This window comes from Camelus ferus, chromosome 1 (genome assembly GCF_009834535.1).
Source record: "Camelus ferus isolate YT-003-E chromosome 1, BCGSAC_Cfer_1.0, whole genome shotgun sequence".
Classification (NCBI taxonomy): domain Eukaryota; kingdom Metazoa; phylum Chordata; class Mammalia; order Artiodactyla; family Camelidae; genus Camelus; species Camelus ferus.
Genome location: NC_045696.1, coordinates 6,647,623 through 7,154,144, shown reverse-complemented (window position 1 = coordinate 7,154,144; position 506,522 = coordinate 6,647,623). Strand labels below are relative to the sequence as shown.

General features: G+C 44.8%; 1 protein-coding gene and 3 long non-coding RNA genes across 9 annotated transcripts; 2 read left to right on the top strand and 2 right to left on the bottom strand.

Annotated features, from left to right (window-relative positions):
• Positions 1 to 21,891: 21,891 nt before the first annotated feature.
• LOC116659382 lies at positions 21,892 to 29,870 on the bottom strand. The gene is made up of 3 exons (XR_004314758.1): positions 26,906 to 29,870; positions 24,937 to 25,059; positions 21,892 to 23,947 (listed from the first exon to the last, which is right to left on the bottom strand). It is a non-coding gene; the product is annotated as an uncharacterized LOC116659382 (long non-coding RNA).
• A 39,060-nt stretch (positions 29,871 to 68,930) lies between these two features.
• LOC116659357 lies at positions 68,931 to 81,574 on the top strand. Its single transcript, XR_004314726.1, has 3 exons — positions 68,931 to 68,941; positions 70,416 to 70,419; positions 81,496 to 81,574. It is a non-coding gene; the product is annotated as an uncharacterized LOC116659357 (long non-coding RNA).
• KCNJ6 (potassium inwardly rectifying channel subfamily J member 6) lies at positions 70,836 to 327,146 on the bottom strand. Of its 2 annotated transcripts, none has more exons than XM_032466615.1 (4): positions 326,399 to 327,146; positions 260,794 to 260,845; positions 149,177 to 150,097; positions 70,836 to 72,658 (listed from the first exon to the last, which is right to left on the bottom strand). In XM_032466615.1, the coding sequence occupies exons 2-4, from the start codon at positions 260,825 to 260,827 to the stop codon at positions 72,333 to 72,335; spliced, it is 1,281 nt and encodes a 426-aa protein (XP_032322506.1). In that variant the 5' UTR covers positions 260,828 to 260,845; positions 326,399 to 327,146; the 3' UTR covers positions 70,836 to 72,332. The 2 variants fall into 2 exon arrangements, with proteins under 2 accessions (XP_032322506.1, XP_032322550.1); XM_032466659.1 differs by lacking the exon at positions 326,399 to 327,146 and adding an exon at positions 324,025 to 325,253.
• Positions 117,389 to 123,972, top strand: LOC116659287. Of its 5 annotated transcripts, XR_004314699.1 has the most exons (5): positions 117,389 to 117,610; positions 119,006 to 119,143; positions 120,091 to 120,219; positions 120,587 to 120,702; positions 121,321 to 123,972. It is a non-coding gene; the product is annotated as an uncharacterized LOC116659287 (long non-coding RNA). The 5 variants fall into 5 exon arrangements; XR_004314685.1 differs by having other exon boundaries at positions 117,391 to 117,610; positions 120,091 to 120,702; XR_004314639.1 differs by having other exon boundaries at positions 119,006 to 120,702.
• Positions 327,147 to 506,522: the final 179,376 nt, after the last annotated feature.

Sequence of the window (506,522 nt, the reverse complement as noted above, 5' to 3'; positions counted from 1 at the left end):
AGTATATATTAAGGTGGCTTTCAGAAGGCAAAAAACTTATACCTTAAAAATAAAAGTTAAATGTGATTCTGTTAAGTTCAAGTTGGCTATGTAAAGTTACACTTCCCGCACATATGAAAGGAAAACTTCCTTTAGATTTTTCTTAGGGCCATGAGCATTTTAATTACTTAGATTAAGTGGCACATTTTGTATGATATTGGACTCCAAGAAAACCTAGGCGTATTTTTCTTTAATGAACGTTAGAATTACACGTGAAAAATCATTACGGGTGCAGATAATTACAAGGCCCGCAGGACAACTGTTGTGTTTGCCATTGTTCCCTCTTCCATCCAGGTCCTGTGTTGTTAAAACTTATTGTTAGAATAAGTCCTGTAATCAGGAAACACATACAGTGATGAGGCAGCAAAAGCTGAATTTCTTCTAGGCCAGTTTCCCAGTTTCTCCTTTGGCCTTGGTTTTGTTAGCTCTCAGAATACAAATTCAGTACTCGTTTTTATATCCATTTTTGTAGTGGTGACCAAAGTTAGTAGATCAGACGGTTCATTCCAGATACAGAACTTAGTCTTAGTGCCATGTTTAAAAAAGATTTGAAATTTTAAGATTAAGGTTGGGGGAAGAACCAACTCTGGTATGCTGAGACTGCGTTCCGGTTCCCTGGTATCCTTGGGGTGGCTGAGGACACGACGCTGGGAGGCACTTGGTGTTGGGAAGAGCAGCGTGGAGGCCCTCATTTTCTTAACCACAGATCTCCTTCCCTAGACTTGTTTCCTGGGTTGAAAACTTGCATCATGTAATTTTTAGTACAAAGAACAAGAGAAGAAATCCTGCGAAGTGAGCTTATTTTATTCTCTGTCGTCCCTCATAATACACAGAAGTACCGCGTCCGCGCGTCCATTGGGTCGTCCCGGGGATGGCGCCCGGGCTTCCCCTCCACTAGGCCTTTCTGCGTATCCCTGTGTTTAAAGGATTCGTTACCTTTTGTGGAAGACGGACTCGGTACGGTAAGTGGTCCAGCGGTTTGTGTGTGTGTCTTTCTCTTTGGCATTACATACAGCCAAGGTCCCCGATTTCGGCTGTTCGCAGCAGACCATGGTGGGAGAGCCAGGGTATTCTTGCATCGTAACTTTCTGGGATAGCATTCGCCTTAACAAGGAGAGCCCAAGGTGTTTGTCATCAATTTTTTCCAATTTCTTACCTTAAATTTTCAAAGACCTCCTCCCCCCAAATATTTCTCTAGCTGGAACACTGATTTAAACACATAACAAGTAGCTAGGTAGAGGCCCACAGGTTTTAGCGCCAACTTACTTACCTGAAGACACAGGGACTTTTTTGTTTCTTTTCTGTAACTTCACACCTTGAAAATACGACCTTTAATGAGAAAGTTGGAGGTTGGGAAAGACTAAGTTTCCGTTGGGACACACCGTGAGTTCCCCGCCACCCACAGCCGGCCTGGCCTGGGGATGTTGCCCCGGAGCAGTGAGGAGGGAAAGACAAGGCTTCAACTTGCTTCCTTTTTGCTCTAACCGTTTATCGCTGTCCATTCTCAACTGGGTTCTGAAGGAGCAGAGTACTGGAGCAGGAATCTTGTTTAGTAAAGTGCATTTTGAATGTGGTCTAGGGAAAATGGTGGCAAAGCTCCTAGTGAAAGATGGAGGAAATGGGGCCACCAGTGGGTGCACCCTCGTTCACGGTGGCAGGTGGCAGCCTTGAGTGATGCTGGTGTGGGCGTGTTCAGCTGCGTGTTCTCAGATCCAGAAAGATACTCAAGAATTTTTCAGGTTGCGACGTGTAGAAAGGCCATGTAGAAATTACATTTTGTCTCTTTTGAGGACCATAGTTTGATTATCTCTACAACTAAATATTTTAAATTGCTACTTTTGGGATTTTTTTTGGCTTTTATTTTATTTTTGTAAATATTACTCTTCATATTTACTCATTAATCACTGTAATTGCCTGAGTTCTTTAGCTGAAGCTGCAGTAAAAGGGGAAGATTCAGACCCAAAGGGAAAAAAGCCAGGCAGGGGCAGGCCCTGGGGGTGCAGTGAAGCCAGCCTAACAGCTGGGAAGGGGCTGGGGCCTTACTGCCTCGGCAGGAGGTGAGAGGGCTGAGCCCTACCCCCAGGGGGGAGGGTAGTGGTCTGCCAAAAAGGAACAGCTTTCACCAGTGGAAAGTGTTGAATTGGTTTTTTAGAGCCCAGCGTGCTGAATTGGTGAGTGACTGAAGTGACTCACATAGAAATGAGTAGTGGACTGGGTGGGGATGGGGCTTGTCGGCTCCCTTGAAACTAAGGTGACTTCTGCTGGTGTCAGAGGGTTGTTTATATTTTTAAAGACCTGAAGCATAATCAGTGACATAGTGACCCTAAGGAGGACGTCTGTCTGCGCATGCCCGGCCGGTCCAGTCTGCTGGGGAGGTGACCAGGCAGAAGCACCCGAGGCGGGGAAGCGGTTGTCTGCAGGCTCCTCTCCACTTTGTTGCCCAGCAAATCAGTAAGCAGGATCTAGGGAAAAAACAGTGATCTGGGTGAACTCCAGGTTAGCTTACCAAACCGCTAGGCCAGTGCTCGTGAACTTAAAGCAGCAGTTCCAACCTTGCTGCACGTCAGACTTGCTTGTAGAACTTCATAAAGCACAGCTGTGCTGACCCCTGTCCCAGAACCTGTGATGCAGAGACCTGCAAGCGGGGCCTGGACATCCGTTTGTAAGCAGCTACGCAGGTGATCGTGCGCCCGCAGCCAGCAGTGACTCAGCACGGAGGTGTGCGTGGCTAATCCGACAAGCCTGAATTGAACGTTTTAAAATGTAGTTTCATTATAGAAGTTTATTTAATTAAATATATCAATGAGTAATTAAAATTCACAACTTAGCCTGCATTATAAAATATGATCAACAAGCCTCCAAGAAAGGCAGAAGTTAGCAGATATGTATAAAACTTCCACAGTTTGTTTCTTGTCACCTTCCCTTTTGGAAGTGGCTTGATGTGACATCCTATCCTGTCAGTGGCTCTCAGGTGTCCCATGAGACTGGCCCTTGTTAAGTTTACCCCGGTGGTGGGGCTGGGCCACGCTGCTTCCCGTCTCAGCCTCGCGTGGTCTCGTAGGACCAGCGGAGGGTGGCCCCGCGTATCAGCCACCCACTCTGGGCTGATGTTCGGGAAGCCCCGGGGTGCAGCCGCCGCCGTGTTCAGCTCTACGGTCCGTTCAAATCCTTGCACTTACCCTGGGCAAATGGCTTACTTCTCTAAACCTCCCTGTCCTTTTTTTTTTTTTTTTTTTTTTTTTTGGTAAAATGGGAATAACTGTCAGATCCACTGTGGGGCTGTGTGCAGGCTTCCCTGAGATAATGTACATGCGACCCTTGGCGCAATATAAGAAACGTTCAATAACCAGAGAGCTGGAGTCCACAGCATGCTTGAGCCTGCCTTTTCTATATGAATGTAGCAAACGCCCTGTGGGAAACTAGGTGAGTACTGTTCTCCATGAACGATTGAATGGGATTATTTTCCAGTTTACTTTCTTTTCTGGAGTCTTAGCTGGATCATGCTCCTTGACTGCTTGATTTTGCTCCTGCACGGCACCTACCTACCTACATCTGTTTTAGAATTTTGAGGTTGTGTGTTTTGTAGTTTGCGTCAATGTAATGTTTGTTACTTAAATGTTTTATAAAGGATTTTCCTCTCTAACTTCAAGGAGGCTGTTTGGAGGCGTAACTAGGGAAAGGACCCATTTTTTAACAAGCACTGTCATCCGACCTGGTCATCATGTTTCCAGTGGCCTCCCTCCTAGTCCCTTTTCCCACTTGAAGGCGTAGCTTACATTTTTAGCCTTCAGAGATTTGACTTAGATCAGGCAGAAAACAAGATAAGTAAAAAACCAGTTCCCAAGTTCATAAACAGTGATAGAACACGGGGAGCTTTCAGAACCTAATTGGTTATAACCTACATTTCAAAAGCATTAAGGGGCCAGCTGCGGCTGTTCTTATTTTTATTTAATTTCCTTTGTTCATATGTTAGGAGACTCAGTACCTCCACCAGCTGGGGGCCCCTCAATGTGACCCCTTCTCTTTATTCCTAAAATATCCTCCCTTCCTTAGAGCAAGCATGGGGACAGATGTCTCAGGGCAGGAAGTCTGTTCATGTGCATGAATGTAAGTCCTGGGCTGGAGCTGCGTGGAGCTCCTAAGGGACCTCACCTGCTCCCCTGACGGAGCTCAAGGTGTCTGGGGAGACAGAGTGCCTGTGATCCTCAAATTCAAATACAGCAGTACAGCCTTCTAGCTGCAAACCAAACTGGGCTGCATTTGTGCCTCTTAACATCTCCTCGTGTTTTCCCTGACCTGCTGGCACAGCTCTGGGCACGAAGGCCTGCCCTGCCCACCTCGGTGCACAGTAGAATGCGGGTGAACGTCCCGTGGTCGGGGGTCAAGACAAACACTGCCATGAGCCCGAGAGCTGAGGGCTCACACAGCATTCTCACCACCTCTCTGACTCGGGACGACTTTACCCAGGTCCTCCCTGCGCAGGGATGCGGCGCTGGTGAGACCTGGACGCCCTTTTGAAGGCCCCTCCTGCCCATGTGTGATGGCGATGACTTCACATCTGCAGTGGCCCAGGAGGAGTCAAGTTGGGAACCTGTCCCGGGAGGCCTCCCACATAGGTGGTCACCGTGGTCCGTCCCCCCCTGCTCAGTTTGCTCTGCGAGGAGTGCTCTGCCCTGGCAGTGATCAGAGAAAAGGAGCGAAGGAGAGACGCCCCCTCACCGTCCGGATTTAAACAGTGAACTTGACATACCTCCCCTGCTTCCTGCAGAAGACACTCCAAATCAAAGTAGGCAATTGGGACACTAAGCCCAGGAACAGTTTATAGATGGCAAGTCCTACTCCGAAGAAAAACAATGTCTTATTAGCTGGGGTGGCGAGGGGGCAGTTGACATCAGGACTGCATGAGAGAAGTTGTGACCACCTGTCCTGTGCAAGGCACCTGGCTGTGCCCTGGGGGTGACAGCAGCAAGGATAGTCACTGTTTGTCCACAGGGGTGGCACAGCCAGCCAACAACTCCAGCTGGACCAAGTGTATAAGAATCGGGGCGTGAACAGGGACCTACTCTGGTCCAGGAGCTGGAGGGTGTGTCCCTGAGGAATCGGGGTTTAGGCTGATTTCTGCTGGGTGAATGGGAGTTACCAGGTGGTGGTGGGAATGTTCTAGAATCTCAGAGAAGGAAGGAGGATGTTCAAAGCCCGATGTGATGAGGATGTGAGAGGCCTTGCAAGTAGCTGTCTCTAAGTGGGTAGAGTCCAGAGCTGCGCAGGAAGGAGAGCCATGGTCCTTGGGGGTGGAGGGGAGGGGTGGGTGCTGAGAGGGAGATGTGTGGAGGGAGGCAGTTGGAGTGGCTCGGCGGAGGTAGTGCTGGTACCCGGAGGGGCAGTGTCTAAGGTCCAGCAGTCATGCCATGTAGTCGGTGTGCAGTTTAGGACTGAGCACTAGGGGTTTACGGACAGGACATTAACGTGGAGATGTCAAGGAGGTGCTTTAATGTAAAAGAATGGATTGAAGGGGGAAAGTCAGGCCTGGGATGGGAGACGTCGGTTCTTCTCCTGCGAGCAGGTGATGGTGACTGAGACAATGTTAAAGGGAGATGGGAGGAGAGCCTGGGCACTTTGATAAGAGAACAGCCCCATGCCTGCCTTGACCCTTCAGATGATTTAGGCCCACCAGAGGGACAGAGAGCACCTGGTGCCTGGCCACTCGGCGAAGTCCGGGGACGGCAGCATCGGCATCACCGCCCGTTAGAAACGCAGACTCTCAGGCCGGGCCCAGACCTCCTCCGAGCCTGCGGCTTAACCAGGCCTTCAGGTAATTCACATGCACGTTCAAGTTTGAGAATCACTGGCCAGCGCCTCACTTTACATTTGAGAAGAGCTGTGAGTTTAAGCAGCTTGTTCAAGATGACCCAGCTGCCCAGGGACAGCCTCAGGCTTCTAGTCCAGGCTCTTGCCAGTTCTCCGAGCCAAGCTCGACCCTGGAGGCCGAGTCACCGGGGAGACTAATTTAATATGTGGACTCTTGGCTTCTGGGCCGTCAGTGTATTTGTTCTGGAACGACCGTATTGTTCTAATGAACCACACTGGACGTGGCTTTCATAAATTTGGAAATGTGGGCCAGGTTTGTCTCTGATTTTCTTTTCATTTAAGGATGCAACTAAAACAGTGTCCAGGAGGTGCTGGAGGAGAGGAGAGATTCTGCTGCCTCCCCTTCCTCCTTCCCTGAACCCCAGTTCCTCACCCTGCTCCTTTCTCCCAAAGTCATTTTTGTCCCTTCTGGTTTCCAGGGTCCGTAATTCCCACCCGGGTTCAGCCCCTCCCCTGCGGGGTGTCAGGCTGGTGTCTCCAGCAGCGTCTCTGGGGGGTTGTGTCACAAAGTTGGGCGACCCGTCCCAGGGACTGCTTCTCCCATGTGGCAGCCACTAGCCTCTCTTGCCTCTCCCATCTGTGCCCCATGTCTAGGCAAATTGTGCAAATCCAGATGAGTTGTACCCTAGGCCCTTTTATGTGAGAGAGGTCCTGGGCCATGCCTCTGGATGAAGAAAGAGGGAGACCCTTGAGGTTTCCCTGAGCAAAGGTAAAAATAAGAGATGCAAGTGGAGGAAAAAACAAAGAGAGTCATTACGTTTTAGTGATGATCAGAAAACCCTCCTTTTTTCCTTCTCTCTGAAGCCTTCCTGTTGCTGCTGTCCCTCCATTTCCCCCCAGGGGGCCAGCAGCGAGCCCCTGGCACCTGCTTCCAGGGCAGCGTACCCTTCAGGAACAGGAGAGCTCTGGAGAAGCAGGGATGACCTGGGTATCTGCTTGCTGTCTGTCCCCAAAGAATTACAGCCCCACTCCAGTTTTTGTATGGCCCGCCCAGCTAAGAATGGTTTTTACATATTCAGTGGTTGAAAAAAAATCAGACGAATAACATTTCATGATGTGAAAAGTATGTGAAATGTAAATTTCGGTAGCCACAAAGGAAGTTTGCGTAAATGCAGTTGGAACACCACCGCATTTTAAAGCCTGCAAATGGCCTGTGCTCGCTTTTTGCTACACTGGCGGAGTTGCGTGGTCCCCGCACAGAGCATGCATGGCACAGAGGTTTTGCCCGGCTGGCTGGTGCACTACGTGCGGCAGTGACGGTTACAAATCCACAGCATTCTGAGTGCCGCGTGTTCCACCCTGCCACACGTTTATTTTTTATTACCACTGTGGCCATCGTGTCAAAACAAGAGAAGAGGAAAGTGGATTTCGAAGATTACTGTGCTACTGTGACATGGTGGAGGATGGGTTATTTTGTTACTGAATTAGGCGGCAAAGTGCAATGATATGGTAGCTGGCACATTATACAGAAAACGATATGTGTTGGCATTACCAGTCTAAACATCCGTCAAAGAACTTCTAACTCATGAGGATGCAATGGTCAGAAACATTAGGAGATTTAAAATTGAATATTTCAGCACAATTTCTTCACAGAAACAAAAAATGATAATGAGGCTGCAACCAAAGTAAGTTTCTGATTGGCTCATTTGTTAGCCACGCAAGGAAAGCCACTTACCTGAGGTGGGTTAACTGAATCATGTTTGATGCAGCAGCTGGGGAAACATGAGAAGGGAGCATCTTTAGGGCTGTCAGTTGCTCAGTGTTGAGGCCATCATCAGGATCAGTGTCGACAATTAGAAGACAAAGCAAATGACTTTGAGCGTTTTTCCCTGACTCTTCTTACAAGACTTGACATATGTTAGTTTATCTGAGGAGCCCATGCCAAAGGGGAAATAACTGAAGAATTAGCCTTTGTCAGTGGCCTGTGTGTAACACCTACAGGCAAAAATACTTTCAAAGTTGAGAAAACCAATTCAGTGCAACCTGAAGTAGAATCTGCTAAGATGTGTAAAAAATATGTGTGGAGTAGAAAAGGCTTAAAAGGATGAACTTAAAAAGCTTGTGATAATACAAGGTGTGAAAGTCTGGGGGTAGTTACTGTATTCTTAAATTAACAGGTATTTTTGGAAAATATTTGAAACGTGTAATTGAGCCAATATTGCCAACAGTGAACTTCAGTTGCTCTTGTGGACTTAACTGTCAACAATTCCATGAATTTTTGTCAGAAATCATATCTGAAACTTCTGAAATGGCCTATGATGCCGCAGCTCAGTGGTTTAGTAGTGAAGTTTTATTTCAATTTCTGAGCTCAAGACCATGACTGAAATTTTTCTGGATTAAAAAAACTGCTACTGTTATCAAACACTGAACAGCTTTGGAAATAAGCTTTTGCAGCAGATTTGATAATGTGTCTTAATGAATTCTCTTTAAAATCACAAGGCAAAACAATGTTTATGTGTGGAATTCACACTATGGTGAAGTCATCTCAGTAAGAACTAACGTTGTTGGAATTACAACTAATGTTAGCATGTTGTTGAAAGCTGAAACACGAAGCAAGACTTCCATTCCCACACACATTTGCAGCAGGTATATTATCTGAGCTCAAACTACGGTTCCAGCAGCAGTTTTTAGAACTTAATGCAAACCCCAAAGAAATTTCCACACTGCAAAATCCATTTAACTGCAACTCAGGAGCTTCCACAGAAGCTTCTATTGAAGTGATTAATCTGCTAAAAGGCAAACATCAATAGAAAAATCTCATAGAATTCTATAAATGCCTTTGAAGCAATAAATATGCTCAGTTAAAAATCCTATGCTTATTGACTGATTATCAGTACTGGGAAATACCTATCCACGGGAAGACATTTTCAAGGATGAAATATGTAAAATCTCATAAGAAATCAGCATTAACAGATACACATGTGCAATTAGTCTTGATGATAGGCAACACTGGCTTTGAACTTCAGTTAAGTGAAATGTTATCCCCCCCCAAATTCAATTATTCACATTACTAGACCTATATTACAAAAAAAATTATGCTCAATTATTATTATAGTTTACGTTCACCAATTAAATATTTTTCTTTGATTATATAAATCCCTATACAGTATTTTTGCTTCTTGGACTAGAAAGCCTAAGGCATTTAATATCCGGCTTCTTAAAAAGTCTGCCTGCCCCTACAGTAGGTGGGGCAACGAAGGAGTAAGTGGGTGGCTTCAGTTTCCCAGATCAATACCGCAAGAGGCAAATCTGAGGCAGGAGTCCAGGACCCTCTGGCCCCACTCCCAGAGATGATCTCTGCCCCCCAAAGAGTCTCTGGGCCGTGATCTGTTGGTACAGGAGCAGCCATGATGCAGTGAGCCACCAACGGGACAGCTGTGTGTCCAGCAGCAAGGAGCGATAGACTGGTTTGCAGGTCAAAGCTTGTCTGTGATGATGTTTTCCCTCAGATGCCTGACCTCCACTCCTCATTTTGCCTATGCGTTGAGAGGTTTATTTTTAACTCCTGATGCCAGCCAATTCTCTGGTGCCCTGCAGACATCAACCGGGTGTCCAACAATTCAATTAAATTCTGACACTGTCTACCTGGAGTTAGCTATCAGACCCTATAGGTTAAAGGTCTCAGTCCCACAAGACTCCCTCACTTCAGATGCCACCCACAAGTCCTGAGCCTTTTGAACTTCTGATCGACCAGGGTACTCAGCCTCCTCTCTGGGTCTCTGTTTGCTCATCTGTGAAATGGGGATGAGACTGTTAACCCACCCTGTGGGGTATTGTGGGATTAATGAGTTAATACACCTGAAGCTGTTGGAACAGGGCCTCGCACACAGCAAAGCTTAAGAACTGTCACTTCTTATTAAGTTCTTCTAGCTGCCTGGAAGGTAAGAACTGTTACCTGCAGCTCAGCCCAAGGCCACAGAGATGTTAATTTTGGAGTCAGTTTTGAAGCCTAGGTTTGCAGACTGAGTTTTACTCACCGTTACCTCAAACTGCCTCCCAGCCAAGCCTCCACCCCCACCCCAGCTCTGTCTCCCATCTCCTATGCCCCTCGTCCATCTTTTACCTGATAGCATTCTCACACCCAAACATTACCCTCTTCTATTTAAAACCTTACCCCTGTCATTGCCAGGGTATAATTTAAGGTTCTGGAAAATTCATTCAAGACCTGACACTCACCCGCCCCTGCCTACTTGCAGCCTCCTGTGTTCCAGCTTCACCAGCCCCTCAAATGTGCCTGCATCAGCCTTTGCTTCCAGCCTGAACTTCTGGGATGCTCTCCTTGTCCTCGCCAGCACCCACTCCCTCCATGACCGATGGTCCTGTCTGTTCCACAGCACCTGTTTGCGCCCCTGGTCATCAACCTGGTACCCGTGTCTGTCTGTCCCTCCTCCTGGAGGGCAGTAGCTGTTTCTCCTTCCTCTTCTCTCCCATCCTTAATGTAAAGTTGGTACAGGATGCGGGATGCATGTGGAATAAAAGAATGAATGGGTGGGGAGGGTATAGCTCAGTGGTAGAATACAGTGCTTAGCATGCATGAGATTCTGGGTTCAATCCCCAGTACCTCCATTAAAAAATAATAAATGAATAAATAAACCTAATTACCTCTCCCCCCAAAAAATTTAAAAAAAAAAAAAAGAATGAATGAGAGAATTTGCTCTCTGGAAAGGAAGAGGATATGGCCAGACCAGTTAAGTCTCCTTCCCAAAGCTTTTTGAAGTTTTTTTGTTTGTTTGCTAGTTGAGCTGGAAGTGACTCCCGTGAGCAGGCAATTGCTCACAGAATCATGTCGAAGAGACATCATGTCTCAGTCTTGCCCTTGATGTTCTCGGGCTGGAGAGAGGAGCCAGCCACTGCCACCCCTCTGGTTTTTGGGAAACACAAGGGTGCAGCTCCTCCATTCATGATGGCAACTGAAAGAAAAATATACGATGTAAAAGTTATGAGTTCAGTTTTATTGGGGGAACTTACTGAGGACTATAGCCCGGGAAACAGCCTCTCAGGAGCTGAGGGAGTGGGGAGAACCAAGAATATGTGATTTTTGGCTGGGGAATATGTGCAGTCAAGCACACATCTCAATGAAAGACTAGTGCTGGTCATAAAAATTAGATATCTCAGTGAATGATTTTAATGTTTTCTATGTATGGGAAGATGCAAGGATCTGAGTTCATTAAAATTCCCCCTGACATGTACATCCAGCTATTTAAGGGGTGTGTTTTTCCAAAGCACAGAGTGCTGCTTCCTGTTTTTTGTGCTGAGGTCCTTTCAGAGTGCACAGCAGGTCGGGGATTGCAGTGGCTCATGACTTAATCCTTGTAGAACTGGAGGGTGGACAGCATTCTTTGTTTTACAGTGGACACCACCCTGGGGAATATTCTTTTTGTTTTGTTTGCACAGATAGGAAGCTTGGGGCTGGGGGCCATGGAATGCAGTCCTGTGTGCAACTCCAGCATCCGGGTTGGGCAGGGCTGGGGCGAGGGGTGCAGGGCTGGAATGAGGGTGAAGTGCCAACTATCAGCGGGCAGGGGTGAGGGTGCAGGCGGCTTGAAGGGGGCTGGAACAGGCATTTGACCACAACTGAAGACCAGAAAACGAGGGAAGGAAAACTGAAAAATAGTAAGAATTGCACCAAGAGAATTTTGATTTTTGAACCTGAAGATAGTTTTTTTTTAAAAGACCAGGTTTCTTTGGGTCTCTGAGTATTTAATGAATGCTTATATGTTTTATAAGCCTAAATTGCAAACAATCTTTGGTGAACAAGATTTAGGGCTTGAGAAGTGTGCCTATCTGGGTCCCATGTGATGCTCTGCCACTGAGCAGACATGGAGCTGAGGCCTGATGTCACCACATAGGCCAGTGTCACAAGGGTAGCTTCAGAGTTTTATAAGATGAAAATAAAACCTATTCAAGATTAAATATATGAGGGGGAGGGAATAGCTCAAGTGCTAGAGCACATGCTTAGCATGCACAAGGTCCTGGGTTCAGTCCCCAGTACTTCTTCTAAAAATAAATGCATAAATCGAAAAAAAAGGTTAAATATGTAAACCTTGAGTTGGGAGGTGACAAGTGTAAAGATATTGTCAAAGGAAATTTCTTGGAGCCTAAAACTACCTCTCGGACATCGACGGCTCCGTCTTTCTAGAACAGTCCAAGGCTGCAGGCGACCAGCTGGCTGACCATCTGTGATGCTTCAATCAAGCTGAGTGGTGACCTTTGCCCTGGAAAAGGTGAGTCTGCATCGTCTCTCCTCTCTCAGACTAGCTTTCAACCCTGTTCTTGTGCGACCGAGTTCTCCCATGCCGTAGCATCCTTGGAATAAAAGAGGGCTGGGGTGACAAGACAGAGTCTCCCTGGTTCCACCCCCTCCCTTCCTCTCATCCACGCCAGCAGCCAGCTGTCCCCAGGATGTGTGGGGAAGTGACGGGCACAGCCCTTCCTGCTGCTGGAACGGCTCCGTCTCCAGGCATCCTGGGCTGCTCTCCAGCAGGACCCGAAAGCGCTCCCTCCTTATCGCTTACCTGGAGGCCACGCCTGCAGAGCTGAGGAGGTGCAGCTGCCCCTGGGCCCCAGAATTCATTTTCCCCGGGCTGCCCGGATCCCCAGGGCAGGGGGCTGGGAGTGCTCCGGGCACACCCCACTCCAGGAATCCTTCTGGGCAATTCCACTGGTTTGCCGTCCTCAGATCTGACTTGGGGGCCTCGCCATCTTTGGGAGGAATTATTTTCTCTTTCCCTTTTGCAAAAACCCCTGGCAGCTGCCTTGGCTGGCCTTCAGGACGGCGACAGTCCTAGGGAACTGGGCCAGCTTCACTGGGGTATTAAGTCATTTGATCTGGGTACCATTTGGAGCATTCTCTAGAATGTTTTTTATGACAGAATTCAAACTATAGTTTCTAACTGTGATAAGGACAAAAAGGCAATGAGCTTCCAAAACTGGAAATATTCAGACTTTTTGAGTTCCTACACTACTACATCAAAATCGCTTCAACTTAACACTTTTTTGCTGAAAATATGACATTTCACCCCAGATTATTCAGTAATTTGCATCTGTAAAAAAAATGACAATTTTCTGCTTAACCATAATATAATCATCACACCAAACAAAATGAACAATAATTTCTTACTGTCATTAAATACCAGGTCCATAGTCAAGTTTCCCCTCTGCCCCCCCCAAATATATTTCACTGCTGGTTTGTTCAAACTAGGACTCAGTCAATATCCAGATGTGTTTAGTTGTTCAGTTTCTTAAGTCTCCTTAGAACTAGAACAATTTGCTCTCTATATTTTGGACAATAGTAAAGTTTTCCCCGCGCTAACATTTTTAATGGTTTCATTTTTCACATTTAAATCTTTGATCCATATGGAATTTATTCTATTGTATGTTGGGCAACGATTCGATTTTGTGTTTCCCCTAATGGTTACCTGGACTTTCCAACACCTTTTATTAAAAAGACCATGTTTTCCCTGTTAGTTAAAGATTTCATATATATCATTTTGTTGTATGGTGACTGTCATATTACCTGGGTCTTTTGTACCTTCTGATGTGTGGCATTAGTTTGTAAGCCCAGCCATATGCCACAGGCACACTGTTTCCATTATAGAGCTTCTGTGGTAGGTTTCAGTATCTGGCAGGCGAGTGCCCCCAGTTTATCACTCTTCTCACAGTTTTCCTGATGATTCTTGCTGGTTTGTTTGTTTGTTTATTTTTAAATTTTTATTTATTTATTTGTGGAAGCCACATTTCATTTGAAGATTGACCCATTTTTGCTAATACACATTTTAATATTGTAAACAAAAACAGAATCTGCAGAGACAATGCCATATTTTCTTCATATGAATGTCAGAGCAAATATATCTAATTTCAGAAGAAAATTCTGTAAATTATGCATTGACTTGGGGAGAATTGCTTTCCTTGGCTGTTGAGTTACCTTATCCAAGAACATGGTATGTCTTTCCATTTATTAAATCCGCTTTCGTGTCTGTTAAGGGTGTTTTAAAGTTTTTTCTTATGAAAGTTTTGCCCAATTTTTAAAAATTTTACTCTGAGATATTTTCCCTTTTTTCTTTGTCCTGTAAGTGGGATTTTCTCTTCTATTATATCTTCTAATCGGTTATTGTATGAATTGATGAAAGCTATTTATTTTATGGTATTTTAATGTTAATTTTATATCCTTACTAAATTCTCTCATTTTTTTTAGCAGTTTGTCCATGGAATCTCTTGTATTTTTCTAGTTTGCAATGAAATCATCTGCAAATAGAGATGTTTTATATTTTCTGTCCAGTGTTTATCTTTTTGTTGTTCTCTCATCTAATGATGTTGGCTAATGATTCCAGTGTGGGTATCGGAGTGGTGGAAACACGTGGATCTCCGCATCTGACTCCTGACTTCGGGGAGACTGCCTCCAGGGTTACCTCACTGAGTAAAGGGGCTTTCTTTTGTTTGTTGCAGACAGGGAGCGGCGTGAGAGTTTGCTGTTCGGTGACAGATGGAGCTTGAGTCAAAGCCCTGTCACTTCAGGGAGCTGCTGTTTTGGACGGCCGTCTTTCTCCCGGTGGTGCCGGGCCTCGGACGGGGCACGTGCTTGTTAAAAGGCCGCTGTTTCCGAGCCACGCCGAATTCCCTCCACGCTGCGCTGTGTGTTGAGAGGTCTGAGTCCACTGGGCAAGCGGCAGCACCCCCCTCCCCCGCCCCTCTGACGGCCTCCGGGCAGCCTCGGCGACAGCTGTGCGCTGAGCCGGGCAGCGCTGCCCTGGTGGGTCCTGAAGCTGCTGGCGGGGAAACTGAGCCAGCGCTGCCCAGGCCTTCAGAGTCTTTCGTGAGAAGAGAAGGGAAAAGCATCTATACGATAGTAAATCAGGGTTTCTGTGACGCCACCTGTGACCTGTTAAATGGGCAAGGATGTACATTTCCCTCCCTCCCAACGCATTTCTGGGTGTCTTTGGAGAAAATACAAGAATGGAGGATTTTTGTGTCAACCTCTGTGGCCTAAGAATCATTCCTGTCAAGAATAGTTAGAACTAGGGGGTCGAGGTGGAAAACGGGGAGAAGCTGAAGCAGAGGAGGGGCCGTGGGAGGGGACAGTCTGCTCACACGTAGGGTCTAGGGGTCTGTGTGTGGGGCAGGATGTTGTCACAGGCAGCCCGAGGTTCTGTCCTGTCATCCCGAGGACCTGGGAGGGGAGCTGAGAAACAAACAGTTAACAAGGTTGCCAAAGCTCCTCCACGTCAGGGGACAAGGCAGTGGGACCGTCCTTATAAGTGTGTCTGTCATCTGCGTTGCCCCGGGAGGGCTGTAAATGCAGAGGTGCTTGTAAAGGTCTTTCCCTCCGGCTCTGACCCAGCTCCCCTGTCAACCCTGTAGCCCATCACCTGTGCTCAGGGTGTTGGGGGGACCAGAATCCTTCCCGAGGACTCATTGACTCGTTGCTGTTGGTTCAACACAGACTTGCAGCCAGTTCGCCTTCGAAGGGAAGCTTAAGCCACAGCTTCAGGGTTTTGGTGACCAGTGACAAGGCTGTTAGAAAGCTATGGAAAAGAGCAAACTCCTGCGACATGAAACCGTATGCGTCTTAAAAGCATTATGTTGAGTGAAACAAGCCAGACACAAAAGCATGCACACTCTTTGGTTCTACACAGGATGTTCTAGAACATAGCAGACTACTCTATGCTGATAGAAACCACAACAGTGTTTTCTCTGCGGTGGAAAGATTCATTAGGAAGGACGTGAGTAAGCTTTCCGTGATGATGGAGATGTTCTGTATGATTACAGGGGCTACAGTCAGACCGGCTTATCCACTTGTCAGAGTCATCAAATGGTCTACTTAAGATCTGTTCATTCCACTTTATGTGAATTTTGCCTTAACAAAATAAAAGGAAAAAGAATAAAAGGTAAAGGAACAGACCTAACACTTTTTTTTTTTTTTTTAAATGAGAGGTTAAATCCTTGATGCACAGTCCTTGGCAACGCTGCCTTTGAGATGCAATAGGCACCAGAAATGTTTACAAAAGGCGATACCACTGAATTATATGGTGACTCTGGGAGGAAGCAGGAGTTAGTTAGAGAAAAGACACAGGGCTGTGAGTAGTTTCTGAGAAAGATTCCCGGAGGTCAAAGGCCTGCAGCCAACCACATTCCATTCATAGCATTGACTTCAGACCCCGATAAGTTAAGGAGCCTTCACATTACTTATATTTACTGTAGAATGATCTAACACAGCGAATGTAAAACAAATCTGTGTAAACTAACTTTTTTTTTTTTTTTTTTTTTTTTTTGCTACACACACTGAAGTTTCTTTGAGGCAAGTTTAGGAATCCTAAGTACCTTAACCTTCAGGTGAGGGTTAAGGATTCTCTTTCCAGGATGGCTTTGCATCCACTTGGGGGCTGGGGGTCAGATCCCGTCTAAGAACCCTCCTGAGATTCAGAGCTTCCGGCTGCAAACCAGCCCCACAAGTGTCCAGAGAGCGCAGGGACGGCAGCGTCCCTGCGTGGGAGCCAGTGGTGGGGCCTCTGAACGCCCGCGGATTTCACGCTCGGTCAGCCCTGATCTGTCATAGACGTGACCCGTGCCGATTCTGGCCCTGCTTTGCCCAGCCATCTAGCTGCAGTTGAAGTACACTGCCAGTTACGCATCCTGGTGGGTGTGACTGCCGTCCCCGGAAGCAGGCAGCTCTTGTAGTTGGTACCCATGAGGGGCTATGGCTGGAAATGAGATTTTGGGTCTCTGTTCAAACACACTCTGCACCTGGAGTGATAACCTGGTATGATGATTTCACAATCAAACTGAGCAAATACACTGCGGCCACAGGAGACACCCTGAGAAGTGCCCCTGAAGGAGAAACCCCGGGCTGTTGCCAAAGACAAGGGAGGAGAAGTGTACAGAAGGCAAAACAGTGCCCTCTGGCTGTGAGGACGGCCTGGGAAGCCAGGCCGCGGCCTCTCGTGCGGGGTCTGCCGTTTTCACGGCCCTCTGCGTGGTGTGTGTCTTGACTGTTCTGTGTTTCAGAGAGAAAAGATGAGATGAAGGAGGCTTGGTCCACGGGTAATTCCAGGCCGGTTTCTTCAGCCAGGTCAGGGCAAGGGCTCCTGGTCCAGAAGCACTTTGATTTCCAAAGATGGGAGGTTGTGGGGGTGGACAAGAAAGGAGGGGCTCCTCCAGGGCAGCTGGAGCCAAGAGTAAGGAGGCTTTGTGGGGAGGCTGTGCTGTGCTCCAGGAGATACTACTGTTCTCACCTAACATTTTAATATCATAGCCTCTGGTTCACACATTTTATCTCATCAACCGTCAGAGCAATCCCGGGAGATAAACAGGCTGATCCCTGCTTTACAGCCGAGACGCCCAGAGGGGTGAAGTGGCTGGTCTGAGATCACACAGCCACAGGCGGGGGACTGAGGCTCAACCAGGTGTGGGGGGCTCTGGGTGTGCGCCCTGGGGCTGCCCCGTGTTTTCCTAGAGCGCGGGGAGGGGGACCCTGGCTTGACAAGGCCATCAGTCTTGCGGGAGCTTCCCAAACTACTCCGGCGTGAAAACCTTCCAGAAGGATTCTCCACAGGGCAATGTGGCAAGAAATTGATGGCTTGGCCTGATTAATGGGCCAGGCAGTTAGGAGGTCTTTGCCGGGCTATGAGCATAATTTAAAGGAACCAAGGCGGGAAGAAAGGCCCCCTAACTCACATCTTTAAGGGCTCCAAGAACAAGAGACATGTTAGATCACTGAAAACCTCTCTGCTCCTCAGGCCAAAAAAGACCTGCGTGTTTCTGGCTATTTCGATCAAAGAACAGGGAGTATAGATGAATACACGTGGCAGAAAAAGCAAGGAAAATACTTGCAGGTCGTAAATTTCCAGCTGATGGTTCCTTTGTTATTTTCTGACCGGCTTGGTATTTATTTAACCACGTTCTCCGTGTTCATGCCTCTCCCCACACCTTGTAAATGCCACCCTCCTAGTCGAGTAATTTTTCATTGAATAGAATTGAAACATTGCCAGGAAAGTGGCCTTTGGGATGGCAGGAACGGAGCTGCAGCAGACGGAGTGGGAGAGCCCAGCATGGGAGGAGAAGGTGGCGTTGGAGTCCTGGCCACTTTGCTGTGTGATTTTAGAGATGTCACTTCATCTCTCTGGGCCTCAGTTTCCTTTTCTGTAAAATAAAGAGCTTGGACTGATTGTCCTCTCTGGTTTCAAAGTCCTGTGAATTTCCTGCAATCGTGGTGACTCACAGTATCATCATTATTCAGACGCTGGAAGTAAGACTTGCCCTCTGCTAACGCCCAGAGTGTTTTATCCATGTGTGAAAAGGTGACATTCATACTTTTCATCTCAAGTTTATTTATATGAGCATTTCTTTCTTTTTCTCCCCCTCCCTACCTGGATTCTGTATGATTTAGTTGGGCTGTCTTTTTCCTCCTTGTCCCCCTCCCCAACCACGCATGGCGCCCGGGGCACGCCTGTCCCCCAGGAACCCTCTGGTGTGAATGAAACATGAGGGAAGACAGCCTCCACTCCTATTTGTCCTGAGGTTGGGTGACTTGATTTAAAGTTTTTCTTACAAAAAGTACATTCTTTCTATTTGATAAAATTGAATATATGTTTCAAGATGCAGAGTTAGAAATAAATTTTATTTTCATAAGGATCTTATTTAAACGCATCTTTTCTAAACCAGACTTTGAATCAAAGCGCCAGGGTTTTCAAGTTTTCTGGAAGATGCTACTCCCCAGATTTCATCATGGCTGCTCTCTTCTCTCTGCCCCAAATTGCTCATGTGGGTCATTGTTGAGCAGTAATTCCCCCATCACCGTTGATACTGGCCCTGACCAGGGTGGCTGGCTTTGCCAGTGGAATGTTAGCCAGTGTGAAACAAGCCAAGGTCTTGAATGTGTGCTTCTCCTGGCCACTTGTGCCCCTGCTGTTTATCATGAGAAGAACATGGGGAAGAGACCAGAAGCCACACCGCAGCCTGGACCAACCAAAGCACGATCAAGCTGCTATACCATCTGAAAGTCAGCGAGATACTGAGTGTTGGGGTTGTATGTTGTGCGACCTTATTGCAGCAGTAGGTGACCACAATGACAGATTGAGATCATACTGGAGTAATCATGGTCCAGGCGTACAAAAAGGAGTCAGGTGGCCGTGAGGATCTGATCTCAGACATGTCCCTGCACCCCTGAGGACTTGAATTCCCTGTGAACTGTGCCAAACTCAGGGGCACCATCAGCCATTGTTAAAATGGCACCTGCCGGCTGCGACCTTGTGGTCTCAAGGTTGCTCCTCCTTGTAACCATTCCTTCTTGCCAGCTCCCATGACAGTTCTTGCTAAACAACTCATGTAACTAACCATGGCCTTGCAGTTTTTGCCTTTATAAACTTGCTCCAATTTGAAGTCAGGTGCAACACAATTCGGGTGCCTTCTTGAATCTGTGTCTCCTGGGCTGCGGTCCTAACAGACCCCAAATAAATACCTCTTAATTTCAATCAGGTCCCCATTTTGGAAATTCTGGCTGACAACCAATACTTCTTCTCGTTTCCAGTTTCATCCTTGTGTTGGTTACTTTCCCCTAGGTTCTTCATCATGGATGTCCTTGTGCCCGTGGGGCTCCAGCAAGCAGGTGACTTCTGGAGACACGAGCCTGCATTTTGAGAACTGAGTTGAGTATCCCTGCTTCTCTACCGCTGTGTCGGTATTTAATTTGTTATTCTTTATGTCTGGAGTACAACCCCTGGAAACTTCACGTGGTTCACTAACTGTCCTTTAAAAATTAACACATATATCATGTATCACATTTTACAGAACCAGAAGTTCCTGATTGCTCTTCCTCATTAAATCCAGGGCTGAAATAAATTTTAAATAGGATTTAAAAAGTTAAAAGATTGCACATGACTTAAAATAAGGGTATTATTATTATTTAAATAAAGCAAAATTCACATTACATAGAATCAACCATTTTAAAGAAGGGCATTACTCTTTTTTTTTTTTTAAAGCCCCCTCCTTTCATGAACATGAATTAGTTTCATGAATTAGTCTTTCTTTTTTATAAGCCACTTTGTTTCCCTCCGCATTCTTAGCCTCATGATTTGATGAGACTGAAACCCAGCCTCAGCTCCCGGGGAGGCTCCCTACGTCAGTCAGGGAACCCACGTCTCTGGCCACCAATAACCGGTCAAGGAAGGACACGTAAACGAGTCAGAACCCAGGAGAGGCAGAGAGACCTTCCTGGGCTTGTGGACTGGGAGGCAGTCTCTCCTTGTTCTGCCTAGAGAGGGATAAATTGGGAGTTCGAGATTTGCAGATAGCTAATATACATATAAAACAGATAAACAACAAGCTTATACTGTATAGCACAGGGAACTATATTCAATATCTTGTAGTAACTTAGGGTGAAAAGAACATGAAAACGAGTATATGTGTGTTCATGCATTATGCTGTACACCAGAAATTGACACAACATTGTACACTGTACTTCAATAAAAATACACACACACACACACACACACACACAAATAAGAAGGACCCTCTCTCTTCCATTGGATGATACAATATGAAGTAGGGATTAGAATTCCAGCAATTGTGTGTTTTTTAAAGTTTTAATTAAAAATTTTTTGTTTTCTTTTTACCTTTTGATCTTTGGTCTTTCTTTTCTACCTTTTTCACTATTAGTCTTAATTTACTCTAGTAAGTGGCCAGCCAGCTACTTCTTCCATCTTAAATGTTATGTAAACTGTACTTCAGGCTTCGCCTGCGTCACAGGGGGAAGGAGGAGGGAGAAGCAGCCCAGAGTGGTTAGACACAAAGAGGAGCGGGAGGAACTGAGAGAGGAGAGGACTGGAGAGGCAAGAAGCTCCCACGCCATCACTCCGTGGCTGCCCTCTGCTCCCCGCCTGGGCTCCCCTGGCTGGGGTGGGTCTAATGAGGACTCTGTTCTGGGGAGACGCTAATGCTCCCCAGCATCTACCAGTTCAATCAGTTTCTAATGGCATGTATGGTCAGCCCTCCGCATCTGAGGGTTCTGCACCCATGGATTCACCAACCTCGGATAGAAAATATTTGGAAAATAAGAGTTCCAGAAAGTTCCAAAAAGCAAAACTTGAATTTGCCACATACCAACAACTATTTACATAGCATTTACACTGTATTTACAACTATTAACACAGCATTTACGTTGTATTCAGTATTATAAGTAATCCAGAGATGATTTAAAGTATGTGGGAGGATATGTGCTGGTTATATGCAAATACCATGCCATTTTGCATGAAACTTTTTGAGCATCTTGGGATTCTGGTGTCCTGGGATGGGGAGGTGGGTCCTGGAACCAATACCCCTCGGGCACTAAGGAACAATTGTTAACCTTGGAACTAGTGGAGGAAAGACGGAACAAGCAATAAGGATTTTTTGCCCCCCATTTCTACTTTTTTTGCCTTTGCCTCTTCAGGTGGGAGGTGAAGATACTGAAAGCACTTGACTTTGACCCCAGTCTTAAATTTCTTATCTTTTCACTCAGGCTTGGGGCCTTTTCTAACTTGTGAGATGCTTCTGTTTGACCAGGGTGGTCACTAATCCCCTCCCTCCCACATCCCGGCAAGCCCCAGACTCGCTGCGGGTCCGCAAGCCTCGGTCCACAAGCAAGAGTCTCTGGCGGTGGTCTGGGGATGCCCGGGGGTCCCTGAGATACTGCAGAAGGTCTGCAAGGTCAAAACTATTTTCCCCAGTAATTCTACCATGCTTTTAGCTTCTGTTCACTCTCGTGAGTGTGGTGTGGGTTTTCCAGAGGCTACATGATGTGTGCGACCCCAACAGACTGAATGCAGAAGCACGAGATGCCAGCTGGCTTCTATTCAGCTAGACATTCAGGAGATCTGCAAAAATTTAAAATAATGCCACACTTGCAATTTTTTCTTCTGGAAAGTATAGTTATTTTTCATAAAATTATGTTATTTACATGAACATGTAATGGATTAGATATTTTAAAAATCACTTTGTTCTAATGTGGTAAATATTGATAGCTTTTCTCCCCAGCAAAAGCTCTCTGGGGCCCTTCAAGGGGAGCTAGACCAAAAAGCCAGAGGACGGCGGCTCTAGAGTCAAAGCACCCACACTTTCCCACTGCGCGTCTGTGCTCAGCCTGGTGGGCGTCAACAGAGGCGGTTGCAGAAGGGGACCCACGGGTCTGTGTGGATCTGCCCTGTGAGGTTGCCCGTCCTGGGCCTCCTCTTGGAGGCACTGAGTCCTTCCAGGGCTGGGTCTTCTGGACCACCTGCCCCCAATTCCAGCCCCAGAAGCACCCTGAGAACATCAGGAGGTGTCATTTGCACTGAGAGATTGAACATACAATGGAGAGACCATACATACATAAAAACAGAGCCGCTGCAGCAACCGGCCCATAACAGCCAGGACTCAGTCAGCGACGGCCAACTTCCCTAACGTCTGCCCGACTTCCAGCTCAGGACCAACCAGAGAAAGGCGTATGTGCTCTCATAACTAACCACACAGGATGCCCGCTTCTAGTTTGCTGCTTCCTGCCTCCCTGTGCACAAGCCCGGAGCAGGCCCACCTGAAGCCCCTCTTGTTCACCAAAAGGCTTTCCCACTTCCTGCTTCGCTTGCTTTTGAGTCTCGGCCAGAGGCCAGCCTTATGCGTTGAGTTGTGTCCTCCAGGAATTCCTGTGTTGAAGTCCTGATCCTCGGGACCTCAGAATGTGCCCTTCTTTGGAAATAGAATCACTGTGGATGTAATTAGCTAAGACGTAGTAGCTAGTAGGGTGGGCCCCTCATCCAATATGACTGGTGTCCATATAAAACGGAGAAATTTGGACACAGATCTGCACAGAGACCCAGGGATGCATTTACAAGTCAAGGAACACCAAAGGTCACCGATAAGCCACTGGAAGCTAGGAGGGAGGCCTGGGACAGATTCTCCCCAGCACCTTCCAGGGGGAGCATGGCTCTTCTGATTCCCCGATCTCAGACTCCAGCCTCCAAAGCTGTGAGAGAATTCCTCTCTGCTGTCTGAGGCCCGCAGCGCGTGGTGCCTTGTTACGACAGCCAGAGCAAACCAAGGCAGCCGGGGATGGTGCAGATGCCCCTCTTGCTGCAGCAAGTTCTGACAAATGATAGCCCTTGCCTGCTGTCACTGGGTGGTCTTCATCTGTTTCCACAGGCACCCACAGCCCTGCTGTGGGAAGTCAGGCCTGCAGATGGAGTTAACACGCCCCCAGGCAGCCAGGCTTCCGGAGGGCGGATGGCTGCTGGCAGCCTTTTCCCAGGCTTTGAGCACTGGGCCTTGACACGGCCCCGGGGATGACCTGAGATGGTCCCATAGGAGCTGGACTGACCGTGGGGTTGGCCCCAGCGCTGCTCTGCCATCACCTCTCTGGCTGGTGACCAAAGAGCTTCCCAGGAGGCAGTGTGGGGCCCAGGCCTGGCTCCGGGCGGTGGTATCCTGACCCCGCAGCCGGCCTCACCCAGACTCCCAGGCTGCGGGTGCTTGCAACGCAGTGGTAACCCTGGAAGTCTGTGCTGCTGTTTTCTTCCCATTTTGTTAAGTGTTTGGGGTTCTTTCAGAGGTGTCCGTTTGGCCTTCCAGGTGGTTGGGGAACACGGCCTCTTGCCTCCCACAGCAGGCGGAGGCTGACTGGAAACAAGTTATTTTGAGATGGGCACGGGCTGTACAGATAACAGTATTTTACTGCCGGAGTCGTGTGAGCAATGTTGGGGTTGGGGGAGAAGAATGTAGATGAGTTTAAAAATAGAAGGCTGTAATTAGCCAAGCACAGATTTGTTCTAGAAGGCATCGATTACTACAGCAACCACACACCCCAGATTCTCCAGGACAGTCTTCATTCTGTGAAATTTGATTCTTTTCAATAAAGGTGATCTGTTAAAAGTCTGCATGTTACTTAATGCTATGGAATTGTATGACGTCACACACAAATTAACTCACAAATCCAAACAGCACCTTGTCCTGTCATCACTCATTTTCTTCTTTTTTTCTTTTTTCTGTTTTGAAGATACGGGCATTGCGGCTGTGGTCCTTCCCATGGGTTAAGGACTAGCTATGAAGATAAGAATTCAGGAGGGTGTGTGAGACGTGGGGCCGCGGAGAGGGTGTGAAGCGGGGAGTTTGGCTTAAACTTCTTGGCTGGAGAGCTGGACATTTTTTATTGGATGTAAATTCAAAGGGCTCATTTTCAAGTGTTCTGTATGCTGCGTCTCACACAGTTCCAGAGTGGCTGTGCAGGGGACACTTGTGTGAGCCGCTCCGGGCGTGGGTTATTACGGCTTACCCACAAAGTGATGGGTGTGTGATGAATGAGATTTGTACAAATGCATCCCTGCAGAGCCCAGAGCCTGGAGCTTGGGACCAGAGGGACCAGAGTCCCCCGGGTGGCCCCAGAATGGTGCCAGGCAGAGGATAGGAAACCATCGTTTCATTTTCTGCCTCAGTTCTCAGGGGCGGTGATGGTTTTGTTGGCCGGTAGATGAAGGGGGAAGGAGGCCAGCATGAGTCCAGGAAGTGAGGATACTGGGGTTGGAGATGGGAGACACCCACTCAGTGCTGCTGGATGGTCATCTTAGCACCAGAAACCTACATTTTGGAAACTTGAATGCTCATTGCTATTTGTATTTTCAATAAGGATTCCCGTTAGTTTTCTGCAGTCTTAGTTTTATTAATATTCTTTTGCAAATATCAGCTAATTTTGGTTATCCTCAGGGGATAAGAGGAGAGAGACTTTGATCTAGGGCTGGAATTTTGATGGGCATTATGGAAATCGGAGTTAAAAGGAAACCAGTCCTAAGGGAAGATGACTCTCGGAGGAAAGAGCCGGGGAGCCCTGGAGATGAGTTGAAAACGCACCTCTGTCTACCAGCGTCTCCTCTCCACCGCTTCTCTGCTTGAACTTCCCAGGGGTTTGCACTTTGGTTTTAAAAGGAAGCTGTTCTGCGTCCTGACTGTGCGCTGCCCCAGGTGGTGGCATCTCAAAAAAACTTGCCTCCAACACTACCTTTCCTTTGTAAAACAGTTTCTCAGCGTGTGACTTACCACTAGCATCCGAAGCTCCTGGAGGGCTGTGAATCCCAGAATTCCAGCTTCTTCTTCAGACTGAACGTCTGAATCAGAATCTCTGGATCCCTGGGCCGAGGGATCAGCATTTTCAGCACACACCTAATTGATTTTTAAGCACACCAAAGATTAGGAACCACTACTGCAAAATCTCAAAGTGTGCAGCTGAACCCTGAACCCAGTCTTACCTCTGCAGTCTTGGATCATTTCAGGAGAGGATCATTTCAGACCTCCAAGGCCACATGCCCGCATTCCTTCTGCTTGAGTGGCGGAGGCACGTGTCTGTGTTTATAAGGCTAAGGCCCAGCCAAAAGATAACCACAGGGCTCGTGCCCTCAGTGGGACGCAGAGACGTGCACTGTTTCCCAAGACAGTGACACCAAACCCTGCTGATGACTGTGTCTAGATGTGTGCGTGGCTCCACGGCCATGTACAGAACGCGGAGGCCTGGGGAAGGGTCTGAGGGATGACAGCACGTGCAGGGCGCCCCGACTGCCCCCGTGCTGATCTGTAAGGTCACCACATGTCTGCGTCTGTCTTTGGAGGGCGCCCAGCTCAGTGTGGTGAACAGCTGATAAATGCTGGTACCCTGAGCGGTTGAGCCTTAACTTTTGCAACTGGGGGGCAAACATCTGGAATGGTTTCCTGTGGCAATGGGACTGTTGTTAGTCTTACAGATAGAAGCAAAGGATGAACCATGGAAACTCATTAGGTTCTGCTGGAGATTTACCAGTCATGCCCAGACAGGTAAATCAAGGTCAGTCCTGCCCCCACGCCACGCCCTCTTCCCAGATGTCAGCTTCTTAGCCATTTCTTGATTTCTCCATCCGAAGCAGCACACTCTCTCATCCCTCACCCTGATTTACTCTTCCTCAAAGCCCTCCTAAATGCACCTGTTCAGCATCAATCCTCTCACTGGAACCTGCGCCCCCAGGGAAGGCTCTCAGGTGGTCCTGATCATCATAGGATTCTCGGGGCCTGGAGTGGTCCTGGCCTGTGGCAGATGCTGACAGAGTGTTGAATGAATCGATGGAAGACAAGATGCCCAGAGGAAGAGCCATGGGCTCCTTCGCGCCCCTCTAAGTGTTACCTGCTCACTGGGGCAGGAACTCTCCAAGTTCATGCTCCTAATGAATCTGAGCTATGTAAGAGTGCCTGGCAAACCTGGTTGGATACAAGCAGGTGCGTAAATCTGCAGTTGTGGGCTGTATACTCCTGTGCCTCTCATCTTTGGGGTGACTCCCATCCAAATGGAGCCCCCAGGTGGGCTCCACAGTGAACCACACGCAGCTCTCAGCTCCCTTTCAAGGCTCTTGGCCCCTCCTACCTGCCATTCATGAAAAGTCTCTGATTCTTTAAGGCCCGCTTGACCCCGCATGACCCCACAATTCCTTTTGACATCACCAACCCATCCTGACTTTGCTGACTCCGCAGTGCCCACGGCCTTGGGGCCCATGGTACCCGGGGCAGCTCTGCCCAGTTCTGGGTCCGGTAATGCGAGAGGCAAGTGGGACTGATGGACTCCTGGATGCAGGGGCCCAGGCATCTTTTAAAATCCCTCGTATCACCTTGTTTGTGTGGGGCACACAGTAGGTGCACGTGGAACCCCCATTGACTGTTTAATTGTTTGGGCTCCGTCCCTGGATACACTACGGTCAGTTTTCTCACATCTTCCTCACTTTAGGTGACTAGGATGTGAGGGATCCCCTGCTGAATTTAAAACATGTTTATCAAACAGATGCACAGAGTTGAAGAACTATCCAGAACTGAAAGGCACAGGATGGTGAGCACTCTCCCTCCCTCCAGTCCTCTCCTCCCACAGAAGTGCTCCCCAGAAAACCATGTCACCCTTTTAGCCTTTGCTTTTGGGCATTACCTCCTGTGTCCGTTTCCCATGGGTGCTTTAAAAATTACCACAAATTTAGCGGCAACAACACAAATCTGTTACCTTAAGTTCTGGGGATCGGAAATCCGAATGGGTTTCACCGGGCTGACATCTAGGTGTTGGCGGGGCTGTGTTCCTTCTGGAGGGTCCCGGGAGAATCTGTTTTCTTGTCTTTTCCAGCTTCTAGAGCCTGTCTGCAGTTCTTGGGTCGTGGCCCGGTCCTCCACCCTCACAGCCAGCAGTCACTTCACTCTGACCTCTGCCTCCAGGGTCTCACCTCACACTCTGACCCTCTTACCTTCCTCTTGGATCTTTTAAGAATCCTTGTGATTACACTGGGTCCAGGGGGCCATAATTTAGCCCCTAACACTGCGCCTCCGTGTCCTGATCTCTAGAGGTTGTGATGATAACCTTCTAAAAGGCAATTATGGGAAAGAGCTTTGCAGACTGTAGAGTGCTGTGCAAATAGAAAGAGTTGCTGCTTCCTTTGTCCTCATGACCTGTGCCTGGGCCCCTGCTGTGACTGTTTAGCTCTGGCAGAAATACCAGGCAGAGTCAGACCCCTAGAAGGTGGGGAGAACCAACATGGGGCGGTGGGGTTGGGGCCCAGGGATGGCGGCGCACTCTTCCTGCGTCGGGCCTCTCTTCCCTGCTGCCCCTGCTGTGTGTGCTGACGCTTGCTCAGGGGACCTTCAGTGAGCACCTGCTCTGTGCCATGATGCGGGGAGGGGTTGTGGAGGAGGAGGGAAGGGTGGCCCACACCAAGATGTAAAAGGCCCAAGAATTCTGGGTGCCTTTGGCCCTCCAGGTACTTAGAAGTGATGGTGTCTTTACTAGGGGACCAACAAGGTTTCTGGTGACCAGTTTTCCCTTCATTGAATCACATTAGATTCTAACTAATGTTACTGCCCAAGCAAGCATTTGCTGATGGTGGTCGGGGTACCAAAGATGGATTTAGTTCCCTTTGGCCATTTGCTTCATTTTGATGGTATCATTTGTCAAAATTTATAGACATGCTCTTGCTTTCTGAATCTTCCTTTTATTTCTAGAAAAGTGAGGAAGGAAGGAAGGAAGGAAGGTCATATTTTTGTCCTCCGATGATAAACGGTAAATCTCCTCCTCGGTGCCCAACCTCGGCTTTGAAATCAGCAGGAGTCTGAGCAGATGAAGAGACAGGAGTCAAGAGCATGTCCAAACAGAATAACTTTTCCCATTTTAATAATCATGTTTAATGCTTATGTCATCTTGGGGGTTCTTAGTCTCCACTTTTGAGCCAACACTGTCGATTTATCAACTTGTTTTCTTTTTCCTTTGATTTCATAGTTCTTTCTCATTATTTTCTGACTATGGCTTTGCTTTGTTTCCTGGAATGGGAAACAGAAGTGGTTCTGATGAATCCTGGGAAAGGCCAGATCTTACTCTCTGATGACCCGGCTGCTCGGAGGGCAGTTTGGCCCGTAGAGAGCCCTGAGATTCCTGTTCATATCTCTGGAATGTGGTCACATGTGACTGTGAGCAGTCAGTAGGCTCATGTGGTCTCAGAACCCCTCAAAGGGCAGAAAAGCACCCCTTGAAGGCTCGAGGAGTATTAAGTGAGTTAGAGAGACCAGGTCTTAAAATTTCCTGAGTGGTCTGCAAGAAGTGGGAAGACCCCTCTCTCAGACTCTCTCCAGAGTCCCTGGGCATGGGGACGGAGAGGGCTTCCCTCTTCTGTGTCCTCTCTTCCCTCTTCCTAGGAACTCAGCCCTTTAATTTACCCCTTCTCCTACCAGAAAATCAGGGGTTTAAGGAATTTCACATATTAAAGAATCTGAAGAGGATGATTCTTAATCTCAGAGAATTGCTAGCGGTGGAATTTCGGGCATTTCCACAGTGTTTTAAATGGTAGGGGGCTTCTAGCTCCCCTGTAGGTGGCTGAAGTCAACTGGTTTGGCTCTACCAAGGTATCGTGTTGGGCCTGAGACAAATGTTCATTTGACATGAATGAATATAAGTTGGGACAATTTTAATATCCCTTAGGATTTCCCTCAGAGAAGTGTATCTGAGGGAGGCCGTTTTTTCACTCCTGGCCAGCTCTGTGGTCAAGAAGCGGCCCCTCATAGCCAGAGCATTCTCATGACGGCTGGAGCCCACAGTCCGCCTCCTCCTTCCTCCAAGCCCAGTGTGAACAAGGTGCTGGGGCAGGAAGGCTGGGTCCAGGGGCAGCGCCAAGGCCACAGGCATGTAAGGGGCTCTGGTGGGTCCTGCTGACAGGTTGTCTTCTCCTGGGGACCCGAGGTTGGGTTCCACAGCGGGCACACCTGGGACAGGGGATCAAGCACGCAGCCCATTCCCTGACAAGCGCACGGGGGCACTGAGCCAAGCCTTTCCCTTCAGACCTCCGGGCCGAAGTGCGGGCCTGAGGCTGGGTCACTCAGCAGCGGTATTACGATTGGACATCCCACGCAGCTGAGATGTAGAGTCTGGCTTTATGCAACTTTGGGCAAGTTCCTCCTACCCGTCTGGGCCTGTTTTCTCATCTCTAAAGTGGGGAAGGCAAAGCCTGCCCTGCAGGGTCGTTAAAGGATAGGAGAGATGGGGGAGACACTGGCGCCTTTGTGGGATTCGCAGACACGAGCTGCTCTCATTACCACATCTTCTCAGATGAGGTTGACTCCGGATTTACTGCTGGAATGTTCTTCCATGCCTCAAGGGTTTCAGTGGGCGGAGTGCAGAGTGATGACAAAGACGTTTAAACGCAGGAAAACCACAGGAAGCCTCCACTGACGCCGGCTAACCCAGCCACCACTTGAGGCCCTGGCAAGTGCTGGTCAAGGGCCTGGAGGCGACAAGATGACACCAGGGCGGTGTGCAGGCCCGCAGGGCGCGGCTGTCCCGGCGGGGAGCGGGCAAGCCGGCTGCAGGCCCCTCCGGCGCTCTCGTCCTCGCCCCTTGCTCTGGGGAGCCCCCTGCACTCTGTGCGGGAGCCACGGCGAACCGCAGCCTCGGTACTGAGGCGTGACTCCAGCCGGCGCAGGACAGAGGACGAGCTGTCAGACCAGCTCTCGCGATAAGACCCTCGCAGGGGTGGTGCCAGCGGCCGATCGCCACGTTGGGCGGAGCTACGAGGCGGAAGAGACGCCCGGGCTGCCGAACACGTGATCGCGCTCTCGGGGCGCCGATTGGACAGACGCTCCCTGGCCACGCCCTGAGGGCCAGGTCATTCCTCCCGGGAGCCGCGGGAGAAGTGGCGCCCGCGCGCTCACTTGGGTGGGGCAGTTCGGCTGTCCTGCAGACCAAGTCAATTATGGGTCCGTCCTGCTGGGTCTCCGGTGGCGGACACCTCAGCTGTGCTGAGCTTGGCGTCCTGCCGGGCAACTCTCCGGCAGGGCTTTCCAGAGCATGCTCCAGGGCTCCAGGCGTGCGCTAGGAAAGCAAGCCCTCCGCGCGGGGTCACACCCCCGCTGTCGCCTGTGTCGCGGTGCGGGAAGCCGGCTCTCACCGCCCTGAGGGCACCCTCCCAGGAGAATCCTTGCAGAGGTCATCTTCCCCTCCCCGCAGTATCCGAGCCCGGCCCCAACTTGCTTTTCACTCTTGTTCCCCCTGGGGGACGCAGATCGGACCTCGAACGCCCCACTCCTCCCCCGCCTGTCCCGGGTTCCCCAAGTTGGATCGGCAGGGAGGACTCTACAGTGAGACCTCTTCTGTGACTCCTGGGTGCAGGCACTATTTCTCTCTTTCCTGGCAGAAGGTGGCGGGCTGCTGCTGGCCCTCGTTCCTGCTTGCGTCTGGCAAGTCACGGATGTGACTTCTGAGGGAATTTACAGCAGAGCCTGCCCAGGATTCCCAGAAGCTCTGCTTGAATGAACAGCGAGTCCCCCTCCTCCACATCCTCCTCCAGCTCTCTGCAGCTCCACGCGTGGTGTAAACACCGACTCAGGAGACCCTCAGCAAATAAGGAACTCTGGAAGGGGAGAGAGAACAGCCCTTTCACAACTGTAGTGCAATATACCACGGCTTCCACTGCCAAGTGGTCCCCGTTCGGCACTAATTTATCAAATACAATGACCCTACGAGTTAGATGTCACCTTCATTTTACCCAGGAGGACTCTTGAGACTCAAGAGGTAAGGCTTAAAAGGTTGTGTGTGCAATTTCTCGTTCTTCACGGTAGCTGGCACACTGCCCACTGCACAGTAGACTGGTCATTGACAACTGACCACATGAACTGGGCTGTGAGGATCATTCTCCTGGCCAAGCCCACCAGCCACTGGGCTGTGTCCTGACAGGAAAAGTGTTATCGCTCTGCTCCAATTGCACCTACTTGTTAGCAAGGAGTAGCACTGATTAGACCTTGTGAAATCTACTGTTGAGTTTTCTTCCCATTCATCAACTTCTAAGGTATTACCTGTTTTGATTTTAAACAGTTGAAGTCCTTTGTGGTTCCCTCCACTTTCTAATCAATACCATGTTTCCTCAAAATGAATAGGGGTCCTCAACCCCTGTGGGACCCCTGTTTTCACTGGCTTTTTTGGGGAAAACAATATAAACTTAACTTGAGAGCTTCTGGTCTCAATCTAAGGATAACACGCTGGATACTTCATTCCATAGAACTCCAGATCCCCAGTGTGAGAGAAGAGCAACAGGAGACAGGAAACCCGACTGTGTTTCGCAGTGGGCTGTGGGAGGGTCCCTGACCTAGGAGACAGAGTCCAGGTGGCCTTTTTCAGGGGAAGAGGTGAAAAAATTGAGGGCTATATGGCCAGAAGGGAGCGTCATGGAAGAGGAGGAGAGAGAGACAGTTAGTTTAGAGCCTTTGCAATGTAAAGCACTGTGCTGTAGCTTCAGAAATTCCTACCCTTCTGGGGTTGATTTGTTTTATTTATTTTTGCTTCAACCCTCATAGGAAGACTTTAAGGCCCTGCAGTTATATTCTGGCTACCTCAGTTTATCAGAATACAGTTGTTAAAAACCACAGTTAAATAGATCGCAGAACACTGGAGTAGAGTTGAGTTTCTTCCCAAAGTGCAGTTCAGTTGAGTAAGCCCTGGAAGGAAACTGGGCAGCAATTCCGTCCTTCTCTAGATGTGGTCCATACCCCACCTACATCAGAAGGTGAATCCCTGTGTTGAAGTAGGACCTCGTGAATCAGACTCCCTGGGGCAGAGTTTGGGAATCTGCAATTAATTTGTTTCCAGAAGCTGCAGAAGCACCGTAAAATCAGAGAACCATTTCTGTAGGCCTCTGCATTTATTGTTTGGTTTAGGACATGGAAGGTGGAAGGAAGGCAGAGACCATGGTCAAGGTCAGGAGCTTCTGGCTGACTCCACTGCTTCTCAGTCTGCAAGGCCACTCCAGTCTTGCTCAAATGGCCTCACGTTTCCACTGTAGTTTCTTCATAACAAATAGAAAGCAGAGTCATCTCCTGAAAGAAGGGAAAGATGAACTAATGACTGTGTTTCAAAATCTATGTCCAAGTGAAACCTCTAGCTACCGTTTCTGGTGTATTCCTTCATTGATTCATGCTTTCCCTCTTTCTCTTACTTGCCTCTCTCTTCCACACCCTTCTATCATTGCCTTCGCCTTTTTGTCTATTGCCTGGTTGACCAGAACTCTCCCTTTACCTGGGATTTCCTGGCACCTACACACAAGGTTCTGTGAGATGGTTTGCACCTGATTGCGGATAATTGGCTGTATGAGGGGCAGAGTTTGTCCAAGTTTGTCTCTACTTGGGTAGAGAGGTTTTGTTTCTGTGGGTGGAGGGGAGCATGGGAGTAGGATATCCTCAACTATATGTAAATTTTATTGCTGCAAAATCTACCTGAAAGGGTCTAATTAGACATGCATGGCCAATTGGGCATGGGACTGCCTACAACATCCAGCGCTTGGCGTCAGAAGGGTTGATGTGGGCTCTTAGGGAGCTTTCAGCACAGTCACCATTCTGTTGGTGTCTCTTCCAAGGATCTTGCTCTGGAGCCCCTTTGATATACAAGAAAAAGGCTGTGGGATTTGGATGAAGCGCCAGAGAATGGGAAGGATGGCAAAGCTTGTGCTTAGGAGATACTCAGGACTCCCTTGGTTGAGCTGTTAAGACTGACAAATGGAGACCACCCCCAAGTCTACTTGGAATGTTGTAATTTCTGAGTTTGCTGAGAGAAGGCAGAAGGCATTCTTGGACTGTTTTCTTTGTTGAATATAAAACAAAACCCTAGTCTTTAATAATCTTTGATCTCTGTCATGGATCAGTCTGCAGGCAGATTTGGGGTGGAAAGTCCACAAGTCATGTAGATTGGTGCAGATGGTGCAGGCAAGCATGAGGAAGCTCCCTGGGCGGGGGAGGTTCTGCAATATCACTTCCCCTAATCGAGAATTAGACCGTAGATCTTGCTACTCCAAGTCTGCTCCTCAGATAGCGTCACTGGGAGCTTGTTGGAAATGCAGGATCCCAGGCCCTTCCCCAGACCTGCCGGATCAGAGCCTGCCCTGTAACAGGGTCCCAAGGGGTCCACATACACAAAAGGTTGGAGAATTGCTTCTTTTGATAATAGTGTAGGTGTACAAGCTGGACACAGGGGCCAGCGGGAGAAGGACATCAAATTACTTTTGATAACAATATCAAGACAAAGATCAGGAGGAAGAACATCTATTCTGTTCTACTTTGTGGAAGAGTTGCAAAGGGTTTCTTTCCATGAAAAACAAAACCAAACCAAACCTTCCTCGGTCCTCTACATTTCATCCTTAGCCTCCCAAGCCAACCTATGTCTCGTTGCCTTCCAATGTAGACCCTACCTGGTCCCATCTCTCTCCTCTCTTTCCCCGAGCCCACCATGCTCATACTTACCTAGCACCACATTTATGACCCATCTCTCCACAACTTCTTCAGTCTTCTCCGTTGGTACCTTCTGCTTATAATTTTCACATCATTTGAAAAATCCTTTTAATTATTTTTTCTAATTTTCTTGAGAAATAATTGACATACATTCTTTATAATTTTACGGTGTACAGCATAATGGTTTGATTTACATATATTTTGAAATGATAACCACAACAGGTTAACACCGTCATCTCCTATAGATACAATAAAAAGAAAAGAAAAAAATTCCTCTCTGTGATGGGAACACTTAGGATTTGCCCTCTTAACAACTTTCAAATATACCATATATCCGTGTTAACTATAGTCATCACATTGTTCATTACATCCCTAGTATTTATTTATCTTATAACTGGAAATTCGTACCTTTTGTTGACTTGAAAACCAAAAATGCACAAGGTGAGAGCTGTGAGTTTCAGTTTCAGGGGACTTACTGAGGACTATAGCCTGGGAGACATCCTCTCAGATAGCTCAGAGAGGTGGGAGGAGAAGTCAGTTTACGTGTGATTTTGGCAAAGGGGTACATGCAATCAAACATACATGTCAGTAGAAGGTTCCTGCTAGTCATGAGGAACATACCAGTTAATGATTTTAGTGCTTTTCTAAGTATGGGAAGAAGCAAGAAGCTGGGTTCATAAAAAGTTTCATCTGAAATATTTCTAACTAAGGGGCTGCTTTGCCTGTTTTCCCGGAGCACAGGATGCCTCATTCCTGATCTTTGCCCTGAATTCCTTTCAGGGTGTCCTGCATGGCAGTGGCTCATGACTCAGTCCTTGTAGAACTGTACGGTGGGCAACATTCTTTGTTTTCCACTTTTGTCCACCTTCCTCCAGCTCCCCCTCTCCCACCCCCATTTCTCACTCCATTTTAATTTACTTTAGTAGTTCCCCCTTATCTGCAGTTTCGCTTTCTGTGGGTTCAGTTAACCAAGGTCGACTGTGGCTCAAAAATATTAAGTGGAAAATTCCAGAAATAAACAATGCATAGGTTTTAAACTGTGCTCTGTTCTGAGTAGCATGATGAAGCTCGTGCTGCCTTGCTCCATCCCTCCCAGGGTGTGAATCATCATTTTACTGGGCATGTCCCACCTGTTAGTCACTTAGTGGCCCTCTCAGTAAATGGCCCCAGAGCACAGGAGTAGTGGTGACATTATTCTCTTACCGTGCCTAATTTATAAAGGAAACTTTACCATAGGCGTGTATGTTTAGGGAAAAACATAGGTTATATGTAGGCGCTATCCTCGGTTTCAGGCATCCACGGAGGTCTTGGAATGCGTTCCCCAAGCATAACCTGAAGGGCCTACATTGCAGCTTATCAGTATCCTGTTCTGAATTGTTATTTGGTAATTCCACATGTTGTATCTCTCTCCTAAGTGACATTAGGAGCTGCAATGACTGAATACTCATTTTGTCAAAATCTCTGGGAATACAAAAACTTTGCCCATTCTCCTGAAGGTGACTGTTCATTCATTCAGTGGCAGTGATTCCTTATAGCTTGAGTCAGACCTCCTGCTGTAGATCACGCCTTTAGCATTTTAATTAAAATGTTCTTTAGGACTGAGGAGTCTGATCGTTTTCACTGTACAGCGGAGGGGCAGAGTTCAGATCATGTGCGCAAAGCCACCTGGTCACTATGGAACTTAAGGGCACAGGCAAACCACAGTGTTCAATGGTAGTCACTGTGATGACACGAAAGTTAAGTAGGAACACATGTAGTAATGTAAAGAGAATTAGGCTTTGAGTTTAAAAATCCAACGTAGGAGGGAAACCATCAAGCCATTTGCATCATAAAAATGTATTTCACGATAAAAATGGCATTTTATTTTCCTTTTGAGTAAAGCTGATAACCAAATAAAACCAGAGTTCAAAAGTTCCAAACCTTTAACAGCTCTTCTGTGAGAGCTCTCTGGCCAATATTTTCAGCCCTCAGGCTCTCCTTGGTTTAGTGCCAAGGAGCTAGAGATGGTAGCCTGCGTTGGAAGGAATCTATATGGGATCAAACTGATTATTGTTGAGAAGAAAACCCAAGGAAAATTTCATTTACAGTGAGAAACTTTGGCTTTGGCAACACCGTGACCTGGAGGAGTGGCTTCATAGTGGTTCCCACACATTTGGCGTTTGTAGTGATAAAAATCTAAGACTTAATTTGTGGAGAAGTACTAGGCAGAGTTGTGAAAAGCATTTCTAGAGCAAGGACATCGGAACCACAGGGTCCACTAGGCCATGATTGGTGGGGTGACAGTTGGGACAGCATGGAGGTGTCCTGATCCTCTTCCCCAAGGTCAGGGTTTAGATGAATGCAGTAGAGCAGACCTGTACCTGCTGTGAAGGTGGGAGGCCCCCACCATGCTGGTGGGGTGCTGGATTCTGGGTCAGCCCTGAAAGCCCCCCGATCTTCAGACACGGAGGGATGCTCTGCTTTGCTGGGTTACACTGAAGTGATGGGATAGCAGTCGCTCACACGTGTGGGCAGCCAGCACACATGACACCAGCAGTAAGTGCACTGGTGTCTCCCAGATGCCATGCTGGGGAGAGAGTGTTGCAGTCACTTTCCACAGATTAAACATAAGTGAATATTGACTTTGAGGGCCTGGCCAGCACCCTAAAGAAATCCACAGAAGGTCATTCCTTTAATGTCATTATCCAGGGTGCACCCATATGTTTCTCAACATCCAAGAAGCAGACATCTAGAAAGGACTTACAGCTGAGTGTTTTCTCCCCCGTCCTGCCTTCACAGAAAATAATTCTATTCTACGGTTCCTCTCTTCTTAGAGTTTAGTATATTATTAACAACATGGACGCCAGGGTGTAAATCCCAGCACCCACCCTCACCCAAGTCATTAAACCTCTCTATGCCTCAGTTTCCTCATCTGTAAAGTAGAAGTATAATGGTGCCTGCCTAATGAGATTGTCCTGAGGATCAATGAGTTAATCTTTTTTTTAAATTGAAGTGTAATCAGTTTACAATGTTGTGTCAATTTCTGGTGTACAGCACAATGTTTCAGTCATACATATACATACATATATTCGTTTTCATATTCTTTTTCATTATAGGTACAAGATATTGAATATAGTTCCCTGTGCTATACGGAAGAAACGTGTTGTTTATTTTATGTATACCAGTTAATATTTGCAAATCTTGAACTCCCAATTTATCCCTTCCCACCTCCTTTCCAATGAGTTAATCTTTGTAAGGAGCTCAGACTGTGCCAGATACATCAGCTGCTGGTATCAGCGTTACTTAAACCTAGTGGCCTCACTTCCTTCATGTACTTGTCAGTAAACTCGTTCAGACATCCTTATGTTGGAAAACAATACCACAGCTTCCTGTTCCAAAGCATCACTTCAAAGCCTTCCTGCAGGAAGGGTCTCCTGCTGTGGGTGTCCCGCTGAGCTGAAGACTGTGGTAGCTGACCTCGGATGCAGGTGGTGGGCAAGTGTGTCCTGGAGTGCGGGGTGGCTGGATCCCAGGGACAGCTCTGTTCTTGGCTCATGCTCACCTTGAAGCAAGTCTTGTCAGTTCCATGCGTCATGGAGTTAAATCCAGCTCGGCAGTGTGTTGACGAGATGTGGAGTTTGCTGACGGTTTTGTGAGGAGACGAGGAAGCACTGAAATGACAAATCCTAAAGCAAAACAGCACAAAAACTGACTTCCGGGCCCACCCCATTCCTCTGCCGGAGCCGACGCCCCGCTGTTGCTCTCCTGTCTGCCTCTTTCCCGAGCAGATCCTCATCCTCTCGCCAAATCCCATCTCTCCAGCAGCCTCTCCACCCTGTTCCCTCCAGTTTGGGTTCCCGGCAAACCGCAGGTGCTCCCGGTGAGCCTCACTTCTGGAAGACTCGGTGATCACGAGTTACGGAATTGCCTTTCCTTCCGTCGGTCACGCGTGTCGCGAGTGAATGTTGTGTGTGGTCTGGGTGCGGCGTCTGAGCGTTTGAAGTCCTTGAGCCCAGCTCTGTCTGCTGCCTTACGTGCCTTCACTCCTTTTAGCAGTTTCAAGGCTTTCTGGAAAAGGAGCTTGTCTCCACAATCCACCCTCCCTTACCCACAATCCTAGCATCCAGAGGCTCTGAAAACAGAAAGTGTTCTATAGCTTGGTGGCAAACTCATTTGGCAGCAAAACCTGGACCTGAGTTGGCGCTCTGTGTAGTCTTTATTCCACTTGTTGCGAATGTTTTTGTTTTGTACAGAGAGGCCAGCGTGCTTGATCACCGGTACCACGTGATGTCACTGGCACTGCCATGAAGTGTAACTTCTGCATGTCATATTCTCTTTTTGATCCAGAACATTCTGAATCACAAAACATCCCAAGAGTTTCAGATAAGGGACGTGGGACCTGTATACTTTATGTCTCTAGGCAAGCTGAATACGGACACTACACCAGCCTGAGACCAACACTGTGCCTGCTTCCACACGGATGCCCAGATGAATGGGGCTTGTTTGTCGGTAGGACTGCTCAGATGTACGTGGGCCTGAATAATTTTCTCATCAGTTAGGACAGAGCCCCCTGAATGTCCTTGGAGGCCCACGTGCTGAACATTTTGTCTTTCTTACTGTGTTCTTAAATGTTTTTGCCTGAAGAATTTTTCTAAGGACTTTTTTCACCCAGAGGAATGGCTTCTCATTCTTTCTGTTGCAATTACTCTCAAAGCTTCTCTGACAGAGTTGCAAACACGCTGACAACCCCCAAATGGTCTGATACAGATCTTCACCAGGTGTGGAGGTGTTCTCCAGAGGAGGGCCCGCCCTCGCTGATCCGCGCTGGTTCTGGATTAGAAACCCAGGTGGGAGGATGTTTGACAAATCTGCCAGGAACTGCAGAATGACTTTCCTGAGCTGGAAGAGCAATCTCACACACTTCACACATTTGCAGGTATTTTCAAACAGTCTTTGTAAGATGCAAACTTTACATGAATAATATCTTGGTGTTCTCCAGTGTTTATTGAGAGAAGAGCTCAATTATGCTGAATTTTAAGTGTGCTCTATGACTTCCAGGCCCCCTTGCCCACTTCTCTCTGGTCCTCAAACTCCACTCCCCTGGGACCCCTGAATCAATGGCTGACTGTTGACCTTTAGGCTTTATTCTTCAAGATCCATTTCTCCCCCTGGGTCTCCGGCTGGAGTCTTTCTTTGCTAAACCAGGTCTGCTACTTCCTTCAAGATTCTGCTCAAGACCCTCTCTTCTGAGGAACCTTTCCTAAAAACCCAACTCCATATACTGAGTTTTCATCATTAGCCTTCCCCGTGCCCTGGGTAAGATGAAATTCAACAAATGACTCTATGGCAATGGATGTTTGCGTTCACCTAACTTTTCTCTCCTCTTTAATTATCTGCTTAAATTCCCAGGAGTGAGTTTGCTGGATCAAAGCATACAGACATATTTATGGCTGATAGAATTGATTCATTCAAAAACTATTTGTTGAGCATCTGCAGAGTGCCAGAACTGGGCCAGCAGCTGGCAGTGTGACAGGGAATGAAACAGCAAACTCTTAGCCTTCCTGGAACTTACCACCATGGAGGGATAGGTAGACATGTAGACTCTATAGATATTTGAGCAGAGACCTGGAAGAAGAAAGTGAGTGAGCCATGCTGTTAGATAAGGGAAGGACAACTCAGGCGGAGGAGCAGTAGGTGCAAATGTCCTGTGGCAGAAAACACCTTCCTAGGGTGCCCATTATTTGCATGTTGGTACACTTGATGGTGCCCCACAGCTCCCTGAGACCCTGTCCATTTTTTAAAAAATTCTTTTTTTCTTTTCCTGTGGTGGACTGAAATTTTCGTGTCCCCTTCCCCCTCCAAATTCATGTGTTGAAGCCGTAATCCCTAATGTGGTGAAATTTGGAGGTGATTAGGCTTGGATGAGGTCATGGAGGTGGAGCCTTATGATGGGATTGGTACCCTAATAAGGGATGAAGAGACTAGAGCTCTCTCTCTCTCTGCCCTGTGTGGACCAGGAAGAGAGCCCACACCAAGAACTTGACCATTCTGGCACTCTGATCTTAGACTTTCAGCCTCCAGAACTGCTAGAGATGAATGTCTGTTCTTTGAGCCACCCTGTCTTTGGTATATGTTACAGCAGCTTGAGCTAACTAAGACATTTTCTCTTCCTCAGCCTGCATAATCTCAACTGACCTGTCTTCAAATCTACTGGGGAGCCCTGCCCATAAATTTTTCTTTGCAGTTACTGTACTTTGTTTATTTAAAGAAAATAATTCTTATCTCTTTCTTGATATTATCTATTTGGTATGACCTCTTTTTCACGCTTGCCTTTGGTTCTCAGACATGGCTTCCTTTAGTTCTTTGAATCTATTTATAACAGCTGATTTAAGGTCTTTATTTAGTAAGTGCTACATCTGGGCTTCCTCAGGGGCAGTTTCTGACTGCTCTTTTTCATGTGGGCCATATTTCCTGTGTCTTTATGGGTCTAATACCTTTTCTGTTGAAAACCGGACGTATTAAACCATATGCTGTGGAAACTCTTGAAATCACATCTCCCAGGCTCTGTTGGCAACAGCTGCTGTTTGTTTACGAACTTTCCTGAACCAAATTTATCACGTCTGTTTCCTTCGTCATGTGTGGCCACTGGGATTTTGAGGAAACTTGCCAACAGGACAATAATGACCAAGTCTGGGAATGGGGCTTTTTTGGGTGGGAACACGCCCTGACTACTCCAGCTGGAAAGAGGAAGATGGGCCTAGGGCGAGTTAAAATGCTACAAAGCTCACATTTCTTACCAAGAGTCAGTCATTTTTCTTGAATAAATCTCCTCAAATTGTTGCCAGCCTTTGGTTAATTTCCAGAGTACTGAAAAAGTTGCTTTTGACAATTTTCTGTCATTTGTAGCCAGGCCTAACTTCAACATTTGATGGGAACTCACTTTTCTATCACATCCGGGTTTGCAAAGCTCTTTGCACAGCATTCCCTGGATTCCATCTTTAATTCACCTCACCCACATGCTATCTGATGCTCCCCGGTGCTGGCCTCTCTGGGTAACTCTGGCCTTTATTCCAGGCCTTCATCACATCTGGGCATTTTGCTTTCCATTTTCAGCTGAGCCTTGAGGACAGGAAGGGCCTGATTTCCGATGATAGAATCATCATGCTTTCCATGAATAAGTGATTGGAGATTTGACTAAACTTTGGATCTAGACTTCCAGGTCGGTTTTCCTGATACACCTTTTTGAAATTAAAGAACAGATATAATGAGCTAACCCTTTGTTGGGGGTATATGTGTGTGTGTGTGTGAAAATCCCTGAGAAGCCAGAAGGAGGAATAACTGGTTGAGCAGAGAAGGAAGGAGAGCCAACAAGAGGGTGTGTCCTCACCTGTCCCAGCTCCACCAGAAAGGCTGGTGGGTGGGTCCTGTGGACTGCCTCCAGGCAGGCTATGTGGATGTGTGGCTTCTCAGAACCATCCTTCTGGAGGGAGACAGGGAGAACTCATCTACTAGATTCTCCCGGTCTGTCTCACAGTGCCAAATTTCCCTTCACAGAGCATCAGCTTCCCACACTTCTGGGTCTTGCCACCTGCGCAGGAAGCCCCAAGAGTAGGAACCTCTCCTGGGGTGCTATCACCCCATCTCTGGTCAGCCTGCCTTTTTTCTTTTAGGGAGCATGTGATTTTGGTTCTGTCTTTCCACAGAGCCCTTCTGCTTGGTGGTGGAACAACTATTACCTTTTGCTTCTAGGGGGGTGAAATGGTCCCCAGGATGCTTCCCACCCAGGGATGCTGTCACTCTCATTAACATGACTGACAACTCTTCCCTAAGGGGGAAAAGACAAATCATAGAAACAAAACCGTCAAACAAAAATGAGATATTGTTAACTTATTTAAAAAGACCTGAAGGGTATATCCTTGCATCCCCTAACCCCCACTGTCACAGGGAACGTGGCCGATGCCCAGGGAGACTGGCCACTCTGTGCAGGTAGAGCTAGGTTTTCTGAGGCTTGAAGCTTGTATTATTGGGGGAGTCATTTTAATAACAAATAACATTAAATAATGAATATGGAGTTAGATATGACCGTGAATATTTAGGAGAGAAAAATCACCATCAGTTATAAATTTAATAACACCCACATTAAAAAGTCCAGAAAAGTAACATATTATTTTATTAATTAACTGCCAGAACATCCTCTTATCCCCTCTGTATTTTTTTAGCTGCATATTTTTGCTTTCCCCTTCATATGACAACAATTTTTAAATATATTTTAAAAGAGAGAATAGATTGGTAATTCAGTCTTTCCTCTGGCATAAGTGATCAATACTTATTTATTATTGACAGTTCGGCAAAGATTAACTAATCAACTAATTACTCAATTAATTATAACCTAACAACACGTTATTGGTAATGTCATGTAAAGTTTTAGGGTTGTTCTTAAGATTGGGGCCATCTCTGCTGAATTTCTTCCACATATGAGCTTTAAGATCGCAAGGCACTTCAAATTTGCTTGTAATTGACTACTCTTAAACAGTCTGAACTGACACCCCTCTTTAACCTGACGGTTGTCAATGTCCTTGTTGTAGAGGCATGTTAGGAGTTTCACATGATCTTCCTCAGTGTCACATAAGCAAAAAATCGAAATCTTATTTCAGTGTGATCCTGTGATTCACTTCTCATTATTAATTGGTTACCAAATCATTCAAGAAACCATTATTTCTATTAGAAATTTATTTCCTTGGCTTGATGATTTACTGTTGTTAGAATCATCTAAACGTTTTTGTCATTAAAATTCTCTTTTCAATAGTGCATAGATTTCCGTTGTTCATTTCTCATGTTTGTTGCCTTTTAAATATTCTATTAATTTTTCTGTGCATCTTCTCTCAGTGCTTAAACAAATTTTAGTGTCAAAAAAGGCACTTTTTATAAATGTTCATACGAGTCTGTAATTTCTCACTTATTTTATTGAAACATTCCAAAACATGTTTTCAAATTGCAGCTAAACTGGCCTATTCAGGTTTTATCAACTTTTTTGAATAATTTTTTTTTTCATTCCTGTTGTGTTTCGGTTTCTCTCTTGAATCTTCAAAAACATGTATTAGAGTCCTTATAGTATTATTATATGCAAGTTAGAAGGCTTGAATGAATTTATAATAGGTCTCTGTATAATTAGGCTCTTCAAAGAAAAATCCAGTTGATAATATGTGCTTAAAATACTCAATCACTGAACCTGAAAAGAAAACGGATTAACTATTGCAACATATCACAGTAGTTAACAACGTTAGGTCTTATGAAGGCAATTTTTTGTCCTATGAGATTAAAGAAATGAGATTCTCACGGCAAATATATTATGGTATTCATGTTACCACACCAGGTAAATTGAACAGTGGGCAGGAGGAGTATTCCTGGAAATCATTTCTGCACCCAACTAGTTTCTCATTTCATTTCTCTGCTGAAATTCCTTATATTTTCACCAGTTTTGCCCATATTGCACTCTAAAAATGTTAACATATAAAAATACATTTAAAATCTTTATTTGCTCATGGTCAGCTCTGGGTCATCCCTGGGTCTGTTTCTATTAACTACTTTTTCTCCTATTTATGGGTCCTAATTTCTGGCTTATTCACAAGTCTTTTAGTTTAGTTTAGTTTAGTTTTTTTTTGTTTTTTTCCAATTAAATGCTACAGTTTGAATACAACAAAGCAGTGAAAACTGACAGAAGTAATTTTTTCCCAGGAAGTGCTTGCTCTTTGGTGAGTCAGGCATCTTGGACTAGGATCTGGTCTTTCCATTAGTTGAGGTGAATTAGGACTGCGGTTGCCACTCTAGTTAATTTAATTCACCTCTGGTTTTAAAGATCTTGAGTGTGGGGTCGCCGTCCTTCCAGCAGGACTGTGAGATCTGAGCATCATGATCCCACACAATTTCTCTTTGGTTTCCTGTGTCATCCTCCTGGCCGCCATTTGCTCAGTAAATTTCTGTGGGAGAGAGTTGGTAGAAAGTGATGTCTGACTCTGCGTTTGGGACTCCACCAGATTCAAGTCTACACATCAGCTGCTAAATACTCAGTTTCTCCTTGTTCCCCCAGCTTTTCTCTGCCTGTAGCAGACTTGTGTTCCTGCCCATCCAGGCGCCTGTACTTGACAACTTACCCCCCCGTAATGGAAGAGGCCATTGATTTGTGCTCAGTGAAGAAGGGCTCTTCTTTCTCTGGATTTCAGTCTGTTTGGACTTCTTTGAATCTACAGTTCTTCAATGGCTATACAGAAAAATACAATTTTAAGCTTATCCAGTGCTTCCTCACTGCTACGCTGTAGGGGTGGTCTTTTGTGATCTTTTACATCTTATACAGAAATGGAACCTCTTCATTTGGTTTTGATTTTGCACTATGTTGATTTTGTTTATACTTTATTTCTTTTAAGCCATTACTTGTTGTGTTTATTGCCTTTAATGTCTCTTCTAGTTTAGTTTTTCTGATAATTTTTCCTCATACATTGAACCCTGTTCTGTGTTCTGTCACCTGTCCTTTCAAAGCTTATATTTCTGAATGTTTCTGATTTTGATTTAAGTTACACCTTAATACAATCTATCATTTTCTTAATTCCTTTCACCTCATTTCAAATATTATGTTACATTTTCACCTGCACTGTGCAGCTGAGCATTGTTTTGCTCTCATTGTCTGTAAGGATAGTATTATGATCTTTTCCTCTTTCTTCTTGTATTAACTTTATTTTAGAATTGGCCATGATCATTTTCTTTTGCATTTTGGTTTTTGTTTTTAAGTGAAGTGAGTTTTTCTGTATTTGTAGGAGTGAGGGATACACCAAGATAGGTTTTCTAGCTTCCTGGCTGTGGCGCTCCCTCTCCTGCTTCTGCAAAGTGATTAAAAAAAAATCGCATTTTCTGAGCTCTGACATTCTGACCCCTTCCCCTTCTTTTTTTCCTGTACCACCTCTGTTCTCTGCACCATCTCTTCCTGATCACCTCATTGTGAAGTTTGCCTTGACAGGTAGGTTCTGTGTAGTGTTTTTGAGGGCTTCTCGACTGCTCCTTCATGGTCAGAATGGTGTCCCATGGTCCCCTTGTACACCCCTGTGAATTGGATGCTACCATTCTCAAATTGGACCTCTGTGCTTTCAGGGAATACAGGTGAGCAATGCTGTGGTTTTCCTGTTTTCTGCCCTGTTGGAATTCCTCTCTTTCCTCCTGCACGGATCCTCAGCCACACGCGTCTCGTGGCTGTTGGTGATTTACCCCACAAGCTCCTTCTGTGATACCTTGGGATACCTTGTCACTTACTTCGTTGTAGAAGTTCAAGGTCTTTGATTCTGATACACTCTCTGCTTGGTCTGTTTTGATGGGGGAACTTGGGAGAGATTAAAATATGCCTCATAATCTTCCCAGAATCCTCATCATAGTTATTTTCAAATGATCAAAAAAGAAAAAAAAAAAGAATTTGCTGATTATTCACCTCTGATGCCAGTCAGTTGGGCTATTTCTAGAGAGGATGGTTCCATCCCAGTTTGGTGGCTAAACAAGGGTGTGTCACCCCCTGTGACTGTTTGCATAGAATCCCACAAGCCCCCATCTAGTTCCTTCACAGCTTGTATTTTCTCTTTTCTGGGCTGAATAGTGTTCCCCCTAGATTTGTGTATTGACCTCCTGACCCCCAGTACCTCAGGGCACGACTGTATTTGGAGATAGGACCTTTAAAGAGGTCATTAAGTTTAAATGAGATTATATGAACAGGCTGTAATCCAGTAGGACTGGTGTCCTTATCCGAAGAGGAGATTCAGATACAAGAGGTGCAGGGGGAGACCGTGGGAAGTCACAGGGAGAAGACGGCCGTCTGTGAGCCAAGGGAGGGGCCTCAGGATGGAACCAGCCCTGCTGACACCTTGGTCTCAAACTTCTGGCCTCCAGAACTGTGAGAAAGTACGTTTCTCTTTGAAGCCTCCTGGTCTGTGGTACTTTGCTGTGGCGTCCCTGGCGTAATCCACCCCCTACCTCTGCCCGCCTCCCCCAGTACACACACACACACACACACGCACACGTACACCCAACCACCCACCAACACACACACACACACACGTAATCCACCCCCTACCTCCGCACCCCACCCAGTACTCTCTCTCTCTCTCACACACACACACACACACACACACAAATGCACACACTGCTCGTGAGAATCTGTTCCCAGTTCTGGAGTCAAAAGACCATATCAGGGCCCTGTTTTGCCTCTTGACATATAAGAATAGTTCCCTAGACCTTTCACTTCTTTAAAAAACTCATTCTGTGGAGAGAATAAGCGACAATAGTTTTCATTTTACTTTGTGATCTTGGCTCGGGCAGAACCTGGAGGTGACGGACCCTCTGACTGTTGTCTGATCAGGTCTTCCTCTTCTAGCTGCGCCGGCGAGTGTTTACGTTCACTAAATACATTCTCTGCATTCTCTGTCTCTCAGACTTCCACCCCAGAGTCTTTCTGGAGAGGGAGCATGACAGAAAGCGGGCAGGCCTTGTTGGAAGAGAGGGATAGGCTCAAGCCTTTCGGTTGCTCCCCTGTGTGGGCTGCTGGGTGAGGTGCCTGACATCTCTGAGCCTTTGCGTCCTCCTTTGAAACTGAGAAATGATGTTCCTCCTTGAAGGACAGGCATGAGGGTCACACGAGATAAAGCTGTAATTTGCTTCCTGACACATAATGGATATCAGATAACTGCTGTTTCCCATTTTTTCCTTCTTTCTTCTTCCAACCACAGTTAGCTAGAAAAAAACCAATTATGGACCAAAGAAAATTCCAGTTAATTGAGTATATGTTTAAATTTGTGCGAGTTAGCAATGTATTACTCTCCATATTCCAAAATAAATGATATCAGCGGGGGTTGAAAGTGATGATGCTTCCAAACTTGGGAAGCACCCCACTCAGCTGTTCCTCTGACAGCTCGCTGAGCATACCCCTCTCTGCAGCAACACACGCTGCCTCAAGAATTCTCTATGCATGTTTTTATTCAAGTAACTGGCAAGCTGATGTCCCACCTAGTGGTCAGCGGGAGGTAGCCCATTTGGAAAAGAAATGAGAAGACATTGCATATTATCCGCTGCTGGGCAGAAGCCTGGAGAACAATCAGTTCATCTTTTTCTCTTCATTGACAGAGGCCCAGGCGGTGTGCAGCCTGAAGTGTGAGAAGAGGGGCGGGGCGTAGTCCGTGTGCAGGTGCCGTGGCAACGGTGGGGCTAGTGTGGGAGGTTCTGAGAGAGCTTCTGCTTGAGGAAGAGTCACCAAGTTAAGACGCATACTTTTCTGAATTAGCAAGAAATTGACTGTACTGACAGTGTAGGGCATTTCCAGGTTGGAATAACATCTTTACAGCGTTGTGAGTGAATCTAGATCTGTTTTATGCCCATTCTGTTCAACTGAGTAATGTTTAACAACCCCTGTATCCATGGGCTTAGCTGCTGTGGCACTAGAGTGACAGCTAGAAAAAAAAAAAGATTAAAATTAAATCCAATTAAGATTAAAAGATAAAAATTTAAAATTTTAATTCAATTAGAATTTCTTTAAAAATCAAATTAAAAAAGAGGCATATTTTTGAATGGTTTTCTTAAAATATGAAGGGTTTCAAATATACAGAAAACTTCATGGCAAGCAGCACGTTTACCACCCAGCTCTGTTGAGTTTTGTCATATTTGTCATTTTTCCAATATTTTGTCATACTTTCTTCTTATTTCTTTAAGAAGCAAAAAGGACACAAATGGTGGGCCAAGCTCCCAGCATGTCCTCGCATCACCCCTTTCTTTGCCTGGTCTCTCACCCGGGGATAACTGTCATCTCGAATTTGAAAATTCTATTAACAGTCTTAGATGTGAATCCGTATTTTCGCATGTGTTCAGAATGTATTTTATTGATGTCATACTGTAGGTATTTTTTTCTATTGCAAACAAATAATGGAATAAACTCTCTTGTGCCACTTTCCCAATGGAACGTCTGTGGGAGTTTTCTAATATTTTCCTAGAAATGGAACTGATGGATTGAAGAGCAAATATTTTCTTTCCAGATTGTAGCAAATTACCCTTCAAATAGCCACTGCTTGTAAGTGATCTCATCACTTTATGTCTGCATAAATATTTTATGCAGTTTGATGGTTATAAAATAATTCTTCTAAATATTTTCCAAATATTTTCCAGTTTGATGGTTATAAAATATTTCAGTGTTTTAATTTTTATTTCCCTAATTAGTACTTACATTGGGCATCTTTTTATGTTTTTCGGCCTTGCATTTAGCTTTCTTGTGAATGATCTGTTGGTATCTTTTGCCTTTTATTTTCCTATTGGATTTTTTTTCTTACTGATTCTCAAGAGTTCCTCATATATTCCAAATATGAATCTTTTATTTCAATTATGTGTTTGCAAATATCTTCTCCCAGTCTGTGACTTACTGTTTTTTAGTAAAAAATTTTTAATTGAATTGTATAGCACACACACATACAAATGCACAGATCATAAATGTAGATCTCAACAAATTTTTACAAAATAGAAGTACCCATTAATAACCAGTCAGATCAGGAATTAGACTATAACATGCTCCCACTTCAGGACCATTCTAAGATCTGCCACACTTCAGAGGTAAGTACTATGCAGCTTCTGTGTAATTTTGTCTTGTTTTGAACTTTGTACAAATGAAATCTTATGGTATATACTCTTTGTTTTTTTTCACTCAACATTAAATTTATGAGATTCATTTATAGTATTTTGTGCAGCAGTAATTATTTTCCATTGCTATTTAACAGCTCATTGTATGCACGTGCTATATTCAGCAATCCCTCCAACTATTAAAAATATTTGGGTAATTTCCATTTTTGGACCATTATAGTTCCCTGTGCTATACAGAAGGTCCTTGTTGTTTATCTATTTTATATATAGTAGTCATATATGCTAATCCCAAACTCCTAATTTATCCCTCTTTTCCCCTTTGATAACCATAAGCTTGTTTTCCAAGTCTGTGAGTCTGTTTCTGTTTTGTAACAAGTTCATTAGCATCATTGCTTTAGACCCCACATATAAATGATCTCATATGGTATTTGTCTCTGTCTGACTTACTTCACTTAGTATGACATCTCCAGGTCCATCCACGTGGCTGCAAATGGCATTGTTTCATTATTTTTTATGGCTGAGTAGTATTCCATTGTATAAATATGCCACATCTTCTTTATCCAGTCATCTGTTGATGGACACTTAGGTTGCTTCCATGTCTTGGGTATTGTAAATAGTGCTGCTGTGAACATTGGGTGCATGTATCTTTTTGAACAAGCTCACTCATTTATTGTACAAATATTTACTGTGCAATTGTCTCATAACAGACACTGTTCCAAGCACTTTGATGGTGAATCAAGTATAAAAAGTCCCTGCCCACGTAGGGCTTCTTTCCCTCCCACGTCCTGGCAGCGCCATGTCCCGGCAAGTCTACGTCTAGTGTCTGCTGTGTATGTATGTGCTCCTTATCCTCGCCCCACAGTCGTGACCCCACAGGGCTCTTTGTACCCATTATTGGCCTCCCAGACGCCTCTGCATCTAGAGGACTCTTCCCAAAACACAGCATGAGTGTGCCAGCCCTTCTGTAAAGATTGTCAAGGGCCCCAACAGCCCGGCCTCAGAGGGCAAGTGGAGGCTGGAGTCGCATGGCCCTGCATCCTCAGCCTGCCCCATGTTGATCATCTCTTGGCCTCAGTTTCCCTGAGTGTAAATTAGCCGAGTTAACTAAAAGTGTTGCCAAGCTGGGATCCCCCGGCCCAACCCTGTAACATGGGGGAAGGATGCCGGGGGGTCTCAGGCAGCTTTGCTCCCCACCCCCTGCCCCCTGACATCACAGTTAAAAGCTCAGGGGCTAATCTTACTTCTTATGCTTTTAGGTCATTATGTGGGGCACCATTATGCCCTCTCCACGGTGGTATAATGTTGCCAGGATTTGGGGGTGTTGGGCGATCTGGACTGAGCTCAGTGATGGAGTGGTGAGCCCTGGGGTTTCTCAGCTGCCTCCCGTCTCAGGCGCCAGCGCCATCTCGTGCCCCATCCACGTGGAGCTAGAGGGGCCACCTCACTGAGAAGAGAACTCTTCTAGAAAGCAGAAGGTTGCTCCTTATTTTTGTAAGAGTCTCAGTTTTTTTAACCTAATGTGCACAATCTTCTTATTTTAGGTGCTGAATTAGTAACATGAGCTCAACTTTACGGAAGAAATGATAACATTCAAAAATATTTGTCTCGGGTGGTGGTAAGCAGCAGTGGATTGCTAATGAAATAATTAGAAGTGGCTGCTTGAAGTTTCCCCAGTCTTAATAATGTGGATTTTCCTCATTAGTGGTGACAGATTGACAGATGAGGCTGACAGGCATTTTGACAGCCAGACCCACTAGAAACAATTCTTTTACAAATTATTGCCATTCTGGCCTTCAAAGATTCCAGAAATTTCTGTTAGCTGAGGGACCATGGGTGCATGGATATCTTAGCTTCAGATGCTGGAGGGGTCTCGACATACGTGGGAGGACAACCAGGATGCTTTGTGCAGATGCTCCATCAGAAGGTAGATGAGACTCTTGGCTCCCCCTCTTGCCAGCCATGAAACCTAGGGCAGGTTACTGAAACTTTCTGAGCCTCAGTTTTTTCATCTCTAAAATGGGAATAATTAAACCTAGCCCATCAGGTGTTGTGGGGAGTCTCATGTATTAATGTGCGTGAAGCACTTAGCCCAGTACCCAGTATTTGGAGGCCAAGTAGCTGCCATTTTTACTCTATGATCAGGTGCAGAACTTTCTGTGTGACCATGGTCAGGTGGGCAGCCTGCTGTGCTTTGTCCAAATTACTGTCTTTGAAGGATGGATGAGAAAAGGGCTTAAAATTCCAGACTTAAAAGAAGCTGCTTGCTCCAAGCAGGGCCTCCAGGAGACTGGCGATGTTGCAGCCTAGACAGGCCGGAAGGGCAGGATGTGGGCTTGGCTTTCTCCTTTTGTGCGTTCCAGTGGGTGGAGGGGGCCTGTTTAGGCTCTAAGGATGTGTTCCCAAACTTTTCAAGCTCAGGGAAAAAGTGAATTTGTAGTTAAGCGGTCTTCCCTCTCCACGCTGTGCAGGGCAGTAGTTGGCCCCTCATGCTGGTGCAGCACCAGGGAAGACAGTGGGAGATGACACCAAGCATGGCTTGACTTGGTCTCCCCTGGGTGATGAGGGCAGGAGGATGGGTTGTGGACAGCAGGTCCCGGGGTGGGTCACTCTCCTGTCCCTTCTCTGGGGTTCTCTGCTTAGATTCTCTTGGGTGGGAATTCCAGTAGGGAACTGGCATTTTTTCCAGGGCGGTAACTTGAAATGATGATACTTCTTGACTATAATTGTTGAACGCTGGTATGGTCCAGGCACTTAGCAAAACTTTTGCTCACAATGTCTCATCTGTCATGACAATAGCACTCAACATAGGTCCTGCTGAGGGTACTGAGGCTCAGGGAGGTTGAGTGACTTGCCCAGAGATGCACAGAATTTGGCAGATCCACACCTACCTCCTCCCTGAGCCCAGAGCAGGTGCGTGTAACCAGTGTGCGGCTCCGTCCTCCGGGGCTTTCTCCCTCGGTCAGCTCCCCCAGTGGCTTCTGTCAACTCACAGCAGTCACAGAGCTGGGCTTCCTTGCTGGGTCATTAGCCACTTGGACTTGTGTTCAAGGAGCTGGCAGAGTCGACATGAACAGGTCACATAGAACAACGTCATCTCGGATATGAGTGTGAGGTGCACGCAGGCAGAGTTGGTGGACCAATGGCAGGAGGTCAGGGTCCTGCTTCTGACTGTCACTGCTGGAAAGGTGACATGCAGCCACCTGCATCCCCTTCTAGCCTTCAGCTGTGAAATGAAGGATGGGACTGTGTCCTCCTGGTATAAAGCTTACAGTTCTAGGTCTCTGTGTACTATAGGGCTCCAGGGATGAAGGATGCTGCACACGACTAGATGCAGCTAGGGATGCTGTTGCCTGGTTGCCTTGGCAGTGTCTCTCTGCCATGTCGGAGGCTGCATGATGTGCTTTCCAGACTGATCCAGGCTTTGTGATGACCACAGGTGAGCCCTGGTACTTACCTGGGTGAGCTCTGGTCCTGCCCCTTGCACAGCCCCTGGGAAGCGTGTGGAAGCTGGGCACATCTCAGTGCCACCTAAGCCGGGTGGGTTGGTCCAGCAGTCAGCAGAACCTGCCCTGGCTCCAGTGCTCAGGGTCACAAAGTGTGCATGCCGTTGTCTCCCTCTCAGTGGAGCTGCCCCCCTGCCCTCCTGCCTCCTAGGAATGAAGACCTCCAGAGGGACTCCAGACCTGCTTCTCCCTCGTGGGGCCCCGTGATATCTGTGGATGAGAAGGGGGTGATCGCTTCCCACAGAGACCCCTCCTAAGCCTGTGCTCTGGCTTCATGCAGACAGCCTGTAACCCCCAGAGGATGGGTTGTAGCCAGAAGGGAAGGCAAAACAAACCTCAACACTGTGTATTTTTTCTTTTTAAAAATGCTCCAGGAAAGTGTAACTAAACACAGCGACCCACAGGAAGAACAAATGCTGCTCCTTGGGCAGGCTACTCTGTCTCCGTAATGCACTTGACCATTGTGGTCATCTCATGATCTCCCTCAGAAGGATGGCAGCCTGCAACGCTTAGCAGCTTTTATCAGCTGAATGGTAGGGACTGCCAAGTGCTCTGGGAGTGGTTTACGTTTAGACGGTGTTCCAAGTTATGCAAGAAATCCGCTTCAGTGGATGATGCCAGATTCCAGAGTCCCTTGTCCCCTGTCCCTTCTGTCTCTCCTGCTTCCCCCCTCTCTCTTCCCACTTCCCTCTCTGGGATTCACCGAGGAGACTCCATCTGGGATGTCCTTTTCTCCTGGTGGCCGTTGGGAATTCCTATGTGGGTTTCAGCCCCTGCTTTCTTCTCAGCGTCCTCTGCTTGGTGACAGCAGCCTGAACAGTTTGAGAAGAGCCCCCCACCCCAGAGTGCAGCACCTTGGGCTGGACCCTGGCAGAGCCTCTAACGAACCTCTAGTGGTCAGGTCACCTACTCCCTGGGAGCGCCCATCTCCTTGCCATTCAGTGGGGTTCCAGTGGCTCCCACCCATCCGCTTGTTGTGGGACTTAATAGAGACAACGTGTGCTCTGTGGTTCATTCCCTGTGAAACTTGAGGACAGCGCCTGTTGTACAGAAAACCATCAAGGTGAACTGTCATTGTCACAATGTCTTCCAGATGCCATGCAAGGTCTTGTTGATGGGGCCCCAGACTCAGAGCAGATCACTCCTGCTCAGATCGGAGAATCGTGGTGGGTTCTGGACCCGACAGCCTGGCTGCCCTTCCTTGTGTGTGGAGTGGGGAGGAGGATGGTTCCAGCTAACTTGTCTCCCATGGATCTTTGGCCTTGGCGGTCTCCCTTTAGCATTTCCTGGAGTGGACCAGACCCCAGAGACTGTTTGTTTGGATTCCATTTGACGTCAATTACCTCGGTCAAGCTGTGTCCTGGGGCTGTCTGGGCAGCTGTCTGACTGCATTTCTCGTCTTGGGCTTCTCCCGTCTGGGGCTTGTTCAAGCCCATTACCCGGTTGCATCTCACACGAGTGAGGATCTTTTTTCTCGTGATTCAGCTTAATTTATTATTTAAAAATGTTAAAAAATTTAAGTATAGTTGATGTCCAATGTTATATAAGTTACAGGAGTACAATATAGTGATTCACAATTTTTAAGGTTATATTTTATCGTTATTAAAAACGTTGGCTGTATTCCCGTGTTGCACAATACGTCCTTGTAGCTTGCTTTATACGTAATAGTTTGTGCCTCCTCCTCTCCTACCCCTACCTTGCCCCTCCCTCCTCCTCTCTCTCCCCTGGTAACCACTAGTTTGTTCTCTGCATCTGTGAGTCTGCATCCTTTTTTTTTTTTGTTACAAGGATCATTTTCTAAGGCAGTGCTGGGTGCCTTCAGCACAGGGGAAAACTCAGGAATGACATGAATAGAGCTCTTGACGGTTGGGTTGTGGTCAGGGAGCCACTGCAACGCTCTGACTGGAATGTTACTAATATGATGAGGTTCTATTTTTCCTCTTGCTTTTTTTTTCTTTTTTTGTGGGAGAAAGGATGTGTGACTTATTGGGGAGAAAGTTGAGGAGGGTCTCAGTGCCTGTTGTCTGGATAGATGTAGAAAGGGGCGGTGACAGTGTCCAGCCTGGGCTGAAGGGGTTAACCCTTTCACCACGCCCTTGTGGACCTAGCGGTGGTGGATTGGAAGAGGCTGCGGGTGCTGCAGTGTGGGTAGGGCGGGTTTTTCCAATACAAGGGCAATGGAGCAATGAACCTGCCCCTCCCCCGTGGTGGAGTGGAGTCTCTGCCCCCTCGGATCTGGGGTCGGGGTGGGGACTGTGACTACTGGGGCCAAAAGAATGTGGTGACAGGTGGCTCTGTTCCTGGCGCTGCCCTTTGCTGAGCGGTGCAGGCTTCTTGCCTCTTGGAAGCGCTGTCTTGCAAGCAGTGGGACGCCTGGAGATGTCCACGCTGGGCAAAGGCTGAGTCTTGTGGGAGTCCTGGGTCATGAGTGGCCACGTGGAGTTGGAACTGAGCAAGGAAACCTACCACCCAGCTGACGGCTCTCAGATCTGAGACTCGCCATCCTGGCACGCCCTCCTGAACTCCTGGCCCACAAAATTATGATCAAAATACATGGTTGTTTGAAGCCTCTAAGTCTCGGTGACTTTACGTGGAGCAGCATATACCTGGGACATTTCTTCAAGACAAGACTGGTCGGCCAGCTGGGCTGGGGAGGAGGCTATTAAAAAAAGTTGCCCAGTAAACTGGTAGATAAAGATTTTAGCCTCCCTCCCAGGTGAAGATGGAGAAGGGTATCTGTTGGGGACCAGCGAGGATGCACGATCCCTGTGCGGGCCTGGACGAGGCCCCGAGCTCACCACCACTGGGTGGGAGCAGGGCAGCTGGGACAGTGAGCGCACGATCCCTGGCCCAAGGGCTCAGCCCTGGTTCCGCCACTTAGCGGGTGCCTCGTGAGCACACACCTGTGGGGCGCGCAACACAAGAGGAGTCAAACAGACACAACCCTGGTCCTGAGAAATCCCTGCCTGCCCCAGGAGAGGCAGGTCGCTTGGATCGAAGGCACAGCCAGGTGTGGGGGAGCCGTGGAAGGGGAGCGGGCTCGCTGGGGCTTTGGCTGCTCGACTGTGCAGCTGACTAGTGTCCTCAGACCTGTCGGGTCCTGCTCGGCCTGCACCATCTCTGCCCGCTGCCGTGGCACTGCTGGGATGCCCCCCCCCGATGGCCAGCTCTGGGACAGACCCAGCCAGGCCTGGCGTCGGTGGAGAGACCCTGCCGAGGAGGTCAAGGACACCCCATCAGCTAGTTTCCTTTGTCAGCCAGCGTTGAGCCCCTGCCGGCCTTGGCTCCTTGGCTAATGTTCTGTTGCCCCCTCCTGGCTTGAGCCTAATGGCCGCGTAATTGCCTGGGTAATGATGGTTGGTTCTGCTTTGGATTTCTTCCTCTCCACACGAATTTGCTGGATCGCAGAATGTTTAACACGTAATCGGCAGTATAGCCTTCAGTTCAATATTATAATGTAGCTCGCTGTGTAATTTTGGACAAAGTATTATACTTGTTAGCCTCTGTTTTCTCAGCTATGAAATGGGGCTAATGTTCCTGATTTTGCAGGGCTAGAAGGATTACATAAGATAACGTATGTGGAATTCCTCGCACCTACGTGTAAACATGCTCACAGGTTGTGGTTTTGTTGTTCTGGATGTGTAGGGTGCAACCAGAGTCCCAAAAGGGAAGGAATCATCTGGTCACCTTGAGGCTGTGAAAGTGGAAAAACAATTTTCTTTCTTTTTGCGGCTGGCCTGTGGGAAAGAAGCTGGAAGTGAGAGGTAGTATGTGTTGACTGTGGCCTTCAGCAAGGCTGCGCTGTCGCCTGGTTACCCAGCTCCGGTAGGACAAGCTGCGGTTTGAGGGGCTGGCCTTCTCGTTTTCTTGTCTCTGGGATTCCTTGATGCTGGTCTGCTCAGAGCATCTTTTGTGCATGGAATTTGTCTCCCTAGTCTTCTTTCTAGAGATGACGTCAGGATTTTAAGAAAAAGAAACAGGAAGCTGTGATTTAAGAAAATTGTAGCCACAGCAATTGTTGAGAAGACCCCCAAATAATATATTTCCTTATAAGAGAAATATAATCATATTATATGGTCAAAACTTGTAAAAGGGAGTGTGTTGGTGAAAGGAAGCTTAAGATGACATTCAGGAAAGCATTAGCAGTGGGAGATGCTGGCTGTTCCAAGTCCCTTGGGCACCTGCAGGGATGAACGCATCTCCTTGGGTTTCTGCTGGGCATGGTGAGTGCTAAGTGGACCAGATGCACAGGGGCTGGGGGACGCAGATGACAGGCCAGTAACTCCATCAGTAGTAGCAGCCAGGCTGGGTGGGGGGCCCATTAGGAAAAGTGGGATGAAATAGTGGTGGTGTCCTGAGGGTTTTATGTCTGGCAGCCTCTGGGGAAGGATGTAACCTAGGCGGATTTTCACATGACTGCTTTTGTTCATGTGATAGCGTGAGGTGACCAGCATGCCATTGGAAAACTTGGCTGGACTCAGGGGCTTCCTTCATGCCTCCCTAGAGTGGGTGGGCGGCCAAGCCACCGGGTTTCTCCCAGGGTGAGGAGTCAGAGCTGAGTTGCTGGAGTCGGGCAAAGCCAACCCCACACAAAATGGAAAACAGAGGACACGAAAACCTCTCTTAGGATGGTTTCTTTATTTCAACTTTGGACTCTATCATGTGTCGTTAAACTCCTCTAGTTAAGACACTTAGAGTTGTGACAAGCGGATATGAACTGCTGTAGGTCCCTTTCATCTTTGAAAATTCCATGAGGTGCAAACAGCAAACGGGTATCAGACGGGTGCCACCCAGCTGGGCAGGTGTGGGGAGGAGCAGGGCTGACCCACTGCTGGGATCTGGCCACAGGCGGAGCGTGGGGAGAGGTGGGTGGGGGAGGGGAGGGGGGATGTTGGGGGAGAGAGAGAGAGAGAGAGATGGAGAGACAGACAAAGTGGGAGAGAGAGAGGGGAAGATGGTGGGGCGAGGTTCAGGGTGGGGGCAATTATTGAAAACTCATGGTACGGTCCTTGATTTCCATGGGGGTAGATCCGACATCCTGGGTGGTCCTGTGACAGAATACAGCATTTCAGAAATGGTTCAAATTCCCACCTGCAGAAAAGGCGGACTTCTTTGGGGACACACACACCCACACACACAAAGAAGAAACCAAGGCCATATGAAATTTTTTTTATTGTTCCAGTCAAAAAAAAGAGGAACACCTCAATATGTAAACAGTTACCCTAACACAGCTAGTTCTTAAAGATAGATTTTTTTTTTATTCTAAAAAAAATTTGGCATTGTAGTGATTTCTCAACACATAATTTGTGCTTTCGCATTTAGCATGCTTTTGCCTCATGTCCGTGCACAGACGTACTTGGAGCTGAGTTACAAAAGGACTGAAAGATGGATCAGGAGCCAAACCAGTACTTGAGCCCTACCTGGCGTGGTGGGAAGGCTGGCAACACTGTCTCCAGAAGCAAATCTAGTTACTTATCATGAGGAAAAGTCAGAAGCCTTTGTAGGATTTTTTGAAAGATGCACTTTCTTATTTTCTTTCTGTTTGTCTCTAAAGGATCGTTGGTTTTGCTTGAAAAAACTTTATTTTGTGCATTGCATTGGTTCATATCTATAAATCTCTCTTATACTAACCCCTGTTTTATGGTTTTGCTGGACGTGTAGTTTACTACTAAATGCTATTGAAATTTCATCAGTGATTTATTCTGTTTTCCACAGATTCACTGAATCATTTCAAAGGGCTTGAGATTTTTGTCAGGGACGTTTTGCCTTTGTCCAGTGAAAGTTATTCTTTTTTTAAAAATTCAATCCTAAAACCTTAAAAGCCTTTTAAGCGCTACAGTGGGTTTATTAGTCCTTCTGTGGTCTGTGTTCCTTAGCCTGGAATCCCAAGTCTTTTACAATTTAGCACCAGTTTTCAAAGTGCATATTTTATCAAGTCCTACAACAAGCCATCCCATCCCATCCAGGCGGGCCTAGGCACCCTGCACAATCTTGCTTTGTGCGGGTCTGTCTTTGGACCCTGCACAATCTTGCTTTGTGCGGGTCTGTCTTTGGACCCTCTCTCATGCTGGCTCCTGCTCAGACTGAAAGGAAGGCCCTTCCTCCCAGATCTGTATCTTCCAAATCCCATCCAGTCTCAAGGAATGTCAGGACAAATGTCCCTTCCTTCCCGAGGAAGCCGGCCCTGATGGCTCACATGGAAGCTGATATGCTTTCTTGAAATTTCAGAAAGGTTTTTGGACCCTCTCTATTAAGTTGTCTTATTCCTAAAACTAGCACACGTTAATTTCTCTCGTATGCATCAGTATCTTCATTTGTAAAGTGGGAGTCAGTATTTGCTCACAGGGCTTTTGTGTGGCTCGATGCACTCAGCATGTGTTATCACAGGGCAGGAGCTGGTAGCCATAGGTTGTAGACTTGTTGAGGGCAGAAGAAGTCACTATTTCTTGGAGTCTCAGAGGAACTTGCCTGGGCATCAACCACTGAACTACAAGTGTTCATGGGCCAGTACTCAGCCAAGCAAATGTAGACTTGGAACAACAAAATATGGAGCATCAACCAGCTTTCAGACTATTTTGAGTCGAGTTCTGTCTTTGTCTAGTTTTAGTCGGTGGCTTAGATCCCTGAGAATGGAAATACAAGTGCATGCCTGCTCCCAGTATTGGTGAATTTTGTGTGCCTTGAAAATGAAACATTTTATTTCTCTGTAAGAGAAATTTATCAAAAACTCAAGTTCTTAAAAGAATTTCTGGGATTATTGTTGAAGATCAAGTATGTCTGTGCCTTGTCTCTTGTGAGAACACCTGCATTCTCTAGGAATGGTTACTGGACCTGGAACACCAACACGCACCCCACTGACACCCTAGTTGATGACCTGGTCCTGGGAGAGGCTGGGCTTTGTTTTATTTAAATAGTTCCTGATAGTTCTGTGTGATGGTAAGAATGAGAACTTTCAGGTCAATGGAAACATACATGCAGCACTCAAAGCAGACAAAGACTTACCCTCAATTTCATAGATTCAGATTACAAAGACTAGTGAAATTTAGGCCCTGCTGAGAACTTTTGAACTAATGAACTTTCCAGAATAATATTCTTTTCCTATCTTAGGAAATGTCTCACAGAACAACCTTGTATTTTATAGGGCCATAGAAAATGTTCTGGGCCTTAGTATTGTGCTATTTTATTAGGAAAGGCAAATACAGTGAATTATCTTTCATTTAATAGTGGAAGAGAGTGATACAGTTGAAATAAAGCAGTTGAATTAAAATGTTATTATGGTTTGAGCTTCTTGCCTCCTTAATTGTATTCTGCTTGGTTTTATTTATTTATTTATTTATTTATTTATTTATTTATTTATTTATTTATTTATTTATTTGTTTATTTAGCCTAGGGTCCTACATGCATGCTTCAGGGAAGGTAGAGCTGCATTAGGGTTAAAAGCAAGTTGCCAGTAACCTGCTGGAGCTGATTGGGTTGTTCATGCACCGATTTTCTATCAAAGATGCTAACTTACCTTGGGGATTTTTCTACTGTACAGGAGAGTATAGTGCTTATCCAGTAATACCTCATTAGTCTAGAAGGCACCTAACTCACAACTTGTTTATTTGCTGCAGGTTTAGTGATGGTAGAAGAGAGGAGAGGAGGATGTGGTTGGCGAGGGGATGCTGGAGACAAGCATATGGATGGTAGTGAAATTTCACCATGCCAGCAAAAGAATATATGAAACTATTAAGAGCAGCTAAGACTTTAAAGCTAAACCATTTGAGCTATTTAGTGTAAGGGTGGTATAGATCAGATCTAATGGTGGTGTAGATTAAAACTGAGATTAGAATCAGAGAAGCAGAGATTGTAAGATTCAAATCCCTGCTGAAAAAAGATGAAAGTAATAGCAGACAGAGTTTTTCCTCAAGCTTACATAAAATATTCACCAAGATAGACCACATTCTGGGGCATAAAACCACCTTAACAAACTCCAAAGAATAGAACTCATGCAATGTCTGTTTTAGACCACAGTGGAATTTAGCTAGGAATCAATAACAGAAAGATAGATAGAAAAAGGAGATTCAATAATACACATCTCAATAACACATAAGTTAAAGCAGAAATCTTGAGAATTAAAAAAATTTTGAACTAAATGAAAATACAACTTATCAAAATTCATGGGATGCAGTGAAAGCAGTGCTTAGAAGGACTGAGAAGGAAGAAATAAAAATGTCTTTGTTTGAAAATGACATACTTGTCCATGTAGAAAATCTGAAAGAATCAACAAAAAGACTCTTGGAACTAATACTCCATGGTAGCAAGGTTGCAGGATACAGGGTTAATACACAAAAAGTCAATCACTTTCCTATATACCAGCAATGAACAAGTGGAATTTGAAATTAAAAATACACCATCATTTACATTAACATTCCCCCAAGTTAAATACTTAGGTTTAAATCTAATAAAATATATATGAGAAAAACTACAAAACTCTGATGAGTGATATCAAAGATGAACTAAATAAATGGAGAGATATTCCATGTTCATGGATAGAAAGACTCAATGTTGTGAAGATGTCAGTTCTTTCCAGATTGACCAATAGATTCAAAGCAATTTCAGTCAAAATCCCACCAAGTTATTTTATGGATATTGACAGACTGATTCTAAAGTTTACATGGAGAAACAAAAGACCCAAAATAGCCAACTCAATATTGAAGGAGAAGAACAAAGTTGGAGGATTGACACTACCCAACCTCAAGGCTTACTATAAATCTACAGTAATTAACACAGTGTGATACTGGTGAAAGAACAAACAGATGAATAGAACAGAATAGAGAGGCTGGAAATAGACCCACATAAATACAGTTAACTCATCTTTGACAAAAGAACAAAGGCAATACAATGGAGCAAAGATAGTCTTTTCAACAAATGATGCTGGAAAAAAATGTACATTCACATACAGAAAAAAAAATAATCTAGACAAAGACCTTGCACCCTTTCCAAAAATTAACTCAAAATGAATCATGGATTTAGATGTAAAATGCAAAACAATAAACCTCCTCAAAGAGAACTTTTGAGAAAACCCAGATGAGCTTGGGTATGGCAATGACTTTTAAAATGCAGCACCAATGACATGTTTCAAGAAGGAAAGAATTGATAAGCTGGTCTCCATTAAAATTAAAATTTTTCTGCTCTGCAAAAGACACGGTCAACAGAATGAGAAGACAAATCACAGACTGCGAGAAAATATTTGCAAAAGATTCATCTGATAAAGGACTATTGTCCAAAGTATACAAAGAACTCTTAAAACTTAACAGTAAGAAAACAACCTGATTGAAAAATAGGCAAAGACCTGGACAGACACTTCATCAAAGATGAAATACAATGACAAACAAGCAAACATATGAAAAGATGTTCCACATCCTATATCACCAGGGAAATGCAAATGAAAACAATGAGATACCAGTGTACCCCTATTAGAACATTCAAAATCCAAAACGCTGACAACACTAAATGCTGACAAGCATGTGGAGCAACAGGAATTATCATTCATTGTTGATGGGAATGCAAAATGATACAGCCACTTTGGAAGACAGTTTGGCTGTTTCTTACAAAACTAAACATAGTTTTTTCCTGTGATCCAGCAATCATGCTCCTTGGTATTTATTTACCCAAATGAATAAAAACTTTATGCTTACACAAAAAACCTGCACACAAATGTTTACAGCAGCTTTATTCATCATTGTCAAAACCTGGAAGCAACCAAGATGTCCTTCAGTAAGTGAATGGATAAACAAGCTGTGGTACATCCAGACAGAGGAGCATTGCTCAGCACTAAAAAGAAATGAGCTACCAAACCATGAAAAGACATGGAGAACCTTAAATGTGTATTGTATTATTAAATGACAGAAGCTAACCTCTAAAGGTTGTGTACTGCATGATTCCAACTACATGACATTGTGGACAAGACAAAACTATGGAGAAAGTGAAAAGATTAGTGGTTGCCAAGGTTTAGGGGGAGGGAGAGATAAATAGGCAGAGCACAGAGTTTTAGGGCAGTGAAGCTATTCTGTATGATACTGCAGTTGTGCATACATGTCATTATACGTCATGCATTTGTCAAAACTCATAAAATGTACAACACCAAGAGTGAACCTTAATGTGAACTATGGACTTTGGGTGATAATGATAAGTCAACATAGGTTTATCAGTTGTGACAAAGGTACCACTTTGGAGGGGGATGTTGATAATGGGGGAGGTTGTGTCTGTGTGGGGACAGGGGGATGTGGCAACTCTCTATATTTTCCACTCAACTTTGCTGTGGAACTAAAACTGCTTTAAGAAAATAAAGTTTATTAATTTAAAAAAAGATGAGAAATCCATCTCAAAGCAGCTCACTAATTTATCCAAGACCTGATGGCTCATCTGGGGATGGAACCAGGACCAGAATCCTGGCCTCCTCAGACTGAATCCAGGTTTTCTACATACCACTGAAAAGAAAGGTTACTTTATGACCTGTTTCCTGTAGGTTCAGGGAAGCGTATGGTGCATTTTAGAAAGAATCCCACAGTGATGGTGAGGGGGGCAGAGGGGAAGTGACTGTTACTCTTAAGGCTTCAGTTTTCTGGAAATTCATTTATGAGGACCAGCTCATAACTGATTGGGAAGGCTGTGTGTGTGTGTGTGTGTGTGTGTATGTGTGTGTGTGTAAGTTCATGTGTATTTGTGTATATGTATATATATGTGTATGTGGGGAGCAGGGAGAGGGTTGTTGCATTTTTCAGTTAATGTGTTACTTACAAAAGACTGGAAACTACCACTGCATTGTGTAATGTTTAGAGGAGGCTTTTTTCTTTTAGAAAAGGGGGAAAAAACTCATATGAAGATACAAATAGAGAGGAACCACAGGAGAACAGGCCACGTGTTTTGTTGATGCCTGTTGTAATAGAATCAGAAAATAAGATGGAAGTCAAGTCTTCCAGTGCAGGTGCTCAGGCTGCAGAACATTCTCATTTATTCCCTCACACCCCATCCGAGCATGGTCAGCTGACCAGGTGAACTGCAGACTCTGGGATCTGGTCTGGCCCGACTTGCACAGTGCGGGCATGACTCAGAGATCTGCACACTAAGCTCCTCTCACAGGAAGCAGGCCATCTTCTTGAGCACCACCAAGTCCCCCGTTTCCCTGAGGCTGGTGTCCAGTAGGACTGCTGCGGAGTTGTTCCTGGTTAGCAGAGTTTATACTGGCATGATTCCTGGGGCCAGACTGAATTTAAATCTGAAAGCTTCAGTGCTAAATTCCACTTTACTTTCATACTGACGTCGAGGAATCTTTTCTCAGGTTCAAAGTGAGGTGGAAAATGGCAAGTTTGAGGAGAAATGGTATTTGGGGGACTTCGCATCCTGGGGGCAAACGTGAACATCTCTGATATGAAATTAGGTTTTCTAAAAGAATTCGTAAGTAAATTTTAAAAATCGCCATTGTTTGTACGTGGGCTTATTATTGAAACACTATCTAACTCTTTATTTTGTATTAATCTTAATCTTTTAGGCAGAGATTAATAAGATTGCTTTTCTTTGGACATCTGTTACATCAGATGATGTGAATTTAGTTTTGATTTTGGAATCTTTTTTTTTTTTTAAAGGCAAATGTGATTTGGTTGTGGGAATGTGTGTGTATGGGGATGATGGCTTAAAGAGTAGCTTTTTAGGAGCAGTTTGGCCACCTAAGTGCAGGCCATCCTAGGAAGAAGGGGTAGGGATATCTTATACCTGACATGCTGTGTGAGTACCTATTTGCCTGGGCACTGCCTCATGTCTCCTCAGTTTCCCTCAAGGCTATCTACAGCTGGAGCAGTCCTGGGGAGCCTCAGTCCCCTCGGGCCACTGCCAGTTTTCATCAAAGACTACATGGAGTGGTCCATGCTGATAGGCTGATAGGCTGTGGGTTGCTATGTCAGCAGCCATGCGCATCCTGGATAACCACACACCACATAGGCACTAGGTTTTTCCCCGGTGCACAGTCTGTGCAGATGGTGGAATAGGAATGACCACTTTGCACTGACAGATATTTGGGTCATCATTTCAGAGTCCTGCACACATGTGAGGGTTCACTGCTGTCCTTGTGTGACTCTCATTTTAGATGCAGACTCATTGGTCTGAATAAAGATATTTAGGACTATCATTGGCAAACTGGCTAGCCTAATCACATGAACAAGAAGATTTCCCTGGAAATGATCCACCTGTCTCTTCAGCACAAGACTTCATGGATCCTTTATTCAGTTATGGACTGATGTCATAATGCCCAACCATCACTCGTGGGCTCTCAGTGTCTCATGTCTATGGGGCAGGAACCAAATATTCTACTTTTTCATCTCAGGAGGTCAGACTATGAAGAGATTACATGCTCAGTTAAAACTGATGGTGGACAATGAAGTGATAAGAAATAGGACTAGCCCCAGTGATAGGTTCTTGGCTGCTGCTTATGAACGGAATGAATGCTCAGAGGAAGGTACCAGGAAAGATGACTTTGGTGGTTATCCGGGGAGGAAATTCAGAAAGAGTTGCTGGGTAGAACGCTTGGTTGACAACTTGCAGTGATGTGACAGCTGTGTGGGCACCTGGGGATAGCCTAAGTTGTATCTCCAAGTGTTGCCATCCAGAGGTGACACTTGCAAATCAAAAAAAGACCCTTGATGTTGCTGCCTCATTTGGTGGCTCTGTCACAGGAAAGGGACGGGATGTAAGATTTCTTGACTTGGGGCAGCATTTGTTTGGTTGTGGAGTGGATTTGAACAGATCAAGACCTCTTACTTAAAAAGAGGGAACAGGGTCAGCTCATCTAGGGAGATGGCGGAAGTGGCCGATGAGCCAACCAAGTGTGTACTCAGCACTGTGATACCCAAAAGTGAGAATTTCCAGAATTTGAAGAACTAGATATGTAAAGGGAAAAAGAGGCAGTGAGGTCATCACCATGGGAAATGAGAACTTTTTTGGACTTTCTTACACTTACTCTATTTATGTGTTTGTGTTTTTTGATTTTGACTTACATGTGGGAGAAGCGCCCCTGTGCATAGGGGGCTCCAAAGGTCTTACTTCAGGTCTTCTAGGGAGTGTCATCATCCCTCACCCAGATGGGTGCTCTCTGGGGTCCAGAGTGCTGGCCAAGAGAAGCTCAGAAGACACAGGGTTCCCAGCAGACACTTCTGGGGGGTCATTGTGTGGATGGGCAGAAACCAGCTGGAGGGAGAGGCTCACCCAGAGAGGTGGTGGCCACGACCAAGACTTCTGGACTACCCCAGGCTGAGCCAAGAGACGAGGGAGGGTATAGCTTATCCCCAGCCCCACAGACAGCCATGCTGAGGGATGATGCCAGGATGGCATCTGCTATGGGGGGATCTGAGAACAGTGTTCCTTCTCCTTGCCTGAGAATGCTGGCTAAAGACCCAGAGGTTCCAACCATGCGCAGCTGCTGGGAACCCAGCCCTTCGAGCTCCAGCTGACCCAGTTCTGCTAGTTGTGTTTCATGCTGATAGACCCAATACTGATCTATTCCATAAGGCATTCAGCTTGGACTGGGGTTTTAGTCGCCAAAGAGATCTGATCTTAGGCTCCTGGGATCTCATTCCTTTGGATGGTGATTTTATGTCTTCTATTAGAACTTTAGAAATGATGATGAATTACATGTGCATTTAACTAGTGCCTGTTGGTAGCAGACATTTACATTGCCTGAGAAAAGCAGCCCTTCCTATTCTTATAAAGATTGGCTGGTTGATGTCACAGTATTCATGATTCAGTGTTCATACAATGGGTGCGTAGCCTTAATCTTGAAATGGTTAATCACACTTTGTCAGTAGGAACATTTAGTTCTCTGGAACCAAGATCTGTTGCCTGTGTGGTCCCAATGCCCTAGCTGACTATAGAGCACATTAGGATTGATGCCTAGTGGGGTAGTGTCTAAAAATAACTTTATAAATACCACTTCTCACTGGTGATAAGTCTCAATCACTTAGTCCTGTTGACTACTTCAGTGAACTATTCTTTTGAGGGTTATTTTGTCCTCCTTTCCCCATGACTCTCCTATTTGAATTAGGTGGTTGCATGAAGCTTTCTTTCACCAAGGCAATGAGGCCAAGTACAAGTTTGACTCCTTGTAACATTTATTTCAGTTTTATGGTGTTGAACTTCGAGATTTTTTCCCCCTCCCACTTAGTTATTATGCTGTTCCAGGCAGTTGCAGGGTCTCGAGCTTTTTGCGTGATCGCAGATACCATCACCTGCTTAGTTTCAGACACAGGACCAAATCCATCTCACTTTCCATCATTTATCTGTCAGCAATACAACATCACAATGATTTATTACAAAATTTTTTCTTTCCCACCTAATTTCCAAGAAAGCACTCATAAGAGAACCTGATATATTTGGAATAGAACTAAAGAGATTAAAAAAAAAAACCTAGCTTGGCTGACCTATGTCTGGTTTTGGAAATGCTTCCTTAGAATACAAGTGAGTTCAGCTTAGTGATTTAAAGAATGTCATTGATTTATCTCAAAACTCCATTGTCTGGATTCCTTCCATCCAATATTTCTGTAATTACCAGCCTTTATTTTGTGCTTCAGACTCAGAAAGCAGCAAACAACCCAACAACCCTTCACTACGCCTCTGTTTCTCTCTGAACTCTTTTCAAAGAACCTGTTTGTTTTCTAAGAGAAGCATTTCATTTTTACTTGCATGTTAAACTTTTAGCTGAATAGCTACAGGGAGCCAGCTCTAGTACAATTAAACAAGAGTGGTGGTTCGAAGTTCTTCTTACCACGTTGATTAATTGTGGGCTAGAGGAAACTTACGAAGGAAGATGGAGAGACAGCTCAGCAGTCTGGTTAGTTCTGCTCCAGGAGAGCATTAGAGAGAAGGCTTGTAGGGGAGGGGAAGTTGGTTGGATGTGAGGTACCTACTGCAAATCCAGTTCCCCCCACTCAGCAGAGACTCATGGCCCAACTATCTACATATTTAAGTGCCTTTGTGTACTTGGGAAGCAATAGCTCAATCCTGGGACTGAGAATTCCTGTTTCTTTATCGTTCATCTGTGAATAGTTTTACCACATCACTTTCTGAGCTGCCACTGAATCCTGCCTGGCTGTTTACTCTATTTACCATCCTTGGGGGAATGGTTATGAAAAGGAAGGAGTTTTTTTTCTGAGACTCAACACAAAGTCCTGTGAAGCAGCTGTCTCTCTTACCCGCCCCCCTCCCTCCCAAAAGAGTTATTTTTCCTTGAACAAACCTATGAGCAATACTGGAAATAGATTTATACTGGAAAATAGATTTATACTGGAAAAGAACCTCATTACTCTAAGTTGTCCAAGGATCTCTTAACAGTATAGCACAATATGTGAAAGTAATTAGTGGTACTAATAGTATTTAATAGTACAGTACTGGGGTTGGCAAACTTTTCCTGGAAAGGGTCAGAGAGTAATACTTTAGTCATCTGGCTGTGTGGCCTCTGTTTTAATTAACTCACCTCTGCTGTATATTGTGAAAGCAGTCATAAGCAATCCATAAACCAATATCAATAAAACTTTATTTATGAACACTGAAATTTGAATTTTATATAATTTTTGCATGTCACAAAATATTCTTCTCTTAATTTTTTTCTTCCCCCAACCATTTAAAAATGTAAAATCATTCGTAGCTCACAAGGGGTGCAAGAACAGGCAGTGGGCCAGATTCTGTGAGCAGATTTGGTTTTCCGACCCTTTTTATAGTAAAAAGAGCCCATGGTTTAAGCCCCAGTACCTGGATTTGAGACCAGGATCTGTGACTGACTGGCCTTGGAGCCTTGGAGAAATTACTCAGTTTGCCCAAACCCTAGTTTTCCGTCTGTAAAGTGTAAATTATAGTACAAAGCTCTCATGGTGGATTAGAATTAACGAGATAATTTGTGCAAGCGCTCTGGATGCTCCAAAACACCACACGATGTGGGGTGTGATATCGATTTGTTATTATTGTACATACTGTGCTTTGTCCAAATCAAATAGTAGCTTAACAGAATTTTGACTTCTAGATAAGACACTCTGCATCAGATGCTCTTCAAGATGTTAAGGGCAGATATATATTAGGAAGAAGTATGGTTTTACTCAATTTTAAACTGAAGGATAACCTTATCTTAAACACAAGTTGGCCATAAAGTCTAGAAGCAAGATATTATTATTTTACTATATTATACTGCAATATCAATGAATCATCTATTGCATATATGTTGCCTTTATTTTTGACTTTATAGCCATCCTTTGAAAGGAAATCACAAAAGATAATGTTTACCAGCTATGTAGGGCATTTAATTTTCAACTACCTTATGACTCTCTGAATCACACAGAGTATTATCCAAGTCAAGGAAAGAAAGGATCAAAACTAGTCAGACTATTGACAAGCTGTTTTGGAAATGACTATGAATATCTTAATTTTTTAAATCTTGAATCATTTAGCTAATCAAATGATTCCACAGTCTTTTGGTGAGTTCAGGTAGTTTTCTAATGGAATTTTTATAGTCTCTTTCTCTGTCCACCAGCTCCCAACTTTATAAACAGTTTCTGAACACCCCAAAGACCCTGGCTTTAATCTAAATAAAAAAGCAAAGGGGATAAAGTAAGACACCTGAAATGTAAGAAAACATAGGAGGGAAAACATAAGAATATTGCTTAGAGACTTCAAAACTTAGGCTTTTGAAAGAAGTCATGAATAATTTTTTAATTAGAATATCATGAAAAAGAGACATTTCAGAGCCCTAGTTTGGTTAAACTGGCAAGAGAACATTGTGCTTAAGAAATAGATTGACATTTTTAGAGACAGTAGCTCGATTTCTGATAGGGAACATAAAATACTGAACTAAATAAATGGATCCAGAACCGGAGAACCAGGGAAAGAGAAAAAGAGAGAGGGACAGATAGAGGGAGGGAGTGGGGGAAGAGAGATTTCCTTCTTGTGGACATAAAGTGTCTACCTAACTGGACCAGCCAGGCTGGAACGCCATATTTTGAAGGGATGGAAAAGCAATGACCAGACGTTACAGTGATTGCAAGTGTGTTAATCCAAAAGGGTATAGTTTGCTCAGGGGACAGCCCAAAACAAACAACGTCGTTAGTTACATAACGCTGCCTTATAAATGAATAGGTGCTCTTCCAGTTGGAAAGCATGTTGGGGTGGGTGGCAATGAGAATCTGAGGGTCTTAGCAGCCCTTGGGGAGGTCATGTTCCCAGCTGAGTCTGCCCTTTTCTTCAGATTGGGGTCAACTGTGGCAAACTGTAACCCTTTAGTCCCAAGTTCTTATCTGGCTAATGGATACCATGATGCTTTTATGGGAAAGGGACTTAAATACACCAACCAACAGACCAAAATACCAGGTTGAGAGTGGTCCTCATTCATTATGAGTACTGATGCATTAAAATAGGCTTATTTATTTCTATAGCACTTGATTTGCTAGCAAAGTGAGTGGAGATGGAACAGAGACTGGATATGGTGGAGTAGAATGGGCAGAAATTTTAAGGTCATTTTTGCTGGACTGTCTTAATGAAAAACACCATTCAACACTTGCTACTTAGAAAAATTCAGTCTTGATGAGGTTCTTTCAGTTCCAAATTTTAACAGTTGACACAAAATACACTGTTAAACTGTTATCAATAATTGTAGAAAAATAGACATGTTTGATAGGGACATTCTAATAAAAGGTTCTTTTGGAGCATCCTCACTTAAAGGTTCAGAGGCTCCCATTACAAAAATGAGATTTGGTTTCATATTCTTTCTCCAACTACATTGATACCAAAAACAGGGAGAAACAGGGAGAGACCTCATACCCAGGCGCCCTGTCACAGACACAGGACTGACGCGTGTGCGTGACCCGAGGGCTGCCAGGGCTCTTCGTGCGGTCGTGCTGAAGGGCCCCAAGCTGCGCGCCCTTTAAGCCTTAGCAATGGATTCAAAAGGCCCACTGAGTCTTCAAGAGCTAAATTAGCAGACTGTTTGCAGCCCCAGCTGATTTTGCTTTGTGCTACCACGCCTCGCCCTGCAACTCTGGTGATGGTCCAGGGTTAGCGCCCCCAAGGCAAGAGCACCCTTCATAAGGCTACAGTGAGAGGTAAGGCCACAGTACCTCCCCACAGCCTGCAGGAAGTGCATGGGGCGCCCTCCTCCTCCTCCTCAACTACAACCTCCTCTGTAGAGTGAGTGGGATGAATAAATGATTCAACAGATATTCAATGGGAAAATGAAATGTTGGCAAACAGGGAAGAGCTATGGTGAACAGTTTTGCTTTCCATAAGGTCAGTGCCAAGAAGCGGTTGTCTTGATGCAAGGTGTCAGAAGTGGGAGAAGAGAGACCCCCATGTCAGACTGAGGAGCCACTTTCCTTATCTCTGGGACATGTGTTTCAGTAGACAGGGTCCCCGAACTACAGTGAAGGCCTGTGCTATCTGGTCAGGGAAGGCAAGGGCGACAAGGAGGGACAGCTAGTTTGAGACCTTTGACCTGCATGGTGCAGAGCCTCAAACTGAGCACAGCTGTAGGAGCTGAAAATGAACTTGCATCCAGTCAATGAATATTTATGACGGTCAATTGTGTTAGGGAACATACAGTTTATAAATGCAAAATTAATGTGAAAGATCTGTTTCAGTGCAAAATCTCCACCTGCCCTTGAGGTTTTGTCTAAGATTCTCTTCCTTTTTTTATTTTTCCATTTGAACATTTTTTTTTCATTTTGAAAATTAGATTCTCAGAACACAATATGGTTCCTTCCATTCCTCTTTCTCTCCCCTCTCCCTCCCTCCCTCCCTTTTTCTCTTTCTTTCCTTCTTTCCTTCCTTCCTTTTTCTTTCTTCCTTCCTTTTTCTTTCCTTTCTTTCTTTCTTTCTTTTCTTTCTTTCTTTCTTTCTTTCTTTCTTTCTTTCTTTCTTTCTTTCTTTCTTTCTTTCTCTCTCTCTCTCTCTCTTTCTTTCTTTCTTTCTTTCTTTCTTTCTTTCTTTCTTTCTTTCTTTCTTTCTTTCTTTCTTTCTCTTCCTTCCTTCCTTCCTTCCTTTCTTTTCTTTCTTACTTTTTTTCTTTCTCTTTATAGATTACAATGAATTAAGACTAGTTTTTTAAAAATTTTCTTTGATTGGGAGTTACCTTGGATTTGATTTCTAACCTCTGGCATACTCTAGAGAGATTTCTTAGACAGTCGCCAAAATTGTTGATCTAATCTTTGAATGTTGAACTGTGGTAATTTCATTAAAAAAAAGTACCCATGCAAGAAATGCTGATGGGTAAGCCCCCAGCCACAGGAAGAGTGCCAGATGGAGTCAAAGTGTGTGAGATCAGTGATTACAAGATACTTTACCGACTTCTTGCATCATGAATTTCTTGACTTTAGACCCAAACCATCTTCTACTAACTTAATCATGTCTCATTTTTTAATAGTCTGTCGTTTCTTGTGATGGTAGAGTGGAACAGCTGGAGAATCAATGGTTTTACAGAAGAAAAGTTTCTCAAACTGTTGTGCTACAAAGGGTAAGAGCTCACTTGAAAAGCATGAACACATGACTGGTAATGTGCCAGAGCGTGGCCTCCTCCTGGAATTCTCCCCCAGGCTAGTCGGCGAGGTCCTTGATGTCTTAAAAAAGAGACCTCAGTTTTGTAAACATTTCACAGTAAATCAGTATATTGGTGGTGGGTGTTGCCATCTCCTGGACCTCCAAACTTCCCCCAGACCTATGGCTTATTAGATTCAACGAAAGGTTTAGCAAGGGAACAGAGGTACCCAAACGGCTGCCAGTCTGGGACACAGAACAAAGGCCATGCACTAAAGGGCCAGAGGTCAGTGGGACCAAAGAAATCCAGAAAACAGAGACATCGGAACAGAAATGCCTACTGTACTTTGGGAATCTTTTTTTTTGTCTCATTTCTAAAGTTATGTATCTAAACCTACATTAATTATACACCTATGTACATCATTTAGAAGTTGTGTTCTGCAGTACCTTTGTACATGCTGGGTTTTATTACTAACTGCAAAGGAAAATAATTACATAAGGCGTATATATGTACAGGGTTTTGTCTCCGCCTCACCTGGGTCCTGTGACTGCGATGCCCGCATGGGGCAAGCACCTCGCCCCGCAGATGAAACTTATTGAGATGTATAAAACTGAGGGCTGTACCCCGTGTCTCCCTGCATGAGTGAGTAGGCACCAGAGACCCTCCTGATCCTGTCCCAGGTGACATCTTTGCCGCGCTCGCTTGAGTGCTCTGGTTTTGTGCGACACATGCAGGTAAGTACTTAAATCTCCAGGAGTTGGATGTGTCGTATTTAGGGAGAAGACCTGGGCCATAAATGAGGGCGCGTGACAACCTAACCCAATCCGCGTCTGCCTTGTCAACCCGAATAACTGAGAGAGGGCAGGTAGATATTTTACACCTTGAAGATTTGTTTTCTGGTAATGCCAAACTTAAATACAAAGGAAGAACAAAGTAGGAGAGACAGAAAAGAAAGAGAATGAGAGACGAGGGAAGGATGCGGGGGAGAGGAGAGGGGTTGCCCGGCCAGGGGACTAAACTTTGGATTCGTTCTCTAGATTCGCCACATCACCATTCCTTTCCGTCTGCTCCTCGGGGTTCTTTTCTTCCTCCTCTGTCTCCAGTTCTGCGTGTTGGTTGAGTTTGCTGGAGACGGACCAGCTCAGGGGCAGCTCTGCCCTGCTGGCTAACTCGGCCAGCTCTTTGGCGCTGAGGGACGGGGTGCTGGTCTCGTAGGTCTCATGGAAGCTGTTGTAGTCAACTTCGTAGAACCCGTCCTCCAGCGTCAGGACGGGTGTGAACCGGTACCCCCACAGGATCTCACTGGTGATGTAGGAGCTTCGAGCTTGGCACGTCATCCCTGCAGAGAGAGAATGGAGGCTTTAGTGAGTGTGCACGTGGGCTTTGCGTCGCTAAGGGACTTGGTGAGCCAGGCGGGGCTGCTGCATGCAGCTGTTGAGACTGTGACCCGCATAGGGTGCTGTAACTGGGAGGAACAGCTCCTCCTCCATATTGGATCTGTTTCTTCTACTTTAACCTTTGTATTCTGTTGCTTTGGCTTCGAGATAAGAATGTTGCCTATGGTCTGAAATACACAGGATATCCCATTCTCGAGGTTCTGACCTTTAAAAGTATAGCACTTTTCCATTTATATAGAGATTAAAAAGTTGCAGAACAGAGAATAACATTTGTCTTGTTGGAGGTTTACAGGGACGTCATGACCTACCTACATGGACAGCTGCAAGAACAAAGGATTCTGACACTAAGATGTTTGTAACAACCAACCATACCCCCTCCCTTTTTAGCATAGAAGAAGCCTGAATTCTTACTTGGGGAAGATGGTTCTTTGGGACACTAGTCCATCATCTTCTCGATCTGCTGACTTTCTGAATGAAGTCTCTGTTCCTTGCCCCAACAACTCACCTCTTGACTTATGGACCTGTTGTGCAGTGCACAGTACAAGCTTGGACTCGGTAATAGTGCCATAACTAAGGCGGTGCCTTTCTTATTGTAGACACAGGGGGTCATGCCTGTGGTGGATTCCAGGCTTCCCAGCAGAGTCCCAGGGAGCAGCATGAGAGTTTTGGCTCACAGCAGGCAACACTTGCCCTCAGGGTCATGCACACACACACACACACATGCACACCAGTGCACACTCACGTGATTCTGCTTGTCTACTTTTACTCCAGGATCCCTCTGAGGTCATGACTCTGATCTCACACTGCTTTTAAAGGCTGTGCCTGAGTCCTACTGGGACTTGAATGCTCTAGCCAAAGACTTAGAATGAAATTTGGTTTATGAACTACACCTATATGTCTTTAAGCTGAATTAGTGTTAACTCCAACCCCCAATGCCATGACACACAGGGCATGACTGTGGTCCCCAAATGAGGTTGGAAGGGATGCCCACCTGAGTTTGTACTTTCCCCAGGACCAGTGGAGATGGTTGTTCAGACTGAGCAATAATGTAATCCTTTAAATTCACACCATACCCCACCTGCCTGCACTGTGCCCCCGGCTCCCCTCCCCGCCTTCCTGCTTAAAGACAAGAAGCCTTTTTCTAACATGCACAGAAATGCCATATGAGCTACTGGCAGCCCAGGAGTCAGGAGTAGCTTCCTTTTAAACATGAAAAAGGAGAACAAGGGACATTCCACCCATCTCCTTAGCAAAGAAAACCAGGCAGCAGGCTTGGTATAAAATATGGGGAATGTCATTGGTGCGTTTTTTTCTGAGTTGAAGACTTCTCTTGTGAAACTTCTCAGGAAATGGAAACATCCATCCAGCCGTTCCTGCGGGGCTGATTTTTCCATTAGCTCAGTGGACCCAGTGCTGAGTGCCCACAGTGCTTTTAGAGGCCTGTGAAAATTATTATTTTCCTTTAAAATCAGGAGGAAAAAAAAGAACTTTTAGGTAGAAGAAAATACTAGTATATTCATTTTTATATAAAGTATAGTATATGCTTTATACATAGTATATAATTATATAAAAACATAATTAAGTTGTTTAATGGAATAAAGGGTCCACAAAAGTAAAAGTAACTAGAACTCACGATAGCCATACTGCAACCCTGCGTTCATTCATCCAGGAAAAGGCCAGCCAGCCAGTCAGTATATTATCCGTCTGGACAGCCAATAAGATCTACATGCTGAATGCAGGTGGGGTGAGGAGGGGTCTCACACAGAAGGGCTCAGGTCTCCAAAGCGTTCCCACAGCACTGTGCTTGCTCTCGTGGCTAGAACAAGAACCTGGGGTGCCGGGGATGTAGTGACTGACCCAGCTCCAGCTGGTAGAACCTGAGCCAGCACAGCCATCGTCCAGCCCTCTGCACTTCCTCTGAACCCCCAAAGCGGAACGCTACCCTTCTTCAGGATTTCCCTGGCTGACACAATTATTTGATTCTCCCTGCCCCCATACCCCAAAAACAAGTATTGCAGGCCTACTGAGCATTGCGAAGCAAAGAGCAACAGCATATTGCTTTTATTTCTCAAAAAATGTTTCTCTTTTGAGTTACCAACTCTTTACCTATTTGGGAGTGATGGGGGGAGACAGTTGATGGCAGGGATACATGGCCTCAGAATGAGGCACAAGCAGGAAGTCAAAAGGAAACGGTGATAAAATAACTTTATAGCTATGTTTTCCCCAAAAGGAGGTATGTGTTTATTGTAACGTGACTAGAAAACAGGCAATAATAAAATAAAATCCACCTAGATTTTCATTTCTGGCTGTGCAACTAACCAAATGGAGCTAAAAATTAAAAATACAGTTATTGAAATTAAAATCTACATGGAGGTTTAAGATCCAGTTGGAATTGGCCGGAGAGAGAATTAGAAACTTGGGATACAGGTGTGAAGAAACAACACAGGATGCCGCCAAGAGAATGTGACTGGCGGGGATGGAGAAAGGACCTCCAGAAACTGCCTCCTCCGTGAAAGCAATGAGAACACCGGTGGCGATGGACGAAGCAGACTCCTTCAGAGCTCAGTAAATGAACTCTGGGAGTGTCTGCTTAAGACAAATGGCTGAATTTCAGGAAGAACCCTGAGCTTTGTGGAGTTTTAACCTTCCCCCTGCTCAGCTTTATGTTAGCCTTGAAAAGCCACAGCCTGCAGTTGTGGTGCAGAGGAGCAGCCTAGCAACAGCTGGAGGGGCCAGAACAGGACTGGAACTCTCAAAGCCTCCTGCTCAGAATTATCATCATTGAAGTGTCTAGTAGTTCCCTAGAAAACCCGGTTTACAAGGCTTGTCTCTTCACGGAGCTTGCCCAGTGTGAATATCCTGTTCCTTTGGGTCATTTGTCAAAAACAACCAGTGGCTGAATTGTGTGTGCCCCCTCCCCCAAATTCATAGGCTGTTCTAAGCCCCGGTACCTCAGACTGTGACTGCATTTGGAGAGAGGGTCTCTAAAGAGGTAATTAAGTTAAAATGAGGTCTTTAGAGTGGGTCCTAATCCAGTATGACTGGTGCCATTATAAGAAAAGGAGATTAGTTATACAGGTGCACACAGAGGAAAGGCCATGTGAAGACACAGGGAGAAGACGGCCACTTACACACCAAGGGGAGAGCAGCCAACCCTGCCAACACCTTGACCTTGAACTCCAGAATTACGAGACAGTAAATTCCTGTTGTTTAAGCCTGTTGGTACTTTGTTATGGGAGCCTATTGAATTCCATAGGGATAGTGAAATACCTTTTCAGAGTACCATTGTAATAGGATTGATTTATGTAGCCAAAAATGAATAAGAAAGATTTAAACAAATGCTCATGGATGTGCTTCCAATTTCTATTCATCTTTTGGTGTCCTAATTCATTTTAAAAGAGATTAAAAAGATGATTAATGTATTTGTCTATCAGTACAATAGTAAAAAGTACTTCTAGTTTAAGTTGATAATATTCATTTTCTTCAGAAAGATTCCGTCTTACATTTTCACGTTGATTCCAGTCCATTCTTTTAAAAAATGTGATTTTTACTGATGTTGAAAAAGGGACAAAATAAAACCAACTGGGTTAATGTCGTAAGAAAGGTGGGGCTGACAAAATTACATCAGCAGGGGACAGTGGAGCCCCGGTGATTTGTGATGTCACTTTAACTCCGTGAAGTGTGACCGTGACTCTGAGACCAATTTTTCATGGATTGTGTTTCAGGCTTTGCAAGCAGAGGATGCAGAAATTTATTTGCTTCATAAAAAAGATTAAAAATGAAAACTGTAAAAATATTCAACTCTAATAAAGGAAAACAGGAATGACAAATGTATGTTTACCATGCCCGTAAGGTTTAGATATTACCTATCTAGGTGTATATAGAAATATAAGGTAAAAAGGAGATCTTGTCAGAAAGAAGATTCTATCACTGTGTATACAAGTTATGTTTGCTTTTCACATCAGAAAGATCATCACAGGGTATCCTGAGGTAGGTATCTCAGTGAGTAAAGCAACCTCTGGGAAAAAAAGACGCTTCTTTTGTCGAGCAGAATAAAACCTGCAAAGTCCTCCAAGTTCCGATCACATGTTTTCCTCTGGGCGCGCTGGCTGTCCTGCTGTTTGCATTTGTGCTTTTGTGCCTGTATTTGTGGTATTTGCTTCATCTTGTATGCCCTTTCCCCAGTGGGATATTGCTCATCTTTCAAGAGCTAACTAATTTATTATCTCCTTTCTAAAGCGCTCTGTGACCAACCAGTCTCTAGTTGGAACTGTGAATCCAGGGCTACCATGACACTTCAGTTACACCCTATTACTGGCCTTAGCACCGCCTTTGCAGCTAATGGTGTCTGTTTCCCTCGTTGGACTGTGAATGCCTCGAGGTTTGTTTCTCTTGTTTGTCTCCATATTCCTAGCATTTAGCATAGTGCTTCAACATTGGAGTTTCCCCCTAAATACTTGTTTTTAAGTGAAGAGAGAGGACTTAGGGAACTATAGAGAGGCAACTTAATATTATTGATTGGAAATGTCTGAAATGAATTATTGAATTAAAAGATGGCTTGTGAGACACTGGAAAAGAAAGTAGGAGATTTCTGCTTCCAGCGGTATGTCAAACTACCTAGGGAGGACCCTCGGCTAAAATACAAACTAGATACTGGAAAGTTACAAAAGCCCTTATTGTAATCAAAAGTAAGTCCAATATAAAGTAAGGGAAGTCCCATCCCTTACTTTTGCTGGGTAAGATGAAGTAAGTATAGCTTTTCTCTCTCACTGATTGCAACCAGGACTTCTACCGCCTGCAGTCTCTGGACAGTTGTTATTAGCGGGAAGATTGGGGTACCAAAACTTGAAGAATGACTTGTTTGGGGATAAATTTCTTGTTTTTTTTTTCTCCTCTTTTATGCTCTGGCTTAACCTGAGAGTGGTCCCAGGTTAGAACTGGTCAGCAGGTGCTGGCAACAGAACCTCAGAGGGAAAATCTGTCTTTCTGGCAAAGGACCAGGACAGCATGTCTGAGCGGGAGCAGGGGGTGGGGAGGCCCTGTTAAGTTCTGTCCCTCTGCACCCAGCGCTCAGGGCTTCCCTGTCTGGAGCCGGGAGGAAGGCTTTCTGGCCAGAGGACTGGGAACGAGGGACTCTGCGGACCAGAGTTTGTGGCTGTGTTTTCTTCTCTTTTCTCACTCTCCCAGAGTGAACCCGAGGCAGTGAAACTATACAGCAGTATGGGGAGAGATCCTTTTGGAGAGAGATCCGAGCAGAGGGTGTCTAGGTGACCTGGGAGCTGCAAAGGGTGGGGAATCCCAGAAAGCACAGTCCTGGAGAGAAGTCTCCCCTAATTCTGTGTATGAATTGATGCAAGTCCTGAGCTTTGCATGCCCAGGACCAAGAACAAAAAGAAAAGATGAATGGAAAGAAATGACTATGTGTTTCATAACATATAATCACACTTCTAAACAAATTCAATGAAGAAACTATAATGGAAGTTCAATAGTACTTACTGAATCATACTGAAATTTAAAATGTCAATACATGGAAAGTAAGGAAAATGCACAGGTTTCAATGCTTACATTAGAGCAGAAAGTCGGTGCAGAATTAGAAAAAGAAAAACAGGATGAATCCATGGGCAATAGGCAATAAATATCAGTGTATAAATTAATAAATTAGAAAATATGATATTGAGTGAAAAAGCAAGTCATATAGAATATATAAAATATGATACTTTTTTATAAAGCTAAAAGTAAGCATAAATAATATATCATTTAGGGGCACGTAGAGAAATTTTTTTTTTAAGAGATCAAGGGAATGATAAAAGTAAGTAGTTATGTTGGGGTGGGGAAGGGAAGCAGAAGTAGCTGTAACAGTGATGTTCTGGCTTTTAAATTGAACAGTCAAATGAGAAGTGTTTTCTTATGCCTGTAACATATGTGGCAGACATTATTTAGTACTTGCCAAGTACTATAATCAATTAATTATAGGGAGGTATAGCTATACATATAGGTAGGGAGGTAATTAGGTTTTATTTACTTATTTGATTTATTTTTTAATGGAGGTACTGGGGATTGAACCCAGGACCTCATGCATACTACGCACACACTCTACCACTGAGCTATGCCCTCCAACACTGCAAGTACGGTATTTTGAGAGGTCACTAATTCCATTTTTTGTTGGAGTATTAGCCTGCTTATCTTTTGTGCAAAGGCTCTTCTTGTTCTGTGTTAACCATCCATTTACTTGTGTAATATTTATTAAACGGGATCCATGCGTTGGTACGGTGTCCTAGCCTCAGGGAACTTACAGTCCATCTTTTCATTCCTGCAGCAGCTCAGAATCAGGTACTGTGACTGGGACTTTCAGAAGTGAGGACCCTTGCCTGTGTTCCCTAGTAACCAAGGGCTCACGATGAGCAATATCAGACAGGGTGCCTCGGGCCTTCACAATGTATGGTGGGGGGAAGGGGAAGGGAGGGCGGCTTGGTGCATCCGGGGCCTGACCTCCGTCCGTGGTCCCTTGGGATCTGTGCTCTAGCGGATGGAATTAAACAGAAATGCATGATTGTGTCTCCCACGTTTGAACTTGTTTTTCATGCATTTTTATTTCCTTGACAGTGAGTCAGAAATTGAGTCTCTGGGAAGTAGGATACTACCCTACATCGCCTCCTTGACTGCTTTCTGTGCAGATCACCCTGGGAAATTCACAACGGAGAGGCACTGTAGAGGTGGGCAAGGCTAAATCAGGGAGGGGAACGTGGCATCTAAGGCCTGTGCTATGAGTGATGGTCCTCGTTTTGTCCTTATTCTTCATTATCATTGTCATCGTCATCATGTACTATTCCTAAGTAGTTACTTTGAGCTGGGGCTTTCCTGCGCCTTTTACCTTGCTTCCTTTTTTTCTGAGGTACAGTCAGTTACAATGTGTCAATCTCTGGTGTACAGCATAATGTCCCTGTCATGCATATGCACACATATATTCGTTTTCATATTCTTACCTTTTTATTTCATTCAGTCCTTATAATAGCCCCACGCACCCGTGCTATTATTCCCTATTTTACGGATGCGGGAACTGAGGTGTAGAGACCATTCACATCATACCTCTGGGGAATCTGGCCCCACAATCTCAAAAGAAACAGGTAGACGTGGAGTGGAGCAGGTGCCATTGCAAGGCAGCGCTGGGGCAAGTGACTAGAGGAGGAAGGGCTTCCTGGAGTGCTCGCAGGGCCAGGCGCACCTTGGACTTTGTGCTTGAGGAGGCTCCTTAATTTCCGTAGCAGCGTTGCCTGGTTTATTTCCCCAAAGCCCAAAGGGGTATCTGTGTGTGTATCTTTAAAAAATGATTGCCTTTCATAATTTCTCCACTGAGAACACTCTCTGGTTGGAACTCTGGTTAATCTTCCAAGAGTTTAACTTGCATGGGAGTGAACAGAAACAGCCCATCTTTTTGGTGGCTTTCCATTCCTTGAGTCAGACTGTGTTAGAAGTAAGGAGTGGAGAGGGAGGGAGAGTTTGCTGGTGGTGGTGAACTAAAATCCCTGGAAGGCAGGAAACCAAACTGAGGCCCAGCTGAGGGACTCACATGCACTGAGCAAACACAGGTCGGGCCCTGCGAGATGGAGATTTAACAGGCAAAGCCCTATTTTTAGATTCGCAGTGACAAATTATGACGGGAGATGTTTTGTGCTGAATACCAATGTGATGAAAGCCATCCTCAAGAGAGAGCCCCCTGGATAAAGCCAGAAGTATTCACTCAGAGATAAAAAATGCATCAAAATTGACTGGAGAATATAATTCCAATAAAATAAGATGGATAGAAACCACCCTCACCACATTGGAATACTGTAAAATTAATTTATGTTGCCAATATTCAGAAACAATTGACTACAGACGTTTTGCCTTTTTATTTCAAATGCCAGGCTACATGATGTAATGTTTTCCTTTACTCCTTGTTCTCATTCTCAATAAAAACTGCACTGAATTAGCACAGTAATAAAGCATTCTGCACTTACGTTTATAGGTCTTCATGTGGGAGAACAATGTTGGTGATTTATCAAGCCCAGTGTCAGAAAGAAGCAGTATAGAGCAATCTCTTCCATAATGTAATAATGATTTTAATTCAGTAGGCTCGGCCAACTGCTGATCATTTAAATAACAAGCCCTGCCTTGTGCTCAGGTTAAAAACCCCTCCAATAAACAGCATGCTTCTTCTGTTACCGAAATATTGGAGGGCCATTGAGGTTCACCTCTGGCTACACACAAAAATATTGAAATGTGCATTTTTTTAATGTCTAAAAAAAGACCTTCTACATGTGTACCCCTAGTCCTACTCTCACCAGAGTGGCTGATAAATTCGTAAATCAAATATTGAATTAAGTAATAAACATTATTTATTGGGTGTTTATTGTATGTCAGGCACTGAATGCTTTTATATGCATCAACCAACTGACAACATCTTACAACAGCCCTCTTCGCTGGATGATGCTACGATATCTACATTACATATAAGCAAACTAAGGGAAAGAGAGGTTAAGTACCTTTTCTGGGTCACACAGTTTTATGTACTGAATTGTATGCCTCCAAAATTCCAATGTTGAAGTCTAATCCCCTAATGTGACTGGATTTGGAAATAGGAACTATAGGGAGGGACTTAAGGTTAAATGAAGTCACCTAATCTAATAGGGCTGGTGTCCCTGTGGGAGGAAGAAATACCAGGGAGCTTTCACTCTTTCCACGTGTCCATACGTGTTCCATGAGGGCACAGAAGGTAGCCGTCTACAAGCCGAGAAGAGAGACCCCACCAGAAACCCACCCTGATGGCTCCTTGATTTTGGACTTCTATCCTTCAGAACAATGAGAAAATAAATTTCTGTTGGACAAGCCACCCAATCTGTGATATTTTGTTATGGCAGCCCGAGCAGACTAGTAGCAGAGGAGTGGAACCAGGGTGCTAATGTAAGGAGTCAGGCTCCAGAGCCTATGCCCTCAACTGCCACACTATTATTTCCACTTTTGAAAAAGGGGCCATGTGTTGATTGCGATCTTCATAACTCCTATAAATGCCTTATACTTAAATTTACAGAATAACGTGGAGTGTGGATGAAGCATCATGGCCAAAGTGATGCCGCCACTAGGTGATGTAACTTGGCTGCCAACTGGTACCTGCTCACCGTTTGTCTTACCCGTGTTTCCACTCTCTCCTACCTACCATTTTTTCCCAGCAGCTCTCCTAAGCCTGTCCACTCTTACCTTGTCTTCCACACAAATATGCTTGTTCTCCACTAACTCTGGACTACTGGCTACCATCTTCAGAACCTTGCTTGGAGACACTAAGCAACCTTGATGCTTTTTTTTAAAGAAAGCATGAGAGACCCTCAAGTCAGGCCACAACCTGCAGGATGCTTCTATGCTTCTTCAGTCTCTCCCATTCTATATTTGTATCTCTCTTCTCCAATGGTTCCCAGTTCCCAACAAGCTCCATATTTATCTTTGACTCTATCCTACCAACAGTTTTGGCGTTATTACACCAAGAAGTCTGCTGAGGAACTGTTTTTACAAGACTCGGACCTCAAAGCAGAAGACCAGATATTCTTCCAGTTGAAAGAAGAAACCCCAGGTGACTTTCTAAGAAACCCCCAGTATGTACCAGTAGGTAGTGCTAACCAATCACAGACTGCCCAGGGAGCTTGAAAACCCACCAGAAAGCGTCCCTGCTTCCAACAGCTCTATAACAAAACATGCACCAATCACGGACTCATTTTCACTCCTTTTACTCTATAAAATCCGCCCCTTCAAAGTTCTATGAGTTTCTACTGGAAGGAATGAGTTAGTAGCAGATTGTCCCTTATGGTCTGAATAAACCACCTTTTGTTAATAGTACAGGTGGGCTTGGTCCTTTTCACCGTCAACCACAAACCTATAAGGTAAAATTAAAAAGTGCAGTTCTTTTTAATCTTGGGCTATTTCCACTGAGGTAGTACCATCAAAGTAGTGAGTTCAAAAGCTATTGAATTCATTCTTTTTTCTATGTGGCCGTGTTATCTGTTTTATATCTAGTTCGGTTCATTTGTTTCTAATTGTAATTCCTTTCAGGATTTGCTTTTGTCATCTTTTTTTTTCTTAAAAAAAAAAAAAAGACACTGTAAACCGTTTAAATAGTCCAAAAATTAGGCCAGCATAAAAAGATATATTCAGAAACGTCTCATTCCCATCTCTACTCTTTCTATCCCATTTCTGCCCACCTCCTGTATGTGGCCCTTTTCATGAATTTCTGCCTTACTCTTCCTGTGTTTCCTTTTGTAATAATAAGCAAACATAGATATACACACATTCTTTTTTTCCCCCTTGTTTGCATTTTTAAAAATTGAAGTATAGTCGATTTACAATGTTGTGTTAGTTCCTGGTGTACAGCATAGTGATTCAGTTATACATGTGTGTATGCATGTAAATAGATATATAGATTCCTTTTCTTATTCTTTTTCATTATGGGCTGTTGCAAGATATTGAATATAGTTCCCTGTGCTCTACAGTAGAAACCTGTGTTTCTTTATTTTATATTTGGTAGTTAGTATCTTCAAATCCCTAACTCCTAATTTATCCCCCCATCCACTTTTCCCAATGGTAACTATAAGTTTGTTTTCTATGTCTGTGAGTCTGTTTGTTTTGTAAATAAATTCACTTGTGTTATTTAAAAAATTCCGCATGTAAGTGATACCATATAGTATTCTTCTTTCTCTTGCTGGCTTACTTCACTAAGTAGGACAGTCTCCAGTTCCAATCATGTTGCTGCAAATGGCATTATTTGATTCCTTTTTAATGGCTGAGTAGTATTCTATTGTATATATTTGCCACATCTTCTTTATCCAGTCATCTGTCGATGGACATTTAGGTTACTTCCCTGTCCTGGCTATTGTAAGTAGTGCTGCTATGAACACTAAGATGCATGTACACACTTTCTTATTTCTCATTTTGACTCTATGGAGCAAATATATTTTAGGACAAGAAGCTGTATGATGATTTCCTTCTACTAAAGTAATGTGGAATCTCTGGGTGTGCTCATTTCCTTTTATCATAGGATCCCCAATGATATAGTGGCGCTGACCCCTGGGAGCTGGAGGCAGACAGGCCCAGGTTTGAGTCTGGGCTGCCCGGGGTCTCAGTGTGGCCTGGATAGGCTGCTTAATGACCCTTACTCCTCACCTGTCACACTGGGATAATGACCAGAGTAAAGGTATGACAGCATCTACAAGAAAGTTCACCTATGAAAGTGTTAACGTTGGGCTCTGCTTGAGGACATCGCTGGCAATTCTCTTAGTTCCCTTCCTTCCCTTGGTCAAGTATAAAAGCTGACCTTGCTTGTAGAATTAGACGCATTGGTCAATAGCAGTTGTCCCGTACATCAAGTGTTTTGTCACATGTTGATTTTTTTCCAATGGGATAAAACCCTACAGGGAAAGATCTGGAGATGGCATGTTGCATCTTCCAGTTGATGTCAGGGTTTACTTCATGCCTTATTGTGCTGTGAACACTTCAAAATATTCTTTGATGCTTGGTGTTTGAAGTGTCACTCATCTCTTCAATGTCCCCCGTTATTCTGCATTTTTTAGGCAGTGGTTCTTAACTTGTTTTAGTTGAGGACCCTTTTGGGAATCTTGGGAAACTCACTGATCCTCTCGTCTTAAAAATGCGCATACATTCAAAAGTTTGCAAATGGTCGGGTGCTCAGGAACTCACTGAAGCTCGTGGAATCCCAGGTTCAGACAACACGAAGAGAAGCAAAATCAAAAGAATAAAACAATGCTGCTTTTAGGGAAGGTGTGTGCATGCATGTGAGGACAAAGAAGTTTAAGGAAAAACAGAGAATAGGAAGGGAGAGTTTAGCTAAACTGCAGCTGGGTTGTAAGCAGCTCACGTGCTTCCCCAGTGGCCACTGCTCACCCTTCTGGCATCTTCCTCACCGAATTGCAATTGTCCATATTTGTTTATACCTTATCAAGTCTAGGGGCAGGGGTTCCTGTGGGCAGCTCTGTCTTGGCTACCGCTTTATCTCCATCGCCTACTATAGTGTTTGGCAACAGTGGTTGGTAATATGTCCAATAAATATTTGTTAGTGGCTAACAATAAAGGAACCCAGGTGATAGTAATTTGTTTAGTCATTCATCACATATTTATTGAGGGCCTATTATGTGTCTGGCATTCTGGCAGATTCTGAGAGTCAAAAGATGACATGGTCCCTGGGTTCACTGGATTTATAGTCTACTGAAAATGGAATAAACATCTAAATAAAAACAAAATTAAAACTCTAATCAATGCAGTGAAGAAAAGGCAGATTCTTCTATAAAACCATAACGAAGGAACTGCACTTGGTTTGGTGTGGGAATTAGTGAAAGTGTCCCTGAAGGTGTGGCATTTTGGGCTAAGACTTGAAGGACGAGGAAGGGGATGAGTGAGGTGGGGATGAGTGCACTGTAGTCAAGGAAACAGCACTGGCAGAGGAAGGTTCTGTTGTAGGAGGGTGTCTCAGAAGCTGAAAGACTAGTGTGTTTGGGATGTAGGTGAGGGGAGCTTGGTACCAAATGAAAATATTGCTCTAGCTACAGAGGGAAAAATGACTTGGAGGAGGGCAAAGTACATGGTGGGGAGGATATCGAGAAAGCTGCTTCAATGGCACAAAGAAGAAATTATGGTTATCAGAACTAGAGAAGAATCAGTGGAGATGGGGAGGCTGAAATACACTGAAGATAAGTTTAGGAGGCCAAATGGATGGACCTCTGTCGTGAGAGTGAGTTAGAAGGAAAAGCCAAGAATGAAGCCCAGATTTCCAGCTCAGGCAATGAGCTGGATGCTGGTGCCACTGGGAATCTTGAGTACAGGAAAATAGTGTGTTTAGTTTGGAGGAATGTTCATTTTATTGTGACTTTAGGATATGCAAGAATATTGAGGAGGTCATTGGGATAATCAGGTCTCAAATCCAAGGGTTGTGTATATACATCAGGATGTCAGCGACATATGGATGGAATTGAAGCCTGGGGGCAGATGAGATTGTCAAGAGAAGGGTATGCGATGAGAGAAACAGGATGAGAATAAGCCTTGTGAAGACTTAACATTTGATGAATGGCGAAGGATGAGCTCGCCCAGGATGTTGACAGAGAGAGTGGCCAGAGAGATAGGAGGAAAGCCAAAGGGTGGAAGGTTGCAGAAGCCTTGGGAGGGGAATGTTTCAAGAAGGGCAGGTGGTTAACAGTGCCCAAAACTGAGGAGGTAAAACCCAAACTGAAAAGTATACACTGGATTTCAGACATGGTGGTCATTGTCAGCTTAGTAAGAGCTGAAGGGTAAAAGAGCCAGTGAAGGGGTTTGAGAAGTGGGTCTGAGGTGAGGAAATGGGCTGAGTGAATTTAGGAAAGTTTTTCAAAAATCTGATCATGAATATGAGAGAAAGGATACTCAGCAAGGGATATGGGACTGAGTGAGTTTTTAAAGACATGAGACACCTGACCACGTTCAAATACTGTTGGAAAAGGCCCTGGTTGGGTGGGCAGGGCTCGACCTCCAGGTAGGAGAAGAGGTGGTCGGTAGCTAGTGGTTCTGGAGAGATGAGCAAAGCTGGGAAGTCAGGGTGGACGGACCCCTCTGTCCTCACAGCTCATGGATGTTGGTCCAGGTAGATTTGTGATGTGTTGGCAAAGGGTTGAGGGAATTTCTGTCTGGAAGTCCCTGTTTTCTTTGTGAAGGAGGAAGTGGGTGGGGGAAGATCTGAAATTTTCTGTGGAGAGTGGGAGAGTGGGTTGATCAGACAAACAAAGGAGGATTAAGACAGGAAGGTAATCATGAATTTGCAGTGAATATTTGTTGCCTATATCCCCTTCTTACAAGTACTCAGAGTTTTACTAGGTGCACCCCTCCGTGACAGACCGTGAACTTTTGGGTCCCACTGGGCTTAAGCTTATTGACCGTCTCAGTTTTCTTGGCCACAGTCATTGGTTCCAGAAAAAAAATGAGGTTCACTCAATGGTTCATTCAGGATGAATTTAAGACCGTTGCACAGAGTGATGGACAGAAGGGAGCTCTCCCCCATGATTGGGAGCCAGGGCACATACAGCCCTCGTGGCTGCTGGTGGCCGTATTGGGGCTCTGAGAGCAGGGAGACAGGAAAAGGTGACCGGGAGCAGATGCCTTATCTGTCCATGGACTTTGCACTTATGAGAGGCAACAGACCTCATGAGCATTCTAGCTTGGTTGTCTTCAGCATCCTAAAACTGTCTGTCTAACCTTGGCACCAAATTGCCCTGATGTGTTGGTTCCCTTTTCCAGCCAGATTGCTAAGGTTTTCGCTGTGCTCTCTGTTGGTCAAGGACACAACACTTTAGAGCTGATTCCTGCAGTCTGAATTTTCATGGAGGGACACATGATCATGCAGAGGGAAAATCTTTGGGAATGGTCTCAGATGCAGTTTTATTCCTGGTGATCCCAGGCTGTCCCTGGCTGCCCTGTGTCTTCCCACCCACCCAGTAAAAGCTTTTCCTAGCTTCGTGGGCTGGGTGGGGAGAGGCTGGACCCATGCTCTCAGCTTTGACACACTAAATTACACTTTAAGGCCAAAGTTGCAACCGTGGCCTGGAAAGCAGAACTTTCATTAACAGAGAAAAACTTGGTTGGGATAAAATATAAAGGATTTGGGAGTTCCAGAAGCCACGGCTATGAGAATTGAAGCCTTCTTGTACCACTGGGCCATCAGGAACTGTGAAACCAGCTGGGGAGAGGGATGGAGTGGAGGTATTGGTAGGGGTGCTGTGAGTAGGGTTTGCATACTGCCAGGATTTTCAAGAAGCGGCCCAGAATCCCCTGCCCTGGGCCTGACCTAAGTGTGGGAAGAGGGCCGAGATGAAAGGGCCCCAGAGAGTTTGAGGGGGAGCCATCAGCACTTGGGCCCTTTTCCTTGGTGCTGGCAGATCTCAGGCAACGCAGAGCAGCCTGGGGTTGGCTGGGCTCCGGAGCAGCCTGGCGGCGGGGGCTGGACAAGCGCGGAGAGAGGAGTGTCCTGCAGCGGTGTGGGGCGGGCCCCAGAGTGGCTGGGCGTGGGTGTGCACGTGTGCACCGTGTGTACATGCAAGTGCCTGTGTTTGCTGGTGTGCAGGCAGGAGTGTGCGTGGGCAGGAGTTCCCACATCCTGCCAGCGACAGGGTGGAGGTGCTGGTGGGCCCAGTGGGGAGAGGCACACGGGGACCTGGTGCGCACCTGGATCATACACAAAGATGTCATGTGATGCCCCGAGGACCTTGGGGGGAGCAGCAAGGAGACAGGATGTGCTTGGGCCATATCCCCCATCCCTTGTGCCAAAATGATGGATAACTCACCCGAATTCAGATTGCTCCTGGGGTGGCAGAGGGGGAATATCTCAAATGGTAGTTTAGATCTGAATTAACTGCATTTAAAGTTAGAAGTGACTAAGTTACCTTTTCATGGGCAAATTTAAGGCTTCCCCCACCCCTTTTTGTACTAGGGAGCAGAAAGGGAGCTTAAGAGTTAATTTCAGTTGTAGAGAAAGTCAGTTGTGACTCTACTTGTCTGAGTGTTGCTGTCCTAGGGAAGAACAAGTCTGACTCCATATCACACCTGTTCCTTTAGCTCTAACCCTGGGCTCCGTCTCCTGTGCTGAGTCATGCTGGTTCTGTACCTTTTGTAAAAGAATGTCGCCGAAAGCCTGAAATCTACAGGAGAGCCCGTTCTCAAGGCTCTGACATTTAAGGGCAGAACACTTTTCCATTCGTATAGAGATAAAAAGTTGCAGAACAGAGACATTTGTCTTGTTGGAGGTTTACAGGGACTTCGTGACCTGACCCATGTGGACAGCTGCAAGAACCAAGGATTCTGACACCAAGAAGTTTGCAACATCCAACCACAGCCCCTCCTCTTTCTAGTATAAAAGGAGCCTGAATTCTGACTTGGGTAAGATAGTTCTCCAGGATTTTAGTCCGCCATCTTCTTGGTCTGCCAACTTTCTGAAGAAAGTCGTTATTCCTTGCCCCAGCACCTCGTCTCCTGATTTACTGGCCTGTCGTGCGGTGAGCAGAATAACAAGTTTGGATGCAGTAACAGTGTGTTTATAAAATTATTAACTCTCCTTGAACATATTTTTAAAAGTTGGCTTAAAATGCTTAGAATCCCTCCTTCCCAAATAAAGTGAAAAACGACATGTATAACTAAAATGCCTCATCTTGGAGGGAAAAATAAAGTTTGTGATCCTGAGAATGCCCTCCGGTGAGTTTATGAAGTTTAGAAAAGCTTAGGTGATTCTATTAGTCTTGCATAGTTGAACATTAACATCTTATTTCAGTTGACTTTAAGAGTCTAGTGAAAAAAAGACTTCCAAGTTTTGAGTTTGAGAATTAGAACAATGTAGACATATGGGGCTGGGGTGTAGTTTTGGCAAGAGATGTAGGATCTTTTTGATAGGTAAAGGATATCCAGATGGACAATTCCCTGGACCTGTGCACTCTCGTCCCACCACAGTAATTCACTGGAGTTAGAAGCATGTATTGCGGCTTCAAGAAGACTAACATTTACATGCACCACTGACTACATTGCTTTTGTGGCAATCAAGCATTACAAATGCTGAAGTGAACTCTAGCTGGTGATCTCAGCCTACCTGTCCAGCTTTTTATAAAACCCCAAAACTCATGGAAACACAGCTGTGGGCAGGCAACAGATTGGTGATTATGTCCTCTAAAAATCAATTAAGTGACCTTGGAGCTCCTACTATGTGCAAGCTCATTGGGTTGGCTCTGTAGCTGACCCTGCCAACCAGCAACTAGGTCCTCCTGGCCGTCAAGACCCTCTTATGGGGCTCCAGGGTCCTCTGTCTACACCCTCTTCGCATGCTTCTGGCTTTCAGACCTCCAGCCTGACTCTCAAGCCTGATCTCCAGAACCTGACATTCACCTGCCCACTGGGCATCTTCCCTCCGATGGCTCAGTAAATGCCCCTAATGGAGCATGCAACGTGTATGATTTTTCCCTCCAAGCCTGCTCCTCCCCCCAGGCTCCTGATTCCAGGCACCGGTACCACCACCCGGACGGAACCCTCTCCTCCCCACAAAATCAACTCCCTTAACACATCAGGTTGATCCTGCCTCTGAAATATGTCTGGAATCTCCGCTGCTCCCTCCCCTCATTGTCACCACCCTGACCCGTGTCACCCTCATCTCCAGCGGCATCTCCTCATCTCCTGCCTCCAGCCTTTCCTCTCTTTCCTTTTCCTGCCCCTAGAGTGACCTTGGAACAGAGATCTCATTATATCTGCGTCTGGCTTAGAGCTTTTCAGTGACTTCCTATCGCTCCTAGAATAAAAGCCCGAATTCTTACAGTCGTCTCTCTGGGTCTCCGCTCCCTGCACTTGACCTCCATCCTCCTTTCACCTGGCTGGCTTGAGCCCTTCCTCCGGGGCCATATCACCTCCTCCAGGGAGCCCTTCCTGATCCTGGCTCTGAGTTAGGTCTCCCTGTCACTCTGAATCATCACACCCGCCTGTCCCCTGTGAGACCCTCATTGCAGCTCTTCAGAAAATGCCTGCAGCCCCTGATGGAACATAAACAGGGTCTGTTCTGTTTTATTTCTGGAACTGTGCCCAGAGTGGGACATGGTCAGTGCCCAGTAAAGATTTGGGGAACTAAAAAAGTGAGGGGAAATTACAAAGTATAACGTGCATTTCTTTCACTGATAACCCCTATGATGGCACACATCCAGTTGAAGAGAGAACGCCTTCACCTGGGGAAGACAAAACAGGGGATTAGAGGCTGCATGTGATCAAAGCTGAAATGAGATGCCCGGGGAGTTTCCAGGTTTAAAGGCCGAGGGGTTCACTCCGGGTGGGGCCGGCTGGGAGGGCTTCTGAACCAGGATGCCTTCAGCTGGGCCCTGAAGATGGGGCAGGAGGGTGCTTCAGGTTAGCAGAAGCCATAGGTCTGGAAGTCTCCATCTGTCACTTGGCAACAAGCTCTGGACTGAAGTGTGACCACTGAAAACTGGACACTTCAAGAAAGGCTCATTTTGGCATCTTGTGGATACCTTTGGTGTCCCAGTGACCCAGGTCTCTAGACTGCCCCTTGCCATAAGTTTGCACCTGGGCGGTTGTTAAGGGAGCTGACAGTGCAGAGAAGGGTCTCGGTGAAGGCAGCATGGGTTACTCGAGAGAAAGAACATCAACTGATTTGCATTTGATTTGGCCAAGAATCCAAAGCCTCTAACACCTGTCAAAACAGCTTTTAGTTCCCTGAACGGAGATTTGTCTCTGCCTATGAGATGAATGTGTACGACTCTCCACGGTTTTTAGCACGGGGATGATTTAGGTGTGAGAAGGGAACAGAACTTGTGAACTCCTCCTCTTGACTGTCCTTTAAGTCTACGATTCTGTCCCATCTCTCAGGAGTGTACAGAAGCTGGACACCTTAACTGAAAATTAAATATAGCTTAGGCGTGGCCTCGATATACAACCCTTTTATTGCCTTTTCATCGTTTATGTTTGCATTAATTTTATACCCTAGGAACCACATTTGATCAATTTGCAGAGCGATCCAGTTTCCGTGTTCTTGGGGGACCAGTTTGTATGCTGCCTTATTAATAGCTTGTCGAAAGGAGATGCTTTGAGAAAGACAAGTACCGTATGATCTCACTTGTATGTGGAATTGAAAAAGAAAACAACCCAAGCCACCAGACTCACAGAAAAAGAGATCAGATGTCTGGTTATCAGAGGTGGGGGAGGGGGAAGGGGAACTGGAGGAAGATGGTCAATGGAAGTCACTATGCTGTACATTTTAAACTTACGCAGAGCTGTGTGTCAATGATATCTCAACAAAATTGAAGAAAACAAAAAGGAAATGTTTTGAGCATATTTTAAATTCTTCTTAGAGTTAATGGCATTCCTGCAGAACAATGGCCAAACTTCCTGCCCTCCCTCCTCTCCTCAGAACGTTTTCAGCGAGGTTCAGAGGTGCCCTTCCCACGGGGGGGAGGGGGGCTGCCCGGCAAGGGAAGAAGTAACCAGGGTGAGAAACGCTGACTGCAAGAAAACAGGTGCTTTTCTTTTGAAAAAACTGACCCTAAAAAATTTTTTTTAACCAAAAGCAACAGATTTTTAAAAACAAACAAGACCTTTGCAGATTGACTCACAAATCCAGTGACATTCTTGCGATCTGTTGGAATTTCCTTGTTCTTCCACTAACAGTGAACAGTCAGTGAAATTGGGGTGACTTCTATGCACGATTCTGTTAAGGAACCTGCATCCTCTCTTCCAAACTGGATTCTTTCCTGACCTGTTGAAAATGTGGTTTGGTTTTCAGAGCGTGAGGCAAGCCTTCTGAACAAACCCATCCTCGTAAACACGCATCCTACCGTTAAAACCCGCGCCTGCTTTAGTCTGAATCCCATTTTGAAGTATTGATTTAAAGTATATATCACCCCATCTCTGCATTCTTCATTGCACACCATTTGTGGTGAAAAATGCGAAACCAGGTGGGTTTGATGTTTTAAATTTGGATTTTTGATGTTACACAAGAATCAATCATTTCAAGTGGATGGAAACTTCGTGTGGTGAAATAAACCACATTATCATTCATCCTTTGGCTCTGAGTCACCACCAGGTGTCCGCGTTCTAGCCTGACTGGGAGTCGGGCAGTACAGGCCCAACCCATGGGTTTGGATTCACACTTGTAGCTTGTCGTTATCCTGGAGAGATAACTGTGTTCCAGGAGCTTCAGCGTTTACTTGGCTCTGCCTTTTAAGGGAAGGAGGAACCGAATGACACACTGTGTTCCCCCTCGGGCTAATCTCTGCCATCTCATCTCACTGTTCCTCCGGGAGGGAGGCCGGTCCGTTCCAGCCGGCGTGCGGGGCGATGCTGAGCCGCGTTCTCGTTCTCGAGAGACGGGAACAGCAGGTGCCGGGATTCTGGGTCACGGCGGCTCAGCAGTCGGCTCAGACTCGCTGTGACAGCGGTACTTGCACAGCGCGGTGGAGACTGTGTGCATGGGTCAGACTGAAGGGTGAGGCAGGACTCCTCCTCTGCCCGGGTGGGAGGAAGACAAACCGTGTGTCAGCTGGGATGTCACGTGGGTATCCAGCCCAGTGCAGCGTCCTTAACACGTCCCTGATCTAGGACACCGTCCATGAAGCACCGGCTGTTGTGTGATCCTTACTGTATCCTCGATGCGCTGCTTTGATTCTTTTATTTTGGCTCGTTTCCTTGACTCTTGTGAATTTTGGGGTCTTTCTAAGAGTGTCCTATTAAATATGAAGACCTGTCTGAGGGGGTGTGTATGTTGTTAGGGTTGGAATGGGGAGGGACAGCAGTATTCTGTGGATGTTTCATGGCTTGGTCCTTAGCCGTTTTATTAACCATGTCTTTTATTTCCGGAAGTCTGATGCTTTGGCATCTGGGGCTTTGCTGGCCCTGATGGGACCGCCCCTCCCAGGGTTAGCCAATCCCTGTACGTAGATAGTAACCCACTTGCCTGTGAGAGTGATTGTCAAATACAGACCAGAACCCACACCCCCAACCACCGCCTTCCCAGGGCTTCCAGGCTCCCGGGCCACTGTTCACCTGCCCTAGTCCCCCCAGAGACAGGGATCAGACAACCAGGGCAGCTCCCACGCCCAGAGTCCACTGCAGTCACCCAGACGAGCCAGTCCTCATCCTGCCTCCCCTGCCTCACCCCTCCCTTCTCTGGAAACAGATGAAGGAAATCTCATTTTTCTTTTTAGAAACTAGCCTTTTTTTTTTTTTTCCAATTTTCATTCTGAAGTATATTCAGTTTACAATGTTGTGCCAATTTCTGGTGTACAGCATAATGTTTCAGTCATACATATACATACATATATTCCTTTTCATATTCTTTTTCATTATAGGTCACTACAAGATATTGGATATGGTTCCCTGTGCTCTACAGTAGAAACTTTTTGTTTATCTATTTTACATATAGCAGTTAGTGTTTTCAGACTCCCAGTGTATCCCTTCCCATCCCCTTTTCCCTTCTGGTAACCATAAGTTTGTTCTCTATGTCTGTGAATCTGTTTCTGTTTTGTAAATAAATTCATTTGTGTCTTTATGTATTTATTTATTTTTAGTTAAGGAAATCTCATTTAAAAAGGAACAGGAAAGCTCTGAAGTTTACAGACCCAGCAGGAAGAAAGATTTCCTTCTGACCCCACGACACAAGCTGCCCGCCACCTGCAGCCAACAACAGACCCCCACAGTGCTCCCCAGTTTTCCTCTTTCAAGCCCCTCCTCTGTTCTCGGGACTTGCCTGTGGGTCACCATAGTTTGCTTGTCCTGAATTGCAATTCTCTGTTCCTGAATAAACTCATTTTGCTGGCAAAATAAGTAGACTTTTTTTTTTTTTTAAAGGTCAACACTCCCCACGAAAATCACAATAAGAGCTTTTGCTGTAGTTTCCCCCTCCCTCTGTCTCCTAGTCAGTCCGGTGCTTCCCATGTCCCCCCACCCCCATGGCGTGGCGTGTCCCCTCCTCCTGGGATCTGTAACAAATCGTCTTTGCAATGGCAACTGTGTCCTGATCTATTGGCCTCACTGAGCCTCGACTCTTCTATTGACACATTCTATTTAATTTATTTGTTTATCGTTTTTTAAACTGAAGTATAGTTGCGGTACGCTATTACATAAGTTTCAGGTGCACAGTATAGTGATTCACAATGTTTAAAGGTTATACTCCACTTATAATTGTTATAAAACGTCAGCTCTATTCCCTGTGTTGTATAGTCTATCCTTGTAGCTTCTTTTACACCTAACAGTTCGTACCTCTGACTCCCTTACCTGTAGCTTGCCCCTCCCCCTTCCGCCTCCCCACTGGTCACCACTAGTTTGTTCTCTACATCTGCGAGTTGCCTTCTTTTTTTGGATACACTCTATTTTAAAACAGCGCGCATCTGGTGGAACTAGAGGGCGGGTCCGAGGCTTGGTTTACAAAGATGGAGCACGAGGAAGTAACAGCATCGCTAACAGTGATTGTGTTTCCCTGAACCTCCACCTGGGACACGTGGTCTGAGCCAGCGCGGGGTGTCAGGTGTCACGCGTGTTATCTGTGCTGTTCTGAGGCTGCCAGGAGGGAGCTGGGCGGCTGCGGCCACAGAGGCACAGAGGCGTGCAGTTCCCGGGGCGGTGTCAGGAACTTGTGGGGGTGGCAGCTTGGAGCGCCCCCTCTGCCTTTCTCAAATCCTTTCACAAGAATTAAAGTGCTCCTCAAAGCAGCAGGGACTTGGGGCTCAAGGCTGGGAAGGGACTTAGGGGGGAGGAGGCTCTGCCTGCGAGGGTGGAGGCTGGAATGGTGAGGCCAGGCTGCTGTGTCTGTAGAGTTTGGGGCCGTAGTCTTGCAAGTAGTGGGTGTTCGTTGCTCAAGCCTCCGTGAGCTGCCACTTGCTTGCCGAGCACTTACAATGGTCCTCAGGGGAGTAGTGGGGGACACCGCCCAGCCTTTCCTCTGGGGAATGCAAGGGCCCACATCGTGAGCATCAACTTGGAGAACTGGTCCACGGCCTCGGGGAGCGTCATCTGGCTAATATTTAGACTGGGGGATGAAAACCAGAAGAGTTTATTTTCCTTTCTGGATAATCAAACTTCCTTCTCTCAGCGTTTTCTCCTAACCAGCCTGTCCGTGGGCACGTGTTTACAACGGCTGCTCTCAGTGCAGAGGGTCTCCATATTGTGCTGCTTCCCGGAGCACGGATGTGATGGGGCCTTCCCCGGCCCGACAACAGGATGAAAACCATCCTCCTTCCCTGTTTCTCGTTATTTCCCAGAGTCTCATTTCTACAGTCACATCACACTGGATTCATTACTTTGGATTTTTAAAGTTATTATTTTAAAGAACTGGAAATATTAAAATCACTGCATTTCTCCTTTCCCTCCCTTTGACTTCTGTTTCATTTCTGCAACAGAAATGTCCTTGAGCTGTGGGGGAAGAGGCCCGAGAAGTCTGGACCCACGGAATCCTAGTACTTGGATTTCTAAGAGGAAGACGTGATGCCCTTTCTCTTCTGGCAACGCCTCCGATTTCCACTTAGTGTTCAGTGTGGTTCCATAGACTTGGAATTCATTACAAGTGTGTAACTTTTCAATAGAAGTTAGTAAGGAGTATCGAGTGGGAAACTGAAGGAGACGTAGAGAGGAATTCTTTGTAAGTTGCAAAAGCCCTCCACGACAAAACCATGATGATATCAGTTGGAAACTAGGGCCTTCGTGGCGGGAGGCAGTGGGGATGACAGCGGTCCATGGCCAGAGGCTGTCTGTCTGCAGAGATGCAGCCGTGAACTCCTGATCGCCTTCGGTGGGCTGCCGCTTCCTGACATTTCTGAAGGGGCTGTTTCCAAACGAACCAGCCTGGGTTCTGATTTAGCCACATTTACTTCTCATATGTTTATTCCACATCACTGAATAGAAGGTGACTGAATGGCATGAACTTGATTCAGTGAACATCTTCTATGTGCGTTAGGTAGGTGCCCCTCCCAAGGGCTTCATGGGCGGTACAGCCCTGCTTCCCGCGGATGGCCTTGGTGCTTTGTGTCCCTCATAGTCTTTTTGGTGGAGAGGGGCTGGGGGAATGTTTCTCAGTTCATTGGAGGCCCTGTGTTTCACTTGATAACTCACAGCACTTCCAAAGGACTACTTTGCTGTGAAAATACCGATAAGGAGTGTAAACCAATGTGTGTGAAAGTAATAAATTATGACACGATCTGCATTAATCAGAAAATGTATAGTGGCAGGCCAACTTTGAAAAACACTAAAATGCTTGCACAGAAGGGTGTCAGCTGGAAGTGTTAAGCCTGGGAAGGGCGTGGAGACAATGCCAAGAAGAAAAGAACCCTTAGTGACTAGTACCGTTCAAGGCCAAAGCCCAGAGCACGGAGGACTGAGCTGGGGTCCCACACATCCCAGCTCAGTTTCTGTTGATACCTTAGCTATCTGCGTATCTGCCTCACTTTCCCCTTCCCTATTCAACAGTAAGCTTTCTCCCTCACACAGTGTTTACCCAGTGCCTTGCAAATAGCAGGTGCTCAATAAATCAATGGATGGATGGAAAAATGGGAAAGAACAAGATGAGACAGATAATCAAACAATGGGCCTCCAAGGTCTGGAGTGGAGGTGAGTCTGCGCCTGGGTCCATGGGATTCAGGCAGAGAGTGTGGGAGGGGAGTCAATAGGAGATGCAACTGGGGGGGTCCTTCTGCCTGGAAGGTACTCACCCCAAGCCGGGATCCCAACAGCGGTGCACAGAGGGTGGTCCATCCTCTTCAAGCTATGGGGACCCCTCCTGCCCGCAGGGTGCACCACACCCTCCAGCAGCATCTCATTAGGTGCATTTGCTTTTGCAGGGATGTTCCCAACTCTTGGCAGGATGGTTTGAACCTACTGAGAGTCTCCGTAGTTTGACAGCTCTGCCTTTCTGCTCTCACCCTCTCATTTCCAGCTCTGCTTTCTAATGAGGAGCAGAGTAGACTTGTGATTGCGTTACTTTCCACTTGACCATTTTATAGTATCTTTCCTTGGTTACATATTTATAGCAAAGCCTTCAATTTTTTTTTAGTTAAATGTTTAATTGACTCTGAACTGTTCATGCACTATTCCATCGTGGCAGTCCTTCAAATATGATTTTAAGATTTTTATTAACAACCTGACCTGGGAGCTCCCTCTACCTCACTGACTCAGCAATCTGATAAGAAGTCTGTATTTCACAAAGTGACAGTGTCACTCTAATAGGAAGAAATGGAAGAGATGCTTGCTGGGTCAGGGAGAAAACCCAGTAGATTGGTTTCCATCTCTCTCTGTCTAGGTGCCTGGAGACTAGCTCTGTCCTGGACTCTTAGAAGGACTGAATATCCTCAGATGACTAGGTAAAGCACACAGAATATTGCTAAGATTGGTGGCATAGGATGAGAGTCTGTCTATTTATCTCTTTTTGGATTTGACAAAGAAAAGCATGTCCTCAATTGTGGAAATAACCAAGGAACTCTCATTCCAGCTCTTTTTAAAACAATCTGCCCGGCGTGTCTGCATTCTAGAAAAGCAGAGCAGTGAGGCACGGCTTGGACGCTGTCTGACCCCATGCTAGGCCGGCTTGGAATGTCTGGGGCCAGCTCCCTCCTGCCCTCTCTGAGCCATCTGCCCCCACGAGGTGGGTCTGGGCAGGGAGGCGACGGCTGAGAGCCGTTGCTGGGAGTACGCTGCCCTTGTCTGCCTCTCACTTGCTGTGTGACTTGGGGCAAGTCACTTCATCTCTCTGAGCCTCAGTTTCCTTATCTGTACAAGAGGAGTAAGAACACCTCCCAGGTTGCTGTGAGGTGCACCACACAAGTGTGCAGTGAGTTGTGCCTGACCCATCACAGGCTCGCAGTAAAGGGAGGCAGCCTCCTCCCTTCTGGAATATTCTTTCTCCTGCTCTGCCTGTCAGAGTCCAATCTAACGCCACGAGGAGGGCTCTCTGAGCATCCAGGCTAGCGTTAGCCGCAGGAATTCTGAGTCATTTGTTGTCTGTATCACTCACTCGGGTCTTGTCATATTCAGTTGTTTTTCACCTGACTATTTTTTAAGGGTTTTATTTATTACTATTATAAAAAAAAATGAATGTGAGTTTTATTTCCTCAGCTAGGCAGCAAGTCTCTGGAGCTTAGTAAATATCACTCTGTACCCCCACCCTCGCCCCTGAATCAGGTAACCTGAATAGGATTTTGTATCTTTTGCAAATCGTAGGCTCAATAAATATTTGATAATATCTAGACAACATCTCAAAAGTGGGACACTTAATTCTAGTGGCACTGCACAAATCTTTTGTTGTTTGTTTGTTTATTTATTGGGAACTCACTCCCACTGCTGGCCCAGATCAGGTGCTATATATATATATAAAGCATTCAGTAATCCAGCAAGTCTGAGTGCCTATTATGTGAGTCAGGTACTGTGGTAATTATAGGACATACTAATGAATAAAACCAGGCACAATCCTGCCTTCTTGAAACTTGTGGGGCACAAGTTTGGACACAAACATTGATCGGTGTATATAAGTTGTAATGAGTTTTATGCAAGGAAGGTGTAGAAGGATATGGACATATAAAAGGGTGGGGGACTTGGGGTAAGTTGGTAAGCAGAGGAGGCTTTCTTGGTGTTAGAATGATCCTTGTCCAGTGAAGGGAAGTGGGGAGAGAAAGGAGTTGTTGGGCAGGGTGTGCAAAGACCCTGTGGTGGGAGAGTGGTGGGGTGGCTATGGTGGGAGACGAGGCTGCAGAGGGGAGCAGGGCCACACATGTGGGCTTGCGGGTCATGCCCATAAACCAGCATTTCCTCTGAGAGCAATAGGGGTCATTGGGAGAGTTTTAAGGAGGCGCCAGAGAGGACCTGATCTATGCTTTGGAAAGGGCTGCAGTCTGGACAGGGGGCTGGAGGGCACAGGGAGAGCCTTCCAGACGGTCTGGACAAGAGATGGATGGTGGCAGGCCAAGTGGAATGGCCACAGAGAGGGAGAGAGTGGATGGACTCAAGGGATGGGAGTTGACATAGGCCAAACTTGAAGCTGGATTAGAGATGGGGGTGGTACCAGATGTCTCCTAGGTTTCTGGATTGAGCAGCTAGATGGACAGTGGGGTGATGCACTGACATGTGGAATCCCAGGAGAGGCCCGGATTTAGGGAGTGTTTGTGAGTTGAGTTTGGATATGTTGAGTTATGGTGCCTTTGGAGCCCAAGCCCTAAGAAAAGCTTTCACATAGGCTGTTGGATAAAGCATCCTGGAACTCCAAGGATATGTCTGGGTTAGGGGAAACGTAGGAGTCACTGGTGTAGGGTAACTGAAGTTGTGAGTGGGAATGAGAATTGGAGACAGAATAAGATGAGGGAGAAGAGGCTTTGACTGAAACTTGGGGAACTCTGACATTTCACGGATAGTTACAGGATTTTGAGCTTGAACAAGAGCCAAAGAGATGGACAGACGGGAAGAAAACCAGTGAAGGTTAGATGCCATCGGAGCCCAGGAAAGAGAGCAGTTCCAGAAGGAAAGTGTGGGCAACACTGAAAACTGCTGGAAGGACAAATAAAATGAAGACTGGAACTGGCTTTTACTGGATTTAGAGACTAGAGGTCATTGAGGAGATGTGTCCGCCGAGCAGTGGGGTCAGACACGGACGGGAGGTGTGAGTGGCAAAGAGATGAGAGAGGAGGAGAATACAGACCACTCTTAATTTGTGTGTAGCGGGAGCAGAGAAGGTTTTGTTTTGCTCTGTTTGGTTTTAATAAAAGGGACTTGAGCACTATGACACAAAGGCAAAGGATTCACAGGCAAGGGAGAGGCTGAATATTCAGGAAAAAGAGGGTGTTATCAATAGAGTTTTTGGGTGAATGCTGTCTTTGTTCGCCCAGGTCAGAAGGGTATCCTGGAAGCCAGGACTTTCAGTGCAAAACCCAGAGTAGTCTTGGGTGCACTAGGATGGTTGGTCACCCCAAGTTTTAGAGAAGGAGAGAGGGGATGAGATCCAAAGCATAGGAGCAGGAACTGACATCACAGGAGGAGGGGCACCTTCTCTGTTGCAATGAGAAGAAAGGAAAGGATAAACTGAGACAGAGGGAGGTTCATAGGCTTGTTTAGGGGAGACCGAGGAATGCTCATCTGATGTTTTCAATTTCTTTTATGAAGTAAGGGATACGATTATTTGCTGAGGGAATATGAATGGAGCAAGTTTGAAGTGTTCCTCAAGGAGCTTGGGAGAGCAAGTTGACCAGAGAAATGCAGTGGTATTACTGGCTGGTGGTGAAGGGTCTTCTGAGGTTGGGTGCCATGAATTTATAATGATGCCCATTTGCCCACTGTGTGTGGGGGATCATCCAGCAGAGATCAGCTGCTCCAGGGTAGCTCAGGGAAGGTGGATGGTTGGCTTCCTTCAAGGCTGACATTTTTCCAGGTGGTGCAACATTAATTGCAAGAAAACGGAAGAGTGAAAGGGAAAATTTAATGGCTGCCAAGAATTTTGTTGAAATGGTGGGCCATGGAACTTAGGCTGGATAAAGAAAGAAGTGAAGACCTTAGGCTGGAGAAAGGAAGATATGATAAGCGGTTTGGAGTAAAATCAATGGGTTGGTAAGGTTGGAGGTAAGGTTGAGAGGTGACAGGGTGGAGGCTGTGGTTGAGATGGAGCTGTGAACTCGTCACCATCGATGCCAGAGGCCACAGGGTGTGAGGGTGGGAGGGTGTTGGCTGGGCTGCCCCAGCAGGCTGGGGTCTGTAAGCACACATTGTCCCCAGGGGGTGTTACGACAGAGGAAGGGAAGGATGAAAATACTCAAGGGGGCAGTAGGGTGAGTGATTGATAGCGGAGGCAAGCTTCTGCAAAAAAATAAAGCAGATGCATGTAAATGCTTTAGGGAAACTACTGTTATCAACTGGTCTTTAATTCCAGGATGAATGGTATTATGGGTTGATTTGCATCCACTTAAAATTCATACATTGAAGCCCTAACTCCCAGTGTCTTAGCATGTGACCTTGTTTGGGAACAGGGTCACTGCAGATGCAATTAGTCAAGTTGAAATGTGGTCATTGGGTGGCCCTAATCCAACAGGACCGGTGTCCTTAAAATGCGGGAAATTAGGACACACACAGACCATCATGTGAAAAAGAAGACAGCGGTCAGAGTGATACATCTATAAGCCAAGGGATGCCAAAGACAGCCAGAAACCACCGGAAATTAGGAGAAAGGCCAGGAACAGGTCCTTCTTCACAGCCCCTAGATGGAGATGGCTCTGCCAACATCTTGATCTTGGACTTTGGCACCAGAACGGTGAGACCAGCTTTCTGTTGTTTAAGCCGCCCAGTGTGCGAGGCTCTGTAACGGCAGGATATGCATCCACCTGGGACGGTGGGACTTCAGTCAGTATTTGATAGGCTGTCCTCTTTCACAGTTTCTCCCCTAGTCCGCCCCCAGTTCTGGTGTCATTCTAATTTGGTCCTCTGAGCAGAAGTATTCCTTTAACGACCTTGCCCTTCTTACCCTCCTAGGTAATATTTCTCATTTTTAACAGGCTACCTCGGGTAAGAGTATATAACCCGCTTTAGAGACCAAAGTACTTTCCACAGAAAGTTAGGGACGCGTAGCCTCGGTGAGAACAACTCCTGGAGAACGCAGGTAAGATGGCCCCATGCCAGGGAGGACGGTCCTCAAAGTGTGAAGTCGACCCACTCCAGCACAGACCCTACCGCGGTGGCTCTCAGAGCTCACGGGAGCGGCGGGAGAGGGCCTTAGCCCTTCCCCACTGAACCTGAACCTGGGAGGTGTGGGAGCGGCTGGCCCGCGGAGGCAACACCCAGGAAGTGCAGCTGAGAGACGGAGGCAGGCAAGGTCCCCCCACGACATCGTGTGAGCTCTTGGGTCCAACTGTATCTTAGCTTGTCCCGCCTGGGCTTGTGACACTTGTCTTTGTGCTCCAGCTCGTGTGTGTGTGTGTGTGTGTGTATGTGTGTGTGTGAGAGAGAGAGGGATTGAGTGTGTGAGTGTGCATGTGACAATGTGTGTGGGAGACAGTGTGTGCGTGAGTGTGAGGGAAGTATGTCTGAGCGTGGATGAGCGTGTGGTTGTGCGTTACGCGTGTTACTGACAGTGAGGAGGCTAACTGACACCCAGGGCTTGGAGGTGAGCCCCTGAGCTCCCAGACCAACAGCCTCCACAGCGGTAGCCAGGTTACTCTCTGAAGTAGTTCCGCTTTCCAAGATGACACCTCTGAACGTGACGTGCAAATCAAAGCTGCTGTTATTTACAAAGGAGCGGAATGAACTCACTGGATGTTCTTTACAAGAATTTCAACAGACTCTTTATTCCAAGGAAGAATTAATTCTGGATTTCATGTACATCTCTATGCAGGCCGTGCAGTGTAGACGATGAGAGAGGATGGACATGGTGGGGGAGGATGAACAAGAGGAATGACGGGAAAATTCTTTGCAAAGTTAAAACTCTCATTTTATGAAGTGATAGGAAGTGATCTCCCTTTACTGTTCAGTTGATTCTTGGCCTTAATGCAAGGCCTTCCCTTTGTAATAGGGAGGAACAAGCCTGACTCCATATGAGGTCTGTTCCCTTGGCTCCAACCCGGGGCTCGGTCTCCTGTGCTGAGTCCTGCTGGTTCTGCACCTTTTGTGACAGAACGTGGCCTAGAGCCTGAAATCTGCAGGAGAGCCCGTCCTCAAGGCTCTGGCCCTTAAGGGTAGAACACTTTCCCATTAGTGTAGAGATAAGAAGTTGCAGAACAGAGAATAGCATTTGTCTTGTTGGGGGTTTACAGGGACACTGTGACCTGACCTACATGGACAGCTGCAAGAACTAAGGATTCTGACACCAAGAAGTTTGCAACAACCAACCACAGCCCGTCCCCTTTCTAGTATAAAAGGAGCCTGAATTCTGACTTAAGAGAGATGATTCTTCAGGACTTTAGTCTGCCATCCTCTCGGTCTGCTGGCTTGTGGAATAAAGTCGTTATTCCTTGCCCCAACACCTCGTCTCCTGACTTACTGGCCTGTTGTGGGCTGAGCAGGACCAGTTTGGACGCAGTAACACCTTGATTCTTCCTGATGACCAGGGCATTCCTGGTGGCAGTGACTCACATGTGAGGGACAGCATTTCTTCCTCTGAGACCGTGACCTAGAGCCCAGCCTTGAGATGGAAGAGAAAGGAGACAGAGGCGGGTAGGAGGCCAGGCCAACAGGTGCGATGCTGGGGCCAGTTCTGAAGAACATTGTCCCTCCACTGGGGGGAGCTACTGTCCCTGCCATCTCCTCTCCTGTTTCTGGAGTTGGCTGCTGACATGTGCAGCCCAGCCCCAGGGGGAGAGCGGGAATGCATGGACTTGGTATCGCACGACCACCCTTGTCTCTCGATTTCTCTCCGAGTCCCATGACACATGGGACCCTGTGGGCTTAGAGACAGAGCCGGTGGTGCTGGCCATCACCCTGGCCCAGCCGGCGGGGACTGGGCAGGCACAGGGCGTGCACATCACATCAGCCGCGCAGGAGCTCGCATCTGGGTGCAGGGCGATGTGGCTGTGCCCCACAAAAGGCGCACTCCTGCCCTGGAGACTGGCGTCCGCTGCCCACCACCCCCTCCTCCTGGCCCAGTGCTGCAGGCAGGTGTTTACTCCCGGAGGCCAGCGCCTTCATCAGACCGCTCAGGGCTCCTTCTGTGTTGCATCCAGTCTTGAATACCTCCTCCCTGGAAGATGCATGCCAGGTTTGAGCTCGCTGGCTTTAGACCCCTGATGATTGCTCAGGGCCCCGCCTCAATGTCCCCACTGTCTCCCCTCTCTCTGCTGGGTCCTACCGAGGGCGCAGCTGCAGACCCAGGTTGGTTTGTGGTGTGAAAGATACTCGGTGGCCCTCTTTCTGGGCTGACCTCTGGCCCCTGGTGCTTCCACTTCTGAAATGGGCAGTTCAGTGCCACCTCCATCTTCCCGTCCAGGCTGCCCAGAGCTGCAGGGAGGGATCCAGGAGCAGCTCTCGGAAGCTGGGAGCGGGCCTCGGATCCAAGAGCAGTTTTCATCTTTGTCACTCTCCAGCCTGCCTGCCTGGACCTTGCCCTGGAGAGCAGACCCTCGGCCTGGTTTCTGGCTGGGGTGCTATCCTGCTGGGGTGAGGACAGAGGTGCTCCCACACCGCTTGGCCCCCAGGCCCTTCCTGTTGGGGAAGGTGCTGGAAGACCCTGGAAAGAATGAGGGGTGTTCGCTCCTCCTTCAGCCCTGGGGAGTGTCTTGGCGCTCGTGTTCTGGCCCCGGAGAGAAGGTCCAGGGCACGGGGAGGATGGCCCTGCTCTGCTCCACCTGAAGGTCCAGGGGATGGAGAGAGGCTGCTTCTGAGGTTGAGGAAGTGGATGGGGTGCCCCTGTGCTGGTGGCTGTGCTGGCCTTCCTCCCCGAGATGAGGAGTCCTAGGGCTCCACGCACCCCCATCTCCCACCAACCCCCAGGCATCTGGGACTTGGGAATGCCCTCCCCAAATGACCCTGATCTGGCTTCCAAGGCCTGCGCTGGCTAGAGTCGCAGAGTTGACTGTGTGGGGCCCCTGGGCTTGGACACACCTGATGGGTGAACTTGCACGGCCCCTCTGGCTGAGTTGAGAGATGGAGACAGGAGAGAAGAGGCGTGTTTCCTGGGGGCTCCACTTGTGTTCCTGCTCTGGCTCCATAAACTTTAGAGAGGGGCCTGGGATGAGGCCCAGCCACTGGGACCCCAGGGAGGCACTTCTGACACGGGGGTGGGTAGTTCTGAGATGGTTGAAGATCTGCCCCAGCACCCCCAGGAAGAGCCCCAGTTCTCCATCAGCAGCAGGAGAACCTGCCTGAGCTCGATGGGGAACACAGGACTCTCTTCTGTCTTCCTCCTCTTCTCCTTCCTTTCAGGGGACGCTGTTTGCTGGGCAAGGGTCCAGCAGGATGACCATAATGAACCAGAGGGGCTCCCCTAACTTTCTGGACCTGGTGAAAATCAGACTCCTGTAGTTTTGCCGTCTCATTTCTGGTGGAAAGATAGTTAAACGAGGTCATCATGAAAAGACAGTTAAATAGAGTGATGATTTCTCAAAACTGACCCACCTGATTTGAAGGAGTCCCTGCAACGTGAAGTGCCTTTGCTGGGGAAACAGCAAGCTTCAGACCCATGTTTTATGACCACATCTCTCCCAAGATTGCCTTGCAAGCGGGTGAAGTGGTGAGTGGGGATTCGAACTCAGATCTGTTGGCCACCCAAGTTCATCACACCAGGCCGGACTGGACTTGAGCTCTGAGACTCATTTGTCTCTCTCGAGTGTTCTCTCTTAATATTTACGGTAAATATTTCTGTTCTGTAATTATTTACAGATTACTTTATTACACGTGGCACAGAATTGCTCTGAACATGGTGGGGGCAGGGGACGTGGCTGTCTGCAGTAAGGGCCCAATTAACTGATTTCATACCAGCCATGGTGTAACAGGGACGTTCATTTTAGAGATTAAGTGGAAAATAAAGCGAGATCAGAGCATCGCAAGCACATGGCAGGAACACACAGTGAATTAAAGGGAGAGACAGAAGCGTTTGGACCCTGAAGACAAGCATGACATTGTAATTTAGTTTGGATGAGAAAACCGAGATCTCTTGGAAATGCCTTCGCACGTGCACGAGTGTCTCTATCATGTTTCTGCCGCATAAAACTGGTCCTAAAATCCCTGCAGTGCAGAACGTTTGAGAAGAGTTTTTCATTCGCTAGAGTGCTGCCTCAGGCCGGCGGAAGTGATGCTTGTGTGCAACTTTCTGATGGTTTAAGAAGCCCTGCAGAAAGGGCTTGTCTACAGAAGGAGTGGAAAGAGAAGATGTACCCCAATACTGCGCTCATTCCCAGGGGCACCCCAGACAATGCGAACACCAGAAGCAGGACTGGTGGGAGGGGAAGAGAAGCTGAGGCCAAGAGAATTCTCTGCGGCACAGAATCCTGCCTCATCAGGAATGGAAGGCTCAGAGGCCATTCCTGTGCCTCCTGCTACAGGTGGGGAAACAGAGGCAGTGACAGCCTGCCCCGGGCCATCCAGCCAGCTAATGGCAGAGCCTGGGGGCTTGTTCAGACCCTCCAACTCCCAGGCCAATCTCCTCTCCATTCTGCCTCCCCCAAAACATTAAGTATCTGTCTGGAAATGTTGGCTCCCGCACTTCAAAACATAAAACTCCTTGTCCTTGCTCCTCAAGTGAGTAATTTGTTTTCCGTGTTTACATTAGCTGGAGAGACTGAGCTGGGAATACTCTTAACTCTTTTCTCAAACGAGATGCATTTTAATCAAGTTTCCTGGCCTCCAGTGCTTCTCCGCTTTGTAAGGGCTTGTCGGTTAGAACTTAGTTCTCAGAGGCTTTTGGAACTGCGGGTGGAGCTCAGAGGATGAGTTACAGGCAGTCCCTGGGTTTTGTTTTTTTCCAGACACTCCTGGAAGCTGCAGCATGGTTGAATCAGATCACACTGTTCCACAAGAGAAATGTGTTAACTGGGAAGCTGCATTCCTGACCGTGAACTAGACACCAGATGAGTCGTAGAAGTGAACCCAAAAGGTGTGAGTAACCCTCGAGGAGTGAGCCCCAGCTTTCGGGTTGCCCTTACTGGAAGCGAAGCCCTTGTTCTAAGTGGGGGTGGGGGGAAGTGTCCACCCCCTCACATATGGGGCAGATCTTTTGTGACCCCCAATGCCTAGAGATGCTATAAGTACCCAGGTAGGTCTGAGATGTAGCTGAGACGATGAGGATGGAAAAGGGAAGCATGAGAAAGAGAAAGAGGCAGGAACAAAAGAGGGAAAGCGCAGAGGCTGGATGGTAGGAGCAGACCATCCGAGGGCAGGGAACCCTGGGCTAACCACCCCCCAGGACCCCCAGGGTAGGCGCCAGCTCCAGCCTCAGCTTCCGCACTGCCATGGGGCTCAGAGGAGCCAGTGGTCTCCAGCCTCAACTAAGTGCCTGGACCACGATCACCCTCGACCGCCGGGGACTATCAGGGACAGGCTGACTGACACTTGCCCAAGTTTTCGACTTCAGGATTCAATCTTGTACATTTCTGGCTTCTCCCCGCCTTCCCTACAGGTGAGGACTCAAAACCTTTTGTAAAATTACACAAGCATTTTCGTTTCTGATGGTATGGCAGCATAGACAACCAGAAAACTGTTCCCCTCTGAAACACTTAAAACGCCTGGTACCTGATAAAAATGTCAGTGCCAGTACAGGACGAAGCTGGAAGGAAAGGGAAGCCCTGGAGGCAGGAAGAGGAAGCGGGGAGGGAAGTGAGATGGCCGCGGGGACGCTGTGGTGAGGCCGCTCCGCACAGCGTCACCTGCAGAGCCTCGCCGTCCAGGTAGCATTTCCCGGACGCATCTGCCTGACACACACCTGCAGTCTCTTCATTGGTCTCATTGCCCTTGACCGAGAATGGCCACATTTCACCAGCATCAATGCCCCAGAGTGCGAGGATCTCCCGAGGCCCGAGACAAAGGGGCGATAAGAAACCTCAGAACTGTGGACAGCTTGTAATTGGGTGCTGCTCTGGGTCTTCGGCGCACCGCCCTGGTGGGGAGTGCTCGGGGCAGGTGTTCTGGGCCAGGTGGGAGGTTCTGAATCCAGATGTGTTGCAGGGTGGGCTGGCACACGGGTACCAACTTCCCTTTAGCCATCCTGCCCCTTCTACCCCTTACTATGTCCACAGCGTGTACTGTTCCCATGAGGACAAAACATAGACTCTTAGATGGTGGTGCCTCATGTCACCTAAGCAGCAAACACACACGCACAGGACTCCACGTCTCGTCTGCTTCCCTGTGGTAGAAATACCCGGGCTTGGGAGAAGGCCCACGGGGTGGACCCACGGGCCTCTGAGCATCCCCTCTGCGTGTTCACCACCTTCAACACAGACAGATCTCTTTGAGAGAAGGTACCATACATCAGAGGTAACACAGTGTTGTAGAGTTTCTTTGACACCATTCAGACTTATATGGGAACCATTTGCATTAAATATTGCCAAAATTTTAATTACTGAGTATCCTATTCAACTTTTCCTTTGAAAAGATCTATTGAAATGAATATTTTGATTTTTCTAAAATTTTTGGAAAATGGGCTGCAAGAGAGCCCTATCTACAAGGGTAACTGTTATAATTAATTTTGATTACTTTGATTATTAACTTGATACTAGTTAATAGTGTTAGCTACTAATACTGTTGGCAACAGCCTTGATAAAGCCCCCCCACCTTTGTATAATTCTTTGAAACTGAGAATGAGATTGACTAGAATGACTAGTAACGGATCCTTTTGTAAGTAGCTAGTTTCTAAGGAATTGCTTTTGACAAAACTGAAGCAGGGCCTAATTCATGTATCAGCTTGTGGATCATTTAACATAATTTTTGATGATTAATCAATACATGATTTTTAAAACAAATGACTGCAAAGAAGTTCGAAGAACCAAGTGACAAGCTATATTGATGCCCATTCTACCCCTATTTATGTATTTATAGGAATAATGCTTATCAGTACTCGTAGCCAAACTGACACTAAATTGGGATGGAAGTAAAGCCCATCCCTGTCTCAGATTACCAATAAGTAATAGTAATCTACAGCTACACATAAAAATAAAAACCCCACCCGTGTCCTTAGGAGATGTATATTTAAAAAAATTTTGCTTTTGTACTTAATAATTATTCACCCCAAATTAACGTACCTATATTTTGATCATTTGTGTTCTTCTTATGTTGTAATGATATCTGTCTAGAAGAAAACAATTTAATCCTTGAAATCTTATGATGAGAAGAGTTTTTTCAAATTTAAATTTATATACATGTTCTTGTTGTAAAGAAGTCTAATACTGTGATCAAGAGATTTTGAAGCACAAAAAGTGTAATGCACTAGAATGAAATTCTGTAGGGGAGGTGAAATGAAAATATGAGTCCGAGAAAAAAGAAAAAGACACTAAAATTTCAGACGTTTGAAGAAAAGCTTGCTTTTTGTTTTTAAAATGGATGATAGCTATTGAATTGTTATATATTTACATCTCATGAAATATATTTAAGTGAATTATGTAGTCATTATATAATGTCAGTACTTATAATATGCCCCAAATCTTTTGCAATAATTTCAACTTATGATAAATATTTTAGATGTCAAATTAAAACTATGTGAGAGGCTGAATGGTCTGCCCAGATTTTTGAGGAGTATGTGAACAGGAAAGTTGTGTAACCACTGCACCACCAGACCTTTGATCTAGGGCACTCAACTAATTTCCTGGTAAAAAGACAAAGATGATCCTACTGAATTTTTAAAGAATTCAACTGCATCCTGTTTATAAGAGGCATTCCTGGAACAGAAGAACACAGAAAGCTTGAAGGAAAATAATAGAATGGGGTATATCAGGCAAATAGTAACCAAAAGAACACTTCTGTAGCCATATGGGTTTGTGACAAAATGGATTAAGGCAAAAATTACTGCAAGAGATGAAAGGATCACTCCATGATGCTAAGAGTTTCTATTCATGAGAAGATATAAATATGCTAAATTTATGTACATCTAATTATATATTTCAAAATAGAACAAGAAGAAATGGACACGTTCACTATCGTAATGAAGTCTCTATCAGTACTTGATTAAACAGACAAGAAATCAGTGAGAACACATATATCTACACAAAGAACACAATTAACAAGCTTAATACCACAAACACATGTCAAACGCTGCATCCAATGGCTGGGACTGCATTCTTTGAAGCACACCCAGAGTACGTGTTAAATTGACCATGTACAAAGTCAGAAAACAAGACTTGATAAGTTCCAAAGAAGCTATCATTCAGCTCATTCTCCAACCATAATGAAATTGAATTAGAAGTCAATAACCAAGGAAGATGAGTGAGATGCCATGCTTTTGGGAATAGTCACGTCCAAATAATTTGTCAGTGAATGAGCCGAGATCATAGACTTTAGATAACTCTTGGAATTGAACAATAAAGAGAAAACTACATATCAAAACTTGTGGGATGAAACTAGAGAATTAGAAAATTAACCCTAAGTCATATTAGAATAAGAAAAAGAAGGCAGAAAATGAATGAATGAAACATCCATTTTAAAGGGGAAAAGTAGCAGAAGTAATACAAAGAAAAAGAGGTAAAGCGACAACCAAGTGAAGAGCAGAAAGTAATGAAAGAGAAAACAATAATGTAATCGATTTACATTAATAATTAATAATAATGTAATGTAGGTGACTCTTCGGAGGCTAATGAAAGTGACCAACCCCTAATGAGATGAACACAGTTGGAAAGAAAGATAATTTAAATAGACAGTATTAGGAATTTAAAAGTGTACATAACTAAAGATGCATTGAGATATCAAAATGTAACAAGAAATATGAATTTATACCAGTAAACTTGAAAATTTAGATGGAATAGACAAATTTCTAAAAAATACGTAACTTCTCAAAACTGACTTAACTAGAAATAGAAAAACCTGAATAGTCCTATAACTATTAAACTGAATTGGTAGTGGAAAGACTTCATGAAAAGGAAACACCAGGAGGAAAAATCCAAGTGGGTCTACTGTGGGCTCTTTTAAACTTTTAAGGGATAGATAACTCTAATGGTACAGAGACTGGAAAAAGAAGACTCTTTTTAAGGCTTGGTTTGGTCATCTGCTGAATGGGATACAATAATACAAACCTCACGGGGTCCTTGTGAGGATTAGAGGAGTGGTGATTGGAAGTCACTTGGGGGAGTAAGCATTGAATAAATGTAACTACTATTATTGTTACGGATTGCGCAACATAAAACAGTGTTAGTTGGGGAGGTTGTTCCCGAGAGAGCCTCACTGACGAGGCTGTCCATGGTGGGGAAAGTGGAGCATCACGGGTCACTTCTCCAGGGAGGAGGTAATCATGACTCACTCTGGTTTTCCAATAAACCTTTAGCAACTGGCAAGATGCAGACAAAGCTCGTGGGATTCAGAAGTACTTCTGAATTGTAAAGGGAAACCGTGAGACCAGGCGGGAAGGCAATTTTTAATTATTCCACCTAATTTCAAGGTGGGAGTTGCCACTTCGGTGTTAGTAAGAGTCAGAGCTGGGATTCACACAGCTCTGTCTAGGAGGACGAACCCCTCCTGCCTTTCTCAGCGGTTCGAGGCAGAACAGAACTAAAATAGGGTTTTAGGTGGATCCAAGCATCTGCTGGGTGAAATCAGCCACCCATCCAACAAGCATCACGGGCGATTTTCTTCCTCAAAGTCTACTGCCTTTTAGCAATTTAAAGTGTATCTAAGAAACAAAACATCCTGACGGAGTTGGACAGCAGCTGAGAGCGACGTGTGAATTCGTGCTAAAGGTGTGGTGGTTTAGTTATTTGGAGGATGGAAGTGTCAGACGTGGTTTGGGAAGGCTTCCTGGAGGACATATGCGTTGAGTTTAGAGAATAGACGGGAGGCACGTGGAAGGAGGAGACAGAAGCGAGCGCAGTGCTGTGACGCCGGGGCCTCGGCTGGTGGCTTTTCTGTGTGACCTTATTTTACACCCCAAAGGCGCCCTGAGAACCTGAGAGCAAGGTATTACTAATTCTCATTTCGTAGGTGGGAAGACTGAGGCAGGCACTGGTTAAGTGATTTTCTGTAAACCACACAATTAGGAGTAGAGGGATTCCAGCCCGGGTTGGGGCTCAGAGGAGAGGGGAGAAGATGGGGTACAAAGAGTAGATTGGGGAATGGGGGAGGTCAGCCTCTGTGGGTCCAAGAGCCCCTAGTCTTGGTTTCTTTCCTGTTGAGTAGTGCTAAGCCCCACCCTGGATACTTTGACCCTAGGCTGAGCTGGACTCTCATGATCTGGGCGGGATGGCATGACCCGGGGGCTGGTGTGTGATGAGGGATGGAGCTGCTAAGACGGCTGCTGGGACATCCAACTCCCAGGCAGGTCCCTCTACCTGTCTGAGATGCACTTCCCTCATCTGTAAAATGAGAATACAATGCTAGTACCTCTTTCATTTTATTTCCCTTAAAAATCAAATGAGAACAGAGGCAAAGCACCCAGACCAGAGCTGAGTGTGTAACGAGTGCCAGTAAGTGGTAGTTCCTTCTGGGTCACCCCTCGTATCTCTACGTCAGGTTCTGCAGCAGCACACCGAGGGCATTTGGGGCTGGATAATTCTTGGTTGTGGGGGGTGCTTGGCAGATTCTGGGAGTTTCTCAAAAGAACTGGCACCTGGGCTCCACCTTGAGATTCTGATGTCATTGCCTGTGGGCAGTGTTTGCTCAAAGCTCAGCAGATGGTTCTGATGCAGCCATGGCTGAGAACCACTGAGGACAGGCTCCCAGTGGATGGGTGCCCATGCTCTTAGTGGCCTGACCCTGGCTGCAGGAAGGCTGGCAGCTCCGCGCACACTGAAAACATGGTGAGCACCTACTATTGTAAGATGCTCCTGAGGTCAGGAGAAGCTGTTGAGATGGCTGCTTCTTCTTCCTTCTCCAACCCGGCTTCTCTCCAGCTCATCCATCCTCCCTCCTGGAGCTACAGTCTTCCTTTTTCAGGCACAGGATCATCTCCAAGCCTCAGAAATGAGGGCATATCCCAGAACAGTGCTTTTCCTGGTCCAGTGGCCGGGCTCACTTGTTTCTATGATGGATTCAACTCACTCATCACACACCAGTTAAGGACTGGATGCTGTGCTGGGCACCAGGATGCAAGGATGGGTCAGACACAAGGATGCAGACCCTGACATATGTGGTAACCAGATAGATGGGTGCATTCATTTTAGAGGTGTGTTCAGGGCTAGAGGTGGGCAGAGAGAAGGGAGGGGTCTGCTGGGTGAGAGGGTTGCAAGGAAGTCTTCAAAAAAGATGGATTGGGCTTTGAAGGATGAGTAGGAGTTTTCCAGGTGGATCAGTGGAGGCAAGAAGGGGAAGAGCCTCTTGCTGGGACCTATCCCGGCTACACACTGGAGACACTTGGAGGAGCCTTGGAAGAGCAGATGGCTGAAGAGCAGGGTTTACCTGTCCGCTTTCATGGTGAGACTTTTAGCTCTGGGGTTTCTCTTTAGTGATTACAGTGTATTCCACCCACGTGAAGTCTGCCTCCATCCAGGGGCCATGGAGACATGAAAACAGGCTGCTCTGGGGTGTGGGGCAGGGAAGAACCCACTAGCCCCTGCACATGCCCAGGCGCAGACATGGAGCTCACGGGCGGCTCTCCCACCTCCAACCTAAACTGCCCCAACATCGCTTCTTGCCTGAATGGCTGCCGCAGGCCTCTCCCCCTCTGCCTGCCGCTAGCCACGCCCAGGGCGACCAGCTCCTCCAGCCTTGCTGTCACTCTCAGATTTAGCACTGACTGTCCTACCACCTCCTGGGAGACCCCTCCGCCCAGGCAAACCTGGACCTAGGTCATCTCAGCTCACACAGTAGCCACATGACCCTTTAAGAACGCATGTAACATCTCGCCACCCCTTGCTCAACGCCATCCACAGCTCCCCTCTCAGAGCAAAGGCCCGCGGTCCTTTACAGTGGCCCACGACGGCTCCTGGGTCAGGTGCCAGGGGTGTCGCGCTCCCCAGCTCGGCCCACGCCCCTCCTCACCAGCCACACCAGCCTCCTCGCTTTCTCTAAGCTGCCTTTCACCGCGAGGCCTTTGCACTCAGGCTCTCTCTGCCTGGAACACTCTCCCTCTTCGATCTCGTGGCTCCCACTCTCCCTGTCCCGGGAGGTTCTAACATTACCTTCTCAGAGAGACCTTCCCTGGCTCCCCTGCCCAACACCCACCCCCTACTCCAGAGCCCCGTTTCCTTTTCCTTTGTGCACGTCCCTCCTCCCCACCCCCCGACCCGCGTAGTTTCTCACTGAGCTTCTCTCTCCTGCTCACTCGCACACAAACACGTGAAAGCGGGGCCTGGTTCACGCACTGCTGCGTGCCTCCGACCGAGAACACTGCCTAGTATGTGCTCAATTAATGACGAATGAATGGGTGCATACAATCTGGACAACTTGCTCAGTTAAGGGCTAAGGAGAGGCAAGGGCAGCTCTCCCCCAGGCAGCCTCGCGCCGGGCTCCCGGGTGGCCTCAGGCGGCCCTGTCCGGAGCTCCCAGGTGCCTGGGGCTTAACTCAGTGGACACCCTTCACATCGTGTTGTAAGTGCCTGGCTTGGACTGAGCCCAGGAGACCTGAGCAGCTTTGTTCGCTGTCACATTACTGCGCTTGGCTTAGGGTTAGTGCAAACGCCGCAGCTCTTTCCTTCCATCGTCTGCAGTCCCAGGGCTGACGGCTCTGCCTTTGCCTGGGAGATACGAACACGCACAGATTAAACCTGACAAGGGAGGGGGTAGAGTCGAAGGATGTTTTTCAGGGAGGGAATGCACTGGTTTTATTTATTTATCTATTCTTTTAATTCTAACTTATTTTTTAAATTGAAGTATAGTCAGTTTACAACGTTAAGTCAATTTCTGGTGTAAGGCGTAACGTTTCAGTCACATATATACACGCATGCGTATATTCCTTTCCATATTCTTTTTCATTAACGGTTACTACAAGATATTGAATATAGTTCCCTGTGTGATTAAAGTGTGCATAGTTCTTATCTGTGTCTGACAGCAGTGTCTCTCTCTGTGTTTTGCATTAGTTCTTAAAAACTGTCCGCCAGGCACCCGGCGTGCGCGGTCTCCCAGGCCTGCTGTGTGGGCGCTGCAGCACTAGGTGGCGCTCGCGCCTGCATGTCTTTCGTGGACGGTGAGCCCGCCCAGGTTGCTTTCTGGTCACTGCGGAACAGTGAGCACCTGGCTGTCACTGCGAACGCTGGTGGGAAAGATGCTGTCGCCGGGACGGCTCGGGCTGCACCTCGGGTCCTGGAGTCCCCAGCACCTCCGGGAGGAACTGCTCCTGATCTCTCCTTGGACCCGGGATTTGGGAGGGGTGTAATGGGGTGGTGCCTTTAGCCCCGGGATGCCTCAGTCCTTGGCTGCCTCCGCTCTGCCCCACCCTGAGCAGAAGTTTCCAGCCCCGAGAAGAGGGTGCGTGATAAGAGAGGAAGTCTTGTCCCAGCTCTGTCCCGTGACCCCAAGGAGCTCATGGTGGGCAGGTGGGCTCTAAACTCCCCAGGGCAGGCCCTGCCCTCTGGTCACCCTTGTACCCCGCTACCAGCCGACACTGGGCACCTGATACATCATTGTGGAACACTGACAAAACATTATGGAATGAACGCAATGGACACCCTCAGTGTCCTGTGGAAGGACCTCAGAGGGGAGCCCCCACCGAGGGCTGTGGGCATGCCACATGGTCCTGGGCAGCTGGGGTCACGTGAGTGAAGGGGCTGTGCCCAGGGCCGGCCTGTAGGGAGGTGACAAGCGAATGAACAGGACAGTGGGAAAGCAGAGTGGTCGACCTTCCTGCCAGAACAGTGGTGCTCAGTGGGCAACTTTGTCCACCTGGGGACATGGGCCACTTCTGGAGACACTTTTGATCGTTACAGCTAGGGGAGGCGGGTGCACTACTGGCACTTGGAGGGCGGGGGTCAGGGATGCTGCTGCAAGACACCGTACGATGCACAGGATGGCCCCACAGCAAAGAAGCTCCGATATTAGTGGGGCCAAGGTTGAGGAACCACGGGAGAAAGTGGAGGGGCTCTGCCCACATTGTTGGGGTTCTCTGGTCTCACAGTGGCTCTGCATCCCCTTCACGACCTCCACTGTCCCCAGCATGGGGACCTGAGACCTTATCAGGAGTGACTGCAGTCCTGGTCCAAGTTGACTGTAGGGATCCTGGCTCCTGGCCAGGCTGAGGCTATGCAGGGAGCTCTGTCTGTCCAATGGCAGAAATCCATCATTGGTTCCAGTCCCTCCTCCCAGATGCCAGGATGACGCGTGCCCACTGCCCTGCTGGCCTTGGACTATTGCCTCTGACTGCAGGACCAATCCCTCCTGTGGCTTAAGGCAAGCTCCGAACTGCTGCAGCCTGACAGCCCAGGGGCAGGGAGGGGGAGGGCTTCTGAAAACACAGCCTGGGGACCATGGCTTTTCCATGGCAACAGCTCAGTGCTGGGTCTGCTCCTGTGGCACACTGGGCACACGCGGCCTGTGTCCTACCCAGAGAGCAAGTTGGCCCAGACAGTTTATTTTCAATCTGTTGGGGAAAAAACAGTATTACTCAAGGGAGCCAAATCTTTGGGTTTGCAAAATACTGGTGCTTTTGTTTGCCCTTTCATTTCTTCCCCTGTCCCTTCCTTTCTTTCTCCTTCCATTTTGTTGTTGTTTGTATTAAAATTTTATGCTTTGTTTTTCATATGGTTTTATCCTGATTAGGCTATTTTCCATAATGTTTTTCTTTAGTAAATTTCTCCAGATTATATAGTTAATCTTATTTTTATTGGAACGTTGTGAGCTATATAATATCAGAAGCTGTGTGTCTCCATTCATCTATCCACCCACCCACCTACCAACTCAACTGTTCATGAATCCAATCATTTATCCAACCCTCATCCATCCATCCATCCATCCATCCATCCATCCATCCTTCCATCTCCCCACCCAACTACTTATCAACACATTCATCCACTCACCCATCCATCACTTCATCCATCCAACCAGCCAACAACCCATCCATTCATCTGTCCATCCATCTACTCATCACACACATTTGGAGTGCCTGCTGTCTGCCTGGCCCACAGACCTTACTCTCACAGAGATATCCTTCCAGTCGAGGGTGCAAATTCACAAAATGTTAAATGCAATTTGAGTGCTATGTACAAAGTCCTATGGGACCAGAGAGAAGTCGCTGGCTAACTTAGTGGATAGTCAGAACAACCTCATAGTGGCAGGGCTTATCAGGAAAGCAGGACTTAGTAACTCATTTAGAACTACTAATTAAAAGCAGAGGTAATGATGTGTGACTTGAGAGATGAGGTCACTAAAGGCACTGAGGCTTTCCCTTTGTCTTCTTTGGACCGCCTGCTTTGGGGAAAACCATCTGCCACCTTGTGAGGACACTCAGGCAGCGTGTAAGGAGACTCACAAGGGGAGGAACTGAGGCCTCCAGCCAACAGCCATGTGGATGTGGATCCGCCAGCCCCATCAAGCCCTCAGGAGACTGCAGCCCTGGCTGCGTCTGCAAGCCCCTGAGAGATCCTGAGCTAGAACCGCCCAGCAAAGCAGTTCCTGATTCTTAACTTACAGAAACATATTTGCTGTTTTCAGCCACTGGGTTTAGAGGCAGGTTGTTGTGCAGCAACAGAGAACCAGTACAGAAGCTCTGTGCCTTCGGACAAGTTAATTAAATCTCCCTCTGCTTCCTCACCCATGTAATTAGGGTGATAATAATGATGTCTACATTGTAGAGGAGTAAGGATTTTGTGAATTTGTACATACACAGGATTGAGAACAGTGCCTGGCATGCAGTAAGTACTCAGTCAATGCGACTTATTTTTAACTTTATTAGTAGTAATTGCATGAATTTGGGGCAAAGGTGGAAGAGTGGGGAAGAAGGAGAGTTCCTGCTGGGTGAAGGGAAGGTGGACTCAGCCCTCATCTTAACCAGCTGGTGAGATCTGGCAACCCAAACCCAGCACGAGGGTGAGGGTGTCCACTGGCCAGTGAGGGAGTGAAGGAAGGGGAGTGAGGTCACTGTGGGAGGACCGTCTGTGCCCAGAGCTCCGTTGGTCTCAGTGCCTTCTCCTGGCTGCCTTATGCAGTGAGCCAGCATGCCGAACTCACACCCCTCCTAGACTTTGTTGAAAAAACCCTATCTACTGACCGTACAGGGCTTTACCGAACATCCTCATGACTCATTTCTGAAGCAACTGAGAGTTACCTGTGGGCATCGGTGCCCAAGGAAGCCCTGAGTCAGCAGAAGGGCCAGTTAACATTGTGACTCCTTTTATTAAAATTCTTGTTTGACTCTAGCTAGATGTTTGTATATAAATAAATAACCTACAGAGAATCACTTTGTAAAAATTTAAGTCTCAGATACGAAGGCTAGACATGTAGATTCCACTCACTCTTTCTCAAGTGGCTTCTCCACTGGCCAGGAGCACATATAAACAACAGCTCATGTTCTGTTGCTGTTTACTTATTTTTCTCCCTTTTGGGAGAAAAAGCATATGGAGACTCCAACTTGGTGTAGGAATTCCTGGGGAAACAAGTCCTCTCGGGACAGATCAGAGTGAAATATGTAACCAAGAACCATGTGTGTGAGGGTGATGGGACTCTGCTCACCAGAGAGCGGGACCCTGCTCCGATCAGCCGGCGCCCGGCCGAGCCACTGACTAAGGGCACCTGCAGGAAGGCAAGCCAGCGTGCATGGTGACAGCGTCTCTGCTGGCTTCCCAAACGTTTGGCTGCCGTCAAGGGCCTGCCCGTTTCGGTCCTTGTGACGGGGCTGTTTCTCAGACCTGTGCTTCCCAGGACCCTGTAGCATGCCCCCCACCCCCAGCTCAGGTTCTGAGACTGCACCAGTCTCCAAGGACAGTCACTGCCCAAGCCACAGCACGGCTGCTCGGCCGATTCTGCGCCCCACGTGGCTGCCATTGAAACCTTTGGTATCCGTACCATGATGGTTAATTGTACGTGTCAACTTGGTGGGGCCACTGGGTGTGCAGATATTTGGTCAAATGTTACTCTGGGTGTGTCTGTGAGGGTGTCTCTGGAAAAGGTTCATATTTGAATTGGTGGACTGAGTAAAGCAGAAGGCCCTCCCCAACGTGGGTGGAGCTCACCCGACCCGTTAAAGGCCTGAATAGAACAAAAAGGTGGAGAAAGAGAGGTTTTGCTTCCTCTGTTTGGTTGTCTTCCAGCTGGGACGTTGGTCTCCTCCTGCCTCTGCACTTGGACTTGGATTTGGACTTGGACTTGGACTGGACTACACCACTGGCTCTCCCAAGTGTCCAGTTTGGCAACTGCAGATTGCGGGACTTCTCAGCCTCCATAGCTATGTGAGCCAGTTCCTTATAATAAATGTCTTTATCTGTCTTCTATCTATCTATGTCCATTTATTAGCTATTACCTGTCTGTCTGTTTGTCTGTCTGTCTATCTATCTATCATCCACCCATCCCTATCCCACTGGTTCTTTTTCTCCGGAGAGCCCAGACTAACATGCCTACTGCACAGAACAGTGCAGCCACCATCTCCACGACCCTTCCTGGAGCTTTTTCAACCCACACCTCTGAGACCTCAGTGCTCACTGGAGAGTCCATTCTCTCTCTCGAGAGGGGGACCCACTGCTACTGGAAGATTTCTGCAGAGTTTCCCATCAGGGGCACTGGGGTGAGCAACATGTTGGTTGCAGAGGGAGCTGTGACTCCCTAGGGCTGATGGCAAGATTTCTAAGCAATTTCAAGAAATCTCCCTGGTACATATCAAAGAGTAGATTTAGCACGTAGTCCCATGGCCCCCTCAGAAATAAGAATGCCAAGGCCCAGATTGCCTCTCGTCTCTCTAACTCTCCAGGGGTTGAGTGTTCTCGATGCTTGACTTTTCCTGGCATTTCTTCATTGGAGGCAACAACTTGAGACTCTCAAATTAGTGGAGGAATTCCCCAAGGTGTTGGCAGGGGTAATGCAACTGAAGTGAAGGATCATCTAGAAACAGCCAGGTGGTAATTTGATAACTGGCTAAGTTTCTCTGATTGGGCCCTTCTCTCCATCTTCTGTGGATGGTTCTGTATTGGTTTCGGTCTGAGAGGAGAGTGATGGATGCTTATCAGTGAATTTAGTGCAGGATCCTGTGTTGCCCTGAGCCGAATATAAACCTGTAATCTGATCAGGAGCTTCTGACAGAAGCCTGTTGGCTTCACTCTGATCTGTCCCTAGAGGCCCTGCTTCCTTAGGAATGTCTGCACTCAGTCTGATTCTTTATAACCTTTTTTTTTGATTCTAAAAGGAAACACATATAATGTTTTCTCGTCTTGCTGTTCATTAAACTTTCTCTCTGTGAACGTCTACGTGGCTGGTGAATTATGCGAGTGAAGTCAGCTGGCAACAACGAAAAAGCTAAGAAAACGAAGAGAAGGTAAAGGGGGGGGGTGGTGGTTTCTGGAAGGCTGGGGCTCTGGGCAGCCGCCTAGGCCCACTGAGCTCACCCACTACGGAGTCCCATGGCTGTCTGTTGATGGTGACGGCTACCTGCTGCTCTATTTCTTTATTTAGGGGAAAGAGGTCTGGTGTGCCCACATGCTGAGGGACTGCCCTGGGCCTGATGCTTTTCTGTCTTGCTGGTCCCTTTATTCCACAAATACTATTTGTTTAGATGTCCTTTTAGAGACAGCAGAAGGGGAGGGCTACTCGGAGGGATGGTGTGTTAATTTCTTGTGGCTGCCAAATCTTGTGACAAATCGCCACAAACTGCGTGGCTTAGAACAGCATGTTTTCTCTCTTAGATCTGGAGGCCCGAAGTCTGAGATCCAGGTGTCAGCAGGGCCGGGCTCCCTCTGCGGGCTCTAGGGGAGGATCCTTCCTGCCTCTTCCAGCTTCTGGTGTCTCCAGATGTTCCTTGGTTTGTGGCCTCATCACTCCCGTCCCTGCCTCCGTCTTCACATGGCCTTTTCCTCTGTGCCTTCTTCTCTTCTGTCTCCTATAAGGGCACTTGTCACAGGATTTAGGGACCACGTGGGTTATCCAGGATGATCACATCTTGGAATTCTTTGCTTAATTACATCTCCGAGGACCCTCTTTCCAATAAGGCCCTATTCAGAGGGACTGGCGCTTAGGGCATAAACTCATCTTTTAGGGGGTCACCGATTTACCCCCTACAGATGGGCTGGTGCCTGAGCAGTGACCCGAGTGGTCTGCTGAGAACTACAGAAGGGCGCCTGTCTGCCCCTGCAGCCTGCCAGGAAGGTGTTGCAAGCCCAGCAGTTTTCGGGAGCTCTGGAGCGAGTGGGGAGCAGGGGCAGGGATGCTTCATGAAGGAGCAGACCCTCGGGAACGGCACTCTCTGGCCGAGTCAGAGCTCCGCCGCCCAGCCCGCCTTTCCAAGTAGATTCAGCTTGCGCCCACCCACTGCGCTCCATCTCTGGCGTCAAGCGAGGGCAACATTCCTGGAAACATGTGTCCCCTGGATCATATCACCATCCTGATTTACATGATAATTTCTTCTGTTGTGTGTTCCCAGAGGGAGGAAATCAGCCACAGGACATCGCCAAAAATTCACATAGACACCCCAACAAGCCTGAAAGAAAAGTCGTATTTGCGGGAAAAGATGGAGCCAGTGTCGCAGGTGTGGATCCCCCGGGGACAGCCATGGCTTGGACGCCCAGAGACGTGGCAGTCAAGAAAGCCCCATTCCTGGACGGATTTTCAAGGTTCTTGCTTTTTGAAAAACAGTATTTAAAGAGAGCAGCTTTGATTAAATTCTTCCTCAGGGTTCCCAGAAACCATCATCTTTCTCCTCCCACCTCCCCTCCTCTGCGCCCATTGGCTTTGCTGCAGTTCAGTGAATACACTGCAGACCATACTTCTCAGCTGAGGAATCTCGGATGCACTGTCTCTTCAAGGCCTGTTTTCCCAGCTTGGCATGCTTATTTGTTGGCAGAAGAGGGAAGGAAATCTCAAAGCCTGATGGGGGTGGTAGGAGGTCGGAGTCTGAGATCAAGGTGTCTGCAGTTTGGTCTCTTCTGAGGGCAGTGATGGACGGTCTTTTGCAAGACCATCTCCCTTAGCTTCTGCTGGTTTGCTGGCCCTCTCTGGCCTTCCTTGGCTTGGAGATGCACTACATCCCCCCACCCCACCCCGCCCTGATCGCTGCCTTCACCTTAATATGATGCTCTCAGGGAGCACGTGTCTCTGTCCAAATTTCCCCCTTTATAAGGACAGCAGCCATATTGGGTTAGGATGAGGGACCTAATCGTACCCCAGTAAGACCTCATTGTAACTAATTACGTCTGCAGTGACCCTGTTTCCAAATAAGGCCCCATTCTTAGGTGCTGGGAGTTAGGACTTTACCTTCTCAGTTTTGGGGGACACAGTTCAACAATAACAACTGTGAAAGGTCATGTGGGCACAGGCAGCTTAGAGGAGCTCAGACTGATATTTGAAGCAGTCACTAAAACCAAAAGATCAGGAATATTTACTATCGATTTGTGTTTTCTTCTGCTGAGGATGGTCAGGCAAAATCACGAAGTATGAGAATTCAAGTGAGCGGAGAAAAGAATGGACTGTTCAGTGGGCAGTGTTAGGACAACCAGGAAGTCATTCAGAGTGAAATGCAAGCGGGCTCCCAGCTAAGTCCAGCTGGGTCAAAGATCTCAGTCTAAAAGTTAGACTGTTAAAAGGACTATGGGAAAACAAGGCAGTCATTTCATGTTAGTAACATAGGAATAGGGGCAAGACTAACTCTACTCTTGTGTTCCTGAAAAATGAGCTTGCCTATGGCACAAAACTAGGATCTCATAAGGAAAAATATTGGTAAGTTTCACTACATAAAATAAAACCATTATAAAAATATTCAGGCCAAAGGTAAAAGAATAAAAATATCATTAACAAAGAAAGCCATGAGACACAGGACAGACTGTGAAACATGCATCTGCATGGCACGTGATGAAGAAAGGGTGAATTTTCTTTGTATAAAACAGGACTTTCCAAATCAAGAAGAAAAAGCTAAAAATCCATTTGAAAAAAAAAATGGGCAAAGGGCAGAGAAAGCAGCACCAGTAAATATATTAAAAAATGCTCAACTCCACTCTAAGAAATGTAAATGACGCCTCGTTTTCTCTCACGCAACCAGCAAAGATCAGTGAGCTGTTTGCCTCCAGTGAGGGTGAACGTCTGTGCGTGCGGCCCGCGCCCCTCTGGAGGGAGGGCTGTGAATCCACACAACCTCTGGGGGGCAATTCGGCAGCATCTTTAAAAGCAAAATATGCATATCCTCTTTTCGCCCATCAATCTTACTTCTGAGATTCTATTTTAGGGAAATCAAAGAGTTTCCTTGCAGTGTTGTTTGTAATGGAAAAAAATGTAGGAAGCCATCTAAATATTCATCAGCAGAGCACTAGCTATGCAAATGAGCAGACACCCATAAAATGGGATATTACTTTGCAGTTTAAAAAGAATATGTTAATACTTACATACATTATATTTTTAGAAAAGCAGTCAACCATGGGCAAAAACGTATGTTTCCATTTGGGCAACACAATATAAATATGTATTAATGCGTATGGACATATGCTTGAGTAAGTATGGAACGTATCTGGAAGGCATGCCACGGGCTGTGAGCAGATCTCTTCCAGGAGAGGCCCTGGCAAAGAGAGGGTGGGCCGGGGATGTGTTTTTGTTATATATTCTTTTATGCTATTTGAATTTCTTACCACGTGCAACTAGCACTTTTAAAGTAAAAACATCGAGATGAAAATGAAAAAAAAAACGAGGAAGCAGAAATTGATCCTTCCCTGGCAATCAGATGGCTTTGCTCTGGGCAACTCTTAACATGCACAGCTGAGGACAGTGACAGGCAAAATCTAACTGCTTTAGACTGAAGCAAATGAGAGATTCATCACCCAAGTCAAGCTGGCTGTGTGGGTGGAGGACTGCGGTCGGTGCCTCTCGTCTGGGTGGGAAAGAATGATTATGATTTAAAAAACAGGCCTTGACTCACAGACATAGAAAACAAACTTGTGCTGACCAAAGGGGAAAGGGGTGGGGAGGGGCAAATTAGAAGTTTGGGATTAGCAGATACAAACTACTATATACAGCATAGATACACAACAAGGTCTGAAGGCATCGCACAGGGGACTGCATTCAATTTCTTGTAATAACCTACAATGAAAAAGAATATGAAAAAGAATCTATGTGTGTGTGCCTGAACCACTATGCTGTGCACCAGAACTAATGCAACCTTGTAAATCAACTATATTTCAATTAAAAAAAATCTAAAAACAAACAAACAAACAAAACCATGCCTTGAACCTGTTTCTTGCTTTCGATGTCCACAGCCTCCTCTCTTTTGTCACATGATGTTCAGGACACAAGGGTCACAGGCCTCAGACTCCTGCGCGCCCAGGGGCCGGGACACAGACTGGCTGGGGAGGGAGGGGATGAGTGTGGGGTGGGGAGATTTCGAGGAGGGGGCCCTGTGGGGAAACCCAGAGCATACCCTTCCTGAAGGCAGAAGAATTCAAGCTCCTAAGAATACTCAGCCAAATAAAGCTCGTTTCTGAAGAATGTGAGGCCCAGGATGGCCATTTGCTGCCACAGTGGGCTGTTCCTCCCTAACACAGAGGACCTGTGGCCCCCAGAGGGCAGGGTACCTCCTAGGACCCAAGGCGGCCCCTTCGGACGGAGGGTGTCATCTGCTCACACCGCCCTGGCCCTCAGAAGGGCTTCCGGAGCAGGCCTGGGTTAGAGCAGGGTGGCAGGAGCATCCTTGCTTGGGACAGCCTGGGCTGGGAACATGTCTACTGGAAGCCAGGAAGGCTAATGGCTCCTTGGGTCCCAGCCCCTGTATCAGCAATATGGGATTACACACCGCAGGGTGGACATTCCAGTGCCCGAGGTTTTCTCCTTATTGTAAATACATAAAGGCTTCTGAATTGAAGCCAGAAACTCTTCTGCAGTGTGGCAAACACCCCTCTTTCCCTGCAAGCCGACCATGCCGAGTGTAATCTAAATGCATTCTCACATCCCCCAGCCATCTTGCTGAAACCTGAAATCCTGTGCTGCCCTGCGACACAGACCTGCTCTCAGGCGCAGGAACGGTGCCCAACAGCTGCACGTTTGGGCTCTTTTTCTTGGCTGTGTAGCTCTGGGCTTTCCTCTCTCGCTGCCAGACCTCACCTCTCTGCTCTCCACATGCTAGCAGGTGCAAACCCATCTCCGCCTTCATTCACCACTTCTGGGTCTGCTCTGGTCTGGGAATCCAGTCAACCAGGCTTCTTAGGATTCCTTATTAGAAAAAGAAACATCTTTCTTCCGTACAGCAGAAGAAAGTGCCTATTTTTACATCCTGTCTTCTGCCTGTCCTCATGTCTGCCTTAGTTACTGTGCTGAACTGCACGAGGTTTAGCCGGTGGACACTGATGTCTCTTGTGGTTGCATTTCTCTCCTCACTTAGGGTTCTTAGTTGGATTCTGGAATCTAGGTTTATCAAATTGTCAGATAAACAAGTGTCAGGTAATTGCAAAGTCTTTTGGGGGTTTGATTTAGAGCATATTCAATGATTCTGGATGACTTAAATATTTGTTGCTGTTCACTGAGCCCTACCACCCAAGACAGAAGGCGTCCCTCTCGTCCGACCGGTGTTAGGTCTGGAACACCTGAATGGGAAATAGAGACATCTCCAGTCTTTATCTAAGCTGATTTTTTGGTAAGGGCTTAGCAGACAGGTTTGTATTTTTTTTTCCTTTCAAGATTATTTTAGAGCCAAGGTGTTCTCCCGTTATCTGAATTACGTGTGACAGAATTCCCACCTCACCTGTCAAGATTCAACCTACGAAAAAATTGCCATTGAATAAGGAGGATGAGTGCTTTTTCTAACTTGACACTTTTAGAAATTTGAACCATCTGTCATTTTATAGGTGAGTAGAACCTCTGAGCACTAGAGATATAGAATGATTACACGTCAATAAAAATAAGAATTAAAAAGCAACCTTTTTTCCCCTCGATTTTCTACTATATTTCAGATTCTGTGCTAAGCTCTTTTATCTCATTCAGTAATCATCAGAACCAAGCCATGCAGGTTATTACCCCTCCCATCAGATAAAAGAACAGGGGATCCAGGTAAACCAGGTGTCTTAGTCAAGGACAGGGCAAGGTCAAGACGCGAGTGCATGCTCTGATCACAGGTCCACAGCTTTTCGTGGTGAACCTCACCCTCATCCGTCAGCCTAACGGAGCATGTAATGTAACCCATCACTGGTGACAGAGACTCTCCCTGACCCAATCTTAGGCAAACTCCTCTGAGCCCTCTCTTCAATGAGGCCCCTGACCTTTGGACTTTTGTGTTTGTCTCTGCATCACCCAATTTTAGCAAAATTCCTGCTAAGTTTGTTTAGCCAGAACCCCCATCCCCCGCTCGAAATCTGATCGCCCTCAATATCTGATCCGATTCCTCGTCCTCACCGCTCCCTAGATGCTGTCTGATCGCCCTGGCCTGCCTTCAGCAGGAATCCTGGTCGGTGGGTTTGGTCAGAATGGCCCCTTGCCTGGTTGTTAGTGTTTCTCCGCCCACCGATCCCTTCCCCTCAACCGCCTTGGCTGTAAGTCCCTGCTTGTCCCTACTGTATTTGGAACTGAGCCCAGTTCTGTGCTGAGATTTCTCCTGTCCCTGTTGTAATAGTTCCTGATTAAAATCTGCTTTTACTGCTTCAACTGCTCTGGCTTTCCTTTAATACCAGCAAGGCTCGTCCTGGGATATTGAATTCCGATGGCCAAACAAGTGGGGAAGAGGGACACAGGTGTTGGATAAGATACCTGAGATTATGCATGAATGACACCTGGCTATGCTGACACTTGGCTAGAAACCAGACTTGGTTGCTCAGTAAGTATTTGCTCTTAGTCCTACAGTTTTAGAAAAGGTGTCTAATAGAGATAGTGACATAATGGGTGGAAATCTTGGCTAAAATATCAGATTCAAAGACAGCATGCTAGAGGTCAAAGGGGAGTCTTTGTATATATCCTGAACTAATATATCTCAATTGTAGTGAAAATATTATTAAATATATGCATTGTAGGTATACATATTGTGTATATATGTATAATATATAATATTATATATTGCATTATATATGTTATAATGTTATATAAAAATTTATACAAGTTCAAAGACTGTCAACCATAAGACTTTGAATAAAATGTCTGTCTGCCCTGGAGTAACTGTGGGGTAAGTTTGCAACCTCAGCCATGGTCTACAGGGCAGCTACATGCGTTTGCCTTTGTAACAGACATTGGTAGGATATAAGGTCTCTGCTCTGGGAATCTTAGGAAACCTCAAGATTTTTGACTTTGCCAATGGCCTGTGAATATTTTCTGGAATTCTGGGGACCTGGTTACCGAGAATGCATAGATCAGAGTAATGCATTCATGGTGAAGCTTCAAGTTACTTGTCAGTTTCAAGCCAAGCATCCTTAAGCCGCATCTTTGAGGAGGAAGGGTGGAGACAGAGGCTGAGAGTGTAGGTTTACCAGCCCCTTAAGCTGCTGCAGGGGCAGCTGGACAGGTGAGGTAGGGGTGGGCAGTGTCTCAGATCTGACCCTGCATTTCTCACTATTTGCCTTAAATGTGAGTGAAAAGTTGGGCCACCAAGCTGGGGGCTGACTGCTTGCTTTGCTGACCTTCGTGGAGCCTCACAGCTCTTGCTGGAAGCTGGAAGGAGTTCGTGTCCCCTGGGTGGGAGCACCAGCTGAGGCTGACTTCTGAAGAGTTCCTCCCGGATGTCCTGTTCTGCCCCCAGTTCAAGATTTTGCCTCTGGCTGGAATGGCCTCCGGGCAGAGCTTCAGCCCACTGTGCTTGCTCAGTTTTTGGCATGAGTCGAGATCAGGAATGTCGTGGGGTGTAGTGAGACATGGTCGGAGGCCACCTGGCAGGGGCAGGATCTGAATAGTTACCAGCACACCTGTATTTACCTGGAAAGCACAGCCCCGTTAGAACTCCATGGACCCTGAAGGACCCATTAAGTTAAACAGTGGTGCAGATATGAATTTATTCACTCATTCAACGCACTTTGGCTATGATCTATCACTGTGGGTCAAATATGTCTTCTGCGATGTTTTTCTATGTGACTAAAAGAAGACATCTGTACCCTCAGCTGATTGCTTATTACAAGCAATTTTTGACATGGTTAGATTCTAACACACTTTGATAGTTACTTGGGGTTTGTGGCATTGACATTTGATACATGTGGCCACTTCCAGAGATTAAAGAACACTGAGAGGCACCCACGTTCCCATTTAAATTTTGTATTTCAACTTCCTCTCCCTTTGAGAAATAAATGTAGTGTTTTTTTAATTTCCCCTTTCAGAATAATTCCCAAGGAGCTGCATGCGGGGTTCAAACTGTGTTTAAAGCTCGTTGATTTAAAGTAGACAGGAGCAAGCATAACCTCTTCAATCTCAATTCCTGGTTATGAGAATAATGCTGATATCTCTGCCTCCCATTTCAGTAGAAAAACCAGGAAAATGATGGGCATGTGGGGCCAGTCTGCACCACGTTCTCCCAGTTCTGACAGGACTCTGGGGCAAGGCGTCAAGCCTCTTTCTCTCTCTGAAATAGAGTTTAGACCCTGGCTTCGGAAGGAATCAGAAAGCTGAGAGAGCTCTTACAAGTCACCTTCAAAGAGGAAGAGTCCTGACAATCTGACATTCTCGAAGAGACAGCTCTCCCACTGAGAGCCACAATCACCTGGTGACACGTGGAGGAAACATCTATTTAGCCCAAATTTCTAAAGTCACTTCCCTCAAATAAATCGTTATTTAGTTCAAGTTAGAATAAAAGGGCTGGATTAGATATGTTAAGTTTTGCTCTTAATATAGATGCCAAGAAGGGGTAGCTTTTTATACCAGTCTTTATTTGTGTTGTCAGTAACCACAGGAAACTGATTCTGTGAGCGACCCTGTCTCATCCATGACCAGCTACAGGCTGTTTACATTCCATTTTGTTTTCTGGCTTTAATTAAAAGGGTTGCTGGGTAGGGAGAAAGCATTCCCGGGACGCTCTCTAACCAGACAGCAGGAAATTAATCCAATCTGGAAATCGATCAGACCAACTATTTACATGTGATCATTTTTCCTTCTAATACTGATGGTGCCAAGTGCTATGTCGCAGGTGTCTTCTCGTTTCTCGAGGCCAGGGTTGATGTTTTAGACAGCACTCAAGCAACAACTAGTTCAGTGACACCTGAGCAGGGATGTATATACTGTGGTCTCTTGATTAGCATCACAGGTTGGGGGACAGTGTCTCCAATGCCTCTTTCACAAGGAGGGGAGCGTGCCCCAGGAGTGTGACTGAGTTGGAGGATGAAGGAGCTGGTAGGACGGGGTTGTGATGGATGAGTGCTCAAGGATGGAATCCTGGGTGATGGCTTGGAAACGACAGCCCTGGTCCAAATGGCCAAACCCCGGGGCAAGAAGTAGGTGTGGGGGGTGAGGTGGCTGCATGGCTCTGGGGCAGGACAGGAGATGCCAGGGCTGCTGAATGCAAGGGCAGAAGCTGTGTTTGGGTCTTCAGGCCTCTCTGCTGGGCAGGCATGCTGGCCCTGAGAACTGAGCCCCTCAGACTATTGTTGGCAGGAGGGATCGTGGGAGGGTGGGTGACACAGCCTGGCTGATAATTCAAAATGAATCAATAAGCAATTTGGAAAGAAAAACAGGATGCCCCACTGCATGAGCTGAAACAGCGCTCCCAGAGCCACAGATGAATGCTGCTCTGTGCTGTGCTGGCCGCTCGGCCAACAGCACCCTTCCTGCCTGAGGGGCTTGGAAGGGAAGTGCAGAGAAGGTTCCGGAAGCTAGAGGGCAGATGCAACATTCCCAGACTCCAACCTCAGGTAGCCGTGTGCCCTCAGGCTTTTCCTTTCTGCCAAGGGGTGGCCAGAGACCCACGGCTGCCCTGCTGAGTGTTTACACGGGGGGTTCTCGCCAGGACGGGGCAGCATCCTGGCTCAAACCCATGACCTTCCCACCCGATGGCACCTTCAGCGACAATGAGCTCCATAGGGAGAGGAGTGACGGGGTGGCTCCAGGCAGGGGTGATGGGACACTTTAGGGTTTTTCCAGACTGCCTGATTATAGAAGAATGAGCCACATTTTAGTGGATTTTGCTTTTTGTAACTTTAGATAAAGCCCAGTTAGCCAAGTTGCATGCTTGGCGGTGTCTGTGCTCTGGGTGTCAGTGGAGTGAAGGCTGCAGACTCTCAGTGAGGATGCCAACACTGTATCCCTTTATTATTTCTCTGACGTGGTCCATGGGGATGCCAGCGGTGTACACAGTGTTACTGACTCGATTGTGTTCCTGCCTGCCCCCCACCCCAAATACATGTTGAAGCCCCAAGCCCCAGTGTGGCTGTGCTGGGAGGCAGGGCCTGCTGGGAGGAAACCAAGGTTAAATGTGTTCATAAGGATACAGCCTTTATCCCATAGGACTGATGTCTTTTTAAGAAGAGGGAGAGAGTTTCCTCTCTTAGCACAAAGGAGAAAGGCCCCATGAAGACACAAGGAGAAGGCGCCTGCAAATCAGGAAGAGAGCCCTCACCAGAAATCGAACCTGCCACCACCTCCATCTGGGACTTCCAGCCTCCAGCACCGCGGGGAAGTCAGTGCTGTTCAAGCTGCCAAGCCTGCGGTGTGTTTAACGGCAGCTCTGCCCGACTCGTACATAGAGCCTATTAGCAGCAACCCTCATGATGGAGGGAAGAGAGCGTCACCTTGGACGGGGTCCTAAAAAGCACCAGGCATGAGGCATCGTCAAAACGCACACCACACGGCGCGCAGCCCTGCTCCCGGCACCGCACGTACCGTTCTAGGCATTATTGCAACCACGAGGGGGACCTGGCTAGTTACAGAATTACAGCATCTGCCACATAAAAGGAAATCAACTGCTAAGCAAAAGGCCAACTATTCTTAGTGCTGTAACAGGAGGAAACTTCTGAGAGTTTGCAAAACTGTAGCCAGCACCACCTCCTAGGAGACACGAGGTCAATTTCACAGGACCGATGCTGCTCCCTGCAGCTCAGTGACAGCCCTCTGCAGGGGGCTTCTAAACCCAGGCTCGCTCTCTGCTTTTCTGATAGGTGCAAAAGCTGGGTTACAGGCCTGCTGGAAGAAGCTGGGGTCTGCCTGACTGCAGAGCAACTTTCTGACACCTACTGGAGGAGATGAACTGGGGATTTCTCCCTGACAAGTTTCTGGTTTAGTTCAGAAATATACATTTAGCAGGAGTGGAGCTGGGCCAGAAATGAACTTCTCTTTTGTAACTGGAGGAGCCTAATGTGCATATCTGCTCAGCACACCTAGTGCTCAGATACTGACTTCTAAAGACCATTCTCTACTAAAAAGAGTAAAAAAAAAATATTTGGACAAATATATGACTCCATAGGAGGGACTGGAAAATTATAATGGTAGCCTGGAACATCTGTTTGTGCCATAAAGGAAGAAAGAGGACAAAAATGATGGGGGAGTGTTCGAAGGACAAGAAGCCTGTCTGAAGGGGGTCCCATTGGCCAAATCTCAAATAATTGGAGCATCCCAAATAAATAATGGTAGTAGCAGGTTGTTATCCATTGGATAAAATAAGACTCAGTGAGTCCATGCTGATATAAAGAGATAGATATATAAGTAAGGCAAGGAGAAAAGCTCTTCCTTAGAGTTGAAAGTCAACATCTAAACGTAGCAAGGACCATGGAGCTAGAAAACCACCATTTGGTCAGCATCTTAGTGATAGTTGATTCAGGTAAGAATCATTAATGGGCACTAAGATGAAAGTCCAAAGAGGAACAGGATATTTACATGGTCTCCAAGTATCTGTCTACAGGATACTTTGCATAAAGTGAAAAATAATACCTTTACAGTGGAGAAAGATGGTTGGCACCCCGTTAACCAGCGATTGAAGGCAACATCACCCAGGTTGGGATAAACCAATATTGTGTGTCTACTGATAGGATGGGTTGAGAAGAGCACAGCTGTGACCTTGTCAAACTGCAAAACCCAAATCTAATCATGAGGAAGCACCAGAAAAGTCAATATTGAGGGACATTCTACAAAGTAAGTGGCCTATACTCTTCAAAAAGGTCTTACCCTACTCCTGTGCATATGTGAAAACTCTAATCTGAAAAGATACATGCACCCCATGTTTACAGCAGCACTGCTTACAATAGCCAAGACATGGAAACAACGTAAATGTCCACTGACAGATGACTGGATAAAGAAAATGTGACATGTATATGTGTATGTGTGTGTGTCACTACACACACACACACACAATGGAATACCACTCTGCCATTAAAAAGAATGAAATAATGCCATTTGCAGCAACATGGATGGACCTGTCAATTGTTATATTAAGTGAAGTAAGTCAGACAGAGAAAGACAAATATCATGATACCACTTACATGTGGAATCCAAAAAAAGGACACAAATGAACTTATTTACAAAACAGAAACAGACTCACAGACATAGAAAACAAAACTGTGGTTACCAAGGGGAAAAAGAGGGGGGTGGTGGGGGGATAAATTGGGAATTTGAGATTTGCAGATACTAACTACTATATATGAAATAGATAAACAACAAGGTTTTACTGAATAGCACAGGGAACTATATTTAACACCTTTTAATAGCCTGTAGTGAAAAAGAATATGAAAAGGAACACATATGTGTGTGTAACTGAATCACTATGCTGTGCACGAGAAATTAGCACAGCACTGTGAACCCACTATACTTCCAAAAAACTAGTCAATGCGTTGAAAGTTAAACACAGACAGAGGTGCTCCGTTGGTCACAGGAGATTAACAGACGCGGCAACAAAGCATAACCTGGTGTTTTTCTCTGACAATGAGGGAAATTATTTGGAAAACCAGCAAAAATCTGAATCAAGTTTTTGGATAATAGTCTTGTATCAGTATGTTTTCTGATTTTGCTGATCCTGCTGTGGCTGTGGAAGACTGCCTTCACGTTCATGGAGTGTACACTGAAGAGTTTAGGGGTAAAGTGGCATTAAGTCTACAGTTTGCCTTCGAATGGTTTAAAAAAACCCTCAAATGCACGTACATGCTTACACACACCTATCTGTGTTGACACCTGTAGGTAGACCTGGAGAGGATGATGCAGCAAATGTGAAATATGGAGGACTGTTCCTGCTGCCCCTGACTCGTGACCCAGCACGGCTAACAGAATCACTGTGAGAGATCCGAAGTGGGTTAGCGATGCTGAGTGTCTGTAACTGAGCTCATAACCAGCTTTGGTTCCGACACCCATCACACTGTTGACAAAGAACTCCCTGCATGTCTGGGATCCCTAGGGGCAGCTCAGGAGGTCCCCTGATGGGTCCTTGAGCCATCACCAACATGCGCTGTCATCTCCTGTGCCCAGGAGACCAGAGAGAGAAAAGACCAGAAGGGTCAGGTCTCACCACTATGTGGCTTACAGACCACTTGGGAGATGACAGTGACACTTGGTAAAGTAGGGGGCAGTACAGGACCTGATTAGAGGTGAGAACAAGGGGCTGGCTGAATCATGGAGGGCCTCATGGAGGAGGTGGCACTTGCCAGACCTTACACAGAGTGGAGAATCTGGACTGGCGCCTGGGGAAGGAGCCGCAGAAAGCAGTGTGGGAATGCAGGGAACAACGGCGAACTGTGAGCGTACCCAAAACCTTCCGATGTGTGGTTCCCGGTGAAAATCCACCCTGGGGAAAACGATTTTTATCGAGGAAAGTTCCAAGGTGCTACTGCCATTCAAGAGTTTGTTATGATTATTCTGATTCAAGATCCTGTGATTAGATAGAAATATAGTCAAAGCACGAGCGTGGGTCTTCTTGAGAATTTCCTGCCCACCATGTGGGGTTGGGTCAGTGCCTGGACACTTTGAACAATGTGACGTGGAGGCTGTGTTGACAGCAAGTTGTATGATTGGAGGCATTTCTGACGAATATGTTAAGGACACCTTTCTGTGGACTGAGTCCCAGGATGGTCTCAGAGGGCAGGGGTGGGCTGGGTGGATGTGTAATTGATAGCTAATGTTGAGTGCCTTCCTGACGGCTCATCCCTGTGGTTCCACTCAGCCTCCTAAGAAAATGGGGGTGGGGGCCAGGGGGCAGAAGGGAATTTGGACCAAGAAAAGCTCTTTATGGATGGAATGGAATTTAGGCCCCTCCACCTCCAAATGAATTGTCCTGAAGAATAAATGCTGCCGTAAGAGGAGTCATACACCTTTAAGCAGGGGGAGTAATTTTCACCCCAGGAAAAACAGAGCAAGCACAAAAGGGAGCGTCAGTGCCACCCTCCCTGAAACAAAGACACTCACATTCTTTCTTTTTTCCCCTTTAAACGTGGTGTTAATAATAGCACTGTTTACTGACGCATCTCTTCTTTTGAACAGGAGTTCAATTTTAGCTCGCTCGCAAAGGTCAGGAACCCTCTGCTCCCTGTTATCTTCTCACTCTGGGGGAATGCAAATTGAAAAAGCACACGCAAGTGATTTCATCTTGCTGGATTGCAGCTGCTCCCCCTCCTCCCGGGGGCTGCCTGGCTTGCTGCTGTCACGCGGAGCTCGGGCGAGGTGGGGTGCTGGCTGGGAGTACGAGTGACAGCTCCTGTGCCCACTGGCCCACCTCCCCAGTAAAAATGTTCTTTGTCTACCTGATTGCATTTTTGTCTTGTACTATAATTTGGTTTTATGTCCAGTCCCACTGCCTAGAACAGGGGAGCACTAAAAGTAGTTTTGACATTTTTAAATGGTTGGGAAAAGCCCTCAAGGAGAATAATGTCTTATGATGTGAAAATTATGCATCCATAAATAAAATTTTATTGGGGCACAGCCACGCTCGTTGTTAAACTTACTGCCCATGGCGACTTTCAGGCAGCGGAGTTGAGTAGTTATGACAGGGACATCACCAGTCTAAACTATTTACTACCTGGCCCTTTACAGAAAACATTTTGCCAACCTCCTGCTCTCAACTGTGAGTTCCCTATGGGCGGGACTGTGTTTGGCTAACTCTGCACAATGCCAGACACTGGAAGTTTCTGGAAAATCCCTGCCTGCAGAGTGAGTACATCTCAGCCTAAGACACCTTGCCTGTTGAGTTTCTACCTTCAGAAAGCCGTCCTAGGAGGCTTCGGAGGTGGGGTGGTGTGTCCTGATTCGGCATCCACCCGCATCTTTCATTTCTGTAGTGAGTGAGGGTTAGATTGTGAGAGACCCCTATTTATTTATGGATCAGAAGCTTAGGTGAAGGGATCTCCCTTGCCCACCATTTGCTCATCTGAGTGATTTGCTTGGCCCCTTGGCAGAGGGGAGGAGATTCGAGAGCAGAACCAGACAGCATCAGGGGACATCTCCGTGCATAAAATGAGTTGGAATGAAAGGCCTAAGGGCCACTTGCTCTGGGAGTCTGTCTCCTGTCCCCAGCGAGTCTCCAGTGGACTAGACTCGCTTTAAAAAGGGACACAGTCATACATATACTTGTCAGAGTTCCCTGTGTGATTTGAGATCAAATTCTGGGCCAAGTTTGCTTTTCAGATCTCTGCTATAAACGATCTTATTTATATTGGATGGAATTTGTAAGATGCACGGTGAATATTGGATGGAGAAAGGATCTTGTAGAACAAACGGGCTCTTTTAATAAAGCATGTCTTTAATTTTTAAATTAGAGGATAAACAGCCTCATAGGGGAGGCAGGTGTGGCCCTTGGCTCTCAGTAGAGTTGGGGTAACATGGTACCAGATGAAAGGAAATGCTTCAGGGCGCCTGAGACACATTTAGACCTTGCTTTAAAAAAAGCCATTGATGTTATTCATCCCTTTCACTGAGCACCCATGCTGTGTGAGATTGGGCGAATTGTTGGGAATAGAAAAAAAGAAAGGGCATGACCTTTATGTGCAAAAACATAAAGTCTGCTGGGGACACCCAGCCCTGTGATCAGTCACTCAGGATGCAGTAAGACATCGTGGAGATTTGTAGAAATGCAGGGAAGCAGAGCGGGAGGACACCTGAGTTTGCCAAGCAGTCAGAAGGGTTTCCCAGGGGGCAGTGTCTGCAGGGAGGTTTGGTGGGGAGTAGACATTACTGGGAAGGTAAATGGAAGAGAATATTCTAGGTGGACCACGTGTGCAGACCGGAGGCAAAATAACCCATGGTGTATTCGGGAATTCCAGCAGCACATGCATGCAGAGGAGCAAATGACAGGGCTCCTGGGTAAGTGGCATGGCTGTGACATGCAGAAGAGATTGGCCTTTAGCTACTTGGCGGCCACTGGGAGTTTTGAGCGGGGGAAGTGAGGGTATGGGATTTTGTAGATTATAAAGCGTATTTTGATAACTGCAAGGAGGGGAATTGCAGAAGTGAGAATCTACAGTTAGGGAAGTCGAAGCTGGGATAGAAGCAGTGTAATGTCCAGGATTGCGGAAGACGGGCAGGATGGGGGAGGGGAGGAGTTGTGGTGTGAGCAAGTGCAGTGGCCAAGATGCTGGAGAGGAGAGGGCGTTTGGATACTGGACACAGGTACAAGATGATATGGGCAAGCTTAGCAAGGGCCACCACATACAGTTGTGCAGGTTGTACACTGCACAACTCACTACATCTAAGGGGTACAGATACATTTATATATTTGTGACATGAATGACCCAGTAGATGGCAATAGAGTTGAGAAAAGATGGCTTTTCCTCATTTGCACAAAGAAGCCCTATGGGTTAGGCAGTCCTGGGCTTAGGAAAATAGTTGGGAGTGAGAAGGCTGCAGAGTCCAAAGGAGGAGAGAACATAAGATGATAACCAAGTTTCTGACCCAAGCAACCTGGAGACTAGAGGCTCCATTAGTCAAGGGATGGAATGCAGGAGAAGGAGCAGATCTGAGTTTAGGACAAGTTAGACTTAAGGGACCTGAGAGCCACTTAGATGGGAGACATCCAGGACCAGTTAGTTCTCTGGATCTGGAACTCAGGATACAGAGGTGGGGCTGCATTTGTGGGAACCACCTGCACACCTATAGGAGTTGATGCTAAGAGGCAGGGATGGGTGGCTTTGGGAGGATGTGCAGAAGGAGGTGATCAGTCTCCAGGATGGAGCCCAGGGGAGCCACCAAGATCTTCAATGGCAGGTACTGGAAGGGAGCCTTGAAGCGGCCTGAGAAGGGGTGGTTGGAACTGGTTCTTGGAGTGTTTCCCAGATTCAGGTGGGAGAGGCTTCAAGCTGACCAAGGTTAGGTTGATTTTAGTGGGGGAAGGGGGCAGGGGGCAGGGGGCAATTTTAAATGACTCTGGACTTTTTCGGTGTTTAAGGGACCAACCTGGTTTGTGACCATATAGGATATTTCACTCATTCAGTCTTCCATTTATTTATTCTACACCTACATGTTTATCCGGTGCCTACTGTGGTCCAGGAACTGCTCCTGGTCCTGGGGGTAGAGCAGAGAGTAGGACAAGGCCCTGCTCTCAAGGAGTTCACATTCTAATTGCTAACAAACAAGCCCACGGGACAATGTCAGCTGGTGACAAGTTCCATACAGAGTGACAGGTGCACAGGGATGGGAGCTCGTTTCAACTGGGTGGGCAGAGAAGACCTTCTGGTAAGAGCTGAGTGCTCTGAATGGAAAACCCACTTGGCCACATCATGGTGAGTCAGGTGCAAAAGTGGTTGGAAGGGGAAGCAGGCAAGCAGGCTGGAGCCAGGCTAGGAGGGCCTTGTAGGCCGTGCAGGGAACCTGGATTTTCCAAGCGCAGCCAGAATCCATTGGAGGGTTTTCAGAATGGGAATGACTTGCTCTGGTTTACATTTTATTAACATCACTCTGGCTGCTGTGTGCAAAGTGGACTTTTGTACGGTGGTCAGAGTTAAGCAGTGAGATCCAGTTGAACACCATTTCCTCCATGTTATGACAACTCAGTCTAGGGTTGTAACCACAAAGCTGGGCAGATTTGGGAAGCCACATCTATGGGACTTCTAGATGATAAGGGCCAGAGATGAATCAAGGATGCTGCTGCAGTTTCTGGTGCAAGTCAAGGTGTGGCTGATGATGTGTTTATGAACAGGGGGAGGATGGAGAGGGGAGCAGACTCTAGGGGATTCTAGGCACTCTAGTTTCTGCTTTGGTCACATTTGTTGTACAAGCTTGTTAGGCACCTAAATAGAGATGCCAGGTAGGCAGCTGGATCTTTGAGTTCAGAGCTCTGGGGAAAGGTTAGGACCAGAGATAGAAATTTGATGTCAAAAGCAAAAAAGATGGTAATTAAAGCCAGGGGCCTGGCTGAAGTCACTGAGAGGGCTGATGGAGAATAGGACTCTGGATGGAGTGGGCTCTGAGGTTTTGGGAAGAGGAGAAGTAGCTTGAAGATGAGGATGGAAAGGAGCTTTCATTGAAGAAGGAGGGAAAGCAGAAGTCGTGATGAACATCAGGGAAGAAAGGCTAGGGAAGAAGGCAGTGGTCAACAGGGTTGACGTGAAGAGGCCCAGGAAGATAGGAATAGAGGGGTGGCCTTTGGACCTGGCAGGATGGACATTGTTGGTGAGTTTCAGTGTGCTAGCAATGGAAGCTCATTTGGAGCCAGAAGTAAAAAATTGTCGATGGAGATGCAGACAATTCTTTCTAGAAGAAATATGGGAAAGAGAATCAAGAAATGGGATCATACTGGAAAGGGACACGGTACCAGGAGAAGTGTAGTTTTGTTTTTGTTTGTTCTTAAAAATGGTAGATATTAGGAAATGTTTTTATGATGATGGAAATAAACTATTTAGAAAAAACTTGATGATGGGGGAGAGGGTGGTGCAGTATTAACATCTCTAAGCGTGAGGAAGGCATAGAATCCGAGGTTGGTCCTGGATTGAACAGAACCTCACAGTTACAGGAGGGAAGACAGACAGTGGTAGAAGGCCCGGGTGGGGTGGTGGATAGACCCCTGCAGGGATGCCAGCCTTCCAGTCTGATGGCTTCTATTTTCTCAGCGAAGTGTGAAGCCAGGTTGTTATCCAAGTGGGAGTAGTACTGGAGGACTGATGAAAGAGGAGGAAGTGGAAATCGTGATTTTGGTGGATGGGAAAATAAACAGACTAAGCATTTAAATTGAAATGCGTTCTCCTTGGGTCCATCCCAGGATTTTGTTTCATCAGAAGAAGAGACCCTAGGGCGGGACACACGAGAAGCTCTGAAGACAACAGCAGATTTTTGTCTAGCATCTTCTCTGCCTCCTGTCCCCTGGGCTACCGCCTTCCCAGGTTAAAGATGCTCATTGTTCATGAGATGCCCCCTCCCACGTGGGTGAGCATGCATCAGAGTGAACTCAGGGAAAGAAGTGCCACTGTGTCATTTTACCCTTCAACGTGGCAATAGAGGACACCTTGCTTTGCTGCCATGGGAACTCCAAGTGCCCACAGCTCGTCCCTTCAATGTCAGGAATGGACATTTCCAGCGTAGATGAGGCTTTTGCTAAGTCGTCCACCAAGCACAAAGGTGTGACTCTGTGCCAGGTCCTCACAGCAGCAGAGGCTGTGAAGCTCTATTTAGAAACATCCCTGTCCTTCCTTGTTCTTGGCCTGATTTGTTGATGGCCAATAAACCTACCCCCTTACATGTAGTCATGACCTATCTATTGTTGGCTTAATGAACGTGACCTCTTTCTTCTCTTAGGCTTGGGGGTTGACACAGGGTCTGCAGGCTGGGCTGAACATGCTGAGATCCGTCTGGGTGAACACAAAGGGATCATGCTGGAAAGACCCACAGAGGTGTTTAGAAATCTCTTTGCCCCATGTTGGGCCTTGTGGATTCTTACGAGCTTCTGCAAGAATCATAGATGAGTGTTATTTTTGTTCCTCATAGGTTTTACACCTTTTCCAACTTTGTTTGGGGAGACATACAATGTATATATAACCAAGTATCTAAAGCAAATTCTTTATTACTAGTACTTTATTACTACTTTAGATCTTTGAGCTTTATTAAACATACTTAATTTTGGGCCAATGTGAACATTGCACTAGTCCATTTTAGACTCAACCTTCAGTCTTGCCTCCTCAGTGCTCCCTCCTGTGTATTCTTATCTAATATCATTACCCACCAGCCCCTCCTTTATCCATCAGCTTTCACAGATTTCTATTAATATTCACCCTATATGGAAGTGCAAATCAAAACCACAATGTGATATCACACCATAGCTGTCAGAATGGCTATTTTCAAAAAGGCCACAAATTACAAATATTGGCTAGGATGTAGAGAAAAGGGAACCCTTGTACACTGTTGATGGGAGTGTAAATTGGTGCAGCCACTGTGGAAAACAGTGTGGTGGTTTCTCAAAAATCTAAAGATAGAAATACAAAATGACCCAGCAATTCTACTCCTGGGTATATGCCTGAAAAAATATGAAAACACTAATTTGAAAAGATACATGCACCCCAATGTTCACAGCAGCATTATTTACAATTATCAAAATATGGAAGCAACCTAAGTGTCCATCAACCAATGAATGGATAAAGAAGATGTGGTATATACACACAGTGGAATACTATGTGGCCATAAAAAATAATGAAAATTTGCCATTTGCAAGAAAATGGGTGGACTTGGAGGATATTATATTAAATGAAATAAATCAGACAGAGAAAGACAAATACTGTATGATATCACTTACATGTGGAATCTAAAAAATACAACAAACGTAAATAAAACAAAAAAGAAGCAGACACATAGATATAGAGAACAAACGAGTGATTACCAGTGGGGAGAGGGGAGGGGAAATATGAGGGTAGGGGGAATGAAAAGGGTTATTATAGGATAATATGAAGTCATGTGTGTGAAACTTGAAAACTGTAAAGCACTATAGAATTTAAAGAATCACTCATTCCATAACAAATTAATTTAAAAAATACCCTATGTAATTAATAATGCTTGAGAAAATGTAAAAGAAAATGCATATTCTTAGCAAATGTTTAATTAATATCTTCTAAGGATGGCCTCAGAGACTAGAGAAAAATTATCACCATCATCAAACCCAAAAAATGGTCTTGTGGGATGTTGTGCAGTGAAATGGAAACTCCAACAGGGTTTAATTAGGCTGGTCAAAGCCTAAATCTTCTTATTATATTATTCCTGCTTTTGGGCAGGAAGCTCAGAGTCAAAATTAATTCTTCTCTTTCAGTGTTAAATTTTGTTTTTACCTCCCCTAAGGGTTTCCAAGCTGGATGCTTGGTTGCACTTTGGGTTATACTTGGCATAGCACCAGGCTGTTATGGATGCGGTTGGACCAGGGCATCAACTGGTGTGGTTGCCTGATAATGCTGAGTTGGGGGCAGTCTAAGAGTATGAACAAGTAGACGCCCTTTCAAGAGACTGAGTGCCAACGGTTTCGCAAGAGCTGATTGCCCCTACCTGCCTCCTGCGGTTAGGTGAGGTGAGCCTGATTGGGAAGCCAAGATCCGTGATCAAAAGAGAACATATCATTGAGCCATAATTGTCAGCATACTAATAAACTTTAATCAGTAATGACTACTATCACTGTGCTTTTGTATACACTTGTCATTTCCTGGCAAGTCTGGAGCTATTAGCAGTGTACAACAGCCAACGGGTCAAAATATTTGCATGACATTTTGTGTCAGGCAAGATAAGCTTGTTAATACCAGGGTAACAAACAACACAAATTTCAGTGGCTTAACCCAACTTAAGGCTATTTCTCAGTCATGCTACAAGTCCCAAGTGACTCGGCAATGGTCTATTCAAAGCCAGTCAAGGGTCCAGAATAACAGAAACTTCGCTGTGACACATGCTTCCATGAGAACTGTAGACACAGGAAGGGAATTATCATGTGTTAGCTTGTGACGTTTCCTTCAGAGTGATACTCATGACATATGCTTATGCTGGTGGGACAAATGTAAGTCACATGACCTCATTCAACGGAAACAGGGGAATATGAGCCAACATGTATCTAGAAAGATGAACGCTGGACATATCTGGTGAACAACACTAATAACTACTGCACATTTTAAACCCTCACTTGCAAAAATGTTTAACTCATAATGGGTTTTCAAAACCACTTGGGTATCTGTGGTAGATTGTACTATTTTGTTCTGAATTATTTATTCCCAGTCCCTGTGAAAGAATTATATTCCCCTATTCTGTGGACATCAGGCACTGCCATATGACTTGCTATGATTAATAAATGGTGAGCAGAAGTGAGATGTTCTGTCATTTCTCCCTCTTTTTCTCCCTGTCAGGAAAATGGCATGTCTACCCAGGGTCGCTCCTTCAGTCTGCATCCTGGAGACAACAACATGTGAACAGAGCTGCAGCTGACGTGTAATGTATATGAGAAATAAACCTTTGTGTTTTAAGCCCTTGGGGTTGTTTGTTACTGCAGCACGATGGAGCCAAAGCCGACTGCTACAGTATCTTTATCATTCTCAGTAAATAGAAAACAATGGAATTGGCTGTATAGAAATTCACACTCACTGTCCACTTGACTGAAGTATATCTGTACTTTAAAGCAGAAGTATCTATTAAGGACTTATTATGGAAATAAATATTATTCAGTTGAGTTGAGTTAATGGCACAAATATACATTCTCCAAATTGGGGCATCAACTGACACCTTAGAGTTCCTATGAAAAACCTAGCAGGGGAATTGGGACTTAGAAACAGTGCTTTCAAATGCAGACTCTTGATCCTGTCCTCCTTGAGCAGTTGCCTTAGAAGACCTGAGAATAATCTATATTCATGTCCACTTTGGACAGAAATTATAATGATGAAATGTTACTATCTATAGGAATGCAAAGTCTCTTCTGCGTCCAGTGATCCTCATTAATTCAAATCCCATCGATTTTTACTTCATGGGAGATAACTGGGACAGAGGCCAGGCTGGCATTTACTCTCATGTTGTGAGTGTGCATTTCTTGCACTGGCTATCGCAGGTTGCCATTTGCTATTTGACTATACAGAGTGTCTTCAGAGGGGAGTCATTTGTCCTTCTCTGGAGACACCAGCTGCAGGTCCCCAGAAACAATGGAGCCAGCTCCTGGGACAGGCCCTCCCAAATGTCTGGCTTCCCTCCTTACAAAGCTTTGCTCTCTACTGTCTTTCACCTGTGCAGTCTCTTGGCGGGGCGGAAGTGATCTGACCTAAGAGAATCTGTAAAGTTGAAAAGTCACGGATGAGGTGGGTACCATGATTGCTTCTCTTCTAGAGCGGCAACACTGAGGCATTAGAGAGGTTAAGCAAATCCATGAATGTAGCAACTGTGGTTTGAACCCAAGATGGCCTGACACTATAAATGACACAAAGAAGTACAGATAAACTGAGATGTGGCAGAGAGAGGTTTAATTATTAAATTTTTATTTAATTATTAATTATTAAATTTTATTTAATTATTTATTAAATAAATAAATTTTATTTATTAAATAATTATTAAATTTTATTTAATTATTAATTATTACTCTAGCTGTTTAATTATTTAGCAGAGGGGTGTGTGTGTGTGTGTGTGTGTGTGTGTGTGTGTGTGTGTGTGAATAATTTACATGGTTTCCCCCGATGGTCGTCTTCCGGTCATTAGAAATTGTCCAGCAGGACTGCTGCCCTGGCATCATACTGTCAGCCCTCATACTACTGAATGCTCTAGGAAATAATAAAGCTTGATTTATTTAAGGATACACTAATTAGAGGTTTCCTACTATTTGACACTCATCTCTTAATTGGAAAGGTGCAGTTTCTTCCCAACAAGAATATTGACTTTTGAGTCAGACCTAACTTTTAGATGCTAGTCTATTTTTCTCCTTGGTTTTGAATTTTAAATTGTATATATTATGTGACCATCACTGACTTCTATTGAGCAACTATTTCAGTAGCTCCTCATGGCCCATTTGGAGAAGAACAATGGATTTTCTGGTACTGATGTTTTAATAATGAAAATTTTTATAATTATCCAGTGTTTTTGTCTTTTCAACCACGATAATATATGGTGAACTTGATACACTGCCTTCTAAGTTATGAGACCCTAGGTAACTTCTCAATTATGAGAAATTTTTAATAAAGTTATAATGTTTAACAGAGTTATAGTATTCTTTCCTTTAGAGGAGTGGTGAAAAAACTGTAAAATTCTATATGTCCTCTACAGCATCCAACCTCAGATTATTAGGCAGAACACAGTGTCTGCAAACTGTTTAGGATCACGGAAAGTTTACCATATTTAGGGAGAAGCTATTATCAGTTTTTATCCAGCCAATGACACTACTGGGGTATATTATACTGGGGTGGATATTTGGGAGGAAGCCCCAAATAAATCACTGGAAACTAATGCTCAAAGAAGAAAGGTTAGTTGGATTTCTTGATGTTGATAAGCTGTAGATTTCTATCTAGGAAAAATAAAGTCACATCTTTGGATTTTTAAAAAATTGCACCTTATAGAGATTTACCCAGAAATTTTCACCCAAGATCTTAGCATTTCAGATCTTAACAATTAACTCTTTTCCCAGGCTAGGTAGTTGGGGTATAACTCTTAAAAGAAAAATGGTAAATCTGGAGATATTGCCTTGTCAGTGGGGGCATTACCAGTAACTTACCAAAAGGAGAAAATGAGGTTTGAAAAATATAATGGCTATGAAACATCATTAGCAGAAACAGCCTGAAAGTACTGTAATGCTAAACCTCAACCATCTCAGCTGAGAAACGTCACCTTTCCAGACTCTTTGATCTCATGTTCTCCCTTATTATAGTGAAGTGGCATTTTGATTGCAGCAGAGAGAAATGCTGCTTGGAAATCAGATTTGAGAGGACATCATATTTTCCCAGGAGTATTTTTTGTCGATGGTACTTATTTAATTTTGATTTCAGAACTGTTTTGTGGCACATCTCATTTTCAGATATTGTTGCTAAAAACTCATGTGAATGTAATAAAGAATTTTAAAATGAACATAACATCGGAGACCAACAGAGAAACCCTAAAGGAAAAGAACTAATGGTGACAGAAAAGAAAAGAGAGCCTGTCTGCCCATGAAACACTAGCTGCTTTTTGGGGGGTTGTTGCGCTACAGAATCCTCATGAACCAACACATTCATGACACAAAAAGCACTGAACGTGGAGGCTGGACAACAGTTCCGGTTCTTGCTCTGCCAGCAGCTGTTTGACCTTAACCAGGTCCCTAGTCCTGCTGGGTCTCCATTTCCGCAATAAGTAAGAGGAGAGCAAAGACTCTTCAACTCAAAAATCCTATGATCTGTGACGTGATTTATGTGACTAAACTCTCTGCACGTGAATAAAGTTATTCAAGCAACAGAGCTGAGCTTTTCTACGGTGAAGGCTGGTTTGCCTTGGTCTTCTTCCGGTTTGCCCTCACCTGCTTCCGGTGTGCCTTCCCCTGGGTCTGATATACACTCCCCCTTCCTCCTTGGCAACCCATAGATCCTGACTTTTGGACGGTCAGCCCTGTTTCCTCATCTATAAAATGTTATCTAGTATATCTTCATTAAGTTGGCCTCCTCCCACCTTCCACTTCTCCCCGTTTTCCTCATAACATATAAATATTTCAGAGATACTCTTCTTTGAGAAAAACTTGAAAGGAAAAAACCCCACAGAGATGGAAGGGGAACTCCTAGAGAAGGGGCTTAGAAGAGATCCCAGCCAATCACAGTGTGTTAGCCTCTTTTGGATTCAAACAAGCAGATTTGAAAAAAATTAAAAAGACATTTCTGAGACAATTGGAAATTGGAACACTTAGTAGATATTGGATCTTAAGAAATGATCATTAATTATTTTAGCCATTGTAATGGTGTTATAGTTATGTTCTTGAAAGAATCCTTAGTTTTTAGAGGCACACATTGAAATATTTGCAGATAAAATGATCTCACATTGGGGGGCAGTTAGTGAGTGGTGACACAGATGGAGAAAGTTTGGCCATGAATGGACAATTAGAGAAACTGAATGATGGGTACGTGGGAGTTAATTATAAGATTTGGTCCACTTTTGTATAAGTTTTATAGTTTCCATAAGAAAAAATGTAAGAAAAAAAAGCTTAATGGGGATTCATCCTAAGGAGGCATATTTGCTGAGGTGTTGGGAAGGGCTGCTTGTCATAGTTGCATAATGGTTGGGGGTAAATATGGAAGTTCATCAATCAGAAATGCTATAGTGAGGAGCTGGCTGGCAACGGGCCCAGCTCTGTGTAGCTGTCATCTAGCCTCCAGGCCAATTTGCCCTCTATAAATAACAGCCTATATGAATGCTTTACTATTTTAATGCATACTTGCCACAGCTGCTCTGCATGTTTGTTTATGTAGCTGTGAACCCTGCTGTAAACATCACTATCTCAAAATTGCCCATGTGTCAGGAACATAAAGGGCCCCCTTTAAAAATATATTTGTGGGATGAGACACAGCCAGTCCCCAGATGTCTGGGTGGCTGGTGTCAGAATTTTCCAGGGTTTGATTCACTTTCAAAAATAGAATCACATGACTGGAAGGTTCTTGAGAGGTCACACATTCCCTGACTCTGGGCAGGACCAGAGTGAAGCTGTCCATCAAGACAGCTGTCTTTTGTGGGTGTGGGTCTCTCTTTTATGAGGCCAGAGAACCTATGGAGTGAAGGACTGGGACCAGGAGCCTCAGGACATCAAAGGTGGGCAAGACTCACATCTGGCCTTCAAGGAGCTTACATGCATTTTTCTAAAGATGCACCTGACCCTGAGTAACATGGCTAGGCACAGCTGGGGCTGGAATATGATGTGTCGCCCTGCTGGCCAGTGCGGGGCCTGAGAGCCCAGCAGGCTGCAGGACCCGCACGGTCAGCCTGCCGCACGAGATCTCGGGTCTCCAGAAAACATGTCAGAGTCATCGTGTGCTCACGATGTGTGTGTCAGGAAGATGGCATTGCAGGGGTGGCGGTGAGGGGCTCATCCTTGAAAGAGGTCCCCTAATTGAGATCAGTGAGAGTTATTTAAGGTCAACCACGACATTTTTGAAAGAAGTGATGAGTAAAACAAGTCGTTTTGGGTCGGCTTGCTGTTTTCATGGCTTCTGATTTCCCATCTAGCCCTGTGATGAATAATTAGGTCCTGGTAAATTTGCTTTTCTCAGTGTGCATTTGGTCCACATTTATTTTTTTTCCTGTGACTTTAATTCACTGAAGCATTTCCCCCTCCAAGGGTCTGCTTAATTCCTGTAAATCCCAACTATGCTTTTTATTCACAAAGGAAAAATCCTCCCCCTGAAGTTCAAGAGACCAAACGTGCTAGAAAGACTGAACTGTATGAATCCTTTCAGGAAAGTATCAAGACGTGTCCAGCTTCTAGACGAACACAGAACTTTCTAGAGCCCTCCTCTCTCCACTTTGCAGAAAATTATTATTTTAAGAAAGTTAACAGTGGTTGCCTTTTCCCAGGAATAGGGGTGTTTTGATTCTCTTTGCTGGCAAATTCCCAGTTTTCTCTAAGAAAGCAGTAGAAAGGCCACTGAATGCTCAGAGGCAAGTATCACTGTTAATTACCAACAAAATGATGCTCCTCTCATCGGAAAGCCTCACTCATTACAAGCTGTCATCAGAGAGACAGGGTCTCTCCTAGGGAGGATTCCGACTTAGGGACATCGCAAAGAAAATTCGCTGATTTTGGATTTGTCTATTTTTTCAAGACTGGGACAGCTTTGCAGTTTGAAGCTCAGATTAGCACCAGTAACCAGAGGGCACATCTCCAGTGGCTTTTGCTTCTTGTGCTCAGAGATGGGAGATAACAAGGCTTGTCCACTGCCCTCCTTCCTGTCCTATCGGGAGAGTTTGTAGTGAGGAATTGAATAATAAAACCGCGTCACCAGTGGTCAGTTTATGCTGCCAGAGGCTGTACCTCAGTGGCCACCACTAGGGGGATCCAGAGTCCCTGTGCTCAGCCGAGGCGGGAGAAATTTCTGGTCAGTGGGAAAATGACAGAGCTCCCTGTGTGATTCATTTTTTTACCCCCGCTGGGCCTCCTCTCCTCTCCTTCCTCCTCCCACACACTTATCGCATCACAAGTGCACCCCACAGTCAGGTTCAGGGTGCATATAGCTCCGTTCACGTATGCAGCACTATTTTAGAACTTCACAGTAATTATTTTATTTTCCATGTTCTTTTGGTTTTAGGCAAAGGAGCACACTCATATCACTGAGCTCCATGCAAAGCTTTCTACTCACATTTTCATTGTTTGTTGCATTTAAAAAAACTTATTGCAAAGGTTTTTACCACCATGAGAGAAATTTGTTAGGGGTAATGACCTTGCCAGTTGGGTCCAGGGGGGCAGAGACATGGAAACAATGACTTTCCTTTGATGGATGACTGAGATCCAGGTGATGAGTGGATGAAGAACGTGGGGTCCAGCTGGTGGCCGTGCATTTTCAGATTATGTAAACCAACCCTGAGCCTCCAGTTGAAGACCTCAGAGCACAGAAGGCAGGTCATATAACTAAAGAGGATTCTGAGGCCAATATTGGTAACTCAGAAGAACAGTAAAGCAGTGCGTGGACTGGTGTTCTAGCTCATTCTTTCCCTGTGGGGCACTATCGTTAGCTTCAGTCAGAGTTTATGGCTCTATTTTGTGGAAAGTTGCAGATAAATATGGGCAGAACCTGCTTTGCTGTTGGGATGCGTAACACGTGTGAAGTTAAGACATGAGTGAAGATGTCATTAAAAACAGATCATTTCTCTATTTTGGAGAACAGACCATCTTTGTTAAAACACTCCAATGGTTAGCTCTCCATAGCAGAAGCATCGATAGCGTTATGAGAAGGGGATCTCATTTTTTTTCCTTTCTTGCTTGAGTTATATGCTGGGTCTGTGTTATCTTGTCTACTGGGGGTTTAGTGGGTAGATTATGGTAAGACACCACACGCTCACTTGATATAAAAGGAAAACCAATGCTATGGGTTTTTCTTGCAAATAGCTTCCAAAAAAGGGGAGAAATTGCATTTTTATTAAAACAATTTGTCAGGCTTCCTCTGAAAGGCTTAACTTCTTCCCCCTGGCTTGGCAATAAATAACCTCAAGTATTTAAATTAAACAATGTTTTAAAAACTGCCTAAAAAGTGCTTTAGAGACAGGTCAAATTTTAATTTAAGTAAATACTTCAAAATTTAAACTATATTAAGAGGTGTTTTTTTAAAAAAAGTTTATCAATTTATTTTCCAAAGGACTTTGAAAATGGTTAGACTTCTTCTTCTAAATGGTTAGACTTCTTGGTGGATATACTTAAGGCTACAGGACCAGTGGCATCCTAGTTCATGACTAAGGAGGCAGTGTCAGTAGTGAGTGATGTTCAGTTTTCCGTATTTTGTTGTAAACAAGAATGTGAGGTCCAGTTTAAAATAAGCATGGATCCCACAGATAGCCCAGCACGGAACACGCCTTACCTGTAGCTTCCACCATTCCTTCTAGGATGACCACAATTTCCAGTTCCTCTTTGGGCAGCTGGGCTTTGGAGATCTCCCAGAAAGGACTCTGTTGGTTAATTTCATGGCTGATGATGAGTGGTGACACCAGAAACAGACGGTCATCCCCAGTGTAATACCCTACGTTGATATCTGTCTGATTCAAGGGTATGAACTCCCCCTCGGAGGTCTGTTTGGATTTGATCAACTTGGCTCTGATGGAAGCCTCCACGATGTGGGAATTCCTCAGATCCCCAACTCGGAACATCAGGCATAGTTTCCCATCCCGCATGGAGATCACTGCATGGGTGGAAAAAACCAGGGTCTCTGCCCTCTTCTTGGGTTGCGATATTTTTACAAACATGCATCCCACCATGAATGCATTGACAATGGACCCCAACACAGACTGGATTAAGAGGAGAATAATTCCCTCCGGGCACTTGTCCGTGATGACCCGGTAGCCATAGCCGATGGTGGTTTCTGTCTCTATGGAGAATAAAAAAGCAGAGACGAACCCGTTGAGGTTGGTGACGCAGGGAGTCCATGAAGGGTCCTCTATGTGGTCCATATCTCCTCGGATGTACGCAATTAGCCACCAGATCATCCCAAAAAAGAGCCATGTCACCGTGTAAACCATGACGAAAATCAACAGGTTGAACCTCCACTTGAGGTCTACTAAGGTGGTGAAGATGTCGGTCAGGTAGCGGTAGGTCTCCCTCACGTTGCCGTGGTGGACGTTGCACTTCCCATCTTTCCGCACGTACCTCTGGATTTTCCTTTTGGTCCGGTCCCGGCTGATGTGTCTTGGCAGGTCATCCCTGGCCTGCTTAGGCAACTTTGGCTGGTGAATGGTCACAGGGCTCTCAACATCCTGGTCCATGGAGTCGCCCTCCAGGACGTTAGCTGGTGGTTTGGAGAAAAGAAAAGAAAAGCGGAATGAAATGCTGGCTTTTGGGGGATCATGGAATCCCCACTGTGTATGACATGGTAGGAAAACAAATACCATTTGTGTACCTATTAACAGAGTAGATGAAGCTTTTTTTTTTTTTTTTTTTTGCATCACCTGGGCAGGCTGCCTTGGACCTCTGTGCTCTGAGCTCTAGCTTGTGTAAGGACTTCACTGCCCTTCCCACCAGGACAGAGCTTACTGCTGTGAAGCTGTCTCCCTGCCAGCAAGTCCTCAGAACCAGTCCTTACAGCGGGATGTCTCCCTGTTCTATCTGAGATGCTGTGGCATGGGAAAGGCAGCGCACTCTGGATAAAGAAATGTTTAGATTCAGACAGTTTTGGTTCTGCCACTTAGCCATTGTGGGCTCTCGGACAGGCTGCCTGTTATGGACTGAACTGTATCCCCCCAAATCCATATGTTGAAGTCTTAACCCCACTATGTGACATTTTTGGAAATGGAGACTTGAAGGACGAAATTAAGGTGAAGTGAGGTCATAAGGGTGGAGCCTTAATTCAACAGGGCTGGTGTTCTTATAAGAAGAGGAAGGGACAGCAGGGGGTGAGCACGCAGAGGAAAGGCAGGGAGAGAGGTCTTCCAGACCTTCCAGAGGTCACCAGAAACCAGCCCTGCCGGCACCTTGATCTTAAACTTGCAGCCCCCAGAACCGTGAGAAAATAAAGCACTGTTGTTTAAGTCCCCCGGTGTCTGGTATTCTGCTGTGAGTGGAAAATATTGCCTAACACGTCAGTAAACAAAGGGTGTTGCAGCCATCAAGACAGCACGGCCAGACTGTGAGCCCTGAGGGAACTCAGGATGGATAAAGATGCACTGCCCGGCGCGAAGCCCTCGGCCTCTGCAGCCGCCCCCAGTGGTGCTTCCAGAGGGGACTCGGGATGAGAAGGAAGGGGACACTGGCCCTAGACAGCTAAGGTGTATAGCAAAGGAATGATTTCAATGTGCCTGGAGTCTTGCATCTTCCCAGACACATAAAAGGGCTAAATTTCTTAACTTGAGATGTCTGGTTTTCTTTAATTAACAGTAATCTTTTGATGTTCTGACTACCTGGTCTTTGTTGCAAAGAAGCCTATATATTCTAGCTCCTCCCTTACCTCTTCAAGCAGTCCCTCTAGACCTATCTGAGAGGCTGTCTCCTGGGTTTGAAATCTTCAGAAAATCCGCCGAATAAAACACAATTCTCATATTTTAGGGTGTGCATTTTTTTCAGTCGACACTGTTATGGCAGGCTGAGTAGACTAATACACTATATGAATTCATAGATCTTCAGTTTCCACATTTACAAAATGGTAATCATGATAGCCAATTCACAGGGTTTTATAAAGTTAAACAAAACCACACACATGATGTGTACCTGCCTGGAACAGGCATGTAATAAACATTCCTTTGTAATAAATGCTTCCTTCGCTTCTGTCCGTATACTTAGGGGTAAGTATTCTGAGTGAGCTCTTTAAGTTGTCAGTTAAATTTCAGAGTTAAAAAATCATGGTTTTTATTGGTAGGTATGCACGCATTAGACCCTAATGGTTGATTCAATGCCAAGGTTAAAAAAAAGTGTGGGGGAAATGTTCTTTCTCTTTCTATGTGTTTACACATTTGATTTGGTTTCTGCCTCATCATTTAACATTTGCGTTTTTGACTTATGGTTATTTTCTTTCTGATGGCTTTTATGATTAATGCAAAGCATTAAGAAAACTCTCCCAGAATCTGAGTGCAAAGGGACATTTGGAACAGATACTGTTCTGAAACACCTATAAAACACTATATGAAATTCCTCAGTCAATAATTTTGAAGCTTTCTAAAAGTTGTACAGGCAGTTTCTTCCCCCAGGCTTTCATCCTGTGTCCTCGGACTTAGCTGTGCATTTCCCCGCCTTGGTTAAAGGAGAAACAGTCTGTTGAGAAAACATTTACCTGAATAAGAAGACAGCTGGGGACGGGGCTTGAGTGATACCAACTTAATTTATGGATTAACCCTGCTCTTGGTTGGATAGTTTCGTTAATCACCAGTCCCACAGACTTGTTTTTATATTTCAGCACAAAGAAGAGGCAGCATCTGGTCTGAGAGCCTGATGTTTGGTGTGACAGCTTTAACTTTTAGACTACCCTCAGTAGCCCTGAGTGTGTGTGTGTGTGTGTGTGTGTGTGTGTGTTTCTTTCTTTTTTTCTTTTTCTTGGAATAGATACCAGGACAGGAGTCAAAGGAGGCAGCTGAGGTTAGGATAGGATGAGGGGAGTGTGGGGGATCTGGATGGAGGTCATGGGTGATGTTTATGCTCACCGCTAGCACCCCCCTGCAAGATGGGGTGTTTGAACGATTAATGAGCGAGTGGAGAGAGATAAGTGCTCTGGGCAGTCCTGGGAGCCTGCCAGTTCATCCTCCAAAGGTGTTTTTTTCTATTTTCCTAGCTCAGGACTGGGCCACACTTCCCAGCATCCTTTGCATTGAGGGGCAGCCACGAGCCAAGTTCTGGCCCATCTGGAGAGCGTGTGCCCTTCTGAGCTGAGGCCTTCAGTGTTGGATATGCCTCCTCCCATGACTTGCTCCTACTACAGGGGATGATGGAGTCACGAGATGGAGGGGCCTGGGCCCCAAGCTGGTGGCAGAGAGCTGCCATCCAACTAGAAACAAGAAAAAAAAAAATCATGTTTGAGCAGTTATGTATTTTGTGTCTATTATCAAATCGAGCCTTATCTCTCATTTTACGGGGAGTCATACCCACACAGGTGAGCAGACAGAAGCATTCTCAGGGGGCTAGTGTGGGAAAGAGCAAGCAGAAAGGAAGAAAGTAAAGATGGGGTGTTTGGGTTTGGTGTTAAAAAGAAGTAAGGGTCCCAAGATGGAGTCCCTTGTGCTAAGCTCTCTGTTTGCCAACCCAGACTGAGTACTTATTCTAATTACACTTTCAGTCTCTCCCAGGAATGTGACCTTGAACCAGTCAGTCTGGAATTTCCTGGCCACTGGTGAGGTAATCTACCCCAGAGACCCCTGTCTTGCTGATCCAGCCTGAACAGTCCTTTCTTGGCTATGACTTCTGTCCCATCCGCTTTAGGCCTTTAAAATCCTTCCATTTTGTACAGCTCCTCTCCTGTCTGCTTGCTAGATGGGAAGCTGCTTGATTCATGAATCGTTGAATAAAGCCAGTTTGATCTTCAAATGTACTCCCTTGAATTTGGTTTTTTAACAGTGTCTATAATGAACTAGCATGTCGTTAATCAAATGCCTGTGTTTTGTGTTGGGGGAAAAAAAGTCAAGGCATATGCTACTTCAGTGCCTTTTTAAAAAACAAACAGAAATGAAAGCAAACAGAGCCAAATCTCCCTGAGAGTGTGGGGGAGAGTGTGGGGGAGAGTGTGGGGGAAAGGTGGCCTCAGGGGCGCCCCTTCAAGTGGCGCAGTGGGTGCCGGTTTGGCGCAAAGTGGACCTTTCACTCTGTAGCGGCTGGTGGGGAACTGGCACAGAGCTGAGAAACCCCGAATCCATGGAAATGAGAGAGGCCCTGGAGAGCAGGCGGAACTGAGGTAGGAGTTGCAAGGGGCAGGAGAGGCGAAGCCAGCGAGGAGGAGGGTGGCGTGGAGTGGGCGGAAGGGTGGGGGCCCAGCCTCCAGGCCTTGTCCAGAGCGCGCAGGGAGCCCTGGACCAGAGAGGGCCATTCCAGGCCTGAGCTGAGAGCTGCCTCAGCACCCATGGGCACGAAAGCAAAGGCTCGCAGGGAGCTACAGAAGGGGTGTTAATGAGAGCTCTTAACATTTCTTTCTTTCTTGGAATCCCAGGTGTGAATTTGAGGGGGTGATGTGAACTGCATTTGCCAGAGCACTGGAGCTGCTCAGCGGGGCCAGAGGCAGCTGCAGTGGGGAAAGCAGGCGTTCCTCCCCGCGTTCCTGCACGGCCCAGGACGCAAACCCCTTCTCCCCCACCTAGGGCCCCCAGCACCTGTCCAGAGCTCGCCCTGGGCCCCCAGCCATGCGCATGCACTTCGGACTCCAAGTCAGAACCCGCGCCCTGGTCCTTCAGCCTCGTGCACGTGGCTTGACCAGAGATAATGTGGAGGGAATAGCTGCTAACTGTGAAGTGCTGTACAGCATGCAAAAGGACGGGACGAGCGGCACCAGGGAGCTTGATGATTTACTTGACTTGAGTTATTTTCCTGTATTTTGGTTTAGAGTAAATGTGGGTCTGCAGGAAAAATCCAGTCCCTCCACCCCCCGCCTTTTGTTCTTTCTCTCTCTCTCTCTTTCAGGAAGACGATCAACTTACATAAAACTAGCTAAGGTGCAAAATAGCCTGGTGCTGAAACATTCACCTGAAAGAAAGAACGCGTGACTGAGCTACAAGCTGGAAGGACCTGATCCCAGCAGCCCGTAGAATTTCTTGGGCACCGTTCGTGGAGGAAAGGCTGCCGTGGTGACCCAGGCTGGCATGGATGTTCCGCTGATGGGACATTCTACATTTCAGATTATATGCGAATTCTGGGGGTGGGGGAAGAGCATGTCCGGAATTTTTAGTATTTTTGGGGAAAACCCAACAGAAAAACAGGATGGATCTCAAGCTCACGTTCAGAATCAAAAAGTGGAAGGAAACACACAGAAATGTTAATAGGGGTTTCCGGGAGAAGATGGCAGAGTAGAAGGATGCTCGCAGGTCCCCCTCTCCCACAAATACACCAAGACCCACATCTACACCAAGACCCACATCTACAGACCCACTCAGCCAACCAGAGCACCTGCGGAACTCCGACAGAACATCGCCCTCTTCAAAAGATAAAGACGCCAAAAATCTGGTAGGAGAAAAGGAAAAAAGAAAGAACAAAAGGCAAAGCAGCGCGGGACGGGTCCCCGCCGGGAGGGAGAGGCAAAGGAGGACTGGCGCTCGCTCGCTGGGTCTCCCCTCTCCAACTGGGAGGCCAGCGGGACGGAGGGGGATCCCCCGAGGCTCGGATCTGTACAGAGCAGCCCTTGACTAACAGAACTAAGTTAAACGGGCACAGAGCGTCCCCCCGACACCCAGCCTGAGACGCGGGCCGGCAGCCACGGGCAGGGCCAGGCTGCACAAGCGGGCGGAGGATGGAAGTGGCTGCACGGAGGCAGCCCTGGGGGAACGCAAGGGGCTGCGCGCCGTGGCTGTGGGTGCACAAGGCAGAACAACCTGGGCCCTCCATAAAACAGCAAGGTTGATGTGCTCTCGGGGGAAGGGTGCACACCCCCGTCTCTGAAAACCCGCGGAAAGTTTTCGGGGGAAAGAGAGGCAGGGCTCAGGCACAGCCGCCATATCCTCCGCGCTGAGCACCCAGGCGGGGGCGGGGGCGAAACCTGCATCCGCACCGAAGGGCTTAGCAGCCTCAAAGGCCAGACTGAGACTGGCCTGCAGCCCGGGGCAGACAGGATCCTTCCATCCTGGTCCCTCAGAGAACTTGCTCCACAAAGACAAACAAGGAGCTGGGTTTTGGCTCGGAGCAGGGACAGGGCTGTCCCTCGGTCTTCCCCGAGCCCACCTGCAGAGCGCCGACCAGGGCGGAGCGCGCAGCCACACAGAGTGCGGAACTACCGGCGGCGCGCAGGTAGAGGGAGAGCGGCACCCCCCGCCTTTCGGGCAGGAACACAGCCCCTGACCGAGGTGCTGGGAGGGGGCACGACCCGCCCTCCTACCTGGCCAGTCTGCAACATCTGACTGCGGCATCCGGAGGGGCAGCGACCCGCCCGCCCACAGCAGAGGAGAGCTACACCTGACCCAGAGTTAGGAGGAGGCGCGATCTGCTTGCCGACAGGTGCTGGGAGCAGCACAGAAGAGGGCGCCAATGGAGGGCCTCTGAAAAGAGCAAGCTGAGCTTCCAAAACAGGAGGAAGACAGAAAGACTTCACATTAAAAGCACACAGACTCCAGGAGAACACCGACAAACCCCGCAACCCCCCCCCTTTTTTAAATCTGTTTTTATCTATTCATCTCCCCCCCCTTTTTTTGTAAAGGTTTTAAAAGGACGTCTCAACCCGATTAATACTCTGCTTCAACTCACTCTTATATTATTCATTATACACTGTTTTCAAACCCTCTTTCTCCCTTCTTTTAAAATTCTTTCTGTCTCTCTTATTTTTTTTTTTCCTAAGTTCTATTCCTAAATAGGCATCAGATAGATAAAATCCTTAAGGACCAAAATAAACAACTGATACTCCATAAACCACAGTGCCAAAGAGGTATGAGCAAGATGAAGAAGCAGAAAAACCTTTCCCAATTAAAAATACAAGAGAAATCCCCTGAAAGAAAGATCAACGAAATAGACATCGATAGCCTACTAGATCAAGATTTCAAAAAAGGAGTGATCGAATTGCTGAAGGAATTAAAAGAGATAGTGTTTAGAGATATAAAATATGTCAAAAATGAAATTGAAGCTATAAAGAAGAGCCAAGTAGAATGGGTAAACTCATTGACAGAGATGAGGAATGATCTAATAGCTGTGCAAAGCCGACTAGATAATGCAGAGGAACGAATTAGTGATCTAGAAGACAGGGCAATAGAAAGCACCCATTCAGAAGAACTACAAGAGAAGCAAATAAAAAATAATGAAAATAGCATAAGGGGCCTATGGGATAATATAAAGCTGTCCCAATCTTCGCATAATAGGGGTCCCAGAAGGAGAAGAAAGATCAAAGGGGATTGAAAAGGTTTTTGAAGAAATCATGACTGAAAACTTCCCAAACTTAAAGAAGGAATCAGATATCCAAGTACAGGAAGCTCAGAGGGTCCCAAACAGGAAGAACCCAAATAGACCCACACCAAGACATATCATAATCAAGATGGCCAGAGTCAAGGATAAAGAAATGATTCTAAAGGCAGCAAGAGAAAAGCAAAGAGTAAGTTACAAGGGAACCCCCATAAGGCTCTCAGCTGATTTCTCTACACAAACACTACAGGCCAGAAGGGAGTGGCAAGATATATTCAAAGCCCTGAATGAAAAAAAGATGCAGCCTAGGATCCTTTATCCAGCAAGGCTATCCTTGAGGATAGAAGGAGAAATAAAGAGTTTCACAGACAAAAAAAGAAAAAAAAGCTGCAGGAGTTTAGCAACACTAAACCCATGCTAAAAGAAATATTGAAAGGGCTATTCTAAATAGAAAAGCAGCAGGATGCTACAGAAATGAGAAACACACAACTGGAAAGGTGATAACTCATGAATTACAAATAAAGTAAACATGAAATTATAAAAGAAGACATACAAATCACTGAGAGTGGGAGAGGGAGGCAGGGAAATATAGAATATTTTTTTCTTTCTTTTTTAAATTTTTTTAACAGTAGGATGTGTTTGAGATCATGTTACTATCAGTTTAATAAAAACAGTTATAGTAATGGGTTGATAGATTTACAAAAAAGGGTAACCACAAGCCAAAAATTTACAAAGGAGTCACAAAAATTAGATAAAATCCATGATAATACAAAGGAAAATTACCAAACCACAAAAGGAAGAAGAAAGGAACAAAGAGGATATACCAATTCAACTGCAAAGATAAGTTCAAAATGGCAATAAATACACATCTATCATTAATTACTGTAAATGTTAATGGACTAAATGCTCCAGTCAAAAGACACAGAGTGGCAGACTGGATAATAAAGCAAGAACCTTCAATATGCTGCATACAAGAGACCCACTTTAGGGAGAAGGACACATATAGATTGAGAGTGAAAGGATGGAAAAGGATATTCCACGCAAATGGAAAAGCCAAAAAAGCAGGTGTTGCAGTACTGATTTCAGACAAAATAGACTTTAAAACAAAGGCCATAAAGAAAGATAAAGAAGGACATTTTATAATGATTAAAGGAGTGATACAAGATGAGGATATTACACTCGTTAATATATATGCACCCAATATAGGAGCACCTAAGTACATACAAGAATTACTAACAGAGATAAAGGGGGATATTGATGGGAATACAATCATAGTTGGAGATTTTAACACTGCATTAACATCACTAGACAGATCTTCCAGACAGAAAATAAACAAGGCAACAGAGAAATTAAACACTACAATAGAAAAACTAGATTTGGTGGATATTTTCAGAGCATTACACCCCCCAAAAATAGGATATACATTCTTTTCAAGTGCACATGGAACATTTTCCAGGATCGATCATGTACTTGGGCACAAAAGAAACCTCAACAATTTTAAGAAGATAGAAATTATCTCAAGCATCTTTACTGACCACAATGCCATGAAACTGGAAATCAACAACAGAGAAACAAAGGAGAAAAAAAGGAAAGCATGGAGATTAAACAATATGTTATTGAAAAAACAATGGATCAATGAGGAAATCAAAGCTGAAATTAAAAACTACCTTGAGACAAATGATAATGAAAGCACAACCACTCAAAACCTATGGGACACAGCAAAGGCAGTGCTAAGAGGGAAGTTTATAGCGATACAGGCCTTCCTCAAAAAAGAAGAACAATCTCAAATAAACAATTTAACCCACCACCTGAATGAATTAGAAAAAGAAGAACAAAAAGCCCCAAAAAGCAGCAGAAGGAAGGAAATAATAAAGATCAGAGAGGAATTAAATACAATAGAGATTAACAAGACCACAGAAAAAATCAACCAAACCAAAAGCTGGTTTTTTGAAAAAGTAAATAAAATCGACAAACCTCTGCCCAAACTCACAAAGAAGAAAAAAGAGAGAGCACAAATTAGCAAAATAAGAAAGGAAAATGGAGAAATTACAACAAACAAAATAGAAATGCAGAATATCATACGAGAATATTATGAAAAACTATATGGAACCAAACTGGATAACCTAGCGGAGATTGACAAGTTTCTGGAAACATACTGTCCACCAAAACTGAATCAAGAAGAATCTGAACACTTGAACAATCTGATCACTAGAAAGGAAATAGAAATAGTAATTAAAAACCTCCCTACAAATAAAAGTCCAGGACCGGACGGCTTCACCGGGGAATTCTACCAAACATACAAAGAAGAACTCATACCAGTCCTTCTCAAACTCTTCCAGACTATTGAAAAGGAGGGAATACTCCCAAACTCATTCTATGAAGCCACCATCACCCTGATACCAAAACCAGGCAAAGACACTACAAAAAAAGAGAATTATAGGCCAATATCACTGATGAACATAGACGCCAAAATCCTCACCAAAATTTTAGCAAATAGAATCCAACAACACATAAAAAAGATTATACATCATGACCAAGTGGGGTTCATCCCAGGGACACAAGGCTGGTTCAACATACGCAAATCAATCAATGTAATACATCACATCAACAAGAGAAAGGACAAAAACCACATGATCATCTCCATCGATGCAGAAAAAGCATTTGATAAAATTCAACACCCATTTATGATAAAAACTCTCGCCAAAGTGGGTATAGAGGGAACTTATCTCAACATAATAAAAGCTATATATGACAAACCTACAGCCAGCATAGTACTCAACGGTGAAAAACTCAAAAGCTTCCCACTAAAATCTGGGACAAGACAAGGATGCCCACTATCACCACTCCTATTCAACATAGTCCTGGAAGTCCTAGCCACAGCAGTCAGGCAAGAGAAAGAAATAAAAGGGATCCAAATTGGAAAAGAAGAGGTAAAAGTGTCATTATATGCTGATGACATGTTACTATATATAGAAAACCCTAAAAGGTCCACACAAAAGCTACTAGAGCTGATTGAAGAATTCAGCAAGGTAGCAGGTTACAAAATTAACATTCAAAAATCAGTTGCATTTCTTTACACTAACGATAAATCAACAGAAGAAGAAAGTAAAGAAACAATCCCCTTTAAAATAGCACCCAAAGTAATAAAATATCTGGGAATAAATCTAACCAAGGAGGTGAAAGAATTATACACAGAAAACTATAAACCACTGATGAAGGAAATTAAAGAAGACTTTAAAAAATGGAAAGATATTCCATGCTCTTGTATTGGAAGAATCAATATTGTTAAAATGGTCACACTGCCCAAGGCACTCTACAGATTTAATGCAATCCCTATCCAATTACCCAGGACATATTTCACAGAACTAGAAAAAATCATAATAAAATTCATATGGAACCATCAAAGACCTAGAATTGCCAAAGCATTACTGAAGAGAAAGAAAGAGGCTGGAGGAATAACTCTCCCAGACTTCAGACAATACTATAGAGCTACAGTCATCAAGACAGCATGGTATTGGTACCAAAACAGACATATAGACCAATGGAACAGAATAGAGAGCCCAGAAATGAACCCACAAACTTTTGGTCAACTCATCTTTGACAAAGGAGGCAAGAATATACATTGGAATAAAGACAGTCTCTTCAGCAAATGGTGTTGGGAAAACTGGACAGCAGCATGTAAAACAATGAAGCTAGAACACTCCCTTACACCATATACAAAAATCAACTCAAAATGGATTAAAGACTTAAACATAAGACAAGATACAATAAACCTCCTAGAGGAAAACATAGGCAAAACATTATCTGACATACATTTAAAAATTTTTCTCCTAGAAGAAATAAAAGCAAGAATAAACAAATGGAACCTAATGAAACTTACAAGCTCCTGCACAGCAAAGGAAACCAGAAATAAAACAAGAAGAAAACCTACGGAATGGGAGAAAATTTTTGCAAGTGAAACCGACAAAGGCTTGATCTCCAGAATATATAAGCAGCTCATATGACTCAATAAGAAAAAAATAAACAACCCAATCCAAAAATGTGCAGAAGACCTAAACAAGCAATTCTCCAAGGAAGACATACAAATGATCAAAAAGCACATGAAAAAATGCTCAATATCACTAATTATCAGAGAAATGCAAATCAAAACTACAATGAGGTATCACCTCACACCAGTCAGAATGGCCGTCATTCAATAATCCACAAATGACAAATGCTGGAGAGGCTGTGGAGAAAGGGGAACCCTCCTACACTGCTGGTGGGAATGCAGTTTGGTGCAGCCACTGTGGAAAACAGTGTGGAGATTCCTCAAAAGACTAGGAATAGACTTACCATATGACCCAGGAATCCCACTCCTGGGCTTGTATCCAGAAGGAAATCTACTTCAGGATGACACCTGCACCCCAATGTTCATAGCAGCACTATTTACAATAGCCAAAACATGGAAACAGCCTAAATGTCCATCAACAGGTGACTGGATGAAGAAGATTTGGTATATTTATACAATGGAATACTACTCAGCCATAAAAACCGACAACATAATGCCATTTGCAGCAACATGGATGCTCCTGGAGAATGTCATTCTAAGTGAAGTAAGCCAGAAAGAGAAAGAAAAATACCATATGAGATCGCTCATATGTGGAATCTAAAAAACAAAAACAAAAACAAACAAACAAAAACAAAGCGTAAATAAAGGACAGAAATAGACTCACAGACAGAGAATACAGACTTGTGGTTACCAGGGGGTTGGAGGGTGGGAAGGGATAGACTGGAATTTCAAAATTGTAGAATAGACTACACTGTATAGCACAGGGAAATATACACAAAATGTTATGATAACTCACAGAGAAAAAAAATGTGACAATGAGTGTGTATATGTCCATGAATAACTGAAAAATTGTGCTGAACACTGGAATTTGACACAACATTGTAAAATGATTATAAATCAATAAAAAATGTTAAAAAAAATGTTAATAGGAAACTTCTCAGAGGGGGGCTGTGGGCGATTTTAATACTCCTTTTAAACATTCTGATTTCCCCAAATTTTCTAGAATGACTTTATATGACTTCTATCATCAGAAAGGGGAAAAAAGAGATATTTTCAAATAAAACGTTGAGACCCTTCTGGCATGTGACTTATGGAATTTAGCGCCCAGGAGCTAAATAATCGTCAAGGACTTGATCTGAAGGTGTCCCATCCCATATACCTGGCAACGTAGAAACCGAGACAGTTGCTTCACCTGAATCTAAGAAAATCGTTAAGTAAAGCCCATGGGGTGATTTTAGGGGGAAGAGCAATGGGCATACAGAGTGCCTGGGTGTCTAAGACCACTAAAAGGCGTGTGGGTTAGAGGTAAGGGTCTACACGCTTCTTCAGCAAAGAGCCAATAATGAGTATTTCAGACTTTGCAGGCAACATAGGTCTCTGTTGCATACTCTTTTTTTTTTTTTTAACTTTTAACAATGCTTTAAAAATGTAAAATTATTCTTTGGGTCATGGGCAGCCCAGAAGGAGGCTGTAGGCTGGATTTGACTCACTGGGCTATAGTTTGCTGAAGTCCAGGTTAGGAGGATGCTAGTAAGAAGGAGAAATGGTGGGGTGCTGGATTAAGGGAGCAGCCATGAGGGTGAAGGGGTGGCAGTGGACGTGGGGCTGAATAAGGAGTAAAGCTGACATAATTTGGAGATTAGTGGCTGTGGGAAGGAGTGGCCAGGTGAATGGGGGATGGCAGGGTGGTTGAGACCAGGAGGCAGAAGCAGATGTGGTTTGGGTTGTTTCAGTTTAAAGTGTCTGTGGACACCCAGGTGAGCGCTCTCCTGTGGGAAGTCAGGGGCGTGGTGTTGAAACTTATCAGTGACCTGGACTGAGCTCTAGATTTGGAGGTTGTCAGTACAGACGAGTGGAAGTGTCACTATGGGCAGGGATGCAGGCTTCCCCAGGAGACTGTGGAGTGAATAGAAAGACAGGTTCTGGAAACAATTACAATATGAAGTCGGAAGTACAGAACCCAGAGTGGGTGCTGAGGAAAGGATGAAAGATGTGAAAAGAAGGGGGAGGGTCAGGCAGGAAGCCAAGGGGCAGGTGGGACTGGCATCTTGGGGGACAGACAAAGAGGGCATTTGGCACATGCTGTGGGGACAGCTGGCTGTTCACTCGAAAGAAAAATGATGAGTCCCTTCTTTACTCCACAGATCAGAATAAATTCCAAATAGATTAAGGATTTAAATGCAGAAAAAAAAAAAAACTATAGAAGGAGTAGAAGATGTGAGTATTTTTATCATTCTCAGAGTTGAGAAAGCCTTTCTAACCATGATTGGAATCCAGAAACTGTTTTAGAACACTGTTATTTTTGCCAACATAAAAATTATAAATGTCTGTTAAAAAAAAGTAATAAGACAAACCATGAAAAGTATTTGCAACGCATAACATATATGTTCCCAATTTTCAAAAGCAATAAATACCCCCATGGAAAAAAATGATCAAAGAAATGAATAAGGAGTTTATAAGAGAAGAAATACACAGAGCTAAAAAGCATATGGAAGGACTGTTCAACCATGGCAAAGTAAAAGCAGTGCAAAATAACATTGTTTATCCTCTAAAGTTGGTGACATTAAAAATAAATCACAAATACATTATGTGGAGTATACGTCCTGGGAGGGGCAGTGGACTTGTGAACTTGCAGTGTATTACCAGATGTGAGAACTGGCAAAGTCTTTCTGGAGGACAGAGGGACAGGAGGTCTCACAATTTAGAAATGATTAGATGCCTTGTATGAGCAATTCTGGGTTAAGACATTTATCCCAAGAAAATTTTACAAGTGTCCATCTATTGTAGTCCAGGCACATTGCAGCCTCTTTTATAATAACAAAAAATTAGAAACAACTCAAATATCCACAGAGCACTGGTTAAACATACTGTGGCAGATATAATCAACGGAGTACTACACGGTCATTAAAAATGATTTCCCAGTATTTTGCGATTGGATGAACTTCTAGTCGCACTCACTGCTGCCCGGTACTCACATCTCTCTTCCTTGTGCTACTGTTTGCTTCTTATCCAGCACTTTTCACCTTCCAGCATGAAAGAAGTTACTTATTACATTCATTTTTTTGTCTGTTGCCTCATCAGAAATGAAGTTCCCCTAGGGCAGAGATCTATGTGTGTTTTATTGGCTGTTGGATCTCAGGCCCTGGAAAAAGTACCTGGCATGCAGCATGCCCCAGCACCTATTTATTGGATGACAGGGTATGTGTTTATCAACCGGGCAGGTTGTCTATGCCACGGCGTTAAGTGGAAAAGCAGAATAAAGTGTACAGTCTACCCTGCACTCACTGCCTTCTGGCAGTTATATGTGTGTGTAGAAGAATGTCATCCAAAACCTTCATGTAGATCAGCCTCTGAGTTGCAAGTTTGTGGATGTTTTTGCTTTCTTTCATTTTTTTCTATCTAAACTTTCCCTTAATATTTCTATCATCTAAAAATCAGTAGGACACATAAAGCTATTTCTGTTTTAAATAACCAGAACAAATGCGGTGTACAGCTACTGAACCACGCCCACTGGGTTTGGCGACGGATTCACCAGTGCAGTGAGTTGAATGGTGTCCCCACCAAATTCATGTCCACCCGAACCTCAGCATGTGACTTTATTTGAAAGTAGAGACTTGCTGATGTAAGTAAAATATGGATCAAGATGAGATCATACCGGATTAGGGTGCGCCTCAAATCCAATTAGAGCATTCTCCCAAGAGACAGGAAAGGACATACAGAGACGCAGAGAAGGTGCTGTGATGACAGAGGCGGGGATGGGAGTGATGCGGCCACAGGCAAGGAGCAGCTGGGAAGGCTGGAAGGTGACAGCCAAGGCGGGATTCTACCCTAGAGATTTCAGAGCGAGCGCGGCCCTGCTGACACCTTAATTTCAGACTCTGACCTCCAGAACAGTGGAGGACCTTGAGCCGGGGGAATTTTGAGCACATTTACATGCTCAGATGAAGCCAGAGGGGAGAGGTTGACCCTAGAAAGAAGAGGGGAGTGGGGAAGGTGGTGTCTGTGGAATGGAAGTCAATCCAAAGTGCCATCAAGAGCAAAGGTGGAGGGGTGGACATGTACGGAAAAAAGGATGCAGCTTCCCCCTGAGAGGTCGGTGTGATGTGGAGAGGAAGGGAGGTGGGAAGGGAATGTGGGCAGCATCTCTCTTGGGCTTTGTGTCATGGCGGAGCTTCAAAGGGGCTCTGCATAATCACAGGTCAGCCAAAGCCTTCCCCATCCTTACTGGGCAAGAAAAGCACCTGTAATCAGACATTTGCACACTCCTGTTCACAGCAGCAGTATTTACCATAGCCAAAAGGTGGAAGCAGCTGAAGTGTTCATCAACAGATGAATGGATAAGCAGAATGTGGTCTATACATACAATGGAGTAATATTCAGCCTTGAAAAGGAAGGGAATTTGGACACAGGCTACAACATGGATGAATCTAGAGGACATTGTGCTAAGTCAAATAGTCACAAAAGGGCAAATATTGTATGAGTCCACTTATACAAGGTCCCTAGAGGAGTCAGATCCATAGACACAGAAAGTAGAATGGTGGTGACCAGGGGCTGGGGGAGGAGGGGATGGGGAGTGAGAGTTAGAAGGCACAGAGTTTCCATTTGGGAAGATGATGTGTTCTGTGGATGGATGATGGTGATGGTTGCCCAGCAGTACGAATGTCCTTAATGCCACAGAACTGTAGACTATATACAATGGTTGATATGGTAAAATTTATATTGTAGACATTTTACCACAGTAGAAAAGTAAATTGTGTTAGCAAAAAGAAAAGCATATCTATTTTCCAAATGAAAGGAGATGATTACCTTCTAAAATGAATTCTTGTCTTACTTCAGGAAAAGGTTTACAAACAGGGATAATGAATTTCAGGCAGTGGTGCTCCAGACTGAGGACAGGGTGGGGCTTTCCTGCTACACTCATCCCAGAATTGTTCAATTTACGCTCCCATTTACGACTGGTACACGTTTGAGAGCCAACTCAGACCTGTAGTTTCAGGCGGTGCTTGAAGTTCAAAGTCAATAGTTAGCTTTCGGCCCCTTGCCCTGATGCCTGTCTTTCTGAGTAAGTTCTTATCTGAAGATTTTCCCTCCCTGGGGGCTGGTGGTGATGCTTGTCACTGATGCCTGATGTGTCATGGGAAGGTGAGTGGTTTTTATTTGTCCTGACCTTGAGCTGTTGTGACCGTGGGGACTACTATAATCTGAAATCCGGACAGACTGGCAAGTTTGAAATCGCACGTGTGTGTAGCAGTACGGCTCTGTCGTTCCACTGGGACCATATGACAGTGACTAAAAGTCAAAAGTTCCTTTTACAATCTTAGCTGGGGGTGCTCTACAATGTGAACCCATATTTAGAGTGTCTAGTACCTACTGCAAGGTCAGAGGACTAACGTTGGCTGCTCAGTACATGAATATGACTTTGTAAATTGTGGAATTTCAATGCCTAGAGTAGAGTAGGAAAGGACGAAGGAGAATGACATTCAATACCCTGATTTCTCTTCTCATGGGATTTCAAGAAGCAGGACCCTGGATAGTTAGAACCATTATGAACCTCTCAGGATCGCAGCATACAGTTGTGTAGGTTGTGCACTGCACTAGGAGGGAAGCAAGAGGGCTGAGGTCCAGTCTGTGCTTTGCCTGCCTAGCCAGCAGTCCTGGAACTGTAAGCATCATTTATTTCATTCTTCTCCTTTTTATTACACACAAAGAAAGTGAGGCCCAAGGAAGCCAACTGACTTGCCAGGAAGCAGAGCCAGCGTGAGCTCTGAGAACGTGGAATCCAGTGTGAGGTCTCCCACCTCCCCTGTTCTCTGAGGAGGTGGCTGCCTCAGGCTTTTCCCTCCTTCAGAGGCCTTGGACTTGGTGGTTTGCTTCTGGAGTGAGAATCCCCCACTGCTCCCGATGACTCCAGTGTGGGCTTAGCCTCAGCCAGACCTGGGGCATCCCTGCTCGACTGCCCACCAGCCCGGGGACCTCAAGTCATAGGTCATTCATTTGCTAAATGGGGTGAAATTCTCCCCTGCTGGGCTGATGGAAGAATGAAATGATGTAATGCCCACTGGGCAGTGTGGACTGTGACAAGGTGATGGGCTTTGGTGGTGGGCAGACCTGGCTGGAACCTGGCTTTCCCATCTCCCATCTGTGTGCATTTGCTCAGGGCACTTCTGTCTCTGAATGTCAGTTTCCTCAATTATAAAACGAGAATAATAAGACCTCCTTTGTGGGGTTACTGTGGAAAAGAAATAGATCACCTGGTATATAGCATACCTGGAACAAATGGTGGCAATTATGACAGTGTCTGGGTCGAGGAAGGTAACAATTTGTAGCTATAACAGCCACTATTTTTATAAGCTCAACATTGTCCTGGAAACTGTGAGAAATTCGGATGCAATCTGAGACACAGATGGGTAGACCCATCTGGAAGCTAGGAGCCTGCTTGGTGACACAGGATTGCACACTGTCCCTTATCCATGTGCACTTGCCTTCTACATGGTGGATGAGAGACTAAGAACATTCTAGCATGTCAGAGACAGAGGTTGGCAGTGGTCAGACTAATAATTAGCAAAGGCATCTTGAAAAACGTGGGACACGAAAGCCAGCCTTTACTGAATGAACATCTACTATGTGCCAAGTACTGGGCGGGGCACCACAGCCACCAGGAAGTGTGGACCCAAATTACAGGTGAGGCAATAGAGGTCCAGAGGGTTGAGTCCTGTCTGCTGAAGGCACCATGCCGGACACAGAATGGGTGACAAGCACTGTCCAGCTCAGAAGGGGGACAGCCTCTCCAGTCCTTCCTTCTCCCTGTCCATGCACGGTGGTCACCCAACCTGGAGAGCCCACACAACAGATCTGACTTTCCAGCCTTGAGGAGAGATGAGGAGGGGACGGAAGAGGAGAGAGAGTGGTTTCTTAGTTTTCTAAGAGAGCTGAGATCTGAGACAGCCTCTCTCGGATATTAGACTTGTGAGACGCAAATTTTCCAAGGGCTTGGTACGCTCTAGGGGAAGGACAGGGGAAGCTCTTTCAGAGTAACAGGTCCCTCCCTGACTGAAGGGCAGGTTTCCCTGTACATTTTCTGGCGCAAGACTGGGGGTAGGTTTTGCTCAAACCACGCCACCTTGTGGATTTTCCCAGCAGAGGAAGGACCAGTGAATCCAGCCCTCAACGTTAGCCAGAGTTCCAATTTTAGCCAAATGTTTCAGCCCACTTCCCACAAACCTCTTTCTGTTAAGAATTCTTGTGAGTGGAAAATTGAATTTCCTTTCCTCTGCTGCCCTGCTCCTGAGGGCGACAATAATTGGGTTTCAGAAGGAAAAGTGTCTTTGAGCAGTGACCAGGTAATTGATGGTTCAGGATAACTGGTCCCCACAGTTAAACACCTGTTGGGGGGTTCCACCTGCTACCAGCAAAAAAAAAAAAAACCAAAAAACAACAACAACAACAACAAAAAACGGGGCCTGGAGAGCAGGATTCAGGGTATTTTCTTTGCTTTAACAAGGTATGTTTAATTTTTACAAGAAAATGGTAATTTCTCTGTACTGTTTTCTGTATCAACATCACCTTTACTACGCAACCCATAGGCATCAAGTCATTTAACTTTGCACTTCGAGTTTAAATGTTAGCAATTTGAACAGATTAATGCCCACGTCCTCTTTTCCCATGAAGGCTTGCATCCTCCGAATGTATTTCAGTGATTACACTAATTCCTGCATCAATAAAACAGAATGGCTTTTACTGAGATGTGGTTTAAATTCCTGGTGAAACTTGATTGGAATGCAAAAAGCCTACATTTTGCACTTCATTAAATCCACGTTGTTCTGGAGAAACCCGCAGTTGGCATTTCAGAGTCTTTTGAAGAGAAGAGTTCCCTCAGTCATTACTTTAACACCTAGGAGCCGGCATGTCCCTACCCAGGGCTTTGTGGAAGGGAAACGATCTGGATTTGGGGTCTGGAGACTCAAGTCCTCAGATAAACACGTGGTCACTGATCTTGGGCCACTGACCTTCCTCCCCCACGTCTCGAGGTCCTTCCTCCAAGGACTGGTGGTAGACAACTTACCCCACCAGCTTTCATCCTGAAAAATACTTCCCATCCACCATTGTTTTTTAGGATGAAATAAGAAATTTCTTTTAAAAGGCAGCTTGATGTATTTTTGAATGGTCTCTATCCAACGAAGTAAACTGCATCTTATTTTCTCCAGAAAGAAAATCAAATATAATTTTTGCCACAAGTTATCAAAAGCCTTTGGCAAGTTTTCAGTAGATGCGAGAATCACGGCTCACTGTCCACTCACGCATACAGTTCCATTCCATGAGGCTTGTAATCCCCCCCAGGTTTCAAGGAAGAGAATGGCTCCCCACTCCCTCAAATGACAGGTAGGTGTGGTCCTTCTGTCAACCTCCACCGGAACTTCTGGGGCAACCTGGTTTTCTGTGAACATAACCAGACTTCCGGGTTCTCTTCAAGATGGTACTTGACTGATGCAGGCTGCCAGGTGACTGGAGAGGCATCTCATCTCACCGGCTCCATTTTCAGCAGTCTCTTGTGTCTTAAGTGTTTTCCTCATTTGCTGGAGTCACTGTGTGTTGCCCACCCGAGGCTCCGAGCTGCTGGCAAGCAGAATCTGCATCTCTAGGCTGGATGTGTATCTGGTTCTCTATTTGCCAGGTTCCAGGGATATCCTTTTCCTTTCTTAATGATTTCACCGTCTGGGGATACTTTATAAACTGGGTGGGGTGGGTTTCCTCCTATGAGGGCAGAGAGGAGGGGGATGGTTCAAACTGCTCCCACTGGGAGAGCTGGGTGGAGTGGGCTCTGTGATGCACCTGCTTCTGGTCTGAGCCAGAGGGAAGTTGCTGAGGCCTCAAAAGACTCCACAAAAATCAACCGGTCCAAGGATGCTACGGAGGAGGGAGTGAGACGTGAGGAATCTTCAGACCCCCCCTTGACGCCCCCTCCAAGTCCGGGACTCTGTACGTTGGGTTAAGACCACTGTTTTGCTGCTAGAGTGACTTCACGGGGGAAGGAGGGGGACACTTGATCGGAGAGTTTGCCAATTTCTGTGTTGTCAAAACTCCCACCGTGGCTAATTTCAACCTACCAACTGTTGACCAGCTCTCAGAATTCCTAAGTATGTAACAGTTGGCTCTCAGGGGCTGATGAACCTACTTCCGTACTTGACTGGATCAAATCCTACATCTGGAGTTGGAGGGTGAAGGGATCCTGTTTTGAAGGGGAGGGAAAGTGAAGGGATAATAGATTTGGGAAACGTTGCCCACTCTGCCTCCCTCTTGGAGAGTTCTAGAACAAGTTAGCAGGTTAAGGCTTCTGAGACATCCTGTTATGTAGATAAACTAGCACTGCACTTGTATGTAGCTGCTTCCTGTGTTTCCCCCAGAATGCCTCAAGCGCCATGGAGCTCAGACCACGCATACACAGCTAGGTGCCGCAGAACACGGGCTGCAACACGGATTTGCTGGTTCCTGCGGTGAAGGTGGGACCTGGAGGCTGTCGGGGCCGCACTTGGCCTTCTTCACGTTGGCTCAGATCCCGCCCACCGGGCTCTGCTTTTGGCTGACACAGCCTGCACCCTGACTCAGCGCAGTGTTCTCGGGGGCCCGCCCACCCTCGTTCCTCCTCCCTCCTCTCGGCTGGTCTCGATAGAGATGTGACTCAGTCACCAGGCGACGAGCGAAGATGAGAGTGACATATTATCCAAACAGGGGACGGCTCCCTGACACAAATGGGAGGTGAGCCTAGACTGTTGCTAGACTCGGAGGGGAGGGTGGGAGTCGAGATTCTGAAACAGAATCGCTTAACCAGGAAGGGGTGCAGCCCGAGGCTGGGAATCACCCACACTCTCTTGGCGCCGCTTTCCCTGCTTTAACCCAGTCCGTCGTCCCCGGGGGCCTGAAAATGCAACCCGTCCATGTTCCAGCAGGGTGCTGCCCCTCAGGGTGGCAGGAGGCCCCCCAGACCACAGCCCCTAGGGTTTGGGTGCTTCTGTGCATTTATCCCCCTCCAGCCCTTCTCCCCGAAGCTCTGGCCTTGGGCGAATTATGATTTGGCAGCAAAGGGGGCTGGTGCCGGGGCCAGAGTGGTATCCAGACTGGACCCCACCCCAATGGGTCCTCGCCAGAGGCCTAAGAGGGGGCTGTGGGGAGGAAGGGGTGCTTAAAGCCTGAAGTAACTTTAAGTCCTTGAAGTGACTTGTTTGATGGAAACCTACGGCTGGAGGCAGAAGACAAAGGGACGTCTGCCGTGAGAGGCCCGAGGCAGCCTCGCTGGTGGAGGCCGAGGGCGAGGCCCAGTCCCTAGAGCAGCAGCTGCTGTGGCTTCTGGAGCCGGACTGGATTCTTGGGGGCAAACCCGCCATAATCAAATGCCCATCCCTGCAAAATGCTTGCTGTTCCCGCTTCCCCGCTGTGATGTGATCACATCACAATGTCCCAGGGGCCGCTGATGCCCAGGGTCCGAGGGGGAGGCTCTGCGTCCTGGAGCCCATCTGTGGGGTGTGTGAGTTGGGATGCACTTGGGTCCGGACTCCAGAAAGGAAGGAGGATTCTCTCCTCTTGGCTCTCATGGCTTCCCAGGTAGCTTTGGCCGTGGGTGAACTTCACGTAGAATCTAGGGTGAAGTGTGGCCCCAGGGCTCGTCTCAAAGCCGATGAGCTGAGACACGCAGCCCCGGCGTCATATGTGCGGGCTTAGCGCCCTGTCTTTACCACTTTGGTGCCGAGACTCCAGCTGGGCGCCCACCTCTTGCCATGTACTGTGCTAAGCCCTGGGGTTACAAAGATGCATAAAACCTAAATCCCTGCTGGGAAGATGCCACGTTCCTTCGTGGCTGGACAGTGGTCTGAAGTCAGGGCAGAAGTGAAGGGAGAGATTTGTGTGGAATCGGAGAAGGTGTTCTTTGAAAGGTTATGCTGGAATCGGGAGGAGGGTGTCAACTAGGGAATGTGTGGGAACTTGGTGGAGATGGTAGTTGCACAGCTTTGTCAGTGTACTAAATGCTGTCAAAATGTCCTTCAGAATGATTAGTTTTCATGTAATACAAATTTCATCTAAAAAAAAAATGTTTCATTGGATGGTAAAAATCCAGAAGTCATGCCTCCCCATCTGCCCAAGCCTGAGAAGTGCACGGGCAGCTGGGAGGTGGAGCGCGCTGGGACACCTGCCGGCGCCGCTGCCCTCGTGGGGAGCCAGACACAGGCGAGGGCTACCCCCCAGCAGCCTGGTGAGGCTGGCTCCCTGCGTACGGGCCGTTCAGTCCCCAGTGCCAACCACTGCTTCCAAGGCCAGCCTAGAACATCTGGCAAGTCATTACCAACCAGTGGCTGTGATGAATGCCCATGAGCTGCAACGGACGTTAGCATTTCTTGGTCACTGGATGGGAGGTGCCATCTTCAATAATGTTTATATGCAAGTTAGACACTCATTGCCACAACGGGCCATTGCAGTTGCCTGTGTGACACTAAGCTTTTCTTCTGAGAGCCATTTGCCAACAAATCACTTTGGGTGCCCCACGGCTTTCCCTTTGTGACGTTGGACTTTTTCTTTTCCTGCTCGGCACTCTCTTCCTGGTGGGCTTTGATGTCCGGGGGTGCCCGGCCCTTTCCTTAGAAAGCACGGCTTGTTCTTTCCTTGAGGCCACCCCTCTGCCCGCCAGGGCCTGACGCCAAGGAAGGCCTGTTTCATCTCGCCTCTCTGTGGATGTGTCTGCTGAAGGAGAAAGTCTCACTCGGGGTTAGAACGGCCAGAAGTTGGCTGGACTTGGGCCCATCACTGATTCGCTCCGTGAGGCCATTCCCCACTTTAACCTGCAACACTTCGTGGATGTTCATCTGGCATTGGAAACATTGGTGTTTTCCTTCTCTCAGCTCAGACTGTGTAGTTTCTCTTGCAAAATTAAGGGTATTTGCAAAGTGGAGCAGAGGGAAAATCAGGAGGGGGATTTCTCTGCAGTTCTTTGCCTGTTCTATTTGTTTGTTTTGTGATGTCATCTTGCTAAAAGGAAGAAATGGTTTCCCCAAGCAACAGCCTTGCATTTGGGAACACCTTTGGGCAGTTCTGACCGTAGGTGGTCTCAAATAGAGTCTTCGGTCCTGGAAGGGAAAGCGGTCTGGAAAGAAGACAGTGGCTTCCCTCCCCTCCATTCACAGCCTGCTGAGGGTGGGGCTGAGGGGGTTCTGGGGAGAGGGTCGGAGCCCCCGCAGAGGCTCTGTGCCCACGAAGCCACAGCTCTGGGCTCCCTCTGTACAGAAAAGCAGCTCATTGCTGCACGGTGAAGCTGTTTGGCCCTATACAGCTCTGTCTGGGGACTCAAGGCTACTCTGGTCCTGGGTTTTCAAGCCTACATGTGAATGAGCTGGGGCTGAGCTGGAAGACTCTGTGGCTGGGATGCACCTCTCATGGAAGATGCCTTTGGTAGAAAGGGAGAAAGCTCTCACCTTCAGCCAGAGGAGCTTCCTGGGCTCTGCACCTGCTCAGCTCCCGGGGAAGCCGGAGCAGAAGGATGGGTTCAGAACAAGGGCTTTGTGGTTTTCCGATGCTGTGTTTGTTTGACGTTCCCATCATGCTCTTTTTAAACAGTGAGGCTGCGAGCTCCTTTAGTTGTCTGCTCCCACAGACGACTGGTTGGGCCATGGTGACAGGCAGCCCTTAGGGTAACTATGATGCCCATAGATTACAAATGGCTGGGCACTTCCCCACCCCTGTGGTCAGTCGGCGGCAATGCTGTGTGGTTTCATGCTCTTGGGATGTGGTTCCTTCTAAAATTACATTTTCTCCTGCTTCTGTGTGCCTCCTCCGGGACCCATTGGCAGTGCTGTGCGCTCTGCATAGCCTCCCGCTGCATTCTCCTTGCCTTTTGGTTCTTCCACAAAGGTTTATTTGATTTCTTTAAAGTCACTTGATTGAATTCTCAACACAAGTACATACACTGAAGTAATTACATCTGCTCTTTTCTTAAAAGGAAAAATAGAAATCTGTGTTCTCTCGGCTTTGCCTTGCCTGTGGAACTCAACAGTTGCAAATGATGTGTCCTTGAAAAGTCATGTTTTATCTAGTTTTGCAAACTTTTGGCTTATATCATAAATTCAGAGGTGCTGGTGCTTCTAACCATAAATCTCACATTCCTATTTATTTCCTTTTCCCTGAGCCTCAAGGACTATTTTTCAAATAAATGCTCAGGTGGACCAGGAGAGATTTTGTTTGTGTGTTTGTCTCGATGGGCCCTGCGTTGACTTGGTTAATGCTGTTTCTAAGACAGTCAGTGTAACGGCTCAGGTACCGGCTTGCCCTCCTCCCAGCACCAGCCCTCTGTGATAGCTTCCTGATATGCGCAATACAAAGAGGTCCTTCTTAGCCTGCAAGTTCCTCCTGGGATGGGCTGTTGGGCTCATTTAATCTGGGAAAAATGAGTCACTTTTGCTGGAGAGAATCCTGTGATGGTCACCAGAGGAGGGGACAGGAAACCCGCTGGTCTCTTGCGATCTCATGGATCTCCATTAATATGGCGGCCACTTGCCACGTGTCGCTATTGGGCATTTGAATGAGCCTCATCCAAATTGTGATGCTCTGTCAGTGCAAAGTAAAAGGGGGGGTCTTGTTTATTTATTGAGGGGGGGAGGTAATTAGGTACATTTACTTATTTATTTAATAGAGGTACTGGGGATTGAACTCAGGACCTCATGCATGCTAAGCATGCTCTCTACCATTGAGCTATGCCCTCCCCCCCTTAAAGGGGGAATTTTGAAGACATAACTTGAAAAGTCATAATGTAATCATGCAAAACGTCTCATCAATGGCTTTCATATCAATTACATTAGAATATGATATTACTCTGTATGATTATATTGGGTTAAATAAAATATATCACCATGTTAATGTCACCCATTTAGCTTTGCTGTTAAATGTGCTTCCTAGAAGAGGTAAAATAATACAGGTGGCTGGCATTGTATTTCCACTGGGCAGGGCTGTTACAGAGCACCCACTACTCAGCGTGTCAGAAATGGAATTGGCTCCAAGTAGCAGCCAGCTCGCTGGCGCAAGTGAGATAAAACAGGTCTGGATGCCTACGGAAGGAGCGAATGTGAGGCCCAAGATTTGGAAAAAAGATTAATAAGGGTTTGGAATTAAGCACACAGCCGAGAAAAGGTTGAGAGATTGCTGAGCATGCGAACAGTTTTCCATCTTAGTTTGGAAACTGTGGCCATTTAGCCAGTTCATTCGAGCGTGGGCTGGCTTTCTGCGTGCCAACAATAACCTAATTTGCGCCTGGCTGGAGAAAATAGACATTGAGAGCATCTTACGTTGGTGCTCGGCCCCACAAGGGGGGTTGGGGAAGGGGAACAGCTCTTGGAAAAGCAGACACTTGCAAATGGTGGTGAGAGGAAGCATTGTGTCTTTGGGTTTAGGTGAATGCATCTTTTATCTATTTATTTGTAATTTTATGTTCTTTAAAATTTCTTTAGGGATTCAGAAAAAAATAACCATAATTACCAGGCATTGCTTGGCATCCAGTGTTGAAGGAATGAGCCATGGTCCCAGATGCGAAGCAACAGTGACATGGCCTGTGTTGACAATCATGCAGTTTGTCGCCCTGCTCTTTCCCGCCAAGTCAGTTACACCAGGGCAGCTTGTCAAGGAGGCTTGCCGGGACTACGCTGGAAAGCGTGTCAAGAAAGTGCAAACGCTGTGACCTCCTCCCCCAGGAGCCCTTCCCCTAGAGCCCCCAAAGCCCATGGACTTCAAGAGTTGTTTGTGTTTGGCTTGACCCCGTACCTTGGGTTTCGATCTTTGCCTAATTTACTGCTAGACCCAACTGCTGAAAAATATGGCTGAAAAGCTGATGAACATCCTGGTTCTCGCCTCTAGGTCTCTGATTGATTCTCCTTCCCAGTGACTTTCCCTGATCTCTTCTCCTGCTTTCCTACTTCAATGTTTTGGTCCCCAGGGTTTGTCCTCAGCCTGCTTCTCTTCTCACCCCTCACTCTTTCTCAGGGAGAAGTCACCTGTGCTGAAACTCTCCTTACATTTAGATGACTCCCACATCTAACTCTCCAAGTCAGATCTTTCAGTATCTACGCTGCCACCTTGACTTGCTTGCAAGACATCTCCACCTGCATCTCCTGTGGGAACCTCAAAATGAGCACTCAATATGCAGCTTATTATCCCCAGGCTGTCTGGCTAAGTAGTCTCCATGTGTCCCAGCAGAGCTTCCCTTTAAGATTCTCCATACCCCAGGGGAATGACTTCTATGGATGCACCGGTATCTCATGTCTTCTGGCTTCCTGATGGGTTTAGATCGTGGCAGGCACTGACAGGAGGTTGAAGGGCAGGTGGACAATGGAGCATTCCTGTGGGCTCTAGGTTGAATTGAAAGGGATTGAGTTCCGCTTCCTACCACCACAGTCCCATTCAGTGGCTGTCTCGCTCACAGTTCTGTCTGGTTTCCTTCCCTGGCACCTTTGGGCTCAAGGTGGTAATGGCTCCAGCTGTTCCAGGACTTGGTGCCTTTCCTTCCTTGGCTGGTTTCCTCTAGCTTTTCCCACAACTCCATGGAGTCTCACTTCTAACCCTCTACCCCAGTCCACCATCTGTGCTTCTGTGTCCCGTAGACCCTGACACATATGTCTCCCATGTGTTCCTTCCCTTTACATGACCCCGTGGATGGCACCAGCGTCTGTCTGCTCAGAACCCCAGCCTGGAAGCCAGAGGCACCCTTGCCTTGCCTTTCTCTTCTTCACCCCACCCCCAGTAGACACCAGGTCCCACGTCTTCTTCTTAAAAGCTTTTCCAATTGGCCCTTCTTTACTATCCCCATCGTACCAGAACTGTTTGTGTTGCAGAAGTAAATGAAGACCAGTGAAATGAGAAAAGCAGAGATGACTTATTTAGAGTTTGCCATAGCAAGACAGTCTGCCATGTGACTTGCATTTTGGCAGAGACTCAAAGGCAGGCAGAGGATTGGGGAATCTTCAGAGTGGAGAAAAGGGAAGGCTCCAGGTGTGCCCTGATTGGAGGCTGCAGGTTGGGAGAAGCTCTAGGTGGCCAGCTAGCAGTGGGACATCCTACGTGATTGCTCAGGGGGTGCACAGTCAGCTTTCTCTAGTTGGTACCAAGTTGGAAGCAGAGATAAAAACTAGGAAAGCTGCCAATAATTAATCAAATCCTGGCCATTTTAAGCCAATTTTTATGCAAGTCGGTGTTTGTCTTCCCGGATGGTTACTGAAGACCGCAGTGGGGGCTCGCACGCCTCTGACTTGCAGCAGGCTGGCTTCCTGGTTGTTTACTGTGCTTAAGGGGTTGGTCTCCTGGGCAGATGGCTGTGGGGTGTGGGTCAGCATTCTGTTTTTATATGGTCTGGCCACTGCTTGTTTGTATATTCAGTCTCTCAGAGCTCTTGTCAGGTTTTAATAAATAACAACTACAAAACTTTTTTTATGTTCTTGCTTATAAAGATAATATATCCTCATGCAGAAAAATTTTAAGCAACCAAGGAAAGCATAAAGAAGAAAGCAAACCCCTCACACCGTGTCCTGCCACCAGCGGTAAGTAAGCACTGTTCACATTTCAGCGAGCATCTTCCCAGACATCTTTGTGCACCAACACACAGTCACATGCAAGACATCAGCCCACACATGCTTTTTTGTAGCCCACACCTCAGTCTTCATCTGGATTACTGCAGGCATCTCCGTGTCTAGATCATGGCTCCAGTCTTTCCTACCTCCATTTCCTTTTTTACAGAGCTTCCCAATGGGGTCTCTCCAGTTCAGATCCCATCACGTACTGTCCTGCTTTACGTCGCTCAGTGGTCCCACCTATAAAGCCTGAGCTCCTGGGTAGGGGTCCCCACGCCACTGAGGATGTGCCCTTGGCTTTCCCTCTGTCTGAACCTTCCATCCCTTCTCCGGCTGTGAGGATCCCAGGGCTCCGTAAGGCACGGTGCTCTTTTTTCACACGACAATGTCTTTTCACATCCATTGTCTTCCATGCTCCTCTTCACCCCCACAACTTACTTGAGTCCATAGGACTCAGCTCAAACTTCTCCTCCCCAGGGAGCTCCCAAGATTGCTGGATTCCCATCCTCACCACCCTTGCCTGCACAGGACAGCACTCAGCATGTGTGACAGTGCCTGGCTTCCAGGTCACTCTGCCTGGGCAGACCCTGAGCTCTCGAGGGTAAGTGACTATGTCATCACTGTGCCTGTGATGATGCCAGAAACACAGCAGAGGTTCCATAGACACTGCCTGGATGAGTAAGTTGGTGGATGGATGACATTAGATGCATGTGTGTGTGTGTTTTCACACACATATCTGTCGATGAACTGGTCACATGTCAGGTTGACTTCGGGTAAAACAGAAAATGCCAACACCTACCTTCTATGGGGCAGCCACTTAAACCACTAAAAAATATCTATATTGCCTTTCATTGTGGTCAGTGCTATTGCTATGCATGTTGCCTCCATTCTTATTTCTCCTGTCTGTTATCCCACAAAAGATTTTTGTGGGAAGTAAAATGTTACATTCATAAAAGTGCTTTGAACTTTTTGCGGGAAAATTCACTTTTCTGCAGATCAGTAAGGGAGCCACCCTCCCCTGTAAACAGCGGCTAGCATGGAGCCCAGTTTTTCCAGATGAGGGGTGCCTGGGAAGCAATGCAGATGACCTACGATCTGCTGGAAACAGGAAGCATGAGAGGTCCCGCGGGCCTCGGCTGGCCTTTTCTCTCACAAGCTGTGTCCTCTCGGGAAGGGAAAGGGGCAACAAAAGTGGGAGAATCCCTATTATAAGCCTGTCCTAGAAAGCCGTCCTTCACACCCGGTGGTGACTCAAGTCAGAAAAGTAAAGATTAAGTGTTTGCTGAACCAGAGACCAGTGAGTGAAAACTCAAGCATCGTAGGACTGGTAATTTCTCTTTTATGCAGTGTTTTCAGAACAAGGTCTGAGATGTTCAAGCCTAGAGACAAGCTGATTGGGGGTTTGTGTCGTAAAGGATGGTGGCAGAAAGAGGGTGTTAGGGTTTTGCTGAGTTGCAGGCATCACATCCAGGTTTTTTTGAACCTCCTTGGACGACGTGTAGTGGTTAAGACAACGGCCCTGATGATGCTCACATCCCAGTCCCTGGAACCTGTGAATATGTATGTCACCAGGCAAAAGGACACTGAGGCTGAGGATGGAAATAAGGTTGTTAGCCAGCTGGGAGATTATCCTGGGTCCTTAAAAGTGGGAGAGGGAGGACCAGAGAGATGGCAGCATAATTTCAAGGATGGTGGAATGAAACCAAGAGCCAAGGAATGCAGGTGGCCTCTTGAAGCTGGAAGAGGCAAGAAGGGACGAGATCCTCTCCTAGAGCCTCCAAATAGGAGCAGAGCCCTGATGATACCTTGACTTTAGCCCAGTGAGACTCAGGTAAGCCTTGTGACTTCCAGAACTGTAGGATAATACACCTCTGTCATCACTGTAACAGATTTGTGATGCTTTGTTACCGCAGGTACAGGGAACAACTCAGGGCAGCAGATCCTGTGCTAAGTGCTCGGTGTATGATGGTGAGTAAGGACAGAGCCCTGCCCTTGTGGGTTCGCAGCCTTGAAGAAGAGACAGGTGCACACGGCCACTAGGCAGGATGGTAGGTAGTGATGGTATTTGGAGGTGGCTTCTTGGGGAGGTAATTAGCTCATGAGGGTGGAGCCCTTTAATGGAATTAGTGCCTTGTGGTAAGAAACCCCGGAGAGCACTCTCTCTGTCTCTAGCTTAGAGGATACCATAGAGCAAGAAGGAGGCCGTCTGCAAACCCCAAGGAGAGTCCCCACCAGGAACTGAATTCACCAGCACCTTGATCTAGGACTCTCAGGCTCTTCTGTCTGTTGCTGAAGCCTTTCACCCTGGTATCGTGGTGTAGCAGCCTGAGCTGACTAACACACCAGAGTACCGGGGTCCCCACTGCTGGCCTAGTGGCCGTGTGCACCTGTCTCTTATTCAAGGTGCTTTTAGCCTTTTAGAAGATGGACAAGTCAAGGACATGGATTTCCCCCTAGAACCCACAGAACGGATGCAGACCTGCTGAAAACTTGATTTTTCGCCCTGTGGGACCTGTGTCAGACTTCTAGCAGAACTGTCAGGTAATAAATTTGTGTTGTTTGAGCCACCAAGGGTGTGGCAGTTTGTTACAGCAGCATTTGGAAACGAACACAGGGAGACATGGGGTTGCCTAGAGACTAAGCCACGGCACTGAGCCTGCGGGAGGCAGAGAAGGTCTGGGGCTTCACTGGATGTAGCGGAGTGAACGCCACACTCACAAGGTCTCATTCATTCGAATGGATTGTGCAGATGACCGGACGACAGCTCAGACCAGGACTGGGAACCCCTCCACGTGGTCTGTGGACTGTGTAAACTGCCTGAGCTCCCCCCCAGGGAGAGGTGGTTTCCCATAAGAACCGCAGAGGCAGGATGGCCCCCCTCCCTCCCCTGGGCAGCAGCTGCTCAGAACCAGGGAAATCTGGGGTTGTGACGTGTCTTCCACCTGAGGGTTGTGAGTGGATTCATAGCTGTTATGCTAATCGACATTTTTCTACAAGAATATGTTAACTGATGCAGAATTGTACTTGTCAGAGCAAGCTCACAAGGGAGCTAGGTTTTCAGCTGCATTTTGGACAGGATGGGAGTGGTGGGTGGGAAGGTGGGGATCAGGCTTCATGGCTTCAAGGACAGGAGGAGAGAAGCCTTTTCAGAGATGGATGCCAGGGGTCCATCTTGAGAAATCTCAACAGTGTTTCCGGTTTTCTCAGAGCTTGGCTTTATGTTGGAGAGAATATAACAAATGAGTGTCCTGGTAACAGAAAATGGAAGAATTCAGAATCAAGAGAGTTGGGTCTCAGCAGACATGTTCAAAGCTCTAGTCTCTCTCACTGTTAGACACGGCCTTCTGCTTCTCCGACTGTCTGTGAAGTCCTGACACGCTAGGCTGAAGTTCGACAGCTGCTCCAGGAACTTGCAGTTTAATTTATTTTTTGTTCACTTTTCTCAAATTCGTATTTGGCTTTGTGGTACAAAGGACAAACCAGTGGGTCTGAGTGGCCCCCACTGGGCTTTCATTGACCTGAAACCTGGGAGTCCCATGAAGCTACAGCGACAAGGGAAAGGTTCAGGCATAAAACTGTGGAAGAGGCCTGAACACGACAGATGCCGAGGTGACCTTTGCAGGCCATGGATGCTGAACCCTCCGATTATGTATATCTCACACCCCTGCACACCGAGAGACACACTTTCGGATGGGAGTCACTCCTTCTAGAAACACATAGCTTAATTTCTGTATTTCTAGATTTTGCGCTGCAGCACGGGTAGTTGAGGTGGGAGGCAGGAGGTGGGCTGGGTCACAAACAGCAGGTGTGTCAACTAGCTGGTCACAGGGAGAGGTGGGGGCTGGGGCGCAGGCATTGGCATCACTTCAAGGAACCTGGCTTTGTGCCAGGAGCCGCTTTGCTTGGGAAAGAGTTGAGCAGAGAAGGAGTGTGTTGGGTAAGGCTGGGCTCCCTCCAACAGAACGTGCACAAACATCCTCTGCTTGTGGACAGAAAGCGGCACCGTGCTGGGTCCCCGCAGGAGCTGCTTAGTAAACACACATGCGCTTGATTTATCGCTCGGCGGTGTGAGATGAAATTTTTATAGCACGCATGCCTGGAACCTGGCTGCAACTCTCTGTGCTGTGGAGCCAAAGTAGAGATGTCAGGGCTGTCCTGGCCACCTTCCGAGAGGATTTAGACTCCAGTGTAAAGGCGGGCTTCATGTGTCAGCTCAGCGCCCTGCAAGAAACTGGGAAAGTTATGTTTCTGGGTCATGATCCTAAGCAACTTATACTTGATTAGCTGAAGGATGGACTCGAAAAGACGTTGGAGTTTGAAAAATGGTGTTGAACAAGTCCTCTTGCTTGCTGCAAGGACTTAATCTGTTGAGGCAGCTTGGGATGCAGGGCAAACGACTGCCTTTGGAGCCTAAGTGCCAGAGTGCACGATGATGTCAAAGGAAAACAATCCCTCGTGCTGTTGCCGAGGGAGATCCAAACCAGTGGGGGCTGATCAGCAGTAGGGCGTTTCCTTAGGAGAGGTAACGTGTGCATTAAAAAGTCCCAGACCTGAACCTTTATCTGTGGGATAAAACATTTGAATCGCCATATTTGAAAAAAGTGTCCTGTTTTATTGGTAGCAGAACACAGAAGCCTACATTTATGCAACAGTTTTATTAAAAACTACAACGGGGTGAGAACTGGAAGTTGCCTGAAGCCGCGATCTTGCTACACACATGCAGAAGCCCTTGGTACGGGTCTAGGGTTAACAAAATTAATGAAATTAACAACAAAGCCTCAGAGATAAGAGAACCCTGCTTGTGTTGAGGTTTCATGATGTTCTGTTGAAGAAGCCACTAAAGTCGAGGAGAGAACACCTCTGAGGGCAAGGAAGGTCTTTTTGGAGGGAACTGCTTCAGCAAGTCCGAGAAACAGCGGAGAAAGCCGGATGCACAGAGAGAATGTGGTAGCACTGGCCTTCAGTCCCACGAGACTTGGCTAAATGTCCAGCATCCCCTTGGAATTCTTCATACCTAAAATAATTCACGATGCGGCTGTAGTGTGAGTCCTGGGTGCCGGGCACTTTATCAGGAAGATGCGGAGGGTGCCACCTGCTGAACTGCTGAGGAGCTTGGCCTCGCCCCCACCTCTCCCGGTGGTACTGCTGGGCGCAGGGAGAGCGGGAGGAAGTGGGACACTTACTATGCTGGTGACGTGCCTCTTGTCACACCTACACGTTAGAGCCCTCTGGGAGAGAAGTGCAAGGCTGGGCACTCCTGTGTTTGGAGTGAGAAGTGTGAGATCCTTCTCTGCTTAGCAGATCCAGTGGACGGGGGGATTATAAGGTAGGAATCCAGCTGTCCAGGGACACTTCAACTCCCAGAGGCTGGGGTCCCCTTTAAATGTGATGTTTAAGGTGTCACAGAAGGGTCCCGACTACAAGAGATTTAGGTGCTGTTTACTGAGTTTAAAAGTGTGATTGTGGCACCTTTTAAAACACTTTCGACTCCTCACCAGAAGGAAGAATGATGAGGACAAATGATGACCACATTACAAACCAAAGCGCTGTAAGCTCTTTTGCTGTTATGAGGTCTTTAAAGACAGGAACAGTGTGTTTTTTTTTCTAAATTTCTGTACCCTTGGGCCCTAACACAATACTTGATATTGGTCATTCCTCAGTGCATTCTTGGTAAAGGAAGGAAGGAAGGAAGGAAGGAGAAAAAGAAGGAAGACATTTCCATTGTGAGAACAGAAAGCATCAGGTTCAGAAGAGTGTGCTAGCACAGCTGGAGACCGGGTAGCGGTGGAAAGGCAGCTACAACACACAGTAACCCTGTTCCTCGGCACGTTCAATTCAGCCTTCAGCGGCCACTGAAAGCAACGTTGCTGAAAGAAGGGCCCTCCAGGAGCCTCAGGGATCGGCCATTCCCCACGCGGGACGCAGGAAGGCGCTGCACCGCAGGGCAGGCTGCTCTGTGTCCTCAAGAGACCCTGGACATCAGAGCCTGCCTCCTTCACAGGGATTTTTCCAGATAAGATGCCCTAATTCATCCCATGAGGCCTTGCTACTCTGTTGACAGCTGATCGGACCAGAGATAGACACCTGACCAAAAAGGGTGGCTGCTCTAGGCTGACCACCCGCCAGTGGATGACCCGACAGGGAGCTCTGCCCAATAGGAGATGACGGTCCTGGATGGTGGCCAGTCACGCAGTCTTCTCTCCCTGGAAGGCTGACTGTGAGCTGGTGGGGAAGTCCCGGGTGGCCGCAGAAGCTAAGAGGGTCGCAGAGTGAAGGCGACAAGAGGAAGCTCTGCGGGTGGGAGGGCTGGGAGGGGGTGTGAGGGGAGGGGGAGGGGGAGAGCAAGCCCAGGGGCAAGCAGCAGAGCCTCAGTGGAGATGCTGGGTCCCCGCGTGGCAGACATGCTGCTCCTGGGTCACTGGAGCCACCAGAACCCAAAGGCGCGGATAAATCCTGGAAACAAATGAGGCTCCAGTTCCCAGGAAACCTGGCCAGGTGGCGTCTTTAAACAAACCCCGTGACCCCAGGCAGCCTAACAGGTTTCCTCCAGAAGCCGCATTCACCAGTGGGCCGGGAGTCTGCACAATGGGCCAGGTCGGTCTAGAAGGTGCAGAGCTTAACCTGTGATTTTAGGGTTCTGTGTGCTGTGGGGAGCTGGGGACATTCTAGGAAAATGTTTTTGCCTTTGCCTGGGAAGGAATTTAATACTCGAGTTCAGAATGCAAGAAAGAGCCAAAGTGGTACATATTAAACTTCCAAAGTGGAAGCGAAAACAAAGGTTTCCAGGAGTCAGAAGTGGACGAGGGCAGCGTGGGCCGGGGGGCGGGGAGCAGGCAGAGGCAGTCCCCGAGCTGGGCGGAGCGCTGAGTGTGCGTGACGGTGGCAGGGAAGGTTCCGGGCAGACGCACCCGAGTGCGTGGCAGATGCTGCGCCGTGTGCTGCTGGGGCGAGGGGGGTGCCTGCGCCTCTGCAGACCCGTGGGGCTTCCCGGTGCACAAACATGGACGCACGACTCTCTGAACGTCTCAGACAACCAGACTGAACAGTTAGGACCCCAGACGGCATTTCCCAGCCTGGGTGACAGCCGTGATCGCAGATGTTCCTTAGTGCCCGGTAATCAGAACAGTAAGGCCACGTCTGTGTTTTCTTGGGAACCACAGGTTTCTGATGGAAGAGAGGCTACCAAGTGAGAAACTTCACTTCACCTTTGCGTCAACTGCAAAGGGCCGCAGTGTTCTGTTCACACAGCGAGGATGTGTCCCAGTTTCATAAGCAAGGGAGACACAGAGGGCTGTGTCTGGAGAGATGGACAGTGGTCTGCCCTGTAACCGGGGGGGGGAAACAGGAAGTTCTCAGCCAGGCTCCCCTCCTGGTACTAAAAGGGGACTCGAGAGAGGAAGCAGGGGAAGACCTATTGGGACAATGTTGAGGACGAATGCATTTCAGAGGGCCCTCTATTCTACTTTCTCCTATTTCTTGTCATCATTTGAAACATCTGTTACCTGCAGAACAAGGGGATGCTCACTGTGATGTGTTTTATAGGGGAGCCTTTGCCGATAGGAGACTACCCTTGAAAGCATCGCCAGCACCCCCTGGATTGTCATAGCAGGGGTCTGGTCTGAGTCCTCACTCTCCTTGTCCTCTGAGGCATCCGATGCCACTGCCTTCACTCCTGTGCGACGCTCTCGACTTCCTTGGCTAGTTTTATTCCATTGGGAACAGGGCTGGACCCTCGAGCACATACTAGATGACTTCAGAGCATAGAGTGGCTCCCTTGTGGGCTCTGAGATCCAAGGTGGCATGCCTGTCATAAAGGTTTGAAAATGCCTGGGGCCCAGATCATACCTAAGATACTGCAACCAGCAGAGAATTAAACACGGATGTCATCTATAAGCTCACCCTCTGAGTTTGGCTTGTGATACAAACGTTACTGGTGGAAGAGAATCTCTGGGGGAAGAAGGCCCATGCCTGGCAGTTACTAAGGATGTGTTCCTGGTGGTTTTCCTTCCTAAGTACTTCTTCCTCATACAATTAAATAAACAAAGATGTGTCGGGGATTTCTTTCTTTCTTTGAGGGAGGAGGGCAGGGAGGGGGGCCTTCTTTCTTTTCTTCTTCTTTTTCTTTCTTTCTTTCTTTCTTTCTTTCTTTCTTTCTTTCTTTCTTTCTTTCTTTCTTCTTTCTTTCTTTCTTTCTTTCTTTCTTTCTTTCTTTCTTTCTTTCTTCATTTTCTCTCTCTCTCTCTCTCTTTCTGGATAAGGAGTCTTCCCTGCAAGGAGGTCTTCTGGGATCTCAACAAGACAGAACATTCCAACTCTCTAGTGCCACTTGCTTGAGCAAAATGAAACTGCCTTTTTAAGAAACCATGAGAATGCTGAATGAGTAGGAGGCCTTTAATCAGGGATATTCTACCACCCTAGTTTGTGAGCAGAGCACAGAACTTGTCATGATAGCTTGAAGCCTGTGGTTTGGATGGATGTGTCTTTCCAATGCTCTGCCATTTGTAAGCACCCAGAAATGTCACTTTGTTGAATAAATAAATGAAAATGTGAAGTGAAAGAAGAAACACACTGTGTCTTTATCTCCCGTGGTTCTAGCTTATCTGTTTTAAAACTGTGATGTAAGCAGACAGGACCAGGACTTGATGTCATCACACACCTTGGTGTACTCATCTGTACAGTGGGTTGTGTGAGGTGCCATTGCTGCTGCACATGAAAGGGCTGTGCACACCAGGCGTCACAGGACACAGTGTGGGACACCCTGGTGGGATGTGCCTTACCCCTAATTGTGGTACATTTCGGTACATTTCTGGCTTAGATGTTTGCGATGGTGGAGGAGAGGCTTGGATTCCTTCCTTCAGGATTGGGGCTGGTTGATTGCCCTTCCGGGGTTGTCCCTGGGGCTTTAGCCAGTCTCAGTGCTGGAGGCTGCAGGGTTGCCAGCCACAGGACTGGCGCGCATGGGCATGTGTGAGCAGTGGGGCTGTTGGGGTGGAAGCAGTTGAGGTATCTCAGGGCTTCAAATGTTCCTGGGGGACTGATGCTTCTCAGCAAGTAGCCAAGTGACAAACCCAGCCAATTCTAAGGTGTGTTCACCACTGAGACATATAGGCTGCAGGTCTCCCTGAGAGATGAGTCTTAATTCTTCAAAGACCCGAATGTAAATCTAAGGAAAGAAGTTCATAACTGGCTTAGCTGGTTGAATGTCAAGATGAATAGAATTTTTTAATGCCATGGAAGGGACAGAGATTACGATAAAGAAGGAATAGTATCAAAAGGAACTTGGCTGACTTTTACAGTCCCTGGTTCCTTATTTCTGAGAGATCCATGTTCAATAGCATGATGAAAATAAAAAAAAAATACATAAATACACATGCAAAGGCCCTCAAAGAAGGCACGGAAAAGCAGAGCCCCAGGGATAGAAAGCTCTTTTCTGAGAATTTTTTCTTTGTTATCTAAGTCCTGCAAATCTTCAAATGCTACCTACCTGAGAGCTTTTCATCTGTAGTTGAAAGTCTTTTTTTTTTTTTTTTTTTTTTTTTTAAAGCAAACCGGAAGAGAAAGCAGAGAGAGACAAGATTTTCTTGAAAACACACACACTGGCTTTAGAGAGACACTGCGTGCACTTTGCTCCCCAGCTGCCCGTGGTTTAGAAGGTTTAGATGTTCATAACTGTGAGAACTGCAGGGGCCTCTCTATTAGCCTTGGACCAGAAAGGCAGCCCAGCCACCTTGAGTTCCTGGTCATAGCAGGAGAAGCCATGTCAGGGTGAGGTGGGTGCTCCCCAGGGGCCTGACTTCACAGTGACAGGGACAGAGAGGACGTGGCGCAGGCCTGAGAGCTGAGTGGTTCCCTCCAGCCCTTCTCGCACTGCACCTGTCGGCCCTTGGTGGAGCCATCAACTTCTAGGGACTTCTGTGTCAGGTGAACACAGCCTGCAGGAGGCATGGACTGTCTGAAGTCTACTGAGTGGCTCTGAACGGCCACTTGGTAGAGACTGAGAAGGAAAGTAAATAGCCAGTGGAGCTGGTTGCATTGAGGTGCTTTCGAGTGGGAGCTCTTTCGGGTTCCCTGGTTGGATGCATGGCTTCCAGCTCCCTTGTTTGGGAACGGGGCTGGCGGCACAGCTCTGGAGACTGTGAGGATGGAGTGAGATGTGTTTGTCAGGCTCCCAGCTCTCAGCTCAGAGCCTGCTGGCCTCCTTTATGACCTGGGCAGAGCATCATTAAAGGTGAGCAGAAGTAGGCAAACTGACTCGGGGAAATAAACAACGTGACAGATAACCGTTCATTCCATGTCAGAAATGAAAGGCCTGGCTATTGCCTTGTTGTAAACAAGGGAGCATGAGATGATCCCTTGAAAGGACGTGCAGTTCGCAGACCCTGCTCTTGGAGAGTGTGTCCTGGGAGCAGGGCTGCCTTGGGGTCCTGGGAGACGACGGCTGATGCACAAGGCAACAGAGGCTCAGTCTGCGGTGGGGGGCTCCAGTCCTTGCAGCTGCACTGACATCTTTCTTTGTCCTCTGCTAGGGAGGACAGCCTACTGGCACCTGCCACTTCTGCCCTGTTTTGTGGCCATAACTAGTGTAACGCGCCCAAGGGGAATGTCTAGCCCACCCTGAGTGCTCGATTACAGCACGATAATCTCCCTTCTTGTCAAACCAATCACTCCATGTTATAAAAAGAGAAAAATGACCTTGGCTTGTGTGAAGTCTCACATCTGGCAGCTGGCGGGCTTGAGCCCAGGTGGCCTGACCTGACGTCCAATTCTATCGCAAAACGTTTCCCTGGAAGATGACTCCCGCTTAAAACAGCAACAGCAAGGAGGCTTCAGAATCCTGGGGACTGGGATGAGATCAGGCTTTGATCCCGTACCCCTGCAGCTGTTGTGGGAGAAGTACCCATGCGCCAGGTGCTGTAAATACTACCTCCTTCTTCAGTTCTTGAAACAAGAGTGTGCACAGTGGCAGGCAGCTAAACCGACTCTGCCGAGGGGGGTGGAGAGAAGCCCTGATGGGTAGCGCTTGCCGGTTTCTGTGGTGGAAGTGCTCTCGGCACTGCTGACTGCAGGCTTAGCAGCAGCTTCATAGCCAGTTCACGAAACCCCTGAGTATTTACCAGGCAGATCTCATGAGCCAGAGGAACGGCTCAAGCACGTTTGAGGCAAGTAAGGGATTTTACAGATGTAGGAGGTTAAGTGTTAGAGATTTTATAGGTGAGGAAATTGAGGCTTAGAGGTCACCTGGCCTCTAACTGGGGGTTGGCAAGAGCCGAACCCCTGTCTGAGCCTTCTTCTTCACTGCCTCCTGGCCCCGTCTGACCCTCAGCCCAGTGATGGGCTGTCCACGCTCCAGGCTGGGGAGGAGCCTGTCTCTCAGTTCAGCTTCCTGCTGCCTCAGGTCAGGTGGGGCCAGTGGCCTTGGAGAGCTGACTTGTTTCTAGTCACACCCCTCAGCCCGTAGCTCGCCTCCCTTTGCTCCTCTCTGCCGCCTCTAAGCAAGCTTGTTGCTAGCGCCTGTGTCTTGTCCTCAATGCCCTTGACCTCTCCTGGTGCCCTCGCCCTCCTTTCACTTCTCTCTAATGAGCCGCTTTGCGACAAGTGGTGAGATTGCACCAAGCGGCAGGAACTTTGAGAGCCTGGAAATAAAGTCAGAGGGAACAGTGCCCCCAGGAAGTCAGGTGAGATGCTGCCTCTCCATCCGCGTTCCAGCAGCGCTCACCCTTGCTCCCCGGCCCCAGGTCCCCTGGCCTCGGCGATATTCCAGCGCTCCCCAGGGTCCTTCTCTCCGCAGGACCCTTGAGCTCTGTCTACCTGGAGTGCCCGTCCCTCGGCTCTTCCCGTTAAAGACATACCTTGTTTCATTGCACTTCGCAGGTATTGTGTTTTTTTAAAGAATGGGAAGTTTGTGGCAACCCTGCTCTGAGCAAGTCAATCGGCACCACTTTTTTTCCAACAGTAGCTGCTCACTTGGGGCATCTCTGCCACATTTGGTAATTCTTGCAGTATTGCAAACCTTGTCATTAGTCGTATATTTGTTATAATGGTCTGTGATCAGTGGTCTCTATGTCACCATTGCAAAAAGATCATGACTCCTTGAAGGATCAGATGATGGTCAGTATTTTTTTTTTGCAATAAATTATTTTTTAAATTAAGGTCTCTACCTTTTTTTAAAAAAAAGACATAATGATATGGCACATTTAATAGACTACAGCGAAGTGTAAATGTGATTTTTATATGCACTGAGAAACCAAAACATTTGTGTGGCTCACTTTATTGAAATATTTGCTTTACTGCGCTGGTTTGGAACCAAACCCACAGTATCTCCAAGGTGCGCCTGTGTTGGCTGCTTCTTGTCCTTTGAAAATGTTCCCAAATCATCCCGTCCAAGTGATTTGCTTTTCTGGCCTTCTCCTTATAACACTCTATTTCTTTCCTTTCTGGCATTTATGTCGTCATTCTAATTCATTGACAATCCTCGCTTCAAAAGGTGGATCCTAATTCCCCCCCCCCCCTTTTGAATGTGGGCTGGACTTAGTGATGCTCTTCTAATGAACGGAATGTGGCAGAAGAGGTGGCAATAGATCTTCTCATATTGGGTCATAAAAGGACAGCAGTTGCCGGGCTCTCTCTGTCCCAGATTGCTCTCCCTGAGGGGAGCCAGATGCCACGCTGTGAGGGTGCTCATGCAGCCCTGCGGGGACACTCACGTCTGGAGGGACTGGTGCCTCTCACCAACAGCGGCACCAAATTGCCAGGTGTATGCATGAGCCCCTGGGAAGCAGACCCTCCAGCCAGTTGAGCCTTGAGACGACACCAACCCCACCAACACCAGATAGAACCGAAAACAACCCTGAGCTTATCCTGCCCAGCCAAGCCAGCCCCCACATTCCCGGCTCAGAATAAACGCCGGAGATAGTGTTTCCCGCTGTTTCAAGCCACTAGGTTCTGCGGTGTTTGTTATGCACGTGCGTGTGTGATGTGTGTGTGCTCGTGTGCACATTTACACATGCTCACTGCTGAACTTTTCCCCCAGAGTCTGATACAGTTCCCCACAGTGGCCATAAAACAGCCCAGCGGTGTGCTCAGGACACACCCACAGGTTGAACTCTTTCAAGGAGACTCCCCTTTGCTCTAGAAAAGGGTCTGCCCGCAGCTGGGGCAGAGCAGGCACCCAGCTCTATCTTCTAGACCTCACCGTCCATGGCAAGAAGCCCTGCGACCCTCCTCCCCTCTGCATCCCCCCTCACCCAGAGGCCCCACGCAAAGAGCTGAGTATCTGATGGGAGCTTCAGTGAAAGTACAAAGCCCATCCAGTGTGGCTTCCCTGAGTTACTGGGGGTCCTTCTCAGCTTTGTGGTCCTGGCGTTGCTGCACTTAGCATCCCCAAGTGTGTTGCCCACCCAACCCCACCTTTCCAGTGGCTCCCTGCGTGGAGGCAGACACCTGGCCAATGGGCTGCAACTCATCAAAGGAACAGATCATGAAGCTTCCTGCCCAAGTTACTAGAAATTAAAAAATCTAAGGACCAAGCTGGCCACAGAGGCTCCAGTCCTTGGCTGATGGCCGGGCTGGGCCTGAGCCTTGGGGGTGGGGCAGGAAGTAGGCTCCTGCTCTGGGCGCTGCCCCTTGGCTGGGTGCAGAGCGTGCCCCTCGGGTGTGTGCCCTGAATGGGAGGCCACAAGGACCCCAGTGAGATCCACGCTTGTGTGTCAGCCACACCCACAGCTGTATGCACCTGCTGATAAGAGCTGAGAAGGTTTGTCACTAAGATGCGGCGTGGTGCCCCACCACAGCCTTGGGCACCCTTGTGGGAAAGTGTGGAAAGAACCATGCATGCTTGGGTCCTTCGGGGCCCCATCTAGCTGCGTCTTATGGTTGGAGCTGCTCAGCTGTGGTCCTGGTCCCTGCCTGCACTTAAGGATCCTGGGGAGATTCTAAGAAATTCCAGCATCTAAGCCCCACCCCAAAGCAATTAAACTGGTCTCTGGGGCGAGGCCTGGGCAGGACCTGTCTGCAAAACTCCTCAGCTGTTTCTAACGGGCAGCCAGGGGTGAGAACCAGCAGCAGAGAAGAATGATGTTCACAACTCATTTCAGCAGGGGATTCTTTCCTCCACCAGAATCTGCACAGAGGAAGTGAAACGGGCAGATGAGGACAGGGCTGCTCTGAATGACGTGTGCTCCCTGTGGTTCCCTGGGCTTCTGAGAAGTCCCGAGTCATCGAAAACCACTGATGAGTGGCATCCACTGATGGATCAGAATCATGAGAGAGGAATTTTCCAAAGTTCCTGGGAGAACACAAGGCTGGCCATCACCTCACCCCTGGTTGTGTGCCTTTCCCGAGGGTCAGAGCCTGCTACCCCAACCCTGCCTGGCACTGCTACCTGCAGGAGGGGGCTTACGGACCCCTTCTCCTGACCCCCAGGGCTTGAAAGCCAGGGTGGAGGTTCAGGGAGTGATTCGCAAGGAAAACATCCTCTGGGCCTTTCTTATATCCTGCGCTTCTGCTGATCCCAGAGGGGCCGTAGAGCCTATCCCAGCCCCCCTGGCTGCTCTGCGAGGCTCAGGTATGCCAGGTGGGCAGGTGGCTCCATGTGTCACTAAACTCCTTGCCAGGCTCACTCTTGAGACCTCCACCCACTGGCAGGGACTAAGAGGCCCCTACTCCTCCCTCAGTTCATCACACCCTGAACTGGGGTGTGACTTGGGGGGATGGTGGAGCCCAGGGTGTTGGGCATGATCAAAGATGTGAAGTCTGGTCCCCTGCCCCTGTCCTGTGCTGTCCAGCCAGGCTGTCTACACGGGGTCTGCAGGGTGTGTGCGGGATGAACACAATCAGCACCCTCATCATGGAAGTTTCTCAAAAAACTAAAATAGAACTACCATATGACCCAGCAATTTCACTCCTGGGTATTTGTCAGAAAAAACCAAAAACACTAGTTCAAAAAGTTACATGCATCCCAGCATATATATCCCATGCATCTCATAGCAGACCATTTCCAACTGCCAAGACATGGAAGCGATCTAAGCAACCATCAGCAGATGAATAGATAAAGGAGATGCGGTATATGCATACAGTGGAATACTACTCAGTCATAAAAAGAATGAAAATTTGCCATTTGCAACAGCATGGATGGACTTGGATGGTATCATGTTAAGTGAAATAAGTCAGAGAAAGACAAATACTATGTAATATCACTTATATGTGAAATCTAAAAAACACAACAATGTAGTGAATATAACAACAAAAAAGTGTCCTCACCAATGTAAAGAACAGACAAGTAGTTACCAGTGGGCAGAGGGAAGGGGGAGGGGTAATATTGGAGTAGCTATTATGTATAAAATAAGCCATAAGGGTATATTTATAACATAGGGAATATAGCCAATATTTTATAATAACTATAAATGGAGTATAACCTTTAGAAATTCTGAATCACTATATTGTACACCTGTAACTTATATAATGTTGTACATCAACGATAATTCAATAAAAAATGAAGTTGTGTCATAGGTCAAATGCCACCTCTGGAAAAGGACAATCAACTGCTATCTCTTTACGAAGACTATGGTGACTGAAGTTGAGGGTCTGTTGTCACAAGAGATGTCGCAGAAACAAGCACAGAAGCAATTGATGCCAAGGGACTTTCTCCTTGCAAAATAGCAGCTTGAGAAAGCGGGCCCAAATGAACCATTAGCCGAGCATCTGGGAAGCATGACAGGTGACGGGGGATCAGGAGAAGAGGGAGACTTTAGCGTATGATGTTCAGAAGAAAATTCTGATGGAATTTGTTATTTTTCCCTGGGACCTTCCAAAATGAGTTTCCAGGCAGACTGCTGGCTAGCTGTGTCTTCAAGGGTGAGCGTGTGCTTGGTCATCTCGTGATCTTCTAGTGCTCTGAGTGCTTCCATGACATGCCGCCACCCGGGGGGAGAGCTGGGGAGAAGGAAGTCAGGCAAATAAAGGAGAAGCGCTGCTCCGAGGTGCAGGCTGAGAGGCACCACAGGGAGTCACACCCCAGCCGCATCTTCTCACGGGGCAGAGCAGCGTTGTGCTGGAGCTTCCTCTACTGGCTTGTGAGAGCCTTTTGCCAAATTTTAGGTTTATGAGCTAATTGTTCAACATGGCCGTTGTTAAAAATTAAATTATGTAAACTTGCAATTAGATTAATTATATTCAAGACAAAGGTGGTTAATACTCAAAAACTCATCACTTTCTTACTCACTGTACTGTGTCTGTGTTCCTGAGGTTGTTTAGGTCTGTTGTATCCGTGCAGTGGAAATACTCCATAACGGTGTTCATGAAGGCACTTTCATAGCTGAAAGTTGGCCAAGGTGGGAGTATTTATACCATGGAAGTTGTCAAACACAACCATCAAGGCTTGGTTTATTGTTTTGTTGACAATCAAGATCAGTGGTAATGAACCAGGTGCGATTTTATTCCCAGGGGACATTGGGCAATGTCTTGGGACACTTTTGATGGTCACAGATGGGGGTGGTGGTGCTTCTGGTGGGTAGCACCAGGAGTGCTGTTAAACATTTGATATATACGGGACAACCTCTACGACAAAGAACGATCAGATTCTCTAGTCTGAAACATCAGTAGTGAAGTTGAGAAATCCTGCTTTAGATTTAAGAAAGGAATGGGGCATTGTTACTAATGCAGATTAAACTTTAGAATGTCTCATGTCTGTATCTGTTACCTTGTGAATACCACCATAAAACCCCTGAGATATTCTTCTAGTATCTGAAAACTATTATTTGATTCAGTAAAGCAGTTGTTCAAGGCATTGGTGAGTGAGTGAAGTTCTGATATGCATCTTCACCTTCTTTGTTTCACGAAATGAAGGTCTCAACCAACGTTCATGTTGGAATGACACTCATTTGTCAATTGCAACCATAGGTTGGCTAAAGAAACAGGAGTTCAGCAAAGTTCCATAAAAACATTAGGTTATGTGGAATTTACAATAAAAATTACCATGTATATTATTATTTGTAAATTCCGTGCTATCCATCCTTTAGACCAGCACAGTTCATTATGAGCTGGTGTGTGTGTGTGTGTGTGTGTGTGTGTGTACACATTATTTTTCCTGGAGAGTCTGTTGATAAACAATTTACCAGCATACCATTGGTTAGAAGCTGCAAAGTTATCTGATGTTAAATGTAACACTCTCATCCTGTGCCCTAGGCAATGTAGTCATGAATTTTACATCTACAGAAAACACAGTGTAGTTCTGGGCAGCTATCTTCTGGGAGGGGTTAGGATAAAGATGAATACAAATGTGTGATTGTGCTGGACCATGGATGGGGGGTGTAGGGTGCTTCTCCTGCAATGGGATCTGGGCCACTGAAAGCCTGCTTACCACGCCTTAGATACCCACTCCAGGGGCCTGTCTCCAGTGTTCGACATGAGCCCTTTAGGAGACAGTGGGCTGTCACTAGGCTAGAAAGGGATGGGTGCAGGGACAGAAGGCATGGGGGTGGGTAACACAGTGACTGCCTCGGTTTTTGGCAGGATTTTGGTCACGCATTTAATCCATTAGCTCCCATCATAGTCCATTTGGAACAGAAGACAGAGGAAATGCAAACTGGCCCAGTAAACTTTGATGGCAGGAATGGGGTGGGAAGCTGTGGGTCTGAGAAGTCGACATGGGGCAGGGCACCCCCGAGACAGCTTGAGGAAGGTCCCTGGGAAGGGAAGGGGCACACTCTGCCTGTTTTTCAGTTGCACCAAAGTAAAGGAAGGCTGAATCTAGACAAATGGGGCACCACTGATGAGGCCACCATTGATATTCTGAGGGTCTTCCTGGCTCCTGTATGCCACATCTTAGCTCTGGAAACTCTGTGTATGAGATCAGAATCATTCTGAACCTCATATCTGGTAGCTCTAAGAATTGTGGGACACACATCTTTGTCCAGGTGAAAAAGAAGAGACCTGGGGGAATTTGAGTTGCCTTGTCCACATCCCAGAGAAATCCTAGGTGTGTGTCATCATTTGTATTCCCAGGTTGGCTTTCAAATCCATGAATGACAGCACAGGATGGGGCAGAGTGTCAAAAAGAGAGTAGAGCTGTGGTGTGTACGATCTGCAAGGGAACTTGGAACTCTTTAGTTCAAACCCTACCCTTCACAGAGAAGGAGGCAGCTGGAAGAAATGAGCGAATTGTTCTAGGGAAGGGGCTGGGGCTGTCAATCCTGCCCTCCCGCCACCTCCCAGCCAAGATGAGCGGGGTGAGTCGAGGGCAGAAAAGTTAGGAACCCCGATGAAAGAGATGGTGGTCAAAAGCTTTGTTTTTCCTCTCCCACCCAAATCCTGAAGTTGTCTTTTTGAAAAATTCTGAGATGAGGATTTAAAGTTCATTTTCTTTTTTCCCCTAGAAGAGTGGATTGGTTAAACTTCAGCTTAAATTGGTGTTTGTATTTTATGTACCAAAGCTTGGGAAATGATCTGTACTTAGAGGGAGACCCAGAAGTCTGGAAGTCTGGGAAATCAGATGTGAGAACTGAAAACCATTTTAGAAATGTGGGTTTTCATGCAAATTATGATTCCACAGGACTTGGGTAAAATTTTTAAATTAAAATACTGTAGGTGGCTGTGTGTGGATTTTTTATTTTCAAGTGTCTGTATGAGTCATCGTGAGGTGTCTGATTTTTTATTCTCAGCCACTATGTCAGCCTATTTGTCCTTCCTGAGCAGGTTGGTTAGTGGAGTTGATTCTCTGAGGCCGCCACATACAGGTCACTGTGACACAGCGGTCAGGGACATCTTCGTGTGACGTGATGCTCAGGGCCGTCTGCTGTGTGATACGGCGGTCAGGGACACCTGGGACACTCAGGGAACCTTCTGAGGAGCCATGTGCTTTTATTTTGGCTTCTGAACATGCACACTGATAGCAACATCATAGGAAGACATCCCAGCTGGTTTAGGAGTTACTGTGCTTGTATCTCTAAGATTTCTGGCCATCCCTTATTCTTACCAAATGTATCAAACTAAAGGAAAAAGTAAGAAAGAAGAAAAATGGAAAAAATTGAGCAACCGAAATAAAACAGTTGGATCTACAAGCGGAAGGTGGAGCTGGAGCCACACAGCGCACAGAGGCAGGAGCCGTCCCAGTTGTCCCGCTGTCCCGCAGAGGTGGGGACAGCTCTTTATGATGTGCCACAGACCTACGAGTTTGTCGCACTTGATTTATTTAAGGTGCATACACTCTTTGATTTTGGTATTGCCTCCAGCAAGCACAGGAGGCAATAGCGCAGAACGGCCCCAGGGCTTTGAGTGCGCAGTTGGCCTGAAATTCATGCACAGGACTGTGGCAACGTGTTTGGGGGAAGCCCAGCTATTTTCTCAAGGTGGATCCACAGCTCTGGTGGGAGTTTACCTGGATGCAGGTGTAATAGTTACGAGGAAATATCAGCCTTGATGAATCAGCCTGAGGAAGTCTGTCCTAGGAGGTGTTGGTGAATGCTGCATAGATGGTCACTGATTCAGCCTCATTCTGGTTAAAGGCTTTGTTCAGCTCTTCAGCTCTGGGCTCTGGTTTCCTTAACACAATTGATGTAATTACTTCTGTGGGAACTGGGGTCATCAGAGCCTGACAGAGAGCACAACGCTTGGATTGTTCCGAGGTCAGACCAATGCTGACCAGCTCACAGATGGGTGAAGTGGCCTCGCAGGGCAAAGGGTGATGTGAGGTGGTGTGAGGGTTGGGCTGAGGTCAAGCTGATGTCAGTTTGGACAGCCCTGCATGTAAAAGTTCCCTAAGAGCTCATGTGATGTTAAGGATGAAAACTGTATCTCTGCTCCTCCTGAAAATGTAGAGTTTCGGGCAAAATGTGCTAATCTCTGTGCCTGCCTCTGACCATCAGTGCACACCCTCTCAGATACACTTACTTCCTTGTTTTCAGTTTCAGACAGTTGTCGGTTTTCTTAGTTGAGGAAAACTTAAGACCTGATTCGGTCCTGTTCTCAATTTTTTTTTTATAGCAGAACATTTTTATTTTTCAAACACAACCTTACAGAGAAACCCAGTGTTTGTAATCGTATCTCTGTATGAGTGTCTCTGATGCCATGGTGGCTCACCTAGAATCTGACCCCTTACCTCTCCTTTCCTCCTGAGATTTTCCAGAGCTCCAGAGAACAGAATCTGAAAATTGCTGTAAGTTGGGGGATTGACTGGGAAGGAACTGGATCCTGAAAATTGGGATGGGGACATGTGAGCAGATCCTCATGATTCTGCCCAGTCTTCTTTGCCAGTGGAAGCAACCCTTCTGCCCCCTCTGAGGAGGCTCACCCTGCCTCGTCTGAAGAACCTGCAGTGGCCTCCCCTGAGGTAGTGGTCTTGCAAGACACTGTGGATTCTTTTCAAGAATTACCCCGCCATTGATAAAGACCCACTAGGCAGACATTCTGGATTCAATATTTTATCTTGAGGGTTAGAAAGGGCTCTAAAAATGTATTTTGGTTGAAACAGACTCAAAAATGGCCAACACTAGATGAATTTGGAATGTCAGAACTGCCTGAGTGCACTGTGGAGGATGGCAACCAAAGGCTTCGGACAGACTGAAATGTTCAAGACGAACTACCCTCCAAGACCTGACCTGCTCACTCACTCAGGGAGGATTCACCGGACTCATCTTTCACCAGGAGTGTGAGAAATAAATTGGTGTGGGGAACTCCAGGTCCTTGAAGGGCTCTGTGTTCGGTCTTCTCTGTGGGGTAGAAATTGCAGTGGTAACTGCTACCGTTGAACTGAGGTCCCTAAGCACAACGAGGTAATTGGATCCCAGGGTGGCAGGAATCAAGTGCTGGCACTTAATTGCAAAGCACAGGTGGTCATGGTTACTGTAAGGGACAGTGAATTCAAAGTGGTAATCATTACAGCCTGGCTCACAGGGACTGCGGTGTAGCGGGCTGATCATGGTGTCCCTAGACAAGAAGCGGATGAAGAGTCAACTAAATTCTTCCTTGACCTGTATGAGTGGAAGAGCTCTAGGTCTAGTGAACAGAAGTCTAGGCTGACACAGCAAAACAGAGAGTCGTAGCTCCCGAATCATTTCCCAGATCTGGGTCAGTTTGTAGACCCAGAACCTCTGTAGTCAAGGAGGGGTGAGGCCCCCAAGAGGAAGGGTCTCAGCGCACTGTCAAACCTTTACACTATTAACCCTTCTCCCAGGCTTCTCCAGAGGGATCTGCAGCCATTTACTAGGGTCATTATGCACTGGAGAGAGGAAATAATGAGTTATTTTAGAGTTTACTGATATCAGAACTGATACAGATTCTAGGAGATCCAAAACATCACTGTGGTCCACCAGTCAGGGTAGGGGCTTATGGAGTCAGGTGGTCAATGTCAAGTCCATCTCACAGTGGGCTCAGTGGGTCCTGGGACCCACGCTGTGGTTGTTTCCCCAGGTTCTGGAACGCATAATTGGAATAGATAAACCCAGCAACGGGTAGAGTTGCCACACTGGTTTCCTGACCTATGGAGTGAGGGCTTAGGGCAGGAAAGGTCAATCGGTAGCCGCTAGAATTGCTTTTACCTACAAAAGCAGTAAACCAAGTGTAATATTGCATTTCTGGAGGGACTACAGTGATTAGTGCGACCAGTAAGGACTTAAAAGATCCAGTAGTGGTGATTTCCACCACAGCCCCGTTCAACTAGCCTGTTTGTACAGAAGACAGATGTGCCTTGGAGAATGACAGTGGATTATCAGGAGCTCAGTCAGCTGGTGATTCCAATGGCAGCTGCTGTTCCAGATGTGGTTTTGCTGCTTGAGCAAATTAGCATGTCCCCTGGTACCTAATGTGCAGCTACTGATTCGCAAAATGCTTTATTCTCTATACCTGTTAATAAAGATCACCAGAGACAGTTTGCTTTCAGCTTGCGAGACCAGCAGCACACCTTCCCTGCCCCACCTCAGGGGGAGTAGAGCAACTCTGCAGTCTAAAGCCATAGTACTACCTTCGGGGAACTTGGTCACCTCTCCCTCCTGCAGGACACCACTCGGATTCGTTAAACTGATGACATTATACTGATTGGACCTGGTGGGCAAGAAGTAGTAACTACTCTAGGCTTGTTGGTAAGATGTTTGCATGCCAGAGGTTGGGAAATAAATTCCACAAAAAGTTCAGGGCATTTACGCCTTGATGAAGCGTCTAGGGGTCCAGCGGTGCAGGGCATGTCACAGTATCCTTACTAAGGTGAAGGATAAGTTGTTGCAACTGGTCTCTCCTACAACCGAAAGTAAGGCACAGTGTCTCCTGGGCCTGTTTGGATTTTAGAGGCAACGTGTTTCTTGCTTGGGTGTGCTATTCTGGTCCGTTTACTGAGTGACCTGAAAAGCTGCGAGTTTATCGTGGGGCCCAGAACAGGAAGCTCTGCAACAGGTCCAGGCTGCCGTACAAGCTGTTCTGCCACTCGGACCATATTTTCCAGTGTAGCTGGTCATGTTTGAAGTGTCGGTGGCAGATAGAGATGCCGTCTGAAGCTGCTGGCTGGCTTCTACAAGTTGAATCGCAGCGAGGATTCTTACCATTTCATAGCAAAGCCCTGGCATCCTCTGCGGATAACTACTCTCCCATCGAAATAAAATTTTGGCTTACTTCTTAGTGGAGACCAAACACTTAACCATGGGGCCCAAATTACCGTGTGAACTCAGCTGCTCATCATGAATCGGCTTTTGTCTGACCCATGAAGCCATGAAGCTGGGCGCGCCGAGCAGCACTCCATTATCAGCTGGGAGCGAATATACACGAGATGGGTATGAACGAGAGCACTGTAAATGTCAGTCAGTGCGCCTGGTTGTTCATTCTGTCTGGAAGGAGAAATGGCCAGAGGTGGGAGGCTGTACAGATTCCTGGGCTGTGGCCAATAGCGTGGCTGGATAGGCAAGGACTTCGAAGGAACATGACTAGAAAATTGGTGACAAGGAAGCCTGGGAAGAGGTACGTGGATAGAGCTCTCCGAATGGACAAAGGAAGTGAAGATATTTGTGTCCCATGTAAGTGCTCACCAAAGGGTGACGTCAGCAGAGAAAGATTTTAATAATCAAATGGACAGGATGATCTGTTCTGTGGATACCAGTCAGCCTCTTTCAACCCAGTCACCACTGTCATTGCCCAGTGGGCTCATGAACAAAGCGGCCGTGGTGGCAGGGCTGGAGGTTATGCACCAGTCAGAAACTCACAAGGCCAGCTTGTCTGCAGCCCCCGATGAAAGTTCAGTCTATGAGACGCAGGTTAGGTCAGTGCGGATTCCCCAGTATGGCAGCATTCTACGGCTGCTAATCTTATTTGAGTATGGAACACCTTTCCCCTCTCTGGGTACTGCAACACTAGAACTGCAGGAGAGATATTTTAAGAAACACTTAGCCATACGTCTGTGATCCACAGATAAAATTCTGTTGGGAAGAATCTTATATCCTAAGCTTGCCTTTTACTTCATCCACGTCAAATTAGTCTATGACCCTACTTTTAAAGACATTTATGATAAAAACAAAGAGCCAAAAATTAGAGTGCTCCAAAATTATACTTGAAAGAAGAATTTTCATACCCTAATCTCAAAAGGATACCCAGCAGGAGCAGCGTGCCAAGAGAATTTACCATTATTTGCACATGTTATTATGTTGATACCCAATAGTTGAAGCGGAAATCTTCTAGTTTGTACACTTAGGATTCCTTGACAGAAACACACACACACACTCACACACACACGTGTGCACATTCATGTGTGTAGACACACATTTTATGGTAGAAATCCAGCCAACGTACAGGTTACAATAGGTGGAAATTGCTTGGTTCTTTTTTTTTATTCAGGCACTGAATATTTATTTTAGAATCATCAGTCTCTTAAATTCTACTCTGATTTTTTCCACTAGCGAAAAAAAGCAGCTAAAGCAACGCTGCAAAATTAAACATTCTAAATGGGTTTAATTTTAAAAGACTAAATTATAAAGCTCTAGGGACTTGAGTGGAATGTGCCAGTGATTATGCTGCCACCTTGGTATTTTCCAATTTTTATCTGAATAGCATATGTTTCTCTTGCTCCTTGCTATTTCTGGCTGACGATTTGTGGGAGTTTATTTGGTTTTCTCGTCCTTACGTTTTACATCTTTTACATTACATTAAAAAAATTTCATTCCCCAGTAAATTTGATAAAGTACATTGAAAACAGGACAAATATGTAATTTTCCTATTTCAGGGGGATGAGGATACCTGCCGTCGCTCTTTCCCGCTACGCTGTAGATGCTGCAACGCAGCATTAACTCAACAGCCATACTGCGAAATGACTGTGTCATCTCAGGGAAAATGATGAGTTCGTTGGAGAAATCTTTTTCATTCAAATGCAGTAGCAAATTGATAATTAGTGTGAAGCCCTGTTCCTCTGTGCCCAGCTATTGCTCTAACAGGCTATTTAGCCTCTCAAGGGCAGTCTCAGGGGCTTCTGGGCTTCTGTGTCCTTGGGGGTGTGGCTCACAGTGGACTGTATACAGTAGGAGCTAAATAACTGATTGTGGCTGTTGATCCCTGCTGGTTGTTTCTTTCAATTTGTGTTGCCCCAGGGGGTTGCCTTTGAAGGCTGGGCTAGAAAAGTTGAGAGGTGGCAGGTGGGTCAGAGGCTTCAGGGCTCAGTGGACGCTCTCTGGACATTTCTGTAGCATCCTGGGTGCCCCCGGGCCCATGCTGGGCCGTCACTCCACCTTCCTGTCTTCATTTTCAAGGGCAGGAGCCGCCGCCATGTCCTGTTTGTTCTTGATCTCCCCAGGACCAGGACAGCTCCTGGTTAGGAAAATGTGGCTGCTCTTTTCTCCTTCCTGTGAGAAGGGAAGCCCTAAGGCTCTCCTTCAACCTCCTTCACCTCCGGCCTCCCTCCCTCCCCTCCGCAGACCCACAGGAATGTGCGTTCACGTGGAGGTGGGGTCTTTGGAGAGGAGGATGATTTGTCGACTTTTCTTTGTAATTTGGACTTTAACACGTTGCACACCGACTTCATCATCTCTAGTTCTCTCTAGCTGCCCCACGTAGGCACAAAGCAGGCCCCTGCCCAACGCCTACATCAGGGCTGAGAGCACTGGGAATATGGCTCCATCATCATCCCAGGGTTACGGCTGGTCCATCCCTCCCCAGTTCCCCAATCTGCTCTTGGATTTCTGAAGATTCCTTTTGTAGCTCCAGTTTGAAGCATCCCCTCCAGGTATGCCTCCTTTCTCCTTGGCCACAGTGTCTTTATTTCGTACAAGAACTCCCTAATTTTCTTTACGCCCAGCCCTCTCTGGGTCATCCTTGTGTGATGATTTTCCTAAAGTTTTTTTTTTTTAATCTTATTTTTTATTGAAGTGTAGTTGATTGACAATATTAGTTTCAGGTGTACAGCAAAGTGATTCAGTTATGCATATACATTCATATATATATTAATGTTCTTTTCCATTATAGCTTATTACAAGAAATTGAATATAGTTTCCTGTGTTATACAGTAGGTCCTTGTTGTTTATCTGTTTTATATACAGTAATGTGTATCTATTAATCCCAAACTCTTAATTTATACTAAACACCATTTTTTACCACCTTTTCCCCTGCTTATCAAACCAACCTTATCTCTGTGGCAGGACCCTAAAGAGTTGGATTATCCATGTCTTACTGTTTATAGCACAGCAGTTAAGAGCAAGGATTCTGGAGTCAGAAGGCTGGGTTTGATACCCAGGTCTGCCCCTGATTAACTGTGTGGCCTCGGCCATGTTTCTTAATCTCTCAGCCTTGTTATCTGTGAAATGACAATAAAGCATTTACTTTATAGGATTGTTTAAGAAGCTAAATAATTGTTAACAATTGTTTGTGGTGAGAATTTTCGGAGATAATAGCAGCTCACACATACCCAGGGTGACTCTCTTGTTCTCCTAGCAAAGCTCGCTGCTACCTGCCCCTCCTCCACCTCACCTGCTCAGTCCTGCCTCTGCTGTCCTTTCCCAACGCACAGCTGCGCCTTCCCCAAGTCCTTTGGTGACCTCACAATGGTCCAGCTCCTGCATTCAGACCCTTGGGACCTGCGCCTGGTCTGTATCACTCTACCCTTGGATGGTTATATTTGCTTCTTGTATTTTGTCTTCTCATGGTTATTGTCTGTGCCATGCATTCCAGCACTTAGAAGAGAGCTAAGCTCATGTTTTTATTATTTTTTATTAAGAACTAAGTATTACACTTAGTTAATTAAAGGTGAAGAATTGGCATCTTTTAGAAGCTGAATTGCATCTTTAAAGATTAGTATAAAGTGGAGTTAACGGCCACATGTCAGCTGTCACTTCTGGGACCTGCCTATTCGCTTGAAGGAAACGAAGCGTCTGGTGCAGCAGACTTCTCAATCTGCTCTTTTACCAGTGTTCCTGGTATCTGTTGATAGAAAGAGATGCTTCATGGGTGCTCGGAGAGGAATCTTAACCTTTACGGAAGGGAGGCAATGGAACATCACCCTGGACAGTAAGTAGCCTGCAGCCCATTGGACCAGGCGCCCTGGGCGTCCTTGCTCTCTGCTGGTCAGAGACTTAGGAATGACACCTGTCAGAAGAACAGGAAAATGTTCCTAATGTTCTTAACCATGAAGCTTGTAGCAAATGTTTGAAAAGAAGAAGGCAAAACATGACCCAAAGCATTAAGGCCATTTCGCTTTTTCCATCCTAGAAAAAGAACTGTGTTCATCTGTGGCAGGGGTTTTATTTGGACAGAAGCTTCCTAGGGCCTGGGGTACAATTTTGTATGCCCGGGCTTGCCTGAGTGAGAATTCCCAAAGGACGGACCTATTCCACCCAACACGTTGCTGTTTTGTTTTCTTAAGGTCAGCATTTTCATACAGCTGGCTTTTGAGCCGCCTCTGTTTCTAAGTTTCCTGCACTAGCCCTCCAAACATGACTACCTCTTCCTAGAGAATGTGGAAAGAGAACGCATCACACTTCTGGAGGTGTCCCTCTTTCCCTGTTTTGCATTTTTCTAATTTTATAAAACAAGCTTGTATTATTTTTAAGATGAAAAAAAAGTCTATATATACATACAAAGGCAGCAACAGCATTGCTTCCGTTCATCAGTCCTTGCTTTTAAATTAACATTAGAGGATTCTGAGCGTGAGAAACCCCTCGGGCTATCACATGCATCCCAAACTCCTTGGTCAGACTCTTAGGCCCCCAGACTCCGGCCTCTTCTCACATGTTTCTTTTTACACGTCAACACCCATCTTCTGTGTGAATTAAGACAATCTCTCCCATTTCCTACATCCCCACCTCTGCAAGTGAAGGACCCTTTGCTCTGCCCTTGCCTGTCCCTGGTGCCCTTACCTGGACGCACCGGCCTCCCTCCCACCTCTGTGACTCGACCCGCCTTGTCAAAGCTCTTCTGTGATTCACAAGGACTTTCTTGAACCACCTGGATCCATCCAGACACAGCTGCCTTTTCTCTGAATTGTCACTGCCCTTTTATTGTTTGCAACAATAACATACTCCTAGCAATATTCCCTTGCATTTGAATAGCTCTTTGCAGTTTCCAGAGCATCTTCACACCCACTGCTTCATCTTAGGGTTGAAATTAGGGGGAGGAGAGCGAGGTTCTTACTCTCGGGCTCCTGTGAGCAAGTGCTGAGTTGGATCCTGTCTTTGTTTAAAATGTGGATATTCTGTTCACCATGAATTTTTTTGCATTCATTTTAATTTTTAAAGTGTATTGCATTCAAATGGATTTTTCTTTCTTTTTCTGGCTTATTTAATTTAGAATGACAACCTCCAGGTACATCCATGTCACTGCAAATGGCATTATTTTGTTATTTTTTATGGCTGAGTAGTATTCCATTATATAAATATATCACAACTTCTTTATCCAGTCATCTGTTGATGGACATTTAGGTTGTTTCCATGTTTTGGCTATTGTAAATAGTGCTGCTATGAGCATTGAGGTGCATGTATATTTTTGAATTAAGGTTACCTCTGGATATATGCCCAGGAGTGAGATTGCTGGATCATATGGTAAGTAAGTCTATTTTTAGTTTTTTGAGGAATCTCCATAGTGTTTTCCATAAAGGCTGCACCAAACTACATTCCAACCAGCAGCATAGGAGGGTTCCCTTTTCTCCACAACCTCTCCAGCATTTATCATTCATGGACTTTTAAGTGATGGCCATTCTGACTGGTGTGAGGTGATACCTCATTGTAGTTTTGATTTGCATTTCTCTGATAATTAGTGATAGTGAGCATTTTTTCATACGCCTATTGGACCTGGAGATTGTCATTCTAAGTCAAGTAAGCCAGAAAGAGAAAGAAAAATACTATATGATATCACTTATATGTGGAATCTAAAAAAAGAGAAAGACAAACTTATTTGCAAAACAGAAACAGACTCACAGACATAGAAAACAAACTATGGTTACCAAGGGGGGAGGGGTGCGGGAAGGGACAAATTGGGAGTTCAAGATTTGCAGATACTAACTAACAAATACAAAATAGATAAACAACAAGTTCACACTGTATAGGACAGGGAAATATATTCAATATTTTGTAGTAACTTATGGTGAAAAAGAATATGAAAATGAGTATCTGTATGTTCATGTATGACTGAAGCATTGTGCTGTGCATCAGAAATCGACACATTGTAAACTGACTGTCCTTCAATAAATACATATGTAACAAGTGGGATTTGTCTTGATTCCTGAGGTTTTTGGTGCCCTCTTACATTTTGCACCTGAGCTCAGTGCCTCCTCCCCCGCCCCGGTCCTGACCCTACTCCGTTCAGCCCGTTCAGTGAGGCGGGTCACAGGTGCGTCTCACACACACCGAGACTCCCTTCTCCCACTTCATTCCGAGTTTTGTGAGGGCAGCTTTGGGCTGACACTCTTCTAGTCTTCCCATGTCAACATGGGAGGTACCTGCTGATGGGGTTCCTTCAAGGTGCAGCAATGCAATTGGGGCCACGTGGGGACCATAAACTGGCAAAAAGCCCGGGCGTTGCCCTTGACCTGTCCGTGGGTGCGTCTGCCTGCAGCCCCGCTGCCCACACGTCCAGGAAGCGGCCTTTCTCTGCTTCAGAAGTTGGGGCTCACTGGGTAGGAGGGTCACAGAGGCGCCTGGGAGAGACGACTTTGACTGAGAGCAACTCACTCACAGGAGCTGAGGGAGGTCAAAGGTTAGTTGGGTCCTGGAGCTTCTTTTTCAACAGGAAGGGACTCCTTAAAAGTAAGTGAGTATCTCTGTAAAAGACTGTGTGCTGCTGATTCTGGGCCGACTGTAACCTCTGCAGGTTTGCTTGTGTGACTGTGTGGCACTGTGATGACTTTTCTGGAGTCGCAAATGAAATTATAGCTACTTAAAATCTACTCTTGAAAGAGAAATGACAGCGGATACTGCCACTGTATACTTTGAACATGGCTCTGTTGGAGTCAGTGGGATTCAGGTCGGCTCGTGGCTGGATTCTTATCCTACCAGGTGTGGAGGCTTCTTATCATTTCACTGCACAGGTGTGCATGTGTGTGTGTGTGTGTGTGTGTGCATGTGCGTGTGGAGTTAGAGAAAGATGGGGGTCTCTGACTGCCTACTATTCCTCTGCTCTTCTGGGGTCATTCTGCCTCTTTGAGGATTGGAGACAAAGCGTGGATAAGAATGATTTCTTTGAGAGAATAAAATAAAGACTGTGAATATCATCCAGCACTAAAAAGAGATGAGTTATCAAGCCATGAAAAGAGATGGGAGAACCTTAATGCAAATTATTAGGTGAGAGAAGTCAGTCTGCAAGGCTGCATGCTGTGTGTATGATTCCAACTATATGACATTCTAGAAAAAGCAAAACTATGGAGACAGTAAAAAATATCTGATTACCAAGGGCTACTTGGGGAGAGAGGGATGGAGGGTGGGGTCCAGAGGATTTTGGGGGCAGTGAAATTGTTCCGTATGACACTATAATGATGGATACGATCATCAAAACCCAGAGAATGTGCAATAAGAAAGGACCCTGATATAACTGGACTGCAGCTGATAATCATGTATCAATATTGGTCCATCAAGATTGTTACAGTTGTAACAAATGTACCCCATTAATGCAAGACGTTAATAGTTGGGAAACCTTGAGGTAGGGAGAGAGGGGGGTACAAGGAAATTCTCTGTATTTTCTGCTCAATTTTTCCGTAGACTGAAAGTTTAAAGTCCATTAATTAAAAAGAAAGAAAGAGAGAAAGAAAGGAACTTGTTTGTCTCATCTTCCAACAAAGGGCTTTAGCCCTAAACAGCGTGTTAGGGAGGGAAGCCCGGTGGGAATGGGGTGAATCACCGCTCCTTCACGACACAGCGCATGGAGGCTCCCATCAACCGGGCTCAGAACAGCCCACTTCCCTTTTCCAACCCACCACCCGGTCTGCATTTCATCAAATGGGATTTTCAATAACGTGGAGACTTGATGGAAGCTTCTTGACATGGCCAATGTCCCCTGGAGATGTCAAGTTCCATCTCTCCTTTGCTGAGTTTCTGAGCTGCCTCGGTTGTATGACAAATATTTTTGCTCACAAGCACAATCCAAACCTTGGGAGACACTGAGGTGAGAAGGCAGACAGGGAAGTGTTCTCAGAGCCTCGAAGTGTTAGACTGAGAAAGAAGGAAAGTGTTTACGCCCGTGACACAGTAGACTTGAGAGGTCAGTCTCCTCGCTGTAGTCAGAGCCAGGATTTCTTGCTAATGAAATATGTGCCTCATACTTGCAGAGGGGCCCACGTGCGTGGATGAAAGCTATGCTGATGAGAACATGACGACAGTGACAGCCACCAATGTTTCCCACGAGCCCGGTGCCAGTCTAAGTGGTTCATACACATAAACCTATTGAATCATGACATCTGAGGCGAGGTCTGCCAGCACCCCATTCCCCAGATGAGAAAACTGCTGCCAGATTCAGCTGCTTGGATTAGACCGCAGAGTCAGTAGGAAGCAGAACAGCATCCACACCCACTCTCCCAGCTCAGGACCACGGCCTTGCCCCAAACCACGGAGCCACTGATTGACCCCTGCTGACAGGTGACAGCTGTGGGCCCAGCACTGCCCAGCCCACAGGGCCAGAGAGCACACGGGTTCTGCCTGGAAACACCCAAACACATTATATATAAAAGAAACATTCACGCTGTGGGGAACTGAGGAAGGGCCTCCGCAGGTGTCTGGTCCAAATCCCCGGAGCCTGGTGAATAGAGGATCGTGCTTGTTAAAAGGGACTTTGCATTCAATTAAGCTCAGGACATTGAGATGGAGACATTATCTGGGATTAGCCACATGGGCCTAGTGTCATCTTCGCTTTGCAACAGCGAAGCAGGAAGGTCAGCGTCAGAGAGACAGACAGACAGACAGACGGACGGAGAAAGCAGAAGCAGAGGTCAGAACACTGCGAGGCCACAAGCCACAGAATGTGGGCAGCCTCTGGAAGCTGGAAATAGTAAGAAAAAAGGATTTTCCCTGAGAGCTTCCAAGAGGAACCAGTCCTACTGACACCTTGATTTGAGGACTTCTGCCTCCAGAACTGTAAGAGCCTAAATCTGTGTGGTTTTAAGCCACTGACTGAGTGGTAATTTCTTACAGGAGCAACAGGAAACTGATACATGTACATAAAACACGCACACGTAATACACGCACACACATCCTCACAGGCATTTCTGCTGAGCTCGCTGGCTCTGGCTCCCAGTCCTCTCTCCAACCTCTTGAGGTCTGACTCCTCAGGGTGGCTGACCTCCCTTCCTGCCCATGACTCCTCCTTGTGCCCACCTGGGGGCCCTATTGCAAGGACCTGCTGGAAGACTGCTCTGTCCGTGGACCCTCCCACTCACAGTCAGACCCAGCCCTCTGCCTCTGATGCTAGAGGAAGTCTGGGCTTACAACGGCCATGTGTAGCGGCATGAACAGTGCCTCCCAAAGGCATGTCCATCTAGGACCTCAGAATATGACTTAATGGAAATAGAGTCTTTGCAGATTTAATTAAGTATCTTGAGATAAGATCATCCTGGATTTTTTAATTGTCCTTTTGAGGAGAGGAAGGGGCACAGAGACTGAGAGAAGCAGCCATGGGAAGACAGAGGCAGAGAGGGGAGCGACATGGCCACAAACCAAGGAATGCCAGAAGCCACCAGAGACTAGAGGAGGCAAAGCAGGTTCTCCTCTAGGGGCTTTGGAGGCAGTGAGGCCCTGATGACAACTTGATTTTGGATTTCCGGCCTCCAGAACTGGGAGAGGATCAATTTCTGTTGTTTTCAGCCACCAAGTTTGTGCAATTTGTTACTGCCGCCCTGGGAAGCAAACGGCCCCATATTACAGGTATTTGATTTCACAACTGTCCCTCAGGGCAGGTGCCTCATTCTGGTTAGCCTAGGGCCTCCCTTAGCATCCTGACACCCAGTGAGTTTGTGAGCTATTACACTGTGCTGAGTCAGAGTGGACGTCCTGAGGCCGATCTCTGTCACTCATTCTGCTGCTCAGAGGTCCGGTGGCCCGGCCTGCGCTTCTCAGCACAGAGCGTGCGCCTGCCTGGCTCTGGGGAAGTGAGAACTGCTGGCAGAGCTGGGTGTTAAACTTCCCAGCCAGCACCCCAGATCCTCCATCTGCTTGATATGACTTGCCTGTTAGAAATGCTCCCAAGATTCTCAAAAAATGGTCCTTCTAGATGGATTTATTATTTTCCTCCAGAAATTCACATGTATCTTAACTCTTCTAAGCCTCAGTCATCATGGGGACGTGTGATTCTGGCACAGTTTGGGACTATTCTGTGGGTATATCTCCCAAGAACCCCCAGATTCATATCTACCCTTTTGGCAAAACTAAGGTTGTGAAGGGGGCACCTCCTTAGACCACAGAGCCCCAAGGGCAGCAGTTTCCCCTGAGACTGTCACCTGTCTCCCGGAGAGCTGACAGGGCATGGATGGAGGCTGAGAGTCAGCATGGGGACCTGCGGTGAGAATCAGTGGATCTCCATTCTCATGGTTAACATGGTTCTATATGCACCCAAGGGTAAGAAGCATCAGGAGAACTTAGGTTACAAGTAAGTTCTGAGCATTTTAGAAAATGTTCAAAGCACATTTAAAAGGAGATTTCAGACTAGGACTGTTCCTAGGTAAACCGCGTGGCAGCCTCCAAAGACTCACTGTTGCTCTCCCGTGATTCACAGGCATCCATGTCTTAACAGCTGGGAATGCCAGTGCAGGGAAGTTGCATGAGCTCAGCGCACGGGTTTTTCCATCATTGCTACATGTTCTTTACACGTTGTTAACACAGAACAACACGTGCATTAGTTAGCATGTGCTAGTAACAGAGAAAAGCCACCTCTGTCACCTGTTGAGTGCTTACCAGACAGGAGGAGGCAACATGCAGAGTGCTTTACATACTTGGCATAGCTCTGGCTGCTCTAACAAAATGCCGTGGGCTCAGGGCTTAAACAACAGCATTTATTTCTCAGAGTTCTGGAGGCTGGGAGGTCCGAGGTCAAGGTGCCGGCAGACTTGGTTCTTGGTGAGGGCCCTCCTCCTGGCCTGCGGACTACCGCCTTCTCCCTGTGTCCTCACAGGTATCCTTTCCTCTTCCTTTCAGGACACCAGTCCCATCCTGGGGGGCTCCACCCTCACGACTTCGTATGAAACTAATCACCTCCCAGAGGCCCCACCTCCCAGTACTTTCACACTGGGGGTTAAGGACTGCAACAGGTACATTTTGTGGAGACACAAATTTTCAGTCCATATAACATTATTTTTTTAATCTCCAAAACAAATCTTTGGGGAAAGTTTGTTTATTTTACAGGTGAAGAAACTAGGGGTCAGAAACTTAAATTTCCTTGCTGAAGGTCACACCAGAAGTAGAGGGGATGAAAACATGGTGGCCATTGCCCAAGGATCATGAAGTAGTTAGTAAAAATGTGACACCTCTCTGACCCTCCTCCATGGCAGGTGTTGCTAACAAGCACAGTGCTCTTCCCTGATGACCCCTCACGTGTGCCTACAACCGCTGTCAGCCCAGCCCTCCAGGCAATCAGTATTAATCAGCTGGAGTTGGTGATGACATGGGAGATGCAACTCCTTGCCCTCCTGGGGTCATAATGCTTTCCATCTCAGTGTTACGCTTGGCCCATTGCACTTAAACTGGAAGTATTATCTGCCACACGGGGTACGATGTAGGGCCAAGGGTCTTCTTGTTAAAAAATTTTTTTAAAAATTTGTTTTACTGTGGTAAGAACATTTAGCATGAAATCTACCCTCTTAACAAACTGTTGAGTGTATATAACACAGTATTCTTAGTATTAGAATGTGGCCAGCACTTAGATGAGTCAAGTTCTTCCTGTTCCACGTGGGGCATCAGACTCTGGTCACCTTTGTCTACCTCACAGTTCAGCTGAGCAGGAAGCCAACATGTAGGGGTGCAGTCACCCCAACTGTGATGGCTCGAAGGCCACGTGCGGAGCCTGGGTCCACTTCTCCACCCGCATCTCCGCTCGGCTGATGCCTGCTGCCGTTCTAATGTGGGGGGAAAGAGACGGAGCTTTGGAGTGAAGTTAAGTGGAGTTTGGTTCTCAGATCTGCCACGTACTAGCAGTGTGGCCCTGGACATCTTGCCTAATTTCTTTGCATCATGCTCTCTTCATTTTAAAATGAGGCAGTCGTGAGGACTAGACGGGACAATGTGAATAATGTGATCTTGGCAGCCGATAAGCATTCAGTCAATATATGATGGGTAAACATCTTAGCTGTGATTGTCGACAGTTCCTTTCTCTGTGTCTATATTTTATGTCTCTGAGTAGAGCGTAAGATCCTTAAAAAAACAGGGTTCCCCTGAGAGCACCTCACAGAGATTGCTTCGCGCATAGTAGGACCTAACAAATGTGTACCCTAAATCATGGCTGATGGACTATTTTTAAATTCTGGTCTTGGTTGACCTGGATTCTGTTCTCTTTGGTCCTTTACCTTGAATCCAGGCCAGCATCTGAGAATATAGTTTAAAAGGCAACAAATGAACAAGGTGCTGGAGTGTTCTCCCATCATCTGTGTATGAACCTATCTAAAGCTGTCTACAAGCTTGCTTGGTGCCCCCTTGAGTTGATCTGAGCCTGGGAGGAGCGTGGGTGGGGGTGGTTGAAGCACAACGGCTTCCTGATGGGCAGGAAGCTCTGCATCCCTGGACACGGTGGTTCCCGGGAGACCTTTTGGGAGGCAGGCCCGGGGTGTGCTTATCCTGCTTCTGATGGGTGTCTTGTGAAGCATGCTGACTGGTTCCACACTGGGGAACACCGCAGAATGCCAGGACACTTCTTTTGCTCTGAAAGAAAGAGAAGGTCTGACTGCCTTTTCTTTCTGAGTCACACACGTGGAATTTTTATGTTGTGTGTCCAAGAGGATGGGCCCCTGCCTTGGAATCCCCCAATAAATGAACTTATTTCTCTGGGGACCTGCAGTGACTTTTAATGGACACAGCCATGCTGGGAATAAAACAGAAAAGGCGGTGCCTGCCTCCCCCTTGGGAGTCTAATACTGATTAGTTTTGAAAGCAAAATGGAACTGGCTTCCCCCCCAAAAATCAGGGTACAGATTTTAAAGCAAGAAAGAACTGGCAGGAGAACCATGAGGAATATGCATTAAAGTTTGAGCCTAGTCCTGGGAAGGTCAGAAATGTTTTCCTTAAGGCCATGGTTCCATCGCAGTGACTTTAATTAAGAATAATGCGGTTGGGTCATCTCTGCCCTCATCCCGGTGTTATTCCCATCCCAGGTGGAGAGACCTCTTTTTTAAGGTCAGGGACAGAAAGCTAATGTGATTAAAATCTAGCTTTCCCATTTCTCAAGTACCAGTCGTGGGCAGACACGAGAAGATGAGAAGAAAGATCTGTTACTGCTCGAGGCATTCACGCATGCAGTTTTAATACCACTCATGCTGATGGATCACTTAATGAAGCTGCTTGTGGATTCCCAGTTTTCCTCCGGGGTTCTGCATTAATTTTAGACAAACAATATTCATCAAAGTGCTTGTCATTCTTGCTTTGATCAAGAGAGGTGACTATATAAAGATATAACAGAATTTGGGCCCCATTCCAGAAGCTAGTCATAGAACATGGTGCTTCTTTTTATTTTATCTTTTTGATATAGTGTAGAATGTTCACTTTAATTTGATTTGGGAGTGATACTAAGATAACTCGACAAAATACTGATTTAGAACATCCTTCTTACTCTTGCCTCCACACTTATTCCCATGCTTCCTACAATGTGACTGATGTACCGATGATTGATTGTAAAAACGCCTCCTGTATTCATGATCTTTACAATGTGACTTTGCAGCTTTGTCCAATAAGAGATAGAGTCTTCTCCCCAAAACCCCTACCTTGAATCTGGGCTGACTTTGTGATTTATTTTGGCCAACAGAATGTGGCAGAGGTGAAGCTGCCAGTTCGCTTCCTCTCTCAGAAATGAGCCCATGCCAGCCTGCTGGAGGATGAGAGACCACGTGGAGCAGAGACAAACCACTCAGTCTCTGCCAACTTGATAGCTGACCTGGATACATGTGTGACTCCCATCAAGACTGGAGGAGAATCATCTAGAGAAGCCCAACTCAAATTTGCTAAACCACTGAATTACTAACTTTGGGGATGTTTGTTTTGCAGCCAACACTGACTAGTATAATGCCAAAGAGAGGTTCTTCTGCTAATCTATCAAGAACTCCTTAAAGGAAAAATAACCCTCATTGGAGAATCATCATCAAAAAGACTGAAGCTTCTTCTGGAAGCTTTACCATTTCACTCCTCTCAAGAAAATCATGGTAAACAGTTACATCAACTTTGGCATACTGCATACAGAACCAAGTCCAGCCTCTTCCTCCCCAGTCACCTCCCTCTCACTTCCAAGTCTTCCTTGTTGCTGGGGATGACCATGGGAGATAAGTGGAAGTCACCCAAGGAGTTCTTTCCTGAAAAAGGGACATACAGTTTTTGCACTCCTTTCTCCTTCCTGTCAGAATTGCAATGCTTGGATTATGGCATCCACTTTTGCCCCCTATTGTGGACTGAATTGTGTTCCCCAGAATTTATGCTGAAGTTTTAACTGTATTTGACTGTATGTGACTGTATTTGGAAATGAGGCTTTTTAGGAGGTAATTAAAGTTAATGAAGTCATAAGAAGTCTGTTTCTAATCTGATAGGATTTGTGACCTTATAAGAACAGGAAGTGAGAGCTCTCTCTGTCTCTTCTCTCACCCCATCCCCCATAAACACACACCAAAAAAAGACCATGTGAACCCAAAACAAGAAGGTGGCTGTCTGCAAGCTGAGAAGAGAGCCCTTCCCAGAACCCAACCACGCCGGCACCCCGATCTCAGACTTTCAGCCTCTAGAACTATGAGAAAATTAATCTCCATTGTTTAAGCCTTCCAGGCTATGGTATTTTGTTATGGCAGGCTGAGCCTGGGGATGACAAACTTGAGGACGAAAGGTTTACTTGCTAAGTTTGGCAGAGATGAAAGGAAGAGTCTAGGTCTTTGGATGGAAACTTTGGGTGGTGGAATCAGTACCAATCACTCCTACCCCCAAATTCATGTTATGTGACAAAAGCATACTCCTTCCTATGGTTTAGCCCACTGTCCATAAGCTTCTCTGTTATTCACAGCCAAAGGTGTTCCTAAGTGATGCACGTAAATGTAACTTTCCTCTGGCTCAGAACTTTAGTATCTTGGGTCACTTTGGGCACATATCCATTTGCTTGTGGTCCGAGGGTAAGACTAATGGGTCTAAACACTGGTACAGCACTTGTGAACTCCAAGGCCACTGCAAAAATCCAGGTGTGTGAGTGATGGGATGAGGGAAGGGCTGGAGGTCAATACAGGGTGGGGAGGGACCATTCTGAGGTTCTCGAAAGTTTGGGAATGGACTGCAGTCTAGTCTCCAATGTGACCAGTCTAGTCTTTCCATTTCTGATGGCTGTGTTTAAAATCAGTGTCTCTCTTTGTGTTTCTTGGGGCACTGGGTTGGGACTCCTTGAATTGTGATTAGCAGGCATGTCTTCTTCAGCTTTGACTGCATCAGGGAGAAGATATCCATTCCTGAGATGCTCTTATCAAAAGGAGATAAAGAAAAATAGGGAAGCAGCAATGAGGGAGTGCTGCTTGCCTTGCCATTTAATGCCCACAAACCTGAAAAGCAATAACCAGCATTGATTGTTGCCCTCTTTTTGCCAGGCAGCGTCACTGAATATTTTACATGTATTCTCTTAACATGGTTCTCAAAGTAGCCCTGTGCTCCAGGCACAGTTACTATCCCCATTTCATAGATGAACAGCCTGAGGTGTAGAGCCATTAAATGCCTTGCCCAAGGCTTGCAGACCTCAGGCAGCAGAGTCAGGACTGAAACTTTTAGCTGCATTGAACCGTCAGGCTGCATCAGTCTGTGTGATGAAACCAAGCGATTAGAACCAAGGTGGATCTCTGATGACCGTAGGTGACCTGCATGTGACTGAGGGGATTGTGGCTCTAGTCTCTTCAAAATGCAAGAGCAGTAGTTTGCTAGATAACTTCTTCCCTCCCCCCTGACCTTTGTAAGCATTTGGAGAGAACTTTGCAAACAGGGCTGAAACAGTCAAGCTAATCAAATCAAAACCATCCTTCCCCACCACCCTGCCCCAAAGGATCACACTGGTGTTTGCTAATGTGAATCCTTTCTGTTCAAAGTTTAATACCTCATCCAAGGGCTCCACAATTACATTTCCATTACTTCCCACTGTTTCTCACAGTTGGGTTGCAAAAGCCAATTTATGTTGTGATTTCTCCTTTGCTAGCTCTTTACCGTCTATTTTTAAATTTGTCTCACAGTCCAACTGGGGGCCTCCTCACAGTGTTGGCTCCATGGTGCTGTTGGAACACCAGCCCCGAGAGGGACCTTGTCCTCCGGCCACACAGCGTCCTCTGGACCAGCCATGAGGTCGCGGGAAGACTCTGTCCTTGGACATGTCTCCAGCTTTTTCTCACTCCTCTAGGGCAGTTTCTGATTAACCTTACATTAAAAAAAGAAATACACAAAACATTTCCTTGTGTATTCTAAAATGAAGAGAAATGACCGTGTTGCCCGAATGCCTCTGATCTGGGGTTTGAGGACCCAGACCGAAGTGGGCTTATCACATGGCCGACCCCCACGGTAGGCTCTATGGGCTGTAAGCTGGAGGCCAGGTTTGCTAGGGTTCTGGAGCAGGGCTGGGGTGAGGTGGGGACAAACATAGTGCCCTTTAACAAGAAGAAAGAAGAGTTTCAAGAGTACCTTTAGAGATGGGCTGGCAGCCTGGAACAACAGTATTTGTATTGGCATAAATGACCTTAACAAAAGAGAGCCAAGGCGCATGAAAGAAAATATAATTCCAGGATGGTGTGGACCATAGCGGTCTAATATTTGAAGAGGTTTTTCTTGATGGGAGATTTTATTTCCCACCTGCCTTTGTTTTTGTAATTCTCCAAGGTGACAGGCCAGTGAAACAGAACCATCTGCACTTCTTCTCTAATCTGTTGGCAAAGACTGAAGTAATTTTTTAAGCCAGCTTTTAAAATGCCCCTATTTAATCCCACCTTACTTTCTTCATATGAATTAGGTGGGGACTTTTTGTTGATATGAGAGAGATGTGACTTTATCCATCCATGATTGCGCTTGTGATTTGGTCCATTTAGTTGCCAGTGAATACATGGAGGTGTGTGGCCTCCTAGGCTCAGCCAGCAGGTTCATGATAAAATAAGAGAAAGCAAGTGAAGAAATACTTTGGTCCCTGGCCGGGCCATGGATGCTGCTGTGTCAGCTGCCATCCATCTGTCTACTGCCTTGTGACTGATTGTGTCCTTAGACACAGCCCCTGCATCTCCGGCAAACCCTGCCCAACTCGCTGTGCTATCCCAGCTCTGTGGGCTCAGTTCGTACACTGGCTGGGCCACCAGTTGCCCAGATCAATCACCAAGTTGATTATTGTTGGTCTTTGAGCTCAGTCCCCTCTCTGCCTTCACCCTGGTGGCGTACTGTGAAAAGAACCACGATGCCTCTTTTTGCCCATCTCTTTGAAGAGAATGATGTTAAAAATTTGCAAGCAACAAAGCCAGACTTTCTGCAATGTTTTGGGAGGAGCACAGATTCTGGAGTCCTGGAGTGCAGGGAGGGGGAAGGTGAGGGAGGAAGCGGCTAAGGTTGACGGAGCATCTACTCCATGCTAAGGGCTTTATGATGGTTGTCTCATTTAATCCTCACAATAGGTTTAGTTATTACTGAATTTTGCAGATTAGGAACATGCATCCCATGAGGATAGGTTATTTCCCCACCATCACATAAGGACACTGAAGTCCTGTGCCCTTTGCATCTTCTTGACAGTGGGAGTATCTGTCCACTCTAATCAAAAGGCGTTTTCCAGTCAAGGTTTCATGAGACAGTCCACACAGAAGCACATCTGTAAACTCTGGACTGAAGGTCACTGCTACTGCTTCCTACATGGAGATTCTCTTGGGTTCCTGGGGGTTTGGCCACTTCCACAAAGTAGGACGACCAAGGCCCTGTGATGTATGAGGCCTGATCCAAAGCAAGGTCATGAGCCCCTTCTCTGGAGGTGCCGACTGCTGCACAAGGTAAGGCTTCCCACTGGGAACTTTGTTCATTCTTTCAGAGTCACTGAAAGCCTGATTGGGGAAGGTCTGTCAACTCCATGTTTACCCCATTAGAACCTGGAAAAAGTCATCCTTTCTATATATCAGGATGGGATGGCCTAATCCCAAGAAAGTTGGAAGGGACTTAGGGTTAGAAAACCTCCATGGTTTAAGTGTTACTTCTAGAATGTTCCCTATCCATTCTGTTTGAGAGGTTGGTTTCTCTTGTCAAACAGAGCAGGTTATTTCATTCATTCATGAAGAAATAGTGTGCAGGCTGTGAATGGGTGTCAGTGCAGCTGCCTCATGAAGGTGACCACATCTGCCACACCGAGTCACCTCCCTCTCCCCACATCTCCAGCTGTGAGCTGAGACGACACAGGTAGACACCACAGAATCCAAAGCCACCACTTTCTGGGTACATCTGCTCTGAAGCGAAGAGTTTGGTTAAGGAAGCAAGGGCTGCCTCGTCTTGAAGCCTTACTAAGTGCCAGGCTCTCTACTAAACACATGAAGTGCTTCATCGCATTTAGTCCTGGCCGGAACCATGCAAGGGAGATGCTAGTTCCAGGGGAACAGGGCACTCAAGGAGGTTAAGTAGGTTGGCCAAGTGGGAAGTTCAGAAGCTGGGGTTTAGACTCTGGTGAGGACTTAAACACATCACCACACAGCTTAGGCAAGGACGGCTTGGCTAGTGCCTGACTTGTCATTTGATGTGGACTCTGGCTTGAAGTAAATGAACACTACCTTCCCTTATCATAAATGGAAGGTGGGAAATCATACATTTATGAAAGTAAAAGATCCTCTATCCACTAAAATAAAGCCATAGAGTTTAGCACATTGTTTTTCAAACTTTGGGACAATACCTCACAGTAAGAAATATATTTTTTATCATGATTCAGCGGATATACTTAGATATGCATGCACTCGTGAATATGTGTGTGTGTAGACTCAAACCAAAATTTCACAGAATAATTCTTTCTAATCTACCATATACTCTACACTGAAAGATTCTCTATTCTCTTTTTCCCTATTTCAATTTCTTTTTTACAGTGTTGGTTAAATTTATTTTGTTAAATTCGTTTTTTCCCCACAACTGTAGGCTGTGATCCCCAGTCACAGAGACTGGTTAATAGAGGTGACGTCTCTGGAACAGACTGTCTGAGTTGGAAGTTAAGATCTTCTTCTTGGCTGTCTGACTTTGTGTCAATCCCTGAACCCCTCGTGTCTCAGTTTCCTCGTCTATAAAGTGAAAATAGTGAAATAATTCCCACCTCAAAGGGTTGTTTTAGCAGCTAGGTGAAATAATACAGATGAAGTGCTTACACTGAAGGCTGGTGAAAGCAGATGCCTAGTTAATGTTGATTTCCTAATTATTTCAAATGACTTTTCAACAGTATACTTATTTTGTGTCTGTATCTGCTATTTAATAACATTAGAAAAATTAAGGCAGTGGGTATCCATGGGAGGGATGCAAGTCTGTCTATGAGTGGGTTCAATGTCTGGGTAGTGATCATATAAACCCTACTCTTCTAGGGCTTAGAGGCAGGTGTGGCTGATTTGAAGTTGGAAACAGCAAAACTAAAATTCAAACATAACTCTATGTCTTAGGTTAAAGTATGTCCATAATACGGACACAGAATCACAGACAGAAGGTTAAATTATTCTCAGTCTGAACTCTACCTATAGGAGGTGGGGAGACATGTAACATATTTTAGAAAAATTTCCATCCAGATAATAAAATGACACCAAAGTGTTGGCACTATTAAGGGGTGAATTCTGTTATCTGGAAGACTGGTTCACGTGGAGACATTTTCCCCACGACGCCTGTGGGAAGATGAAAGGTCACTTTATGGAAACTTTCCCATTTGTGATTTACAGCTGGTACAGCAGGAGGTGCTGGGGTGAAATTAGGACAGGAAGAGGCTACATTAGCCCTCAGAGCAGGGTTCCATTTCTAAGAAGGACAGTGGAAGTTCCTTGAGTTAGGCCTGTGGGAAGGGGAGATCGCCAGATGGAATTCAATCACAATCTTTTGTAGTTTAAAAAAAGAAAAGAAAGAAAATTAAATAATTATCTCTTGCTGGGTGGGTGTAATTTTATTATGCCTGTTTTATAGATCAGGAAATAGAGCCATAAGGGGTTAAGAGATTTTCCTAGGTGTGAACCCCCTGAGATTTCTTCCTGTTTTAATGCAGTACGATGTAGTCTTATCTTGCTCCTTGCATTTAAGATGTAGAAAAATTATAAGTTCTGTGGAATACTGAGATGAAGGGACAACCTTTTAAAAACAACATGAGAAAGGCTAGGGTCTTCTGTGACAGAATAGAACTCTGATTGGCTATTGTTCATTCTTCGGGGCCACAAAGTGGGGTTTATGTTTGCCTTAACACAAGGTTGCGTCTGGATCTTTCTTCCTGTCTTTTTTATGGATATTGCATGGAAGTGAAAAGGTTCCAAGATGTGTCAGCAAACTGAAGGATTTGCTCTTAGCTGGATCAATGACCCTCCCCTTTCTCTCTCTTAGGAGCTTGGTGTGTTGGAGACTAAGCAAAATTAAAGTGATATTAAGATGGATTAATCCATTAAAATAGATTAAGCCCATGAACCCAAGGAAAGATTGACTTCAGTGTCAAGGCGCAAAGTGGCTGGCTGTTTTGGAAGTCTAAGGTGGCAGGTTCAAGGCCAGTAGCCTGGCGTGAGTGGCCACAGACAGAACCAACCTTCGCTTCATTCAGAAGTATTTGGGTCTAATTCTAGCTTTGTTCTTCCCCACACAAAGTGAAGTACTTGGATGAGATGGTCTCTGAGAGACCTCCTGGTTCTGACACTGAGATTTAAGGTCATTTTCAAAAGAGGACCCTCCCCAACCCCAGTCAGGTCTCATTACCAGACACCGAACCCGTATGTTATTCATCTGCGTGGCTGCAGCTGGCGATAAGGTGTCTTCTCTGGATTCTCTTTTGTGCCTTTTAGGAGCTACAGTGCAGAAGGATTTGGGTGTGAGATGCAAACAGTAAAAAAGTGAGATTGCTTGTGTAGTCGTGACAGTTTGTGAAACCCACCGTTGGATGTAAATGGGCAATAGAATATAAGTTTCAGAATCAACAATTTATGTAGTTGCATTTCCATGACACAGGATTTTACCAATAATAAAAACAAAATGGTGACATTGTTGACTTGCTACCGACAGACATTTCTCTACCTCTTTTTTTTCCCCTTTTGGGTCTACCATCCACAACAGAAATTTCAAGTGCCAGACATCCACTTTTCCAGCCTTACAACTAGGGCTTGGCTATGTTTTCCATTCCTGAGGGAAAGTTGGCAGATGAAGTGGGTGGGGATAAAATGAGAGAGGAGAAGACTCTTCCTGCTCCTTCCTGCTTTTGAATCTGGGTGAGGCAGGATATGATGTGTGGAGCCATGTCAGCCATCTTAGCTCCAAGAGAAGGCCAAGAAAAGCAAAGGGAAATGGACTCATGACAGCCCAGAGTATCTACAGCTGCGGAGCTCTGAACGTCTCGTATGTGTGATTTATCAACGATCCCTGAGTATTCAAGTCACGTTAGTCAGACAATTCCTCAGCTGTAGTTGAGAGCTTCCTAATTGATAACCTATTAAGTTACTGCTCTATACTGGGCACTGTGCTGAGAGTTCCCTCTTACATCGTTCTAATAATACAACAATTCTATAAAGTCTATCTATTTTTAGTACTGATTTAGAGATGAAGAAGCAGAAACCCAGAAACAGAAGTTACTGGTCTTGGAACAGTGGTCAGCAAGTGGTTGTTCCTCTTTTTCCAAACCCTTACCCTGTGCTTCCGTCACAAGTAGGGAAGGCAGACATACACATGGGGTCTGGGGAGACCCAGAAAAGGCTCTGTCTTTGCCTTGAATCTTCCTCCCTGTAGACCCCATGTCTCATGAGTCCTACCGCTGGCATCTCCTTAAGAAGTCTTTTTGGAAATTGTGCACTTGAATGTGGCTAAATCATGGTGCTGTCCCAAGAGAAATTAAACCTACATCCACACAAGAACTCACAGAATGATGTTCATCACAGCATTATTCACAATAGCCAAAAGATGGAAAAGATCCAAATGTCCATCAGCTGACAAATGGATAACTAAAACATGGTCTATCCATACAATGGAGTATAATCCAGTCATAAAAAGAATGAAGAGTTGATACACGCTACAACATGGATGGGCAAACATGCTCTGTGAAAGAAGCCAGTCAAAAAGGAGCACACATTGTATGATTATATTCACATAAAAGTCCAGAACAGGGAAATCTGTTGAGACAGTAAGAAATCTGTCAGTGGTTGCTTAGGGCTGGGGGACACTGGAGATGGGGAGGTGATAGGTAAAGAGTTTGAGATTTCTTTTTGAGTTGATAAAAATCTTCTAAAATTGACATCAGTGATGGTTGCACATATCTGAGAATATACTAAACCCAATGATCTATCCACTTTAAATGAATAAATTGTATGGTATGTGAATTATATCTCAATAAAGCTGTTAAGAAAAAGCATAGCACTTCTTGGAGGGGCAGCACCTTGGCTAGTTATCTGTCATAGGGGGGCTCAGGCTCCAGCAATGGGGTGGGAAGGGGGAGAAGAAGACAAGGGTCAGGGGCAGGAGAAGCCAGAAACAGGGAGGCTGGTGCAACAAAGATTCTCTCCTTGACCAAACTCCACTTGGGGTCCCCTGTGCTCTTTTTCATCTAGGTCTTGACTTTTGTACTTCTGTGTTTATCCCTGCATTATCCAATCTTAGCAAGGATTCTGTTAACTCAGTTTAACCAGAACCAGAAGTGCTCCCGATCCACTGATATCTAATTACCCTCCTTATCTGATCAGGTTCCTCCATGGCCCCCCAGGGGATGTCTGATCATCCCTGTCAGCCTTCAGCAAGAATCCTGTTAGGTCACTTTAGCCAGAACTCCCCCTCACTCCTGATGTTTCCTCTTAGCAATTCCCCATCCTCCTTGGCTGCAATTCCCACTTGCCCACGCTGCACTCGGAGTCGAGCCCAACTTCTCTTTCCCCTGCAAGACCCCACCGCGGTAGCCTCTGTGTATGCCTATGGCGACAGCCCTCCTTGAAGCAAGTCCACCTTACTGTTCTTTAACAAGTGCCATTGGATAATTTTCTCTTTAACAGCAGCAAGGTTTGTGTATTTTCAGGGGAAGGGCTGGGTGGTGGGGGCAGGTGAGGAAAGGTGTTCCAAGGATGACCATTCCTCCTCTTGGTCCCTTGAGAAGGTGAGCCCCCTCCAAGCAGTAATTATGGCCAACAGGCCAGAGCACGCTCTTCTTCTTGGGGTGGAAGAAGTAACAGCTCAGCCAACTGCAGTTTGGATCACAAAACTTTATATATAAAGACATGAAATATTTCCATCTTGTAGAAAAGAACATACACCTAGAAAATATCTACTGAAATATTGGTCCCAAGTTCTCCCCAAATAACTTGCTTATTTCTGGAACTTCTGCTCAATGTCTTACACGAGATGGAGAAGGATTACTGATTACCCATCACTTATATTTCAAAAAATGTGGTTTGGTTTGAGTATTTCCCTCAAAAGTCCTAATTTCAAGGGAGCACTATCACAATAGATTCTTCTCCCTAGCTCTATTTTAAAGTTACCCTTTTATGGTTTTTTTTTCCTTTAAAAATTCCTGTGGAAATGTGGCTTTTGCTAAGAGAGGCACCCAAACCCCTTTAGCTTTTAAATCTTGGACTTATCACCCCTAAGAGGGCACCAAGAGCTGCTGACAAATTTATCCTAGACGTTGTTAAGAAGAGGCTCATTCCTTTGCTATAAGTCTCAGCTAGTCTTAAAATAAATTGGAATTGGAGCATTCTCCAAGAGCAAAAGGAAGATTTGCCCGGAACAAACTGCCCAGCTTTGCTGGAGTAGAGACTTCTTCGTAGGTACCTGGGCAGGGCGTGTGCTGACTGCTGGCCAAGGTACCACTGATCTCACATGGGATGGTGGGTGGGGAGGATGGAGGGTGGGAAGCCCTCATCAGGCTGGGGAAGGGCCACGAGGGAATCCGCTTAAATAAAATGGGGACCAACACTTCAGGCTGAATAGTGGGGGAAAAAAAAAGAAAAGAAAAGTATGGTTGTTGAGACTTGATCTTGAAAACTGAAACAAAAACTCTGTAAATAAGTTTACATTATCTTCCACTGAACATGCTTTTTTAAAAATACCTTCTTTTTCACACTCCTTAGCTTTGTTTTGGGAGGGCAGGGGAGGTAATTAGGTTTATTTATTTATTTATTTATTTATGGAGGTACTGGGGATTGAACCCAAAGCCTCGTGTATGCTGAACACGTGCTCTACCACTGAGCTATATCTCCTCGATTAGAACATGTTTTGGTTATAACTTCAACTATGCACAAATTCTTAGGAAAAAAGCAAGAATTAAGTGTTGATTATTTTTCACTGGCGTGATTTTTCTGGCAACACTGTATGTTAGTGCAATCAGATCACCTTTTATTTTATTTTATTTTATTTTATTTTATTTTATTTTACTTTTAGATGCCTTCATTTTATATAGTGAGAGTATCAGGAAGGTCATAAACAGGGCCAGCACTGCAGAAACATGCAGAAGCTTTGCTTCTCCAAGGGCTCTGGATAACCTCTGATTCTCTCTGAAGGTACCTCCTCTTTGCCATCTTCTCCATCATCACCTCTCTTTGGTTGTCAAGGGCCCATCTCTGCCAAGCTGTCATATATCAATGATTTCCCCTGTGATGGGAGATTTCCAACCCACTTGATCGCCATTGATTGACTTTGTGAAATCCTGCCTCTATTGCAGGATTTCACATTTCCCTCTGTCACCCACTTGTGATGAGTACCAGGCAGCATCCATGATGCAGAGACTCGACGACAAAGGATTTAACGCCTCTATTGGGGGTTGATGAGGGTTGGGGGAGACAGACGTTGGTGATAGCGGGTGGACCAATTATTAAAAGTATCCAGCTCTCTGGGGGATGTTCTTGTTTATGACATCTTCTACTTCCTTACTCAGCCCTCCACTTCTCAGATAACCAGGGTCCCTTCTACACAGTCTGGCTATTTGAACTTAACTCTTTGGCTTCAGTCTCCCAGATATTCTGGATCAAATTACATCCCTATTTTGCTTGAGTCATCTTACAAATAGTCCCAATTTTTTTTCTGGCTTCACTTACTGTCTGTGGTTTGATACCAAGTGAATACTTTTTGAGCATCCACTGTGTACAAAACTTGCAGAGAACAATGAGGATTCTACCAAGGCCCTGCCCTGGACACTGTCTTCTCATATTCAGAGCAGCACTTGGGGAAGCTTGGTTGGCGTGCCTGCATTCTGTGTGCACTTAGCACTTTTCACAGAGCTTTTTTGACTCTTACCCTGTGGTTGTTTCTGTGTGAACCTCCATCGGCCCCACCGCCAAAAGCAGGGGTTCCCGAGGGCAGGGGCTTATCTCTGCCTTGATTCTTTGACGCTTGTATTTCTCTCCACCATAAGTGGAGACATCTGCCTTTCCCCTAACTCAAGGGGGGTGGTTGGGACAAAGAAGATAATGTTCAACAATCATTTTACTTCTAAAAGCCCCTTCACATAAGTTATCTCAAAAGTCTTCCTCCCAGTCAGCTTTTGTGGTCGGTATGAAAGACACTGTCCCCAAAATGTGTTGATGAGACAGTAGCTACAGAAACTATGCTCAGTGTAGCTGTGGTTGGCCCCAAATTATGCAGCCTGTGACCTGTGAGTGGTATAGCTGGAGGTGACAGCAAGCTCTCAGCTCTTCCCACAGACAGAGAGGAGGCTTAGGGCTTTGACATCACTGTGTGTCAGGGCCCATAGCTGCCTCTGGCAGAGGAAACGCCACGGCAGGGATGGAGTGTCTGAGCATCCTTCCAGTGTTTACTCATCAGGTGGATTTTTCCTCAGTCTCCCCCTCCAAAGTGAGAAGCAAATGCTTTCAAAGGGGGAGAGGCTCCCAAATTCCCTGGTGTTCAGGTTGGGGAGTATATGGCAGGCTGATTAACAGACCCCCCCCAAAATGTCCACATCCTAGTCCTCAGAACAAGTGGGTGTCATCTTACAGTGAAAAGGGACTTTGCAGGTGGGATAAAGTTAAGGCTGTTGACATGGGGACATTCTCCTGGATTTACTGGATGGGCCCTAAATGTCATCACAAGGGGAAGGCAGGATGGGCAGAAAAAGTCAAAGGTAATGTGATGACAGAAGCAGAGAGAGAGATCAGAAGATGCTACACTGATGGCTTTGAAGATGAAGTATGGGGCCACGAGCCAAGGACTATGGTGGCTCTAGAAATTAGAAAAGGCAAGAAAATAGATTCTTTCTAAAACCTCCGGAAAGAACTCAGGCAGGCCAACACATTTTAGACTTTTAGCTGCAAGAACTGGAAGGGAATAAATCGATATGAGTTTCCTGTTGCTGGGAGTGGCTTAAGGTGCACAGATTTAGGTATTTTGTAGCCATCTGTCTGGAAAAGAACATTTTAATCAGTTCGAGGCTCATACAAGACCATAGAAAGACCTGCACTGAAGGAAATACACAAGGAGAAGAGAAAGTGTGTCTACAGTGGTTAATGAATCGGTCAACACAGCGGTAATAATTTGCATGTGCAGATTCTAGAATCTTCCATCCAATGACCAGTGGGGTCGTCTGCCTCATGCACTCACTCAGACCCTTGGCTCCTGGCTTCTTTGCCCTGGAGTCACAGCAGGGCTTAAGTCTATCAGCCTTGGTGAGCACTTTGAAAGCCTTTTGAAGGTGGTGAGTTTCAAATAGGTGACTTTCTCAGCTGACTGTTATCATAGCACAGGGAGCCAGTCAAGCTTCAGGCTTTTGACAATTATATCAAAATTTATATTCTTCTCTCCAGGGCCAGTTGGAAGAGCAGGCATGAGGTGGAGAGAAAAAAAAAAATCAACCCACCACCCTGCCAGGGACGTCCTTCCACTCCTATGGCCACAGAACAGCTGAGTAGGCTGTGAAGCTTAATTTCCCATTTTAGTGCTTTCCTTCTGGCGGCAGTTGGTGGCTGAGAATCTATGACCTCAAATCCACACTTCCCATAACACAGCATTTGAGTGATCTCCAAATGTACTTAATAGAACGAGACATCGTTTCACCGTAGAAATAAGTCTGAGGGACGCCAGGACCGGAGTCGCGGCGGAAGATTCATGGGTTGTCGTCAGTCTGCCTGAATCATAATTGCAGCATTTGTCATAATTCCTGCCACTTTAATTGGCTTAAGAGTGTTCTTAGGACAGTGTAAGGCAGTATTTCATCATGGGAATGTACTTTTCGAGATGGTTCTGTAGCCATCACCACTGTGGCTGATAATTACTCCCTCAAACTGGTGGAGAAGCAAACCTCCCCACCCTCTCCATGACAGATAATTGACCAGAAGGCAGAATGACGAGAAAGTGGGATTCTATTTCCAATTAAAATGAACAAATGACACCTACTTTCCACTTGAGGAAATAGCAATGTTCTATCCACTTTGTTTCTCTCATGGCACTTGTGCTGGGCTCACCTTTTGGGCTCCTCTCCATCTGACTCCTGACTTCCCGGTGGCCAGGGGCATGGAGAAAGGGGGTCAGGCCTCAATGAGTGGGGATCCTTTGCACAGAAAACGCCTGCTAATCAGATAATAAGTCTGCTTCTTTCCAAACCTCCCTCTTTGAATTTTTATTTCTGGGTTCAAAATCTGTGTGAACAAAAGTACACCCAATTAAAAAATGGGCAAGGGATTTGAAGAGAGTTCCTCAAAGAAGATTTAAAAATCACTCATAAGTACATGAAAAGATGCTCAACATCATTAGTCACTAAGGAAATGCAAATCAAAACCTCAGTGAGCTACAACTTCACCCCCACCAGGATGCCTATGATCCAAAAGGTGGACAATAACAAGGGTTGGTGAGGACGTGGGGAAATTGGAAACCCATTCATTGCCTGTAGGTTTGTAAAATGGTGCAACAGCTTTGGACGATGTATTGGCACTTCCTCAAAAACTGAAACATAGAGTTACCATAAGACCCAGAAATCCCATTTCTAGGTATATAGTTAAAAGAACTGAAAACATATGCCCACACAAAAATTACCACATGCATATTCCTAGCAGGATATTTATAATAGCCAAAAAAGTGGAAATAACTAAATGTCCATTAATTGATGAATGGATAAATAGAATACAGGATACCCATACAATGGAATATTATACAGCTAGAAAAAGGACATAATATGAATGAACCTTGAAAACATTATGCCAAGTAAAAGAAACTGGATGTGAAAAGCCATATTTAGACAATTCCACTTATATGAAATATCTGTAACAGGAAATCTGTAGAGTTAGGATGTAGGTTAGTGATTGCCAGGGATGGGGGAATCTTGGAAGGACTGCTAACACAGGCAGAGTTTCCTTTTGGGGTGGTGGATGTCCTAGCATGAGGTAGTGGTGATGATTCCACAATTCTGTGAATGTGTTAAAAACTACTACGTTGTATACATTAGAAATGTGAATTGTTTGGTATGAATTTCATTTCAATAAAAAAATTATATGAGAAAAAAATCACCTCTGAAGAGTGATACTGGGATTCCCAAAGTGGTCCTGTTTTTCTGCTTGAATTTTGCAAATTGTTTGAAAATTGTTATTTAGTAAAGTTAATGATGATGGTAAAAGGAAAAATATGCTTTGCCAATCTCAGTTGCCATCTCCATTCTCTGATGGCATTCAGTGCCCCAGAGCACAGGAGCCAAGGGTCTCTCGCCTTTGTGCTCTGAATTTGGTCTGTTTGCTGTCTCTCTCTGTGATGCGAGCTTTCTGAGGGCCCTAGTCACCCTTGTTGTGGGTTAAACTGTGTCCCCTCCAAAGATACATTCAAGTCCTAATACCCACTCTCTGTGATTGTGACCTTATTAGGATATAGGGTCTTTGCAGAAGTAAGAAAGTTAAGACCAGGGGATACTGGGTTAGGATAAGCTCTAGTCCTATGACTGGTGTCCTTGGAAAAGGAAAATTGATAGACACAGGAAGAAGACAATGTGAAGATGCACAGGAGAAGGTCTTGCAATGTGGAGGCAAAGACTGAGATTCTGCAGTTACATGCCAAGCAACGCCAAGGCTGCCAGCAGCCACCAGAAGCTGGAAGAGGTGAGAAGGATTCTCTCCTACAGGTTTCAGAGGGAGCACCTGCCAACACCTTGATTTTGAACTTCTGTCCTTTAGAATTGTGAGAGAGCAAGGTTCTGTTGTTTGAAGCCCTCCCTCCCCCCACCCCAGTTTGTGACGATTGATTATGGTCCCTAGGAAACTAATATGATGTAGGTTGGAGACTGGTCCACAGAGACCCGAGCATGTTTGCCCAGTGAATCAATTTTCTGCTTCCCCATAACCTGTCCTGGCTGAGATGGGAAGAAGCCCCAGCAACTGGCTGGTAAAAAATTGAAATGGTAATCCTTGCCTTTGCAAGTGAGGGGTCCAGAGAGAGCGGAAGTGGTGTAACCCAAGTAGGGAGCAGAGTGGGGGACCTAGAATTCAATTTAGATCTTTCCACTCTTAGTTAACAAAAGAAGATGGAAATGAGAAATGAAACTAATCAAGAGTCTAATATAAGTCAGACGCTGTGAACGTGGCCTGATTTAATTCTCTCCATAGCCCTGTGTGACCAGTGCTCTAGTCCACATTTCTGCAAATTAGGCAGCTGACATGATAAAAGAGATTAGGACACATCCAAGATCACCCAGTAAACGGCAAAGCCAGTGCTCCATCCTGGGTCTGGATGATTTCAAGGTCTTGCTTCCCTCAGTCCTGCTAGGGGCATCTCCTGATTAGACAGTTTTCAAACTTAGGGGGGGCTTTCAAGTTGATTTGGTAAATGATCAGGATATATTTACCTTATAAACTCAAGTTTTGAATGAAAATTTATTACCCCCATTTTCTAGTTATTGACGATAATGGTTCTGATCTAAATTTACAACTATAGAGGGGGAGGATATAGCTCAGGTGGTAGAACACATGACTAGTATGTACAAGGTCCTGGGTTCCATCCCCAGTACCTCCTCTAAAAGAAATAAATAAATAAACTTAATTACCTCCTCCCACAAAAAAATTAAAAAAAAATTAAATTCACAACTATAAAAAACTTTTCTCTAGTCAGTAGGACAAAGAAAACATTTTAATATATGCAATGTATTTTTGCCTTTTTGAGAGTAATAAATTGTAAGATGAATAAGATAACCAATCAAGAAACCATGGAGAGCTAAACCTTAAACTTCACTAGAAGTAGTTTTTGTATTCCATTTTTGCAGGTTAAGTGGCTAACGAACATTTCTGTAAAGGCATGTAAAATATTTGTAGGTCATACTGTTTTAGTATTTTGGGAGTAGTAAACAGAAACAACTTTTAATAGGATATTTAAGACATTTTCTCTCGGCATAATTAGAAAACATTCTGTAACTGTCTAGAATATTTTTCAATTTCTTTCTCCATTTTCTTGGGAAATCTTTATGAGGTTTGACTTACTTTGAAGTCACTAACATATCTGTGCATTTGGGGACAACTTTGAACATCTAATGACCTACACTTAACCCATATATCAGGGGCACTGAGTGTAGTGAAGCTAGTGTTTTATAATCTTTGGGAAAATTACCTTCATTAGAGCCACTGGTGATGTAGTTGGGGATGATTTAGTCCCTTTTCCCATGGCCTTGAGAAAAGTGAACAGAAAACTACAAGCCATAATTAGATTAAACCAATCAAAAGCAATGCAACAGTTGAGCCCTGCAATGAGCTTCTCAAGCCTTCAAGTCACAAATATGTGACCCTGAAGGTCAAGGACTGTGGGAAATTCAATGGCAGTCGTCACGTTTTAGAGTATGCCCATTTTACACAGCATGCTTTTGTTCTGCAGGCCCAGAGCCCCACTGGGAGAACGTGGCGAATGGTGGTGCCTCCTTTCTGGCTGACAAGCAGATGTGGCAGCCCTGGGCCACTGTAGACCCTGCAGGGCCTCAAGATGTCAGACAAGCTGCACATCAAAAACCATACCCGCCTCCACCGCAGCCTGCATCTCCCAGGTAATGGCGAGTCTGGGGACCAACCCAACATTCAGGGTTTGAGTTGGGAGTGAGCGTGTCCTGCTGTGATATGCAGGAAAGCTAGGCTGAGGCCATGTCCTGGGATGCTGTTGGCTATTTATGTCTAATTGGTGACTTTATTTTCTGCAAAAATCTTTCTCTGTAGAATTCAAGGTAGTCACACATCTACAGATTTACTATATGATAATATTATAATTTTTTTTCATTTTTTAAAATTGAAGTATTATTACTTACAATGTATTGATTTCTGGTGTACAACACAATGTCCCAGTCATGCATATACATATATATATATTCATTTTAATATTTTTTAAATTAAAGATTGTTACAAAATATTGAACATAGTTCTCTGTGCTATACAGCAGAAACTTGTTTTATATCTATTTTTACTTATAGTGATTAACATTTGTAAATCTCAAACACCCAAATTTATCCCTTCCCACCCTCTTTCCCTGGTAACCAGAAGATTGTTAACTATGTCTGAAAATCTGTTTCTGTTTTGTAGATGAGTTTATAGTGTCCTTTTTTAATTTTTCTTTTTTAGATTCTACATATGAGTGATATCATATGGTATTCTTCTTTCTCTTTCTGGTTTACTTCACTTAGAATGACAACCTCTAGGTCCATCCATGTTGCTGCAAATGGCATTATTTTATTCTTTTTTATGGCTGAATAGTATTCCATTGTATGTACATACCACTTCTTCTTTATCCATTCTGGCTACACAAAAATTTCTGATGAAATCATACCATGGCTGGTCATGCTAGTATTTCAGGAATCATCCTGGCTAAAATCACTCCCTCAGCCCCACCACCCCTTGGGTCCTGCTGGAGGTTCACAGCCCCGGGTCCTCTCCGAGTTGAGAGTGTTGAGCGGTGTGAGGCATTATTCCATCTCAGAGAGTCTGGTTTGCTTTGAGAAGGAAAAGAAAGGCATCTGTCTAACCTAGCATCAGAGCTGGGGATTTCACCGCAAGGTCATCTTATTGTGCCTAATCCCAACCCTAACCCTAACCCTAACCCTATGTCAGGTGACTTCTCTGAACAGTACTCTGATCCCAGACTTTGGGGATCAGGGATCTGAGTTTCCTGGAACTGCTCTCCTTTAGGGGTCTGGTGAAAGCTTTGAGCCCTTGGCTTTAACCCCCATGATGTAAATGAACTTGAGCAGGCAGAAGGTTCAGGCTGTTTCAAGTGTCGGGCATGGGAGGTAGCAGTGAGACCCCAACAAAAGCAATAGCAGAGACTGGCTGGGGTGGGTGTCTTGGTGAACCTGCTCCCTGCACACCCACCTCCAGCTCCCTGGCTCCAGTGTCCTCACTGGAGGCAGCCCCAGGGGAAGGTGGTGGCTGTGCTGGCCTCTGGAGGGGACAGGCCCAGACAAAGGCCAAGCCCAGAGCAGCACTGGCTCCCCTGCCCTGCACAGCCATACTGGAAGGTCTCCAGGGGGGACCCAAGGCTGGGGGGCCAGCGCCAGCCCTCCTGGAAGACGTTCACGGACCCTTGCTCTGTGCCAGGCACCGTGCTGGGTGCCAGGGGCTCCAAGGACAGGTAAGGTCCTTGTGTTCCAGGAGAGTGGACTTAGATTTGTGATGCTCAGCTCTCAAATCCCTGGCAGGGAGGCGGGGAGAAGTTGCGACCAGGGCCTGAGGGTGCTTCTATACACTAGGTACCACCTGCAGATAAAATAAAGAATTTCCAGTCCGTATCTGTGTGGCTCCTGTTCCATGTGAGTATAGGCTGTTGGGGCAACAAATTACACAGTTAAGGGTGGATGTGATTTAGGTTGGTTTCCGCTTTTTGTCAGAATGTATTTTCTCAGCTCCCCCACTCTCTTGCGGGGTGGTGAACTGTCTGAGGTCACCAAGTCATTCTGACACCGGAAAGGTTCAGAATCAGCCTAGGCCTTGGTGGGCAGGGTCGTGCCGGTTGGCGGAGTGTTACCTCTGTGGCTCTAGCAGGGAAATCTGCCTCTTAACAGGGGAAGGGACACCGAGGGGCTGGCTGTGCTGAGCGTGGATGGTGGGGAGGTGTGGGTGGACTGATCCGCTGCTCTGGTCCCAAGGGAAGCAAGCCCCCCACCTCCCAACCGCAAACCAACCCACACAACAGCGCTGGACCAAGAGATGCCGCTCTGACCCTGGTCACCAGCCACCTGCTTCCTAGCTGCCCCCTTTCTGGTGGTTTCTTTTTCCATCTTGATTGATTGCTCTCAAACCTGAAGGCCTGAGTTCAAATTCCAGCCCTCTCAAATTCTAGCTGTGTAGCTTTAGGCAAGGTGTTTTACCTCTCTGTGCCTCAGTGCCTTCATCTGAATGTCTATTAGCATCAACTTCAATAGAATTGTTAAGATTAAATCCATGAATATGGGAAAGCAAGTAGAATAAAAGCCACTCAATACCTCTTAGCATTACACCAGGACCCCCAGCAGTGGAGGCTGAGCACCTGGGTTTAGAGCCACGGGAACTGGGTTTGAATTCTGACTCTGTTCCTTCCTAGCTGTGTGATCTTGAGCAAGTTTCTTAACCTCTCTGTGCTTTAGTCTCCTCACCCACAGCACGAGGATGATAATTGCATTTGTTCCCGAAGCTGTTGTGATCAACTAATGAGAAAGCAAAGTGCTTGCAGAAGCCCCTGACGTGCACTAAGTGCTATACCAATGCTGCCAGTTTTGCTTTCCAGATAAAGAACAGAGAGGTCAAGTAAAGTCTCTGATGTCACACAGAAGCTACACAGCTAATAATGGTGATGCTGAGACCACGACCAGATCCCCAAACCAAAAGGGGACTTCCCCCCCCCCAACCCCGCTTCTCCAAAGTATTTTCCTTATTGTGAGAGCAAGGAGGAGTTTCTAGCACAGGACTGAAGTTCTGACCAGGCTGTGGGCTGTCCTTTCCAAATGAGCTGACAACAGAACCTCACCCTGGTTCAGAAACCCCCCCTGCTGGTGGTCGCTGTTGTTGCTGGTATATGCTGATGTGCGCAGATGTTACCCTGGGAGGGGATTCCTTGCCTCCCTGGCTCTCTGGGGAAGGTTTTGGCTCCATACCAGGCTGGCCCTTCCTCAGCGCCCTCAGAGGACGTCTTTCCCCTCAGGTACAGCATCAGCCCGTGCCCAGAACGCAGGCGATATGGCTCTCTTTTTTCATTCTCTGCTAAACACATAATCCAAAGGCTACAGATGCTTCAAAAAAGAGGCTTCTCCAAACATTGCCCAATCCTGTCCTTACTCCTCAAACCCCACTAGTCCTTTTCAATTAGCTTATATTTCTTGCCATAGTCAGTTTGTCTAACTGAAAAGTGTGTGTGTGCGTGTGTGTGCGTGTGCGTGCATGTGTGTGTATGTATGATGAGTGTGTGTGTGTCTGTACACACTGAGCACCAGGGCAGTCTCTCCCTTCTGTAGGGAGTACCAGCAACGCTGCAAAACATCTCCATGGAAACCAGCCTCTCAGTCCATCGGGCTTCCGCAGGGCGGATACATTCCTTGCAAAGCAGCCAGGGACTAATGAGGCAACTTAATGGAATATACAACACGCCACTTTAGGATACAGGGCCCCTTCTTTGAGGTTCCTGACAGCCAGTGACATCCAAATGATGGCAGAATCCCATGTTTTTACCCCACAAAAGCTTAACTGTGTGCAAGCTGTGATTGCCATGCAACTTTTGGTGGGTTCACTGTTCCCCATCAGGTCATTAAACGTAGGTCTCTATAGTAACCCACAATCCGGTCAATTTAAAAATGACAGTTTCTCCATCATGATAAGACTCCCCTCCCCCAGCCCAGCTGCCTTTGACGTCTCCTGTCTGGTCCTAATGTATTTTCTCTTGTTCTTTTGTCACACTGATGTTTTTCAATCTGCTGAGAAACAGAGGTGATCGCAAGAGAAATAGTCCTGATTTTTTTTAACCTTTCCCTCACCCTCTTCTACCTTTTCTCCATTAGAGGATGGTTATTAAGGCTCTAAATAATATATACTCAATCTTTTTGCTTTTCTAGGAGGGATCAAAATGGCTGAGAATCCTGCTAGTTTGAGATATAAACTGTTGGATACCACCTTTCAAAAATTGGGTAGGAACTTAAAAAATATTAACAGATGGGAGAAAACATATATTTGATGAGCTGAACAAATTAAGTGTGTAGGTAATTCCCACAAGTATATTGTCTCACCCCTCAATTCATATGAAAGCTCTTTTTGGATCGTTGTAATTGTCTGCATCTTTGGACAGTATTCCAAATTCTTTGGTCTCATCCACACTAGACCAACTAGATACTTGCCTTAGGTGGTTGCTTTTTAATTTTTTGTTTATAATTTCTTCTGTTGTTGTTCTGGATTTTGCTGGCAGCAAATAGTAAAATACTACGAATAACTTTAAATGCGATTGACAGTTTTGCCTAGAAAGCTCTATGGAAAAAAATGTAAGATCCAATGACTTGAGAAGCATATTATGCTAAGTCATCTGATTTTAGAACTGAAATCAGAATGTCATTGCCTCAAAACCAGAGGCTGTTCTTTTGTTTGCTTCTTAGACTTGTTAACTCCCGGCATTTGAAAACCATCATTACTTATTATGAAAGTGATTATGGCAAGAGAATGCAACTGAAGAATGTTTGGAAATCTGGAAGGCAATCTTATATTTAAAAAAAAATGCCTGAAACTATATTCCCTCTCAAATAATGTGCTACTTATAAAATTATGTGGTTATGAGACAGGAGGGAAGGGGGCAGGGCATAGCCATTCAAGGAATGACAGCAATTAACACCAAAATGGTGGAAGATTCAAGCCCAGTGGGCCTTGAGGCTCAAGACGGTGAGAGATTTGACTTCCAGTAGACCCTGAGCTTCATTTTACGTCCATTGTAATATATTAGCATGATAAATAACATGCCCACAGGCACACGACAGCTCCAAGGCTGACTATAAAATGTCAAAGAGTGGGGAATGGCTGACTTCCTGGGAATCCCAGCCCCTTCCCCAGGGTAGTTAGAATGGTGCTCCCACTTAGCATATGAAGCTGCCCAGTCCACAAAAGCTGGTGACACTGCACCTCTCGATCTCTCTTGCTCCCTTGTGCTCAGAGATGATCCGCACTCTGTCTATGGAATCTGTAGCTACTTTTATTTTAACCTGAACACCCAACCCCCACACCTTGTGGCCTTTCTTTCGCCTTCTGAAACAGCCTACACTCTATGCAGCATGTATCTCTCTATAAATAAATCTGCCTTTACTCAACCCTGGCTCACTCTTGAATTCTTTCCTGCACAAAGCCAAGGACCCACACTTGGCAGGGCACATCCCAGGGGCTCCCCAGAGACCTGGGACACGGCCCTCCTCATGCCCCATGCCCGTTTTTCTGGTATCAGTTATGCTTTTTTGTAAATCTGTCAGTTTTCTTAAAACTAGCTTTTTCTTGTATCTTTACACGACTGATTCTGATTTAAGTAAAGTCTCCTAAAAGAATGCAGGTACACCTTCCCAGATTGCCAAAAGTTGGTTCATTTATCTTTTATATTTGGCTGTCGAGAAAGCCAGGGCAGGAAGAAGCCATTAATTAAATTCTAAGTAATTTTCCCACCAGAAAAATCTGGAAAAGAGGATGAGAGGAAAAAAATAAATTTAAAAAACCCACCTATATTTCTAATCTCTTGTAAATAGAAGTAATATTTCTTCTGCTTAAAAAAAGAGCCAAAGATCGCTTTAGGAATAGATCAGAGTTCATAATGATGAATGAAAATAAATTGCATGGTTGGGTTCAGAAGGAGGCTTTTCGGTTTGGTTTCCAAAGTTAAACTGTCAGAATATTACCCATTGAAAGATGTTTTTCATTGTTTGGTGAGGGAGAAATTGAAACTATGAAACGATACATATATATATATATATATATATACATATATATATAAAGAGAAAGAGAGAGGGAGAGAGAGAGAGAGAGACAGAGAGACAGACAGAGAGAGAGAGAGAGAGTGAGGGAGAGAGGGAGTCTGTTTCCACTTTCACTGGGTGAACTGCGGTTCAGTTCTGACACTAACAACCTGGTGTTGGTGTTAGACCCCGCAAGTTAAGGGCTCAGTTCCCCACACTCTGCTCTGACTTCAGACATTAGATACACTTTGGGGGTCCCCAGGCCATCTATATCTCCGAACCTGAGTGTCTGATCACAGTTTTGGCTATAGATTGTGGGGTTCCCACAGCCCCTTCAAGTTCTGTAATTCACTAGAATGACTCACAGAACGCAAAGAAGCACCACACCCACACTTACAGTCTATTACCAAGGACACGCACACGTGAGGTCTGGGAGCGAGGCAGAGCTTCCATGCCCTCTCCCTGTGGAGTCAGGGCACATCAACCTCCCGGGATGTCAAAATGTTCCTCCACTAGGAAGCTCCACTGAGCCTTGTGCCCAAAGCTTTTACTGGGGTTTCATTGCAGAGACATGATTCCTGAAGTCACTGGCCACATGATTCACTGCCAACTCCAGCTCCCTCCCCTGCACTGAGGAATAGTTTGCTCTTGCTGGTGACCAGCCCTCATCCTGATAGACCTAGGACACCTCCTTAGCAGAATAAAGACACTCACCACCCAAGAAACGCCACAGGGTTTGGAAGCTCTGTGCCAGGACTGGGGGACAAGACCACAAATATTGTTTATTACAGCAAAACACATACGGAATCGACAAGACAAGGTCCTCCCATGTCTGCTCTCACTTCCCAGAGTCAGGCGCGTGCTGCTGTGTGGACCTTATTGCCAACTTTGTCACTTTCCCTCTAACGTTGTTGTCAAGTGTCAATCCATTATCTGGTTATTTGTTCTGATTTCTGCTGCAAAAATACATCAAAATACCACGACGCATGAGCTCTGCCCATCTTCCAAGTTGCAGTTTTAATCATTTTCATCCTTTTACACCACCTCTCCCAACTCTGACTTCTATGTAAAAAATTGTTCCCTCAGCATAGAAATCTGGAGGCCCCTCTGCCAAGCTCACTTCTGCCCCCTCCGCTCCCCCTGCCCCACCTTGGGCACAATGAATGAACCAGCAGTGTCACTTCAGGGTCCTCATCAACAAAATGAGACTTTTCTCTTTTGAAAAGAACCATGGTGCTTAGGACCTCCAAGGACATAATATTCTTTGCATTGTGAGGCCTCCAAATTTACGGGAAGGGCTTCAAGCCGTCCAGACTCAAACATGGCTATTCTAATGTAGAAGGTCATAAATGGATAGGGAAAATGGAATTTTCTGGAAGTACGCTTGTCTTATCAAATAGTTCGGCATTGTAAATGCTTCCTGCATGCAGGGATTTATCGGCCCGTGGACCTTTCTGCTTCTTAGCCATCACAGCCACTGTTGCAGAGTTTTGTGAAGATGTGACTGAATGTGTTCTGTGCCCAGCACATCAGGTCATAATATGGGAAGTGTTTATTTGTTTTAAATTGAGGCTGAAGTCCCATAAAGTAAAATTAACGTGGAAGTGGACAATGCAGTGGCATTTCATGCATCCACAATGCTGTGCAAATACCACCTCCATCTAGCTCCAAAACATCTTCATCACCCCAAAAGGCAACCCCGTCCTCCAAGCAGTTACTCCCTTTCAGAGGGTAATCATTTTTCAACAGATTCTCTGTTTTCAGTCATTCACTTAACAAATATGTATGCCTACTGTGTTAGGAATACATGTACTTTTCTTTCCTTATCATTTTCTTATTTTTCCTAAACATATTCTATATGGTTATAGGAAGTTTCTAGTCAACTGGGTCTGGTTAATCAATTGGTAAATTCTACTCCCTTGATAGAGACTTTACAACTTCCATGTTATCCAGCAAAAGGGCAGATACACAGCAAAGCCGTAGGAAATGCTGAATGACAGAGCTTTGCTGAAATCGTATTGGGTTAGAATTATACTGTCAAAGGGTCATTATCATCTAAAAGACTTCTTTAGGGAGTCATGAATAGGAGTGATCAGAGATGTGATTTCACATCCTGTGTCAAGGCAAGGATTCCAACAGAGGAGGAGAAGCAGCTCACAGGGACTCTCACACCTGTTTAGTAAAAAAGCATTTCACTCACAGCGTTTCATTTCATGTGGGACATTATGAACTGAATGGTAACTTGCAGCTCCTATTTCTGGACGAGCCAGTCGCCCAGAAGTTGCCCTTTTAAGAGGTGGTCATGAGAACAATCTGGATGCATGTGGAGAATGGCAAAGCCTTCAATATATAACGTCTGGGAATTGGGGAGGTGCCCTCCAGGCATCCTCTGACAATGAAGAGTGGGTCAGGATTTGGCAGTGAGCCCACTCCTTGTGGGTGTGGAAGGCAGGATGCCTAGGTGCCCAGTTCCGTTCCCCCAACACCCCTCATCAACCAGCGTCCCTGAGCCAGCTCCGGGCTCCTACAACCTGTCTGCTCTCATTTCGGAAAACCCACACAGCTCTGGGCTCCTTGGCCTCTAATTGACATCTGGCTGCTGCTTTTTTGTGGGAGATTATCTGTCTCAAGAATCCCCATAATTGTGTTTTCCTCCTCAGCACTGGGAGGCGATGTTTTGCTGAAAGGATGCTTGATGTGAGAAAATGCCTTTCCTGACTTTGGGTGTTGGGGGCCACGGCTTTGCTGGAGCTGACACACGCAGACCAGTGAGAGGGGATTTCTCAAAGAATTCTAAATCTGCATAACTCATCTCTCTTTTATAAGGATGTAAATCCCGCCACCCATCTTAGGTCCACTGAAGGGCGGCTGCTCCATCTCGGAGCCACAGAGCAAAGCCTTTTCCAGTGAGCATTTAGACTGTCTAATATGACAGCACAAATTCCTGCAGTGGAACGGACATCTAAAGGAGACCCTTATACCAAATAGTGCTGGTAAACCTAGAGGGTCAGTGAGTAACAGGACATTTCAAAATCTCAATTGATAAATCCTATAAATGTCTTACAGGCCAGATCTTTTCTCTTTTTCTTTTAACTGAAGTATAGTTGATGTATAATATTATATAAGTTACAGGTACACAAGATAGTGATTCATAAATTTTCAAGGTTATACTCCATTTATAGTTATTATTGTAAAATATTGGCTATATTCCCCATGCTGTACAATATATCCTGGTAGCTTGTTTTATACCTAACAGATATTTCCTTTTCTTAATCTCACATTTAGCACCTTTATAATCTTTATAATGATACAACTGTCAGACAAATGTAATTCTGGAGAAAACCATTAGTCATGCCGCTAGCATCCATCCTTGTCTTCATTCCTTAGGGCCTCCGTAGCATTACCAGAATCCGGGTGGCTCAAAACAGCAGAAATTTGTTCTCTCACCATCCTGGAGGTGAGAAATCTGAGACTAAGACATCAGCAAGGCCCACTCCCTCTGGAGGCTCTAGGGGAGAATCCTTCTAGCCTCTTCCAGATCCTGGGGGCTGCTAGTGGTACTTGGTTTGTGGCTGCAACCCTCTAGTCTTTAAGGCCAGCATCTTCAGACCTCTCTGTCCTGCCTCACGTTGCCAATCCTGCTGTACATATATGAGTGCATTTAGGGTCCACCTGGATAATGCGGGATAATCTCCCCAAGTCAAGATCCTTACCTCGATTACATTTGCAAAGATCTCTCCCCACTTTAGCTCCATGTGCGGTACCGCTCACAGGCTCCGGGGACTAGGGTGTGCTCTCTTGTGGAGCACACTGCTTTAAACTCTACCAGAGAAGTTAAGCAGATTTCTTTCCTGTAAAGCATCTTCAAGCCTTTCTTACACTAGCAGACACTGGGAATCTCTAGGGGAGGGGGCAAGAACCTCCTAAAACAGTTGAATCACCAACACCCCTCGTCAATTCTGCTTTAAAAAAAAATTCTTCTGAGGATATATGGGACTGAGATCCCTAGGAATATCCTGCATACAGTGTTGGGCTTTAGGATAACTTAAAAACTTCGCATCCAGCATTCAGTGCCTTACTGGCCCCATCCACCATTCCCGAACTTCTCTTACTGTTTCCTAATGAAAATGTCCAGCTTTAGTCAACATGTCCTGATCATTGTTCTCCAAACACACCTGTGCTCTCCTGCCTCCACTGTTTTCTCCTAAGAGAGTGACCACCCTCGCCATCTCCACCCCGAGCCAAGCTCCCCACCGCCCCCTAACTGGCGGCACTGTCGCCCCCATTATCTCCTCGGTAAAACCCTGCCCGTTCTCCACGATTCAGCTTAACTGATGCCTTCCTGCATCCTCCAAGAAGGAGTCTCTCCCTTTTCAAATCTCAGCTTTGGTGTTGAGATAATCTGGGGTCAATAATAATTATACAGAAAAGTGCAAATTGTTACTTTTCTGTTTCACAACCAGCAGATTCAAGGTTACTCCTATAATGACCTTGTGGTCTTGGCAGGATGGAAAGACAGGGAAGTGAATTGCAGCATATTCTTGAGGTTTCTCTAGAAAATGAGTTGTTGTGAGTTGAACTTTATGCCTCAGTTAAAAAAAAAAAAAAAGATGAGGTCTGCAGGTGTACTCCACTCACTCAGAATTTTATCATCTACTTCCTGGCGATAAGAGTTTGCCTGTTGTTCAAAGCTGATTTTAACTTTTTATATCGGCCTTCACCGCCTGATTCTTGTTTTATAACTGACCTCCTCTCCCACACACTGTTAGTACCTGCTGGTAAGTACTTATTGATCATTTGGTTAATTATTTGTGAAGGACTCACCCTTGATTTATTTAAATAATTAGATTTTTAAAGAGAGGATGCAAGGCAAGAATCTTGCATTTCAAGGAACACAACTCTTTTTTTTTTTTTCACAACTCTTGATTTACTCAAAGCATCATTTTTTTCCTTCCTCGATGGTCACGAAGTAACATGTACAAGTCTGGCAGGAGAAAATGGTGAGAAAATCTTTCCCATGGGAGGGTCTTAGACATGCATTTGACATCTTTCCTTTCATTAAAGCCACGGACAGAGACTGTGGATCTTACATGGGAGGAGAAAATTCTGGATTGCAAAAAAAATCCAGACTTGTTTCTTCCTGTCCACTTTTTTATGAGAGCGCTCTTGTTGAGAATGTAAGCTGGAAAAAAGGACCACACAGTCATGGGCCTGCAGGTTAGCGACCCAGCCACTTGGAGGAGGAAATAATTTGGGGATGGGGGTTATTTCGAAGTCAAGACACACTGACCATTGGGTGCTTTTCTTTGATTTAGTTGGACATTTGCTCCCGGGGAGAGTCAGAGCCATAATCTGAATTAAATCCCTACTAAGAAAGCATCCCTGACAACTCAGCAGGGAGTGATGTTTGGTTTGGGTTTGACTTCAGGAAATCAAAGGCCAGGTTTATCTGTCTTAATTCTGTGAAGTGGACTGTGTGAATCGGGGAGCAAACACCGTCAATATCACATCTGTTTCAGGAGAGAGCATGTGATATTGGGAGCAAAGCGTCTGCATACTGAGTTGAAAGGATTACAGTATTTAGTAATGAAACTCGCAAGGAGACTCTTTGGCAAGGAATGAAAGTTCAAAGTTTGTAAGGTGCGGTATTACTTGTCAGAACAAGGTGCGACAAGTAACCAACATGACATATTTAAGTCCCTAAGGTAGCTGAAATCAGTCAAAAGAAGTTTTTGGTACCTAATGCCAACTTACAAAATCAAAGAGCCACACCATAACCCTTGGGTCTTCAAGAATACAGCACAAGGTGACAAAACTCCACAATATGAAATAAACATCTTCGTAAGGGGCTTGAGAATAGTAAGTGAACAGAGGTGTGCGGATAATAAGAAATTGCATTTTTGTTTTTGTTTTTCAGTGCCTGATAGGTGACAACTGCTATGCTGAATGCTTTATATGCATTATATATTAGCTTTCAATATGTGACTACAGGAATATATATGCTTATTAGCTTTCAATCATATCCATTAACTTATGAGTGCATATGCCTATTCAAAAGCAATTATTTATACATGCTTATGTACACAAGTCTACATATTAGCTTGTATGTACACATCCATTAGCTTTATGCACATCATCAAAACACTGCCAGGTGATTGTTATGCTCAGTTGCAGAAACCCAGAGCAGAAGGGTTAAGCAATTTGCAACTGGGCTCACAGCTAGTAGGCAGCTCAGTGGTATTCAGACCCTGGAAAGACCGCGCTGACGCTGACGGATAGCACTCTCTCTGGGAGGAGAACACTCGCCTTGCACGCCAGGCATATTTTGCTAACTGATGTAGAAACCTTTATGAATGCGGTTCTAGGCTACAGAGCGATTCTCTGAGTCAGTATTTAAACACCGAGATGCCCCCCGCCTCCCTTTCTTTTAACGCCTTTGAGTCTGAAATTTAATATATTGTGAGAGATTAAATCAAAGCAGAAAAGCACAAGAGAAATGTAGGCAGCGATGTTTTTACTGCTGAAGGTCCCAGCTCAGCTCTTTCCTCTTATTGAGACTTGGTGAAATCTGGGAAGTGCCTCCCTCCCACCCGATGACATCCACCGTCACTCGATTTGAATCTTCCCCAGCGCCAGAAGCCAGATGCTTCCCCTGCCTGCCTCCCCTCTCCCCCAGACCAATTCAGGGATGCGGTGAGCCCGTGGGCTGTGCCAGCGCACACACCTGTCGGCGGAGGAAAAGTGGGGCGGGGGGTGGGAGGGGCAGCAGCCTGGCACAAGGAAACACGTGGGTGGCAGATTATTGATGAAATATTCCCTTAAGGGACTTGTTCCCTTTCACTGGGGATAACAATGAGGCAAAGAGCGAACTCCTCTACCCAGGTGTTCACATCAGCCCGGGTCTGAGAAATGTCCTGTCCTCAGCTGAGGGCGGGTCCCTTCCCGGCCTGTGTTGTGTGATGGGGAGCCCCAGCCTTTTGAATTCAGTGTTCCCTGCTGCTCCCTCCGGCCATCTGCTCGCAGGCATCTCCGAGCCTTATCTCAGGCTCAGCGAGTCCCAAACACGCATGCGCTCGCTGGCTCTGGCTTGGAGGCTCCCGCTCCCTCGGTTGGCCATCTGTCCTCGGCCCTCCTGCCTTTCTCATGGCCACGCCGCTGGGCAGGGGACCCTTCTCTCTGCAACCCGAGGGCATAGAGGGCAGCCTGAGAACCCAAATTCCAGCCCCCCTAGCCTGCTCCTGGCCTGCTTCACCCGGATGGCCACATCTCCCATTCCCACTCTCTGCCCTGATGAAACCTGTTGTCAGCAGAGCTGCGGAGAAGGGCTTCGGAGGAGGAGTGGGGAGCAGTGGGAGGAGCGAGGGGAAGGATCAAGGGATGGGTGGCAGGTGGTGGGAGGGCGGTGCAGGCTGCCTGAACCAGGCAGCAGCGGTGGGAGGGGGGCGGGGAAGGACAGTGGGACGGGGTTGCAGTGGGTAGGAGGCAGGGAAGGGGAGCGGAGGACGTGTGAGGGAGAGAGTTTAAAAATGTATTTGTTTACTTTTCCTACTTTGGGCTGGAGCAAAGACAAGTGGGGTAGGTGTGGTCCCCATTCCCTATGGGAGCTGGGCCCCAACTGTGGGGCACTCTGCACTTGGGTCCCCAGGGGGAGTCACTGCTCCGCCACAGCCTTGGGGTGTCACCTGCACACCCCCACTGGCTTGGCAAAGAGAGACTGGGGAGCACGGGATATCGCTGGGATGTGTGTGGATTGGGGTGATGGAGATGCAGAGGCAGAGATTTCTGGTTGCTCTTGGCCCCAGTGGACAGTGGTGGCAGCCTGGCTAGGGTGGCTGTCTCCAAGATGCCAAGCTGGGCTGGTGGCATGGTGACTTACGCCTTGAACATCTGCTTTGTGTGTGATGACCGTCTGTAAAAGGAGTGGAAAAGGAGGGAGGACCAAAGTCGCTGTGATCCCAAATGAGAGAGGAAGACACTCCAGTGCAAAGCCCATAGCACTGGTTTCCCCGCTCCCCCCAAGATCTGGGCAGATGGAAACCAGTGAAGATTGTCTAAGCAGATGTGGCTGTCCCAGAGCTGGGCTTTCCACCTTCAACAGTTCAGAAAGGCACAGTGAGCGAGAAGAAGTGTTATTGACAGAGCCAGTGGGCAGGTCCTAAAAACTGCTGTTTTGGAAAGAATGATGCTGCTACCAGCTTCTGGGAGAAAGGCGATCTCTACCTCCTCTCCCCACCCGCCTTCCCCTGTTTCTGCCAGTCCCAAGAGCTGTGGTGTTTCCTACTCTCCTCTTGAGCAGTATCGCACTGGGAAAAGCCCTTTATCTTTCTGAGCATCATTCAATGACATCATCACTAAGATAGAAATACTATTGACTTGGTTGGCCCCAAAGCCAAGTGGCGGAGGAAGATGAATTCACTGGGTGGCCACCAACAGTGGGCGAGTTTGCCATTCCTGCATTAAGCGAGTAGAGGGTGGCAACTGCAGCATGAACTGATGTTGGAGACCAAAGCCATGGGAGGGTTTGCAATTGACTGGAAAATCTCACTATTGCTGCAGAAGAATGAATGATTGGTTCTTCCTGGTTTTCTCTAGAGCGGTGATTCCCAACCTCTCAAGACGGGATATCTTGCCCCTCAGAGCAAATTTAGTGATGTCTGGAGACAGGAGCTGTGACAACCGGAGGCAGGTGCTAATGGCATCCAGTGAGTTGAAGTCAAGGGTGTTGTTAAACATCCTACAATGCGCACAACTTCACAATAAAGACTTATCCAGACCCAAAGGTCAATGGTGCCCAAGGCAAGAGACCCCCCATCTGGAGCTTCCTAGTGCCTGAGAGAAGTTGTTGGTGTCAGAGATGACTTTCTCGCCCACCAAGTCAGGGACATTCATCAAAAGGTGAGGATCAAAGTGATCTCCACGATCTTAAGGGAAGGGAAGTGAATTTGAGAAAACAGATTTTCTCCATTTCCATTTGCACGAAGACCAGTAATAACTTATACAAATGTCAGGCAGCCTGAGCTGAAATTCACTCAGTTTTATGTTTTGAACAGTGCTGTGTGCTCCAGTAAGTCAGACCCTTCCTAGTACGTGCTCGTTCCGGAGATGACGAGGGAGGAAACGGCATTTGTGTTTGGCGCTGGCTGTTAGGGGGTGGGGCCTTGCAGTGAGGCAGCAGACGGAAATCATGGAAGCAAGAAAGTCCCCACCTTGAAGGACTCGGGAAGGAGGAGGAGGGGGGATCAGGCAGGGTGTGAAGCCCATCCCCATGGAGATGGTGGCTCAGGCCATTAAGCTGCACAAGGACCATAGTCCATTTCAGGCCCTCTGACCGCACAGCCAGCATCTCTGATTCCAACTGAACAGGCCCATAATCTTGAGCAGGAAGTGATTACCCTTGAATGTAAAATATATATTCCAGTAAGGAAAAGTACATGCCTCTCAGTGAAAAAGTAACAGCTTTTTAGAGGAGCAGAAGCCGGGAAGAGGCTGCTGGCTCTCTTCTGCTTTGGATCAAAGGTTTTTTCCTAATGGTGGGACTAAGAGGGTATATGGTGTGGGGACCCAGCATACAATACAATCTTCTGCATACATCTGTGTCCTGCTACCCTATCCCCCAAGCTGGCCCCCCTTGGCATCTACTTGTGTGCCTCCCTCCCCTTGTCCTGCAGGAAACCCGGGAGAGAATACACAGAAATGAGGACATACCAGTCAGAGCTGCAGGTGGCAGAGCCAAGCTGGTGAGGGTGGGGGGGCAGACCAGGTGAGGGATAAAATGGGGCTCCCAGAGTGGTGGGAGGATGAGGGACCCAGCCGGGAGGTTGGGCTCCCAGAACTTATTCGTGGAAGCACATGGTTGAGCTGCTGGGAGAGGGAAGGGATGCTTCTATGGGCACCTGTGCTGGCCGGCACCCAGCCCCGCCGCTCATCTGCATTAGCTCACCTGCAGGAGGGAGGGGCTCACAGTCTCCTGTCTTAGGCTGGGAGATGCAAAAGGAGGAGAAGAGGGAAAGTACCAAAGGAGAGTCTGAAGGAGATTCAGGGCAGCCAGAGTGGCACATGCCCTCCGTTGAGGAGGAAGGAGAAGGGAGGCTTGATGGGAGAGAGAAGAGAGAAGGACCAGAGAGCAAGGAGGGTGGAAGGCACACCGCCCCCAGGGAGAGCTGAAAGTGATGGGGGGCGGGGGGAAGGCGGAGGATCAGGAGGCGGGGAAGGAGCTCCAAGAAGACCTCCCTTTTACAGGAACCAGGGGTAGCAATGTGTGTGATGATAATTCCAAGGAACGAAGTGCTGGTTAAACTGTGTAACGGCAGTGATGGGTGGTTAAGAGCGGGGGTCTGACTTTGCCATGCTGCGCTTCTCTTTTAGGGGGCGGCTTTTTGAAGTTTTATTAATTTTTTTTAATTACAAGTAATGGTATCCAAAACAAAATAAATGGCGATAACTAAAAAGAGTATAAAATACAAAGTAAAAGCTCTTCTGCCCACTTCCGTTCACCAGAGGCAGTGCTGTCAAAGGTATCTGGTTTTAGTTCTTGTAATGATCAGCATGAATTTTATGAACTAGAGTTAGACCTTTATTTTCTAAAATTTCCACATCTTTCCCTGCTCTTTTAACCCATGGTGTCCTCTTTCTTGTATTCTTTTCCCCTTTCTTGACTTTTTTTTTTAAAGGATGCAAGGGGTCTAAGATTTCTGATTTCAATACGCCTGTATTATGCCCTCCCAATTCCCTGTCTACTGGGTATACATTTTTAGGCTGAAAATCATTTCCCTCAGAATTTGAATTTAGCATTCTGTTGTCTTCTTTTTTATTTTATTTTTTATTGAAGTAGGGTTGATGCATAATAAATTACAGGTGTACCACATGGTGATTCCCAACTTTTAAAGGTTATGGGGAATATAGCAAATATTTTATAATTCCTATAAATGGAGTCTAACCTTTAAAAATTAAAGTCGTGTTACCTTTGAGATGGTGCTGTGATCGCCTGTGCGGGTGTGAGCCCGAGAGACAGATTCCATATTTGAAGTGTCTGAATTTTATTGGGATGGAGAAGGTTTTGAAGAGCACCATCTGGTGGGCCTGGTGTAGCTTTAGTCCCTGAGAATAGAGGGTCATTCAGTGCCCCGATGACTTCATGCGAAGAATAACTCTGCCCTGCCCAGAGCATCCTCCACAGCCCTGAACTCCCAGTCCAGCTGTGAGGTTTCTTACCAGCCTTGAACAGAGGCCAAAATCTGGGTACCCACATCTGCTTGACGTGTGACATTGTCCTTTTCCATTGGGAGGGGTGGCGGCAAAACTGCTTTGTTGTGGTAAAATCCTACTCCCGGCCCGAGAGGGCCTGGGGTGGGGCGCTGGTCACAGTGTGTTTGAGATGCTGGGTGGGCATTTCCCGAGGGGAATAGGAGCTTTCAGTACCCCAGCAAATGGACAGGCCCCGTGGGTTTAACGCCTCCCTTCTCTCACTGTCAGGGGCCCTAATGCTTTGGGACAAGTGTGCTCCCACGGGAATTCTGCTGCCTGGGCCCCTGGTCTTGGTGGTTCCAACTTGAGCTTCCTCTTCTTAGGGGGCTGGTTCTGCCACGGTGGCCATCATCCCACTCTTGTGGGCCATTCTGGTTTCCCTGGGGCCTGTCCTGGCCTGTTTGCCCTCAGCTCCCTTACCCCTCCCCCTTCTGCTCTTTATTGCCGGGGCCCCGGGGGACCTGTTTCCTGACCCTCCCTCTGTTGTCTTATAGACGGGCTCAGCCCTGGGGGACCGGCAGGTGGGAGGAAGGGAGGAGCCACGGTATTTTCTCCTCTCCTTCAGGAGGAATCTCTGGCACCAACCACATCTGTGTGGCTCCCAGTTGCCACGTCCCTCTGGCCCCCTGACTAGGGATGTGATGGTCCCCTGCCGTTGCTAACGCGTGGATTGGCTCCGTGTACCCAGGCTGGCTTTGCAGCATTTCCAGCATATAGCTCAGCCCCTCTGTCTTCTGCAGGGCTGACCTTACACCCTCCTCACGAGCGCTGGGCAGACTTCTTGGAAGTCAGCATGGCTACTGAGTTGTTTTGGCTAATGACAAACAGTGAGGGCAGAAGTGCCACTTCTTTGTGGGATTTTAAGGTGCAGGGTCAATATGCTTGTTCCTCCCCTCCCATGATGTGAATGTGAAAACAGTTGGAGATGGAGCCTTCGACTGTCAGGGGCCCTGGGTGGGTGATCCCAAAGCGCTGAGCACGCGGCTGACCAGCGTGGAATAGTGATGTGATGGGGAAATAAATGTTTGTGCCCATGTGCGTGTGTGTGCATGTGGGTGTGTGCCTCCATCACCCCAAAATGCTGCACATAGTGTGGGAAAGGATCCCATTTTCTTGTCCTTCCATGGCTTAATGCAATGCTGGAGTGATAATAGCGAATCCATAAAATGAGAAGCAATGATTAAAAAATCACTGTGCTTTAATTGAGCTAATTTAATATGCGGTGGTTGTAATTGGTTCTCACTCTTCATTTGACACTAGAACATTTCAAGTCTAGGCTAAATTGGAGCCATTTCTTTAATCGTAGGAGGAGTAATTCCCTCTCCATTAATGCAGACTGCCGAGACCTCTACGTGCCTAACAGAGCAGGCCCGGGACTCTGGGCAGGGGGAGGAGCCGTGGTCCACTCACCTGTGTCCTGGCTGGGGAAGGACCGCCTGGACCCACTCGGGATACAGCGGCCACTGTGTTGTTTATTTGAAAATGATGTCGAGTAACTCTTTCCTGTGCAGATGTGTTACTGTTGTGATAACTGAGGGGGCGGCCTGGGCAGGATGACTCGTGAGAAGGACCAGAAGGAATGCTCTGGGGCTCACGTGCCTGAGAGAGGCTGGACAGATGGCGACAAAAAGCAACAGAAGTCAGCTAGTCAACAGGGAGAAGATGGCGGAGTAGAAGGACGCTCGCAGGTCACCCTCTCCCACAGATACACCAAGACCCACATCTACAGACACACTCAGCCAAACAGAGCACCTGTGGAACTCCGACAGAACATCGCCCTCTTCAAAAGATAAAGACGCCAAAAATCTGGTAGGAGAAAAGGAAAAAAGAAAGAACAAAAGGCAAAGCAGCGCTGGACGGGTCCCGCGGGGAGGGAGCGGCAAAGGAGGACTGGCGCTCGCTCGCTGGGTCTCCCCTCTCCAACTGAGAGGCCAGCGGGACGGAGGGGGAGCCTCCGAGGCTCGGAGCTGTACAGAGCAGCCCTTGACTAACAGAACTAAGTTAAACGGGCACAGAGCGTCCCCCCGACACCCAGCCTGAGACGCGGGCCGGCAGCCACGGGCAGGGCCAGGCTGCACAAGCCGGGCGGAGGACGGGGGCGGTTGCACGGAGGCAGCCCCGGGGGAATGCAAGGGGCTGCGCGCCGTGGCTGTGGGTGCACAGGGCAGAACAACCTGGGCCCTCCATAAAACAGCAAGGTTGATGTGCTCTCGGGGGAAGGGTGCACACCCCCATCTCTGAAAACCCGCGGAAAGTTTTCTGGGGAAGAGAGGCGGGGCGCAGGCACAGCCGCCAGATCCTCTGCGCTGAGCACCCAGGCGGGGGCGGGGCGAAACCTGCATCTGCACCGAAGGGCTTAGCAGCCTCAAAGGCCAGACTGAGACTGGCCTGCAGCCCGGGGCAGACAGGATCCTTCCATCCTGGTCCCTCAGAGAACTTGCTCCACAAAGACAAGCAAGGAGCTGGGTTTTGGCTCGGAGCAGGGACAGGGCTGTCCCTCGGTCTTCCCCGAGCCCACCTGCGGAGCGCCGACCAGGGCGGAGCGCACAGCCGCACAGAGAGTGGAGCTACTGGCGGCGCAGGTAGAGGGAGAGCGGCCCCGCGCCTTCCGGGCAGGAACACAGCCCCTGACCGAGGTGCTGGGAGGGGGCACGACCCGCCCTCCTACCTGGCCAGTCTGCAACATCTGACTGCGGCATCCGGAGGGGCAGCGACCCGCCCGCCCACAGCAGAGGAGAGCTACACCTGACCCAGTGTTAGGAGGAGGCGCGATCTGCTTGCCGACAGGTGCTGGGAGCAGCACAGAAGAGGGCGCCAACGGAGGGCCTCTGAAAACAGCAAGCTGAGCTTCCAAAACAGGACGAAGACAGAAAGACTTCACATTAAAAGCACACAGACTCCAGGAGAACACCGACAACCCCCCCCCCTTTTTTTTAAAATCTGTTTTTACCTGTTCTATTTTCTATTACTCTCTTAATCTTTACTTCTTAATTCATTTCTATTTCTCTTGGGTTTTGATGTCCTACTATTGATTAGACACAGGTTTCGAATACATCTATTCATCTCCCCCCCCCTTTTTTTGTAAAGGTTTTAAAAGGACGTCTCAACCCGATTAATACTCTGCTTCACCTCACTCTTCTATTATTCATTATACAATGTTTTCAAACCCTCTTTCTCCCTTCTTTTAAAATTCTTTCTCTATTTTTTTTTCTTTTTTTTCCTAAGTTCTATTCCTAAATAGGCATCAGATAGATAAAATCCTTAAGGACCAAAATAAACAACTGATACTCCATAAACCACAGTGCCAAAGAGGTATGAGCAAGATGAAGAAGCAGAAAAACCTTTCCCAATTAAAAGAACAAGAGAAATCCCCTGAAAGAAAGATCAACGAAATAGACATCGATAGCCTACTAGATCAAGATTTCAAAAAAGGAGTGATCGAATTGCTGAAGGAATTAAAAGAGATAGTGTTTAGAGATATAAAATATGTCAAAAATGAAATTGAAGCTATAAAGAAGAGCCAAGTAGAATGGGTAAACTCATTGACAGAGATGAGGAATGATCTAATAGCTGTGCAAAGCCGACTAGATAATGCAGAGGAACGAATTAGTGATCTAGAAGACAGGGCAATAGAAAGCACCCATTCAGAAGAACTACAAGAGAAGCAAATAAAAAATAATGAAAATAGCATAAGGGACCTATGGGATAATATAAAGCGTCCCAATCTTCGCATAATAGGGGTCCCAGAAGGAGAAGAAAGATCAAAGGGGATTGAAAAGGTTTTTGAAGAAATCATGACTGAAAACTTCCCAAACTTAAAGAAGGAATCAGATATCCAAGTACAGGAAGCTCAGAGGGTCCCAAACAGGAAGAACCCAAATAGACCCACACCAAGACATATCATAATCAAGATGGCCAGAGTCAAGGATAAAGAAATGATTCTAAAGGCAGCAAGAGAAAAGCAAAGAGTAAGTTACAAGGGAACCCCCATAAGGCTCTCAGCTGATTTCTCTACACAAACACTACAGGCCAGAAGGGAGTGGCAAGATATATTCAAAGCCCTGAATGAAAAAAAGATGCAGCCTAGGATCCTTTATCCAGCAAGGCTATCCTTGAGGATAGAAGGAGAAATAAAGAGTTTCACAGACAAAAAAAAAAAGCTGCAGGAGTTTAGCAACACTAAACCCATGCTAAAAGAAATATTGAAAGGGCTATTCTAAATAGAAAAGCAGCAGGATGCTACAGAAATGAGAAACACACAACTGGAAAGGTGATAACTCATGAATTACAAATAAAGTAAACATGAAATTATAAAAGAAGACATACAAATCACTGAGAGTGGGAGAGGGAGGCAGGGAAATATAGAATATTTTTTTCTTTCTTTTTTAAATTTTTTTAACAGTAGGATGTGTTTGAGATCATGTTACTATCAGTTTAATAAAAACAGTTATAGTAATGGGTTGATAGATTTACAAAAAAGGGTAACCACAAGCCAAAAATTTACAAAGGAGTCACAAAAATTAAATAAAATCCATGATAATACAAAGGAAAATTACCAAACCACAAAAGGAAGAAGAAAGGAACAAAGAGGATATACCAATTCAACTGCAAAGATAAGTTCAAAATGGCAATAAACACACATCTATCATTAATTACTGTAAATGTTAATGGACTAAATGCTCCAGTCAAAAGACACAGAGTGGCAGACTGGATAATAAAGCAAGAACCTTCAATATGCTGCATACAAGAGACCCACTTTAGGGAGAAGGACACATATAGATTGAGAGTGAAAGGATGGAAAAGGATATTCCACGCAAATGGAAAAGCCAAAAAAGCAGGTGTTGCAGTACTGATTTCAGACAAAATAGACTTTAAAACAAAGGCCATAAAGAAAGATAAAGAAGGACATTTTATAATGATTAAAGGAGTGATACAAGATGAGGATATTACACTCGTTAATATATATGCACCCAATATAGGAGCACCTAAGTACATACAAGAATTACTAACAGAGATAAAGGGGGATATTGATGGGAATACAATCATAGTTGGAGATTTTAACACTGCATTAACATCACTAGACAGATCTTCCAGACAGAAAATAAACAAGGCAACAGAGAAATTAAACACTACAATAGAAAAACTAGATTTGGTGGATATTTTCAGAGCATTACACCCCCCAAAAATAGGATATACATTCTTTTCAAGTGCACATGGAACATTTTCCAGGATCGATCATGTACTTGGGCACAAAAGAAACCTCAACAATTTTAAGAAGATAGAAATTATCTCAAGCATCTTTACTGACCACAATGCCATGAAACTGGAAATCAACAACAGAGAAACAAAGGAGAAAAAAAGGAAAGCATGGAGATTAAACAATATGTTATTGAAAAAACAATGGATCAATGAGGAAATCAAAGCTGAAATTAAAAACTACCTTGAGACAAATGATAATGAAAGCACAACCACTCAAAACCTATGGGACACAGCAAAGGCAGTGCTAAGAGGGAAGTTTATAGCGATACAGGCCTTCCTCAAAAAAGAAGAACAATCTCAAATAAACAATTTAACCCACCACCTGAATGAATTAGAAAAAGAAGAACAAAAAGCCCCAAAAAGCAGCAGAAGGAAGGAAATAATAAAGATCAGAGAGGAATTAAATACAATAGAGATTAACAAGACCACAGAAAAAATCAACCAAACCAAAAGCTGGTTTTTTGAAAAAGTAAATAAAATCGACAAACCTCTGCCCAAACTCACAAAGAAGAAAAAAGAGAGAGCACAAATTAGCAAAATAAGAAAGGAAAATGGAGAAATTACAACAAACAAAATAGAAATGCAGAATATCATACGAGAATATTATGAAAAACTATATGGAACCAAACTGGATAACCTAGCGGAGATCGACAAGTTTCTGGAAACATACTGTCCACCAAAACTGAATCAAGAAGAATCTGAACACTTGAACAATCTGATCACTAGAAAGGAAATAGAAATAGTAATTAAAAACCTCCCTACAAATAAAAGTCCAGGACCGGACGGCTTCACCGGGGAATTCTACCAAACATACAAAGAAGAACTCATACCAGTCCTTCTCAAACTCTTCCAGACGATTGAAAAGGAGGGAATACTCCCAAACTCATTCTATGAAGCCACCATCACCCTGATACCAAAACCAGGCAAAGACACTACAAAAAAAGAGAATTATAGGCCAATATCACTGATGAACATAGACGCCAAAATCCTCACCAAAATTTTAGCAAATAGAATCCAACAACACATAAAAAAGATTATACATCATGACCAAGTGGGGTTCATCCCAGGGACACAAGGCTGGTTCAACATACGCAAATCAATCAATGTAATACATCACATCAACAAGAGAAAGGACAAAAACCACATGATCATCTCCATCGATGCAGAAAAAGCATTTGATAAAATTCAACACCCATTTATGATCAAAACTCTCGCCAAAGTGGGTATAGAGGGAACATATCTCAACATAATAAAAGCTATATATGACAAACCTACAGCCAGCATAGTACTCAACGGTGAAAAACTCAAAAGCTTCCCACTAAAATCTGGGACAAGACAAGGATGCCCACTATCACCACTCCTATTCAACATAGTCCTGGAAGTCCTAGCCACAGCAGTCAGGCAAGAGAAAGAAATAAAAGGGATCCAAATTGGAAAAGAAGAGGTAAAAGTGTCATTATATGCTGATGACATGTTACTATATATAGAAAACCCTAAAAGGTCCACACAAAAGCTACTAGAGCTGATTGAAGAATTCAGCAAGGTAGCAGGTTACAAAATTAACATTCAAAAATCAGTTGCATTTCTTTACACTAACGATAAATCAACAGAAGAAGAAAGTAAAGAAACAATCCCCTTTAAAATAGCACCGAAAGTAATAAAATATCTGGGAATAAATCTAACCAAGGAGGTGAAAGAATTATACACAGAAAACTATAAACCACTGATGAAGGAAATTAAAGAAGACTTTAAAAAATGGAAAGATATTCCATGCTCTTGGATTGGAAGAATCAATATTGTTAAAATGGTCACACTGCCCAAGGCAATCTACAGATTTAATGCAATCCCTATCCAATTACCCAGGACATATTTCACAGAACTAGAAAAAATCATAATAAAATTCATATGGAACCATCAAAGACCTAGAATTGCCAAAGCATTACTGAAGAGAAAGGAAGAGGCTGGAGGAATAACTCTCCCAGACTTTAGATAATACTATAGAGCTACAGTCATCAAGACAGCATGGTATTGGTACCAAAACAGACATATAGACCAATGGAACAGAATAGAGAGCCCAGAAATGAACCCACAAACTTTTGGTCAACTCATCTTTGACAAAGGAGGCAAGAATATACATTGGAATAAAGACAGTCTCTTCAGCAAATGGTGTTGGGAAAACTGGACAGCAGCATGTAAAACAATGAAGCTAGAACACTCCCTTACACCATATACAAAAATCAACTCAAAATGGATTAAAGACTTAAACATAAGACCAGATACAATAAACCTCCTAGAGGAAAACATAGGCAAAACATTATCTGACATACATTTAAAAAATTTTCTCCTAGAAGAAATAAAAGCAAGAATAAACAAATGGGACCTAATGAAACTTACAAGCTTCTGCACAGCAAAGGGAACCAGAAGTAAAACAAGAAGAAAACCTACGGAATGGGAGAAAATTTTTGCAAGTGAAACCGACAAAGGCTTGATCTCCAGAATATATAAGCAGCTCATACGACTCAATAAGAAAAAAATAAACAACCCAATCCAAAAATGGGCAGAAGACCTAAACAAGCAATTCTCCAAGGAAGACATACAAATGATCAAAAAGCACATGAAAAAATGCTCAATATCACTAATTATCAGAGAAATGCAAATCAAAACTACAATGAATTATCACCTCACACCAGTCAGAATGGCCGTCATTCAATAATCCACAAATGACAAATGCTGGAGAGGCTGTGGAGAAAGGGGAACCCTCCTACACTGCTGGTGGGAATGCAGTTTGGTGCAGCCACTATGGAAAACAGTGTGGAGATTCCTCAAAAGATTAGGAATAGACTTACCATATGACCCAGGAATCCCACTCCTGGGCTTGTATCCAGAAGGAAATCTACTTCAGGATGATACCTGCACCCCAATGTTCATAGCAGCACTATTTACAATAGCCAAAACATGGAAACAGCCTAAATGTCCATCAACAGGTGACTGGATGAAGAAGATTTGGTATATTTATACAATGGAATACTACTCAGCCATAAAAACCGACAACATAATGCCATTTGCAGCAACATGGATGCTCCTGGAGAATGTCATTCTAAGTGAAGTAAGCCAGAAAGAGAAAGAAAAATACCATATGAGATTGCTCATATGTAGAATCTAAAAAAACAAAAACAAAAACAAAGCGTAAATAAAGGACAGAAATAGACTCACAGACAGAGAATACAGACTTGTGGTTACCAGGGGGGTGGAGGGTGGGAAGGGATAGACTGGGATTTCAAAATTGTAGAATAGACTACACTGTATAGCACAGGGAAATATACACAAAATGTTATGATAACTCACAGAGAAAAAAATGTGACAATGAGTGTGTATATGTCCATGAATAACTGAAAAATTGTGCTGAACACTGGAATTTGACACAACATTGTAAAATGATTATAAATCAATAAAAAATGTTAAAAAAAAAAAGCAACAGAAGTCAGCTCCTCCCTCCAGGATCCAGCGTGTGCCCTGGCTGGCCCCAGGCACCTCAGGTGGCCACCATCTACTGCTGCTACTACTGAGGACTTGTGACTGGTGCGGAGAAGGAGGCGGAAGTGAGACTCCAGGGACGTAGGCAGAGCACTGGGGGTGAGGATGAGGCTCGGGAAGGGGCTCTGAAGCTTGGAGAAGGCATTGGGGCCGAGCATCCCTGCCTGCCCCCCAACTCCCTCCTTTCAACTCCATCACCGTGCATAAGACCAGACTTTGATTATAATCCACATTATCAATGGACCCAGGTGGTGAGTCTTCCTGTGCTGTGCTCAACAAATTCCCAGATTGGGGGTGGCGGGTCATACATCAGCAGGTGACGGCCATGAAATGAGTTGCCTACAGAAATTTATGTAAGAACAACCTACAAAAGTACTCTGTACAGATCGTGATTCCAGAGCCCCAGGCTATATGCATGCCTCCAATTTGTCACTGACTTAGATTCAAGTGGCCAGGACGGGGCCTGTCAGCCTCAATGTATAGTGCCAGCACAGTGTGGGATTTGGTTTCCTTCTCTGGGTCACCGCGTGCCTGCTGGTGGGCGGGGTCGGGTGTCTCCACTCGGGTCAGGCTGTCAGCCCGATTTCCCTTAGTGGGTGGGTGGGAAGTTCCTGATTACTGACAGGCATGTTCGGAGGCCCTTCCTCCAGCACAGGGGTTTTGGCTGCCCCATTTGGAACAGGGTTTCTGATGGTTGAAGTAAGAGAATATCTGTTTCTAAGATGCTAACAGAGACGAAAATGTCAAAGGGCAGTGGTCAAAAGTCAATAGCCTTTGAAAGGTTGGACATCCAGGGCAGGAGAATGCAGTTTGCGAATTTCAGATCCCCAGAAGCGCTGTCAGTACCCCCCGGCCACCTTTCTCTTTGCTGTTTTGTCTTCTCTTCCCCCTTCTGATTTTGTCTCTTTCCTCCTTGGCAGCTCCTTCTCTGGGGCTTTTGTTCATAGATACGTTTTCCCCTGGGTTTTTCTCATGTGCATTTTCTTATATTTCATCTGTTTTTCCTTCCTCTACTTTTCCTTCTTTATCATGCCCCCTCGTCCCTTCAACAATGTGACAAGTCTATTTTGAAGTATTGTCATGGATTTATTAAATAAAGTTGCTTTTAATTAAACATTAAAAACCTGTTAATATTTTTGTGTCCTTTGCTTGCCATTTGAAAACATAACTAATGTTGGTTTTTTTTAAGGTGGTTGACTACTTTGGTACCTGATAGAAAGAAATAAGCATCATCCTGCTCTTAGAAGATGAGTAAGGTGCCCCCTCTCTGTGATGGTACTTCCACAGCCCTCGATAGCGTTTGGACCCCTCTTGTGACAGGAGAAGTATCGCTCTCCAGTTCTAGTTAAACAGAGATAGTCCCCTAACCAGATGGGTTTAACAAAGCGAAGTGTTTACTGGCTCTGAAAACCCATTCAGTGCTCTGTGTCCTGAGCCTTCGTGGTTCTGTTTTTGTCCCTTTTCTCTGGTGGCTGTGGATTTGATGTTCCCATCAAAGTTATTGTGTAGTAATTGAATGTTAATTCTTTGCTTAGCCTACTGATAGACTGTCCTGACATAATTATGTATTTATTTCCTTGTAGATTTCCTATGTAGAGTAGATGTATAATGGTGTATAGCATTATGCAGGAATTTAATTTTGATGAAATATTTATTAGTGTTGACTGCAGGATGAACGTTCATAGTTAGCACCTAGAGGAGTAATAGTATGTCTTATGTATTTTATAATGTTCTTTGTCTTTGTAGGGATCCATGGACTAGAATGTTGGGTATGATTCTAAAGTCCATTTTCAAACTTTAAATTTCCATTATGCATTGAACATACCCAGTGACCTTTTTAAAAAGGACAGAGCAAATTAGAAGGATGGCCATGTGCTTTCCTCTACCCAAGGGTTTGTAATTCAATTTTGGCAGAATTCTCTTAAGGCAGTGGACTCATAGATCAAAGTCTTTAGAATTACTGCAGAAGCAAACATGAAACTTAAAACCAACCCATCAGTGAGGGTCCAATGAAGGGCTCTTATTTAAATGCATCTGGATCCAATAGAGACAGAAAAATTAGAACCCCCCTACCAGAATTATTGACCAGTAGATCTCTTGTAGTGCTCTTAGTGGTTTATAATTCAGTTAGGTGAGTTTAAAAAAGTCCACTGAACTAGAATATCAAATTCTAATAAGAGCCTCATCGTAAAACCTGTTAGCATCATAACTCGTGGTTTAATGCACCATACAGCCCAGATTCCATTCGCGGACAGTGGTGCTAGTTTCCAAGCTGTTGATCTTTCTAGCATTCGGAGAATCTGTGAATTTTTTGTTGTTGGTGATTTTGGATTTAGAGATCAGGACTAATCCTGCTAATGTGCTGTGGATTGTGAGTTAGTTGGCGCTAATCCACCCTGTATTTCGACAACACAGGCATGTCAGTTTCACGACGGTTCTGGTACCCTCACTATCCCCTTCCGGGTCTGAGAAGAGCACGTTCGATGAATGAAGGTCCTTTCCCTGACAGAGAACTAGTTTGGGGTTTTTCAAACCAAGTGGCAAATCCTCTGAAGGTTTTTCCATCCGTGGAGTGAAGGGTGGGGCAGAGAAGGGGCATGGGATGGCACAGAAAGGAGAGTGGAAGAGAGGCGTGGGGCTGCGCTACACTTAGTCCCCAGGAGCTGGCGTTTACATGGTGAAATCAGCATGTGTTGGAGACACACAGAATTAGGCAGAGGTTTGGGGTCAGGAATTAAAGAAATGGGATGTACAGGTCTTTGTAACATTAGCTTTTCTTGGAGAGACCTTTGGAGATAAGAGCTCACTGACTGTGCCGCAGGAGAAAACACTTGCACTTAATAGTTTCATGATTTGAGGAATAGCAGAAGGAGGAGGCAGGAGCCTAGTTAAATGTCGGCAAGAACAGTGATTAATCTTGAGGCCAGCTTTAAGAAGGTGTTCATGGCCCTAATGATAATGGAGAAGGGTTTGCAAGCTTCCCTTGTAACTTCAGGTAGGAAATCTGTCAGCAGGAAAATGTGTATTTTCAAAGGAAAAAGTCTACATTGTCTGTCTGTTTCATATCCATGTAGTCTTTGGTATTTAAACTTCAACACAGGAAATTGCATTTCTCAGTTTGCAGGAGAATTTGTTATAATTAATTTTTCTTTTCTCTTGAAAACGATTCCTGTATCCTATTTATTTGGCTTAAGAGCTTAGCACATTGTGTTACTGATATACCCAAAGCCTAAACCATTGCAATCTACTTACACCTCAAGTACCCCATTTTTTAAAATAGTTCTGTCTGAAATTTTTAAACTATACCTGAAATTCTAGCAAAGAAAAGCCATTCTCTCCTCTCTTTAGATTGTCCAGCCTATGGAATATCTATCTACACATAAAACTTCAGCTGACTTTGTCCAAATCTCCTAAAAATCAGGTTAAAATTATTGTGGGTTTCAATCCCCAATGCGGTGCTACAAATACAACCCATTTTGATTCTTTAGCTCCATACATTGGGTTACAATTTCAGCACAGAATTGGACCCCACAAGAGATGAATTTTGAATAACATACAATGTAACATTAACACAAAATAATCTGCGTTAAATAGACCTTGGCTCTTACAAGAAGGAAATTAAAAAACAAATCAGATAAACACAAGGAGATGTGTTTTTTGCAAAATTTTGTGGTTTTCCATTCAAAACCAAAAATGAAGAATAAATTTCAAGTTACTCACTCATGGATTCTGTCAGCTTGGCCATCGCTGTCATTTCTTCTTTGTGCTTTTCCTGGAGGTGAGAAGAAAAGACAATTATGTCTAAAGCACGTCTTAAATATGAATGACTGCAATTGGTCTGTTACTGCCTCTCTCTCCCTTCTTTTTCCTGTGTTAGAATTTGATCACCAGTGATGAAATGAATTTTCAAATCTCACATTATAGCTATATGATCTGTCAGTCACGGAAAAGAGAATTTTAGGACACTGAAAATCTTGCCAGTGCTCTTGGAAACGAGCTTCTGTCACATTGATCTTGGATATATATAATTGGTGATGCACAACCGGTTTTTAAAACCTTTTTGACACTGGAGTTTTGACACCCATATGCCAATCTTTTGCTCTCTATTTTCTCCTGTTGAAGTGTTTTTGGGTATTTTTGGAGCTGGTATTTTTATAGTCATTTGGTTTCTTTTTTTCACTCCCAAAAAGCTAAATAGATTTTATACATTTTTCTTTGTCTTACTTCTTTGAATTCCTGGAGTTTTTGGAAAGTCATCACTTCTGATGGGTTTATGACCTTACCTATTTTGGGCTGAACACATTTTGTTTCAACTAGGATGTGGGTTATAACCCACTGAGTTTGAGAGTCAGAATGACACATACATAAATTGAAACTGTCCTAATTAGAAAGTTTCTTTGGGGCTGTTAAAAATAATGTTTCATCTCTACTGAAAGTTCTCTTCAATTTCTTTAATCTCCTTGGGCGCCTAACATGCTTAGTAACTGAAACACTGGCTATTATTTTGCTCTTTTTGCAGCCTTATTCTTTTTCTGATTATGAAACTAACACATGATTGTTATTTCAAAACTCAGAAAATATTGAAAAATTTATAAATTGGAAAATATAGATGTTTTTATCATTCCATTCCCAGAGGAAACCGCTGTTATATTTTGGTAAACACCTTTCTGCTCCCATTTCTATACCTGTCAGTATATACAGATATGGAAATATAATCCCCCTTTTCTAATATAAATATACTATACGTGTGATGTCATAAGCTACTCTCACAATGCTGTATCATACATCTTTCTATGTCAATAAAGGTAGAATATACTGTCACAGCATAGCATTCACTGTGGGTTATGCCATCATTTCCTTAACCAGATTCCATTTGATTTGCTTACAATTTTCACCATTTAATACAATGCTGTGATGAGCATCCTTGAGTTCACAGACTGGTGCCCTTGTCCTGTCGACACTGAGGATAAATATCAGGGGTAGGTATGGTTTGGTTAAAAATTATGACTATTAAGAATTTTGACATGTATTGCTCAATTGTCCCCCAGAAAGTTGGCTCTGACTGTATGAAAACATTCATTTTCGTACATTCTTTTTTTTTTTTTTTTGGTGGGGGTAGGTAATTAGGCTTACTTATTATCTATTTATTCTTAGAGGAGCCCTGGGGATTGAACCCAGGGCCTCGTGCATGCCAAGCACGCGCTCTACCACTGAGCTGCACCCTGCATCCTGGTTTTGTCCATTCTTGCCAAGGGCATTAGCACTTTTCCCCAACCCTGTCTTTGCCAAACTGATAGGCAAAAAGTGGCACCTTGTGCTTTTAAATTGTCATTTTCCTTTCTCTGACTTTTTGTTTATGAACGACCCTAGCATGCCTTCACATGGAATAGGTACGGCATTGACTTTTCGTGGTGTGTCAGTCGTCCAACTCTTCTGCCATCAACATGTTAGCTCTCAGAGACCAGAGGTGGCATTTACTTTCCCTGCGGCCACAGTGTGGTGCTGAGCTTGTCACGGCGGCTTGGCCGGCCCTTGAGTCGACGTGCCATGGCTTGGGTGTTGAAGTACAGTTAACAATATCATTATTCATCCTTCCAGTGCCCCTATTCCCAAACTAAAAGGTCTCTTTGAGTATCGATAAAGAGCTTTGCACATCACAAGCACGCCTGATTCTCACAAGCCCTGCGTTACTGGCACTGCCTCTTACTTGAACTGATAATTGCCTTTGAGAACGGAAAGAGTTAAGAAGCCAAGATCACCCTCCCTACCGTGGTGGCATTGGCCTGTAAAGATTTAGCCTGCCATGTGGTTTATATTGAGATGTAAAGAAACAGCACTGCTGTCGGAGAGGCTAAGCGTGTTGGGCAGCAGAAACAACGAGACGGGCAAAGTGGAACTTGTCACAGGAGCACGGGTTCACAGGAGCGTGCAGAGAGGTTGCTTCAGAGACGAGTCTACCCCAGTGGTTCAGCACAATTCATGCATAGACGCAGCTCCATGGTGAGAACTCAGTGAAGCTCATCCTCGACCTGTAGGAGCCTCGTTCTGTCTCTGCGTGCTCTGTTCCTGACTCTCCACTTCACCTTCTAGCCTGGTTGTGCTGCTGGCCCAGCCCCTCCACTTACCCCGTCTCTCTTTGTATCCTAATCTATGACTTTATCTTACTCTGGATCACTGACCTCTTCAGCTTGGCCCCCTTCTAATGGCTCCATTGGTGAGAATCCCCCAGCCACAGGCACCCAGATTCCAGGCATTATATCCTTACAAAGCCCTGTTGAGTTTTCTGTCTTCTTGGGTATGTTTCACCACGTTACCTCTTGTGACCCAAGGACACTGCCACATTTTGTACCCAGGTCTTGCTAGTGGATAGTCCTTGTAGCCATTTTTATTCAGATGTGTTGGGTATCTTCATCCTGGAGAAATCAAATTCTGTCTGTATCAGCATGTTTCTCTTTTCTGTAGTTAAATAGAAACTTCTGACTTCGACAGTGGAGGGGCCCTTAAAAATCCTAAATTTATCTCTCTGTTTGACTCATCTGTATCGTGGCTTATGGTGGCAATCATGACATATGTTTCTGTGTAAGTAGTTCAGGCATGCTATGAGATGTCTTTAAACTCCTTATGTCCTTCCCTCATTATCCAAAAGTTGAGGTTTGCAATTACATGGCACGCATGTTTGTAAAAGATTTACATTCCATTCAAGCAAATTCTCCTTTTTCTAAAGCCAAGAGCTTCCTCCAAAGTAAATTTGCTGGTTATCGGAATTACAATACTGGGAAGAGATTTAGAATTATAGCATATTAAACCTGGAAGAGATTCTTTTAGAGATTGTCAAGTCCAACCCCATAGTGATGCAGCTGATAAAACTGAAGCCCATGCCAAGAAAGGAATTTCCTCCAAGCTGATCTCATCTTCTTTTCAACAACCTCTGCTCCCCCAGAACCTCATGGTCTACCATACATGGATACATCGAAACAGGAGTCCTTATACAACAATGCTGGTGCTGTGTTGGACTTTCTCACGTTTTGCCTTCTCTGTGTTCTTCCTTAGAGCAGTCTCATCCACAACAATGCCTCTAATTTCCACAGATGGCTGGTGGCTCCCAAGTTTGTATATCCAGCTCTGACCTCACCATTGAGCCCCTGGGGTCTACTGAGCACCACCTAGACGCCCAGTGCATGACTCAAAGCCACTTTCTATTCCCACACACTTTCCACCAGCCAAGCCCCAGCCCCTCACACCCGGGCTGCTTCTCCTATTCTCTGTCTTTGGTTTATCGGATCACCACCCACGTTATACCTAAGCCAGAAATCTGGGAACACTCCACCTCCCTTCTCTTCCTCAGCCCTGATACTTCACATGTCTCACCTCTGACCTCCCTCTACTGCTGTCTCTGCCTCTCTTTTTTGAAGTATAGTTGATTTACAAAGTTGTGTTAGTTTCAGGTGTACAGCAAAGTGATTCAGTTACACATACACACATATTCATTTTTAGATTCTTTTCCATTATAGGTTATTATAAGATATTGAATATAGTTCCCTGTGCTATACAGTAGGTCCTTATTGTTTATCCATTTTATATGGATAAACTCCTAATTCACCCACCCTCCCCCAAACTTCCTCCTTGGTAACCATGTTTGTTTTCTATGTCTGTGAGTCTGTTTCTATTTTGTAAAAGAGTTCATTTGTATCATATTTTTCGATTCCACATATAAATGATATCATATGATATTTGTCTCTCTCTGTCTGACTTACTTCACTTGGTATGATCATCTCTAGGTCCATCCATGTTGCTGCAAACGGCATTATGTCATCCTTTTTCATGGTGGAGTTATATTCCATTGTGTACCTATTCCTCATCTTCTTTATCCAGCCATCTGTTGATGGGTGTTTAGGTTGCCCACATCTTGGCTATTTTGCTGCTATCTCTTAAAGGGGCTGCTGATGTTGCTTCCCTCTGCCTCTGGCCTCACCAGCATGTTTACCTTGAAACAATCCTGGGGGAATCTATGTAAAATGCAGACTTCCACGCACACCTGCTTGAAAATTGTGAGTCCTCTAGCAAGTAAACATGCAGTCCTTGTCCTTTAACCAGGGCCAGCTGTCTGGATGGTTCTGTCTTCTCAACCTACATCCTAGTTACAGGTACCTTCCTGCCTTGGCAGTCATTGTTCCCTCTGCCTAGACACCCAATTTCCATTTCCTCCTCGTGCTCCCAAATTTTTCACTGAGAGCTCCACTGGGTACCACTCAGTCTCTGCCGTTTTCCTCCACTCTTCCTGATTCTTTTCCCTGAATTTTATTTCTAAGCATGCTCATGTTCAAGTGTGTTCATGGTCACTGCATAATTTATTATGGGTGTAGGGAAGGGAGTCTGAGACCTTTGGAAAAGTCAAGTCCCACCTCCCAGCAGTCCTGTCTGGAGGCTTCCATTGCCACAGCCATCAAGACCGGAGGAAGTTCATGGTAGACCAGGAGTCTCTGCCACTGAAAAGCCCTAGGATTCTGAGCAAGGCATTTTACTTTTGGGGCCACAGTTTCCTGGTCTGTTCCTTTCAGACAAGGTTGGCTGTTTGCTGAGGCATGTTTAGTAGCAGCCACCTGCATGAAAAGGGCACCTGCACACTCTTAGTTTGGGACAGAGTATGAGAATTGGTGATATTTACGATGAAAAAGACATATGTTTGCTTCAAGTCCTTTAGAAATATCTTTCCTCTGGGAACCAAAGGCTTTGATATTTGACATAATCTACTGGTTTATTAGTTGTAAAATTAGAAGAAAACCAGGGATGCAGGAATCTTACTGTTCTGGAGAAAAGAACTTACTTTGGTTTGAAAATGTATTGTTTATTTACTGTGTCTGTGCCCCTTGGATGTTCTTATTTTGAGAGAGCGTGTGAGTGAGTGAGAAGTGGAGCAGTCAGGGAGTCTAAAAGGAGCCTGGGTCTAAACGCTTTCTGTCTTGGCTTTGCTTTCTAGGTACTTACTATTAATCCCTGGAAGCTTCACTTTGCTTCTCTGTGCAGTGGGGAGAGGTCGTGTCTGTGTGTCTTCATTCAGAGGCCCGTTGTGAAGAACAGATGAGGAAATGTGTATTCATACACTCAAGTGTTATATCTGTGCGTGTGTGTTGTGTGTGTGTGTAATCATTATTCTGTTTGGCTACCATGCGGGAGCCAAGGGTTATCGCCTGTCCTTGCTGTATGAGGACAAATATTGACCTCTGGCACTGGTACCAAAAACAACAGAGCAATTTTTCCTGAAACTTATAAGACCCAAGTCTGCCTGCCTCCCAGGAGACTACTTACCATGAGTGTCAACAGCTGGTGACCGTGCACCCCACACCCCCATTTCCAACACCCTCCACCAGAATACAAGCTTCCAGGACCTTGGCATGCTTCTTGGAAGAGCTGGGTTCTTTTTCTCTAAGAGGAACTCCTTTTACAACTGTGTTGTCAGACCCTTAATGGAATAACAGAAACATTTAAGGTTTGCTGGAAATACTGTCAGGTTTGAGCAAAACTTGCCCACAGATGCTGAGAACATATCCTGAGTGTCTTGTTAAAAGCATACCGAACTCCTTGGGCAAAGTATTGACCCTCAGGGCTAGTGGGTATTTAATTTTCTTATTGTCTGACTGTGTTCTGTTTACCATACCTGGTAATAAAAATATAAGCTCAGCAGTTTGCTTGGGGTGTGTGTGTGTTTGTGTGTGAGATTTACACTCATGCTTCTGTTGCAGCTAGGGAGAACGTGGCTTCCTCCTTGGACCATGCCAGACATATACTTCTTTCTGACTGTCTGAAATGACAGAGGGGTTTTTAATGAGGGCAGTTATAACAGAGCTTGACTGTAGCTCAAAGCTACAACTCGGGCACTGTGTGTGTGTGTGACTGCGTGCGTGTGTGTGTGTGTGTGTAGGGGGTTGATTCATGAATGCCAGGTTTCCTGGGTGGTGGGGAGGAGGAGGTGCTTTTCCGCCGCACGCGGCTCCCTCGCACGCAGAGGGCAGGGGCTGGCGGAGCCGAGTGCGGTCTGCGCGCTCCTCGGCAGCGCGGCCGTCTTTCTTTCTGGAGCCCAGAAGCAGGCTTTTAAGGATGAGGGGGAAACTCATCATAATTGATATATTTCAAACCAGCCATATTTGCATTTTGGATATTTTTATCTCTCTAAAAATGTGTGCTTACACTCCTCAGAAAACTGTGATTTTTAAAAAAGTTACAACCATTTAAAGGAACACTTATATATAGTGGGAGACGATAGTGCTGTGTTATGAACGTGAATCCTCATTGGACCTCACCTCCAGGTTAAAACAGGGGCTACAAATCTCCCACCTTGTTCTCAGGGTTCTCTACAAACATGCCAGTGGGGGCCTCCAACCGCGGCATCCCCATGTTGTTCTTCCACTTTCCCGACATGATGCCGCAGCTAGTCACAGGGGGACCAATTTAAAGGGGAAACGCCGCATTCTGAGATAGCCAGTCAAAGAAGTGTTCTTATAATGTGGTACCACACATTGCCTTGAGTGGCTACTGAAAAATATAGAGAATTTAAGAACCATGAATTAGCTTCTCGCCCTAATGAAAAACTCGTGGGAATGAAGAGTCAGCACGCAGCTATGGTTTGGGACAATAAAATAGTCCCATTTAGTTCACATTTATTACACTCTGGCACTAGGTTGAGAGCATTGCTAGACTATCTCATTTAATTCCCACAAGGGCCTGATGAAATAAGTTTTAGCGCCCTCACTTTGGGAATGGAAAAACTGAGGCACAGAGAGGTTCAGCAAATGGCCCCGGGTCACAGAGCTGAACAAGAGTAGAGCTGGATGTCAAACACAGGAATTCTAACTCTCAGAACCAGAGCAGGCTCACAGAGGAAGGGCTCCCTTGTGTCAGAAGGGTCAGAGAGTGATGTGGGGAGGGGAGGAGCGAGGTGGAATATTCCAGGTGTAGGAAAAGTAGCGATGGGGAGCCTTGGTGCCTGAGGAGCAGCAGGCAGCAGGTGGACTGAGGCCAAGTGTGAGAAGAGTAGCAGACGGTCAGCTCAGAAAATTAGGGTGTAAACCATGGAGGACCATGGAGGGCAGGCCGAGCTGCTCAGGAGGGAGACAGAGGCTGGAGTTGGGGTGATGCTTGAAGCTGGGGGAGGAGGAAGGGTGCCAAGGCCTGAACTTGTGGGAGCACCTTGGGGAAACCCCGGGAGCTCTCTCTCAGAGGCTAAGGGAGTTTCAAGAATTAAGAGCTTGTCCACTGGGCTGTGGTACAATTTTACATAATATAGTTTTTATCCTTGATTTGCTCAGTGAAAGGCTCCTATGGTGATCTAAAGATATGATTCAGGGTAAAAAATGTGTAGGGGGGTGTTTGAAGGAGGAGGTGAAATTCTTACTGGGCAGGCCACGCAGGATGCTTTGGTGACATGGCCTCCTTTGCAAAAGGCTGAGAGTCCCTGCCTCATGGAGATACCCTTTCTAAGGTTCTTTGTGTACAGGTCACCCTGCTGGGTTTCTTAAGATGCCGTCACTGTGGCCATGTTGTGGCCATGTGACCAGACTAGGGAGGGGCCTACTGCACTGGGGTATCAGTATGTCTTACAAAAATAAATTACATGAATTCAAGGTGGTGCTTTTACATCACCTCAAATCTTAGGTGAGAGGAAAGGACTTGGAGCATCACCTGGGGTTCTTTCTTGGAAGCATGCTGAGCACATGAACTTCTCCTGCCTAGAGGGACAGACTGCAGGGCTAAGTGTTAGAAAACTGCTGGACCACACGGCTGCAGAATTTCTCCAAAGCTCTGCGTGTGTCCTCCCCTGCTCAAAACCCCGGGGGCTCCCCTCCAGGCTTCCCAGCAGTGTTTCATGAATGCCCAGTGTGGCTGGTTCCTTGGAATATTGATGAGTGACTCATTCCTCCTTTCCTAGAGCTCCTGGAAATATCATAAAATATAGGACAAGCGTTGTCACCCACATCATAGCAAGAAGTTTCCTTTGAGGAGAATGCTGAGCTGGAGTGCGGGGAGGCACCGAGAAGATCCCAGGCTGAAATCTCCAGAGAGATTTGGGAGCCTGCCTCACTGCTGCCAACCCGGGCAGGCGCGCCTGTCTCAGGACGCACCTGCTCTAGGTTCCACCTGCTTCCCAGGGCTCAACCACAAAGTATGGAATCTTGGAAGCAGCCTGGAATTCCCTCTCAGTCTCATTTCTCTCAATCTGTTGCCTCCCTTCTGGGCCAGCATCTCTCTGAGGCTCTTGTCTCACCTCCAGAGCCGTTTTCCTGGAATCCGAAACCTTACAGTGGCCGATGCCTCCCCCACCTACCTTCGTCGCAGCCACCTGCTTTGCTAACCCTCTCTGTTCACAAGAGGAAAGGGGGAAGACTCCATATTACTTCCTTTCTTTTCCCTTTTCTTTTCCTTTTGCACATGATACAGGTTCCGAGCACAGGGAGTCCTCCGCTAGCTCTGCACTCCCAACTCTGCCCCATTCTGGGGTAAATCAGGACCTGGCTTCCACCTACCTCCCCAGGCTCATTTCCCATCACTCCCTGCTTCTAAACTCTGTTCCAGCCAAATGAGCCCCTTTGGGTACCGGAACGCATTGCCTTGCTCCATTCCTTTCCCTGCTTTCTTGGCCTGCACAGTTAGCTCCTACTTGTCTTTGAGGATCAGTTTGGATTTGGCCTCTTGTTTGACGTTGCCCCTGGCTACCCCTTTTCTAGTGACCATTCTTTGCATCCCTGTGCATACTTCTGTTGTAGGACCTGTCATTCTCGGAACCATGATTTCTAGAGACAACAGTGATGACAAACTTAGGAACAACCAGAAAAATAAAAAGAATTCATCTCTTTGTTTCCAAAGAAGAGGAAGCAAAATCCCAAAACAAAACTGAAGAGTGAATAGAACGAAAAAGGTTTCCTTGCACAGTCATGAGTTTCCTGACATGAGAAGCTGACTGATCATTTGTCCAGAATGTTCCAGAAGGATTTCTGCTCGAAGTGGTGCAAAAAATGACATGTAAGAGCTCTTTTTAAATTGTTTCAAAGATGAGGTCATAGTTCAAGGGAAAAAAAATCCCCAGTTTCTTTTGCTTTTGTTTGGATGCAGTTGTTTCTTTTTTTTTCAATCAGAGGTGATGGGGGTAGTGGCGGAGGTGAAGTGACAAGAACTAGTAATGACTGTTAACTGCTTACTTTGTCCTATAAGGGATGCTTAGAAAAGTTTGCCTGACCCAGCAGGTTGAATCCTCTTTTAAGGAGTTGCCCAAATCCAATGATGAGACGAATACGGTCACTAGAATGCCTTTTGTTTGTCTAATGATGCACTGTTCTTTTGCTCTTTTTAAAAAAATTTTTTGAGGGGGTGGTAACTAGGTTTATTTGTTTATTTATTTTTAGAGGAGGTACTGGAGATTGAACTCAGGACCTTGTGCACACTAAGCATGCGCTCTACCACTTGAGCAATACCCTCCCCCAATGTTGTATTAGGGAGCCCTGTGCAAAGGTACTGTGGCAGGCTCTTCTCTCTAGCCCCTTTGGGGAGATAAAATAATTTTTCTCCATTTTCTGGGTTATCCAGAGAAAACAGTTGCTGAGAGCTCTACACCCTGACTTTTAACTTCTGCCTGTAGTTTCCATTGGTAGGAATGAGCTTAGCTTCCTCGGCTCGAGCTGTGCTGTGTTCCCATGAGGCAATTTGCCATGTTCTCCCTCAAGAACTGGCTGGGTTGTAAATGAAGAGCAAGGGGTTCATTCGTCCATCCATTCACTCATTCACTTATGGCTCAGTCTTGTGAGGTATGATAATGAACAGCCCTTGGGAGAGCTATGATCAAGTTTTTTGACCGGAAATTAATCCAATGATGAAACTTAAGACTAAGCTATCCACTGTTGGATAACATATGTGGAAATTCTCTAGTGAGATGGGGAACCCAATGGAGCACAGTAACAGTTCCTTCCCAAGCCAGGCCCCTCTTGGGCACTGTCAGTGTCCAGGGAAGTGAAGTGGATGCTTGTTTTCAAAACTGAACACATCCCTGCTGACCTGGGTCATAGGGGAGCCAAACAGGCAGCTGAGAGCCCAGTTATAGGAATCACTGAAAGTCAGTCTATTACTTATGCATGCATGAGAAAGGGCATAGGGGACAAAGAGATGTGCTACTTCACTCTCTCATCTGTGTCAATAGTTATAAAAGACACTAAGTTGGAGGAATATTTTTAAAATGTTATTTTGCAAAATTCAATTTCATAACCAAATGTGACATTTACTGGGCTGGAGAATGGGGAATATTTATTGATAGAAATCATATCATTGTCTTGTGTTTCTTGCTACATTTTCAGCTTGAACTTCTGCTTGGACAGGGGAGGGAAGGGAGAGGTGGTGACCCCTTTGTTAGGTACTTCACAACTGATTCTCAACAGCACAGATCTCTCAGGAGAAAGGAAAACAAGAAAACACCATTCCATTCTCCTTTGTTTTTGTCCTTTGTCCTTCTTTCTTCTTTCTCTCTATTTACAAATAATTTCCCAATTTCAACTCCTAGGAAAATGGTATGGATGTACTTTTCTCTATTCCTTCCACTAAACACAACTGAAACCCCCTGAACATTCCAATCATACCTCAGAGATATTTTGGGCTCAGTTCCAGACCATTGCAATAAAGTGAATATCAGGATAAATTGAGCCACACAAATTTTTTTGGCTTCCCAGTGCATATGAAAGTTATACTTTACACTGTGTAAACATGTAGTTATCCTAAAGGTGTATGCACCAAACAACAGAGATGCAAAATACATAAAGCAAAAACTGATAGAATTTAAAGGATGAATATGTAAACCCACAAATACAGTTGAAAACTTCAACATCCCTCTCTTAACAATTGCCAAAATAACTAGAGAGAAAATTAGCAGGGATATAGAGGAGCTCAGCAACACCATTAACCAACAGGATCTAATCAACATTCATAGTAATCGACCCAACAGCGCTAGAATGTGTGTACTTCTCAGGTGCCCACAGAATGTAAACCAAGATGGAACATACCTTGGGCCATAACACATACCTCATCAAACAAAATAACTGAAAGCATACAGACTATGTTCTCTGATCACGAGGAAACTAAACTAACAAACACCCCCAAATTTATTTTCCTCTGTTTCTTTCTTTTCTATTCATTTTTTCTTTTCTTCTTTTTCCCTTGTGTGCCTCTGCCACCTTCTTCCAGGGCTCTGGCCTGCCCGCATTCTAAGTGCACTGTGAGGGTGGGTTAATGGAACAATTTTGGAGTGGGATGTGGCTTTCACGTCCCAGGGCTTTAAAGGAAAGAGAGAAATGGAATTTTCATTCTGGTAACCCTTTCTAGTGGAATTGTCTGTCCCCTTGTGGAGATTTACCATGACCTTCACCTTGTTCTGTTCTGACTGTCCTTAGGACCTTTCTAAATAAAACCAGATGAGAGAAGAGGATGGTTGAGATTCCTAGTCTGTGTCTCTGAAAATGGCTTAGCATCATTTGTGTAGTTTAAGTCATTTTGAGACAAAAAAAAAATTAAATGGAGCAGAAAAAAAGCTTTTCTAATGCCTTATGAGACCTGAAATATCAACTGTAAACTTCTAATTCAACAGGCAGAAGTCGAGAGTGACTGCATCTGCTGGGGACCCTCTCTCCCTGTGGACCAGTCATTGCATAATTCTGTGCTGTGTTCACATGGCCCTCTCAGTGTTGCTGAGCTGTGAAACCCAGTCCTGCACAAACATGCTGAATCTTTCTCAAAACTGTGTATTCCCAACAACAGGCTTCCCACTGACAATTCAGTGGTCCCTACTTGTTTGACAGTTATCCACGGGAAAAGAAAAACAACTCCTGCCACCGTTGGTTACAAGGTGGGTTATTGGCCAAGCACAGGCCGGGAGCCTCGGTTTCTGACAGGCAGCAGCTGTTCAGGCTCCCTGTCCCAGAGGACAGCAGAAGGCGAGGGGGAGGGGAGGAGGTACGGTTCAGGGAGCTCAAGGCAAAAATTATTCCCTAAGGCTGGATCCTCTAGGGGACTGGACGTAGGGCAGATGGTGTTTGCTTTCTCCATCATTCAGGAAGCTATGGCCAGAAGCATGGGGGGGTGGGGATGTTCAGACATCATTTTCTGAAGCTCTTTAGGCTCCCTGTATTTTAAAATCATGTTAACTCTGCTTTGTAAATATCATACAAAAACGATTCCATACAATATTGCAGCATTCACTAGGCCCTGTGTAGGGGTGGGAATAGAATTACTCTACATAAGGCAGCAACGAGCTTAAACATTTTCATTTCCTTCTTGTGGCCTGGACCCTTTCCCCTGGAAACCCTGCTACCATCTTTCTTGCCCTCTCCTTACTCCCTGCTTTCACTTCCTGAACTCAGGGTGATTTTGTGCTTCTGGTCTTTATGTGGGAATCCACCCTCTCCGTTCCTGACTCCCTATCTCTAGCTAGATGAGCAACTGAGCCTGTAAGCAGGTAGTCTCCAAATCAGTGTAGAGAATGTCCTTGTTCCCAGGAGATTCATATTCAAATACTTAAGGGTGAGGTATCCTGACATCTACAACTCCTTCTCAAATGGTCCGAGAGAGAGACACTCCACAAAAAAGGCAAATGTGATCTACGTGAAGGGTGAAGCATACAAGTATGTGCATTCTATTACTCTGACTTTTTTATTGGTTCAAAATTTTTCCAAATTAAAAAAAAAAAGGACAGACCCACCATGGTGAGGATAAGCCACCTCTCTTCAGCCTTCAGCCCGATCAATGGTCTCTGCATTGAGGGAGGTGTGTGGCTGGGCTGCTGACGTGGATAAATACAATGGTTACTTGATTTCCTTCTAGTCTGAGATCCTCTTGCATGGTTCATCAGTCAATACTCTGGATAGGGGTAGCATTGAGCGGCATCCTAATGCTTCAAATTCATTGCCTGTGGGCTCTTTCTAAGCCTAGATATAACTATGCTCCACTGCAGATGGACTGAATTGAAATCTCTAGGGGTAAAAGCAAAGAATAGGTATTTATTTGAGCCATGATGTTTATGGAGAGATCTAATTATTTTTTTTACATTTTTTTATTGAGTTATAGTTATTTTACAATGTTGTGTCAACTTTCCAGTGCAGAGCACAATTTTTCAGTTATACAAGAACATACATATGTTCATTGTCACATTTTTTCCCGCTGTGAGCTACCACAAGATCTTGTATATATTTTTCCCTGTGCTATACAGTATAATCTTGTTTATCTATCTATATATGCCTGTCAGTACCTACCAATTTCAAACTCGGAGAGATCTAATTTTAAGGTTTTCCTTTAGAAAACCGTGAAGAGACAAATCAACAGAAAGGAATTTAATTTTTTTGTGAAACTAGGAAATGTCTATAATCTAATCCTAAACTATATATAAGGAGAGATATGGACTCTATGCAGCAAGAACTGGACCACCATGAAGACTGCCAGCGAGAAAGGAATGACTAACAGGCCCTGGAGATCTATGGCAGAGCAAGCAGAGTCTGGTCTTCCCCATCCTGGGGCACATCCAATGTTTAGAACAGCAAGATGAAGACGTAGGACAGCCTGTGGAAGTCTCCTCGGACAGTGTGCTGACACCACAGAAAGGCCACAGGAAACAGAAGGAAATGAGAAAATGCTCAGATCTGCAAGAAGCAGTCTCCCGGGGTGGCTGAGTGGAGGAGGGACTGTGATGGTTAGCAGCTCTCTGGCTGCCAATCTTTCTTAGCTGTAGTGATTTAAGAGCTACACTTTCTGACAGAACCCAGCATTAGAGCTGCATTTTGAGCCAGAGGCCACCTGCTTAATTTCAGTGCTTTCCTGGCTCCTCTCAAGACTGTCCTTTCGTGGATAGCTGATCCAGGCAGAACTCCCCTCATTCATGAGGAATGAGCAGAGAATCTACTCAAAATATTGCCCCCTAAAAGGCAAACTAGAGGCTGTTGAGGAAAAGCACAGGAAACATTTTGTAGCAGGGTAGATGAAAAACACAACAAAATGATTCTCCCTAAACTCAAAGAGCTGATGAAAAACTAAATTCAGTATTTCAAGAACTAAAAGCAGAGACTCCAGAGCTGTGGGAGGAAATGATAAAACAATGGAATGAAGTTAAAAATGACCTAGAAGAGAAAAGTAAAGTGAATATAATAATAGAAGCCATGTTGGATTTGGACAAAAGAGAAAAGATGGATAAAAATACAGTCAGTAAAGACTTGAGAAAATAAAGCAACATAAAAAGAAAACAAACAAGAGTTAAGAAAAAGATTGACTAGAACATGGTTGGACATGGAAGACAGACAAAGATGACTCAACATATAATTTGTGTCCTTGGAGAAGAAAACAGAATAAATCAATAGAAAAAATATTTGGACATATCCTTTAAAGAAGTTCTTCAGATAAAGCTCAATTCTTCCCATTGATAGGGCATACTGTGTCCTCCCTGGGGGAGGAGGGAGATTCATGGACATTGATACATGTGCTGATATGGTTACACATGGAGAAGAGGAAAAGCCAGACTGTGTTCTCTCTGGAAAGATCTATTTCTTTCTGGAAAGATTCAATGGTAGAAGACAATGGAACATGGTCTGAAGTTCTTAGGAAAAGGAAGTGAGACAAAAAGTTCTATATGCAGCCACATTAGTGTTTAGACAAAAAGATAGCTGAGCGATACCTCTTAAAGATGCAAGCACTCAGGAAATACAGTTCTCCATGAGCCTTTTTTGAAAAATACCATGAAGTCAAATCTCAGCTGCGTTAAGACTGGAGAAACAGTGAGAAAAGGTGGCAGTAAATGATGAGTCCATTTGCATATAAATCTAAGGATAAAATTGCCAGGGAAATTATGATTACGGAAAGGATAGAGAAGTGAAAACCATGGTGATGTTAAAATAATAATATGACTAACAAAATCCAGGTGGTAGACAGGAAGAGAAATGAAGGTGACAAAAGAGAGGTAAGCTCCTTACCTTACAGAGCAGGTGGGTCAGATATGTTTAAAACTGAAAAATCAAACAAGGAATTAGAGGAATATAATTTAAGGGAATAAATAGATGAGCTATGGATAGCAGCATCACCAGAAAGTGAAGGAGAAAGAAGAAAGGTGGATGAAAATCAAAGAACCTGAATTTGAATATAGTTTATGGGGGTGGAAGGAGGCAATAGATTTTGTCTACAAAACAGAGATCTAAGTACAGGATATATTGGAGAAGAATGAAGTGAGACTCGGTCTGCCAAATTGCAAGTTCCAGAAGGCACACGACAAAGACAAGCAAACCCGGAACATATAGTGGGAGATAAAGAACAACAAAAATATTTTAGCGATTTGAAGACTTAATGTAAAATAATAACTCTAAGATACGAAAGACCAAAATACAGCTCTAGGTATTTTGGAATTATTATTATGGAAAAATCTCCAAGATACATGGTAGAGAGATTCCTTAACCGTACATGATTCCTTACTTCTTTCTTTCCTGAGTCCTACTGTACTCACAGTTAATATCTCCCAAGTGAGCCCTTAATTGTTCTCCAATGATCTCATCCGTGATAACTTTCCTCCAACTTGAGTTTAATCCCTTCTCAGGGGAAGACCATGGAGCTCTGTGTTCTAAGTCCCAAATTTGACTGTTTCCCACCATCTTTATAGCTACTACCTTCGTTCGAGGCAGAACCACTTTTTGCTTCGTCTGCTCCTGACTCATCTCCCTGCTGACCCCCCTGCAACTTCTGTAGTTTGTTCTCTACGTGGCAGCTGGAGCCATGGTTGCTCTGAGCGTGTGTCAGATGATCTTGCTCCCTAGCTTAAAACCCTTCAAGGACTGCCCAGCACATTTGTGATAAAATCCAGGCTTCAGGAGACCTCCAAGTTCCTGCAGAATCACCAAGAACTCGTCCTATAACTGCCTTTCTCATTCTCTGATTTTCTTGATTTTCTTTCCAGATGCCAAGCTCCTTCTCTCCCAGGGTCATTGTACTTGCCAGGAAAGCCCCTCCTCAATGTCCTTGCATGACTCTCTCTGCCACATCATTCAGGTCACCGGTAAAACAATCACTTCCTCTGAAGCTTCCCTGACACTCTACCTTATGTCGAGTCCTCTCCATCCTGTATCAATTTCTAACCCTATTGATCTTTGCAACTCTTGTCTTCACTATGTATAAGAAGGGAAAATGTAACCTGGGGTCAGACTGCCTGAGTTTAAATCTCAGCCCCACTACTTAAGCTGTGTGACATTGGGCAAGTCCTTAACTTCCCTCTGCTTCACTTTCCTCATCTGTAAATTGGAGGTGGTGTGATACCCTTATGGGACTGTTCTGAGAAATGAAAAGCACTGAGAAGGGGGACAGGCAGAACATAAGGACTATGCAACTGTTTGTTATTATCATAAAACTGGTATTTACTTACTCACTGCTGCCGGCCTCCCTGCCCTGGACTGTCACTCTGGTGTTGTTATTTAGAAGGGCTGCTTTAACAAAGCACTGCAGCCTTAGTGGCTTTAAACCACAAGCATTTATGTTCTCACAATTCTGAAATCTACAAGTCTGAGATCAAGGTGTCTGCAGGGTTGGTTTCCAGTGAGGCGTGTAGATGGCCATCTTCTCCCTGCATCCTGACATAGTCTGTCCTCTGTGGGTCCTAATCTCCTCTTCTTATAAGGACACCAGTCGTACTGGATTAGCGCTCACCTGAAGGACCTCATTTTAACTATTTCTTTCAAGACCTTACTCCCAATATGATCACATTTGGACGTCCTGGAAGTTTCAGCATGTGAATACAGTTCAACCCATAACATCCAGTGGGCAGGGATTACAATCACTTGATCTCTGCATCTCTGCAGATAGAAATGTGCTTAGCATATTGCAGTTTCTCCATAACCATCCCCTGAACAAATGGGAGTGCCTCCTACCTCCTTCTCTTACTTCATCCAGTACATTAAGTTTCTCCATGACCAACCCTTGAAAGCATGAGAGTGCCCTCTACCCAGGTCTCTTGCTCTATCCCGTGTCCTTGAAGCAAGGAGCCGTGAACACTGAGTAGAGGAAGCTTTTGGGGAATATTCTGAGGGCTTATAATGCACCAAACTGGTGCTTAAATGACTCCTTCATGGTCCAGTGGCTTCGTGGAGGAGCTGGTGCTGGGTTCTTTGGCGACTTAGGGACTGGAAAGGAGAGGGAGGCACAGAGCACCCTGAGCCACCGATGCAGGGCTGCAGGTGAGCACATAGTACGTCAGGGGTCCAAGCCCTGCAGCGGGACAGATCTCCATTCTCATCAAACGAACAAACCAAGTTCAATCCTTGGCCCCGCTTCTCTACACCTTGACTGAAGCTTGGAAGACAGCCTTTCTTGGAACCAGCTTCTGATCTTACATAAAAGTTTGGAATCACCGATGGTTGGATTTTCTCCCATGAGTGCTGTGGAAAAGGCCTGTATTTTACTTATTTACAATCAGGTAGACCTCACGCTAAATGATAGTTAAATTTGCCAAAGGTTGTTTGTGAATTTTAAATCCAAGTTTGCCTTAAATGCACAGTGGACAGGGTTGAGTCTCTATTTAAAGTAAAAAGTAGCCAGTGTGCCTCTTTTGGTAAGCAAGGAAGCCTTCTAATTTATCTTTTCTCTTTTGCAGATGGGACCTTTATACATGTGTACACATACACACGCACACGTTTTTGCCTTATCTCTGTAAGGACTTGGTATCTAACTCAGATCTGAAAAAGGAAGGCTTTATTAAGTAGTTCAAACTGCAGAAAAAATTTATGATCCTAGTTTAAGCTAAAATGCCACGAAAAGCCTAAAGCATCTGTCAGCTTTAGGGGTCCTGCTTTACCTGTAAATTCTGACTTTGTAACAGAAGCTGTTAGGGACTGTGGCTGCTGGGTGCGGGTTGTCAGGGAAATGGGAAACACTGGGTTTTCTCCTCTTACCTTTGCGCTGTCTGGTAGGTTGATTTAGTTGAACGTATTTTGGTGGTTTTGTGAAAAAGTCTCAAGCCTTACAAGTGTACGTTGCTGAGTTATTTCCCTAAACAGCCTGGGGGCTTCCCTGGAAAGTTAGGGCAACATCTTGACTAGCAAGTGACATCATTGTTGCTACTATGAAAACCAACAGAATTGAGGCAAAGATGAAGGGATCGTATTTACACAAGAACAACCACAGCTGGGAGATTTCCCAGGAGACAGAACAGAGCCTCTTAAAAAGGAAGGAATGATTCTGAAAAGGTGAATTCAAGACAACTAACAGAAGAGCAGGAATACCCTTGAGGAATTTGGACACTTGACATTAACCGCTGGGAAGAAGCTGTTGCTGACGGTCAATCCAGGAAAATGAGGGGTGAGGCAAAACGTGTTTTGTATTCTTTTTTCTTTTCTTTAAAAAATGTGCTTTTTTTGGGGTACTATTTAATTCATTGATACTTTAGATAAGCAATTTTTGATCTGTTGGTTTGTCTTCATTTATATTAGTAAGAGTGTGAATTAATATTCTTTTATGTTCAAAGTTTTTGAAATTCAGAGATTATTGTGAGTGGACCATGCCTTCCAAAGTAACCAAGACAGTGGCCTCCGATGAGGAGGAGAACTTGACGTCTCTTTGGCCACATGCCGTACCCTCAGCATCTTCATTTTGATGGCTACATCACCAGTACGCACTCAGATTTATTTAGGATCTCGTTTAGAGTGGTTGCAGAGACTTGAAAAAGGTGATATCTATTTTATTATCATGTTCTTGAGAGTTTATCCTTCAGGAATTACATCTGGTGCCCATATTCGTATCTTTAACGTTTTGGGCTCAATTTTGTTTTATTCACCTTGTGTGGTTGATATCGAAAATCAATTTCTGTGCATAAGGAGATAGCATTATTAAAATAGTATAAAAACAGGTTTTCACAGGCACTTGGCTGTGTGTGACAAAGCGCATAATTAGCAGGACGTAAGAGCTAATGGGTTTATTAGTCCATTATGCATGAAGGCTCCACTTCTAAAATAATGTTCAGTTGATACTTACATGTATTGCCGTGGCTTGTGTAAGAAACAAGTTGTTCTATGGTTTATAAAAGACTATTGCTCGTATTACCTCTTGAGGCAATTACACAATGTGGAGCTTGATATTTTTTTTTCAGGACAGCAAAGAGGGAGGAACTTATATTATATTGGCAGTTTGGAGGTTGAGCTTAAACTGCCTGCGGTGACTGGACTTCGGGAGATACCCTTGGGAAATGTGAGCTTTTTGTGGCCAGTGGGTCATCGCGCATCACAAACCATGTCGGAGGACAGAAGCTGATGTGGAAGCTGTCTGCATCAGTGCATCAATCCACACCTGATGTTTGACACAGACGCGGAAAGGAATGTCCAACTCTTTAATAGTTTTTCTTTTTAAAATGTCAGCATTCAGATGAAATGTTTACTTGCCATTTTTCAGCACATCGCAAAGTATGACAGGGAAGAGATAAAACTTAAATGGAAGTAAACATAATTTGCTCAGACCTATAAGCTCTGTTTGTGATTAGGTCTCTTGAAATAAGAAGATTTAAAAATATGACTGGGTCCAGTGGTGGGAGGGTGCCAGGCCCTTCTGCCGAGTTCTCTTGATTGAATTGCCCTAATTTGGACTGTCACAGGAGTGTATCTTGGAAGGTACCCACTTCCAGCAAACATACGCCTTGCTAACGCCCCCTCTCAAAATGAAGAAGACGACACTTCATTTTATTTTTACTGAAGTGAAGTCACCAAGGAGTGCTTTCGGGGTCTTTAGCACACCCATGATTATGTCAGTCTACGGTTTCCCCAAAATAAACAAATGGAAAATTCAAGCAGAAAAAGAGACCTTCTCTAGGCCCATGAAGCTTCAAGCATGTTGGTTTCCTTGCCTCCATTTCTTAAAACCAGACCCCAAGTGTCTCCTGGGCAAAGAGCCCTAACCCTAAACTTTTATGTTGCTGTGAAAGTGTTTCATATATGTGATCAGTTGATTTTATCCTAGATTACCTGTGTGGGCCTGGCTTGATCAGTTGAAAGGCCTTAAAGGTAGAGTTGAGACTTCCCTGAGAGAAGAAAGTCTACCTGTGATGGCAGCTTCAGCCTATGCCTGAGAACTTCCGTCTGCCCTTCTTGACGGCCTGCCCTATAGGTTTTTGATGTGCCTCTTAATCATGGAAGCCAATTCCTTCCAATAAGCCTCTTAATTCGTATCTCCTACTGGTTCTTCTTCTCTGATTGAACTTTGACTGATATACCAAGGGAGCAACTACAGCTAAAAAGTAGATCTGACGTGCTGGGAGCATCTCATGAGGTTTCCACGTACGGATGGAAATAAAAAGTAAGGCTTCGAGTGGCCACAGGCCACTGATTCTTACTTCATGGAACCAGGAGCCTGATCTTTCATATCTTTTTGTGCAGCTCTTGTTGCAGGAGCAGACCTGGCCCTGGCGGGGCATGGAAGCCAGGATTGCATTCTGATGGAAAGACGGATGGACATTGGCTCATGCCCACCGGCCACTGTGGGGAAGAGGGAGAGTGGGCAAGAGCAGCATAGATCAAACTCAGTACAGAAAGGAGTTGAAATGGTCTACTGGTGACTCTTGGGAAACCAGGGCATCAGCAGATTTACCTGCCACCAGGTAATGGGAGGTCACAGGATGAGCTGGAGACAGCCAATGGCTGCTAGAAACAGAAGGGAGGGTGGAGAACAGGAAGCCAAGATTTGTAGGTGGAAACTTAGGAATAAGTAATAAAGATTACTTGGTGTTTTCAGTAGAAAACTATGTACTATTTAGAGCACACCCTTCGGGGCTTTCTGATTCTAGCTGTTGATTGCCATGGAGCTATTTTTATAATTCGTAAATTGTAGAGAGCCGATGGCAATGTGATTATCATGACCAATGCAACATAACTCTTGTATATAGACCTGGAGATAAATTCTTCCAGATGGAGATTCAATCAATCTCCTTTCCCACGGAAAAACACTTCTCAACACTCCTTTACTCCATGTAAAACTGTGGTTTGACTTCTTTGAACCTGTTGTGGCACCTGTATGATTTCCTTGTGTAATTAATGAGCTAAATGCCATCTTTGGCATGTGTTCCTTTTACATTTGAGGGAAGCTAAGGGGTCACCAGGCCCCAGAAAGGCCAGTGCAGCTGTGCTCACGGCACAGACAATGTAAGTAAAAGGAAACTAAAAATATTTTGTTTTTGAATTAGGGTAAAATTCAGCTCCTTTCTTCTGCCTTTTGAGATTGACATCAAAAGATGCTTTTGTAGGCTTTGAAGAGTTAAATGCACTCTCTGTGTCTCAGACTTATGTACACATTTGTTTATGCAGATGTGATTTATATGTTACCTGCTTTCAAAAATCACATTTGAAACAGATCAAAGGGTTGAAGGAGAAAGAATAATAGACCAGCTAACAGGCCAGACCTCACCTTGCAAAGAGCAATGTCCTCTGCAGAACCACAGAACCGGTGGTGAAAAGCCACATGATAAAAATAGCAGAAGGCTGCAGGGTAAACATACCACAGCCACTAGCGGGCCCTTGTGAGACCGATGAAGAGAAAGCAAAAGATGGGGAGGGAAGGGGTCACCCATGGTCCCCAGGTTTAAGGTATGAACTTTGAATCTGCGTCAATAGTCTCCAAAGAGCCAAGGGTGGTTTTGCCTTTGTTCTCACTTGGCCTTCCTGGTGCAGTGGGTAGGGCAGGAGAGCAGGCCGGGGGCAGCAGACATTGCTCATTCTCCCTTGTGAATGGATACGCTGGATCCATTGGATCCAATGGGTCCGTCATAGCCCACTAGAGGAAGGAACGTGAGTGCTAGTCTCCTGCTGCGCTGTATCCTTTCTGTGACATTGTCTCGGGCGCCATAGTGATGGGGATGGAAACGCCAGGGGTCAGTGGGCTCTTTGTGAGCAAAGCAATAAACAGAGCGTAGGGAAGCACATTCCACGATCTTCTTAATATACGTGGCTGTGCCGAGAGAGGTAATTCCTGCAAATTTCAAGGTGGGTTGTGTGAGTTGTGTGAATGCAGAGATGTATACTGTCCAGAATATAATTCTAAAAATTTTTTCCTAAAGGTCTTTTTTAAGGAAAATATCACAGAACTAAATTGAATATGTGTCCACAAATATAAAAAAATAGTGTGCCTCAGGAGGTAAAGTACACATTTCATCAAGAAAAGCAGTTGGGAAACTGAGATGATATATTAACTCTCTCCCTGTCTGCAACTGTCCTCAAGAGAAGGCTCTAGACTAAAGCTGAGCTCCAGGCAAAGGAAGAAGAACCTCCCCCTGGGTATGTGGGCAAAATACAGACGGAACTTGCAAAGTCCTGAGACAGTTGTGGTGCATGTGTTTGAACCAAGGGAAGAGGGATTTGGGCATAAATGATGGTGAGAAAATTCAGAGGACCACCCTCAGAGCCCTGGAAATATACCAGTCGGGGGTAAGCTCACAACCTGTGTAATAGCCTAAGAAAAGTTACAGTGGGCTCCCAGGATGGGCGGGAGCAAGGTGGGGAGGAAAGCAGAGCTGGCTATTTTCGGATAAAACTACGATGTTCCTCAGAAGTCACAGTACAGAAAATGCTTAGAAGGTGTTCATGTGGGTGATGGTTTTAAAATCACGATTCTTGAGCTGTGTCTGTTTGGTGTCTCACTCACAGTTTAGAAGAGAGAAAAATGAAAGTAGGGACCAATGATGGAACGTCCTTTGCAGGTTGTGCAAGGAATTCACAGTGGCCCTGGGATGGGGGAGGGGGAGCCAGGCTTTGCAGATCCCTGAGCTGAGCACGAGGCGGTGAATTGTTTCTTGGGATTATCAAAGCAGCCCGAGTCAATCGCCTGGAGGATTTGGGAGTAAATAATGAGTCATATCCTGCAGGGACGTGGAAGGAATAGGATTTCCTGCCTGTGATGAGCTGTCACCGATACAGGACTGCTGTTGACACTTTCATAGCCTCCAAAACACCTGCTCATACTGCTGACCCCTCTTCTAACCCTTGTAATGGCTAACATTGATTGAGATCCTACTGTGTGCCAGGCTTTGCTTTGTATTAATTGTATTAATTCATAGAAATAATCCAGGAGGTGTTTTTACAGACCAGAGTGGAGAAACTCATCAGGTAAATTAGCTAGAGTTTGTGTTTTAAACGTGTCACCATTTTCCTGAGCTGTCGGGTTCAATAATTCTTGGAGCTGCTTAAGCTGGATTCTGAGAGGAACATTTGCCTCAGGCCTTCGCATGTTTGTATAATTTGGGTTTAGTTTACTCTGCTCATTTCAAACCCCGTCAGGAGTTGGAACGATTTATATATATGATGTAGAGGGCTGGTGACGTGTATTGATTTGGAGGAAGTAAGTAAGTTTTACCTACCCCTTTGTAGCCTCTCCCACTCTTCAGACACTGTGGCATCTTTATCCTTCTATATGTTTTAAATCTACTGTTATTCATACTTTCAAATAAGGCAGCAAAGTCCTACTTAGGACCCATTTAGGACCCTTTAAGGGCTGAGTCTGGAAAGCCCACTCATCCTCGTCCATGAGTGTGCTGGTTGACCAGATGGCCCTGGCCCCTTCAGTAGATACTAAATTGTGAAGTCTAGGTTCCAGGATGTGGCAGTTTTCATGAGGAACTGTGTTCTTCTGAGCTCAGGCTAGAGGGGTGAGGTGCTAGGGACAGTAGGAGTTGAAAACAAAGGACCAGCACCGGCAGAGGCAAGTCAGGACCGTGATCTCTGGGAGAACGCAGGGAAGGAGAAAAGCGAGACCGCGGTTCTCCAAAGTGAGCTTGTCAGACAGCAACTTCTTACATCGTGGAAGTGCGCGAGGCAGGAGCCCCCGCTCGATGCTGAGTTATCCCTTTTCTGTTGCTCACGTGTGTTGCGATAACTAGGAGGGCACACAGTTGATGGAGTTCCTCTGCCCTGCTGAAACGTGGGTGGACATGTGGCATTATAGGTCTGGCTAGAGAAATTAAAAATTTAAAAGCAATCATGTCAGCAATAGCCACCATTAAACAGAGATCTCAGGAGTGGAACAGACCTTTCAAGCATCTGTTCTACTTGTGGCCCAGTATTTATCTCTTTGGCCCAGGCCCAAGTACCTAGCTGGCAGGGAGCCAGACCTATTCCCAGAGTTATCCCTCAGGATCTAAAATATCCAGACTGCCTGAACTGAAATCTGTCTCTCTGGGTTTCAGAGCTCTGTTAGGATAATTCTGAGCTAGTACAGATAGTGCATTAAAAAAAAAATCGGAACAATTCAAGAACTATTTGTCCTGTTTGGTTTTCAAAATCAGCTCTTAAGAAGGGATTTAAATGAGTTACAGATCATTTCAGAGAGAATGTGGACACAGCACAATGCGTGCCTGAATGGTTTGGTTTCTTTATTATTAGGTGTTTATATCTGAGGAAGAAGTGTGTCCATTTTGGGGTGACTCTTCAAGAGTCAGCTCCAAAGGGTGATCCCAAAGGTAATCTGATGATGTCATTGTCCATCATGGTCTTTCTGTCCCTCTACGCTCCTCACCCGAGCTCACCTCAGCTGCGCTCTGCTTCTGGAACAGCAGCTTGGCCTGGACACTCATGAGATCCTCACAGTGTGGTCTGGGGGGGCTCCTTGTCCGTCTCACAGACTTGGACACCAGTTCCTCTGGGGGTGCACCATTCCCTCTGTCTCTCCAGGGTTCTTTGTTGTGCTCAGGGCTCTCCCTACTTCAGCTCCTTCCTACTTCTTTCCCATCCGCTACCTTCCATTCTCCTTTTTTATTTCCCCTCTGACCTTGAGGGCTCCAGTGCCCAGCACTGGCTATCCTTTGGCACATGCGTTTAATAACAGTGGAGGGGACAGTCCTGAGTGGGTGAGAACTAACACAGGGCATGATGGATGGGTGGACTCAGGCAGGCTGTGGGTCCTGGACTGAGGACATAGCTTAGGGGACATCACAGCAATGACCGTCATCGGATGTGTACATTCCTCTGATCCTGGTGCTCTGCTCTGCTTGGTTCTGCTCAGACTAATGCAAGAGCTCAAACAAAGTCTGGGGCTGAATGTTCTGGGTCGACGGGGATCGGGATGTGAAATGGAAGGCTGATGTGGGCCTCGTGCACCTCCCACCCACCTTCCTAGCAGAATGTTCAGGTGGAGGGCCGGGAGGGGGCCAGGTGAGGGTCAGAAGCCAACTCTACCCTTGACAAGAGGACAGGAGTCTGGGCACAATCACACTCTAGGCTCTGAGACCTTTTCCTGGATAACAACAAGATTCATATTCTTGGATGGTCTTCATACATGATGTATGGCTCCTTCCTCAAATCTGGAAGAAGTCATTCAAAGAACAAGGTGCTTTTGCAGACAGATGAGTAAACTGGCAGACAGATGGGGGTACTGTTAGATAAACAGAGATGGAGAAAGGTGAATCTGTAGCATGAAATGTGTCCAAAGCAACAGAAGTTTGGTGTTTGGATATATTTCCCACTCACAAAGTATAACCACCTGTTTCTTCTTTCATTTTTTAAGGAAAGGTTTTTTTTTTTTCAAAACATATTAAGAAACATCAAAATGATTCTTGGGCATTAGGCAACTGTTAAAATGTTTTGATGGATTTAGAATGAGTAAGTTAGAAACATATGGGTTTTATTTTTCTTAAATTAAGTGTATGAATTTTAAAATAAAAGTCAAATTCCCCATGAAAATAGAGTTTAGCTTTTTTTTTAATGGCAGGGAGGGGGAGTTTAGTTATTAAACAAACAAAGGTTTACATGCAAGTCAAAATAAGGCACAGATACCCTAAGGGCTGCTTTGATCAGTCAATGTAAAGCCAGGCAGAGATTGAAGGCTGTACTTTGAGCGCTAAGCTGGATAATTTATTAACTAACATGTGAAGTAATATCTGCAGAAGTCATCGAGAAAGAGTCTGTCTTTCAGTATAAAGCAGCACAACCCAGGCTTAGAAGTCTCGTCCAGGTTGCCTGGATGTTAAAGGGGCCCGAACTGGTAAGGTTCCTGGAGGAATCTCAGTGAGTGGGTTGCCTGGAGTCTGGACCCTTGAAGTTCAAAGGGCAAGTCTTCCTTTGTGTCACTGGCATCACTTAGGGAACAGGGCACCCTGGCTACCAAGAGGAAATGTCAGTCCCCCCGAGACTCAATCTACACAGGCACAGGGTAGCTGACTGAGTATCACAGCCTGGTGACATCCATCCATTCATGTCCCTCAACCAGACTCTTTGAACAGCCTTCTGATTATAACTTGGCTCCCTCAGGAGACCTTCCTCCTGGCAGTGATGTTTCCTAAATTGGCTTTCTGGTTTATACATCAGTCTGCTGTGAGTTTAGTTTATGTGAGTCTGGCTCCCTGGGCTCAATATTCTCTACAGGCCTTGACAAAGTCAAGTTGCTGCTTCTGGGGCCTGAGGGCCATACCCTAGAACACAGAGATGACTCTCCAACCATCGCTCACAGGCTTGTCCAGGTCAATACCACCATCCCCCCTGTGGGTGCCCTGAAGTAATTTCTTATCAATATGATGACACCAAGTGCGATGGTGATGCCTGTCCTACTTTCTGGGCTTATCAGGTGCCACGCACTTTATGTGAGTCCTTCCGATAAATCCTCACGGTGATTCTAGGGGACTATTACCAGTCATAGTTTACAGATGAAGAAACGAGACTAAATCAGGTTAAAGACTTTTCCAAAAAAAAAAAAAAAAAAATAGCTCAGTCAGTGGGGATGTTTGGACTGAGATCAGCCAGAGTCCATGTGCCCAACCATACAGTGACTGGCCTCCCAAACTGGTTCAGGAACCTTATTGGCCCTATACAGCCAGGAGAGCACATTAGGGTTTCCAGACCTGTCTAGACTAATGCCGTTTAATTAGCCTTGACTTGTAAGTGTTTATGCATCCAAGAAGCTTCATTAGGAACCCGTTATGTATGTATATATGTATATATTTATATATCTTTAACTGAATTACCATGCTGCAAACCAGAAACTAATACAACATTGTAAATCAACTATATTTTAATAAAGAAGAGAACCCGTTATGTAGGAACTAGAGATAGAAAGATGAGCAAATGGTCAACTTTCCCACTCTCCTCTCCCCTCGGACCTCCAGCGCCTCTCCCCTCGGACCCCCAGCCCCTCTCCCCTCGGACCCCCAGGGCCTCTCCACTCGGACCCCCAGCGCCTCTCCCCTCGGACCCCCAGCGCCTCTCCCCACCATCACTCTCAGCCGAAGACCCAGCTTCCACTTTCACCGAGAAAGCTGATGCCGTCACAGGGAAACGCCCACAGGCTACCAGGCGTCCTCCGCCCACCTGCCTGCATCCCTGCCTGTCTCCTCCGCGCCCAGTCCGGTTCCTAGCCATGCACTATCCCAGGCCCCCGTCCACTGCAGCCCTCCCCGCACTGCCCTTCAGATCCCCGCCCTTCCCTTTTGCCTGCTAGCGGACACCATGGCTCGGCATTTCCCCTATTTCTTAGCATTTTCGGCTCCTTCTGGTCTGCTGTTATTACTTATCCTAAAAAGAAAATCTTTTTTTGTCCCCTTCGCTGACCCCCAGAAGATTCTACCTCCACTCTCTACTCGCTTTTACAGCAAACTCCTTAGAAGACTTACTCTTACTGCCTCTCCAATTTCTATGCCCTCCATCTCTCTTAAACTCTCTCTGCTCAGGGGTTGCCCTCTCTCTACCTGGTGAGCTGCTTCGGTCCAGGCCCTCGATGGTTCCTGCCCAGCGTATGTCACTCCTGGCCCCCGGGTCCTCCTGTCTGCTGGACCATCCATGGCAGGTGGCCCACCTCATCACCCGCTCCTCTTTGACACGTCCTTCACTTGGCTTCTCACTGCTGTGGTTTTTCTTTTTTCTGTTGGCTGGTTCCTCATTATCTAGGATGCCCCGTTCTCTTCTCCATCCTCACTCTGGATTTAAATACCTGACTCTGTGCTAACGATGGCCAAATTTATTTTTTGTCTCTAGCCTGGACCTCCCTTGAACTCCAGACCCATAGAGCTGACAGCCTTGGCTCCTACCTCCACCACCACCTCCCTCCTGGTTCAAGCACCCATCTCTGCAGCAGCCTCCTGACTGGCCTCTCTGCATCCATCACTGTCCCTGAAAGTCTATTCTCAATGCAGTGGTCCTTTCAAAATGTAAGTTGGGTCCTAACAGTCTCCTGCTCTAAACTCTCCTTCTCTTCCCTTTTCTCAGCAAAGCCAAAGTCACACTAAGGCCCGGCAGTCCCCTTTCCATGCACCCCAAGGTCCCAGCGAGCAGGGACCACCTGGCAGTGGACGTGTGCTCCTCCCACCACCCTCAGCTCAGTGCGGGCTCAGGGGCCCCCACGCCGCCTCAACCGCTGATTCTAGAAATAAAGGTGCAGGCTTTGTGGGGCCTCTCTGGACATGGTCACCCCCTCCAAGGTGAATCACTACTGTCTCCAATAAACAGGCATTATTTTTGTAAAGAAAACTAATCTTATTCCAAGAAGAAAGACCCTAAAAGCAAAAGCCTTCCTTCCAAGAACCAGAACCACGGCTGCCTCTCTGCACAAGCCCAGCTCTGGCAGGGAATCTCCACCTTCCCTGTGAATTCCAGATGCTGATCCCCAGCCTGTTTTCTCCTCTCCCTCTGGTCCAGGGCTTTTGTCCCTGACCTGACCTGGCGAGCCTGGGGTGTGGGGTGGGGGTGGATGGAAGATGAAGTGACCAGTCACCCCCCAGGCACCGGGCACTCTGGCCCCCCACCTTCTGCTCTGGCTTCCTCGGCTTTAACTGCTGGTGCTTTTGTGCATCTGAGGTTGCTTCTGCCTTCACGGCAGCTAACAGTTCATTGTTTCGATTTTCCCTGTTACAAAGGATAACCTTGGCCCTTTCCAGGACAGCCACCTCAGGGCCAGTGCCTGCCAGCAGCTCGTCCCCCGTCCTCCTGAAAATGGAGCTCCCAGTGTTTGTTTGTGGACATCTCAGTGCAAGGACACTCCTGGCAGACCTCTCGGCTTCTAACTTAATTTTTCATTACTAAATAATTCAGAGCCCTAACGGTGTTGCTGGGTGGTTTATATACTGAAAAGATAATCAGTAAAATCTTGTTTATCTATTGATCCGTATGTTTTGACTATGCATTGAGCTTTGAAATAATGAAGTACCAAGGGGATGATTGATGACATCAACTAACATTTACTGGGCTTAGGAAAGGCTGCAAAATTGTGGGACCCAGTGTGAAAGAAAAATGCAAGTCCCCTTGGTAAAACTCGGTTAAGAATTTCAGGATGATGACAGTAAAGTGTTAAGCCAAGTATGGGGCCCTTCTGAGCATGGAGCCCTGTGCAAAGTCATAAGGTGTGGCCCGTGAGTGGGCACTGACTGTGTGAGGTTCAGAGGTCCACATGTGACACATATGGTCTAGCTTCATTCTCACCAAACTCTTCAAGGTAGAAACTCCCTTTATTTCCATTTTACAGATGAGCAAACTGAGGCTTTCATAAGTTAAGTTACTTGCCCCAAATCACTCAACTAATAGTCAGGAGAGCCAGGATTCAACTCTAGGGAGTGATCCTAGAGCAACAATCTTCAAAAAGACAGCTATTTATCTATATATGAAGACCTATCATCTGACCCAGCAACTCCACTCCTGGGCATATATCCAAAGAAAACAAAGTTAAAAAAGAGACATACACTCCAATGTTCATAGCTGCATTATTTATAATAGCCAAGATAAGGAAGCATTCTAAGTGTCCATCAACAGATGAATGGATAAAGAAAATTATATATATATAATATATATATATAATACACACACACACTCACTTATAAATGGAATATTACTCAGCCACAAAAAGAACAAAATTTTGCCATTTACAACAACATAGGTGGACTTGGAGGGCATTATGCTAAATGAAGTAAGTCAGAGAAAGACAAATACTGTATGATGTCACTTATATGTGGAATCTAAAAAATACAGCAAACTCCTGAATATAACAAAGAAAGAAATAGACTCACAGACATGCATCCCCTCCCCCACCTTTCCTTTCCAGGTCTCTTGTGACAACTCAGAAAGTCTAAAGCCAGACTACCCTTCTTCCCTGCAGACAAGGTACTGGCATTATCTACAATTTCTATCCCAGTCAACAGCTGTAAGGAGAACCAACTGCATGAGAATATTTCCATGGCTTTTATCCAATGGCATCAACACAGCTCTCTGCAGGATGTGTATGGGGAAAACATTGCTGATCTAAAAGATGCTTCTTCCCCCAAGCAGGAAGACTTGAGGCTCAAGTATAAAATCCAGATGAATAATTTGCTTTCCAAATGAAAGGGAAAAAGCCAGGATATTTTGTGGAGTGGGTGACGGGAAATTCTGGTTAGGCTAAAAGGCCACTGAGAGAGATTTAAACAGGTAACAGGTAAGCTTGCTCTTGCTTCCGGAAGGTGGAACAGAAATATTGCTGGACCCCGCAGTGTTTCCATCCATCCCCAGCCAGGTGGCCAGAGATACTCTCTGAAGCTGCTTGCCTCCCTCACTCGCCTCCTCCCTCACCTCCCCATCCCCGACCCTGCCAAGAGGCCTTATTTCCTGGGACTGTGGATTCAGACCCTGCTGCTTTAGTTTGAACTTAACAGAATACCATGTTTCAGAACAAATGTGGGAGTGTATTGTCTGTCTCGTTCTCTGGAATGCACCAGAAGTTCATACACTTAATTTGTTTGACATTTTGTAAGATAGAACACAAGTTGAAGAGAGAATCAAAGAAAAAAAAGGAATTGCGAGATTTTCTTCAAGTGTAAGTCAGACCGGTAACTTGCATCTGACAGTGTCCTCGGTAGGCGTGACGGCTACGTGGTTTCATTTAGGGAAGGAGCTCTTTTTGCGATCTCCTGTCCACTGTCAGCCTGCCTGGTGAGAACAATAAGCACTCAGCTTTGAATAGCTGAGGCTTGAGAAAGAAAACACAGCAAAACGCTCCTTTCAAACTCAGTAACCTTCAAGGATAATTGAATTATTCCTGTGCCTGAAGTTATAATGTCACTTCCCATTATGACTATGGCTGCACTTATGGGGATTTTTTTTCTTTTTAAAAAGAATTACCTTCTTTAGAGAGGAACAGAGCAAATGCATATTTCTTATAATATTCTCATATTCTACTTCTTTCCTTAAACGGTGACTTGAAATCCAAGCCAGTAGCTTTGTGGGACTGCAGTGATTTATTTAGCAACATTCTGAGTTAGGCAAGTGGCAGAGCAGGCTCGACCCACAGCAACACTCTGAGTGGCTCAGGCGTCCCTCCAGCAGGCTTGCTGGTCAACCAGCCTCCTTTTTACCAAGCATAGTGCAGCCCTGCATCCAGAAGCTAGGACTGGTGTGTCAGCATCAGACCCTTGCCCAGAGCTGTGCTCGGTATCAGAAACCGGGGAGCCTGTTTGTTCCAGTCGTGTTTATTTGTTTGTATTTTTGCTCACTCCCGTCAGGGCACCTAGAGTGTCTAGTAAGCTATGCCCAGCACTGAGTCACGGAGGGAGCAGTAAAGACGCGCAGGATGGGTAACGGGGTGGGAGGTTAAGGAAAGCAGAAGTGGCAATGTCGGGAGGAGGCCAGAGGAACGTGGAGGAGCAGCGCCGGCCCCCGTGGCAGGCTGCCTTCTTTCTCACACACCCGCTCGGAAAGCGGCCACCCTCCAACACAGCCTCCACGGTGCTTAGTCCTGTCTCTGTCTGCGCCTGAATGCGGTCCTAGACTGGGAGCCCCTTGAGGGCAAGCACTATGTATCAGTCATCTTTCATGCTCACATATGGCTCTTTGGTAAGGTTTGTAGAGGGAGCGGTTGAGAAAGCAAAAGGAATCTGATCTTCACGGCAAGTCGGCTCGATGAACGTTGACCACATCCTGCTGGGGGCCAAGTACTGACCGCTAGCTGAGTACTGAGAGGAGGGAGGCGAGCCAGAACAAGACACCGTCCCTGCCTTCAAGGGCTCACAGATAGGGTCCCGGGAGGTTTACGACCAGCTCTGTAGAAAATGTATACAAGTCAGGGTGTTGCTGCAGTTTCCTCTGAGGACAGGACAGCACGAAGTGTCCCCCGAACAAAGTTGGGCCACAGTGTCGGGCTGGACAGCACTGACACTCTCAATGGCTTCCTAGTGAGCCTCGGTTTGATGCTGAGTTCTTAAGTGTGAGGCTTCCCTGCACCAGCACAAGGCAGCTTCGTGGGCAGCGGTGAGGTATCAGCTGCGACTGCACCACTGGGTCAGTTAAGGATAGGACAGCTTTTAGTTCATTGTGCCCAAGGTTCACCTGAGGTCATTTTCAGGTTCTGGGAAAGACCTGTCATCAAAAAGAACATCTCCCTCTCCCGTCCTAAGGCCTGGGCTCTGTGGCTGTAGTTTAGCCTATAGACAAAGTGACCTCACAGAGCTTGAAGCACGTGCCCAGGCTGTTGGGAAAAAAATCGATGCCTGCCTTGCAAAGAGGTGAGTGTGTGTGTGTGTGTGTGTGTGCTTGTGCACAGCACTTGTGCACACACATGTGCACATGTTGGGTTGGGAGGAGAGATGTTCAGCTGTTCCAGGTTGGATAAAACCAAGTTCAGAAAGAAGAGGCACTCTCCCAAGCTTGGATCTGAGGTGGCCGGGTTTCTGTGGGGCCCCAAGCCATAGCAGAATAATGTTTTGACTGATGTGTAGGCTTCTTGGGGTCCTGAAATTTATAACTCATTTATAACTCATTTCCAAGGGCAAAATACAGGCACTGTCCATGAAGAAAGGGTCACACTAGCTTTTGTCAAGCACCTTGTGTACCACCTCCCACTTCTGGAGAGAAGCAATAAAAGTCAGTCCTGGTTTGGGGGAAACCGGACTCTCACGTACAGGGAGGCCTTGGGCCACTCCAGGGCTGCCAGCCAAAGTCATCATCCTCCTCCCGCTCAAGGGACGTGGGGAGGATGGTCTTCTGGATTTTCATTCTCCCCCACCCAAAAGTAAGCTTGGTTGGGAGCCTCATGGAATGTGGTTCTGTCAACTAGGGATTTGCAATGGTGAAGGAATTATGCTGTCAAGCAAGGGCTCTGAGTTCCATGTTATACACAAAGTTAATAGATTGTCTACATCAACTGGCAATACACTTAAAAAATTCTGGATTCAACGAAATAAGTGTTTTGTCTGGGCCTTTCCGCTCATGGAGTGTTTCCCAAGCTGGTTCGATACTGGAATCTTTTTGGTAGAAAACATATTCAGAACTCACGGACCTCGTGCTCCAAGGAAAATAGAGTAAGAACTCTGCTGTAAGTTTTCAGAAGGCAAAGTCCAAAGGAATTCAGAGAATGTACGGGGAAGGACCCATGGGCAGAGATGGCTCAGGTGGGAGGGTTTTGACAAGAGGATGATGGCGCGATTGACATTGACGAGGAGGAAGATTTAAAGCCATGACAGTTCGTGGAAACTTGAGTTCACTGAGTGAGCCTGGGGGTAACACGAGTAACCTCCCCTCTGTAATTTTTCTTTTATGAATTCATTAAATATTAAGTCCCTTCTCTGTACCTGGTACTGAGCCTTGCGCTTGAGATACATCATAAGTAAGCCGCCGTTTTGTGTCTGTTTCTGTATTTGTACACACGTGTGTCTGTGCGTGCCCTCACGGATCTCCTGGTCCAGCTGGGAGGACAGAGCAGGAAACAAGGAGTCTCCCGCAGCAGGTGCCATTTCTGAGCGGAGAGACGCGCGTGCATCCTTGACGGGCTGGAGCGGATCCCACAGGAGGCGTCCGAGAGCGGGAGGCTTGGGATTCTGACGCGGAGGAAGGGTGTAGACAGTAACTGTTCAGTCTGTCTTACTCGGCGCGGGCTGCCATCACAAAATACCATAGACTTGGGGCTTCAACAGCAGACATTTGTTTCTCACAGATCCCGAGGCTCCAGAAGTCCAGGGTCAAGGTGCTGGAAGGGTTTCAGGTGAGACTGCTCCTTCTGGTTTGTGGACAGTCGTATCCCACTGAATCCTCGCGTGGCTTTTACTCAGTGAGTGTGCGCAGGAGAGCAAGCTCCCCCTGCCCCCCTCCCTTTATAAGGCCGATTCTCCCATCGTGAATGCCCCAGCTCATGACCAAATCAAACTACCTCCCAAAGGCCCCATCTCCCAGCACCGTCACCTTGGGGCTAGGGCTTCCGCATTAGGAATTTTGCAGGAACACATCATCAGTCCAGAGCAAGGAGTGAAATGAGAGACGGTTAGAGCCTGAGGTTTGCTCTCAGATGAAGACAACGGGGAGGAAGTTTCTGAAATGTGCCTTGCGGGCGTGTCTCTTAAAATGCTTAAAAGTAATAGGGGTTCCGTGTGGAGTAGCAAGCCCCCTCATCTTTGGAAACATCCAAGAAGAGGCTGGAGGGTTTCCCTCTATGATTTTTTGCTGGTGGGTTTCCTATACAGGTGAGAATTCGGCAAAAAGCGCCCAGACCCTCCACTTCTAAAATTGTATCTGGTTTCGCTCCATAAGCTTTCCCCTCCTTTTCTCTTCTCCGCGGTGTGCCAAGAATGGGTTCTCTACTCTGTTGCCAAAACTGAGGGGGCAGGAGGGGGCTGCTGCCTTGGATGGACAGAGCACACAGAGCGTGTGATACATGCGCTCAGAAACCACAGTCTGGGGTTTCTTGGTGACAGAAGTGCTAGGGAAATGGGGCTGTTTTGTCAAAGTCTAGTTTAATAAGACCTGTCCGCTAAGGGTGGTGAAAGCTACAACGCACACACGCGCAAGGCGTCTGCACACCACCGCGCCGCTGGGGGGGTCCACCCCACTCTTCCCGGCTTCTTCGTGTGTTTCTCTCCACGTCACTTACACTCAGCGACTCCCAGTTTCTGCCCCTCCTGCCTCTCCCTGGAAGCAGGTGCGCCCCGGCCTTCTCCCTTGCAAAGTCACCCATCCATGGAAGGGGGCGACAGGTGAGGCCGTGTGTTTCTTGCGCCAAGCTTCCCAGAGTGTGTGGAAAATACCAAGAAGCAAGACTTGTGAGGAAGGACCAGGTCCTGCTGAGTAAGGAGCCTGCTGTGGGGCCGTAGGGAGGAGGATGGGGAGGGGGACAGTCACCAGGGCACTTCCAGTGCGTACGCTGTGTCCTGTGCTCTACTGGGACCACACCGTTGAAGTTTGACCTTAATAAAAACAGTCTTTGCCTTGAGGACACTTCAGAGTTTGCAAACTGCCTTCCTGTGTGGAATGTTTCACAGGCCATGAAGAAGGAGAACCATTATTCCTTAATCATGGGCCCTGATGCAGTGTCTTCATGGGTCTGGGGCCTCTGTGTGGAGGAGGTTGTGTGTGTGTTCGTGTGTGTGCGTGAGGACATGGTACATGCATGATTGTGTGGATATGTGTGTGTGTGTGTGCAAGTCTGTGTATGCATGTGCACTCGTGTGACGTGCATATGTGAGTCTGTGTGTCTGCATGTGCGTGTGTGTGAGTGTGTGTTCACATGCTTTTACGCCCATGCTGTCCCTCACTCTAGATAGTAGAAATAAGAGACTTGGGGCCTGTTTTCCAGATCTGTCTCCAAATAGCCGGGTGACCTTCGAGGAGTCTCTCCACCTCCGTCGGTCTTTGGCAATTCTTGGAAATGTAGGTTTGTCCTGGATTCTCAGGACTGGCAAGCTTTTTCTGGAAAGGGCCAGCTGTTAAGTATTTTATTCTTTGTAAGGCACATGAAGTTTCTGTTGAATATTCTTTTTTTCCCCCAGCTGCTCAAAATTGTAAAAGCCACTCTGAGCTCGGGCTTCATAAAAACAGGCAATAACACAGCGCCAGCACAGCCACAGGACCCTGCCCGGGACCCCACCAGCCCTGCAGGGCTGGCTCCCACTGCCAGTGAGCGAGCTGCTGCCAGTGTGGACGTTTCACCCTCCGGGGAGTTTGTCACCTGATGGCCCCCCTTGAGTAAGCTGTCAGTCCATGTGGCGGGGACACGGCTCTGAGTCAGGGCTGGGAGGCTGGCACCCTCTGCCTCTGATCCTGGAGGAAGGGCTGAATCCTCACTTCACCGCTTCTTAATTGCGTCGCTTTGCCCAAGTCAGGCCCGCTCTCTGCTTGGGTAACTGTGTTGGAAACTGGATTCCTTTCTGATTTGACATTGTATGACTCATCCACAGTGCTGCTTGAGAGCAGAAGGATTTGAGTTCCTCTGGAGGTAAATACACAGCGGCTCCAGTCCCTCCCACGCTGCAGCCCGCCTGAGCCCCTGCCAGCGTCCAGGCCTTCCCGGAGGAAGCCACGCATTTGCTGGAAGTCGAGCTGTGACCCACAGAGGCATCCCTGCTCCTTGGTTAACCAGTCTTCGTCTTTGTGATTCATGGGTTGTCTGTGGTAGGAAGATTTCCCGGAACGCTGGCATCTATTTGATGTCTAAAGCGGTGGGGCCACGTTGCCGCGTTGCTGGCATAGAAACCTTTCTGCTCTGGGAACCGCTTGCAGGATTCTCCATTCCCAGTGTGTGTCAGCTGAGCAGGGGCTCAAGGCATCAGAGGCAGAGACTCTGGGCTCAATTAATGTATTTGCATGTCTCCAGAGAGCATCTGGAAGTGCACGACGGAAATGCTCTGCAGAGCGGCCGGGCGCCCGCTCGTGCCTGCCCGCAAGTGCACAGGCTCGCTGGGCGGACTGAGAGTTACTCGCTGTGGTGCCGTGTTCTCCACGTCCAGCCCCTCCTCCCTGAGCTCCTCTGGCATCTCCACCTGCCGGCCTCCGCTGTCTCTTTTCCTGCCACGCATCCTCCAGGGAGTACCAACCCTGCCTTTCTCTTTCCTCTTTTTCCTCCACTCCATTATCTACCCTGTTGCCAGATCAACCTTTCAAAAGTGGAAATTTGACCACTGATGTGACAAAGGACCCTTTACGCAGAAAAATTTCACGACTCCCCAAAGTAAAACCCGAACTTCACTAAAACTCAGATGTTTACACTCTCCCAAAGTCATCATAAATAAAGATGTTTGAGTCTCGTCCCCTGATACCTGGGTTCCATTGGTCAGGGCTGGACCTAGTTATTGGGCTGAGAACCGCAGCCTCCAGGAACCGTTCTCAAACCAAGTTAATCTCCTCATCGGCCCTTGAATTTGCTAAATGACAATGAACATTACTTCTAGAGTGAGAATTTCTAAGATAGTGAACATCATTAATTATAAATAACTCAAACTATGCTACCTGCCCTCCTGCTGCTGCAGTTTCCTGCCCCTGTTTCTCTTTGTTATTCTTCCCTGTGGGCCTAGAGTTTCTCATCCTCAGAGTAACCTTCTTCTAATGCATCCCAGCACCTTTGACCCTTATTTTCTCTGCCTGGTTCCCTGAGCACAGTACAGGGTTATCACACGTTGGATTCCACCCATCTAGTGTATCCACCTCATTCTGCCTGTCCCAGCCCTGACTTGACTGCACCTGGACAGCTTGGCAGAGAGATGGATTAGCATTAATTCTGAGTTGAGACCTGGTTCTTAGAAAAGACCCCTTCCACGTGCAGCAGGGATCACTGGGTCCTACTTTCAGGATTGGAATGGTGAGGAAAAGTTTTGAAAACAGGCACCATTGGTTGATACTCCACTGAAACTTAGAAGACACAGGCAAAGGTGCTTGGATTGTGTGGTTGGCAGAATTCCATGGTGATCCCCCAGATCCCTAACCCCTAGTGTCCACACACCATCTCCCAGTTATCCACTCTGATGCTCAACTAGATGCTTCTGTGAAGGGATTTTTGCAGATGTAACTAAGGTCAGAAATCAGTTGACTTTAAGGGATGGAGAAGACCCTGGGTGGGCCTGACCTAATCAGGTGAGCATGTAAATAAGACTGGGCTCTTCCTTGCTGGAGAGATTTGAAGCAAGAGAAGGATTCGAGGGTGAGAGGGCACATGGAGGTGGCTACATGGTAAGGAACTGTGGGCAGCCTTTAGGAGCTGGGCCCAGCTCTGGGCCTGCAGCCAACAAAAGAATGGGAACCTCAGTCCTAAAACCTCAAGGAACTGAATTATGCTAACAGCCACATGAATTTGCAAGAAGACCCAGGAAGGAGGGCAGCCTTGTTGCATCCTAAGCAGAGGATCCCACTGATCTGCATTCGGCTTCTGAACCCCGGAAATCCTGAGATAACAAAGGAGTGACGTGGATGCCACAAGATTTGTGGTAATTTGTCGCCTGCTGCAGGACTACTGTATGCTGTCTCTTCTCCAGATCACCCTTTCTCAAGATTGTTTTCCTTTGTGATTTATTAATACTCTGCCTCCAGGCTCATGAAGTCCTGGCAGGGCTGTCATTTCCTGGCAGATGACACGGGAGAGCAAGTTCTGTTAAGAACGAGACTTTCTCCCAGAACAGAGTAGGATGGGAAGAAAGAGTATCCCAGGTAAGTTCTAAAGATTCTTTTTGCACCCCGCTGCCAAAATTCCTAGCGCGTTGGCCATGACCCTCCAAAAAATGGGATGAAAAACTTATTTTATAAAAGACCTTTTATCTTTTGTTATCAAGAGCTTCAAGGTAACCTAAGTCTACATCAGAGATCAGGTCATGTTTTTAATAGCGGACCAGGGTACGTGGTTGGTCACCTCTTACCACGATAGCCTGGGCTCCCCAGTCCTGCCTGGTGACACCTGGGCACCATGTATCGGGCTCCCACCCTGCCTGAGCAGTCGCTTTTCCCTGAGAGCGAGAGCAGAGGGTCAGCAATGATGTGGGTTTGGCAGGTGGAGCATCTGGGTCTTTTCAAGCTCCTTAAAGAAGCTCATGTAATTAGAGCTAACCTGTTCCAATTTCACATCAAAAAGTAACATGATTAACATCCTCTAAAAATAGTCAGCGAAAGTCACATTTAATAAGGTGTCTGGCATATAGGCTACTTTTAAATATAACCTATGATTAAGGCTGAGGGTGTGCCCACTGGAGGAAGCTGGAATCGGGACCCTCTCCCAGCAGAGGGAGAGCTGCCGGCCGCCCCCCATTTCCGCCCTGCCACCCTTAGCCTCCTTTATAGTTGAGCTCTCGCCCTGGGTTCACGGCCATTTCTAGAACCTCTGGCTCATGCATCTCAAGGGCTGGAATCGTGGGGTCATCTTATCCCCAGCCCTGGAACTGTGCTGTCACACAGAAGGCCTCAGGGGAGGCTGATTTAATTAGTTAAAATCCACTCTTTTTTCCCTTTCTGATCCAACCTTGGGTTTCTACTCTTGCCTAAATTCTACTCTCCATCTGTCCAGCTTGATGGACAATAGCACGCCCCCTGCCCCCCAACAAAGCAGTTTCTTCCATCCCCACCCTCTGTGATGAATACTCTCACATTCCTGAGCTTGCCTGAGGGCTCAGTGTGGTCTCCTTGTGACTGAGGAGTTTCTGTCCCCTGCTGCTCAGACACTCTGAGACGTTCTGGGCATGTGGCGCTTCTAAAGTGAAATAACTCTTGTAGAGCCAAGGTAGGACGGATTATTCTGTTTTCTAACCATGCCTTACCCCTGAGTCAGCACAGGCTCCTGTGTTTACTGAGAGACCCTCTCCCTCGATTATTCATCACAGGTTGGATTGTTGCAAAATTGTTGCAAAACAACAGGCTTGGTTACACTTTGCAGCGGTTACTGTCACTGTCAGTCATCAAGCTGTTCTGAAGTGCCTGCTCTCTACCAGTTACTGTTCCAAGTCCTGGGAACACAGTGATGAGCAGGACAAAATTCTAGCCTCTGGAGGTTTTTACCTCTAGTGGGAGGTAAAAACAGGAAATAATAGCTGCATATTAAAGATATAATGTAAATTTCAGGCTATACTAGTTTATAGTACATGCTATAAATTAAAGGGTGTAAGGAAATTGACTAGTGAGGTGGTGGCTCTTTTAGGGTGAGGTTGCCTCTCTGATGACACGTGAGGAAAAATAAGATGCATATCTCCTGGGGGGAAAAAGTGAGGTAGGCAGAGGGTACAGGAAATGCAAAGGTCCTGAGGTTGGAAGTAGTTTGACTTCAAGCACTTCACCACATGAAGGCCTTGATGATTCAGATACAGCGTTTCTTTTCTGTCCTCCTGGGAATATGGAAGGAAAGTCAGGTGAGCCGGGATAAGCAAAAGAAGGCAGGTCTGAGGAAGGTTAGCATCCTCTACCTGTTTGGCCATCAGTGGTTGCCCATCAACCAGCTGGGCAGTTGGCATTCGGGAGCTGTGTGGGGCCGTGTCAGCCAGACCAAGGGTTTGTCTTGTTGCTGCTGTGGTTGCAAGTCTGGGGACTGAGCAGAAAGTCTGGGGAAAGGGTGGGTGGGGTCCACAGAACTGAGATAGGTGGTTTGCACTCCCCTGTAAGAGGCCTGCGCAGACAGAGCCGGCTCACCTGGCCCCGCTGTGTTGACGCGGAGGGGATGGTGAGGTATTGCAGGCAGCCTCTCTACAGGATGCGATGTTAGGGGGCTGGTAAACTTTCGTGATTTCCCTCCAAACACCTCCTTCTCTCCAGGCTCTTGATGCCCCCCACCCCTGCATCCTCGTCCTTTCTTTTTCCCCTTAGCTTTCCCACCCTTCAAGCCACAGGTGAAGGCTCCTCGTAAGGATGACAGAAAGGAACAAGTGGCAAGACAAATGGCGCACTCTTGGCTTTGACCTCCAGAGCAGTCTGAGGAGCCAGGGCTCTGGAGTTCAAGAGCCAGATAGACCTTTTCTCAAGTTCTCCAGAGGCCGGCTTCAGATACCAGGCACCAAGCCCAGGGGACTCGGGGAAGCGTAAATCTTGTACATTCCCGATGTGGAAGGAAGATGGGATGACAGAGCTGCCGTTCTCTCACCAAACACGAGGTAAGAACCCTCACTCTGGGGGTGGGAGGAAGGTGGGGAGGGCTTGGCCAAGCAAGAGCAAAATGCGGGGCTGCCCCAGCATCTCCGTGAAGCTGGAAACCTGCGGAGGTCGGGGGCTAGGTTTGGGGACCACAGTGCAGAGGAGGTTTGCACCTGGTTTGCTCATGTTCGCCCAGGGAACTGCAGACCTGTCAGACAGCCCGGCACCTAGACGCCGGCCGGCGTTGGGATTTGGAGGTCAGGTGGGGTGTGGACCGGGGGAGACCACAGGGTTAGGACAGGGAGACAGGTCCTGTTGGGGACCAGACAGCAGGTGCCGTGCGAACCTAGAGCATCGCTGTGTCAGCCTCCCCCAAACACCCATGCATCTGCAAGGGAGGGAGGAGGAGCCTGCGGGGCGGAGGCCCCACGCACAGATGTAAATCATGAGGGAGTGAGTTTACCGTATGCTTCTTCCCAGACACGGGGGTTCGTGTGGGGTGCAGGTCTAGGGAACTGAAGCTCCTCCTCTGAGTGCTTGACGTTCTGTGACTGTGAGGGTCACGTCTGTGATCCCTGACAAATCGTTTCAGCAGACGGAGAAGCTTTCCACTTCACCATGAGGGGTAAAGCTCAGCGCATGACATGCTCACTGGATTATCCCCATCCAGCCCTTGGAGAAGGTGAGCTAAGGCAGGGGGAGGGGCCGGAGCAGGGGCGGGGCGGGGCTGTGGGAAAGTCAGGTTTGCTCTGGGCTGGCTGACTGTCTTGGCCTGCGTGTCAGTTTCCTAGGGAGCTGCTCTAACAACACACCACAAACCAGGATGGCTGAAAACCACAGAAATGTATTCCCTGACAGCTGTGGGGACCAGAAGCCCCAAATCGAGGTGTTGGCAGAGCCAACTGAAGGCTCTAGGGGAGAATCTGTTCGTGCCTCTCCCTTGGCTTCTGGTGTTGCTGGCAACCCTTGGCGTCCCTCGGACTGTGGACACATCCTTTCAGTCTCTGCCTGCAGCTTCACCTGACGTCTTCCCTCCCCTCCGTCACATCATCCTCCCTCTTCTTACAACGACCCCTGACATATCAGAATTGGGTCCATCCTAACGATCTCATTTTGACTTGATTATGTCTGCAAAAACTATTTCCAAATAAGGCCACATTCACAGGTGCCTGGGTTAGGACGGGTGCCTGACTTTTGGGGGGACACAATTCAATTGTCAAGAGTGAACTAGCTTGCAGAAACCCTGTTGTTTTGTTTGCTTCCTGATCAGATGCCAGGTTTCGAGAAATCAAATTGCAGAACTTACATATCTCTCAAAAGTGTTTTACAATCCATTCACAGTTCTAAGGCAAAGCATTGAGACCTGTAAATCTGTTCATAAACTCTTCGGGAAAGACTCATTCTTCCTGAGAGTAGTGAACTGATAACATCTAGGGGATGTGGGGAGATGTGCAGGTGGCTGCAGTGCACCCACTTACGACTGGGCTCACACCTGCCATGGGGGAAACTCACCCTGAGACGTTTGATGTCTGGGGGTCGAAAAGAACCATGCATGCGTAAAACATGTTCAAAGGAATAAAAGGTGGCAGCTCCGTGTGTCAAAAGATTTCCCCCGAATGCCCCACAGACATGGGAAGCACATCACGTCAGAATCATTCATGTCGCCTGTGATTGTGCCCACCTCCCCCGCACCCCACAAGGCAGCAAACAAAACAAGTCCCACGTGAAGCTGGGACCTGCTGCGTTCCCACCCCCCACCCCCTCCCGAGCTTTACAAACTCGAATATACCAAGGTGGTGTGCGGGGGCAACTTTATAGAAACGTTTCCTATAAAATAATGTGTATTGAAAGTCTGATGACAAATTCGAGAAATTTCTCTCTAAAGTTAAGCACAGGGGATTCTGAGGGTTTACCCTGATCTCTCGACTCTAAATACAGAGCGTTCAATTGTCCCAGGAAGGGGAGTCACAGACAGAGCAAGAGGAGGGGACGGCGCAGGGGAGGCGGTGTTTCTCCTTTTGTTTTTATAGAATAGTTTCATGGGCTGGCCCTCTCAGCAGTATGACGGATAGATTAAAAGGTGAACTTGACTTTTATCAAAGCAAGTTAGTAGCTTAGGGGAATTCACACACACACACTCACACACACACACACACACACACACACTCACACACACTGTCTCTCTCTCCACTGTGCACAGTATGTCACTTTAGTTGTAGCAAAAATACTTTTTATCCATTGATGAAAATTCGGCCTTTCACCTGTCAAAGGTTCATACGAGTTGGAAAACAAAGGGTTTTAAAGCATTGCTTAGAAATGTATCCTTAAAAGCAGCAAAATAAAGAGCTTTAATGCGTAGTTTACTTTTACATAAAGGGAGATTGATAGATTGATTACTTGTGTGCCATTTGGATAAGAGAAATGCTTTTCACAGTTTATTATCCTCAATTAAAGCTAGAAATACCCTTGGGGGCCCAGGTTACAACCATTTTAGCTCCCAGCTACCACACCCTTCCATGGTCCCTCCCATACACATTTTAAAGGTTTGAATACTCAAACACAAAAGCTGGTAATTTAAGGTAAGTGCTTCAGCTCTGTGTTTTACCTATGTTGTTGTTAGTGGTGACGGTGGTGGTGGTGATGGTGGTGGTGGTGGGGGTGGTGTGTGGGCTGAGGGTGGTGGGTGTGGAATGGGGAGGGGCTAGAGAATGGTGGGGATGGGGATATATGTCACAACTTTTAAATGGCTCTGGGCAATAAAAAAAGACAAAAGAGTCTAAATGCTTAAAAATCTGCAGGTACATTTTTAAAGCATCCTGATGCTTATTCTTTAAGCCACTGGTTCTCAGCCTGACTGTCCAGTAAAAGCATATGGGGAGCTTTGAAAACAAACCAACACAGAGGCTGCTCCCCACGGAGATTCTGATTTAATTAGTTGGGGGTGAGGAGCAGACATGGATATGTTTTAAAATCTCCCCAGGAGAGGTTGATGGGCAGGCAGGGTGTTGATCTACTGCAGGTCAAACAGAGCATCCCAGTTAGATGCAGGTAACGAAGATGGAGACCCAGGCGGTGCCACCGCCTCTGAAAGAACAATCTTGTTGTCAGTCTGGGCAATAACAAAGTCACCCACTTCATTTTTTTTATTGAAATATAACTTAGTTTTTTAGTAGTTATTATAAACTATTTTAAAAACTCAGGAAAGGATACAGAATACCCATGATCTCTATTCCAGATTTGATCATGGGTGCCAGTATTCTGCTATATTTCTTCTGTACCAGTTTTGAAAATGTGGCTTTTAAAAATTATCTTGTAAATTTGAATGGATTGAAACGTTTGGAGTATATTTGGGCAAATGTATTTGGAAGGCATATTACTTACTTAGGGTCCCTCTAGGTCATTTACACTGTAGTATAAGTGAGGGAACTGGGTGGAGGCAATGGTAGAGACTGAAGACTGGGCAAAGATGGGGAGACAAAATGGGAAACAGGGTGCAGGCTGGGCCTGCGATGCCTAAGGCAGCCCCCAGTTTGTCTGCTGCTGATCCTAACAATGACGTTATAATCTTTTTATTAAGGAGTTTTTTTTTATTTTTTTAATTTATTTATTTATTTATTTTTTGAGAAGAAACCATAATTCAGGAATGTGAGCACTCCCAAGAATTTTAGCTTTCTTTCTCACCCATTGGGTTTCTCCCACAGCTTTTCATTAAGTTTCTGGGCATTCATTTTGATCCTGTCTCCCTTTTTGCAGAAACATGCTGACTGCTTCAGCGCGCCCCTGTGGAAGTGGCTCCCTGCGTGTCTGTCCCCCACGACCGAGAGAGGGCTTGTTTTTGCTCTGCTCTGCTGACTGCCCTCTATTATTTGGAAATTGCTGCCTTTTGACATTTCTTTCCAACAAGTACTACCTGGGGTTCTGGATTATAATCCTAGGACAGCAGCTAAAATTTCCTTGGCCCTTCCATTTGAAGATGTTTATTTTAAAAAGATTGTAAAAGGTGGAGTTTAATTCTAAAATACTTCAATAAATAACCTCTTCCAAGTTCCTGTAATTCCCTTTGGCAGAGAGACACTATATACATAACCCAGAGCTGTGTCAAAAATAGATGCAAACAAACCGAGCTCTGGGCTGGCCTCTGCCTCTGTCTTCCTTCTCTCAGATTCCGCCAACGTCATGCCCTCTGAAGTCTTAAAGGGATCTGTTAAATCATAGTGTAATCAAAACCCTGTCACCCTCTACTGCTTTTTAGCTTCAGGAAGGCTGGTTTTCTTGCTTAACCATTCAAAAACAAAACAAAAAACAAAGATATAAAGGAGATGATCTGGAAGTTCCGTCCTAGAAAAGTTTTATTCATCCCTCCTTGATGTCTGTCTAAACTGACAACAGGAACAAGGCACTTGGCCAACCAGTGGAAGTTCCTCAGAGCCCCGCAGCATCAGCATTGCCAGCATCTTTTGTTGGAAACACAGAATCCTAGGCTCCACCCTAGACTGGCTGAATCAGAAGCTGCATTTTAATAAGAGCCCCAGATGGTTCCTGCGCACATTCACGTTCAAGAAACACGAACTTATAGCATAAAATCAACACTTGTAGCCCTCAGCTCCCACGGGCAATTCTAACTTAGCCACCAGGAATACGTGGCTTACAGCATTTGCGATCACCCTAAAGGAGTTTAAGGAAAACAAGGCACTGATGTATCAATGTCTTCTCTTAACACGGGAGTGGTGATTCCAATTGCAAGTTTTCCAAAGAACCTAGAGATTACCACTTTATTTTAAAATTGTATTCCCAGTGTCATATCTGCTGTTTTCTAACTAAAATTATATACGCTAAATAAGGAAGAGAAATACACACGACTTCCAAGTTATGCCAATTCAACTTCTTTCTAAAACCCAAATAACAGTCCTGGCATTTAGAGGTGAGCAAGAGAAAGACTTCTCTCAAAGTTTCATGAGGCAACCTGGCTTTGTCCTCAAAACCCTTATGATCAAGAACCACAAGTTCAGCTGCTGGAAAATGGGAGGAGTCTGGAATCAGCCAGCACAGAGTGGGAGGCAGGTCATCTTTGCATGAGCCCGCCCATAGCTCCTCTGGGGGCATCTGCTCCCAGGGGAGGAGTTTTACCAGATTCCTGAATAGACCTGGCTTTGCTTCTGCCTGAAGACGGCATCCTTGCTTTGAGGGTGGTAACCCTCGTCCCCACACCCCGTCCGCATGACCCAACATCTCTGTCCCCACTCCCACCTCCACCACCTTCCCCTGGTGCTGACCTCCCACCCATTGGAGGTCATTCTTTGGACAGTGTCTGTGGTTAACGATGCACAGCCCTCTCTGCTTCCATGTCTCCACCTTGAGGAAGAGGTGGACCTTCCCAGAACATCATCTTTCAGTGGCTTCTGTAAGGGCAGGGGGAGTTGGAGGGAGGGGATGGGGGACAGAGGGGCTGTGACGTGGAGACCAAGGGCATTAGAGTCCCCACCCCCAGCCTGACAGTGGGGCCCTGTTCCAGTGCCCTGTTTTGAAAGATGGAAATGCGAGGTGAAGCCTTAGTGTAGAATCTCGTAGTTTCTCAGGGTAAAATCACGCCCCTAAAAACAGGACCGCTTCTCTCTAAGGTGTGATGAGTGTCTGTGGGGCTGGGAAACTGCTGACATTTCCAAAGCGCTTTGGGGCGGCCAGTGATCTCACACGCCTGTTTCCACTTGAAAGAATAAGGCTTGTGTGGGTTCGGTTGTGGTTGTGTCTCAGCTGGGGGGTTCCTGGGGCATCGGGTGTAGGGGGTGCATCTCTTGTGGGCCATAATGTTGCAGAGGTGACCTTTCTGGGGCCCCAAGGTGAACCTGGAGACACAGTATGGCTAGGAGGGCTGGACCCCACATTCCCGTGTCCCGGATGACACTCGAGGGTGGCATGTGGGCTGGGGATAAACACACTCGCTGAAGCCTTGTAGGAACACTCAGGATTTCTCTCAGTGGAAGCTGGTGTCTGTCAGGGGAACAGACAAGCTGACAGCCTTGGGGGAGAGCAAACCTGGGCCCCAGAGGCAGCAGGGATAACAAGCTGGCAGACACATCCCTGCCAAAAACAGAGGTGAGCGAAGGCAGTGCCTGGAGCATGGGATTTGAGCTTCAAAAAGGAAGAGAAAAGGCAAATGTCTGGTGCCGGGACTGCTGGGAATTCACCTTGGAGCCCTGGCCAGGCTCTTCCAGAGGTGGGGGGAGGGCCAGCAGGCTGGGATGGATGAATCACACAGCCAGCAGGGAACCGGTTAGTGTGAAAGCCAGAGATTTGCCTGCAGGAAACCACGCCGACTTCTTCATCTTGCTAAGGGATTTAAACAGAATTTCTAAATGCTGGGACTGGCGTTTCTGGGGGAGAACTGGGTTCTCTCCACTTTAGGAAGCTGCTTTGGCTTCAAAAATCTTCTGAAGACAGCCCTGCAAGGAGGCCTGCTCTGCTGTTACCTTGCAGATCCCTGGTTGGGGTGTCCCCTGCCCCCTGCCCATCCTGTCTCTGCATCTGGCCCCTCCCAAGATGTTGCTCAGCAAGGAAGAGGAACGGTGAGTGAGTCACAGGATGCTGTGAGGACAGTGACTCCCTGCTGGAGCCACCCCCACGCCAGGGGAGCAGCGGGGGGTGGGGAGGAGAAGCGCAGCGCCGCCCATGGTGGGAGGGATGACCTCACCCCGCTGAGGGCTGCCGCCACGTGTAGGTGTCACTTACGCTCGTGCCCAGTGAGAAGCCCTTAGATGCAGATCACATGCAAAAGGCCTCCCCCGGAAGCGGGACCCACTGGATGCACCAGGAAATGGTGGATCTAAAAATAAGCTCTATTATTCCTCACAGCTGCCTGTCTTATGGCAAATTAAATACAGCTACTGATATTGCTGTTGGATAAACACAAGGATCATTCTTCTAGGAGCAAAGTGTCCCTTCTGCCGTCTGGTCTAAAATCTTGCTTTGGCTCCCAGTTGCCTCTGGGATGAAATCTAAGGTCCTGACTGTGGTGCACCAGGTCCCTGCGATCTGCCTCCTGACCCCCTCCTCACATCTGCTCCCCTGGCTCCCTGATCCCACCAAGCCCTGTCCTTCCCCACGGCCACCTCGGATCACCCAAGTTCATTAGGGTGCAGCTCTGCTCTCAGTGCTCCGAGATGTTAAGAGGCCTGTGCAGACTTCACAACTGCACAACGGCACAGTCTTGGGGACGGCAGTCCCACCCCCAGCAGCAAGACAGCACCACCCCTCTGTAGAAAGAGCCCGTCTCATCTGGTTCCTGAGAGTTACTGCAGCACCTAGGACCCCGGAGGACCCAATGCCTGTTTGCTGAGGGAGTGACGAATCAAATGAGATTACAGATGGCAAACCACCTCCTGAACTGGAGCTCAGGAGGCAGCACAAGGGAAGACTTCTGTCACTGTCACACACTGAACCTTTAACACTGGGCTGTGTGCACGTGCTCCCTCGGGTTCGCCACCCTGGCTGCCCTGTAAAATCACCTGGGAGGCTCTGAAGACGCACCCACGTGGGGCGGGGCAGGGTGGGCACCGCAGACCTGTCGAATCTGTATAGCTGCGGTGGACAAGGTTGTCGGCAGCATCCTGTATCTGAGTGTCTCCGGCTCTGATACGAGCCTGGTGTCTGTGTTCTGCTGTTTTTCATTAGAATGGTCATCTGATTGGCTCTCGAGTCTTTCCTAGTCACTGGAAAATTCCACTCCAGGTTGGCCTGCTGCAAAGTGCCTTTCAAGAGTTGTTCCTAGTGGATTTCATTTCTTTTAAATTTTCAAAATGTCAATTATGTGCTACTAGTTTTTTTGGTTTTGTTTTGTTTTTTGCTCTAGAAAGCTTATAGATGGTGGATGGAGTTACAGATTGGAATCAACAAACTTCATGCATTGTTGGGGAATAAAAGATTTCCCTCTGTAAAATATGGGTAAAGCCAAAGCACTAAATATCAGAGACGTTGGAAGAACTGAATTGTTAAGATATCTATGAAATTGTATTTTGTTTTAATGAAAGATATAACCAGGGAAAGAAATTTCTTTTCCTGTTTGTTTTGAAAAGAAAATATTTCTCAATGTTTTAAAATTAACCAGCAAAAACTCTCACATAGCTAAAAAAAAGAAGACAGTTTTTTTTTTCTTTCTGTTAAGGAGCAAAAACCTTCAGTCCTCTAATGAGTCTATGTTTCTTATGTTTTAGGAGGGAAATCAGCTAATAAAGGAAGAGACAACTCTGTCTCCTGAGAAATATTATGCTGACTTGCTCCTGGGTTGAGATGGAATGATGGTGGCAAAAGCAAGGGATTTTTATCTTTTGTGCATAATCTCCGCAGAAATCATGGCATCACGTGGAATAATAATAGTTTGTGAACTCAGAGGGAAAGCTGGTTTTGGCCCTGAAATATGGCCAAGTAGACTACAGAAGCTATTGTTAAGAAACTGCCCTAAGCTGGATTCTTCTGTCTCACTCTCTCTTTTTTCCCAACTCCCCTCCCTCCCCATCCCTCAAGTTTAAAATTATAAAAGCATTTCAAGAAGCTAATAGACTAGCCCAGTTCTGCCAAATTGCTTAAAATCTCTTCTAAAGGACCCGTCTTGGACACGGCCGTCCAGCGTGAGTGTGACTGAGGAAGGGATCCTGCATGTTGAAAGGGCAGAGTGGGGAAGTTCCAGGCAGGATGCCCGGACTCCGGACGCTAATTACAAATCCTGGTGACCTCGTACGACCCACCTGTGTGAACTTGGGTTACATGGAAGGTAAAGAGAAAAAAAATTGATGAAGCATGTGTTGAAAAACCTCAAGCTGATGATAATGTGTAGCATAATAATTATGAGTGACAGATACTGAGAAGGTTTATAGTTTACTGGGTACTCTCTGGGCACTTCCCAAACATTATTTAATACTCACCACAACGCTGTCAGAGAGGGAATATTAGCTGTTCTCATTCTGTAGATGAGAAAACTAAGGCACAGGGAAATTAAGTAAGTTGACCAAGGTGACCCAGGAATTGGTTGAAGTACAGAATTCAAACCCTGCCTTCTGCAGCCTACATTCAAACACTGTGCCACACTGCCTCACTGTGGAATAATGGACCAATGGTTAGAAACGTAAAAAACAAAACAAATTTAAAGAAATGATGGATCTGCCATCATCATTCCAGTGGCCAACAGTGTGTGCGCCATTCCACAGGGGGTTCTTGTGAGGATCAACTGGCTTAACGACTGGGACATTATCTCTCAAACTTGTATCATCTGAATTTCACCAGAGGAAAGATTTTTGCCCAATGTCTGGTATCAACTCCTTCTTTGTCACTGGCCGGGTCAGGTGGCTGAGTGGCTCAAATGGGCACAGGTTCCGGCAGGTAAGAAAGACCTGGTCCTATTCTTTGAATGGTTTTGCATCAATTCAGGCTGCTTGTGTGGTCAGTGGATCTGTAGCCTGGGGCCCTGGTGGAGTGTAAACACGGGCAGCCTTTCCGGAGGGTAATTTGGTGAAATGTTGCAGGCGCTTTAAGAAAGTGCTGACCATTTTACTCGGCAATTACATTCACAGCACTTTATGCTAAAGGAGCAAGCTGATACGGTGTGTGCAAGGATGCTTATACTAGCGGTGCTGACAACAAAAAACGAAAATAACGCTAATGTCCAAAATGAGGGTGAAACAAATTCACAGTAAATACGTTTCAGAATTGCTTACAGTGCGGCCATCGCAATGATACTCCATATTTACTCAACAATATTGGGTACCTACTATGTTCGGGGCAGTGTCTGATATGCCATGCAATGGTTTATTTTAGGTGTCAACTTGACTGTGCCATGAGGTGCCCGGATTAACTGTTACTGCTATTTCTGGGTGTTTCTGGGAGGTTGTTTTAGGATGAGATTAACCTCTGAATCAGTGGACTCAGTAAGGTAGATTCCCCCCACACCCTCACCATCCAATCCACTGCCAGCCTGAATAAAAAAAAAGGTGGAAGAAGAAGAAATTTGCCTCCTTTTTCTGCCTCACTGCTTGAATTAGAAAGTCTTACCCATCTTATCCTGCCCTCAGACTGAGCTTTACGTCATCAGCTCCCCTGGTTCTCAGGTGAGTACCTCTCCCGTTCAAGGCTTAGCCAGGGGCCACGAGCAAGGCGATTAAAGTGCCGAGTGTGAGCCCCAGCTAGGAGTGGGGCTGCAGACGTCTACCGCCCACCCCCACTTACTGACGCAGAAAGAAGCTGATGGAGTATTACCAGGTAAGAAAAGTGAGCAACAGAATAGTGTGCGCGGTGATCGGTTTTAGTTAAAACCATAAACTCATTTATTTACGATACGTGCTATTTCCTTCCCTCTTTCCTCTCTCCCTCCTCCCTTCCTTCCTGCCTGCTGCCTTCCTGACTTTTTTTTTTTTAGCTTATTCAAATCTTTACATTTTTCTATATTGAATTAGCTTACCTGTACAATGAGTAAGTGAGAAATGCCCGGGTGAAACAAGTTGCATTTTATTGGTTTTAGTCAAGCTGTCTGAGCACAGGGTTTGTTAATCTCAAAATGTGTTTACTCTTCCTGATTTAGCTGTTGACATTCTTGCTTTGTAGAAATATTAAAACAGAGAGTTAAAATTGGCCAGTTACTTTATTTTTATTTTATTTATTTGTTTATTTTTTATGGATGGAATGAAACATGAACAGATAGCTGTGGTGCGGTCATGGGGGGGATTGTTTTTTCAACCTGAAGAAATGATTTCAATGTTCAACCTGAGGAATAAATATGTGGGACCAACCAGGAAAATTCTAAAAATTAAGAGAGACATTAGCTCTGACTGGCGAAACTGGCCAGTTACTTTAAAGGTCAGTGTTGTCTCAGAGAAAGAGAAGATTGGTTTCCAGAAGTCTGGCTACACCCAACTTCTCCACATTTCCATTGGTAGAAGTGTCACCAGGATGGGTCCCAGAAGTATCACTTGCACGGAAACCACACATAAAAAGCTGTCGTGAGGGTTCTATGCTCACACAGGCATAAACGTGGCCAGCTCTCTCCGTCCATCCATAACCTTGTATACATTTGGAAACTCATTTGTACTCACTAGGTGCAGTATTGACTTTGCTGGGAAACTTCACGGGCCTCAGGAATGGGGTGGTCTGGTTTAAGTGAGTTACTTGGATTAGCTATTCCACCCAGAAGAATATCAGCCTAGGATTCCCTGGATTTCAGATTCAGTTGTTAAAAACCTTTCCAACCCATGAGCTCACTTCCCCATGTCGTGAGTCTGCCACACTGGGCACAGTTCAGTCTTCGTTGATGTGGGGGCCCCCAGTGTATCTGGGGCATTATTCCCCACCGTGAACTTGTTTCTCCTTCAAAAGCCTATGATGAGGCTGTAAGTAGCACCTGCCCCCTGGACAGATTCACTTGGCACTTGAGAAAAAGTGTAAAATCATGAAATTGCTCATTATAATTTTCCAGATCCTCTTAGAAACAGGGGATAGGAAAAATAGCTCCCTAATCTGTTGGTTTATTTCCCTGAATGAGCCCTACTCGAGAGCTGGGAAACCTGGTAGAGAAAGAAGTTCAGTAACTCATCTGACAGCTCAGCACCTGTCAAGGCTCGTTCTGCGGCACCGCATGACTCAACGTCCACGCCAACCTCTCAGGCTTCTTGAAAGGAAACGTGGTTACGGCTAACAGCGTGAGGGCTCAGACCAGCACAGGCGTGTCAGAAACCAACGAGCTGGAAATGACTGAGCTTCAGTTTTTACGGGGCTCAGAGAAGTGAGAATGTTGCTCGGCGTCGTCCCATCTGAAACCCACATTCATACCTTTCCCTCGTACATTCACATGCTGTGCTGGAGTGACATCCACAAGAGATGTTTTCACTAATACAAGTTACCAAGAGAAGAAAAAGTTCTTTCTCTCTTGTCTCCCCTCTGGCCTCCATCTACAGCATTTGGGTCTTTGATTTCTTGCTCAGGTGGTTTTTACTGAACTTCTGGAGATGGCTACAATTTTACTGCAGGGAGTAATATAATCTGTATTCATCTTCCAAAGAGAGCTATTTTTAAAGAGTTTTAATAGATTTCTAAGATTTCTGCTGGAAGCGGAAAACTTGAGGCATCATCAAAATATCATTCAAACACCACATATTGAATGGCTCTTTCATGAAACTCTTAAGGAGAGCGGCAGAGAGGGTGCAGTGATGTCAAAGCCTAGCCTTGGTTGTCAGGAGGTGGAGGGCACAGCGACACCATGCGACACACTTCAGTCCATGAAGTGGCTGCACAGGAAGGCCCACGGAATTGTCCCCAGGAAAATGCCTATGGTGAGAGGAGACGGCGCAAGCCCGAGGGCGTGACTTTGAATTGGGGTGGTATTTTCAAAGATACTTTAATTGACATCTCGAATTTAGTGACCTGGATATTTAACTCAAGAAGCTGCCTGGTTTATTGTTTCGATTTCCTGAGATGACAGCAAACAAATTACCCTCCCTTCTTTTAAAGAGATTTTATGGCATCAGCCCTCTGCTTTCAGCAAGGCTCTCTTGCATATACCTGAGGCCCACTTTCTCTCCTTGTTAGACACCGCTGTCCATTCCCTGCCCACCGCCCGAGAGTCCTTCTCTTGTGCTCAGAGCTCCCAGGTCCTAGTCCACCTTTTCCCCTGTCTTTGCCAGATGCATGGGGTTTCCCTTGTCTTTCCTCATGTACTCATTTGGGCATGTACGAAGTCCTGGGGGTGCTGTAGGGGCACGGAGTGATTTGGTCTGTTTTGGGGTTAGAGTGCAAGGTGCACGTGACTCAGTCAATTCCCCTTTGCGGACCTGGGTGCGGGAAGACGCCCAGATGGGGAGGTAGGGCCTGTCACTTACGGGAGCCCTGACTGCTGACCTCACATTTCCGGGGATGCCTTATTCTAGCCATACCAACCGCTCCCCTGGAAATTGAACAAGAAATGAAGTACCTTGAGTCCACATTCCTCACATGAGTAAAGGAACGGACTAGAACAATACTTGCATATTGCAAGAGCTTGAATGAATCAAATGAGGATTACAGTTTCTCACAAGGACCACCAGGGTCCAACCTCAGTGCTAACAGCCTCCTGATACTTTTGCAGTAAAAGGACAATCTACTTTGGACTGATCGGGGACAACCAAAAGAAAGGCTGGCGTAGTTGAACAATTGCTTATTTTAAGAACATCTTATTCAGTCAGTGACAAAATTGGAGGTTCATTTGAAAATGATTGGCAGATTTTCATGAAATTATCCTATCCCAGACTAGTTTTGTGTGTCACCACAATGTCATCTTCTCTATCAGTTGCTCTAAAATCTGGATGTTACAAACCCTGTGTATGGGTGAGCCATTGTGGGTGACTTTGGTATTGTTTTGGAGATTAGGTGATTATTTATAATCAGGAATTTTCAGAGGAGATACACTTGCTGATCTGAGGATGCCGCGTGATAGCCCTTATTACCCCGTGCCCAACATAACCTTTTTGTTTTCCCCTGATAGCCAAGTCTCATAAAAGAATCAGCATTGCTAATTTAAAATAAACTCCACTTATATACACAATGAGAATAGAGAATCGAGACTCTTATTTCAATATTGTAGACCAAATGAACTATTTCTCTGAAAAACAAAATTCACTGAAAGAAAAGAATTTTAGCTCATTATTTTTAAAAATTATTTTGAAGTCTTATAAAAATGATCTTTACTCATTTTGCAGTTGTAGATCTGAACCACACCTCACACTGGGGGAGCCATGCCATTGAGGTTATTTCCCGATGAAGGTGGTTCCATACAAACCCATCATATGCTTACTCTTTGGTGGTAGCAGTGGGAACTCTGGCTTAGTGACAGGCACTGAAAGGATTCACCTAAGACTTCATGTTTCCCGGGGCCTCCATTCACTGCTGTTCCAAGCAAGACTAAATCCAAGGTGACTTCCATTAGGGCTTCAGCGAGTTTTATTCCACGAGCAGAGAAAACGACAAGAGTTCAACATGCATGACTGGGAACAACTATGAAGTGAAAATCAAGCAACAGTGTTTTTGCAAACGAGAAAGGAGTTCTTCATATCACAAAATAACATGGTCCTATCACCTGCAGGACTGACAAATCTCCCATTTGTAACCCTCGGCATACTTGTCCTGACAGTGCCTCAGGAAGGACAAATTCCCAAAGACACATTCTGGCATGCTGCAGCCAAGTGACTGCATGTGAAGGTGACAAGGCCCAACAAGTGGCAGCTCTGTTTAACCTGAGCTCTAACTCGCCGCTGCAGCCCTCACTCAGGCTCAGCCTCCTTCCCAGTTGTGTGTTACTTATTCACTGGAGCGATCTCAACATTCCACACCTGGACCGCGGCCACGTGCAATCCCTCTTGCTTATGGAGCGCTCAATGTTAGGGCTTTCTTTGGGCTGAATCCATCATCAGCCTGGTCTCTCCACTCATGAGTGAGCTTCTAATTTCAGCACCAGGGAAAGCACTAAAATGGGATCATTTTTCTGTTGCTGGTTTACGACTCTGGGCATGCTTTGGTCCTCCTCCCTTCCCACCAGCATCCAGGTGTCTCCTGATCCCAGTATTTTCTCTCAAGTCTGCCTTGCCCAAGGCTGCTAGATTAAGATGGCAGAATAAAATTTGTGTATCCTCCCTTTTGCCCCCTAACAAAGCCATCACTTGAGATCTAAGACTCAAGTTCCATGGCCATCCATGGTCCCTCTTTTCTCTATGAGGTGGTAGATCATACCCCTTCCTGATCAACCCTCATTCCCAGTGTTCCCTGCGTGCAGACTGATTTCTCATTTGAAATGCTCTCCTGTCCCTGTTTCCCAATCAAAACTCTACTTCTGCCAAGATTCCTTTAACTTCCACCATAACCTTGGATGTTTCCTACCCACATCAGCCTTTTTTGATGTTCCCCTTCCATAGTCAAAGCCCAGCACTCTCTTAACACTTTGCTTCTTTGTCTTGTAAATTATTGTTTCACTAATATTCTTATTTTCGAAGTCCCAATGCCTCCGAGGGCTAAAATTAGGACACTTCTTCCTTTTTCCTCCTTTGTCTTCTTTACATAGTAGATACTTGTTAAAGGTTTGTTGACTGACTGGTTCAAGAAGCCATGGTGATTCAAAGGCAGCTATTAAAGGTCAATTTCTGGAAATATGCAGATGGTCAAGAGAGGTTTTAAACAAAAACAAATGTTATATAACTACAATTATTCTTCACCTGACTGCATGAAGGTTTGCCATGATAAGCCCACTATTCAGTTTTTGAAATGTGACTTTTCTCCAGAGTACACCATTCTTATTCCCTGATGACATCTTTTATTTAAAGGATAATAGATGAGACTATTAATTCAAAATAAGAACTAGAAAACTTCTGGACGGATGAACTCAAATTCCAAAAGACTAAGAAGTTTATTTATATGAAGAGAGCAATAGAGAAGCCTTTGCTTTCTGCCCATAACCTTCTCCACTTAGTGTGATTGTGCATATTTTGCCTGTTGGAACAAGAGCCTTTTGTTTTTGTCTTTTTCCCTCGGGCATTGAGTCCAGGTTAGATCTGCTTATGCAGTGGAAGATAAGGGCAGGCATTCCATCTCCAGTTGTGGCTTTGCATAGCTCTCAAGCGAGCACACATTTGGAAGGCTTCACTATTGGAAGATGCCTTACAAGAAGGGCAGCATTTGAGAAAAAGCCAGTGGTTCTCAAACTTAGTGGCTGCTCAGATTCCTGGAGGAGATGAGCAGATGGTTTGCTCCATCCCCAGAGTTTCTGATGCAGTGGATCTGAGGTGGGCTTGAGAATTAGCATTTGTGATCAGTTGCCTTGGTGACACTGTTGCTACTGGTTTTGGGACACACGTTGGGAACCACCGACCTAAGCTTTCTGTCAGCTTTAATGCTTCTTTCTGACCACAGAGATCCATCTGTGGACAGAAGGGAGACATGAGACGTGCTGGCTTGGGGCTCAACACTCCTCAGCTGCTAATGAGAAAGAGGGCCACCTCATTCAGTCTCCTTCTCAATGAAGGAATCCTTTTATGACAGCACATCTATAATAGGTCCTTTATTTGCTTCTCTCTTTGTGACCTCTCTCTTTACATGCCTCACTGTGATGGGTCTGGTCACCACCCCAGGAGGGTGAATATATATTCAGGTTATTCGCTGGTGAGTTTTCAGGACACAGCTGAAAAGGAAGAGGTCCATTCCTTCCTTGCTAGTATTGAAACTGGATTCCTTAAGAGTAGGAACTCCGTCTTATTCACATCCTATTTTGCACAAAAGAAATGTCTGCAAATCTGAAGTGTATTCTGGCTGATGTGTCATGGGGTTTCAACTCTGAAAGGAAATTGGGGCTTTTTACAAAGAAGAAGTTGTGGGGTGCTGTGAGAAGCCCCCACTGAGGTATTCCATTCCTTAGCTATACTGAAAATAGAGTGTGATTGACAACATAAAGGAGAAGGGTAAATCTTCCCCATGAGTGATAAATCCTGTGGGCCTGCAGCCTGGTCATGTGGTCGTTGTGCTCCAGGCCTGCTCTTATGGGCCACACGGTATGGACCGAGAGATGTCATTTGGTGAAATTTGACTCTTACAGAGAAGTGGTGGTTCTCCAAGAAAACGATGGCTTCACAGAGTGACCATCACTGTCTACTCTCTGGACCTCTGTTGACTGAAACTGTAGGTCATCACTGTCTTTATGGGGATTGGAAGCTCCGGGTTGGCAGAGACTTTAAAACACCTCTACTCCAGCCCTAAATCTTAGCTCTCTCAGCTTCTCTGTGCCTTCCAGTGGTGGGGAATGTGCAAATGGAGAGGACAGATCACATTACCCCTGCCCAGCTCTGACTACAGAACATTCTTTCTTATATTGAAGGGAAATATGGCACTTTGTAACTTCCACCACTAGGTCCTAGTTTTATCCCTTAGAGGCCAGCAGAACAATTATAATCGCTCCTTCATCTTCAAATATCAAGACACCTGAAAACAACTATCTTACCCTCCTGTCAAGAATTCTCTAGGGGAAATAGTCCCAATTCCTTCATCTACTTCTTATGTTATGTGATTTAGACTTACCTACCATGTGGATTGCTCCCTTCTGCATGTGACTGAGTTGGTGTATATCCTTTCTAGGTTGAAATGATAGGATTGGGCAGTGAAATAAACCCTCTCCTCAAAAACGCTCTCTTCATTGAACAGAAGTTCCACTATGGGATGTTCTGCACTTTGGAATGGTAAGAGATTTCAAGTGTTCAAGAGTTCTCTGATACAATATAATTGCCCCATGGGAGGATGAACATATATTAGTGGTAGGTGTTCATTGTTTCAGCTTGGCCACCTTGGGCCCTGCATGAATGAACCATGGCTTTCGCACCTAAGTTGGAGGAGTGGGAATGACATAGCTGGAAGCAATATGGAAGACCACCATGTTTCTCCTGGCCCTTTCTTTCATAGCATTCTCATGTATCTCCTCCTGACATTTCTCTTTTCTAAATTGTGTATTTGGCATTAAAGCTGATCTCTCCCTTCTAGTGAAAAGGTATAGATTTAAGTTTCCAAGGGTACCTGCTCTCCTTTGAGGCAGGCAGGAGTTCTCAAAAACTACTTACAAATTACATGGCCTATTTTCAGAAGAACACTGCTCTTGTTGGATTATTTCAACTTAAACTTAAAGCATGTGTTTAACCTATAGATGTGTATGTGATTCAAAACAAAATGCAAATTGCTAGTCAACGGCGAGTGCTAGGTCTTGGAAGACAGAATCTAATTCTTCAGCATTCTTAGACACAGTGTGGGTGTAATTGTCAGGATTGGAAACTTTCTCCTGAGCATGGGTTGTGAAGTTGGATTTTATTTGTGTCTACTCTAATGGTTCAGCTCCCAGAAGTCAAACAATACAGATTTGCGTCTCTTTTGTAAGCATCAAATACACCTACTCCAAAAGTCAAAAGATCTCATCTAATTTACTAAAAAAAAAATACACCAATGAAGAATGACTTGATGGCTCAACAAAACATTATTTCAAATAAGGACCTTTTTACCACTGGGACAAATCATTGGTTCTAACCCACTCTATTCCTGATTCACACTAACAGTATTTCTTTGACACAAGATATTTATATTAAAGTAGTCAAATGTGCATGTATAACATTGGATATATATGCCGAAGACTCAAGTGTGTTCACCCTACCAGTTTGCCTTCCTCCTGGACATAGAGCTAAACTACAACTTCCAGCTACCTTTGCAATTAAGTGTTGCCATAGAATATGGGCAAGATTAATATAATTACGTCCAGGCTCCTATCATTGAAAATCTCCTGCATAATCACCTATTCTCCCTCTTTCCCTATCTGCCAATTGCAAATCAACACTCAGGAGATCTTGGAAGCCAAGTGTTAAAGACAATAAAATATCCATCAATCTGATCCCTGGTATGGCATCAGCCAACTGGATTTACAAGGATGAGAAACCATCTTCCATTTTGCTAAACTGCTGAGACTTAGGGATTTTCTGTTGTAGCAGCTATCTAATCAATAGAATCCACTTAGCTTTACTGAGGACCAAACAACGACACATTGTAACAAATGAATAACGGCACCTGCTATTTATAAAGTGTCTACTTTGTGCTGGACATTGTGCTAAGAACCTTACATTATCACACTAATCCTCGCAACATCTTTGGAGTGGACATCATTATTATTTTCACCTTATAGACAGGCAAACCAAAAGCTTGAAGCTGATCGAGGTCACCCAGTTAGTGTCGTGGATTATATTATTGTCCCCAGTTATTCACTTCCTTCTCTGTAAGAAAATTGATTATACGTCTCCACCTATTGCTATACGACTTGCAGTGCCTCGTTGTGGGAGAAATGTACATCTCCATTTCATTGGCCATTGGCATTGGTGTGACCCGGGACTTGGTTTTTGGCCAGTGGAACATGAGTGGATAACTTGTTTCATATCTGAGCAAGACTTTTAAGAGCCATTGCTTAATTGGCTCTTAATTGGCATTCTCCTTTCCCTCTGACACTGGAATGGAATGTCCCAGATCAGATTGGTCTCATCCTGGATCCCAGAAGAAGACACTGAGGGGCAGAGCCACAGCTGACCAGCAAAAGCATGTAGCTTCGTGGAGAAGTAAATCTGTGTTTTGTAAGCCATTGAGAGATTGGAATTGCTGTTACTGCACCAAACGTAGTCAAAGCTGACAGATACACCTAGAACTTGATGCAAATGCCATTAATTATACACCAGAACTAGTGCTATTACTCACCAAATGACACTTTCCAGGCACACTGTCACACTTGCACACATTCCTATTAGATAAAACAATGAAATTTAAAGCTTCATTTAAAAAAGTCTGTTTTTTCAGGGTAAAAACATTTTGGGTAGGAGACGGGTGATGCCTGTAAATTTAAAGGGAAAACTGCCTCAGCACCAGGATCAAAACTTAATTTATAGGTTTGTCTCTCACAATGTATATAAAATGTTCAGATTTAGTCTCTCTCCCCAACACAACATTGTTGGCAAAAATATGGATCCTATAGATGCACTTGCTGGCTCATTTTGTAAAATTTTCACACTGGAAACCGCATTTCTGTGACTGGGAAGATGACTGGTGGTGAATATTTGTCAAAATCTACTCACTAAAAGAGAACACCAGTACTGCATGCTCCCTGGTCCTAAGTACAGCCATAAAGAGGAACCGTGAAGTGCGAGACTGAAGGGGTCACTGGGATTAATCTGACATGAACTCATCTGTAAAAACAGGAATTAAGTAGCCATTTCATTAAAACTTGGGGTTATCTTCACACATTGTAAGTAGGAAAGTTGATTAATAGCCTTAATGCATCGGGAAAAATAGAGATTTGAATGGCCATTTGGACATTGTGCATTGAGCAGAATCAGCCTCTGAGGCTTTGTTTAAATAACTATTCAGTTCAGTAATAAAGAAATAAATGAGTATCTGTAGTTGATTAGCAGGTATGGTTAGATCAAGACTATAGTTGAGGGAATACAGAATATTCTTTTTAAGATGACACTGTCCTTTATTTGAAGGAAATAACTTCATTAATTTGTGCTAGTAAAATGTTGTCAAGTATGTGTGTATTGCAGTACTTTGTCAGAAGAGAGTCAGAATAGCATTCAGCACTGACTACAATTACCATGACCTCTTATTTCTATGGGACCCTAATTATTCCTAGGACTCATTATTTTAAATACATTTTAAAGTGTATTTTTATCCCAAATGACTTTATTTTGTTTTTCTACCTCCCTAAAAACTTTAAGTATAGTGAAAGGGGGAAAAAAAAACCCTGTTAATTCAACAGAAGTGTCTTGATAATTTTTCAACTTAACTACCAATTTCTCTTCTATTGGTATTAGTAAATTTAACAATTTTTTAAATATCCGGAGTGAACCAATTCTCTTTTGGTACTTAAATGAAAATTATTGAAAATAAAAGAAAGAAACAATAAATGCCATCTCAGTAAGCCAAATCCAAATTTGTTGAATTTAAACATTTCAATTCCACCAACCTCAAAGTTCTGATACAATGAACTAAAACAAAAACAAAAACAAACCTTGCTTTGAAAAGCATCATCACTTTAAATCTGGTAAAAATAAATAACTGCCTTTTTCCCTGGCTCTTTTTCTGTGCCTTATTCTGGCTCTCCCTGGTCCATTTCCCTTATTAATCTACATATTACTTACATATCATTTGATTAAGGAAGATTTAATGAAAAAGAGAAGAGCTTTATCTTGTCCGCCTGCTTATTTTGATAAAGAGGGTTTATCTTGTCTTCATGAAAATTCACTTTAGCAACATCCAACCCTTGAGGAAAGTAACACTTTCTACCTGTGAAGATCAGCGAATGGCATTAAACTTCTACAAGGCTGTATTTACCTATTTTTAATCTCCAATGATGTTTTCCCTATTGCTTAAAATACCTTTTCTCATGTTTTATTTTCTTTTTATCCTGTAAAGTAAGGGTAATTTGTGAGAAGGTAGGGAGGAATATGAGAGTAAATTAAAGCATTTTTATACACTCAAAGGAAACAGCATATGCCAGTCCTATGTATTAAATAAAGACCCGGTTTGTAATACAAGTGAATATACTGTTTACTGATGGTTAGGACATACCAAGGTGGGGTATGAAAATGATTGTTTTAAAAATTACAAAATGGCTCCAAGTGCACAGGAATAAAATTAAGTTGCTCTCCTTAACAAATCCTACTTGAAATGGGTAAACCAATTATTTTAGAGTATGCTTTTGACTGCTATCAGGACATAATGACCGTTTGCTCAGCAATTAGCCACCCAGGAAGAAAGCAAGTCATAGTTTGGTAAATTAGCGCTGAATACAGGAACATGGAATCCACCAGAACCAAAGATTACTGACTGAGTAGTTTCTTATACCTAGATTACTTATATTCCCATCTTTTTTTTTAATTCATGAGAAAAATTGAACTTTAGAACTCACAAATACATTACTTTGTTTATCTAATGATCAGTATTCTTGTCTGGCTTTATCTTCATAAGTAATGTCTACTTCCCTTCTGCTGATAGCATCAGATGGAGTATTGCTGCTTTGTTTAAGTCCTAATAATATTCCATTCATCACTTCTGTCTACTTTGGGTAGCAACTACTTTATAAATTAGACTATAGATAAACTTGTCAATATCCATCAGGAACTGAAATGTAAAACATAGTGTAATATCTCACCCTTTGCCCAGATTTAGAATAGATTGCTTCTGCCTTCACTAGCGATCATGGAAAAAAAAAAAAAAGACAGGAAAGTATAAACATACTGCTTTATCCAAGTCCTTACTGCTCTACATTCATCATCTCTACATGCCCAGCAAGGAAAACCAGGATACATCTTGTTTACCTTCATAAACAGCAAACCAGAACTAGCTCAAGACCACAAGGGCAGAAAGGCGTCCTAAAAAGAGAATGGCAGCCTTTCCATCCAGTTGCCAAACCTTGACTGGGTTCTGCAGTTCAAATTGTGCCTTGTAACACCTGGATGCCCAGTTTAAAAGCTTTCTATTCAAAGTGTGACTGCCACCTTCCTCTACTATTTTTCCTCATCAGTATCGGCCCCCAGGAGGGGGTGTGTGAAGACCCGGTATCAAAGATGAGGGGAGCAGGGCTGAGACCATCCTTGTCCAAGGTGAAGGCAGAATGGTGAGAGGGACTTACCTGTTTTCCCTGTAAGAATGTTGAAATGGAACTGGAGTGATAAAAAAGTATCCCCTCTTGCACAGTTTCTTCCTTGTTTCTATTAAGAAAAGTGACTCCTCCTCTGCTTCCTGTGCCTGCCAGCTTGGAAATGTAGTCACTGTGCTCACATGCTGACTCGAAGTTTGTCCCTGGGTTTCATCTCACTAACATGCCCTTTCCCTTTCCTGGAGCTCACCAGCTCTGCTGAGAAGTCTGTCAGGTCTGCACTAAGAGTGAAATATTTCTCCACCCTCCCGGGTCTCAGGACACCTAGACGGGAGCTGGTTGGCTGGTATATCGCTGACCACTGTGCTCCCACAGCGCCTTCTGCCATCTACTCCTGACAAAAAGTTAGAGAGGAGAGCCAGAGGGTGAGGAACGAATGAACGCTTTTGAAGCCAAAGGGACTCAGTTGAAAGTAGACAACTCACATCAGGGACTGATCCATGGTGTGTGTGTGTGCGTGTGCGTGCGTGTGTGTGTGTGTGTGTGTGTGTGTGTCCCTTTTCTCCCCTGAGAACGGGATTTTCCCCATTCTCAGTTCAGCTCGGATCGTTTTGCTGTTTCAATGTTCTTGATTTTGAATAGCTATTCTGATGCACGGCCATGCGTGAAATGGATGATTTGCAAGCTTCCCTATCCCACGCAGTTCCATGGATAATCTTACAACCAGATTCCGCACGGGCAAGGGAATCGTTCCTTTATAGAAAGTGACTGGCTTCCCGGGACCCAGGGAACTCACAGTGCTCACTGTGGCAGCCGACCGGGAGGAGGTGGGAACCCGGGTGCCGGTGCTCTGGCCTTGGTGCTGAATCAGGGACCCGCTGCCCAACCATCTCAGCGGCCCCTGGTCAACTTTGGGAGGTTTGATGGGGAATGGTCAGTTCTAGGCGCCCCCTTGCTGGCCGCAAGCAGGAAGCTGGGCGAAGTCTATGCCCTAAGACCCTCCGCAGGGTACGCGGCTGCCTTATTTCTTTGCTTGTAGCTGGGAAAGTTTTGTCCAACGTTTATTTGTTAACTGGAGCTGCCTTCTCCCCTCCCACCTGGGTCGCCATGGATACTTGAGCTCTTTCTCTCTTTCTCCAGGCAAAATTGGCGAAGCTTAGTTAGCTCAGCCCTGACTATAGCAAACCCCTTCTTCTTTCGAGGCAGCTCCTGAGCATCCCCTTCCTCCGTTTTTCAGCAGAAGAAAGATAGGCAGGGAACGGTGCTAGCGGGAATGTGGCATTGCACCCTGTTCTGTGGGGGTTGCTTGGGGCCACCAGACTTTGGATAAAGCCAGGCAGGAGACATTCTAAACATATAATAAATCTCCAACTCCCAAACACTGGAGTTTTCTCTCCCCCTCCCCTTCCTTTTTTTGGGAGTGGAGGCGGGATTCTTTGGAAAATTCTGGTATTTTTTTTTTTTTCTCCACGAATCTCACCCCATTACTGTGGCTGTTTCTATCAAGATGTGTTTCCTCCCTAAAAGTGTCTCCATATTGAACCTGGTACAAGAGATATACCTGTGGATTGACCCAAGATTTTATTGGGTTTTGGGAATACTGCTGTTATGTCTGTTAAAAACTGATCCAAGCTTAATGTTTTGATGCAAATGAAAATATAACCAGGGGGAAGCAAGCCAGCAGATTGATCCAACCCCCTAAATGCAGTAAACACTTCATTTTATCAGAAAATTTTGTTTGTTTGTTTTATTTTTCTTTTCCAATTAAAAAATAATTCAGTTCACTCTAGGGAGAGCTTCCTATCCACTGTTGATAGTCATATCACATCTCTTGTTATATTGACAAGGAACAGTTAGGAGTTATTGTTTCCCATTCTCGGCTTGTTTTTCCCCACCCCTCACTTTTTCTGTTCTTCCTTCTCATGTTCCTCTCTCTGTCTATCTGTCTGTCTGTCTCTCTCTTTCTCCTCTATGCAAAGAAGAACAAGGATACAGCTTTCCACAAAGACAACGGGCTTTTCCCAACTGTAAATGACTACACTGCAAGCCGCCCCTGTCAGTTAATCCGTGCATTTCATCTTTGCCAACGGATGCTGAAACGCTGTCTGTAATAACTGACTGGGTTTCTTTGAGCCCAGAGCATGCAGACCCCTCCTCTCCCCGCCACCTCCCCTTGTGAGTTTTCAGTTGCTAATGAAAACCGTATGAAACAGATTTCCCTTCTGTTATGTAACCGGCTTCTCCCTCGCCTTTCCCTTGACTTGGGCATCCAGTTTCTCATCAGAGTGGAGATGCATGCAGCGGCGGCGGAGCCTGGGGAGGGGGAGGTGGGGACCTGAGGGCACAGAACCTCTTGCCCAGATTGATGCCAGCTTCTCGCCTTCGAGCAACTCCGAGCACCTCTTACCTTGCCGCGGACTGGGTGGCTTCATTCGATCATGATCTCTTCTCTTGGAATGGAGCAAGATTTAGTAATTCACTACACGATGGATGGCGAAGGAAAAAAAAAAAAAAGCAAAGGAAAGAAAAACTGGAATCAGATGGTCAAATTTCACATCGGCCCCGGGAGGCTATTAGGAGACTCCATTCTCCTCGCTGTGCATCAAGCTCTGGGTCTCGCTTCCAGGTTCCCTCGCATCCCCACCCCTCCGCCAGCCCAGCCTCTCCGGCCAGGTGCGGCCGTCTTCAAAGGGGGTCCCTCTGGCCGAGAGCGGAGAGGAGGGCTGGGCGCGGGGGCCAACCGAAGGGCGGAGGGGTGTGTTCTGGGGCAGGGGCGGAGGAGGGAGACCGGGTGGAGGGAAGGGGGAAAAGCCAAGAGTGGCGGAAAAAAAAATCCCCGGCTGGGAGAAAAGTGATGGACCACGCAGGGAGACGTCATGAAAGCCGCAGATTCAAAGAATGCTACTCAGTTCCAGCCGACTGGCTGAGCCCGGCTGTCAGCGCACGAACCGACGCGGCTCCGGGGATAAAAGCGAGCGCAGCGCCGCGCGCTGGAGAGAAGCGGCCACACAGTACGTTCCGGAGGAGCAGTGGGCGGGGACCCGGAGGGATGGAGCGGGAGTCCTGGAGACGCCCACCCGCGTCCCATTATCTCCGTCATTGTCGCGCCGCGTGGACCAAGTTGGTAGGTGGGGAGGTAGGGGGCAATCCTCCGAACCGACACCCCCTGCCCCCAACTCGAGTCGGCGCGGAAACAGCCAAGTCAAGCCCCACCCCTCCAATACGAAACGAAATGTGGGGCGCTCGGTGCCGGGGGTAGATTTTGGGTTTAGCCTCGGGTTCCCACCTTTCCCCAGGTCGCTAAGTAAGTTATTCTCCTGGAAATGCCTGGAATGCAGGAAAGCTGAAACTCAGGGATCAGTTTTCGACTGCTGTTTGGAGGGATTCCTTCTTTAATGTTTTGTGACAGAAGGAGAAAGAGGCTCTTGTCACTGTCTCCCTCTGGGTTGAAAGGGAGAGTCAGCCTGGGGCGCGGAAGCCTGAGCGCCCACTGTCCACGTGGCCGGGAGGGGGCGCAGCGAGCGGGCTGGGTGGGAGCGGAAGCGCCCTCCCCAGAGCTTCGCCCACCTCGACCCAGCCAGCTGCTCCATCCATTTCATTGCGTCCACGGCAGCTGGGACCCCGTCCCCGCTGCTGCTTCACCCGGGCCCTAACCCCGGTGTCTCTGTTCCTCGGCACTGGAGATGGAGAAAGGAACTGGATTATGTTACACAAAATCCAGATTGCCTTCGAAGTTGACTTTATCAGACCCTGCCCAACTGTCTCCTCCTCATTCTGATTTTTAAACTTGCTTTGTATTGTTCCAAGGAGCACCCCCACAGCGTTTCCCTCTGCCTCCCCTCTTTTTCTAACCATCTTCCCAAACCGTATTTCCACATCTCCAAAGCGATTCCACACAACTTGCTCCTTCCCTGCCCAGTTCACTCTTTTATGCCATCTTTTCCCTAGGGACACAGGGTGGACATCCAAACTGTGAGAGCAATGAATATCACTGGGGGATAATTCTGTAATGGCCCTTTCAGGAGCTGGCTACCCTTGTGCCATTCTGTAAAGTGGCTTTCCTTCCACAAGATACAGAGTCTCCATCTCCAAGAAGGGGACCTTATTCAAGAGCAAGTTCTGTTCAAGACCTCTTATTTCCAAGATTGTTTTGTTCTACATTCATGCATTGTAATTACACAGCAAGTCATCCCTTCAAGAATGCTGTCTGCTGTCTAAGGATGCCTTTGATAAGGACAGGGGTTTGCCTCAAATTTGTGTCGTCAGTTATGTGCAGATCAACCACACCCACAGCCCGTGAACTCATAATTTTTTTTGACCTTCCCTAAGGGGGTGTAATCTCACTTTCTGTTACTTCTAAGTCACATATCCCATATATGAAGATATCAGCGTATGTAATATGTGATTTTTATGCTCCATAGTGCTTGCCAGGTCTAGTGATTTTGTCAGAGATAAAGATTGACAAAGGACAACTGGACTCAACAATCTCTGAGGCATCCTGGAGTAAGGATGAGAGATGAAGGATTTTGGTGGAAACAGCCCTAGAACATTTGAAAAAAAAAACTGCCATGGACGGCAGTCATCTAAAGAGTATTCTGTACAGTCTGTGAAGCTGCTAAGGATATGTCTGCTAATTTTGATTATGTTGGTTTCATAATGAAACCATGAATTCACAAATTTCTTTCTTAAAAGACATCAGACTCAATAAGTAAGTCAAGAGAGAATAAAACCTACCTGTCTCCTTTGAACACTTTGAAAACTGCCCTAACTGGAAACAGCAGCCAGGGTGATGTGGGCTGCGGCTCTTACTGAATGGTGGGTAAGAGTTGGTGTTGAGTGACGTGGTTCACATACGCATGCCATGGGATTTGATTAACACCAGAGACAAGAACAATTGGCCTAACTGAATTCATTGATTCCTGAGAGAGCCCAGTGATCGGCATGGATGTCACCAGGAGTCTCGGTGACGTCAGAAAATCAGGCAAGATGTGCTTTGGAGCTGCCCACTGCAGCTCCTCTGAGCTCCCAGGAACCCCGTCTCTCGGGCTACGCTGTGTTCAGCATGTCTGGCATCTCACTGATATGTCTCTTTTATGATCTTAGGTGAAGGCAAGGGCTGGGGGGTGGGGATTCCATCCTTTAGCATGTTCAGTCTCTGTCTCTGGGGAGGTTAGGGCTCCAAAGCTGACAAAGTCAGTGGCTTCTAGGATTGATTGATTCTTTTAAACAGATGGGACTGGATTCTCCCCCACGTATTGAACGGGAATAGAAGCTTATTAGCTACCAAAAGTGATGAACTGAATTATCTTGACTGGGTGTCATTTGTTCCAGGTAATCTCGTTTTTCTCCATTATCGATTGTGGCAATTTAAAACCCAATCTATCTGCCTTGTCCACGTGTAGCTCTGGCTCTGCTCTGGGCAAGCTGACATTAGAACCAGGGTGGGTGGCTCCTTCTGGTCTGTCTTGCCTTTACTTCTGTCTCCTTGTTTTACGTTTAAGAATTTAGGCTGTTGTGGAAACCAAGTTCCTCTTCCAATTCACTTCCCCTACCCACCTCTCTTCAGCAAAAGAAAACAAAACAAACAAAAAACCCTACAAAAACCATCTTTAGGATTAAGAGATAGATGTATAATTTTAAAGGAACTTACTTTAACTAAAAAAGGACTTCTTTAAGGGTATCAAGAAAGACACATTTAAAAAATACTCTATTCTGCAACTCTACTTCCAATGGACTGGATGGATTTCATCCATGTTTCTTATTTGGGGACTATCTATAAAGAATTGCTGTATTTCCTTTTTAGATTTTAATTATAAATTTGGAGATATATTCTTAATAAATACCTCCAGGGGAAAAATTCAGTACTTTTGCTAAGAAGGAGGTTTCAGATTTTTTTTTGGCTCCATAGCATGGTGGGCATTTTAGTGCAGATCTATAGCATTTTTGTTCTCCAGTTAGTTATTACTTTCCCTTTTTTGGGGGATACCTTTCATTCCCTACCCATTTTCCTTACTTTGGAATTCTTTTCACTATTCCTAATAACATTGGATTATAAGTGCTTATAAACATTTTGAAGTTATACATTTTAATTTCTTTCCCTGACTTGATAAATGTGTGCATTCTGAAGACTCATTTGATAAATTCTTTCTTGTAGAATGCTTTATTAGTTCATCATTTGGAAGGTATTATTCTTTTTAATCATGGTGTACCCTCCAAGGAATCCATCAAAATGCAATTTAAAAAATCATAATAACTTCAGATATAATATTTCAAAAGGCCACAGGAGGTGATGATTACAAACAATTGCATAAATTAGTCTTCTTGTACCTCTTCCTGGAAATAATTTTAATTAACATGAAATCTGCACAGCGGAAACACTGAAGGCTTAAACAAAGGAATTGAATTTATAAGATGCTCTTTCTGCATTATTAACCATTTGCTAGGATGTCCAGATTCTTTGTTTCTTACTGGCATTTTTAATGGAGACTGTGAGTTGGAGAGACTGAAATGGAGTTCCTTCTTCTGTGTGGAACTGCGCCTGTCTGGGTCATCTCCTATCTTCACCCTGCACACCAGGCAGTAGTTAATGGTCCAGACTTTGTTTGCTTTCAGTAGAGATAGAGGTTTTGTCCAAAATTCTCAGGCTTCCTCAGCTCTCCCAAAGGAGCCTTATCAGCCTTCCTTCCTAGAGATACAGTACAGAGTTCAATTTCAAATTCCAGATCAGCCTTGGTGATCTTAAGCAAGATTCATACACCTAAGCCCCAGTGTCCATGCCAAGATCTGGGTTTACCTGGGGGTCTCCTGCTTTGTTATTTTATCTGTAAAATGATGTTGCAGGTGTGTTTTTGGGGAAGCAGACTCTGAGATGGAATCAAGTGTGCTGGATGTTTATTAGAGACATTTCTAAGGGATGTTATGTCCATGGGATCAACATCTGTGGAAGGGAGAGAAAGGAAGTGTGAGTGGGCAGAGGGGGGATCAGTGCTGATGCCAGCCTTGGCTGATCCCACAGGGAGCTTTGAAGCTAAAATGGACCATTAGAGTTCTCTTGCATTGAGTCAAAAGAGCCCCTGCCTGATCGCTTCTCAGGTGTGCGGTCTAGGCACTCTCCATTTGATGGCTAAAAGCTATCTGCTGACAGCCTATGGCAGGAAGGCCAAGTCCTTTCTTGAAGGGGGATCTTGGTGACACATCTCCATGTTTACTGCAAATGGTGATGGTAACATTACCTACTGCATGTAGTTCCTGTCACTACTATATGACATAATCCATATAAAAAGTGGAGCACAGGGTCTGGAATAGAGTAACTGCTTAATAAATGTCAGATACTTATTAATGGATGATACTTATCACTTTTATGATTAAGCAAACTCAGGATCATGTGTTTTCTAGTGGCTCCAGATTTCTGTCCACCCCGTTTCAAGTCCACTGGGACTTCAACCCCATTTCAAATTCCCCTTCAGGCTCTAATAAGATGCTGAATATGCTTCCTATTGTCTCTGACTAGTCAGTGAGCCCAATCCCTGAATCAATTACTGTGACCGGGAGGATGTAGTGCTGGACATAGTCTGTTAGTACCTAGCAACTCTTCCTGCCCACGTCTGGTTCCCTGACTCAGGAACGGGGCACAGTGGTTATTGTTCAGAAAGGGATTTAATAGCAGGGCAGAAGTCAGGATGCCCCTCTGCAGAACAGGAGGAACCCAAGGCTCTGGCATTAACTGCTTTATCTTTAGTCTGAAAGGGAAGAGGTCTAGAGAGTAGTAAATATTCAGTAAATGTTATACAACCCTCTAATTACAACACAAGGAAGTCTGCTTCTCTCTTTCTTGAAAATAGATAGTGGTAAGAATCACCTTGTTGTAGGCTCATAGGAGGCTTTGGTAACCATAGACAATGGGTTCACTTTCCTTCGCTGTAGGAATTCTCAAAACTCAGTGATTTATTTAGTTAGCTCTTTCCTGAAATTTTTTTTTTTTCTTTTGAACTAAAGTGGAAGAAATGGAATACAGAGTCAAAAAGTTCCAGAGTCTACAAGGGAAATAAGCTTCCCAGCCTGGAAAGTATAGTGAGGTTGCAATTTAACACTGAGATCCATGAAATTGATTGCTTGTGGCAGACAAAGAACAGATCTAATTTGCAGCCTCAAGTCCCCTCGTGGTTATCACTACTTGTATTTATTTGGGGACACAAAACCCTCTAAGTGTCAGGAAGGAGAACAGAGGGAAAAAAGCCAATATAAAGATGATAGAACCGCAGACTATATAGAACTTGGAAATCACTCACCTTAGAGATTTGCTGGCCCCTTTTCAAAACACACTGGGCTGCCTTTACCACCTAAACATGTTGATTTGTTCCCACTTTCCAACTCCTGGGTCAGCTGCTCTGTTTTACTACATTGAAGCCATTGACACTAACTCTTGTGTCTTTAGCTTATTTCTCACTTTTGATCCCCTGGGATAACTTCTCCTTTTCTTGATTTTTTCTTTCTTTTTTAACAGGTCACAAGAAATTTCCTTTTAAGCCATAAACATGTGTTGATGGAGAAGAGGGAGAGAAGTAGGATCAGGGAACACGGAAATCTAGTCAACTGTCTTGTGCAGTTTACTTGGATTGTCCATTCTGCTTGGACCTCAAGTTCTATATGCCTATGCCAGGTTGTCCCACTAATGACCCCCAAAGAATCATGCCTCTCGGTGTCCAAGCCCTTATGTGTCTTGGATAATAGAATATGCACCTACCCTTATGGGTCTGCTAAGGAGGTTTCTGGATAGAATGTTGAAATTACCAAATGCAGCTTTTTATAGCTGCATATAGTAAGAAATTGTTCACTAGTAAGCAAGAGAAGTGTTCCATTTGTAAGTAGAATTTAGGGGAGATATAAAAGAGATAGAACTTGCTATTTGAAGAATAAAATTATTTCTCATCTCTTGGTTTTTCTACCAACAAATGAATCTCAAGCTAAGGACAAGTGACAGGATAAGAATCAAATGAAAGATGTGACTGTAAGACCTCCAAAAGATTCAAGTGGTGCCAGGTCACTTCCTCAACAGACAAAAGGGCTTTCAAGAATCTTAAGAGCATTGTTATCCAGAAGTTCTCTGTGAGTCCCAAAGCAGAGAGTGCTCTGTCTTGAAAGGCGGTTTTAGCTTTGGGGCACAGGGTGAATCCCAATCACTGTAGGAAGCTCATGGTATATTCTAAGGGTTTTGCCAACTTGAACTAAAAGAGACAGAGTCAATTCAAAATGCAAGGAAGCTCTGGATCCCATGACTTTCTATGGGCAGGAAACAGGCTGGGAAAGCTGCTTATGTGCAAAGATGGGGCCTTTCTTATGGGAAGGAAAGATCTCTGAGAAGGCAAAGCTAGGACCCTTAAAGAAAGGAGCCCAGAGGCATGAAGAATTGCCCAGGGGCAGAACTGGGCTATAATCATGGAACTTCCTGTCCCTAGGAGGCCCTGACAACAATGTTTAGAATGTATTTTGAGAATTTGGAAACTATAACCAAAGCACTGTTATTTAGATGTAGGCTTTATTTAGATTTTCTATTTGTTTTATTTTAGGTTCTTGCTATTGGTGGATTCTGGGAACTCTAGATAACCTGACTATCTCAGGAGCAATCAATTCCTAATTATGAAATGACTAACTCAGTAGACAAAGAGAGAGTTACAAATACCTGGAGATACTCTGTAATGAATTCTATTCAAGTCACATTGGAAACAATGAAAGTTTGGGGATGTTAGACTCATGCAGCTGCGAAGGCAGCTAGACCTTTCCTTACAATAGGGTAGTCTTCAAAAGTCTGCTTTCCTACTTGTTTGCTCACGTTTATATTCATTCCACTTTACCTTGTTGGCCTTTGTACTTGAGAATGGATGGGAACAGGGTCCGCCTGCTGCTTCTCTTCTGCGACCACAGTTCTTAACTCAGAGCTCAGAGTGCGATGTCAAAGGGTACGCAAACCATCACTATTAACTAATACATTCAAACAAGTGGGAATACATTATAATAACTGAAATAATTTTAGACCATATAGATTTGAAGGAAAGTGAGGAGGAAAAAAAAAACCCTCCTCTTTTACGTAACTTGTTTATAAATCGAACAAAATGTGAAATAAATTGCTGGAGAGTGAAGTGCCCAGTGGACTCAGGCTCACATCCCTGAATGGCTTCGCCCATCCCTGGCTTTCAAGGGTCCAGAAGCTAGGACTAAGTCAGCTGCAATGCATCACAGTTGGAGACCTCAGGCTCCAGGTTGTCACTGTCACAGCGGCACAGATCCTGACTGTCCAACTCCTGAAAGAATCATAAAAGTATCTTTCTACATTTTTATTTCTCTTCTGATTTATGTTTTGTCTTTACACACTGACTTCACAGTCAAGGTTGTATGATACAATTTCAGACAGTGTTAGCCATAAGTCATTGGATTTGCAGAAATGAGGAATTCTAGTTTATACTTTCTTTTCCTTGAAATGAAACAAATCATATAGCATTCTTTTACCTTTAATGATATATTCTGTCAGGACAGCAAAGGAGTTAGGGTTATTAATTGGTCTGCTGAAATATTCATGGTATTGTAGGATGAAAAACTATACTTGGGAGATGTGTTTTTAAGCACCTCTGTTTTCCAAGTAATCAAAAAAGCAATGCAGTTTGTAAAGAAAAACACACAGATGTAAAAGAGAATTCCCCACTCCTCGGAAGTAATTGACTGCAATCTATTAAGCAATACCTTCAGGTGAAATTTAGGTGTGATTATAATGTTATATTTTTAACTGGAATAACAGGTTCCACTTTCTCCTTTCCTCCAGTCATGGCTATGGAGAACTGAGGCTCCTGGATGAGAATGTAATCAGCGTATGATGAGAAAGGGCCTTCAGGGAGCCTCCTGTGCACCAGGGGAGCAGCTGTTTCCCGTGCACGTAGAGCCAGTTTCACTGTGTAAAATCCTGTATGGAAACCAACCTAGTGATTTCAGATAAGGGAGTCATTCAAATTGCTAGAGGGTCTCCTTTTTTACTGTGTAATTAGTGTTATCCCTGAGAACAACTGTTTGCCTCGGGGTGGGGTGTGTGTGTGTGTGTGTGTGTGTATATGTGTGCGTGTGTGTGTGCATGTGTGTGTGTGTGCACGTGTGTGTGCCTGCTAGTGCTGCAATAGAGAGATGTCAATGATAGAGGCACATGTGTCTGCAACTTGAGCTGAAACCGCCCTAAGCCCATCCCTGATAGACCCCACCCCGAGGTCTCTCCTTGGCAGCCTAAGCCCCTTCCACCAGACCATCTATGGAACTGGGAAGGCTGAGGATCAGGGCTAACATTTGGCTAGTACTGAATCTCAGGCTGAATAATTCAAATTCAGGAAATGCACTCATGGTACTAGAAGAATTGGTGGCCTATGGTGCTTTGTATGTTAAGTGATTCCCTCTGGGTAGGGGTGATTCTCCAAAAGGTGGGTGGAGAGTCAAGAGGGGAAGTTTGACAAGAATTTTTGGAGTGAGGTACTTTTCTGAAGGCAAATAAGCTAGTTGATACTCACAGCAGAGGACATTTTTGTGAGCAGATTGTAGGTGCCTTCCCTGAAAATTCTGGGAAACATCCTATGTAGCACCTACCTTCCCCTTCCCCCTTCTCCCTCACGTGTTGTGTTTTCTTTTGTAAATCATCCCAGCCTTTCAGCGGAGAGTCATACATGCTGGCATTTCAGTGTTAGACAGATGAAGTGGCAGTTTGGTCATGGAAATATTTGCTTGCTCTATCATTTCTTGACATCTGTGGAGGAGGAGGGAGAAGTTCCCAATTGCAGACTGTTCTCTGGATCCCAGAATTCTCATGGTGACGGCAGCCCAGAGGCCTTGAGGAGTGAACTTGTAGTATTGAAGGACATCTTTCAAGTGGACAGCTCAAGAAGATTCAAGACTTATCCTTCTTGGGGAGCATGGGTTTAGCTCAGTGGTAGAGTGTGTGCTTAGCATGCACGAGGTTCTGGGTTCAATCTCCAATACCTCCCCCGTCCCCAAAAGACTTATCCTTCTGCAACCCAGCCAGGACTTCATATGAAGACATATGAAAAAATGATCTTTGAAAGGAGTTGAGAGTGGAAAGTAGGTTGGCGGATGTTTGGGTTAAATCTAGGGTAACTAAGTCAGTCTGCTGTTGTTGCATAAGACACTAACTGATGGGGATAAATAGGTGTGTGGATCAGAAAAAAATTTAATTGGACATATTTACAGACTTGTGAAAATATGAGGTGTAACTGCAACATTTTATGCATATATTGTTATTACCAGTACATAATCATCATGTCAAAATAAGAAATGGAGGGAAACGTTAAATTTGAGTGTGAATTTTTTTTGTTATTGAGTTAGATGGCAAAACATTGTATGTATTTTTTCTTTTAAATACAGTGAATATAGCTGTGCCCAGAGAATACAGTATCCATCAGAATCACCAAGCTAAGCACTCAATTAAGTGAAATGCTACCCTTTCTAAATAGAATTCCATTCTTCTCATTAGCATATGCTTACTGCAGAATATTATTCTCAATTATTAGTGTAATATTTTGTCAATAAAACTTGTGAAAATTTGTTTTCTCTCTTATACAAGTACCAGTACAGCATCTTTGATTTTACCTCTTAGCCCTCAAGGCACACAATATTTCTGTTTAGTTCTTTGCTGATAAAGTTTGGTGACTCCTAACCTAAATAAATCAATATCTACATCTATAGTTTGTGGATTGGAATGTTCAATATTTTAACACGTCTATGCTCATCAAATTGATCCATAGACTCCATGCAATTGTAAGTAAAATTTCAGCAGGAGTTTTTGTAGAAATTAACTAGTTGGCAAGTCAAAGGGACTAGAACACCTAAAAAAATACTGAGAAAAAAGGGAAAAGATGGAATAGGTACACAATCTGATTCCAAGACTTACTGTAAGGCTACAGTAATCTAGACAATGTGGAATTGTCTAAGAAATGACATATACATCCATGAAACAGAATACAGAATCCTGAAATGGACCACACATTTATGGCCAATTGATTTTTGACAAAGATGCAAAGGCAGGTAAACAAAGAAAGCATAATCTTGTTAACAAATGCTCATTGGAATAACTGAATATTATTGAGCAGAGTGTCATGTGCTGGTTATCAATCCCAGGGGAGCAAGGTCTGTGCAGCAGTTACCAGTCCCAGGGGAGAACTTGAAGCATATCTAACCCATTGCACCTTGGTGTCTGAGTCGCCAAAGAAAGCACAAGGCAGTCCAGCACTGGGAGGAGCAGTGCTTTACTTCCCTAGAGGAGAGATGAGAAAGGCCAGCTGCAAAAGTGGGCATCAGTTCCCCATGGAAACGTTTGCTTGCTCTATCTTCTTTTGACATCTTGTGACAGCCAACGGGTCTCACCTTGTGGATAATAATGGAAGTTTGGCCTGAAGGCACCTCTCTGGTGCTGCAGTGGAAGGAACCCTGCTCGCTCTCCCTGGAAGACAGATATAGCGGTGGGACTGGCCACGTGCCATATGGCACCCACACTTGAAGCAAAGACAAAGAGCACTCACTGGGCCTGAAACAAGGAAAGATATTCCCACACAAGGTGGTAACCCCAATACAGGCTGTGCGGGCTTTTCACCTCTTGCTAAGGAAGTCTTCCATGTCCGAGGCCCATTCTTAGGCAGCTGAGTGGGGGAACAATTGCACTCATGAGACTGACTTTCTCAACAAATATTTATCTGTTAAAAAAAACTCCTTTATTTCAATCTTGTGCCATATACAAAAATTAACTCAGACTACAGGCATAAATCTGAAATCTCAAACTGTGAAGCTTCCAGAAGAAAACAGAAGAAAGTGTTCGTGACTTTGGATTAAGCAAAATATTTTTAAATAGGATGCCCAGAAACATGAGGCATAAAAGAAACTATTGATCAATATTTGAATTCATTAAAATTAAAATCTTTGCCCACACTGTGGAAGTAAAAAGACAAGCCGGAGCCTGGGAAAAATTCTTGCAAAGTGTGTATGTATGATAAAATTCTGAATCCAGAATATGTAAGAAATTCTCAAAACAATAGTAAGAAAACTAACAATTTTTTTTTAAAGAAAGGGACAATTTTTAAATAGAAACTTCACCAAAGTATATATATGAATGGTAAATTCACAAAAAATAATCTCACATCATTAGTCATTAGGTAAACGCAAATTAAAACTTCAGTGAGACACACCTATATATCTATTCAAATGGAAAAAAAAAGCTGAGAAAACCAAGTGGAGAAATTAAAACACTCATATATTTTTGTAGGAATGCAAAAAATATAACGAGTTTGGCAACGGTTTGGCCATTTTTATTCGTTAAACATATTCTCGCCATAAGACCCAGCAATCACACTGGTGGTATTTGCTCAAAGGAAACGAAAACTGATGTTCACACAAGAATCCGTATGGAGATGTTTAGAGCAGCCTTATTCATAATGGTCAAAAGCTGGGAACGATCCAAATGTCCATCAGTAGGTGAATAATAGGTAACTGTTTTCATCCATACCATAGAACACTACTTAGCAATAAAATGGAACAACCTGTGACATGTGCAGCAACATGAATGAATCTCAAGAGTATTGTGGTGAGAAAAGCAACGTTCAGTTGGCTACGTACCATACGATTCCCTTTATGTGACATTCTCTAAGAGGTGAAACTATGGAAACTGAAAATGGACCAGCAATTGCCAGTGCCTGGGGGTTGGAGGGGAGATTTCCTACAAAGAGGCACCAGAGAAAATTAGGGGTAATGTAACAGTTCTATATATTGATTTTGGCAGTTGTTACAGGACTTTGTGTCTGTCAACTAAAAAAAAAATAATAATAATTTAAAATGTATGTGAATTACAACTCAGATAACCAGACTTAAAATAAGAGGGCAAAATTAAAATACTTTCCAGATAAAGAAAAACCCTTGAAATAAATTACTGGTAGCAAACCTGTGCTATAGTGCTAAAGGAAGTCCTTCAAGCTGAAAGAAAATGACACCAGATGGCAACTCAGATCTACAGGAATCAATAGAATTGGAAATAGTAAATGTGTGTGTGTGTGTGTTTGTGTATGTCCTTATGTATTTTATCTTCTTAAGTTATAAGACACAACTATATTTCGGGGTCTATACCACATGTATGTGTTATATATATGACTACAATAACATGGGATACTGTTTGAGCCAATATGCTGGTTCAAAGTTTCTATGTTCTATTAGGAGTAAGTTAATATAAACTTAAGGAAGAAGATTACTATGTTAAAAATAAATATTTTAATCATGAGATTGACAACTGAAAAGAAAAAAAGCAGAGAAATATGACTAAGATGTCATTAAAAAACTTAAAATTGTATAAGAAATATTTGTTTAGCACCAAAGAAAGTAGTAAAAGAAGAATAGGGCAGAAGATGAGAGCAAATAAAAAGTTATTAGCAAATTGGCAGGGAAAATTGTATGCATACTAATAATCATATTAAAAGTGAATACAATAGATACAGAAATCCAAAGGTAGACATTGTCAGACTAAGTGAGAAAAAAAAATCAAGATCCAACTATATGCTGCCTGTTCAAGATGCACATTAGATTCAAAGGTACATGTTGATTGAAAGTAAAAAGAATAGAAAAAAGCATACTATACAAACAAAAGCATAAGAGGGCTTGAGTGGTTGTGTCAAACAAAATAAACTTTAATCAATATAAGGATAAAGAGGGACATTTACCACATACAATGGGAAGAAACAACAATCATAAGTGTTGATGTATCTGACAATGAGCTACAAAATATATGAAGCAGATACTGACAGCATTGAAAAGAGAAATAGACAAATCACAATTATAGTTGGCGATTTCACTATTCTCCTGCCAGTAATTGATGGAACATATAGACAGAAAATCAGTGAGGGTATTGATCACTTGAACAGCACTGTCAACCAATTTGATCTACATGACAACTATAGAACACTTCACCAAAAAACAACAGAACATGCATTCTTCCAAGCACATAGAACACTCATCAGGGTAGACCAGGTGCTCAATAATAACACGGGGTCACAATTTTTAAAGAAATTTTGTATTATACAGCAGATAATCTGTGATTACAAGATAAGTTAGAAATCAAGAAGAGAAAGAGAGATCTGGGAAAGACCGAAGTGTTAGAAATAATAAATGATTATGTAAACATAACATACAAAATTCGTGGGATGCAGCTAGAGTAGATCTTCAGAGGGAAAGTGTAGCTTTAGAAATGAAGAAAGATCCAAATCCAGTGCTTGAAGTTTCCACTTTAGGAAGCTAGAAAGGTAAGACCGAATTAAATCAGAGTGGAAAAAAGAAAAAAAATCAGAATGGAAATCAATGAAATAAGAAATAAATAAACAACAGAAAAAATAATATCAAAGCTGATTTAAAAAAAAAAAGATTAATTGGGTAGGATAACCTTTAGCTCATTGATCAAAAAGAAAAAAAAGAAGAAGAAAAAATACCAACCTTATCAGTACCTGGATGATGAAGATCACTACAGATCCTACAGACATTTACATAGTGATAAAAAATCATAAGCAACTTGATGTCAACAGAATTGGTCACATATATGAAATAGATAAATTCCTTGAAAAATACACACTATCTTGATGACTCAAGAAAAAACACAAATTTGAATATTTCTGTTTAAAGTAAAATAACTGAATTAATAATTTAAAATATCCTTAGCAAAAAATGAACATGAGTTTGGTGGTGCTTAACAGAATTTTAGCCAACTGAACCCAAAAGTATATAAAAATAATACACCATGACCAACTGGCTTTTATCTCAGGAAAGCAAGGTTGGTTTTAAAATCCTAAAATCAATGGATATAGTACACCATATGTGGCAGGCAGAATGATGAACCCCCCCCCCCCACTAAATATGTTCATATCCTAAATTCCTCAGATCTGTGAATCTGTTACCTTACATGGCAAGAGGGATGTTGCAAATACGATTCAGACTAAACACCTTAATGTGGAGAGATTATCCTGGATTATCTTGGTGAGTCCAGAGTAGTCCTTGGGTCCTCATAAGTGACGGAGGAAGGCAGAGGGAGAGATGACTACTGAGGAGGAGGTCTACGTGATTCCATGTGCGAAGGGCTTGACCCACTCTTACTGGCTTTTATGCTGGAGGAAGAGGGTCATCCGCCAAGGAATGAATGTAGGAGACTCAAGAAGCTGGAAATGGCAAAAAAAAAAAAAAAAAAGAATTTTCTCCTAGAGCCTCCAGAAGAGAGAGGCATCCTTCTGACACCTTGATTTTCAAACTTCTGAACAACAGAACTGTAAGAAATTAGTGTTGTTTTAAGCTACTAAGCTTGTGGTAATTTATTACAGCAGCAACACATCATATTAAAGAAATAAAGATGATAACCAGATACTCATCTCCACAGATACAGGGGGGAAAAGATTCGATAAAATTCTACACACTTTCATGTTAAAAAAAAAAACTTTCAGGAAACTAGTTATAGAAGGGAACTTCCTGAGCCTGATAAACAGCGTCTTCCAGAAGCCTACAGTCAGCATGATATTTAGTAGTGGGAGACTGAAGGTCTTCTACCCCAGACTGGTAATGAGACAAGGGTGCCCACTTACTACTTCTCTTTGACATTATCCTGAAGGCGTCCTAACTAGTGCAATATGCAATGGAAGGCCTGCACATTGAGAGAGAAGTTTAGGTGTCCTATTTGCGCAAAGCCTGATTGGGTTTGTAGAAAATCCCAAGACTATAAAAAAAATCTACCAGAACTATCAGGTACCGTTAGCAAGGCTGCAGGATACTAGAGTAATAAACAGAAATCAGTTTTATCTCTACATGCTAACAACAGTAACTTGAACATAGAATCAAAACATTTTCATTGGTAAGAACATAAAAAACAAAATACTCCGAATTCAGCTTAACAAAAGATGTGCAAGACTAATACACTGAAAATTACAAACCATTGCTGGGGTAAATTTATTTTATTTTTATTTTTATTTTCTTGTTTTAAATTTTTTATACAGTTTTGAAAGGTTACACTCCATTTATAGTTATTACAGAATATTGGCTATATTCCCTGTGTTGTACAAGACATCCTTATAGCCTATCTTACAGCCAATAGTTAGTTCCTCCCACCCCTCCACTTGTATATTTTCCCTCCTCCTTCTCCCTACTAGTAAGCACTAGTTTGTTCTTTATATCTGTGAGTCTGCTTCTTTTTTGTTATATTCACTAGTTTGTTGTATTTTTTAGATTCCATATATGTGACATCATGCAGTATTTATCTTTCTCTGTCTGACTTATTTCACTTAGCATAATACCCTCCAAGTCTATCCATGTTGCTGCAAATAGCAAAATTTCATTTTTTATGGCTGAGTAGTATTTCATTAAATAAATATACCACATCTTCTTTATCCATTCATCTGTTGATGGATGCTTCTATATCTTGGCAATTATAAATAATGCTGTTATGAACATTGGGGTTCATGTATCTTTTCAAATTAGTGTTTTGTTTTGTTTTTTCAGATATATATCCAGAAGTGGAATTGCTAGGTTGTATGGCAGCTCTATTTTTAGTTTTTTGAGAAATCTCCATACTGTTTTCCACTAGTGCCTGCACCAATTTACATTCCCACCAGCAGTGTACAAGGGTTCCCTTTCCTCCACATCCTTGCCAACATTTGTTATTTGCGTTTTTGATGATAGCTTTTATGACAGTTGTGAGATGATATCTCATTGTGGTTTTGATTTGCATTTCCTTGATGATTAGTGATGCTGAGCATCTTTTCACATGCATGTTGGCCACCTGTATTTCCTCTTTGGAAAAATGCCTGTTCAGTACTTCTGCCCATTGTTTTAGTTGGGTTGTTTAGTTTTTTGAAGTTGGGGTGTTTGAGCTTTTTATATATGTTGGATATTAATCCCTTATTGGTCATGTCATTTTCAAATATTTTCTCCCATTCAATAGGTGGTCTTTTTGTTTTGTTGATGGTTTCCTTTGCTCTGCAAAATCTTTTATATTTAATTAGATCATATTTATTTGTTTTTACTTTTATTTCCTTTACCTTAGAAGATGGAGCTGGGGGAAATTTACAAAGACCAAAGTAAATCCAGAGTGAATTGTGTCCATGGGTTGGGAGACTCAATATTGTAAAGATGTAACACTGCTCAAATTGACTTATAAATTTCATGTAATCTCAATGAGAATTCCAGCAACTGTTTTTAGAAATTGACAAGGTGATTCTAAAGCTTATGTAATACTTTATACCATAAAATACCTAAAATAATAGACAAAATGATTTTACAAAAAACAAGAAGAATTACACTGCTTTATTTTGCATAGTGTACTTTGAAGCTACATTAATCAAGAAAGTACGATCAAATAGACTAATTGGAATGGAATTGAGAATGTTAGAAATAGACCCACTAAACTTACATAGTCTACTGATGTTTTGACAGAAGTGTCAAGGGATATGCTGATCTTTTCAATAAATAATGCTGCAATAACTGGATACCTGTATGGGCCTTATTTCACATACATGAAAATTAATACAAAATGCATTATATATCTATTCTCTAAGATACAAAACCTGGAAACTTCTAGAAGAAAACCTAGGAGACGATCATTCATATGATCTTCAGTTGGGTAATTGATTTCTTAGGATGCAAAAAGCACAAATCATTTTAGAAAATATTGAAAAATTGGACTTAATTAAAAGAAAAACTTTTGCTCATCTAAAGACACTATGAAAAATGAAAAGACAAACTTCAGCCATACATTTGAGAAGAGACTTGTACCAAGAACATATTAAGAAAGTTTATAACTCAATAGTGAGACACACAATCCAAGTAGAAAAAAGGAGCAAAAGGTTTGAGTGGATGCTTCACAAAAGAATAGATGCAAATACTAACAAGAACATGAATGGATGTGATCCTCCTTGGTCATTAAGGAAATAATTTAAAACCACAAAGAGATAAGTAGCTAAAATTAAAAAGACTCAAGAAACCAAGTATGGTGTGGAACATTTGGAACTCTTAGATATTACTAGTGGGAATGTGAAATGGTACAACCAATTTAGAAAACATTTCATGGTGTGTTTTTTGAGTTAAACATATACATACAGCAATTTCACTCCTAGTTCCTTACCTAATAGAAATTAAAACATATATCCACACAAAGACTTGCACGTAAGTGTTCGCTGCAGCATTATTCATAATACCCCCCAAATGGAAGCAGCATCAATGTCCGTCAAGTGATGAAAAATTAAAGTGCAGTAGGCATACAAAGGGATACTCTTTAGCTATAAAAGGGAATGACCAACTGATGCATGCAACAACGTGGACGAGCCTCGAGAACGTTATGCTAAGTGAAAGGGTCAGGCATGAAAGTGTATAATTCCACTCACGTGAAATCCAGAAAAGCCAAACTAGAGTGTTAGAAAAAGCAGATCATTTGTTACCTAGGGCTTGGGTTGGGGACAGGAATTAACTGAAAAAGAACCCAGGGAAACTCTCTGGGGCAATAAAATGTTTTAACATTGACTGTAGTGACATCTGCACACCTTTACGCATTTACCAAATCTCGTCAATCTGTATATTCAAAATGGGTGAATTTTAAAAGATCTTAAAAATTTCACAAGAAAAAAGATTGCATCCATATGAGGCGATGAATGTTAACTAAACTTGTGTGGTAATCATTTTCTAAAATATATAGATATCGAATTACTATGTTGTACACTTTAAGCTAATACAATGTTATATTTCAATTCTATCTCAAAACTGGAAGAAATTAAATGGGTGAATTTTCTTGTATGAAAACTATGCCTCAATAGGGCTGTTAAAAATATAAGCATCCCTAATGAAATAAAATAAACAAAAGTAAATAAAACAATTCAGCATTGTGATGGTCTTTTGATGTGTCAGCCTGACTGGGTGAAGTCCCGACTTACTCAATCAAGCTCTAATCTAAGTGTTGCTGGGAAGGCATTCGTAGATGTGATGAAAATTCATAATCAGCTGACTTTAAGTAAGGGAGATTTTTCCTAGACAGTCTAGGAGGGCCTGACTCAATCAGCTGAAAAATTTTAAGTGCAGAGATGAGCCTTCCCTGAAATGAGGAGAGAGTCGTCCTGTGACCGGCAGCTTCAGCCAGGTAGAGGGTTCCAGCCCACTCCCCAACAGCCTCCTCTACGAAAACTCTAGCCTGTCTCCACAATCGTATAAACTGATTCCTTACAATAAATTCCAAATGTACTACTATTTTGTTCCATGAAACTTACCAGGGCTATCGTTTCACTTTGATTTTTGATTATGCGACTCATGATTGATTTGAAGGGCAGGGACATTATTTTCTTCACTCATTACTGCCCCTCATCTTGTGCTTGAACTGGAGAACACACTCCATAAATATTTGCTGAATGAATAAATGAAGTATTATCCTGGGAATGCTGTGATATTTGTCAGACCATGTGTTCCAAATGTCAGCTTGGAAAATATTGTCATGATTTATACCATGAAAGAGGAGTTGGCCAAATTTTCCTTAAAGGGCCAGGTAGTGAGTATTTTCAGCTCTGTGCACCTTACAGTCTCGATCACTCAACTCTGTCATTGGAGGGCAAAAATAATCACAGATACAATGTGAATCATTGAGTGTGTCTGTGTTGTAGTAAAACTCAATTTATAAAATCAGGAGACTAGCCCATGGGCTATAGTTTGCCCATCCTGCATAAAGCTCTCTTCACCTAGAGTGGCTATAGTTGAGGGATGTTTTGTTAACGAATCATCTGGCCACCATGTAAATTAGTACAGACAAGGTACTAGAGTATAACAAAGTCAACTTGTCATCATAATTATACGTAAGTGTAGTTTATCTGGTGGTTCATAAGGTACCCTAGCTTCACCTCCTCCCTGCACTAAAGGTCTCACTGCAAAATACAATGAATATAGATGCAACAGATGTAAAGGGGTAGCAATGGATCTAAATCAACACTGAATCCAAGACCTTCTCTGCAAACTTGTTTTACTTCGTAAGTATCTGAAATTTCATTATTTACAAGCCTTTGGTTTCTTTCTCATAAATATATAGGCTTTGAGTCAGAGTTCTAACACTCAGTAGTGAAAGTCTGACTTTAAAGAATCACTTACTTGCCTCAGGACTCAGACTGAGAATTAAAGAAACCACTGTATGAAAAGCATTTTTCTTATAAAATTCTGGGAGAATGACTATGGTTGTTATAGTCCCTATAACCCATTTATCTGGTGGCAATGTTCCTTCCACACACATCACAAGGTGCAAATAAAAAGCCCTTTAATATAAAGAATAATTTTCCCAAAGACTTTGGTGTACAAGTCATACACTTCACTACTTATTTCTTATTGACTTTTACTTTATATACAATCCTAACAAACTTGATTATTTATCCACAGCATGAAGACCTGGGAGAATACCCACTAGCAGGAGAAATACTGCTGATAAAAAGCCAGCACTGTATTTATTTAACATACTGTATTAAATAACCATGATTCATCAAGAAAATTTTAAATTATGTTTATTGTTCTCTTTTTAGAAAGAAGGAAACCGTGCTGTGCATCTTAGAATAATTTCCATTAAAATAGCTCAATTATTTAAATTAATTCTGATGCTAGATGAGGAAGTCTTGGATATCTGGAGATAACGCATGTGTAACAGCAGCTGATGATGCCAAGTGACCAAGACATTTATGTGGGACGTGTGCCTCTTTTTATCTTCTCCTCTGTAAACATTTTATTCATGCTGTTCAATTTCTTTGCATAATATATCTGCCTTTAGAGTCGAGATTCTGGGAAGCATTTTTTATAATAACAAGTGCCTTTAGGTCTGCAGAGAACTCCCTCAGACACTACGTGGATTTTGAAATGAAAGGGTTCATAGAAGACATTAATTGTTGCTTCTGATTACAAAATTCCAGTCAGAGAAGGGCTTTCGTTCAAGAAACACAAGGGCGATCATAAATGCCAATTGGAATCATCAGCCTTGATGTGGTTGGACACTCTATCCACCAAGGTAATGTGTGAGAGACAATTTATCATTAGCCCTGAGTCCTCTGTGTTAAAATCTGCAAGCTGGGTTGCCAGTTTGTTGAGCAAGGCAGCAAATCACACCTGTCCTGTTGCAGAAAAGCAACTTCAGTGGTGCCGTGGGGCGCTCAGAGCCCTGGCCTTGGACTCCTGTGAAAGTAAAAAACAAACCAAAATAACCAAAATCCAAAAAGCCAACAACAAAAGGAAGAAGTTCATGGTTTAGGCTGGCTGCATTTCTGCTGGGAACAAGATCACTGAAATGTGACCACTAGCAGCAGAGAGAAACACCCAGGGCGTAAAACCCGCTGGTGGATTTCAGATTCAATTCTGCAATCCAGCCAGGTGTGGGCAGAGTGGAAGTGAGTGCTCAACCGGCCCAGCCCTCTCCAGTCTCTGAGAACAGGTAAGAACTATCTGCATGTATATATTCCCACATTGTAAGACCAAAGAGTGAGGCAGGGGCCCAATGAGACAGGGTATATGTCATGGTCATTTAGCTGGTCATCAAACATGGTCCATTTCCTTCCACAGGTGGTTAAAAACATAGATCTTACAATCAGATCCAAGCTCTGCCACTGCAGTTGGGTGACTCGGCAAGTGCAAGTTTACCTCTGATTCCAGTAGACTCATTTATAAAATGTGGTCCGTAATAATAGTACCTCTTACACGTTTGCTGTGTGAGATTAGAAAAGATATTTTTAGCATATTCAAGTACTTAGGCCAATGTGTGGCGTAGAATTAACACCCACTGCACGGCGGGGCGTATCCATGTATGCATGGATCTCATCCTCAATTCTCTGCTCTGTTCTGTTGCATTATTTTTCTGTCTTTACACCAGCACCACATTGGTTTTGATTACTACAGTTTCATAGTGAATCTTGAAATCAGATACTGTCAGCCCTCTAACGTTTTCTAAGTTGTTTTGAGTATTCCAGGTTCTTTGTGTTCCCACACGAATTTCAGGATCAGTTCATCAATGAATTCAAAAAAGCTTTCTGGGATTTTGATTGGGATTGCATTGAATCTATAGATCCATTTGGATAAAATTTACATTTTAACAATACTGAATAAAAAGATGCCTATTTTTCCATTCCTTGTGTCTTTGATTTCAGTCAGCAGTGGAAGTCTTCTTCTGTTCCTAGTTTGCTGAGATTTTTAAAATAGGGAATGGATGTTAGAGTGTTGAATGCATTTTCTGTGGCTATTGAGATGATCATATGGTTTTTCTTTTTCTAGTTTGTTAATGTGGTGAATTACATGTTTTTTGAATATTAAATCAATCTGCATTCTTGAGATCACTTCATCACAATGTTCTGTCTTTTTAATGTGAGCTTCCTTACTTTGGAATCCACTATCCTGGAGGATCATGAATCTTGGTTACTCTGAAAAGGCAAGAAGGAAGCCAACTAATATTTTTATCTGCTCTACTTAGTCTGCAGGAGGGTGGCTGGCCTTGAAGAGAAGGTGAACAAATGAGCTTTTTTTTGCCTGTCTTGTTATCTTCATTGGCAGCAATTGCCCTTTTCAAGGACTCTCCCCATCAATCAATATGATGGTCAGCAGGCGACAGGGGCATTGTGAGTGGTTACCTTGTAATCCAGTCGGTTCTCACACGTCAGTGGCCATCAGAATCGGCTGAAAGGCTTGCTGAGACATGGATTGCTGGTCCTGCCCCCAGAATTTCTGATTCATCATGTCTGGGGTGTGGCCTTACAAGGCAAGGAAGAAAAGCCTGCAAAACTGCCACATCCCTGAGGACACAGACTCTCACAAACCAGGCGTACCTGTGGAACAATGTCTCCAGGAGGCGAACCTGTGCAGGCTTCACGCGTGGTCACCATGGTTACCATGGGCTCTCTCTTGGCCCCTTTTGTGATAACACAATGAGAAAAGCCTGTGTCCCATGGCGTGAGCAGCAAAAAGGCGTGGAGCAGCCTCCTCCAGCCGCCTTGCAGGAGGCCTTGGCAGGGGCTTGAGTGAGAGTCAGCAGAGTATGCAGGATGGGTCTTGAGACTGTAAATAAAAGATGTGGTGCTGAGCTTGCAAACTTGGTTCTTTGTTACTGCAGGAATCTCATGGCCACCCAGTTGGTGGCTGGTGTAAGAAAATAAAATGGCCCATCCGTGCCCCCGCCCCCTCTGAGCCCCTGGTGTCAGGGGAGGAAGCCCCAGCACTGGGAGACAGCTGGACCCCTTCTTCCAGCATGGAGACCTCAGAGGACTGGCCTGGGTTCTTAGCAGTTGTTATGCCCTGCTGCCTTGGTTGTGGCATCTGGTTCTTGCTCCCACAGAGAGGGTAGACCCCACCCCCAGGCAGGGGAGTCCCCAGAGCACTTAGTCCGGGTGGGAAGCAGGGGTGAGGACCTTGGCCCAGCCTCTGGAGTCTCCTTGTGTCTGGCAGTTCTCACCAAGGAGGACGACACGCAGGCCCCCAGACCTGCCACCTGGGCCGTAATGCTGTGCTTGGCTTGCTCCCTTTCCAGCACAGACACCACCTGCTCCTGCTTTTATGAACTGGCTACCAGATCCCCATTTGCCTTCTACCTAGTGAGATGCTGAAAATCTCTCAAAGGAGATACTAGACCTTTTGTTATAGAGAGTGCTGATTCTATATATACTTAAAAAGAAAATTTCTTTTACTCTGCCAACAAAAGTCAACCCAGGCCACTGTTCCGGATAACTTGCAACCTTTAAATTTTTCAATTCTTTCCCAGTTCATTCAGGAAGCACTTAATGAGTGTCTCCTAGATACTGGACACTGTGTTAGAAGATCAATAAAAAAGTCTGTGACCTCAGGCAGCTCAGGGAGTGCACAGTCTGCCCAGAGAGCTGGGCATGGTCAGATAATGTCACTGTAATAGGCAGGAGCTATGACAGAAGTAAGTTCAGGGCGCTCCAGGAGCACAGAGGGAAATCTAACCCACACAGGAAGGCTTCCTGAAGAAGGTGGCTTCTGAGATTAGCCAGGAAGTATGAATAGGGTTAGCTGGTCCACAACGGGAGCAAGGCATTCCAGGAAGAGGGAAAAAGCATGAACAAAGCCGTAAAGGCAAGAACCAGCAGTGTGGCTGGTACGTGTGTGTGTGCATGTATATTTGTGTGTATATGCATGCGTGCATTTGTGTGTTCATGTATACGTATGTGTATACACGTGTGCGCGTGCATGTGTATCTGTGTGTTCATGCATGTACACATGTTTTCTGTTTCTGCATGTGCAGGTGTGTGGATGCATGTGAGCCCATGTGTGAGTGTTTACACATGCATGGGCACGTGTGTGTGAGCTTATGCGTGGCTATGTGGTGGAATTGGCAAAGGAGGGGTGAGGGCAGGGAATACAAAGAATTCCACACTTCTGAAAGGTCAAGTGCAAGGAGGGCAGCACGATGAGGGTGGAGCCAGGTCTGGGGGGTCCTCGAGCAACACACTGAGGAGACCGGCTTTGGGTTTTCCTTCCAGGGACTCTCTTGATAATCTTCACGGAGTGAGATGTGTGATGGGAGCAGGTCAGGACGGGTAGCCTCTTACACCTTTGGAATAGTTTGGGTTCCCCAGAGGCAGAGCCTGAGGCAGGGATCCGGGAGTCCTGGCTTAAAGAGGCCACGCTCTCAGGAGACAGATGCGGGATACGGTAGGGGCTAAGCAAGGCTGCGCGCTCAGCCGAGGCTCTGCCTCAGCCCGATTCTGTAGTGAGACTGCATCACAGAGCCCGTTCTGCCTCCTGAAAAGTGGGCGTCCTTTTGCTCCTGGTATCAGTTGGTCTCTGGGGGTGGGGATGGCGAGAGGATGCATTTGTGGCCGAGGCCCGTTCTCCAGAGAAGGGTCAGCTGTGCGTGCTTACTGGTTGGCACCTAAGGGGATGGGTGCACTGGCTGGCGATGGGTATCTGGGCAGGACACCAACAGCATCTACTCACAGTACACAGTATTTTTATAAATTCCTTGAGCAGTTCTAGAAATTAGGGTTAAATTAATTTGATGTTAATTGCTTTCATTGAGAAAACTTCCTTTAACATAATAAACACCCTCAATAACAGTACTATGATTTTTTTGCAGAATATTTCTCAGCTCCATTTTGGATTACTAAATTCTTAGCTTACTGATTTTTTTTGCCATAGGTTCTATGCCAAAAATCACTTCCGTAACATTCCAGATAGAAAGCAGACATTGTTTTTAACCGAAGTCTTAAAAAATAGTTTCAAATTTAAGATGGGCTTGAATTAATAAAACCTGTACCTGAGAAGCCAGCAATACCCTGAAACTCTCTTCCGTCTGATGTTGGCATGGTGCTTAGACAAGGCTTTCCTGTCCCTAATCCACGAGGGTGTGGGTGGGAGGAGGGGAGCCATTTACCAAACCTGAGTTTGGTTACTGTTAAAGAGAAATTATCCTGACACTTGTTACAGTGATAAGACTTTATTTAAGACTATTGTAACCGGGGAGAGAGACTGAACTCAGCTGCAACCGCTACTAGCTTGGACAGCAGTAACTGTTTCGGCAGAAAGAATTGGCTCCATAGTGGAGGAAGGACTCCTAAATTGATTCTAGCTCCTGCCTGTTTGCTTTTCGGGTGGGGATGTGTTTATGTTGCCTAGAAAGAGGTAGCATGACCAGACACTAGCAGAAGAGCCCTCGCTCTGTTGCCCTTTTATAATACTCAACTACGTGTTATGAAACAACAGAGAGAGAGATTGAAAAGAACACAGTAGTTAAGGGACCTGTTAAAAGTGACTGCAGTTTGGCTTACTCCTGCTGGAACCAAAAGCAAGGAAATAGGCTGCTTTGTTTTGGGAGATAAAGAAAGAAAGAAAGAAAGAAAGAAAAAAAAGAAACAAAACATACCACCAACAAAACAAGCCCACAGATACATTTAACCAGAAGTGTATTTATTTAGTCCTCTGAAATGTCTTAATATGGGGCTAGATGTTCTGTTTATAAATCTGTAATTACAAGTAACTGTGGTGCAATGATGATAAAATTGCAGGATTTTTATGTGGGGATTTAATGGCATTAATTGGAGCCTTGAGCACTACTTAATTAACCTGAGAATATGGGCTTCTGGTGAAAAGCCACTGCTTCCAGGTAAGCCTGTGTTCCAGGAACAGCAGTGTTTAAACATTTAAAGGCTGTCAATTACTGATGGCGGTAGTCAGTGCTCCTGACAAGCAGTCACTGGGGGGCTGGGAAGTAGGGAAGCATTTGATTTCTGTAGGTGGAAATGCTCGGAGTGCAGATAGCGTTGGGACAAGTTCTTTTTCCAGAACTGTAAGCCCATCAGAGCAAGAGATCTAAGGCCAGCTCTCTCCCACTCTCCTGGCATCCTTTCCTCATCTCCTCCCTCCTACCTCCGAGCTGGGACTGCCCATTCCCTGGAACTCAGCCCTCTGCTCAGGTCACAGGATGGGAGGAAACCAACTAGGCTGGAAAGTTAAATGGGCATCTGAGCAGGAGCCATTGAAGATGGAAATAAAAATTCACAAAGGAAACCTTGCATTTTATCCTCAACTATTCTCTTCCCTCCCTATTCAAATGGGGATTCTGTTTTTATTGCTGATTTTTTTTCTTCTGAACTGAAATTGTCTAATGTAATTTTAACTAGCAGAATCGCTGAACTTAATTTGATGGAATAGAAAAAGGAGGGCTTTGTTCTCTTAAAAAGAACAAATGTTAGCCAATTCTTGTTTATGAACACAATAAACCAAGCCTTACTGGGGAGAGGAGTGGAGGGTAAGTGGAAGATGCAGAGAAAAAGGGCATAATATTTATAACATTGTGAATGAAACATTAAGAATGGGCAAATTAAAACAATCTTTTAGCAGAAAGGACATATGTGTTGCTCAAACTTGAATCCACATGTTCCAATCTCTTCTTTGGAATTGTGCAGAATGCTGAGCTACTTTGGTGATGGGAGAAGCTTGATGTGAAGCTTGTGTTATTTTTTTATTGAGAAATAATTTTTAAAATTGAGTTATAGTCATTTTACAATGTTGTGTCAAATTCCAGTGTAGCACACAATTTTTCAGTTATACATGAACATACATATATTCATTGTCACTTTTTTTTCACTGTGAAGAAGCTTGTGTTTTTAAAGGAAACATCCTATGTGCTCATACATGAGTGAAATGCAAGTGAGGAAACCATGCAACATCTCACTTCTAGAAGATTTTTAATCAGAAAATGCTGTTCTATACCTGTCTCGTAGTGGGAACACTGTAATCAAAGAAGAGGAGAGGACACTTTCCTTTAAAATGTGGGGACCCAGCAATTCCACTCCCGGATATTTACCCAGAGTATTGAAAGCACATGTCCACAGAAAGACTTGCCCAAGAATATTCACAGCATCCAAAACCCAAGAACCAACTCAAATGGCCATCCACTGGGGAATGGACAAACAACTTGTGTATTCACATAGTGGAATATTAATCTGCAATGAAAAAAGCCTCCTGATACATGGGGAGAAACGTGGTTGGATCTTAAAAGCATCATGTTGAGCAAGTGAAGCCAGATGTGTGTCAAATAAAAAACAAATCTGGACTTCACGTGGAGAGATTTTATTCACAATGGGGGAGACGGGTCTGACCATCAGATCAGCAAGGCTCTCAAAGGCTAGGGTGAGGGGTTGTTCTCTGCAGAGAGGAGTGAATAAGGCTAGGAAGAAGCAGTAGGGGAAGAAGGGTGAGAGCAGAGGTGATGGGACAGAAGATCTGGAAGGTTTTACCCTGAGGTGCAGTGAAGGTGGGGCTCTTTTTCTGGGAGGGGCTGTCTGCTGGCACTGGAGGACTGTGAGCCATAGTTCACTGGCCTGGGGAAGGGGAGACCCTTAACCCCAGTTTGGTTAACAAACATTTTGTTCTGATTGATTAGTGGGCACCAGCAGTCCAGCGAATCACTTATGAGGCAAAGGAAGGGAGTTTGCAGGCTCAGTGTCTGGCTCTCTCATCACATAAACAAGGAGGGCACCTTGGAGTCTTACTAACTTGCAGGGGGAAGTGTGCCTTTTGCTGTAAGATGTTTCCTGGAGCACAAAAAGGTAGAAGAGGGGTGTTCCTGGAAAATTTGCTGTTTTCCAGGAGCACAGAGCTCCGGTAAATTTCAGCCTTGCTATATTAAAGAGTATCATTCTATTTCTATGAAATTCTAGAAGAGGCAAAACTAAGCTACAGTGGTAGATGAGTGGCTGCCTGGCGGCAGTGGTGGGCATGAGGACTGACTGTCCAAGGGCATAAGGAAACTTTTGAGGGTGACAAAATCAAAATTCAAAATCTTGATTGTGGTGATAGTTGCATTGTATATACGTTTTCCCAAATTCATGGAACTATGCACTTAGAATGGCAGCATTTGACTGCTTGCAACTGTATCTCAGTAAAATTGATTCTGAAAAATATAAGATGGTGAAAACCTAATGGCCGTGAGCTGAGGCATGGAAGCCAGGCATCACCTGCGAGCTGTGAGATGGGTATTGGACAACTGCTGCTCCTCACCAAGTGTCACTTTCCCCCTTAATGCCCACCTCTTAAGATTGCTTAGACCTTTAAAGACATCTGCCCAGCAGGAGCTCAACCCTAATGTCCCTTATTGCTGTCACCGCCATCGCTGTGCCTTTCTCTTCATCTGTGTCTCCCAGGCAATGTGATGCAGTGGAGAGAGAATGAGATTTCAAGGCAGAGGATCTGGGCTGCAGGTGCTTCACCTGCAGTGTCTTCAGCTATAAAACAAGGAAATATAATAATCTGGGCTCAGCTATATTGCAGTATGTTTATGGAAATCAACTGTGAATGCATACGTAAGCTAAAGCAATATCACAAGTGGAAACAAGCCAGTAAATGGAATTGTTTTGCTTCTTTATGCCTCTGTATTTTCTAATTTCTTTTTCACAAAGAAGATGAATTATCCCCATAATCAGGAAAAAAAAATGTAAAGTAATTTCCATTTCAGAAACAGACGCTGCAGGCCTGGGGTAAGTACTTAGATATTTGTTTGAAAAACAGGTATATAAGAAGAGGTGATTATGTAATTTGTCTTCTAGGGAGGTCACTTTTGGAAAGGTGCTGTCACTAATTTCACCAGGACAACCTGCACAGACCATGACTATCTGGAGAAGACTGAGATGTCTGGTCATCTACAGGTAAAGGGCATGGAAAATAACATTTACTCCCAAATTCCTCTTAAAAATAACGAATGTTAACACTTGAGGGTGCTTAATTATTCATGTATTTACTCTTCTCCCAGTTTTATGGAGAAATATTTGACATACACACTGTGTAATTTTAAGGTGTACAGCATGGCGGCTTGATTTACGCACATATACTGAAAAGTGATTATTGCAAAAGGTGGATATTAAGCCCTTATGAAATATATGGTTGGCAAATAGTTTTTACTTGTTCTATAGGTTTTTATGTCACTTTGTTGATGGTTTCTTTCACTGCAAGAAAATTATTAGTTTGATGTAGTTCTGCTGGTTTGTTTTATTTTATTACTCGTACTTTAGGTGACATATTAAAAAAAAATCATTTGCCAAAATTCATGTGCGGGAGTTTAAGTCATATGTTTTCTTCTAGGAGTCTCATGGTTTCAGGTCTAACACTTAAGTCTTTGCTCAATTTTAAGTCAATATTTGTGAGTGGACTAAGATAGGGGTCCAGTTTCACTCTTTTACATGTGAATATGCAGTTTTCCCAGAATCACCTTTTGAAGAGATCGTCTTTTCTCTACTGAGCATCCTTGGCTCCCTCATCAGAAGTTAGTCGACCATATACGCTTTGGTTCCTTTCTGGGCTGGCTCTCAGTTACGTTCCATGGATCCATGCGTCTGTCTCTATGTTTGCGCTTCACTGTTTTGATTACTTCAGCTTTATAGGGTAACTTGAAATCAGGGAGTGTGCTATTTCCTGCTTTGTTCTTCTCCTCAGGATTTCTTAAATTATTTGGAGTCTTTTGTGGTTCCATATACATTTTAGGAGTGTGTTTCCTTATTCTGTAAAAACGCTGTTGGAGTTTTGATAGAGATTGTGTTGAATATATAGATGGCTTTTGGTTGCACTGAAATTTTAGTGATATTAATTCTTCCAACTCGTGAACATGAGTACCTTGCCATTGATGTGTGTCTTCTTTGATTTCTTTCACCAACGTCTTGTAGTTTTGAAACTGGAGAGCTTTCACCTCCTTGGTTAAATTTATTCCTAAATATTTTATTGTTTTCAATGCCATTGTAAATGGGAAGAAAGTGCTTTTTAAAATATCTGACATCGCTGGATTTCCACGTTAAGAAAAACTGAGAAGCATTGATTACTTTTTACTTGCAACGGTGAAAATGGGAATTGCACGACAGGAATATTAGAGAGCTCCTTGCCTGGGTGGACAAAATAACCATCCCCAACGAGCAGCAGTGAACATTCTGTGCTTCTGGATGAGGCACCCTGAGAAGGAGAAATCACCACTGTGTAGAATTTAAGCCAGAGATGTATTATCTCAATCTAAGCACAAGGAAACATCAAAGACACCCACTTTGATCAACTGTTTAAAAAACAAATGACTTATATTTTCTAAAAATGGGAAAGCCATGATAAAGAAAGCCTGAGAAAATGTTCCAGTGAAACAGTTTAGAGACGTGGTCAATGAGTGCAACACGTGATCCTAAACTGGATCCTCTCCTGGAAGGGAAAATTGTACAAAGGGCATTTTTGGACAATGGAGAACATTAGAATATAGTCTATATTTAAATCAAAGGATTTTATCCATGTGAATTTCCTGAACTGATAACTGAACTGTGTTTATTTTAGAAAGAATATCCTTGTTCATAGGAAACACACATTGAAGCATTAGGAGGTAAAGAGGAATGATGTACGAAATCTACTTTCAAAAGTTCCAGAGAAACTTGTGTGTGTACAAAGCCATTTACCACGAGACTCTGGGAGAGAGAATATAATGAGACTAATGTAGCAAAATGTTAAAAATGGATGAATCTGAGTAAATGGCCCATGGGAATGCTCTGAATTATTCTTGCAATATTTTTGTAAATTCAATACTATTATGAAATGCAGAGTTTTTAAAAATTCAGGAAGCTGCTAAGCATTGATGAGTAAACCCGGGTCCCAGGTTTGGAGACCTCAGGCTGTCATTAACACTCTAGATGGAAGTGAGCTGCTGTGCAGATGAGCTGAGACAGACACTTACACGTGGTTTAGCAGGAGAGGGGAAGATGAAGACACAGGTTTCTCTTTTGCTGCTGAAATTTAGCTTCTGTAGGCTTTGTTGGGGATGGCAGCACAGGGGACAAGAAGTAGACAGGCACTTGGTGCCAGTGAATCTGGTTCTTCTTGAAACTGAGCTCCCTGGGAGACTGGGATTGTCCAGTAAGAGGTCAGCACCTTCCCAACATGGGCATTTTATGGATTATAATACAACATGAAAATGCAAATTGTTGTCATGAAGGAAGGTGTCCCATAACATGCTGGAGTTATTGCCTCCCCCAAGTCCAATGTCAGTCCCAGCATCAGACCAAGAGCGGAGACACTGGAAAACTTCATGGCTGAGGCATCTGTCCAGGTGCCAGGCATCGAGGCGGTCAGTTAGGACAACGAGCTAAACTGAAAGAAGCAATCAAGTACTGGTTCTCCTACTGCGACAGTCCCAGCAAGAGACAGAAAAACTCCCCAGGGTTCCATCTCCTCCACAGGACGGCACCAGACGGGGGTCAGTTAGACAGAGGGTGATGGTATTTGCCAAGAGGAGAAAGCCAGGAGTGGGAAAGGACTCACTCAGAGTGGAGAAAAGTTCCTCCCTTAACCAAGGACCTTGTGGAGCTAGTCTTGGTGGAGGCTCCTGGGCTAGGAATGTGGACTTGTGTGTCAGCCTGGCTGGCCTGGGGGGCTCAGTCCTTGATGGAAACCCCCTCAGGAAAAGGGCAGCACACTGCTGGGCATCAAGTCTGATGCGGGGACGGGAGCTCCCAGCATGAATTCTGTGGGGCAGTGCCTTGTATCAGCCAGGGTTCTCCAGAGAAACAGAACCCATAGGGTGTGTGGATAGATAGACAGACAGATGAGGATTATTATAAGGAATTGGCTCATGTAATTATGAACGCTGAGAAGGCCAGACCCGGGAGAACCAATGATACAATTCCAGCCCAAGTCTGAAGGCCTGAGAACCAGGAGAGCTGATGTTGGGGGTATCAGTCAAAGGCTGAGTCCAAAGGCAGGAGAAGCCAGAGTCCCAGCGCGAAGACAGGCAGGCAGAGAGCCTACATATGACCTGCAACAGCACACATAGGACTGTGGCCTGGAGCTGGACGCCTTACCTTGTCTGAGTAAGAAAATCCAGCCAAGTTGGAGACTGTTCTCCTTCAGGTGATGGTGGGTTGCACTTTCTCCTCATAGAAGTCCAGTGAGAATGTGGGAACCACAGCTGGAAGGCTCACGCCCAGACCGTCTTGGCCCCAAGAAGCGGGCTGCCCTCCGCGTGTGCACGGGGTGGCGTAAGCGCCTTGCTGGCGCTTGGCGTGCTGGCGCCTGTGTGAGCGTCTCCTGGCTTCACCCCTTTCCTCTGCTGGCTTCTGCAGGACACTTGCTGTGACACTTCAGGGAACCTGGAGTGGGCGTGTGCGCTTGAGGCTGCCCTGCACCAACGTTTGTAGCCCCCCCCTGCGAGGGACCGCCACCTGCTGAGGTGTGCGGATTCCTCCATGGGAGGGTCCTAAAGCTCTAGGCCAGTGCGGGGGGGGGGGGGGGGAGGCAAAAACCACGGCTTGGTGAAACAGAGATGGACTCCGCAGGCATTCTCAAGACATAATTTAAATTCACTCCACAACAGGGGAGCTAGTAAAGGGAAGGCAGAGCCCAGCTAAGAGCAGGGGTGGGATCCTGATTTAAAAAATCATAGGGGTGGTGGGCAAGAACTGCAGAAGACGGCAGCCAATCACGCTTTCAGGAGGAGAAAGGATATCTATTTAAGGTCATTGTACTATATATAAAAATAGATAAAAAACAAATTTCTTCTGTGTAACACAGGGAACTATATTCAGTACCTTTTAATAACCTTCAGTGAAAAAGAATATGAAAATGAATATATGTATGTGTATGTGTGACTGGGATACGATGCTGTACACCAGAAATGGACACATTGTAACTGATTACATTTCAATTAAAAAAATAAAATGAAGGTTATTGTGCAATTAAATTCCAGAGACACACCAGCCGAGGCTGACACTGGCTCCCAACAGTGCTCAGCAGCTTCGGAACCTCAGGCAGGGAACTCAAACTAAACTGTTAACTCAGTCTCCTCATGTGTATCTTGGTGAATTTCATGGTATGGCTTTCATCGAGCTGTTGAGAGGATTAAATAAGATGGTACTAATTAAAGCATGAGATGGTTTGGATCCATTCTGAGGGCTCAAAATATATTTACATATTACATGTATGTACACTTACAGATACATGCATGTATATCGTATATTACATATGCAAGTAAATACATACACATACATGCACGTTTATTATATATTGTGTATGCAAGTGTATCTATATATACATACATACATATATATAGTGGTGAAGTGCATTTGTAATGAAAGTAGAATGAATCTATTTTGCATGTAGACAGTAGACATTTGTCCAAACTTTAAAAGAAATTATACATTGAAAAATGACTTTTCTTTAACCATGAAAAGGGGCTGTCTTTCCTTCCTGAAAAATACTTGTCAAGGACAGAAGCCTGTCTTAAGTTAACTCACTGTGGACATAAAACCGGACACTTTGCTAACGACAGGAAGTGAGAAAAGGACGGTGTCCTGGCTGAAGCTGCTGTGGTTGTGGGCGCTCACACGCACGCGCGCGGGAATCCCAGGCCGTGTTGCAGGGCCCGGGGCCGGGGCCGTGATTCCTCGTCAGGCCTCCCCTCTTCTCCAGGTTTGTCCTCTTCCCTTCATTCTTCCCCTTTCTTTTCCTTATGTACCTCTCATATTCCCTTTTTCTGCTCTGTCCTTCTCTCATGTTTACCCCTTGCCTCTTTGGTAGCTACATTTATTCATTTGAGAGTTTGAAAGAAGGTAAGAAAAAAAAATAGTTTGTAACCTCAAAGTCCTTCTTTATGCTGGAAACATCTGTCCTTGTTCAAAAATAGCCATGAAATTTGGTCTGTGTGAGGGCAGAGGGAAGTGTCTGTGGGGCGGCCACAGGCTGCTGCTCTCCATCCCAGAGACTTTCTGGCATGTTCCATGGCCATGGCCTCCATCAGGACACCTAGGCCCCAATTCTTTTATTATTCTCAAACCCTGATGTAAATTTGATGGATTTTACTACAGTATAGAAAATGAAAATCTAAATATTTTATTTTTCCTATTTACTCAGTTGCTACCATTTACATTCACAGCTAAAGAGCTAATTTTGGAGTTGACTGGGTGTGACACAATTCAAAATAACCTGAGTGTCCACGATTCTCATCATCCCAGCATGAGGCCAGGTGGAAGGCCTGTTACCCAAAAAGCTATGCAAGGAGACCAGTTACTGAGAAGAACGTAAGTATATGTTAGGTATGATCGTGTGAATATCAGCTCACGTCTGGTGATTCTCAAACGTGGTCGTGTTAATGTCAAACACTCACATGTGGCATGTGCTTGAGGCATAACAGCAACCATGTCACATTGTCTTGAAACTGCTGGGTTTTCTTCCCATCGTCTTTCCTTAAGTGTGTCCAGAGTCCTGCACGTCATTTTCGGTTTCCAGAGTGTCCACCCTGAAACTGACTTTCCTCCTCCTTTTGCATTTACTGAGCACACACAGCTGATCAACCTGAACTTTACTGAGTGGCTGGGGCAGGAGTATTCAGCACCCACTGTGCTAGCTGTCTTCTCAGGCACCAAATGTCTGATCAGGAGACAAGTCACGTGAAGCCAGAAGTTGGGAGGACATCCTGCATCTCCCAGCTCTTCACTCCAAGTCCCGTTGTTCCTTGATGTGGTTGATGCCTCAGTATAAGGGGGACACTGGGACTGGGTTGGACAAAAGGGTCAAGTTTGGACTTAAAGTCTAAATAGCTGGGCTGGAATAATTATGACAACTCTGTATAAGCTCTTTATATTTTAGTCTTATTTAATACTCTGATTTAATAATTTAATTTTATTTAATGAACACCCTTATGAGGTAGGCTCCAGTATTATAATAAGCAGACCTCAGGCAAGTCAGAGATTGGGAACCAGACAATGCTAGAAGTATGAGTCTGGGGAAACTGGGCAGAAAGGAACAAGGCACTGCTTTACATCTACAGTATCTGGGTTCATGAGCCAAAGGATCAGAGAACCGTCAGGAAGAAGTGTGCTTGAGGGGGAGCCCAGCAGTGCGCTCTGAGGGCCACTAGCAATGGCCCACCATGGGTGGCTTCTAAGAGTGGAGCAGGGGGGCTGCTTCCCAAGGTGAACCTGACTGATGCAAGGCTAGATAGTGAAATCAGCAGGCCATTAACTCATCCAAGGGTGGCTAAGATTCGAAGGGTTATGCACACATTCTCAGGTTCCAGGGGAATCAAACTTCCCAGGTCTTCTCACAATTCTGATGGGAGCCATCCTGGGACTCCAGCTGACACTTCTGCCAGTCATGGGTCAATGATCAAGCAGACACTGGTTTCTGCACCTCTTTTCCATCTCAGTACGTTGCTGCAGAGCCCGGAGCTGATGTCCTCAGCATTTTCTCAGCACTGAGAATTAGCTGAAGCTTTAGGGAAGAATCATACTGTCTATTCTGTTTGATGATGATGCTGTACTCTTTGTTGATCAAGATATTACATTTCTAAGAATTATGTGTTTGTGTAGCTGTTTTTTTTTTTTTTTTCTGGATTGTCTAGGGAGGTCATGACAAGTCTGTGGCATCACATCCCCTGTTCTTATAGTCATCTGGATGACGTGACTAAATGGTGATATCACTCTGACTCAGCCTCGGAAACTTTATCAACAGAAAACTCTGGGCAGCCACTTCCTGTTGATTGTAATAAAATCCACCTGCCACCTTCTGTTCTGGAGAAGGTGATGACAAGATTTGAATAGGCAGGAGTTGACTTTTTAAAAAATGTTGGCTTGCAATGGCTCCTTGGGCTATAGCGTTTGAACCATTAATTGTCAGTAGATACTTTTTCAGTGTGGGGAGCATGGTTTGTTGAACATCTTATTCCTGCCAATTGTTCTTTTTCCTAGAACATCCTTTGCCTCCAGAGCTGTTCTCATTTTTTATGGAGAGAAGGTCATGGAGCTGGCTTAAGTTCAGGTTAGGAGGTTATCACTCTGCTGTGGCTGGCGTGGGAGGAGTGGCTCACTTCACCCTCGCACCTTTTTCCAGTGTTGTGTTGTGAGATCCAGCCGATTCCTACCTTCAGTGCTTTTGTCCTCAACCCCAACTGAAGGAGATTCAGAATCAACTATAATACTATTATAATAGCACTTCTGTGGTAGTCATTATGCTAAGTGCTTCCAATCCATTTTCTCTCTTAGTCTTCACAGCAACCTTGCAAGGTAGGTAATTGTAGTATCTCATTGAAGAGATGTAGAAACAGAGGCTTAGAGAGGTTAAGGAACTCGCCCAGGGTTACACAATAAGCAGCAGAGGCAGAATTGGAACTCAGGTTCATCTGACTCCAACGTCCATGATTTGTCCTATGATCTTGATCCAGCTTGTTTGAAAAGCACAGCCCCTTGTGCTTGGGAGGAGACTGGGTGAGGGCATCACCCACGTGATAGGCCTGCTCAGACAGCCTGTTCTCCTGAGTCCTCCTGCAAGTGACGTCCCAAGGATGGTCCAGGATGTCACCACCTGGCTGGGTTAGAACCAGTTCAAATACACTGAACCAGAACAAGAGGAGGACCTAACAGGTGAGTTTTGTGCAGCAGAGGTGGGTGCATAGCAGAAACGCAACACAAGAAAGCCCTGTTGTGCTCTCTCTGAGGCACACTCCTTTTGTTCTATTTCATGGTGAAGAAATGGGTTTTGGTGGGGAGGGACTGGAAGAACTGAGGGTGGCTGTGAAGGGGATTAAGAAATTTAAAGCTAGATCTAGCTTGGGCTGGATTTTGGAATTCAAGAGGTTAACAGAGGCTGAATTTGGGAAAAGTTGTCCTCTCATTTTTGCTCAAAATACTGTCTTCTTGTTTGTGTCTATGAGTGTTAAAAAAAAAATCAGTGCGAAGTTACCAGTGTTAATATTCATAACAAAAGTTGAAATCTGTGAGGCTCTAATGGTCCAGGCTCCTCTTTTTCATTCTTAACATCAATTTAACACCCTCAGAGAAGTTATTAGACTCATTCTCCTTTGCCATTGCTGTCATAATAGGAATAAGTGCCTCTGGCTGTAAATTCAGCTTTTTAAAACACAGAGCATCAGCAAGACTCTGCTGTAAAGCCATCCCAAATACCGTGTGATCACTGCCTTGGCCAAGAAAATGAATGTTAATAAGCCTATATCTCAGCCGTTGGTTCAAATGCCGTGGGCTTCAGGCAGAATTACTTCTAATGGCCTGAATCGTAAACTTAGGTTGGAGGTGAATAATTTTATTCAAAACCTCATCACAGGGATTGTAAGAAGCATTCTTTATTCAGGATGTGTTGACAGACTGATAAAGGGCTCAGGCACAAGTCCTATTTCCTGTGCGATAACCATCAGCATCTGATCCTTGGTCTGGTGGCAGAGGGGCTGGTGTGTCCATGGGATAGGAGAACTGTCAGGGAGAAACAGGTTTAAACCATCTTGATCTTGCTGTGGCCTCTGACTTTGGAAAAGCCCTTCAGAGTGAGCTGGACAGGGTATCATGCCTTCGTCCCCAGCCGGCACTTTGAACCCAGAAAGCCGGTTAACGTGCAGCCTGGTGGCCTCAGCCTAGCATTAGGTGCCCACACACTTCTTCTGGGCTGTACCTGATTATTTTTAAGCCTAAAATTGTTAAAAAAAAAAAAAAAAAACCTTAGTAGAATTTCCAGTACACCGAGTCTAGGCAACGGTGAGAATGTTCTCTACTCTAAATAATATAATTCAACATTCAGATGTGGCTACATTCATTGCAGTCCTAAGCTTGAGAAATGAGTCTTCTGCATTTCACCGTATTTCTCAAGTGTTTGGCTGGGTATCGGTAGCCCTCCTACAGTTTTGGGATGGTGGATGTAGGTGGTGTGAATGAAAAATATTGCCAACCATATCAGTAAACAAAGGATGCTGCGGCCATCAAGTCATCCACCGCTACCACTATCCCCTTGACAGTGAGCGGAGGGAACTCAGGACGCCGACAAGCAGGCAGCCGGCCTCTGCAGCCACCGCCAACTGTGTCCCCCCCTCCCCAGGGGACTCAGAATGTGGAGGAACAGGACACTGGTCCTCGACAGCCAGGTGCACATCAAAGGAGTGATTTCATAGAGCCCAGAGCTTTGCTCCTTCCCATGCATAGAAAAGCGCTGAATTCCTTAAATTTATGTACCTGGTTTTATTTAATTAGCAGTAATCTTTTGATGTTCCAACTACCTGGTCTTGGTTGCAAAAACTCACATATCCTGGTTTCTACCTTGCCACTTTGAAACAGCCTCTTAGAGTGATCTGAGATGCTGTGTCCCGGGCTCGGGTCCCAAGGAAATCTGCCAAATAAAACATAACTCTCAACTTTTAGATTGTGCATTTTATTTCAGCTGACAATGGTTTTGTCCATCCCCCTCCCCCCCCCCCACGACGGTGGCTGCTTCAAATGGGAGATGCCCTGATGTTTTGCTTTGAACCTGGTCCTACAGCTCCATTATCCTTTGTCAGCTGGTTGCGCCGCAGAGCCTTCTCCGTTCTTCGGGATGCTCTGTCTTAATAAGGGAAACGCCAGCACCTCCTTCTTAAGCATCCCGGAAACCTTATGTGTTTCCATATTGCAGAGTGTGTCGATTATCTTCAGAAGAAAGGACTCACACATCTCGGGGTCACTTCAGTACAACCCCGACAGTTTGCTGGTAACAGAGAGAGGAAAACACTCACCACTTGTGCTACAAAGATTCAGGAGGTTTGGAACGAGGAAAGGAACGGAGCGAGGGTCTCCTGGCTCACCAAGCCACGTCCTGTATGGTCTGGGTCCTCGGAGCAGCATGTGTCAAGATGGGGTTAAAGGCACACGGATTTTCTTAGGGGAAACTACAGTGTGAGAGAGAATGGAGAGGGAATCTGTGCAAGCTGGGAGGATGCATCCTGGGCTGCACTGTGGCAGTCTCTGGAAGGTTCCCCCTGTGTATCCTAGGAACAAGCCTGCCTGGGTCGTTGGCTGGAGCAGCCCAGGGCAAGCGCAGCCTCGTGCAAACATGGTGATGATGGATTTCAAAGTGCATCACCTGAAGGCCTTGGTCAAAGTCTCCCTGCAGCTGGAGGTCCGCGGGGGGCCTTCCAGGGGCTGCCCTGGTCTGCTTCTTGGGGCTTCGGTCTCCTTCTTTGAAAACACAGAGCTTTTTTTCATTAAATATCTACGTTTTTCAGATGCTGGCCACAAAGGGTGGCCAGAGGGAAACAGAGGAGGGGCCATGTGCCCACAGGCTGGAGGTGCTTCCTGGGCCAGCCTCTCTGCCCCCTCCAGCCTCTCACAGGCTTCCCAGCAGGTGGGCGGCAGAGAGCCCCGGCCCGCAGACCACAAATCCCGGTGGCCTTCTTGTGTGTTCAGTCCCACGGGGTTGGTCAGGATCAGGCTGTGGCTGAGCCCCGGCTGTTGGCAGCTCCGTCCTTCAGGCAGGGCTGGTGGCCTCTTCTCCAGAGAGTTGTTCTGCTCCCGGGACCAGGCCCAGGTAGGCACGTTCTCTCACGCTTCTCTGCCAAGTTTGCAACGGGAGGGAACTGACACTCACACCCGGGTTTAGGGAAAGTGAGGCTCCCACCTGCCACTTCCATCTCGGGCCTGCTTGAGTCCGCTCTGCACCTGCTGGCTGCGGGGCCAGGGGCACGATGTCCAAGCTCTCTGTGCCTCAGTCCTTATTCGTAAATGGGGAGACTAACAGCAGTTATTAATTATCATGGATGTTTCAAGGGTTGAGTGTGAGAACACAGGCAAGCCCGGAGCACAGCGCTCAATGCATGTCAGCTGTTATTAGGCTGAACCACTTCGACTTGCTGTTTCTCTAAGTCAAAAGTCATTGAATTTTGGCAGTTTCCATTGATTGAACTGAGAATTATCATTGGACAAAGCTTCTGGGGTTGGTAATTCCCTTCCCATCTGTGGGAGGCTTGCTTGCCAAGCAGAGCAGCTGGTGTGGGCGGCTTCTGCCTTCTTGTCAGGACTCAGAACGTCTTCCTCCAAAATGCGTTAACTCTGAGAGAAGGCAGGTCTTAGGTGGGAAAAGTTGGCTCCGTCTCATCTGTCCTCACCTCCTCTTCATGGTGATCAGTGTTCACAGGGATGACCTTGGACTACAGGGGGCCGCCCCGAGGTGGGCGATCCGCCTGTGAGGGAAGACAGCTCTTTCCCTGCTCACAGAGCAGAGCCAGGTGCATCAGGGTGCGTTTGTCCTTGTGTCAGTCAGGGTTCTCCAGAGAAGCAGAATCATAAGACACATATGTATCTCGAGAGATCTGTTACAAGGAATTGACTCATATAGTCACAGAAGTTTAGCAGTCCCATGGTCTGCAAGCTGGGGGCTCAGGAAAACCAGTGGCATAGTTCCAGCCTGAGCTCAGAGGTCTGAGAACCAGGGAGCCAGTGGTGTAAGTCCCAGTCCCAGTCTGTGGGCAGAAGATGGATGTCCCAGCTCATCAATCAGGGAGAAAGAGAGAATTCTTTCTTCCTCTGTCTTCTTGGTCTCTTCAGGCCTGCAAGGATGACATAACACCCACCCACATAGGGAAGGGCAAATGTTTTACTTAGTCTGCTGATTCAAATGCTCACCTCATTCAGAACACCCTTACTGACACCCTCAGGAATAACTTTAACCAGCTATCTGGGAATCCCATGGCCCAGTCAGGTTGACACACAAAATTCGCCATCACAGTACAGATAGATTTACCTGCAGTGATCTTGATTCAGTAAAAGCCTGTCTTTGTAGAAATGGCCTGCCTTCCGGGGGACCTTGGGAATCCTTCAGAGCCAACCATGGACTGAGAGGTGCTCGTTCTGAGAACGCACTTGGGTTAGGTCCTGCATTATGAGGGAGGAAGGGTCCTCACACAGTGGACTGAGATTCCTGTCCTCACCTCTGCTGGAATGCCTAAAGTCACAGGTAGTCCTTGAGGTCGAGACATTCATTTCCCAAAGCCACTGTTAAAAGGAACTTGGTTGGAACACAGTCCTGGAGAGCTGTAGCCTCAGCTCCACGGGGAAGTGGCTGAAATTAATAAAAGCACGAATGGGGTGATCAATGTAGGTGGAGAACCAAATGGATTCCTGTGGATATTGATTGATTTGAATCTAAAAATCAGTGAAAGATTTCCTTTTAGTACACAGGGAGCCAAGCAAGCCAGTTACTTTTTAGGATGGTATTTTATTGTACATTTAATGAATTCCTGACATCTCTTGTGTAACTTACACCTTGCGGTTTGGAAGGTGGGGTCTCTGAGCTTGTCCACTGCAGGGAATTCCCTGCCTGCTGAAAGCCAGGTTGTAGCAGGACTTTCAACCTCGGAGAGGGGACAGGTGACTGAGGGAGAATAAGGCTGTGACCAGTCCTAGCCCCACGTTCCGCTTAGTCACAACGTGGGCCAAAAGAAGGCGACCCCTCCCACCTGGGGCTAAAATAAAACTTGGTGAGAGTAGACGGAACAGACTAAGATAAACTAACAGCCGGACCTTAGTTCCCTGACACCCCAAAAGGATGTTTTGCTTTTCAGTCGCACCTCCTTACTCCCTAAGAATCAGACAGCAATTCCTTTCTGCTTTGCATCTCAAGCCGGGGTGGGATACGATACTTTTTTTCTATCAAAAGCTGGGGTCTGGAGGCAATTCTATTTATGGAATAAAACTTGGACACTAATGAGCTCCACACGATGGGATACTGAATCAAAATTTCAGTTGTCTGCTCAAGCTTGAAGCCTCAGGCCTAGGCAGACCTCTGTCTCCCTCTCTCCCCCACCTCCCCTCTCTGTCTCTGTCTCTCCCTCTCTCCCCCTCCTTTTGCTCCTCCTCACGCATCACTTTTTTTTCTCTGTGTGTCTTTATTTTTCCCCTTAGGGAAAGTGTCATTTGTGGCCACAGCCCTTGTCTTTGAATCACGTACTTTAAGAGAACATGTGTGTGCTATCCTTTTCGTGATTGAGATCCTGTTTTTAGCTCCTTGAACATCAGTGAAGGTATCTCGATACAGATGGTCACTTGGGGAGGGGCTGGATGGGAGAGAGGAATTCCCACTGTATGAGGAAACAGCAATTTTTCCTCAAGTTCTTTGTCTCTGCTCGTAACTGTGCCCGACATAAAGCAAAGCACACAACCAGCCATCACTCCTGCAGACCCCCTCCTGCTGGCGCACATAGGGGTTCGTTGCTTTACAGCGTCTGTGTCTGTGTTGATGTCTCACGTGGTGGCCCCTTAGGAGTGCAGGGACGGCAAATATTTAACCCAGCACACTGGGCTCAGGTATTCCGGAGCAAATCTCTAGTCACTCTTCCTTATGCACACTCAGGGGCCATTCCTCTGCAGCCCTCTATGATGCTAAATTTATTTTCTCATCTCTTTAGCCAAAACACCTTTCAGCAAATTTACAATGTCCCTTTTATAGAATCTTGGAAGAAAGGAGCTATGAATTAGGAGTGTGCTTTCTGTCTTGCGTAAACTATCAGCCTAGGACTCATTTACATGCTTGCCTGACCTCTAGTCCTTAAGAAAAGATCAAATTCATGCCTTACAGGGGCAATAAAAGTTTATTCTTCCTTACATGTGTGCCTCTTCGTGTTATTTTTCTCGAGTGAAGTTTAGATTTGTACTTTGTATTAGCTGGAAGCTGAAACTATTGTTACAGAAGGAAACACTATTAATGAAATAAAGTGATTCCTCTAGTGTTAGATATTGTTATTAACACCAGACCAGTTGTGGATCAGTGTCAGCTACTGGTTCGTAAAATGTGAGCTTTTTCTCTTTACTCTCACCTTCCTTTCTTTTTCTTCCTCCACCCCGTCCTGCCTCCTTCTACATTTGTTTTTCAGAAAGAGTTAGATATATATTTCAGATAAAATACTGAACCGCCCAGGAGGGTTTCAGGTATTACTCATCATTTTAGATGGAGGCATTACCTGTCAAGAATTGTATTGCTTACATGCAGAAACTGACTCATGCGGTGCCATTCTGTGACCTCGCAGCTGGGTCAGCACACTGGCTTCCTCATCTGATATCCCTGCCGTCGGTTTTCCTGCCCTGTGAGTCAGCAAGCTCACAGCAGTGTTACATTGCCTAAATGATCAGTTTTATGAAAATCTCAAAGCCTCCTTCAGGGGAATCCTCACTACTTAAAGGGCAAAGTCTGAAGTCTTCCTTTCTGTCTAAGACTTGCAATGACAGACTCCCACATCCTTGTCTAATCTGCTGCAAAGCTGTCCTGAAGGAGGAGGGGGTCCACACTGCTCTCGCCCCCAAGGACATGTCTAAGTCCAGACGTCCGTCACACTCTTCCGCTCCTGGAGTGCCTTCGAGCCACACGCGCCCTGTCCTCTCACCAAAGCTTTGGCCCCAGATTCCCTTTGCTTGGAAAGCCTTTCCTCATAGCTTCTCTTCACACTGAGTCTCACTTTCTTGAAATTCCTTCAGTGTTGATTACTTAAAATGCCCTCAGGTTTGGGAGCTCAAAACATGCATACCCAAAACATCTACGCCCACCTGCCACCATCCGTGTGGACCTTGACCTGCCTTTTCTCTTCTGCTGTTTTCATCAGTGTGCTCGCCGTTCCAGGAAATTCTTCCCCAGGAAACCAAACATCGCAAATAACTCTATTTGCAAGAAGTTCAGAAACTTCTTTTAAAAAACATCTAAATTGACATGAAACTCTTAGACTTTTTCATAGATAGCCTCAAACAACTCTTTACTCTCCGAGACCTTATGAAATCCTCCTTTCAAAACCATCCCTTTGCTGTGGCAACTGATCCTAAACTCTCCTATGATGGTCATTTCCCCAGTCCTAATTAACACTCCCCTGCCTTTAAAGGTTTCCCTCACACCAACACTACATCTCATCAGTATCCCTGACTTTGCTGTCTCCTCTCCTAAATTCTGCTCAGACCCTGTTGTGATGCTGTAAGCGACACACTCAGCTTTGTGTTCTTAGCAGGCTGTTTGGTGATGCCTGGGGGGAGTCAGGACTCAGCGGGTACAGTGTGAACCCCTCTCTGTGGTCTCCCTGCACACGCAGGGTGGACTTGCAGCCAGAATTTGGTTTGGGTGTTGAGACTGGTGAGACCCCACACACCGAGAGGGTATGAAGGGTTTATTACGCACATAGGGAGGCTCTCTGGGGACAGAGAGCAGCCTTCCAAGCAGGTCTGACAAAGGCTTAGGAAAGCAAAGCGTGCCCATGGCTGTGATGGTGGTTGGGGGCTGGGGCTGGAGTGAGGGTGCCCTTTGATGAGCTAGGACTTGCCTGGTTTGAACTTCCCCCTGGTGCCAGAGAACGGAACCCTGGGACTTCTTAGCTGCCCAGATGTGGGGCAGAAGGGAGAGGGGGTGTGATGGGGCTTAAACTCTGTCAAGAGTCAAATGCCAAAAATGGAGTCAGATTCTATATTACACCCCTACTCATTCCCGTTCCCCCCACCTCTCCCCTTCAGCTTCTGAAGAACCCCATGAGGACTCTACCTACACATGCAAAAGGCACTGAGGGAAGACAGGCATTAAAAGTTGTTATACTCAACATTCATAAGAACTCAGTAGGAACACTAGTACGTAGTACTAATTATAAAAACGAACCACTAAACTGCCGTGGTGTACAGACCCTAGGGGGACCCCCATTGACCTGCTTTCTGGTATTCATGCCCTTTGTATGATCCCATTCTCCTGAGTTGTAAGTGGAACCTACAACCTCTAGAAAATGGCAAAGGTCAAAGTACTTTGCAGACGCCTTTAAAATCTGCAAATAAATAAAATCAAATAAAAATTTTGATTGTGAGTTAATCGAAAGGGAGTTTATCATTAGTGAGTCTGACAATCAGTGGAAACACTTAAAAGAGAGGTTAAGCCCTTCCCGGGAGAGAAGGCGCCTCCCCTCGCTGGCTGGACGAAGTAAGATGCCCTGTTGTGAGAGAGTTGCTGGAGAGGACCGCCCATCCAGGGAGCCAGGCAGGGCGGGCTGTGGGAGCGTGGAGCTGAGGCTGCCCCCGGCAGAACTTCAGCAGGAAATTAGGGAGCTCGGCCCTACAGCTGCACGGAGATAGTTTTGCCAACAAGCTGGTGAACGTGGAAGTGGATTCTTCCCAGCCAAGCCTCCTGATGAGGATCCACCCCAGCTGGCATCTTGGTTTCCGCCTGATGAGACCCCTGTGCAGAAGACCCAACTCAGCCGTGCCTGAAGTCTTGATCCACAGAAATGTGAGCTCACAAATATGTGTTGTTTAGAGCCGTGATCACTTGTTAAGCAACAATAGATAACTGATATGTATGTGTTAAGGTAATAGTTTATCCTCTCAAGATAAAGCATGGAAACGTACTCTCTCAAATTGCCTTAAGAATGTTAAGGGCAGCGAGTATACTTCGTGTATTTACAAGAGTGACGTTATTACACAAAAGTGGGTTGAGCTACTGTTTCAGTACCTCGTGCATCTCACTTTCTGAAGAATACTGTCTCTCCTGACCAGGTTTCCCATTGCTGTCCAAGTGCTCGTTACCCTCCCTGTGGGGTAGGCAGGCAGCTGGGAGCGCCAGGACGCCTGACTTGGTTCACAGATGTCACAAACGTTATCTCCCTGTAGTGGGAAGAATCTTTAATTACACACTGACTGTTGGATCCCTGCCAGTCTTACGACTTTCCAAATTACCTGCATCAGAACACAACCCCTAAGAACCATTTCCAGGTATACGGCACCATAAAACATCATCTAAATTAACTGTGGTGAACAGCTTCATGCCTGTAGCTGAATATTTGGTAGCTAACATTTGTGCAACTCATGACTACCCGCTCCTGTGTGTTTAGACAGCTTCTCGCTCATTTCTCCCTGTAATGAGCATTTTATTTAGATGTGGGCCTTTCTCTGCTCTCTGGCCCGGCCCCCCAGGCAGGAGCGGGGCAGTCACTTACTGTGTAACTTGTTTACGGGGTGGATGACTAGCCTGTGGCTGCCTTCCAGGTTGCCGAAGGCAGTGACTATGTATTCTGGAATAAGTCACAGCTAATAGTTTTTCTTTCTCGTAAGACCCTCTCTAAATAGCAAGCCCTTCCTCTATCCAATTCTTTTGTAGTTTTCAAGGACAACACCACCCTCATCAGTCTTCCCAGCACTATCATGATGGATTCTACGTGAAAACACAGCTGAAAGCTTCCTTTGCCTACTCAGAATTTGACACATTCCTACTCTCGTTCACAGGTTCATTTCTAGAGAAGGGACAGAGCAGAATACATGTTCAATAAAATCATGAGCGGGCCAAAGCGTGCTCTTTTCGTGACAACCTGTTCTCTGTAGGAATCCCGTGGACACGTGCCAGTTCGCTAGGGCTGCCGTGAGAAAACATCACAGCAGAACTAATTTTCCTCATAGTTCTAGAGGCTGGAAGTTCAAGACCAAGGCCTGAGCAGGTCCTTCTTCCGAGGCATCTCTCCCTGGTACCTGCCCTCCTCGCTGCGTTCCCACACGGTCTTTCCTCTGTGTCTGTGCGTGTCTGTGTCCTAGCCTCCTTTCCTCATAAAGACACTAGTCGTATTGGGTTAGGACCCACTCTAACGACTTTGTTTTACCTTATTTTCCTCTTCAGGACCCTTTCTCCAAATACAGTTACATTGTGAGCTACTGGGGGTTAGGATTTCAACATGTGAATTTGGGAGGAACACAGTTCAGCCCATAGCAACATCCCACTTGGAATCCATCCTCACCAGTAAAGATGGACTCTGAAGGTGGAGGTGCTCCCGGAAATATCTGAAGGGATCACCACAAAACTGGGCTTCTGGGGCTGCCCGGGATTTCCTTGATCGTAAGTCAAGGATGCCCCACAGCCATTCCTGCTGGTCAAATCGACGGGGATGAAGCGAGCACCAGTTTTCTCAAAGACCCAAGAAGAAGCAAAGACACCTGGAATTCAGATTTTCCTCCAGGACATTTCAGAGGTAGGCTAGTGTGCGAAAAGTAGGGAAAAGCTTCACACTGTAACGGTGGATGGGGGCCTTAGAAGGGAACTGCAGAAAGAACACAAGGCCAAGGCAGGACCAGACCCTCTGCCCCACATGCACGCAGAGACTCAGGCAGAGGAGACAAAAGTGATGGAAGGCACCACAGGCAAAAAAACCAAACAGCCCAAAGGAAACAGAAGTACTACGGACACACAGTGGCATGAGGATCCCACGTCAGCGCAGTGGAACTCGCCTCTGAAGTACAGGACAGTGGGTCTGGATGCTAGAGCCTGACAGGACACGTCTCTTCTCCAGGATGGGCAGACGTAGGTGAGCTTCTCTTGGCGAGATCTCAGAGAACTCATGGACAGTATTAACCACTGAGAGGAGTTTATGATTTGCATGCCAATGAGTTAATCTTGCAACAGAGAGCACGTCAGAGAACAGGGGAATAAAAAATGTGTATGGTTCAAAGTATTATCTGATCATTGATAATTCTGTCTAGATAATGGTTGGTAGGACCTTCAGGTGCCTCCAATGTCCTTAGAACTTCTGCACGTGCATCTCTCATCCCCTCGTGGCATTGAGGACTGAAGGCCTGAGGTGGGCTGGGGCACCATGGTACCATATGTTTATTGTGGTCTGAGGTCACGTTTGGGGGCAGCGTGGTCTGTCTAGATCAGCTGAGGTCTGATCTCATTTGGACGCTGGCCACATGGGGACGGGGTGGAGCTCATTCTCCCGTTTCCACTGTGGTCTCAGTGGCCTCAGAGGGGGCGTGAGTCAGTAACCACTGACAGCTGAATCTTCATCCCTGTGACCCAGGACTCTCTTTAAGTCAGAAAATTTCGGGGGGGGGCACTTTCAGTGACATTTTTCATAGACATTAAATGATTTATTAATGACTCCCTGAACACTCATTTACAACAACAACCAACAGAATGAAAGAAAAGAAAGAGTAACGTTCTTCTGTAATTTTATATGAATTAGGGTGCTTTTTATAGGCTGTGGATGACTCACCTCCAATGAAAAGTGGCTTCAACAAATAAGGACACTGACCGTCTCTGGCAGTAGGAGCTCGTGCACGCCAGGACCATCACCCACCGTGATTGCCACATGGCTGCTCCAGCCTGAGTAGCATGTCCTCAGACAACTGTCTGATAGGAGCAGGGTAGACACGGGGAAGTAAGACTCCCCTGGACTTCTCAGTGTTCCTATGAAAAGCCCTCGCCTCCGAAGACTGTTCACAAGCCAAGAGAATCAGACCTATAGCTGTCTGGCTAATGTCCATTGATGGATGAACGGATAAAGGAAATGTGATACACATGCACACACACACCCACAATAGAATATTACTTACCCTCAAATAAAGAAGGAAATTGGACCATAGGCTATAACATACGAACTCCGAGGACTTTATGCTAAGTGAAATAAGCCAGTCCCCAAAGGACAAATACTGCATGATGCCATGTCTGTGAGGTATCTAAAGTAGTCAGACTCATAGAAACTGAGAGTAGAACAGTGATTACCAGGGCCCGGGGGAGGAGGAGATGGGGAGCTGCTGTTCAGTAGGTGTAAAATTTTAGTTATGCAGGATGACTGGGCTCTGAAGGTCTGCTGCACTGCACAGTGCTTACAGTTGACAGCACTCTCCTGTGCACTGGACAGTGTTTTAGGAATGTGGACCTCATATTAAGTGTTCTTACCACAATAAAAAGAAAAAAAAAAAAAACACTTTCTAGAATTCTAGAAGCAAACTTCATGTCCTTTTCCAGTCAATACTTCCCCAATGTCTTGTAACCATAAATTATTTTTTTTCTCCTTTTGGCCTTTGCATGCAAATAATTACAAAAAATATACTCTTTCATATCTGTCTTTGACATAATGTTGTTCAATGTTGTATACATGAGACCATCCATACTCATATGTGGGTGATTCATTCTCACTGCTGTATACTATTCCATTGTATGAATCCACCAAACTTTATACTTCCCACTGTTGATAGATATTTAGGTTGTTTCCAGATTTTGGCTACTTCAAGTAGCACTATTAGGATCATTCTTGTAGGTACATGTGATAATTTTGATGAAAAAACAAAAACAAGAATGAAAAAATTCAAAAGGAGATTGAAAATTCCCTCATCCCCCTCAAAGGTCCAGGTGGTTACAAGCCCAGCATCAGAACCTAGATTAAGCCCCTGCAGTGCTAGGAAGACTGGAGAGGCTACCTGATGTTGACATTTCAAGGGGGAATGAAGCTTGGCATACCTCCAGGTCTTAAATACTGTGTCACACCTGGGGATCTCTGGCTTCCAGCAGAGATTTTATTTATATACCAAAGGGTTGGAGTAAGGGGGACACTTTAAGGAGGAGATCTGCCTCCTTTTCTGCATAAGCAGAAAAATATTATTTCTCTCTGTTCCATGCCTATGGGGTATCATCTGTGTAGGAAACATTCCTGTTGGCTCTTAACATGCTGCCTCTTGGGTAAGCACTGGGGCAAGGAGGTGGACACACATTCTTTACTACAAGGTACTTCATAAGAATCTGAGTCTGACCCAGAACATCTTGTATGCACGTTTAGGATAAAATGAATAAAAACCAACAGAAGGGCATAATCTCTCCCCCGTATCATGTTCTCTCTCCCCTTAGGGGGAACAATCTTTTCTAGAAACCTCTCCTGCAGAATTTCCCTTAGTTCTCCTTGGCTAGACCAACTGGGTTATAAATTCGATCCTTGCTGAGAAGGTGAGGCTCCGGCCCCCTAGCCTCTATATGGGAGGCAGGGTTGCCAGAACGGGGAAGGGACAGAGAAGTAGCGTTGTGCAGGTAATCAACATCACTTCTGCATATTGCTGATATTAACAGTAACAGATGGGTTCTTTCAATAAAGTCTATGTTTGTATGTCAGTTTTAGAAAAATTCATTACTTTTCATCCATAGCTCAACAATACTAAATTTGATTACCCGTTCCAATTTAATTTGTACTACACTGAAAATTACATGAGGAAAAGTTACTCCTCTGACAGAAGAACCCAGTATTGATGGAAACTGTGCTGACACAATTACTCTTCTGAAAGTAATCCAGGCTGGCTGCAGTCCTTCTGGGCTCCGAGCTTACAAAACCAATGCAAGGATACACTTTTTTTTTTCATGGCAGCAGAGTTCTGCTTATAGCTAAGGTCAGTTCACTAACCCAAGATTAGCATCTAGCAATTAAAATATCATACTGTGTAAGTGGGACCTGTGTCTCCCTATCACAATGAAATAATTCACCAGATAGATTTCTGTCAGAGGGGGCTCAGAATGGTTCTTTAACTTGAGGGTATTTGAGCTTCCCTGTTCTTTGACAGGTGATCACAAGTGCACGCAGATCACTAGGTTTATTTACATCATCCTTGGCAAATGGCTGTGTTTCTTACAAGAGAAGATGAAAGAAGGTGTCATAGCCTCTCCAAAGAACTAAAATGAAAACAGTGGTAACCTAGGAATCACACACGACACACACACGCACTCACACAACACCCACATGCACACACTCTTACACACTCAGACACTTCGTCTCTCACCATGTTCCAAGCCACCAAAGGGAAGAGTAATACTCTGGTTGGTCTGATGTATTCAGTTTGAATACATCCTAAATTTATCCAGCTTCTCTTCCCCGCGTTACTCAGATCCGAATATAGTAACCCAACTGTAACTTGGACAGATTGGAAGAGAACAGAACTCTCATCTCGCTTTTCTTTTTTTTCTTCCTTTTTTGAAGTATAGTTGATTTACAATATTATATTAGTTTCAGATGTACAACATAGTGATTCAGTATTTTTATAGCTTATACTCTCTCTAACGTTATTATAAAATAATGGCTACATTTCCCTGTGCTGTGCAATATACCCTCGTTGCTTTTTCATTGCAGTCACTATGGAAAACAGTTTGGAGGTTCCTCAAAAAACCAAAAATAGAACTACCATCTGATCCATCAATTCCACTGCTGGATATATATCCAAAGAAGACGAAAATGCTAATTCGAAAAGACGTGCACCCCAATGCTCGTGGCAGCGTTATTTACAAAAGCCAAGACATGGAGGCAACCCATCATGTTCCTTTTCTTAAAAACAAAATTCTGTTCAAACAACTTGATTTAAAATGTATTCTTAGATGCTCCGTATTATGTCTATGATCTCGTAAGGCCTTAAGTTTTGCTTTTTAAATCCTTTTTGCTGCTGTTAAGTCATGTCTCCCAAATGAAATTTAGGGAGATAGCTGGGCTTTAGACTTAGGCAAAGGACATTGTTTTCCAACTCCCAGTCTCACTCTCTCTCTCCCTTTAGCTGGTTTCTCCTGTGATCTCTCTCCTGTGCTCCAGACTCAGATTCACCTGCTAAACTAACAGCTTCCTCTGTCTTTCCATTTGGTACCTGCAACATCACATTTTGTAACGACTGCTCACCAATCGTCCATGTGCTCATTTAGACAGAGCGCCCGACCAATATGCTGGAGGAGGAAGTAATGGATGTCAATTCTAGGCCACATCTTCTAAGATCTGGTGTCTGACCCTCCTGCTTTTTACCCAAGAAACATGGATGCCTTGTCTTTTAGAAGGTGCAGAGGCTTTGAGTATTTTCATGTGGTTAAATTTCTCATCATTTAAATAGTTTTATGTCTGCTTACAGTCAAATATATTAAAATGTTTTAAATTGAACCTAACTGCTAGTCATTATTTATCTGTTCAGTCTTTTAATAATTACATAATGTGATTTATTCTTAGTAGAATATTTTAAATTAATGTTGATAATTAGTTAATACCAGAGGATAGTTTCTTCTCAAAATCAAAAATATTTTCAGTATAAGAGGTAGATAAACAGATGAAGTGGTATATGATTTCTTTGATTTGTTTTTGGATCTCCTCCATTGGTGTTCAAATTCTTTTGTTAGAATTAACATTTTTGGCTGCCTATAAAGAGTCATGAATTACAACAGCATAATAGCCTCTTTTAGCTGCCATTATGATTCATCCATAAAGATGCTGGACATGAATATTTCCTACACTGATTACCGTCACATAAAGACCGATTAGGCTGTGGTTGCCTGTGATGACATCATATCGTTCAAAGCACTGCTTGGGCAGCAAGCTGATGATTTTCAATTTTCTCAAATCACTGCATGATACCCTTTCTCCTGAAGAATTGCTCTCTGCATTGAACTTACTATTCCCCAGCAAATCGTTAGTCTCTGCAGCCAGCTCATTCCTGCCTCGTTTTAACTCCTTCTCACGCTACAACCTCTCTTTAGGGCTTGTTTCCTGTTACAGTGGCAGAGTTGAGTTGTTACTGCAGAGATCATACGGCTGTCACTCCTGAAGTACTTTCTATCTGGCCTTTACCAAAAGTGTTTGCTAACCCCTGGTTTAGGTAAAATTCATGGGATCTGGAATAAAAATTGGTATGATTAGAGTCACTCAATTTCCTAGATGACAAAAGACTTCCCCATTATCTTTGGCTTCTATAAATCTCAGTCCAAAGCAAATTACGCTTTTCTTGGAATGTGTTGTTTCCAATGCATTCAACTTTATTCCGAGTTAAGAGAAGAGATACATGTCTAATTACCATTGTGATGAATACTCTGGGACTAATGAAAAACATACAACAAAAACACCATCAAATGGTAGTAAGTGTTTTAGGTTTTAAATCTGTGTCAATCTGGAGCCCAAACAGAGGAAGGAGTTTTGAGGCACTTTCTTGGAAATAGGTTTTGAGTCATAAGGCAGGTCATCCTATTTTGCCTTTACTGGAGAACAGTGAACATTTCCAAGAAGCTCTCATCCCTCACACACATTTAGTCTAATAAAAACGACCTAGTTCCCAAATCTGTATGCTATTACTTTTCAGCTTTCTTTTTCCCCTATGAAAAAAGAGTAGTGATTTTCATTTGCTACTGCTTAAAAAATGAGTCTGATGGTAAACTCCAAAACAAAGTGATTTTTCTTCCCTTAAAGTCATTCATAAATCATCTCTTATGGTCACGCATTTTGCATTATGCTGGATATTAACAAAATATGTAAGTTTAAAAGGGAGTCTGACCAAACAAAGGTTTCAGAGACTTCAACTACCTCGATAGAAGGGTTGTTTAGTAGGGCTCTGAAGCCAGGGCTTGTCAGGCTGAAAAGAAATGCCTTACTCCTACCTTCTGCTGTCTGATGAAACCCTGCTGTCTGGTGACGGGCATGAGTTGATGGGTTTAAGAAAGAACTTGCCTAAAGGGCAATGTCTCTCTGGACAGGGTATGTAAGGATGGTTGCAGAAGAATTAAATTTCTCTCAAAACAGGATCACAGCCACCTGTCTTAGAAGATTTAGCTGTAGATTTTCTCACAGTCCTGACAGGGATGGAGGAGGGGTGTGGGTTCATTCAATTTGCTGGCTCTGGACTAAACCTTTAGCAGTGGACTGAATTGTCCAGATACACTGATCTTTTCGCAAGAAGGTATAGATACACCTTGGCTCATCACCAGCATCACCCTGTGCTGGAAGGTGACTGTTGGAGTAGACCTAACTCATAGTGTCCTAGTTTCCTAGAACTGCTGTAACAAGGTATCACATCCTGGATGGCTCAAAATAACAGAGACGCATTCTCTTACAGTTCTGGAGACTAGAAGTCAAAAATCAAGCTGTCAGTGGGGTTGGTTCTGTTTTGGAGGTTCTGTGGGAGAGCTGACATCCATGCCTCACTCTCAGCTTCTGGTGGTTGGCAGCAGTCCTTGGAACTCCTTGGCTTATACCTGCATCCCTGCAGTATGTACTTCTGTCTTCATGTGACGTTCTCCCCTCCAGGTCTGGGCCTCTATCCAAATTTCCCTCCCCTTACAAGGACACCAGTCAATGGAGTGGGGACCACCCTAATCCAGTCTGAACTTGTCTTAACTTGATTACACCTGCAAAGGCTATTTACAAATAAGGTCACATGCACAGGTATTGGGGTGAGGACTTGAACATGTCTCTTTTTGGGACACAGTTCTACTCACTACTCTTAGCATGGCTTTGTCAGGAAGATCTATGCTGGTGAGTTGGGTAATTTCTCCTACAGTTTCTGCAGCTGCCATACGCACATCACTTGCTATGCACGTTTGTGCTTCTGGGACCCAGCATGGTCTGGGAAGTCCCTGTGTGACATTCTCTGCCTCACTCTTTCCTCCAGAGGGATGGGTCATTGGTCTGGTCAGAAACCCAGGAGCATTTACCCCATGGGTTGAGGTCTATATTTTGCAAAAATTAAAAGAGGATATTTTGGGTGGTGGCAGAAAGTCTAGTGCAATGTCTCCTGTCAAAGCGTGTGTTTGGGTTTCCGCACTTGGGGTCAGAAAGAGGATAAAGGAAGCTGGGAGGAGAGGCCCTTGCAGTGAGCGTGTGCTGAGTGTCCCAGACCCTGTGGTCACTCCAGCGTGGTGTCCGGATAGACACCAAGCCATCAGTGGGCTCTTTACGTGAGGCATTCAGGGAGTGAACAAAAGGACTTTTTTTTTTTGGATCCACTGGAAATTTCTTTTGGAGTACAATATAAGGTTGGGCCTCTATGTTTTTTTTTTTTCCCTTCTAAATTTAAATACTTATTTTTCTAAGCTACCTCATCAAATAATTATTTGCCTTTCTGTAATGATTTTAATGCCATCTTATATAATGTACTGAATTCTTCTTTATGTATTCAGAACTGCTTAAGAATGTCTATTTTGTCTCATTCGTCTGCTGTTTCTTCAACCAGAACCATTCTTCATTAAGTTATAACTTTATAAATATCCTCCAATATCAGAATACATGAATTATTTTTCCCTATTTTTATTTTTCAAAAACTACTGTTATTTTTCCACTTGAACGTGAGAATGAGTTTTTAAGTTCCATTTAAACTTTTCCCCCCAGATTAATCTGGAGAGAGAATTGACATCTTTACTATATGGAGTCTTTCAATCCAGGAATATGAAGAATCTGTATAGCTAAGTATTTTTATGTCAGTCCATAAAGTTTTTAAGTTGTTCTCATGTGAGCCTCATACGTGCTTTATTAATTTATACTGATGGATTTCTCATTCCTTAACTGGTTTTTAAGTTTCTTCTTTTGCTCTTGTGATTGAAATCTTTTCTGAAACATGTTTTGAATTGGTTGTTAATGATACATGGGAAAGGAGTAGACTTTATAAATTTCTTCTGTGTCACATGTTTCCCTTTAAGATATCTTACTCTTTACTGACAAGATAAAAAGAATAATTCCTGCTCTTCTGTTAAATATGAACGAAGTTGGAACCTTACAGATTCTCCACTATATGATGTGTTTCTGTTTTTAGGTAGAGCTGTCCTCAGAAACACTATTGTCTTAATTATTGTCTCATTCATCCCCCTCACCCAGGTTTTTGTTAAACTACCACTAACAATAAGATAATGAATAAGGACCGTCTCCGCCTCCCAGAGATGTCCACACCCTAATCCCTGGACATGGGAAAACAGACTTTTCAAACATGATTCAAGTAAAGATCTTGAGATGAGAGATTGTCCAGGGTTATCAGGGTGAGCCCGATATATTCACAAGGATCTTTATAAGAAGGAGGCCGAAGGGTCAGAGTCCCAGGTGGAGGTGGGACAATGCAGAGAGAGATTGGAAGACGCGGATATCTTGCTGGCTTTGAAGATGGAGGAAGAGGCCATAAGGCAAAGATGTAGAGGCTTCCAGAAGCTGGAAAAGACAAAGACTTGGATCATTTCCTGAAGCCTCCAGAAGGCACACAGCCTGACTGACACCTTGATTTGAGGACTTCTGATCTCTAGAACTATCAGATAATAAGTTTGTGTTGTTTTGCATCTCTAGGTTTGTGGTAATTTGTTTCAGCAGCTGCAGGAACCTAACACAGGAACTCACTGCGGAAGCATAAAGGATGAGGAGCCACAACCCAGTCCTGCAATGACTTACATAGTGCAGGTCCTGAAACAGTGCAAAACTACAAGTATTGAAGGGGATGATAGCAGACGTCAAGTGTGTGTTGTAAGAATCATAACTGACTTGGAAGTCTGACTGGCTTTTGACTCCTGCAGTTCACCTCTTGATCCTCACCACAAACTCATTCCTTCTGTAAATAATACAGAGAACCAGCCGGACACACTGGTGCCCCTCTGGATTCTGCCCCTCCCCCGTGAAGTCAGTGCTGGGCTTAATCAGTGGCCTCTGATCAGTGGGTGTGTCTTTGGGGGGCCTCAGTGCAGTGTCAGGAAAGGAAGGAAGAGGAAGGTCACCTGCTTGAGCCTTCAGCGTCCGCTCGGTGGTCTTGAGGGATCCTATCCAGTTCCAAACACTCCCACATCTGTACAAGGAAACCTGTGGATGAAGGACCCGGCCTCTTGGTGGGATTTCGTTTACCTGCACCTGGTGTGTCACAACCACCTCCCTGTCCCCTTGGCATCTATGTAAGAACTCCTTTCGGCCAGGCGTGCCACTCATTTTGAGTTGAATTCTGATAAGTTCACTTTTCTTCCTTTTCCTCTTTTCCAGAGATGTTTGCCTCCCATGGTGTTTAGTGCTCCTCAGGGACCAGAGTTCCGCAAGGCTCCCCAGCTGGACTGCCACTTTGTGTGGCTCTGCGAGGAGGTGGCCCTACCTGGGGTTACACCCCCTCAGAGGCTGCAGGGGTGCTGGAAACCTGGGCGGGGTCAGGGAAGCCTGTTAACCACCCACCGTGGTGAGCCTGCAGCTCACAGCTGTTAAAATGAGAGCTGGATTTATGAACACCATACATCAAAACTCTACATCCTCTGACATTCTGTAATAGGGCAGAACTGTGTTTTCAGAATTTGTGTGACTCCAAGCAGAAGGGTTCCTCCACTTTGGTGTTCCAGCTCTCTGCTAAGGCATTGGAAGCAGTGACAGCATCCTCACATGGTCCTGCCTTTATTCAAGGATCCTTCAAGCTTCCAGATTAACTAAACACTAAGAGGGGGGTGATTCGTTTCTAAGTTTTTATTATTTTTAACAATTTTTAAAGTTTTTATGTTTAAATAATTATAGACCCACAGGAAGTTGTTAAGATAGTGTAGAGAGAGCCCACGTACCCATCACCCAGTTTCCCCCAGTGGTTACATTTTGTGTAACTATAGTTCAACATCGAATCCAGGATCCTGACATTGATACAACGTGTGTCAAGCTCTGTGTCATTTTATCACGTGTAGATTTCTCGTAACAACAACCGTAATCAACATGCAGAGTTGTCCCATCCACACAAGGACCTCCCTCACACTGCTCCATCACACTCACACCCCCTATAGCGTCTCCACTGTTTGTAACCCCAGCAAACACTAATCTGTCCTCCGTCTCTGTGATTTTGTCATTTCGAGAATGTTCCATGAATGAGGGTGGAGGGCATAGCTCAGTGGCAGAGTGTGTGCTCGGCATGCATGAGATCCTGGGTTCAATCCCCAGTACCTCCAATAAAAATAAATAAATAAACCTACTCCCTCGGTAAATAAATACATAAATAAATGCATATATCAACAATGTCATAGGAATGAAACCATAGTATATGACCTTTTGAGATCGGCTTTTTTCATTCAGCAAAGTGCCCTTGAGATACATATGAGTCCTGACATGTATCAAAATTTCAACCCCTTTTAATTGCTGAATGTCCCTTGCTGTGGATTTACCACAGTTTAACCATCCACAGATTGAGGGGCATTTTGGTTGTTTCCAGTTTGGGGCTATTATAGATAAAACTGCCATGAAAATTCAAGCACAGGCTTCTGTGGGGACATAACTCTTCATTTCTCTGGGATAAATGCCCAGGAGTGCAACTGCTGGGTTGTGCGGAAAGCGTATGTTCAATTTTTAATAAACTGCTAAATTACTTTTTAGGATGGCAGTACCATTTCACACCCCACCTTAGGTGTATGAGCAACCCAGCGTCCCCACCTCCTCGCCAGGCCAGCAGTCTGTCCGTGTCCTGACTTTTCTTTCAGCTGCTCTGGGAAGTGTGCAGGGATCTCTCATCACGGTCTTAATTCACATTCTCTGCTGGCTGATGATATTGAACGTTTTGTCATTGGCTTATTTGCCATCCGTATAGTTTCTTTGGTGAAATGTCCCTTCATGTCTTTTGTCTATTTTCTAATTGGATGGTTTGATTTTTGAGAGTTCACGATATATTCTAAACGTGGGTCCTTGATCCGATACATGGTTTGCAAATATTTTCTCCCAGACTACATCTTGTCTTTTCATCCTTTTAACAGGACATTTCACAAAGTAAACATTTTGAATTTCAATAAGGTAAAATTTATTGATTTATTATTTTATGATTATGTTTTTGACATCATGTCTACAACTCTTAGCCAATCCTAGTTCGTGAAGTTCTCATCTTCTAAAAGTTTGATAGTTTTGCGCTTCACTTTTAAATCTTTGGTCCACTTTTGTAGAAGGTGTGATCTTAGTTGGGCTTATTTCCTTTTGCCTGTGGATGGATACCCAGCTGTTCCGACAACAGTTGTTGAAAAGATCATCCTTTTTCTATTGAATTATTTTTACTCCTTTACCAGAAATTTTGAATTTTGCCTCTTCTAGCGCATACAGCCCAAATTCAGATGCAGTGAAGCCACTGGTACTGTGGTTTCAAACAACCCATCCAGTGAGAGGCTTCACTGAGCTGCAGTGGCTGTTTCTTCCATGGACATGTGTCGTGGAGGGAACCTAACATCAAGACCAGGTCGCTTTCAACATGGATGGACAAAGAGGTGACCATAGTAAGTGAAGTAAGTCAGACAGAGAAAGACAAATATCATATGATACCACTTCTATGTGGAATCTAAAAAAATGATACAAATAAACTTATTTACAAAACAGAAACAGACTCACAGACATAGAAAACACATTTGTGGTTACCAAAGGGGGAAGGATGGGAAGGGATAAATGAGGAATTTGGGATGAACAGGTGCACACTACTACATATCAAGGAGATGAACAACGAGGACCCACTGTAGAGCACAGGGAACTATGCTCAATATCTCGTAACAACCTATAATGGAAAAGAATTTGAAAAGGAATGGATATATAGATATATATTTGTATGTGTAACTGAATCACTTTACAGCACATCTGAAACAATGGTAATCAACTATACCTCAACAGAAATAAAAAAATTTTAAATTTAAAAATGAGTAAATGAGATGAGATTGGGGTGGGGGACACAGGGGCAGAGACACAGGAAAGACCATGTGAAGACCCATGAGGAGGTGAAGGCACAGAGTAAGTTGTGCTGCCACAAGCCAAGGGCATCCAAGAACCACCAGTTCCTGGAAAAAGCAAAGAAGGACCCTCCCCTAGAGTGCCTGGAGGGAGCGCAACACTGCCCACACCTTGATCGCCAACTTCTGGCCTCCAGGACTGTAAGAGCATCAGTCCTCATTGTTTTGAGCCACCACGTTTGTGGTGGTTTGTTATTGCTCCCTAGGACATGGATACCAGCACCCCGGCCACTGATGAAGTACCTGTGAAAAGCCACCCTGTGCCTGTGGCTACTACCTATGACCTGCGAGCTAGTGGGAAGCAGGTGTCCTAGTGACCAGAAGCAGAAGCTTTCAGATTAAGGAGACAGAGGCTGAATCCAGATTCTGTCAATCACTCGCTGTGTGACCTTGGGCATGTTTCTTAAACTCTCTGTGCCTCAGTGTCATCTCCAAAAAGGTGGGTAAAAATTAGTCTCTCCCTCACAGTGTTGTTAAGAAGAAAGGAGATAGTCCCAGTGAGAGTGCCTGGTACGAGGGCAGACCAACGGTGAGACACATTCCCCAGGACCGAGCGTGGGCCGAGCTCCAGCTCAGGGCCTCCCTCCGTGTGAGTGCTGGGGGTCATAAATCAGAGGAAAGCTCACTGCTAATGGCATCGAGCTCTTTGAACCTGTTCTTCTCAGTAAGCTTCTTGCCAGTAATTACAAAAAGAAAGAACAAGTTGCTCTCAGAGCTGAATAGAATAGGTAACTTACTGGCAGGCTGAGCAGACAGAATCAGAGAATTAGTTTGTAGGCCGGAGAGCGCATTCTCATTAAGATGAGCTGGGTTAGAGGCAAGTGGCCTCTGAGGCTGTCAGGACAGCCAGCCTGGGAGCTTGGAAGGTTCAGAGAGATGCTGGTGCCTCGTCGAGCCGGTCCTCAGGATGCAGCTTAACCATAATGAACCTTGCCCAGGTTAACGATGCTTGTACTCCTGGTTCGGAAAAGACAGAACTGTGATCTGAAAATGCCTCTTGCCCTACGATCTCAGACCCAAGTGACTGGTTTTTTTTGTTTGTTGTTTTTTTTTGCACAATGTTTGAACTGATGTCAAATTCATAAGTAAGGATGCAGTTTATTTGTTTGAGTGGTGGGACCCTGTTTTTCCGGGTGATAAGATGAGGCCACCATAACATGAACTTCCACTTGGGAAATCACTCCTCCAAATATGGCTGTTGACGTCCCTTCTGGTTGACCTGCTCCTTTGCACACGTCATGCCTGGGGACACAGGACCACTGCACAGGGGCAGGGACTGGCCAAGGTGAGGGGCCTGCAGACGGACTTGACTGAATATAAAAACAGAATGGCTGCCAGCTGGCTTCTGGAGTCCACCACCAGCCTCTTGTCAGACCCAGACTGACTATCTATTAACAGCAGGTTTTCAGCAATATCATACTTGGCTGAAAAATTTAAAAATGTTTATGACTTGGCAGGTGGTCAGTTCAAGGACCAAAGAGCGGTTTGATTCCCCAGGAAACAAAATCGAGTGTAAAAGGAAGAATGTCCACTAGCAGAGGAGAATTAAATTGAAGGACCCTGGAGGAGACGAGCAGGTCATGAGGGCAGCTGCTTTGTCTGACCTGCTGAGGGCCCAGCTCACTGTCAGGGGCCCAGGGGGTGCAGTGCTTACCCGTCATGAATAATCTCTGAATTCACGCAGGACTCCGGCTCTGCCACATCTCCAGCAGCTTTTGTGTGACCATCACTTTTATTAAGTTCCCTCCATGGGTCTAACGAACAGACTGCAGACCATAAGGTGAAGGGATGTTAGTGTGAATGGGAAAGAGATAGTCCCTTGAAGATCCAATTTGATTCTTTTTCTCCTTCTAAAAAAATACGCATGTAAAATTTACCATCTTAACCACGTTTAAGTCTACAGTTCAGTGGTATTAAGTACATTTCACGTTGTTGTGCAACCATGACCATCATCCACCCTCGTAACTCTTTGCATCTTGTAAAACTCTTCTCTGTAGGAAACCACTCCTTTTAAACAACAGCTCCCTGTGCCACCTTCTCCAGTCCCCGGCACCTGCCATTCTACCTTCTGTCTCTATGAATCTGAGTACTCTAGGGACCTCATATACGTGCAATCAGACAGTTTTTGTCCTTTTGTGTCTGGGTTTATTCCACTTAGCCTAATGTGTTCAAGGTTCGGCCATGTTGTAGCATACTGCAGAATTTCCTTCTTTCTAAAGGCTGAATAATACTCCACTGAATGGATTTACTACCTTTTATTTATCTGTTCATCGGTTGATAGACACTTGGATTGCATCCACACTTTAGCTATTGTGAATAATGCTGTTATGAACATGGTTGTACAAATATCTCTTCAAGACCTTGCTTTCAAATCTTTTGTGTATGTACCTGGATTGCATGCTTCATCACGTGGTAATTCTATTTATAAGTTTTTTGGGGAAACGCCATACTGTTTTCCACAATGGCTTTTCCATTTTACGTTCCCCACAATGGTGCACAGGGATTCCAATTTATCCATCTCCTCTGTTATCTTCTGATTTTTAAAAACAGTAGCCATTCTAACGGCTCAGTGGTATATCATTGTGATTTTCGTTTGCATTTCCCTAATAATGAGTGATGTTGAGCATCTTTTATGTACTAATTGGCCATTCAGTATATCTTTTTTTAAAAGAAATGTCCATTCAAGGCCTTTGCCCATTTTTGACTTGGAGTGTTTGTTTTTTTGTTGTTGTTGGGTACCAAGTTAGATTTTTGAAAGAGTGGATATGGCTGTTAAAAACAAAACAAAACAAAAAAAACTTTAATGTGGCCAAGAGAACTAGGCTAGAAGTGAGGAGGCTAAACACCTGGTCTCATCTTCAAAACCACGTTTTTGTTTTGTTTTGTTTTTTGAGATTAAGCCAATAATATGGTTTTGTGAATCTCAGCTTCTTCAAAGACAAGAATATGGGGGCTTGCCTTGTGTTACTCTCTGGAAGCAGTGGGAGGCTTAGAGGTGTCTGGAAGACAGCCACGTGGAAACCCTTCCAGGATGGAATGAACCACTACCGCAGCTTCCCATTCGTTTTATAGGTTTCACTTGAAAAGATGCTGTTCCTTAAGTCTACATACACTGTCACGCATTTCTAGGACATGTCATGGGTGTGTCTGAAAGACTAGGGAGTATGCAGAGGTGGGTGGTTGGCACTGGCGGGTTTAATTCATCAACCATCTGCAGGCACCCTCCCTGGGAAGCTGGCACAGGGCCTGGTGGGCACTCTAAAAGAAAAAACAGAGAACGACAAGATGTCTGTATGACACAAATACCTTGAAGAGTTTCCAAGCTCACTATGGGGAGATGATGCCTGCCCAGGCATGGTGAAATAAAAAACACAGTGGGTTGTATGGTCATAAAGTGAAGGGACGGGCACGCAGTTACCAGGATGGGGGAGTGCTGTCACACTGGTCTGGCTCACAACACCTTAGCAGGTTGTACTGACCTTCAGAATAAGTGTCCAGTAAGACCCATAATGCTCATGCTCATCCCGACCATTCGTCCCCCTTTCTCAGCTCTTGTCCTCTCACAGAGGGTGGTGGAGAGGCTGAGGGAAAGCTGGGAGGAGGCACCAACTGTTAACGGTGTCAGCTGCTCATCCAGGGAGCTCTCCTTCCAACCCCACTGGAAAGCCCCACTTCGGGACAGTCAGTTTACCATCTTGGCTGGAAGGTGCTTCCCCAAGGTCAGGCATCAATGGAGCAGAAGGACATCAGCGCCACCTCTCAACCGGGAAGGCGAAGGCAAAGCTGCCCTTAATCAGCAGAGGTTGTAGGTAATCTTGATGGTGCCTTTCAAAGGGGAAGCAACTGAGGGGCACAACAGGGATATTAACACAAGCCGTTTCCATTTCAGTTCCTTGTCATCTTAACTTTGAAGCCCAGTTTGGGCTTCTAAATGCTCTTTGAAGAACATCTCTGAAAGATAACAAGAATCGTGAGACCAAAATACAACTGGCAAACTGGACTTTTATAGATGCAGAGATTTAAAAAATATTTGTAAGACAGGTGTCTCCAATAAAATTTTCACCATTCCCACCATTCAGATAGGAGCTGTTCCCTGGTTTAACACCCTTAAAGAAACTGGTGCATTTGAACCACCTCACTGCTGAAGGTGAAGATCGAAATAAACAGGATATGGGGCTGTCACCTGCTCAGTCTCCTTTATCTCCCACTGATGTTTTCTGATGATGCCAAAAAGAGAACCAGGGGCTGAACCTTTTGGCCCCTTCATGGCCATCTTTCCTATGCTCCCCTCTGGTTGAGGGACACTTGGAGGTGAGCCCAGGATCCTAGAGGCTCTTCTAATTATCTCCTTATGTCTCTTTGATGTCTGCCTAGCGGATGTCTGTCCATAGGGAGACGCAGATCAAAATCACAATGAGATATGACTTCATACCCACTAAGATGGCAACAATCAAAATGACAGATGGTAACAAATGTTGGACAAGGGTGTGGATAAATATGGACCCTAACAGACTTCTGGTGGGAATATAAAACAGAGCAGCTGCTTTAGAAAACAGTTCAGAAGTTCCTCAAAAGGTTAAACATTGAGTTTCCATACAATCCAACAATTCCACTCCCAGGTATTTACCTAAGAGAAATGAGAGCAAGTCCCTTCTACATGCTGGAAAAGCTATTTAGAAGCTGCTACAGCTGTTACCCATAAGGCAGCCAACATGCATTTATTCATGTAATTCATTCATTCAACAAATGTTGAGTGTCTCCTATGCATGTCAGGTACTGGGAAACAGTAGTGAACAAAATAGATCAAAGCCTTGCCCTCATTTACATCACAAGCCAGTGGGGAGAAGGACACAGACTATTAACTGCAGAAGTAGAATATGTACTGAATTAGACAGAGGTTCTGGGTCAAGGGAGATACTGTAATTTTACATATGATCATCAGGGAAGGCTTTACTGGAAAAGGTATAGTTTGAATGAAGACCGGAAGGAGTGGGAGAGAGTCAGACAGATTTCTGGAAGGACAATGTTTAAGACAAAGGGACCTCAAGTGTAGTGACCCTGAGATGGCATTATGCCTGGCCCATCCCAGGGGCAGCAAGACCTGGATACGAGTGGGTGTGTGGGTGGGTGCAGCTGCTGTGAGGGTGATGATGACTTTTTAGCTGAATGAAATGGGGAGACCTGGAAAGTTTGAGGCAGAGGAGTGACATGATGTGACTTGGGCTTTAGAAGGATCCCCGTATTTTGTGGAGGATGAGCTGCTTACTCACTGATTCTCAGGACCAAGGGGAAATCAGGGAGGCCAGTTAAGAGGCTGTTGCAATAATCCAGGGAGAAATAATAACATCTCGGACCAGGTGATCACATTGGAGGTGATGACGTGAAGGATTTCTCCCAGTGCCCTTGGAAGAGTGGGGGTGGATGAAGTGATAGTGAGGTTTTGCTCTAGAGTTAAAGAGAATCTGGGTGAGTAAAATCAAGATCAACCAAGAAACATTGAAAGGAGATACAAGATTCTGTGTCTTAATACACAGCAGAGGGAAATGGCTGGCGTCCTTATCAAAGGATTGCAGCTGTCCATCTAGCATAAAATTACAGAATGAATCCAGTTGCTGAGTTCATTATAAGTGATGGCAGAAAGCAACATAAGTAAGTTGAGAGGATAAAATTGCTTTGTTGGTTTGGGTTCCAAATCATGGGAAGAGAAACACCACATCAGTTTAGTGAACAAACACACAGAGGTGCTTCTGAACCATGAGGCAGAAAACCATTTGTGTTTACTTTCATAATTGTTTTTCTGGATTGGCCGAGAATATAACACCACTATTCTCTTTAATAGCCTGAAAAAAAAATGGATTCCTTTTCTGTCTTATATGTTCATTTCCTTCCTCCTCCACATTTTGCAATTTTAATAATTTCCCCCATTTGGGTGGTTCAATTGTCCTCTGTGGAAAATAAAGCCAAAAAAAATCCATGAGAAAGCATAAAATGGATACATCTGGAAGCACCTCTTTTTCTAAGGATATGTAATAAAAAGGACATATTTACTTTAGGAAATGTGCTCTTTGATTGAATTTAAAGTGTTTTGATTGTCGAAACTTTGATTTCCTTGTAGGTTTTCAGGAGCAGAATTATTCCTTCAAGTCCCACCTGCTTGTTACAGGTGATGAGGCTAGAGCAGTGAACAAAACAGATAAAAACTCAACTTTATGGCACTATAGCCCAGTTGGGGGAGACAGGAAATAAACAGATAAATAAGTGTAATGTAGAAAGACAAGATGATGAGCTCTACAGAGGAAAACAAAGCAAAGATGTTCATGAGGTGATCCAGGGTAGAGGGGTGGTTGCCAATTAAGTGAGGTGGACAGGGAAGGCTCCCCTGAGACACTGTCCTTTATTTACCATCTGCCTTAAAGACCTGGAGGAGGTGAGGGAGCCATGCAGATATCCGGGAGAGAACAGAATAGCAGGCACAAAGGCCCCAAGGCAGGAGGACTGACCAGGAGGCCTATGTGGTTGGAGCAGAGTGAGTGAGCTGAGTAGTAAGAGATGAGGTCAGACTGATAATGGGAGGGGACACAACAAACAGGTGCTCACTGAATCTAAGTTCTCAGAAGAGCCTTTTCTGGTGAGAAGGAATGTCAGAGGAGAGACAAGACATATTTAAAAGGACTGTGAAAAGACAGAATGGGTGAAAATATTTGCAAATCATGTACCTGATAAGGGACTTATATTTGCAATACAAAAAGGAGACTTACAAGTGAATAATAAAGTGATGAATAATCCAATTAAAATGAGATTCAAATAGACATTTCTACAAAGAAGATCTATAAATGGTTAATGCAAATTGCATTTCCCTAATAGCTAATGATGTTAAGCATGAAAAGATGTTCAACATCCTTATCTGTTAAGGAAATACAAATCAAAACCACAATGAAATACAACTTTATACTCACTAGGATGGTTAGATGACAGACAATAACAAGTGTTGGTGATGATGTGGAGAAACTGGAACTTTCATGGATTGTTGTTGAGAATGTAAAATGATGCAGCTGCTTTAGAAAACAGTTTGGAAGTTGCTTAAAATGTTAAACATAGAATTACCACATGATCCAACAAGTGCACTCCTCAGTATATATTCAGGAGAAATGAGACCAAAGGCCCACATAGAAACTTGTACACAAATGTTCATAGCGGCATTATTCATAGTAGTCAGGATTATTTGTGGTAACAGCCCAAATGGCCATCAACTGATGAATGGATAAATAAAATGTGGTATGTCCATGTAATGGAATACTAATTGGCAATAAAAAGTAATGAGGAATGGTTAAATGTTTCAACATGAATGAATCTTAAAGACATTTTGCTAAATGAAGGAAGCCAGACACAAAAGGTCACATACTATACAATTCCATTTATAGGAAATGTCCAGGACAGGCAAATCCAGAGACAGGAAGTAGATTAGTGGTTGTCAGGGCCTCAGGGGAAGGGAGAAAGTGGTTGATGACTAAGGGGTGGCAGGTTTCATTTTAGGGCAATGAAAAGTTTCTAAAATTGATTGTGGTTGTGGTTGCACAACTCTGTGAATGCATTAAAAAGCACTGGAATTGTGTACTTTGGGTGAGTTTTATAATATGTAAATGTTGTCTTTGTAAAGCCATTCAAAGCACACAGATAAGAAGGACCCCTATGGCTGCTCTGTGCAGAACCTTCTACCGGGATGCAAACAGGAGCAAGAATGCCAGCAGGGGGACTGTTACATCAACCCAGGTGCTGAGATGACGGGGGCTGGATCACAGTGCCAGCGGTGGAAGTGAGGAGAACTAGGATTTTAGGTTCATTTCATAGCAGAGCAGAGTTTTGCTGACTTAGTGGCTGTGGGGGGTTGGGGAATGGACTGTGCTGTTACCCTACTGGGAAGACTGAGAGAGAGGAGCCAAAGATGGGGAGCAAATCCAAAAGTAAGTGACCGCAGGGCCCATTACTATGATGAAGGTAGAGGGCTAGATGCTCCAGGGTGTGCAAATAGATGTAGATCCTAGTCCTTGCTTTAGGAAGCTTACAATCTGAGTGCTGATTCTGACACAGAAACACCAAAAAGCTTACATGAGTACAATAATTTTTAAAATTAAAACATTATTGAAATATAGTTGAAGTACAATATTATGTTAGTTTCATGTGTACAACATAGTGATTCATTTAATTACATTTAAATACTTAACAAAATGAACACCACTATAAGTCTTATAATGCTCTGTCACCATACAAAGTTGTTATTGTATGCAGTATTATTGACCGTACTCCTTGGGCTTTCTATTATGTCCCCATGGCATTTATTACATAACTCAAAGTTTGTACCTCTTAATCCTCCTTACCTATTTATCCCAAAACCTACCTCCCCCCACTCTGGCAATTACCAGTTTGTTTCTGCATCTATGAATTCGTTTCTGTTTTACTTTGCTTTATTTGTTTGTTTTGTTTTTTAGATTCCACACATAAGTGAAATTATACAGAATTTGTCCTTCTCTGTCTGACTTACTTCATTTAGTATAATACCCTCTAGATCCATCTATGCTGTCATAAATGGCAAGATTTCATTAATTTTTATTGCTGAATAATATTCTATTGCATCGATGCATCACATTTTCTATATCCACTCATCTATTGATGGGCACTTAGGTTGCTTCCATATCTTGGCCATTGAAAACAATGCTGCAATGAGGCATGTATATCTTCAAATTAGTGGGTTTTTTTCCTTCAGGTAAATATGCAGAAATAGAATTGCTGATCCTGTGGTAGTTGTATTTTTAATTTTTTGAGGAACCTCCAAACTGCTTTCCATGGTGGCTGCACCAATTTGCAATCCCACCAACAGTGCATGAAGGTTCCCGTCTCTCTTCATCCTCACCAACACTTGTTAATTGTTGTCTTTCTGACAGTAGCCATTCTGACAGGTGTGAGGTGATGTCTCATTGTGATTTTGATATTTGCATTTCTCTGATGATTAGTGATGTTGAGCATCTTTTCATGTGTCTGTTGGCCATCTGTAGGATGTCTTCTTTAGAAAAATGTCTATTTAGTTCCTCTGCTCATTTTCTAACAGAATTTTTTTTTTTTTGATATTGAGTTGTATGAGTTTGTTCTGTATTTTGGATATTAACTCCTTTTTGGATATATTATTTGAAAATATCTTCTTCCATTCAGTAGAAAGCCTTTCTGTTCTGTTGATGGTTTCCTTTTCTGTACTTAAGCTTTTTAGTTTGATGTAGTTCCATTTGTTTATTTTTGCTTTTGTTGCCCTGGCCTGAGGAGACAGATCCAAAAAAATATTACTGAGACCCATATTAAAGAGTGTTTTCTTCTAGGAGTTTTGTGGCTTCAGGTCTTATGTTTCAGTCTTTAATCCATTTTAAGTTTAATTTTCTACATTGTATAAGACAGGGGCCCAGTTTCATTCTTTTGCATGTAGCTGTTCAGTTTTCCCAACACCGATGATTGATGAGGCTGTCTTTCCTTCATTGCACATTCTTGTCTCCTTTGTCATAGACTGGTTGACCATAAAAGCATAGATTTACCTCTGGGCTCTCTATTCTGTTCCAGAAATCTATGTGTCTGTTTCTTAGTGCGTGTGTGCCAGTACCATACTGTTTGGATTACCAAAACTTTGTAGTATAGTTTGAAATCAGGCAGTGTGATACCTCCAGCTTTGTTCTTCTTTATCAAGATTGTTTCTGCTATTCAAAGTTTTTTTGTGCTTTTATATAAATTTCAGGATTCTTTGTTATTGTTCTGTGAAAAATGTCACTGGTATTTTGACTTTCACTCACTTTTAAATTGAGTTGTTTGTAGTTTTTATTACCAAATTGTAGTAGTTTTAAAAAATATTTCTACACAGAAATCCCTTAACAGTTGTATATGAATAATTTCTACTAATCTGTGATTTGTCTTTTAGTTTCTTAATAACATCTATTAGATGGGCAGAAGTTTGAATATTGATAAATTCCAATTTACCAAAACAAATTTTAATGGTTATTGCTTTCTGTGAATTCTCTAACAAGTTTATGCCCATCCCCGAAGTCATGAAGTTATTCTCTTTGATTTCCTCTAGAGCTTTATATAGTTTTCGTTTTAGTTTTGGAATAATTTCTGTGTATGGTGTGAAGTGGGAATTAAGATACTTTTTTCCCCATATTTACCTGTTTCCACATCATTTTTTGAAAAAAAAATTCCCTTTGGATTGCTTCTGCATCTCTGTTGAAAAATTATTGGATCGTATATGTTCAGTTTATTTCTGGTACCTCGATTTGGTTCCACTGCTCTATTTTTGTCTGTTCTTTAAACAGCACAGCGCTAACTTGAGGACTTAGCTTTATATTAAATCTTCAAGTCAGTTAGTGTAGTTCCTCCACATTTGTTCTTTATCAAGATTGTGTTGGCTATTCTAGACTGCTTTGAATTTCCATATACATTTTAGGATCAGCTTGTCAGTTTTTATTTTTAAAAGCCTGCTCTAGTTTGGTTTGGGTTTGCACTGGATCTACAGATAAATGTGGAGAAAACTGATCTTACGACACATTGTCTTCTAATCCTTAAACATTGTAGATGTTTCCTTTTATTTAGGCTTTCTTTTATGTCTCTCAGTATTGTTTTGTAGTTTTCACTATAGAGATCCTATGTACCTTTTGTTAAATTTATCTCCAAGTAGCTCATGTTTCTGGATACTATTAGAGTATTTTTAAAATTTATTTTCAAATGTTATGTAATAAAATATATATATATATAACTGTATATACATATATATGTATGTGTGTTTGTGTGAGTATATCCACATTTACCGTCTATATTAATCTATCATCTATTTATCTGTCTTCTATCTATCTAACTATCTATCTATCTATCTATCTATCTATCTATCTATCTATCTATCTATCTATATGTTTTTTTGGATGTCCATTCCTCTGAATTGGCTAAATTACATTCCTTAGTTCAAGGTGCAATTTCATCATTGGTGCACGTGAGGCAGGTATATTTCATGCACATATTTGTGTATTTTTAGTTGTGTAATAAGCACCCTTTAATCCACCTCCCATGACAAAAGCTTCACTGACAATAAACTATATCTAATCATAAGCCCCCTCCCCAAATCCTCTCTCCTGCTCCCCATAGTTAAATATCATCATCCTGGTTGGACTTTAAGTCATGTTTCTAGGTTTCTGCTATTACAAGCAATTCTGTAATAAATATTCTCATGCAGCATATTTAGTCCAAAAGCCAATTATGTTCTTGGGATGTGTTCTTATAACTGGAATTTTTATGTCAAAGTATATTAAAGGACAAGACTTTTTAAGATTCTTGACATATTTTAGCAAGTGACTTCCAGAGCACTGGTACCAATTAAATCTCTCACCAGCAAGACTAGAATGCCCAGTTCAGGATGTCCTGCTCAAAACTTGGTAAAATATATACTTTAAAACTTGGTAGATTTGATGACTTAAATGTTAAATTTTTGGTTAGTTTTCATTTTTTTTGTATAGTGATCTTTCCTATTCTTTGCACAAATTCTATTTCAATTTTAAATACATTTTCCATGATATTTCACAAATTATATATAGTAACCAGCTGAGCATCATATTTATAGAAAGCATTTTCCACTTTAAGTGTGCCCATGATTTTTGTAACCTGCCATATAGATATTGAATTTTTATGTGGTCAAATGTGATCATTTTCCCTCTGTGATTTTGTTGATTGCTTTCATTGCTTCCAAGATCATGTTTAGACAGAAATTAACCTAAAACATCTTCTAGATTGTATGTAGTTTCTTTTTTTTTTTTACATTGAATTTAACTGTCATTTATTAAGCATATCCCATGTGCCAGGCACCATGTCCTTCTTTTACAGATGTTAAGCATCTGCCTGTTCACAGTTCTGCCAGGAACTGATCACACTTTGGTTATGGGTGTCGCCAAGGTTGCACAGCAAGTACGTCGTGGGGCTGGGATCCGAACCCAGCTTCCGTGTCTTATTTGCAACATCATCATGCAGCTATAGAGGAGGTGCTCACTTTTTTTTTATTTTTTATTTTCCCCAAATATTTACTTAATTTTTTCAGAGGCATATGTTGAGTAATCCTTTCTTAACCTCCTTATTTGTAATTTTATTTTTTACTGCCTTCTAGGTTTTATACGTACTAGGGTTTGCTTTCTAAGGTGTGCCTTCTCCTCGCTTTTCCTTTGAATGTTCTGCCAAAACAATACACCAAACTCTTCTGTTACAGATGTACTACAGGTGTAGCAATTGCTGGTGTTCCTTCCACTCACTCTACCTACACAACGCATCTTCTCACACCTACTTATTCTTCCAGATGAACATTTTTGAGTCACTTTGTCAAGATACAGGAGAATTGGTGGGGGGTAGGGTGGGTGGATTCGATCTCTGCAGGAAAACGAGATGTTACCATCTGACTCTTTCCTGATTCAGAAAGATTGAGTGTCTCCCCCTTTATTCAAGCCTTATATGCACCTTTAAATAAAGTTGTACAGTTTCCTCTAATAGGTGCTGCATTTTTCTAGTACACAGAAGAGCTCTTGGGTTTTGTTTTTTGCATTTTACTTTATATTGAGTTCTCATTATCAGTTTCAGTGTACATATGTATACACTGCCTCGCTCTGCACAGGAAGGGGCCCTGGGAGGGCCCTGGAAGTGGCCTGGGAGCAGAGGAGAACCTGGGAGGATGTGAGCCCTGGGTGCCAGTGCGCTAATGAGTAGGAGGAGGCCGAGGCTGCTCAGTAGACGTGGGGCCTCGGCCCGGGGGGCAGAGGAAGCAGGAAGGGGTGGCTCACATGCTGGGACAGTGGGGCAGGTCTCAGGGGACACTGTACGACCAGGAGGACCAAACCTCAACCTGGCTACATGTCGTGTCAAGAGTTACAGATAATATATGCTCATAATAATAATATCAGGTTGATAAAATATAAATTAAAAAAAAAAACAGAAAAGGACAAAATGAGAGGCAGAAGAAGAGAAGGGAAGGGAGGAGATGGAGGGGAGGGGGAAGGCTTCTCCCTGTTGCTCCTGCAAATTCCCCAGCCGGTGGGGCTGGGGAGGGGCTGTGCTGCCCCCAGTTTTCAGAACCGTCTCCATGGGCATCTTCTCATTTCACTCACTAACACCCTGGCCCTGCCTATAGGGCAGTAGTCTTAACTCTAGTTCACTCTTTCAAGACTCATTTGGTATTTGGTGGAATATTATTATTTCTTCCCCCCATTTTGGACCCTTTTTAAAGACGACTTGCAGGTACAGAGTTGGTTCCTGCCTCCCCTGAAAGGGGGCTGCCTTCCCCTGGGAGTATCCCCCTGCTCCCAAAGCCCCCTCCACGTCCCACAGAGCTCTTGAGGCTGGCACCTTCCAGGACCCCCGGGCTGGCCTCAGATGACATTGTTCCCACGTCAGTAGAGGACTAGAGACCAGCCTCTCCTGGGAGAGGCCCAGAGCATGACCTAGAGGCTCTGAGCCTGGCTGGCCATGGAGATGTTAGGAGAGCCGGGTGTGGTTTAATGAAATAAAATCTGGTTAATTGAGCCAAAAGGAGGATTTGCACCCTCCGCAAAGGCCCACTGTGAAGATGACTCAGTGGACTGGAGACCCTCCCGAAGATGGCAGGGCTATGTGAGAGACTGTGTCACCCCCAGAGCTGGGTCCCCCTCTACCAGCAGCACGCGGACCACACAGGGACAGGCTGGCTCCACAGAACACTTGAAATTATGACTCTGCTAGTTCCAATGGATTTTCCCAAAGTGTTAGGATGAGAATCCATGTCTTTTAACTAATACCTCTGGGGACATCCTTCACCCTTCACCCTTCACCCCAGTCCCCCACAGTCCCCTACACAAGGGAAGAGGGAGCCTCAGAGGAGGGGGATCCCCGGGACCTCTGGGGCAGGACCAGCTGTCTCTGCAGCAGAGGGAACCTTTAACTCAGGAGCCTGGCTCTCACCAGGACAGGGCCCCACCACTCTGCCCTGACCTCCTCTTAGGCACAGAACGGGACCGGCCTGGCCCTGCTTTGACCCCCTAGGTCTGCTGTGGGGCCAGGCGGGCCTCGAGTGGCCCAGCTCCAGGCTGTGCTCAGCCCTCCCCCTCCCCCAGGGCCTGGGTAAGTGAGGTCGCTTTCCACTGCCAGCGACGTTAGGGACAACTGCGGACCAGGACCTGGCTGGCCTCCCCTCCCCCGGCCCAGCTGCCCGCCCTGGCGGGCAGGCGCTTGCTTACCTTGGAGACGGAACACCGCAGGGTTCTGAGCGGGCAGTTGGGCCCACAGGACGCTGGTCCTCAGAGGCAGAGCTGCGGAGGCCTCGCCGCCATGGAGGTCCTGCAGGCTGCCCGCGGGGCCACTTTCCAGCTGATCCTGGAGCCCCTGTGGGGCGCTCTGCTGCTTGTTTACGAAAGCCTGACACACGTCCCGGGTCTGCCTGTGCTTCGCTGGGAGAGCCTGGTGTGTGCTGGGGTGCTGGTCCTGGCAGGAAGTGGACGGTACGCTTTAAGAAGGGGGAGGTCGCTTGGCAAAACGTGTTCAGCCCGAGACGAAGTCTGTGGAAAATGTGAAGAGACTACGGGCCCGACGACTCAGGCCCACGAAGCCCTCAAGCCACCTGGGCCGGAGGCCAGTCCTCCCTTGTTAAAAGTCTTATGCTTTTGGGCCTTGAAAGAAAACCTGAGAAGGACATTGTTTGAGGGACACTGTTGCCTTTATAGAAAAGGCACTGAAGAGCCAGCCTCCTCAACTCTCCCGAGTCGCTGACGGAAAACACACCTTAAAACCATCAGAGAAGAATGGAGAACGAGCTCAGAAGAAAGAAAAGAATGATCTGAATAAAAGGGTTGGTTTTTCAGAAAATCCAGAACGGTTTCACCCAGAAATTAGAAGAAGGGAGCGACAAGTCCAGGGAAAGGAGGAGCTGGGAGGGAGGCTGGAGCGGCTGAAGGCAGGAAAGGCGCAGGTCCTGCAAGACAGAATCAGCCGACTCAGATCCATCGCAGACCACCTGCTGAAGGCCAGCCCCTCGCCCTGCCTCCGTGGGGGCCCCGCGGATGGCGGGCGCGCAGACATCCAGCAGAAGGAGGGGGCAGAAGACGGCCATCGCCCTGTCCACGGGGCAGAGGGCGATCTGAAGGGCGTCACTGGTGATGCTGGCCGCAGTGTGCCCCTTCCCCGTCCCCAAGAGGAACATCAGGGACAGCCAGGCGCCTGCGGGAAGAAAAGCAGATGATCCAAGAGCTTACAGCACAAGTTACAAGTCTCCAAACAGAAGAAGCCTCTGTGAAGTGTGAGAATTCCCAGCTCGATGGTGAGATTGAGCAGCTGAAGCTGAAGCTTCAAAGTCTGCCTGACGCCTATGACGACTGTGTGACGCAGCTTCACAGAGAGTTGTCCCAGGTGGAAGCTCGCTGCTTACAAGTTGAGAAGCAACTCACCCACGTGTGTAGAGACCTGGACTCCACACGTCAGATGCGCGACCTCTGCAAGAAGATGGCCCAAGACGCAGGCGAGGAATTGGAGAGAACCACCTCCTACCACCTCAAGAAGATCCACTTCCAAGAGAAAAGAGCTGGGGAAGGCTGGATGGCGGCGGTGGCCACCAAGAAAAAGCTCCAGGAGCTGCGACAGGAGAGTGACCGCACCCGGCAGGTGCTGGCCCAGGTCAAGTCCAATGTCCAGCCTCCCCCCAGGGGCCCTGGTGCTCCTGTTGCTCCGCCCACAGCCCCCAGGGGCCCGCCAGTGTCGGGCGGGGGGGGGGCCTGGGCCATCAGGCCCCCCGGGAAGGAGGAGGGCACCGCGGTGAGGGAGCAGGGACCTGCGGTCACCTGCAGGTGTGACTCAGCTCACAGCAGCCGGTCCAGACGCTCACAACCACAGCACAATAGCTGGGCAGATTTTCTCCCTTTAAATAATTTTAATTTTTCTCTTTTTAGTTTATTTGTTTAGTTAATTGGTAGCTTAGTTGTTCTTATTCAAGTAGATAAACCAATATAATTTGTAAGATATTATTTCCAATAAAGTTCCTTGAATATAATTCCTATGATTAATTTTTTCTATGTCCTTAGACCCACTAGAATAAGATGGTCTAGTTGTTGTGCTTGATTAAATCAAAAGGCACTATTTCTTAAGCCACCAAGGAAATATTCATAAAAATGCTTAAATTAGTACATGTGATTACTGTAGGATGTGAGCTATTAGAAATCTGCATAAGTAACTAAATATTTGCCTAAAATTAGATTGGCTTGAAAAAACAATGCAAAATTTTTAAACACTCAAAAATCATAATTTTTTATTAATTTAGTTCCAATATCATTGATTCATTTAGAAGAGTTGGCATTTTTCAGTCATCTGTTACCTGTTTTTCCATATTTTTAACCTTTGATATTTTAATATAGTGCCTGTTATTTAAACATTTCAAAATCATACAGAGTAAAATTTATGCCTTTTGTAGCAATCACATATATGCACACAGACAAGTACACTCAGACCACAGCGAATGGTTATTTCAGTATCTTAAAAAAGTGAAAGTAAGAGATATTTTAATGGTTATTTCAGTATCTTAAAAAAGTAAAAGTAAGAGATATTCAAATCTGAAAATAATTTTTAAATAAAGGAAAAAGAAAAAAATTACTCACACACCACCTGTATGTATCCAGAAGAATCCTAAGTCATATACACAAAGTTGGGGAGTTGCTGGATACATCAGAGAAGGTTTCAACTAGAAGCATGTCATCCAAATGGTGCAGGTGAAGGAACTGGGATGAAGGCAGACACCTGAGCTGTGGCGGTGGGAGGGTAAGACCAGGGATGGGGGCTCCCAGGTACGAACAGCATGGGAAGCTGTTCTCAGTCCTGGGCCTGGCGAATGAGGGACAAGAGATGTCGTCTGAGCTCAGGGAGGGGCTGTCAGAGGAACAAGGGTCCTGCCCCCTTGCTCTGTCCTGTCCTTTCATTTACTGAAGGAGCAATGAGCAGCCACGCAGAGGACCTGGTGGTGCAGGCGGGGCCAGGGGCGGGGGGCAGCCTCGGGCACAGAGCAGCCCAGAAAAGGCCTGAATCATTTTGGATGATGACCAGTTCAGTTTGCGTGTGTGTGTGTGTGGGTGCGCGCGCGCGCGTGTTTTGTTGACTTCATTCACTTCGATTTATTTACTAATATCTATGGAGCTTCTATAATCTCTGGCACATTCTGGTGACTGGGACGCAGGGATGGAGAAAACCTGGGAGTTTGTGGGCGTGTGGACCCCAGAGGTTACAGTCTAGTGAGGGGCCAAGTCAGACAATAAAAAAGAGAAAAAAAGGATGGTGATATTTGCTCTGCAGACAATTCCAATAGGGTGATGGATATTAGGGGTGACAGGGTAACAGGAGGAGGTGACATTTATGCTGATATCAAAACAGAGTCAGACTCACAGACATAGAAAACAAACTTCCGGTTGCCGGGTGGAGTGGGTGAGAAGGGATAAACTGGAAGTTCAAGATTTGCAGACACTAACTACTATATATAAAATAGATAAATAAGAAGTTTCTTCTGTATAGCACAGAGAACTATATTTGATATCTTGTAGTAACCCATAATGAAAAAGAATATGAAAATGTAGAATAGATAAACAAGATTGTACTGTGTAGCGCAGGGAAATATATACAAGATCTCATGGTAGCTCACAGAGAAAAAAATGTGACAAGGAATATATATATGTTCATATAACTGAAAATTGTGCTCTACACTGGAATTTGACACAACATTGCAAAGTGACTATAACTCAATTAAAAAAAAAGGAAAAGAATATGGAAATGAATATATGTAGGTGTAGCTATGACAGAAACATTGTGCTGTACACTGGAAATAGACACATTATAGACTGACTATGCTTCAATTTAAGGAAAAAAAGGGAAAAAAAAGGCAAGAAGCATTAGCTTGGGAAGCTCATGAGGTGGAATATTCCAGGCAGAGAAGATGGGAATATATAAAGGCCTGAGAACTGGGTTTCTGGGCAGGGAAATGGGGCAAAGAGGACGGAGAGGGGGTGGAGGGCGGGGAGCAGGCCCGCTGCACAGATGTCTCTCTAGCGCAGGGTAGGGACACCAGGGGCGTGTGAGGGCTGGAAGCTGAGCACATGGTGTGAGGTGTATCCTACACGGATGTCTGCAGGTGGGGAGAGAGTGGACGGGGGGGGGGGGGCGGGCATGATCAAAGGGCGGGCATCACAAAGGTCTGCAGGGAGCACTGGGGAGGGTCGTCAGGGAGACCATGGAGGGGGATGGATGGGGCTGTGTTTTGGTGGATGATGTGGGTCAGAGAAGAGGAATGAAGAGCTTTTCTAATCATCTTGTGGGTTATTTGGCACTAAGTAACCCACAGTAAAACTCTCCCGGAGAATCCTGAAAAAATGTCATCAAGGCGTAGATATACTACGTCCAGTGAAGCCTGCTTCTCTAAGGCGTAGAGAGTGGAGTAGGCATGCGCATTTGGACTCCGCGTTGTTCTCTGTCCCTGAAGGCCCTCCTCGTGGGTGCCAGGCGGTACCCATGCTCGGACCAGACACAGAAGAGCATAGATCCTCAGATGCCTATGGGACAGGAGTCGGGGAAAGACAAAGGGAATGGGGGCATTTCTGGCAAAGGTCTGGCCCAGGAGCACACCTGACGGCATGAAGAGCCTGGCAGAATGAATTTATGAGTGTACAGGTGCCCTGCTCCCCATTACTATCTCAGCAGCTCCTATCTGCCAAGGAGGAATCTTGTCCTGAGGACGTGGCCTGTTTTAGGGGAGCGCGATGAACCACACCCTTGTGACGGTCCTCGGAGGAGCCAGCCACGGGTGGCCCCCTTAGGCTTCCAGAATCCCCATGTCAGAAGATACCTACCCTCCACTCGTTGCTTAGTCCAGACACCTGGGGACCCCTCCTGTTTTGACCCTTGTTCCTCACTCTCTACATCAGATCCATCCCATAGTCCACAGAAGTTTCCTTCAAAGTTTTCTCTGTTTCAGCTGCCAGTCTTCAGGGCAAACCAGCCCTCTCCCTGAGCTCACTGTCATGCCTGTGACCGTCCATCCTGCTGGGCTCCATGCCTCCATGCTTCTTCCATCCCTCTCCTCTGAGCAGCTGGAGCAGACATTTTATTCCATGACTCAAGCATGGCAAGAGGGAAACTGTACCTTGGTACACATGCAGTGAAGATGCAGCTAACCATTGACCCCTGTATCCTGGGTCTGGGTGCTAAAAGCAAGTGCAGGCATCATCCCAGTGCATTCTGGACAATTCCGGGACAGCTTTGTTTGTGCCTGCATCACCTGGGCAACATCCTAAGGAGAAATAGAGACAACAGGTGTTAAATCAAAACCTCAGTGCAGCCATGGGCAGTTGGACAAACACCACAGGTTTCCCAATTTAACTGATGCAGGGGCATCATATTTTTAGTTAAGATGGCTCTACATTCATGAAGGCCAAATACAAGCCATCCTAGTTTTGAGAAACTCCCCATAAAAGCCAAGCGACATGTGGAATAAATACACCAAGTACGCTTGGGTTACAGTTAGGGCCCTTGGATTTACTGTGGAATCAGAAGAGACTCTTCTTGCAAAGCTTTTCACAAGAGCCCATTCTAATGCAAAACTCACGTGATGCAATATTCACCTAAACTATAGGTAAATGAGTCTTCTGTTGGACTCAGATTCAAAGATATTTTGTGGTGAAGTGAGACCTTGGGTCTCAAGATAAAAAGACATGTAGTTGCTATGCCCAGAAAAGTGCTCCTAGGAAGACCAGGCGGCAGTAACCCCCGACCTGGGGCCCCTTGCGGGGAGGCTCTGATCCAGTTGCTGTCCTGTGAGGGGCCAGGACACCTGTATTTATTCCAAGATCCTCTCATGGTTCTGATGCACAGCAGAGACGGGGAGTCACTGCAGTGGGGAGTCGACTCTAACATGTGTTGAAAGGTTGTGCATCCTCTGAGTCAGCACTCGGGTCCTCATTCTTCTCGTGGCTCATGTCACCATAGTTTATAATTTTTTAATTAATGAACTTTATTTTTTAGAGCACTTTTGGATGAGATTTCCCGTCTATCTCCTGTCACTACACACTCAAAGCCTCCATCCCCCACCAGAGAGGTACATTTGAACCTGCACTGATACATTCCCATCACCCAGAGTGCAGAGTTGACACTGGGGCTCACTCTTGGTGCTGGACACTCTGTGGGTTTTGAGAAATGTATGACATGTACCCACTATTATGGTGTCATACAGAGTATCTTCTATGTCCTAAAAGTCCTCCTTGCCCTGCCTGTTGGCTCCTTTCCCATCTCATCCCTGGCAAACACTGATCTGTTAATTTCCATGACTGTTTTGCCTTTTCCAGAATGTCAGCGGGCTGGAATCATCAGGATGTAGCCTTTTAAGACTGAATTTTTTACTCAGTAACATGCATTTAATTTTTGTGTCTTTTCATGGCTTCATAGCTCATTTCTTTTTCAATGCTGAGTAATATTCCCTTGGGTCCCCCTGGACTGTTTTAGTCTCAGAGTTGTCCCCACCCAGCCACCAATGATTCATCCATTAGAGCTCAGGTTTTCCTACCCCGGTGTTGGTTTCCAGGGAGATTTCTGCTCCTGAGAGTACTCTGGTTAAGTTATGCCTGCCTGCCTGTCTCTCCAATTTTGGGAGCAGCAGTTTGCCCCATGACCTCATTACTCTGACATATTTAAGAGGAGTTGTAATTTTTCATTTTGTTCAGCTTTTCACTTGTTCTCAGGGCAGAGTGATGATTTCCAAGCCCCTCACACACAGTTCATGGTATTTTCATTTCCACTCTCTCCTCCTGCATTGCTGATCTGTGGGGCACCCACCTCAGCTGCGTGCCTGCTCCTCTAGCTTCCTTTGGGTTCAGGTACCAGGGAGCCCAGCAGGGGACTGGAGGGAAGTGGGAAGATGAGGCTAGAGCACTGGATCTCTTGCTGCTTTTGACCAGGTGGCCGTGAGCTGGCTCTGTCCACGGGCTGAGAAACACTCTGCTCTTAAGGGGCTGACTCTACACAACTCTTTGTTTTTTCTGTTCAGCTTGGGTGATTTTCACTACTCTGTCTTCCAGTTTGCTGATCCATTCCTCTGTATCATCTAATCTACTGAATTCCTTCTAGTATCTTTTTATTTCATTTATTGTAATCTTTAGATGTGTTTGGTTATTCTTTATATTTCTCCATCTTCATTCAACTTCTCACTGTCCTCATCCATTATGCCCCCAAGTTCCCTGAGCATCTTTATAATCATTACCCTGAACTCTTTATTGGGTAGATTGCTCATCTTCACTTTGCTTATTTCTTCTTCTGGGTTTTGTGTTGTTCTTTTGTTTGGAACGTAATTCTCTGTCTCCTCATTTTGCCTAATTACTGTATTTATTTCTATGTATTGGGTAGGTTGGTTACACTTCCTGATCTTGGAGAAGCGGCCATATGCAGCATACATGATGTGGGGCCTGGAGCACACTCCCCTCTGGTAATCAGGTACCACTACATAGGCTGTGTGGTCCCTTCTTTTGTGGCAGGGCTGAGTACCGTGGGCATGCTGGTAGGCGGAGCTGGCCCCTGGCCTGGTTGGCTGCCAGGTCCTCCCTGTGTGGTTACTGCTGGCTTGTTGGTGTGGAGGTGAGCCCCTGGAGGTAACAGGCTGGAGGGAGGACTCCAAATGGCCCTCGCCAGCACCAGTGTCCTCACGGGAGAGCACAGTCCCCAAGGAGGCTGCTGCCAGAATCTGCGTCCCGAGGGGGAGTCCCAGTCGCTCTCCGTCTCTCCAGGAGGCTCTCCAAGGTCACTAAGTGGCTCCGATCTAGGCTCCTTTCAAACCGCTGCCTCCGCACTGGGACTCAGGCATGTAAGATTTTGTGTACCCTTTAGGAGCAAAGCCTGATGCCTCTAGCCCTTTGGCTCTCTTGTGCACAAACCCTGCTGGCCTTCAAAGCGAGACAATCTGCAGGCTCTTCCTCCGGGTGTAGGACCCTCAGGCTGAGGATGTGGGGCTCAGGCCCTCCACTCCTCAGGGAGACACTTGGCAATTGGATTATCCTCCTGTTTGTGGGCCACCTATCCAGGAATCTTTACCATGTCTCTGCCCTCCTATTCATCTTATTGTGGTTCCTTCTATATATATAAATATATTTTTAATTGGAGTATAGTTGATTCACAATGTTGTGTTGGTTTCAGGTGTATAGCAAAGTGGTTCAGTTATATATTCTTTTTCAGATCTTTTCCATTATAGATTATTATAAGATATTGTTGAATATAGGTCCTTGGGCCATATAGTAGGTCCTGTTGCTTATCTGTTTTGTATATTGTAATGTGTATATGTTAACCCCATACTCCTAATTTATCTCTCCCTTCTTTGTATTTTCAGTTGTGGAAAATCCTTTCTTTTAGCCTTCAGGTCATTCTATAGATAGTTGTTCTGTAAATGGTGTAACATCCGTGTGCCCTCGGTGGGGGGTGAGCTCAAGGTCTTCCTACTCTGGCGTCTTGGCCACACCCCGGCAGCACAAGCATTTATTTGTTTCAGACAACACCAGAAGAGATATCGCAGGAAACTTAATTAGTAATTGACATAAGAATTCAAATATATAACTCAGGGTTGAAATAGCCCCCAAGGCAGGCCTCAGAGGAGGAAGAGACTGGGATTCAGAGTAGAGGGAGGAAGCCTCAGGGAATTCTTTGGTTTTGAGAGTCAGAAAATATATGACTGCAGCTGCACTCTATTTCCCATGGAGATGGAGAGGGAGATAAAGTTGGAAAAAGCAGAAAACAATTCCCTTTTAAAATGCGGGGGGGAAAATACTTTGTCATCATTTGACTGATCACAAGAATGAGCTAAGCAATTTTGTTCCAGATCATAAACCTGTTGCCCTCTTGTGCAAGATTAACTACTGGAAAGACCTGGCTTTCTCCGATGATGGGATGATAAATGGTGCACACGGCAGATTGCCTGGAAAATAAGACATAACAGTCAGGGTCAAGCACTGTTATTAAATTTATGCGGAAGGCGATTCAGGAGGAGGGGAAACCGCTGTTAATTATGAGAAAGCAGGATTACAAAGGGGCTAACAGAGCTTTTTCACAGATGTTTGGATTCAAGACATTCCGAGTCTGCCCAAGAGGCACGTAAAACCATTAAATATATTCAGGCTGCACTGGGGAATTAACTGCCGGCTCTTCTCTCAGAGGAAGTGAATAAGATGGCCAGGCGGTATTTTTAGTAACTGAAAAATGTTTCTTTGATTTAGAGTTTATTTATCTTTCTTGGGAAAGACAGATAGCCCACCTGTAGGCATTGGAAATGACCTTCTTCACAGCCCGGAACTGAGGAGTGCGTGTCTTGGAACTGGACTCTCTCTACTCAAAGCCCAGCTCCTCACTTTACTACTGTTTAATCTCTCATGCCTCAGTCTCTCCATTTGTAAAACAGGGATGATGGTAATAGTGGTGCCCACTGTGTGGGGCTATAAGAGAATTGACCAAGTCACTGTTTGTGCAGGAGTTTGTCCACTTTCTGTAAAATTAGCTGTAAACCCTACAGTCAACTTTTCTACCTATTCCTCACCTTCTGCTCACTCTTGTGGTAGCTAAGCAGTGTGTTTCTCCTTTATTACAAACGTTCATATGGCTCCAGTTGCAGGGTCTGCAGTTCTTTCTTGGAGGAGGGGCTTCTTTTCGCTTCCAACTGCCATATCAGTGGCTGGAGGAGTGATGGGGAAACCCCAGATAACATCCATACCATGTGCACAGATGCTGGAGGTGAAGCCATGGGTTCATGCACTCATCCCAGTACCCACTGCTCAGCACAGCTTCTAGAACCCTCTACTGAGTATTGGCTGTGGCAAGAACTGGTTAGAACAAGAGCTAACAGCTATGGTTTCCAGACCTACCAGGTGAATCATTTTGATAAACTGTTTGCTTAAATTGTAAAAAGGGGCATTTATATGGGTCAGAAATTATGAATGTTGACAATTTTATATGATTCAGTTTAATACTCAAGGGTTCCTGTCTCGGTTGACTAATGGATGTGGATAGTTAAATCATTTACTACTTTCTTTCTGAAGCTACCAGCGTCAGCAGGCTACCTTAGTGAGCCCCTTGGGGGAAAAGACAATTCTGTTCTATGTCCCAACTCAGATCTTTGGTTAAAGTACTTTCTGCAATTCATTAGATACCATTTACTAGATCCCTCTAAATGCTGGGCAAGAGACAATACTTAATCACCAGGTAGTCACAGTTTAAGATCATTTAGGTTCATCACCATCATTGGTTATATGTAGAAACGCTCAGCCTTACTGGGTGGCTCACAGCAATATCCTTATGCATTTTGAGGAGGTCACAAAAAGACTCCGGGTGAAAACTGAAGTACAGGTACAGTGTCAACCTTGTGTATAAGCTCACGTTGGAAGTATCTGGGGTATCATTTAGATATATGTCTTAGAGGAAGAGTGAAAAAAAATTCCCATGACCCAAATATCTCTCTTTGTCTCACTTTGGGAGTAGGAATTCTCAGGTTAACCACGTGATTGAAGAACTAGCATTTATTCTAGTCTAAACTCTTCTTGTCCATAGATACTGTTCCAGTGGCCATATTCTGTTCACACTATCCTTGCCTGAAGCTGTTCAGTAGAGAATCAGTTGATTCTTCCATGATGGCCTTAGTGAATATAATTACAGAAAGTTTTAGACTTTGCATCTCCAATGCCAAAAGCCTAATCTCTTCTTTGACAATCGTCTTCTACTGAAGGTTTTGCATCACTTTAAAACACTCTGCCAAATGCTGGATAGCAGATGGAGCTTTAGTAATATCAGTCAGGCTGGGCTAGGTTATGCTTCAATAATGACTAGCTCCAGGATCTCAGAGACTGAAACAACAGCGATTTATTTCTTGTTCACACTGCGTGTGCGTTGCAATTCAGCCTGGGCCCCCATGTACACTTTTTTCATTGGGACATCCTGGCTGCAAGCTTAGGCAGAAAAAAAAGTGGTGAATCACACACCATTTCTTAAAACTTCCATATGAAAATGACACACGACTTTGTTGTCAGTCACGTGACCACATGTAACTTCAAGAAGATGCAGAAAAGTGTAATCAATCACAAATACAGAAATTAGAGGGCTGGGATTATCTACTGAAAGGCAATATTGACCACAGTCAGTGGACAATGGGAATGCATGTGTGATGTTTGAGCTTTTTCTCGCTACCCTAAGCATTCTGTCCTACATCCTTGTTTGCTTAACTGGTTGTGCCTATTTTGGGTTTTCTGTGAAGAAGGTTGGAGTTACATTCTGATTCCTTTGCTGGAAAAAGGAAAGTTGAATATGGCTTCTGATAATCAGTTATATGAGACTATAACTTTTCTTGTGCAATTCCCCAAACAACAATATACAAGAGCAATATTATTTATTTGTATATTTTTATTGTTGTAAAATAAACATAACATAAAATTTACTTATTTAACCATTTTAAGCATTTAATTCATTAAGTGCATTCATACTGTTTTGTAACCATCAAGACCACACATTTCTAGAACTCTTCATTTTCCCAAACTGAAACTCTATACCCTTTAAACGATAATTCCCTAGCTCACTCCATCCCAGCCCTGGCTACCACCATTTTACTTTTTTTCTCCATGAATTTAAATGTTCCAGGTTCCTCATGTAAGTGGAGTCATACAATATTTATCTTTTTGTAACCAGTTTATTTCACTTAGCATAATGTTTTCAAGATTCATCCATGGCATAGCATGTGTCAAAGTTTCATTCCTTTTAAGGACGAATACTATTCTGTTGTATTCATATTCCATTGTATTCATATTCCAGATGTACCACATTTTGTTTATCCATTCATCTGTCAATGGACACTTGGATTTATTCCGCCTTTTGGTTATTATGAATAACATTGCTGTGAACATTGGTGAATACATATATCTTTTCAAGTCCCTGCATTCAATTATTTTTGGTATATATCTCAAAGTGGGATTTCTGGATCATATAGTAATTCTATTTTTAACTTTAAAGGAATGCAAAAGCAATATTTAACTCAGTGTTTTAAAAGCGTTTTCTGTGGAACTACGGCCCCCTCGCTGACTCACAGTGCATTTTAGCCTTGTAAAGTTCTGAGAATTTCTTCAAGAAGGAAATCTTTTTATCTCGGATTAATGCATCATCTACCAAATGTATTTAACCATAGAATTCCCTCCCTGTTTCTGATTGAGATGTCTATTAAGACCTCACAGAATATGTTGTGTGGGAAACATTAATGAACCATTCGACCCAGTATCACATGGGCTGCATGACAAGTGGCTGGATGATCTAAGGAAAGACCAAAGTAGAGAAGAAAGATGCCACAATGTGAGCGGCTCACTGGCCAGCACTCTCACTGGCTAAAAATTGCTAAAAAAAAATGTCTGATGCTACCGAAGGTGAAAAACACAGGTGACTAAGGGAGAAGGGCGAGCAGGAAGAGAGAAAGGAGCAGAGAGTGAGGTGCGGGGAGAGGAGGCAGGTCTGTGGAGGTCGGCACGTACTGGGGCTGTACCGGCTGCGTTCACCCCTTGCTCATTTAAATGTGCACAGTTTAACCTGATGTTATTTCTGTCCTTCCAGCTGAGAAAATGGAGGCTCACGACCACACAGCTGATAAGCAGTGGTTCTGGGGCTGGCGCTGTTCTCGCGACTCCAAGCAGAGCGAGCGAGGGAGCGAGCAGTGGTTTCCAGTAGATTCCGAGGTGGCACAGAGCTGCCTGCAGAAAGCAAGTGCTTTACCACTGAGCTATACCCTCCCCCGACTGATTCCTTTTTTTTAAACTAAAACTAAAACACATTTTATCATAAAATATAACATCATGACTTTTTTTTATAAGAGTAATACATGTTTATTGTATAAAACCTAAAATGTAGCCTTAAAACAAAGCAGGAGAGGCAAAGATTGGTGGATGTTTATAAGAAGCATGCTTTTGAGAATGACCTTTCTAAAAATTAACTTCTGTTCAAAAAGCACTGTTTTCTTAGACATCATCCTGTGGGTATAGGTTAGGATTTATAAGAAAAATTGTTAAAACAGAAAGGTTTGTGTTTTCATAGGATTCATCTTTTTGAAATATAAATAAATTTTTAAAATTTGAAATAATTTTAGATTTATAGAGAAATTGCAAAGACAGTGTAGTTTCCCTGGATACCACTCACCAAGTTTTAGCTTCCCCTAACATTAAACTCTCACATTAACGTTGACATTAACATTATTTCATATTCCTATCATACGTTTGCAAACTTAAGAAACCAGCATGGGTCCATTACTACAAACGAAACTGATCAGACTTTATTTGAACATAGATTTACTTTTAGATAAACTGCAACACTTCCTGCCACATCCATTTTCCAGAAGAGTTACTAAAGATTTTAAGTTTTCTGTCTCTCATTCTTGAATACAATATTTATGTTGCTACTCACCTGACTTAAATCATCTGTCTCACATTTCTGGAACTCACTTCTACTGTGAAAGAATGCTTCCTATGATTATCAGGTAAGTTCTTTTATATGCAGAATAACTAAGCCACAATCCAGTAGGCTCTCCTCATAATAATTATAGTCATCTTTTAAAAAATTTTCATTGAGGAATAAGTCAATGTATATATTATATAAATTTCAGGTGTATAACATAGGGATTCAGAGTTTTTAAAGGTCATGCTCCATTTATAGTTATTATAAAATACTGTCTATATTCCCTGTGCCGTGGAATATGTCCTTGTAGCTTATTTATTTTATCTTCATCCTAGGATCCTAAGGAAGTGAATTCTTAAATGCCTTTGTTTTCTTCTTCTTCTTTTTTAACTTCTATATTATTATAGTAAGAAGAAAGAGAAGCTGTATCAGTCAGAGTCCTGGAAGGAAACAGATGACACGCTTGGATGAGGTGATTGAGGACACTTTAGTAAGATGTCTGTTTACAAAGCTGAAGGCAAACTGAAGGAGACCCTCAAGGACAGAGTGACTTTCTGGAGCAGTAACGGGGGCTATGGTGACCCTCCCTGCCCCAGCTCGAAGGGGCGGGGGAGGAGTAGTTGCAAGAAATGATGGCAACATTGATGCACCAGGGAGTCTGCAGAGAAGTCTGTATTCTGTTCTGCAACAGACTTTAAAAGCCATTTAACTGCAACTGTTTATGTCATTCAGTCTAGACGCTGTTGTCCACGTCAGCTGTGCAGAGCTGAACAAAGGGAGAAAGCAAAAGAAGAAAAGAGAAGAGTAACATGTCTGGTTCAACTTTAGGGTTGTGATTCCCCTGCCGTTCCCAGTAAATGCTGAGCCGAGGGCAGCTGTGGCAGAGCGTTGCTGGTTTCTAGGATGAGGATGGTCAGCGTCTCTGCTGCAGGACCAGCAGTCGCAGCCTCACTGTGTTAGCCGCCCTGTGAGGGCGTGCTGCTACCTCGGGCATCCTCCGCTCTGGATGCTGGTTTTGTGTTTGGGTTTGTCCTTTTTCTTTGTTTATGTGATTAGTAGTTGTTTCCTGCCTGGGAGCACCGTAAGCACCTGAACGTCCTCAGTTTCTATCTATTTCTTCATGTTTGGGTTGAAAGAATTCCTAGCTATATTCTTCATCAGAATGTGTGTGTATGTAGGCTTGATCTCATGAAGTCCACCACGAATTTCGGAGATTTCTTTTTTGATCTCCAGCATGCAGACATGGATTTTTAAATCATCATTCCAACCAGGAAGAATACACTCAAGTGCACATCCAGACGACTGATGGGCTAGAGGAAGAAGACTGCATTCTTTCTCCCTTCATTTATTCACATGCTTTTGTTTTAACAAAGATATTTTGGACCCAATAATTGCTAAACTGGCCGAAACTCCACTTTGATGCTCACAATTAAAAAGAAAAAATTGGAGGACAGGTATTTATGCACTAGCTCTTAGATCCTTCAGCGCAGGGAGGGGGTTTGGGTGGAGTCTCGTCTTCGTGATTCTCCTTCCTTATTTGTAAACCTTTTGGCGCAGCCCCTCTGAACCTGGAGGGTGGGCAGAGACGAGTGACTGAGGGGGACGGGACACTCTTCCTTACCAGGCACTGCTGCAAGCTGCCGTCTTGCCCTCTGGAGTTGGACAACCTGTAAAGCTAACGCATTTCTCCAGTGAGTTGCTTTTGTTCAGAGATTGTTCTTTTGCTGAGCAATCTCCTCCCACGACTCATCACTGACTCTGAAGACCCCGAGAACCCTCGATCCCTGTGGCTGCCCACCCCCCGCACTGCACCCCAGTTACAGGGGTCCCTGGCACGCCTTTCTCCTGATCCCTCTGGCCTCTCTCACTAGGTTCTGGGTGAGGGGCAGCCACCCCCACCCGTCAGCCTTGGGGTAAAACTCACAGGGTAGCTCAGTCCTAAGAAAGTCTCTTCAAAATACTTCCTGTCTCCACTCCCACCTGCCACTCTTTTATGTCTGTGGTGTTGAGAGATTCATGAGTGTTGTCTTTGCTTGTAGTTTGGGGTTAAATCCATTGAGATTTACTTCTGGCATTTCAGTTTGGAACCACACATCTACTGTACCTTGGAGGTACATTTAAACATCTTGCTAGATTTGTTTGTTCCTTTATTGCTTACTCATGATATATCCTTCAATTACTTCTCAAAGGGATTTGGGATGATTGAGGATATAAATTCATATTTTGTTGACCAGTTTCAAATGAAGTCATAGACTTATTGATTCAGTCTTCATCCCCTAAAAACCACTGCATCCTCGTGTGAAATGACTTTGATGTTCCTCATGGTTCTTCAGAGACACCAATGCAGGCGCTCAAGAGAGTGGAAAACATGTCTATAGGAAATATAGTTCTTAAAGCATTATTTAAGATCACTGAGTTTTAACTAGGTATATTCCAGAGCCATCAATAGAGTTGAATAGCCCCAGGCTAGGATCCGCCCCCTGGCATTCTATTCTGGTGTATCTGGAGTCTTTCTAGTATATGTCGATATTTACATTGAGAAAATTAAAGCTGCACAGGTGACTCTGATACATGCCCTGGTTAGTCTCTTCCCTCCACAAATCATATCTCCTCTAATTGATCTTACCTGTAGGACCAAGCTTCCTTCTTTTTTTCTTTTTTTCTTTTTTTTTAAAATCTAGAAGTATGCAAATAAAATGGAACACCCCCCCCCCCCCCGTGTCTTGCACATAGTAGGATGTGTTTATTCATTCATCCAATATTTATAATTTTACCTACCAGGTCCCAGGGCCTGGGCTAGTAGGACATCAGAGAGACACAGGATCCAAATGAAGTCAGAGTCAGTGGCAGGAAGTGGTGAGGCCTTGCTCCAGGGTCGGCTCCCTGTGGAGATTAGTGGTGTGTAATTCATCTCTGGGGTTAATTTACCCTCCAGGATGGAGTGCTCCATGCAAAGGGCTAGCGTGGAAGGGACCCTACACGTATGCATCCCATTATAGCGTGGTGAATGGCTAATCTGATTTTTGAAAGAAAGTCTTTTACTGAGAATTTACTGAAATCCAGATGGAGGAAAGCTGGAGGGTGAAGATGAGTTGGGGACCTTTCAGAATCATCCTGATCTCAGGAAACAAGCTTCCATTCAAAGATGAGGATGAGGGAAGGGAAACCAGAGTATTGATTCAAAATGCATTGTAGAAGGAAATTACCCAAGTCTCGAGATGTTTCTCAGTCTCTAAGGTTTCTGATCTTTCTTTCATCTGCTGTCAATCAGTTTAAGCTTTGTGTTCACATGATGTCTCAACAAATCAATTCAGTTTTTTAAAATGGTGAGAAACATAGAAATATATATTAATTACAGCAAAACAAGCCATGCAGAGAGAGCCTCAGATGGACTGTGCTATTTGTCCCAGTGAAAGGTTTGCTAAGGATGGTAAATCAGTTGGAGACTCCAGTGTGGCTAGGACAGCCCTGCCGAATTATAAGCGAACGGCCCATTTTGTGTACTTCAGTCCTTACCTGCCAATTCTAATGAAAAATGTCCTCCCCCTCCAACTACATTCTTCGCGTCTTTCTCTGGACTGATTTTTACCTCCGTTCTCAACGCTCTCCTTGTTTTTGTCTTGCAAGCTTAATTAAGGTTTAAGGTGGGCAGACGTTTCTGAAGACAGTGATCTCTTTTTAATAACGTGTCGCAGTGGGAAGCTGGCCTCTGAGGAAGTGCAAAACCAGGAGGCATTTTGTCCGGTGGTGAAGTGATTCAAGGACCAATTTAGATTTTGTTGAAATTACAGTAACATTTTAGAAAATGACGCACATGACACAAATGACGCATGCAAATGCAAGCATGAGGGTGCAGGAGCCCTTGGCCATCTGTGTTCACCAAACAAGTGTCCATTTCTGTGAATATAAAGGATGCTTTGAGGACTGGGAGTGCTGGTCACACTGTGTTGGATTAATGCCTAGAATCTTCTGATTATTTTTAAATACAGTGACTTAGAACAGCAAACTTTTGTTTCCCTTTGTCACTTGTATTACACTAGACATTGTATAGTAAAGTTTTCACTGTAGAAAAGTTAGAAAATGTTTAAAAAATTGCCCCTATAGCACCACTTATCAAGAACCACTATAAATAATTTGGTTTATTTTGCTATATAATTAGTTAAAAGGGTACCATATTCTGTACTATTTTTTATCTGTTTAGTTCACTGACAAAGATCTCATGGAGCAGTCCCTTTAAAATAAAAGCAATTCCATTCCAGCTGTATTAACTGAACATCTACTATGTACAAGGCACTTGAGATACTTAGGATTTAATGGGGAGCAAAACTGCTCTCACGGAACCTATAGTTCAGGGGAAGAGACCGTCCTTCATGAAGGGTCACTCTAGATGTTGTTACAAACTGTGATAATTGTGGGAAAGAAGCAAGCAGTATATGATGAGAGGCTAAAATGGGCGGTGGGGCTGAAGTAATTAAGACGATCAAGGAGGTTCCCCATGAGGAGGGGAGCTTGGAGCTGGTATCTTAGGAGTCTGTTGGAGATAGCTTGGGAAGAGCTAGTCAGTCAAGACAGTGATGATCCCACACTTATCTTCCACATTTCAGGTGCTGTTTCAAACCTGCCTGGCTGCAATCTTAGTATTGTAAGCTCAGCCCCCTTCTTTCTCTCCTACCCCTTTGACCCCTTTCCTCTCTTCCTGAGATCCACGAGTCTAGATCCATGTCTTCTTTACTGGCCTGGCTCCCTTGCTTCACATGTCTCTGCATCTCTGTCTGATGATGCGTCCTTCTTCAACACAGGTAGCCCCAGTGCTGAGTCATTTCTTCATTGGGAATCCTGTGTTAGGAGAGAAATTTTCTATCTTCATCACCAATTGCAGGAGGCCAAGAAAATTTTGTTCAGTGAAATATGTGGTGTGATTGTGAGGCCCCCTTGATTGCAGGAGAAGAACTTTCTTCCGACAGAATCAGAGTCAAATTCGCCCAGCAGTTATTGGCTGATGCTGCCATTGTGAGTGAGAGGTAGGGTCTGCCAGAGCCACTGATGTGCATCTGAACAGCACTTGTCACCCTTGTCTGGGAAGACCTGGCTCGTCCTCTTCCTAGATGTGTACTTGGGCAGGTTGCTGAATCTGCTGACCTGAGTTTTCTCATAGAAAATGTAGAGATGATGATAACTGGTGTTGGTTTTCGTCATGTTGTCTGCTCAGCACCTCTTCCCTTGGGGAGTGGTCCTACACCATCTGGCACTGGAGAAGCTGCCAATCACCAGAGACACCTCTCTGGCTACACAGGTGGTTATAAGTAACTCAGATTTGGCCAAGGACAGTGCCCTGGGCTGCTAACCACTGTGACCAGCCTCAGGCTGGGAATGTGACTCAGGTGGGCCAAGTCCTCTGGGGTATCACTTGTAGTGAGAGAGACAGACTCAGCCTTTCTTCTTGAATCAAGAACTAAAGGGATCTGTGGGCAGCTGTGTTTCCTATCACAAAGGGGAAATCCTGCCCAGTGTAGGAAAGAATAAACCAAAAACAGCCAAATGTAGGTGAGAGGGGGAGAGAGAGAGAAAAAAGAGGGGGTGGTACCAGGATCATGATGCTGTAGGAGACCCTTGTCATCTCCAAGGCCACCTTCACCCCTACACTTCCCTATTATGTCTTTTTTTTTAATTCTTTTTTTTTAAATTGGTATTAGTTTTGGTTGGGTTTCCATTACTGAAAATAAAAGCTAAAAATATCTTGGCTAAATAAAATATCTACTTTATAGAGTTGTGAGAAGTAAATTAAAATTTGTATTTTGTTAAGTGCTTAATCAGCACAGCACCTGGAGAATGGCAAGTACTTAATACCTTATGACTAATTGTATTGATAGGACTTGTCTACTTCTTAGAACCTGGGTAGTAAAGGTGGTCCCTGTGACCTGGCAGCATCGGCATCACTCAGGGGCCTGTTAGAAAGGCTGAATCTTGGTTCCCATCTATGATCTGCTCAGCCGGAATATGCATTTTGCAAGGTCCATGCATGAGTTGTATGCAAAATAAACTGTGAAAAGCACTGGCCTGTATATGGTGAAGGTTTTTAGATATAGCATCAAAGGCACAATCCATGAAATAAATCATTCATAAGCTAGATTTCATTGAAATAAAAAAATTTCTGCCTTGCAAAAGACAATGTCATGGGAATAGGAAGACAAGCCAGAGGTTGGGAGAAAATATTTGCAAAAGACACATTTGATAAAGGACTGTTATCCAATATATATGAAGAAGTCAAAACTCAATGACAAGAAACCAAACAACCCAATTAAAAAGTGGGCCAATGACTTAATCATCAAAGAATATACACAAATGGCAAATGAGCATATGAAAAGATGCTCTGCATCATATGTCATCAGGGGAATTCAAATTAGTATGACAGGATACCACTACACACCTATTAGAATGGCCAAAATCTGAACACTGACACCTGACACCGAATGCTGGTGAGGATGTGAAGCAACAGGCACTCTCATTCATTGCTGGTGGGAATACAAGATGGTGCAGTCACTTTGGAAGACACTTTGGTGGTTTCTCACAAAACTAAACATACCGCTACCACTCAATCCAGCAATCACACTCCTTGGTATTTACCTAAAGGAGTTGAAGACTTATGTCCATGCAAAAACCTGCATATGGTGTTTATAGCAGTTTTATTCATGGTTGCCAAAACTTGGAAGCGATCAAGAAGTCCTTCGGTAGATGAATGGATTAGTAAAATGTGGTATATCCAGACAATAAAATATTATACAGCAATAAAAAAGATATATCAAACCATAAAAAGACATGGAAGAATCTTAAATACATATTACTAAGTGAAATAAGTCAACCTAAAAAGGCTATATACTTTATGATTTCAACTATATGACATTCTGGAAAGGGCAAATCTGTGGAGACAGTAAAAAAATCAACAGTTGTCAATGATTCAAAGGGTGGGGAGGGGTGAATAGATGGAGCACAGAAAATTTTTAGGGCAGTGAAACTATTATAGATGACACTACAATTATGGATACATGTCATTATTAATTTTATTAAAATCCATAGAACATACAACATCTAAAGTAAGCTATGGACTTTGGATGATTACAATGTGTTAATCCAGGCTCATCAGTTGTAACTAGTGTACCCCTCTGGTGGAGGATGCCGATGATGAGGGTGGCTATGCCTGTGCAAGGGCAGGGGGTATGTAGGGAGTCTCCATCCCTTGCTTTGAATTTTGCTGTGAGAACAGAATTGCTGAAACTACTTTAAAAAATGTCTTAAACAAACAAAAACACTGGCCCAGTAACACCAGAATCACAGGGAACAAAAGTAAAACCAGACAAATTAGACCATGTCAAAAAAAAAAAAAACTTTCATGTGTAAAAGGACACAATCCACAGAGTGAAAGGGCAACTTACAAGGTGGGAGAAAATATGTATAAATCATGTATCCAATAGGGAGTTAATAGTCAAAATATTTAAGGAACTCCTATGACTCAATAACAAAAAACTCTGATAACCCAATTAAAAATGAGCAAAAACTTGAATAGACATTTCTCCAAAGATGATATACCAATGGCCAATGACCACATGAAAAGATGCTCAATGTCACTGATCATTAGGGAAAAGCAAGTCAAACCACAATGAGATAGCACCTCATATCCATTGGGATGGCTACTATCAAAAAACTCCAAATGTTTGAAAATAAAAGTTGGTGATGATGTGGAGAAATAATGGGGGATCCTTGTATATTGCTAGTGGGAATGTGAAATGGTGCGGCTCTGGGGAAGATAGTCTGGCAGTTCCTCAAAAAATTAAACATGGAATTTCCATATGATCCAGTAGTCCCGCTTTTCAATATATGATAAAAACAAATTGAAAGCAGACACGCAGACTGGTACGTATACACCCATGTTCACAGCAGCATTATTTACAGTGGTCAAGAGATGGGAGCATCTCAAGTGTTCATGACAGATGAATGGACAAAAAGCGTGCAGTGGAATATCACTGACCCTTAAAGAGAAGGGCATTCTGACACTTGCTACAACATGGATGAACCTTGAGGATGTTATACTAAGTGAAAACAGCCAGACACAAAAAGACAAAAACTACATGATTCCAGCTAGATGAGGCATCTAGAATAGTAAAATTTATGAAGACAGAAAGTAGAATGATTGGTGCCAGAGGCTGAGGGGAAGGAGGGTGAGAATGGGCAGTTGCTGTTTTATGGGTACAGACTTTCAGTTTTGCAAGATGAAAAAATTCTGGAGAATGATTGCACAACAATGTGAATGCACAACACTATTGAATTGTACACTTAAAAATGACCAAGATGGTAAATTTTGTTATGCATTTTTTAACTGAAAAGAAAAGATGAATTGCAAAAAAGTAAAAGCAACTGGTCAACTGGGGGTTCTTTGATGAAGGGGTCTGAGGAAAGAAGATGCTACAAGTGTTTGTCCTATTAATTCCAAAAGAGACGCTCAGAAGCGTGGCTCAGAAGTCAGAAAGTCAATGGGATAGAACAATGACTTCACGGACAAGTTGGCAGTGAGGGTGTCACTAACAAAGGCTTGACAGCTGGCAATCTGAGTCCGTAACCTGGCTTTCTCGGAGCTCATGAAAGGCTGTTCTTGCTTTAAGTTTGACTTGGCTCCTTGATAGCTGTTACCTTGCTCTTTACAGTAAATGTTGTCAGAATTACTTTCTGCCCTAACTAGGGCAGGTTCGCTTCTGGAGTAAACGCAGCCCTCAAAATACAGAGGGGCTCTGTTCCAGAAAAATTCATTTTTAGGTCAGTTGAGTGAAAGTTTGAAAACAATCCTAGAAACGGTCTTTGAGTTGTCAGCTCTTACGATACAAACCTTAATACCAATGATCTGGAAGTTCTTAGAATTAATTTCATTTACAGCCAATGGCCATTTCTAATAGGTAGAACCTTCTGCGGTTCAGTGAAGGAAACTGACTGAAAGACGTCTAGGCCCAAGCTCTTTCCTCCCTCTAGGATTCTGTTCAGTGCAGTACAGACGCAAAGAGTACTTTCCATGCAGACGCCAAAGTATTATATCCATTGTTGTAAAGTGTTTGATACTCACTCAAATGCATGCCTCCTGGAAAACTTTGATGGGGACACAGGTTTGACTTCAGAGTAGGACCTCAGTGGGAGGATGAAAGATGGCTCCCCCAAAAAGGTATCCTAATCTCAGCAAATGTTACCTGGTATGGCCATAAAAGAAAAAAAAAAGAAGAAAAAGAAAAAGAAAAGAAAGAAAAAGAAAAAAGGTCTTTGCAGATGCAATTAAGTTAAGGATATTGAGAAGGGCAGATTATCCTGGACTATCCAGGTGGGTCCTAAGTGTAATCACATGTCTTCTTCATAGAAGGGAAGTGGGGGGAGATTTGAAAACACACAGAGGAGAAGGTGACAGGAAAGAGCAGAGAGAGATTTGAAGATGCTGGCTTTGAAGACTGGAGTGCTGCAGCCACAAGTCAAGGAATGTTGGCAGCCCCAAGGCTGGAAGAAGCAAGGAACAGACTCTCCCCTAGGGCCTCTGGAGGGAACGCAGCCCTGCTGACAACTTGATTGTGGCCCAGCGATCCTCTTTCTGTTCCTTCTGTCCCCCTCCCCCAGTGTGTGATGGTCCACAGAGGAGCCCCTCCCAGCCCCCACCACAGCACCAGGGCATCCTTCCTTTCCTGCTGGGGTGTGTGCAGGTGTGCAAGGGCTTTTCTTAATGTGGAGTAAGTCTCTTCGAAAATAGTGCATACTCGGATCCAGATGGGTTTGATGGTACTCAACTATTGATTGAGTACCAGAACTTCGAGTTGCCTGAGCATTTGCCTGGAAGTTTTAAAGCAGAAGTGACTAAGCTGCCCGGAAGAGTCGGGACTAAAGTGCCGCCCCGCCCGCAGGAGAAACGAGGGCTCACGAGCTCGCCGAGCTCCACTGTGGAGAAATACATGCTGCGTCCCTGCACGTGGAGATTTTAACCTTCAAACATCCCACGGGGCAGGAGCCATGCCTGTCCCCTGAGAAGCCACTGGCCTCCCGCCTACATGGATCACACTTATGTTTCAGGTCAAGTTCTGGACCTACGTTCAAACTACTGCTTCTTGGAAACGAGTTTGGTTTTCCCCAAAGCGCTCGTCATGAGCTATAGCACTTTTCATAGGAAAAGTCTGTGTTTTGGTGGGATCTACGGTCCAGCCTATGTTGTCCCCAAAGAGGAAGTCCTTCTGCATCCTGCTTCTCCTAATAATGACTGATGTTTATCACCAGCTCTTTCTAGGTCAGGGGTAGCTCCTATTAATGGATAGTACAGGAAAATTTGCATGCTTTATACAAAAATGGTGGTCCTTTTAATGTATATGCCCGTAGAACCTAAGATTTAGGTTTCTTTGCACTTCATGCTGAACTTATGACTTTATGCACATTCTGAAAATGCAGAAGAGGAGATACTGGTGATGAAAAAGACCTCACCTTTCATGGTTATAGGCTCTGAAAGGGTCCAATCTGCTGAGGATCATTGGGCATTCTTAGCACATGCTTGATTTGGGCTTATGCTGTGCAACCAGGCACCAGTCAGATGGCAGACAGGGAGAGGGGGCTTCACCGGCAGCGGGTGACACTAGCTGAATGCCTGCAGTGACCTCGCCTCTTAGAGCAAAGTCACGGAGATTTTTCTGGTGAGCTTCGTGAGAGTTAGACCTAGCCTGGAACCTCTGAGAAAACTTGCGGTGGGCCCGGGCCCATGTTCTGGTCTCCATAACACCCTTGGGCTCTGTCTAAGGGAGTGAAGCAACCTCCTTCTGTCCAACCCGACCTCCCAAATTGTACTTTGATTTGCTTTTGCAGAAAGTGACTGGCATTAGAGCCACACGCCCTGCCCATTCCAATATAGTCCCCCATCTAGCCAAGACCAATAAATGTGGGAAGGGACAACAGCTGAGGGTGATTGCCTTTCGGAAGGTTGGCCAGCCACTCTCAGACACACACATCTGTGCCTCGATCACATTCCTGTGATCCGGGCTTCCTGTGGCCATCAGGGCTGTTGATCTCCTGCTTCCATTTTCAGTGTGTTCTCTCTCCACACACCTAGGGCAGTGCTTCCACACATGAAAACATAATGAATACTTTTCTACCTAAATTCTGGACATCACCAGAAGTGTCAGCCAGCAAGTACTTGAAAAACAAAACCTAATTTCCTATTAATTATAATCAGCAATATGACTCATATAGAAGGAACACAAAACAAATTGGAAAAAATAAAATTAGGCTTCAGAAACTAAGGGAGTGAAATTGCACAAAGGTAATAGGAGGGAAAAATAGCCACGATGATGAGTTTGAACGAATAGAGCAGACAGAGTTGTGGGGTGGGGGGTGATGCCCCCAGGAAGCTGTCACAGAGAACGAGACGCCTCGGTGGGATTAGCGCTGTCATATGAGCCATGAATAATGAAATAACGTGTTTTGCTTTGTGAGATGAAGTGTCCAACCCATTTAGTCCACTGACTGGTTTTATTGTTTTATTTTGGTTTTTTGCCCATAGAAGAGACAGGCTGTCAGATTCTTCTTTCCTCATTAAGTTGCCTGGTTTACTTTAAGAATATAGCTACCTCACTCTTCAAGACATATGAGAAGACTGGTGCAGAGGAGAGAAATCCATCCTGGAAACATGATGGAATCTTTTCAGGTAGGATGGCAGAGGGTCTTTCTGGAGCATAAGCAGAGAGGGGAAAGTAACAGAGAACACTGAGAGCATTTATATACTGATGACTTAGGGTGTCCCTTAGACCGAAAGGCCCCTGGCCCCAGGATTGTATCTTTCTGTATCCTCTGCCCTCCAAGTTGGGCAGCTAAGAGTTAGGTTACCCATCTAGTCTGATTCCACGAGAAACGTAAAACCAAAGAGTAGGGGGAAGATTGAGAAGATTAATCCAGGAAACCAAGTCTTCCCAGCATAATGGTCCATGTCCTGCTTCCTTCAATAGTGGCACATCACAGTTGAGTGCCAGGGTCTCCCAGCACCATCTCGGGTCCTTCGGCAGGCTGAATGGGTAGGTCACAGCAGGGTCCTTCCCAAGACCAGGGAGGAACAAGAGTTATTGGGTGGCTATCGTATTCCAGGCACTTTGCATCCAGTCTGCTAATCTTTACGGGTGACAAAGCAGAAGGTGACACAAGTGAAGTGACTTTCCCAAGGCCTGTTGGGCAAAGATGTGATCTGAGGCCATCTGATGCCCGAACCTGAATTCCTTCCACTGAGACACATTGTCTCCCTCACAAGATAACACTTTGCTCAGAGGGTGTAGTTGCATCAGGAAAACACTTGTATAATACAGCGTGGCTAGCGTCACCCTGTGCTAAGATGTTTATCAGTTTCTACTCTGAGAGAGAGCCCAGGTTTGCTGACTTCTGCTGGGGTCTCCTTCTACGTTTTAAGGCAAATGTCTTGAAGGGTATTTCATGCAGACCCTACATCTCTTTCTTGACAATTCATTCCACAACCCTTCTCAGATGCCTACAAGGTCCATTTCCATGCAAAATTCTTAGAGGAGATAAAAATACATCACATCTACAGGATGGTCAAGGTTAAGAGAAGGGAACAGCCATGGGCCCAGTGGACTGTACATAACGTAACGAGTGCAGTGGTGCAGGCGGAGCGCCAGAGCCAAGGAAGACCATCATTCCTTCCACAGCTATTTACCGAGTGCTCACTGTGCCTCTCTGTCTCTCTCTCTGTCTCCTCTCTGTTTCGCTGTCTCTCATGCATGTATGTCTCATTTGGATTTTGGGGTCGAGAGGATACCGCCTGCTTTTTTCCTGTCCTTTTTTCCCTCATTCTTTTGCTGGTACTACACCATTTTTTTTTTTTTTTTCTGGGAAACTGTCCTTTCTCCACTCTTGGTCCTTGTGTCTCTAAGTGTGGCTTGACCCTGGTTTGGATGCATGAATGAGGCCAGGCCTGTTTGTTAGCATATTTTACACTCCTGTCCAGTGAAAGGTTTGAGATGGGGTACGTGATCCAAGTCAGACCAGATCAGAGTTAATCCCGGGTCATTCACTGGACCTGTGAAGAAAGAATTCTCTCTTTTATGGTTGCTAAGCAGGTGAGATATACCCTTGAATCTACTGGGCTCCCATAGCAGAAAGTCTGGCTGAGAATGAGCTGACCTAGAAGAAAGCGATGGACAAGGCCCTGGGGGTAATTTTGCACCCTGGACCCAGCCCAGGATCTGCAGACATAGAGCCCCCAAGTCTCCAACAGTGCCTTCACCCTGGTGATCGGGAATAGCTTGAGCAGCTGTTAACGACATGATGCTCTGACTTTCACCCACCATTGTTCTTGGGTGAAGAGCTTCTTTGGGGGGCCCATTGGAAGAAAGGTGCCTGGCAGGTTAGGAGCCAGGCATCTTAGGTTTCCGGTTGTAATCTCAGTCATAGTACAGTTAACCCTTCATATCTACTGGTTTCCCATCTGTGAATTCAACCAAACTTGAATCAACAATGTTCAAGAAAAAAGATTCCAGAAAGTCCCAAAAAACAAAACTTGGTTTTGTTGTGTACCACTAACTATTTACATTGTGTTAGGTATTATAAGTAATCTAGAGATGATTTAAAGTATACCAGAGGATGTGCATAGATTAGATGCAAATATTATGCCATTTTATATATGGGACTTGAGCATCCTTGGATTTTGGTATCTGGGGGATCCAGGAACCAATCCCCCACAGTTACAGAGGACAACTGTACTGTCCAGTGTCACAAAGCTCTGAGCAGAGGTCATGGCCTTCATTTCCTCTCTTGTATTCAAAAAGTTCTCTAAGAGCTTCGTGTCAACAGCAGCGACAGATATTTGCAGGGTCATGTCACTGGCTTTCTCGCTGCATGAAACTGTTAATGAACTGAGGCTACAAAGCCTGAAAAAGCGTGAAATGGAAAAGCACCGAAAACTCTGTTTCCTATGATGTTGACCTACAACCAATTACTTGTAGTCATCACCAATGACTTTAATTCAAAGTGAAACAGGCTTCTCATTATGCTTTAAAGAGTATGCAGTTACCACAATCAAGACTTAAAACTAGTATGAAGAGTTAGCTGAGGATGTAAGCTACACTTCCCACCCCATTCGCACGCCATACAAAAAACTAATCGTCATACAAAAGGAACCTACTGGCTGAAACCTAAGTATAGAAAAGTGTCATTTTAAATCAAAATGACAATACATATGAAAGTATATTTCGAGTAAGAAATTTCAGCTATGATGGCCTCAATCCTTCTGCTGTAAATTATACCACTTGGATGGCTGGCTTAAGGAAATCACAGCCCTGGAAACTACTCAAGATGTAATCTTTGCACTTCTATGCAAAGTTTTGAGAGGATAATACAAGAACATTCTCCTGTTCAAGCTCTCCCTTCCCCAGCTTATTTGCAATTGTCTATGCCCAGTGGCAGGAATAATGCTTAATCCTTTAGCATCATAAATTGCTTTGAAGACAAGGTGTAGGTGATTTGAAAGATATATGGAGTAGGACCGAGAAAATTACAGGCCTGCCCCTGTCGTTGTATCTTTATTTATTAATGGCACTAATTCTGTCCTAAACTTTGGCATAGCAATTCATCAATTATGTGGCATGTGAAGCTCTTCAAGCTTTTCAAATGTTTTTTATTTTGACTTCTGTTTTCTTCTCCTGCATGGGTAAAGGTGCAGATAGTTCTAATTCCTTAGAATGGGGTCATGAGGGCAACAGATTCTTCTGGTTCCTGCTGTTAAAAAGATCTGTAGAATTTCATCCTCTCCTCTCTCAAACAAAGACTTATAATTGATGAAGTAAGCTATAAACAGATCAAGGCAGAGAGATAAAATCATTTTAAAGAGACAATGGTTTTCAGTTACCGGAGTTGGTAACATTAATTTTGTTGAAGATATGAGCATGTTTCAGGAAAGAATGTGTTGAGTAGAAGAAGTGGGGCGAGTCATCCTTTTAAGAAATGAAAAGTCGACAGAGGAATATGGGCACTACCCATCTAAACTCTGCAGCCTGAGGGAGGAGCCAGTCAGGTTTCTAGCTGGTCTGGGCCCACTGACCTAGCCATAGCTTTTGAGGGACTGGATAATGGGATAGAGCCAATGGACCCATTGGTAAGACGATTAATTTCTGCTAAGCATTTCTCTCATCCATCCACCCTCCTCTCTGGTCCAATGCCGTGGTCACCTAGCAACTCTAAAAGATACATGTACCTCGATGTTCATAGCAGCATTATTTACAATAGCCAAAATATGGATGCAGTCTAAGTGTCCATCAACAGATGAATGGATAAAGAAGAAATGATATGTGTGTGTGTGTGTGTGTGTGTGTGTGTATAATCGAATATTACTCAGCTGTAGAACGAAGAACAAAATTTTGCCATTTGCAACAATGTGGATGGACCTGGAGGGTATTATGTTTAGTGAAATAAATCAGACAGAGAAAGACAGATCACTTATATGTGGAATCTAAAAAAACAACTCACAAATAAATGTATATAACAAAACAGAAATAGACTCACAGATAGAGAGAACAAACTAGTGGTTCCAGCGGGGAGAGGGAAGTGGGAGGGTAAAGTAAGGATATGGGATTAAGAGGTACAAACTACCATGTATAAAGCAAGCTACGAGGTTATATTGTACAGCACAGGGAAATGCAGCCATTATTTAATACGAATTTAAAAAAGAGAAATAAGAAAATGTGTTTGTAGCAGACGTTGGTGCCCTGTCCTTAGCCCCCTGGGTCTTTGCATTGTTTGTAGTCTGAATTCCATCTGCATCTTTTTTCCATAGGGCTTTTCTTGCCCCGTGCCCTCCACCTCTGTTTGCTGCAGGTCAGACATGGCCGAGGAGGGGTTCCTGCTCTACAGTGGCTCTCAGTTCCTGACAAGATCCCTGGTGGTGGCCTGCTTGATGATGACACTTTATTGGCCTGTGTCCCTTCCCTGTGTCACTTCCCACTCTTTTATTGATGTTTCCTTGGATCATTTTCCAAATGAACTTCTTGCACTAGAATACAAGGTAAACGCAAGCTCAGATAGTGTTCTATTCAGAAAAGATGTCCCATGGTCAAATATGTTTAGGAGTCATATGTTAAGCAAAAGTGAATCGGTTTCCCAAGTGTAAGACGTCAAAAAGCATTTGATATATTAATTTACTTAGTGAGTCCCCAGGGATGAGAAATAGACTATCCAAAGTTAATTGGTAAGGGATTTACAGCTTTCATGCAAGCCCTATCAAAATATCCAAAACATTTTTCACAGAACTAGAACAAATAATCGTAACATTTACATGGAACCACAAAAGACCTCAAATTGCCAAAGCAATCTTGAGAAAAAAGAACAAAGCTGGATGTACTACCCTCCCTGACTTCAGACTATACTACAAAGCTACAGTAATCAAAACAGTGTGGTACTGACACAAAAACAGACATATAGCTCAATGGAACAGAATGGAGAGCCCAGAAATAAACCCACCCAGTTATGGTCAATTGATCTATGGAGAAGCAAGAATATAGAATGGAGAAAAGACAGTCTCTTCAATAAGTGGTTCTGGGAAAACTGAACGGCCACATGTAAAAGAATGAGATTGATCATTTCCTCACACTCAAAACAGATTAAATAACTAAAGGTAAGATCTGAAACCATTAAACTCCTGGAAGAGAACATAGACAGAATACTTTTTGATGTAAATTGTAGCAATATATTTTTTGGATTTGTCTCCTAAGGCAAATTAAATAAAGGCAAAAATAATCAGATGGGGTCTAATTTAACCTAAAACTTTTCCGCAGCAAAGGAGACCATTGACAAAACAAAAAGACCACCTACTGAACAAGAGAAAATATTTGCAAATGATGTAACTGGTAAAGGGTTAATATCTAAAATATATAAACAGGTCAGACAATTCAATATCAAAGAAAACCAAAGAACTGAATTTTAAAAATGGGCAAAAGATCCAAATGGACAACTTTTTCAAGAGAAATGTACAGATGGCCAACAGGCTAATGAAAAAATGCTCAACATTGCTAATCACCAGAGAAATGCAAATTAAAATCACTTCGAGATATTATCTCACACCTGTCAAAATGACTATCATCAAAATGTCTGCAAATAACAAATGCTGGCGAGGATGTGGAGAAAAGGGAGTAATACTACTACACTGTTGATGGGATAATAAATTGGTGCAGCCACTGTAGAAACAGTCCGGAGGTTTCTCAAAATCTAAAAATTGAACTACAACCCTAACAATTGAACTACCATATGATCCAGCAATTCCTCTGCTGTGTATATGCCAGAAGAAGACAAATACACAAATTCAAGAAGATACATGCACCCCAACATTCATAGCAACCTAAATAGCTGAGACATGAAAGCAACCTAAGTGCCCATCAACAGGTGACTGGATAAAGAAGATGTGGTATGTTCATATTCATACATGACTACTGCTCAGCCATAAAAACGAATGGAATTCTGCCATTTGCAAGAATATGGATGGATCTAGAGAGTACTATGTATGCTTAATGAAATAAGCTAGACAGAGAAAGACAAATGCCCTATGTTATCACTTCTATGTGGTATCTAAAAAATAAATGAACGTGTATAACAAAACATAAATGGACTCACAGATATAGAGAACTAGTGGATACCAGCTGGGAGAGGGAAGCAGGGAGGAGGGAGATGGGGTAGGGAATTAAGATACAAACTACCATGTGCAAAATAAATAAGCAACAAAAATGTACAGCCAGGGAAATAGAGCCATTATTTTGTAATAACTTCAAGTGGAGTGTAATCTATAACTGTATTGAATCACTATGTTTTACACCTGAAATAATATAATATTGTAAATCAACTGTGCTTCAATTAAAGAAAGACGAAGTTATCTGGTAATGTGGAATGCAGTGCACACACGCACGCACTCAACGGCATCTTCCTCGGAACTCGGTTTCGGAGCAGCTCTGATGCGGTAACAGAACCACGCACCTGGGAGGAACATCAGTTTTGCTTTTTTGTTCCCCTTCGTAGTACTGTTTCTCATGAAATGTATAGGAGTCATTAATTCAAGGACATCCAAATACCAAAAGCAGAAACACATTGTCAAGAAGCAGTGGACATTTTGCAGGGCTCACTTTGCGTTCTGGGTCATTGTGGAAGGGAGGCATCTGGGGAGTAGACTGGAAGGCAGGTCCACCCAGGACTGGCGCATGCATCTCTTGGCTGATAATAGAGCTTCTCTCAATGCTTAATTCTCTCTCTCTTTTATTTATTTATTTATTTGGTGGGGGGAGATAATTAGGTTTATTTATTTATTCTCAGAGGAGGCACTGGGGATTGAACTCAGGACCTCATGCATGCCAAGCATGCGCGCTACCACTTGAGCTATACCCTCCCCTGACTCGATGCCTAATTAAGCCGTTCTGATTGTCCTCCGAGTATGAGAAAATGCATGTGGAGCTTCAGGCTGGTGGTTCTGCCGTCCCAATTAATCTAGTTACAAACAGGTCTTTAGCCAATTCAGTTTTTCATTATTAAGAGGACAGATCATAACATAGCGTGAACGGAAGTAATTTAGCATGGTAAATACTTTAAATGGAGTTGAAATTAAGTGCACTTAAACCCCAAGGACAGATTTGCTTCCTGTTTCAAGACCCTCTGTTTCCCGGGGGCTGACCGGCACCTCTTATTCCTCATCCACGGGGTTGACGTTCGGTCACCTATAGGGGGCGCTCAGGATGGCCTCACACAACCTGCCTCTGCACTGCGGCTCCAGCCAAAAGAGCCAACTGTGCACCTACAGGTCAAATTTACGTTCAGCTCTGCTTACTGGTGGCCAGTGTGTGTGTGCCCTTCCCTCTCTCACTTCTTTCCCTCCCCCAATCCTTCCTTCTCTCTTTCTCTTCTCTCTCTCACTCTGTCTCCTCTCTTTTGGGCATCTGAGAGAGGGAGCGAGAAGCACCACTCCCTCCAAAATCATACCTAAAAGCTAAATTACATAAGCATGTATATTTAAAGTTAACAAATGGATTTAAAACTCAGTAAACTTCTTTATGTAAAATATTTTTTAAAAGTCTTTGCAATTTCCTTTCTCTACAGAATTAGAGCTTTTACAGGTGACAGATTTTCATTGCACTGAGCAACACTTGCAAATACCCATTTTTAAAATTCTCTCTCTATAAATAGTCCTTTCTTTTTCTTTTCTTTCTTTCTCCCTTTCTCTCTTTCTCTTTCTTCCTTCCTCCCTTCCTCCCTTCCTCCCTTTCTCCCTTCCTTCCTTCCTTCTTTGTTTGTTTTTTAATCTCTACCACCAAAGTAGATTTGGAAAGAAATTTTCTATTCTGTCCCTCCCAAACATAAACATACATGGAACCCCAAGTACAAAAAGTTCTTTGCATTATTTGTGCTTTGAAGGCGGCAGATGATATTTTGTTGCTTTTGGTGTGTTGGTGGGAATGGGCGTGGAGGACTTTTTATTTTCCGTTTTTTATTCAGTTTACATTAAGTTTTAGATTTTATTCCCCCTTCTCATCTTCACTGATTTAATTACTTCCAAAAATATGTCGAACACTTGCATGCATCTGAAAGTCAAAAGTACACATAAAGTTACACTCAGGGAAGTGTTGCTCCCTCCTAGACTCCTTCATCCTAAAGCCTTTACACCTTTTAGATAATCAGCTTCTTGTTTTCCAGCTTCTCCTTCCCATGTTTCCTTGTAGTCATTTCTTAATTGTCATGAAGGCAACACCTTTATTTTCAAAGGGAACATTAACTTTTCTTTCAAAGCATCTTCTAGGTAGTGTATCATTGTCACTTATTTTTCCAGAACATTTGCCATTGCAAGAAAAAAGCATACTTGATTTTTTTTTTAATTTTGATAATCCTTAAGTATTTTGTCATAAAAGAGCCAGTGAAACTCTACCCTGACAATTTTCCTGCCATTTCTGACTCACTATAAAGTGTCACACAGATTCTACTGCATGTTACAGGCTATGTCCAGCATACTCTAAGGAGGGTCCTATGATCCTGACCTCCTGGTGCACACTCCCTCGTGGAACCCCCACCCCTTGAGTGTGGGCGGGACTTGTGGCTTGCTTCTAACCGACAGAATATGGCAAAGGTGATGGGATATCACTTCTATGATTGTATTACGTAAGATTATAACTTCTGTTCAGCTAGTGACTGTCTCCACTGACTGTCTCCTTTGCTGGCTTTGGTGAGTTAAGATGGTATACGGAGAAGTCCTTGTTGCTAGGAACTGAAGGTAGCCCCCAGCTGACAGCAAGCAAGTTGCTGAGGCCCTCAGCCTTACAGCCAGTGAAGAACTGAATCTTGCCAACGACAGTTTCTTCCCCAGTCGGGCCTCAGATGAGACCCTACCCCTAGTCTTCACTCTCTCTCACTTGAGAGAGACCCTGATACAATGGACTAGCTAAGCCATGCCTGGACTCTTGACCCCAGAAACTATGAGATCATAAATGTGCGATGTTTTAAGCCAATACATTTGTGGTAATTTGTTATGTAGCAATTAAATAACAAATGCACAGGTTTTACCTTTATAGATGCAACCTACCTTTGCAGTGATAGCTTGCTTTTGAAGCATGTAGTACATGAATTTCACATGTGGGGCTATTTCTGTAATCTTTACCTAGAAAATTATTTTTTCAAATTCCAGTCAAAGCAGCCTCTCCATCAGGGATTCCACTATGCTGTTTTTCCATAAATCATTTTGATTTTACAAATTACTCTTATGAAGATGTCTTCTCCAATAAATTTTTCAATTGGTGGCTTATAAAAAAAAATGGCATCAATTATTCATCTCCTTACTAGAATGGAATGTAGCAAATACATAAGCTGAGGTGCTGAAACATCTCCTTACTGGAATTTAGCAAATAGAGAAGCTGAAGTATTGGAGACATCTGTGCTTTCATCCAATTATATGGCTATTATTCTCCCCCACATAATTTATCCCAAAACTTTTATCTTTAAAATTTTAACAATGTTTCCAAAATCTCCTCCAGATTTTTTGACAAAGGAAAGTGTTTAAATTTATTGATATGTATTGATTCCTATGTATCTGTCCAGTCTTTTTTCTCAAAGGGTTGAGTGAGTGTTTTCCTAATGAGGGTTTTGCTACTGAGTAAGAGACTTCAAAGGAACATCTAAATAGTTATCATGAAGCTTAGTGGTATTTTTTAAATATTGAGGATCCGGTAACTTTAAACACAACAAAAAGAAAATGAGGCAGTATCTTTAATTCCTGGTTTTTAAGTGTCTTTGTTTTTTAGTTTTTAGGTGTCTTGCTAATCGATGACATTAATAATTCTCAGTGTGAGGCTCAATTATACACCTAGAATAAATCTCACTATTAAAGGAAAGTGGTTTTAAATCCATGTTGCAATTACAATGGCTTCCTCTCTGGTCTCCCTGCTTCCATCCTCACTCCCTCTTTGTCAAATCTTAGCTAGCGGGCCATTTAAAAACACATGCTGTCCCTGCCCTGTGCTGGCTGTCCAGTGCTTCCCGTCTCATCTACAGTAGAAGCCCAAACCCATTTCTTTCCAGACCTCTTCAAGACCTCCATCCTTATCAGTCCCAACGATTGGACTGCCCCACTCTCCACTTTCCTTCTCACTCACTCCTCCCCAACCAGGCTGGCCTCCCAGATTGAGCGAAGTGAGCTTCTACCCCCAGCCTTTGATGTTGCACTTTCTTCTGCCTGGAGTGCTCTCCCTCTGGCATCCAGAAGATCCATTTTCTCACTTCCTTTAGAGTCTGCTGGAACGTCTCCTGATCAGAGAGGCCTCCCACAGCACTACGGATAGATACAGACAGACAGACAGACAGACAGACAGACAGCAACTCCATGGACACTCCTATCCCCACATTGCTCTTTTTTTTTCCCTAGAGCATCTCTGACATCTGACATTTTATTTACACCCTTCTTGTCTCTACAGGAGAGTAGACTTGTTTTTCCCACTGTTACACCTCCAGTACCGAGACTGTATCTCACTTATAATGGATGCTCAATAAATACCTATTGAATGAAAGAATAAATTTAAACAGCTTTCTTGATAATGAATTTTTTCAATGGCTTTCATCTCAATTTGGGCTAAGCTGTCATTATTTTTATCCTGCAATGTGCTGACAGAGAGGGTAGAGTTGGGGGTGGACACTTTAGCTGTCATTGTGTCATGGCTCTCTTGTGGTTGCATTTTTAGCTTTTTTCTTTTTTTTTTTTGAGGATTTTTTTTTTTTAAGATGGTCACCCATTTTGTCAGGGTTGGTTTAGCTTAAATGAGATAATATATTCCCTAAATCCCCTGGCCGGGTCTGTGTGGATGCAGTATGCTGGAGTACATGGACTCCAACCAATGACAGAAGGACTTTGGTGCTTCAGTACAGCACGCCCCCCTCAGGATGTCTCCTTACTGCACGTGACACGCAGGACCTGATGACCAATCAGAAGGTGGCGTGTATTAGTCATGGGAAGGTAGGCCGTGCCCTGGGAGGAGTAACCCGGGATCTCAAAGGTGCACCGTTTATTTCTTGCTCTTGGGAAGGCCACCATGGATCAGGTAGACCGTCTCCACGTCACTGCTCTGCCTCCTGGGTCACTGCGGCCTTAAAGAGACGGCTGTCGTCAGGCCCGAGGGCCAGTCTCACTGGTGAGAGCCTGGTCACACGGCTTCACATAACTGCCAGGGAGGCTGGGAAATACAGAGGAATCCATGGGTGTGGGGTGACATCACAAACCTCTGCCAGAGAGCTTCAGTTTCCGCTGGATGTCCACATGGACACTGCTTGTCACCTGTGTCTCAGTAGGCTGTCAGTGACGTTAGCCAAGCACTCAAGGAGGAGTTAACAAACCAGGAAGGAGGTGAAGGCTGTGTTCATGATTATGTATTAATTAGGCTCAGCTGCAAGGTCAAGTCTGCAGATTATAGGCGGGAATAACTGCTGGAAGATTTTACTTGGGGTGATTCTGCTTCCTAAGGGCAAAGAAAAGAAATGAAAAACGTCCTTCTTTTTAAGGAAGCAAAAACCAAATCACCAACGCTATGGACTGAGTATGTGCTAAGTCGGAGCTAAGTGGGGCTCCAGGTCCAACCCAGGCCGCCCCAGTGGAAAGAGGGCGAGGTTGACTGCTGGATGGGTGAGAAACAGGCAGAGCTGAGAGGAAGCAGCGGTTCCTGAAAGTAAGAACAATGACCTTTGGTAAAAAGGGTCAAGGAAGATGCCCCGCCAGCTTGGGCCTCATGGATCTTCGGAGGTGGACGACCCTACCCGTCAGTGCCCAGCTTGCCTGTGGGCGCCTTCCCTAACCTTCCCAGGGTCACAGACCTTGGTGATGTGATCACCTCTAGGCACGGCCTCTCCTAACGTGTAACGTGACCTCTAGCCCCCAAGGAGGTCAGCATCCCTGAGTCTGGGCGATCTCTCCCATTAGCCCTGCATCACTGGAGAAAGCTTGGCTTCTTCCAAGTCTCGGCGCACTCTCCTCTAGGAGTGTCCGGATGCCGATTTACCTTCCCCAGAGGGAGCACGTGACCTTCTCCTGACTGTCTTCAGAAGGAATTTTCTCTACTTAAGCTTCTAGAAAAGTGTGCTTCCTTGAGCTGGGTGTGCGATGTCAGCCTATCCCCAAGACGTACAGTGAGGTGGGTGGAACCATCTGGGATGCCATGAGCCAAGTGCACTGTCCCTTCTGCATTACAGACAAGCTGGTACCAAGAGCAGCAACATCAACCATCCAGTCCTCGCTTCACCCCAATACAACGAGAGACCCACTGTGTGGTGTCTTACCCTTTGCTGTCACCTAACGGTCTCTACCCTGCGCTGTTCATGAGCTGCCTTCTCCAGCCCCTCATTACACCACGTGGCCCAGCCTGGATTCTTTGCTTGCATTTCTTGCCTGTTGACTCCTCAGATGCCTGACAGCTCTAAGTATATTCACCCTGGCCTTTCTCAGTCTGTGCGTCCTCAGGCCAGGTCGGCGGCAACCTACCACTCTCCACCAAGGGCATCTCTCCTCCTTCTGGGGGCCAGGTCTGCCTTTTCTAATGGAACTTGGTGTCAGTGAACTGTCATTGAACAAAGCCATAGTGGGCAGAAAGAGGAGAAAAAACAACTCCTCCTGGGCCATCCCAGATCCCAGTCCAGAGAAAAACGTCGGGGCTAAGTGTTCCTGCACAGTGGTCGGCTAACACGACCTTGGACAAGTCATCTAATATACCTGCAGCTCAGGATTCTTCATCTGTAATTGTGGATGATACCTCTGTCCTGCCCCGCACGGTTGTTGAAAGAGCCGGAATGAGTCCAGCAGAAAAGGCAAAGACCGCGAAAAGGTAAGCTGTTGCCGCTGATCTGTACCAGGAAGGTCCTGTGTTGGCTTTTAGTGCCTTCATGTTAAAATTTACTTGTTGTATTAATTTGCACTCAGCTTGCATTTATTATTTAAAAGTGTCCTCCTCCCTTTTCTGTTTCTCCTAAAAGCACGACATCAGTTGCTTTTCCAGCTACACCCTGCTGTTCTAGCCAGCGTTTGGGAGATCAGCTGTTTGCCTCCTTGGTATTAAGCGAACACACCACAGCTATTTGCCTGGTGCAGTCTCCACCATTTCAAGGTATTCTTCTCCTCTGCTCCTCTGTGGTATTAAAGGTCCTTCCAGTGAGCACACTGGGACGGAGGGCCGTCTGCAGATTTCAAGGTTAGTGGAGAGGTGAGACACAGCTCTCAGGATGAGTCTGCAGGAACATACCAGCTTTTTTGCAGACACGAACTCTTCATATTGAAAATAAACGCCACTGGATCCACAGTCTCACATTTTTATGATACATTTATATTGATCTTGTGTTTGTATATCAAAGAGAAATGGCTGAACAGACATTTTAACGTAGTGGAATGATTATTGATTCTCAGCACTCGGGAAAGCACATCTGTTTAGTCTTTAGGATTCATTACAGTAAACTAAAGGGCATGGAGAAGAGAGGAAGCGTGAGTTTAATGCTTAGAATAAGAACCTTGAGCATCACTAAGCTACCACCTCTTGTGAGCTCTGCAAATCATTTGACTTTTTTATTATTGCTATGCCCCTCTCCTGTGTCAGGGCCCTCCTCTGCCCACATACAAGAGAGCTTCTGCCCCAGTCCCAGGTCACAGTGCACAGCACTGTCCTTACATAATTTTTTCTTTGATTTCAAGCAAAGGGCTTAAGAGTAAAAGGGAAGAGTGTTCACATCAATGAAGACTCAACCACTGGTCCCTTTGCTGGTTACATGTGTTTTCCCCTCTAATATTTTACAACATTTAAACCATTTTTATTATGAAATATAACACACTGCAAAAAAGTGTGCATGACAGACATGTACAGCATAAGGATGCATCGTAACGTGACCCAGACCCACCGCCATGGGCACCGCAGAAGCCACCCAGCAGCCCTCCATCACTGCGCCTCCCTCTCACCCAGTCAGCACCACCATGCTGGCTTTTGCAATCTCCCCCTCGCTTTGATTTATTCTTTGAGCTCTTAAGCACCAGAAACACAGTAGTTTAGTCTGGACTCTTTTCTATGAATAAATCATATACAGCCTGCATTGTTTTGTATCCGGTTTCTTTCGCTCAGTACGCTTCTGAGATTCCACGTTGTCACATGTAGCTATAGTTTGTACATTTTTTTATTACTGCTCACTATTATTTGTCCGTATTTATTATTGTGTATGATATACTGTAACTTAATTATCATTATTGCTGCTTATAGATTTGTAGGTTGTTTCTATTTTCAACTCTAAGAATAATGCTACTAAAAACATTCCCTCTCTTGGTGCAAATGCACACACTTACATTTGGTATATGCTATAGTGTGGAACACCCAGGCATGGTCAGAGATCCATGTTTGCTATCAGTGAATAAGGCCAAATAGTTTTCTAAAGCAGTGGTACCAGATTACACTCCTACAAGCAGTGTGCGCACTTCCATTGCCTCATGTCCTCACTGCTACTTGGTATCACCCATCTTTTTCATTTTTGCCTTTTCACTGGGTGTGTGTTACCTCCACACTGTGATTTTATCTTGTTTTTCCCTGTCAGATTTCAGGTATTTCTTGGTCACTATGGTATACTCTGTTCAAATCTCTTGCCTATGTTTCTATTTTGCTGTTTTTATTGTCCTTGATTTAGAGGAGCTCTTGATATAGTCTGAATACAAGCCTATGGTTGGTTTGATATGTTGCAAACTCCTTGTCACCTCTGTGACTATGATACAGTTATTTTTCAGAATTTATTTTTGTAGAATTTATTTTTTCTCTGCTATGAGCTTAGGCATTGTATTAGTTTTCAGTGGCTGCTATAATGAGTTACCACCAACTTGGTGGCTTGAAACAAAATAAATTTATCCTTGCACAGTTCTAGAGGCCAAAAATATGAAATCAAGGTGTCTTTGGGGCTGTGCTTTTTGCTGATTGCAGTTTCTGATGGCCGTGCACATTCCGTGGCTTGTGGATACAATACTCCAATGTCTACCTCCATCTTCACAATGTCAGTCTTCTCATCTGTTGCAGGGATTTGTCATTAGATGTAGGGTCTACCTGACTAATCCAGGATAATCTCATCTCAAGATCCTTAACTTAATTACATCTGCAAAGACCCTTTACCCAAATCCAGTCACAATCACAGGTTTCAGGAGTTAAGATGTGGACAGAACATTTCGGGGAACACCGCTCAGTCCACACAGAAGTTATACATTCACTTACCGTTCCTCTCATGACTACAGTCAAAGGTAAAATACACACTCTTGACTTCTTTTAAGGGCAAATCTTAGTGCCTCTAATTTTTTCCCAGAAAATGCAATGACATTAGATTACTTTAAATTTATTTATTACCCTCACAACCTACGAATTATTGCTGAAGTCTATTTTATTATACTTACTGTAAACCTAAAAGGACATTAGTATTTTTGCGTTCTGCAGTCTCTACATGGGCAGCACCATATAGCTGGAAGAAGCAGTCATTCTTGCTGAAGTATCCAGTCAATGACGCCAGAACAGTGGGTTTTTTTTTTTTCCCTTCAAAAGAATCAGTTGAATTTCATTTTCCCAAGTGGATTTTATTTATCCACTTGTTTAATCCAGAAGTGATTATCTAGCACCTCCTACATGCCAGGAACTGGGAATAGAGGCAGAAGTATGGGAGAGAAATTCTCCAAAGCATGGGTCATGAAATTGCCAAACTGGAGTTTCAGTCTGGAGGAAACCTTGTGATCGTTCGGTGCCTCAAACCCTTCTTGTGCTAATAAGGGAACTGACAGCTAGTCAGTTGACTGACTTTCTGTGCCAGGAGGTCACACAGTCAGACCCCTGAAATCCTCAAAACCCCAGTCTAGCACTCATAATCCTGGAGTAGACATGAGCTCCCAACTCAACAAATGGATGTTAAGCAGACAAGGCTATGCAGACATTGAAGAAGGAGACAATGAAAAATGCTGATTTACAGACACACACATCTCCACCTCTTGGAAATGTGTACCTTTGGTCAAAATATAGTGCCCATGGCCCAAGATCTATGGACTGCTCCAGTAGTGGAAAGCTTTACTATCTTCTTAGTGGTAATCATAAAAGTTAACATCCTTGAGCACTCACAATACTCCGGGCTTTGTGTTAAGAGTATTATGGGGGTGGGGAAGCCCATATAAGTCATTCGCCCACTTTATGAGGTTGGTGTTATTATCCTCATCCCTTTTTAAAGATGAGGATATGGAGGTGCAGAAGTTCAGGTGGTGTCATGGCGAGTGGTGGAGCCAGGGTTCTAACCTGGAGAACTGAGCCCCTCCTCTGCCCTCCAGGCAGCCCTGCCCATGGGTGCTGAGCCACAGAAAGGGGCAGTCATCCTCTCTAGGACTTCCCATGGTGTTCTCACAAACCCCCAGGTTCACACTGAGAAGGATGGCCCAGTCCTTCTGCGTCTCACCTAGATCTCTTGCTAGAATATTGCTCTTCATGGGTCTTCTTTGTGTATCAAAGGAAATAACCACAATTTTCCACCTAAAATACGGCCAATGTATCAGAAAGAGGAAGATATATGGGAAGAGTGGATGTATCATATATGGCTTGTCCGCATGGTGCTGGCGTAGTGACACAGTGAATGGAGACAGATGAGCAGAAAGACGGTTGGAAGTGTCCTATTTTAACAAAGTGCTCTCTCTCCAGAAAAAAAAACTACCGCAAAATGTTTGCTTTGCAATCAGGCAATCACTTGTTAAAAACATCCATATTTCCAAGAGGCATTAGGAACTGACAGAAACATGACGCCGCTGCCATCACTTGTGAATTCATACCAACCACGATGAATATAAATGAGAAGGAGCAGGGGTTCTAAATGGATCCCTGCAGACTCATCGCAGCACTCCTGACATTTGACAAGCTGGTTTGCAAGGGAATCTTCAGGGCATGGGTTGGCAGTCGGTGGTGACAACGCCAAGTGCCACTTGGGACTGGAATCTCAGCATTAGTATTCTTTGCAGGGAGGATGCCAGCTTCAGTGTCTAATCACAAATCCTGATCGGTGCATCTCAAGTGTCATTTAGGTAAAATTAATTCTGATTGATGGGGCCTGATTCCTGCTTTTAGTTCTGGAGTTGCTTGCTCTGACTGTAATTGGATTGAAACACACATAAAGGAGTTGTGAGAGATGAGAATGGACTGACTTAGTCATCGGTGTCCTATAATCTGTCCCCCTACATTGAGACCATAAATAACATTGCCTGTCCTCTGGGAGGAACAGATAGTGATGTTATGCGCATTGATCTTTTTCTTTTTCTTCATATCTTCTAAATTAAACTTTGTAAAATAAGCTTTAATAAGTTGAAAAGTGGGGCTGTAGTTATCTGAAGGTTCAACTGGGCTGGATATTCGAGACGATTTGTCCATGAGGCTGGTAACTGATGCTGCTGTCAGCTGGAGCTCAGCTGGGAGGTCAGGCAGAGTGCCCACGTGTGGCTTCTTTATCAAGTCAGTCTCAGCATGGTCTTTACTGAACTCACATCTAAAACTATGCAAGGTCATTTCAACTGGTAAGGTTATAAGCAATTCCCTAAGATTAACCCAGATTCAGGGGGAAGCGCCATTGCCCTCCCACTCTTGGTAGGAGACGTGTCAAGGAATTTGTAGACACGTTCCCTTCCCATCAAGAGGCTGAGTCTAAGGGTGGGAAGGGATAGACGGGATTTCAAGATTGTAGAATAGATAAACAAGATTATACTGTATAGCACAGGGAAATAGACACAAGATTTTATGGTAGCTCACGGAGAAAAAACGTGACAATGAATATGTTCATGTATAACTGAAAAATTGTGCCCTACACTGGAATTTGACACAACATTGTAAAATGACTATAACTCAATAAAAAATGTTTATATATAAAAACGAAACAAAACAAACAAACAAAAAATAAAATGTCTTGCCAAACCTCCCCCCCCCCCAAAAAAATAAAAAAAATAAAGAAATGCTGCTCCCCCAGAAGGACAGGCCCCACGCTGGGATCCATGTCTGTCGGCCTGAGAATGCAGTTCTTCAAGACTGTGTTATACAGCCTGCGGCAAAGTCTGGGGGTCCTTGGGTACCCCAAGTCAGACCCCCTTCGAGGTCTCACTGCCAAGGAGAGTTACAAATGTGGCTCTTCCCCTGACCTCCCATCATGTCCTGCAAGAACTGTTGGATCATACACTCCACCCTCACCTGAATCAGACCTGGCCCCTCTCCCTCCCAAGGCAGACCCATGTGTTCAGAGGAAGGAGGAGGATGTTCTTGTACTGGTCTCATAAAGGTGTTCTTTCTCTCTCTCCCTCTCTCCCTCCCCCACCCCACTGCAATTTCACATGATACCCTGTACAGCGCTAGCCTTTTCAATGATGCTCTGCTCCTGTCCCCTCAGGCCAGCTAGAGATACAAGCCAGTCCCCTAGCTACATAAAGATCTAACCATTTCCTGCTTGGAAATTACTGCTCAGAGAGACCTGGTTCAGCATTTAAACCACACCCTTTCTGCAAGTCTCTCTACTTGCTCAGGTTAGTTCATTCTCCCATTCCATCAACCTAAGTTATAAAAGATTTTCTTTCTAAAAGGAGTGTCATGTTTGGGCGTTTAATCTCTGATTCCTGCAGAAGCCAGTTCAACCCATTTTTCTCCCTTTGTTTGATCCTTGATCTTGTGAAACAGCCTCCCACACTCCAAGGGGGAGGGCTGTGTCCTTACCTTCTCCCGGATTCCCTTCCATGGACTTGCCCTCCCCCGGGGCTGTGGGGCTGGGATGCTTCAGCCAGGGGACCCTCTGCACACCTGGTGGGCGAGCTGTGGAGCCTCCCTCTCCTTTCAAAGTGCCCACAGATGGAGAAGCTGTGGGGTTGGTGGGGTATACTGATCTCTCTCAGCATCACTTCTTGGACCGATTAATCCAGAGGGATGACGATAAAGCCCTGTGCGGGGCCCTAGCAGCAAGGAGGAAGAGGTAAGAGCAGGAGCAGGTCTATTATTTCGTATCTTTTCTGCATTTTAAATGTAATTAGTATTGCCCAGCACTTTGTAAGTACCCCAAATAGTGTCATGGAAAATGACTAGATGACAGACATTTCCCAGAGAAGAGGGTTTTCCTCTACAGGCAATGAATTACTACTATGAAGTATTTGGGGGTTTCACTCTCTTCCAGATGTCCCCCCTGGTTCATAACAGGTGAGAGTTTCTTGTCTCTCTCTCAACTGCCACTTCCCTGATGAGGCAGAGAGGTTTTCTCATCTTTCGTGTCTCCACAGTAGCACCACCTCCCAAGTTCCTAAAAGCACACACACACACACACACCCCGCTTCCAACCACCTGGTAGCTCTATGCAAGTCTGCCAGAGAGTGTCTTCCCCTTGGGTACCCATCCCAACCCCCTGGCTTTGAAGAGCAGCTGGTACCAGCAGAGAGACAGGAAACTAGCATGACCACAGGGTCTGGGGACAAGATGGACCCTCCCATTGCTATCACTGCCACATGACAAAAGCAGACACAAGAGCAGACAGACAGGGACCAAAGCGTCAGCTTTGCTGCTGACCACAGGAGGTCGCTCAGTGTGGCTCCTGTGTTCACCTGGTGGGCTCCCCAGCTCTCCACTTGTACCTTCTCCCGTCTGGTTTCTGGAGCAGCTAGTGAGGGGAAAGCTGGACCTCCAAATCAGGCATGTTATCCATGATTGCTGCCTCTCATTGGTCCTGGGTGGAAAGGGGAGAAAGGAGATGGAATCCTTGCTGGTTACACTCTCCTAATAAAGCAGCTCCCTGCAATCATGGGACATAAGCCCACGGCCCTCACCCATGCCTCTGTGTAGAAGGATCAGTGAGAACAAGAGGCTGAGAGGGTAAGCTGAGTGGCATCCCTTCCACATGTACTCACAAGGAATGGGAAATCGAGAGTCCCCCAGCCCCTCTGTTCTCTTAATGCTTAACCACTGGTCTTGAGCATTAAGCCCCAGGTCGGCCATCAGCTCAGTCTTACTCCTGCCTTCAGCAGCCCACGCCCTCTTGGTGCAACCTTCCTGGGACCACTGCTAGGCAGGCTCTATTTTGCTCCCAGAAGCTGTCCATTGTGTCAGAATAGTGAAATATTCAAATTAACTTTGAGCCACCGTGGAGTCAAGGCTGAAAATCTATTCTTTTCTATATTTCTTTGCAGTATTTTTTTCCCCAGCCATATTGCCCAATGTAGCTTATCTGAGATTCTGCAGTGTGATTAAAAGTCAACATTAGATGATCTGGGAATACAATGTCAATAACCTGGAGATAACTCAAAGTTGACTGCAAAGCCTTCTTTTATTAAATTCTGTTTTAGTGGAATAGATGAGGCTATCCTGCAGTAACAAGTAATCCCCAGATCTCGGTGGATTAACGCTGGGAAGGTTTATTTCCACAGACTTCGCTGGTCCGCTGGGAGCTCCGCTCTGCACCCCCGTGGTCTTACTCTCAGGTGCCCGCCTGAGAGCATAGCCACCATCTGCTGTATTGTTACTGAGCAGGATCTTATTATCATCGGTAACCATCTGATACCTATAATAGCGTTCGTAACTGCTTAACCGTGTACTGGTTTGAAGGGCTTTCCTCATGCTCTTGCTGACCAGGCTTAGAATGGAGAGGAGGGGGGCTTGGGTGGCCCACCCAACCCCCTCGTGGTGCTGGCCGGGGACCATGCTCAGTGCCCTGCTTTTGCCCCCAGTGCCCCCCTCTTGACCCCAACACCTCAAAAATGGCAGCTGGGTGTTTTGTGCATCTTGCTGTTCATAACTCGCTCCGCCTGCACATATCTGCAGTTGTTTCTGACCCCTTTGATTTCCTCGTATCTTACTGTTCAAGCAGCAAGTCTCAGCCTGTAGCAGGAGGTCCCAGGCCTCAGCCTGCTTAAAAGGCTGAAAGCATTTATCCACCTGACTCTAAACTGCACAAGTTTCTCTCCAGAGCTCTTTTCCATGGAGCCCTCTCCTATGCATCCTTTGTTCTAGGAACAAGGCTGTTAAGAAAGTCCTAAAGCCAGAGGTGGACTTCACACCCAGCAGAGGGAAGGGACCACTGCATCTGCAGAAACAGGAGCAACTTTATAACAATTTGTTACCCTGAATGCGGTCTGTATGGAAACTAGCTTCACTCCCTGAACTCTGAATTTTACTATAAAATCCCCTGCCTTTTCTCCCCAACAGGCTCACCACTGTCTCAGAGACATTAGCCCACTGTGACCTCCCTTGCCTGACAAAGAAATAAAGCTGCCTTTTCTGCTTCATCCAAAACTCTGTCCTCAAGTCTCAGCTTGGTAAGTGGGGTGTGGAGGCTGTGTTTTGACAACAGTATTGCCAGTCATGGGTCAGAGGAAATAGCAAGCTTAGCTAAGCACAGGCTGACGCCTAAAGCTTTCACCTGGAAGTGACAACTGTGTCCCCTCTGTTGACTTTCGGTAGGCCAAAGCAAGCTACAGGCAACGCCTGAGTTCAAAAGAGGCGCGGGAGCCCCGTTCCCCCTGCCTGCCTGCAGGAGAAGAGCTAGAATAGGGTAAGCATCTCTAAGAAGCAGCATAAATTTTCAGGGAGAAATTGAAGGCCACAGATATTAAATATTCTTGTAAGTGCAAAGTTCAACTAATTTTGTGACTGAAGTAATTGAAGTCCAAAATTAAATACTCTTGCTCCTTTGAAGTCAAGTCCAAAGTCTATAATTCCTGATTTTAAATGAATGTTCAACGCAATTACAGTCCTCTCCCTTTTCTTCTTTTCTGATGATTAGTGTCTGGGTTTCTTCAAAATCGTGTGTGAACTGGGTCACCATCTAACACAACGGACTTGATGCCTTTAGGACTTCAGACATTGAGTTATTTCAGTTTCTCAGTCCCCACTTTAGAGAATCAGGAGGTCTTGGGACCCACAAGATTGTCACAGCACTGACCCAACATCACTAACTCACCTCAAGTCCCAGAGAAGCCGCCCGGAGTGAAATGCGGATCTCAGGACATCACATTTGGTAAAGTCTTGACCTGCGTTGTTGATGTCAAACATGAAGTGGAAACTCAGTGGGATCGGAGGGCAAGTTAAAGAATAAAGACGAACTAAAGGAAGGAGGATAAAGAAAACTGCCTGCCCAAGATCAAGCTGCAGCCGTCTGCACAGTGAGGCTGTGCCGCCAGCTTGATGGGTCCTCAGGTCCCCTCTTGTTAAGAGTGGCTCTGTCCCCATAAGTACCAGCTGCTGGGCTCGAGTCCAGGGTGAGGGTACGGGGAAGGTGATGGAAGGCGGGTCCCCCATCAACCTTCTCAGTCTCACCAACTCTTCATTCCTGGGGATTCCCAGCTTTTACGGCAGGCATCTATGCCAAGTGCCCCGAGTGCCTTCTGCACACAAATTTGGGGTCTTTGGAGGGTCACTAAGTAAAAGTCTTACTGAGTCCAAACTCATTCTGCTCACTGCACAGCAGGCCAGTAAATTGGGAGACGAGGTTTCGGGGCAAGGAATAGTGACTTTATTTGGAAAGCTGGCAGACTGATAAGATGGCAGACTAATATCCTGGAGAACCATCTTCCCCCAAGTTAGAATTCAGGCTCTTTTTATACTAAAAAGGGGATGGGGTGTCCTTGTTGCAGACTTCTTGGTGTTGGAATCCTTGGTTCTTGCAGCTGTCCACGTGGGCCAGGTCATTGTGTCCCTGCAAACTCCCCACAAAACAGATGTTATTTTCTGTTCTGCAGTTTTTTATCTTTATATGAACGCAAAAGTGTTAACACCCTGGAAGGTCAGGCCTTGAGGATGGGCCCTCCTGTATATTTGAGGCTATAGCAACATTCTTCTACAAAAAGTGCAGAACCAGCCCAGGAAACAGAGCACACGATTAAATCCAAAGGAACAGGTCTAATATGGAGTCAGATTTGTTCTTTTCTATTACAACAGCTCTCGTCTGCTCACATGATTCCTGAAACAACAGAAAACACAGAACCAGACGTGTCGGGATGAAAATATAAGCTTATCGGGGTAACCGCTGGGCTGGAGGACCGGGCTGAGGCAGGCGATCAGCTGGGCTGGGGAGCGCTCTCCCGTCCAGCCCTCCCTTCCCCTGGGGACTGTCCAGCCCTTGGCACAGTCCAGCCAGGCTTTGTTTGTGTCTCCCAGAGTCACTCACCCAGGACTTCTGGCTCGCGCTGGCCATGGGAGGACAGGGAAGAAATGTATTCATTTATTTACACATTCTTTCATTCATTCACTCAACAAACATTTATTGAGCGCCTAGTAATTACCAAGTGTGAACAAAACAGAAAACGATCTTGCTCTCCCAGCACTGATATTTCAGTGGGGAAACAAATCCTCCATCTTTACTGCCTTTTATTGAATTTGTTCTAATGAAACTCACTTTTTATCTGTGAGGAGAAGTGATGAAGGGCACTAACGGAGCTTGCTTCTCATGAGGAACGAGGGACACGTAATTCTCCCTAATCGCTCTGAAGGAGTGAAATGCGGTTTCTCTTCCGTAAGTGGTTGGACACATTGGAGGAGGCCACGCCCCTCTCCTGGGCTGGTGGGGGCGGGGGCATCTCACATCTGCGGACCCGTGGTCCCTTGTGTCTTCTGCTGCCCTGGCTCGTAGCACATTCTGCGGGGTTGGTTTCTGATTTCCTCGCTGGGCTGTGAGCTCCCCCACGGCCTTGCTCAATTCTAGAGGTCTGCGAAGTTAATGAACGACTCTGAGGTTCCGAGCCTGGGTAACCTGGACCATGATATGTTTACAAATGGAAATAGAGGTATTGGAAAGAAATCTGTTTTTGAGGGGGAAACTGGTGAGTCTGGGTTTCGATCTCATGAAATGTTTAGGGGACAGCCCGATATTACTTGTGTCACTGGATTTAATGGCTACTGCGCATCCCTTTGTATCTTCGAGAGGAGACTGGACTGAACCCCCCCGGCCAGCTGCGCCAGTCACATCCTACCTCAGTTTGTGTGTGTCTTGGCTCCACCTTGTTTTTCAAACCAGTTCCAGTCTTTGAAGATTGTATCCAGTCTTCAGTCTTTCCAATTCTTCATTGTTCCTGCAACATATAAATGTGAGGACAAGTCCGTTACCCCCACCAGACGCATGGATGTCATCATGCTGTCACTGCGGGGATGACCTGCCTCCGAACTGTCATCAGGAAGATTATAGATAAATCAAGGACAAATGAAGCTAATTTAATACCAATATAGATACCATGGACTCTGAGTAAAGGAAAATGAGGAAGCACCTCAGACCTAACAGCCCTAAGCTGCAGAAGGAGAATGAGACCACGTCTGTCCCACTCTGAGGACGGGGCTCTTGTACGTGACACTGCTGGGCTGTGATTTCACTCACCAAATAGCTGTGTATGTGTCCACCCTCTGGCTCATCATATAATTAACGTCTCTGAGAAAATGGTGTTTTCGTCACCTAAATGTATATATTTCACTGCTAAATGGGAATAAACATCCCAAGAGTATGATTATTATTGACTTCATATTATAAGTTTTAAAATATATATACATTTGGGCCTTGATTTGGTGCCATTATTGGAAACACGCATTTAGTTCAAACAATATATTTTAAAAAGATTGCACTATATTGTGGTGCAAAGATTTTAGGGGGAGAAAAATTTGCTTTAAGTTGCAAATTTCATCTAAATTTCACCAAGCTCTCAGCCCAGTGGTTACTTTGCCTTGTATGCCATACTGGCACACTCTTTAAATCTATAAAAAAGCAGAAGGCGGTGCAGAAGCAGACTCCTATCTTATAGAGATAGCTGGGTCAGTTCAGATCAAAATTTTATTGGTTTTGCCCTAAAAGCTATTGGAAAAACTTGTAGAATGAAGAGTAGTCACAATGTGATATTTAAAGCAGATTTCAAAGAAGAAAACAGAACAAAATTGGTTCCTGTCCATAAAACGTTACTCTTTTCAAAAACATGTAAGTTAAATTGGCATGCAGATATAGTTCCATGATCTTTAAACTGCTAGGTATAAAGTGATCAAAACACTAAATCTTAAAAAGAAAGAATTTGCAAGTATTAAAACACTTAATTGGAATGTTTCCTTTGGGGTCTTAGATAAGTAATGTTTTCTGGTGTTGTTCCCAAAAGGATAATAAATAAAATTATCTTTCAGTTGTGCAAGATGGGGTTTGTAGATGTCACCCGTACTGGTTTCCTAGAGATGCTGTCACAAAACACTGCACACTAAGTCGCTGGAACAACAGAAAGGACTGGGTTTGAAATCCCCAGATGCAGCCCGCCTGCTTCCTGCCCACTCTGCAGGGTTTGCACCTCACCTTGCCAGCAGTGTTTGTGGTGTGATTGCATCTTCACTGCAAATCTCTTTGTCTGACAGGTTGGGTATTTAAAAGTGGAAAAGAACAAGTGTTGGTGAAGATGTGGAGAAACTGGAACACTTCTGTATTGCTGGTGACCACATAAAATGGTTCAGCCACTGGCAAAACAGTTTGTTGGTAAAAGTTAACAATAGAATTACCATATGATCCCATAACTCCACTCCAAGGTATATACCCAAAGTAATTGAAAACAGATATTCAAACAAGTACATGTTTGGCATTTTTGATTGCCACAATTTGGGCAGAGGCCAGGCATGTTGTTCAACACCCTACAATGCACAGGACAGCCCCCCACAGCAAAGAGCTATTCAACCCCAAATGTCAACAATGCCAAGGCTGAGAAACCCTGCTCTAAAGGAGATAATGCTTTGGCAAATGTGACACTAGGCTGCAATCTCTTCCAAGCTCTCTTTATGTTTGATGCATAGAGTCCTGACTTGTATTTAAAACTGCACCTTAATATTAAAGTTTCTATAAAATACCTCCATGATGGATTGATATCGTCATATAATCTCTTCTCTAATACAAGCTTTGAAAAGCATCATAATCGGTAGGCTGAATCCAAAAAGGCAGGAAGTGAAGGTGGGAAGAGGGTTGCAGTAAATACACGGCATTAACTCGGCACCTGGAAGGTGAGCCAGCTCTTGTCTGGCTCCTGTGGGCGTCCAGGTAGCAGTCTGGGTTCTATGCTGGTTTTTAAGGGCGCTGTAACTAGTTACCACAAACTGAGTGGATTAAAACAACAGAAATTTACTCTCTCCCAGGTCTGAAACCCAGGGGTTCAAAATCAAGGTGCTGGCAGGCGCCTGCTTCCTCTGAGGCTCTAGGGGAAGGTCCTTCCTCGCCTCTGAGAGGTTCTGGTGGTTCTTTGGCTTGTGGCAGCACCCCCCTCCCCCCAATCTCTGCCTCCGTCAACAAGGGCCTCCTTCCCTGTGTGTCTGTATCTCCAAATCGCCTTGTCCTCGTAGGGGTATTCAATATTGGCTTTGGGGCTCATTCTAATCCAGTATGACCTCATCTTAATTACATCTGCAAAGACTGTACTTCCAAATGAGATCTTATTCACTGGTACTGGAGGTCAGGACTTGAACATATATTTTGAGGGAGCACAACTCAGTCCATAACACTCAGCAGCCAAGACGGATGAGGTCCTTCGCTCTCCACACCGCAGAAATCCTCCTCTCCCTTTGATGCCTTAAAGCTCGTCTAGATCGGTCACTGGTGACGGCCACTTTGTTGCTGACTCGGACTGTTGACTGCACTGCTCCCCTACTACTCGTCCACATTCACCACTTACTTTACCCTCCTGTGTCTTTCTTCTCTTCTTTCTCCACTATTTTCCCATCAGTTCGCCTTGTCCACCTGATTTTACCACTGGCAGCGCACCAAGCCCCACCTTCCTGTCCTGTGAAGACGCTCACCCCACTCACCGAGCATAAATCGGAGTCCTGGGATCTTCCTGGCCATATTCTTCGGCTGCCAGTTGCTTTCTGAACTGCAAAAGGCATTTTCTTCTAAGGGCTTACATGCTAGGAGTCCTTGGGGGCATCTGGCGCTTCCAGAAGAGCGGACGTTAGGCAGCAAAGCTCTGCTACATTAACAGCTCGGGGACGCTGCAGCTGGGATTGTTTGCTTTTCAGAGGTCATCACTTTGGTTTTTAATTTATGAACGATAGCCTTTGGGGAGCCCTGGAGGTAAAAGACAGCAGGAACTCAGTGGCATCATGTAGAAAGCAGGGAGTGAAGTGTCTAATGGAGGCAAGAACATGCTGGACCGGTAAATTTTTTTTATTAGGCAAAGAAGTAGAGTCTGTGAGAAGAGGCGTGGGATGTGGGATCACTCCCATCCTCGGTCAGTGCTGAAGAGCCTGAGGCCCCTGTCTTGGTCTAACTCTGGTGATGCTGAAAAGATGCTCAAGCAGAAATACAAAATAACCATCAACACCATAGGCAAGGATCAGCACTGGAGCTATGTTCTACTCATGGGACCAAAACCTGTAGTTGGATACATGAAAGTTGCTTAACTCTATGGAGCTCAGTCTCTAAACACACTCAAGTCATGCAGTGAAGAGCCGCAGAACTTCCAATCCTGGGCCCCAGCAATGTGCCTGGGTCCCAAGCAGGCGGTTGGAGGTGAAAGTTGTGGGCTCATTTTCCTCCAGCTTCTCACCAGGTGAGTGTGTCCCCTGTCACAAACGGTCCTCTGAGATGGTTCCCTAGGTCCTATTTCTGCCCCTTTAAAATACTGACAGTTCCCAACAGGAGCATTGCCGTTACCCATTTTGTCTAAGATTGCTACTCGCTGTCTCTCCCCCTTCGATGTTTTATTCCCCTTCTTAGGGAATCACTTCCAAACACACTGTTTCCTCATTAGTCTCATCCATCGTGTCTCTGCTCCCTGAAACAGCAGCTCTGTGAGGATAAGGGGCCTTGTCCTGTTTTGTTCATCGCTGTGCTGCTGTTCCTGACACAGCCCCAGACCACTCCCACCTTATCAGCCCCCAGGCACACATGCTTGTTATTACCTGGCTGTGATTTCAAACTGATGTCGCAGGCATATAGCATTTGTATAATGGGGATGACAACAGAATTTAGCTCATGTGGTTGTGGTGAATTAGTACCTGTAAAGTCCCAGAACAGCGCCTGACCCAGAGTAAGAAGTTGGCAATGTCCCCTCCACTCACGGTGCCCCGCTCTGGCTGTGCCTGCTTGGAGCCTGGGTGTCCTGTGCTGAGAGGAATTCATCTGTTTTATCTTCCATTAAATCTCAAAATAAAGGAGCGTAACATAAAAGATTTTATCAGTGTTCGTTTTTGCTTCCCATTTATTTTTCTTAACTTTTTGGTGCTTGGCCATTGCTTGTCTGTTGGATAAACTATCAATGACAGGGAAAAAAACAAGTAAAAGGAAATGATACTGCTCATTTCAACAACTTGCACTTTCATAGACTTATGTATAAAGCTTGCTTTCTTTAAAATTATTAGAATTTAATTATTCCCCTCTGCTTGATTAAATTACACATTGATGTTTCATGGTCTTTTTAAATTACATCATGACCTCAAACACTCAGTCAATCCACTCACTAATTTAGTTGTCTGGCCATCCAGGCAGATCTATGCCCTTTGTGGGCAGTTACTTCTTCCCCATGGGTTGTAATCTGGAGGGTCTGTGTTATTGACTGAATATCTGTGTTTCCCCAAACTCATAACTTGAAGCCCTAGCCCCTAACGTGGTGGTATTTGGAGATGGAGCCTTTGGGAGGTGATTAAAGTTAGATGAGCTCATGGAGGGTGGGTCATGTTGGGATAAGTGTCCATATAGGAGGAGACACTAGACAGCTGTCTGTATTTCTGCCACGTGAAGACATAGCAAGAAGGCAGCTATTTGCAAGCCAGGAAGAAGGTCCACACTAGAACCCCATCACTCTGACACCCTGATCTCAGACTTCCAGCCTCCAGAACTGTAAGAAAATCAACTTCAGTTGTTTAAGCCTCCCTGTCCATGGTATTTTGTTACGGCAGCCTGAGCTGACTAAGACAGATTGTAATACAGAATTCTGCTCCTTTACATGAGGGGCAGGTGTGACCCAACCCCAACGAATTGGACACATTATCCCTAGGAGTGGATCTTGAGCAGAAGGGAGAAAATGCAAATAGTTGGAGTTCACTTGTGACAGGAGGACCCCTGACCAGAGCCCTCTTGCCATGGGACCTCCCAGCTAATCCTACATTCTCTCCTCCCGGAGCTGCCCATAGTCCTGCCTGTTTCCAAGACCAAGTCCCCAGTCTCCCGCACTGACACCCTGGGCACTTGATATTCTTCCACTAGATCCCTCTCTTGTTTAATTTAGACAGAGTTAATGTCTGCTGCTTACGACCCAAGAATCCCAACTGATATGTCAACCTGCTGGGCCACTTAATGCGTAAGGCCTCCGAACCTTGTCAGCTAGCCCTTTATGAGATATCATAGCTACATCTGAGTGCTTAATGGGTTAATAGGCTTCTGAAATGAAGTTGATAATTTAATGACTTTTGACATATTTGAGTCGTTTATATTTTTTGATAGGGTAAGCTAAAGGTAACACTAAAATTTTATTCATACAGTAATATTTGAATAAATCATCAGAATCATTATTCCCTGAGTTGAATTTCTCATCATGTTTAGGGGAAAGGGGCCCGGGGAACGGTAAGTTGGAGAAATGGTATGTAAGTGAGCTTATGCGAAGGTTAGCATTAACAGGCATTGGGTGCTTTCAGCTTTGCTATAGATTATAAAGCTATTAATGACGTGCATAAATGAGGAGGAAACTGCAAATTACTTTATGGTTAGGAAATTTCAGAAGACTTATGGTATTGACTTTCACTGACACCAAGTAATTAGAAAAAAGTGAGGTGATTTAAGATGAAAATTGATTTACATAAATGTTCATCATGGCCTTTTGATTATCATGGAAAAGGATTATTGATGAGTTACTCATATTTTAATGTTTACAAGCCCTTGTGAACATTAAACTTTCACATAATACAAAAAAGGGTTGTGACAAATTGGATTTCAAGCCAGAGTGGTTGATGTTTCAGTCCCAAGGATCAGCTGAGCCAAGACCTGTAGAGGTGTTTGGAGCACAGGAGATGTTTATTCAATGAACTAACTCAACACACAATGATTGTGCCAGTTCTTTTCCTGCTGCTGTGGTATTTGCTAGACATACAGGTTCACAACATGGCCTTATACAAGCAAAAAGGATACAGTCTAAATGAAGACATAAAGGTATACAAGTAAGAGCAGTTAAACCATAGACACCAAGACAGACTTATCTATGAGATCCGTGAAGCCCAAAGGTGAGGCTGCTCAGTTTTTCAAGTGGAAAGTGGGGGAGCATCCAGGAAGGAAGTGTGTGTATGTGTGTGTGCACGTGTGCATGCACACAAATGCACGTGCATACGTGTATGTGTGATAATTCATGATAATTCTGGAGAGAGCTCACACCGTAGGAAAGGTTCACAAGATGAGATACAGACAGGGCAGGTTGATAAATGCAAGAAGCTAAGTATGACCCAAATACTGGTGTGAGAAGAGATGCCAAGAGGATGAAGGCTGGAAAGTCAGGTCTGGTCAGACCTTGGCAGGACCTGTGGGCCAGGATAGGCATTTGGAATTGATCCACCATGTACACAGGAGCCATTAACATATTGAAATGATGGATTGAAATAATCAGATTTTTGTTTTAGGAAAATCACATTGATAAATGAGCGGAAGCTCTGATGAGAAAAGGAAAAACTAGGATCCTAAAGACCCACTGAGAAGTAGCTCCAGTGATTGCTGGGCAAATGGTGAGGACTTGAGTGAAGGCAATGGCGATGAGGATGAGAGAGGAGGGGAGGGATGGGAGAGACGTTTATGGGAAAAGTTTGACCAGACTTGACCCCGATTTAAATTGAGGTGGAATAGTTGTGCAAGAAGGGGAAGAGGCCAGACTGATCACCAAGGCTGGGTCTCAGGCAGATAGTGAGAATTTATAACATAGAGGAGAAACAGCAAGACTGTGGGTAGAGATCAGAATAGTAACTCAATGTTAGAGGCATTGAATTTGAGATGCTTGAAGTACATTCACATAAATGACCAGGAAGTAACTGGACATTGAAGTCAGGAGCCCAGCATGGGTTCTGGCCTAGATAAGCACTTCTGGAAGTTGCCAGCACACAGGTGGAGGCAAAAGTACAGAGTGAATGAGATTGTCTAGGGAGACAATGTGGAATGGAGAGCAGTCACCATTTGTGGGTGGGCGGGAGGAGCCTAGGTCATGAAAGAAATGGGGAGGGAGTGGTCAAGGGGGACACTGTGCATCCTGAGACCAAGGGGAGCAGGGCTTCAGGGAGGAAGGAGCAGTGAGAAGCCACAAGTGCCACAGAAAAGGTCAAGGGGGTTTCAATTGCACTATACATTGCTTTGGAAAAACAGTAAGCAAGCTGTTATGAGAGATTCAGGCTAGGCTGCCAATCTTTAGATCAGTTGTAGTAAAGAGAAGTAAAACTCCGGGTCCCATCTCTGAGTGGCCCGGTATGCCTTTTCTGCTGTGGTATATCCTGCCCCTCAGCTCTGCTATGTTGCTAGGATGTAACTGAGTGCCTGACTGGGATGCACTCTTTCTCCTTCTAGCACACGATCTCTCAACCTCAGCACCACTGACACTTTGGACCAGATATGTCTTTACCGTGAAGGATGTCCTGTGCTTTGCAGCAGGCTTAGCAGCATCCCCAGCCTTTATCCGTCAGGTGTCAGTTTCACCATCCCTCTCCCAAGTTATGACAACCAACAATTTATCCAGGCAGTACCCAGTGTCCCCTGGGGGGTCAAACTGCCCCTAGTGGAAAACCATTACTTTGGATCTGTAGCAAGGCAGATCAAGCTGCACCTTCTGAAACGTTTGCCAGGATAGGAGCACAGAATGTAGAAATAGATTTTAGATGAAAACTGTCTGGGCCATAATGTTGTCTCAGAAAAGATGTGTGTGGTGATAGAAGCCAAATAACCAAGCAATATAGACCTTAACTGTTTGAGTAAAACAGAGATTTTATTATTTTTTTTCTCTGAAGCAAAAAATGAACAAGTTGTCTCTAGGTGAAGACGAAAACTATAAAAGCCAATAAAAAAAAAGATTGCACATAGTCACAGGCACATGGCCTTGTATACTAAGCATGGGGAAGCAGGAGCTCATGGCAATTACCGTCTGTTTTGGGTCCATTGGTGAACAGGATCCATCTATCAGTTTGAAAATAGTCCTTATAGATCTTCATAGTTGATTAAAATACCAGCTCAGAGGCAAGTAATTTGTTCTCTACCTCACCTCTACTTACCTCAAAGCAAAGCATTTAGGTGCTCTTAGTTCTGAAGGCAGAAGCAATAGTTTTTCTCTCATTTGGTTTGGTTTTCTGCTTTCCAGGATCTGAGCAATACTCATAGTTACTAGCAGATTTGTTTTCCCTTGCTTACACTCACAAAATGATGGAATGCATAAACCCCCTAGTGAGGGTTTTATTCTACTGAGTACACAGTTGTGACTCACACTCTGGTTTCAGTGAACGGTCTTAATTCATTGGTTCCTTCATTCAGTCAACAAATAATCATCACATGCCTTTCTGGATATGAGGTACTGCCCTAGTCATGGCAGAGACTGGATGGTGCTGCGGATAAAATACTGGCCCTGTGTTTTGCTCAACTTGGGGAGAGAGAAACAATAAACAAGTAATGTAAATATATAGGCAAAAAGATGAAATAAATACAAATTGTGATCACTGCCATGCAGGAAATAGAGTAATGTAATCGTAATTGGCCTGGGGTGAGGGGTCTGATTTAGACCAGTTGGTCAGGGAAGGCAGATCTACGGAGATAACATTTTGCCTGTTGCCTTTAGGATGAGATCCAAGCATTTAAGGAGCTGAAGAAAGGTAAAGAATCTTCCAAGAACAAGAATGACTACAGTGCAGTGAGCAAAGAGCTGAATGGTGGGAAAGAACACTAGAGAGGCAGGCGGCGCCAGAGCATGAAGACCTTTTTGCATTTGAATTTTGATCTCAACAATAAAGGGAAGGTGGTGAAATGTTAAGCTGGAGACTGAAGAGCATGTGTCTAAGATTTTAGAATATCATATTGCCTACTGGGTAGGAAGCAAAAAGGCCAGGAGGAGGCCGTCAAATCAGCCCAATGATAGAGGATGGTGGAGAGGCTGGGGGTAGTGGGAGTGGAGAGAGAAATGTGAACTGATCGGAGATGCGTGTTGGGTACAGAGCAAGTGGGATGTGGTAAGCAGAACAAAGCTTCCGAAAAGGACCACAGCCCTGCTGACACCTTGATTTTAGCCCAGGGAGACTCACGTCAGACTCATGGCCTACAAAACTGTAAGGTAATAGATTTGTGTTGTTTAAGCCACTAGTTTGTAGTAATTTGTTAGAGCAGCAATAGGAGAGCAACATGGAGAACTTGGTGGTTGATTGGATAAGGAAGGGAGGAGGTCCTCAGAGTGGCTACCTAGGTTTCCAGCTTGGCCAGCCAGTGGGCAGTGATGTCATATGATGAGGTGCAGAAAACTCAGGGAGGAACAGACTCTGGAGGGTGGAAACCAGGCTGGTGCTGTGGTCATTGATATTTTAGTTAAGTCTGAAATGCCTATTTAAATGGAGGTACCAAACAGGAACTTGATTATATAAGTCTGGGGTTCAGACGAGAAGTCTGAACTAATGATAATGTTGGACTAGAAAGAACACAGGTGATATTCACAAATGTGAGACTAAATGATCAGACCTAAGAAGGGAGGGTAGATGGAGAAGCAAGACTAAAGTCCAATTCACAGACACTACAATCTGCGGAGGTTGTGTAGAGAAGGAGCAGGGGACAGCAAAGGTGACAGAAAAGGAGCCCCAGAGCACGGGGAGAAGAGCAACAGAGTGCAGCGTCAGAAAGTCAAGTGAGAGGTGTGTACGGTAAAGGAGGAAGGAGCTGTGCCCAATGCTGCCGAGGCATCTGGTGGGACAGTAACACAGAAGAGGCACTGAATTTGGCCATGGGGGTGGGTCATAGTCTTGGGCAAGATCATATGAGTAGAGTGGTAAGAATGGAGAGCAGATGGAACCAGGGTGAAGGGGTGATGGAAGGTTAGGTGATTAAATTCAGACAGTGAGTCTTACAACTTGTTTCACAGGAAACAGGAACAAAGAATGGAGAGGTTTTTGCTGGAGCTGAGTAAGGAGTCAAGAGGTGCCTTTTAAAGATGGATCGAGTTTGTATATGACATGAATAATCTAGTAGGGAGGGATAAATGTATCCAGGTGGGAGAGAAAGATAGAGATACAGAGAGCAACGATGAGGCAGGAATAAGTGATGAGTGGACTATCTGAGAAGGGAATAAGAGATGGGACCCAGTGCACAAGCAGAGGAATTTACCAGTTTTGCTCACAGTAATAGAGAAACAGGGAAGATGGGTGGAAATGACGGTAAGTCTATAGATTTGTTGGTGGGGAGTGTGAGGAAGAATAAAAATTCCAGGCAGCATACTAGCCTGGCCTTTCTACATTAGTATTGCCTTAATAACAATTTGGGAGTCATAATCCAAAAATTTAGATATGAGGAGAGAGGACACTGAGTCACTTTGATCCCAATGATATTTTTATGATTGTACCGAATACGTTTATGACATCTGTAAGAAGAAAGTCTAGAATACTGAGCAAAATGATGCCTTTGGGAAAGAACGTTAACGGACAACAGCAACTACCAAACTTGCCTCCCTTACTGCCTCAGAACTTGAGCTTCTTTTAGTCATTTTATTGTCAAGCGCCTGAGAAGTGACCAGCAAGCCTGTATCAAAGGGCTCGGCTCTTTGAGGTGTCATCCTGGCAGTGGTAATAGGATCTTTGTAAATCAAATCATTTGTCTTCTCAGATGAACTTGAAACTAGAGATAGTCATCACTGGGCTGACATCATAGTCGTGATAGCTTAGAATCCTAGATGCATATTTTTCCTGAAATACCGGACTGTTATTCCATGCAAGGCTTTTAGGGGTCCATAAGGAGAAAGAAAATACTAGAATTTTTATGGCAGTAAATTTATCTCATTCTCTTTAAAATGTCTGCATATTATAGTGTGTACAAAATATTAGTAAAATAATATACATGCAATTTATGGCTCAGTAAAACTCCACAGAGTAGTGATTGTGCTGAAAGCATGCATGTTGAGTGGTCAAAGTAGTTTGTGGACCACCACTCGAAATATCTAAGCCAACTGAGTAAGGTATTTTGCAGGCTGGCAGGAACTGAAATCCTCTACTCAGGGATAAGCAAGACATGGGCCTGGTCCCCTTTATCAGGAGGGTTGCTTGGCTAGAAGACCTTATCTTCAACAGCAAAGTGGGGAGGGGACCAGGATCGGTCACTCAGGGCTCTCCCAGGTTGACCAGATGTCCAGGCAGCACACACTACGGAGCCTTCATTTGGTTCTCACATCATGATGAGGGCAGCAGAGCAGTCTGGCTGAAGTGAGGACAGTAGCCCAGAGTCCTGCCTACCCAGTGCCTTCCCCCTCAGGGTGTGGGCCCTGCCTCCCAACTAGACTCTGGAAGTCACTCTGAGCACTGCTGGGAAGCTCTGTGCTAGAAGACCCTTCCTCATGTAACTAAGCAAGACCTTACGGAGCCTTCCTGGGGCAGACCCCTCCTCCGTATCCTCTGCTGTAGCTCTGAAGTACCCGGATAATAGTATCTCATGCATTTTTCAGATGCTAAAACCACCACCAAATGGGAGGAATGAATTAACAGTGGGAAATAATGTCATCAGTGAGCATACAGTAATAGTTTAAACGGCCTTTCTCATGTTTGGACTGGAGAAGAGGCGAAGGGCTTGGGCAGCCTGTCCAGCCCCCTGGGGGCACTGCACGTGGGGACCGTGCGCAGTGCCTCGCCTTTGCTCCTGACACCTCAGAAATGGCAGTTGGCTGGGGGTTTGTTTTCTGGGTTTTTTTTTTTTGCATCTTGCTGTTCATAACTCACCTCCACTACAAATACCTGCAGTTGTTTTTAGTCTCGTGTGGTTTCTTTGTATTCTGTTGTTTGAGGTGCAGGTACCACCCTGTGCAAACACTGAAGCAAGAGGTCCCAGGCCTAGCCTTCTTAAAATGCTAGAAGCATATGTCAACCTGACTTTATAACTGCACAAATTTTTCTCTAGAGCACTATTCCAAGGACCCCCCTCCCTAAAAAACCTTTGTTCTAGGCACAAGAATATTAGAAGAGCCCCAAAGCCGGAGGTGAACTTCATATTCAGCAGAAGGAAGACCACTGCATCTGCAAAAACAAGATCAACTTTGCAACAATTTGTTACCCTACATGTGATCTCTATGGAAACCAGCACCTCTCCTTGAACTCTTAAACTTTTACTGTAAGACCCCTGCCTTCTCTCCCCAGCAGGCTCACAGTCTTAGAGGCATTAGCCCACTGTGACCTCCTTTGCCTGGTAGAGAAATAAAGCTGCCTTTTCTGCTTCATCCAAAACTCTGCCCTCGAGTGTCAATTCGGTAAAGGGCCGAGGAGGCTAAGTTTCAGCATTACTGAGCCATGAACTTCCCGCCCCTGCACGTGCATCTATTGGTGTGGACTCTGTTCTGCCCATTGTTCTGGATCTCAGTGTCTCTGCCTGGCTTTCCAGGGCTGCCAACAGCTTGTGAGCCCCCCACCTCCGCATCCCTGGCACACTTTACCATCTCATTTCCTGTTTCCCAAGTCCTCATTGCCCCACCACTGACCTGGACACACACAGCATCTTTACTCCTGATACCTTGATTTGTCCAGCATGTGAGGACAGAAGGCTTTGGACCAGCAGAGGCTGGGGATCAGATAATGAGGCAAAAGACTCAGACTTGGCAAACAGCACAAATGACAAAGGTCACTGACTAGCTCAGTCTGTCGCGGCACAAGTACCAAGGAGAGGGTGGGACCAGTGTACTTTGTAAGCTTTATTCCAGGCACTGAATCAAACCAAGGGGTGGTGGTAGCACAGGGTGTAAATCTGAAAAATTGAATCTTTACCTAGAGAAAGGGGAAAACACTAGGCACTTGACTGGCAAGTTTAAAGCTAGTCTCCTTGTATCTCTCCCCAGCTCATAAGGATATTTTAACGATTATGGAAAAAGAAGAATGCTGCAAATCTGTATAGCATTTGAGCTACAATGATGACTCTGATCATTGTATATGTATAATGCTGTATGGACCTGTAATGCACCGTTCTCTACCAACTGATTGGTTCCGAAGCGGCTTCTCTGCAGCAGCTGCCCAGAGGCAGGTGAGCCAGCGTGCATGGTGCATGGCTGTGTGCCTTCAGGGGAGACTGCCTATTTCCAGGGCCCCTAGCACTGTGGCCCTCAGCAAGGCCAGTTTTGAAATGAAGTTCTCCATATCCCACCCGCCTGATCCCAAGGGGCTGCACTAAATGATTGTTTAATGGTAACAGCTAGTGGTCACTGTGTGCTTCCTCAGTGCCAGGCGCTGTTCTGCACTAATGCTCAGAACAATCCTTTGGTAGGTGTTCTCTCACTAAACTTATCTGAAAGATAAGGCAGTGGAGTCCCACGTGTTTATGATTTGCTCACAGCCAGGAAGTAGTAGACTCAGGGTTCTGTTTCATCTAGACTGTCTCTAGGCCCTGCATTCTGAAGCACTGTGCTTTTAATGCCTCATGCATCCTGGGCTGCTTGCAGCTGCACACACAGGGATCCTGGATACACAAAGCCCTGGAAGTTAGGACACCAACACTAGCATGATGATTTGAGGAACTGCTGACTTCAGGAAAGGACTATTCAGTCCACTTGAATGATTGAGATTGTGGCCCTACCTTTCCATTTTATTTTGCATGTGTGCACATGTTCTTATGTAATTTCCAGAAGCTGCAACATCCTGCTGGATATTTAAAGGCTTTAAACAGCAGAACTTTTAGCTTTGCTTTTGCTTATTTAATGACCAAAGGAAGGAGGTAGGTAAGTGAACATACTGGCTTCTATTACCTGCATTAGGAGTGCTTTTTTAAGGAAGTATTTTCATGTAGCCATATGAAGCCAAATAAGACATTTGAAAATAGTTTTTTTTTTCTGTTAAATTAAGAGATATGTTTCACCCCTTATTTGTTTCACTGTATTTGCAATTGAGTTGGCTCAAAATAAAGTGCCTTTACTTGACTAAACGGCCTAGGTCAGTTGCCCTGACAGGTTTTTTTTTTTCCTGTTTTTTTGTTAAATCATAATACTAAGAACTAAGTCAGTACTAAGACAGAAAAGAAGATGCACCGAGTTTTCAGAGATTATATAAGTCCTTGGGCAGGACCTCTTAGACCTCGAGATGGCAAAGTATATATTTCCTTACTTAGAGCCATGATGCTATCATCCTCACCTTTTGTCCTGTGTGCTGGGTGGATATGTTCCAGGGTGAAATAAAAAATGAAGATAAATGCATATTTTAATTTGCATGTTTCTAGTTCATCTTTTACTGGTAAGAATAATGTACTGAATTCCAATGAATTCAAAACTGCCATCGTGGACTTACTTTATCTGGAGAGGTCTACAGACTCTTTTGAGTTCTCTTTATTGTAAGATGTTTCACTAGCGCAAGTGGCATCTTCTGTCACATGTTCAGCTTTTTGCAGTTCCTGCTGCTGAGTCAGACGTATCGCTAATGCCCAGAGTGGGGACACGGCAAGTTTTAGAGGGCTGTTTTGTGGGTTGGCCTGGCAGGGAGCACTCCCCACATGTCCTGAACAAAAACGGGCAGAACTCAAAGTATTAGCATATATGCAAATACATACAATTAGAAAAAAATGGACATTAATATAAAATTACAGGGCACCTGCTGCAAGCACAGCCCAGCTCTGCTGCCAGGAGGGAGAGAGCCAGCTAGACTATCTCTGTGCGTGCTTGAATAAGGAGGGGCTTTCCTCATCAAATGTTCAACTCCTCTTGATTTGTTATAGATTCTGAGCTGGATGCTAATGAGGAAATCAAACCTTGGATCCTTCTTCCTTAATTTGTAAACTTTATTATTGATAGATTTTAGTTTCTCTATCTTCTCATTTACCCTCATGTTCTAATGTTCAAATAGTTCTGCTCTGCCAGACAGAGTTAAAAGATGATGACAGACCAGACCCACAGCATGTCCTGGGCAGAAACTAAACTTCCCTCAACGCCTCTTCTCTCCTTAAGAGGAGGCTGCTCAATAACGCAGATGACAAACCCTGGAAAATCTGGCTGGAGCATGTTGTACCACCTCACAGTGCCATTTACTATTTCTGTTCTTTGGGGAGACCAGAAGGACTTGGCAGATCAATTAATAATATGGCTTGTTCTCTGCCAGTCAACATCTGTGCATTGTCAGCGATGTCCCGCACCCCCACCTCCAACACACACATCTACACCTCTCCACTTGGGCAATTTCTAAGACTTTGGGGAAGTCTACAGGAGTTCTTTATAACACAAAGTGCCTCGGGCTGTATGGGACTGTGGGAAGGTGCAGAGCCCTGGTTCTGGGCTCAGGGAATAGCTCCACCCTCCTTTCCTTACCTCCTCCCCATCGACACCCACACCACCCAGCAGTCTTTGCTGTCTGGTGCCTGCCTCAAACCAGCTGGGGAAGGAGACTGTTTGCGGGGGCCGTGGTCATGAGCACTTTGACACTCAGCAATCATGAAAGTGACTGGGATTTGTCTTGATCCCTCTGAAATTAGGTTTTGAACCTTCTTCATGCACTCCTTCCCATCAGGCAGAACTATAATTCTGCCTGAAAGTCTTAATTAAATGACTCCTGAACGACATGTCTGATTTTGTGAGACATACGTCTGTTGGATCACCAGTTCCATTGTTCGAAACACGAGGACTATCAATAGGAGCCAGGGAACTGACAGCACGTTTTTGCGTAGTTTTTTACGCAACGATGAAGATGAACTGTGTTGGAGCTGAGCTGGTGAATTAACAGAATCTCAAAAAGGGAAGGATGCATTTGCCCATTGCATTAATCTGTCTCTACAGGCTGGCAGGGGAAAATCAATGTGGCCTCTGGGGAGAGAAGGCACCTCACCAGAAGATCAATAGCATGAAAGAATTAGGACATTTATAGTGAAAATTAACCTATATCCTTAAAAAAACTTTTAATTTTGAGATAGTTTCAGACGTGCAGAATAATAGCAAAGATAGTAAGGTGTTCTTGCATCCCCTTCATTTAATAGCTCCTAATTTTTTGTTTGTTTATTTTTTTGGAGGGGTAATTAGGTTTAGTTATCTACTTTTTTTTTTTCCTTGGAGGTACTGGATAATAGCTCCTAATTTAACATCCAGCAAACCACAATACAATGATCACAACTATGAAATTAAAATTTGTTCAATATTGTTAACTAAGCTGAAGACTTAGGTTTCACCAGTTTTTCCGCCAATGTCCTTTTTCTGTTCCAGATCCAGTCCAGGATGTCATCTTGCATTTATTTGTCATGTGTCCTTGGTCTCTTCCAATTGGTGACCTTTCCTTGTCTTCCAAGACCTCGACACTTTTGAAGAGTACTGGTCAGCTGTTTTGCAGAATGTCCCTCCAACTGGGTTTGTTCAATGTTTCCTCATGATTAGATTGAGCTTGTGCATTTTGGGGATGAACACCACTGAGGTAACTGGTCCTTCTTACTGCACCGTGTCAGGGGTACATGATGTATGTCTGTCTTACTACTAGTGATATTAACCTTGACTACTAGGCTAGGGGGGTGTCAGCCAGGATTCTCCACAGTGAACTTACCATTTTCCCTTTGTAATTAGTAAGTAGGTAGTGTGTGGGAGATGCTTTGAGATTGTGTACATAACCTGTTTCTTAAAATTTTGCTCACTGATACTAGCATCCATGGGTGGATCTTGACTAAATTTTTTACTGTGTGGCTCCAATGGTGATTTTCTATTTCCCTCATTCTTTCTGTGTTTACTAATTGAAATTTCTCAAGAAGGAAGAGTTATTTCTTCTCTTTCACTTATTTATTGTTATTTTTTTTAATCAGTATGAACTCAAGTGTTATTTATTTTATTCCTTGGGTTATAATCCAAGACTCTATTTTGTTGCTCAAATTGTTTCATTGTTGGCCACTGGGAGCTCTTTTAGGCAATAAGCTCCTCCCCCTGTTGTATGCTTCCACCATTTCTTTGGAGCGCATCCTTACTTTCTGGCTCTGTAAGCATGGAATCAACCACTTCTCCATAAGCCCTGGTTTCTATTATTGTGAAACAGACTTAGGATCCAAGATCTGAGCACTAGATGTGCTCTTTGCTACTGTGATGTCATTGCTTCTAGGTCCTTTCCACAGACAGAACCCAGAGATACATGTATTGTACTAATCCGTATATACACACACACCTGTATTTCTGCTCATCCTTATCTATGCATGTAATTTATAAAAACAGAAGTCCATACTGATACTTCTGAATCCAGCCCAACACCACACGGTTCAGTCTAGCCCACCTCTTTATTTTAATTCCTTTTTTTCTGAATGTGAGAAACGTGACTTTTATTATCTGCAATATATTTCTTATTTGTTCAGTCCTGGTACATACATAAAGTGGTCTAAAATTGCTAACTCATATCCCGGAGAAAAACAAATTTATCAAATGAAGGAGAGTGTCACGTACTGTTCTTTCTGTTTTTAGCCTTTCAGTATCCGGCCAAAACAGATTTCCGAAAGATACACGCAGGTCAGCTCTTTTCTTCCCCACAATCACCATCACGTGATTCACCTGTAACACTGCCAGGTTCACTTATCACAGTCTGCATTCCCTCTTGAGTCTCCCCTCCACCTAACATGCTTGTTAGTTTCTAAAATGTAATTTATAGACAGCAAATTCACTCTTTGTGTTTTAAGAACTTTTGACAAATGAGTAATTTGTCACAGTTCCTTAGAAAACAATTTCATTCCCCACCTCCCAAATTCCCTCCTAATTTCCATTTATAGTCAGCCCTCACCAGCATCACCCAGCCCCTGGCAACCACTGACCTGCTTTGCCTCTTTATAGCTGGGCTATGATGTCATGTAAATAGAATTTATACAGTGTGCGGCTTTGGGGCTGGACTTGGTTCACAGGGCAAAATGCATTCAAGAACCATCTGTGTTGTTGTGTAAATGGCAAATTTGTTCCTATTTATTCCTGAGTAGTATTCCATTGTATGGGTGCACCACCATCTATCCATTCACTCCTGGAGGTCACATGGGCTATTTCCAGCTTTTGGAAATGATGAATAAAGCATCTATAAAAATTCACAATCAGGTCTTTATGCGAACATAAATTTTCCTTTTCTTGGGTACTAGGGAAAGGATTGCTGAGTCATATAGTAGGTATATATCTAACACTGTAAGAAAGTGCTCAACTGTTTACCAAAGCAGTTTACCATTTTGCATTCTCACCAGCAAACTAGCAATGTGTGGGAGTTCCAGCCACTCTGCATTCTTGCTGGCATAAGACGTTATCAAGGTTTTTGGTTTTAGCCATTCTAAGAGGTGGGTCGTGTTATTACATTGCGGTGTAACTTACATTTCCCTAACGACTGATGATGTTAATCATTTTTAAAATGTTTATATGCCATCATTGGTGACATACCTGTTTGGATCATTTGCTCATTTTTTAAAAAAAACTAGGTTGGTTATTTTCTTAATTTTTGAATTCTGAGGGTTCATTATTCTGTACATGAGTCCTGTATCAGAAATGCAATTTTCAAATATTTTCTTTCAGTTTGTAGCTTGTCTTTTCAGTGTCTTAAGTGTGTCGTTTTCAGAGTACAAGTTTTTAAATTTGATAAAGTCCAATTTATTATTGTTTTTCTTTATATATTGTGGTTTGGTGTTCTAATTAAAAACTCTGCCTGACCACAGGTCATGAAGATTTGCTCCTAAGTTTTCTTTTGGAAATTTTAATTTAAATAAGTCTACTATCCACTTTGGGCCATTATACTTTTTTTTTTTTTTGTATAAAGTATGAGGTATAGTTCAATATTTTTTTTTCTCTTGTGGCTGTCCCATAATTCCAGCACCATTTGCTGAAAAAAATACCCTTCCTACGTTGGATGCTTTTGAGCCCTTATTCAAAATCAGTTGGCTGCTTGGTTTTGGGGACTATTTATGGACTCTCAGTTCTGTTCCATCGATCTATATGTCTGGCTTTTTGTCAGTATTAAGGTGTCTTAATTACTGTAGATTTATAGTCAGTCTTGAAACTGAGTGTTATGAGTCCTCCAATTATGCTATTCTTTTCCAAAATTGTTTTGACTATTCTATTTTCTTCATTTTTGCCTATATATTTTACAATCAGATTTTCAATAGTTACCAAAAAATCCTTCTTGGATTTTAATTAGGGTTGTATTAAATTTATAGATCAAATTAAGAAGAACTTATATCTTAACAATATTGTCTTCTAAATCTTGACCACAGTATATTTTTCTATTTATTTAGATCTTCTATGATTTTTTTAATCATAGCTTTGTAGTTTTCAGTACACAGATCCTGTACATACTTTTATAGATTTCTAATTTTTAAAAAACTTTGTGAATTCCAGTGGTTTAATACGATTAAATAAAAATTGGCATTTATATGTTGCCTTTGTATCCTGTGACCTGGATTAATTCACCTACTAGATCCACAACCCTGCCTTTTTTTCCCCTGGTAGATTCTTTGGTATTTTCTGTGCAGACCATACTGTCTGTGAATAGAGACAGAGTTTTAGTTTCCTTTCCAATCTGTGTGTTTTCTATTGTATGGACTAGGAATTCAGTGTAGTGTTGAACAGAAGTGGTGAAAGAAGATAACCTTGCCGTATTGACGACTGGGGGGGGAAGCATTCAATGTTTACTATTAAGCACTTTGATACTTAATTCTTTAGATATCCTTTACTAGTTAAAACTAGGTTCCCAGGTTGCTAAACAATTTTATCATGAATGAATCTTGACTTTTGTCAAATGTTTTTCTGCATATATTGAGAGTATCATTTTTTTTTCTTTTGAGTCTTTTAATGTGTGAATCACATTGATTGATTTTTGAATATTAAACCATCCTTTTAGTCTTTGGAATAAATCCCATTTGGGTCATGATGTTTTCAGTGTATTATTTAGTGGGAAAAAAAAATGGTGAAATAGATTCAGTGTTGGTAGTAAAATCTCTATGTCCTGGTAGAAACTGAAGACAGGGCCACAGTACTGCTGGGAGTCAGACTTTTCTGCCCTGGGAGCCACACAGAGCAGGGTGGCTGGAAGCAGGGGTTTCTAGAACCGAGAAAGGCAAGGTGCTGCACTGCACCCCTTCCTGCCTGGCAGGACGTATCTGAAACTCTGCCCCTCTCACCTGACCTCATTCACCTACTGTGGGAGGCAGAATTCTCAAGCTGTCTCCCCACGATGCCATCCACTGCTTAGCTAATCAAATACTAACCTGTGCCGTGAAGGGTTATTGCATATGGAATGAAGGAAGCTAATCTGCTAACCTTAAAATATAATGGTTATTTATGAATTATCCAAGTGGGCCCAATGTAATCATGTGAGCCCTTAAATGCAAAAAGGAAGGCAGAGAGAGGCGGCAGAAGGGGAAGCTGGGGCAATTCGAAGCATGAGAAGGCTTGTTCCATCACTGCTCATTTTGAAAGCGGAGGAAGAGAGCCACACAGCAGGGAGCACAGTGGCCTCTAGGAGCTGGGAGTGGAGCCCGCAAGGAAACGGCAGCCTCAGTCCTACAACCCATGGAACTTACCCTCCAGAAAGGAACACAGTCCTGCTGAAACCTTGGTTCAACCTACGAGACCTGGAGCAGAAAACTAGCTAAGCCAAGCAGCGCCTGGACGTGTGACTTACAGAGCTGCAGCGTAATAAAGGGTTTTATTTTAAGGTGCTAGCTTTGTGGCACTTTGTTACAGAAGCGAAGGAAAGGAATGCTTTCACTCACCACACAGATACTGAAGACCTGTGTCAGGGACTGCAAGGTGCTGAAGACGCGGATGAGAAAGACAAGCTCTTTCTCCAAGAAGCTCACAAACTAGAGAGTAATTCTAGCTCCAAACAAAAAGTATTTTTCATATATACTATAGGGGAAAATTCTCCTGGTTGCAAAGAACAGAAAGCAATTCTGGCCAACTTGAAGCAAAAAAAAGAGAGAGAGAGAGAGAGAGAAAGAGAGAGGCAGAGAGAGACAGAGGCAGAGAGAGAGGACAGAAAGAAGGAGAAAGAACATATGCTTTCAATTTGGGAAGGAAGATACTGGCGGATTCTAGAAAATTAAGGAAATTTTGAAGGTATCAGATTTGGGGACAGAAGGACCAGCGCAGTCCTAGGACCTTCAGTACTAGAAGTTTGTAGAATTTTTGCTGTCACTGTGACTCTGAATCTCTCTTTCAAATTATAAGGGAGAAAAAGCGTGCTGCTCTGCTTATACGGCCAGTGTCCCAGCCCCAAATGTCACAGACTCACCGCCCTGAAAGTCGAAAGTGGGAACAAAACTAAACACAAACTACAGGTGGAGCCAAGGATATTTGAGACCAAACAGAAAAAGAGGTTTTCATTTTCTCTTATGCCTTAAAAGTCTGGACATCGTGAAATGGCAGGGTTGTGTGTACTGATTATATTTTGACAAAGCTTTTGGAGGCCTGAACGAGTCTTACAATCTTGGTGCCCTCCTGTGCCTCTCCCCGTCTGCCCTTGCTTCATAGCACTGCTGAGTGCTCACCGGGCCCTGGATTTTTTGAAAATTAGGATTGATAACGGTCACAGCCCCTTCCCCACCCCTCTGTCTTCCCTCCTCCCTCCCTTCCAACCTCCCTGCACACGTCATTTAAGCAGAATCTTTCTATTTATGTATCCAAGCTTGCTTTGTCGGATCATTCTGCTCAGTGCTCATTATCATTTCTGAGGGGTTGCATCAGGCAAAGGCGTCCTCGTTCTCCAAGCAAGGAAGCCCCCACCAGACAGTTGTCAAGGCAACAGAAAATGCACACTGTGAACTACCAAGAAAGGGCCGTCTGTATAATGTTGAAGCACAAACTTAATTTGGGGGCTTGGCGAAAAGATCTCTTTTATGGCTAATTATAAAATGTACCCAACATTATTAGACTGGGTGATAGATGATTGCCTGCTAAATGTGACATGAAAAATTAAGGCAGTTTTCAAAGTGGAGGAACCTAAATTAAATGTGCCTCAAGGATCAATTGCTTATTTTTGTCATCCTGCATAGCCCGAGCAGAACAGCTTTGTGTGTGTGTGTAGGAGCTACCAAATTCATAGTTATTTGAATCACATCATACTTTTTGTTCCAAATGTATTCAAAAGAAGGCAGGAGGTACCCCACTCATATTTTGATACTTAGGGAGACCTAGTTTTTTATTTTTTACTTTAAATATAGTTGATTTCCAATGTTGTGTTAGTTTCTGGTATACAGTAGAGTGATTCAGTTATACATATATACATACATATATATTCTTTTTCATTATAAGTTATTACAGGCCATTGAATACAGTTCCCTGTGCTATGCAGTAGGACCTTGTTTATCTGTTTTGTACATAGTAGTTTGCATCTGCTAATTCCAAACTCCTAATTTGTGCCTCTCTTCCCTTCTGCCTTTGGTAAACGTAAGTTTGTTTTCTATGTCTCTGAGCCTGTTTCTGTTTTGTAAATAAGTTCATTTGTGTCATTGTTTTAGATTCCACCTATAAGTGATATCCTATGATATTTGTCTTTGTCTGACTTGTTTCACTTAGTATGATCATCTCTAGGTGAGGAGGGAGACTTCAGATTAAATCCCTGTTGATTAGCATTGTTTTAAATTAAATTACTCCCAGCAGGTGAGATTATAGAATCAGATTGCACATGCTAATTTTAGACGGTTAACTGATAATATGTCCCCACTTGATTTTTTTTTTTTTTTTTTGCCTGCCAATATTCTCTTCCCACATACTTGTTTGCCAACAAACTCCAAATAAATGCCAGCACGTTAATTTGATAAAAGATGCAGTGATCAGGACTGAAGATGTCAGGGTAAAACCACTGATCTTATAATCCACCATTTTAAGAAACGTGTTCTTTTGAAAACAGAATGTTTAACTCTGATATTATATGAACAGCTGATCCAAAGCCTGGTGGCCAGTCTGAGAATCAGTGGGAGTTCAACGAGTATAGCTGTGGAATAATCTGATAGAAGTGTTCATTTTTCTTTCTTGGGTGAGCCCCCAATCTTTGTAAACGAGGTAAACTTGCATGTAGGGGGAACTTGGTTCAGTATTTTTCCCTGAGCTTTCACCCTGGGGAAAGGAGAATTGAACTTCTAGCCATTAGAAGAAGAAATTAGATTTGCCTGAGGGAGAGGTCAGATCCTCCACTCCTGGAGACTCAACTGACTGACCGTGAAATTGAATAGTCTTCGCAGTCCTCGCTCAGATACAGAAGGCTATTGAGGCTGATCTCCTAGAAGATGAAAATGTCATGGAAGCGAGTTATGCTTCAGCCTTTAACGTACATCGTATTCACTTATACCTGTGAAAGCAGTGTGTCCCCCTTTAGCCCGAAGACCTCTGGGATTGCATTGTAACACTGGGTGCATCTCTCCAGTCAAGGGGACGGGGAGAAGTAATTACCTGGTAAACAGGCATGTCAACCAGGCTTGTTTGGAAAACTTACAACAACAAGTCAGCTTCTTGTTTCCTCCATAGCCTTTGGGGATCTTATTATTTTTCTTTATAGCATTTCCACATGTGTTTAAAATGTTCCTAAATGGGGGGTGTTCAGGATATTAAAACTAGAGCATCTTGATGGACTGAGTATAATGAACTCTTAACTTCAGTTCCTTTGCTATTTCATCTCTACCGCCGGAGTGGAGGTGGTGGGAAACTGTCAAAGGGAAGAAGAGCCCCAAATAAGAAACCGCACTGAAGTGAAATGGCTGAAAACTGCTTCCAAGTAACCAGCTTTCTGAAACTGTGTAAAATGGAGGAATAGATTGACAGCGTTCATCAGTTTCTTAAATGGGTCCCCAAAAGATTAATGATGAACGCAACCCAAGAGTTTGTAAAATACACAAATGGAATATAGAACACCACCAAAACGCACATTTTAAAGGTGGGTCTGTCTGCAGGGTGTCAAACAGGTCTAATGCAGGGAGTAAAAGAGGAGGAAAGAAGGTCCAGGCAGACCTGAAGCCCCCCATCCTCGAGGCTGAGTGTCCAGTAGAGCTGTCCCTCACCCTTTCCCCAATGTCTACTTTCACATATTATTGTGAGAATCAAATAACATGAATAGAGAGATTGTAAACTCTAAAAAATGCTCTGCAAACGCTTAGTTACCATTTAGAAAATGAGATTTGGCAACACAGTTTAATGCCACTTAAACGTTTATCTGTTCTTACCCATCACCACTGGAAATATCTGTGACATTCAAAATGCCCATTGATGCTACAGTTCACTAATCCTTTTGCTAATAAGTTAGCAAGGAAGGCTAACACATCTCAGACACTGTGATCTGCTGTCAGTACACACTGACATTCTCCTCCTAATTCAGGGCTGGATAGGATGCCCTCCGAGACGCCACTGATGGATGGTTGAGTGACTCAGAAGCAGCATAAGAACCTAATCCGGCAGTGCTGTTAAAGTGATGCAGTCAGTTAGAAATAACATTCAATTTCCATGCAGCTTAAATGATGTCGACTTAGCTGCAGTGTGGTGGCATGCTAATGTCTCTACATGGCTGTGATCGGACTAACCAGGAAAGAAGTCCTCTGTGCAGAGAGCACATAGTAAAGTAAAAATAATAGGATATATCAGATTTGTTTTGGAAAAAGTCAAAATATTCTATAAATTCAAAGAAATTTTCTGTCACCTTTGTAGCTGATTTGGGAAATCTGAGCACATAATATGTAGCTTGGATTCCTATTTGAGGTAAAATGCAGTCAGATTCCAAGAATTGGGTTTTGAGCCATAGAACTAACAGAATTGATGGATCACATTTGAAGAGATGTTGATGGAAGTGGATTCCATTTAGATTTCTGAGATGAGGAATAAGAAAAAACCCTCTGCTAAAAGTGTGGAAAATAGCCAGGGATGATTTAACTTTAAGCAAATTATCCATCAAAGATTACTAAACACATTTTTAAGGGCAGCTTTTAAAAGCATCCTGGAAAGGAACATAAAAGGATTTCTTTCTTAAATAAGTCATTGAAGAAATAGATTTGGTTAGTGATGTCAAATAAGCAGATGAAACTGAAGTGTAAGAATGATTGAAGCTAAAACTACCACTTTCGTGTTGTGAAGATTAAATGAGGAGTGTTCTAATGACAAAGGAAACAAACAAGAAGTAAAGCAAAATAAAAAACCAACATGGGGTTGTGCAAAGGACTGGATATCTGTGTCCCTACAAAAGTCGTATGTTGAATATAATGGAAAAGAATCTGAAAAGAAAACACATATATGTATGTATATGGATAACTGAATCACTTTGCTGTACACCTGAAACTAACATTGTGTATCAACTGCACTTTAATAAAAATTTAAAAAAATTGACGATTCAGGTAAACATGAAATAAGTCATATGTTGACATTTGAACCCCAGTGTGATGGTATTAGGAGGTGAAGTCCTTGGGAGGTGATTAGGTCATGAGGGTGGAGCCCTCATGAATGGGATAGTGCCCTTGTAAAGGGACCCCAGAGAGCTCCCTCTTTCTCTCCTTCCACAATGTGAAGACACAGTGAGAAGCTGGCAGTTTGTAACCAGACACTAACAATGCTTGCACCCTGGTCTCGAACATCCAGCCTCCAGAACTGTGAGAAATATGTCTGCTGTCGATAAGCCATCAGTGTGTGGTCAGCCTGCACTGAGTGAGACAGGTGGTGGGTCAGAAGTCTCTGATTCTCTGCTCCCAGCCCTGGGATTCAACAGCTGTGGAACAGCAGGCATGCTTCACAGGACTGCCCGTAGACTCCTAATCTAAATCAGAATCAGAACCGTGGCCCCTGCCAACTTTAAAAGGTTGGGCAACAGAGACAAAATGAGATCGCTGCACAAAAACATTTTGTAAACTAAATGTTATAGAAATAATTCATTTGGGTATGACCTTGAAATTAAAAAAAAAAAAAAAATGCCTGCATGGAAATTTCTTCTGCTTCTCACTGCTACCTTTCCCCCTTATGGAAAAATATTTTCACGAGCTGTTTGGTTCAGTTTGAAAGATAGATGTAGAGAGAGTAATTCTTCAACCATAATTGATGTCAAGCAAAGTCAGAAACTCTCTTGATTTATTGGAGTCCAAATCCCCTTAGTTATGAAAGCCAAATGCTTGTGATTGTGTTTTGTAAATTCTAATGCTCAACGCATAAATATATATATACACACATATGTACTATATACATGTATATATTAATTTCTCTCTTACTTATTAGAGCTCATTTTTCTAATCTTTTTGCTGCTGTTATACTTTTCTCTAGTGAGTTAACAAAGTCCATTCATTATTCCTGGATTCAGATACCTCTGCGGGGATTCTGATATATCTGTAACTATAGATGTAGAGAAAATATGTATGTATTTCCTGCCTGGTTCCAAAGGATCTCAATTAGTTTATGCCTACCCTGTCCATTTATCTTATGAGTTTTCTTTTGCATTAACCATCTCCTCACCTTTTGCATTAACTTTGCCTTGGAGACATCAGTTCCACTCCTATTTAAGACAAAAATGATATCCAATTTTACATCTAGTAAAGTAATGCCTTGTGATTCACAACAAACTTCAAGATTTTCCTTGCTGAGTGAGCTTATCTCAAGGTCCCTGGAAAGTGTTTAACTCTTCATATTTAGAGATTGCTGTTGTTAAAAATTGCTTCTGCACACATACTTGACCTCACTGGAGCTTCATTTATACATACAAGAAACAATACCTACAATGAGGTACTTTTACACGTATCTTTTCATCCCTTCTATAAGGGAGAAAACCGCCAATATTTGAAAGAGGTCAAGTCCAGTACTGATTGCCTAGTAAACAAGACAGCCAGAACTGAACCCGTCTGTGTCAAAACCTAAATCTCTTGCTTTCAAGATTTTCTCTGTCTTTGTCTTCCTGTAGTTTAAATAAGATATGCCTAGATACATTCGTTTGTTTGGTTTTTTTATTTTTTATTGAGATGTGATTGATAAACAACATCCTATTAGTTTCAGGTGTACAGCATAATGGTTCAATATTTGTACATATTGCAAAATGATCATCACAGTACGTCTAGTTAACATCTGCCACCATACATAGTTACAGAACTATTCTTTTCTTCTGATGCAAACTTTTAAAATTTGCTCTCTTGGCAACTTTCCAATATGCAATACAGTATTAACTATAGTTGCAAAAAATAGGTGTAGGTGCCCGAGGTCTCAAATATCTCTAGTTCTTGTTGTTGTTTCCCCTCTTGACTTTGCACTTTCTGTGTCAATTTCTTCCGTGCTGCTTTGCTGTTGTTATGCTGGAGGCTGTTGACATGGTGGTAAGGTGTAAGGGAGGAGAAGCCTCCTAAAGTCTCATGAATAAACTTCAGTCTTTTAACGGTTCTGGGTCTGGGAGCTGTGACCTTCACAAGTGTTCTTGCATTGTTACCTCCACTGGCATATCCCCCCTGCCTCTACCCTCTTTCCTGGCTGCAGCATTCCCAATCTTTTCCCTTGAAGCCACGATCCTTGTTTACCATGATTTCTTTATCCTCTGTCCATGAAGACAGGAAGTTTAGAGGCTGCTGCAATGGGAGGAAAGCCCTTCCCCTCGTTGAGATATGTCTCTAGCAAAGCCTTTTTCCAGGGAACACAGGATTTTGCTGTGGACTCATTTCACAAAGATTGCTCTTCCTCTCCCTTTGCCAGAGCTGTAAGGAGATCTCTTGTGTTTTCATCTTGAGAACCATGAGTTTCCTAGAGAGAAAGCCCATGAAAGTGTGGGCCCCTCCCAGACTGTGGCCCTAAGGGGTTTCTCACTCTCATGTTAGACCACAGTCAGCCCCCAGGAATTCAACAAAATTATCATTTGTGTGTTCCTACCAGTTTATAATTCTACTGGCTTCTGTTTTCAGGTAAGCAGATCTAGGTTTTGTCAATCTTCACATCTGAGGAGGGCAGTTTTCCCTGCAACCTCAATTCTTTCACGGCTCCAAGAAAGGTCATTGATTTTCCAAGAAAGGAGTTCAGCCTTTTTGTGTTGTAAGGATACAATGCTTTCCAAGTCCTTTCCTTTTCAGAGGTAAACCAGGAGTCCCAAGTCTTTTCTTTGAATTGAGAGCCTTCACCAGGTTCTAAGAAAGAAGCAGCAAAGTCTATAAATAAATCAGCCTGTACTTCTTGCTAGGTAGTGAAGCCATTTCTGTCTCAGTAAAGAGGAGAGAAATGCCGGTGCAGCAACTTCTCTATCTGCCCGTCCTGTTTGGAGGAAGGGGGCTTGCACAGGACTAGCTTTGGGGCATAAACTCTTGGGCTCACCATCCTGGAAGGGGACAACAGTCCATGCAGCCCAGGGTCCTGTCTGACTGTGGCTATTAGGGGCGCTCTGTGAGGGACCGGGACCCTCAGAGATGGGCAGCCCCCAGACACTTCCTTCCTCCTGGCCAGTCATGAATCTATTGTCTGCACAAACACAGGAACCTGTACAATCATAAAATCACAGCATGTTGGAACGTGAAAGAGGATAGAGACTGGTCCTTTATGTCGATATTTAAATCCTGTTGACTTTTATAAAGGTGCAAATGTCCAAAAAAAGAAAGATAAAGCAGTAGTGAGAGTGGGAAAATGAAGGCAGGCAACATCCATTTATTCCCTTTCTGTCTTGCCTTTGAGGCGTTTGTGAACATATCATAAAAGTATGCAGCCCACACATCTGCGATCACCTCCGTCACCCCTCCGTTCCACCCGAGACAGCACTAGGGCAAGAAGCAAGGAAGACGGTGATGCACCTCTTGTTCATTGGTTCAGACGATAGGAAGGCTGTAACGAGACAGAAGAGGGGTAAGGCAGGGCAAGAAGAATAAGCCCACGGGTAAAAGAGAGTATTTATGCAAGACTTTGGATTCCTCACCATGAGTCATCTGAGGATACTTTTGAAAATGGCATTTTTGTTTTGTTTGTCTGGAACGTTATATAACTTCTGTCTTCTGCTTGGTTACCCTGAAGTCCTAGCTGTCAGAGTAGAAGGGACCCAAAAGCCAACCTAATTTAGGGCCCCTCCACTGTGCTGGACTCCTCTGATCACCAGGGACCAGCCGACCCCTGCTGAGACCCCCAGTGCCAGGGGGCTCGTTAATCTCCAACCAATTTACTTCATGTTTCACAGCTTCAGTTGTTAGAAAGTTCTTTCTTTCACTGAACACAATACTATTCCTGTATAAATCCATGAATTTTTCTTAATTTATTGCACAAAATAAATATACTTGACATTTGAGGTGGCATATAAACTTTGAACACATTGGACGTCTTTTTTTTTTTTTTTTTGAGAAAAACTTTGGATGAAATTTGACAATCCTTTTTTTTCACTTTCTTGAATCTCAAAATAGATGAATCAAAACGCCTAGCCTCACTCATTTAAGGAGTTCAGTAAACTGACCTATAAATAAAGCCCAATCAAAGAGGCTGGGAACTTAGCACACAGAAATGTCTGTATTTCTCCCCAGGGAGTGGATGAACACAGTGTCCCTGTGGGGCCCTCAGGGCAGGAGTCTGCCCTCAGTCTGTGGGGATTAGAGCCCGTTTTCTCAGTCTAGAGTGGTAAGTGAATATTAATTGCATGAAAGAGATGAATTACATTACAGGAAGCATTTCCAATTCCAACTCTTAAGATACACATGAAAATTGGCAGCTGTGTGTATGTTTTAAGAGAGCATGTTACATTTAATATTAGAGGAGGAGTGTCAGATTGAATTGTGATAGATGGGACAGACATGAGTTCTCTAAATGTCCTCCTTTTCAGAGTGACACGGACCTTGAATTAGAAAAACCAGGGGCAAATGACAGGCGTGGCGACATTCTTGTACCAAACGTGGATTTCAGGCAGGCTGTTTGTTCGAAACTTGGCCAAGCCTGACCCTAGTGGGAAGCAGCACGCTGAGAGGGGAAGGAAGGACGTGGAGAGAGGAAAAAGCTTGGGAAACTTGGATCCAAGAGAAAATGGTCCTGGAAGCAAAGCAGAGCTTCTTAATCTCCTTCTGTTGGGAACAGCCGTGAACAGGGACAGCGGCCATGACAAGAAGTGAGCTCCAGCTCGGGGCGTCAGTGGGGAGAGCTGCGGAAAGGGTCTGTAATCTAGAAGCTTGATTTCATGCATTCAGACCTTGGTACCTGAGCCCTGCGTACACACAAAACACACCAACTGAGTACTGAGAGATGAGGCACCCACACCCAAGGGAAAGAGAAAAACGCCAATTTACGACATACCTCACTCAGTCAAGAAATTCAGGACTGGTGGGAAGAACTTACTCTGAGAGATTAAGTTTATTGATTTTTTTTCCCTAAATTTTAGTTTATTTTTTTATTCTTTTCGGTGGGGGAGGTAATTATTTTAATGAAGGCACTGGGGATTGAACCCAGGACCTCGTGCATGCTAGACACGCACTCTACCCCTGAGCTATACCCTCACCCCCAAGTTTATTGATTTTTAAAACTAAAATGTGAGTCACTTTGTTTAAAATATTAAACGTGGTAGGAATAATAATGTCTTTGTGATGATTCAAATTCAAACTTGTCTGTCATAGAGAATGTCTAGAGACATCATGTTTGAAGAAAACAATGATTAGGTGACTAAAGATAGTAATTACTTTCTGAGAAAAAAATGATCCATCACTTGTAAAATCTTCTCTCTTCATAGAAATTTATTTGACATAAGCCTATTTCATTTCCTTACGCTCACTTTTGATTAAACAAAGCAACATTAGTCATTCTTTATTGACTCATTGGATTTCTAGAAATATCGGAAGCAACACTACAACAAAATCTAACTGAATTGAGGTTGAGCTGTTTTTAAAATGAGATTTTCTTATCTTAGAATGTTCAAAACCAATTTACCTTCTTCAAAGGCTGACAAAAAGGAAAGTTCTTGGTGCTTCACTTTGAAGAAAAACTTCTTGATTTCAAATATGTAAGGAAAAGGGTTCTATGCATATTTTATCTCATCACAGACACACACAGCTATTGGTTTCTTTGTGAACATTATAACTAGAGTTGCCTGATGATCACTTAATATAACACACTAACTACAATCACAGTTGTCCAAGTGAGTTATTTAAGGCGCAAATACATTGAGTCTCAAATAGGTTACATACTCATTCTCTTAGTCAATCTTCAATAGTAATTCAGAGATTAATATCTATTAGTTTAGAAGTTTCTTGGGAGAGGTACACAGAGGGCAGAAACCACTCTTGTTTCTTATGGGGCTGAGTCTGTAGTGAAAACTTACTTGAAAAAAAAAATAGTAATGAGAGATTGCAGATTAATCTTTACTTTCTAACCTAGTGGCTGAGCAAAACTTTGAGGTTTATTGGTCTCTCTTTGCCCAGTGTTGATACAGCAGTTACTATATTTATGTAAGTATACTATACATATATTATATACAGTGACTATAATTTTGCCCCCATCGTAAACAAAAGCAAACATTTAGGGTACGCTCTTCCAAATTAAAAGCAGAGGCAGCATCCCCTGCTCCTAAAGCTGAATCTCTCCACATGTCCTTCAAAAAGCATGCAGACCAACGAGAATCACAAAAAAACAAGTCCCTTTTATTGTGATAACCCTCATGGCAGTAAAATTAGGAGACAAAGAATGATATAGACTGTAAGTGTGATGGGGGAGCACAGTCCACACCAAAAGATTCCAGGCTGAGCAGAGAGAGGGGCCAGGCTGGAACGGAAGAGATAAGTAAGACTACAGTGGGGATGTAGCCTCTGTGGGGTGGGGGCAAGTGTTCCTTGACCCTCTTAGGGCCCCTGGATGGGTTTGAAACTCAATCTGACAGAGACAGACCAGGGAGCCTTTTTTCAAAATGAAGACCCGAAGAAACCGCTAGAGCTGTGTATTTTTATGTAGGGCGTCCGGGCGTGATAAAGAGTGGCTGGTGGTGGAGGAACACGGTAGCTTAAGCAGGATGAAGAAAGTGCAGTAACCCGGGGAGACTAAGCAAGGCCTGCGTGTTAGGGTTCTTCTTGGTGCCCCTTTGTTTTTGGAGATAAAGATTCCTCTTTCTTCTGAGCATCTTCCAGGAGGATGGGGGGCACCTCTCACAGGAAGATTTTATGATTCTTCCCCCAACAGTGTTTCAGGAAAGAAGAGTGAGGAGAGGAGGAAGTCAGAGTGACCTTGCTTGGCCATTTTATCCAATTCCTAGAACTTAAAATATTTAATATTCCAATGTGCCGTATTTGGGGGTAGTATGTCCTGAACCCCAGCATGGTGGTGGAGTGAGAAAGCACCCCCAGGAGGGAGAGACTTCTCCAGAGACGGGCGATGTGGAGACCAGGTCAGAGGTCTCGTGGCTTGGAGCACAGGCTACCGTGGGACTGAAAGGAAGAGGCTCGAAATCCATAGGAACAGAGGTGTGAGTCTTCCAGGAAAGAGGGAAGCACTGTGGAGGGTGAAGGGGAAAAGGGCAGCAAAAGGCAGGGGCTACAGGGAAAAAAACACGATGTTACACGTCAGAAGGCACTTGACCACCCCTGCAAATTAGAAAACAGTGAAAAGGCAGGTCCCACTTACAAGGGCCAAAGTAAGTAAACAAATACACTGACTTTTAAAAAGAAATGAAAAACACTTAGAAATAAATGTCACAAGAAATGGGGAAAAAAAATGAGGAATACTAAAAACACTCCTGAAAGACACATAACAGACTTGAACAACAAGGAAGGTCCTCCTTATCCACAGACAGAACAACTCAACATTACAGACCTGTCCATTCTTCCTGAATCAATGCGTAAACTGAATACAATTATAAGAAAAATACTAACACGTTTGTGTTTTCCTTTGGGCTAGACATTTGATTCTAAAATTCATATGGATTTAAAAAAAATGCAATAATCGCTAAGGAGACCCTGAAGGGAAGTGGAAACCATCTTAACCCTGTGTGGTGTTATAACTTGCCATCAACCTTCAGCAATTAAAACCATGTGGAAATGTTCCATGAATAGACAGACCAATGGAACAGAATAGAAAATCCAGAAACAGATCTAGCTCTGTGGTAAGTTTATATGTGATAAAGGATGCATTTCAAATCACTGGATAAGTTATGAGCTTTCATGTGAATGGTGTTGGGACCCCTAGGTTCATTTGTAAGAGAATAAAATTGGATCCATACTTCACATAAGAAGAAACCCCAAATGATCGGTGATCTAAGTGTAATGCTGAAACCATGTAAATACTCAAATAAAACATTATCTTGGAAGGAGGAAAAGACTGAAAATCCAGCTACAATAGAAGATTGATAAATTCAATTCTGTCCATGTGTGCGTGTTAATGTAGCAAATAGAAGCAATGATCAAAGCTAAAATAAAAGGTCACGCTTTTCACCTGAAGAATTTAAATCTGCAAATCAAAATGCTTCACCTATTTTTATGTGAAAAAACAGACAGAGATCAATCTCTAGATGCAACTCTGTGAAATTTGTAAATCTCAAGGCAAAAGGTCCACCCTGCAAGTATTTGAGCTGAAAAGTCCATTTACCTACAAATTAAGAAAAACAATTCTTGTCGCAGACTTTTCCATGGTAATGAACACCAGATATAAATAAGAGTAACATTTACAGAGATTTAAAAGGGAAAGGTTGTAACCCAGGAATCTAGACTAAACACATTTTTCTTCATCTGCAAAGACAAAAGTAAATAGTCAAGTAGTCCAAAAGTAGTTCACTTCCATGCCATTTCTTAAGAAAGAAAGGAAGAAAGGAAGAAAGGAAGAAAGGAAGAAAGGAAGAAAGAAAGAAAGAAAGAAAGAAAGAAAGAAAGAAAGAAAGAAAGAAAGAAAGCCAAAACTGAGTATGTGTCATAGCAAAGTAAAAGCTTGAGAATATAGAAATTATGGTAGGTAAGTTAGAGAAAAATCAAATATATTTTAATTGTAACAATTATTAAATACTATTGAAAACATAGTGCATATATTTGTAAATACTCCTGAAAGTGAAAGTAGCATGTCTCTTTCCCTCCCTCCCTCCCTCCCACACTCACATGCACACACACATACACTTTTAAAATCCCAGGTTATCACAACCAAAGTTAAAAATTATATGGAGGAGAAGAGCAAGGAAATAAAAAGCTGCCAATTTTAAAATTTTATGTAAAGAAGCATCAGTAGAAACTGTCTTTAGTTGGCAATAGTAATTAAATATATTTCAATTCAAGTGCACGTTTTAAGGTTTAAAGAAGCTTACCAGATAATTAAAAAATATATGTACATGTATTTCAAGTTATTAGATGTAAAAAAATTTAAAAATTAACCATACTTTTCCTGGTCACCTTCCCACAAAGTTCCTCCCGTGTGCAGAAGCTCCCCAGACCCCTTTTCTGTTTTTGGTACCTAAACCTGAGTTCTAACCACCACTCCGGGTGACTGAGTGGTCCTATGTGTGCACGCACGATGTGCTTGTTAATAAAATTCTATTTGGTCTTCTCCTGTTAGTCTGCCTTTTGTCAGTCTAACCTAGAGGTCCCAGCAGGAGACCCTCGGATGAGTAAAGGAAGAGATTTTCTCCCCTCACATCAGGAGAGGGGAAAACAGTTGAATTGATTAATTCATAAATCTGAAATCTAGTTATCTGAATAATAAAAATGCAACAAAAGACACAAATTCACTTTTAATTTTTACTATTTTAATTCAATAAATTTGATTCAAATAAAAATACATAAATGTGGGAGTGACAAAAAATGACTACAGATTCAGAGGAAGCTACAAAAGTAAGGGTGACTTTAAAAATACACATTCCATAAATAAATTTGGTATTTTTATGAAAAGGACAATTTTCTGGCCAAGTATAGATGACAAAGCTTTACTTAAAAAGAGCCAGAAAACTTGAATAGGCCAATTACTATTGCATGTTACTGAGAAGATTATTCAGAAAATAGAAAATTTACTCCAAAAACGTTCACGTTGAGGAGGTTTCATATAAAATACTTTATACTGTATACAATACAACACATATGCATAATGTATACATATGAATTTAGATATAAATCTCATTTTTATGAATTAGACTCACTTGATACCAGAGAAAGCACCAAAACCATGCAACTAAAAAAAAAATGGCATATGAGACACTCTCACATATGAATATAGGTGTAAAAATTCTAAATGAAATTCTAACAAATCAATTTCAGTGCAAAATTAAAATGAGAACATACCATGGTCAAAGAGAATTATTCCAAGAATACGAGGATCACTCCATGTTAGGAAATCTAACAACTTAACATATCTCATCTATAGTTTAAAGTAAATGCTACACAGTGATCTCTATGTATGACGAAAATGCATTCAGAAAATTAAGACGTTTTAAAAAAATTAATAGACTTTATTTTTTAGAGGACTTAAAGGTATATCAAAAAATTAAGTAAAAAGTACAGAAAGATTCCACCTGGTCTCTCCCCCTGCCACAACTTCCTCTATTATTAGTGTATAGCATTTGCTGGGTACGTTTGTTACAGGTGATGAGCCAATACTGAAACATGTTTATTAAAGTCCTTAATTTCCATTAGGGTCCACACTTTGTGTTGCACCTTCTATGGGTTGTGACAAATGTCTAATGGCATGAATCCACCGCTGCATGTCACACAGAATAGTAGCTTCACTGCCCTAAAGATCCCCTGTGCTTCACTGACTCATCTCTCCCTCCCCACCAAGCCCCTGATCTTTTCACTATCTCCATAGTTTTTAATTTTCCAGAATGCCACATAGTAGTGAAAGGTAGAGAATATGCCACCCCAAAATGTGACTGTAGGAGTTCAGGACAGGACGCCCCAAAATATGTTTTTCAGTACCTTGATGATTGTGAGCCGAGGGCGTTAGAAAAACAGCCAAGGCAGGGAGAGGCTTTCTCTGAACTCCCCTTACCTGCCCAAACACAGATCCTCCAAAAGGAACTCAGCTGTCACAATCCCCTCCGTGCTGGTCATGGGAGAGGAGATTAGAAGCCAACAGCACACCTGGTCACCAACTGTTACGCCTCTCACCTACTATTCTAGAGGTCCCCACCGCCTTTCCTAAAAATCCCGTACTCTTCCCTACCTCCCCCCTTCCTTCCCCTCTTAAGATGGTATTTAATCCTCAATTCTAAGCTACCTTGGGGAGTTCCTCATTCTTCCTGGTCTCTCCCATGTATATATGAGCCAGACATTCTCATAAACTTCTGTTTGTTTTTCTCTTGCTAACCTGTCTTTCACCACAAGTCTCAGCTAAGAACTCAGAAGGGTAGAGGGAAATTATTTTTTCTCCCCTGCAGTAGGAATCGTCCAGTGTGTGGCTGTTTCAGATTGGCTCCTTTCAATCAGCAGTATGTGTTTAAGGTTCCTCCATGTCTTTTTGTGGCTCACAGTGCATTTCCTTTCATTGCTGATTAATATCGCATTCTCTGGATGGACCACAGTTTGTTTATACACTCACCTATCAAAGGACACCTAGATTGCTTCCAAGTTCTGGCAATTATAATTAAAGCCGCTACAAACTTTCATGTGCAAGTTTTGGCCTGAAAGTAAGTTTTCAGTTCTTTTGAACAAATCCCATAGAGGGTGATTATTGGGTCACGTGCTAAGAGTACGTTTTGCTTTGTAAGAAACTGTCAAATTGACTTTCAAAGTTGCTCGACCACTTTGCATTCCTACCAGTGATGAATGAGTCTCTGTTGTTCCACATCCTCCCCAGCACCTGGTGGTGTCACTGTTCTGGATTTTGACCATTCTAATACAACGGTGTACAATGGTATGTCTTCGTTTTAATTTACAGTTCCCTAATGATGTTGCTCATCTTTTCATATGCTTATATATCTTATTTGGTAAGGTATGTGCTCAGAACTTTTGCCTATTTTGAGGTTTTTGTTTTCTTATTGTTGAAATTTGAGAATTCTCTGTATATTTTAGATACAAGTCCTTTATCCAATATGTATTTTGAAAAAAAACTTCCCAGTCTGTGGCTTGTTCTTTTATTCTCTTAACAGTATCATTGTCAAAAGCTTTTTCATTTTAATGAAGTCCAGCTTATCTCTTTTTTATTTTACTGATTATACTTTTAGATCTAAGAAGTCATTATTAAACCCAAAGTCACCTAGATTTTCTCCTATGTTATCTTCTGGAAGTTTTACAAGATGCACTTTTTAATTAAAAAAAAAATAAAAGCTCTGAATTAGTCTGAGTCCCCACTAGATTTTCCAAATAGAGAGTTTAATGAAGGGACAACTTAAAACCGGCTTGGCAAGGCTAAGGAAACATACAAAGGGTGTGAGATATCTAGAGATAGTAACCGTGGCAAGCTCGTTACCACCCTGGGGCTGACGGGAAAACGGGAAGATTTGGTGCTGGAACCTCATGTTGAAGCTTTGATAAAAGAGCTATTATTGTGAACTCAACTACTACTAATATTTCACGCTGAGGCAGGGAGATGGCAGAGGGAGAAATAGCCTTACCTTTTCTCCTTATCTTCCAATGCCATGTCAGTGACCCTAGTTGGTGGAACCTACTAGGAAGAGGGCCAGCAAGGGAGGCTGGGGGTACAGTCTGCAGAGGTCACCCTCCTGGGGGCTTAGCGCAGAGCACAGATGGTAGGAAACCCAGGCAGGAGAGGTCCCATGAAGAATAATGACCACAATCGCCTTGCATATAAAAAAATCAATATGTCACACTCTAGACTGTTACGGACCAAGGTTCGAAGCTGAGTCCTGGCACTTAGCATCAAGGATCAGCTGGTTAACATCTCTGCTTCCTGCTTTTTAAGAAAAGAAATTAAAGCACAGCTGTTGTACAATATTATGTAAGTTACGGTGTAACATCTCTGTTTCTTTATGTTTACCTGGAGGTAATAACCGCCCTACATTATAAATACTGAGATGATTACATTAAGCGTGTATAAAGCAGTGATGTGCACTCAATGCATGCTGGCTGATATGACTGCTACTATTATCTGAGTCTTGTTCTTAGAGAGAAGAAGCAGGTAACATAATAAGAAATGTAAGCTCCACTTCTTAACATCAGACAGAAACTCTATGAAATTAACAGCCAGAGACATGTCTGACAACCAACTATTAACATGTCCCCACTAAACCCATGAACCAGTGAAGGATGCATTCTACCACTATCACTTAAGGTTCTAGAAATCTTAGCCAATGTAGTGAGATATGTAACATTGGGGAAAAAGGAGATTTACCTTTTTACTACTTTTAGGTAATGATGACTTTCTGTCTAGAAAATCCCCTGACCCCAAAATTTAAAAATGAAGTGGCTAGACATATAATGAATTTATACAAATCAATGGCTTTTCTAAAAATCTAGGGGAAAAATATTAGTATAATATTTAATAGAAATAACTTCCCATTTATAATGATAAAACAAAAGATAAAGTGCCTTTATAAAAATTTTGCAAAAAAAAAATGTGAAGGCAGCCAAAAAAGCTGACAGTTACATAAAAAAATGTGTTAAATAAAAATCACCCCATTTTTGAATATTGGAAAGATGTCAGTTCTTGCCAAATTCTTTTATAGGTTTAACAATTGCATTTAAATTTCAAGTGGGATTTATTCTGAAACATGTTCAAGTAAAACTAAGATTCATCTAGAAGAATAAATTCATGAGCAGACCAAAGTTAAAACAGAAACAAAATGAGAAAAAAATTAACTTGTGACATTTGTCCTACTAGATAAAGAAAGATAATTTAATATTAACATAATCAAAACAGGTGGTGGTGGCACAGAAAAGATTTTTGGGATAACGGAATGACACAGAAATTCCAGAAACAGAAGTCCATTAATATGATGAGGTAAATGTGGATATGTATTCTCATACATTACCTTCAAATCAATACCGGGTGGATTAAAGATTTAAATGTGAAAAATTGGTCATGATAGAAATCCTGGAAGAATGTGTAGCAGAATATGTGTGCATCTCAGAAAAGACAAGGGCTTTATACGTTGAAAAGCAACACAAAATAGTCACAACAGAAGATGGATGGGACAGCATGAAAATACAGCCTTTTTTTATTTCAAAAGTCAGCCCCCTTCAGCTCATCCTAACAACGGCCCTTGCTGCTGACTGTGGGGTTTATGCCTGTAGGTTTGAACTGGGACAGGATGAGAAAGCATTATCTTGCAGACAGCCTCAGGGGTGACTTCTTCTTGCAATGAGACTTGGGATATCATAGCTCCACTCATGCGGTGTACTGGTGCATTTGGTCATTGAAGACATCTCCCCAGACTTTGATCTGGACAGGTCTTTCTGTCTTCGGCGCACAGCCCTTGGAGCTAAGGGAGGCCCGAGTTCCAGACGTGGATGGGAGCAGACCGGTCCAGAGAAGGGGAGCAGTCGCCATTACTACCCCCGTCTCGCAGAGGCAGAATATCGCCCTCCTTTACAAACCAACGTTTACTTTCTCTGCGTGAGGCTGTATGTATTTCTGATTCACAGGAATTAGAGATTAGCTGGGCAAACTTCTCCCCACAGTTTCCAAGATTGTGTTACCATATATAAAACAGTTAAATTACACTCAGTTGAAATCAATCCATATTTCAAAAACGATAAGAGGGCTTTATGTCTAAAAATGAAAAACAAGGCAGTTTATCCTGGCATGATTTCCATTCAAATGTCTTTTGAATGGAACAATAACACACAAAGAAGCCCTGATATCTTAATAGTCCATTTAGCTTTCATTTCACACCATTTGTAAAGTTTAGGCAACATAGATGCAACTTTTCCCAGTCCCGGAACAACTGGGATAATTATGGAAAGTCTGAGGGGCGGAGCAGAAAAGCCACGCCTTTGTGGCTAGACTTGTTGAGAGCAGTTGTCATGGCCAGCAGCTTAACAACTGTACAACCCTGGGCAAAATTCCGGCAGGCTCCTTGTGGTACAGTCCCAGCAAGTAGCAGGACCTGCTGTAAGAAGACTGCGCCAGCTGTGCTCCAGAGCTGGATTCTTCAAGGCCACTCGCTCCGGCTCCAATGACCCTGGACTCAGCCACTGTGGAGACGTTGTCATTGCTTTTTGGTCACTATTTTCTCTGTTCTTCTTCTCTTAATATGTCGTGTTGTTTCTCCAGTCACTACCATTCTCTTGATCTTTCCCTGTTCAGATCCTAATGAGAGAATCTGATGGTCTAAGACAATCACGGCAACCTCTTCTGAGGAGAGACTTGGTGTGCAGGTCCGGCCACTCTGAAGGTCACGGGCCACCAGATACACTGGCCGCCTTTGGGTCAGATCCCTGGCCAACTCTTCATCAAGAGCCGGTTAATGCTACTTCCTTCCTGCTGTAGAGGGCGGGGTTTCCCTTGGAAGGGGACTATGGGAGGGCAGCGACAGTGGGCAACGTGCCTGTTTCAGCGACGCTAATCATCGCAGCGAGCAAAGTGAGCATTTGCAGAGCACTTACAATGTGCCAGAAGCTGCATTAAATATTTAACATGCCTTAACTCACCAGAGCCTCACAGCCAGAACGTGAGGGAGGTGGTGGCACTGTTATTAGTATTGACCGTTTTACAGATAAAGAGAGGCTTACCGTGGGAAACTACTCACTCAAAACGCGAAGACCAGCAAGTGGTATAGTCTATGTGCTTCCAAAGCCTATGCTCTTAGTTACTAAACTGTATATATTGGACAATATCTCTCTGAGCCTCAGTTTCCTCATCTATACAATGGGAACTCACTGCAAGTTCACCTTTAGAGTTACAAGCAACACGAGTAACCCATTTATCTCAGTAAATGGCGTATAGTAAAATGAAACAAGGAAAATTAAGAAAATAATGAAGAGCAATAAGACTATACATATGAATAAGTCTAGACATTCATTGTATAAATAATAACATCAGTGTCATGAGATCTGAAATAGAAATTAAGAATCTACAACAGCAACAGCATGTGATTAAGTCAAGAATGCATGTGGTAATCTCTAGGGCAAATATCGAGAAAAAAATTCAAGCATAACAAGCTACTAAAAGGAGAAATGTAATTATAAAATATTAAATAAATAAAAAAACTTAATAAAGGACAGAAAAATCATAAAATAGGGCCAATAGAAAACAAATAGTAAAATAGTAGATTTAAACCCGAATTACAGTACACTTAAACAGACTAAGTATTCCAATTGAAAATAAAGATCCTCAGACAAGAAAATAAAATAAAACAAACCCAAATATGCTGCTTATAAGAGACACACCTTAAATATGGAGAAACCAATAGGATGGAAGTAAAGTATGGAGAAAATACTATGCAAACCAAAAGTTACAAAGTCAGAGCTAAAAGTGGTTCATTTCAGAATAACAAAAGTTTCAAATTTAAGATGAAATAATCAGATTTACCTGTACCTGATTACACAGTCTCCAAATATATGCAATAAAAATACACAGATCTACAAAGAGAAATAAACAAATCCACAATCATGGTGGGAGACTGTTTATGTCAGGATTCTGCAGAGAATTTTAACTCTTAAGACCTTCAACTGATTAGATGAGGCCCACCCACATTATTGAGGCTAATCTCCTATACTTAAAGTTAGCTGATCATAGATGTTAACTACATATACAAAATATCTTCACAGCAGCACCTAGATTATTGTTTACTTGAATAACTAGGTTCTAAAGCCTGGTCAAGTTGACACAGAAAACTAATCATCATACAGACTTTAATGCATTTTTGCATATGTGTTATATTTCAATTAAAAAAAGAAACAGTTAACAAAAGGTAAGCCAATGGGTTGGTAATTGTTGCAGGGTGGGTTCCCCAGGAATCCATCTCTGAGATGGAGATGATCATGCAGGGCATTTTTTAGGGACTGTTCTTGGGATCAACACCTGTGGAAGAGAGAAGGAAGCAGGATTTGGGAAGGAAGAAGTCGAGCTGAAATTGACAGTATCAGTAGCAACCTCTGCCAATCCTCGAGGGAGATCAGAAGGTGGGATGACCTTTCAGAGCTGTGCTGTTTGTTACCAAAGGTAAGATTCTGTGCCCACTGCACCATGAAGCCAAACAAACTGAAACATCAAAATCTGGAGCAGGGAAAGGTTTACTGCAGGGCCAAGCAAGGAGGATGGGATGGTTCATGCCCAAGAAAATCCTGAATTCCCCGAACGGTTTCAGCAAAGCATATTTAAAGGCCAGATAAGGAAGAGGGGTTACAGGGTACGTGATCAGCTCATGCACAATCCTCTGATTGGTTGATTTAGAGGTAACAGGACTGTCGACACTATCAACTCCTAGGTGCCAGAAGGTCTGGGGGCCATGTGTTCATTCTTGATCATCAAGTAGTTCTTTTCTTCCCTTTGATGGTGGTTTTAAGCATCTGAAAAACTCAGGGAATATACATGAGATACTATTATCTGGGTACTTCAGAGAGGAGCTACAGTAGAGGATATGGGGGAAGGGTCTGATCCTGGAAAGCTCCACAGGGTCCTGCTTGGTTACAAGGTGGGCCAACAGGGCCAGCCTTTGTGCACCGGAGTCAACTGAACATTGGAGGTGGGGCATCCTGGAGGGGGTTGTGACCCTGGGTGAGGTAGCCCTGAGGGAAGCTGACAGCTGAGGGCTGTGGGCGGCAGAGCTCCGGACAGCTGGGGCAACACGTCCTTCAATCCTCTAGGGGACCTGGACCACACATCACTGGGTGTGGGTTTAGAGTCACATTTGGTTTCTTAACATGTTTAGCTGCTTTGTTGCCATGAAGTAATGTCTATTATTTTAAACCAAACAGAAGAAAGGCCTTAGTATCACTTGATGCATTCACAGAGGGAACTTACCTCTCCCCCTTACCATGTTATGTAAGTGGTAGCCCTTCTAACGAGACCAAAAGAGCTCACGACGCCAAGACGGATCCTGGCTAGGGTCCCAGAGACTCCAGTGTGTCACTGACTCTCATCTCTGTCACTTTCCTGGGTCTCAAATGTCCAGCACAAAGGCTGTCCTATCAACCAGGGAATTTGACCTTGGGTCAAGGATGCTCTGTGGCCACACTCTTGCCTCAGCACCTGGAGGGGCCATTGTTAACATTCCCCTGGATAAAACAGTTGTCAAGATGACCTGATGATCTCTGCTCCTGTTTCCGTAGCTCCACCTCCCTGGGAGCAAAAATGAAGAAATGTGGACCCACTCCTTTTATTGCAATAAAGGGGCTTCATTCATTCAAGATGGCATGTGTCAAGCACCGACCATGAGAATACACTTTCCTATGAATGAGTCCTTACAATGTGGCCTCACTCACAGTCACTGGTGATGAGGAATTCCTCTTCTCTCACTGTAAAGTTTTCTTGGAAACTCATCATGGAAGATACAGGCTGCCTCACATGTTTCCCAGACAGGAGTTTGACTGCTGACAGGGAATTGTTCTAAACAGTGAAAAACTCCAAATGATGACTACACAACACAACAATGGTTAAATTTTAAAAATGAGCGTGATAATAAAGTGTCCATGAGACAGTTGTGTAAGCACAGATAACTGGTCCTTTTCTTCGCAGAGTGTTTATTCTTAAGCAGTTTGGAATACTTTGCCCTGTATGATGCGTGGTGGGCAACTATAAAATGAGTCCTCTGACTCCATTCTCTTATTTATATTTTTACATTAAATGACTTTATTTCTTCTTTTGGTTGGAGAAAAGTAGGTAATTAGGTTTATTTATTTAATTTTAAATTTTTTTTGATAGAGGGGGAGAGCAAATTCAACCTTCTTCTGTCTTTCTACTCCATTGAGGCCCTCAGTGGACTGGATGTCTGCCCACACTGGGAAAGGTCACCTGCTTTACTCTGTCTACCAATTCAAATGCTAATCTCTTCTGGACACACCCTCACAGACAAACCCAGAAATCATGTTTAATCAAATATCCGTGCATCCTTTGGCTGAGTCAAGTTCACACATACAATGAGCCATCACAGATACTAACTGAAGATAAATAATAATAATATAGATCTTTGGTGAAACGTATATTCAAACAGAATATGTCAGTGAAATAGGTTTAGAAGCATCAGATAAAAACCACAATAACAGTGTATTGGGCGTTCTGTGTTTGCCAGTCCAGACCCACCTCCATCCTGCCCCACCACGTTTTGAGGTCCAGGAAACTGAGCTCTATGAATAGACCTAACTGGGCTCCTTGGCCTGTGGCTGCTCATGGGATTTGGCCCAGGGAGGCACCAGAGGAAGCTGGGACAGCAGAGCAGAACAAGAGTGCCAGGTGTTGGCAGCATCCCTGTCCGTCAGTGCCCTCTTATGTCTTCAATCACAGCTCTCTCTGGGTCTGGATCTCCTGTCTCCCTCCCATCCCCTGGGTCCCCGGGGAAGTCACCGCGCTCCTGTGGCTGCTGCGCATGCGTATCTCAGCACCTGCTGTCTGCCGCAGCCCTGCCCACCCTCTGTAAACAGCCCCCTCGTTGGGCTCAGCGCAGTCACGTGACAGGAGCGCGCCGCCGGCTTCCCGCCGGGCTCTGCGCATGCGTCTTACAGCCCTGGTCTGTGCCGTGCTGCCCCGCTATTCCTCCTGGATCAAGATTGTGAATCTCCTCATGACATTCGATCGCCCTTAATAAAGCTTACTGACCCTAAAGTTCAATCAGAGCTGGTTCCAACTTTTTTAAAGAAGACATGACTTACAGGTTCAGAAATATTAAGTACAAGCTTTCATATCTGTTCTTCCCACTCCCTGCACCAAGCAAAAAAAAACCACATACACACACACTTTTTGAAAACCCGTGTAACCTCATGTTGTTCCCGGTTCCTAGAACTGGGAGCTCAGATTAGAGCAATGAGCTCTGACTCAGCAGTTTATCTAACTGTTATTTAACTGCAACATGAGCTGTTTACATCTCTCATTAACTCTGGTTTCCTTTTTGCTGTCAGTTAAATTGAAGCTTTTCGTTTAATGTAAGACTTAGAAGTTTCTGTCTCATAGCTTCCTTAAGACTGGCTACTTTTATCTGCTCTTATTTTTGTCTCACAACCTAGATTTATTCATAATTCCAACTATTGATGTTAATTTTGCTTTTTTTCTTCCTTTTCACTGAGTGGGAGGAGAGGAGCAGGTGCCAGTGGCTGCGTCTGTTATATCTCGGTTTAATATATTAGGGAACATCACTCTTAAAATTTAATCTTTTTAAATTGTGGTAAAAAATATAGATAACAGATTTATCATTTTAACCACCTTTAAGTGTACCATTCTGCGACATTAAGTACATTCCCGTTGTTTTGCAACAACCATCCATCTCCAGATCTTTCTCATCTCCCTAAACTGAAACTCAGTACCCATTAAACACTAACTCCCATTCCTTCCTTCCCAGCCCCTGGCAACACAATTCTACTTTCTGTTTCTGTGAATTTGACTACTCCAGGTGCCCCATGTAAGTGGAATCATACAGCATTGGTCCTTTTTGGACTGGCTTATTTTGCTTACCGTAATTCTTCGAGATTCATCCGTGTTGTCACACGTGCCAGAATGTTCTTCCCTTGCAAGGCTGAATAATGTTCCATTGTGTGTATGTGTGTGCATTTGGTGCGTCTGTTCATCCATCAGTGGACATTTGGGTTGTTTCCACCTTTTGTTTATCATGAGTGATGTTCTCATGGACAAGGGTGCACAAAAATCTTTTTGAAACTCTGTTTTCAGTTCTTTCGAGGATTTATCCAGAGATGGAATCCTGGGTCACATGGTAATTGTGTGTGTAATTTCTGAGGAATGGCCATGCTGTTTTCCTTAGCAGCTGCACCGTTTTACATTCACACCAGCAGTGCACAAGGGCTCCACTTTCTCCGTATCTTTGCCAACCCTTGTTATTTTCTGTCTTGTTTGTTTGTTTGTTTGTCTGTTATATATATATATATATTTTAAATATGGAACACTCTTATCCGTGGTTACAAATCTATCATGGCAGTCTTTATCAAATTAGAAAAAGTGCTCACATCATTCATTTTTCCAGGGATAGAGACAGGAGTAAAATTTCAAATTCAATTAAAGCTGCTAAATGTTTTCAACTTTGAGGAGGTTGCAACCCGGTTTTACAACTGCTGCTTCTACTTCCAGATGACAAACTCCTTTTCCATTGAACATTTTAAAGAACGGATGAATTCATCTCAACCAGTATCACTGAGGGTCCACTAGGTACCAGGTCCTCTTCTAGGTGAATGAGCCCAGCAATGAACACAACTTAAAAAAAAAAAAAATCACAAACCAGTTTTACAGTGGTTTCTTTAGAGATAATAGTTTCCCGCATATGTTAACTAGGAAGCAGGCTCCCTCCTGACCTCATTGTTAACGTATCAAACAATGAGTTCATGGCTCAGAAGAGACGAGGGAGACAGGCACGCATGGAGAGGACCCTTCTACAGCCCTTAACTTGTGTTTCTCTATGCCCCTTCCCACCTGCAATGCACGTATATTTTATTTTCCTTCTAGACTTTGAGCTTCTGGAGGGAAGGTTTCGTCTTTATTTGATTCCCCACAATTATCCACAGCGTTTTGTCTATAAGCTTTCAACAGCTGCTGCTTTTTTCATTTGCTGAATATTAATCAACTGGCGTGAGCCTCTACAATTTCTTGGTCATTTCTGGAAAGTTGCAGCTCCCGTGCCAGGGAGAGTGGTGATTCCAGATCTCCAGATGAGGGTTGAGTGAGTAATTCAAGTCATCCTCCACCCGCTCCTGCGTTGGAGGGCTCCCCCTGTCGGTGGGGGTGTTGGTCCGCATGCTGGCGCCCTCTAGGGGACAGCGCCGCAGAGACCCTCCGGTGGTGTTGCTTTAGTTTGTATTGTTATGGAAGAAAAAAAAAAAAAAAAAAAAAAAAAAGAATGTGCAAGCTCCTATGCCGTGGAACGCTTTAGGAACTGGAAGAGAAGTCCGCTCACTCTCCACAGCAGGCTTGGTCCAGCCCCCCAGCATCCCCACACACGTGTCTTTGCCAGGTGGTAAGAAGACGTGGCGCCCAGACACTGGATGTGAGCGCGGCCAGTAGCATCTCCTTTGTGAAATGGTGCGCCTCCTTCCTCTTCTTTGTTTTCTGGGTGTTGTTTGCTCTTTGATGAGTCTGAATGCAATTAGTCACGAATAAGGCCTACATTCTCTAAGCATACTTGCCATCCAATTTCATCTGCGGCAATAAAAATAAATAACTCACAGTGACTTTATTACTTCTGTGTCTCAGACCTGGGGAGGCAGAATGGCAAGGTGGGTCTCTTCACAGCATCTGTATGACGTGTAGGATCTGCAGAGGGCTGAAATGCCACGACGCTCCAGTTCATTTCACCTGCTCTGTCACACTCTGTAAATCTGAGTCAGGGGCACGTCTCCAGGTAAGAAACCCCAAGGGTTCTTCTTGAGTGAAGATCTCATTTCATCCTTTTCCAGGGGAGGGGAAGGGTTAGTAGTTGAGAAAAATAACTCCCAAACTGGTTTTTACCTTTCTGCCTCCACATCTGAGCTCTGTCAGTGTTTATTTCATTTGTTTGCCAAATAAATATGAAACATCGGCCTGAGATCTAGTAACAGATTTCCATCAGATTCTAGAGCAGAAGACTCTGGGTTCAGCATGGCTGACACTGGAGACTTACCTTCTCCAGGAATGGTTTCCCCTTCTCAGTCCCCACCTTTCTCCCATCCTCACTCTCGCTCCCTTTGTTACCTCACTTGGTCCTCGCTTTCCTCACTTACTTCTGCTCTTTTCTGCTCACAGTTTATTGAAAGCCTCACACTGAGGATGAAATAAGAAGGTGTGGCACCTCTACTCATGGAACTTAGATCTACACCGGCTTCTGCGAAAGTTATCGGACATTTGCCAAGTAGTATGCAGTTTTCTTCTCACTTATAAACACACAATGCTCAAAACTGACATCATTTTCTCCTTCCCATTCCTCAAAGCCACGTTTAGAGGTTCAATTGATTCTGCCCGCGGAATGCCTTTTCCTCTCCTGCTCTCTTTCCTTTCTCACGGACGATCCTCATTCCAGACTTTCATCAGGTCACACCCAGGGTTGTAGGTGGGACTGTGTCCACCAAAAAGATGTGTTCCAGTCCTAACCCTCCATCTTTGTGAATGGACCTTATTTGGAAGTAGGATCTTTGAAGATGCAATGAAGTTAAAATGAGGTCCTACAGGATTAGGGTGGGACCCAATCCGATGACTGGTATCATTATAAGAAAAGGGAAATTTCGACACAGAGACAAACAGGGAGAGGGCCATGTGACAACAGAGCTAGAGATGGCAGTGATGTCTCTACAAACCAAGAGATACCAACGATTGTCAGTAACTACCGGAGGATAGAAGAGAGACATTTAACAGATTTTCCCTCAGAGCCTCCAGGAGGAACCAACACTTCGGCCATGTTAACTGAGGACCTCCAGCCTCCAGAACTATAAGATAATGTATTTTTGTTGTTTCAAGCTATCTAGCTTGTGGTAATTTGTTAAGGCAGACCTTGGAAACCAATATGCCCAGTCTGTGCACTAACCCTCAAATAGTTCTTGTTTCTAAGCGCCCTGTGTTCTCCCCTGGTTGATCACTGTGGCATCCTGCATGTTAATGGTTCACTGCCCATCAAAGAGAACTCAGCCATGGGACGGGGACAAGAATTTGGAGAGAGGAGTCTGAGACTGGAAAGTGATGACGATCATATAAACCACTGGATAGTGGCAGGAATCTTGAGGTGGTCACGGATCACAGGTCTACCCTCAGGCATGGAGTAAGGGATTCCAAGCACAGGGAGGCTTCTCCTGCCACCTGGGTGACATATGTGCAATCTCACGGAGCCCCCTCTGCTTTGTGGCCCTTGAAGACCACGACCTGCCCTTATGGGGAGGAAGATGAGGCTCTGCGGGGCCGAGGCACTGAGCTGGTCAAGTCCAGCCACGGAATTTGAACCCAAGACATTCTGCTCCCTAGCAAGTCTTCTTCCTTACTTGCCCATACCTCCACCTCGGCACACTGGGCTACTGGCATTTCCTGGGCCTGCCTTGCTGTTTACTTGTCCGGAGCTCTCTCTCTTTCCCTCTGAACCTGGTCCAAACCTGTTCATCCTTCAAAGTCCAGTTTAAATCTACTTTCACCTCTTATAACTTCTCCCAAGCACCTCAGCCAAAACCGATCTGAACTAGCACTGAACAGAAATTAATGACTTACAAATCATTCACCTTGGCATAACTGAGCACTTCCTGAGTTACTTCTTCAATTATTGTTTTGATCTCTTTGCATTTTTTCTTTGTAGTTATTTTTTTTTTTTTTCAGGATTGCTGTAAGCTCTTTGGGCAAGTCCGTGATTTATACTTTGTATGTCCGGCAGTTTTCAGAACATTGCCTTGTACAATGGTGCTCAATAAACTCCGATGTCTTGGTTCTCAGTACAACCGACTGCTCTGGATTTGTCAACCCAGGACACTGAACAGATCCCTGAGATGTCCCCAGTCTCAGTTCCCTTGCCTTTGATGTGAAGAGTTTGAGCTGGCAAGTTTCAGTTTCCTACAGTTCCATTAGGCTAGGAAACTGTACCTTTGACTTAAAGCCATGCCAGGAAGACAGAATGTGGGCCTCCTCTGGCTCAATTCCCAGGCACAGGGGGCCTCAGCAGGTTTCACCTGAACCAGATTCACCAGATGGTTGGGTTGAAATGCTGACCTTGCTGTTGGGAGAAAATGAAGGCCAGATGTAATGTCTGTGGTGTCTCTGTGTGGCTCAGGTGTCTGCCTGATGTTCTGTCTAGGATACACATGGGGAGACGCCAGATCCCAGCAGGACAGAGCTGTCCTCCAGTGTGTGCCCAGAAAGACTCTGCCAAGATGCTTACACAGGGGCCATGGTTCATGGTGCCCTGGGGAATCACGTTTGAATGGTAACAGTAATAAGTTCACCTGTCCTTGTTCACAGCATCTTCTCGGGAAATAGGTGACGTAGGTGGACATAGATGTGCTAATGTGTGTGTGTGTGTGTGTGTGTGTGTCTTTGTGTTGGGGGGTGCTGGAATGGAAACTTAGAGCGGGGATTTGAAGCTCTTTTTCACCTTTTCTTATTGAAATGACACCCCTCACCCCGTGTAATCTTATGAATGCCTTCCCCACTGCAGGGTCATAAAACCCCCAAGTTCTACAGATGAGAGGTGTGGGCAACTGGAGTTTTATAAACCAGCAGACAAATTTTTTAAGGCTTAAAGTATAAGTTTATATATCCAGATGCTATGGTTTGTGATGGTTTATGAAGTGAGAACTTTCCTTTGTGGGGTGTAGCATCTCCCTTTACCGAACTGTGTTAAAACCCTACAAACTATCATACATTCCAGTGAGAACCATCTAGACACATTGAGAGACGAATTCTCCGTTTTGGCTGTAGTTAGCAACATCTGGTAATACCGCATAACACTGCAGCCAGAAAAAATTTGTGGGAGAAGTGATGAATTTGTCCTCAAAAAGGGAGCAAATGATTGACAATCATATATAACTCTAGGTAGAGTTATATAGAAAACTGGCAACAGGAGGTGGTTCATTTATTTGTATGGGGACTAATTTTATTTTATGCTCATTTTATTGAGGACATTTCCTTCCTCATCTCCTGAGAAGGAAATGTAAACACACTCATCATTTGTACTCTCAACAAAAGAATTCAAACTTTATGTCTTTGTTTCAGAGGCAAATGCTGTCAATATTACTCTTTCAGAATGATTTTTATAACAGTTATAAATATGATCATTTATTTGCAAATACCTTAAAAAGAGAGCAACAAAGGAATATGTGGGGATTTGAATAGTGTATTTCAACTTTAATTACACATTGTATTTGGAATTCAAAAGGCTATACCTGATCTAAGTCTTTTGAATATGTTCAACCTGAGGCCACATTATTCTAGGGCAGCAGTCCTAACCCAGGGCTGATTTTGACACTCCCCTCCCATTTCCAGGGGACATTTGGCAGAGTCTGGGGATATATTTGATTGTCCCTACTGTGGAGGGTCATACTGACATCTAGGGGGTAAAAACCAGGAGTGCTGCTGGGCACCATACAACACGCAGGACAGTCCCCCGCACCAGAACTAACCTGGCCCCAGGTGTCAGGAGTGGAGACTGAGAAGCCCTGCTCTAAGGAAGGAGAAATCATACTTCTCTTTGATGATAACCCACCACTAACCTTTGAGCCCCATTTTGTCCTGAATGGCTGAGGGGTCATGATCTGAAAGTTAATTTCAGAAGAATTTCATGTTCTTGTTAGTGCAGAACAGAGAAGTTGTGTTGTGTTTTGTTGTCTGAACCCCACCACCTTCAGTCTATCTTTCTAACATTTTGTAGGAACTGTGATTAATCTGTGACTAAGGATGTTTAAATGGTGGTCAAGTTTTACTCTGAAAGATACTACCTTTTAGAAGCAAGGAAAGAGAGGAAGAAAAGAAAAAAAAGTTATGTTTTCATTTTAAATATCTCCAAAACTTGATCGAGCTCACATATGGCATCATTAATTATCTCAATATCGCAAAAGATAATGCAAACGTTAAAGACACCGTTAGCTATCAAATCTTATGGCCTCTGGGAACACTAGAGGCTGGCGACTTAAAATGATTTTTCAGGGTAGTTCTATTGTACTCCAGCATAGAAAGACAGTAGAATTTCACAACTGGTCCTAGCCTCCTCTCAGAAGAAGTCCTGAAGTCTCTAATCCAGCACCAGACTAAAATAAATCCAAAGGTCATGCTCATTACTTGGCAACATCTGACTGCTACACCATTGGATATTATTATTTAGAGACCATCTAGAACATTATTATTTAGAGACCATCTATATTTCTAAGCCTCTCTCATACTGGCAGGTGGGGAGGGGGACCAAGCTACAGGGGATGATTTAGAGAAGGATGAAGTCATTGCATGTCATCTGACACCGTGGGCTCCTGGAGTAGAGCTCACCTTAGGAGAAAAGCGACCCTTCATTCTCAGGATCACAGACGGAACGCATTCCAGGCTTCTCCGCGATAAGCTCCATTTCCTAACAGTAGGAGGTTGATGAACCTCCTTATTTTTGGCAGGATGAGTAAGTGGAGAGTAGAAGGCTCTATCCGCGAGAGCCCGGTTCAGAGGCTGTAATTGCTTATGTGACAGTTAAGAAGGAAGCCTCCTCTTTTCAAAGCAGAAGTCTGCAGATCTCTAATCCCCAATCTGGCAGCTATCCCTCAATTACATAAACAAGAAGGAAATTAAAATGTGATGGATTAAATAAGGGGGTGAACTGGTACTTATGCCCTAACTAGGAATTACCATTTTCCCTCTTCTGAATTGATAATTATCAGCACCGTAGTTTAGTCACTTTTGTAATGAGGTCCTTTTCATTTTAATTAAAATTGAAATGCTTTACATGTCTTGCCTTCCCTTAAGAAAGTCTTTCAAGTGTTTAAGTCCCTGATACTGGAAAGCTTTAATTACAGCATAGAAAGAGCAGGGTGGAAAGCGCTGGAGGGGGGTTTGTGCCTCTTCGTTTCCCATGAACATAATCACGCTGGGAACGCAGGCAGGTTGGTGAATCTGTCCATTTGCCAAAGATTTTGTTTATTAGAAGCCAGAAAGCATCCCTGAGGGATCATGCATGTAGGATTGTTTCCAATCATTTTACGTCCTCTGCCTAATTTCAGAACCCCAGCAGATCATCACCAAACTTCCTGTACTGTCCTAAAAGTGTACATAAAAATTGTCGTAAAAATCACCAGACACCCAGGAGCCACAACAGACACCCGGGCTTGTACCTGTATCCCACACCAATGGGAAACCTGTTTATACTGAAATAAGGCATTGAATCAGTCAGGGTTCTCCAGAGAAACAGAACAAATAGGAGATGATTGATAGATAGATAGATATTTTTCAATTTTATTTTTAAAAGTTTTAAAGAGGTTTATTTTTTAAAAAATTGTCTATTCAATGTGGGGCTAGCAAGTCCAAAGCCTGGAGTTCAGGTGGGCAGGTTGGAAACTCAGGCAGGAGCTCGTGCTGCAGTCCTGAAGAAGAATTTCTTGTTCTTTAGGAAACTTCAGTTTTGGCCTTTAAGGGCTTCAACTGATTGGACTAAGCCCCTGCGTTTTATCAAGGAGAATCTCCTATACTTAAAATCAAGTGACCTCAGATGTTAACTACATTTAAAAATACCTTCACAGTAACACTCAGATGAGTATTTGGTTAAATAACTGGGTGCTATAGCTTTGCCAAGTTGACACGTAAAACCAACCATCGAGGCACCAAGCTTGAATGTTTGTCAGGATGGTGGGCAGTGGTTTAATGCCTACTGAACTGACTGACACCCAGAGGGGCTCAAAACCCTGAGCTTCCCTACCAATCCCATTCTGACCTCAACTCTCCTTCTGTTTTGAAGGTCCAGCCCACTCACTCCGGTTCTGATCTGCTCTGCCTTCTCCCTGTCCTGCTGGTTCAGGAGTATATTGAATTGAAGGACAGACTTTCCCATTCCTTGAATGCCTATAGCACTCCAGGTCTATGTCCTGTAATTTTTCACTTGATTCCCATTTTTATAGTTTGATTTATGTGGTTTAACTTGCTTCTGCATTTGGATTATTGATTTCTGTAAGGCAGAGAATGTTTAATCTTTTCTTGTAAGTCAGGGTCACAATCAGGGTTCAGGTAGATACTCAGAAAATACATTCAGAAATTTAGAGGTATGCGGGATGAAGAAACTGGCAAAAATCATTAGATCATCTTTAATGATTCGAAATCAGAAATTCAGTCTAAATGATTCACTCATCCATTCATCTATTTGTACTCCATCCATCCATCCATCCACCTATCTCTTCTTCCTTCCAACCATCCATCTTTCCAACCATCCTTCCATCCATTTATCCATCCTTTCATCCATCCATCTATCCATCCATCCACCTACCCCTTCATCTTTGCATCCATCCATCATTCATCATCTATCCATCCATCTATCCTTTCATCCACTTATTCTTTTGAGAGTCATATGACCTAAACTGAGAGATATGGAAGTTAAATGACTTATGGGTTATGAGACAATGTTTTCTTGGTAAGGTTAGGCCTCTCTTTTAATTTTTAGTCCTTTTCTTTTTTGTATTTCATCTTCTTAACTGCTTTAGAGGAGAAATTCCTGTCTTGTTATTCATTGAGCTTGATGTAGTTCTAAGATTTGTAACTTAAATAAAAATACATGATTCCTCAAAACATGTCTCACTTTCTTTATTTCCAATATGGATGTCAGTTTGGTGTTACTGTTACTAAATTTGAGTTGAGATCACAAAGAAGTGATAGTAGCTCGTTAGGACTGGACATTTGCAATCAAAGTTTGTGAAATAATTGGCACAATTAATTGAATAATCCATTTACAATAGAAGACTTTCTTAATTACCCACATAATTTTGGAAAAGCTGGCTTCATTTATTTAACTAAACTAACAAGTAACACCTTATGTCTCCAATTCTGTTTTGTCAGTTGAGGTCTAGCTTAATATCCCGTAAGGAAAAGCAGAGAATTTAGGCCAAATGTATTTTGAAATTATGAACACAGAATTCATGAGTTCATACTAAAAAAGGCAAAGTTTAACTAGATTCGTATATTCCCTGTATTATTGATTTCATTAGTACATTACACTGACCCCAGCACTACTTTTAGAATATTTCTCTCTGCCAAAATCAGAAGAGTAAAGAAGAAAAAGGGAGGAGAGGAGTTGGGTGGACTGGGGCCTCCAGGACTAATTTTAGCAGAAATCACTCCAGCTTAGAGCTGATGCCCTTCTGCTGGGGCCTCAGAACAAAGATGAAAGTAGATCAACTAAGCATCACCCAAATTATAGCGCTGTTGGCCGACGCAGTCTTTCAGAGGCCTTCATGTGCTCAGCCACCGATCTTGGCTGGGGCTCTGACCCTCCATGTCCCCACCAGGGGAATGGGGTAATGACAGCCCTTGCTGGGCAGGGAGGTGGGGAACTAGGTGAGACTCTACTGAAGATGTACTGGTTGCACAGAGCACTAAGATAAATGGAAACTAATATTCACGGGAGAGATAAGAGTCCAGGGCAGTGGATGGAAATATCACATGACCGTTGAAATTGCCATAACACCAATGAAAATTATACTTCTGTGGCTTTTTTTTTCCCCTTTAACTCATGATACCATCAGGTATTTAGTTGAAACTCTCAATATATTTTGCAAAGTAGATAAGTTGGCTGCTCTTCAATAATGATGTCTATTTGGTTTGCTTGCCTTAAAATCAAGTGGAGAAGACTATTGGTCTTCTACCATTGAACCAGGCTATAAAAAGCCCATATACTTTTACAATTATTTCAACTTTCTTCTCCACCACTACTCTATTCATTGACTCTCTAGGCATGCTTTTTAAAGTCCATAAATATGTAAAAGTATATTGGTTACTAGATAGCCATCAATATCAGGACAGAATTTAAACCAACTTTTCCCTTATCCTTTTAACCTGATTTATTTTTTTCAAAACTCCTATCTCTATCTGAAATTACTTTATACATTTCTATTTTCTTCTTTATTACCTGTCTCCCTCACTAAAATGCGAACTTGAGTAGGGCAGGGACTGTTTGGTATTATTTACCAGTGAACCTCCAGCATCCTGACTGTTTTCCATAAATGCTTGTGGTATGAATGTTGAATAAATGAATTCAGAAATGATTATTTATATCATCATAATATGTATGTTTTCATACATATAATCAGGTGGGTTTCATATAATACCCACCTGATTTTACTATTTACCTTGTTTCACATGACCTTTCTCAAGTAATTCAAGCCCTGTTGAAACCATCACTTGCTGAATGTGTAATTTTCATCAACCTGTACTCAAATATTAATCAAAATAAAAGGAAGCCTTTTAAAATATTTGTTGACCTTGGGCTTGTATCATGTCTGCATAATGAAGCTTTTCCAAGTAGAAAATATTTTCATGAGCATAGAGATATTCTCTTATATTCTATGTCACAGACAAGGTACAAAAGACTACCTCTGATCAAGGCAAGACAAATAAAAATAAAGAAGACAAATGTCAAGAAAACTGAAAGTAGCTTTTTTTGAAAAGATACATAAAATGGACAAACCCTGGGTGAGAATTTCCAGATATTAAAAAAAAGAACATAAAGAAGCAATATTAAGAATAAAAGAAGATATATAACTACAGGGGACAGTAAGTATTTTTTATGTGACAAGAGAATACAATGCTGGTAAATTTAGAATCTTAGATTAAACTGTTTTCTAGCAATTATAATTTTAACTCTGAATAAGCCAAGTAAAAGCAAACCTGGCTAATATTCCCAGAGCAATAATTAACTGTGCCTCCACTGGACACAATTCATTTGAGTTTCTATAGACAAAAATCTGTTGCATCACATTGGTTTTCTACACCTTAGGGAGCTGTGAAATAGCTCAGAAACACTGAAAGGCAGAGCCAGTCCAGACGGGCGTCTAGTAGGAGACTCAGCCATCTCTTTGCCCATTTCAAAGTCTTTCACAGCTTTTCTTGACTATCCAAACTATATTTTGTTGTTGAACTTCTTTACATATTGACTTGGGAATAACTGTCTTTGTTCTTTGATGTTTCTGATTGCCCAGCTTAATAAAGAATTTTAATTTTCTTGTTTCTATTTGAAACAAGAAATCAGTGGAGCAAGTGCACGGGCGTCAGATGTTCCTGGAGAGTCAGGCTGCAGCCTTGGTGACCCACCATCCCTTTATCTCAATTGCTAACAAAATGCTTGCAAGGAGATACAGAGAAATTGTCTCAGTTAAATAAACCATCTTCTTTTCAGGCAACTGAAGTTTTCAAGCAACATTTAAGCAAAATGTAGTTGACCTTTGTGCTGCTGGTGGATGTAACTGGTTTCCGGGTTCTTGTCCCATCCCAGAAGGAATTCAGAGACAAGATGCAGTTGTTAGCAAAAGTAAAGTGAGGATTTATTAAGGGATGGATAGCACTCTCTGAAAGGGAGAGCGGGCAGGCTCAGGTGAGCCGCTGCCCAGGGTTTCTTTGGCAAGTTGGTGACATGGGGTGTAAAAATGAATGGGCGGAATATTCTTGGGGGGGATTGGGGTCGTATTCCCTGATTTTCAGCCCAACTCCACCTTCCTGAGGGGGAGGAGGGATCTTTGTCCTTTTTGTCCTCTGGATCAGAAGTGTTACAGCGTCGGTGCATGATGGGCACTTCTAAGCTGCAAGACTAATTTTATTGTAATGAGGGCGTAAGGAGCAGAAGTTTACATTTGGACACTGGGGATTCCTGCCTTTTCTCACCTTTCTTTGTTGGCCTCTGGGCCGCTTATCACCCCAAAAGGTGTGACCACTTATCAGCCTAGAAGTTTCTGTTTTTTTTTCTCTGCCCAGGGACCCCGGGTGCTTACATGATGTATGGTTTCCTGCATTTGGTTTGTGCCCCTCCTTTCTGCCCAGTTCCTGCCATTTGGCCTGTGTCCCCCTTTCTCTGCTCATATCTAGCTATCTGCCTGCTCTAACACTTGAACAACACGGTTCCCGTTTATGTGAGGATATTTTTCAATAGTAACTACTACAGTACTACACGATCCTCAGTCGGTTGAATTCACTAATAAGGAACTGCGGATATGGAGGAAGCTCAGACAGGGAGGGCCTGTGATAAGTTACAGGATGATTTTTGACAGCACAGAGGATCGGCGCCCCAACCCCTACATTGTTGAAGGGTCAATTGTGTGGCATTTTTTCAACATTTAAACAAAATAGAGCCATTCTCCCAGCCCATCTTACTCTCGTATCATGTCCATGCTACTTTTGAAGTAGAACTCGATGTCCACATTTGGGAGCACTCCCTGGGGGTTAGAGTTCCACAGGTAAGAGTCTCCTCTTTTATGAGATGCAAACGTTCCTTGATCGCCATTGCAATGTCATCACTTGTGCTGTTTGCCTG

What these genes read in the sequence shown, in the direction of transcription:
- KCNJ6 (XM_032466615.1), bottom strand. Translation starts at nt 260,827, where the DNA reads ATGACAGCGATGGCCAAGCTGACAGAATCCATGA. An exon ending in CAAGCTGACAGAATCCATGA is followed by an intron (nt 150,098 to 260,793) that starts GTGAGTAACTTG and finishes CCAAACCACCAG; the next exon opens with CTAACGTCCTGGAGGGCGAC. An exon ending in AGGAATGGTGGAAGCTACAG is followed by an intron (nt 72,659 to 149,176) that starts GTAAGGCGTGTT and finishes CTCTCTCTGCAG; the next exon opens with GGATGACGTGCCAAGCTCGA.